Source organism: Leptodactylus fuscus, chromosome 1 (assembly GCF_031893055.1).
Source record: "Leptodactylus fuscus isolate aLepFus1 chromosome 1, aLepFus1.hap2, whole genome shotgun sequence".
Taxonomy (NCBI): Eukaryota; Metazoa; Chordata; class Amphibia; order Anura; family Leptodactylidae; genus Leptodactylus; species Leptodactylus fuscus.
In genome coordinates, this window is record NC_134265.1 from 89533913 (window position 1) to 90110628 (window position 576716).

General features: G+C 40.9%; 3 protein-coding genes and 1 non-coding gene across 4 annotated transcripts; 2 read left to right on the forward strand and 2 right to left on the reverse strand.

The window, feature by feature from the left end:
- Positions 1–4616: 4616 nt before the first annotated feature.
- LOC142203224 (chemerin-like receptor 1) lies at positions 4617–43882 on the forward strand. Its single transcript, XM_075273776.1, has 3 exons — positions 4617–4737; positions 40387–40451; positions 42750–43882. The coding sequence occupies exons 2-3, from the start codon at positions 40431–40433 to the stop codon at positions 43791–43793; spliced, it is 1065 nt and encodes a 354-aa protein (XP_075129877.1). The 5' UTR covers positions 4617–4737; positions 40387–40430; the 3' UTR covers positions 43794–43882.
- A 155370-nt stretch (positions 43883–199252) lies between these two features.
- Positions 199253–462674, reverse strand: WSCD2 (WSC domain containing 2). Its single transcript, XM_075273551.1, has 9 exons — positions 462224–462674; positions 351058–352014; positions 301996–302110; positions 295679–295863; positions 262100–262221; positions 246777–246951; positions 242508–242672; positions 237678–237878; positions 199253–200751 (listed from the first exon to the last, which is right to left on the reverse strand). The coding sequence occupies exons 2-9, from the start codon at positions 351437–351439 to the stop codon at positions 200399–200401; spliced, it is 1698 nt and encodes a 565-aa protein (XP_075129652.1). The 5' UTR covers positions 351440–352014; positions 462224–462674; the 3' UTR covers positions 199253–200398.
- Positions 462675–473093: 10419 nt separating this feature from the next.
- On the reverse strand, positions 473094–473772 carry LOC142202573 (small ribosomal subunit protein eS8-like). The gene has a single exon (XM_075272762.1). The coding sequence runs from the start codon at positions 473749–473751 to the stop codon at positions 473134–473136; it is 618 nt and encodes a 205-aa protein (XP_075128863.1). The 5' UTR covers positions 473752–473772; the 3' UTR covers positions 473094–473133.
- A 36147-nt stretch (positions 473773–509919) lies between these two features.
- Positions 509920–510001, forward strand: TRNAS-CGA (transfer RNA serine (anticodon CGA)). Its single transcript has one exon. It is a non-coding gene; the product is annotated as a tRNA-Ser (tRNA).
- Positions 510002–576716: the final 66715 nt, after the last annotated feature.

Consider the following 576716-nt stretch of genomic DNA (forward strand, 5'->3'; position numbering starts at 1 on the left):
GCGTAGCGGCAAAAAAAATAAAAACCGCCAAAAAGCGGTTTTTTCAACACTTTGCCTCCTATAAAAAATTGAATAAAAAGTGATCAAACCATCAGATCTTTCCCCAAATGGTATCAATAGAAACGTCATCTTGTCCCGCATAAAAAGACACCACAACCAGCTCCATACATGGAAATATGAAAAAGTTACAGGTGTTAGAACATGATGACACAAAATTTTTTTTCTATTTTGCAAAGTTTATCATTTTTTTAAAAGTATCAAAACATTTCAAATACTATATAAATTTGGTATCACCGCGTTCGTACTGACACATAGAACACAGGTAACATGTCATTTGTACCAAACAGTGAACGCTGTAAAAATTAAACCCATAAGAAAATGGCGCAAATGCATTTTTTCTCCAATTGCACCTCATTCTGAATTTTTTTCCAGCTTCCCAGTACATTGCACAGCATATTGAATGATGCCATTACAAAGTACAATTTGTCCCGCAAACAATAAGCCATCATGTGACTCTGTGAACTGAAAAATGAAAAAGTTATGGCTCTTGAAATGTGAGGAGGGAAAAACGAAAATGCAAAACCAAAAAATGGCCGGGTCCTTAAGGGGTTAAAGAGCCTTCCTTAGCTGCCAATTGGATCAGTATAGGAGAAGTGTGAAGACTACAGAAGTTTCAAAGTATGGCACGGTAACCTGAAAGCAACAGCAGCTAAACTGAGAATCCTGACAGTGAACGTACCTTTCCATACCTGCTGCCAGAGCGTCTTTGTTTGTCTGTGTTTATCACACATAGGGTCTCTTGATTGGAGAAGGTAGTGGGTGCCACTAGCCCGGAAAAAGCATTTAAGTAATTTATAAGCAATTTTGATGGTGATAGATTCCTTGACACACTACTGCATATGATTTGTGCTAGCATGGCAATCACTGTGTGGATACATGGCCTAATGAACAATATTGGAGCGCTATAAACCATATCTTCTCTAAGAGGTTCTATGTTGTTTGATAAACCTTTGCATAATTTAATATCTTCCATTTCATATACCAATAATTGTATTGGTATTATGGTTAAAACATATATATGTTAATATCAGCACATTCAACCAAACTTAGAGTAAAAACATAGCTAAAAAGGGAAGGCAAACTGTGATTAATGTGTTGATATAGCTTTCCAGTACATCTTATACAATATTAACTGGCACAATTGTGAAGTACAATTTGTCAAATCAAATCATGGCTGTGGCAGGAAGAGATTAATATGACATATTATGCATATGACCATATCATAACTCCATACAACTGCAAAGCTGTATAGAGCTGGAATACAGAATTCTCAGAAACACATGGGGCTTTGTTGTACCTCTAAATGCCTCTGAGTTCAAACACAGGTACATAGATGTTTATTTGTGCACCTGATGTCTTATAAAGGGCACATTTTTATCCATCCACTGCAAAGCAATGGGTGGAACCAATTCAACATCCCCAATATGCCCTGATATCTATGGTAAAGAAATAGAATATCAACATACAATAGCGTAAGAGTAACATTACAGCAGATTAGCATGTCTCAGAAGATAAGCTCTATCACAGGCATCTAAAGGATACCAGTGACAAATCTATTTGACTATGTGAGCATCCTGACAGTACACATACACATCCCATAATCTGCCCTTATCATGACCAGTGAGGTATATATATAGTGTTTATTCCCTACAGAATGACAGTATGCAATGCTAGATTTGGGAAGGTAACACAATATTTTCTATAACTATTTCCCAACAGTATCACATATTAATTTCAGGCGTTTTTTAAACATTTTTTTTTTGCAGATCAATACCGGAAAATACTTTTGCTAGCTTACCTTGAACTTTGCTTGGTGTTCCATTCCGGATATCTTTGTTCCATAATCTCCATGTTAATTGTGTGATTGGTTTGCTTATCTTACATGAACCACACTGCCTCTATAATATGTTTTACACCAGGCCAATGACACATGTTGATTGAGGGCATCTCATTGCAATGCTTAATAACTGGAATGTAATTGGAAGATAAAGTTCCAATGCATAATTTATCTTCAATTCTGCAGAAACAGTGCCGGGATGATCTGCCGTGAAACGTCTAAATCAGTGGAAGTAATCAAACGATAGGAAGATTTATGTTCACCGCTTTTAGAGAAGTAATTATCATTCTACATGGAGACACAATACTCAGTCACTATGCAGGATGTGGAACTGATGGGATTCTTATCAATGCTTAGAGACGCGGTTGTCTGGATAATAAAATACACACAAAGAATATTGTCTAATGCATGGAGTTCCCATCATGTTATCGAAAAGTTTTGTTCACCAGTTCATACAATAGTTAGCAATTTGTAGATTGCGCCCATTAAAGGGGTATTCCCATCTCAGCCTGTCATGCAAAAATAGAAAGTATTTTGGAAGATACCATTAGCAACCAATGACATCTCTGCTCTTGTAAGATGAGAGCTGGACTCTGTATGGTTGGGCAATGACATTTCTTCTTTTTTTATTGAATTTTTGAAATTTTACAGACAGAAAATATAATATAATACAATATAATTGTCTTGTTAGAATAGAAATTAAGCGCAAAATAATTGCAAAATAAGCCATAATGGAAATAAAGGCATATAAATTAACGAGACAAATAAGCATGTAAATAGGAGAATAAGTAATGCAAGAAACACTGATATCTGAAACCAGAGTCATCAAACAAGCAGTGGTGTATCTGGTGGAGAATACATTCTAAGCAAAGGATTGTCAGGGAAAGATAGAAGAAGTTACGAGCTAGGAGAGAAGACCAGCTTGTCACCAGAGTTCACAAGTTTTTTGAGATTTTCTACAAAGTTCCTTCAATCTAAACAGCTGGTATAACTTGTCTTACCACTGCTGGATAGTGAGTCACTCTATCTCTGGTCAACTCTAAGGGATGAGTAATTTTGTTTCCTGGACAAATTAGGTGGTTAAACAAAACTTAAGTGGGATCTTAGAGTAGTTTATTTTCAAGTTTATTTTCTACGGCAAACTGCCTTGAGTTCACCTTCAGTTGAATTCTGGAAGAGACCCAAATGGCCCAAATGTGCAAAAGTGAGCCTTCAGATATTCCACATCTTCATCAGCAGTCAGATTGAGATAGCCGGCATCACATTTCTTTTGGTGTCTAAAATACCACAGTATTTGCTGTCTTTATAACAGACTTGTAGCTTCGGAGGTGATTCTTAGCTGTACACACAAGAACATTTTTTTTCTGGTATTGTGGTTGAATTTTTTTTTTTTTTATTAAATGGCGTTCTTAATAATAGACTGGTGCAAAGTGCCTCTGAATTAATAAAATGCTCGGCCTCTTAATAAATCAGGCACCCTCACATGCATCAGAATGGAAATCTAGGCTAGAAATGTAGAAGTATAGAATTCCTATGTTACTGATGCCAGTTTTCTTAATTTTCTTAATATATTTGTTGAGTTAAGGAGTTCCAGTCCTGGTCTGGCCTGCTCTCCACCATGCTCCTCTCACAACACTAGCAGATAAGGCACAGAATGAGGGCTATGGAGCAACTTTGGAACAAGATGTGCCACATTAACACCATCTATGTCAGATAACTTGGTTAATAACGTTCCACCTTTTTGTAATTTTGTATCCTTTTTTGGTTAAGAAGATCAAAGAGACACACTGGACACACTATGCTAATGGATCTTACTAGCCTAAGCCCCATGCTCATGATTGTATTTGTTTTCCATATGCTTGCTGCACTTATAAATCTCTAATTGGGGCTAGTATTCAACCTCTTTCATTTCTATGGCCACATACAATGACCATAGCTTTTATAGATCAGTGCCCATTCTGTAGAAACCATCAGGACCAGGTTCTATTTTTGTCCATATCTGGGACACACACTATGTTATTTCTATGTGAATGAGGGGAGAATTGCTTGGGAGCATGCCTCATCTTGGCCATGCTTAGGTCTTAGCTCTAGATTTCTTTGATATATGCCCTATATTAATTTTCATATGATTGAAATTACAATTTACATGAAAATGGGGCTTCTATATTGAATAAGGCTGAGTTCACATCTGTTCAGTCTTTGCTTAAATACTCTGTCACAGTGATTGCTGAAAATTACTGAATTAAAAAGTGCAGCAATTTCTATCTTTTCATCCAGTGTTTTATATATAAAAGAACAGACAACTGATGGTTCCTATTATAGCAAATGGAATCCGTCATCCACCATTGATGTCCGCTGATTTAGCGGTACATGTGACATTTGTTTTGATCTTCCAATGGATAAGAACAATGGACACTATGGCTCAGATGTGAACACAGTGAAACAGGGCCATTTTTGGAAACTCTAGAGTCATTACAACTTTACAAGTTACTTAGAACTTTACAAGATACCGTGATTTGGTTTACAACAAATTTACTGCTGACAAACTTTCTTTAAGAACTCATGTATTAATATACTGTATATACTGTAGGCTCCAGAAATCCTCCAGTGACATTTGTCACTGAATTTAGTGAATGTAAAAAAGGAAATGAAAGTTGCAGACTAAACTTTTAAATTTGACATTTTTTAAAGGAAACTGCTGTCATTGATAAAACGTCCAACATTACTTAAGTCTATTATACAAGAAGGGACTGTGAGATCGTGCAATGGAATTTTGGCTGTACTGATTCTGGAACTAAGAGTTTCAAGACACCTGAAGAAAGTGCAAATTAAAAAAAAAGGTAAATCTATTATACAATATATTTTATGCTGTTTATTTCATCCGATTTCTCAGTTTTTCACTCTGAAATTCGGATTCTGTTACTTTAATATATCAGATGGCTCAAGAGCCTTATCTCTGCAATGTTCCATGTCGGGATAGGTTGTTGGTATTCGGTATACACACTATAAATCTGTGGAAATACAATTATAGGTTGTTGCCTATGATTTATTGTAATAAGCTTTGTGTTCTTATTATTGTGCTACTTTGAATTTGTATTTTGTTTGCTTTATATCTTCTTGGTACTGGTCATATAAATAATGTAGTGTATACTTTTAACCTTAAGTCATAGCAAATTAGGCTCTATATTATTAGTTTCTCCATAATCCCTTTTGTAGAAGAAATAAGCCAATGTTACAGTATTGTAGGAATTGCTTAAACCACCAATTCATTTTAACTCCATGGCATAAACTTGTTAAATCTTGCTTCTTGCCAGGGGTATTTACAGTACATGGATGAGCAACATTTCAGGTTAACTGTAAATGTGTCTATATATATATATATATATATATATATATATATATATATATATATAATGAAAAATATACCTTTGTATTGTGTTAGCCACTGGATATGAAATATAAAAAATTATTCAGTAGTTGATACCTTTTTTTATGGCTATTCCTGTTCGCCTCTTTTTGCATAAATTTTTTATCCTTCAGAAATTGTGTATAAACCAGCCTGATGAAGGGGCCTTAGCAGCCTTGAAAGCTTGCAATCTGTCATCATACCATTAAAAAAAGGTATCAACTGCTGAAGACTCTCAATTTCTATATATCTAAGTTTTCAAACAAACCTATACTGCAATTCAAGGGATGTGATGGTATATTGCTACAAATGATTATAACGATATAGATTTTTTTTTTTCTTACTGGTTTAGTTTTTTGTCTCTTCCTGGCATTTTTTTTTTAAATACTTTTTTCATCACACAAACTAATAAACTTGGGGCCACACGGTGGCTCAGTGGTTAGCACTGCAGCCTTGCAGCACTGGAATCCTCGGTTCAAATCCCCCAAAGGGCAAAAAAACCATCTGCAAGGAGTTTGTATGTTCTCCCCATGTTTGCATGGATTTCCATCCCATACTCCAAAAACATACTGATAGGAAAAAAAAAAGTACATTGTGAGCCCTATATGGGGCTCACAATCTACATAAAAAAAAACTAGTAAACTTTAGTAGTCTGCTTTTTTATTTTATCCTATTGTTTTGAGAACTGCAGCAATATACTGTATGCTTTTCAGTATTGTAAAGGGAAACTTCTCAGAAGTACTGATAAAAAGACACATTTTTTTACATTTCTGCCCCATGGTTACTCTACAGTATAACAATACTAGATACTTATTTTCAGCTATATACTAAATGGCCTTACATTGGTGGAAATGAACTATTCTCTTTATGGCAGAAAACTGGCATGGAGTAGTTGTGGAACATCTTTGGCTCACAGCCTCATTTGTGTCAAAAAATTTTCCATGTCGATCTTGTTGTGCCTACTCACCAATTTTTTATTAAGTGGGTACAACTGGATGAAGATCAAGGTGGGCCAGTACATGGACACAAGGGCCCAATAAATTTGGTGTGAAATATTACCTTAAATCTATGCTAGTTCATGACTTGCATTGATTTCAGTCCGGGTGTATAGAAGCGAGCCTGAATTATTAAGAGACTGGTGCCTTTAAATTCAGGCACATCTCACGCTACAACTTCGCTGATGATGTCCCAATGTTTTCAACCTTTAGAAAGGTAGAAACTGTGCTAAAAATTTTGATGGATTCACGACGAACGGACAGCAGGTACAAGTTTGAACGAGGCATAAGTTGGTATGAGACATAGTTTTTTTTTTATTCATTTTTATAAAGACTTCAGGGGACTTCCATGTAGGTGTTCTCAGCTTATAACATACATATATCATTTCGTAGGTGTGATACTTGACACATTTACCAGCCTAGACCAACTTTAAGAACTCATAAGTGCAAGATTAAACACCCACCTCTCACCTTAGGTATATTCACGCATGATACATTGTGACAGAACTCCATGGCGAAACCACAGCAAAACAACATGCAAACACAGTCTGTATCAAGGGACTTTTTCTACTACCAGTATGTCCTTACCAAAGTACAAATTTATTATAGACTCCAATTTCTCATGTAACAAGTTCAATACAATATCACAAAACAACATCAAAACTATTGACAGGCTGCATATCCAAACCAAAAAAGAGTACTTTGATCTCAGCTCATGCTTGATGTTGGAGAAAGCGCTCCACTATGTGTATGTGCTATTTATAATACTGGTTTGTCTTCCATGGTAAAGGATTGTTTGAGTTCCCTCAGCCCACCAGGGCTTAGGTATGACTGCTCCCTCTGCACCCATCACTACCCCTGACATTTTTATTGCTTTGCTCTTACTCTTTTGGTGAGTTAGTAAACCTATTATATAATATGAATTAATTGTTATTATTTGTTGCTATAGTAGCCATTTTTACTGTTATTTGTGGTCTTTTGTATTTTGGAATATGGCCATAAGGAAGCCATTTCTTCTTTAGTCATCATTCAATTGTTTATATGTATAACTGTTTATATGTATAACCTATTCTTTTTATAAATGGATATTTTTATGGCTTTTATCACGCTGATGATTTAAGCAATTTAGACAATTATTTTTAATTAAATCAAAGCAGTACCACCAGCTGCTACCATGAGAACAGCATGTGTCTTGACAGCACTTATGTAGAGAAAAAGTAAAAAAAAAAAGTACCGTGAACATAGTGCACAGACTGTCCAAAGCAACCTTAGAAATAATTTACTATTGTAGGTAATCTGTCTGTTCATCCATTGCAACTTTTCAGCTGAACTGTAGACATTGCAGTGAATAAATTGATTATTTACAATGAATGCTGCCTCCATCTTCCTCCATCTTTCCTTTTTCACTATGAATTTGGATATCGGATCTGGTCCTCTAAACAAATCCATCTTGTTACTTGTTGTCATCCCGGTTTTGGCCCTGGGGATCTGTAATATACTCTGTTACCTGTCTGGACCCTGGGCTTTCTCCATTATATTCCTGTGGCTATGTGCCTCCTGCTACCTGTGTTTGTCCTGTTCCCTGTCTGATTTTAGTCCTTGTTTGCTTTATGCATTTTATTCTGTTCCTGTGGTGCTCAGTACCACTGTTCTGTCTGCCTGGTCATTTGCTACCATGCTGGGACCACCGCAGGAGGTAGTGATCTGTCAGACTCTCTGCAGCAGAGACTAGATCCTGTATGTAGGTTAAAGGACGAAGACCGGGGAATCTGCTGGGATAACACCCTTAGAGGTGGCCTTAAACCAAACCAGTTTGGTAGCATAGCATGCTCACAATCTGCTGCCTATGACATAAAATTTGTAATAAAGTATTTTACAACATTTATTAATGACACATATAATGCCAGAAATGCAAATGTTCACATGTTTTGTTCCGCTTTAAAGCATACTATAGGTGCTCCTTCAGGTGAATCTTAAGAAAATGCTGTGTACATGTGTAAAACTGTACTTCTTATTGTTAAATGACATTTTGTATTTATCAGCAGTTTTAGCCACTGCATGCTACATATTGAATTGTCAGTTTTTGTTATGATGCAGATTTGCCGTACACAGTCGAATCTATCTGTAATTTCGGCCTTACAAAGAAGTCATAGAATTTATGCGTGTTTTTACGTGGATCCCTTCTCCTCCTACCTTTCCTCTCACCATAGACTAGTAAATAACTTATTCAGATAACAAACTTCATCAAGCACATCCAAGCACACGGACGCAAACTTCCAAGCACACGGACGTGATCAGTCCGGAAAATATTGCTGTCATATGAACTGGGATTCCAGGACAGAATATGGTCATGTGCATGAATCCATTATTACTCACCTTTATTAGTCAGGGTAGAGAAGAACTGCAAACATCAACTCCCAATCTATTGAGACTGGCCTATTCATACTTTATATATTGCTCACATTGCGATTCATTTAATGGTTGGCATGCAATACTAAGTGCTTTAATAGAAAACATGTAGAGCTAGTTGAAGCTTCCACTGGTGATAATAGCTGATTTCTGAAGATGAAACCACAGCGATCAGCAACATAAAAAGGGGTAGTTATGATGAGAAAATTCCATTATGAAATAATTTTCTCATTGGATATACCATTTTTCGGAAGATAAGACACATCTGACTCTAAAACGCACCCCTAGTTTAGGCAAGAAAAATTAGGAAATAAATATATTATATTAAATAAATATATCATATTAAATCAAACTATCCTGGTGGTCAAATGGAGCACAAGGGTCAATTTCCCTATCTGGTATGTTTAGAAAGATAAAGGGGGCTATGAGCTAACAGTACAATGCCCTATTAGTGGCCTCCACATGGTATAATGTCCTGCCAGGTCTCCATGCAGTATAAATACATTAGTGGCACTCACCATCTGACTGCCTTCCTTTTAGCTCTAATACATTACAATAGCGGCAGGGGGTTCAATAATTGTCCCTGCTGACTGCAGAGGAGCGTAGCCACATTACTCCTGTGTAGGCTCCTGCTGCTGCTATAATAATGTATTAGGCTAAAGGGAAGGTGGGCAAGAGATGAGTGTTCATACTGGCCACTTTCGTTAGGAAGGCTATTAGGAATCCAGAAAGATGGTGGCTGTAGTCCATATTCAGACCACAGTCTGCCATCTGCACCATGCAGAGGGCAGCTTCCTTTTGTCTTCCTTGGACTAATCTGCATTGACAAAGTGCTTTGCCCAATCATTAAGGAAGTGGTCAGTGGGATCTGGTACTGCAGGACCACCCTGACTTCGGACTACAAGACACAGGAACTTTTTTTTTCAGGTTTTTCCTTGCTAAAACGGCATCTTACTGTCTGAAAAATTCAGTAGTTCTACAACCAATATCACGTCCATATGAACACATAATGAAAACTCAGCTCATAATGTACAAGTAATATTCATACTTCATATAGCAATGTTAAATCTACAATAAACTTGAACAGATCCTCTTCTACCTCATCCCCATTACATACAGACTTGCCTTTGCTTTAATTTGGTTATATGATTTTCTCATGAAACTGAGTCAATACAATATCACTATATTCTAGTAAAGCCCTTGGCAGTCAACCACTCAGTGGTCACACATAGACACGCAAAGGATAGATATCTTATGAAAGAGTAGCATGAAATCATGTTTTTATGGGGGGGTAAAGGTAATCTCATGCCACACATCTTAGAATATGATAAGGAAATGCTAAGGAAAGATACATCTAAGATGACGTTGACATGGGTGATATGTGGAGCCTATGAATGATTGTCAGTGGTCTCAGCATGACAAGGAATGATCTGGGCTCCAGAACTAAATAACTAAATTCTGACTTTGATTGAACCTGCACATGCAGGGGCGGCTTGTTTGGCATGTTTGTTGGATATTGCTTTTAATATTGAGACTGAGACACAAATACATTAGCTATGGATGAAAGCCTTTTGCTGAAACTTGGAAGCACAACAGAAACCTCATGTATTTGCTTTGTTTTCCTTGTTCAAAAGCTTTTTGTCATATCAAGTGAAACATGTAAAGAAGCCGGCACAAGTATATGCATTCAGATAATAGAAGTTTATGTGAGGTAAGAGATGGTTTTAGGACAGAGAAACCAAAACTTACAAAATATTTACAGTCAAGATTACATGGAATAAATTGGGAGCCATGAGCATTTACAAGAAGAATAAGCTCCAATATTGCCTGATACATTTAATTATATATTATAGTATAAAAAAGATGGCCATACATGGCTGACTCTGTAAGCCACACAAATTTTATTTTTAGACTTTTTGTTTACAATTTTCTACATATGCAGTGTTAAAGAAGAGATTTTGGCGAATGACCGGTGGATGCGAAGAAAGCTGCGCTACTCTCTTGGGATAAACAACACACGCACTTTATTCTGCTTTTCATAAAAACACGACGCTACGCACAGCGTTTCGGGGATTCCCCTTTTTCAAGTGTAACAGAAACACAATGTATCCAAACAGGGAGCAGGAGTCAAGGGCAGAAGCTTCCTTGCAGGAATCAAGTGTGAAGCACAGCGTGGAGTGGCTCACAGTGTGGCTGTGCTTCACACTTGATTCCTGCAAGGAAGCTTCTGCCCTTGACTCCTGCTCCCTGTTTGGATACATTGTGTTTCTGTTACACTTGAAAAAGGGGAATCCCCGAAACGCTGTGCGTAGCGTCGTGTTTTTATGAAAAGCAGAATAAAGTGCGTGTGTTGTTTATCCCAAGAGAGTAGCGCAGCTTTCTTCGCATCCACCGGTCATTCGTCTGAATCTTTTGTCCCCCAAGGGGTCTCTGGATGAAACTGCTGCTGCTGTAAATCTCCCTTGTACCTGTATACACGTTCAATTTGTGTGTATTTCCTGTGGTTGCTCGGTATTACTTTTTTCAAAGAAGAGATTTTATCACCCTGACCAACTCCAACTCTTTGCATCCATTAATATGTGCAACTTCAATGGAGCATACATGGCATTTCTTTTTGTGGCCCTCAGAATTCCTGACCAATTGGGCTTTTAGGCAGGGTTCACACTACTGTTGGTGTCTGCTCAAAAGGTGTCTGTTTAAAAAAAAAAAAGAAAAAAAAAAAAGACACCTATCATGGCTATCAGTTAATGTCCATGATATGCCCATTGCCCACAGACTCAATGTTAAAAAGAAAACAAAAAAACGGATACTTGCTGTCCATTTTTTCGAATGGACAGAAAAGTCCTGCATGTAGGATTTTTTGTCCGCTTCAAAAACGGACATGGTTGTAAACGGACACTAAAGGACACAAGGTGTTCTCCTCAATAATAAACTAGACTGGGCTGATCACCTGGAGGCGCTGCACAGAAAGGGCCACAGCAGACTCTACCTGCTCAGGAGGCTGAGGGACTTCGGAGTCCAGGGGCTACTTCTTAGTCGTACACACTAGGGGAAAAGGGATTAGGGATACACAGCCTCCCGACAGTAATTTTGATGGAACTACCTGCGTTAATAAAAACTCAATTGAATGAAATCTTATCAAAATTGTGTTCCTTACTGTGATATATCAGATCTCTGTCCCGTCTGGGAATGTCCCGATGCCTGCAGACCTATCGCACGGACTCTCCGCTCCTCCGGTTAGAAGCCTTCATATACAATATTCGTGATAAAAGATTGAAGGTCCAGCGAGTCTTGAAAAATCATCTTTCACTTTATTAAATGGCACGTAGCCATATTAAAAAGGCATTCCACAGACATAGATGGTATAGAACAAAAAACTAAAAACCAGTCCTAAGTCTGACTGACGCATTTCGAAAGCATGGCTTTCTTAGTCATAGCTACTTCTTAGGGCCTTTTTCAACTCTGTGGTTGCTTCAGCCATCTTTTTTGGTGTGGCCTGCTGGGGGAGCAGTATATCAACCAGGGACAGAAATAGACTTGACAGGCTGATCAGAAGAGCCAGCTCTATCCTAGGGAGCCCCCTGGACCCAGTACAGGTGGTGGGTGACAGAAGGATACTGTCAGTGATGAGCTCCATGAGGGAGAATAAGTCCTTTTGGACCTTGATGGTACTTGGCAGCACTGTAAGTGACCGTCTGCTTCACCCCAAGTGTGAGAAGGAGCAGGGGTGAACCTGCCCCTTTCGCTGCCCAAAGCAAATGACAGAAAGCCGCCCCCCTTGGGAGGAGGGGGCGGAGCGGAGGGGGCGTGATGAAGTGGAGGGGCGGGGTGCTGCGAAGGGGGAGGGGCTCAGCAGTGTTCGCAGGCAGAAAGCAGGCACAAAGAGGACCTGCTCTCTGCCTGAGCGTGAGGGGAGGCCGCTGGAGCAGTGTGGGGCTCACAATCTACATTAAAAAAAAAACAAACAACCAAACCACTAATACTTCAAACTGCTAAGACTCAGTCTAAGGCCCTACCTTAGCGGAACGCAGCTAAAAACTGCTGCAGAAAAAATGTATTTTTTACCGTGTTTTTGTAGTTTTCTTCTCTTATTATATCTATAAGGAAAATGGGAGCATAACTGCAGGTACAATTGACATACTGCATTTTTCAAATGTTTGGATGGGATTTTCCAGAATGTCATTTACTTTTTTGTACTGTAAATTGCATTTTTTTCTGCTGCATTTCCATAATGTGGAGCCTCAGTTTATCAATATTTTAACTTAAAATAGAAAAAATTCCATGCAATTTTTATTTACATAATTGTGCTTACTATGTTAAGATGGCCTGCTTGTGCAATGTAGTGCAAGTTTGAAATATCCAGAGTTTCTTAGGTTCTCCTTTTTTTATGCTACGTCAAAAAGTATGACATCTTTTCACAGAATTTATATTTCTGCCAAGTGTTGACATTTAGAGAAATCACTAAAGAAAGATCATCTAAGTATTTCTATTAATACACCATTCTGAAGAGTATTTTGCTCTTAAAATATGGGTAAAAGCAATACATAAAGAGGTTTTACCAAAGCATATCTCCACAAGATAGGGGATACGTTTCTGATCACTGGGAATTCAACCACTACAGCATTTTTTGCTGCATTCTGCTAAGGTGGGGCCTTATCCTTAAAGTCTTACCAATTTGAAGCATTGGCGGTTGTAATATAGAAAATTGTGTACTGTCAACTGTATTATTGATGTATAGTAACCTCTAGAATAAAGTTAAATTACTATAATAACTGGGCAACTTTCTAATATTCTTTGTACTTCTGCTCTTCGCCATCTTCAACATTTCTTCTCTCAGTCAGTGAATTTAAGACTCTCTTGTGGGCACCATATGGCTAAATACCAGTTGAGGGTATGTTCAGCCGACTCAGTATCATTCTGTAAATCACTATAACAAGCTGTACCTGCAACATGATTCAGAAAAGGCTTCAACCTCTAGTTGTTGTGAAATATGACCAAATTCACTGATCCCAAGCTAAGCTTTGGCAAACTGGGAGGAATTGCCAAATACTGTATATAAGTAAGTTCCAGAAATTTAGCCTTTTTATTATAAAATAAGGGGGCGTTTACACTAGTGTCTTGTGTCCGCTCAGGGGTTTCCGTCCTAATCCCCGACTTTGTGTTCGTGCAAACCTTCCCCCCAAAAAATGGTTTCCCTATGGAGAGACTGCGTATGGACACCGGCGGTTTGCTTTAAAACTGACCACCGGCAAGCTGTCCCCTATCCAATTTCGCCTGGAATTAGGACGGAAACTTCTGGAGGACAACAGACGCTGGTGTCCCCTACATAGTGCACAATGAATGAATTAAATTAATGTATTCTGTAAATTACTTAAGGCTAGCCAATATCAGGTGCACAAGGCCAAAAAAGCTAAAAGTCATAAATCAGGTTAAAAGGACTTCTTTTCTGTGGCCTAGGCAACATCTGATGTGAGAGAGATATTAAATTTGATGATCCATTAGAAGTAACAATATCAGCAGGTTTGTGTTGCTATATAGCTGATGTATAATGTTCCTGCCTAATGATGCTTTATAAGTGGTTCTAGCAATGCAACGCTGATTTCATAGCCCAGGCTCAAAAATGATTTTTTTCACAGACCAAAGACAATACGAACCCCTCCACCCACCCTCTCATCTCTGCCTATAAGATTGAAAAAACTCTGCCAACATACTTTCTATGAGAGTGGTTATCATGGAAACCATTTTCTTGGAATTCGGTAATTCTAAATAGGTTACATTGCATAATTCTTAGCTAGATAAAATAAAGCTATATTCTTTTATATATTATTACAGCTATTAATATTTGTTTCAAGTATTTTGTGGAATCAACCATTTATGCTTATCAATACAGTGAATACATTGACACCTGGGTTTTACCATTTGTGTATTTGTCCCTGTACACACTAAGAATGTCCGATCAGCACTTACAGTAATACTGCGGAGGGACACGCCCCTTTGATTGGGAAGTGTTAAGTATTAAGAGCACAGGGCGCCAGTGGCGAAGTTGCCAATCCTGGTGTTCTGTGGAAAATGTCAAGCGTCCTGCACAGTGTTGGGCTGTGAGCACAACCCCCATCTGTGGATGTTGGGCCCTCATACCATCCTCATGGAGTTGGTTTCTAACCGTTTATGCAGACACATGCACATATGTGACCTTCCAGAGGTCATTTTGCAGGACTCTGGCAGTGCTCCTCCTGTTCCTCCTTGCACAAAGGCGGAGGTAGCGGTCCTGCTGTTGGGTTGTTGCCCTCCTACGGCCCTTTCCACATCTCCTGGTGTACTGACCTGTCTCCTGGTAGCACCTCCAGCCTCTGGACACTACACTGACAGACACAGAAAACCTTCTTGCCGCCACAGCTCGCATTAATGTGCCATCCTGGATGAGCTGCACTACCTGAGCCACCTGAGGGTTATAGAGTCCATCTCATGCAACCACGAGTGTGAAAGCAGAACCAACATCAGCCAGAAAGACTTGGTACTGAGATGTTGTCTGTGGTCCCACCTGCAGAACCACTCCTTTATTGAGCGTGTCTCGATAATTGCCAATAATTTCCATCTGTTGTCTATTCCATTTGCACAACAGCATGTGAAATTGATTGTCAATCAGTGTTGCTTGGCATTACATTGTGTTGCTTAAGCGTTCCCTTTATTTTTTTGAGCAGTGTATGTAGACAATATGCATGTATATAATGTATGTGTGTAATACTTGCATGTACAGTATATGTATAGAGGCATAATGCCTGTATTTATACTATATATGTATTTAAATGTACATTTGTGTAATATATACATACAATGATATGTGCTGAATGAACACAAAATATCTTCTAATAGATCAGAACAATGGAAAACGCTGAGACATCATGTCAGTAGTATGACATGCCATAGCTGAGATATTGATAGTCTAACACACAAAGATCAGGGATCCTGGATTGCCAATGGATAGGGTAGGTGGGCGATGTTTTTTTAAAAATATTATTTAACATTAATTGGGACTTTTATTGAGATTTCTTTTAAAATAGTTACTCCTTTAACCTGTTACTTAAATGGAACCTGGGCCCGATTTTGGGCTAGTAAACCAGCAGGATGTTCTTATGCTGCTGGAATTTCGGCCAACCAACAGGGTGACCCTCGTCCCATCCAGGGCTAAGTTGGGTGGTTTATTATTTATTAAGTTTTTATCTGCTGCAGATGGGTTCTGGATTCTGGAAAGATCTCCTTTCTGTTCAGGCTGATGTATATATGCTACCCTGTGTTCAATTGGCTCAATAGAATTTTTGAGGCTCAGATAAAGGCTGAGGCATCCACAGCTAAATATGGAACAGATGAGGTGATATTTTATGCGGTTCCACAATCAGATGTTGATGCTTTTTATTGGCTACAATTTTTCTTTTACTGTGAATAGTGAATTTGATGTGTTTAACATTGTATTATTATAGGGCATCTACAACATTCTGACAATGTATAGACATCAAATACTTGATGTCTCATCCGAAGTAAAGTAATTTTTGTTGGTTTTTAGACACTACAAATGGGTAAAAAATTATGTTGACATTGTGGACAGTTACTGGGAGTATTCCTAGAAAATGAGACTCAATGCTTACTCCATTTTGGTTTTAACACTTAGGACTAGGGTTGAGCGATCGTGTTCGGAAAAGATCGGATTCCAATCAGCGATCAAGAAAATTTCACGATCGCGATCGGAATTCCTAACACAATCTTTTTAGGTGGGATCGAGATCAGTGATTATTTCCCACAATGCTTTGCTATTGGCCAAGCATTGTGGGAAAAGATAACAATGTTAGCCTTCACACTGGGTATACGCTATGCTCATTCTGAGCGGAGTGTATACTCAGTGTGAAGGCTCCGCTATGGTTCCATAGGAATGAATGGAAGAAGCCAGCACACAGCCTTAACCACCTGTACATCGGCTGCATCCATTCATTCTAATGGGTGACTAGCTATCATCTCTAGTAGCTACTTACCTACAGAGATGGCTGGTCCGGTGCCCAGTGTTCTCGTTCTTCTTCGCCTCGCTGCCCCCACCTCCCAGGTTAGTGTTGAAGAGCTAGGAAGAAGGCGGGGCTTGTGGCTTAGGAGAGTGTGGGCGGGTACTGGGAGGGGAAACGTCACGTCTCTCCGCCCTGTTCCCGCCCACACTCTCCTAACCTGGGAGGCGGGGGCAGCGAGGTAAAGAAGAACGAGAACACCGGGCACCAGACCAGCCATCTCTGCAGGTAAGTGGACACCAGGGGGGGACTAAGTAGCCAGAGGATTAAAAAAAAAATCCTCTGGCTACTTAGTGATTAAAGAAAATCACTACACACTGGATTCTAACAATTACAGCGTTCAACTGTTAGATTCCATGCTGTATAGTGAATAGGATTGTTTATAAAATCCGATCTCCGATTAGTAAAAAAAATCCCATTGAATTGCATTGGGATTAGAATTGGGATCGAGATCGGGTTCGAATGAAAAATTATCGGAAATCGGATTTCAAAATCGATCCTGAAAAGACAAGATCGGCTCAACCCTACTTAGGACTTGTTAAAGGTATGAAAAGAAAGTCAACAGTTCTCACATAGCGTATAGTCTGCCAAAGATCAAGCTATGAATATCAACACCGCGAGTCTGTGTGTAATACAGGGCATCTGTCTGCTATGAGAGGTCAAGCAAAACATTGAAGCACAGATGCAGGTTATTTTCCCCATATATCACAATTACTGCTAGTCCATCAGTGTCTTTGGATTATTTATCTAAATAATACTCCCCTATCTGAACCACAAGCAAATGCATTTATTTTTTCTTATTGGAATTGATGAGTACTATAATGACAAATGACCACTATGACTCCATGTGAATTAGTAACTTGTCTTTCATCTTTTTGTATGAAGGCTATGTCTGGAATTTATATCTGTCTAGTAGAATCTAGCATCTTCTGGGATCAACTTAATGACAATGACGCTCAGTTTCTAAGGGATCACATCTGCATGATGAAATAACTTTTCTGAATCCATATAACTCTACATAAAGGGTCTATGCATAAAAATATGCGCTGCACTCATCGGTCATTTGTTTGCTGTAGCTTATCATTGATCACAAGAGTCAAGACCTCCTCACTGTGAATAGCGGTTAAAAGTTTAATGGCTGGAAAGATGAAACGTCATTACTAGAGATGAGCGAACAGTGTTCTATCGAACTCATGTTCGATCGGATATTAGGCTGTTCGGCATGTTCGAATCGAATCGAACACCGCGTGGTAAAGTGCGCCATTACTCGATTCCCCTCCCACCTTCCCTGGCGCCTTTTTTGCTCCAATAACAGCGCAGGGTAGGTGGGACAGGAACTACGACACCGGTGACGTTGAAAAAAGTAGGCAAAACCCATTGGCTGCCGAAAACATGTGACCTCTAATTTAAAAGAACAGCGCCGCCCAGCTTCGCGTCATTCTGAGCTTGCAATTCACCGAGGACGGAGGTTTCCGTCCAGTTAGCTAGGGGTTAGATTCTGGGTAGGCAGGGACAGGCTAGGATAGGAAGGAGAAGACAACCAACAGCTCTTATAAGAGCTAAATTCCAGGGAGAAGCTTGTCAGTGTAACGTGGCACTGACGGGCTCAATCGCCGCAACCCAGCTTTCCCAGGATCCTGAATGGAATACACTGTCAGTGTATTCCCGTATACCCGATATATACCCCCGATACCCGTTCCAACGGTGTGCCCCCCCACCTTCACCCCAGAAATACCCTGCAAGTCCCCTAGCAATAGGATTGGGGCTATATACACCCACAATTTTTGCTACTGCCATATAGTGCCATTGTCTCACTGGGAATTCAAAGAATATATTGGGCTTACATATAACTTCAATTCCAGGGAGAAGCTTGTCAGTGTAACGTGGCACTGACGGGCTCAATCGCCGCAACCCAGCTTTCCCAGGATCCTGAATGGAACACACTGACAGTGTATTCCCGTATACCCCATATATACACCCCAAATCCCCGTTCCAACGGTGTGCCCCCCCACCTTCACCTCAGAAATACCCTGCAAGTCCCCTAGCAATAGAATTGGGGCTATATACACCCACAATTTTTGCTACTGGTATATAGTGCCATTGTCTGACTGGGAATTCAAAGAATATATTGGGGTGACGTGCACCCACAATTTTTGCTACTGCTATACAGTGCCATTGTCTCACTGGGAATTCAAAGAATATATGGGGGTTATGTGCACCCACAATTTTTAATACTGGTATACAGTGCCATTGTCTGACTGGGAATTCAAAGAATATATGGGGGTTACGTGCACCCACAATTTTTAATACTGCTATACAGTTCCATTGTCTGACTGGGAATTCAAAGAATATATGGGGGTTATGTGCACCCACAATTTTTAATACTGGTATACAGTGCCATTGTCTGACTGGGAATTCAAAGAATATATTGGGGTTATGTGCACCCACAATTTTTACTACTGGTATACAGTGCCATTGTCTGACTGGGAATTCAAAGAATATATGGGGGTTATGTGCACCCACAATTTTTAATACTGGTATATAGTGCCATTGTCTGACTGGGAATTCAAAGAATATATGGGGGTTACGTGCACCCACAATTTTTGCTACTGCTATACAGTTCCATTGTCTCACTGGGAATTCAAAGAATATATGGAGGTTATGTGCACCCACAATTTTTAATACTGGTATACAGTGCCATTGTCTGACTGGGAATTCAAAGAATATATGGGGGTTATGTGCACCCACAATTTTTACTACTGGTATACAGTGCCATTGTCTCACTGGGAATTCAAAGAATATATGGGGGTTATGTGCACCCACAATTTTTGATACTGGTATACAGTGCCATTGTCTGACTGGGAATTCAAAGAATATATGGGGGTTATGTGCACCCACAATTTTTAATACTGGTATACAGTGCCATTGTCTGACTGGGAATTCAAAGAATATATTGGGGTTATGTGCACCCACAATTTTTACTACTGGTATACAGTGCCATTGTCTGACTGGGAATTCAAAGAATATATGGGGGTGACGTGCACCCACAATTTTTGCTACTGCTATACAGTTCCATTGTCTCACTGGGAATTCAAAGAATATATGGGGGTTATGTGCACCCACAATTTTTAATACTGGTATACAGTGCCATTGTCTGACTGGGAATTCAAAGAATATATGGGGGTTATGTGCACCCACAATTTTTAATACTGGTATACAGTGCCATTGTCTGACTGGGAATTCAAAGAATATATTGGGGTTATGTGCACCCACAATTTTTACTACTGGTATACAGTGCCATTGTCTGACTGGGAATTCAAAGAATATATGGGGGTTATGTGCACCCACAATTTTTAATACTGGTATATAGTGCCATTGTCTGACTGGGAATTCAAAGAATATATGGGGGTTACGTGCACCCACAATTTTTGCTACTGCTATACAGTTCCATTGTCTCACTGGGAATTCAAAGAATATATGGGGGTTATGTGCACCCACAATTTTTAATACTGGTATACAGTGCCATTGTCTGACTGGGAATTCAAAGAATATATTGGGGTTATGTGCACCCACAATTTTTACTACTGGTATACAGTGCCATTGTCTGACTGGGAATTCAAAGAATATATGGGGGTTATGTGCACCCACAATTTTTAATACTGGTATATAGTGCCATTGTCTGACTGGGAATTCAAAGAATATATGGGGGTTACGTGCACCCACAATTTTTGCTACTGCTATACAGTTCCATTGTCTCACTGGGAATTCAAAGAATATATGGGGGTTATGTGCACCCACAATTTTTAATACTGGTATATAGTGCCATTGTCTGACTGGGAATTCAAAGAATATATGGGGGTTACGTGCACCCACAATTTTTGCTACTGCTATACAGTTCCATTGTCTCACTGGGAATTCAAAGAATATATGGGGGTTATGTGCACCCACAATTTTTAATACTGGTATACAGTGCCATTGTCTGACTGGGAATTCAAAGAATATATGGGGGTTATGTGCACCCACAATTTTTACTACTGGTATACAGTGCCATTGTCTGACTGGGAATTCAAAGAATATATTGGGGTGACGTGCACCCACAATTTTTGCTACTGCTATACAGTGCCATTGTCTCACTGGGAATTCAAAGAATATATGGGGGTTATGTGCACCCACAATTTTTAATACTGCTATACAGTTCCATTGTCTCACTGGGAATTCAAAGAATATATGGGGGTTATGTGCACCCACAATTTTTAATACTGGTATACAGTGCCATTGTCTGACTGGGAATTCAAAGAATATATGGGGGTTATGTGCACCCACAATTTTGGGCTGTAGAGCACAGAGGGATCGGAGAGGACAGAGCTGGTGTCGGCCAGGTATTCCCACAACATGCGCCTATACTTGTCCCTCCTGGTGACACTAGGCCCCTGAGTGGCAGTAATTTGTCCAGGGGGGCCATTAACGTGTTCCAGACCTAGGAATAAGTCTTCCAACAGGGTAGAGTTTTGCATGCCTTTGCTTCTACCCACTGTTTTTGCTGCTTAGCTTCCCTCCACATCTACTCTGCTTTCACCCCTAAACATCACCCCAGTTTATGCCTTTGCTTCTACCCAGGTTTTTTGTTGATTTAGCTTCCCTCTACATCTACACTGCTTTAGCCCCTAGACATCACCCCTGTCCATGTGGGGTCGGTGGCCTCGTCATCCACCAACTCCTCTTCCAATTGCGCACTGCCCCCTTACTGCAAACCGCACATGACCACAGCTTGCCTTGATGGCAACTGTGTCTCATGATCCCCACTTAGGTCCAGACAAGTCGGTGGCGGGTCCAAAACCCCAAAATTGGAAGGAAATGGCAGATGCTGCAGTATTTCTAACACCTGTTCCTGGTGCTCGGGCCTGGTCTGTGTTGTACCCTGCACCCTGCTTAACGCATCTGCCATATCCGAAGTTGTGCTGAGCGCATGCTAATGTTTCGTGTCCAGTGCAATGGATGGGATGGGATTTCACATAAGTCTGCCACCCATGGCCACTCATGGTTGAGCAACTGAGGGAGTTGACTTTGACGAACCCGAGGGTTTTGGAGTTGGAACTACATCAAAGGTCTGTGCTGCTCACACACTCTGCTCAACACATGATATGTTTAGTGCCAGCAGTGTGGAGACGTCGCACAACAGCCGTTGTTCCAGCAGGTACAGGCGTTGTAGGAGTGCATAGAGGCTAGCAGCGGCAACTATACACTTTAAAAACTATCCGCACAAGCGCCACACTTTCACCAGTAGCTCAGGAACATTGGGGTACCTTTTTCAAAAGATTAGCAGCAATGAGTTAAAAACGTGGCCCAGGCATGGAATATGTTGCAGGCTGCCAAGCTACAGAGCCAATCCCAGGTTACGGCCATTATCACACATGACAACATGCCTGGGCCCAGGTGCAGTGGCAAAAACCACATTGCCGTCTCATCGAGGATGGCATGACTCACTTTGTAGGCAGTGTGCTGTCTGGCCCCCAAGCTGATGAGCTTCAGCACGGCCCGCTGACGTCTCCCCACACCAGTGTTGCAGCGTTTCCAGCTCGTAGCTGGGGTCAATTTAACAGCGGAGGAGGGTGGTGTTTCAGCCCTCCTCCCAGGAATGTTGTGTGGGGAGACAAGTCAGGCCACCACATTTTGCGACCCGGTCCACGCCTCAACTACATTCAACCACTGTGCCCAAATTGAAAGGTAGCGTCCCTGTCCGCATGCACTTGTCCATTCGTAACTGGTCACATGGAACTTTAGGGCTAAGCGCTGAATTTAGGGACCGCCTCATGTTTGGGGGAAAGTGCTGGTGTGGACGGCACAGTGCGGTGGCGCAGTAGACACTCTGCCCAAAAAGGGCAGAGTGTCCCCCAGCCGGGATTCCAACATCTCCTGGGCCAGATTTCTTGAGATGAGGCCGTTGAAGCCTTGGGCATGTGGGTGGGTTGCGCTGTACTTTAGCATGAAATGAAAGGCTTGGGAGATGGGGAGTTGCTGGGAAGAGGCGCATGATGGCGCGGGCAAAAGGAGAAATGGCAGGAAAAGGTGAGGATAAGGGTGAACTCCCCAAAGTGTCAGAGGCAGATGTGGAGGTGTCCTGGCTCCTGGTCTGGACTGCAGCGCCAGCCCTGTCAACAGTGGAAGAGGCAGTGGCCGCCAGGCCAAACGACGATTATCCTGCGCTTGCTCTCACCCACTGAGCCCAGGGCTTGCCTTCCAAATGATGGCACCCGCAAGAGGTGGTGAGATTCCTCTCCGCAGATCTCCAAACCATCTTGGACTTGCAAATTGCACTAAATTTGTCATGTAACTGACATGTATATGATGAGTCTATCCATTGTCTGTTCATTTTGGTGAAAGTCAGCCTGTCAGCTGACAGACAGCTGTGCTTGTCAGTGATGATGTCACCGGCTGCTTGTACCCCCAGTTTTTGCTGCTTAGCTTGCCTCCACATCCACACTGCTTTTGCCCCTACACATCACCCCTATCCATGCCTGTGCCTCTAGCCATAAGTCTGCCACCCATGGAAACTCATGGTGCAGAAAGTGAGGGAGCTGACTCTGAGGAACCCTTGGGTTTTGTAGCTGGTACTCCATCAAAGGTCTCTGCTGCTCACACACCCTGCTGAACATACGGTATCTAGGGTTAGAGCGTGTGGTGACCTCGCACAACAGTAGGTGCTTCAGGCAGATGTAGGCCTTGCTGGAGTGTATTGCGGCTAGCTCCAGGTACTGTAGACTTGGGAAAGTGGGTGTCCAAGTGCCGCACTTTCACCCTTAGCTCAGCTAATTTGGGGTATGTTTTTAAAAATCATTGCACCACTACATTGAACATGTGGGCCAGGCATGGAACGTGTTGGAGGCTGGCAAGCTCCAGAGCCCTCCAACAAGCTAAAAAACCTGGCCCCAGGGGCAGCGGGGATAAACAAATTGCCATCTCATCCAGGATGGCATCCCTGACCTCAGAGGCAGTGTGCTGTCCGTCTCCCAAGCTGATGAGCTTCAGCCCAGCCTGCTGACGTCTCCCCACACCAGTGTTGCAGCGTTTTCAGCTCGTAGCTGGGGTAAATCTAACAGCGGAGGAGGAGGAGGGTGGTGTTTCAGCCCTCCTCCCAGGAATGTTTTGTGGGGAAACAAGTCAGGAAAATTCTTGAAACGGGAGAGTTTTGCATCTTTGCCCTTGCTGCCTATGGACATCCCTTTGCCTCTAGCCACCATTTTCCCTGCTTTGCTTGCCTCCACATCCACACTGCTTTTGCCCCTAGACATCACCCCAGTCCATGCCTTAGCTTGTACCCCCAGTTTTTCCTGCTTAGCTTGCCTCCACATCCACACTGCTTTTGCCCCTAGACATCACCCCAGTCCATGCCTTAGCTTGTACCCCCAGTTTTTCCTGCTTAGCTTGCCTCCACATCCACACTGCTTTTGCCCCTAGACATCACCCCAGTCCATGCCTTAGCTTGTACCCCCAGTTTTTCCTGCTTAGCTTGCCTCCACATCCACACTGCTTTTGCCCCTAGACATCACCCCAGTCCATGCCTTAGCTTGTATCCCCAGTTTTTCCTGCTTAGCTTGCCTCCACATCCACACTGCTTTTGCCCCTAGACATCACCCCAGTCCATGCCTTAGCTTGTACCCCCAGTTTTTCCTGCTTAGCTTGCCTCCACATCCACACTGCTTTTGCCCCTAGACATCATCCCTATCCATGCCTCTTCCCCTAGCCATAACTCTGCCACCCCTGGAAACTCATGGTGCAGAAACTTTGGTTGCTGACTTTGAGGAACCCTTGGGTTTTGTAGATGGAACTCCATCAAAGGTCTGTGCAGCTCACACACCCTGCTCAAGATATGGTATTGTAGGGTTTCAGCGTGTGTGAATGACGGACAACAGCCTGTGTTTGGACAGATGTAGGCCTTGCTAGAGTGTTTTTAGGCTAGCAGCGACTCCTGTGCACTTGCAAAAGTGGGCGCACAAGCGCCGCATTTTCAACAGTAGCTTCGGTACATTTGGGTATGTTTTTAAAAAACTTTGCACCACTAGGTTAGACGTGGGCCAAACATGGAACGTGTTGGAGGCTGGCAAGCTCCAGAGCCGCTACCAGGTTCCAGCCATTATCACAGGCGTAAAAATGCCAGGCCCCAGGTGTAGCAGGGAAAAAAAAATGCCATCTCAGCCAGGATGGCATCCCTGACCTCGGAGGCACTGTGCTGTCTGTCCCCCAAGCTGATGAGCTTCAGCACCGCCTGCTGACGTCTCCCCACACCAGTGTTTTAGCGTTTGCCGCTAGTAGCTGTGGTGGAGGTTGCAGCGTCGTAGGGTTTCAGTCTACTCCTGCCATGAATTTTGGCCTGGGAGAGGAGATAGGCCACCCCAGTTTGCACCCGGGGAACAGACTCCACCACATTCACCCTGCCTGTCATTAAAGATAAGCACTGCAGCATCCCTGACCACAGGCGCTTGTCCAAGTGTCAGTGGTCAAGTGGACCTTGCAGCAAAGCGCGGAACTAAGGGCCCACCTGATGTTGAGTGACACGTGCTGGTGCAAGGCGGGGACGCCACACCGGGAGAAGTTGAGACGGCTAGGGACGGCATAGTGAGGTGCCACAGTTGCCATCAGGTCCGGGAAGGCGGGAGTTTCAACAAGCCGGAACGCCAACCTCTCCTGGGCCAGCAGTTTAGCGATGTTGGCGTTCTAGGCTTGCGTGGGTGGGTGGTTAGCGGTGTATTTCTGCCGGCGCTCCAATGTCTGAGAGATGGTGGGTTGTTGTAAAGAAGCGCCTGATGGTGCCTTTGATGGTGCAGGAGAAGGAGATAAGACAGAAACAGGGGAGGATGAGGGAGAAGTCAACAAAGTGGCGGAGGCAGATGAAGTGATGTCCTGGCTCGTCCTCTGGAGTGCATCGCCAGCACTGTGAGCAGAGGCAGTGGCATGAACGGCGGGCGACGTTTGTCCTGCCGTTGCTGCCTGCCACTGATTCCATTGCTTGGATTCCAAATGACGGTGCATTGAAGTGGTGGACAGGTTGCTCTTCTCAGGGCCCCTACTCGATTTCGAGAGGCAAATTGTGTAGACGACACTATATCTGTCCTCGGCGCATTCCTTGAAAAAACTCTACACCTTCAAGAAACGTGCCCTCGATGGGGGAGTTTTTCTGGGCTGGGTACAAAAGGGAACATCTTCGGACATTCCGGGTCTGGCCTGGCTTCGGCAAAGCAGCTGACCTCTGCCTCTGGACATGTCTCTGCCTCTAGCTACCCTTTTTGGTGCTGCACCTGCCTCAACATCCACACTACTTTCCCAGCTTGACATCTGCCTTGTCCAGGTGGGGTCGGTGTCCTCGTCGTCCACCACCTCCTCTTCCAACTCCTGTCTCGCCTCCTCCTCCTGCACAATGCGCATGTCAACTGGCTGCCCTGACAGCAACTGCGTCTCATCGTCGTCGATGAGGGTGGGTTGCTGGTCATCCGCCACCAAATCGACCGGAGATGGAATGGAGGAGACTCTAGTGTTTGAGCATCTGGACACAGATACTCGTCTGTTAGGTCCGTGGAATCGCGAAATGGAGGGGCAGGTTGCGGTACAGTCAAAGGAAGGGAGAACAGCTCTGGGGAGCAGGGACAGTTGGGGTTATTGTTCTGAGAAGATTGGGAATTTTGGGTGGAAGGAGGACAAGACTGTTGGGTAAGAGGAGGTAGAGGCTGACTGGCTGGTGGACAATGTGCTTTAAGCGTTATCCGACAGCCATTGCAAGACCTGTTCCTGGTTCTCGGGCCTACTAATCTTTGTACCATTCAGCCTAGTTAATGTGGAACTTTTGTGCAAAGCGCAGAACTTAGGGCCCGCCTGATGTTAAGGGACACACGCTGGTACAAGGCTCAACTCACCCTAAGTGCCAAAAACACTGCTGGTGCAAGGCTCTACTCATGCCAAGGGCCTCAATCTCTGCTGGTAGCTCAGCTTAAGGTCATGTAACTTTGTTTGGAAGGGCTCATGTTAAGGGCTAGAAAAGTGAATTTTGGAAGGTCTTACCACATCACACACACACACACACACACACACACACACACACACACACACACACTCAAAATGACAGTTAAGGGTGAGGGCTTTTGGAATTCCCATTGCCTATTCCATTTGTGGTTGTCATGGGGAACGTGATTTAAAGGGGTGGTTGTTACTGTTTGTTGAGCTTAAATTGGGGTTTGTGTCCATCCATTTGGGGAGTAAAGAAGGTTTCCAGGTATTTTCCCACTTTGATAGAGGTTTTTTTGAATGTGGAAAGTGTGTAGTTGTTAGGCAGTGATGTTGGGGTAATAGAGGGTCTTTGGTGTGTTAGATGCCCCCAGGCATGCTTCCCCTGCTGTCCCAGTGTCATTCCAGAGGTGTTGGCATCATTTCCTGGGGTGTCATAGTGGACTTGGTGACCCTCCAGACACGGATTTTGGTTTCCCCCTTAACGAGTATCTGTTCCCCATAGACTATAATGGGGTTCGAAACCCGTTCGAACACACGAACATTGAGCGGCTGTTCGAATCGAATTTCGAACCTCGAACATTTTAGTGTTCGCTCATCTCTAGTCATTACTGCAGCGGAGTATTTGAGAGCACAGTACAACACGTTTTCAATCAATACTTCTTTTTCATAACTGTGTTTTTTTATGAGAGTCATAACAGAGAATAAACTGTAGCACATTCAGGATAGGAGTCACCGAAAATTAGGTAAATGCGTTGCGTGTCCAAATTTGGTATGGAGGAGTGAGAATGTTACTTGAATTCACTAAATCTGTAAATCAAAAGAGCTGGCTATAGTGCCGCAGCTTCCGAATATTTTAGGTAAATTCAGATTTATTTTAACCAGTATTTACCTAGTTTAACATTTTCTGCAACAAGTGGAAAGAAATGCAGTGTTTAATGGTGGTTATAAACTGGCTGGGATTCTAGTGCATCCTATCCACACATTGCGGAAAAAGACACACAGTGGGTACGCTGTGATTTCCAAAAAAGTTGCAGTTTTGGAATCTACAACATGTCAATTACACCTATGAAAACACCGTTGGCTTCCCTATAGGTATAATGAAAGCAGAAAGTCCACAGAGGAATCCTCTTCAGACTATCTGTGAAAAGCACTGTTGGAATAACCGTGATGCATTGCCACCACAGTTTTTCCCACAGCACTTTTTACTGCGGCCCACTACATGGGGGCTTAGACTAGGCCACATGTACTACTTTTACTTGCTACAGCACTTTTTATTCACATGACAATAAAATACGGCCATGTGATGACCATTTTTTAAAATTCATGAGAGAGAATGAGTATATTCACATGTCTGTTTTTTGGCAGTCAGAAAAATGGCTGATGCGACATGCATTGCAGTAAATTATTATACTCGGGAGTCTCTTCATTCCCCAGAGTATAATAGTTTATGGCCCAGGGAGGTGAAGAAAAAAAATTATATATTTATACTCATGAACATTTATATTCATGAATACATTTATAGTCATGACGGTGACCCCAGGAAAATAACATCACCAAGGAGAGTGAGAGAGAGTACTAAAAAGAGAGGAAGGGCGAGTATAATTCTTTTTAAATATTTTTACTCCCCTAGTGTAAAAACATATGATACCCATTGTCTAATATATATGAAGAGCTCAACGGAAAAATGGCCTAAGTCCAAAAATCAATATTGTGAGAAAAACGAAATTTAAAGTTTTAGCCTAAAGCAAACGGGCATTATTGTGGAATATATCTATCCAATGTAATCAGCTAATGAACACCGTTAATCCTAATCATAAATTGTATTATTTATTAAAAAAATTGCAGCTTCATGTATAAATATATATATATATTATTTATTTAATATTATTAATTAATTACTACTATTATTTATTATATAATAATAATAATAATAATAATAATAATAATAATAATTGCATAACAGAAATAAAGGCACATCTTAAATATGGCTTACACATCGAAGGCGCTACAGCACACGTATCTTTATGGTTGCCGCAGCAGTCGGCTTAAGTGCAATCTTATGCTAATATCGTCAAATATACCGTAAAAATTATTAAACGATGAAGAATAATAATTACCTGCCTCCCTTTTCGGCGCTAAATATGTGCAAAAGTCGATTTAGAACCTTTTAAACAATAAGACAAAGTTTTTATACTAATATAAACAACAGACCGGAAGTCACGATTTCAATGAAAAAATGACCAACGAGAGTGAAGTAAGTAAGTTTGTATTGGACTTAGGCCATTATTCCATTGAATGTAAATTCTTCTGCATTGAAATATATGGACTTAGGTCATTAATCCTAGGTACCTTGTAAACCCAATGCATAGAACGAGGTACAAAGAAGCTTTCTAGGTAATAATTTGAAATATGACAAAATGTGGACTTAGGCCATTTTTCCGTTGAGCTCTTCATATATATGTATTGTATACCTTTTAACTATTACTATACCTATTATACTCTGAACTAGAGATGAGCGAGTAGTATTCGATCGAGTAGGTATTCGATCGAATACTACGGTATTCGAAATACTCGTACTCGATCGAGTATCACTCGCTATTCAAATGGAAAAAATTGATACAGAACCAGCGTTGATTGGCTGAATACTATACAGTCGTCCAATCAATGCTGGTTCTTCTCCTACCTTTAGAAGTTTTCTCCGCGCTGCGTCCCCACGGCGTCTTCCAGCTCTGAATTCACTCTGCTAGGCATCGGACCTGGGCAGAGCCAATTGCGCATGCCTGCGCTTCAAGAAAATGGCCGCTTTGACTGTAAGCGGCCATTTTCTTGTAGTGCGGGCATGTGCAGTCGTCTCTGCCCAGGCAGAGAAGACTTCTCGGAGAGTGCAGCCCGACCCTCACTCGTGGACTTGGTAAGTTCAGTTTGATCGAATGTTGCCTACCCCTGAAACGAGCATTTTTCCCCCATAGAGTATAATAGGATTCGATATTCGATTCGAGTAGTCGAATATTGAGGGGCTACTCGAAACGAATATCGAATATCGAGTATTTAACTACTCGCTCATCTCTACTCTGAACTTATTCGACCTGAAATAAATTTGAGTCCTGAGCCACCTGAACCCGAAATAAAACAAATCTTGAGAGGTTCACTATCTTTACTTTATATATGTGAGTTACAGTTGCCCTGGTAAGCCATAAGCCCTAATGATGCATACAGTACATATTCTTGATTATTAAATATTGATTATTATGAAATATTACCCAAAATCTGGAGTTACACACAATGTGATCACAGCAGTGTAGATCACTACGGAATAACCTGCTCCTTTCTACGGACTAGGGATTTTTTTTTTTTTTTTTTTGCAGGAGAACATGTTTGCACTGTATGGTTTTGGCCTTAAAGGATTTCTATGGGACTTGGCCAAAAATTAAAAGCTAAAAAAAAAAAAAAAAAAATCATGGTACCTGCTCTGACACCTTACCAGCTTCTTTTCTGTCTAGGGGTATTATTGTGAGAAAAATCACAGTCACTCCGTTCTCTATGTAAGACACATCCTGGGTCCATGTTTTCTGCTGCATATCAGCCTTACAGGATTTCTAGACTTTTAGATTATTTAGAATTTTTGCTAAGACGTCATTTTTCTTTTATTTATGCCCCTGCAATAGTCAGTGATATTATTATCTAGAAAAGGTCTTTTACAAAGTGGTTACTTCATTAAATGTCCAGCTAAATGACTTACATGTCATGTAATAAGGAGGTCATGCTGATGGATAGGACAGTCTAAACTAAAGATGAATTTTTACCTTAATACACTCATACCGACTGTTCTGACCAAGATCAGGTACATTTCTAAACTATAAAATGATCATTTAAGAATCACACTTGATGTGAAGGTCAGAAGACGAGAGAATGGGTAATATGTCTTTATCACACCACATTAATAGAAATCTTGTTATTCCTACCTTGAGATAAATAGTGTGCCCGTTTCCTGCCTATCGGTGCTCTCATCTATCACTATCTGCTCTTTTTTTTTTTTCAAGGACACCATTTTCACAATCTGTGTTATTCTAGGAATCATAAAATGTGAACAGCATTTCTCAATAGAGAAAAATATGAGACGTGAAGCAAAATGACAAGCAGAAGGCCAAAATATAATACATGTACTATGAGCAGTTCTCAAAGGTTATGCTCTGACTACTTGAGCATCTTAATTAACTTAGGTCTGTGGGTTTTTCTAGAATGTCACTCGCTTCAGGCAAAATATTTAACCTGCAAAAATCCAATGTATTTTTATCTTGAGCGGACTAAGTTATATCGGGGGCTTAAACTTTACAACAAAATGTGTACGTAGAACCAAATATATACTATATATGACAGGAGGGTATAAAGTGAATGGAGAGTCTGTATATATTTTAGAGCAAGTTGCAGATTTTCAGTCTTGTAACATGCCCTCTATGATTCATATATCTTATCAGTTTTTGTTAGATAATCCGTTGGCAACATATAAATGCATCATATAAGAATTTGCTGTGAATCCAAGTGACACTGTATCTAAACATTGTTGTCCAAACACATCCCGTGTTTCCTCTTGGCACTTGAACTGATACCATTAGACCAAAAAATGTTCAGTTCTGTAAACTCAAATAATCAGATTTTATAATCATCACTTTAATTTTATTGTGTAAATTTTAATTATGTTAAATCGCTTATAAAAGTCATTTTACAAATGGTTTAATTTTTGTCATTTTTCTTGTGTGAACACTGCAAATACCAGATAATTTTTATCATTTCTAACATTTTGTGTTAAAGAGGATCCTTAGGCACATGCAGTTTTATATACCGCTAAAAAGCCAATGACAATGCACTGAATTGAGCTCACAGTTGGCTCTCCCGTTATGTGCCCCGGATCTGGAGATATTGGTGCTGTTATAATGACACCAATCTCGTCCCATTGTCAGCAGGGTGATCCTGACAGTCTAACTGGGCTGTGAGAATGCCCCACTGACAGTACTTGTCCATAGCCCTGTGCTGTCAGAGGGAGCGTTCCTTACCACCCAGTAATGATGCTAAGCTGTGAACAACGCTTCCCCAGTACTAGTCTATGGATGAGTACAGTCAGGGGCGGCATTACTCATCGCCCAGTTACACTGTCAGGAACGCCCTTCTGATAGTGGGCAGAGATAGTTGCCGTTATAACACCACCGATATCTCCAGCCCCGGGGCACAAAACAGGAAAGCTGGCAGTGTGCTGAATTCAGCGCACTGTCGGCTTTCTAGCAGAATATAAAATCACATGTGCCCGAGGACATGAAAGGTCCTCTTTAATAACTTTTTAGTGCTATATTCTTTTAACACATACACGTGTGCCCTTTCTTACCTTTGTTCTTTACTGTAATAGTCGAAATTATAGACGGACAAAGCTCATGAGATTACTCTTGATACATATTGACCTTCGGCCATGGAGTTAATTTATTTTTCAGTTTTTGTAAGTTTTTTTAACACATTAAAATTACACATAAAATTGTAATATCATAAACATAATACAAAGTACAAATTAACAAGGATAACAAGGTTATCAAGATAAAAAATGAATACTTCACCCTAGGGGGATCGAGAAACACAAAGACATTCTCCCTAATAGCAGGACACCTTACTACACCTGTGTAGGAATCAGGTACAGTGGAGTGCCAACACTCCAAATTGTGCATACTCATACTACAATGTAAAGATTGGGATAGCCATCTTAATAGGAAAAGTAATAAATGCTACACCTAGTGGCAATCAAATTGGTTGAGTTAGATAATCAAACTTGATTTATATATTAAAATTACAAAATGGCAGCCATGTTATTAAAGGGAACGTATTGCCCACAATGTAGCGCACAACAGACCTTTAAAAGAGGCTAACTCCAATTCTTGGAAAATAAAGGTAGGAACACTTCTTACCAATTCGTTGTAATTTCCAGTCATGCATAACCATGAATAAATCATATGTTATGCAGGTCGATAGTTTTTTGTATTATCCCGAGTAATTGAAATAATAATTACTAACAGGCAAATCTTGAGATTTAGGTAGATTATTAAGAGAACATTATACCCATACAGCACCTCCCTCCAATGTTTACCAATTTTTGTACACCACTATGTGAGATGGTACAAATCGGCTCCAGGACCACTTAGGATACTATTTCAATTCTCTTATCTTTATAGTTTTTAAAAACCTAGTTGAAATAAAACCTGTAGACTGTCATGAATTGGATAACTCTATGGTATCTTTATGATAACTCTATAGAACCTAGTGATAAACCCATCTAGATTTGACATGACCCCATGTTATAATATAGGTGTTAGCTCAACTAACAATTTACATTTGGTTCTTAGTTGACCCCAAGCCGATTTTAATTGAAGAAAACAAAAGGTACCTGCCAAGCCATAGTCTGCTGACAAGCTAGAAAAGGTACAGGACATGAGAGACTTAAGTAGCCCCCTTGGTCACGCAATAATTGCTGACAAATTCTTGTAACTTCTACAAATGTAGACAATACCATAAAAGACAAAGATCGAAAAAAGGAAACAGAAATTCTCAGAAATTTCTGAATATGAATTCAAGCTTTATAAATAGGTGTAAAGGGAGACATTTATCTACTGAACTACCGAATATCCCAGATTCCAAAATCTAACAGATTAATGAATATTTTAATAAAACTAACACATTTCTGTTTAAGGGTACTGTCAGCTTCTGCCAACTCCCTCATATATATTAGTTTTTCTGAAGGATAATAAAAATTAAGATTTGGGATTGCAAGTTCACCTAGTTCAACTTCAGCTGCCAAAAACAACTCTGTAGTGTATTTATGGAAATATTCTATACATTTTAGGTAATAATATAATTGTAATAACAGCTAGACTATCCTTCATGGATAGTGGGTGCTTATTCTGCATAGATATTTTATCTCACAAAACCATTATCAAGAATACACTAGAGATGAGCACATGTTCGATCGGATATCAGGCTGTTCGATGTGTTCGATTCTAATCGAACATCACGTGGCAAACTCCCAAAAAATTCAATTCCCCTCCCACCTTCCCTGGCGCTTTTTTTGCACCAATAACAGCGCAGGGGAGGTGGGACAGGAACTACGACACCGGAGGCATCGAAAAAAATCGGAAAAAGTAATTGGCTGCCGAAATCAGGTGACCTCCATTTTAGACGAATAGTGGATTTCAAATCCGGGTCATATGAGAATGTGAACTTTGTGACTTAGAGAAAGGGATAGCTGTACAGGCAGGGATAGCTAGGGATAACCTTTATTTAGGTAGGAATGTTATTAAAAATAACTTTTTGGGGCTCTATCGGGTGTGTAATTGTGATTTTTGTGACATAAACTTTTTCCCATAGGAATGCGTTGGCCAGCGCTGATTGGCCAGAGTACAGAATTTGACCAATCAGCACTGGCTCTGCTGGAGGAGGCGGAGTCTAAGATCGCTCCACACCAGTCTCCATTCAGGTCTGACCTTAGACTCCGCCTCCTCCGGCAGAGCCAGCGCTGATTGGCCGAAGGCTGGCCAAGGAAGAGCCATCTGATGTAGCAGAGCCGAGTGTGCATAAGGGTTCTAGTGCACCCTCGGCTCTGCTACATCTGATGTAGCAGAGCCGAGTGTGCACACTCGGCTCTGCTATATCAGATGGGCTGACTGGCACATCAGATGTAGCAGAGCCGAGTGTGCACACTCGGCTCTGCTACATCAGATGTGCACACTCGGCTCTGCTATATCAGATGGGCTGACCGGCACATCAGATGTAGCAGAGCCGAGTGTGCACACTCGGCTCTGCTACATCTGATGTAGCAGAGCCGAGTGTGGATATAGGAATCCATAGGAATGCATTGGCCAGCACTGATTGGCCAGAGTACAGAATTCGACCAATCAGCGCTGGCTGTGCTGGAGGAGGCGGAGTCTAAGATCGCTCCACACCAGTCTCCATTCAGGTCTGACCTTAGACTCCACCTCCTCCGGCAGAGCCAGCGCTGATTGGCCGAAGGCTGGCCAATGCATTCCTATGGGAATGCAGAGACTTAGCAGTGCTGAGCCAGTTCTGCTCAACTACACCGTGTGCCGGTCAGCCCATCTGATATAGCAGAGCCGAGTGTGCACACTCGGCTCTGCTACATCAGATGTAGCAGAGCCGAGGGTGCACTAGAACCCTTATGCACACTCGGCTCTGCTACATCAGATGGCTCGGCCAATCAGCGCTGGCTCTGCCGGAGGAGGCGGAGTCTAAGGTCAGACCTGAATGGAGACTGGTGTGGAGCGATCTTAGACTCCGCCTCCTCCAGCAGAGCCAGCACTGATTGGTCGAATTCCGTACTCTGGCCAATCAGTGCTGGCCAATGCATTCCTATGGATTCCTATATCCACACTCGGCTCTGCTACATCAGATGTAGCAGAGCCGAGTGTGTACACTCGGCTCTGCTACATCTGATGTGCCGGTCAGCCCATCTGATATAGCAGAGCCGAGTGTGCACATCTGATGTAGCAGAGCCGAGTGTGCACACTCGGCTCTGCTACATCTGATGTGCCAGTCAGCCCATCTGATATAGCAGAGCCGAGTGTACCCCTACTAATATGCATATGATAGTGTTTAAAACAATCTGAAGATTCCAAGATTGTAATCTTGTTATTACATGAATATGGTTTGTTCCTCAAGATCATCAATAATGAATGATCTAGTTCAATTGATTCTCAAGTCAGAAACATCTACATATTGATTGATAAATTGAAATGAAATAGATGCCTGGGAAATACTAAGAATATCATCTGCGTAGTATAACATCTTCTCCCCCAAATTTAAAGCTCTCCAACTCTTTTGCACTCTATTGTTTCATTACATGAAGTTCTAAAATTATGGCAAATAAGATAGTAGAGAGAAAGCACCACTACCTCTAGCTAATGAAGATGGAAAGGATTTACACCAAGCCTGTAGCCACACGTCCATTGTTATCTGTAATAGTGTTAACAGTGTTTGATTGGGTTCAGCTAGATTTGCTAGAAACTTGTCTGATTTTCCTTAATAGGAATAATATATAATACGCTTTCATTTTTTGTTTATTCATTATTTTTAATTGTGCAATTCCCCAAAGATATCATTAGTTTAATTAAATTCTTTAGCATCCACATCTAGTTTTAGGCTGATTCCTTTTTTATGATTAAATATCATTTTCAATATGTATCTCTGATATAATATTTAAGGACTTGGATTTTGAATTCTAATCAAGCCGTACTTTAGGCTTTCAGTCACACCACAAGCCTCATAAGATACTTTTCTTATAAAATTAGCCACATTTCCAAGACTGTATCTGTCCTAGATAGGGACTCATGACTCTTAGAGGAGCACAAATACACTTGTTTGGAAGATTTTCTTTCTTTAGTTAATTTCTAAAATGAGTTCATTGTAATTATAATAAAATCTTCTATCCACCCATCTAGAATAAATGAATCATTCCATTTAAAGGGATTCAATCATTTGAATCCCATTTTTTCTCTCTAACACGTAGGAATAGCCTTAAGAAAGGCTATGATTCTGTTATGATTCTGTTTAGTTTCGTATGGTATTTTTTTCTTGAAATATATTTTATTCCACTTTGTGGAGTGTCTGATTTTTTTGATTACTTTTTGTTTAATTTTTTGTGGAGGTGAAAAAATGTGATTCAGCTGTTTTTTAAAAAAATTATTTTACTACTACATAACTCACTATATGAAATATTTGTATAGCTAGGAGGAGGAGACACCTAATATGTTTATTTTTGTTTATTTATACATGCATTCTAGTGAAAGGAGGTGACATGAACATTAACCCTTAAGTGCTATCTGTTATAAACTGGTCTTTGCAGTCTCAGCCTGTTAGGTTCAGGTGTGGAGTGTCTGAATGGCATTCGGCGCATGAATCAATTGATGCACTGCAGGGGAATGTTCACATTAGGCACGCTTTTTCTGCGGTAGCACTCAAGCATGGATCACGTGAAGAGTTGCTTTGTGGGTCTGTGCCTTAGTGTGCCTTTGCCTCTGAAGAGGTTAAGTCCTCTGCAATGCTAAGAGCTTACAGGCTGTGGGCGGTTCTCAGTCCTGCTCTTTCCTATTTAATCCGCTATGCATGCTGTCAGATGCCGGTCTTAAACTTCAGTTTCCTGTGTTACAGAAATGGTCTGTCTGCCTGAAACTGCTATTTCATCTCTGTCTGAGTCCTGGCCCATTCAGCTTTCTTTGCTACCTATTGATACTATCCAGATATTTGCTAAGTATTGAGCTCACTTATCAAAGCATAGTTGTTCCGGGTGCAGTGAACCCTAGTCTTTATTCCTGTTTGGACTTTTTGTAGGGTTTTTGGTGTGTGATACTAGTTCTGTTTTTCCTATGCCTTTTCATAGTGTCAGTATTTCTGTGTTTCATAATTATTTTCTCCTCTATACTTGGTGTTTCCTCATATTCACTGTTAGTCCAGTCGGACACCTGTGGGGGGCTTTTCTGTATCTTTTCTCTTCTTTCTAAAAGTGAAACATTCAGAGTTTTCTGTTTCACTCATAGATGAGTTATTTCTCCGGCTGTGTTCGTGCCCACTCAGGTCAGTTAGTCGGGCCCACGGCTACTTCTAGTGTGCAAGGCAGGGATTAGGAGTATCACACACTGGATATTCCAAATGGTTCTTTACTCTTGATTGTGTTTTTTCTTTTGTGTTTTCTCTTGTACTTGACTGAGAGATTATGAGACAGGGATCAGTCTATGGTCAGAGATCCCCAGACCATGACACTATCATGGTGTCTATCATACACCACTCTCATACACATATCATTATGATAGACACCATGATAGTATTTAAGGGTTAAAACTAAAATAAATAGATTGCTTGTACAGAGACTGCAATACTGCTGTAAAAAAAAAAAAAAAAATCTGTACATCTAGTGAGGTCTGCTACAAGCAATCCTCTGTATATTACCATGACAGGCCTGAGAGCCTTCAGAATGCTCCCAGCTGTCATAGTAACAGAACAAAATCCCTGTATGAGACAAACAATGAGCGGTCAGGAATGGCGACAATGGGAAAGACGCAAGAATAATTGGAGGCCACAGAGACTCCTAATGCCCAATGGAGCATTACCACTGAATTTCTGCTATGCAAACAGCACAGAGCTTGCCGCTATACCACAGGCTCTGCTTTTGAGCAGGCACCATATTTAAAAACTGGACCTCCACCATACTATGAATTCTGCAAATGTGTTAAAACTTATATTTAATCTCTCTTATATTCCAAAATAGGACCTTTATTTACAGCTCACAAGTGGCCATGTTTTCCCCATCTCCATCAATGACCCAAACAGTTCTCCTGAATAAGGAGAATTCAAAGTTCCCCTTACCGAAAAAATGCATTTGACCCCCAATTCACTTCAATGCTATCTCTACATAGTAATATGGATATATGCAAACTATATATGTGAAGAGATGTCCTAAAAACTTATCACCTGAACTTATTTTCTAATCAGTGTTATGTCAACCTAAACTACATATCTGTAAACTTATTTTTCCAAAATTACCAAATGTTTTATAACTTAACCTAAACAAAAAAAAAAATAGGTTTATGGGCTAGACAGAGATACTTACAAAATGATCACTATGGGCCTTACTTTAGTCCACCAATAAGTTGAAACCAGACATATCTTAATTTGAAACATTTAGCATTTAAGTGCCCATTGGTGAACAAAATGATACGTGGTCCCCTGGTATTACACCTTAAGTTTAGCTGGATATAAGAACCTATATAATGTCCAAATTATTAAGTCTTATTTCACAACTGCAAATGATGGTTTTGGGTTTTCTTTGAGTTTCCACTGAAAAAACTGCAAACAACATAATAGCATTACAGAAAAGTTGTTCTTTCTTCTCTCCAGCTGCTTTTAAAGCTGCTTCCCTATCTCTGTAGGACAAAGGTCTACATAATATTGGTCTTGGATTACTACATTGCAGTTTAGGTCTCAGAGGGATCCCAGGAGCTCGCTCTACATCAAACAATTTGGAAAATATTTCTTGTGTAAATGTCTCCATAATCCATTTTGAAATAAAGGCTGTACAGTCTGGTCTCTCAGATCCTTCAGGGAATCCCTCAATTCTAAGGTTATTGCGTCGGCCTCTGTCTTGTAGATCAGCGATTTTCATTTTTAGCTCCTTAATGGTTTTGGAATGCTCTTTTATTTTTTCTTCTGTGGGCAGCTATCTTCCATTTTATTAATCCTGCACTCTGCCTCGTCAAGTCTGCCTCTGACTTTATTAAAGTCTGCCTTCAATAAACTTAGATCCATCTTCAAGCTCCTATTTGGGTTGATAAATCTTAAATCGATCCTTTTGTTCTTTTAACCACTTAAAGAATTTGATTTAACATGTAGATTAATGGACCAATGCCACCGGTACTTTAATTTGCAGAAATGTATCTGGGCATGTACTGACCTGTTAAGGATCCTCAACGAAACTCGATTCATTGAACTCTTCACCTTTGCCATTAATACTTGATTCCAAGGAATCCTCCATTTAGATTGAAGGTGCGGATTTCTAAAGAGAGAATGTATTACCAGATTTCATTCTAGGAGACTCAACATAATTATTCATTTTGTATACTTGCAGGGTTACCCCACAACACCCAGGTTTGGATTTTGTAATTAAGTCTGATTGCTTAAGAAAACTTTGAATAAACTCTCAGTGGTGACAATATCGACAACCCTACAAATCTCTCACTTTTTTTTTTTTAAAGAGCAATTCTAGCTCTAGTTAATCTAGTTTTCTGTCAAGTAAGGCAGGGTTCACACTACTGTATGAAGGTGTCCATTTAAGAAAAAAAAAGTCCATTAGAAGTCCGTTGCCCATAGACGTCGATGTTAAAAAAATAACGGACACTTGCTGTTCATTTTTATCTAATGGACAGAAAAGACCTGCATGTAAGATTTTTTTGTCCACTGGAAAAGAAACGACTTGGGTGTAAATGGACACAAACGGACACGAGATAAAATCCCATTGAAATGAATGGACATTTTAATGGATTTCTGACGGTTCAGCTAGTGTCCATTACAAGATTTTAATCGTGTAATGGACAATAGCTATGGACACTGCTGATGGTCACCAACGGTAATGTGAACGCCCCCTTATCCTCTAGCCTGAACGGACAATTAATAAGAAATCTTAATCCAGTAGTGCTTGCTGGATTGGGTGTTCTTTGGGTGTTTAGTGTTTTGGTTTTTAGTGCTGTTTTTGCCAATTATAATTCATATATTAAGTTAGCTTTATGGTAAATGTTACACACTTTCCAATGTAAAAGAGCATAAAGAGAGAAATAGTTGACTCTTTTAGCTTATATTATGACCCTTTCACAACTAGTGGTGTCCTACACAACATGTAACATCTAAATGGTATGGATCTCAATTACTTATATATCAAACATAAGACCATTGCCCTAAAGACTCCATATCAGATGAAACTCCTTATGAAAAATCATCACATTCAATGTGCCATTTGCAAGTGCTATACATTTCTATTTATGTCAGTTTTGTTAATATTGCTAAGAATTTCATTACTTTCATGAAATACATTTTATATTGCAGAGTATACAGGTGGCCTCCATCCATCCATCCATCCATCTTCTAATATGGATTGCTGCAATGAATCAGTGAGTACATTATCTTTTTCTTTGTCTTTTTCGGTGCTGCCCATAGCAAACCAAGCAGATTCTGCTTCTAATTTGCCAAAATAATTGTTAAAAATAAAAGAAGGGATTTGAACTGTTTCTAGTAAACTTCTTTATTAAAGCATTTTTTTTGTGGGTTTAGCCTATCATTTGCAACATTTTTACAAGGAACACTGAATTAGATGAACTATGCGCAAGACAAAAGGGAGTGACTTTCTAAATACTGGTATGAAGTGCTAGTAACTCTCTTTGAAGTGGATGTGCTAAATTCCTACATAGGGGATAGAGGTGTTGATGAGTTAGGGGGCGTTCACACTACCGTCGGTGTCCGACATGTAGTGTCCGCTCCTAGTGTCCGCTCAAAATCTGTCACGGACACTAGGAGCGGACACTAGCTGTGTCCGTGACACCTGTCATTCACTTGAATGGGCATCGGGTGCGTTCTTTTGCACTCCGTGCCCGTCCTTCCCTGTCCGCAAGTGAAGATGTCCGACTTCTCAAGCGGACAGAAAAACCCTGCATACATATTTGTTTTCAAAATATGTATATTTAGGTTTTGTTTGTAAAAATAAGTTACTGAAATCAAAATTTTTTAATAACAAATATGCTACATTCACATCAGGATTGCCCTATCTGTTCTTTTGTCCTGTCACAGGAGCAGAAGAATAGACAGCAATGGTTCCCAGAAATGATGGACAGCAACATTGTTGTAGATTTTGTTGCAGTTTTTTGAGCCAAAGCCAGGTGTGGATTGAGCAGAAGGCAGAAGTATAAGAACTTCCTATATATTTCTCATTCCGTTTGTAGCCGTTTGTTTTCCTGGCTTTGGTTCAAAAAACTGCAACAAAATCTGCAACAAAATAAAGCTGTGTTTTCACAACGTGGGGCCACAGCCTAACTCAGTAAAAAATCTCAGGCAAAGATTGAATTTCTGCAGGGTTTAACCCATTTATGCTGGAGGTTGAGATTTCTGAGTTGTGTTCTATGAGGTTGCCGTTCCAATAATGGAACTCTAGGCATAAATGGGTTAAATACCCTACCTAGACTTGTGACTTGTAGACTTGTAATGCAGATCTCTGACTGGGTCTGTGTGGAAAAGCTGCTTTTCTTATATGTTGCTGCAGTTTTTTGAGGCAAACCCAAGAGTGGCTACAAAACAAATGGGAACTCTAAAATAAGACACTTAGGCTGGGGGCCCAACAGGTCCGAAACGCCACTATTTACAGTAACTGCAAAGTGGACTCACTGCAATTTCTAAAACTGCTGCAATTTTGGTAATCGCAGCATGTCAATTATATCTATGGAAATGCCGGCGGCTTTCTCTTAGATATAATGGTAACCGAAAGTCCGCAGAGGAAAACTCTGTGAACTTTCTGTTCAAAGCTCTGCGGGAAGAACCACAATGCGTTCATGCCGCAGTTTTTCCTGACACGCTTTAGCATGGCGTTTCCGGCCCATGTGGCCTTAGCCTAATACTTCTACATATTAAAAAAAAAAAAAATGTATGCCACTTATACTTCTTCCTTCTGCTCAATCCACTCCTGGCTTTGGCTCAGAAAGCCACAGCAAGATCTGCAACAAAAAAGCAGCTTTCCCGCAACTTGGGGCCTTAGCCTTAAAGTTCTAAGAGACATAGCCAGATATATTTGTCTGGTAGTCATAGAACCCTTAAGGTGGTGACTGAAAACAGGAGCTAGTATACTGAGAATCCAAACAAGCAGTTCCATACAATTTTATGTTGCAGTTAGTGGTGAAGCCTCTTATAGGTAAAACATAGCTCTTCATAGACTGAAATTTTGAGCTAACCTTTAACTTAGTGTGAATTTGATTAAGGACTCCAATTTCTCATGACACCCCGTCAATGCAATATCATGACATACTAATAAAATCCTTGAAAGGTTGCAAATAGAGATGAGCGAACACTGTTCAGCCGATCCGAACAGCACGCTCCCATAGAAATGAATGGAAGCACCTGGCACGCAGACTTTGCCGGCGGCCTGCCGCTTAACCCCCCGTGTGCCGGCCGCTTCCATTCATTTCTATGGGAGCGTGCTGTGAGCGTGCTGTTCGGAACAGCTGTTCGGAACAGTGTTCGCTCATTTCTACTTGCAAACCAAAGCACATCCACTGGGTGGCTGAACCCCGACACATAGAGGACATCTCACGTGCTACAAAAAATATTGTCTTGAAAAGTTCACATCTTGTAGACTATAATGATGCACACTTCGTGTTTGCACGCACGTATAATATTGATGATTGTATCTTATTTTCTCTTTTCAGACAATGTATGCCAGTTATAACAATAATCATTACGAGGACGATTACTATCCTGAAATATATTCTTCTGACAGTGAGGATGAAACAAGAGGAGCTTCGCTACCAATTCTGCCTGTTGTACTATATACAATTGTCTGTATATTAGGAATAATTGGGAATGGCCTGGTGATGGGAATTATTGCATTCAAGATGAAGAAATCCGTCAACACCGTCTGGCTGTTTAATCTGGCCTTGGCAGATTTCATGTTCTCGTTTTTCTTGCCTCTAACTATTGTCTATACAGCCATGAATCATTCCTGGATTTTCGGAAAAGCCATGTGTAAGCTGAATTCATTTATTCTGTTCTTGAACATGTTCACCAGCATCCTCATATTAACCACCATTAGTCTGGATCGTTGCATAACTGTTATCTTTCCTGTTTGGTCTCAGAATCATCGTTCCACCAAGCTTGCCAGTCTTCTGGCTGTGGTAGTGTGGATCTTTGGATTTTTACTTAGCTCTCCTTCTTTCATTTTCCGAGACACTGAATCTATTGGAGAACATATAATATGTTATAATAACTATGCAATGTTTGGTGAGAGTAACAAGTCAAAATTCCATATGTTGATGACCATGCTGCGATTCGTATTTGGATATCTAATTCCTGTCATACTTATTATCGTCAGTTATTCTATAATTGTCATCAAGATTAAGAAAAACCATATGACAAAATCAGGAAAGCCATTTAAGATCATATTTACCATCATTGTGGCTTTCTTCATTTGCTGGTCACCATATCATGTTCTGCACATTCTGGAGATATACCATCATATTTTACCACGGTCCTTGTTTGAGAAAGGCATACCGATTGCCACTGCTCTCGCTAGCGCCAACAGCTGTATAAATCCCATACTGTATGTTATTATGGGCCAAGACTTTAAGAAGTTTAAAATGAAGATACTATCAAGAATTGATAATGCATTAAGTGAGGATACTTTACACACAAGACACAGTTTTAAAAGTTTCACACGTCATTCTTCCATGACTGAAAAAGAATCGATGATATAGTATATTAGGTATCTACCAGGGACCACTGTATATATGTCCATGAGGTCTGAACATGAACTGCCATACATACAGCTAATATGTTAAATAGGTTGAAATATTTGTATCAAAGGATTTCAGTGTGTTGGCTGATCTTTCACAAGTAAAAGTTTGCAAATTAGAATATTATTACATTTTCAAATCAAATTTTTCTATTTTCTGAGATGTAACATAGACCAAATCATTCTAATCTTGCCTTCTATTTTTTGTAAAAATTTGTACATTTATACTGTATATATATTGCATATGCAATTCATTTGGATTTCCTAGGTGTATTTTTACACAGAACTTATGTGCTAAACTCTAAACTTCATTTTCAATAAAAGTTTAATACAAAGCAATTAACAATTTCAGTTAACGGAGCTGTCTCATTAAGACAAGCACTGTCCATATATACTTTTATAAGGAGTTCAAGAACTGCCAGACTGAGGATAATTGGGTACATGAGAAAAGATAATTGTGGGGTCTTACTCTCCAACCTCTAGGAAATAGCCCATAGTACACTTCTAATCTGAGGTTCTTCAGCTTGGCCATTAGAGTCTTAGAGTGTGGGCTTACTAAAGCATCTTCCGATACACTGGAGGACCAGTTTAACACGTATGGGCTTGCTAGAGAATCTTCCGATACCCTGGAGGACCAGTTTAACACGTGTGGGCTTACTACAGAATCTTCCGATACCCTGGAGGACCAGTTTAACACGTGTGGGCTTACTACAGAATCTTCCGATACCCTGGAGGACCAGTTTAAAACTGATTTCTGCTATTTCATTTCTACTCTATTATAATACTGTAATAATGATATCCATTTTTTGTATCACCCAAACATTCACACAAATTCATCAAATTTAAAGTAGTCACATATTCCGATTACTGCCTTTGGCTACCCAATGACGTCATTTTATGAATGGATCATGAAATTGAGTAGTATGGTAGTCCATTAAAGGGGATGTTCAGCCTGACTTTGTAATGAATCAATAGCCTATAGAGATGGATATACTTTTTGTAACCGCTCTCCAGACAGAAGACAAAAATAAAGGGCTTCACAGTAAAATCAGAATATCCTAAAGTGTTTATCACAATGGCTTTTCTTTTATTTATTTGACACACTAGTTGAATATCCATTCAGAGTTACTATTGCAGTATGATATAATGTATATGAGTATATAATGAAAGGACAGAAAAATATTGTAATTACATCAGTAAAATAAATGTGAGGAAGAATTGATAACCTACTAGTAACAAACTACATCGTATGCATCCACGGCTGTGTATTATACAATGGAATAAATATTGGCAATCTAGAATCTGGATATTAGGTCATTACATGAAAAGAGTTCCTTCTCTCTCTGTACAGTCACACAACACTAAGTGAAATAGCAGTAGCATTGTTCCCATCAGTCCGGCAACCAGTAGGCCACCAGTATGCCTAAGAGAACAAATCCACATGCCATGAAACATACCAGTACTTAGTAGGTGATATTTGAGACAATTATCTGTCAATAAGTGAGGGATAAACCTCATGAGATTCTTCTTGCAAATATTTACGAGGTTTTCCCACAAGCTTTGGTTCAGACTGAACTTGTTCGGCCCGATCTAGAAGTGCTATTATCTCTTAAGAGCTGAAAGTGTAATAAGGGGAGGTGTACAAAAATAATAAACAACCCATACTCACCTTTCTTCACTACTCTGAGGCTCCACTGCATCATCTGATCTTCTTTCCAGAAATCTTAAGCCTCTTCCAGCATCCAGGTAATATAATTTAGTTGTGGATAACTTGAAGTGGTTTAGAACTGGTGGAAACTGAAGTGCACATAGAACCCATTTCATATGACATTAAGATTTTAGCACAGATCGATGGTCATTTTTGCAAAAAAAGATGGCGTCGCTGAATACTAGCGTGTTTTACAGTAGAAAGAAAGGTTTGGCTGTATTTATGTTATAACAGTTGCAGAGCTGTACTCTGCAGTTTTAACTAGTACTAGTGCCGATTGGTTTAGCTATATTGGCGTAGGTCGCCTGCAAAGTACGCGCACACTGTAGTGCACAGTGGCTCTAAATGCAGTACAAATTACCATAGCAACAATGCTTACTTATTGTAAAAATCGATAAGATATCTCTGTTGATACGAAGAACAATATAATTGTTTTTAAATTTCATTTATTTAAATAAACTACAAAAATAAATAAATAAATAAATAAGCTACAAACATGCCCTGCAATCTTGTAGAAATGACTGCTAGAGACAAGTTCAGTCCTAGGTGTAGAAACCAGGGATGTGATAAAAGAACCACAGTGCAATGCATAACTTGTGATGTGTCCTTGTGCTTGACATCTACACGAAATTGTTTTGCGAAATTTCATGAGAAGTAGTGTGTTTAAACTGATGATGATAATAATAATAATAACCACAGTGTATGATTTAATCCTTGTATTCAAGTAATTATGCTGTACATGCAAAAATTTTATCCAAGTAGGACCCACTATGCACTATGGTGCAAAGTCAAGGTCAGGTCATGTGAACAATTTTTTTTATTTTATTTCAAGACTGTAGATAATGTTACTTGGCCTTGTTCTATTATATTGTGACATTGAACATAAAATAACTCTATTATAAGACTTCTGGGTTTGAGGCGGGTAGTTGGACCTTAGCAGTCACATGAGGTGCATTGCTGTCATGAAACTTTGACGCAATTGTTCATGGATGGCTGATCTCATAAATCTCAGGTTTGAACTCTTGAAATACTCATAATGAACCAAGTTTGTTATGAGCTGAGTAGTTCATTCCTTCTGTCAAGATAGATGAGAGTTAGAGGGCTATGAAATGCATATAATGCTGCATGCAATAATTTATGGACATATTAGAATGGTCACTAAGAATTTCTCCTTGACATGATGCCACCAGCCATCTAACATTAGTGGGGTGATGTCTAGTACTTTAAGCCATCACTTTCTATGGACAAATAGTTGCTTTGATTCAACTATGATATAATTATCTTTAAGAATTGAGTAAAGGTAGAAATTGATTTCCTTTACGGGACAAGGCTTTTCTATACCAGTGTATCCTGCTATTATAGAGAATTTTTGCATTTTTTTTTTTTTTAATCCAAAAAGGTATTTAAAAAAATGAGTAAAAGTGCTTTCAATTCTACTTTTCCTCTTTAATCTTCACTGTTGCTGTTTGTCTAGACAACAGCATGAATAAAAAACTACACCAGTCTGCAATTAGCAATACAAGTATTATTATCTATAGCGATCATACTATGGTTATGTTCACATGGTGGAAAATAAACAGCAATTCCTCTTCATTTTCTGCCTCTGGCATTTTCGCATGTAGTCTAGCTGCGACGGGAGGCTGATGCAGTGCCAAATCCTAATCAGGAGGGAGTCTCAAGCCGCTAACTCCATGGCTGAATCAGCCGTGGAATCTGTGGTAAGATCAAGCAAGACGCTTTTTTTCCCCATGTACTGCTGCGATTTCTGCCTCTCATTGAAAACAATGGGAGGCGAATTTTGGTAGGAATCTGCTCTAAATTCGGGGGGAGGTGGGGCAAAATCTTCCCCATTTCTGCGACAAATTTCTCTGTGTGAACATACCCTATCTTGGAATTTTATTGATTTATGTATTGATTTATACTTATATTGAACAAGAATTTCCTTGAGATTTAAAGAAACCGTACAAAATCAACAAGAAAAAACAAAGCCAAAAAAACCCCCCAAAAACCCCCCATCCCCTCCATATTACCATAATATCATCATGTATGCCGCTTGGTGACAATTTTCTGGTAACATTTTTTTTTGGTACTGCACTGTGAGAAAATATTATAATAAAGTAAAATAAATGAAAACTAAAGTATAAAAATAAAAATGTAACAACTGATTGAATTAGTACAAAAAATAGAAAAAATTCAATTGCCACTCACCATATGTCAAGAGGTCTTCGGGGTGTGCGATCCACGCTTCGGGACTATCGAAGCAGTTAAGTAAATTGAAGAAAAAAGGTGCGAATCCACAGCCCGGCTTCTTAAAAATTAGCTTTTAATCCATAAATATTAAAAAGATTTTTCACATAGTGCAAAAAGACAGGAAAAACATAAACAGTGCAAAAAAAAGATTTAAACGACGCAACCAACGCGTTTCGGGACCTTTAGATCCCTTAGTCCTGGCATGGTCTAAGAAAAATGCCTCTAAGAATACTCAGCCAACATTCCACTATATACCTACAAAAAGCACCTGTTGCTCATAAGCTCATTACGTCAATGTTGCAATTCTTATTGACAATAAAGTTTTTTGAAGAATACAGAAAAAAAACCCGCATATGTCTGTGTTCTCTAAAACATATTACCTTAACATATTTATGTTACCGACATGACCTTTTAAATACAATCAAATTTATAATGGCAAAAAGCTCGACACATGAACATACCTTTAGGTTGTGTGGTTTGTTCTAAGTCCTCCTAACCTGAGGATAAATTTAAAAGGGGGAGGAGGGCGGTTACGTGTTTTCTTCCATGTGCATTCTGGACCTCTTGACATATGGTGAGTGGCAATTGGATTTTTTCTATTTTTTGTACTAACTTAAGGACTGTTTTATCCATTGCACACCGCAATTAAATTTATACGAAAATATATTTAAATATTGATATGGAGAGTGATAGAAAGAGAAAAATCGCATTGTTGTTCGGCGAAAGAGAAAATACCGACACGGAGGGTTTTAAGAATAATAAGGAATTAATCCGGAAAAAGGAAAAATTATTAATACAGGAGATGAAAACTTTTTGGGATCAAGTAACCTTAAGCCAATATATAGATAAAGGAATGATCCCTAGAGGACTACGGATTTATAAAAATCCCACTTTTCAAACAGATGAAAAATTCATGGAAGATTGGAATAGAGTGTTGAGCGATTGCTCCACCAAACTAATACAGCTAATTGTTAAATATGAATGTGAAAAAATCCAGAAAATACAAAAAGATGCTGCCGATGTACAGAAAGAGCTTGATAAAACTACGCTTCCTGAATCACTCAAAAAATGGGATGACAATATTCAAATAAAACTCGAAAAATTAGAGGAAAATATTATGCAAATTAAAAAACGTAAGTTCGATCGGGATACAGAGGACTATGCGACTGGCTGTGTCTACAAAAGACGCACGAATACCTTTTCACCATTCCCAAGATCAATTTTGAAAAAGAATTATAGAGGTAAAGGGGGTGTGCGATTTTCAAATAAACGCAATGTATCATTCACATCTAATGACTCTGAACCAATTTCGTCAGTTTTTTCAACGGACAGATCAAGTTATTCCTCAGATACCTCAGACTACAGCAGGAATACTAGAAGAACTAGAAAATTTACTCTGGGTAATGATGAGCAATCAAAAAACGGAGAAGGGGAGCGGGAAGAGGAACTGGAGACAAGACGAAAAAGACCCCGATATCCCACCCACTCCAGACAGTTCTGAATGACCATAATCCACCTTTGGAGACAACGAAACAAGAATGTATTAAAGACATTAGTGTTGAAAATTTATCATCTAAAGAATTAACCAAAGCGGAACTTAATCTCCTAAGCAAGGGTTTGAACTTTGCACCAAATAAACACTTTGATCTGTTCAATACACTGCTAGACGTAAATCGTTTTGTGAGATCAATAACTGTAAGGAAGCATTTTTTTGATGGGGAAAAAGAAACTGATGCGATCCCCATTGTTCCTAGGGAGAGTACAGTGCAAAGTAGAAAAGCATTGCCTCTAGAACATACATTTAGGGAACATATGGTTACACAAACCCTTATTGATTTGGAATATGGACAGCAGGAGCAGTGTAGGACTTTAGACACAATAAAGGTAAATAGATCTAATAAGGATTTTTATCCCTTACAGAGTAGAGAAGATAACTTTCTAGCTTTCCAACAAAAAATAGAAGAAGAATTAAAGAGTTTGGATGAGGAGGTTAGGAGAGCGCCTATGAACCACAACCTTTCCCCAGAAGAAAATCGCGCCCTCAAAAATTTAAAGTGTCGAACTGACATAGTTATTAAAAGAGCGGACAAAGGGGGAAAGGTTGTGGTTCTTGATCGTTCAGAATATGAAAATAGTTGCCTTAACATTAGAGATGAGCGAACACTAAAATGTTCGAGGTTCGAAATTCGATTCGAACAGCCGCTCACTGTTCGAGTGTTCGAATGGGTTTCGAACCCCATTATAGTCTATGGGGAACATAAACTCGTTAAGGGGGAAACCCAAATTCGTGTCTGGAGGGTCACCAAGTCCACTATGACACCCCAGGAAATGATACCAACACCCTGGAATGACACTGGGACAGCAGGGGAAGCATGTCTGGGGGCATAAAAGTCACTTTATTTCATGGAAATCCCTGTCAGTTTGCGATTTTCGCAAGCTAACTTTTCCCCATAGAAATGCATTGGCCAGTGCTGATTGGCCAGAGTACGGAACTCGACCAATCAGCGCTGGCTCTGCTGGAGGAGGCGGAGTCTAAGATAGCTCCACACCAGTCTCCATTCAGGTCCGACCTTAGACTCCGCCTCCTCCGGCAGAGCCAGCGCTGATTGGCCGAAGGCTGGCCAATGCATTCCTATGCGAATGCAGACTTAGCAGTGCTGAGTCAGTTTTGCTCAACTACACATCTGATGCACACTCGGCACTGCTACATCAGATGTAGCAATCTGATGTAGCAGAGCCGAGGGTGCACTAGAACCCCTGTGCAAACTCAGTTCACGCTAATAGAATGCATTGGCCAGCGCTGATTGGCCAATGCATTCTATTAGCCCGATGAAGTAGAGCTGAATGTGTGTGCTAAGCACACACATTCAGCACTGCTTCATCAAGCCAATACAATGCATTAGCCAGTGCTGATTGGCCAGAGTACGGAATTCGGCCAATCAGCGCTGGCCAATGCATTCTATTAGCCCGATGAAGTAGAGCTGAATGTGTGTGCTAAGCACACACATTCAGCACTGCTTCATCAAGCCAATACAATGCATTAGCCAGTGCTGATTGGCCAGAGTACGGAATTCAGCCAATCAGCGCTGGCTCTGCTGGAGGAGGCGGAGTCTAAGGTCAGACCTGAATGGAGACTGGTGTGGAGCGATCTTAGACTCCGCCTCCTCCAGCAGAGCCAGCGCTGATTGGCCGAATTCCGTACTCTGGCCAATCAGCACTGGCTAATGCATTGTATTGGCGTGATGAAGCAGTGCTGAATGTGTGTGCTTAGCACACACATTCAGCTCTACTTCATCGGGCTAATAGAATGCATTGGCCAGCGCTGATTGGCCGAATTCCGTACTCTGGCCAATCAGTGCTGGCCAATGCATTCTATTAGCTTGATGAAGCAGAGTGTGCACAAGGGTTCAAGCGCACCCTCGGCTCTGATGTAGCAGAGCCGAGGCTGCACAAGGGTTCAAGCGCACCCTCGGCTCTGATGTAGGAGAGCCGAGGGTGCACTTGAACCCTTGTGCAGCCTCGGCTCTGCTACATCAGAGCCGAGGGTGCGCTTGAACCCTTGTGCACACTCTGCTTCATCAAGCTAATAGAATGCATTGGCCAGCGCTGATTGGCCAATGTATTCTATTAGCCTGATGAAGTAGAGCTGAATGTGTGTGCTAAGCACACACATTCAGCTCTACTTCATCGGGCTAATAGAATGCATTGGCCAGCGCTGATTGGCCGAATTCCGTACTCTGGCCAATCAGTGCTGGCCAATGCATTCTATTAGCTTGATGAAGCAGAGTGTGCACAAGGGTTCAAGCGCACCCTCGGCTCTGATGTAGCAGAGCCGAGGCTGCACAAGGGTTCAAGCGCACCCTCGGCTCTGATGTAGGAGAGCCGAGGGTGCACTTGAACCCTTGTGCAGCCTCGGCTCTGCTACATCAGAGCCGAGGGTGCGCTTGAACCCTTGTGCACACTCTGCTTCATCAAGCTAATAGAATGCATTGGCCAGCGCTGATTGGCCAATGTATTCTATTAGCCTGATGAAGTATAGCTGAATGTGTGTGCTAAGCACACACATTCAGCTCTACTTCATCGGGCTAATAGAATGCATTGGCCAGCGCTGATTGGCCAGAGTATGGAACTCGACCAATCAGCGCTGGCTCTGCTGGAGGAGGCGGAGTCTAAGATCGCTCCACACCAGTCTCCATTCAGGTCCGACCTTAGACTCCGCCTCCTCCAGCAGAGCCAGCGCTGATTGGCCGAATTCCGTACTCTGGCCAATCAGCACTGGCTAATGCATTGTATTGGCGTGATGAAGCAGTGCTGAATGTGTGTGCTTAGCACACACATTCAGCTCTACTTCATCGGGCTAATAGAATGCATTGGCCAATCAGCGCTGGCCAATGCATTCTATTAGCGTGAACTGAGTTTGCACAGGGGTTCTAGTGCACCCTCGGCTCTGCTACATCAGATTGCTACATCTGATGTAGCAGTGCCGAGTGTGCATCAGATGTGTAGTTGAGCAAAACTGACTCAGCACTGCTAAGTCTCTGCATTCGCATAGGAATGCATTGGCCAGCCTTCGGCCAATCAGCGCTGGCTCTGCCGGAGGAGGCGGAGTCTAAGGTCGGACCTGAATGGAGACTGGTGTGGAGCGATCTTAGACTCCGCCTCCTCCAGCAGAGCCAACGCTGATTGGTCGAGTTCCGTACTCTGGCCAATCAGCGCTGGCCAATGCATTCTATTAGCCCGATGAAGTAGAGCTGAATGTGTGTGCTTAGCACACACATTCAGCTCTACTTCATCAGGCTAATAGAATACATTGGCCAATCAGCGCTGGCCAATGCATTCTATTAGCTTGATGAAGCAGAGTGTGCACAAGGGTTCAAGCGCACCCTCGGCTCTGATGTAGCAGAGCTGAGGGTGCACAAGGGTTCAAGTGCACCCTCGGCTCTCCTACATCAGAGCCGAGGGTGCGCTTGAACCCTTGTGCAGCCTCGGCTCTGCTACATCAGAGCCGAGGGTGCGCTTGAACCCTTGTGCACACTCTGCTTCATCAAGCTAATAGAATGCATTGGCCAGCACTGATTGGCCAGAGTACGGAATTCGGCCAATCAGCGCTGGCCAATGCATCCCTATGGGAAAAAGTTTATCTCACAAAAATCACAATTACACACCCGATAGAGCCCCAAAAAGTTATTTTTAATAACATTCCCCCCTAAATAAAGGTTATCCCTAGCTATCCCTGCCTGTACAGCTATCCCTGTCTCATAGTCACAAAGTTCACATTCTCATATGACCCGGATTTGAAATCCACTATTCGTCTAAAATGGAGGTCACCTGATTTCGGCAGCCAATGACTTTTTCCAATTTTTTTCAATGCCCCCAGTGTCGTAGTTCCTGTCCCACCTCCCCTGCGCTGTTATTGGTGCAAAAAAGGCGCCAGGGAAGGTGGGAGGGGAATCGAATTTTGGCGCACTTTACCACGTGGTGTTCGATTCGATTCGAACATGGCGAACACCCTGATATCCGATCGAACATGTGTTCGATAGAACACTGTTCGCTCATCTCTACTTAACATCCTTAATGACGAAAACACTTACAAGAAACTAACTTTCAACCCTACAAAAAAATATACAGAAATGTTAAAAGACCTCCTTGAAGAAGGTATAGCCATAGGGGTATTTAAGGAAATGGATTTGGCATATTTATTAAATTTAACCCCGACGGTACCAACCTTTTATGGGTTACCTAAGCTTCATAAAGCTGATCGTCCCATTTTATTAAGACCGATTATATCAGGAAATAATTCAATACTAGAAAAACCTGGAAGATGGTTGGATTCAATCTTGCAACCTTTGGTACATAGAACAAATGGATATATCAGAGACAGTAAAGAGATTTTGAGGTGTTTTGACAAGTTTGAATGGAATGATAATATGTCCTGGTTGTCATGCGACGTTTGCCCTGGACGCGTTGGCGTTCAATTTATACAAGTATAGTCACTATACTGGTGAGATATGTGAATATATTTTGGATATGACTAAGTTTCTTCTAACACATAATTATTTTATTTTTCTGAATGTTTATTATCTACAAATTTGTGGGGCTCCGATGGGAGCCCCATTTTCCCCGTCTCTGGCTAACTTGTTTTTAGCAAGTTGGGAAGAGAGATACATTTTTTGTGATCTTAATCCTTTTTACACACATCTGTTCTGGTATGGGCGCTACATCGACGACATACTGATAGTGTGGTTCGGAGATGTAGCGCCCATACCAGAATTCATTAGTTATTTAAACCGGAATGAGTTTGGATTGAAATTTACACATGAGAAAGATCAATTTACCATCAATTTTTTGGACCTTAATTTAAGAGGGTCAATTGAGGAAGGGAAAGTTTTCACTAATCTCTATCGTAAACCGTCTGCGGGGAATGCTATCCTCAAAGCGGGAAGCTGCCATCCAGTATCCACCATAAAGGGCATCCCTGTGGGGGAACTTACGCGTGTAAAAAGAGCATGTAATCGGAACATTGACTACAAAAAGAACAGCTTGGACATTATAAATAGATTAAAAGATCGACAGTACCCAAGATGGACTTTAAATAGAGCAATTAGGAAGCTAGAAAAGAAATCCAGAGAGACTTTATTGGAGGAAAACAAAGGGGAGAGGAAGGTGAATGATAATACCCTTACATTCTCCACTCCGTACAGTTTGGAGTTTAATAGAATAAGACAGATCATAAAAAGAAATATACCGATTCTAGAAACAAACAGTACAGTGAAAGAAATTGTAGGGCAAGGAATTAGATATATACCTAAACGAGGAATGACACTAGGGAATCAATTGTCACCTAGCTTTCTAAAACCTGTGGTCACTTCAAGTGAAATGGTAACTTCAAACAAGGGATTTGAAAAATGCGGGAACCCCAGATGTAAAGTATGCAGATATACTTGCAATATCAAAGAAATTATACCTTCGAGGAAAGAGGAAAGTTATGAGATAAATGGTCAAATTGATTGTAACTCCACAGAAGTTATATACTGCATAAGATGTCTGGAATGCCAAATCGATTATATAGGGTGTACATCTAGGCCCCTCAGAACCAGAATTCTTGAGCATATAGCAGATAGTTCCAAGTTTGGTAAAAATTATATGTCGGGAGCTTCGAAACATTTTAACATGAAGCATTCGGGTTCAGTTAAAGATCTGAGATTTTGGGGCATTGACAAAATAATAGAATCAGAAAGGGGAGGCAATACTAAAAAGAAATTATACATTAAGGAAGCCTCTTGGATTATGAAGTTTGACTACAGACAACCGAGAGGTATGAATATTCGTACGGATTTGTCATACATTTATTAAAGCATAATGTGGAGTTGGAATGTGTGATGTGGGGAAAGTGCTGCTGCTAGGACACATCTTAGGAGGGAGAATATAGGGAGCAGACTGAATATCTTAAATTTAAATTTAAAATCTAAGCTCTAAAACTTACATTTCTTGGAAAGATAAAACTAAATCGGATCAATAGGTGGATTGGTTAGTTACCTGTAGTTTTGGATCCGTTTCCTATGAGATGTTAGGATGACGAGTTGCTCTGCTTCGATCTTGAATATACCGATACAGAATATACTGACTTTATCCTCATTGGATAGTCTATATCACGTGGGGATAAGGCAATAAAACATAGCAAGATATAGGCTTCCGTACGCTTCCATGGAAACATGTTTGGCTGTTACGTACGGGTTGACGTTTACACGTGACCAGAATGCACATGGAAGAAAACACGTAACCGCCCTCCTCCCCCTTTTAAATTTATCCTCAGGTTAGGAGGACTTAGAACAAACCACACAATCTAAAGGTATGTTCATGTGTCGAGCTTTTTGCCATTATAAATTTGATTGTATTTAAAAGGTCATGTCGGTAACATAAATATGTTAAGGTAATATGTTTTAGAGAACACAGACATATGCGGTTTTTTTGTATTCTTCAAAAAACTTTATTGTCAATAAGAATTGCAACATTGACGTAATGAGCTTATGAGCAACAGGTGCTTTTTGTAGGTATATAGTGGAATGTTGGCTGAGTATTCTTAGAGGCATTTTTCTTAGACCATGCCAGGACTAAGGGATCTAAAGGTCCCGAAACGCGTTGGTTGCGTCGTTTAAATCTTTTTTTTGCACTGTTTATGTTTTTCCTGTCTTTTTGCACTATGTGAAAAATCTTTTTAATATTTATGGATTAAAAGCTAATTTTTAAGAAGCTGGGCTGTGGATTCGCACCTTTTTTCTTCAATTTGATTGAATTAGTAGTTTGCAGACTTCTGATGATGGTAATGCACAAATATACAGTGCAAAGAAAAAGCTTACTTGTTCCTCTATTAACTGACATTTTTATATTCACTGCTCCATCTAAACTGCTGGAAATGAAAGCGTTAAAAAAATACCATACTCTGCAGAGAGATATAGCTCATTAAAGGGATCCTATCACTCAGACATGATTTTTTCTAAGTACTATGTCGGAATAGCCTTAAGAAAGGCTATTTGTCTCCTACCTTTCATCGACTTCTCCACGCTGCCGTTCGCCTACAATCCCGGTTCTTGTCGGTATGCTAATGAGCTCTCTCGCAGCATTAGGGGCGCACCCCAGCGCTCAGATAGCTTTGGGAGCGTCCCCAATGCTGCAAGAGAGCTCTCTACAGCGCCGCCTCCTCTTCTTCAGCATCGTCATCTTCCTCCTATTCTTCCTGTGGTGGGTTGTACCTTCTAAGGCCTTGGGCGGAGCAGTCTGCACATGCCCACATTCCACGAGAAAATGACCGCTTGCACAGTATTAGTAGTTGTTTTAACTCTGGCCTTTCCAGAACACCCAGCTTAGAAGGTATACTGCTTATGCTGAATAGTTCTAAAATTGGTATGGGATAATGCACATGGCCATTATGAGGCTCCATACAATCACTGACTTTATTCTGAGACATGTCATACATCAGATACATTATCACATACAGTAGGTATGCTCATGTAAAAGAATTGCTTCCAAGTGAGCTTAAAGAGGATCTTTCACCATCTCCAGTACTTTGCATTGTTTAATAGGCATTGCTCCACTAATTTCAGCATAGTTGCACTTTCTACTTTATCTCCCTTTGTTCTTGAGCAATGTTTGCTGTTAATTTTGGTGGCTCATATACTATTTAGGCTCTCTACCGTCAGGAGGGAAGTGTCAGGCAGGAGCAGACAAGGGATGTGATTCTGAGCTCTGACACTGGCTGCTTCTGATTGGAGCTCTGAATCACATGCCCCGCCTACTGCTGACTGACACCACCCACCTGACAGTACACATCAGGCACTAAAACTAACTGCACTGATTGCTCAGGAATTCTGGGGGATAGTGAAAAAAATCCAACTGCATTGGAATCAGTGGGCACACTGACAGCGACACCTATAGATGCTAAGATCTAAGCTGGAAGGCGTGAAAAGCAGCACAGTAGTTCAGTGTTTAGCACTGTTACTTTGGAGTCCTGGTTTTGAATCCAGCCAAGGAAGACATCTGCAAGGGGAACGTTCTCCCCGTGTTTGTGTTGTTTGTCTTTGGGAATTTAGATTGTGAGCCCTGTATGGGACAGTGTTAACAATATCTGTGCTGTGGAATATGATCTATATAAGTGAGCAAATAAGTAAAATAAAATAAAACCTCATAGTAAAGCAACACACACAAAAAACCATAGTATTAGCTCCGCATGCTGCCATACAGCCTCTTGCTCTACCATGTGTATAAGATATTAAGAGCTTCCATTATAGAAGACTTCTATATCTGAAGGTATGCTTTATTAGTAGACACCGGCAGCAAAGTGTTATTCCTGCCCAGCTTCTGAAGTGTCGATGACCTTCGCTGATCTGCCCACACTAATTTATTCCTGTGTAAATTATGATTATCTTCGCTTCTAGATAAGTATATGCAAAACACATGAGAATTTCCATTGAAAAATACATTTCATATGAAGCTAAATCTATTAGTTGTCTGTTTGTGATTTATAGTATTCTAGACATAAAGCAAATGAAATAAACTTGTTGTATATTATAATTTATAGAATCACGTGTCCCTCTCCCAGTAAATATTGTGAAATAAACCATATTAACATGACAATTACTGTATAATACTATGTATTTAATGATGCAACGTGTTGACGTAGATATCAGATTTGGAGAGATTGTTCATTCCTACAATATAAAAGTAATAAATATTCAGCACCTTACTCTATGTTTCATAATCTTTTTAATATGGTTGTTATTAAAATTCCTTTATTATGTACATGATGTATATTATTAGAAATAAGGTGCACTTAGAATATATTCAGAATATATTTCTCTACATTATTTATTATATGTGTTTTTCATAGTGATTTTTTTTGGCTGCGGCTTGCTACGTGGGGCCTTAACCTTACAAACCTTTTACAGTCCTATGAAAAAGTTTGGGCACCCCTATTAATCTTAATCATTTTTAGTTCTAAATATTTTGGTGTTTGCAACAGCCATTTCAGTTTGATATATCTAATAACTGATAGACACAGTAATATTTCAGGAGTGAAATGAGGTTTATTGTACTAACAGAAAATGTGCAATATGCATTAAACCAAAATTTGACCGGTGCAAAAGTATGGGCACCCTTATCATTTTATTGATTTGAATACTCCTAACTACTTTTTACTGACTTACTGAAGCACAAAATTGTTTTTGTAACCTCAGTGAGCTTTGAACTTCATAGCCAGATCTATCCAATCATGAGAAAAGGTATTTAAGGTGGCCAATTGCAAGTTGTTCTCCTATTTGAATCTCCTCTGAAGAGTGGCATCATGGGCTACTTAAAACAACTCTCAAATGATCTGAAAACAAAGATTGTTCAACATAGTTGTTCAGGGGAAGGATACAAAAAGTTGTCTCAGAGATTTAACCTGTCAGTTTCCACTGTGAGGAACATAGTAAGGAAATGGAAGACCACAGGGACAGTTCTTGTTAAGCCCAGAAGTGGCAGGCCAAGAAAAATATCAGAAAGGCAGAGAAGAAGAATGGTGAGAACAGTCAAGGACAATCCACAGACCACCTCCAAAGAGCTGCAGCATCATCTTGCTGCAGATGGTGTCACTGTGCATTGGTCAACTATACAGCGCACTTTGCACAAATAGAAGCTGTATGGGAGAGTGATGAGAAAGAAGCCGTTTCTGCACGTACGCCACAAATAGAGTTGCCTGAGGTATGAAAAAGCACATTTGGACAAGGCAGCTTCATTTTGGAAACAAAAATTGAGTTGTTTGGTTATAAAAAAAGGCGTTATGCATGGCGTCCAAAAAGAAACAGCATTCCAATAAAAACACATGCTACCCACTGTAAAATTTGGTGGAGGTTCCATCATGCTTTGGGGCTGTGTGGCCAATGCCGGCATCAGGAATCTTGTTAAAGTTGAGGGTCGCATGGATTCCACACAGTATCAGCAGATTCTTGAGAATAATGTTCAAGAATCAGTGACGAAGTTGAAGTTACGCCGGGGATGGATATTTCAGCAAGACAATGATCCAAAACACCGCTCCAAATCCTCAGGCATTCATGCAGAGGAACAATTACAATGTTCTGGAATGGCCATCCCAGTCCCCAGACCTGAATATCATTGAACATCTGTGGAATGATTTGAAGCGGGCTGTCCATGCTCGGCGACCATCTAACTTAACTGAACTTGAATTGTTTGTCCAAAATACCTTTATCCAGGATCCAGGAACTGATTAAAAGCTACAGGAAGCGACTAGAGGCTGTTATCTTTGCAAAAGGAGGATGTACTAAATATTAATGTCACTTTTCTGTTGAGGTGCCCATACTTTTGCACCGGTCAAATTTTGGTTTAATACATATTGCGCATTTTCTGTTAGTACAATAAACCTCATTTCAATCCTGAAATATTACTGTGTCCATCAGTTATTAGATATATCAAACTGAAATGGCTGTTGCAAATACCAAAATATTTAGAACTAAAAATGATTAAGATTAATAGGGGTGCCCAAACTTTTTCATAGGACTGTATCTACATCTAATGGCTCTAGATCAAGGGGGGCTCAAACTTTTTCAGCGTGTGAGCTACTTTATTAGCTGACCAAGGCAAAAGATCTACTAGGGCGGGCAGGGGTGGGCCTGTGGGTGGGACCGGGGGGGCTTGTGGGCGGGACGGGCATGTCTGTGGACGGGTCCGGGCATGTGGGCGGGGCCAGGCGGATTGTCACAGCAGGTGATAGCGGCGTTCTGTAGCTGCCCAGGGATCACCGCTGTCTGCTTTTTCACAGCACAGGCTGAGAGTTATCTCTGGACACTGGCAGGCTGGGGCTGCGGCAGTACCGCCTGCCAGTGTCCGGAGATGACTCTCAGCCTGCACTGTGAACAAGCAGACACCGGGGATCCCTGCATCCCGCGATCGACCCATACGTCCTTTGCGATCTACCAGTAGATCGCGATCGAGATCGACGTATTGGGCACCCCTGCTCTAGATGAATTACACATAAAAGAATCACCAAGTTATGATATGCCATTTACTGTGTGATATAACTTTTCAGAAGCCACTGGCAAGGTGCAATGCAAGCTGTGTAATGACAAGCCTGGGAGTGTGAGTGGAGTTGTTTGTTGGACTGCGGTAACTTTGTGTATGTTGGGATCCTATCGGCCAGGAATTGGTGATGGCACCATGTACTGTATCTGTAGTGCTTGGACTGTGCTGGATCATGAGTTATACTCAATCTACAGTCTCAGTGTACAGTGAGTGCGTAATTTTGTGAGTGAAGTTACCTAACCCTAGTACTAGAACAGTATGTAGCTGAGGTGGAGCCTTCCTGACCCTAAATATGGTAATCAGATCCTAAAGAGAATCATTCTAAAGCCGGGTTCACACAGAGGTTTTTTGGACCGAATTTTGATGCGGAGGCCGCCTCAGAATCTGGTAAAAAAAAACGGCTAGCCGCAACTGGATGCCGCTGCAGTGCATACAGTGCACCGACATCCAGTTGCAGCATTCCGCTCCAGATTAGAAATGAATGGGCCTAGTCGGGAGGGAGGTGCCGCGCCATGGACTCTGTGGAGGATTCTGCCATGGAATCCGCCTCAAGAAAGGGCATGTGACTTCTTTTTTCCGCGATTGGGAACAAACCGCTGGCAGGAAAAAGAATCCATAGAATTCAATGGGAGGTGTTTTTTTAAGCCAGATTTTGACGTGGATTCTACATCAAAATCCTTACCAAAAAACCCTGTGTGAGCCCGGCTTTATTCCACCACTTGCTATTTTTGTTTTTTCTTTAGTATTTCAGTAATATGTATTTCAGTCTGGATTTCTTTTAAGGATGTCAGCCTAGCAGATGTTCTATGTGTTATGTATTACTATCTGACTACATCATTATGGTGTATATAAGTATTTCATAAATAGATGACAATATTGTCTTGAACATTGCATAAAATAAGCCCTTCTTATGACAGTAAAGTGACTCTGGCAGATCAGAGAACACCTTTAGGCAATCATTTGACAAAGAGTCTTGAATCCCTTGAGTTGACAGAAATGTCCAAAGCAGTGAATGTTGATATACTCAAACATTTGCATAAAACAAATAGATTTAGGATATGTAAACCAGACTGTTATAATCTTGCTCTTCACTTTCCAGCATTAATCAAATTGTCAGTGCCATAGTTTACAGCCTTGGGCAATGCTTGGACAAACTCAATAAGCAGATGGAAATTCTCAGGAGAATGTGTTAGCAATATTACTTGTTGCAGATTATAGGGAGTTGATGTTAAATGTTAGCATAAAATAATTAGAAGCCGCCCATAGCAAACAATCAAATTCCAGTTTTCATTTTTTCAAAGAATTTTTGTAAGGAAAAAAAAAAGGAACAATAGTGGTTACTATGAGCAGCAGTCTATTCACATTTCTCTTTTCAATGGTTTTAAAAAATCTCCTAAGTGTTTAATAAAATAATGTTGTTATTCACTAACAGCAAGAACAAAGCAAGAAAGGGTTAAATAAAATTAAAATACTAATGCTTTAGCTTTATTTGTCAAAGGCTATACAGCAACCGCCAGCATTTCCATAGGTATAATTGGCATTCTGTGATTTAGAAAAACACAAGCCTGTTTGAAATTTTCAGAATTTTCCGCTTTGGGTATTTTTCTGCAATGTGTGGATGGGGATAGCCAGAATACCATCCACTTTGCAGGTATTGTAAAACACTTAATTGGGTTTGTGGTGTGAGGTCTAAATTTAATTTGTAGAGTGGGATTTGAATTTAATGGGGGGTCTGAATTTATTTTGGGGCCTGGTCTGAGTTCTGGAATAAGATAAAATAATATAATCCTTTAATAGTCCCACAGTGGGGAAATTTCAGCATGTTACAGCAACATAGTAATACAGATACAGGATAATACACAGTAATATATTACAGAAGTAGACACACATATGTTGAGAAGAGAAGATATACTAGGAGTCCATAGAAGCTAAGGAGCAGAAGAAGAAGAAGGAAGACTTCATAATCATAATCATTAGTTTTCTGTACGGAGTGATCTTCGCTTGGTCTGATGTAAATTATACATCCTGGTTGTGTTTGGAAGTAAGGACTTGTGATAGCGCTCCTTCTCACACTTGGGGTGAAGCAGACGGTCACTTACAGTGCTGCCAAGTGCCATCAAGGTCCCATACATGGGGTGGGATTTGTTCTCCTGCATGGAGGTCACCACTGACAGTATCCTTTTGTCACCCACCACCTGTACTGGGTCCAGGGGGCTCCCTAGGACAGGACTGGCCCTTCTGATCAGCCTGTCAAGTCTATTTCTGTCTCTGGTTGATATACTGCTCCCCCAGCAGGCCACGCCGAAAAAGGTGGCTGAAGCAACCACAGAGTTGAAAAAGGCCCTAAGAAGTGGCCCCTGGACTCCGAAGCCCCTCAGCCTCCTGAGCAGGTAGAGTCTGCTGTGGCCCTTTCTGTGCAGCGCCTCCAGGTGATCAGCCCAGTCTAGTTTATTATTGAGGAGCACACCCAGATACTTATAGGTCCTGACTATTTCAATGCATGTCTCTTGGATCTCCACCGGGGTCGGAGCACTTCTCCGTTTACTAAAGTCCATAACCATCTCCTTGGTCTTCCCAGCATTAATCCTGAGGTGGTTCTGCTGGCACCATTCAACAAAATCCCGGTTTAAGTCTCTGTATTCCCTATTGTCACCATCAGTGATAAGGCCTACTATAGCAGATTCATCGGAGTACTTCTGTAAGTAACAGCTGGATGAGTTGTGCTTAAAGTCAGCAGTGTACAGTGTGAAGAGAAATGGGGCAAGAACTGTACCTTGTGATGCCCCCGTACTACAGATCACAGTGTCAGACACACAGTCCCGGGCTCTCACATACTGAGGGCGGTTTGTCAGGTAGTCTAGGATCCAGTTGGACAGGTGATGGTCCACACCACCAAGGTTCAGCTTCTCCCTCAGTAGCCCTGGCTGAATGGTGTTGAACGCACTGGAGAAATCAAAGAACATTATTCTCACAGTGTTCCCAGGTTTCTCCAGGTGGGAGAGAGCTCTGTGAAGAAGGTGGATGATGGCGACATCTACCCCCAATGCTCGTCCGATAGGCAAACTGGAGTGTTTGGGTCTGGTTTTTCTGGTCTGGTTTGGATCTGGTTTTTCTGGAGTTTCTAGGGGTTTGGGTCTGGTCTGATATCTGAATTTGTTTTATGTCTTGATTAGAATCTCATTTATTTTGAAGCCTGGTGTCTGGAACATGCACTATTTTTGAGGCTGGTCTGCGATTAGAAATAGTTTTGGGGTCCATGGACTGTATTTCACATGACCATGGACTAATTTGTATCCACTGGAAGTGGATGTGAAAGAAGCCGATGGCTGGGGGTAGGAATCTGCGCTCTCTGGTCTACAGGAATCTGTGCTCTCTGCTCCTTTTCTAGCTACACGAGCTCTTCTTCTTGCACCTGAAGAATATCTCATGTAGCTCGAAACGCGTCATACAGTACTTTCTATCAATAAAAGTTAGACCATACATCCATCCAGTTGGCATTCCATTGTGTGGACCAGAGAGCACAGATTCCTACCCCCAGCTGTCGGCTTTTTTTCACATTGTCATTGCCTTGTCTTCCAAGACCAGTCCATGGATTCTGCTGCCACCATCACCTTTGATGCCCTCTATTGGTGTTGTGACCTACTCACAACACCTGAAGGTGAAGGACCAACTGGTCCATTATCATCTACTTTCATCTCCATACATTTTCTAATTATCAACAGAACTACACTATAGCACGCTCGGTGTTCTCTCCCATTTTTGTCTCACTAGAAGTAGATGACAGCAAATAGAGATCTATAAAACCGTGAGGAAAGGATACCAACAGAATATTGCAAAATTGTATAATTTTTCTTTATACAAACAATAACATTTCTCTCTCATTATTGGTTTGAAAATGATAGAAACCCCTTTGAGCTTAGAGACAAATGTTGTTTTCACACTACTGCAAAATGAGTAAATGTTACCATCTATACTCAGGTGAACAAAAAAATCTTATATTTTTATTTATAGTGTGATGGATACCCTTCTTCCTTACTTTCCACTTGCGCCCCACGTGTATGTCCGAGTCTTATAGGATAATACGAAACAAGCTTTATAAATGTTATATATTTATTAACCCCAATGGGTTGGTATTAGCCACTAACATGTAAAGATATCAGTGGGTGGCAAGCAAACACAATTAAAAAGCATAATACAATACATAGTATAAAAAAGGGAATAAAAGATAGAAAACAAACAATACCAACAAGAGTCTGTAGTTGGTTCTCTGGGGCCTCGCTTTCAGGCCTCTGGGCACATGCTTTAGTTAGTAAAGAGCTTCAACCTGGCATGGCATCCAGAAGTAGAGCTCCCTTGTTTCCTCATGTGAGACAATATAACTCTCCCCATTCTCTTTCTAGACGTTTGCCATTAGGGATAGAAGTCTAGCCATCCTTCCTTGAAACCAAATAAGGAAGAACAGTCATACTTCCTCGTCAGATGATCATAGAGTCAGGCCAGTGGTATGGTGGGGTTCATGGTGAGGTCCTCATTGTGTGTGATATCCCAATCCCCTTTGGACAATGAGTTTGGTGTCTGGATCTTTTCCCTGCTCTCAACACTAGCGAGTTTGGACTTAGAGCATTCCGTCCCATCTGGCACTCCCATGGAATTTAACAGTGCAACTGTGGCCTGTCCTCCCAGACAAATATTATCAGAAAACCATATTTCCTTTGAAGATGGCCTTGAAGACATCAAGTCTGAATCATGTGTATTCAGAGGCATTTCAGAATACAACTCCAGGATGCCCCTCTGTTGGGTTAATGAGGTTAGCACATTTATGCTAATGGTTCTGGGAAGGAAACTACAAAAGGCCATGTTTACAGATCTGACAAACCACCTTCCTGCATTTAAACAGGTTTTGTTAACCGACACCAACACCACCCTGTATATGAGAACTGTGGCCCGGTAATAACTCGCAAAAGTCAAATACATAAGTCTAAAATACATAGCTGGGAGTCCCTTAACCTCATATATGGGATTTCCAGATATTTTGCAGAGTACTGAAGGGCTAAAGCCTACATTACGTAATTAATTGGTCTCCTGAAATCTTCCTGTGGAGAGGGAGGTTGTGGGGGTAAGTGACGTTTATTTAACCTTAGATCATCCTTGATAGTATGTACAGCAAAATAGTAACAATTATAATAAGTAAGGTCTCAGGCAAACAAGCCATGACTGTAGAATATACATGGTCATAAATCATGTCCTGGATACATTCATACATATTACTGTCTCCTGAATTATTTTGCTTACACAGGCTTTACTCAACACTTAGTACATGTGTGTAAATAGCCTATGTAGTTTAATGTGGTAGAAGGTTGTGGATGTCCTAGATATTTCAGGATTTCTCTCCAAATTGTCAATATCTTGGTGGAAAATGAGTACAAACAAAAGTTTTTTTTCTCTAAACTGGTTATCTTAAAATATTTTGACCTAAGTCAAAAGGTAAATCAGGACACATCTTTGCAATGAGTGGATCATTTACAGTATGTATAACAGGAAGGGTTCATCTTGCTTTATTTTATTCTGTTATGTTGAAAGAAGATGAAAAACATTTAACAATAGTAAGCTTTCCTGGTGCTTTGTGTCTGCAGTAAAGTAGGGCTGATCATATCTGCTCACTTGTTCTGCATGTAATAATGTACAAGCAGAGCTAAGCTTCCCATCAAATACCAGAACACAATGAGCTTATTTTTCGCTACTGTTAATTTATTTTCCGCCAGTTCAGAAGTCTTCAAATGTTTTTCTTTTATTTTTACTAAAATGTCAGATACTTTTCACTAGAAATGTCACATATGTTTGTGTATTCAAGCTCACATGATAAGTAAATGTTCACAGACGTGGTCTTCAAAAATGTCATGTATGTTCTGCAAATACTATAGTTCTATATACTATAGTTATTGATCAATAAATAAATATTATATTTAGGTATAGCTGGAAAGATTCTTCAGGTTCCCCAATTACTGTTTGTTCGCTATTTCTTCACATTGTCTTAGTAGAATTCAGATTACTTGTGATTGATTACTCAAGTCCTAATTATTGGATTTAAGGTGTAAAGAGACATTGATCACATATTCTATTTGTATAGGTATTGAGCTTCTTGTCTTATTTATTTATGCTCTTGGATATTGATTATTCAATTTTCTATGGGAATCATTGCAAGACGGTTCATTTTTTATCTAGACAAAATACCTATAGGGCTTCTTTTTACTGGTATCAGGAAAATATCAATAATATAAATTATTTAGTCATGTTTTCTTAACAATGCTATTTATTAGGTTTAGTAGATTCACAAATACACAAGAGCCTGAAAAGCTATGCTTAAAAAACAAAGAGATTTGTCAATATTTTATAGTCCAACTTGGCGAAATTTCTTAAAGGGGTTTTACCATCTCCCTGTTTCAGCAGTTTGCCTGTCTCTTCTTCTCACTTCCTGTATCCCCCTTCCTCCATCTTGCTGAAATAGAAAATATGAAGGATCACAGTACTTATGAAAAACAGATAATATGCACATGCTTGTAGAGACCTGACTCGGTGTAATCTGTGTGTTTACATAGAAAGATAACAGACTCAGCTTTAACAGCAAACTGCAATTAGCTGAACTGATTCTCCTGCCAGTAGAGTAGTGAGTGATGTCACTTGTCCTATCACACAGGCCGTGTGTAATGTCTCTGCCTGTTCGGGTCACTGCACCACCCTCTGCTTGCATGCTGCGGTGCAGGAGGCGTGTGCAGTTTGGTTCCTTGCTTACAGTTTTTGGTTGCACTGTGTGAACACAGCTCTAGTTCTGTAATTGAATTTCCACCACACCCGTCTTCTGCCCTTGTTTGCCTCTGTTCATGAAGTGGTTAATTCTAGTCTTGCCGTGTGATTGACAGCCTGTCCACCTATCAACTCCAGAGCGGGTTATTCCTCCCTATTTATTCTTGGCTCACATTCACATTGGTGCTTGCTATTGCCTCGTGCTTGCTGAGGTTTCTCTTGCTGTTTAGTTACTAGTATTCTTAATCCTGACCTTGGCTTTCCCTTTTGACTATTCTTTTGGATTTCGATTTGGCACTGCATTGCTCGACTGTTACTGGACCCTCGGCTAGCTGACCTCCCTTTGTTGTTGTTTGTCTTGTCTGCGTTTTGTGTTTTCACATATATAGGAAGGACCCATCACCCAGTTGATACCTATTACGTAGGATAGGACCAGGCAAGTGGAAGGGACAGTGAGGGTCTTCATCTTAGGGCTCACTGTCTCTTCTGCCCCTTTCCCAGGGTTTACAGCAGCTACTGGGGAATTGCTATCCTAGTAATTTTCCTAACATCGTGGTTGTGGAAACACTGTGTAAACAATAGGAGGAATAAGTTCACATAACTGGCAAACAAAGCAGCATTTCTAAAGTAATATATTTAGGAAAAGTCTTCAATTTACATAAGCTACCAGTATAGATTGGATCCTTGAGATGGGGCAACCCCTTTAATCTTAATTTTTTGGTGAAATTTCCTAATGTTAATGAGTGTACATGGCTGGATTGCAAGGAGAAAGCTCTCCAAAAAATAACTCTGTATGGAATGTCACAGTCTACTGTTCTGTTAAATAAAGGAAATTTTTCGTGTATGAACTAAAACCTATTCTTAGGACAGGCCATAAATATCTGATAGGTGGGGCTGATAGCACTTGGATCAACTGTTCAGAGGTGTGTCTTGCCTTTGCACTACATTGTACACAGAACTGGAATCAAGAGGTTCTATGTCCTGTATCAAGTCTGGACACTAGAGATGAGCGAACACTAAAATGTTCGAGGTTCGAAATTCCCCATTATAGTCTATGGGGAACAGATACTCGTTAAGGGGGAAACCCAAATCCGTGTCTGGAGGGTCACCAAGTCCACTATGACACCCCAGGAAATGATGCCAACACCTCTGGAATGACACTGGGACAGCAGGGGAAGCATGTCTGGGGGCATCTAACACACCAAAGACCCTCTATTACCCCAACATCACAGCCTAACAACTACACACTTTACACACTCAATACCACATCTCTGACAGTAGGAAAACACCTTGAAACATGTGTATTTGGCACTTGCAGTGAGGAGAGCTTGTCACCAGCAGTGAATTTGGCCCTTGTAGTAAGTTGAGGTTGGCACCAACATTTGTTTTGAAAATCAGGGTGGATTGAGCCTCTAACCAGCAGAGTTTGGGCAAATTCATGGTGGAGGGAGCCTCTAAACACCCCAGTTTGGGCAAATTCATGGTGGAGGGAGCCTCTAAAAACCCCAGTTTGGACCAATTCATGGTGGAGGGAGCCTCTAACCAGCCCAGTGTGGGCAAATTCATGGTGGAGGGAGCCTCTAAAAAACCCAGTTTGGACCAATTCATGGTGGAGGGAGCCTCTAACCAGCCCAGTTTGGGCAAATTCATGGTGGAGGGAGCCTCTAAAAAACCCAGTTTGGACCAATTCATGGTGGAGGGAGCCTCTAACCAGCCCAGTTTGGGCAAATTCATGGTGGAGGGAGCCTCTAAAAAACCCAGTTTGGACCAATTCATGGTGGAGGGAGCCTCTAACCAGCCCAGTTTGGGCAAATTCATGGTGGAGGGAGCCTCTAAAAACCCCAGTTTGGACCAATTCATGGTGGAGGGAGCCTCTAACCAGCCCAGTTTGGGCAAATTCATGGTGGAGGGAGCCTCTAAACAGCCCAGTTTGGGCAAATTCATGGTGGAGGGAGCCTCTAACCAGCCCAGTTTGGACCAATTAATGGTGGAGGGAGCCTCTAACCAGCCCAGTTTGGACCAATTAATGGTGGAGGGAGCCTCTAACCAGCCCCGTTTGGACCAATTAATGGTAGAGGGAGCCTCTAACCAGCCCAGTTTGGACCAATTAATGGTGGAGGGAGCCTCTAACCACCCCAGTTTGGACCAATTCATGGTGGAGGGAGCCTCTAAACAGCCAAGTTTGGACCAATTCATGGTGGAGGGAGCCTCTAAAAACCCCAGTTTGGACCAATTCATGGTGGAGGGAGCCTCTAACCAGCCCAGTTTGGGCAAATTCATGGTGGAGGGAGCCTCTAAACAGCCCAGTTTGGGCAAATTCATGGTGGAGGGAGCCTCTAACCAGCCCAGTTTGGACCAATTAATGGTGGAGGGAGCCGCTAAACAGCCCAGTTTGGGCAAATTCATGGTGGAGGGAGCCTCTAAACAGCCCAGTTTGGACCAATTCATGGTGGAGGGAGCCTCTAAAAAACCCAGTTTGGACCAATTCATGGTGGAGGGAGCCTCTAAACAGCCCAGTTTGGGCAAATTCATGGTGGAGGGAGCCTCTAACCAGCCCAGTTTGGACCAATTAATGGTGGAGGGAGCCTCTAAACAGCCAAGTTTTGGGAAATTCATGGTGGAGGGAGTCTCTAACCAGCCCAGTTTGGACCAATTCATGGTGGAGGGAGCCTCTAAACAGCCCAGTTTGGGCAAATTCATGGTGGAGGGAGCCTCTAAAAAACCCAGTTTGGACCAATTCATGGTGGAGGGAGCCTCTAACCAGCCCAGTTTGGACCAATTAATGGTGGAGGGAGCCTCTAAACAGCCAAGTTTGGACCAATTCATGGTGGAGGGAGCCTCTAAAAACCCCAGTTTGGACCAATTCATGGTGGAGGGAGCCTCTAACCAGCCCAGTTTGGGCAAATTCATGGTGGAGGGAGCCTCTAAACAGCCCAGTTTGGGCAAATTCATGGTGGAGGGAGCCTCTAACCAGCCCAGTTTGGGCAAATTCATGGTGGAGGGAGCCTCTAAACAGCCCAGTTTGGGCAAATTCATGGTGGAGGGAGCCTCTAACCAGCCCAGTTTGGACCAATTAATGGTGGAGGGAGCCGCTAAACAGCCCAGTTTGGGCAAATTCATGGTGGAGGGAGCCTCTAAACAGCCCAGTTTGGGCAAATTCATGGTGGAGGGAGCCTCTCAACAGCCCAGTTTGGGCAAATTCATGGTGGAGGGAGCCTCTAAAAACCCCAGTTTGGACCAATTCATGGTGGAGGGAGCCTCTAAAAACCCCAGTTTGGACCAATTCATGGTGGAGGGAGCCTCTAAAAAACCCAGTTTGGACCAATTCATGGTGGAGGGAGCCTCTAAACAGCCCAGTTTGGGCAAATTCATGGTGGAGGGAGCCTCTAAAAACCCCAGTTTGGACCAATTCATGGTGGAGGGAGATTCTAAAAAACCCCAGTTTGGACCAATTCATGGTGGAGGGAGCCTCTAAAAACCCCAGTTTGGACCAATTCATGGTGGAGGGAGCCTCTAAAAAACCCAGTTTGGACCAATTCATGGTGGAGGGAGCCTCTAACCAGCCCAGTTTGGACCAATTCATGGTGGAGGGAGCCTCTAAAAACCCCAGTTTGGACCAATTCATGGTGGAGGGAGCCTCTAAAAAACCCTGTTTGGACCAATTCATGGTGGAGGGAGCCTCTAACCAGCCCAGTTTGGACCAATTCATGGTGGAGGGAGCCTCTAACCAGCCCAGTTTGGACCAATTCATGGTGGAGGGAGCCTCTAAACAGCCCAGTTTGGACCAATTCATGATGGAGGGAGCCTCTAAAAACCCCAATTTGGACCAATTCATGGTGGAGGGAGCCTCTAACCAGCCCAGTTTGGACCAATTCATGGTGGAGGGAGCCTCTAACCAGCCCAGTTTGGGCAAATTCATGGTGGAGGGAGCCTCTAAAAACCCCAATTTGGACCAATTCATGGTGGAGGGAGCCTCTAAACAGCCCAGTTTTGGCAAATTCATGGTGGAGGGAGCCTCTAAAAACCCCAGTTTGGACCAATTCATGGTGGAGGGAGCCTCTAACCAGCCCAGTTTGGACCAATTAATGGTGGAGGGAGCCTCTAAACAGCCAAGTTTTGGGAAATTCATGGTGGAGGGAGTCTCTAACCAGCCCAGTTTGGACCAATTCATGGTGGAGGGAGCCTCTAAACAGCCCAGTTTGGGCAAATTCATGGTGGAGGGAGCCTCTAAAAAACCCAGTTTGGACCAATTCATGGTGGAGGGAGCCTCTAACCAGCCCAGTTTGGACCAATTAATGGTGGAGGGAGCCTCTAAACAGCCAAGTTTGGACCAATTCATGGTGGAGGGAGCCTCTAAAAACCCCAGTTTGGACCAATTCATGGTGGAGGGAGCCTCTAACCAGCCCAGTTTGGGCAAATTCATGGTGGAGGGAGCCTCTAAACAGCCCAGTTTGGGCAAATTCATGGTGGAGGGAGCCTCTAACCAGCCCAGTTTGGGCAAATTCATGGTGGAGGGAGCCTCTAAACAGCCCAGTTTGGGCAAATTCATGGTGGAGGGAGCCTCTAACCAGCCCAGTTTGGACCAATTAATGGTGGAGGGAGCCGCTAAACAGCCCAGTTTGGGCAAATTCATGGTGGAGGGAGCCTCTAAACAGCCCAGTTTGGGCAAATTCATGGTGGAGGGAGCCTCTCAACAGCCCAGTTTGGGCAAATTCATGGTGGAGGGAGCCTCTAAAAACCCCAGTTTGGACCAATTCATGGTGGAGGGAGCCTCTAAAAACCCCAGTTTGGACCAATTCATGGTGGAGGGAGCCTCTAAAAAACCCAGTTTGGACCAATTCATGGTGGAGGGAGCCTCTAAACAGCCCAGTTTGGGCAAATTCATGGTGGAGGGAGCCTCTAAAAACCCCAGTTTGGACCAATTCATGGTGGAGGGAGATTCTAAAAAACCCCAGTTTGGACCAATTCATGGTGGAGGGAGCCTCTAAAAACCCCAGTTTGGACCAATTCATGGTGGAGGGAGCCTCTAAAAAACCCAGTTTGGACCAATTCATGGTGGAGGGAGCCTCTAACCAGCCCAGTTTGGACCAATTCATGGTGGAGGGAGCCTCTAAAAACCCCAGTTTGGACCAATTCATGGTGGAGGGAGCCTCTAAAAAACCCTGTTTGGACCAATTCATGGTGGAGGGAGCCTCTAACCAGCCCAGTTTGGACCAATTCATGGTGGAGGGAGCCTCTAACCAGCCCAGTTTGGACCAATTCATGGTGGAGGGAGCCTCTAAACAGCCCAGTTTGGACCAATTCATGATGGAGGGAGCCTCTAAAAACCCCAATTTGGACCAATTCATGGTGGAGGGAGCCTCTAACCAGCCCAGTTTGGACCAATTCATGGTGGAGGGAGCCTCTAACCAGCCCAGTTTGGGCAAATTCATGGTGGAGGGAGCCTCTAAAAACCCCAATTTGGACCAATTCATGGTGGAGGGAGCCTCTAAACAGCCCAGTTTTGGCAAATTCATGGTGGAGGGAGCCTCTAAAAACCCCAGTTTGGACCAATTCATGGTGGAGGGAGCCTCTAACCAGCAGAGTTGGTGGAAATCAGGGTGGAGGGAGCCTCTAACCAGCAGAGTTGGGGGAAATTATGTTGGAGGGAGCCTAGAATTAGCAGAATTGTGCAACGCTTATGGTGGATGAGTATGAGGATGCGGAGGAATTGGAGAGATTGAGTACAGACATGGAGTTTCATGTTGGGGTGCTTTACACAGGTGGGCACAAAAATGAAGGCTCTATCCAGTGGTGGTTCATTTTTATCAAAGTGAGCCGGTCGGCACTCTCAGCTGACAGACGGGTGCGCTTGTCAGTGATGATGCCACCGGCTGCACTGAACACCCTCTCAGATAGGACGCTGGCGGCAGGACAGGACAGCACCTCCAAGGCATATAGGGCAAGTTCAAGCCACAGGTCCAACTTCGACACCCAATACGTGTAGGGCGCAGAGGGGTCGGAGAGGACAGGGCTGTGGTCGGAAAGGTATTCCCGCAACATGCGCCTATACTTCTCACGCCTGGTGACACTAGGACCCTCCGTGGCGGCACTTTGGCGAGGGGGTGCCATCAAGGTGTCCCAGACCTTAGACAGTGTGCCCCTCGTTTGTGTGGACCGGTGAGAACTTGGTTGCCTACTGGAGGAACTGCCCTCCCTGCCGCCAACGTCACATGCTGGAAACATCTCCATCATATTCTGCACCAATTGCCTGTGGCAAGCATTGATGCGATTGGCCCTCCCCTCTACCGGAATAAAAGACGAGATGTTGTTTTTATACCGGGGGTCAAGGATAGCAAAGATCCAGTACTGGTTGTCCTCCATGATTTTGACAATACGCTTGTCGGTTGTAAAGCACCCCAACATGAACTCAGCCATGTCTGCCACAGTGTTAGTTGGCATGACTCCTCTGGCCCCACCGGAAAGTTCAATCTCCATTTCCTCCTCATCCTCCATGTCTACCCATTCGCGCTGCAACAATGGGACGATTCGAAGTTGCCCGGAAGCCTCCTGTATCACCATCACATCATCGGACAACTCTTCTTCCTCCTCCTCCTCCTCCTCCTCCTCCATTAAACGCAGTGAAGCGGACAGATGTGTGGACCTACTCTCCAGCTGTGACGGATCGGATGCTATCCCTAACTCCTCTGTGTGATCTGAGTTATCCCTGATGTCAATCAGGGATTCTCTCAGAACACACAAGAGCGGGATTGTAAGGCTCACCATCGCATCCTCAGAGCTCACCCTCCTTGTGGACTCCTCAAAGACCCGTAGGATGTCACAAAGGTCTCTCATCCATGGCCACTCATGGATGTGAAACTGAGGCAGCTGACTTTGTGGCACCCTAGGGTTTTGTAGCTGGTATTCCATCAAAGGTCTCTGCTGCTCAACCACTCTATTCAACATCTGAAACGTTGAGTTCCAGCGTGTGGGGACGTCGCACAAAAGCCGGTGTTGTGGCACATGCAGGCGTTGCTGGAGAGATTTTAAGCTAGCAGCGGCTACTGTCGACTTGCGAAAGTGGGCGCACATGCGCCGCACTTTCACCAGTAGCTCTGGAACATTGGGGTAGCTCTTTAGGAAACATTGCACCACTAGGTTGATGACGTGGGCCAGGCATGGAACATGTTGGAGTCCGGCAAGCTCCAGAGCTGCTACCAGGTTCCGGCCGTTATCACAAACGACCATGCCTGGGCCCAGGTGCAGCGGCTCAAACCATATTGCCGTCTCATCGATCAGCTTCAGCACAGCCTGCTGACGTCTACCAACGCCAGTGCTGCAACGTTTCCAACTCGTAGCTGGGGTCAATCTAACAGCGGAGGAGGAGGCGGTGGCGGAGGAGGAGGCGGTGGCGGAGGAGGAGGCGGTAGAGGAGGAGGAGGAGGGGGGTGTTCTTCTCGTGTCCCTGCCAGGAATGTTAGGCGGGGAGACGAGGTACACCGGGCCAGTTTGGGAAGCAGTCCCAGCCTCAACTACATTCACCCAGTGTGCCGTCAGTGAAATGTAGCGTCCCTGTCCGCATGCACTTGTCCACGCGTCGGTGGTCAAGTGGACCTTTGTGCAAAGCGCGGAACTAAGGGCCCGCCTGATGTTGAGTGACACGTGCTGGTGCAAGGCGGGGACGGCACACCGGGAGAAGTAGTGACGGCTAGGGACGGCATAGCGAGGTGCCGCAGTTGCCATCAGGTCCAGGAAGGCGGGAGTTTCAACAAGCCGGAACGCCAACATCTCCTGGGCCAGCAGTTTAGCGATGTTGGCGTTCAAGGCTTGCGCGTGTGGGTGGTTAGCAGTGTATTTCTGCCGCCGCTCCAATGTCTGAGAGATGGTGGGTTGTTGTAAAGAAACGCCTGATGGTGCCTTTGATGGTGCAGGAGAAGGAGATAAGACAGGACCAGGGGAGGATGAGGTAGAAGTCAACAAAGTGGCGGAGGCAGATGAAGTGGTGTCCTGGCTCGTCCTCTGGAGTGCATCGCCAGCACAGTCAGCAGTGGCAGTGGCAGAGGCAGAGGCAGTGGCAGAGGCAGTGGCAGTGGCGTGAACGGCAGGCGGCCTTTGTCCTGCCTTTGCTGCCTGCCACTGATTCCAGTGCTTGGATTCCAAATGACGGCGCATTGAAGTGGTGGACAGGTTGCTCTTCTCAGAGCCCCTAATCAATTTCGAGAGGCAAATTGTGCAGACAACACTATATCTGTCCTCGGCGCATTCCTTGAAAAAACTCCACACCTTCGAGAAACGTGCCCTCGAGGTGGGAGTTTTTCGGGGCTGGGTACGAACTGGAACATCTTGGGAGATTCCGGGTGTGGCCTGGCTTCGCCTAAGCTGCTGACCTCTGCCTCTGCCTCTAGCTACCCTTTTTGGTGCTGCACCTGCCTCAACATCCACACTACTTTCCCCGCTTGACATCCCCCCTGTCCAGGTCGGGTCAGTGTCCTCATCATCCACCACTTCCTCTTCCAACTCCTGTCTCATCTCCTCCTCCCGCACAATGCGCCGGTCAACTGGATGCCCTGACGGCAACTGCGTCACATCATCGTCGATGAGGGTGGGTTGCTGGTCATCCACCACCAAATCGAACGGAGATGGAGGAGACTCTAGTGTTTGAGCATCTGGACACAGATGCTCCTCTGTTAGGTTCGTGGAATCGTGACGTGGAGAGGCAGGTTGAGGGACAATGAAAGGAGCGGAGAACAGCTCTGGGGAGCAGGGACAGTTTGGGTTATTGTTCTGTAAAGCTTCGGAATTTTGGGAGGAAGGAAGACAAGACTGTTGGGTAATAGGAGGAGAGGAGGCAGAGTCTGACTGGCTGCTGGACAATGTGCTGTAAGCGTTCTCTGACAGCCATTGCAAGACCTGTTCCTGGTTCTCAGGCCTACTAAGGTTTGTACCCTGCAGTTTAGTTAATGTGGCAAGCAACCCTGGCACTGTGGAGTGGCGCAATGCTTGCTGCCCCACAGGAGTAGGCACGGGACGCCCTGTGGCTTCACTGCTACCTTGCTCCCCAGAACCATTCCCCCGACCTCGCCCACGGCCTCGTCCACGTCCCTTTCCGGGAGCCTTGCGCATTTTGAATTCCTAGTTAGAAATTGGCACTGTATACCAGTAGTAAAAATTGTGGGTGCACGTAACCCCAATATATTCTTTGAATTACCAGTCAGAAACTGGCACTATATGGCAGTAGCAAGAAATGAGGGTATTTGTATTCCCAATATATTCTTTGAATTCCCAGTCAGACACTGGCACTATATGGCAGTAGCAAGAAATGAGGGTATTTGTATTCCCAATATATTCTTTGAATTCCCAGTCAGACAATGGCACTGTATACCAGTAGTAAAAATTGTGGGTGCACGTAACCCCAATATATTCTTTGAATTACCAGTCAGAAACTGGCACTATATGGCAGTAGCAAGAAATGAGGGTATTTGTATTCCCAATATATTCTTTGAATTCCCAGTCAGACAATGGCACTGTATACCAGTAGTAAAAATTGTGGGTGCACGTAACCCCAATATATTCTTTGAATTACCAGTCAGAAACTGGCACTATATGGCAGTAGCAAGAAATGAGGGTATTTGTATTCCCAATATATTCTTTGAATTCCCACTCAGACAATGGCACTGTATACCAGTAGTAAAAATTGTGGGTGCACGTAACCCCAATATATTCTTTGAATTCCCAGTCAGAAACTGGCACTATATGGCAGTAGCAAGAAATGAGGGTATTTGTATTCCCAATATATTCTTTGAATTCCCAGTCAGACAATGGCACTGTATACCAGTAGTAAAAATTGTGGGTGCACGTAACCACAATATATTCTTTGAATTACCAGTCAGAAACTGGCACTATATGGCAGTAGCAAGAAATGAGGGTATTTATAACCCCAATATATTCTTTGAATTCCCAGTCAGACAATGGCACTGTATACCAGTAGTAAAAATTGTGGGTGCACGTAACCCCAATATATTCTTTGAATTCCCAGTCAGACACTGGCACTATATGGCAGTAGCAAGAAATGAGGGTATTTGTATTCCCAATATATTCTTTGAATTCCCAGTCAGACAATGGCACTGTATACCAGTAGTAAAAATTGTGGGTGCACGTAACCCCAATATATTCTTTGAATTACCAGTCAGAAACTGGCACTATATGGCAGTAGCAAGAAATGAGGGTATTTGTATTCCCAATATATTCTTTGAATTCCCAGTCAGACAATGGCACTGTATACCAGTAGTAAAAATTGTGGGTGCACGTAACCACAATATATTCTTTGAATTACCAGTCAGAAACTGGCACTATATGGCAGTAGCAAGAAATGAGGGTATTTGTATTCCCAATATATTCTTTGAATTCCCAGTCAGACAATGGCACTGTATACCAGTAGTAAAAATTGTGGGTGCACGTAACCCCAATATATTCTTTGAATTCCCAGTCAGAAACTGGCACTATATGGCAGTAGCAAGAAATGAGGGTATTTGTATTCCCAATATATTCTTTGAATTCCCAGTCAGACAATGGCACTGTATACCAGTAGTAAAAATTGTGGGTGCACGTAACCCCAATATATTCTTTGAATTCCCAGTCAGACACTGGCACTATATGGCAGTAGCAAGAAATGAGGGTATTTGTATTCCCAATATATTCTTTGAATTCCCAGTCAGACAATGGCACTGTATACCAGTAGTAAAAATTGTGGGTGCACGTAACCACAATATATTCTTTGAATTACCAGTCAGAAACTGGCACTATATGGCAGTAGCAAGAAATGAGGGTATTTATAACCCCAATATATTCCTTGAATTCCCAGTCAGACAATGGCACTGTATACCAGTAGTAAAAATTGTGGGTGCACGTAACCCCAATATATTCTTTGAATTCCCAGTCAGACACTGGCACTATATGGCAGTAGCAAGAAATGAGGGTATTTGTATTCCCAATATATTCTTTGAATTCCCAGTCAGACAATGGCACTGTATACCAGTAGTAAAAATTGTGGGTGCACGTAACCCCAATATATTCTTTGAATTACCAGTCAGAAACTGGCACTATATGGCAGTAGCAAGAAATGAGGGTATTTGTATTCCCAATATATTCTTTGAATTCCCAGTCAGACAATGGCACTGTATACCAGTAGTAAAAATTGTGGGTGCACGTAACCACAATATATTCTTTGAATTACCAGTCAGAAACTGGCACTATATGGCAGTAGCAAGAAATGAGGGTATTTATAACCCCAATATATTCTTTGAATTCCCAGTCAGACAATGGCACTGTATACCAGTAGTAAAAATTGTGGGTGCACGTAACCCCAATATATTCTTTGAATTCCCAGTCAGACACTGGCACTATATGGCAGTAGCAAGAAATGAGGGTATTTGTATTCCCAATATATTCTTTGAATTCCCAGTCAGACAATGGCACTGTATACCAGTAGTAAAAATTGTGGGTGCACGTAACCCCAATATATTCTTTGAATTACCAGTCAGAAACTGGCACTATATGGCAGTAGCAAGAAATGAGGGTATTTGTATTCCCAATATATTCTTTGAATTCCCAGTCAGACAATGGCACTGTATACCAGTAGTAAAAATTGTGGGTGCACGTAACCCCAATATATTCTTTGAATTCCCAGTCAGACACTGGCACTATATGGCAGTAGCAAGAAATGAGGGTATTTGTATTCCCAATATATTCTTTGAATTCCCAGTCAGACAATGGCACTGTATACCAGTAGTAAAAATTGTGGGTGCACGTAACCCCAATATATTCTTTGAATTACCAGTCAGACACTGGCACTATATGGCAGTAGCAAGAAATGAGGGTATTTATAACCCCAATATATTCTTTGAATTCCCAGTCAGACAATGGCACTGTATACCAGTAGTAAAAATTGTGGGTGCACATAACCCCCATATATTCTTTGAATTACCAGTCAGAAACTGGCACTATATGGCAGTAGCAAGAAATGAGGGTATTTGTATTCCCAATATATTCTTTGAATTCCCAGTCAGACAATGGCACTGTATACCAGTAGTAAAAATTGTGGGTGCACGTAACCCCAATATATTCTTTGAATTCCCAGTCAGACACTGGCACTATATGGCAGTAGCAAGAAATGAGGGTATTTGTATTCCCAATATATTCTTTGAATTCCCAGTCAGACAATGGCACTGTATACCAGTAGTAAAAATTGTGGGTGCACGTAACCCCAATATATTCTTTGAATTCCCAGTCAGACACTGGCACTATATGGCAGTAGCAAGAAATGAGGGTATTTGTATTCCCAATATATTCTTTGAATTCCCAGTCAGACAATGGCACTGTATACCAGTAGTAAAAATTGTGGGTGCACGTAACCCCAATATATTCTTTGAATTCCCAGTCAGACACTGGCACTATATGGCAGTAGCAAGAAATGAGGGTATTTGTATTCCCAATATATTCTTTGAATTCCCAGTCAGACAATGGCACTGTATACCAGTAGTAAAAATTGTGGGTGCACGTAACCCCAATATATTCTTTGAATTCCCAGTCAGACACTGGCACTATATGGCAGTAGCAAGAAATGAGGGTATTTATAACCCCAATATATTCTTTGAATTCCCAGTCAGACAATGGCACTGTATACCAGTAGTAAAAATTGTGGGTGCACGTAACCCCAATATATTCTTTGAATTCCCAGTCAGACACTGGCACTATATGGCAGTAGCAAGAAATGAGGGTATTTGTATTCCCAATATATTCTTTGAATTACCAGTCAGAAACTGGCACTATATGGCAGTAGCAAGAAATGAGGGTATTTGTATTCCCAATATATTCTTTGAATTCCCAGTCAGACAATGGCACTGTATACCAGTAGTAAAAATTGTGGGTGCACGTAACCACAATATATTCTTTGAATTACCAGTCAGACACTGGCACTATATGGCAGTAGCAAGAAATGAGGGTATTTGTATTCCCAATATATTCTTTGAATTCCCAGTCAGACAATGGCACTGTATACCAGTAGTAAAAATTGTGGGTGTATATAGCCCCAATTCTATTGCTAGGGGACTTGCAGGGTATTTCTGGGGTGAAGGTGGGGGGGCACACCGTTGGAACGGGTATCGGGGTATATATCGGGTATACGGGAATACACTGACAGTGTATTCCATTCAGGATCCTGGGAAAGCTGGGTTGCGGCGATTGAGCCCGTCAGTGCCACGTTACACTGACAAGCTTCTCCCTGGAATTTAGCTCTTACAAGAGCTGTTGGTTGTCTTCTCCTTCCTATCCTAGCCTGTCCCTGCCTACCCAGAATCTAAGCCCTAGCTAGCTGGACGGAAACCTCCATCCTCGGTGAATTGCAAGCTCAGAATGACGCGAACCTGGGCGGCGCTGTTCTTTTAAATTAGAGGTCACATGTTTTCGGCAGCCAATGGGTTTTGCCTACTTTTTTCAACGTCACCGGTGTTGTAGTTCCTGTCCCACCTACCCTGCGCTGTTATTGGAGCAAAAAAGGCGCCAGGGAAGGTGGGAGGGGAATCGAGTAATGGCGCACTTTACCACGCGGTGTTCGATTCGATTCGAACATGCCGAACAGCCTAATATCCGATCGAACATGAGTTCGATAGAACACTGTTCGCTCATCTCTACTGGACACCATTACTGTGGCTCTACTCCCATCGACCAATCAGATATTTATGGACTTTCCTGAAGACTGGCAGAAGAATAACAAAAGACCACTCTTTTACCCTCCTTCCATATAAAGGGGCCTATGTGTCTGGTTACTTTATGCTCCAGGAAAGTCCATAGCACATAAATTAAAGGTAGTCTGTCATCCAAAATGTCTCCCAAACCAATCTAAGTGCCATGTAGGAGCCGATAATAGGGGCAGAAAGATAATGTGGCCATCATCTTTTTATGGTGTGAGAAGGTGACCGGTGAGATTCTGGAAGGTCACTATATCTCCTCCAGATTCCTCGCTTATTTGTGGTAAATGAGGTTACACTTCAATTAAAACCTCTTCTTGTCGTACTAGGGAGAAGCCTTCAAGCACAGGTGAGACCTGGGCCTCATTAAAGGCCTATAAAAGGTTGGAGAGTTCTCACTTCTGAGCAGTTCCTGGAGGAGTGAGGAGGAGGGAGGTTCTGTCACAACCTATGAAAACTTATGAGAGTCCAGTCTGAATTGTTGCCTTTACTGTGCACTATGTTGACTGTGTAGCTGAAGCAAGTCACACAAATAGTTAGGACACTATCTGGTAGGTTGGAAGCTCAGATGAGTAGGAGTTTTTGTTGTTTTTGCCTGACTCTTAAGGCTTGCTTATTTTCTACCAGTTTTTTTATGCGTTGACACCGTGTTTTTTCCTGTAGTGCTTTCTTTCTGCAGGTCGTCCCATGGGGCCTTACCCAAAAGAACAAAAATGTCGCAAATTTTCTTGTGCAAAGAAGACCAAGTTTAAAATAGTGTAAAACATTTATAACAATTTACTTTGTGCGCCATAAATTCCCTCCATGTGCCACATATTTGTTTTCTCAATAAGTGAAAGATGATTTGTGTCTGCTTATGGTGTGACAAAAATTGTAGGATGTTTGATGCATGTACCAAATTTTTGGTTCTTTACAGCCTGCAAGTTAAGATTTTTGTCCACAGATTTTGTCTACATGTTTTGCGCCAAATATTTGTCTCATGATGAGTCAAAAATTAGAAGCTTTTAGAAACACTCCATATTTATGAAGGTCTGTATGAGAGATTCATAAATATGTCTGAAACTACAAATAGGATCAAAGTTCAACGATCGACAGTATTGATAAATGTGCCCCAATGTGAAAAGGACTTAATGGAATTCCTGCCCTCATTCTATCTCACACTCTCCAAATCTGCAAATGCTTACGGAAAGCTTACCTCTTGAAAGACAGATATAACCTATCTTAAAGCGTTCCCAAATGGTATTGCAACACTAATTTCACCTGATATATCATGTGCTGCTAATTCCTTCTCCTGAGATCTTGTATCAAATCCCTGTTTTTTTTATACATTGTTAGAATATATAGGCAGGCTTCTACCTAGAGATGGATGAACCTCACAAGATTTGTTTCAATGAATATTCATGAGGTTTGGGCCTCTGGTGTGTTTAGAGGTGAATTTGCTCAGCACGAAAATAAAGTGCTGTTATTCTCTGGGATCTCCACAGATGTTAGAATGTAATAAGTGGAGGTCCAAGGGAGGTGAGTAAAGATAACAGTTATACTCACATCGCCTCATCTCTCCTGGAGGTCCCCTGACATCCTTTTCATGCCTCTTTCAGACTCTGGATGACATCACGCACCCTGGGTCAAAGTATTATGATGTTGACATGCCTCACATGACTACTGAGGCCCCATTACATGCCTCAGCAGTGACCCCGGGGCGTATGTTGTTAGTCAGAGGCAGGAAAAGGCCTGAAGAAGATGCCAAAGGACCACCAGACACTCAGGAGAGGTGAACGAAGGTTAGTATAAGTATATGATATGTTGTCGAGCCCGGCAATTTAGGAAAATACAGGTCAAATCCATTTTGACCTGAATCGGTTCTCTTGATCCTGCTCCTACCTAATCCAATTAGCATGCACTGTTTTACTTCTTGTACCACACAGTCTTTTTTAGTTGTCATCTGCTTATTATGCTATGTAAATCCCTTGTGAAGTTTTTGGCACTATGTAACTAGACAATAATGATGGAATAATGATGTCATATAGTAGGGACAGAGCTGATTGACTTACTGCAGGCAGTGCGATATCTGTTATAGTACGATGGTGTGGAATTATCACTTACAATAGTATATTAAGATTGGCAATGGTAAAATAAACCACACATTTCAGGTCGCCATTGTAGTCCAGCTGGCTTGCTGTTCACTGTGCACTGCAGTCATTTAACAAAAGCTGTATTGATTCGCACAGAACGGAGAATCTTTATCCTAGAAAAAAAAGAAGATATTTCTCTGCCTGGCTTAACCTGTTCATCGATATGTAACACAGATGAAGCAGAATACAGCTGTTAGAAAACTAAATTTCTGTCCATCAATTACATCAAATTGTGATTTTATACATGATGATATAGTTCCTAAAATACATAGAGACTTTATGTATAATAATTAGGGACAAATCTGCCCAAACCACATACCATAGATAGAGCCACATGAAATATGTAAGTATCTCTTTTTATTATGCTTTTCATATGTAGCACAATAAAGTTGCCATTGTTTCTGATATTTACATATGTGCCCGCAGATCTCCAGCTTGGTTAAGAATTGTCTTGAAATCAATTCCCAACAAAAGTCTTGAAAAGCTGCAATTCATACCTTAACAAGGTGGCCACACATTGAGACACACAGGACTGTTAGCATATCACTTTGTTATAAATTGTCTTAAAACCATGTTGTGTTATAAAAGTAACTTGTAAAGGGACATGTCCAGCTATGGAATAGCTGTATAAGGGAGCTTCATAACTAATGATGTAAATGTGCCTCATTGTCCATATGGGGAAGTAGGGCAGTGTGTGAGCCTCATTAGCACCACTTCTCATAAGACTCTCCTACTTTGCATCTACAGAAATTGGTTCTACACTACAGTAGGAGAAGGGTTTTTATTAGAGATGAGCGAACACTAAAATGTTCGAGGTTCGAAATTCGATTCGAACAGCCGCTCAATGTTCGTGTGTTCGAACGGGTTTCGAACCCCATTATAGTCTATGGGGAACAGATACTCGTTAAGGGGGAAACCCAAATCCGTGTCTGGAGGGTCACCAAGTCCACTATGACACCCCAGGAAATGATGCCAACACCTCTGGAATGACACTGGGACAGCAGGGGAAGCATGTCTGGGGGCATCTAACACACCAAAGACCCTCTATTACCCCAACATCACAGCCTAACAACTACACACTTTACACACTCAATACCACCTCTCTGACAGTAGGAAAACACCTTGAAACATGTGTATTTGGCACTTGCAGTGAGGAGAGCTTGTCACCAGCAGTGAATTTGGCCCTTGTAGTAAGTTGAGGTTGGCACCAACATTTGTTTTGAAAATCAGGGTGGATTGAGCCTCTAACCAACAGAGTTTGGGCAAATTCATGGTGGAGGGAGCCTCTAAAAACCCCAGTTTGGACCAATTCATGGTGGAGGGAGCCTCTAAAAACCCCAGTTTGGACCAATTCATGGTGGAGGGAGCCTCTAAAAACCCCAGTTTGGACCAATTCATGATGGAGGGAGCCTCTAAACAGCCCAGTTTGGACCAATTCATGGTGGAGAGAGCCTCTAAAAACCCCAGTTTGGACCAATTCATGGTGGAGGGAGCCTCTAAACAGGCCAGTTTGGGCAAATTCATGGTGGAGGGAGCCTCTAAAAACCCCAGTTTGGACCAATTCATGGTGGAGGGAGCCTCTAAACAGCCCAGTTTGGACCAATTCATGGTGGAGGGAGCCTCTAAACAGGCCAGTTTGGGCAAATTCATGGTGGAGGGAGCCTCTAAAAACCCCAGTTTGGACCAATTCATGGTGGAGGGAGCCTCTAAACAGCCCAGTTTGGACCAATTCATGGTGGAGGGAGCCTTTAAAAACCCCAGTTTGGACCAATTCATGGTGGAGGGAGCCTCTAAACAGGCCAGTTTGGGCAAATTCATGGTGGAGGGAGCCTCTAAAAACCCCAGTTTGGACCAATTCATGGTGGAGGGAGCCTCTAAAAACCCCAGTTTGGACCAATTCATGGTGGAGGGAGCCTCTAAAAACCCCAGTTTGGACCAATTCATGATGGAGGGAGCCTCTAAACAGCCCAGTTTGGACCAATTCATGGTGGAGAGAGCCTCTAAAAACCCCAGTTTGGACCAATTCATGGTGGAGGGAGCCTCTAAACAGCCCAGTTTGGACCAATTCATGGTGGAGGGAGCCTCTAAAAACCCCAGTTTGGACCAATTCATGGTGGAGGGAGCCTCTAAAAACCCCAGTTTGGACCAATTCATGATGGAGGGAGCCTCTAAACAGGCCAGTTTGGGCAAATTCATGGTGGAGGGAGCCTCTAAAAACCCCAGTTTGGACCAATTCATGGTGGAGGGAGCCTCTAAACAGCCCAGTTTGGACCAATTCATGGTGGAGGGAGCCTCTAAAAACCCCAGTTTGGACCAATTCATGGTGGAGGGAGCCTCTAAACAGCCCAGTTTGGACCAATTCATGGTGGAGAGAGCCTCTAAAAACCCCAGTTTGGACCAATTCATGGTGGAGGGAGCCTCTAAACAGGCCAGTTTGGGCAAATTCATGGTGGAGGGAGCCTCTAAAAACCCCAGTTTGGACCAATTCATGGTGGAGGGAGCCTCTAAAAACCCCAGTTTGGACCAATTCATGATGGAGGGAGCCTCTAAACAGCCCAGTTTGGGCAAATTCATGGTGGAGGGAGCCTCTAAAAACCCCAGTTTGGACCAATTCATGGTGGAGGGAGCCTCTAAAAATCCCAGTTTGGACCAATTCATGGTGGAGGGAGCCTCTAAAAACCCCAGTTTGGACCAATTCATGATGGAGGGAGCCTCTAAACAGCCCAGTTTGGACCAATTCATGGTGGAGAGAGCCTCTAAAAACCCCAGTTTGGACCAATTCATGGTGGAGGGAGCCTCTAAACAGGCCAGTTTGGGCAAATTCATGGTGGAGGGAGCCTCTAAACAGGCCAGTTTGGGCAAATTCATGGTGGAGGGAGCCTCTAAACAGGCCAGTTTGGGCAAATTCATGGTGGAGGCAGCCTCTAACCAGCCCAGTTTGGACCAATTCATGGTGGAGAGAGCCTCTAAAAACCCCAGTTTGGACCAATTCATGGTGGAGGGAGCCTCTAAACAGGCCAGTTTGGGCAAATTCATGGTGGAGGGAGCCTCTAAAAACCCCAGTTTGGACCAATTCATGGTGGAGGGAGCCTCTAAACAGCCCAGTTTGGACCAATTCATGGTGGAGGGAGCCTCTAAAAACCCCAGTTTGGACCAATTCATGGTGGAGGGAGCCTCTAAACAGCCCAGTTTGGACCAATTCATGGTGGAGAGAGCCTCTAAAAACCCCAGTTTGGACCAATTCATGGTGGGGGGAGCCTCTAAACAGGCCAGTTTGGGCAAATTCATGGTGGAGGGAGCCTCTAAAAACCCCAGTTTGGACCAATTCATGGTGGAGGGAGCCTCTAAACAGCCCAGTTTGGACCAATTCATGGTGGAGGGAGCCGCTAAACAGCCCAGTTTGGACCAATTCATGGTGGAGGGAGCCTCTAACCAGCAGAGTTGGTGGAAATCAGGGTGGAGGGAGCCTCTAACCAGCAGAGTTGTGGGAAAGCAGGGTGGAGGGAGCCTCTAACCAGCAGAGTTGGGGGAAATCAGGGTGGAGGGAGCCTAGTATTAGCAGAATTGTGCAACGCTTATGGTGGATGAGTATGAGGATGCGGAGGAATTGGAGAGGTTGAGTACAGACATGGAGTTTCATGTTGGGGTGCTTTACACAGGTGGGCCCAAAAATAAAGGCTCTATCCAGTGGTGGTTCATTTTTATCAAAGTGAGCCGGTCGGCACTCTCAGCTGACAGACGGGTGCGCTTGTCAGTGATGATGCCATCGGCTGCACTGAACACCCTCTCAGATAGGACGCTGGCGGCAGGACAGGACAGCACCTCCAAGGCATATAGGGCAAGTTCAAGCCACAGGTCCAACTTCGACACCCAATACGTGTAGGGCGCAGAGGGGTCGGACCATGGAACATGTTGGAGTCCGGCAAGCTCCAGAGCTGCTACCAGGTTCCGGCCGTTATCACAAACGACCATGCCTGGGCCCAGGTGCAGCGGCTCAAACCATATTGCCGTCTCATCGAGGAGGGCATCCCTCACCTCGGAGGCAGTGTGCTGTCTGTCCCCCAAGCTGATCAGCTTCAGCACAGCCTGCTGACGTCTACCAACGCCAGTGCTGCAACGTTTCCAACTCGTAGCTGGGGTCAATCTAACAGCGGAGGAGGAGGCGGTGGCGGAGGAGGAGGCGGTGGCGGAGGAGGAGGCGGTAGAGGAGGAGGAGGAGGGGGGTGTTCTTCTCGTGTCCCTGCCAGGAATGTTAGGCGGGGAGACGAGGTACACCGGGCCAGTTTGGGAAGCAGTCCCAGCCTCAACTACATTCACCCAGTGTGCCGTCAGTGAAATGTAGCGTCCCTGTCCGCATGCACTTGTCCACACGTCGGTGGTCAAGTGGACCTTTGTGCAAAGCGCGGAACTAAGGGCCCGCCTGATGTTGAGTGACACGTGCTGGTGCAAGGCGGGGACGGCACACCGGGAGAAGTAGTGACGGCTAGGGACGGCATAGCGAGGTGCCGCAGTTGCCATCAGGTCCAGGAAGGCGGGAGTTTCAACAAGCCGGAACGCCAACATCTCCTGGGCCAGCAGTTTAGCGATGTTGGCGTTCAAGGCTTGCGCGTGTGGGTGGTTAGCAGTGTATTTCTGCCGCCGCTCCAATGTCTGAGAGATGGTGGGTTGTTGTAAAGAAGCGCCTGATGGTGCCTTTGATGGTGCAGGAGAAGGAGATAAGACAGGAACAGGGGAGGATGAGGGAGAAGTCAACAAAGTGGCGGAGGCAGATGAAGTGGTGTCCTGGCTCGTCCTCTGGAGTGCATCGCCAGCACAGTCAGCAGTGGCAGTGACAGAAGCAGAGGCAGTGGCAGAGGCAGTGGCAGTGGCGTGAACGGCAGGCGGCCTTTGTCCTGCCGTTGCTGCCTGCCACTGATTCCAGTGCTTGGATTCCAAATGACGGCGCATTGAAGTGGTGGACAGGTTGCTCTTCTCAGAGCCCCTAATCAATTTCGAGAGGCAAATTGTGCAGACAACACTATATCTGTCCTCGGCGCATTCCTTGAAAAAACTCCACACCTTCGAGAAACGTGCCCTCGAGGTGGGAGTTTTTCGGGGCTGGGTACGAACTGGAACATCTTGGGAGATTCTGGGTGTGGCCTGGCTTCGCCTAAGCTGCTGACCTCTGCCTCTGCCTCTAGCTACCCTTTTTGGTGCTGCACTTGCCTCAACATCCACACTACTTTCCCCGCTTGACATCCCCCCTGTCCAGGTCGGGTCAGTGTCCTCATCATCCACCACTTCCTCTTCCAACTCCTGTCTCATCTCCTCCTCCCGCACAATGCGCCGGTCAACTGGATGCCCTGACGGCAACTGCGTCACATCATCGTCGATGAGGGTGGGTTGCTGGTCATCCACCACCAAATCGAACGGAGATGGAGGAGACTCTAGTGTTTGAGCATCTGGACACAGATGCTCCTCTGTTAGGTTCGTGGAATCGTGACGTGGAGAGGCAGGTTGAGGGACAATGAAAGGAGCGGAGAACAGCTCTGGGGAGCAGGGACATTTGGGGTTATTGTTCTGTGAAGCTTGGGAATTTTGGGAGGAAGGAGGACAAGACTGTTGGGTAATAGGAGGAGAGGAGGCAGAGTCTGACTGGCTGCTGGACAATGTGCTGTAAGCGTTCTCTGACAGCCATTGCAAGACCTGTTCCTGGTTCTCGGGCCTACTAAGGTTTGTACCCTGCAGTTTAGTTAATGTGGCAAGCAACCCTGGCACTGTGGAGTGGCGCAATGCTTGCTGCCCCACAGGAGTAGGCACGGGACGCCCTGTGGCTTCACTGCTACCTTGCTCCCCAGAACCATTCCCCCGACCTCGCCCACGGCCTCGTCCACGTCCCTTTCCGGGAGCCTTGCGCATTTTGAATTCCCAGTTAGAAATTGGCACTATATACCAGTAGTAAAAATTGTGGGTGCACGTAACCCCAATATATTCTTTGAATTCCCAGTCAGAAACTGGCACTGTATACCAGTAGTAAAAATTGTGGGTGCACGTAACCCCAATATATTCTTTGAATTCCCAATCAGACAATGGCACTATATACCAGTAGCAAGAAATGAGGGTATTTATAACCCCAATATATTCTTTGAATTCCCAGTCAGACAATGGCACTGTATACCAGTAGTAAAAATTGTGGGTGCACGTAACCCCAATATATTCTTTGAATTCCCAGTCAGACAATGGCACTGTATACCAGTAGTAAAAATTGTGGGTGCACGTAACCCCAATATATTCTTTGAATTACCAGTCAGAAACTGGCACTATATGGCAGTAGCAAGAAATGAGGGTATTTGTAACCCCAATATATTCTTTGAATTCCCAGTCAGAAACTGGCACTGTATACCAATAGTAAAAATTGTGGGTGCACGTAACCCCAATATATTCTTTGAATTCCCAGTCAGACAATGGCACTGTATACCAGTAGTAAAAATTGTGGGTGCACGTAACCCCAATATATTCTTTGAATTCCCAGTCAGACAATGGCACTATATATCAGTAGTAAAAATTGTGGGTGCACGTAACCCCAATATATTCTTTGAATTCCCAGTCAGAAACTGGCACTGTATACCAGTAGTAAAAATTGTGGGTGCACGTAACCCCAATATATTCTTTGAATTCCCAGTCAGACAATGGCACTATATACCAGTAGCAAGAAATGAGGGTATTTATAACCCCAATATATTCTTTGAATTCCCAGTCAGACAATGGCACTGTATACCAGTAGTAAAAATTGTGGGTGCACGTAACCCCAATATATTCTTTGAATTCCCAGTCAGACAATGGCACTGTATACCAGTAGTAAAAATTGTGGGTGCACGTAACCCCAATATATTCTTTGAATTCCCAGTCAGACAATGGCACTATATATCAGTAGTAAAAATTGTGGGTGCACGTAACCCCAATATATTCTTTGAATTCCCAGTCAGACAATGGCACTGTATACCAGTAGTAAAAATTGTGGGTGCACGTAACCCCAATATATTCTTTGAATTACCAGTCAGAAACTGGCACTATATGGCAGTAGCAAGAAATGAGGGTATTTGTAACCCCAATATATTCTTTGAATTCCCAGTCAGAAACTGGCACTGTATACCAGTAGTAAAAATTGTGGGTGCACGTAACCCCAATATATTCTTTGAATTCCCAGTCAGACAATGGCACTATATACCAGTAGCAAGAAATGAGGGTATTTATAACCCCAATATATTCTTTGAATTCCCAGTCAGACAATGGCACTGTATACCAGTAGTAAAAATTGTGGGTGCACGTAACCCCAATATATTCTTTGAATTCCCAGTCAGACAATGGCACTATATATCAGTAGTAAAAATTGTGGGTGCACGTAACCCCAATATATTCTTTGAATTCCCAGTCAGACAATGGCACTGTATACCAGTAGTAAAAATTGTGGGTGCACGTAACCCCAATATATTCTTTGAATTCCCAGTCAGACAATGGCACTATATACCAGTAGCAAGAAATGAGGGTATTTATAACCCCAATATATTCTTTGAATTCCCAGTCAGACAATGGCACTGTATACCAGTAGTAAAAATTGTGGGTGCACGTAACCCCAATATATTCTTTGAATTACCAGTCAGAAACTGGCACTATATGGCAGTAGCAAGAAATGAGGGTATTTGTAACCCCAATATATTCTTTGAATTCCCAGTCAGAAACTGGCACTGTATACCAGTAGTAAAAATTGTAGGTGCACGTAACCCCAATATATTCTTTGAATTCCCAGTCAGACAATGGCACTATATACCAGTAGCAAGAAATGAGGGTATTTATAACCCCAATATATTCTTTGAATTCCCAGTCAGACAATGGCACTGTATACCAGTAGTAAAAATTGTGGGTGCACGTAACCCCAATATATTCTTTGAATTCCCAGTCAGAAACTGGCACTATATGGCAGTAGCAAGAAATGAGGGTATTTATAACCCCAATATATTCTTTGAATTCCCAATCAGACAATGGCACTGTATACCAGTAGTAAAAATTGTGGGTGCACGTAACCCCAATATATTCTTTGAATTCCCAGTCAGACAATGGCACTATATACCAGTAGCAAGAAATGAGGGTATTTATAACCCCAATATATTCTTTGAATTCCCAGTCAGACAATGGCACTGTATACCAGTAGTAAAAATTGTGGGTGCACGTAACCCCAATATATTCTTTGAATTACCAGTCAGAAACTGGCACTATATGGCAGTAGCAAGAAATGAGGGTATTTGTAACCCCAATATATTCTTTGAATTCCCAGTCAGAAACTGGCACTGTATACCAGTAGTAAAAATTGTGGGTGCACGTAACCCCAATATATTCTTTGAATTCCCAGTTAGACAATGGCACTATATACCAGTAGCAAGAAATGAGGGTATTTATAACCCCAATATATTCTTTGAATTCCCAGTCAGACAATGGCACTGTATACCAGTAGTAAAAATTGTGGGTGCACGTAACCCCAATATATTCTTTGAATTCCCAGTCAGAAACTGGCACTATATGGCAGTAGCAAGAAATGAGGGTATTTATAACCCCAATATATTCTTTGAATTCCCAGTCAGACAATGGCACTGTATACCAGTAGTAAAAATTGTGGGTGCACGTAACCCCAATATATTCTTTGAATTACCAGTCAGAAACTGGCACTATATGGCAGTAGCAAGAAATGAGGGTATTTGTAACCCCAATATATTCTTTCAATTCCCAGTCAGAAACTGGCACTGTATACCAGTAGTAAAAATTGTGGGTGCACGTAACCCCAATATATTCTTTGAATTCCCAGTTAGACAATGGCACTATATACCAGTAGCAAGAAATGAGGGTATTTATAACCCCAATATATTCTTTGAATTCCCAGTCAGACAATGGCACTGTATACCAGTAGTAAAAATTGTGGGTGCACGTAACCCCAATATATTCTTTGAATTCCCAGTCAGACAATGGCACTATATATCAGTAGTAAAAATTGTGGGTGCACGTAACCCCAATATATTCTTTGAATTCCCAGTCAGACAATGGCACTGTATACCAGTAGTAAAAATTGTGGGTGCACGTAACCCCAATATATTCTTTGAATTCCCAGTCAGAAACTGGCACTATATGGCAGTAGCAAGAAATGAGGGTATTTATAACCCCAATATATTCTTTGAATTCCCAGTCAGACAATGGCACTGTATACCAGTAGTAAAAATTGTGGGTGCACGTAACCCCAATATATTCTTTGAATTCCCAGTCAGACAATGGCACTATATACCAGTAGCAAGAAATGAGGGTATTTATACCCCCAATATATTCTTTGAATTCCCAGTCAGACAATGGCACTGTATACCAGTAGTAAAAATTGTGGGTGCACGTAACCCCAATATATTCTTTGAATTACCAGTCAGAAACTGGCACTATATGGCAGTAGCAAGAAATGAGGGTATTTGTAACCCCAATATATTCTTTGAATTCCCAGTCAGAAACTGGCACTGTATACCAGTAGTAAAAATTGTGGGTGCACGTAACCCCAATATATTCTTTGAATTCCCAGTCAGACAATGGCACTATATACCAGTAGCAAGAAATGAGGGTATTTATAACCCCAATATATTCTTTGAATTCCCAGTCAGACAATGGCACTGTATACCAGTAGTAAAAATTGTGGGTGCACGTAACCCCAATATATTCTTTGAATTCCCAGTCAGACAATGGCACTATATATCAGTAGTAAAAATTGTGGGTGCACGTAACCCCAATATATTCTTTGAATTCCCAGTCAGACAATGGCACTGTATACCAGTAGTAAAAATTGTGGGTGCACGTAACCCCAATATATTCTTTGAATTCCCAGTCAGAAACTGGCACTATATGGCAGTAGCAAGAAATGAGGGTATTTATAACCCCAATATATTCTTTGAATTCCCAGTCAGACAATGGCACTGTATACCAGTAGTAAAAATTGTGGGTGCACGTAACCCCAATATATTCTTTGAATTCCCAGTTAGACAATGGCACTATATACCAGTAGCAAGAAATGAGGGTATTTATAACCCCAATATATTCTTTGAATTCCCAGTCAGACAATGGCACTGTATACCAGTAGTAAAAATTGTGGGTGCACGTAACCCCAATATATTCTTTGAATTCCCAGTCAGAAACTGGCACTATATGGCAGTAGCAAGAAATGAGGGTATTTGTAACCCCAATATATTCTTTGAATTCCCAGTCAGAAACTGGCACTGTATACCAGTAGTAAAAATTGTGGGTGCACGTAACCCCAATATATTCTTTGAATTCCCAGTCAGACAATGGCACTATATACCAGTAGCAAGAAATGAGGGTATTTATAACCCCAATATATTCTTTGAATTCCCAGTCAGACAATGGCACTGTATACCAGTAGTAAAAATTGTGGGTGCACGTAACCCCAATATATTCTTTGAATTCCCAGTCAGACAATGGCACTATATATCAGTAGTAAAAATTGTGGGTGCACGTAACCCCAATATATTCTTTGAATTCCCAGTCAGACAATGGCACTGTATACCAGTAGTAAAAATTGTGGGTGCACGTAACCCCAATATATTCTTTGAATTCCCAGTCAGAAACTGGCACTATATGGCAGTAGCAAGAAATGAGGGTATTTATAACCCCAATATATTCTTTGAATTCCCAGTCAGACAATGGCACTGTATACCAGTAGTAAAAATTGTGGGTGCACGTAACCCCAATATATTCTTTGAATTCCCAGTCAGACAATGGCACTATATACCAGTAGCAAGAAATGAGGGTATTTATAACCCCAATATATTCTTTGAATTCCCAGTCAGACAATGGCACTGTATACCAGTAGTAAAAATTGTGGGTGCACGTAACCCCAATATATTCTTTGAATTACCAGTCAGAAACTGGCACTATATGGCAGTAGCAAGAAATGAGGGTATTTGTAACCCCAATATATTCTTTGAATTCCCAGTCAGAAACTGGCACTGTATACCAGTAGTAAAAATTGTGGGTGCACGTAACCCCAATATATTCTTTGAATTCCCAGTCAGAAACTGGCACTATATGGCAGTAGCAAGAAATGAGGGTATTTATAACCCCAATATATTCTTTGAATTCCCAATCAGACAATGGCACTGTATACCAGTAGTAAAAATTGTGGGTGCACGTAACCCCAATATATTCTTTGAATTCCCAGTCAGACAATGGCACTATATACCAGTAGCAAGAAATGAGGGTATTTATAACCCCAATATATTCTTTGAATTCCCAGTCAGACAATGGCACTGTATACCAGTAGTAAAAATTGTGGGTGCACGTAACCCCAATATATTCTTTGAATTACCAGTCAGAAACTGGCACTATATGGCAGTAGCAAGAAATGAGGGTATTTGTAACCCCAATATATTCTTTGAATTCCCAGTCAGAAACTGACACTGTATACCAGTAGTAAAAATTGTGGGTGCACGTAACCCCAATATATTCTTTGAATTCCCAGTTAGACAATGGCACTATATACCAGTAGCAAGAAATGAGGGTATTTATAACCCCAATATATTCTTTGAATTCCCAGTCAGACAATGGCACTGTATACCAGTAGTAAAAATTGTGGGTGCACGTAACCCCAATATATTCTTTGAATTCCCAGTCAGAAACTGGCACTATATGGCAGTAGCAAGAAATGAGGGTATTTATAACCCCAATATATTCTTTGAATTCCCAGTCAGACAATGGCACTGTATACCAGTAGTAAAAATTGTGGGTGCACGTAACCCCAATATATTCTTTGAATTACCAGTCAGAAACTGGCACTATATGGCAGTAGCAAGAAATGAGGGTATTTGTAACCCCAATATATTCTTTCAATTCCCAGTCAGAAACTGGCACTGTATACCAGTAGTAAAAATTGTGGGTGCACGTAACCCCAATATATTCTTTGAATTCCCAGTTAGACAATGGCACTATATACCAGTAGCAAGAAATGAGGGTATTTATAACCCCAATATATTCTTTGAATTCCCAGTCAGACAATGGCACTGTATACCAGTAGTAAAAATTGTGGGTGCACGTAACCCCAATATATTCTTTGAATTCCCAGTCAGACAATGGCACTATATATCAGTAGTAAAAATTGTGGGTGCACGTAACCCCAATATATTCTTTGAATTCCCAGTCAGACAATGGCACTGTATACCAGTAGTAAAAATTGTGGGTGCACGTAACCCCAATATATTCTTTGAATTCCCAGTCAGAAACTGGCACTATATGGCAGTAGCAAGAAATGAGGGTATTTATAACCCCAATATATTCTTTGAATTCCCAGTCAGACAATGGCACTGTATACCAGTAGTAAAAATTGTGGGTGCACGTAACCCCAATATATTCTTTGAATTCCCAGTCAGACAATGGCACTATATACCAGTAGCAAGAAATGAGGGTATTTATAACCCCAATATATTCTTTGAATTCCCAGTCAGACAATGGCACTGTATACCAGTAGTAAAAATTGTGGGTGCACGTAACCCCAATATATTCTTTGAATTACCAGTCAGAAACTGGCACTATATGGCAGTAGCAAGAAATGAGGGTATTTGTAACCCCAATATATTCTTTGAATTCCCAGTCAGAAACTGGCACTGTATACCAGTAGTAAAAATTGTGGGTGCACGTAACCCCAATATATTCTTTGAATTCCCAGTCAGACAATGGCACTATATACCAGTAGCAAGAAATGAGGGTATTTATAACCCCAATATATTCTTTGAATTCCCAGTCAGACAATGGCACTGTATACCAGTAGTAAAAATTGTGGGTGCACGTAACCCCAATATATTCTTTGAATTCCCAGTCAGACAATGGCACTATATATCAGTAGTAAAAATTGTGGGTGCACGTAACCCCAATATATTCTTTGAATTCCCAGTCAGACAATGGCACTGTATACCAGTAGTAAAAATTGTGGGTGCACGTAACCCCAATATATTCTTTGAATTCCCAGTCAGAAACTGGCACTATATGGCAGTAGCAAGAAATGAGGGTATTTATAACCCCAATATATTCTTTGAATTCCCAGTCAGACAATGGCACTGTATACCAGTAGTAAAAATTGTGGGTGCACGTAACCCCAATATATTCTTTGAATTCCCAGTCAGACAATGGCACTATATACCAGTAGCAAGAAATGAGGGTATTTATAACCCCAATATATTCTTTGAATTCCCAGTCAGACAATGGCACTGTATACCAGTAGTAAAAATTGTGGGTGCACGTAACCCCAATATATTCTTTGAATTACCAGTCAGAAACTGGCACTATATGGCAGTAGCAAGAAATGAGGGTATTTGTAACCCCAATATATTCTTTGAATTCCCAGTCAGAAACTGGCACTGTATACCAGTAGTAAAAATTGTGGGTGCACGTAACCCCAATATATTCTTTGAATTCCCAGTCAGACAATGGCACTATATACCAGTAGCAAGAAATGAGGGTATTTATAACCCCAATATATTCTTTGAATTCCCAGTCAGACAATGGCACTGTATACCAGTAGTAAAAATTGTGGGTGCACGTAACCCCAATATATTCTTTGAATTCCCAGTCAGAAACTGACACTATATGGCAGTAGCAAGAAATGAGGGTATTTATAACCCCAATATATTCTTTGAATTCCCAGTCAGACAATGGCACTGTATACCAGTAGTAAAAATTGTGGGTGCACGTAACCCCAATATATTCTTTGAATTACCAGTCAGAAACTGGCACTATATGGCAGTAGCAAGAAATGAGGGTATTTGTAACCCCAATATATTCTTTCAATTCCCAGTCAGAAACTGGCACTGTATACCAGTAGTAAAAATTGTGGGTGCACGTAACCCCAATATATTCTTTGAATTCCCAGTTAGACAATGGCACTATATACCAGTAGCAAGAAATGAGGGTATTTATAACCCCAATATATTCTTTGAATTCCCAGTCAGACAATGGCACTGTATACCAGTAGTAAAAATTGTGGGTGCACGTAACCCCAATATATTCTTTGAATTCCCAGTCAGACAATGGCACTATATATCAGTAGTAAAAATTGTGGGTGCACGTAACCCCAATATATTCTTTGAATTCCCAGTCAGACAATGGCACTGTATACCAGTAGTAAAAATTGTGGGTGCACGTAACCCCAATATATTCTTTGAATTCCCAGTCAGAAACTGGCACTATATGGCAGTAGCAAGAAATGAGGGTATTTATAACCCCAATATATTCTTTGAATTCCCAGTCAGACAATGGCACTGTATACCAGTAGTAAAAATTGTGGGTGCACGTAACCCCAATATATTCTTTGAATTCCCAGTCAGACAATGGCACTATATACCAGTAGCAAGAAATGAGGGTATTTATAACCCCAATATATTCTTTGAATTCCCAGTCAGACAATGGCACTGTATACCAGTAGTAAAAATTGTGGGTGCACGTAACCCCAATATATTCTTTGAATTACCAGTCAGAAACTGGCACTATATGGCAGTAGCAAGAAATGAGGGTATTTGTAACCCCAATATATTCTTTGAATTCCCAGTCAGAAACTGGCACTGTATACCAGTAGTAAAAATTGTGGGTGCACGTAACCCCAATATATTCTTTGAATTCCCAGTCAGACAATGGAACTATATACCAGTAGCAAGAAATGAGGGTATTTATAACCCCAATATATTCTTTGAATTCCCAGTCAGACAATGGCACTGTATACCAGTAGTAAAAATTGTGGGTGCACGTAACCCCAATATATTCTTTGAATTCCCAGTCAGACAATGGCACTATATATCAGTAGTAAAAATTGTGGGTGCACGTAACCCCAATATATTCTTTGAATTCCCAGTCAGACAATGGCACTGTATACCAGTAGTAAAAATTGTGGGTGCACGTAACCCCAATATATTCTTTGAATTCCCAGTCAGAAACTGGCACTATATGGCAGTAGCAAGAAATGAGGGTATTTATAACCCCAATATATTCTTTGAATTCCCAGTCAGACAATGGCACTGTATACCAGTAGTAAAAATTGTGGGTGCACGTAACCCCAATATATTCTTTGAATTCCCAGTCAGACAATGGCACTATATACCAGTAGCAAGAAATGAGGGTATTTATAACCCCAATATATTCTTTGAATTCCCAGTCAGACAATGGCACTGTATACCAGTAGTAAAAATTGTGGGTGCACGTAACCCCAATATATTCTTTGAATTCCCAGTCAGAAACTGGCACTATATGGCAGTAGCAAGAAATGAGGGTATTTATAACCCCAATATATTCTTTGAATTCCCAGTCAGACAATGGCACTGTATACCAGTAGTAAAAATTGTGGGTGCACGTAACCCCAATATATTCTTTGAATTCCCAGTCAGACACTGGCACTATATGGCAGTAGCAAGAAATGAGGGTATTTGTATTCCCAATATATTCTTTGAATTCCCAGTCAGACAATGGCACTGTATACCAGTAGTAAAAATTGTGGGTGCACGTAACCCCAATATATTCTTTGAATTACCAGTCAGAAACTGGCACTATATGGCAGTAGCAAGAAATGAGGGTATTTGTAACCCCAATATATTCTTTGAATTCCCAGTCAGAAACTGGCACTGTATACCAGTAGTAAAAATTGTGGGTGCACGTAACCCCAATATATTCTTTGAATTCCCAGTCAGACAATGGCACTATATACCAGTAGCAAGAAATGAGGGTATTTATAACCCCAATATATTCTTTGAATTCCCAGTCAGACAATGGCACTGTATACCAGTAGTAAAAATTGTGGGTGCACGTAACCCCAATATATTCTTTGAATTCCCAGTCAGACAATGGCACTGTATACCAGTAGTAAAAATTGTGGGTGCACGTAACCCCAATATATTCTTTGAATTCCCAGTCAGACAATGGCACTGTATACCAGTAGCAAGAAATGAGGGTATTTATAACCCCAATATATTCTTTGAATTCCCAGTCAGACAATGGCACTGTATACCAGTAGTAAAAATTGTGGGTGCACGTAACCCCAATATATTCTTTGAATTCCCAGTCAGACAATGGCACTATATACCAGTAGCAAGAAATGAGGGTATTTATAACCCCAATATATTCTTTGAATTCCCAGTCAGACAATGGCACTGTATACCAGTAGTAAAAATTGTGGGTGCACGTAACCCCAATATATTCTTTGAATTACCAGTCAGAAACTGGCACTATATGGCAGTAGCAAGAAATGAGGGTATTTGTAACCCCAATATATTCTTTGAATTCCCAGTCAGAAACTGGCACTGTATACCAGTAGTAAAAATTGTGGGTGCACGTAACCCCAATATATTCTTTGAATTCCCAGTCAGACAATGGAACTATATACCAGTAGCAAGAAATGAGGGTATTTATAACCCCAATATATTCTTTGAATTCCCAGTCAGACAATGGCACTGTATACCAGTAGTAAAAATTGTGGGTGCACGTAACCCCAATATATTCTTTGAATTCCCAGTCAGACAATGGCACTATATATCAGTAGTAAAAATTGTGGGTGCACGTAACCCCAATATATTCTTTGAATTCCCAGTCAGACAATGGCACTGTATACCAGTAGTAAAAATTGTGGGTGCACGTAACCCCAATATATTCTTTGAATTCCCAGTCAGAAACTGGCACTATATGGCAGTAGCAAGAAATGAGGGTATTTATAACCCCAATATATTCTTTGAATTCCCAGTCAGACAATGGCACTGTATACCAGTAGTAAAAATTGTGGGTGCACGTAACCCCAATATATTCTTTGAATTCCCAGTCAGACAATGGCACTATATACCAGTAGCAAGAAATGAGGGTATTTATAACCCCAATATATTCTTTGAATTCCCAGTCAGACAATGGCACTGTATACCAGTAGTAAAAATTGTGGGTGCACGTAACCCCAATATATTCTTTGAATTCCCAGTCAGAAACTGGCACTATATGGCAGTAGCAAGAAATGAGGGTATTTATAACCCCAATATATTCTTTGAATTCCCAGTCAGACAATGGCACTGTATACCAGTAGTAAAAATTGTGGGTGCACGTAACCCCAATATATTCTTTGAATTCCCAGTCAGACACTGGCACTATATGGCAGTAGCAAGAAATGAGGGTATTTGTATTCCCAATATATTCTTTGAATTCCCAGTCAGACAATGGCACTGTATACCAGTAGTAAAAATTGTGGGTGCACGTAACCCCAATATATTCTTTGAATTACCAGTCAGAAACTGGCACTATATGGCAGTAGCAAGAAATGAGGGTATTTGTAACCCCAATATATTCTTTGAATTCCCAGTCAGAAACTGGCACTGTATACCAGTAGTAAAAATTGTGGGTGCACGTAACCCCAATATATTCTTTGAATTCCCAGTCAGACAATGGCACTATATACCAGTATTAAAAATTGTGGGTGCACATAACCCCCATATATTCTTTGAATTCCCAGTGAGACAATGGAACTGTATAGCAGTATTAAAAATTGTGGGTGCACGTAACCCCCATATATTCTTTGAATTCCCAGTCAGACAATGGCACTGTATACCAGTATTAAAAATTGTGGGTGCACGTAACCCCCATATATTCTTTGAATTCCCAGTCAGACAATGGCACTGTATACCAGTATTAAAAATTGTGGGTGCACATAACCCCAATATATTCTTTGAATTCCCAGTCAGACAATGGCACTGTATACCAGTAGTAAAAATTGTGGGTGCACGTAACCCCAATATATTCTTTGAATTCCCAGTCAGACAATGGCACTATATACCAGTAGCAAAAATTGTGGGTGTATATAGCCCCAATTCTATTGCTAGGGGACTTGCAGGGTATTTCTGAGGTGAAGGTGGGGGGGCACACCGTTGGAACGGTGATTTGGGGTGTATATATGGGGTATACGGGAATACACTGTCAGTGTGTTCCATTCAGGATCCTGGGAAAGCTGGGTTGCGGCGATTGAGCCCGTCAGTGCCACGTTACACTGACAAGCTTCTCCCTGGAATTGAAGTTATATGTAAGCCCAATATATTCTTTGAATTCCCAGTGAGACAATGGCACTATATGGCAGTAGCAAAAATAGTGGGTGTATATAGCCCCAATTCTATTGCTAGGGGATTTGCAGGGTATTTCTGGGGTGAAGGTGAGGGGGCACACCGTTGGAACGGGTATCGGGGGTATATATCGGGTATACGGGAATACACTGACAGTGTATTCCATTCAGGATCCTGGGAAAGCTGGGTTGCGGCGATTGAGCCTGTCAGTGCCACGTTACACTGACAAGCTTCTCCCTGGAATTTAGCTCTTACAAGAGCTGTTGGTTGTCTTCTCCTTCCTATCCTAGCCTGTCCCTGCCTACCCAGAATCTAAGCCCTAGCTAGCTGGACGGAAACCTCCGTCCTCGGTGAATTGCAAGCTCAGAATGACGCGAAGCTGGGCGGCGCTGTTCTTTTAAATTAGAGGTCACATGTTTTCGGCAGCCAATGGGTTTTGCCTACTTTTTTCAACGTCACCGGTGTCGTAGTTCCTGTCCCACCTACCCTGCGCTGTTATTGGAGCAAAAAAGGCGCCAGGGAAGGTGGGAGGGGAATCGAGTAATGGCGCACTTTACCACGCGGTGTTCGATTCGATTCGAACATGCCGAACAGCCTAACATCTGATCGAACATGAGTTCGATAGAACACTGTTCGCTCATCTCTAGTTTTTATCCATATAGTTGCATTGCATTAGCATGTGGCACTTGATACCTGAAATTGTACACTATGTTTATTGACATTTCATACCCACACAATGTTTCATGAGATTACAATAAAATTAGAAGTAAGAAACAAACCCAAAAACAGTGTGCTGCTCCTCTTCTGTTTTCTGGATATCAATACATATTAAGAAATTGGTTGGTCACTCAATTAAACGACATCATTTGGAGTGTGCTGTCTAGGTCCTTTTGCTTTGGATCCCAAAGATCATATACTGATCACCATACCCTGTTCATTAGTCATTAGTATGAAAAATACATTTATGGTCGGGAAACCCCTTTAAAGGAATAAATTCATCTTAGAGATGGCATGCTTTCCAATAGTAATTCACCAATATGGAACAAGTGATTTTAGTATGAAGTAGAATAGTCACAGACGTCTTACACTTGCCTTTATAAGATAATCCTTTAATAGTCCCACAATGGGGAAATTTCAGTGATACAGTTTCATAGATGGTACAGTAGTATATAACAAGAGAGAAAAACACATACAAGCTCATGGCAGATAGAGAAATCCTAGGAATCATAGCAACTAAAAAGAAAGAAACACAGACACACTGCTTTTGGGCTTTTCAGTATGTTTTCAGAGTAGAATTAAAGGCGTACTCCCATGAACAAGACTATACAGTATATAAATTCATAGACAATGAAAAGTTAAACATTTTTGCAAATATAATAAATGAAAGATTTTACGGAATTTTAAAGATGTTCTCTAATAATTTTAGTGGTGACACCTGCTGTCTTGAGCAGTTGTCAACAGATACGACCATGAATGTGAAAACTTTCTATGGTCTGGTACTTATAAGATACCCGTCCATGATTTCCTTATTGTGGACAGTTTATCAAGAAGAGACACAACATGCACAAGAAAGTAACTCAGCTACAATAAGGAAATCATGGCTGTTTAAAGCCATAGAAAGTTCCTCCATTCATGGCCATATCCATTAAGATGGTTGAAGGAAATCTTTAAAATTCTGCAAAATTTTTAATAACTTGTATTTGCAAATTGTTTAACTTTTTATAATATTCCAATTTAACCCCTTCCCGACATGCGCCGTAATAGTACGGTGCGTGTCGGGTCTGTAACTATGGCGACCGCCCGGGAGCCGGGCGGCCGTCATAGCCGCCGCGTGTCTACTGCTTTAAGCAGTAGACAACCGGCTCTAATGCCTCCGATTGGTCCCCGGACCGATCGGAGGCATTAACCCCTCCGGCACTGCTGTCAAAGGCGCCGGAGACGCCATCTTCCCGGCGGCGCATGGGCGCCGCCATTTTGGCAGGGATCGCCGGCTCCTGGAGCATGCTCCAGGGCCGACCCCCCCGTTGCCATGACAGCCGGGAGCCTTGTTAAGGGCTCCCAGCCAGTCTGCAAATTCTCTCTTTTGCAGGCTGGTGTATACAGCCTGCAAAAGAGATGATGATTTTTTGCAATGCATTGCAATGCATTAGCATTGTAATGCATTGCATTAGTGATCAGACCCCCTGGGGTTCAACACCCCTAGGGGGTCTAATAAATGCAAAAAAAAAAATAAAAAAAAAGTAAAAAAAAATATAAAAAAATATAAAAAGTATTAAAAGTTCAAATCACCCCCCTTTCCCTAGAACACATATAAAAGTAGTTAAAAACTGTGAAACATATACATGTTAGGTATCCCCACGTCCGAAATCGCCCGCTCTACAAATCTATAAAAATATTTTTCCTGTTTCGGTAAACGCCGTAGCAAGAAAAATAGTCAAAAGTGCCAAACCGCCGTTTTTTCACTGTTTTAATTCTGATAAAAATTTGAATAAAAAGTGATCAAAGCAATAACATTTCCCGAAAATGGTAGAACTAAAAAGTACACCCGGCCCCGCAAAAAAAGACGCCCTATGAATATGGCGACTTTTAGAAAAAAAATTTTTTAACACCGTTTTGGAATTTTTTTTAGGGGTCAAAATGTAAATAAAACCATATAAATTTGGTATCCCTGGAACCGTACCGAAACACAGAATACAGGGGACATGTCATTTTGGCTGCACAGTGAACGCCGTAAAACCAAAGCCCGTAAGAAAGTCGCAGAAATGCATTTTTTCTTCAAATCCACCCCATTCTGAATTTTTTTCCTGCTTCCCAGTACATTATATAGAATAATTAATGGTGGCATCATGAAGAAAAAATTGTCCCGCAAAAATTAAGACCTCATATGACTCTGGGAGCGGAGAAATAAAAAAGTTATGGGGTTTAGAAGGAGGGGAGTCAAAAACGAAAAACGAAAATCAAAAAATGCCATCGGCGGGAAGGGGTTAAACATGGTTATGTTTGTGGTAATACCCCTTTAAGGTTTTACTTTTTTGACTACCATAAAAATGTGATCATGCAACAGAATTGTGCGCTACCAAGGTTTTGTGTAATCATTTTCCAGCAAATGGAAGTGGATATAGCAAATTTCAATAACTATTTCAACACAGACCAAGCTGTTGTGTGTTTTGAGACAGGGAAGTATATTTTGCTGTGTTTGCAGTTTGAGAAAATGTGACTTTTTAAATGACTATGAAATATAAAGGTTAATTTTCAACTAGAGATGTCTATTATTGTCTATTCATCAGGAAAATGTTTCAGTTTCACATGTTTTTGCACATGCAGTATTTACATAAGATATGGAAAGTTCTGCACATCTTATGCATCTTATTGTTTTGCACTCTAAGTGTAAATCATTTATCCTTTTATAATAGCTTTCAAGCATAATGTATGCAAAATTATATTATCAATGTGAATTTTATTATACAGAACGACTTGCCACTTGAGAAGTAAAACTTCCACAAGTTTTTCCAATAATAGGTTCCTTAAGTGTTGCAGATTATTGACCAGGCATTACAAATAGTACCCATACTTTAAAGTAAGTGTTCCTTCAAATTGCCAAATCAGTATTGATGTAAGTCAAGTCTTCATCAATAACCTTTCAAGTAAAAATGTAGTATTGATTAGTTCTTGGGGAGATGACAAAAACATATTTACTGTACTTCATAATCTTCTAGCTGTATTCAGTTTCTTAAATATAAGTTGGTTATTGAAATGATTTTGAAGAACTTACACAGCATTTGCAGAGTTGTGTGAAATCTGCACTCTATAGTATATAGCATACAATTAAAGTAATTAGAGATGAGCGAACACTAAAATGTCTGAGGTTCGAAATCCAATTTGAACAGCTGCACACTGTTCGACTGTTCGAACGGATTTCGAACCCCATTATAGTCTATGGGGGGAAATGCTCGTTTCAGGGGTAGGCAACATTCAATAAAATTATACTTACCAAGTCCACAAGTGACGGTCGGGCTGGATTCTCCTTGAAGTCTTCTCCCGATGCAGCGTCCCCGCATCTTCTTCTGGCTGGAATTCACTCTGCCTAGGCATCGGGGCCTAGGCAGAGCCGACTGCACATGCGCAGTCGGCTCTGCCCAGCCCGACGCCTGAGCAGAGCCGACTGCGCATGCGAGGGCATTCCCGCGCATGCGCAGTCGGCTCTGCCTAGGCCGGATGCCTAGGTAGAGTGAATTCCAGCCGGAAGACGCCGTGGGGACGCTGCACGGAGAAGACTTCTAAAGGTAAGAGAAGAACCAGCGTTGATTGGCAGAATGTATAGCATTCTGCCAATCAACGCTGGTTCTGCATCGAACCTTAAACTTCGAACAGCTAGTAGTGTTCGATTGAGTACAAGTATTTCGAATACCGTAGTATTCGATCGAACACCTACTCGATCGAACATTACTCGCTCATCTCTAAAAGTAATTGATTGATGGATTTGCTACCATATGTTGAACTTGATTTGAAATTGGAAAAAAAAGCTGCATAGGGGAATATGTGCTGTTTATTTTGTATATAACTGATTCATTAAAATTGCATTAAATTGCAGTAAAATACAGAAGAACATGGAGGTACTTCCATTAATAACATAATAATCACAAGTTCCATAGGATGGTATGTCCAGAGGTATCATCTCCTAGAAGCATAGCTTAAAGGGGAAAGTACAAATTTATTCTTACCACTTGGCAGGACGTATTCTAAGATGAGTAGCAGGAGATGACCAGATTTTAAAAAACACACAATTTCACAAGATACCTACCCCATATGTATATGGCTACACAGTGGTTGTAACGTGAATTACAATCTGTTAATGCTTGTGCTAGGATATCATGATAGTGTATTGAATGTGTTTAGTAAGAAATTGGAGTCATTAACCAAATTGAAGGAAAGGTAAAGGTGGAAACATCTTGATCTCTACTCATAAGGGCGGGTTCACACCTTTGCTCAGTCTCCACTTTCGGGTTTCCATCTTCTGTCGAGAGAAACTGGACAGAAGACAGAAACCCAGTGGTCAGTTTTCTAATCCATTCACTTGAAATCCATTTACTATCTTATATCACTACCTTGCTGTGCACCTCCATATTGAGAGTTATCTGCGTGAACTGTATACCTGATGTTGGCTGTTTGGAAGGTTTTTTCAATAAGTCTTGCATTACTTTCACCATCCTTCTTGCCTCCATGTGTGTGTTATCTTTGGTACATCCCAGGGCCAGGCCACACTGCTACACCCATCATTCACCAAAGGGAGCACCCTGGGGTGTGTTCCCCCACCACTGTGCTGTACCTGAGGGAGAGAGCCTAGAGACACCTGTTCCATGACTACCACTCCCAGAATCCACCACATAGGCATGTTCTCTCCCTTGCAATCCTCCTTGAGCCCCACATCAGCATCTGTGAGTGACACATCCTTAAACACTGCATCCCTCACAAAGCTCAGACTTATGCTAATTCTCTATGGGTGATGCGGCCCCTGTATGTAATGTAATGTGAGTGTGGGTGGACAATTAGTCTGGGGCTGACCTACTGCCTCTGGTCCTAAAGTCCTTGTTTAGGCTGAGGCCCCATAATGCAGAAACACTATTTTTTTGCTACAAATTTTGTTGTGGATTTTTGAGCCAAAGCCATGGACACTGCGCTCTCCTGGTTCTCCTCTTATCTCTCAGACCGCACTTTCAGTGTATCATTCGCGGGCTCTGTTTCCTCCCCTCTTTCCCTTGCTGTTGGGGTTCCTCAGGGCTCGGTCCTCGGCCCCCTGCTTTTTTCTCTCTACACAGCCCCCATTGGACAAACCATTGCCAGATTTGGCTTCAGGTACCATCTTTATGCTGATGACACCCAATTATACACATCTTCCCGTGACATCACCCCTGCACTCATACAGAACACCAGTGACTGTCTCTCTGCTGTCTCTAATATCATGTCCTGGCTCTATCTGAAACTAAATCTCTCTAAGACTGAACTACTACTGTTTCTACCATCTAACAGATCTGTCCCTGATATATCCATTGCAGTCTCAGGCCTTACTATAACTCCTAGGCAGCATGCCCGCTGCCTCGGGGTCATATTTGACGCAGACCTTTCCTTCACCCCTCATATTGAATCACTCGCACGTTCATGTCACCTCCACCTCAAAAACATCTCCAGAATACGCCCTTTCCTTACCAGAGATACCTAAAGACACTTATCGTCTCTCTGATTCATTCTCGCCTTGACTACTGTAACTCCTTACTAATCGGTCTTCCCCTCACTAAACTCTCCCCTCTACAATCTATTCTGAATGCAGCGGCCAGGCTCATCTATCAGGCTAGACGCTACAGCGATGCCTCTGGTCTGTGCCAGTCACTACACTGGCTGCCTATTCATTATAGAATAAAATATAAAGTTATCACCCTCATCCACAAGGCTCTCCATAATGCCGCACCTCCCTACATTTCTTCCCCCATCTCTGTCTACCGCCCAACCCGTGTTCTCCGCTCACTCAATGATCTAACACTTACATCCTCTATTATCAGAACCTCCCACGCTCGTATACAAGACTTCTCCCGAGCTGCACCACTTCTCTGGAATGCTCTACCCTGGACAATCAGATTAACTCCCAACTTCTACAGTTTCAAACGCAAACTAAAGACACATCTTTTCAGACAAGCCTATCACAATTCCTAATGCTAACCCTTCCGTTCTTGATGCCTTTTCAGCCTAACATAGTTGTCCAAGCTCTATTCACATGTTAAAGGAAACGACTAGTGACGGCTCACAAAGTTTTGTTTGTGTAATGACTGTAACCTCTATTACAAAATTGTCTGAACACTGTATAAGCAATGCCGCCCCTGCTACCTCTTGTGTCACCCTCTCTACCTCATAGATTGTAAGCTCTTTTGAGCAGGGCCCTCAGTCCCATTGTGTGAAATGACGTTCTTTGTTATGTATGTCTGTATCTGAACCCTATAAATTGTACAGTGCTGCGGAATATGTTGGCGCTATATAAATAAAATGTATTGTATTATTGTATAGGTAGAAGTATAAGAATTTCTTAGATATTTCCCATTACTTTTGTAGCCATTCTTTGCTTTCGCTAAAAAAAACCCAATCAAAATCTGCAACAAAAAAGCTGTGTTTCCATAACACAGTCTTGCCTTGCAGTAACCTAAAGACAAATTAAAGAAATAGTAAAACATCTTAAAGGCACATTATCACTTATATTGTGTGGTACTTATTAAATAAGAATAAGAGCAATGCCAATAAGAGCAATGCATGATACTTGTACGGTACATGCTAGTCTCTGGGAATTGGACATATGACTTATGATTATTTTCAATATCAATATTATCGATATTCTGTTTATTAGATATTGCCTGTATTTCACCAGTATCCAGAGCTATGTGAGTTGTTTTTACACCAGTGTATTGAATGCCTTCCACAGGTAGCTGCCTATTGTGTGCACAGAAGAATGACCAGTGCTTGCTCAGGGGAGGAAGAAGTTAAAATAGTACGAGCTGATTATTTTATAGATAGATAGATTTCATTTCTACATCCAAGTGTGTTTACTTGCAGTAAATCCTATATCCGTGATTTCAGTTCTCTATTGAAAAAGTTCTGTTTTCAATTTCAGATGCATTCTCTATATTTGCTATAAAACCTGCTTAGTGATCTGATAGCCTGTAATACCTTTCCTTCTCGTTGGTAATGTGGTATACAAAGTAAAATCTCTATAGCTTTTTACTTTTACTGGCTAATACAAAATCTTTAAATTGTAAACTTTAGAGGTTGCCTCATATACTATACTATACCCCTAACAATATATTAGGGAGACATTGGACGTGGTGGAAAAGGTGTCATACAGTGGCGTAACTAGGAATGGCGAGGCCCCGTGGCGAACTTTTGACATGGGCACCCCCCCCACACCGACTGACACCGATGCCGAAGACCTCGACTGACCCCCTCTTACGCATTTCTGCAAGTTCTATTATGCCCCATAGTGGCCCCTTAACACAGTATTATCCCCCATAGTGGCCCTGCGCACAGTATTATCCCCCATAGTGGCCCCTGCACACAGTATTATCCACAATAGTGGCCCCTCCACACAGTATTATTCTCCATAGTGTCGCCTGCACACAGTATTATCCCCCATAGTGGCCCCTGCACACAGTATTATGCCCCATAGTGTCCCCTGCACACAGTATTATGTCCCACTTTGGACACCCATAAACAATTATTATACTCTGGGGTCTTTTCAGACCCCACAGTATAATAATCGGAGACCCGGGGGAATAAAAACATAAAAAACTACTATTACTTACCTGTCCCCCGGCTCTTACGCGGTCTTCTCTGCTGCCTTCTCCGCTGCCGTCCTTGTTCAATGACGTCGGACGTCACATGACCCGGGATGTAGGCCGGGTTCATGTGACATCAGAGACGTCAGAAAGGACATCAGGAAGGAGGCCTGGCAGGATCGTGGAGAGGTAAGTGACATGTTTTTTATGTTTCTTACCTCTCCCGGTCCGCCAATCATTATACTCGGGGGTCCGAAAAGACCCCTGAGTATAATGATAGCAGCGGTAGCGGCTGTCACCGGGCCCCTAATGTCCCGGGCTCTGTGGCAGCTGTCTCTGCTGCTATGGCGGTAGTAACGCCACTGGTGTCATATAATATCCCAGGGTTACTAGCTGGGCTTTTTCATACAGATAATAGACCTCAAGGGGAGTTCTAATTCTACAATATATTTCAGGGTACATTATTTCTTCAGCACATACCCTAGCTACTATTAACCCTGTAACAGCTAACTTTGGTTTTGGCTCATGTATATATATATAATGGAGAAAAAGGAAAAAGGCGAGGAGCATCATCACAAGAACAAGTACAATAGACTAACATTGAGGACGACTGCTACAATAAGATAGAGGACCCTCCACGAAAGGGCATCTTGCATTCTACTGAAATTATCTTTTGACTGACTTATAGATTTAAAGCTCAATGAAGCAATATCAGGGTCCATTCTCATGAACTTTTCGTGGTGCCTTTCCATGAACTGTTTAAGGTGGTCTGACAATTTATGGCACAAACTAGATGAAACTTTGTAGTGAATTGTATTTTTAGCCATGTATTTAATGCAATGGAAGTGTAATCACCTTATAAAACCATTGATATAAATTGTTTTCCTAAAATATTTCTAGAACGTAATGATTCAGTAAAAAAAGCATGCATTTAAATGGAAATTTTACTTTTTCAAACATCTAGTACTATGTTCACATATGCATTATATTGTCTGTAGAGATGAGTGAATCTAGCTGCCAAAGTGAAATTTAATCTAAATTTCAGAAAACATTCGATTTGCATCAAATCAGATTTCCTCACTCTTCATGGTAAGAGATGGCATTTATTGCATTCTATAGTACTGAATCAGTGATCAGTGCATCGCTGGTTCAGGTCCCCTATTGGAACATCACTATAAACCACTGCAAGGCACAGTTTTCTGCAACCTTATACATCTTCTCTGCAGCCAGGAAATAGCTGTTTTTTTTAACGCAATTTTCCGCAAGTTAATTCAAATCTAGTCAAATCATATCGGAAAATTCGGCAAAGCTGCTGAATTGAGTTTTTGGAAAATCCACTCATCTCTAATTGTCTGTTTTTCTGTTCCATCTTAGGAACAGAAGGATTGAATAGATGGATCTGTCGATGGACAGACACTGACAGATTCCTTTGACTATAATGTGGTCCATAGGCTATATGGTATGGTCTCTGTCATTTTGGCGGGTTACCTGTATGCAGGTCACTTTAGTTTACAGGGTCTCTGCGTCTCTCACAGATGTTACCATAGTCTAACAGATGCAAACATCTTATATACTTTTATGAACTGTTTGTAACCCAGTTTCTCAGTGTGCTGATAATCTTTCTTATCTCAAACATGAATTTAGCAGAGAATTCCTAGTGAGTGAGCAGTTTAGGAGGGAGCAGGAGGGTGCGATAGAGCCTGAGAAATGGACAAAGAGTCGTTTTTCTTCTTTAAGAATACTATTGATTTATGCGCAGTTTATTGAAATGACAGCGAGCAATTAAAATCATGTAGAACGTATCTCGTATATTGTATCATTTATTAAAGCATTTCTTTATTTTGTCAATCTCTCAAAACAGATTAAGGATATGGAGGCGCATTCAGGCTTTGTCAATGCAGTTGAGGTGTAATTCTAATAAGTCACCTATTTAACTCAATCATCTTACTCAACCTTCTATAATATGGCCTAAGCAGAGTAAATTATAGTTTTAATGGAACACTAAAGCCAAAATTAAAAGCTGAAGAAATATATATAGAAATATAGCAGTCCTCACTAGTGACAATCTGAGGAATGTTCTTCATGATCACTACACAAACAATCTTATAGAAATCCTGCAGAAATCCTACAGTCATCTTCTACTGGGCTGCTCTGTCTTGGGCACAGACTGTCAAAGGTGTGGGGCTTAGCCAAGGGAATGGGTTTAGTGAGTCCTTTGTCCTACTGCAAACAGGGCACAGCAGGATCCATTAACAGAGTTAGTTAAGGAATAATGGTTAGGCAAGCTCAAAAATCAGGAACAAGTGAAAATATCTGTGCACATGAATGTTTGTGCAGAATAGAGGCATTATACATACAAGATATGAACCAATGTCCATGAGAAGAGTGGTCGCCACTGTCAAACTCTAGTATATGTTATATGACTAGTGAAGTAGGAATAACAAAATGCTGAACTGAAATTAGTAGATAACATCTCTGAAGTTTCCAGGAAATCACACTTTTCTCAGAATTCAGTATTGCTTTTCTGCTAATAACATTTCATACAAATGCCACAGTATAGTGTAAGTGCTAAAAAAGTACCTAAGTACAAAAATACATATTTCTGGAAAAAGTTTAATAATTTAAAAATAAATGTCTCTATCTTGATTTCTAGAGATGACTTAATCAAAGCTGGTGAAGTGTAATTCGATCTGAATTTCAGGAAATATTCGATTTGCATCGAATCTGGATGCTTCGTGGTGACAAATCAAATTTTTTTTCTAAAATGGCTGCTGCATATGTTAGGACACAGGGCAGGGAACAATGGAACATGGGATCACCCACAATGCCAAGCATGCAGCCAATCAGCAGCCAGCCAGCTCTGTCATGTCTCAGACCTTTAACCCCTTCATGACAGCCCATGGCATTGGGAGCAGGTGTTAGCTGTAACTGACAGCTAACACCCTGCTCCAAAACCCCCAGTCAGAGCACAGCTCTGATTGTGGGATTTAACTCCTTGGATGTCACGGTCAAACATGACTGCGGCCAGTGAACCCGGGCTTCTAGTAGCCTCCAGTACATGGTTGATCCTGCCCAGATCAATACACATTTTTTACAATGTGATTTGCCGCAAATTAATTTGGATTAAATCGTATTGGAAAATTTGGTGAAGCTGCCAAATTAAATTTTTGAAAAATTCACTCATCTCTGTTGACTTCATATTTTACCTTGGTTTTATAAATTACCTATTTACATACTAATAGTTCCATCTGTAAGTATACAATCCATAAGGAGCTTGCTGCCTTTACTCTGGTCCAGCAGGGGTCACCGCATCATGATATGCACATACAACCACTTACTAATACATTACGTCACTTGCACTTTGCTGTTGTTGTGTAGAGGCTTAGTAGCTTAGCTGAGTGGCTGGTACCTATTCTGCTGGTAGAAACAGATATATAGATGTGGGATTCTCATTCAGCACCTATTGTCATCAAGTATAAATCACCATTTGGGAATTCTCTGTCAGAACCAATTCAGGTGTTATCATAAATTATATATGTTTAGCAAATTGTTAAATGCAGTACAACAGTATATGGGGATAACTGATCTAAGTGCCATACAGTTTACTGCCCAAAGAACAGAGCTAAACAGTAAATTAGAGCTGTACAGTGACAAGCAAAATTTCAATATATTATATACAGTACATAGCTCTGTATCCACAAACAAAATAAGTAACAAAATATATATACGTTTGGAATCACTATGATTATGCTGACTCAAGGAATATAAGAAACATGCCATTTTTACAGCACAGTAAACACCATAAAAGAGAAAATAGTTTCCAAAATGTATTTATAGCTTCCCAGTGCATTACATGAAATATTAAATGGTACCATTATTAATTATAATTTGCCCCGCACAAAAGAAGCCCTAATACAGCTATGTGAATGGAAAAGTAACACAATTATGGCTTTTGGAAGGCAGGGAGTAAAAAACAAAAATCAAATATTGCAAACTGGTCGGAATGGGTTAAATGAGATTTAGGGATGCAATGGGAAACTGTGTTCACATACAATGATTTCTAGAAGTATTTCTGAGCCCTTACAGTGAATAGCATTACCAATTCTTGCCTGTTTTTAAAGCACTGCCATCTGAGTGCTCATTGTCTTTGCCCCTTGTGCACATGGATTTCTCCTGATTTTCTGAATCTTTTGATGATATATACTGTAGATTGTGGGATATTCAAAGTCCTTTCAATTATGTTGAGGAACATTATTCTGAAATCATTCCACCATTTTTTTAAGTAGTTTATCACAGATTGGTTGACCTCCATCTTTGCTTCTGGGAGACTCTGCCTCTCTAATATGTTCTTTTTAGACACAGTCATTAGACACAAATTGACCCTCTGGCTGTTTTTTATTATTGCTGATTACTTTTCTTTACATTGTACACACCCTCACAACCTTTTTGTAATAGGGGTTGTACTTCACACTGCCAACACCTGACTAGTTTTTAAATGGGGGCTTAATTAAAGTGTCATTTTACCACTCTTGTAAATATGAGCCCAGATTTATTATTGTGGACTAGACCAGATGTGTATGTGGTATATATTTTGCCCATCTGGTTAGCTCTTGGCCCATCTAATTTGTACTAAAAATGTTTGACTTGTGAAATATGTGGATGTGGTTCTCAGAATAGGGGTTGTGGTTTAAATGTGCCAAGTTGTAACATAAATGCTCTGCCATTGTGTTGTAAAAATCTGGCTCAAAGTAGGCCAACTAAATGGTAGTATAAAGGTAAACTAGACAGTATAAAGATACATCTAGATAACATCTAGAATCAATCACTGGGATACATCTTGCACATTTTCACACTGCCTGTGTAAGTTTACACTGTGTACCCATTAGTAAATCTGGGCCATTGCACAGCATTTCTTAAGACATGTGTTTCTTAAGCCAGTCTTTTTTTTTTTTTTTTAAACTGTTTATTTAGAGGGTTTTATCGATAAAGTGAGACAACAAGAACGATAAACCTGTATTGCACCAAAAAGTATACAAATAAAATAGCAATACAATACAACCAAGAATACAATATCAAGTAATAAGAGTCATATAGAAAACAATCCAAATAAAGAAGACAGATGATAAAAAGGAGGGACAAGACTAGATAGGAAGACACAAGGACAGAGAAGACAGGGGAAAAACATCAACAGGGAAAGGGAAAGTCCAGATGTTATTAGGTCAAAGAGGCTGGGTGGCCCAAAACGCATCCCACAGGTTCCAAATAGTATGAAACTCCTCCTCCTTATTATTAAGCACAGTTGTCCAGTGACACTCCAGGTCACTCCAATGACCTCCTGTTCCTGATCCTAGCATGCAACTCTTCAAGTTGGGAGGGGGGGGGGGGGGCAGCTGCCACCAGTGTTTAGCAATCATGCTGCTAGCAGAGGTGAGGAGCAGTAGGAAGAGGCTTAGGGCACACTTGTGTAATGGCATGGGGCGAAGATAAAGGAGATACTAGGAGACAGTGGCAGACCAACCCCCAGTACTCATTCCAAGAGGTCCTGAACCTGGCTCCAATGAGGCTGGAGAGAAGTACAGGACCAAACAAGATGGAAAATATGCACAGGCTGGGCACCACAGTGCCAGCAACAATCCAGGACAGACCTGTCAAAAGAATGGAGAAGAGCCGGCGTATGGTACCAGTGCATCAGCATCTTTAAAAAAACCTCTCCTCGTGAACCACACAGCTGAATCGCCAGGTGACATAAGAGTAGTATTATTTTTCTCCTACATCATTCACACTTTTGGCATATTTTTAAAAGCTGGATAACCCTTTAAGTGCAGTTGTCAATTTCAAACCAATTGCATATTTAACCACTAGATTTACAAGTTTGGTACGAATTTCTAGTCTTATCTAGATCTGGCATACAATAATCTTCCACAGTGCACTGAAGTTAATGATAGTAAACGCTGAAAGCTATAACATACCACTTAATGGAACAATTTTATAGCTGAATATAGGAAAATAGTTCCATTGCACAATACTATGAATATCATGAACCAACTACTGGACCTTCTCCAGAATCAGTGTATCTTACTGCTCAGCAAAATGAAAGAAGAAATAAAGAAATTACAGTGTACAAATATTGAAAGAGTTAATAAAGCTTAGATAGGTCTCATATGCTTCCTCCTGCAAAAACACAGATGCCTGTTTGATGGTGCAGAAAATTGCAGTTGGTGTAATAATATATGCCTAAGAGGACTTCCAGAAACAACACTTATCTCTACAATACAGGATAGCATTTAAGTGATAGACTTTGTGACATGTTGCAACTTATTACTAAATTATCCATTTCTTCAGAGGTACCATGTATTCAAGCCTCTACTCAAATCTTTAAGGAGAATAAAATCTCTTATATTGGTTTATACCATGGTTTTTTCAATCAGCTTTATATTTATATCAGATGCAGCAGAGTTAACCCGAACTTCTGCAATTTGTGAAACAGCTGCAACATAAGATCTCATCACAGAAGACAACAAAAAACTAATGAAAAGTCATAAAAATAAGTTATCATGCAGCAGCAGAAATTTGGGTTAACTCTACTACAGTTATTGTGGATATATGGGTTGTTGGCATCGATGTTCCACCTATATTCAACAAATTACTGCCGTCAATGGTTTGCCTGCTCCAGCGTTTCGGCAGATGTTAAGTGTCCGTGATTGTTCTGGGATCTCAGTAGCTCGCTGGGATGTCATATAATGAGCATGTTGTTGGCGTTGATGATCCACCTGCTCTGGTGATTTGGCAGCTGTCAAACCGACCTGCCGCTGAACTCATTCCTCGCGCGGTAAACGTGATTTTTCTGGCATCTCAGCAGCTCACTGGCATGCCATATAATGAGCATGTTGTTGGCATTGATGATCCACCTGCTCTGGTGATTTGGCAGCTGTCAAGCTGGCCTGACGCTGAAGTCATTCCTCGGGCTATGGCTGTGATTGTTCCAGCACCTTAGCAGCTCGCTGGGACGCCATATAATGAGCGTGTTGTTGGCGTTGATAATCGGCCTGCTCGACCATTTCAGCAGTTGTCAAGCTGGGTGCGGCTGAACTTATTCCTCGCGCTATGCCCATGATTGTTCCAGCATCTCAGCAGCTCACTGGGACGCCATGTAATGAGTGTGTTGTTGGTGCAGATGATCCCCATCAGCTCCACTTGAAGAGAACGCTGTTGACTTCTGTCTACGTTCGTAGCTGTCGTTTTAGAATTTTACAACAAATTAGATTTTCTTTTTCCTGGCATGTTTAATAGTAGCAAACTGCCAATTTAGATTGAAAGTGTTTTCCCATCCAGTGTGTCAACATGTTGCCTGGAGCTGATCAGATAATATACAAATGCATGTACAGAATCCCTGAGGGTTAGCATGTGTCTACATAGAGAGATAACAGACCTGGCTGAGATAAGGCTGCTGCAAGAGCAGTATAATATAGTATGTGAATATAAATTCATAACAGTAGTGAAACCATGTCATTTACCGGGATAAAAGTAGCCTATGTTTTTATCGAGGTTACAATCTATGTGCCAAATTTCATTCAAATCCGTTCAGTTGTTTTTGCGTGATTGACTCACAAACATCCAAACACACAAACATCCAAACACACAAACTTTCACATTTATAATATTAGTAGGATATATCACACAAAACAAACAAAACTATAAAGATCACTGCATCATCTTGAAAGAAAAAAGCAGACAGGAATCCTGTAGGTTTAAAATAACCCCAAACATGTTCTTGGGGTTTTGATTCCTGACCTTTTTGCTTTGACTTTAACAGTCATATTGGTTGCTGCTCTGGGGCCTGTAGAAGTCTAAGACCTTGTTCATATCTGCATTGGTAATCCGTTTAGGGGAGTCCACATGGGGACCCTCCCCCACTGACCAGTATCAGAATTTTTTACAAAGTATTAGCTAGCGTAAGAAGACCCAAGAGACTATTAAAGAGGGCCTGTCCCTAAGTAGAAAATGCTAAATAACATACATCATTTGATTCTCGCTATTCTTCTAGGCAATCCGTATTTTTTCTTTTTAAAATACATTCACCCATTCAAATGATTAGCCCCTGTAACATTATATGTAAACTAGATTCTTCATGTGGGTGGAAACCTTTTATTTTCTCATTGAAAAACACAAGGTTACCACCCACTTGGAGAATCAGAGAACGTATGGGTGGATTTTAAAAAGAAAAACACAAAATGGATCAGGTAAACAGCGAGAATCAAATGATGTATTTTAATTAGCATTTTCTACATGGTGACAGATTCTGTTTAATTGATTGGAATCTAAATTTCCACACTCCAGCAACAGCGGCTTCTCTACCCAACAGCCATTGCTCCGGTTAGTGTATCATTACTGGGGGCCATTGCAAGTAGTGTGCACATTTTTCATATAGTCACCTCTTTAAGGTTATCTACTGTATGTCTACCAGCTAAACACAGGCTTGGGCTAGAGATGAGTGAACCATTTCATTACGAGTCAGGTTCAACCCAAATATTGCGAATTGTTGGGTTTTAAATGGACTCCTCCACATGTATCTTGCAGTGAAAATGCAGAAGCCATTTTTTGTGCGTTTTCAGTAAAAAGAACAAACTGCTGTTCTAACTGCAAAATTTGGATTTGAGCTGTGGTAATCTGAGAAAAAAATATCTGTAATCTAAGTGATTTTTGTTGTTGTTCACCCAATATACAGTGTCACTGCCGGCATTAATCTTCAAAAACTCTGTGATTTAAGGTTTTTTTTTTCTGTCTCTGCTCACCCAATATACAGTGTGATGGAGTCTACTAATCTAAAAATAACATTTGCTTCTTAAGCATTTTTTTTGTTGCAGCCTGCACTAATCTGAAAAGAACTGTTATTTAAGGGGGTATTTTTTGCTAAGTCAATAAACAGCATGAAGTAAGTTTCTAGTCTGAAAAAAATCTCCATTTCTTAAGGTTTTTTTTTTTTTTTTTTGGTTACCAAATATACATAGAAAGAGCAGCCATTTTAAAATTACAGTAGCGGACAAAAAAACCCCCCCACCACCATTTCACAAAATGTAATGATTGTAGTGAAAATTATTTCTTGTCTTTCTCCATTTCTAGCCTCTTCTCTCCTGGATGATGAGCATTTGGCAATTTTATACATGTCACGTGACACTTTTCAGTCGATTTCGTAGTAGGAGGTATACATATCATCTGCAGGGACTCAATTTATATGCATCACATACATTTGACAAAATCCACTGTTGGTGCATTTTTTTTGGCCACTACTGTACAGTTATCCTCCTGAAGGGGCGAGCATGCAATGCTGCAACAAAATTGTTTTTTTTTATATTCACTGACCAACTGAATTTTTTAAATTTTTTTTTATAAAGTTGATTTCAATTTTAATTAAAGGTGAACGAGAAGAGAACAGCATACTTCCATCAGGCCCGAGGAGTCAGACAGGAGTCCAATGCTCTTCAAAACATGCATCAATGAACTGACTGCAGCCCTAGACACAGCACCAACACCAGGCATCACCCTGAACAACAGTAAGGTGAAGTTCCTGGTGTACGCCAATGACCTCCTACTACTGTCCCTCACAGAGAGGGGCCTCCAAGACAGCCTGGCAGTACTGGAAAAATTCATCACAACATGGGCACTACCCATCAACCACAAGAAGACCAAATAAAGGCCCCATCCCACACTTTACACTAAACAGCTCCACACTGGAGAAGACCAACAGCTACACCTACCTGGGGCTGGAGATCAACCAATTAGGAAGCTTCAAAGCAGCAATGGAGACCCTGAAAGGAAAAGCCTAGAGAACCTTCTATGCCATCAGAAGACAACTGTACCACCTCAAACCACTGGTGAGGGTCTGGCTGAAGATACAGTGTTGGCCAAAAGTATTGGCACCCCTGCAATTCTGTCAGATAATACTCATTTTCTTCCAGAAAATGATTGCAATCACAAATTCTTTGGTATTATTATCTTCATTTAATTTGTCTTCAATGGAAAACCACAAAAAGAATTGTCAAAAAGCAAATTGGATATAATTCCACACCAAACATAAAAAAGGGGGTGGACAAAAGTATTGGCACTGTTTGAAAAATCATGTGATGCTTCTTTAATTTGTGTAACTAACAGCACCTGTTACTTACCTGAGGCACCTAACAGGTGCTGGCAATAACTAAATCACACTTGCAGCCAGTTGAAATGGATTAAAGTTGACTCAACCTTTGTCCTTGTGTGTACCACATTGAGCATGGAGAAAAGAAAGAAGAAAGAACTTTCTGAGGACTTGAAAAGCAAAATTGTGAGGAAGCATGAGCAATCTCAAGGCTACAAGTCCATCTCCAAAGACCTGAATGTTCCTGTGTCTACCGTGCCCAGTGTCATCAAGAAGTTTCAAGCCCATGGCACTGTGGCCTACCTCCCTAGATGTGGACAGAAAAGAAAAATTGACGAGAGATTTCAACGCAAGATTGTGCGGATGCGGAACCTCGACTAACATCCAAACAAGTTCAAGCTGCCCTGCAGTCCGAGGGTACAACAGTACCTCCAAACTAACCATCCTCCCACCCATTCACCCACACAATCCATGCCCGCTCCACCCCCTCCCTCAACCCTAACCACTCCCTTTGCTTTGGCAATGCCAATAATGCTTTTTTGATTTGAAATCCTGCAGGTGACTTCCTTCATTCATAGTGGTCAGTGGTCATGGTCATGAACTGGCAAAAATCTGAAATTTTTTAATTTTACTCATCTCTAATAGAGATGAGTGAACAGTAAAATGTTCGAGGTTCAATATTTGTTTCGAGTAGCCCCTCAATATTCGACTACTTGAATCGAATATCGAACCCTATTATAGTTTATGGGGGGAAAATGCTCGTTTCAGGGGTAGGCAACGTTCGATCAAGTTATACTTACCAAGTCCACGAGTGAGGGTTGGGCTGTAGTGCGCATGCCCGCACTACAAGCGGACATGCGCAGTCGGCTCTGCCCAGGCCCGATACCTGGTAGAGTGAATGAAGAGCCGGAAGACGCCGCAGGGAAGCTACACGGAGAAGACTTCTAAAGGTAGGAGAAGAACCAGCGTTGATTGGCCAACTGTATGCCAACTGTATAGCATTCGGCCAATCAATGTTGGTTCTGCATCAAACTTTTACATTCGAATAACGAGTGATACTCGATCGAGTACAAGTATTTCGAATACCGTAGTATTCGATCGAATACCTACTCGATCAAGTACTACTCGCTCATCTCTAATCTCTAACGTTAGGTTCACACCTGCACCCACTTAAAAAGCGGTTACTTGTGGACCCCATGGACTATAATGATGTCAGCTGGGTTTCTGCCCAAAAAAGGTGGAGAGAAAAGTCCTGTTTACAAACCCGAACGCAGAACAGGTGCAGGTGTGAAACTAGCCTAAGTATTACAAAAAGTATTGTCAAAATTGGGACTAGTGTTACCATATTCTTTAAAACTTTCAATAGTACCTTTACAAATAAGTATTGCATTTCTGGGTAACAGAGATATTTTTTCAACTCACTGGATAAGTTGGGTTTTTTTCATTTACATAAACATAACAACTTCTTTCCTATAGTCAGAAAGTCTGTAGTCTGAAGATAAAGTTTTATCTGATTCCTTCTTCTCACTATGATTGATATATAATGAAGAGCGGCTTCCTAGCTATTCTTTAAGTTATAATCAGTGAAAGGAGAATACATGGAAATGCAATACACACAATGTAATTCTTATTTCTAATAGAGAGAAACTCTTAGAAGTAGGACATCTTCAAAATGGGCTTTTATTTATTTTCCTTAAGTAAACTGTCTGGGACAAATACAGATAAGGAGAATAGCAGCTGTAAGCGGGAAGGGGATAAGATAACCTGTAAAGTGGTAAATTCCAAAAGGGACAAATTAAAGTTGTAATTATAGGATTTATTTTTTTCAAAGTCATTTCACTTGGTTCATCGAAACAAGAAAAGGTTTATTGTTTATCTAAATGAAGTCATGTGTTACAAATGGATTACTGTTGTTATTTACAGTCATTTATAAATTTCAAGGAAATTTAGGCATAGCGGCAGGCAACCCGTGTAATGTAAAGCTTCTGGACCCCAAAGCAAGTCTGTTCACTCCATCTACTGTATGTTATTTATAATACTGGTTTCTCTTAATATGTTAGAGGAGCTCTTTGTCTCCCTTAGGGTCAGCGCACACAGAGTTTTTTGGCGCTGATTTTGACGCCGAATCCGTCTCCAAATCATCCTCCAAAAAAATCTGTATATGTTATACTGTGATGAATTGAAGGCCAAAGGGGCTCCAACATGCTACTAGATATTTGCGAGATGAGCGAGTAGTACTCGATCGAGTAGGTGTTCGATCGAATACTACGGTATTCAAAATACTTGTACTCGATCAAGTACTACTAGCTGTTTGAAGTTAAGATTCGATGCAGAACCAGCGTTGATTGGCAGAATGCTATACATTGCCAATCAACGCTGGTTCTTCTCTTACCTTTAGAAGTCTTCTCCCTGCGCAGCGCTCCCGCGTCCTCTTCCACTTCTGCATTTACTCTGCCAGGCATCGGGCCTGGGCAGAGCCGACTGCGCATGTCCGCTTGTAATGTGGGCATTCGCAGTCAACTCTGCCCAGGCCCGATGCCTAGCAGAGTGAATTCAAGGCCGGAAGAGGACGCGGGGACGCTGCGCAGGGAGAAGAATCCAGCCCGACCCCTCACTCATGGACTCGGTAAGTAGAATTTGATCGAATGTTGCCTACCCCTGAAACGAGCATTCCCCCCCCCCCCCCCATAGACTATAATGAGGTTCGAAACCCGTTCGAACAGTTGAACAGTGAGCGGCTGTTCGAATCGGATTTCGAACCCCAAACATTTTAGTGTTCGCTCATCTCTAGTCTCTAATACAATCGCCATTTTGTGTACTGTATATTGTAATTGTACTATTTACTCCAATATGCATGTAGTTAAAGATTGTGGAATAGATTCTCTAATCCATATTATGCCTTTTAGGCTCATCATTGAAACAAAACCCACCTTATCCAAAACAGTGTAAACTTGCCTTATGCTGTATTGAGCTCTTCAAAGATTGAAAATCTTCAGTAGTTGATAGCTTTTTAGTGGCTAACAAAAATTGATGACAGATTACAAGCTTTCGAGACTACTAGGTCTCTTCATCAGGCTGGTATAACACAATTTCTGAAGGCATGCATATTTATACATTACGGTACAAAGATATATTTTAACTCTTTAAAGGTAATGTTAAATGTTTAATAAATAGTTCTACCCATAGAAAATCGTACATGCTTTTCAAAAATATCCTATATTTTTCTAATTTAACAAATCTACAGTTTTTGCAAGATTCATGGACCAAGGGAGATTTCTTTCCAAACACGTGAAGCTCAAAGTGAGAAAGATCTGTCTTTTATCAAAGAGGCCTCAAGATGGCACTGGGGACTCCCTTCACACTGTGCGGAAAACAGCTAGCCCAAGCACAGCACAAAGAAGAAAGAATCATTTATTTTTCTTCATACACCTACAAATCACAATCTAAACTTTGCAATGTTTTTATAAGTGATCTTACAAATACATTACCTTAGTTGATACCATATAAAAGAAAAAAAACAGATTTGATGTATAATATAAAAAGCGAGTAATAGCTTTCACACAGTTCCAATATGGGTGCATTTCACTGTACATATTATAACTTCTTTTCCCAAAACTTCTAGAGCTTTATATTGCGAAGCTTAACATAAAGCTCCTGAGCCCCAGTGCAAAATTTGTTACAGGTCCCTCAACTATCTTGTGCTATTTATAATACTAGATTGTATATGGCAGTATGGCCCGATAAGGCAAAAGGCCCAGGCATAAAAGCTACCTCTGTACCCCCTATACCAACCATTCTTCTACAGAAATAATCTTAGATTGCTGTCAAAGTAAGTAAACGGGACTATACTGCACCAGTGGTTGGGAGTGTCACCGCTGTACAGAGAATAATTGTGAGGTGTTAACAGATATAAATCAGAGGCAAAAGACTTCATTGTCAGGGTCATCAAGGGCCCTAGGTGTCAAACCCTCACTGATACAGTGATAAATCCCAGCAGTATGGCATTTTTTAATTGAAAATGGTTGGTTTAGCTATACTAACAATGTACTCCCACAACAAAAGCATGGGTGCTTTATGTTGTCCCCGATCTAAACATGTCATTGGTTCTACATGACATAGAAGAGTAAACAATATTTCATCAGAAAATCATTGGGGACCGCCAACTCTACCGTGTATGGACCCCAACAAAAATGCTTATGGATGTGGTGGAGGACAACAGATAGAAGAGTTGCGCTCCTTCTGCTCAATAATGAGCTGCAAAATCACCCAAGAAACTCCTCCAAATCTTGGGGAAATTTACAAAACCCAATCCGGGTGATGCACTTTATTTGTGTGAGATGCCTTTAGGTTGGGGCTGCATCCAACTGGGGTCACCGGTCGTGTAGCCACTGACCGTAAAGGAATGGATGGAATTTAGAGCCTACAGCTCCTGTGCCCAGGAATGATGCGCTCCTGTTATAGAACTTGATCAACATGCCTTGAAGTATGGTTTAACAGGCTTTTATTATATAAAGATAATGCATTTCGGGTTATGATTACACACAAGCAACAACCACCCCTTCATCAGATCTATAAAAATAACAATAAAAAACAGATGCAATCATACCCCGAAACGCATTATCTTTATATGATATTTACAAGGCGTGTTGATCGAGTTCTATAAGAGGAGTGGGCACAGGAGCTGTAGGCTCCAAACTTTAAAAAAAAAATGCTTATCTTTTTACATCTTAGATGCTTGTTTAGCTTTTAACATCTAATTCATTTGTATATAATTCTGATGCTGGTGCTCAAGTATGAAATGTTGCAAGGATAACTATCTCAGAAAATATAGGGACTGTTTATGTACAGTAACATTATTTCATTTGTTTGTACATACTTTTAGTCTGTCTAGTTTAAAAGAAGGTGCGGTTAAGGCTAAGTTCACATCTGCTTTGGAGTCTCCATAGATTTTGCCACCAGTTCTATACTGAGTCTCAGCGGACCCAATCATAGTCTATGGGGTCCACGGGTGTCCTCAGGTAACCATATTTTAAGCAGACAGGCTCTCTTAGGTTCTTTTAGGTTCCCATGCCGACTTGAACCACAGGGAGCCAAATGTTAGTGTGAACCTAGTGTAAGAATTCACTATGTACTTACATATGTATGAACATGCTGTAGGTATGGCAGGATGTACAGGCAAAATAAAACATGAGAGCTCTGGACTTTGCTGTGATCCAGGAATACAGTACTGTATGTTGCAGATTTAGAAGCAGTTGAAAGTCTTGTTGCAGTGACACTTTTTATGTCTGACTCCATTTAGATGCAAAAAAACTGACATATTTGCATGAGCCCAATGATTTCCTGTCTACAATGAACAAAAGCCCACAGTACAGGTTTATGGCAGATACACTTTGGCAGAAATCCCCTTTTAGAATTGGCAAAAACATGTCTGCATCACCCAGGTGCTTTATTAATACAGGGCTCATTCTGATATCTTGAGGACGATTTCTTATGAAAGGTATGTAGTATGTCAGCCTTAATGAACAGTTAGTTATGCATAGTGAAGTATATCAAAAGTATTGAGTGGTATACACTCTTAATAATAATTTTTGCTTCATCTAATGTGGTTTGAAATTGAAATCTGCACCTGCCAAGGGCTAGCATAGCTTTCAAGCATTAAGACAATATTCGCACCAGTAAATTTGTTGGGGTGCGAAGCCCTGCTTCCTTCCTGCCCTCTTTTGTATAAAATTGGCAAGTAGAGCACAAAGATGGAAAAGTTCCAATTTTATAGTACTAAGACAAAAAGTCTACTTTTTGCATGTAGCCTAGTGTGAATCAGTCCCCGTATTTAAGTATATTTACACCAGACAGCTGATATAAATACATTGCTAAATATTCTCAGACACAATTGAACCCAATGGAATCTGTGAAAACCTTTCATTTGTTACCCCCTAGTGGCAGCTGCTGGAAAATTAAGTGAATTTCTGCCAGGAAACAGGAGTTTACCACTGGGGTCCCACTGGCCGTATAGCAACTGCATGATCTGCATGCATGGAAGATATGCCACTGAACATTGATAACATTCTACAAAATCATGTTGTTTTTAGAAATATGGCTTAAAGAGGACTTTCACAACCTCCAACAGATCCAGCTCTTTACATTAATTAATAGACGCAGCTCCTCTGATTCTGATAGATTTGGAATTTTTCCTCTAGTCCCCACTTTTCCCGAGCAATCAATGCTGTTAGTTTTGGTGCCTGATATGCTATTTAGGCTCTGTGTTGTCAGGTGGATGGTGTCAGGCAGGAGCAGGCAATGGATGAGATTCTGACCTCTGATGCTGGCTGCCTCTGATTGGAGCTCTGAATCACATATCTTGCCTGACACCGCCATTTTGACATTATAGAGCTTAAACAATACTACAGGCACCGATGTAACTGTGCTTGGTGGTTGGGAATGGTGGGAGCTAGAGAATGAATCACAACTGCACTGGAATAAGTCGAGCAGCTCTTATTAATATATGCCAAAAACTTAAATTGGTGGAGGTGCTGAAAGGTCCTCTTTAACTTAGGATACATGTCTAGGCATGTTTAGCCAAGAGAACACATAAGGAAGTATACACCTGTGATACACCTGTAAGTCCAACCTTTTGAGATCCTGTGATATAGTAACAAAAAAACTCAACACACTGTAGTAGTAATAATAATAATAATAATAATAATAATAATAATAACAATAATAATAAATATATAATATATATTGTGGGGAATTGCTCAGGTAGATGCTTGCAGCAGTGCAGGATACAGGGACATAGACACTGGGTTGCACACAAGTTCAGGCTTTATTCACTTGTAGTGCATTAATTGCCTTTGCAAAGGTACAAAATAACAAAACAAAAGCCTTCTCAGCTGAGAACTCACTTAAACATAAGGAACGTTTCCCTGACTATACAGGAGCCTGGCTACCAGACTCCCACCTTGGCAACAACAACGGGTGGCACAGTACCTGCTCTGTAGATTTGGTCTGGACAGGTCAGCTCTGTCAGTGTGGTGCCACACACCTAGTCCTCACACAGACTATTATCAGACCTTGATTAGTCAGCTGACCTCCCTGGTGTGGGTCTTTACCAAACACCCTTTAGGTGCCTGGCTGGGATATACCTGTTTTCCCAGACCACACCCTTCACTCTCTCACAATATATGTATATATATATATATATATATATATATATATATATATATATATATATCCATCCTTCTGGATGCTGCAGTTAGAGATGAGTGAGTAGTATTCGATTGAATACCTCGCCGCCATAGGAATATTCGATGCGTTTAACCCCTTGGTGTTCGTCCACTTACATGCATTCCTATGGAGACGAGGTATTCAATTGAATACTACTCGCTCATCTCTAGCTGCAGTCAATGTTTATCTTGCTAGATTGCTAGAAGGGTTGTGGTCCTGTGATCTAGGGATAGGTGTGGGTTCCAAAGGTAGGGTCCACATCTAACAAACAATTTGGCCTATCCATCATATCCAAAATACCCCTTTAAGTTCTATTATCTAATAGTTGGTGACTCATTACGTTTGTGAAATAACTTGATCTATGGGTCTTCTAAAGTTGGTAGCATTGCTGCACTTCTGGAGCCTTGATATTGATTCTGACCTGGAATGATTTCCTCCATATGATAATATTTTCTCCTGAGATCCAGACTGTACAAGTAGTCTCGCTCCCAATATAGCCTTGCAGTTTGTCTATTTAGGTGGCAGTAATTCTGCATAAGTAGCAGGTGTGCATCACTTACACGATGTCAATAGCATCACGGTATATCATTACACTATAAATTGGACACTTTACCAAGCTATTCTTTACATTCTGAAAATATAGATGTTCTTATTTTACCGATGTGATAGACAGTAGAGGCCATATAAGTACTCTGGGACTGCATGGTATGACGGGGTTAATATCCATGCTTTAATCAGGTTTATCCAGGGTGCAGATGTTCTGAGCTCAGTCCTGGCAAATTTATTATTTGAACGTGCATTCAGATCTGACAGTTTTTGTCAGGTATTAAAGGCAACAGGATTTAATTTGCAGTTTTGCTTCATGAATCATAAGTAGGAATAATAGATGAGCTGCTTCATACCATATTTTATGCAGTGACCTGTCACACTACCTGATGAGTCCATGGAAGTCCCTGCTCTGCCTGGTAATACTGCTCTAGTCAGGAAACACTCAATGCAGACGCCTTTTGACAAGACACCTGCGTTTAGTTTGGAATGAATTTATTAGCTTTATCATCATGACGATAAATGTATAAATTAGTCATGAAAGGACAGTTGGAAAAGAAAGCCACTGCTGGCTATTTCCATGTCTACATTTAGCACATAGTAAGTGCGCCATTCATTCTTAATGCACAGCACATGGACAATGACTGTGGATTTGACTTGTAAAATTATATTCATAAACTGCTTTTGCAGAAATTACGCTGTTACCGCAACGGCCAAGGCAAGGTCATAACAACAAATGCTATTTGTCCTGTTTCTGTATTAAGCACAAAAAATAACCAATAAGTGCAGGCTATGGGTTTTCTGGGAGAAAAGTAAAGCCAAATCCTTACATTTTGTCCTTCTTATCCTTATTGTGTTTCCACACTTCCCCTGGATCTTCATAGTATAGGTGTAGAGAAGATAGACTTTGTCACAAATCACCTTTCAGGATCGCAATCTACGAATCTTCACCACGTGTGTAAAACTTACACATGGAAACCATTTCAATAATCTGCCTAAGGATGAATATGAAATACTGTTATACAATTGTCTTACAGTTGGATCTCTTTTTTGGAATTCATTGTACAAGTTTAAGGATTTGATGTATAGCTCTGTCCACCCTTAGGCTAATGCCCCACGGGACAATATGCAGCGCTTTAATGCATTGCGGTTCTTCCCGCAGCACTTTGAACAGAAAGTTCACAGAGGTCTCCTCCACAGACTTTCTGTTACCATTATATTAACGGGAAAGCCACCGGTGTTTCCGTGCATATAATTGACATGCTGCAATTTCCAAAACCGCACCAGTTTTAGAAATCGCAGTGTGTCCGCACTGCGGTTTTAAACGCACAGTGGGCATGGGATATGCATAAATCCCATCCACTTTTCAGATACTGTAAAATGCCATGATTTTTCCCGTGGCGTTTCCGCTGCGGGCAAATCGCGGTGTTTCCGGCATGTGAGACCCCAGCCTTAACCCTTGTCCAGTTTCATTAAGGACTTTAAAGTGGCTCTATCACTGGGAAAAGTCATTTTTATCTAAACACATGCTTGCATAGTCTTTAGAAATGCTACTTCCCACCTACCTTTAGTATGTAAATTGCCTCACTGGTCTCTGAATAAGTCCGTTTTTATTAATATGCTAATGACGCTAGGTTCACATCTGCATTCGGGTCTCCGTTCTATGGTTTCCGTCTTCTGCATGCCAGAAGATGGAAACCATAGACCGGGTCCGGCCGTGAGCGGCGGTGAGCGTTTTAGGCTCTCCGCCGCGAAAACGGTTTTTTAAATCCGGACACAGAGTACTGCGGTTTCGCGGCGGAGAGCCTAAAACGCTCACTGCCGCTCACGGCCAGACAGCTTTCTCACCCATTCAAATGAATGGGTGAGAAAGCCTCCTGCGGGTTTCCGTCTCCTGCCTCTGTTTTAGGCAGGAAACTGAAACCTGAAGTACGGAGTGCCGGCGCAGATGTGAACGAGCCCTGAGCTTCCAGCCAGCTCAGGAAGTTCCCAGCAGCCTCCTCTCTCCTATTATCTTCTATGTGTGTGAGGCAAACAGTAAGCTGAGTCATCAGCAGCAGCAGCAGTCTCCCATAGGAAACAACAGGAGAGGAGTGCATGATGTATCGTGCAACAGTCTAATTAGCATATGAATTAAAACGGACTTATTCAGAAACCACTGAGGCAATCTACATACTAAAGGTAAGTGTGAAATAGACTTTCTAAAGCCTATGCAAGGATGTGATTAGTTAAAAATGACTTTTCCCCGTGATAGAGCCCCTTTAATTCCTTTTGAAGCAAGTTCAACACAATATCATGGCATACTAATAAAGGCATTAGAAGGCTGCATTTCACCTTCTCCTCCCAATGCGTGGCCATATACATTATGTATAGAATAGTTAGCAGATACTTTTGACAGGGGCCTACACAGATATTATAGGACCCTATTGCAATATTTTTTTTTTTTTTTTTTTTTAAATGTAGATTGTGAGCCCCACATAGAGCTCACAATGTACATTTTTTCCTATCAGTATGTCTTTTTTTGGAATATGGGATGGAAATCCATGCAAACACGGGGAGAACATACAAACTCCTTGCAGATGGTTTTTTTTTGCCCATGGCGGGATTTGAACACCAGGACTCCAGCGCTGCAAGGCTGCAGTGCTAACCACTGAGCCACCGTGTGGCCCCGCAATATTTTTGTAAAGTCAAGGAAGCCTTTCAATAATACATTTTTCCAAAAGAAAAAAAAAAAATCACACTTTGTATCAGTAAGGGGTTTTATTAATACAGTACTCATTCTGACATAATGGGAACGATTTATTATGACAGGTATATAGTATGCCAGTCTTAACAAGCAGCCATGATAGACTAAAGTGTGCTAAAAGGTGTATACCTCTTAAAAATTCTGTCACATCTCAGGTTGTCTGTACACCAGAAATCCATATCTGTGCCTGTCAGGGGATAGCATATGGATAGCCATTATTTGCACCAGTGAATTTGTTAGTGTGCAAAGCCTTGCCCCCTCCTTGTCCTTTTTATTTATTTATTTATTTATTTATTTTAGAAAAGAGCAGCAGAAAGATGGAAAAGTTTAAATTTTTTCACAGTATGCTATTTTTTACATATAAGAATACGTCCCCATATGTTCAGTGTATTTATACCAGACAGCTGATATCAATATATTGATAAATATCCTCTCTACAACTCACTTAGTCTGAGAGTAGGGTTGAGCCGATCTTGACTTTTCAGGATCGATTTTAAAATTCGATTTCCGATCATTTTTCATTCGAACCCGATCTCGATCCCAATTCCGATCCCAATGCAAGTCAATGGGATTTTTTTACTAATCAGAGATCAGATTTTAAAAACAATCCTATTCACTATACAGCATGGAATCTAACAATTGAATGCTTTAATTGTTAGAATCCACGGTGTGTAGTGTTTTTTTTTTAATCCTCTGGCTACTTAGCCCCCCCTGGTGTCCACTTACCTGCAGAGATGGCTGGTCCAGTGCCCGGTGTTCTCGTTCTTCTTTGCCTCACTGCCCCCCGCCTCCCAGGTTAGTGTTAAAGAGCTAGGAAGAAGGCGGGGTCTGACATGACGTTTCCCCTCCTAGTACCCACCCACACTCTCCTAAGCCACAAGCCCCACCTTGTTCCTAGCTCTTTAACACTAACCTGGAAGGCGGGGGCAGCGAGGTGAAGAAGAATGAGAACACCGGGCACCGGACCAGTCATCTCTGCAGGCAAGTAGCTACTAGAGATGTTAGCTAGTCTCCTATTAGAATGAATGGACGCAGCCGGCGCACAGGGGGTTAAGGCTGTGTGCCGGCTGCTTCCATTCAATCTTATGGAACCGTGGCGGAGCTTTCACACTGAGTATACACTCCGCTCATTCTGAACGTACTCTCATTCAGAATGAGCGGCGTTAAAACAGATCCCATTGATTTCTATGGTTGCCGGCATACATGCGCTCCCCATTGAAATCAATGGGATGCTTTTTATCCAATTGCTTTCCGCACGTATCACATGGAAAGCAATAGGTTAAAAAGCCTCCCATTGATTAACATTGTTAGCTTTTCCCACAATGCTTGGCCAGTAGCAAAGCATTGTGGGAAATAATCACCAATCTCTATCCCACCTAAAAAGATTGTGTTCAGAATTACGATCTCGATCGTGAAATTTTCTCAATCGCCAATGGGAATCCGATCTTTTCCAAACACGATCGCTCAACCCTATCTGACAGTAATAAAAACTTTTACCTGCTGCCATCAATAAGGGGAGCACAGTGCATAGGAATTAATGCAGGTACAATGAACCCAGTAGAAGCTGTAACAATCTTACATTTATTACCTCCTAGTAGCTGCAGGAAAATGGAGACCCTTAGGGTAAGTTCACACAGGGATTTTTGGTCAGGATTTTGAGGCCGTATTCGCCTCAAAATCCTGACCAAAAAGACGGGTCTCATTGAAATCAATGGGAGCTGGAAAAAGAAGTGAGAGGCTCATTCTTTCAGGTGGATTCATTTGGGCCTAATCCGGAGCGGAGTGTGTGACTGGATGCTGGTGCCTCAGGTTCCAGTCCAAAAAACCCCATATAAACTTACCCTTACTGCTGAAAAACAGGACTAGTTTAGTGCTGGACAAACCTCCCCCCACTGGTCCCATAGCAGCTACATGGAAGATATGCCTCTGAATTTTGATAAGATTTCATAAAATTATGTTTTTTTTAAGAAAGATTGCGTAACTTGGGATATGCATGTCTTCATAGGTGAATGAATCAGCCCGAATAAGAAAGGACAGCTAAGAAAGAAAGCCACTGCTGTCTATTTCTATGTCTACATTTAGCACATAGTAAGTGCTGCATTAATTCTTAATGTATATCGCATGAGCAATGACTGTGGATTGACTTGTAAAATTATATTCATAAACTGTTCTTTAAAGATGACACTGTTACATCAATGGTCAAGTCAAGGTCATAATAACTAGGAATACAACTGCAAATTTTAACAAATGCTACTTAGAATTTTAGATTATTTATTCTATAATGAGGATAAAAAGTACGGAAACCCAAATCCCTACAAATATGTCCTTTCTTACCTTTTCTTTTGTTTGGACATGTCCAGACACAAGTTTCAAAATATGACCAGATTTTTTAAATAAACCAGTTTTGTGATATTGGGTCAATAGATGTCTATCTTAATATTTCAATGTGTGGACGCTCAGAGTTTGTGTTCAGAATTGCTTCTAAGTAGAGATGAGCGAGTACTGTCAGCCGATCCGAACAGCACGCTCGTATAGAAATGAATGGACGTAGCCGGCACGCGGGGGGTTAAGCGGCCGGCCGACGTCAAAGCGGAAGTACCAGGTGCATCCATTCATTTCTATGGAGCGTGCTGTTCGGATTGGCTGATCCGAACAGTACTCGCTCATCTCTACTTCTAGGATAAAGCTGGACACATGTAAGGGAATTGCTATAGGAGCAATTCCCCAGTAGCTGCTGGTGAACCCTGGGGGAAGGGGCACAACAAGACAGTGAGCCCTAAGCTGAACCCACCGCTACCCCTTCCTGCTTGTCTCACTGCCCTAGGCAGCAGAGGACAACTGGTTGACAAGCCTTTTGTAGATATATGTGATGACACAGAACGCAGACAAGAAAAACAACACTGAGGAGGAATCAGCAAGCCGAGGATCAAAGCCAGAGAGACAAAGCAGTGCAAAATCCTAATCTAAAGAGTAGTCACAAGGGAACCCAAGGGTCAGAGATCAGTAATACAATAGTAGCAGAAAGAGCAGCTTAGCAGGGACAAAGTCACAGGACAGAGTCACAATTGCCACCAACCTGTGTAGGCTGAATACCTGTATATAGGAAGTCCAGCCCCAGACGTGACAGGTAGACAGGCTGTCAATCACACAGTCAAGGCTAGAATTAACTATTTGATGAACAGAGGGAAACAAGGTGCAGGAGATGGGTGTGGTGGAAATTCAATTACAGAGAAGAGGTAATAGAGCATTGTTCACATCTTCTTAGCTTTCCACATTCCATCATTGCCCTTTTCCGGCCTCCTGGGTAACTTCACACACCTCAGGGTCACTGCAGAGGCTTATAATTGGGTTTGTATAAAAGCATCATGATATTGATGCAATCCATATGACTGCTACAGTCTGTGAACCTGGTGTTTGTGACATTATCCGGGAGGCTAGGAGATGAACCAGAGGGCGTAATGGGTGTCAGAGACCCCAGAGTATAATAATTTCACTTCCACTTCCTATCTAGATTATTCAACCCTAAATGAATCTTCAGAACAAATCATCCAAACCCAATATGAAATGCATCCTGAGATGTTTGCCTATTTCTGTATTTGAGTAATACACAGCATCTCAGTACAACAATTTTACAAACAGTGATGTCACTGATGGGATAATTAATACTGAGGATTCACAGTACACAAATAATGAATGTAACAATGTCACATCACAGTGATAAATAAAGTGAGGTCACAATGCAGAAATAATAAACAGTGCTATCACTGAACGGGGATCATAGACATGATGATTTCACTAAACATTCATAGTAACTGCAGATGAATAAATGTTACATTGACGGCATAGTGTAGAGATGATGGCATTACATGCAACCTCTACATCCTCTACATGATTGAGACCGGAGAGATTACAAGTAGGTTAGGAAGATTCAACATTCTACCAAAGAAAATGATCAGCCATTGAATCCTAACAATATTTGCAGACAACAGATTCACATCACAAAAAATCATTTCAGCAAAAAGTCTCTATGAAGTTAACACCAAATGACAAATCCTTTTCAGTATGTAAACAGTATAAACAGAATATGTGAAATGAAATATTATATTTTATAAAAGAATTATTGTTTAAACAGGTCAGCTTTACTCCAGGAAGATGATGGAAATAGTTGCCATATTGATCTGAAATGACATGATGCCAAGTCATTGTTTGTAAATTGATCTTAATATGTCTGCTTCTCAAGACATGCTATTTTGCTATGGGCTTCTTCCGCTTGCTGTCACTTGTAAAATAGATCTGTGCTACCAAGCCCAGATAACTTACCACCTAAACTTGGATCGAAGAATAAATATATCCTCTTACTAAATCCTTTTGCTGCAAAAGTGTCTTTTAAGGTGACATTTCCATTGCTACTTTCAGCAAAGTTGAAAAATGGATTTACACTGGAAATCAAAAAAGTGATAACTGTGATACTTATATGAGAGTGAAAGAAAAATGGACACATCACTCAAACCCCATTTTTAGCAAACACAATTTCAGATTGTGGATATTAAATCATAACAAGACCAAGAACTTCTATTAGATTTTCCTTCCAATTTCCATTTTCAAGTCATTTAACACTGGTAATAATAGTGTATGCAGAACATGTTAGATAAAATAAAATACAAAACTGTTGTATTCTCGTATTTAGGCAACTTGAAATAGACTAAGCAGCCATAAGGGTAACATAGTTATAACACTGGCAGTCTGTGATTGATGGCATCTTGTAGGCTTTGGTGGTCATGGTCACTGGTATACTCACTGTACCCGCTACCCTATGTCTTGTGTCTGTTGCTTCTCACTGACGTCCAGTTCCCCTGCTGTGTGCAGCCATAGAGCTTGCACTCTCTCCCTCGCTGACTCTTAAAACATCAGCATGCACATCTGCTATACTTTCAGGTACTTTACCCATTCCTTGGGTATGTAAGACATCTTCCTCCACAGAAAGGTGCCTGAGAAATGTATGCTCCTAAATTCCTAATTCCGGTAAACATATTCTTGCTACTGTGTTTTGTTGGTCGCTGATGTTTGACATCAAAATGTTGGCACTTTATATGACTTTTGTTTTGTACCTCTGCACCGCATGCTTGGACTGAGCTTGTCTGACTACTCTACTGATCTGCATGTTTCACTATTAGCTACTTGACTATGTTTACACCTCACCTGGCACCTGTATCTGTGCTGCCTGTCAATGCTTCAGTTTTATATCCCTACATCTCTCCTATCATCTCTATATTGATCGGGTTCCTAGCCAGCCAGGTTATCCAAAGAATTATCCTCTAGAGACACCTAAGTCCTTGGACCGGTCAGGTACTACGAATATTGTTCTTTCTGAGCTATAGACTCTGAAAATGATAGATTGAAAACTATCAACCAACAGACAGCTGGAACGGCTATTGGGCTTGTTGACCATCAAAAATATCTTGTTTTAACCATTTCCTTCCCAACTTATAAGGTACATTGACATCAAATCTAATCAAAGTAATGGGAAGAGGTTTACCATAGGCAAAATGGTGTTATCTGGTTAATTCATTTTCTGCATATTGCAGGAATGAGATCATTACAGTATTATTGTCTGTTCCCCATTCCATCCCAGTTTTTGTAGGAAATTTAATAATAAAGGCTGTGCCAACCACTAAGCTGACCTTTGTACCCCTGCATATGATGATGTCATATTTGCGCTCCCCAATACAATATAATGACTCTTTCTATTTTAGTGCACCCACATATAATAAATTCCCCCATAGTGCCTCCACACAGTACAGTGCCCACTCCTGGAGGTATAGGTGGTCTGCAAGAAACTACCTCCTTCTTCCTTCATAATGACACTGATATGATCCCTTTTATACTGAAGTATTACAGTGATGGCAGCACATATTGGCAAAAAATTGTCCTTACTGCCTACACAGTAGTTTAGCCAAGCTCAAGCTACTTGTATGTAGACAGCAGGGACAAGTGCAATTCCTGATCTAAAAGGGTCAGGGGATCAATCTTTCTCCAAGCCACTGTCAGTGTCATTATAAAGCAGCAAGGAGGACGGGGTTAGGACAGATGATCCGGACAGCCACAGTCTGGGCTCTGATCATGATCTGCAAGTAGAGAATTCCTGGTATAAATTAATTTCTTAGCAAATTTTAAAAACCTTCAGAACAAAACCAAAATTTTCATTACAGTATTTCTCGGAATTTATAACCTTCAGTATTTTATCATAATAAATAGGACTATGCTCCATGCCTCCACCTTTATATGAGTTTATTGCTCTTACTACTTTCCAAAGAGACCTTGCACTGCTGGTTATGGTTGGCTGATGATTCCTCTCCAAATGTTTCTTCACTGGTTAGAAAGAAACCGTCACATAAAAGGGAGGAAATCCATTACATTATCAGTAATGAGAAACGGCATTCCTCTAAAGTTCGGATACTTTCTCCATAGCCTGATCCTTTTTTTTTACCTCTATTAAATGACAGTACTCTTTCAGTGACTCTCATTCTCCATAAGATGCATCAGCAACTATTTGACAGACAGAAATGATTTTCAGCATTTATCAGTAGAGATGAGCGAACAGTGTTCTATCGAACTCATGTTCGATCGGATATTAGGCTGTTCGGCATGTTCGAATCGAATCGAACACCGCGTGGTAAAGTGCGCCATTACTCGATTCCCCTCCCACCTTCCCTGGCGCCTTTTTTGCTCCAATAACAGCGCAGGGTAGGTGGGACAGGAACTACGACACCGGTGACGTTGAAAAAAGTAGGCAAAACCCATTGGCTGCCGAAAACATGTGACCTCTAATTTAAAAGAACAGCGCCGCCCAGCTTCGCGTCATTCTGAGCTTGCAATTCACCGAGGACGGAGGTTTCCGTCCAGTTAGCTAGGGCTTAGATTCTGGGTAGGCAGGGACAGGCTAGGATAGGAAGGAGAAGACAACCAACAGCTCTTATAAGAGCTAAATTCCAGGGAGAAGCTTGTCAGTGTAACGTGGCACTGACGGGCTCAATCGCCGCAACCCAGCTTTCCCAGGATCCTGAATGGAATACACTGTCAGTGTATTCCCGTATACCCGATATATACCCCCGATACCCGTTCCAACGGTGTGCCCCCCCACCTTCACCCCAGAAATACCCTGCAAGTCCCCTAGCAATAGAATTGGGGCTATATACACCCACTATTTTTGCTACTGCCATATGGTGCCATTGTCTCACTGGGAATTCAAAGAATATATTGGGCTTACATATAACTTCAATTCCAGGGAGAAGCTTGTCAGTGTAACGTGGCACTGACGGGCTCAATCGCCGCAACCCAGCTTTCCCAGGATCCTGAATGGAACACACTGACAGTGTATTCCCGTATACCCCATATATACACCCCAAATCCCCGTTCCAACGGTGTGCCCCCCCACCTTCACCTCAGAAATACCCTGCAAGTCCCCTAGCAATAGAATTGGGGCTATATACACCCACAATTTTTGCTACTGGTATATAGTGCCATTGTCTGACTGGGAATTCAAAGAATATATTGGGGTGACGTGCACCCACAATTTTTGCTACTGCTATACAGTGCCATTGTCTGACTGGGAATTCAAAGAATATATTGGGGTTATGTGCACCCACAATTTTTACTACTGGTATACAGTGCCATTGTCTGACTGGGAATTCAAAGAATATATGGGGGTTATGTGCACCCACAATTTTTAATACTGGTATACAGTGCCATTGTCTGACTGGGAATTCAAAGAATATATTGGGGTTATGTGCACCCACAATTTTTACTACTGGTATACAGTGCCATTGTCTGACTGGGAATTCAAAGAATATATTGGGGTTATGTGCACCCACAATTTTTACTACTGGTATACAGTGCCATTGTCTGACTGGGAATTCAAAGAATATATGGGGGTTACGTGCACCCACAATTTTTAATACTGGTATACAGTGCCATTGTCTGACTGGGAATTCAAAGAATATATGGGGGTTATGTGCACCCACCATTTTTACTACTGGTATATAGTGCCATTGTCTGACTGGGAATTCAAAGAATATATGGGGGTTATGTGCACCCACAATTTTTAATACTGGTATACAGTGCCATTGTCTGACTGGGAATTCAAAGAATATATTGGGGTTATGTGCACCCACAATTTTTACTACTGGTATACAGTGCCATTGTCTGACTGGGAATTCAAAGAATATATGGGGGTTATGTGCACCCACAATTTTTACTACTGGTATACAGTGCCATTGTCTGACTGGGAATTCAAAGAATATATTGGGGTTATGTGCACCCACAATTTTTACTACTGGTATACAGTGCCATTGTCTGACTGGGAATTCAAAGAATATATGGGGGTTATGTGCACCCACAATTTTTAATACTGGTATACAGTGCCATTGTCTGACTGGGAATTCAAAGAATATATGGGGGTTATGTGCACCCACAATTTTTAATACTGGTATACAGTGCCATTGTCTGACTGGGAATTCAAAGAATATATGGGGGTTATGTGCACCCACAATTTTTACTACTGGTATACAGTGCCATTGTCTGACTGGGAATTCAAAGAATATATGGGGGTTATGTGCACCCACAATTTTTACTACTGGTATACAGTGCCATTGTCTGACTGGGAATTCAAAGAATATATGGGGGTTATGTGCACCCACAATTTTTACTACTGGTATACAGTGCCATTGTCTGACTGGGAATTCAAAGAATATATGGGGGTTATGTGCACCCACAATTTTTACTACTGGTATACAGTGCCATTGTCTGACTGGGAATTCAAAGAATATATGGGGGTTATGTGCACCCACAATTTTTACTACTGGTATACAGTGCCATTGTCTGACTGGGAATTCAAAGAATATATTGGGGTTACGTGCACCCACAATTTTTAATACTGGTATACAGTGCCATTGTCTCACTGGGAATTCAAAGAATATATTGGGGTTATGTGCACCCACAATTTTTACTACTGGTATACAGTGCCATTGTCTGACTGGGAATTCAAAGAATATATGGGGGTTACGTGCACCCACAATTTTTGCTACTGCTATACAGTTCCATTGTCTCACTGGGAATTCAAAGAATATATGGGGGTTATGTGCACCCACAATTTTTACTACTGGTATATAGTGCCATTGTCTGACTGGGAATTCAAAGAATATATGGGGGTTATGTGCACCCACAATTTTTAATACTGGTATACAGTGCCATTGTCTGACTGGGAATTCAAAGAATATATTGGGGTTATGTGCACCCACAATTTTTACTACTGGTATACAGTGCCATTGTCTGACTGGGAATTCAAAGAATATATGGGGGTTACGTGCACCCACAATTTTTACTACTGGTATACAGTGCCATTGTCTGACTGGGAATTCAAAGAATATATTGGGGTTACGTGCACCCACAATTTTTAATACTGGTATACAGTGCCATTGTCTGACTGGGAATTCAAAGAATATATGGGGGTTATGTGCACCCACAATTTTTACTACTGGTATACAGTGCCATTGTCTGACTGGGAATTCAAAGAATATATGGGGGTTACGTGCACCCACAATTTTTGCTACTGCTATACAGTTCCATTGTCTCACTGGGAATTCAAAGAATATATGGGGGTTATGTGCACCCACAATTTTTACTACTGGTATATAGTGCCATTGTCTGACTGGGAATTCAAAGAATATATGGGGGTTATGTGCACCCACAATTTTTAATACTGGTATACAGTGCCATTGTCTGACTGGGAATTCAAAGAATATATTGGGGTTATGTGCACCCACAATTTTTACTACTGGTATACAGTGCCATTGTCTGACTGGGAATTCAAAGAATATATGGGGGTTATGTGCACCCACAATTTTTACTACTGGTATACAGTGCCATTGTCTGACTGGGAATTCAAAGAATATATTGGGGTTACGTGCACCCACAATTTTTACTACTGGTATACAGTGCCATTGTCTGACTGGGAATTCAAAGAATATATTGGGGTTACGTGCACCCACAATTTTTAATACTGGTATACAGTGCCATTGTCTGACTGGGAATTCAAAGAATATATGGGGGTTATGTGCACCCACAATTTTTACTACTGGTATACAGTGCCATTGTCTCACTGGGAATTCAAAGAATATATTGGGGTTACGTGCACCCACAATTTTTAATACTGGTATACAGTGCCATTGTCTGACTGGGAATTCAAAGAATATATTGGGGTTATGTGCACCCACAATTTTTACTACTGGTATACAGTGCCATTGTCTGACTGGGAATTCAAAGAATATATGGGGGTTATGTGCACCCACAATTTTTACTACTGGTATACAGTGCCATTGTCTGACTGGGAATTCAAAGAATATATTGGGGTTACGTGCACCTACAATTTTTACTACTGGTATACAGTGCCATTGTCTGACTGGGAATTCAAAGAATATATGGGGGTTATGTGCACCCACAATTTTTACTACTGGTATACAGTGCCATTGTCTGACTGGGAATTCAAAGAATATATTGGGGTTACGTGCACCCACAATTTTTACTACTGGTATACAGTGCCATTGTCTGACTGGGAATTCAAAGAATATATGGGGGTTATGTGCACCCACAATTTTTACTACTGGTATACAGTGCCATTGTCTGACTGGGAATTCAAAGAATATATGGGGGTTACGTGCACCCACAATTTTTGCTACTGCTATACAGTGCCATTGTCTCACTGGGAATTCAAAGAATATATGGGGGTTATGTGCACCCACAATTTTTACTACTGGTATACAGTGCCATTGTCTGACTGGGAATTCAAAGAATATATGGGGGTTATGTGCACCCACAATTTTTAATACTGGTATACAGTGCCATTGTCTCACTGGGAATTCCACAAATAATTTGGGGATTCATTCACCCTACATCTCAGGCTCTTGCCATATTCACCCAGGTTGTCAGTGCTGCACCAGCTCGTTCCCAGACAGCTCGGCCCGAAAAACACGTTACCTATATAGAGGATTTGGAAAATGAAGACAACATGTTCTAAATCTAATGTCTGCACCTTCTCCAGAATTAAAATAAAGGCAGCGTTTAACTTTCAAATAGCACTGCACAAAGGAAGAGCTTATCAGCTTGTCTCATGACATGCTACTGAAAAGTTTCATTTGTGTATCTTAATGTAAATATAGTTGTATAAGCTTTTTGGGTTTTAGGCACTGCCAAGTTATTTATTACCACCCGCTCCCTTATAATGATGATGACGCCAAAGTCACTGTGGGTGTTCAGAGCTCACAGCTTTGGGTGACATTTGTCTTGCTCTCTGTCGGTACCAGCTGTCTTTTTGGATACCGTAAAGTTATGTTGACTTTATTAACAGCTATAGAAGCTTTAGCCAGGTTGTGACGGTGTGTAACCCTAACAACACTAAGTGGGATACACATTAATAGTCAGTCTATGTACGCTAAACGTATCACTGAAGTAATTTTTTTTCCCTCTCCCCTAATATAAGAAAGGAACAGACATTAGACCTAGACCGGGGTTCGAGGCTTGAAAAAATCCAGTATTATTTGTTCTTCATGATGTGAAATATGTGTTGAAAAGCAACCCAAGATGAAGTCAGCCATGTGTGCCAGTGTGTTACTTGGCATGCCTTTGCTGGCCCCAACTGTAAGGGTCACTCTCCATTTCCTCCATTTTCCACTCCCCTTCACACCATTTGTGGTGAAGCAATGGGATGCATTGAAGTGCACCCTCTAGCCTCGTGTGGGATAGGGACATCAGATGCCACTCCAACCCCCTCGTCTTCCTCCGCCAGCCAACGGTGCGAAGATGAGAGGAGTGTGCTCTGAATGTTTTCTGCCTAGCAGAGGCTAGTTCTCACTTACGAAAATGGCCCCACTTTGACCTGTATATCAGGCACAATGGTGTAGGTTTCAAAGAAACATGGCACCAACAAGTTGGAAAACGTGGGCCATGCGTGGACCGTGTTTGAGTCTGGCAAGCTCCAGATCTGCTACCAGGTTCCAGCCATTATCACAGGCGCAAAAATGCCAGGCCCCAGGTGTAGCAGGGAAAAAAAAATGCCATCTCAGCCAGGATGGCATCCCTGACCTCGGAGGCACTGTGCTGTCTGTCCCCCAAGCTGATCAGTTTCAGCACGGCCTGCTGACATCTCCCCATGCCAGTGTTACAGTGTTTTCCGCTAGTAGCTGGGGTGGAGGTTGCAGCTTCGTAGGGTTTCAGTCTACTCCTGCCATGAATTTTGGCCTGGGAGAGGAGATAGGCCACCCCAGTTTGCACCCGGGGAACAGACTTCACCACATTCACCCTGCCTGTCATTAAAGATAAGCACTGCAGCATCCCTGACCACAGGCGCTTGTCCATGTGTCGGTGGTCAAGTGGACCTTGCAGCAAAGCGCAGAGCTCTGGGCCCGACTGATGTTATGGGACACATGCAGGCGCAAGGCAGAGACAGCACACCAAGAGAAGTAGTAACGGCTAGGCCCAGCATAGGGAGGTGCCCCAGCTGCCATCTGCTGACGGAAGGCCTGGGTCTCCAGAAGCATAAACAAACACCAACATCTCCAGGGCCAGCAGTTTATCGATGAGGCTGTTACAGGCTTGGGCATGGGGGTGGGTTGTATTGTACTTCTGCCTGCAATGAAAAGCTTGGGAAATGTGGAGTGGCTGGGAAGAGGCGCATGATGGTGCAGGCCAAAAGGGTGCATGAGGGTGAACTCCCCAATGTGTCAGAGATAGGTGTGTAGGTGTCCTTGCATCATATACTTGCACCATATTTGGCTTTGGAAGTTAATTTTGTGCCAAAAAGTGGTTAAGACAGCGATCCCTCAGCTACTCCCGTTACACTGTCTATTGAAGTTACCATCTGTGGAAGTGGACCACCATTTCTAAGATCCCAAAGGAAGCAGGCAAGAGATGTGCAGTTCAGAAAAAAAGATGAGAAAATAAGTTTAGGCTGTAGAGCACAGAGGGATCGGAGAGGACAGAGCTGGTGTCGGCCAGGTATTCCCACAACATGCGCCTATACTTGTCCCTCCTGGTGACACTAGGCCCCTGAGTGGCAGTAATTTGTCCAGGGGGGCCATTAACATGTTCCAGACCTAGGAATAAGTCTTCCAACAGGGTAGAGTTTTGCATGCCTTTGCTTCTACCCACTGTTTTTGCTGCTTAGCTTCCCTCCACATCTACTCTGCTTTCACCCCTAAACATCACCCCAGTTTATGCCTTTGCTTCTACCCAGGTTTTTTGTTGATTTAGCTTCCCTCTACATCTACACTGCTTTAGCCCCTAGACATCACCCCTGTCCATGTGGGGTCGGTGGCCTCGTCATCCACCAACTCCTCTTCCAATTGCGCACTGCCCCCTTACTGCAAACCGCACATGACCACAGCTTGCCTTGATGGCAACTGTGTCTCATGATCCCCACTTAGGTCCAGACAAGTCGGTGGCGGGTCCAAAACCCCAAAATTGGAAGGAAATGGCAGATGCTGCAGTATTTCTAACACCTGTTCCTGGTGCTCGGGCCTGGTCTGTGTTGTACCCTGCACCCTGCTTAACGCATCTGCCATATCCGAAGTTGTGCTGAGCGCATGCTAATGTTTCGTGTCCAGTGCAATGGATGGGATGGGATTTCACATAAGTCTGCCACCCATGGCCACTCATGGTTGAGCAACTGAGGGAGTTGACTTTGACGAACCCGAGGGTTTTGGAGTTGGAACTACATCAAAGGTCTGTGCTGCTCACACACTCTGCTCAACACATGATATGTTTAGTGCCAGCAGTGTGGAGACGTCGCACAACAGCCGTTGTTCCAGCAGGTACAGGCGTTGTAGGAGTGCATAGAGGCTAGCAGCGGCAACTATACACTTTAAAAACTATCCGCACAAGCGCCACACTTTCACCAGTAGCTCAGGAACATTGGGGTACCTTTTTCAAAAGATTAGCAGCAATGAGTTAAAAACGTGGCCCAGGCATGGAATATGTTGCAGGCTGCCAAGCTACAGAGCCAATCCCAGGTTACGGCCATTATCACACATGACAACATGCCTGGGCCCAGGTGCAGTGGCAAAAACCACATTGCCGTCTCATCGAGGATGGCATGACTCACTTTGTAGGCAGTGTGCTGTCTGGCCCCCAAGCTGATGAGCTTCAGCACGGCCCGCTGACGTCTCCCCACACCAGTGTTGCAGCGTTTCCAGCTCGTAGCTGGGGTCAATTTAACAGCGGAGGAGGGTGGTGTTTCAGCCCTCCTCCCAGGAATGTTGTGTGGGGAGACAAGTCAGGCCACCACATTTTGCGACCCGGTCCACGCCTCAACTACATTCAACCACTGTGCCCAAATTGAAAGGTAGCGTCCCTGTCCGCATGCACTTGTCCATTCGTAACTGGTCACATGGAACTTTAGGGCTAAGCGCTGAATTTAGGGACCGCCTCATGTTTGGGGGAAAGTGCTGGTGTGGACGGCACAGTGCGGTGGCGCAGTAGACACTCTGCCCAAAAAGGGCAGAGTGTCCCCCAGCCGGGATTCCAACATCTCCTGGGCCAGATTTCTTGAGATGAGGCCGTTGAAGCCTTGGGCATGTGGGTGGGTTGCGCTGTACTTTAGCATGAAATGAAAGGCTTGGGAGATGGGGAGTTGCTGGGAAGAGGCGCATGATGGCGCGGGCAAAAGGAGAAATGGCAGGAAAAGGTGAGGATAAGGGTGAACTCCCCAAAGTGTCAGAGGCAGATGTGGAGGTGTCCTGACTGCTGGTCTAGACTGCAGCGCCAGCCCTGTCAACAGTGGAAGAGGCAGTGGCCGCCAGGCCAAACGACGATTATCCTGCGCTTGCTCTCACCCACTGAGCCCAGGGCTTGCCTTCCAAATGATGGCACCCGCAAGAGGTGGTGAGATTCCTCTCCTCAGATCTCCAAACCATCTTGGACTTGCAAATTGCACTAAATTTGTCATGTAACTGACATGTATATGATGAGTCTATCCATTGTCTGTTCATTTTGGTGAAAGTCAGCCTGTCAGCTGACAGACAGCTGTGCTTGTCAGTGATGATGTCACCGGCTGCTTGTACCCCCAGTTTTTGCTGCTTAGCTTGCCTCCACATCCACACTGCTTTTGCCCCTACACATCACCCCTATCCATGCCTGTGCCTCTAGCCATAAGTCTGCCACCCATGGAAACTCATGGTGCAGAAAGTGAGGGAGCTGACTCTGAGGAACCCTTGGGTTTTGTAGCTGGTACTCCATCAAAGGTCTCTGCTGCTCACACACCCTGCTGAACATACGGTATCTAGGGTTAGAGCGTGTGGTGACCTCGCACAACAGTAGGTGCTTCAGGCAGATGTAGGCCTTGCTGGAGTGTATTGCGGCTAGCTCCAGGTACTGTAGACTTGGGAAAGTGGGTGTCCAAGTGCTGCACTTTCACCCTTAGCTCAGCTAATTTGGGGTATGTTTTTAAAAATCATTGCACCACTACATTGAACATGTGGGCCAGGCATGGAACGTGTTGGAGGCTGGCAAGCTCCAGAGCCCTCCAACAAGCTAAAAAACCTGGCCCCAGGGGCAGCGGGGATAAACAAATTGCCATCTCATCCAGGATGGCATCCCTGACCTCAGAGGCAGTGTGCTGTCCGTCTCCCAAGCTGATGAGCTTCAGCCCAGCCTGCTGACGTCTCCCCACACCAGTGTTGCAGCGTTTTCAGCTCGTAGCTGGGGTCAATCTAACAGCGGAGGAGGAGGAGGGTGGTGTTTCAGCCCTCCTCCCAGGAATGTTTTGTGGGGAAACAAGTCAGGAAAATTCTTGAAACGGGAGAGTTTTGCATCTTTGCCCTTGCTGCCTATGGACATCCCTTTGTCTCTAGCCACCATTTTCCCTGCTTTGCTTGCCTCCACATCCACACTGCTTTTGCCCCTAGACATCACCCCAGTCCATGCCTTAGCTTGTACCCCCAGTTTTTCCTGCTTAGCTTGCCTCCACATCCACACTGCTTTTGCCCCTAGACATCACCCCAGTCCATGACTTAGCTTGTACCCCCAGTTTTTCCTGCTTAGCTTGCCTCCACATCCACACTGCTTTTGCCCCTAGACATCACCCCAGTCCATGCCTTAGCTTGTACCCCCAGTTTTTCCTGCTTAGCTTGCCTCCACATCCACACTGCTTTTGCCCCTAGACATCATCCCTATCCATGCCTCTTCCCCTAGCCATAACTCTGCCACCCCTGGAAACTCATGGTGCAGAAACTTTGGTTGCTGACTTTGAGGAACCCTTGGGTTTTGTAGATGGAACTCCATCAAAGGTCTGTGCAGCTCACACACCCTGCTCAAGATATGGTATTGTAGGGTTTCAGCGTGTGTGAATGACGGACAACAGCTTGTGTTTGACCAGATGTAGGCCTTGCTAGAGTGTTTTTAGGCTAGCAGCGACTCCTGTGCACTTGCAAAAGTGGGCGCACAAGCGCCGCATTTTCAACAGTAGCTTCGGTACATTTGGGTATGTTTTTAAAAAACTTTGCACCACTAGGTTAGACGTGGGCCAAACATGGAACGTGTTGGAGGCTGGCAAGCTCCAGAGCCGCTACCAGGTTCCAGCCATTATCACAGGCGTAAAAATGCCAGGCCCCAGGTGTAGCAGGGAAAAAAAAATGCCATCTCAGCCAGGATGGCATCCCTGACCTCGGAGGCACTGTGCTGTCTGTCCCCCAAGCTGATGAGCTTCAGCACCGCCTGCTGACGTCTCCCCACACCAGTGTTTTAGCGTTTGCCGCTAGTAGCTGTGGTGGAGGTTGCAGCGTCGTAGGGTTTCAGTCTACTCCTGCCATGAATTTTGGCCTGGGAGAGGAGATAGGCCACCCCAGTTTGCACCCGGGGAACAGACTCCACCACATTCACCCTGCCTGTCATTAAAGATAAGCACTGCAGCATCCCTGACCACAGGCGCTTGTCCAAGTGTCGGTGGTCAAGTGGACCTTGCAGCAAAGCGCGGAACTAAGGGCCCACCTGATGTTGAGTGACACGTGCTGGTGCAAGGCGGGGACGCCACACCGGGAGAAGTTGAGACGGCTAGGGACGGCATAGTGAGGTGCCACAGTTGCCATCAGGTCCGGGAAGGCGGGAGTTTCAACAAGCCGGAACGCCAACCTCTCCTGGGCCAGCAGTTTAGCGATGTTGGCGTTCTAGGCTTGCGTGGGTGGGTGGTTAGCGGTGTATTTCTGCCGGCGCTCCAATGTCTGAGAGATGGTGGGTTGTTGTAAAGAAGCGCCTGATGGTGCCTTTGATGGTGCAGGAGAAGGAGATAAGACAGAAACAGTGGAGGATGAGGGAGAAGTCAACAAAGTGGCGGAGGCAGATGAAGTGATGTCCTGGCTCGTCCTCTGGAGTGCATCGCCAGCACTGTGAGCAGAGGCAGTGGCATGAACGGCGGGCGACGTTTGTCCTGCCGTTGCTGCCTGCCACTGATTCCATTGCTTGGATTCCAAATGACGGTGCATTGAAGTGGTGGACAGGTTGCTCTTCTCAGGGCCCCTACTCGATTTCAAGAGGCAAATTGTGTAGACAACACTATATCTGTCCTCGGCGCATTCCTTGAAAAAACTCTACACCTTCAAGAAACGTGCCCTCGATGGGGGAGTTTTTCTGGGCTGGGTACAAAAGGGAACATCTTCGGACATTCCGGGTCTGGCCTGGCTTCGGCAAAGCAGCTGACCTCTGCCTCTGGACATGTCTCTGCCTCTAGCTACCCTTTTTGGTGCTGCACCTGCCTCAACATCCACACTACTTTCCCAGCTTGACATCTGCCTTGTCCAGGTGGGGTCGGTGTCCTCGTCGTCCACCACCTCCTCTTCCAACTCCTGTCTCGCCTCCTCCTCCTGCACAATGCGCATGTCAACTGGCTGCCCTGACAGCAACTGCGTCTCATCGTCGTCGATGAGGGTGGGTTGCTGGTCATCCGCCACCAAATCGACTGGAGATGGAATGGAGGAGACTCTAGTGTTTGAGCATCTGGACACAGATACTCGTCTGTTAGGTCCGTGGAATCGCGAAATGGAGGGGCAGGTTGCGGTACAGTCAAAGGAAGGGAGAACAGCTCTGGGGAGCAGGGACAGTTGGGGTTATTGTTCTGGGAAGATTGGGAATTTTGGGTGGAAGGAGGACAAGACTGTTGGGTAAGAGGAGGTAGAGGCTGACTGGCTGGTGGACAATGTGCTTTAAGCGTTATCCGACAGCCATTGCAAGACCTGTTCCTGGTTCTCGGGCCTACTAATCTTTGTACCATTCAGCCTAGTTAATGTGGAACTTTTGTGCAAAGCGCAGAACTTAGGGCCCGCCTGATGTTAAGGGACACACGCTGGTACAAGGCTCAACTCACCCTAAGTGCCAAAAACACTGCTGGTGCAAGGCTCTACTCATGCCAAGGGCCTCAATCTCTGCTGGTAGCTCAGCTTAAGGTCATGTAACTTTGTTTGGAAGGGCTCATGTTAAGGGCTAGAAAAGTGAATTTTGGAAGGTCTTACCACATCACACACACACACACACACACACACACACTCAAAATGACAGTTAAGGGTGAGGGCTTTTGGAATTCCCATTGCCTATTCCATTTGTGGTTGTCATGGGGAACGTGATTTAAAGGGGTGGTTGTTACTGTTTGTTGAGCTTAAATTGGGGTTTGTGTCCATCCATTTGGGGAGTAAAGAAGGTTTCCAGGTATTTTCCCACTTTGATAGAGGTTTTTTTGAATGTGGAAAGTGTGTAGTTGTTAGGCAGTGATGTTGGGGTAATAGAGGGTCTTTTGTGTGTTAGATGCCCCCAGACATGCTTCCCCTGCTGTCCCAGTGTCATTCCAGAGGTGTTGGCATCATTTCCTGGGGTGTCATAGTGGACTTGGTGACCCTCCAGACACGGATTTGGGTTTCCCCCTTAACGAGTATCTGTTCCCCATAGACTATAATGGGGTTCGAAACCCATTCGAACACACGAACATTGAGCGGCTGTTCGAATCGAATTTCGAACCTCGAACATTTTAGTGTTCGCTCATCTCTATTTATCAGCATTCTTCCTATTGAATTTACTATTGACCATATTGCTGACAGTCGCCTCTCTCGTGTTGCTTCCCTTACACTTTATTTGTTCACTGGCGATTCAAATCTGTATTGAGAAATGTTTTAATCTGTCCCATGAACTAACAGATATTAGTTTTATGGAATACCAAGCGAATCATTCATCATTCTGGGGAAACATTTCTTACAAAGTAAGGGCTTATGCACACTACATAGCTGATGCACAGACTCTATACAGAAGCATATAGAGCTCCCAAGGGTCTGTACTACAGAGCAGGAGGCATTCTGTCTGCTGCCATATGTCATCTCCGTGAGCATTGCTTGTATTCGCACAGAGTAAACACGCAAGTATTTTGGTAAAATACATGTGTAAAAAATACAAGTGTAAAAATAAGACTCCCATTGACTTCAATTACATTTTTTTACACGTGTAAAAAAACCACATCAAAATACACATCAAAATACAAGTGTAAAATGTCATTGAAGTCAATGGGAGTCTTATTTTTACACGTGTATTTTTTACACGAGTATTTTGCCAAAATACACACATGTTTATTCCGTGTGAACGGGCCCTAAGGGTTAAGTAAGTATAAAACAGCATGCAATGACATCACTGAATGGTTATGGATAACTGTAGTTGAGAAAGAAAACCAAAAGGTAAAAGGAGATACGGTATGGTCCCCTAGCAGGGTACAGGTGACATATCATGAATCCACACATGACATGGCAGTGCAAATGGATATTTATGGTGAGGATACATGTAAGCAGATCCACCTCTAAAGCCGTTCCTGGCAAATCATACATGCTGCCACCCCCCACCCAAGAGCATCCTCTTCTATGCTTCCATTATTGGCGCTCCAGGCAGACTTATATACTGTCAATCTTACAAACATCCATACTGGTTGATTCTAAACATAGTCTGACATAATGATTCTTAGTTAGAGCTTAAAAAGGTTATCAAGGGAAAAATAACCTGTTATTAACTCTTTAGTATACATCCAATTTTTCATGTGTCACTCTATTTGATAATAACTTTGATTTTTTTTTTTTTTTTTTACTTATCTAAGTGATGCTGAGTGTTTTTTCATGAATACGTTGGGGGGAATTTATTAGAATGTGTTATTGTAATGTGCTATTCTTAATATCAAGAACCCAGGTAGGGAGATCCAACTGAAATATTAAGAGTCCCAAATGAAGAGCACCGTATTGATGTTTTGGACCTCTTTTTTATTGGAATATTTTTCCTCTCACCATTTCAGATTTGCCAAAGTTCAGATGCGAAAACAAAAGCAACACCCCACCCAAGGACTATAATTTGGAAATTTCATCCCTAATAGAATTTATTATTTTGACCCACAGGTGTTTCATACAGTTTAATAGACTCGAGTTTGAAAAAACAAAAACATTTCATATTTTTTTCAATAATATGCAGTTTTAGCTCAACATTTCTCATTTTCACAAGAGGTAAAAATTGCCCTACAATTTGTTACATAATTTCTCCTACGGTCATACCCCATATATGAGGGATTAGAAGGAGAAGATGGCAATCTTGTCACCTTTTCACTTTGACATCACAAATGTATATTAAATTAATGCATATATTTTGTCAAATTTTTTATGATGGGCACACAGTGCTTACCATTTTCTTTATTACTCAAACTATAGCTGTGTCTGCATGTAAATGATTCCTAATTTCATTAAGGTCCCAATTTGTCTTGAAACCAATTCAGCATAATATCACAGCATGCTAACAAAAACCTTAAAAGCTGCAATTCACACCTCTACCACTGGGTGGCCACACATAGACACGATGGGGATAGTTGTGAGAACTTCAAAAACCATATTGCTCTTAGAAAAGATGCTTATCTTATTATACATGTATCTAGACATGTCCAGTCAATAGATCATATAAGGATGGACATCTGTATTAGCCAAGAACTAACAATATATACATAGTTTATCATTAACTTTTACGTTACCTACATCTTCTATCAAATATATTCATTTATTTTATGTGTAAGATTGCCAAGTGATCTATAATCTGAGGTTTTTAGTTTTATTCTTTCTGACTCATAAGTCTTATGATCTGGACTTCTTTCTATCATCTTTGAACCCTTTACTTTTGGTATTGGACTAGTGCCTAATTTTGGGTATTGTTTGTGCAAAAGCTATACCCCTGTGAGGAGTGCTTTAAAGGGATTTTACCATTAAACTACCTTTTTTTCTAATGAACACGTCGGAATAGCCTTAAGAAAGGCTATTCGTCTCCTACCTTTAGACGTGGTCTCCGCCGTGCCGTTCCGTAGAAATACCGATTTTAATCGGTATGCAAATGAGCTCTCCGCAGCAATGAGGGCGGGCCCCAGCGCTGAAAGGCCGATGAGTGCATCCCCATTGCTGCCCGAGAGCTCTTTCCTGCGGCACCTCCTTGTTCTGCAGCAACTCCGCCTCTTCTGGCTGCTCTTGCTCTTGTAGTTCTATAGCGGAGCATAGAGCGGCCACCCCAAAATGGCCTCCGTCCAGCTCCTGTATTGAACTGCAAGAGCGGCTACCCCAAAATGGCCACCGGCTGGCTCCTGTATTATGCTATGCCAGGGCCTCAGGGAGGGCAGCATTTTTGCTTACTTAAGCCAGTCCAGGACAAGCTGTCCTGGACTGGCTTAGCACCGAGCGGTGGTTTGGGGAGGCCACTGGAGCAGCGCTGCTCCAGCAGCCTCCCCTCACACTCAGGCAGAGAGCAGGTCCTCTCCGTGCCTGCTCTCTGCCTGCGAACGGCGCTAAGCCCCGCCCCCTTCGCTTCACCCCCTCCGCTTCACCACGCCCCCTCCGCTCCGCCACACCACCTTTCTGTAGTTCGCCTCGGGCGGCGAAAGGGGTAGGTTCACCCCTGGAAACAACTTTCCATAAATCAATAGTACTGTACAAGCAAAGACAAGAAACTTTATAAGTATTTCTTATTAGAAGTATAGCTCTTGTATATCTCTTGTACAGCTGTATAAGAGATACAGGAATAGAACCTTATCTTTTCTATGTGCTGTGTATGGGACACATTATAGAGACTAGTCTCCTCCTTCTCCTCCCCCTTTTCTCTCCATTGACTTCTACATGCTTTCAGTAAAGCTGATTTGATCAGTGAATTCAGAGTAAACAGTTTAGGGGGCGTTCACACTTACGACCTTGTCCGCCTGCCGGGTCTCCGTCCTATTCCTGGGGAACACTGGATAGAGGACGGCTTCCCTGAGGTAATTTTTAAAACCCATTCATTTGAATGGGTTTTTAAAGCAAACTGCTGGTATCCGTATAAAGCCTCTCTGCACAGAAACCATTTTTTTTTTGGCCAGACACAAAGTTGGACTCGCGGGACTTTGTGTCTATGAAAAAAAAAAACGGTTTCCCCTCGGAGAGGCCACAGGAGGACACCGACAGTTTGCTTTAAAAACCCATTCAAATGAATGTTTGTTTTTTTTTTGTTGTTGTTTTTAAACTGACCACAGGGAAGCCGTCCCCTATCCAGTGTTCCCAGAAAATAGGACGGAGACCCGGCAAGTGTGAACGCCCCTTTAGGGGAGTGGTAAGAAAGGAATATTTTCTTTAATAAAATATAATAGAGAATTTCTTATCTTTGCTTGTTCTATTATTTAGTTATGTAAAGTTCATTAAATCCAGAACTATACATTACGCCAAAAACAGGCAAAACAGCAAGAAAAAGACAAAAGTCAAATTGATATTTAGCATTTATACACAGAACAAGGCTTCAGAGGCAGTAGTCAAGTCACATTTACTTATATGTATTGTAAGAAATAGGAGGCTAAATAGGATTTCTGTAATTTTGTCCTTAACAGAAGGCAGAGTGACAATAGTATTAGCAGGTGTGAGTAGTGTCTTTGTATTAAATATTTCTCTTTCCAGTTCAGTAATTTATATGTCATGCAGTATAGATATGGCGCAGGAATAGCAGAGCTCTTTTCTTAATAATATAAAGCACATTTCTATGTCACTGTAAGATGACACATGTAGCTGACAGGATGTAGTCTATCCTTATGTTTTTTGATCCCATAGGTCAAATTGATATATAATCGCTCTCAAATTGTAAAATACATTGCATGTTGTGAGAATAATGTTCAATGACAGCATATAGAAAAGTGACACCTACATTAATCAAAAATAAAGAACAAAAATTCTGCTACAGTAACCTATTAGGTTTTACATTTTTTCTAAATAAAAACAATACATGTACTATATATACAGGGCTGAAGTTTTTTTTCAGTTTTGCTTATTTGCATTTCTGCAGTGTTTTTTTTCTCTTCAGCTTGATTCAGGAGAAATAAGTTATATGCCCAGAGTTGTCTTTTATTGTAATACACATTACACATTACAATTTCTTTTAATTTAATTTTTGAAAAATAAATGTTACAATAATCTGATAATTTTTGTGGTTTTTCAAAACGCGTAAGAAACTGCATAAAAAAAAAAAACATCAAGAACTGTATTGTGTTTTTTCTGCCTCCCATTGATTTCAATGGGTTTTTCAAGGAGGAATCTAAAGATAGGTCATATCACTTTTTTCCTGCCTCTAAATGAGAAAATAAATTAGAGGAAAACTGCTACTGACTCCCACTGAAATGAAAGGGAGGTGTTTTTTTGAGGTAGATTCAAAATCAGCCTGCAAAAACTCTGTGTGAACATAGCCTTATAGTTCTCCACTCTAAAAGCACAGATGCATGATCTGACCAATTTCGCTGGAGGATTACTTGACTTATTGACTGGACAATTGATAACTTGACAAAAAGTAGTCAATTAAGGGGTGTGTTCTATGATGACTGGAGAAAAAAGTATTAACAATCTATTAACTCTAATAACATATATAACATTAATTATCTCCATTATCTTCATATAACATGCAAATCAGACACTACTACATACCTCAATTTTGATGTTGTCCTGTTTGCCCTGGCAGAGGAGTCAAGATCTGGAACTATAATATTTTTTTAAAATAGTGTTGCTATTGCGTAAAAGTAGAAAAACATAAATCCAGATAGATAGATAGATAGATAGATAGATAGTAAATGGGTACCAATGCAATTGTACTGACCCTCTAAATAACTAACTCAATACTCACAGTAAACACCAAAAATGTAAAATCCAAATAAATAAATAAATAAATAAATAAATAACAGGCTTATTCATGTTTCCTTCCCAAAAAACTGATGAAAAGTGGTTCAAAAGTTGTATATAATCATAAATAGTACCAATAAAAACATTGACTCACCTTGCCAAAAAACAAATCTACACACAGCTAAGTTGATGGAAAAGTAATCAATTTTATTTGTGATATGGAAAGGAATTTCAGAGGATTTCCTGCTCTTTGCAATCGGAGTGAGCCAGAAGACGTCATGTAGGCAAGACATCCGGGGAGGCTAAATTGAATACTTTTACATAGTAATGAGTGAAGCTCAAAAGTTTTGATTTGTTTCAGATTCAATGAGATGTTGGGGTTCTGGGGGCAGTCATGGCCACTAGAGACCTATGATCTACAGGCTATAATGTACAGAAGTGTGTTAGACCCTGCTACAAACAGGACCTAATACACATTTGCATTACAGATGAACAAATTGGTTACTTTTTGTTGCAAAATTTTCAACTTTTAAATTCAAACACTTTCCTGTTTGAGTCATACAAACCTAATAAAAAGGAAGGTGCAATGTAAAAACCCTTGGAGAAAGGGATCACATAATTTCAGAGACCAGGAAGATTGAGCCATAATGCCTCAAGTAGGGACAGCTGATCATTAATTACAATAAATCAAAGGTCACTGATGACCCGTAGACAATAAAAAAGCCAAGTTGCTGAAGAATGTGTCCATTTTTTAGGAAAAGATAGGGTCTCAGACAGTCAGAAAGTGATATATAGAAAATAATAAACACATAATACATTGTGGGGGATTGGGTAATTAGTATATTTAGGACTGGAGAAGAAGGTTTAGGTTTGATGAAGTATGTGAAAGACAGAGATGGAAGATTGCGTGAAAGTGTCTGTCTCATCACAACTGTTAAGATAACAGATGCAGTTCAGAGTCAAAGTTAGAACCAGTACTAGATACAATGATTTAAATGGTTAACACGGCGCCATGTGTCCAACACCCCCAGGCCACTCTAACTTCAACACCACAGTGGTGTTTACCAGAGTCCCAGATGGTGGGGATGGACTTGGCTGTACTGCAGGGTGCAGCGGTATGGTGCGGGAAACGCCAAACATACGGCTCAACACAAATCATGGTAAACAAGACACTGAGACTCTTACCACCAGATGTTTTGGGTTGCGGTGCAGATTCAAGGATCCAGAAGGCTGAGGCAGGTGGTAAGCAAGCGGTAGCGAAGTACAAAACGGAGTTCAGGATGCAGAGGTCTAGAGGCTACAACAACTTTGTTAGAGCACCCAGCAGTGTATTGCAGATACAGACTGTCTGTGTAGTCAGTGTCATGTGAGTATACAAAGAGATACTCATTTAGTCACACTTACTGTTCATAACTAGAGATGAGCGAACACTATTGGAAACAGCCGTTTTGAATAGCACGCTCCCATAGAAATGAATGGACGTAGCTGGCACGCGGGGGTTAAGCGGCCGGCCGCCAGCAAAGTCTGCGTGCTGGTCGCTTCCACTCATTTCTATGGGAGTGTGCTATTCGAAACGGCTGTTTCGAATAGTATTTGCTCATCTCTAGATCTGATTAAAGTTCACCAAAAATCCAAACACTAGAGCAGCAGACTGAACTATTCTAAGATGTAACCTTTAATTATATCATCTAAAAAGCCAAAAATCAGAATCAATAAGTGACTAAAGTATTAAACAAAGGAAGATCCTTTAGTGAACAGCGATCCCAAGGTCATTCAAATAGTATATGATTCAATATTATATGTCATGTATCATAAATGTATACACAAACTAGAGATAGTGATGACAAATGTTATGTGCATTCAGCAGAGAACACTCTTACCGGCATATTAAAGTTGGGGAAAAGAAGTTGGGGGGAGGTTCCTCATGTGTTAGGAGGGAGAATGTGGCCATCAATTTAGGGGACTTTGGGTGGGAGAAGGTGAAGTAATGGGTAGAGGAAAAGAGGTTTTAGATTAAGTAGTGTTAGAAAGTGACAGGGAAAGTTCAGGTAGGATAGTATATCTTACCCAGATTCATCACTTAAGTGTGGTGAGTAAGGTCAACACATAGCTGTAGCAAAACCTCACCTGTGAGCTACAATAGCCTTTCACTAAACTACTTCTTATCCTACAGCAGTAAGGATAGGCACAGACCTATAAATCCTGTCAAAACCTAGGTCCTCAGAGTGGAAGAGCTGGGTTCTGTCCCTACAGCCTGACATCTGGTGAGAGACCTGTGTGAACCACCGCCTCTGTTTTGTTTTTACCATGTGGCTGAAACAAGCCACATGTATAGTTAGCGTACTTGTGTTTAATTAGCAGCTCAGACGAGCAGGTTTTGTGGCATTGTTCTTTGCCTGAAGTTAAGACCTGTTTATTTTCTGCCACTTTTGCCAAATAAACATACAGGGTAAAACTTGTTGATACCTTATTTTTTTGTGTCTGTCTCTACCGCTGAGCCTACTCTCCCACAATAGCCATAGTTTAATTGTTCATTTAAAACTCTGGGTGTCACTGTAGCTAAACTGAAAATTTATCCTCCTTCTATAACATTTTCCTATTCAAGTCCCCACCCTGTTGGTTAGAGTAGATTCAGTCAAAGCTCATAAATTTAATCCAGCTATGACCCCCTTTATAAAGTGTATTCACATGTTCAGCTACCTGGATGTTGTGGCCATGGGTAATATTCCCAAGATATTCCCCACATTCCTTCGAAGTAGGATACAGGTAAAAGATAAGTAGTAGTAGTCGGTGACATGTGCTTCAGCTCTATCAAACAATCAATCATAAATTCCCAGCATCCAATTCAGACCCAGTGTGTACTGTGTGCTACTATATTGCACTACTATGCAGCAACTGGATGAATCAATCACAATTACCAGAGTCAAATAAACTCAATCTGTACTGTATTTGTCCAAGAAGACCAAGAACAGACAATTTAGTGAACCCAAACACACTCCTTTTGTATGTGTCTGGCATAATTTGTCTATTTTTCCATGCAAACACATAAAAAGCCTCCACTGAAGTAATATACAATAACAATACTACCTTTTTTCCTAGAAGTCATTCTCATTAATTAAATATTGATCTGCTTTTATTATCGATAAAAAACCCTATGGGATAGCAAAGATATACACTAGCTACAATAACACCTGTACATTCAGAGCTTTTATGTGTTATAACTGAATTTTTGCAGCAAGGCTTGTTCATTCAAGAACTAAGAAAACCCATAATGAAGTCCTCTCTATGAAAAGAAAAAAATCTAAAAAATAAAATATTTCAAACGATCAAAATGGACCATTGTTTATCCCATATGGAATAAAAAGTGTTTAAAGAGTCAAACATATCAGAAACTGTCACCAATAAAAATCACAGCTTGCCTTGCAAAAAAGAGCCCTCACATACGGTAGCTCCATCAACAAAGAAATGAAAAAGCTCTAGGAGTCACATGGCGCCTCCCGGAAAATTCTCTATCACAAAAATACATTTTATTTTGTAAAAGTGAAAAACTTAACAACATAACAAAACATATAAATTGCAATAACTGGAATGGTACGCTGGAAAACGTTACCATGTCATTTCTAAAATAAAGGGAACGTGATAAAAAAGAAACACAAAAAATATATTTTTTTTCACAATTACTTTCTAAGAACAAGTATGCATTTGGAATTCCTAGACTTATATATCTAATGTACTTCACCGATATGCTGTGAATTAAGCAAAATAAGACGATGTTATATTACTGAAAATGTCTTTCTCTTAATTTCTGATGGGAAAATTACGCCATACCCGATAAACTAACACAACCCTGCAAATTTACTAATACTCTCTACAAGTTAGACAGTGCATACTTAGACTAGACAGTCCCAAACTGACCAAGATTTATTAAAGTGTCATGCTCTTTGATATTAGGCCGGGGTCCAAAGTGGCCTAAACGCTGCGGTTTGGTTGCTGTGGAAACACAGCAAAAAAAAAAAATGCTGCATTTTACAGTCCCTGTAAGGTGGATGAGATTCTAGCGAATCCCATCCACACCTTGCGATAAAATACACGGTGCAGGCAGGCAGGCTGCGATTTCCAAAATTGCAGCAGGTCAATTATACCTATAGAAATGCCTGCAGTTTCCCTATAGAGATAATGGAAGCAGAAAGTCCTCAGAGGAAACCTCTGTAGACTTTTTGTGAAAAATGCCACGGTTTTTCCCACAGTGCTTTTTTTGCTGCTGGATTCATACGTGGGGCCTTAGCCTTATATTGTCTAATTTAACTTGACACCTCCTACTAGTTGGCTTAGTTTAGCCGTTTTTCTTGAGACAGATTTGTATATCATATATTCCACCTACTCTGTTCTCCAAAAATAAGCCTTACCCATAAAATAATCCCTAGCTTGATTTTGTAGGATTTTTGGAGCAGGCTTGAAATATAAGTCTTACTGTAAAATAAACCTTAGTTACAGTTAGCGCCTCCAGATTTAGGCTATGTCATGTTATGTTACTGACATCATGGAGACAGAGAATACGCATACTGTAGCTCCCAACTGTTCTAGACAAGTGCCCCATTACCTCCCACCACGGTAGGGCAAAATCTGCTCACCTGCTCCCAAGTCCCACTCCAGTGTCCCACCTCCCGCCTCTTGAATCCGCCTTCCGAGATGCTGTGCCTCCCAACCTCTACTATGCCATGGGCATGGCTACCTACATGATCAAACATCAGGTACCATCCCTGCTCACTCCCACAGATACAGCCAGTCCACTATAGCACCTCTGCCTTAGGGAGGGTTCACACGATGTATTTTGGCTCGTAATCTCTCACGTCTACGCCGCGGGAGCTTTTGCGGGCCGTATACGCTCCCATTGATTTCAGTGGGAGCGTGGATCGTATACGCGGGGCTATTTTGCGGCCGTGATATTGCCCTAGGCCTTTTTTGGAGAAAAAAATAAACTAATATAAGACCCTTATAACAAACAACACTTAGCATAAAACATAACTTTTAATGTCAAATATGGTCAGCTAAAATCTTTCAACGGTATAGCTAGGGCTAAAATTAGAATACATAACTCAATAAGAAAAGTAGGGAACACTATAGAGATATAGCTTTTTTGCAATGTTCCTAGATACTGCAGGGTAGTTCAGCTTAGGGGAGTGATAATCACAACTTAACAGGTGATGGTTAGCACTAAATAGGTGCCTAGATGATGATAATCTCACTGATACTGTAGCTGATAACAATGTTGTATAGAGTAAATACCTTCTTCCCCCCTACTGTTTTGATGCTGTTCACATTGCCCTAAAGCGTCCACTCAATAGCAAAGTTAACCTGACACCTAAACATATAACTAGTGTCCCTGTCCATTTGATAAATATGCCATTCTATAGGGTTCACACTAGATATGCTGTAAATAATTAATCTCTCTATGCGTTTCGATTACATATTCTCATCAGGAGAGGATAAGGAAAAATAATAAAGAAGATGTTGCGGTAAAAACCGCATTTCCCGGTTCCCCGATGGTGGGAGCCAGTACTCAGTGTCAGACTGACACTGAGTACTGGCTCCCACCATCGGGGAACCGGGAAATGCGGTTTTTACCGCAACATCTTCTTTATTATTTTTCCTTATCCTCTCCTGATGAGAATATGTAATCGAAACGCGTAGAGAGATTAATTATTTACAGCATATCTAGTGTGAACCCTATAGAACGGCATATTTATCAAATGGACAGGGACACTAGTTATATGTTTAGGTGTCAGGTTAACTTTGCTATTGAGTGGACGCTTTAGGGCAATGTGAACAGCATCAAAACAGTAGGGGGGAAGAAGGTATTTACTCTATACAACATTGTTATCAGCTACAGTATCAGTGAGATTATCATCATCTAGGCACCTATTTAGTGCTAACCATCACCTGTTAAGTTGTGATTATCACTCCCCTAAGCTGAACTACCCTGCAGTATCTAGGAACATTGCAAAAAAGCTATATCTCTATAGTGTTCCCTACTTTTCTTATTGAGTTATGTATTCTAATTTTAGCCCTAGCTATACCGTTGAAAGATTTTAGCTGACCATATTTGACATTAAAAGTTATGTTTTATGCTAAGTGTTGTTTGTTATAAGAGAAAGTGTAGCAGTCAGTGCCCATTGAGATTGATAATATAAGACCCTGTCTTATTTTCGGAGAAACACAGTATAAATCTGGGAATCTGGCATTTTATTCCTTGGAATGGAGCATAATATTAGGCAGGCTAAGTAGTCTAAGGGCTAGTTTTGTGGAAATCTTGCTGCCTTTCTGTTTGTAAACTATGAGGAAACAGGGCAGAAGACACCGGCACTTGTAAGTATAGAAGAGTTCTCCAATAATGAAACAAAAAAAAGGATACACAAACTGCTCTGCAGAAGAAAGAAGGGCCTGGAGCCTTTGTAAATATGCTAGAACTTGAACTTTGCAAAGATAAGCCCGTCAAACACTTCTGTTTCATAGACCTCACTGCGCCAGCTTTGTTTGCTTCAAAAACAAATAACATCTGGTCGCACTGACGGCTTTGTAAGAAAGACAATAGCATTGCAGCTTCATTTTATTTCATACAGAGAGCAAACTGCATTGCATGGAAACATCAGAAAGAGAATTTAGCTATTCTTTACAGAATATCAGATCAGGCAGCTGAAATATGGGACTGTTTCCATACAAATAAGGGATCAGGTTTAAGACCAAGAAATACTGTAGTTTATATTATTAGACTATAATTTGTGCAAATACAGGTTATGGAATCTATTATGTAATGTAGATCTCTGCTCATAATAGCAGCCACATACAGAATTTGGTCTAGCTTTTAATTACAGGGTTCGGATATTCAAATCTGATTAATAACCATTATCTTACACCTTGCTATAGGTTATTCGTACTACACATTATGTAATCTATTATCTATTAGACTACAGATACAGGTTACAGATCTTTAAATTTGGCTAATAAACTTCATTTTACGATTACAAGTGCCCAGGAGCTTGGTCCTTTCACACACACTGCATGGGCTCTTATCACTGATCACTTCCCAACCTCATCCCTCTGCTCTAAGTGACCAATCAGTAGACAGCTAACACAGGGCTGCAAGCGTGAACACCCCCTTAGGGTAAAGTGGCGGGACTGACCAAATTGTGGCCAGAATCGTCAACCTTCATGATCACTCAGACTATGTGGTTAGGGTTAAGTGTATTAGACCACAACCTCACCACAAGGTGTTACAATCACACTTCAGTCACGACATAGACTAGAGGGTTAATCACACCACATACAAGCCATTGGGATTGTAAAAAATAAAATAAATGCTAAAAAAAAATAATACCAATAATAGTAATAATACACCATAAGCAAATGAAAATTACCCCAGAAGTATATCAACATTTGGCATACAAAGTGGGCATATATTTGATCCCCATGTATGTGGTATTTGCCCTCTACTCTATTAGTGGATAGTGGATCCTGATTGTAGCAGCTTGTGGTGGGGGTTGTGGTCTGATACACTTCATCCTTACTGCATAGTCTCGTTGATCATGGAGGTTGGTGGTTCTGGCCACAATGTGGTCAGTCCTATCACTTCACCCTAAGGCTGGTCTTACACAACCGTATTGAATATACGGTCTGCAAGTTGCAACATAGACTCCGCAAATGTCTGTGTCCTGCAGCACTCGCCCATGAGTCCATGGGTGAGTCCGTGCAGTGCTGCAATTCAAGGCCATTACGGACATGTCCTATAAATTGTGGACCATGGTTGTGGCCTGGCCACACCACGGATAAAATATCCAGTGGTGTAAGAGGCCACATTGAGTGTAACGTGTCCGCAATTGAAAACCCTCAATTGCGGACTTACATTATGGCCGTGTAAGACCATCCTAAGGGTGTGTTCACACTTGTGGCCCTGTGTCTTTCTGCCCTCTTCCCTGGCGAAACTGGACAGGGAACAGCTTCCCGGTGGTTAGTTTTAAAACCCATTCATTTGAATAGGATTTAAAAGCAAACTGCCAGTGTCCTCCTGCAGCCTCTCGGTGGGGAAACAGTTTTTTTTTTGGAAGGACACAAAGTCAGACATGTAGGACCTTGGGTCCGGCAAAAACGAAAACAGTTTCCCCGCGGATAGGCCACATACAGACACCGGTGGTTTGCAATTTAAAACCTATTCAAATGAGCGGGTTTTAAAACTGGCCACCGTAAGCCGTCCCCTTTCCAGTTTCTCCTGCGCTTAGGATGGAAACCTGGCAGACTGACACGGGGCGCACAGGGACACAAGTGTGAATGCCCCCTTAATTGTATTTTTTATTTGTATTTATTGTTATTTATTTTTATTATTTTGATTCATTATTTTCTCCATATTTATTTTATTTTTATTAATTCACTTTTTATTTACTTATTTGTCATTAAGATATACCTTTAGTGCTTAATATTCATATACCCCATTTATAAGTAGTATATTGCTATTTGTCCGCCTATTTGCTGGTTTTTCTTGTCTCAGATGTGTACAGCGCTTTTTGATGCAGTAAAAGAGTTTATATTTTTGTATGCACTCCGGTTTCGCGCATATCTGACATGTGCAATGGAGTTATAGGACATCTGCCAGTTTCTTTTTTTTTTTAATATGTAGATTGTGAGCCCCATATAGGAATCACAATGTATTTTTTTTTTTCCTATCAGTATGTCTTTGTAGAATGGGAGGAAATCCATGCAAACATGGGGAGAACATACAAACTCCTTGCAGATGATGTTCCTGAACCCAGGACTCCAGCGCTGCAAGGTTGCAGTGCTAACCACTGAGCCACCATGTTGCCCCCCAGACATCTGCCAGTTTCTAATATGGCAGCCATGAGCATATCCTGTTACTGTGCCTGCCAAGACATGTGCGGTTGGGATCCCTAGGTCTGCATTGTTAATTGAAGTTTGGAGCATGAGCACTAGCATCATACGCAAGCTGATATTGTTGCTACATGTGGTGTGACGCTATGGCACAATGATTATTCCTTTTTTCAAAATAAGTGGGTGTGTTCCACACATTTCATCCTTACACCTGCATTTATGTTCAACATTTGTGTATTGATTACACTGCTTACATTTATTGTTTAATATTTTATGCTCATATCTCACTATATATGTAATGATGGATTATATGCATTTGTATTGACTTGCACTTTATGCAGATATTACTTATGCACTAAGGCACTTTGTAATTTTGTAATTTTTGTGATATAAGAATTTAGATTGTTTAATTACACTGGGAATTGAATGGCGTTTATATATCTGCTATTATTACTGTTATGGCTTGTGAAAGGTTCTGGATGTTAACTGGAACATTGCTTTGAAATAAACCCACTGACATTTTTTTTGATATTTTGGAGTGCTGCCATTTTGTTCATCTACATATCAGTGGGAGCCCCCTCTTTTGGATTTGCACCCATAGTGCTTTGTTGTGCTGCCTTGAACTCTTTATTTTTCTAGTAATCTAATTGTGCAGAAGTTCTGTATAACATTAAAATACAGTATAGCAATTCTAGCACTCAGAATATTTATAGCTTTCATCATTATTACATTTTACATTATATCAATTATATTACATTTATTTATTAATTATTTTATTACTTTTATTATGGTGTTTTCCTTTATACATTCTCCTTGTATTTTCTAAGAATCTTAACTGGTTAAATTAATAACTGACTGTAATATTTCATGCACAGCATCACTGACAGCAAAGTACACATGCTTTGACAGTAAAGGGCTAGCATTTCTATTTTTGTTCCCTGATGGCCTTGACTGACCAGATGTGACCACTATGCACATGGTCAATTGACATATTGTCCATGTCAATTAAAAAAAAAACTAACTCCAGACTGTTTTTCTCTAAACTCTTATATCATGTTGTAAAATAGACTCAATAAAACGTGTTTTAAATATATGCTTCTTACTCTTATGCTCTCTTATACCATTACTCATAATATGAGACAATAATTGAGCAATATTATAAATAATGCTACAAGTAAAGAATGTTGATCCCTAGACATACATAGTGACCGCAAAGTATAAACCAATATTGAGGTAGCCAAACAGTATAAGAACTGATAGAGAAAGCTCAGGAGACTGAAGTTTGGCGATGTATAGTAACACAGCTAGGTTCTAGGAACAGTTGGGCACAAGTCTCGAGCAAGGAGCACAGACATGGAGCACAGGGGCACATAAAGGAACCAGAAAATGTCTGCCCAGGCAATACCACGGCCAGCACCCAGTAGCAGATCTTTGATGGAATCAGTATCAGTGACCAGGAGGAAGCCTTGGATTGAACCAGGAGACACCAAAAAGCAATGCCCAGAAGCAGCTTAGTATCACAACCAAGAAATACCAGAACTACTGGGAGCAGGTTAGACTGCATCAAAGAAAGATGGTCAACATAGTAGGATTGGAATGTACTCAAAAACATAGTCAAGGCTCATTACTAAGAGGACGATTTGGGGAATAGAAATAAGGAGTGCAAAGCTAACAATTGCTACTGGGCCCTGGAGCCTAAGGGGGTCCACAGGCCTCTGTACAGAATAAGAAGATACTAGTATTATAGACAGCACATGGTAAGAGGGGGTCCCATTACAAATTCTGTATTGGGCTCCAGGAAATGTTATGCCTCTGTGTGCAATTCAACAACCATATGCAGTAACCAAAATTCAAGAACGGAACGTAGGAATAGTTAGTAGTACCACAAATACCACAGGACTGGTATCAGGAACAGCAACATTAAACTATGCTATTCCTCAGGCAACAACTACTAGTACGAACAGGGTTTAAGTAGCAGAACTTATCAGAATCAACTAATGGGAGAACATGATGTTATAAAGTACGATACAATACCGTACAGAATCAGGAAAGGGTTAACCACATCATTTGCCGATGAAGTCTATGAATCATCTTTCCTAAACTACACATGCTTCATGGATGTATTGATATGAACTGTATTCACTGGCTTGACAGTTCTGGCTTGCAGTATTTGATTTCATTAGATACTACATTAGGTTCTACTACTACAATGCACAAGATGGATCATTGATAGAAATGAGCAAATCGATTTGTCACTAATACAAGTTTATTATCATTTTTAGATTACAGCTGATCTGAAACTTTTGGGATTTGTTCTTGATGAGCCCCTTAAAATAGAGGTTGACTATTTATCCTACTCTCATTGACTGAGAGGAAACTCTAAACCAACCCAAGACATCTATAAGATGCTATTGGCAGGTTTGTATTACTTGTAGCCCAGGTTATTCACTGTCATTGATTGCATGTAATGTGGAGCATTTCTAGCCAACCATTGTTAGCTTACAGCTGTCAGTGTGCTGGTTTACATCATGTAGGGCCTAGGTTACTCCATGGTTATAGGTTTGGAGTTTGGGACAGTTTTGGGTGGATACAGAGTCAGAAAAAAGCTACCATCTCTGACTCTGGCATTATGATAAAGTTATTCATTATTATATTGTACAATTATTGATATTGTGTAATTATTCATATGTAGAGCTTGCATACTTGCTTTCAACAATGACTTTTTCCTGAATTCGAGGAGCTTTGCAGCTTCTGTCTGATCATGGCTGTCAGCCATATGAAGTCATAGTCAGGCTGTAGAAAAACAGAGGAGTTAGAGTCCCTCTTAGTCCCAGCCCTGAGTTACTCACCATCATTTGGCTAATTTCAGAAGTGGAGTAATAATTACTAATAACAGTGGAGGATTCCAGGTTCTCCATCAAGACGGCCCAGGTAAGGTTACTCATAGTCATCTGATTGCTAAGAATGTCAGGAGATTTGAGCGAACCAATTCAGTCTAAATAAAAACTGGCCCGAATTTTCTAAAAGCTGCAGAGTCAACCTGAACCTGAAATGTTATTGTAACATCTTTGCCTGTTCGGGTCACTGCGCCACCCTCTGCTTGCATGCTGCGGTGCAGGAGGCGTCTGCAGTTTAATTCCTTGCTTAGAGTTTTTTGGTTGCACTGTGTGAACACGGCTCTAGTTCTGTAATTGAATTTCCGCCACACCCGTCTTCTGCTCTTGTTTGCCTCTGTTCATGAAGTGGTTAAGTTTAACCTTGCCCTGTGCTTGACAGCCTATCCACCTATCAACTCCAGGGCGGGTTCTTCCTCCCTATTCATTCTTGGCTAACATTCACATTGGGGCTTGCTATTGCCTTGTGCGTGCTGGCTTTTCTCTTGCTATTTAATCTTGTATTCTGATTCTCGACCTCTGGCTTTCCCTATTGACTGCTCTTTTGGATATCGATTCTGACACTGCATTTCTTGACTGTTACTGACCCATTGGCTTACTGACCTCCCTTTGTTATTGTTTGTCTTGTCCACGTTTTGTGTTTCACGTATATAGGAATGGTCCGTCTCCAAGTTGCCGCCTATTACATAGGATAGGACTAGGCAAGCAGGAAGGGACAGTGGGGGGTTTCAGACCAGGGCTCACTGTCTCTTGTGCCCCTTCTTCCAGGGTTCATCTATAGCACTGGAGAACTGCTGTCTTAGCAATTCCTAACAGTTATCCACAAAACATTATTATACTCTAGTTTTTCTCAGAGCCCAAAGTATAATAAATGGAGGCCAGGGGAGGTGAGTAAAATAATAAACAGTCATACTCCTGAGCCTTTGGTGAGCTCTCGTCATCTTCTAAAGGCCTCTGATTGGGCCTCAGTGGTCATGTGGGGCACACTGACATAATGATGCTTTTAATGTAATAATAGCAACTCAGAGTACAGTATTAGCACTCTTAACTTAAAATGTGTTTGTAATATGACTATTATCCATGGATACACTTGTGAAAGGGGATTCTGCATCCCAAAATGCATTGATTTTGGAGTTAAGATAAAGGACCATATTGTTGATCTACAGGTGAGTGTAGTTCATTTCTTCCTTTGCTGGTTTACTCCTGAAATGTACATGCAGTGTCCCAGAACAAGATGTTAATGTTCTGTTTAAAAAGTTATTTTGTCACCATATTGTCTCTTATATTGTCAGGTGGTAATTTCTGATGTCAGCCATTCTTTTTTGTGTGCTGTATATTGTATTATACTGCATTACTTAGCATACACCGAGGATTGTCTGCAGCAGTGTAGAGGTTAACTAGCTTTGCACCTTGTTTTAACTTTGCAAACCCACATGTTTTGCAAACCCACATGTTTTAGCATCTTGCAACTTCAGTCACGTTTTGCTCTCAGCCTATAGGAGCACAAGCTGTTTCTAGGGCGAGCTGAGACTTGTCCCCAGTCCAGCCCCTGTGTACTGCAGAATGGAGTCTAAGCCTGGCTTCCAGCCAGTCCACATGTCTGCCAGCATTGCTCCAGGCTGGTCAGAACCTCAAATGGACTACATCCACCTACCATTCCATCCCAACTACTGAATTCCTGCCAGTCCACACCTGGGAGATCATCCTAAAGTCTAAACCTGTTCTATTGGCCTAGTCAGAGGAATTACCTATTGGATAAAGAAGTCTTCTGCCTGGATCCACGCTTCTCATGGCTTCCCCAGCTGGAACTAACCTAAGCGGCTTCCACGTCGTTGATTCACGGCTTTAGCACCCTGTAATAGGGCATTGCTCTAGCAGCTTCTCTGTAAGTACTCTCTTGCACCACATTGCACTGTATAGTCAAGCTGTGTTGAATCTCCCAAGGTAGAGCTAAAACTGCACTGGACTGTATATAAATTAACTATTACCTACCCAGAATCTGTATACCTGTTATTGCAGTGGATATGGGACTGTGACTGAAGTACTGCAATTACATGTGATAAGTGCCAAAGCTATACTGCTATTTGCTACTAAAAAGACTGATATCTGTATTTTGCACGCACAAAAGATTTTTCAAGTAAAGTTCTTAAAAAAACATTGTTACTGGACTCTTTGTCACAGAAGTCATTCCAGCCTGCACAGTGTAGAAAAGTAACAGCTAAAGTGACAGGAAAGGTACATGTACGTGACAGGGGAACAGGGTTGTATACCACTCAGGCCTGTGACACAACCATGACTACTACCCCCCATCAGCCCTGGACTACCACCACCATCGTGCAGCCCCTTGCTCACTACATACACGTGGTGGTTCCCTTCCAAGGAAGTGGAAGGGAGGGGAGACAGGAGAACAGGTGAAACTCTGAGAAGGGACAACCCGTCATCAACACTTTTAGAAAAATCTCAGATTTACAGTATTTGTTTGAATAAAAATTTATTGACACAGGCAGAGGGATTGTAAAGAATAATTAAAGGCAATTTAGATCTCTGAAGAGAAATCTCAGATAGGCAAGGTCATTTTCAGATATACTATAATTACGTCCAAAAGATACATATAAGAATGTGACAGACTATTATACATCTCAGAAGGTGTTTTGGGGGAGATATGCAGTACAGTAATTTTCTCTACATTCCATTTGCACAAATATTCAGAATTCCTGCATCTTTGCAATGACAGGATTGAATTCTGAAACTTTTGTCACTGTACTGTAGAGTAGTATTCACATTTACTGACTCACTGCCTCATTATTCGGAAATCTTTTGTTCTTGAGGTTGTACATTTCAATCAGCTTTAGAGTAAAACTTCTTTTTTTTTAATCATTTAAGTCTTTATACTTGCCTGGTGCAATATTATGTCCATCATTTGATGTTCTGGTTTACATTTTTATTTTCTATTTATAAAATGACAGATATTCCATTGAGTATGATTCAATGTATGGATTCAGATTTAATGTAGTTGCCAATTTCTCCTGTTGTAAAGAAAAGAAATATCCTGATTCAATACATGTCAACAAGAATTTGTTAGGTATATGCACCTGATTAAAATACACAGCATTTTACTTATTGTAAATGTAAGCATATCAAGTGTGAGAATACATGTTCAATGTCTATGAGTTAACCTTGCTTTCAAGGTAATCTGTTAACCTATGAGCTGTAAGGCAATAGGGCCATAAACATGAATTGATAATCAATGTGAATCTATGACATGAAGTATCAGAACAGATTCATTTGGTTTTGAGCACAACATATATTGTATGACTTGTTTTTCAATTGCAAATTGTATTCAAATGTTCACATGTATATATAAATTTAGCATTTCTTTGCTTACCTACTGTCACTGTTATGTCCACCTTGCAAACAATTTTTCTTTGTTATTTCCTTAAGAAATATAAATACAAATGGGCTAACTTCTCAAGCAAAAAGTATTTCCACATGTGGCATTATACTATGTGCAGGGAGACTAAAGAGCATTATACTGTGAGGGCAATGAGGAGGATTATACCATGAGTGGGACACTGAGGAGCATTATACTGTGAGTGAGGGCATTAAGGAGCATTATACTGTGAGTGAGGGCATTAAGGAGCATTATACTGTGGGAGGGGCATTAATGAGCATTATACCATTATACTATGGGTGCGGCATTAAGAAGCATTAAAAAAGTATACTGTCTAAGGTCAGCTCACTCCACTCAATCTTGCACTAATCTTTCACCCAGGCTGCAAATTGAATGTAAATCGCATCCCAACAGAGTCCATGTACCTCAAATACATCCTGCCACCACAACTGACTCCCTGGCTAAGTGGAAGCCCCACAAACATATACAGTTAGACACAAACACACCTCAAAAAGGTAATGGGTTCAAAGAGCAACACAAAGTAACCTTATATGTAACGATTTAATACACAGCCTTAAAGTAAATGGGAAAAAAACAGAATAATACTTACAAGGCATGGTACAGGAGCTTGGAGGATCTTCATGTGGAGTTGGGCACACCCATCTTTCTTAGCTGGCTTCACAGATGTGACCACATTTCTCAGATCACATAGATTATTAAGCTTGTGCTTAGCCACCCTTCCCTGCCAGGGTGCCCCCCTCCTCTTACTCCCTGAGGTGGGGGATGAACAATTCCTCTTCATTCTGAAAAGCTGGAGCATGAATTGTTTTACAGAGCTGAAATCAATAAAAGGTCAGTCTCTTCCATGCTTGACTGTCCAGGAAGCTAGACAATTATAAAATCTGGCAACCCGGAAGAATCCTTGTATACACACAAACCACTGAGGTGGATTGAAAACACAATCTATCTATTTATCTATCAACCTATCCATATAGCTAATATGATTAGATGATAATATATAACCTCTGTCATCAAAATACTCACCTTTCCCTAAGCACCCTGCAGTCTACTGCTATTTTATGTTTGGTCTCATGACACCACCTCATTTTTGGATATCCTGTACCTCCTGTACCTAATTGGTCTGAGTGGTCACATGAGGTGCAGGACTCCCAGCAAGAAGGCACCAGCATGAGACTGAATGAAGACTGGTGGTAGATAATGGAATATCAGGGTGTTAGAGGCAGGCAGGAATACTTTTTTATTTTATTTTAGTTCTCCCCACCTGTCCCATGGGTTGTCAATTCATGCACAACCTCTTGAAAGGGTTTATGCATCTTTCTATTGATGGCCTGTCCTTAGGATAGTCCATCAATGTTACGTCAGTAGCCGGGGTCCCTGTAGAACAGCTTTTCCAGGACAGTGCGAATACAATTAATGTTAACTCCAGAAGCCACACTACTCACTTGTCATATAGAGCGTAGTGGTGGGTTTAGGTAGTTCAATGGTGCATATCATATGGTGGGTGAGCAGCATATCTCCTGACCTGTTATTACTAGTCATGAGCGAGTAGTATTTGATCGAATACCATTATAGTCTATGGGGAAAAAAACAGGAATATTGTTCCATGTTTGACACATTGGATCCTCCAAGTTCAGGAAGTAGCAGGACGGGGAGCATGAGAAGGTTTTTGAATTGAATTCAATGGAATTTTCCTGCGTGGTATTCAACCGATACGAGTATTCAATTGAATAGTAGTATTCAATCAAATACTATTCGCTCATCTCTAGTTATTACCTGTGAACTCAGTCCAGCTGATGTGCATGGATCCCAGCTGTGGGCCCCTAGAAATTATTCCACTGGTGGGCCTTAGACATCCCAATCCAACTCTGGTCAGCTCCTTCCACTACTCTAACCAGTTGGCCCAGAATTCCATGGAGTCAGTTATATGCTGGTATATAGGTGATCCTACATATGAATATATCTGATGGTGCAGCCAATGGGTATCAGTTGTCAATCATGGCTCCAGTTAACACTGTGAGCTGAAAAATTTGTGGTTCATTATGTTCCAGATACTGTACTGGCTTCTGATACTGCTGCTGCTTCTACTTCTAACATATGTAGCTGGCAGAGGAGGTGGAGCTATGGCTGAGTGGACTAGGAGCAGGCAGAACCCACTGATGTACGCATGCAGTGGTCTCTCTAAAAACTGCAGTAAACTGAGTATATAACCTATCCTGATAATATTCCAAGTTTTCTTCCCTTTGGGAGGCAGGGAAGAGTTCCCCCATATTGACTTTATAGCGAGGAACTAAGAGCACTGCCATCCAGTACTCATCCTTCTGCTTGATACTAATAATATACTTTATACTGCGTAAGCAGTGGACCATACAGCCTGCCGTGCTTCAATTACCAATTGATGGTAATTGAATTTCTTGCTATCACAGTACTAGTAATTTCAATCCTGCATTTGTATATAGGTAGATGAATGTTATATCAGCAGTCATTGATTCGTCGGAGAACAGTCAGCCATGATCCTCATGAAGGTCCCCATGACACATGTATTTGGTTTTCATTGCCACAGAACATAACTTAAAGTCTGAGTAATGGTTCCTGCCATGGTTGCTGTTCTTGGCCAGCATTGTTGTCATTATATTCTCTACTCCATTATCAAGTGCAATATGGAGGACCTGAGAATGAGCCATGGAAACACCTGCCAGGAACTTCCACCATCTGGTCTTCTATATCCTTATCTCAAAATAATACATTATCCCTGTACATTAAATGCACTGTAAATACTGTTCTGTAACCCATTACAGGCAACTTGGAATAAATAATGGATGCTAAGGCAAATATCACTATAAGATCTATAGAAACAAAAATATGTACTGTATAATTAACCTTTAATTGAAGTTATTGATCTTTAGTTATAGATGTATATTCACCCCATGTCTGTGATCATTATCTCTGGGTATTCCATTTCCTCCCTAATGCCAAAGATATATTGATCATGAGCTCTACTAGGGACAGTGAGTAATGACAACTTCTGTAACGTTATGTGGAATATGTCTGCACTATATAAACAAGGAAAATAAATAAATGCAAAATGGACCATTTAACATAGTTATATAGTATATCACAGCAGAATTATCCTTATTCCTAATGAACTCAGTTTGATGACAGGTTCTTCCAGGCTAAGGACCCTTGTATAATATAGGTCCATATAGTTGTTGTTGGACTGAAGGGTCTAGGGTCCACCAGAGAACTCAAGGCTCACCCAACATTTACCTTCAACCATGGCTCCTTCATTGAAATCTTGCATATGTGCTGACTATTCAGAATTACTGAGTATTATCCATATATAGTCATCCCCTACAGTACTGTGCATGCTCCATAGCTCCATTACCAGTTCATGCACAGTGCTATATAGGGAATGACACAGCCACAGTGGCCCCACATGGCATATAATGCTCCACAGCCACCCCACTCAATATAATATACTCCCCACAGTGCCCTCCTGTATATTGCTCTACCGCTGCTTTACACAGTATAATACTCTCCCTATAGTGCTCCTCAACTATAATTCTCCACAGTGGCCCCACACTATATAAAATGCTCCCCAGAATCCCCACACAGTATAATACTCCAAAGTATAATATTCTCCCCACAATTGTCCCACACACTATAATACCCCACAGTGGCCCCACATATTATAATATGCTCCCCAGAGGCCATCCCCCACCACAGTATAATGCTCCACAGTGGCCCCACACAGTATAATAAGCTCTCCAGTATCTTTACATAATATAATATGCTTCCCAAAGCCCCCATACAGTATAATACCCCACAGCCTAAAGCTCCATAGTGTCCTCACACAGTATAATAGGCTACTCACAGTGCATACGAATGTCTTATAGTATAATACACTCCCCACAGGGCCTCCTCAGTATAATTATCCACAGTAGCCCCACACAGTATAATTCTCCACAGTGGCTCCACACTATGTAATATGCTACCCAGAGGCCCTCCAAGTATAATGCTCCTCAGTGTCTCCAAAAAGCATAATATGCTCCCCCAGTGCCCCTCTAGTATAATGGTCCACAGTGGCCTCACACAACATAATGTGCTCCCCAGGGGGCCCCCAGTACAATGCCCCAAAGTGTCCAGCGTCCAGTCACAGAATAATATACTTCTCAGCAGCCCCACACAGTATAATATGCTCCCCACAGTGTCACCCCAGTATAATTCTCCACAGTGGCCCCAAACAGTATAAAATGCTCCCAAGAGCCTTGAGCTGTTCATGCAAACTCAGACCACTGGACGCCCAGGAGAGGTGAGTATAATTGTTTGTTATTTTTACACACCTCCAATGGACAGGCTTGGAAATTAACCCAGTGGAACATGAGAAAAGAATGACAAAAAAAATTAGACTACTAGTCCAAGAAATAAAACTGTTATTGGTGTTAAATGATGCTTGCTAAAACAACTAAAAGAAAGCGTCTGGTACTCATGGTGTGGATTATACAGGCATTTTATTCATAGATTTGCATGCAGAAAATCCACAGCATAATTCAGTAGAACTTAAGCCAATTAAGGTAGATTCTTTAATCTCATGTACTTGATGCAGAAATATTCAGCGTGGAAAATGGTGCGGATTTCTAGATTTCTAAATCTGTAATACGTCAATCTTTTGTGAAGCTTATCATTTAAAATTACATATATCTCAATGGGAAGGGGGGAGGGGGAATAGCAACAAAATCCGCAACAAATTCCCTTCTTGTGGATTCCAGTGTATGAAAAACGCAGCATACAGTTTTATGTGTGTATGTAGCCTTAAAGGAATTGTTGAGATAATCATTTTTTAGCTTTACTTTGAATGAAGATTGAAACAGAGCTTGGTGGACGTAACGGCAAGTAACTAGGGAGCTTTTCATTGTCTGTCGAGCACTGGAAATAACTAAGCAATCAGACAAATAGGAATTATAGAAAAATGGCCGAGCTGTCAGCCTGAGTGTTACAAAAGGCACTTACAGCTGCCAATGCTATTAATAGGGAAAATGCTTAATGGATAGAAGCCTGCAGGTATGTTTCTAACAAATGTTTAATATTTCACTCATGTAGGCACTATATACTCTTTCTCTCGATATTTGAGTCTATGATTTCCCCTCCTTTTCTTCCCTTTAATGTCTTTCCCCTTATAAATACTATATATTCATTTCCAGGATTAATAACGGAGTCAGGTTTGCTATCAATACCAAAACAGAGATAGAATATTCTTATGGGTTCCCAGAGACATTATTGCTTATTATGAAATGTCTATCGAGAGATTGCTTATTAAAATTGATTTGACAACCAAAATGTATATGCAGCAGTTATGCCTAATTTTTTTTTTTAACATTTCAGCATATTTGCAGCATTTTGCCAAGTAGTAACCTATGAAATAAAAAATTATAAAATGTCGCACAAACAGTGGGGTTACCACATCTCCCCCCCCCCCTTATAAATGTGTCAATCCTTACAATCTTCTCTGCTTGACAAATTCCTAGATGAAAAGTAATGTTGGACATATCTTCAATTTCCAAGACTTACCTCTCTCTGTAGTGTAACACCAGGAGTATATATTAGATATTGTATGAATTAGAGTCTGGTGGTTAGGGTATGAGGGCTGTAGTTGTAAGGTTGAGTGGGGCAACAAGGGGAGTAGGAAGGCTCTTTGGCCATTATCATGAGCCAGAGCATTATCCGCTAGCCCTTGTAACACCTGTTCCTGGGGCGCGGGCCTGGTCTTCGTTGTACCCTGCACCCTGCTTAACGCAGATATCAAGTCAGGAATTGTGATGAGTGCATGCTAATGTTTTTTTAGGTTTAAATTTGTGTTTCTGTCCATATTAATGTAGAGGAAAGAAGAATTCCAAGTATTTTTCCACTTTCCAAAGAGGTTCTATTGAGTTTGGAAAGTGTCTAGTTGATAGGCTGTGATAGTGGAGTAATACTGGGACTTGGACATGTTAGGTTCCCCCAGGCATGCTTCCCCTGCTGTCCCAGTTGCATTCCAGAGGTGATGGTATCATTTCTTGGGGTGTCATTGTGGACTTGGTGACTCTCCTTAGTCGAATTTGGGTTTCCTCTGAAACAAGCATTTTTTCCCCATAGACTATAATGGGATTCAATATTCGGTCGAATCGAATATCGAATAATCGAATATTGAGGGTCTACTCGAATCGAATATTTCACTACTCGCTCGCTTATTATATTTTATTTAAAAATGCATGTATATATTTGTGATATAGGTATTATTATGTAGTAATGGACCAGAGGGTAAGTTTAAGTTTTGTTTTCTTCTGTTAATATTATTATCTTTGCTATTTATTACTTTTGCTTATTTTTCTTTGTTTTAATAGGCTATATGGATTTTGATATTTGGGGGAGGGAGGGTTGTCATGGCATGATGGCATAATACAATGGTGTGAGAGGCTGTATCAGCTACTTCTATTTGTAGCAGAGTTAACCCAAACTTCTTCAAACTGTTGCAGAAGACAAATATCAACAAATACCAATGAAAAGTCATTGAAAATATTTTTTTTTTCCCCAGATGATTTCTGTCATAAGATATCAAGTAACAGTTTAACCAGTTGCTGAATTTCAGGTTAATTCTGCTACATCTTTTCGGTGTTTATACTATTGTATTATTGCATTGTTATGTTATAGTGTCTTCTTGAGGTGCCATGTTTTCCCCTAGAACCAATGTTTAGGGAAAGCTGTGGCTACTGTATTACATGCTGTGAATGTGTACATGGATGTATATGGATCTATGAAAAAGCAATGTGTACAATACCTTAAATTGTTCTAATGAGAACTGTTAGATAGATTAAAAACTTTGGTGTAAAACCAGGGGCATAACGATCGTAGTGGCAGGGAGTACGACCGCGACCAGGCCCGGCTAGGTATGGGGCCCACGGACAGCTGGAGATGTTGGGCCCTATACCACTATGAAAGCGGTCACGGAAAACCTTGTTCCCTGACCGCCATATATATTGTAAATGAAAGGAGGCCCCGGCATGTCGCCGAGCACCTTTTCAATAGATACTAGTCCAGGGGAGGTGACTTAAAATAATAAATAGAAATATTCACTTCTCCTGGGCTCAGCGCCCTCTCCAGTCCTCTTCCATCATGTGACTGAGTCCTGTGATTAGGCCCCAGGGGTCATATGGGCACAGCAGCGTAATGACGTTAGTGTGCCCTCACATGACTGCTGAGGACCAATCATAGGCCTCAGCAGGGACGTCGGGAAGATGGCTGAAGATGTTAAAGACAGTCGGAGCCAGGATGCCCAAGAGAGGTGTGGCAAGGTGAGTATTAACGTTTGTTATTTTCATTCACCATCCCTGGGCCTCTGATTATTATACTAATAATAGCCCCGGAGCGGAGGGGGCTGTTGGGAGCATATAATACTGGGGTGGGCCACTGCTGGATATAAAATACTGTGTTTGGGTGTTGGGGGGGCTGGAGGAACAACACTGCTGGTCATATAATACTGTGTAGGGGACACTGCTGGAAATATAATACTGTGGTGGGGACACTGCTGGGTATGTAATACTGTGGGAGGGGGCACCGCTGGTCGTATAATACTGTGGGGGGGGGGGGACACTGATGAGTATATAACACTATGGGAGGACACTGCTGGGCATATAATACTGTGGGGGGGGGGGGGGATACTGCTGGGTATTCAATATTATGTGTGTGGGTGGAGGAACAACATTGCTGGGAATAGAATACTGTGGGAGGGGGGACACTGCTGGACATATAATACTGTGGGGAGGACACAAATGGACATATAATACTGTGGGGGGGACACTGCTGGGTATGTAATACTGTGGGGGGGCACTGCTGGACATATAATACTGTGGAAGGGGCCACACAGTGGCTCAGTGGTTAGCACTGCAGCCTTGCAGCGCTGGAGTCCTGGTGTTCAAATCCCGCCAAGGGCATAAAACCATCTGCAAGGAGTTTGTATGTTCCCCCCGTGTTTGCATGGATTTCCATCCCATATTCCAAAGACATACTGATAGGGAAAAATGTACATTGTGAGCTCTATGTGGGGCTCACAATCTACATTTTAAAAAAAAAAATAAAAAAAAAAAAAAATAATATAATACTGTGGAAGGCACTGCTGGACATATAATACTGTGGGGGGACACAAATGGACGTATACTGTGGGGGGGGGGACACTGCTGGACATATAATACTGTGGGGGGGGGCACTGCTGGACATATAATACTGTGGAGGGACACTGTTGGACATATAATACTGTGGGGGGGGGCACTGCTGGACATATAATACTGTGGGGGACACTGCTGGACATATAATACTGTAGGGGGGACACTGCTGGGCAAATAATACTGCGTGAGGACACTGCTGGGAATATAATACTGTGGGGGGCACTGCTGGGCATGTAATACTGTGAGGGTGACAATGCTGGGAATATAATCCTGTATAGGAGGGCCACTGCTGGGCATATAATATTGTGTGGGTTGGGGTGCTGGGATGAGCCCAGACAAAAGTTTGCACCAGGGCCCACAAGACACATGTTACGCCACTGTATAAAACTATGGAAAAATGTCAATCAGTGGGGAGAGAATGTCATAGGAAAGCAATCATTGATTACTTTTAATGTCACAACAATATCACGGATGTGACAGTCCTGATTCTGGCACTTGACAGGTAATGAGACACTATTTAGTCAATTAGCAGTATCAACAAAACTGAAAATGAAGTTAATGCACAATGACAAAGATAATGGGCTTTAAATGAGTCAGATGTCAGATGTCAGCTCAATACATTATTCAAACATGTGCTGAAACTAAAATATATGAATAATTGACCTTATGCAGAGTTAAAAATGAAATGTTAGCCAACAGGTCCCATTGCACAAAGCCTCGGTGGTTTATGAGCCTGTAAGTGATGTAGATGTTGAGATGTACATTACGGTGGCAGCACTGTATATAGCAGATTACTATGGAAGATTCATGTTTTATGAATGTTCTTCATGTTTTAGAAAGCATGAACAGCAATCAGAAATGTTGTCCACGGTGCGAACCACTGAAGTGGAAAATGTAATTGACCTTAATTTGACGGTGTTCTCTTTCTGAGCACAATCAATTAACACTTGCACACATAAATTGCACTGCTAAAGTATCTGCCCGTAATACAGCTTTCAGCAGGTAGTAGAAATTACCAGTCTGTAAAATACATAATCAGAAGGGATCTCTTCTGTGCTGCAAATGTGACAGATGGATCCAGCATTTAAGCATATGGTCCATTCCCTTGAGAGCTATCAGGAAAGCTAAAGAATTCCACGTGCGCACTGTGGTGAACGTGCACATTATCCACCCTGGGTACAAAGCAGCCCATATTTACTAAGCAGTTTTCTACTTCATTGCATTGCAATGATGATCTATGATTAAAGGATTACAATGTAACACAAAGAAAGTTAATACAAATGGATGTAATTTGAGGATTAGTGATTTAATATCAGTAGGACAATTTGGTAGAAACTATTCTGCTGTTTCCAAAACTTTGGATTATTATTAAAAGTTTCTCTTAGGTTATATTCACATGATGTAGAATTGTGTAACGGAACTGAATGTACTGTAAATACATGAGATTGCTGTGATAATGATAAATAATTAGGAAAACCGAAGGCCTCCTGAAAAAGACACGCACAGTGAAAAACAACTAAGAGATGACCATTTTTACAACACATTAGAACATTGTAAGGGGGCGTTCACACTTGGGCCCATTTCTGCCAGCTGGGGAAACTGGATAGGAGACGGCTTGCCAGCGGTCAGTTTTAAAATCCATTCATATGAATTGGTTTTTAAAGCAAACCACCACTGTCCATATGCAACTTCTCTGTGGAGAAAACTTTTTTTTTTTTTTTTGCATAGACACAACGTCCCCTATCCCCTAGTCCCCTATAGGACGGAGACCCGGCAGATGGACATGGACACAAGTGTGAACGCCTCCTAATATAAAAGTAAAGCTTTTTCCAGAGCAACCAATCAAAATGCAGCTTTCATTTATCAAAAGCAGAATACAAATTGAAATCTTCTCTGTGATACTCTTGTGGCGTAAATGCCATGGTTGACTTTCTCAGTTTTGGAAATCGCAGCATGTCAATTATATCCACGGAAAGCCTGGCAGTTTCCCTATAGATATGGAATAAGAAAGTCCACAGATGAAACCCCTGCAGACTTTCTATGAAAAGCACTGCAGGAAAAACCGCAATACTGTTGCCACCATGTTTTTTCCCGCAGTGCTTTTTTGGTTTGATATGCTATGTGAGGGCCATAGCCTAAGACAGGTTTGCTTTTACACCATTTTCATAAATCTTTCCACTGCATTCAATGGAGTTAATCACAAGCCCATTTTTGAAGCGTGTGTTTTAACAGACTGTCAAAAAATCAGTCAATAGACTCAAGTCTATGAGGCATCTGTGAATATGGCTGCCCATTGATTCAAAATGGCTGTGTCATTGTTGGCGGTCATTTAATGGATGTAAAAAACATGATCTGAAGCCTATGGTGAATAACAAGCAGTTTGCAAACTGTGCATGACCTTACACTAAATACACTATACATGTACAAGACTGGTTAATTGTATAGCATGTGTGTGTGTGTGTTTAAGGCCAAGGCCCCAGGTTGCGGAAATGCAGATTTTTCTTTTGCAGATTTTTATCCGGTTTTTTGAGCCAAATTCAAAAATGGCTACAAAAGGAATGGAAAATATATAGGGAGCTTCTTATACTTCTCCTTTCTGCTCAATTCAATCCTGGCTTTGGCTCAAAAAACTGCAGCAAAATCTGTAACAAAAAAAGCTGTGTGTCCTGCAACGTGGGGCCTCAGCCTAAAAGAGGGAATTTTGATGGTGAGCAGCCCATATCTTTAAAAATTCAAGATTTCTTTAACTACTATGAAGGGATTTACAGCGGATAAAGATTCCAAATAATTGACAGCAAAGTTTGTTGCCATCAACAACTGTTCCTTTTTTTCTTTGCTCTACTTTTTCTAAACCTCCCTAAATGTGTTTTTAAGCAATAAACATATAATTTGACAAGCGGAGACACTGTCCTAATTTTCTTGCAGGCTTTTTCTCTCTGCAGCACAGTAGGTAGGAAGTTGAAAGACTCTGCTGTGGTTTATTTATAGGAATTCTTCCCACACCTTATGTAACCTACAGTTTTACTGAAGGTTAAATGTCTCAACAAAAGAATAATAAAAATCTGAGTGTTTGAAGTGGTTTAAAGTCTCTGGTATCTCTAATAACAAAGAGGTTAATCCAACCTGAGCCGGGGGACCTGCAGCACATTGCTCTATAGTGTATTGCAGATCCCTTATGGCCATGACGGTTTAATAAAAATGAATCAAGATTTTTTTTTAGCTGATATAGAATGGATAAAAAGCAGGAAATGGAACAGGTTGATTAACATCCCAATGACTTTTCAAGGGCCAATGTAAACAAAATCCACTTAGATGCTTTTTAAGAGAAATAGAACATTTTGACATTGACCATTTAGATATGAAAACATATTCATCTTAGTATAAAATATAAGGGTTGCTGGGCTTAAGTATCATAATATAGAAAATGGAACAAATAGACCTGATGTTCTCCGAACAAATTGCTATATCATGTCAAAATTATATAAATGAAAGGAATTGTCTCATAACCATGCTGTCCTATTAGAACCTCCAATGAGCTCATCCTTAGGAAGACTCAAGCTGTCCATGTACAGTGCTAAAGTACATGGATGGCCATTCAGATGGAATGACTGATGTGGAAATATAAAAAGCACGAAAACTTGATAATCTTCAGTAGTTGATACCTTTGACTGATGTGGAGTGATACATTTTCCAATCGGCATCCACTATAAGGAAGATCAGCTTTTTTCAGGGTTCCAAGGGGGGAATTCGTTAATCCCTGTATGCCAGTTTTCTGGCATAGAGGGATGAATTTGTGGCACATATTGGCACAAGGTCCTTTTTTTACCTCCAAATATGTGGTGCATGCTCCACATTGTGGGATTGTGAGTGGAGCTGGTCAGGCTGCGATACCTCAGATTTATTATAACTCCTGCTGGTGTAGATTTTCATTCTGGCCTTCATATACCTCTCTTTCCCAGCGCCAGTCAAGGCATTTATTAAGACTGGTATACAATATGCCAGTCTTAATAAATTTGCCTCACTGTATCCTGTTACATTTAATTTCAGATTTAATATATAAGGACAGTTGTTATAGTTTTAGGGTGAGCGGTGCCAATGTATCATGAGAGTACTTTCTATGCCACTCTTCTAACTTGACTAAAATTTATGAAAATGCTTCACACGCGTTCATAAATTTGTCACAGTTCTCTGTGCGGAGTTCTCTAAGGATTTTGAATTTGTACATTGTTATTGAGCGAAATCCTCCCTCCTATTGTTAGATATGTTAATTTATTTTCCGTATTGTAATGTCAAATACATGTATCCTCTGACTTGCAGAGTGCTGTGGAATATATTGCCACTTTATAAATAGAGTTGTTATTAATATTAGAATTATTGTTGTCATTATTATTAATAATGCAGCCAGGCTCATCTATCATTCTAGATGCTACAGCAATAATTCCGGTCTGTTTCAGTCACCACATCCACAAGGCTCTCCATAATTCTGCACCTCCCTACATTTCCTCCCTCATTTCTGTCTACTACCCAACCCGTGCTCTCCGTTCACTCAATGATCTAACACTTACATCCTCTATTATCAGAACTTCCCACGCTCCTATACAGGACTTTGCCCGAGCTGCACCACTTCTCTAGGATACTCTATCCCGGACAATCAGATTAACTCCCAATTTCTACAGTTGCAAGAACAAACTAAAGACACATCTTTTCAGACAGGCCTATCACAATTTCTAACGTAAACCCTTCTGTACTATAGTTAGAATTCCTTAAACAAACCTTCCTTTGTTCACGCCCCCACATTACCCCACATGATATGATGCTATTTGAGCTATTTGAGACTAACTTTATATGTCCATGCACCATCCACATGTTAAAGGACACGACTGGTGACAGCTCATACAGTTTTATGTTTGTGTAATGACAGTCACCTCTATCACAAAATTGTCTGACCATTGTATAAGCAATGCCGCCCCTGCTACCTCTTGTGTCACCCCCTCTACCTCATAGATTGTAAGCTCTTGCGAGCAGGGCCCTCAGTCCCATTGTGTGAAGTGACTATTTCTTTGTAATATATCTTTTTGTCTGAATATGTTGGTGCTATATAAATAAAATGTATTATTTTTATTATTATTGTTATTATTATGATGCATTTTAAGTCAAGTTAGAAGTTGAATGCGCTTGTGCAAACAGTTGCAAATAGTCAATGTATCTTAAACCTATGTGCCATGAAAACCTCATGCACATTGACAGACAATTTATTGAGAAACCTTTGGTGTAGAGAAATACATAAATGGTGTATGACTATGATAAATTTGATGCAAAACCACTGAAACACACCAAAATTTAGGTACAAATGGAATAACAATTTGGTCCCAATATGTTTAGTCCCAGTAGCAGTAGCCACCACTGTATTGTGAAAGTTAAAAATCTATTCATAACTAAATGTTGTTTATCTTTATCTTGATTCCTGCCTAAGACACATATACAAATAACACTTCATTGGTGAAGAGCTTACCATCCACATTGTGAGAAATCAGGTTACATTATGTCCATAGAAGTCTACAAAGGGGAATGGAGAAGGAGGAGAAGTGAGGTATTGGAGGGAGGAGGGGAAAACTAAAGAGATGCATAGAGCTTCTAGTGTTTTATCTCACTCTAATGCAGGATTTAATGCTACACTGTTCAGCATTGCTATATAATGTTCATAATACTGCTGCTGCATGTGTGCAGGTGTGGGCAAGAGAGAAAGGAGAAAAGAGAGCATGCTTTATATGTGTGCAGTGCATGGGACCTTGTAGCAACTAGTCTGCAACCACTCAGCTCAGGGAAAACTGCCAATTAGTTGAATATTAATAATATATTTCAAACAGAAGGCTGAGCCCAAATCCAGCCCTCCGCACCACTTCATCTTGCCCATGAGGTCTTTCATATTCGTTTTCATTATCTCCAGGGAAAGCTTGCAAAGTCTCTTGCTTTTCCACGAGGATAAAGTTTTTGGCAGTGGGGGTGGTGCCAGCACAGGAATGTGGAGCCATCTTGGTGCACAGAAGGACGCCGCTTGCATTATCTCCACATCAGTGTAAGGAGTTGAGAAATAGTCTCAAAATGTTCAAAAGGAACAAGAAAAATTAAACACTGATGCAGAGGTAAGGCAATAAAAGATGGGAAAGTGAGAACATGTTTATGCTTCAAGGAGAAAAATAGTATTAGTTTTGTATTATGAGTGTCAGTGATAAAGGAGTTCAATATAAGTCAACATTTTGACACAAAAATGTGTGATATGTGTTCCAGGCTATTTAAATGGGTTTTGTCCATTGTCAATTACCATCGTTCATTTGGGCGCACACCATGAGGCTACAGGAAGAACCCAGCGATGTTTGTGAGCGATGTCACTAGGTCCTTCTCAGCCATTATTGAGGCCACTGGTGGTCAGTTGTCACATGAAGCCCAGAACTTCCAGCGACGAAAACACAGAGACACATTGCACGTCTGGACAGACAGTAACAGTGGACACCAAAGTGCCGGAGACAGGTGAGTATGATTTTTTTTGTTATTAATTCCCTGCCCCCTCTGTGATTTGTCTGCTTCTTGAACAACCCTCTTAACAGTATGTTAAGGAGCAGTTACATTTATACAGTCTTACAATTACAAATGATCCTTTGAAGGCAACCTGATGGCACCCTTGGCAAAAATGAGCTTGACATCCCCGATATAGGTTCTTCTTAATAATTTCAGTTTTTTTCTTTTTTATAAAGAGAAGGTTGGGGACCACAGAATCATGCAGGTTTCAATTCAACTTTATTTTGACTTTCGAACAAGAAAATTGGAAAGAAAAAAATAACATTGTTTAGAAAAACACCAAAATAAATATCCAACAAGCATCTCCAGTGTTCTTTAAAAAGCAAAATACTTCATTCTGATCCCATAAACATTTTAGTGCTCCATTGTAAATACACAGTTGAAAGCTATAAAAATTATAACAATCAAAATGAAACATCTTTTTTGTTGCCCATTCCTACCTCATTTGATAACAATATTTATTAGACCTTAGAAAAATATACCATTTTCTTTTTTGTTTGTTTTTTTCTTCTTTTTTACTAATCGTATTTAATTCTCCTTTGCTGTACGTTGAATATATATTCTAGTTGCGTGTACTCTTTCCATCAAGCTTTTAAAGCCTACTAGAAATCACTATATAAAATAGGCTGTTCACAATTTATGGCTTTAGCTTCTATGTCTGGAGAATTTGCAGCTTTTTGTTGATTGCACTGGCTGTAGCCAAGGACTGATCAAATGGAAATGAATCAATATCATAATTCAAGCTCTGAAAAGTGAAGATTTTTTTTTATAACTTCTTACAGGACCATACTTTGGAAACCTGGGGTTTAAGGAGCGTTGCAAAGATTCAAAGAAATACTCCGAAAAGTCTAGATGTATTTAAGTACTGCTCTATTGCTCACTTCTGTGCTCACTTGGGCTTGTCTAATGCTGCACCCATAGAGTAACATCCCATATTTGTGTTGTATAGTTTTTGATATAGGAACATTATTGAGCACTGCAGTAATTTGATAACTCAGCTATGCAGAATTTTGCCATTATTAATGCAACATCACCAAACGCTAGTCTATATACAGGTAGAGAGCCGCATAACAGAACACAAGCTACATTTTAACGATAATAACACCATGTTATTTATTTATTTTATTAATTTTGCTTTTGCCTATTTGTGAGGTGTTGAAAATCAGTCACTAAACTAAAAAAAGTATCTTCAGAAGATTTTTTCACCCCAGAAACCTAGGAACATACTCACTTGGCTTTTTTAGAGGCAGAAAAATCCAACCCAGATTTAAAGGAAACCTCCATCAGAGAGCAGTTCATATACTATACTACAATATTTTTAACCATTATTTCACTGGACATTGAAAACAGATTCTAGTCTCCCTACTGAATAAGGATAAAGTCCATGCAGAATCCACATGGTGCAAATTTTCCATTAAAGTCAACTTGAGGCAGATTTCATGCGTTCTTCAAGGTGAAATAGGCAATAGCTCTGCAATGAAATCCATGTGAAGATCAACCATGTGAAATATGCCCTTAGTAACCAACTATTTAACCAATTTGCTCTTGCTCAGTGGAAATTAAATTTGGACCACTGCATAAGCCATGAGCATTAGGGTCAGTTCACACGTGAAAACCGCCTAGCTTATTTGTGCGAGGTAAAAAACCTCGAGGAGTTTTTTTGATGCTGTTTTTTGCATTCCACGCGGTTTTTGACGAGGTTTTTGACGCGGTTTTCGCTAGCGGTTTTCGCTAGGGTTTTTTTTTCCTATATGTGCTATAGAAACTGCAGGCGAAAACCGCGCGGTTTTTTGCAAAAAAACGCGCGGTTTTGTGTGCAAAAAACCACGCGTTTTTTTACCGCGCGGTTTTCGCCTCCCATTCACTTCTATGCAATTCTTCAGGCGTTTTCCGCCTGAAGAAAGGTCATGTCGCTTCTTCAGGCGGAAAACGCTAGGAGGAAAAAAAAAGCTAGTGGTCTACATAGACCACCATGTTAAAGGAGAGGTTTTTGAAGCGAATTCCGCTGTCAAAAACCTCCCCTTTGCCCACGTGTGAACTAGCCCTTACATAGGAAATAATTATCTTAAGACTTTTTTCCGGGACTTATATTATGACTTAGCATAGGTCAGAAATATGTAATTGGGTTGGGAGTCCAACACCTGGGACCCAGAGATGGGCAAACCTCTTAATATTCATTTAGTTTTGGTACCTGATTCATTTTGGATCAAGTAGAATGATTTAACACAATGTATTTTGTGGTGGCCATTTCAATTCTTCTGAGAATTTCCAACTGGAACAAACCAATTGCCAATCTCTTCTGGGACCCCCTCTTTTAGCTGGTTTAAGAGGTAGCAGTGGTCAAGTGAGTGCTGAGACCTCTTCACTGAATACCAAGCACAGCACCAGAAATGTCCTAGGGGATATGCACAGTACTGCAACTCAGTCCCATTCACTTTAATAGGACTAAGCTGCTGCTGTGCTATGAGGCAGATATAACTGACATCACTGGCACAGGGAAGAGGTAGCAGTGCTCATGAGCACCATAGCCTGTTCAAACATCTGATTGGCAGAGGTCCCATATGTCAAACCCCCACCAATTACATACTGATAACCTATTCTATAGGTAGGTCATCACTATATAAGCCCCATAAAAACCCTTTAATGAAGTATTTGTAGATGGGTTGTTAAGTTCTTTTAGTTGATGACCTATTGACAGGATAGATAAGCAATCAGTTGGGGTCTGACCTTTGCTGAGTAATTGTTTGAAGGGACTATGGCACCAATAGGTCATCAATAATAAAAAAAAAAACTTGACAACTTCCTTAATACAATTATCCCCATAAATGAAAGAGGTTGACCCTATCAGTGACTAAACTTTGTGCTAAAGTCACTGTATGAATATGTCACAAAATAATGCTACTTTCCAGTAGAGGATTTTAATAGTTCAAAATGTGCCGCCAAAATCATTTTTCAATGTCTGTCTCTTAAGAAACACACTTATATTATATTGTTTTGATACAATTCTTCAGTTAAAGCTTGGACAATAAAAAGAATTGCAGACTCTCTGTTGATATCACCAGCATGGTTGTCCAATTGTGTTAATGTGTAATTCAATTTAAATGGTGTCTAATAGTGTCATATCAATCTAATAAGTGAAAGTACTGCAGATAGCATGGTAAATACGGTAGAGTTTCCAAGGTTTGTTACACTACTGTTCAATGCTATTTTATAGTTGGCATACATTTACGCCAATATTGTGCTAAAAATGTAATAATCTCACTGTTTGACTCTTAGCCACATGACTTTTCCTTGACAGTTGTCAAGACAGGCACAAAATTGAGAGAATTTATTAAGATTGTCTTAATATTGTGTGTGCTGGCAGCAGACGAACCATGAAAATTAATGATGGCTCACCATGGGAGATCTCATGCGTCAGAAATTACATCAATGCCAGTCAGGGACTGAATAAAGTGGCACTTGGTGCACATGTGAGCCAAAAAGGTTCCACATTTGTGCCAGAAGACTGACATAATAACCTTCATAAATCCTGTCTAAAATGCACAAGAAATTTGGGGCATGCCATGTCCTCTGGTTTTAGGGGTGGATTATGATAGCATTCCAGCACATTAATTTTAGCAAATCTCTTCCAATTCCTTTATTGTATTTACTGTTATTTGTACACAATTCCTCATAGTGTTTGAATAGAATGATCATGAAATTAGGATTTTTTATTTCTATGGGAATTAGGATACATCAATATTGATTAAATAAGTATTATTGGTAGGTCATTTGCATATGACGTTTACTTTAGATAGGTAGTTTTACCTTGAAGAGTTTCCATGACAAGTGTTTATCGTCCAGAAGAAAAATGTATGATTGGTTGGAGTCTGACCGCACATATCATTTAAATATTGAAAGATGGTCATGCAAGAGATTTGCTTCACCATACATTGTCTATCAGACTGCGAATATAGCAGATTCCCTTATATCCTACAGCAGCACATTATGGGGTATTTCTGCCTCTGTGTGCTGGTAGGAATGGCAGAATTTTTAATTAGCATAATTAATTGCAGCACAATTAATTTTTTTTTTTTTTCAGTCCCGTGTGGTGAGACAGGTGGAGGGAGGCTCTTTTGTCCTCCCATTTTTTCCTAAATTTCGAGGGCTAACTACTTTTAGTAGTAGTTTTCTCCTTTCCAGCAGTTCATCTCTTTTCCTTGGGAGCTTTTTACTCCTGACTACCTGACTTCCTTGTTTCTCTTTGCTGAACTCTGTTTCAATGGCCATTCTGGGCTGGGTGTGCCTGCCCTTGTCGGATCACAGCCGCTGTGCTGCTTCTTGCCTTGCTAAGAGCTTATGCTTCGGAGCCAAGGGAAGTGATGTTGTCACTACAGGGCCCGGAACCTTTTTGCGGTCCTGTTTCCCTGTGAACCCTTTTTTCTGTTACACTTTTGTGGCCTACTTTTTGTACTGCTGGATTGCACTACCAGCAATCTACTATTAAAGACCCCATTGTCTTTAAAACAATTTGTACATATAGTTTTTTTTTTTGTAGATTGTGAGCCCCATATAGGGATCACAATGTACATTTTTTCCGCCATCAGTATATCTTTGTAGAATGGGAGGAAATCCATGCAAACATGGGGAGAACATACAAACTCCTTGCAGATGTTGTTCCTGGCGGGATTCGAACCCATGACTCCAGCACTGCAGTGTTAACCACTAAGCCACCGTGTTTCCTTGTGTATATAGGTTTTATGGGGATGTATAGTCTCTTCTCCCTACCTATTTAAACTTTCCTCCCAGAAACTATGGTTGTCTCTTATAGGGGAAGCCTCAGTACGTTTCCTTTCGGTTTGCTACTGTCTATTTGCTTCTTGTCAGTATGCTTGTCAACCCTGCTATTTATATACAGCCATTCCATCTGCAGGGTATTATCTCTGCATTTTTTTCTGATCTCCTGTTACTGTCAAACATACTGTTCTGACATTTTCTCATTTATAGATGTCCTCTTCTGCTTCTGGTGGCAGCAGTGACTCCAGGATGGAAAGGTCCTCCAAGCTGAAACATTTCGCTTATACAGAGTGCCCGACGGTATGACTACATTCGCCAATGCCATGGGACCCCATCTGAGGATCCGCCAGAATGTGACATGATTGTGGGTCAAGGAGCCTGAAGGAGATCTGGGACTCGATTTCTCAGATCTCTAAGAAGCCTCATAATGAGATATATTCTCAGTCAGTTCCATCAGAGGAGGAATTCCATGTGCTCAATGAGACACACTCATCTAGGAAAAAACTTTGGAAAATCCCAGGATGCCTCGTTTTCCCTTGGAAAGCATGCATAGGCTGCTGAAGTCCATCTGATCAACGGACCATGATGTTGAACGGGAGGAAGCCTCTATTTCCACCAATAGGGGGCTTGTGCCTTTCAAGTGGACGTGACACTGGATAAAGCTATGACAGGGGAGTGGAGACATACCAAAAAAAACATTCTATGTTATCCAGGAGGTATAGGACCCTATTTCTTATCACTGAGTCTCAGCAGGATCGTTGGGAGCCGCCTGTCTAAGATGGATATGGTGTTAGCTAAATTGTCCCACCATGTGGTGGAAAATGGCTCCAATCTCCAAGTCTCTATACATAGACACAAGGAGTGCACTCTTAGGAGGACTTATTCCTTGACCACTTCTTGGGCTTCTGTGGACTTCACCTCTAATGAATTAGCAAATAAGCTGTGTTCCGACCTGGCCCAACTGGAGAAGGACATTGACTCCAGAGTCTCCAGATGATCTATTATCCTTTATGGATGTGGTTTCCTAGGCGGAAGACTATCTAGCAGAAGCCTCCATAGTCAAGTCAAGATGGTCGCTCAATCTATGGCCCTCTCTTCAGCTGCTAGAATGCCATTATGGTTGAAGCCTTTGCAGAGCTTCTGCACCTTTACCTAGGTGGTGTCTCCAGTAACAGTCACACTCAAACATCAAGGTCTGTTCATAGTGCCATATTTGGATGACTGGCTAATAAAAGCCTTATTAGAAACCAGCCTGCTCCAGCACCTGCTGAGAACTGTGTCTTTTCTCTAGGCTAATAACTGGGAGAAGTCAGAGGTTATTCCTTCCACACGGAAGAAGTTTCTGATGTTCAGTCTGACTCTATATGCCTAAAAACTTCTTTACCTCCAACAAGGAGAGAAGAGATATTCAGAGCGCTTCAGTATTGTCTCAAGACACATCGGGTGTTCATCAGAACAACTATGAGAGTCCTAGGCCTCATGTCAGCCTCAGCCGATGCAATCCCTTGGACTTTATGGTATATGTGTCCCCTCCAGTTGGAAGTACCAGGGATCTGAAATCATGGCCTTCTGTGTCTTGACAAGAGGATCAGACTTTCTCCCAGAACCTGTCTTTCTCTCAACTGGTGGATAAACCTGAAAGTCGGATGTCCATAGTCCATCCTTTGTTGGACCCTGTTGACCAATGTATCCTTTTGTAGGATGAGAAGCCCTTCTGTACGAAAAGAACAAGCAGTTTGGATCAAGCTAGAAAGGATGACTTTATCCAGCTAGAGTGAACTCAGAGCAGTTTACCTGGCAATCCTTCATTCCTCTCTTCTTCTCAGAGGAAGAGCTGTCAAGATCTGGTTCGAAAATATGGTGACCGTAATAAACAGGGAGGCACCAGATCATTATCCATCCTCAAGGAGGCAAGTCTCATTTTCACCTGGGCAGAGGAAATTCTGTCCAATCTCTCCGAAGTTCATATCAAGGGCTCCTTGAACACAGTATCAGATCAGTTGTGTCAAGTTTTACCATATCAGGAGAATGGTCTCCCAATCAATGGTGTTCCACCAGATCACCCTGAAGTGGGGTCTTCCAGAAGTAGACCTTATGGCAACCAGACTCAATGCCAAGGTAGAGATGTTCTGCTCACTATATCAGATGAACTATGACTTGGGAGTGGATGCCCTGTCCATCCCTTGGAGGATCATGCTGGTGTACATCTTCCCTTCACTTTCCATGATAGCAAGTGTAATCATGAAAGTTAGACAGGACCAAGCCTATGTGATAGCCATTCTACCATTCTGGCAAAAAAGGACTTGGTTTTTCCAGCTCATGTTCATGAGTCAAGGGATCTAGTGGAAGCTTCCCCCCATCGCAGATCCTGGTGTCAGGATCTAAGGAAATTCATCCTGACAGCCTGAAGGTTGGTCAGTCCATATTTAAATCTAGAGGACTTTCAGAAATTGTTCTGAAGACCCTTTCCTGCACAAGACCATAATCCATCTATAAAAGCTATCCAAGGATAGGTAATGTCTTAAAGGAGTGTTGCTCCAGACAGAGAGGCTTCCAAACACTATTTATCAAGATAGATTAAAGAAGTTATGGCTACTTCTTTTTTGCTCGGGTTAACATAATTCCGAGTTCATCAGAGCACATTCCACTAGGGCTGTGTGTGGACTAAGAGTCCACCTTGCCTGATTTGTGCAGCCGCTTTTTGGTTATCCCAACTAACATTTGTTAAGCCCTATCGGTTAGATGTCCGTAGTTCAAAAGCTACTGCCTTTGGACACTCATACTGTCTTAAGCACTGTAGTGCGAGAAAAACCACCCTAGGGGATCTACTTGCTATTTCCCATATTGTGCTGCTGTGGGACATAAGGGAATCCTTGATTATGATGTTTATCTGTTTTCCCTTAGTCTTAGCAGCACAAGCTGCCCATCAGGTAATATTGTTTTCATTTTTCATTTCATTTTTATAAATGACACAAGGGGAGGAGGTTTCTTTTGCCCTTTTACAGGGTTGTTGTCCTGCAATTAATTATGCAAATTAAAAAATTCCACCTGTCCTACCAGCACACAGAGGAAAAAATACCTCACATTGTGCTGCTGTTAAGACTAAGGGAAAACAGATTAACATAATAATCAACGAGCATTGTACTTGGCTGCCAGTCTCTTAGGGCTCCCACCATTCTTGCATTAATTTCTAGTGGCATAATCATAGGGGCACATCAGTTGCACTTGCAACACTGCCTCTCTTTATAACACTGCTTTCCTTGCACTGCACTGGTGCATTGTGTAGTAGCATCTACGTCTTCTGTTCTCTTCCTGTTTATTAGAATCAGTGGTACCACTGATGAAGAGACAGGGTAGCTAGTAGGACAAGAGTAGAGATGCATGCTGCTGCACACATTAATGCCATGTAGGGAGAGACAGTATGTATACAATTAAATAGTGAGACCTGTATAGTATGTTGGGTGGGGGAGAGAGAGAACTATTAACTCTGGGGGACACTAATATCTATGTGAAGTTACTGTCATGGCACAATTAGCTATGGGTGTACTATTACCTGTGGAAACACTATTAGAGCATTATTACCTATGTCAGGGTGAGGAAATTATGGCACTATTATCAATGTGTGTGCTCCCTTAGGGAACTATTACCTACTTGAAAGGAACTATTATCTGTGATGGGGTATTATTAGGGCACTATTACTTTGCCGGGTACACTGTTACCTTGCCACAAGGGGGCATATTTAACTTTCAGGGGTTTAATGGAGGCTTCTGGTGGTTAGTGCTTCATCAGTGGGTCACTTGAAAGACTCTGTGATGCAGCTGAAAGTTAGGCTGGGGACTTTGGCTGCAAATCCTGTGGTGCAACTAAAGATCACTGTGTCACCCAAATGTATGTGAATGGAATTGCGTTGCAATTTCTAGTTAAAAAAAGATTGAGCATTACAAAATTTTTTGCTGCTAGAAGTTGAAGTCGCATCATCCCCTAGGCCACAATGTGACGCTATTCACTTTCATTAGTGTTTGTCTTTGAACAAAGTTGCTGCCCAAAATCATCATGTGCCCTTATCCTTACTGATAGGAATAGCGGCTATGTTGTAAATGGGGTTGGGGAGCCCAAGCCAAACTTTCACACTTGGGTCTATGAGCCTTTACTTTCACATCTGCTTATCCCCTGCTCTGTTTGACATTGTATAACCTGTTTAATTGAATAAAACTTTTTGTAGCAGATGAAGTGAATTTGAAGCTTTTACAGATATATCAATGTTTACATTGGTTCAGAATTCCAATCTACATTTACAATGTCACAACTCTCTTAACAGTCTGCTAATGGACATCTGACCTCCAATAAAGGACCGAGATATTAATAAGAACTTCAGTAGATGTCATTATTACCTTTGTAACAAAGTACTGTGTATGTTATGACAAGCAATGGAACTGTAAACACTTATTACTACATGCATTCGAAATATTACTGTATATTTGTAGGAACATATTATGAAAGAAAACCATATGAACAAACATGAGATCAATTTAACAGCAGCTGCCTCAAGATCCAAGCTTGTCTTTGCTTGTGGCTATAGAATACATAAGCAAACATGTGTGACTTCTCCACAAGAAGTTATATGTTATGCACAGTGATTCTGTTTACCTGGCCCTTTCTACAATTTACAGCATCAGCTCAATTTCAGGACCTGAGAGAGCTCCTCAGTGTCTGCAGCGCGCTAGATAGTGACCTCTATCTATTCTCATGCCATGAGCTCATTAGAATCTTATGCAGACAGGAATAGATTTATGAATCTATTTAAGGGTGCCTGTTCCTTAATACATTTTGTGAGAGTCTTCTACAACAATATAAGTGCCATTTAATAAATATCCTGAATAGTAAACTTCATCTGACTCAACAGCAGGCTATGGCCGTCTTGTTCGTACTCTGAAAATAAGCATTTAACAAGAATGAATAAAGTTATGAAGTTTTTTTTCACTTTTACAAATGCTGGAAACATATTTGTATCACTGATTGTAAAACAATAATTTGTTTTAATCAATTTAGTATATTATGATATTGTTCTACATTATTTTGTTTGCAAGTGGTTTCCAAAAAACTTCAGAACTCATACATTCTGCAAATGTATATAAAGGGTCTACTTAAAAGGGCTTGTCTGACTTGTTTCAAAACTTAAAAAGAAGCAAGAAATTCTATGACATGAATAAAAAAAAATCTGAAGATAGATCCGTGGAAATTACAATAATTGCTTCATGTGATCACTGCAGCCTCAGCGGGGATGTTTGCATGAACAACAATTGCTGGGACCAGTTGATCACATTCTGTTTATCATTGCTGAGGTCAAGGATGTGAGCACAAACATAATTAATCAAAAATAAGACCAACTTCTGGCACTGGAATTTCTAAAGTAGGTTATGTTATTTCTTTATGTTACATAATTTTCTGCCCCTGTTTATGTTTTGAATTAAGTAGAACAACACTTATAAGGTTCTTCACATCTGTATTATGGCCATTGTTTATAACTGTTATATATAATATACTAATTACATATATATATATATATATATATATATATATATATATATATACATACATACACACACACACACACACATATATATATATATATATATATATATATATATATATATATATATATATATATATCAATTTGATATATATGTATATATATATCAAATTATTAGTACCCCTCGATTGATTAAAAACCCACAATGGTCACAGAAATAATTTGAATCTGACGAAAGTAATAATAACCAAACTACATGTTGACAAGCCACAAAGCTTCTAGGAGAATGTCCTATGGACAGATGAAACAAAAATCTAACTTTTTGGCAAGGCACATCATCTCTATATTTATAGGCTCTATATTTATAGACGGAAAAATGAAGCATATCTTGAAAAAACCACTGTCCTTATTGTTATGTTCCGGGGCTGCATCTGGCACAGGGTGTCTTGAATCTGTGCAGGGTACAATGAAATTTCAATACTATCAAGGGATTCTAGAGTGAAATGTGCTACCCAATGTCAGAAAGCTCGGTCTCAGTCGCAGGTCATGGGTCTTGGAACAGGATAATGACCCAAAACACACAGCTAAAAACACCCATGAATGGCGAATAGGAAAACATTGGACTATTCTGAAGTGGCCTTTTATGAGCCCTGACCTAAATCCTATTGAACATCTTTGGAAGGAGCTGAAACATGCCGACTGGAAAAGGCACCCTTCAAACCCGAGACAACTGGAGCAGTTTGCTCATGAGCAGTGGGCCAAAATACCTGCTGAGAGGTGTAGAAGTCTCATTGACAGTTACAGAAATCGTTTGATTGCAGCGATTGCCTCAAAAGGTTGTGCAACAAAATATTAAGCTAAGGGAACAAAAATTTCTGTCCAGACCTGTTTCATGAGTTTTTTTTTTTTTTTTTTAAATTCTGTTGACGCGAAAAGCAATGTCTGACTTTCATTTGTTTATTGTCTTATAATTTTTACTTATTACTTTTGTCAGATTCAAGTTATTTCTGTGGCCATTGTGGGTTTTTCTTTCATTAAGGAGTGGTATACAGTCCACTAGAGATGAGCAAACAGTGAAATATTCGAGATTCGATATTCGTTTCAAGTAGAGCCTCAATATTCGACTACTCAATCGAATATCGAATTCCATTATAGTCTATGGGAAAAAATGCTCGTTTCAGGGGAAACCACTATTCGACTAAAGGAGAGTCACCAAGTCCACGAGTAGCAGGAGGAGAGTGTTTAGGAGCAGAGCTGTGCAGTTAAAGCGCACGGACCCCATTATAGTCTATTGGGTCTGTGCGCTTTAACTGCACAGCGTTTGCAGTTGTGCTGATGAAAAGTAAGCTCCCTCATAACAGCAAGCTTCCAGCTCTCCCGACTAGCAAAGACGAGCCTGCGGCAAATCAACACTGGTTCTGTACCAGGCTCGTCCTTGCTAGTCAGAAGAGAGCTGGCAGCTTGCTGTTACGAGGGAGCTTACTTTTTCTTATAGGAATGAATTGACCAGTGTTGATTGGCCAGTGTACAGCATTCGGCCAATCAACGCTGGTTCTGCCGGAGGCTCATCTGTGAGGAGGCGGAGTCTAAAATCGGACCACAATGGAGACTGCTGTGGTCCGATCTTAGACTCTGCCTCCTCACAGACGAGCCGCCGACAGAACCAGCGTTGATTAGCTGAATGCTGTACACTGGCCAATCAACGCTAGTCAATTCATTCCTATGAGAAAAAGTCAGCTCTCTTGTAACAGCAAGCTGCCTGCTCCTAGCAAGGATGAGCCTGCTGCAGAAAAAGTGTTGATTTGGTTCTGAATTGAATATTTACTGTGAATAGCAAGTAGTATTCGATCGAGTACAAATATTTCGAATACCGTAGTATTCGATCAAATACCTACTCAATCAAATACTACTAGCTCATCTCTATTGTCCACTAGTAGATAAACCCAAAAGAAAAAGGTGATAAAACTTTATCAGTATATACATCAGATTGTTTGATCTATATGTTGTACTCTGTGGGGGTTTGTTGAGGAACACAGGGAACTACATGTTTTCTGATTTGAGACACCAGGAGGACATCTGATTGTTAGTATTTCCTGCAAATAGGCCTTTTTGAAGGCTGGTGTCATTGCCTGGTGCCTCCTAGATACGCTCAAGTGTATCATTTAATGTGCTGGTGGTACATTGGCTTTTAATAATTACACAAGGTTATGTACCTGAAATAAAACTTCATGTCTCTATAGATTGTTCACTTTTCTCTTTTAGGATGAAATGAGGGATACCAAAAATTTTGTCCACGTGTGTGTGCGCATATATATATATTGTTATACCAGTGGATGTCCAACTATTGGCACCACCATTAATTAAGGGACATGGCTCTTACAGAACTGTGGCCTCTTTATTGTTTAAACTATCCTGTACACCAAAAACCTATACATGAAAAGTTGTCCACTGCTAATGTCCGCACAAGATTTTGCACGGACATTAGCAGCGGACACTAGCTGTCGGACACCGATGGTAGTGTGAACGCCCCGAATCTCTGTGCTCTGGGAAGGAAACAGATAAAAAAACATGAATAAATAAATAAGGAAGTCCAATAAAAACTTAGTTTTTGCAGAGTTTGGCATTTTTAACTCTTTCAATTCTGTAGCATACAAAACCTCTTTTACACTTAAATGTCATACTAAATTGTTAAATATGTAAAGCATTTCACATTGTGCTCAGTTTCAATATCTCTGGAGCCTTTTCAAAGTTTTAATGGGATTACCAACAATTCAGGAGCAGGTCTTTATAGTCAGAAAATTGTAACCAAAAAGAAAGTGGTAACTTTCCACGAGCCTATGTACAATAATTTTAATAAAATTCTTCTTCCATATGTCATAAAAATAAATCCCATCCATAACAGTGCAATCTTATTGTTCAACGTTTCATTTGAAGCAACTGTAAAAAAAAGGATTTGATCACAAGTTTGGCTTGTTACTGTAATGCCGAACTACATGTAAAAGCTCTGAAATAGAAGTGAAAGCTGGGATTTGTAGAAGTTCTCATTTCGAATGCTATAGCACAACTGGGTGTTTTTCTTCCCCACAGAGAAGTAAAACTTTCAGAAGTTAATTGGATCTGGAGGGAGGGCGCTGTGTATGTGGAAGCTTAGGCAAGCCTAGGGCAGAGGAGCTCACTAGGGAGCGCAGATATGTTTTCTTACCAGTCTGCTTTATACCCCTTTATCATTTAGAAAACGTATTGTTCATGTTATCGTCTCAATAGGCATTTCTGTCCAATAATTATTTAATAATTATAATTTTCTTAGGATTGAGCAAACACAAATTTGGGACACCACAACAAGCAAATAAACTCTGGCTCTGAAAATATCGTATACAGAAATAATAATAATATAAAAATAAATACAACTTGCTTTGTAGTAAAGTGCGGTACTAGGCAAGAATGGAACTAAAAAGCATTTTTCTTTGTGAAACTTTTACAGCTATAATTTTGTTGAAGACAAACTTTGGCAGGAGCAGATGTGCCCCACAGTCACCTTGAAATGCTGCATGTTAAAAAGAAGAGCTAAAAGGCACATACACTGAGTTTTACTCCAGGGCTGGACATAAAGTAATAGCAACCCTCACTGTGTCATACATCTGCACAAAGATGTAGAGAACTGAATGGGTGACTCAATGGTTACCCCTAGCATTGCTAAATAGGGATCTGGACATGTTTAGCAAAAATCATGGGAAACTAAAGTAACTAATTACATGTGTAAAATAAAAGTCACTTCTGAGATTTAAAAATCTATGAAATTTGGTTGAAAATTGCAAAATAATAAACACTGTATATAGATACAGTACTTTACTGATTTTACTCTCTTCCATACCACCAGATTTGTGAATCTCCAGTTTTGGTGTATAGTCCCAGTTGTTATGCACACCTATGACATTCTATGAAATAGAATACTATCATTGTGGTGTGGTTAGCTATTGCACTTATTAGACCTGCACTCACTGCAGATATCACACACAGGAGGGACATAGTAGACCAACACTAAAGCAATTGTTAAAATGCTAAACTTGTTATTTTGCAATTTTGATCTAAAGTTCACAGATTTATCTAATGTTGCAAAACAAGTTAAACTCTCTACTTCCTGGTAACTTAAAATAGGCAATATGCTGAAGATATATTTAGCTGACATCAGTCAATTATTGCCAGTGACATTACTTAGAAAACTATCAGCAGAAAATAGTGAATTTTAGAAAACAGGCAATGAAACCAGTGTAGTCATTTTTATTGCTCTATGCTTTCAGTCTAAGAATGTCAGAAATTTTTGCTATGTTCTACTTATTTATTCTATTTTGGTATTGAAAAATTGGCTTATCCATCTTAAGGAAAACCATTATCATTATGAGAACCTCTTAGTGTTCCTGTTTTAGCAAATCATTGTTTCTCATGTGATATAAAAGTCCTAGAAAATCTCATATTATACTGTATTATAGCATATTATAACGCTGTGTTGAGGCCACTGGGTGCAACCAACCCACTTGTTCCAACGCAATATGACACTTCCAGGTAACAGACAATTGTACCACTAAGGTTTCATGCGCACAAATGTTGTAAATAATGTGTGTGATATATTTTTCTTTCATTTTCCAGCCATTTGACCATTTGTAAAATGTTTGCACTCTACTTCTTATCATTTTTAAGTGACTGTTAAAAACAGATGAACTACATTGTTTTTTTTTTCCTTTTTACCTACTTATCTATTTTTGATCTGGAAGCAGATCTGTTTTCATAGATGTTAAAAATGGACCCATTGACTTGCATTGGGGCCCTGAGAGGTCAAATAGGACATGACGTTATTCATGGTCTATTTGAAAATGGACATGTGAATACATCCATATTCTTTGAATGTTCTGGAAATGGATGAGCAATGTCATTTAAAAAGGTTGTCAAAGGTGGGTAAGGGGATTGCTGAACCTCTAAATTCCCAACTTATTTCTACATTTCCCAAAGGGATACTGTGGAAATGAAACAATAAAGAGATCTAAGAAATTAAGTACCCAAAATGTTAATTCATGGTGAATACAAATGTCTACTAACATAAGGATATCAGGAGAGATGAGAGATTCTTAGGTGACATAGGTTTTTATAACTCCTTAGTCTATAAGCTCTATAATATCACAAGTATTAGCCTGCCTCATGTATATAGTCATGTTAACCTACATCATTTACATTAATTTAGATCTTTGGGGGACATTTCATCTCTGTTGCCATGTCTAGCTCTACAAAAACTTGTTAAGGATTTTGTTCAGGCTTGGGTACACATTGGTCATTCAGAAAGACCAAGTGTGGAATTTCACAACCCTTCCTCATGCATACTGTACGTAAAAATATGTTGTGCATGGGTTGTGATTCATAGGCACTAATAAATAATGACTTTTTTTTTAGCTTAACTGTGCAATCATTATTCTCTATGACAATGAAGTGCTCAAGCTGTTCCTAATAACAGCAGAAATTGCCAGATGACAGGAAAAAATCTTTGCTGACTGTATGGTATGTCTTGGAATTTCCAATTGTATTAATCAGCATGTACTTAAATTCATGCAGAAAATCTGCATTGAGATGAGAATAACTGGATATAGTCTGATCAGAAATGTCTAACCTTCTTGCCATATATTTGAAGCACTGTTTGTTGATCATATTTCATGCACATAAGAATATTTAACAGTTATTAGCAGCAGAAAGTCTTCAAGCCACCCACTGGGTGGAAGTAGCCATCAGCTGGGAACCATTGCCCCAGACAAATTTTCGACTGACCAGTGTCATCATCTTGGGTAGTAGTCTTCTGGAACACCACTGAGATTTCTTAGCTTCAGGGCTGCATCTACTGTTCTAATGTAATTGCTTATCATTTTTCTCATGTCTGCTGTGTAAGGATCATACTCCAATTTTCTAAGTCCAGAGCGCTTGAAGTTTCCATCCTTTTGGCCTTCTACACACAGGAGTCGGTCTGCTAAGACTGGGAGTCCCAGAAGGTTAATCATTCGCTTGAGCTGAAAGAATAAATCTTGCTTAAGGTCTTCAAAATGTACAACCAGCACATTTTGTCCATACTTCAGCCAGTCCAGTGTATGTGTAGCCCACCATGGTGCATAGTTACTTACAAATTCAGGCCACTCTAAAAAGAGAAAAAATATTAAAAATAGCTTACATGGAAATAGTTTAAGCAAATAGATATTAACTGTTTGGAAACCTAATGTGAAATAGTCTATGGTTTGAAACACTATGTTAAAAATGTATGCATCTTGTATATGTGTGTAAGTGCTGTGAAAAAGTTTTTGCCTCATCAAACATTAAAAAGGAACTTTGCAAACACATTACATAATTTATAAAATATTACTGCTACACATTTTTCAGCATCTAGTCAAAAATTTATCTCTGCCAGTTATGGAGAGTTCACACTACCGTTGTAAATGTCCTTTGCTGTCATCTGTCATAGGGTGACAGCAACGGACATTAAACTGTTGAAAAGAATGGTCACAGACTGATTCTGTGTCTGTTCCCATTGACAATAATGTAAACAACTAATTTTCTTTTTGACAGTTTAATATCCGTTGCTGTATTCCTATGATGGAAGACAGCAACGGCATTAACAACAGTATTGTGAACACCTCCTTAATGTTTTGGGCAGCAAACCGCCCAAAGTGTCCAAAAAACACCTACAAATGTCAAGCCTTACTTCAGTTTAAATTTGGTGAGGGACTCCATTTTTCATGATACTCATACATATCCACACTTAATTAATCTCCAGTTTGATTAAGAATCCAATTTCTCATTGAACAAATTCCACACAATACCACAAAATGCTATTCACACCCCAGAGGATGTTCATACACAGACACATATAGGATAATTAGTATATCACTGTGAGATAATGTATCACAAAATTTTGTATAGCTGAATGGACAAGTAACAAAGGAGACATCTGTATACCATTACAATATCACACTATATTGACAAAAGACTTATTTATATTATACCGTATATACTCGAGTATAAGCCGACCCGTATATAAGCCGAGGCCCCTAACTTTACCAGAAAAAACTGGGAAACTTATTGACTTGAGTAAAAGCCTAGGAGGAAGGGAGGGGGGGGGGGGATGCAGCGGCTACTGGAAAATTTCAAAAATTAAAATGGTCGGAGTTTTTGGGTGCAGTAGTTGCTGGGTGCTGGGGAAGGGGAGGGGGTGTTTTAGTTGTCTGTCTGTCCCTTCCCTGAGCTTGAGGACTGGGTTTTTTACCCCCACTTGGAATTCAGCCTGGCTGAATATAGGGCATCTGCAGTGCTCCTATTAACCCCTTCCCGACGGAATAGAAGCACTGCATATCCCCTATATTCAGTAGACCGGACACTTTCTGACACAGGGATACCTAATGTGTATGTGTTTCACAGTCATTTTCTACTCTTATATGTATTCAAGGGAAAGGAGGGATTTACAACTTTTATTTTTTTTTATTTTTTTTTAAAGCTTCTCCCCCCCCCCCCCCCCCCCCCCCCACTATTTTATGGGAGATTCTATACATTGATATTGCGGCTGGTGATAGACCCCCATCCCTCCTTAAAAAGAATAAAAATATATATTTTTGCTGACTCGAGTATAAGTCGAGGGGGACTTTTTCAGCACAAAAACTGTGCTGAAAAATTTGGCTTATATTCGAGTATATATGGTAATTGTTGGATAAACATACATACAGCTTGGCCAAAAGTATTGGCCAAACATTTTCTGGAAGAAAATGAGTATTATCTGACAGAATTGCAGGGGTGGCAATACTTTCGGCCAACACTGTAAATACAGAACGAGAGAACAAGAAGACACTTTGTAAAATAATGTAATGAAATAAATTTTAAGCCTTTCCCAACATTAATAAATATGTATGATACAGCGGAAACCGGGCGGAAATACCACCAGACATTTTCCCTTTGATGCATGGGTGCCGCCATTTGGCAAATTTGGTAATTCCTGAAGCAGAATTTTTTAGCTTGTACAAATTGCATTTATTCCGTGGTATGAACATACCCTAAAAAAAGAAATAGACAGAAGGGGGATGCTATGTAAAGTTGTCACTCTATGTACCAGTGAGGGTGAGAAGGGACAGAGAGCAGCAGACTTCTGATCAGAGCACACAGCACAGCTCTTTCATCACACCGACTTGGCAAGCTTAGAAAGAGAAATAAGCTTTTACAAAAAACAGCAGCGGGAAGAAAAAAGAGACAGAGTTTGCAGGTCACAAATAACACTTCTGGCTGCAATACATTCAATATATATCTATAGCTGCTCAAGATTGATTGCAATTCCGTTTTTATAATAGTTACCGTATTTTACGGACTATAAGGCCGGCGTGACAGCAGGGCTGCCGGACACTTCCCATTCATTTCTATGGGAGCCGGCATGCGAGCGCTCCCTATAGAAATGAATGGACTGCTTTTTTCCATTCATTTCTATGGGGAGCGCTCGCATGCCGGCTCCCATAGAAATGAATAGGAAGTGTCCGGCAGCCCTGCTGTAACGCCGGCGTGTACGGCTGTGATACACGCCGGTGTTCCGTAGTGTGAATGCACCCTTACGGTGCCTTTTATGTATGTATGGAAGCGGCACGCAGACTTTGCCGCCGCTTCCATCCATATATAAGGCGCACCGGACTATAAGCCGCACTTACGATTTCTGAGGAAATCGTAGGTTTTTATGTGCGCCTTATAGTCCGGAAAATACGGTATGTTTTAATTTGTTTTTCACATTGATTTTTTTTAATAAGTAGGGTATTGATCTTTGAAAAGCTGCTTTAATTTAGAAAGTTTGGTAGATTTTATGTCTATGTATTTTTTATGCACATATATGTTTAGGTTTTGGGTTCTTCCATATTTGGATGTGTATTAAGATATTACACTATATACCAATAAGTATTTGGACACCCATGCAAATGAAGATATCTGCGGTCGTGATATACATCACACCTTTCGCCATTAAATAGGAAACAGCATTGGCATTAATTGCATGCAAGATGCCATGAAGTGCAGAGTTGTCCAATTTTAAGAAAGGGGTAATTGTGGGGTACCACAGAAATGGTCGATACTTAAGGACATAGCAAACGAACTGAATTACCCAAAAACGACAGTGGCCTACTGTATGTGATTATGAAGTGGAAGGTGAACGGTGACTGTCAGAATGTTCCCCCGAGTCAGCAGACACCCAAAACTGGGAGATAGAGACCGACGGGTGCTGACCAGAGAAACCACACTCAACCGATGGCTCACATACACTAGCAGTTTCAACAGGCATCCGGGAGTATTGTGTCAATCAATACCATCCGTAAGGAAGCATGTTGTTTTTCTATTCTACCACAGGTGTCCAAATACTTATAGGTAAACAGTGTATTATGCAGGTTTGTTTTGTCTTGCTGTTTTCCAAGCCACCCTATGTGTCTTTCTTTTGTGTGTACTTATGCACTGGATTTGGCTTAAAGCAAATGTTTTCTATTGAACACCCATTTCTAAGCAGTATCAGCATTCAATGCTGATGAATTGTATAATATATCTTTAGAACAGTAAGTTATATAGAGAGCTCCAATCACTTTACATATAATAATAACATTCATACCATAAATCTGAATATATACATTCTGGCTGCCATCATTCCCTGCTAAGGGAGTTTAGGAATTGACTGTTGCATTAAATTCAATAATAAAATAGTATACAGTAAGCTCCACCTGGTGGCAGCCAGGGGAAATCAGAAATGTATCATTTAACTATGTGCAGGAGATTTGGAGCTGTTTGACAGTAACACGAAGCTCTGAGCTCTGTACAAATGTCAGAAGAAATTAATCCGCACAGCATGTTGGCTCCTAAAACTGACCTGCTGTTAAAAAGCATTTATTCCTTTAAGCTATAAAACCTTACAAATCTTAAAGTTTTGTCTAGGAGGTTTTTGGACTTAAAGTAACTTGGTCATGTTAGCCACTCTTACCTACCTTTTATTTAAAATTTGTTGTGAAAAGCTCCAATGTATAGTATAATTTTATTGTTATAAAAGTTTAAGCCTGATATTGAATTTATTAGAATTATTGCTTCTACCAGCAATACAGTGATGACATTATGTTTAGGGGAAAGCAATTTTTTCCCGTGGGTGACATAGGTGTTAAAAACAATGTTTTGTGATTACTTGCGTCGTTTTCAGATCGTGTTCCTTGTATCGTAGCTATTTTCATATTAGTATACACAGACTCCAGTTCTGTCTCCACATTATTTATATGTTATATTATGAAATAAAACTCTTCCTAGGGACTATGGGACAAGAATTTTTCTTGCTCATCATATGCATGATATATTAGATTATTTAAATTTTCTGGATATGTGTATACAAACTTAGATGTGGCTTGGTTCTACTTTGACATTTACTTCACATAAAACTAATTTATTACCTGTGTGTTTGGTGACGTAACACAAAGTCAGTTTGTTGTAATATAAACTATAGACAAGAATAGGTACTAGCTAAAAATTCTAGTTTGAACATTTTGATAGTCGATGTTATTAGCTAGAGTCAACAAACTATTTCCATAAGGAAAATAATTTGTTACCTAGGGAACTCAAAAGCGAGCTCTCTACACTCTATATGCCTATACGCTCTCTCTATATCAATATTGTTTTTGCATTATTGTTCCACACATTGTTGACGTAATATAACCAATATTTAAGTTACTCTAATAGTTTGCACATCCTCATGTCGGACGGTGATTGATAAAGTCATGGAGGGAAGATATATTATCACAGGGGTTTCTGTTATATGTGTTCCAGGAATACGTCTATAGTGGAAAGCTCACTTATGAAAAAGCCGAAAATGGCCTAGAATTGGATTGTGGATAGTTGGCTGGGTCTCCAATCCCAAGTCTATGCCTGTTTTAGGATTTGGTTGTTGGTTAATTACTTGCAGCATCTTGTGCAGACTCATTGTTTGAGTGGTTCAGTATTGAATGTGATCTGAGCTGTAAAGTATTATCTCTAAGTAAAAGACTGACGCTAGGTTCACACCTGCGTTCAGGGTCTCCGTTCTATGGTTTCCGTCTTCTGCATGCCAGAAGACGGAAACCATAGACCGGGTCCGGCCGTGAGCGGCGGTGAGCGTTTTATGCTCTCTGCCGTGAAACCGGATTTTTTAATCCGGACACAAAGTACTGCATGTCCGACTCTGTGTCCGGATTATAAAACCCGGTTTCGCGGCGGAGAGCGCAAAACGCTCACCGCCGCTCACGGCCGGACATCTTTCTCACCCATTCAAATGAATGGGTGAGAGAGACTCCTGCAGGTTTCCGTCTCCTGCCTCTGTTTTAGGCAGGAAACGGAAACCTCAAGTACGGAGTGCCGGCGCAGATGTGAACGCGCCCTAACTTGTCACTGCTGTGTGTCCAGCACATTGTTGTAAGGTACCTGGTATAGATCTCAGTTAGTGATCAGGTGAGCAGGTTTTGGGTTTTTTCATGTTGTAAAGAAGGCTATTTGTTTATTTGTGGACTTTAAGGGCAGAGTGTGCAGTTTGATAATCCCTGGAAAGTGGATGGGACTCTAGTGAATCGCTGGCGGTTTCTCAATAGGTATCATTAAAGCAGAAAGTCCTCAGAAAAAACCTCTGCAGACTTTCTTTGAAAAGTACTAGGTACTGTACAAACATTTTAGACAAAATATGCTGCAAATAGGAACAAGCAGTCCTGGAAATGATGAAATATCCCCCTTACCCTTCCCTCCAGAGCCCTGATCTCAACATCATCGAGTCTGTCTTGGATTACATGAAGTGATAGTTGAATTTAAGCAAACCTACATCCTAGATCTGTGGTTAGTTCTCCAATCTCATGCCGAGTTCCTTCAAAAACTGTCTACAGATGTACCTAGTAGATCTTCTTAGACATTCTAAAACTTTTGTGTGTGAATGTATGAACCTGGGGCTGGGAGTGCAGCACACAAAAGAGAGAGCTATTGATAATACAAGCATGATTTTCCCTGTCCACTTGTAATACACCTTTAAATATGTAACCTGTATTATAAAACTGCACTATTTCTAATGCAGCAACATTGAAGTACATTTATATAAAAATATTGATTTTTTTTTTTAAGTGAAATGAAGTGTGATTTATCACTGACCTAATTTAATTTTTTTTTTTTTGCTTTTCGTAATTAGGCTGTATAAATGCAATACCCCTCATGAAGTTGACGTACTTTCATTCACTTTCAGTACTTTCAAGCTGTATCATACATAAAAAATAGGCTGATATCGAAAATTCACAGAACTGTGAAACTCAATAGTAGAAGAAAAGGCTTTTGTATGTAAAAAGTTAGAGGGCATTAGCGGCAGACAATGTGAGTCAGCGTCTGTAATTTGTGAAATGCCTGATTAATGTTTCTGTTCTCTGCAGAGAATAAGTCAATTGGGAGATTTAGCCAAATGGAAGCTTGAAGCCTGCTCATTTATTAGGGCTATTAGGTGGGACTGGGTAAAGATGCTTCTCTCTGCTGGAAAATATTTAACCCTGAACACAAGAAGATGTCATGCCACAGGTTGGATCAATATTTATGGCCACTTTATTCATTTGCAAATTACATTATATATTGTGTACTGTAGCTGCACAAACCAACTGGTTTACTCCTCTAAAGGATGGCTAAGTCCAATAGAACGGCATGTCAAAATGGAAAATCCTACTCAACATGGACAAAAGTCCTATTAATTAGTGGGTTTGCCCATTTTACTCATATCTAATATAAAGTACATACAAGCAGATATTTAGTTATGAATTTTAGAATGGGTCAAAGACTTAGTGACTTTCAATATGGCACTATTAAAGTATGGCAACTTTCCAGCACTTGGAGAAATAACATCCACACCTAATTTCAGTACATTAAAAGTAATAGACCCTGAAGAAGGCTTTAAAAGGGTTTTCCCTGTCGTCCCTACCAGCAGCACAACTGGGGTATTTCCTGCCCCTGTGTGCTGGTAGGACAGACGGATTTTTAATTAGCCAGTATTAATTTCACATGGCTAGGATCCCTGTTATTTTCTGTCCTGTGTGGACCAGGACAGTTGGAGAGGACGATTGTGTCCTCCTATGGATCAGGTCTGAACAGTTACCTGGCCTGGTGTTTGTTTCCACAGCTTCCTTGCGACATGCTTCCAGCAAAGATTATTAAGATCGTTTTCTAAAAGGCTCCCAGCAGACCTACAGCCACTTACCTCGCTTTGGAGTCATGTCGGTCGTTTTCGGAGCTTCTGCCGGCTCTCCTCCCTCAGGAGCTGGCTGTGCTTGTTTTCAGGCGGAACCTCATTGAGCTTCCCTGTTTCCAGCCAGTCACATTTGCGGTAGCGCACTTCCGGTATGGCCCGCACTTCCTGCAAGGCCCTGCGACCGCAAAATGAAGTTCTCCCTGCTGCTGTCCGTCAGGGGGGACGGACACTTAGTTTGTTTCTGGGAAGCCCTGAAAGTTGGGCTCCTATAATAAGGGATCTGTGGAGTCCTAAAAACTGACAGACTCTTAGCCCCGCCCCTTCCTCCCCGGCACCTTAAAGGGGTGTTGGTTTGTCTCCTCCTTGCCTTCCAGAATCTCTGGCAGGTTGCCTAAGAATTTGCTGAAAGTTATCTGCAAGCTCTTTCTAAATAGTTTAAGGTAAGACTTGCTGGCCTTTCCAGCCTTCAAAGTTTTGTCTCCTTCACCCATCTTTTCTCTATAGGCCTAAATGTCTTTTTCCACTACACCACCGTGTGACCGTGGTAGGAGGAAGAGGCCTACCAAAAGAAGGCATCTGCTTTGTGTGGCTTGTGTCATCCCACTCCCTGATGGTAGGTGGTGGTTTCTGTCTTATTTTCTTTAGTAAAGAAAAAAATATATAAATTTCTTTTCCTGGTTACTCTATGTCCGTTTTTTGTTTTCCTTAAGGCTACGATTATTCTCATTGCCGGCAATGCAGAGGCCCTCCCCGGGAGGAAGCCTCCACCTCTGATGTAGTGACTTGGGTCAAGGAGTACATGGTGAGTAACCATATTTGCGACGCGGAACCTTGATTTCCGCTGAAACTGTTATTACATTCCCTCTACTTCAGGATGATTCCCTGAAGGACATCCGTAAGTCTTTATCTCAGCTGACAAAAAAACAAAGGCTGGATAGGACCTCTGAATCCCTGCCATCCCTAGAGAGGCTCCAGGTGGATGATGAGGGGGCCTCTTCAGATGACTCATTCTCTGATACCAGCAGGCCCATTTTTCATCGTGACAAGACCCATAAACTGCTGAGTTCCATCCAGTCGTGGGATCAGGATGCGGAAAGGAAAGCCTCCGCGTCCACCTCTGATAGGTGGAGGGCCTTTCAAGTGGATGCTTCCATGGTCAGCCTTATGGAGCGTGAGTGGAAACAGCCTGAGAAGGCCTATGTTACATCCAGGGCCTTTAAATCTGTTTACCCCATCAACCCATCACAGCTGGATCGGTGGGGCCCCCCACCTAAAGTGGACCTGGCTGTTTCCAAATTCTCCCGTAGAACTGTCGTTAACCTGGAGGATGGTTCAAATCTCCAAGATCTCCTGGACAAAAGAGTCGAGTCTACTCTTAAGAAGGCTTATTTTTCCGGGTCCGCCCAAGCATCAGTGGCCATAGCCTCTACCAAAGCAGATGACAGTCTGAAGGTGCATCTGGATCGCCTCAAACGCGATATTGATTCCGGGGTGAACAGGGATGATATCCATGAGAGATCTTTGCTTACCTTCGGATTTTCTCCGTGAGTCGTCGAGACAGCAGCTTAAATTGGCTTCAAAATCCATGGCCCTGACTACCACTGCCAGGAGGCCTCTCTGGCTCAAGCCCTGGCGGGCAGACGCCACCTCTAAGTTCGCCCTATGCTCCCTCCCCTTCCAACCGGGGAAGGTTTTCGGTTCCCCGGTCTCCTTCAGAAGTAGGCCGGGGAATCTATTCACCAGTTTTTCTCGGTCCAAAATCTACAGGAGGCTGGTGCATGATAATAGATTTCAATCTCCACATCAAACAGAAGCCCTTCAGGATAGAGTCCATAGACTTAGTCACAACATTCCTTCAGCAAGAAGAATTTATGGCTACTCTGGACCTGAAAGATGCCTATCTTCATATTCCCATCTACCCGCCGCACTGAAAGTATCTTCGAATCTCCATATTCATATCCGGTCTCAGGGAGCACTTACAATTCACTTCTCTCCCCCTCAGCATATCATCAGCCTCCTACGTCTTCATAAGGTCATCGTTCCAGTTGCCACCACGCTCAGACTGCAAGGCCTTTTTGTTGTTCCTTACCTCAATGACTGGCTTATAAAAGCTCAGTCTACTTCAATTCTCCATCACCACCTCCAGATAGCCATCTCCCTTCTGCAGAGGTTGGGCTGGCTCATCAATTGAGAGAAGTCAGCCATCTACCCAGAAAAGATTCCTGGGATTCATCATAGATTCGCAAAAGATGCAGATCTTCCTAATCAGCCCGAGGAGAGCGAGGATAGAAGCCACCTGATGTCATCCTCGGCCAAGGCAGTCCCTTGGGCTTTATGGCATTTGCGTACCCTTCAGATGGAAGCGTTGAGCGCCTGGAACAAGTCTCCACGGGGATTGCACAAAAAGATCTGCCTTTCTCCCATTACCCATCTTTCCCTCAGATGGTGAAGACACCTGAAAGATGGAAGGTCCTCGGTTCAACCTCGTTGGACCCTGTTGACAACAGATGCATCCCATACGGGATGGGGAGCCCATCTAGACGACAGGACTATCCAAGGTCGTTGGAGGAATCCAGAGGAAGGAACATCCAATCTGAAAGGGCTAAGAGCGGTTTACCTGGCGCTATGTCACTTCGCCCCCTTTCTCAAAGGGAAGGCAGTGAAGGTGCGGTCAGACAATATGACCACCGTTATATAACTCAACAAACAAGGCGGCACCAGATCTCCAGCCCTACTGAAAGAGGCAAACTTTATTTTTACATGGGCAGAAAAGAACCTGTCCCACTTATCCGCTGTTCACATCAAGGGCTCCCTGAACATAGTAGCAGATCAGTTGAGTCGGGGTATTACCGTATCAGGAGAATGGTCTCTCAATCAAGCTGTATTTCAACAGATCGTCCAGAGATGGGGTCTCCCAGAGGTCGATTTTATGACAAACCGACTCAACGCCAAAGTAAGGACCGTCTGCTCTCTGTACCAGGAAGACAATCCCTTGGCAGTGGATACCCTGTCCATCCCTTGGAGGTTCAGGCTGGTATACATTTTCCCTCCAATTCCCATCATACCGAGGGAAGCACGCTGGGCAAGAGAAGCCATAAAAGCTTCATTTACAGCCCTATGGTTACCGCCTCCTGCCCTTCTCAGGGCTCATTCAACCAGGGCTATGCCTACTTCCTGGGCGGAGAATAGGGCGCTATCTCTGGACCAGATTTGCGCAGCTGCTCCCTGGTCTTCGGAGACCACGTTCATAAGCCATTACCGTCTGAGCTTTCGCTCTAACGAATCTACTGCCTTTGGTGAGCTGTCTTAAGCTCGGTCTGCAGTTAACTCCTGCCCTGAAGGGATTACTTGGTATCTCCCCAGTTGTGCCGCTGGTAGGGACGACAGGGAACAAGAAGATTATCTTCATAATCACTTGTTTTGGGCAAATTATATGGATCACTTATACTTAGGAATAGTCATCAATATTAGATTAGCAGGTGCCCAACACTACTGTACACTACTGTACAGAGAACAGAGCTGGGAGCAGATAGCTGTGTTTTCTGTATTGTTGTCATACTGAGTTATTTCATTTCATTTACTACTATTGGAGCTTAGTAGTAGTGAATCAGCATGGCCACTACACATAAAACAGGACAATCTGTTTCTGGCCTCATTTTCTGTATAACAGCTGCCGAGAACATCTGATCGTCAGCGGTATCATACCCTCACTTATTTTCTATTGCTGACCTATCCTAAAATAATTTATGCTACAGATGTTCACAGGGTAATTCACTCTTAACAATGCATAAGGTAAAATTTGCATCAAATCCACAGGAATTACATCCAAAATCCACAAAATCCACAAATTTCACAGCTAAATATGCTGAATGCAGAATTTCTCTAATGGAATGTCATTATTATATACAGTATATGTTAGATGTGGACATACTGTAACCTAATGTATCTTGATGATGGACAGATCCTCTATCTCTTGTGCCACAGAAACAGAGTTTCAACAGAGGAGAAAAGTAGCACAATGCATTGGCAGACTGACCTTTGTCTTTTTCCATCAAATTCTGACCTGATACATTTGTCCCCATTAACTGTCTTATTAATGCTGCATAGAAACAGCTAAGAGCTGCAACTGTTCACCAACATGGAATCATCTATACAAGTTCATAGCCTAGAATCAGAAAGTTGTACAGCCAAAACCAGCAAGTGCTACAGCCTAGAACCAGCAAGTGCTACAGCCTAGAACCAGCAAGTGCTACAGCCAAGAACCAGCAAGTGGTACAGCCTAGAACCAGCAAGTGGTACAGCCTAGAACCAGAAAGTGCTGCAGCCAAGAGCCAGCAAGTGGTACAGCCTAGAATCAGCGAGTGCTACAGCCAAGAACCAGCAAGTGGTATAGCCTAGAACCAGAAAGTGCTGCAGCCAAGAACCAGCAAGTGCTGCAGCCAAGAACCAGCAAGTGCTACAGCCAACAACCAGCAAGTGGTACAGCCTAGAACCAGCAAGTGCTGCAGCCAAGAACCAGCAAGTGGTACAGCCTGGAACCAGCAAATGGTACAGCCTACAACCAACAAGAGGTAGAGCCTACAACCAGCAAGTAGTACCGTCAAGAACCAGTAAGTGATACTTGAATATTGCAATATTTCTAGGTTCCAAACTGCTTGTGAGTGCAATGTTAGCACAAAACATGTCTTTACGCATTAGGTTTCCTTGGCCAGGGAGCCATACATTAGCCCTGGGATCATATCATATACCATTCCAACATTACCTGGTACTGGTAAAAGAACACTTTAATGGGACTGTGAAGCAGCAGAAACACATTCCATGTAGTCATGTATCAGTTTTTGTCATCTTGAAATCTAAATTAATCTTAGTTTTTCAGATGCCAGGAGAATTTCTGCTCATTTTATCTATTGTGCAAAATAGAAAATTCAGCAGTGGAGGCTGAATAATACCTTGGGGAATATTTCATTGTTTGAGTTGAGTTTCTTAGTTCCACTGGACATAATATAATATTTTTTACAGTAAACTGTCAGTTTTACATTGTTCAGCAATAATTCATGGAAAGCCCTTTCATGTTTCAGAAACAACATACTGAACCCTTGTCACAGAGTGAGGTATTGTTTGTAGGGTGATATTGATTTTCTTGCTCCTACACCCCTCAGTTCTATGTACTGTATGGTTTACTACGTAAATAATATCAAAGGCATAACTATATGGTGCTGAGATATTACTCACAGGAGCTGTGCCTACATCCATATGGATGTCTTTCAGCTGCAATTTACAGGATCTGAGATATTTCCATAAAACCACTCAGATGCCACAGTGTACAGAGAGGAGCACCCCCTATCATCCCATTGGTGTCCCAGCGACCAAATGTAGGATGTTGATGGGTTGCCATATGTGTAAGCCTATTAGTCTGTGCCAGAGTAATGTAAAAAAAAAAAAAAAAAAAAAAAGGTAAAAGGAAAAAAAACAAATAATCCAAAGGAAAACTACAAAATGCTTTATTTTGTATTCTTTGTATCATATGAACACTGTAAAGACAATGTTGGAGTTGTGTTTATTGTTCTTTTATTACAAAAAAACTATGTACGTTAGTAAGTCCCATGTACTACAAATTGGTACCAATGAAAACTACAACTCCTTCTTCAAAAAAGAAGGCCCCATCAAGCTGTGTTTACAGTGAGAAACAAATGTTAGGCATAAAAATAATAATTTTTGTGCCTAATAATAATATTTTTTTTAAGTATTTTATTGTGCTAGAGTATAAACACATAAAAAATTCTACTAATAAAATGTAAAACTGGTACTACAAAAAAAACAAATAAAAATAGAAAATAAAATAGTGCTGTCCCCTGAATCAAAAAAGAGAACCTGCCACCAAGTACATGACATACCTGAGGTGAGTACCACTGCGCCCCTGACCAATTTTAGTTTTGTTTTTTTATTTAAATCCATCCAGCCTTTCAAAAGATATGACCCCTGGTAGGTAAATGTATTCTCTAGTGGGTGACAACCATTTTCTTTCTCATAGATTGTAAGCCCTTGCGGGCAGGGCCTTCTATTCTGCTGTGCCAGTCAGTCACTGTTAGTATTATATTTGCTTGTATATTTCGCGTACCATATGTAAACCCTCAAATGTAAAGGACCATGGAATTAATGGTACTAATAATAGTAATAAAAAACGTTAATACCCATTTGGTGAATACAAGCTAACATACATATTACCATGTAACCTACCATGCACCAGTAGATAAATGTAAAAAAAGCCATATACTACCTATATAATACCAGTACAATACTATACATGAAAATTATAATGCTAATGGCATTAGTGAGTTAAGCATATTAATTATTATGTCATTGAAAGGGTTAAAAATAGAAATATACATATTGTAAAAAATTTCACATTCAAGTGTCAGATAAAAGGGAAAGCAACCGCTCATTTGTATCCTATTTGGCAACATCGTTGAAAGGAGATGGTATTTCGTACAAATCTTTTTGGCTTTCAACCGCTATTAATCTCTGCCTGTTCTATTCTATGCAGGTATTCATCAATCAATATTGTGGGTGTCCTCATCTTTCCATAGTTCTCATATACATAATGCCTTTGCTTTCTTTAGCAGCTTGTTAAGGGAATCAATTTCTCTCAAGGGCACATATGGCGCCAGAGCTCCAGCACCATAAGCCATTCTCACATTGATACATTTCAGCAGTGACTTTATTTCTGTAGCACATGGTCTAAAATTCACTGGGTGATTTTCAATTGGACTATTATTTTTATTTAGGGTGTAATTGTATGTTTTATTATATTTACTATAAACTGTTTATATTTAATGTCATTTGCATGGTATTATGAAGCATTCTTCAAAGCAATTCAATTTAGCCCCAGATTCTGTTACTTGACAACCCACTATTGTCAAATAACACTACAATCATCATTATGCCTGTGCAATTCATTCAGTTCTCAATGTTATTCTGGATGGAATAGCATGGGAGTCTATTTATTGCAAAAAACATAAACAAAAGGAAGATATCCTTTTTCCTAGGAGCTGGGGATGGATATCTTCTTGGCATTTAATCTGATCTATATTTTGTATGGACCTCGTAAGTATTTGCAACAATTGGTTGTGTCCTCCCCTTTAACTCTTTTAATAAGACTAAATACTTTTACTTATAACTAGGGATAAGTGAAACAGTTGGTAACAATCTGTTTTTGGTTTTGTTATGAATTTTCCAAATATTTTGGGTTTTGTCAAACTGCAAATTTTTAGAGTTTGCCACCCAAGGACTATAACTCTGGGGTCTCTTAAGTCCAAGGTTAGTGTGTAAATATAACAAACAGTCTTATTCATCTCTCCTGGGCTCCAATCAGCGCCGCACCTCCTATGAGGCGACCTGAAGCGACCGCTTCAGGCGGTGCTATGCCAGGGCCCCAGGGAGGGTGGAATTTTTGCTGACCTAAGCCAGTCCAGGACAAGCTATCCTGAACTGGCTTAGCACCGAGCGGTGGTTTGGGGAGGCCAGCAGCCTTCCCTCACGCTCAGGCAGAGAGCAGGCCCTCTCCGTGCCTGCTCTCTGCTGGCGAATGGTGCTAAGCCCCGCCCCCTTCAATTCACCACGCGCCCTCCGCTCAGCCATGCCCACGCTCCGCCCCCTCCTCCCGGCGGGGGGGGCGGCTTTCTGTAGTTCGCCTCGGGCGGCGAAAGGGGCAGGTTCACCCCTGGCTCCAATGCTATATCTGGAGGAGGTCCATGGTCCATACTGAATTATGTCAGCGGACCCATGGGTCCCTGAGGCCTGTGATTGGACCTCAATGGTCACATAGTACAGTATGTGCCGACTTCTTGATATTGGTTCTCCCTATATATCCGCTTAGGCCTTTTATTGAGGCTGTGGACGTCATTCAGCCCATTTGTTATACTTACGCACCTCCCTTATGCTTACACTTATTACACCCTGAAGAGACCCCAGACTATAATAATATCAGTTTCAGTCCAGAGCATCTCGAATATTTGCAAGATGAATCTCATGATGTTTGACCAATAGTACTTGTAATTTAGGTTCATATTTTGTTTCCCTTCTTTGAACTCTGAGTCATGCTTGCAATAAACTACATTATAAGGGACTATAAGAACACTATTAATATTGTGTCTAAATCCACAACTCTTTTAAAACACAACATTGTCCTGCTGGCCTTCAAAGCAGCTTATAGACATTGTATGCTGTGATTTGATCTACGTATATTCCCAGACCCTTCTCCTTCACTTTATTTTACTCCATTAGAATCTATTGTACATACAGATAATGAATGCTAACTATTAGAGATGAGCGAGTAGTACTCAATCAAGTAGGTATTCGATCGAATACTACGGTATTCGAAATACTCGTACTCGATCGAGTACCATTTGCTGTTCGAATGTAAAAGTTCGATGCAGAACCAGCATTGATTGGCCGAATGCTATACAATCGGCCAATCAACGCTGGTTCTTCTCCTACCTTTAGAAGTCTTCTCTGTGCAGTTTCCCCGCGGCGTCTTCCGGCTCTTCATTCACTCTGCTAGTAGTGCGGGCATGCACAGTCGTCTCTGCCCAGGCCCGATGCTTGGCAGAGTGAATGAAGAGCCGGAAGACTCCACAGTGACGCTGCATGGAGAAGACTTCTCGGAGGATCCAGCCCGATCCTCACTCGTGGACTTGGTAAGTATAATTTGATCGAACGTTGCCTACCCCTGAAACGAGCATTTTCCCCCCATAGACTATAATAGGGTTCGAAATTCGATTCGAGTAGTCTAATATTGAGGGGCTACTCAAAACGAATATCGAACCTCGAACATTTTACTGTTCGCTCATCTCTACTAACTATGCAAGTATCCACAATGGTATACAGATGTTTAATATGACTTTTAACATCTTAAATAAACTGTTGCTTTTTACTTTAACTAAGCTTTTTTCCATTGCATTCAATGTCTTTCTTGTGAGTTATGGTGCAAGTTGTCAGACTAACGTTGAAGATAGCTGCATCTTTATACTATCAAAGAGGAAAATGTAATTAATAATTCTAAAATTGTAATTATATACAATTTTATACTGCACATTGTACATGTAGTATCATATGTGACATTTCAAAATGTGTTAAAAGTCATTCACTTATGTTTCCGTAGATCTTCTCCATTTTAGAATCATTCATTTATAAGGGTTCAATACTTTCCAATGACTTTAATGCAGTTATGAAAGGTTTCCCTTTTACTTTCCTGTTTAGTACATTCAATAGTTTTATAAACTCTAGCCATTTGCACGGCAGACATTGTAAAATATGTTCTCCAAGTGTTCCTTTACAACTTTCAATCAAGCATGCCTCTCTTCTTGACTACAGCATGGCATCTCTCAAAGCTAGCAGAATGAGTTACGTCTGTTGAAAGCAAAACAACTATTTCCCTGTGGCCGCCTTCTCAAAATTTTCCTCTGCTAAGGTTAGAGACTTTTCCTGTATGACAGATACTGTCCTTGGCACCACAAGCACACATTATACGAGTGATGTATGATGTAAGTCAAGAACAAAACCCTACAGTAATTGTATTAGTATTGGTTTTCAAAGATAAAGCCCATGTTTACTAAGGGTAAAGTCTGCCAAGAACATATTCGTCAAATTAATGTATCCTTTCATTAAACATGATTTAGGAAATGTATCTCAAATTATTGAACAGCTTGTCCTCAAAGTTAATACTCTAATATAGTGAAGAATATTTCTTTTTCATCTTATTTAATGGTTCAGAACTTCAAAACAATTTCTAGATATCTAAAACTAGCCATACAGATTATATTAATGTCAAGTTCCCAACTCTTCTTTGATAACAGAGGTTGTGGGGCATATGGAATGGGCTGCTGGATTTTACATGCCCAATATATATGTTCCCATGGGAACCACCTGGGAGCTACTTTCTCCCCTCTCCCCATTCAAAACACATGCATGATTGGCCAAGCTAAGTGTGCACATACAACATATAGGAAAACTAGAAACGGTCATCTGAAAGCTTACTAAAGAATATGGCCAAACTAATTCTAAAAGTTGCAAAAATTGTAAGTTGCTTAAAGAGGTTATGCCACAAACAATACCCTTTATCTATAGGATAGAGGATACATTTCTGATTGGTGGAGGTGCGACTACCCCCATTGGACAGCCACTGTAAAAAGCTGCCAAAACTCTGATGGACACAGATACACCCCTGTTCCCATTCATGTCAATGAAAACACCAGAGTACAGCACTTGGCTGGGGTTCAGACTACTGGCTGTATTCACAATGGGGGTAAAATATTCCAGTTCCCAAATCAGTGAGGGTCTTAGATGTCAGACCCCCACAGCAATTTATCCTCTATACATAGATAAATATTGCTCATGGAATAATCCCTTTAACTGCTATAGCATGGATAACATATGTTTATTTATGTGTAAGGATTTCAGACTCCCCGAACGGAAACCCGAACGCATATGTGAACCTAGTGTAAAACTAATGAACTTCTTTATGTCTATGTGTATGACCATATCAAAATACATATATGAATTAGCTTAAAGGCTTTAACGTACATTAAATGGGCAGTAAGAAAAAGAGAAAGCTGATCATATGCCCATTACTGTAGGATGTTTTGCTGGTATATGTTTTATGTTATGTGTTCATTTATCACAGGTCTATACTGGAATCTGTTCATCAATTGATAGCAGATCCGATACTATAAATCCACTGGGAACTTCTCTAGCTTTAATAATGAGGACATTGTAAAGCATTTAAAAAATATTTATACAAAAAAAAAAAAACTACTTGATAATACTGCTTTAACCCCTTTCTGGCATTTTTTCCCCCAAATGGACTACCAAACGCATTTGCAAGTGCTGTGCAGTAAAAGCACATGGACCCCATAGACTATAATGAAATGAATAAAGATCTCCGCACGAATCATGCAGACAGAAAAGTAGATTGTGAACTACTTTCCTCTCCTCATGTTCCCCGCAGAGATCTCACGGCAAGCACTCGGACCCTATTATAGTCTATGGGGCCCGTGTGCTTTTACTGCACACAGCTTGCGAATGCATTTGGTATTCCGTTTGGGGGAGTCCCCATGTGGACTCCCCCGAATGGAATACCAACACAGATGTGAACGAGGGGTTACTCAACATCTTGCCTGACAATGACATATGTACAAAATGAATGGCGACTGTGCAGTACAGTACTTTCTGTCGCTGCACTTTTTAATAGCAGAGAGCTTGTTGGTCACCGTCTGATCTCCATAAATCAGCAATGTCTTTTCTAAAAGACAGTATAATAATGGGATCTGAATTTTAAAATACTTGTGATGGGGATTTTAGATAAATGAACGGTTTTATATCACAGAAGTCCATAACTCAACAGCTTCACATAGCCGCTTTTGATATGTGGGTAATTTTGGAAATGTAATGGTACAGTGCTGTATGATGGATTAATTTAATATCAGACCACAGTGTCTGGGTTATGCCCTTGTACACTACAATAAAAGCAGTTCGCTGCTTGTCTAACAGGGTATGAGTTAATTATACCACTGGTTTCCAGCTAATTGTTCTCCACAATAAAAAGCATGCAATAAGATTGAGAATGGAACATAAATAATTAGCAGTGATCTGAGGAAGCTACGACATCTATACAACCCATTACGAGAGGAAGGAGCATTGGAATGTGAACTTCTTATACTTAAAGGACCAATGCCTAATTAATAGTCTAAATCCACTGAATTCTCTAAAGAACCATTAAACAAAGAATCTATTTAATTTAACAGATATTATACCATTCACCTAGTGTAATCATATCACATAAAGCTTTGCTTTGGAACCACTCCAGGCGAATCATAAAATTAATGCCATGGAACAAAATATAGATTTTCAGCAAAGATAACCAAGAAGCAAAATGCAGCAGACCCAAAGCTAAGTATTCACATATGTTATAAGGCATTACATAGAAAACTAACCAGCCCTTTAGTGCAAAAATAGCACAACACTAGGAGAAAAAGTTTTTTTTACAGATTTCCATTGGTATTCCAATACTACGTAACTTATTATCTGGGACCGGTTGGGATGAGTAGACACCACTGCACATAAAAATAAATCTGGAAGTAAAAGGTCTCCAAATACTGTAAAAGTAAATAACAAAGAAAAAAAATTGAAACTATTTGGATTCAAATGAACAGATAACTCTATAATTTATAGATTATTCAAGTGTACATTAATTTATTGAGTATGAAAATATCACACCTACCATAAATAGCAAACTGCAATGCTTACAGAAATGTGGCACAGACAGAAGGTTAAAGTATTGATCCTTCACCATTGAACCTGTTATATGGAAAATGCCATCCAATCTGCAGGCAGCATATTACAGAGAGCCGTATCAGGGCTTATTGTTGTGGGATAATGGTACTTCATAATGGTACCATCTAATATACCATACAATGTATTGGAAAGCCAGAAAATAAATTGGAATAGGGTGGAAATAATGAAAACTGCAGAAGTGCCATGTTCTAATGGGTTTCGTTTTGACAGCGTCACAAAAAACTTTCTTAATTGGCCTATTACGACACCCTTCATTTTCTATGTTTCTGTATATGGAGCTGTGTAATATGTCTTTTTGATTACTTTTTATTTTTTGATTACACTTTATTCAATTTTAATTGGGAGGCAAAATTATGAAAATAAAAATATTCAATTATTTATATTTTTTTATTTTTTTTACTACTACAGTGTTTGCCTCATGAGATTAATACTTTTATAGTTCAGACATTTTTTGGACTCAGGAATACCTAATTTAAGCATATTTGTTTATTTATTGTTATGTGTGTTTGATTTTTATATATATATATATATATATATATATATATATATATATTTATTTATTTTTTCCCTTTCTTTTTAACCCCTCTCCCTAGGCCCATGAACCTGTTATCAGATTGCTTGTCCAATAAAGTTAAATACTACTGTATTGCAGTCTTTGAGAAGTGAACTACATAACTATTGAGGTCTACCATAGGCAAGCATCAATAGTTATATACCTATGACAGACCTGCGAGCCTTCAGATGGGAGTCATGTCACCATGCGGAGCTATCCTGGAAAAGATAGTGGGGGCCTGCACTCTTAGGCATGAGAGGTGGAATTGAGGACCAGATTAAAGCCAAATTTCCATTAACAGAGAGAACTTTGATTCCTGGTGTTGATGTTGGGTCTGCATTGTGCAATATTTAAAGACCTGACATCCACCATACTACGTATTGCGGGCAATTTTGGGAAGGGGTTGAATTAAAAGTTTCGTCATAATGTTGCAGAGTTTCTCTTAGACTGCAATGCAGTATTGCAGTCTATGGGACTTGCAATTAAATGATTGCAGGTTCAAACCCTCTATGGGGCTAATAAAATAGTAAAAAGAAAAAGTTTAAAAAAAACCCCAAAACTAAAAAGTTCAAAATTGTCCCTTTCTCTAGAATACATATAAGGGTAAGTTCACACTGAGCTAGCTTATTTTGTAGAGTAAAATTACACTTGTAAATTTTGCTATCCCATTGACTTCAATTATATTTTTTGCACGTGTAAAAATACGCTTGTAAAAATATGCCTGTAAAATGTCATTGAAGTCAATGGGAGTCTTATTTTTACACGTGTATTTTGCAAAAATACATGCGCGTTTACTCAGTGTGAATGCACCCTAAAAGTAGAAAAGTACTGTGAAACACATACACATTAGGTATCTCTGTGTCCGAAAATGTCGGGTCCATAAATTTAACATAAAAAAATATTTTTCACATAGGTGAACGTGGTACTGACCTACTGTTTTTTTTTTTTTTTTACTGTTTCACCCCTGATTTGAATAAAAAGTGACTTAAGCAATAGACATTACCAAAATGATATAACTAAAAAGTACATCTGACCCCGCAAAAAAAGACGCCCTTTGTATCCCTGTACTGCTTCAGGGTCTCCTGTCAATGTGGCCCTGCACTTGTTGCAAAACTACAACTCCCATTATTAAATACTTGAGCATTTTTTGCTTCAAAATTTTTTGCCCCATTTTCCTCCTCTAAAACCTGGGTGTGTCTTATAGTCCAAAAAATACGGTATGTAGTCTTTGATCAACTGTTGAGGGAATTTTTGCTATGACTATAACTTGCTAATATTTTGCATTTTACAAAGTAATAAAGGCACTTCAACCAAAACACATCAATCAAAATTAAAGAACACCTATGACTGTGGCACAGAGAACTACAGCTTTACATTACTGCAAAATTTTCTGAAAGTTACAACAGTCATCAATTAGTAGGATGTGTACAAGCCTTTGCTTTGAATGATTTCAGCACATCAGTGACCATGGGACATCACTAGTCCACTCTTCTAGTCTTTTCCACAGTTTGGTGACTGAAGTGGGTTTATTGGCCATAACTTTGTTACCAAGGATTATCTATTGGGTTTAGAACATTGGACTGACCATTTCACTGTTTCAATGCTTCCAGTTTCAAGGAACTGCTTTGATGAAGATAGGGAAGCAACCATAGACCATTGTTGAAGAAAGTTCTGATAACATTTGCACAGTAAGAGTTGATTTTTCCCGTCACCCATTCTATTTGAGCAGCAAAAGCAGTACTCCTAGGGCAGAAAACCCACCAACCCCAATTCACCAATGGCTTAATTTGCATTAGACTTCAAAATTGTTTTTCGCCAAATCTACAAGAGTGACATATATAACAAAGGTATGAGGTTTATCACTGTAATGTGGTGGTAGCTCTTAAATATTCTTGCAGAAATGGTAGACTCTCTTTAAGGAGTTAAGAGTAATAACAAATATTGCTTGTGTTTTATTTAGTACTGTAAATTTAAATCAATGTTTTAAGAAAATAATTAAAATGACCTATAATTCCCCATAAATATTACACTGTAAAGAGCACATTACTAGCTTTAAGCTACATTCATATCTACATCAGAAATTCCATTAGAAGTCTCTGTTGCAGAGTTCGTCAAAATCCTTAACAAAAAACTGCTGCAGGCTGGGTTTTTTCATCCGGCAAAAAGATGGACAATGGGATTTGTCATGCTCCTTTGGTGTTGTTCCAATGATGGATTCGCCATCAGATTCCATTGCATTTTTCTGTTCCTGTGATAGAACTGAATAACTGTCCGAGAGATGCGTGGACCTAGCCTAAACAGTACTTAGTCAAAAATGGAAGGTGATGTGACCATCAGATATTACATAGCAAAACACGAGCACAGACAGCTGCTTATACTGTATTAAAACATTCTGAACTGTTTATTTTAAGGCTTTTTCAGATATATGTAAACTGCGCTTGCATAAATAATTATGGAGCTTATTTTATGTTACAGATGAGGTGAAACCAGCAGAGACTTGTTCTGTAGTACAAATACAGGTCTAAAATCAGTGAGTGAAAAACTCATTACGATGCAATGGGGAATAGCAGATAAGTGGAAATAAGCATATTCTTTACATGTACAATGATTTCTATGTCTTAGCTGTGATAATTACTACAAGTCTGCTGTGTATAGGCGGTGAAAGCAATGGTACAGCATTGCATTGTAAATTATATGTATAGAAGACTAGTACAGGGTGTTACTGTAAGAAAAAAAGCAGCAAATGTCCTTTGTTTCATATCGAAATAAGCAAACATTGGGTGAATGCGGGTCTATGGATCTGTTTACTGTACGTCTCTCTAGTGCATAGATCAGAGTTGCCATCAGCGTAAAGTGTGGCGTGATAGAACCTTGGGAATTTTTTTTTTTTTTGCTTCCGGACAGGGGCGACTTTTGCAAAGGAACCTTTGACTTCTATTAAAGCTTTTAGTAAGATATCCTTGAGAAAAAGATCAGGAAATCCTAGGCAGTACTCAAAGTAGAGCATTCACCAGGCCACATAAGGCAGCTAACATAAAGAACTATTCGCATGAATGTCAAATGGTCATTTTTGCAACATTCATTTTTGGGACACATTGATTAGAATGTGGTTATTTAAACAGGTTTGCTTTTTATATGCCCTACTTTTATCAATTTTCATATATCTCTCCATAGACAGTGAGGGTTTTTTGAAAACAGGTTCTAGGCGGACTGAAAATGGGCATGAAAACAGTGTAAAGGGTCTGACAAATACAAATTGCATCACTTTGTCTTATTTCTTTTAAGATGTCAATAACTGAAGTCTAGTTAAATAAAGCTGGTTCTATCTACTGACTACAGAACTTATTCTTATTAGTAGATCTCCTGATATTCTAATAGATATACAACATTTTCCCTTCCTCTTCTTCTTATTCATTTTCTGTACTGCAGTAATCATGAAAAAAGATTAATAGACCACACCTGAATGCCAATCGCAATGAAAGCAGTCTTTCTTCACAGCACAGTTTCATAGCTATTGACAGAGCGATAACTCTGTAATATTACGTTCTATATATCTCAGCCTTGTGGGGCCATAAAGTACATTTTCCAATTTTGCAGCAACATCACACTTGTGATGTTATGTTCAAGCTCATAGTGTCTTTTGTATAAAAGGATTTGGAAGAACCTTTCATGCATCTGCATTAATTCTCTGTCTCAAGAATCAGAGTCGGCTGTGAGAGAACTGGATGAATATGATGCATTTTTTTGTAATAAATCCACAAAGTGAGTAATAATTATACAGTAAATTGTTTCTTCTTGTTAGATAATTATGAAATATCCAAAACCTACATTATGTAGAAATAATATTGTCCTGAAAAGGCTTACAAGGATCTGGACTGAGGGTCTACACAATCTATTATCAACAGCAAAACACTGAAGTACGTGAAGAACTCCAAGGTTAAACAAACCTAATCAAGACATCGTGATCTTCAATATGACAGTAACTCCCCTCAATATATGCATGTCGGCACCACTAAATACTACACAAATAATGAAAAAGGGAGGATGTGGGCCGCAACGCTCTAAGCACACCATATTTAAAGATATTTCTTTATTGGTAGAAATATATTAATTGTTAAAACAACTATGCAAATCTATTGATCAAGAAAGTATACAAATAAATGAGCGTCAGACTCTTACGGCTAGTTCACATTACGTCGCGGCTGCCGCGACTGTATGCCGTGGCAATGCACAGCATCCCGTCGCGGCTTTCTGCTCCAGATTAGGCCCAAATGAATGGGCCTAGTCCTGATGGTGCTGTTGTGAGTAAGACGCCGTGGCTGAATCAGCTGCGGAATCCGCCTGAAGAAAGGGCAGCTCGCTTCTTTTTTCCAGTAGTGGAAACAAACCACCAGCGGAAAAAAAAAATGCTAGCTTTCTACATAGACCTCTATTGTGAGGGAGCGAATTTTGAGGAGGATTCTGCGCTAAAATATACCCCCTCTTGCCCCATGTGAACTCGCCCTTACAGAGGTGATAGTTCGGAAACAGATCACAATACAAATATGCAATGGGGTAGTATACATAAGTAGGTACATGTATAGAGAGTAATGAATAAATTAACTATTAATTGCTGTTATTATATCAATTATGTGCTGGGAACATATATACTGAGAAAATAAGAAATAGTAAATAGGATATTACAATTGCTCATATGAATATCCACCTTATATTAATCTATAGCCCATATACTGTATGTACTAGCATACGCTCCCTAGAGTCACAATGAGCCATATACATTAAAAGATTTCATAGTTGTGGCAATAGACATACCCATGAATAGAGCTGTGCACCTCTGGGCCAGGCTGACCCCACTCCCGACATGCATTTTGGCTGGACCTTCACCAGTAACAGTATCAATAAGAATGTACAGTACAGTATACAATGAGCACATGTAAATATTTAGCCAATGAATTTGAAGAGAACTTTATTTTCTGCCAACACATCTTTAATCCACTACAAAATGTGTAAAGGGCCATTCTCCAGTAGGATATGAATGTCATGTCTGCAGTATATGCCACAAATGTCTGATATACCGATGTGTGCTCCGGTAGCTGTCTTCTTGTCTGGACACGCTCAGAAATGTGCATTACAAGTTAATCTATTTTCCTAAACATGGCGCGGTTTCATGACACTTTACAACAATGCGATAGGCTCATTTCCTATTTCTCTCTATGTGGCGGAGGGTGAATTGCAGCCATTCAATGTTTTTGTAGAACGTTGTGATATTGTGCTGAATTGGCTTTAAGACAAATGAGAATCTTTAGCCAAGTTGGAGATCAGTTGAATGTGGATACATCTGTATGTCGGAACGGTATAACCTATGCTATAAATGTCTCAAATAGAAAATCCCCTTAAAAAAAAGGACTTATCCTGTAGTTATGGATCGGGATACAATATCCCACAATAAAAGTCTTTAGACTCAGGTACATCACCAACTAGTCATATACTTGCTGCCAAAGCCACATCTAATGATACAATATGTAAAAGACAACAGCTGTGCAATCGACTTCAATATCTGACACCTCTTAAATGGAGTTCATTTCACAACGTTAAGTTACAAATAGCAAATTAGCGGCGCCCACCATCTGTACTGTATGTATAGCCAGTGTAGACCATGCAGTGCAAGCTGTGCGGAGATGGAATATAAAGCAAGCAAACACCTTAGAAGCTAAGCTAGGCTAGGAAAAAGCTACAATTTATATGTATAGATTATAACATGGACAAAGGGAACAATTACCTCTGGATCAGGATTTCGTACGTGTTCCCATCAGCATGGATTTATATTTGTGTACATAAAGGGTCTATATCTCGGATGTAATCTCACTGCAGCACAAAGCAGATCCTTAAATATTAAATGTTGTGGAAATTATAATTACTGTCTTAGCTACACAAGTCGATGCTTTGCGTATTAACCTTGTGTTATAGCAGCTGGGCTCAGCTGCTACATGGAGAAGTACATGAAAACTTTCAGTGCAGTAATGGTTTTGTTATAATAACATGATAGAATTATACAATCATGTTCCAAAACAAATATGGTGTTACTGTCGTCATGTGCCAGCAACAGTAGTCATCCTGCAGTTCGGAATATGGGTGTTTTTCATGAAGCATCAGAAGGCTTGACATTAGCAATAATTCATGTCTCGGTAAGCAAGACAAGAGATTAAATGACCGTTTAAAAAATATAATATCTGTGGTTGTAAAAACAAGATGATCTGTTTAGAATTTTTGATTAATATTGGGCCACATAAATTATATCATATAAATGAGTCTAGATTATGTGCTGGGGTGAATGACAAATGAAGAAAGTGTTGGAATGGCAGGTGTAAAACACAATGGAGTTTACAATTAATTTTCGCTGCAAAATGACTACAATTTTCCAGTTAATATCATTTCTAATTCTGAGTTATATTAAAATTGCATCAAAATAGACTAATTTAACATAGCTGCTATTCATTTTCTCTGAGCTATGATAATAACAATAAATCAGGATTCCTTTGTCAGCTGAGATAAAAAAAAAAGGATGACAGACTAGAATTGTATGAAAAGTAAAATTCAGCAAATTGAGCAAAACCATATGCCTCCAAAGAGCTCCTAGAGGGCTACTGATGCTATTCCCACACTGAGCTACAGCGACAGGGCTCTCCACACAATGTTAATCAGCTACATTCACAGATGATGCTTCTTATTTATTACAAGTCCCTTTCTGTTGAAAAATAGACAGGTTCATATCTTCCAATAACGCGCATGAAATTGGTTTGAAAAGAGGCAAAAATGTCCATTGGGTTTAATCAGGAATATTGTTCACCACTCAATGCTGTATAGCTTTGATCTACTGTATGTTAATGGGGAGTTTAGTGAAATGTGAATTATCACCGTTTATGATATCTAATGTCACTGATGATTCTGTACACTTTTGGAAATCTAATGTTTCAGGGAGAAGTTTCTGCTATATCAGAAGTTCCCTGTGCTTGTTCAATTAGCAGCTGAGGAGGCATATAAACCCATTTGTTCCTGAATCAGATGCCGGCTAATTTAGTACACTAGTGAAGCTCTAGTCTAAACCTTGATCGTGTGTTTATGTGTTTGATTGCTTTATTCAGACTCTTGGCTTGTTTCTGGTTATTAATTTGTCTCTAGAGATGAGCGAACAGTGTTCTATCGAACTCATGTTCGATCGGATATTAGGCTGTTCGGCATGTTCGAATCGAATCGAACACCGCGTGGTAAAGTGCGCCATTACTCGATTCCCCTCCCACCTTCCCTGGCGCCTTTTTTGCTCCAATAACAGCGCAGGGTAGGTGGGACAGGAACTACGACACCGGTGACGTTGAAAAAAGTAGACAAAACCCACTGGCTGCCGAAAACATGTGACCTCTAATTTAAAAGAACAGCGCCGCCCAGCTTCGCGTCATTCTGAGCTTGCAATTCACCGGGGACGGAGGTTTCCGTCCATTTAGCTAGGGCTTAGATTCTGGGTAGGCAGGGACAGGCTAGGATAGGAAGGAGAAGACAACCACAACAGCTCTTGTAAGAGCTAAATTCCAGGGAGAAGCTTGTCAGTGTAACGTGGCACTGACGGGCTCAATCGCCACAACCCAGCTTTCCCAGCATCCTGAATGGAATACACTGACAGTGTATTCCCGTATACCCCATATATACACCCCAAATCCCCGTTCCAACGGTGTGCCCCCCCCCTTCACCCCAGAAATACCCTGCAAGTCCCCTAGCAATAGAATTGGGGCTATATACACCCACTATTTTTGCTACTGCCATATAGTGCCATTGTCTGACTGGGAATTCAAAGAATATATTGGGGTTACATATAACTTCAATTCCAGGGAGAAGCTTGTCAGTGTAACGTGGCACTGACGGGCTCAATCGCCGCAACCCAGCTTTCCCAGGATCCTGAATGGAATACACTGACAGTGTATTCCCGTATACCCCATATATACACCCCAAATCCCCGTTCCAACGGTGTGCCCCCCCACCTTCACCCCAGAAATACCCTGCAAGTCCCCTAGCAATAGAATTGGGGCGATATACACCCACTATTTTTGCTACTGCCATATAGTGCCATTGTCTGACTGGGAATTCAAAGAATGTAATGGGTTTACAAATACCCTCATTTCTTGCTACTGCCATATAGTGCCATTGTCTGACTGGGAATTCCAAGAATATATTGGGTTTACAAATACCCTCATTTCTTGCTACTGCCATATAGTGCCATTGTCTGACTGGGAATTCCAAGAATATATTGGGGTTACAAATACCCTCATTTCTTGCTACTGCCATATAGTGCCAGTTTCTGACTGGGAATTCAAAGAATATATTGGGTTTACAAATACCCTCATTTCTTGCTACTGCCATATAGTGCCATTGTCTGACTGGGAATTCCAAGAATATATTGGGTTTACAAATACCCTCATTTCTTGCTACTGCCATATAGTGCCAGTTTCTGACTGGGAATTCAAAATGCGCAAGGCTCCCGGAAAGGGACGTGGACGAGGCCGTGGGCGAGGTCGGGGGAATGGTTCTGGGGAGCAAGGTAGCAGTGAAGCCACAGGGCGTCCCGTGCCTACTCCTGTGGGGCAGCAAGCATTGCGCCAATCCACAGTGCCAGGGTTGCTTGCCACATTAACTAAACTGCAGGGTACAAACCTTAGTAGGCCCGAGAACCAGTAACAGGTCTTGCAATGGCTGTCGGATAACGCTTACAGCACATTGTCCAGCAGCCAGTCAGACTCTGCCTCCTCTCCTCCTATTACCCAACAGTCTTGTCCTCCTTCCTCCCAAAATAAATACACCGCTAACCACCCACACGCGCAAGCCTTGAACGCCAACATCGCTAAACTGCTGGCCCAGGAGATGTTGGCGTTCCGGCTTGTTGAAACTCCCGCCTTCCTGGACCTGATGGCAACTGCGGCACCTCGCTATGCCGTCCCTAGCCGTCACTACTTCTCCCGGTGTGCCGTCCCCGCCTTGCACCAGCACGTGTCACTCAACATCAGGCGGGCCCTTAGTTCCGCGCTTTGCACAAAGGTCCACTTGACCACCGACGCGTGGACAAGTGCATGCGGACAGGGACGCTACATTTCACTGACGGCACACTGGGTGAATGTAGTTGAGGCTGGGACTGCTTCCCAAACTGGCCCGGTGTACCTCGTCTCCCCGCCTAACATTCCTGGCAGGGACACGAGAAGAACACCCCCCTCCTCCTCCTCCGCCACCGCCTCCTCCTCCGCCACCGCCTCCTCCTCCGCTGTTAGATTGACTCCAGCTACGAGTTGGAAACGTTGCAGCACTGGTGTTGGTAGACGTCAGCAGGCCGTGCTGAAGCTGATCAGCTTGGGGGACAGACAGCACACTGCCTCCGAGGTGAGGGATGCCCTCCTCGATGAGACGGCAATATGGTTTGAGCCGCTGCACCTGGGCCCAGGCATGGTCGTTTGTGATAACGGCCGGAACCTGGTAGCAGCTCTGGAGCTTGCCGGACTCCAACATGTTCCATGCCTGGCCCACGTCTTCAACCTAGTGGTGCAACGTTTCCTAAAGAGCTACCCCAATGTTCCAGAGCTACTGGTGAAAGTGCGGCGCATGTGCGCCCACTTTCGCAAGTCGACAGTAGCCGCTGCTAGCTTAAAATCTCTCCAGCAACGCCTGCATGTGCCACAACACCGGCTTTTGTGCGACGTCCCCACACGCTGGAACTCAACGTTTCAGATGTTGAATAGAGTGGTTGAGCAGCAAAGACCTTTGATGGAATACCAGCTACAAAACCCTAGGGTGCCACAAAGTCAGCTGCCTCAGTTTCTCATCCATGTGTGGCCATGGATGAGAGACCTTTGTGACATCCTATGGGTGTTTGAGGAGTCCACAAGGAGGGTGAGCTCTGAGGATGCGATGGTGAGCCTTACAATCCCGCTCTTGTGTGTTCTGAGAGAATCCCTGATTGACATCAGGGATAACTCAGATCACACAGAGGAGTCAGGGATAGCATCTGATCCGTCACAGCTGGAGAGTAGGTCCACACATCTGTCGCTTCATCGCGTTTAATGGAGGAGGAGGAGGAAGAAGAGTTGTCCGATGATGTGATGGTGATACAGGAGGCTTCCGGGCAACTTCGAATCGTCCCATTGTTGCAGCGCGGATGGGTAGACATGGACGATGAGGAGGAAATGGAGATTGAACTTTCCGGTGGGGCCAGAGGAGTTATGCCAACTAACACTGTGGCAGACATGGCTGAGTTCATGTTGGGGTGCTTTACAACCGACAAGCGTATTGTCAAAATCATGGAGGACAACCAGTACTGGATCTTTGCTATCCTTGACCCCCGGTATAAAAACAACATCTCCTCTTTTATTCCGGTAGAGGGGAGGGCCAATCGCATCAATGCTTGCCACAAGCAATTGGTGCAGAATATGATGGAGATGTTTCCAGCATGTGACGTTGGTGGCAGGGAGGGCAGTTCCTCCAGTAGGCGACCAAGTTCTCACCGGTCCACACAAACGAGGGGCACACTGTCTAAGGTCTGGGACACCTTGATGGCACCCCCTCGCCAAAGTGCCGCCACGGAGGGTCCTAGTGTCACCAGGCGTGAGAAGTATAGGCGCATGTTGCGGGAATACCTTTTCCGACCACAGCCCTGTCCTCTCCGACTCCTCTGCGCCCTACACGTATTGGGTGTCGAAGTTGGACCTGTGGCTTGAACTTGCCCTATATGCCTTGGAGGTGCTGTCCTGTCCTGCCACCAGCGTCCTATCTGAGAGGGTGTTCAGTGCAGCCGGTGGCATCATCACTGACAAGCGCACCCGTCTGTCAGCTGAGAGTGCCGACCGGCTCACTTTGATAAAAATGAACCACCACTGGATAGAGCCTTCATTTTTGTGCCCACCTGTGTAAAGCACCCCAACATGAAACTCCATGTCTGTGCTCAACCTCTCCAATTCCTCCGCATCCTCATACTCATCCACCATAAGCGTTGCACAATTCTGCTAATACTAGGGGCTCCCTCCACCCTGATTTCCCCCAACTCTGCTGGTTAGAGGCTCCCTCCACCCTGATTTCCCCCAACTCTGCTGGTTAGAGGCTCCCTCCACCCTGATTTCACCCAACTCTGCTGGTTAGAGGCTCCCTCTACCCTGCTTTCCCACAACTCTGCTGGTTAGAGGCTCCCTCCACCCTGATTTCCCACAACTCTGCTGGTTAGAGGCTCCCTCCACCATGAATTGGTCCAAACTGGGGTTTTTAGAGGCTCCCTCCACAATGATTTCCCCCAACTCTGCTGGTTAGAGGCTCCCTCCACCCTGATTTCCCCCAACTCTGCTGGTTAGAGGCTCCCTCCACCCTGATTTCCCCCAACTCTACTGGTTAGAGGCTCCCTCCACCCTGATTTCCCCCAACTCTGCTGGTTAGAGGCTCCCTCCACCCTGATTTCACCCAACTCTGCTGGTTAGAGGCTCCCTCCACCCTGCTTTCCCACAACTCTGCTGGTTAGAGGCTCCCTCCACCCTGATTTCCCACAACTCTGCTGGTTAGAGGCTCCCTCCACCATGAATTGGTCCAAACTGGGGTTTTTAGAGGCTCCCTCCACCCTGATTTCCCCCAACTCTGCTGGTTAGAGGCTCCCTCTACCCTGATTTCCCCCAACTCTGCTGGTTAGAGGCTCCCTCCACCCTGATTTCCCCCAACTCTGCTGGTTAGAGGCTCCCTCCACCCTGCTTTCCCACAACTCTGCTGGTTAGAGGCTCCCACCACCCTGATTTCCCACAACTCTGCTGGTTAGAGGCTCCCTCCACCATGAATTGGTCCAAACTGGGGTTTTTAGAGGCTCCCTCCACCATGAATTGGTCCAAACTGGGGTTTTTAGAGGCTCCCTCCACCATGAATTTGCCCAAACTGGGCTGTTTAGAGGCTCCCTCCACCATGAATTGGTCCAAACTGGGCTGTTTAGAGGCTCCCTCCACCATGAATTGGTCCAAACTGGGGTTTTTAGAGGCTCCCTCCACCATGAATTGGTCCAAACTGGGGTTTTTAGAGGCTCCCCCCACCATGAATTGGTCCAAACTGGGGTTTTTAGAGGCTCCCTCCACCATGAATTGGTCCAAACTGGGGTTTTTAGAGGCTCCCTCCACCATGAATTGGTCCAAACTGGGCTGTTTAGAGGCTCCCTCCACCATGAATTGGTCTAAACTGGGGTTTTTAGAGGCTCCCTCCACCATGAATTTGCCCAAACTGGGCTGTTTAGAGGCTTCCTCCACCATGAATTGGTCCAAACTGGGGTTTTTAGAGGCTCCCTCCACCATGAATTGGTCCAAACTGGGGTTTTTAGAGGCTCCCTCCACCATGAATTTGCCCAAACTGGGCTGTTTAGAGGCTCCCTCCACCATGAATTTGCCCAAACTGGGCTGTTTAGAGGCTTCCTCCACCATGAATTGGTCCAAACTGGGGTTTTTAGAGGCTCCCTCCACCATGAATTGGCCCAAACTGGGCTGTTTAGAGGCTCCCTCCACCATGAATTGGTCCAAACTGGGCTGTTTAGAGGCTCCCTCCACCATGAATTGGTCCAAACTGGGGTTTTTAGAGGCTCCCTCCACCATGAATTGGTCCAAACTGGGGTTTTTAGAGGCTCCCTCCACCATGAATTGGTCCAAACTGGGCTGTTTAGAGGCTCCCTCCACCATGAATTTGCCCAAACTGGGCTGTTTAGAGGCTTCCTCCACCATGAATTGGTCCAAACTGGGGTTTTTAGAGGCTCCCTCCACCATGAATTGGTCCAAACTGGGGTTTTTAGAGGCTCCCTCCACCATGAATTTGCCCAAACTGGGCTGTTTAGAGGCTCCCTCCACCATGAATTTGCCCAAACTGGGCTGTTTAGAGGCTTCCTCCACCATGAATTGGTCCAAACTGGGGTTTTTAGAGGCTCCCTCCACCATGAATTGGCCCAAACTGGGCTGTTTAGAGGCTCCCTCCACCATGAATTGGTCCAAACTGGGGTTTTTAGAGGCTCCCTCCACCATGAATTTGCCCAAACTGGGGTTTTTAGAGGCTCCCTCCACCATGAATTGGTCCAAACTGGGCTGTTTAGAGGCTCCCTCCACCATGAATTGGTCCAAACTGGGCTGTTTAGAGGCTCCCTCCACCATGAATTGGTCTAAACTGGGCTGTTTAGAGGCTCCCTCCACCATGAATTTGGCCTAACTGGGGTTTTTAGAGGCTCCCTCCACCATGAATTGGTCCAAACTGGGGTTTTTAGAGGCTCCCTCCACCATGAATTGGTCCAAACTGGGGTTTTTAGAGGCTCCCTCCACCATGAATTTGCCCAAACTCTGCTGGTTAGAGGCTCAATCCACCCTGATTTTCAAAACAAATGGTGCCAACCTCAACTTACTACAAGGGCCAAATTCACTGCTGGTGACAAGCTCTCCTCACTGCAAGTGCCAAATACACATGTTTCAAGGTGTTTTCCTACTGTCAGAGAGGTGGTATCGAGTGTGTAAAGTGTGTAGTTGTTAGGCTGTGATGTTGGGGTAATAGAGGGTCTTTGGTGTGTTAGATGCCCCCAGACATGCTTCCCCTGCTGTCCCAGTTGTATTCCAGAGGTGTTGGCATCATTTCCTGTGGTGTCATAGTGGACTTGGTGACCCTCCAGACACGGATTTGGGTTTCCCCCTTAACGAATTTATGTTCCCCATAGACTATAATGGGGTTTGAAACCCGTTCGAACACACGAACAGTGAGCGGCTGTTAGATTCGAATTTCGAACCTCGAACATTTTAGTGTTCGCTCATCTCTATTTGTCTCCTGATTCTGCCTCTGACATGACCTCTTGGAACGGACCATTTAACTGGACTTTTATTCTAATTTAGGATCTGCCCGTAAGTTAATTGTGGATTCTGGTATGTTTTTATGTAGATTGTGAGCCCCATATAGGGATCACAATGTACTTTTTTTCTCCTATCAGTATGTCTTTGTAGAATGGGAGGAAATACATGAAAACATGGGGAGAACATACAAACTCCTTGCAGATGTTGTTCCTGGCGGGATTTGAACCCAGGACTCTAGCTTTGCAAGGCTGCAGTGCTAACTACTGAGCTACTGAGCCACTGTGTTGCCCTGTGGATTCTGCTTTTGGTTTCAGATAGTGGAGCATTTATTTCCATATGGTTTCTGGTGGTGATAACTCATACAATAAATTCAGCAAAGTCAATCTAGCCTTGCAGCTGGTGCTGGTAAAACCATTTTTAGCACTGTATAAGATTTAAGCAGCTAGTCTTAGTGCTCTCTATTATCAGTCAGCTCCTGATAATTTCTGATATTTACTTCTGGAACGCTAACATAACACAACTTAATCTTGCAGTAATCTATCCACAGAATCTTGTTCTAGAGCTGGTCATGTTTTATCTAGATGTTTTCTAGAAATGCGTTGTCTAGCCGTAATATTGATTAATGCTGTCCACATTGTGATATAGACCATCTGTAATCACATTAATAAGGGCACATTTTGATTGAAAACCTTTTGTAATGCACAGCAGATGTGGACCCACTGTGACACCTAACTGGTTTAGACTTCGGTTTGAAAATGTTGTCTAAGTAGTTCCCTGTTAATCAGCATTTAACCCCTACACAATGATCTGGTCCTTTCTTTTTTTTTTTTTTTTTTTTTTTTTGTTATATACTTTATTTTGAGCAAGGTTTTACAATTTTCCATGAGAAAGTGTCAGTATCAAGGCAGAAATAATACAAAATTACAAAATTGTATAATAATGTAGTCGAGACATATGATAAACAAAGAACAAAATATGAGAGCCTAGTAAACGCAAAAAGGCAATAAGGTAATAGTGCAATAATGTAATATAACACATTGAAAGTATGAGAACAACAGCTCCTGTATTTCAGTAGTTGGTATTCCAAGTAATTGGATGGAAGGAAGAGGGGGGGGGGAGGTAAGCACATAAAAGGGAGAGTAGAAGTATGAAAGAAAACGGGAAGACGGAGATGGAAAAAGGTCAATCAGCCAGTATCAGTTGTCTTAGGTAGCGACGACTATCAACAAAGGAAAGCCATGGAGACCATAATTTGAGGTAACGATCATGGGTGCTGTTGGTCCAACTCACAATTTCCTCAAATTTAGAGAGTTGAAACACTTTCTCCAACCAGAGTTTGATCGAGGGTGGGCGTTGTTGTAACCAGAAGAGAGGAATAAGGATTTTTGCCGCTTCCAAGAGAATGGTTGGTAAGTCTTTTGAGGAAGGACAAAACTCATTCTGCGGTAGAGATAGAAGCACCAGTTCTGGAGTCAAAGGGGGGCAATGTCCAACGATAAGTGAGATATGTGATTCGACTTGTTCCCAGAACGGTCGTATCTTTTCACATGACCACCATACATGTAAATGAGAGCCAGGAAGCGTTTTACAGCGCCAACAAAGGTCTGAGTCAGTAAGATTGTGTCTGTGTAGCCATACAGGCGTTCTATGCCATCTCGCCAGGAGCTTGTAGTGCATTTCTTGGAATCTGATGCATGTAGAGAAGCCATGGGAATTGGAAAGGATGGAGGCAATTTCAGAATCGTCAAAAGAACGGTTCAATTCAGCCTCCCATGCTGCTAAATATGGTGGTTTCTCCATCACTTCATCATTTTGAAGAAATTTACGACAAATAGAAATGGAAATAGGTACAACTTCTGCTTTTTTAAGAGAACGTTCAAAAGGCGTAAATTTCCTGCAGGGGGAGTATAGCTTGAGAAGACAGAGGAGAGATGACCGTATTCTGGCGTGGTGCAGAAAGTTCAGAGGTGTGTCAGGTATTAAGGCTTGAAGGTCCGTGAGAGGGAGAGGTTTACCGTCCACAAACAAGTCAGAAACTCGAAGATTGTTGAATTTGTCCCAGATATCCAAATCAATACTTTCTTGCAACGGCAAACCAGGCAATGTAAAGGGAATGAGGGAGGCAGGAAGGAGTGGAGATACATGTGGAGACAGATGGTCGCGAACTTTCCTCCAAGTGGTAGTGATTCCGTCAAGAAGGAGGTCATGTTTAGGTGTAAATACAGATGATGGAGCGGAAGATGAAGGGAGCCAAACAGTCCGCAAAATATCTGGGCCAAAATGGATCTGGTCTTTTCTTAAGGGGACTACCAGGTTGGTATCTTTAGTAGTCCCAGCATAGATGACAGCAGACTCAGACAGAGCAGGAGCAAGGTCAAGGTACAGGCAAGGTCATATCTGGTATAGTATGTCACTAAATCATAACACAAACCCTAGGTGGCCACATAAACATACAGTATTGTGCCAACTGTCCTGAATTTTCCGCAACAGTCGCTAATTTTCAGGAATGGTCCTCCACAATTTTGCAGATATCTGTCAGAAAATGGGGGCAGCAAGGGGGCCACACGGTGGCTCAGTGGTTAGCACTGCAGCGCTGGAGTCCTAGTGTTCAAATCCCACCAAGGGCAAAAAACCATCTGCAAGGAGTTTGTATGTTCTCCCTGTGTTTGCATGGATTTTCATCCCATATTCCAAAAAAGACATACTGATAGGGAAAAAAAATGTACATTGTGGGGCTCACAATCTACATTTAAAAAAAAAAATAATAATAAAAAAAAAAAAAATGGGGGCAGCATATGTAGCTACTTCCACTAAGAGCAAAACCAAGTGGTTCAGTGTCTTAACCAGAGGTGTTTCCAGATGCAACTTAATCATTGTTATTTTACCAACTTCAAAGATGGCAGGTATGTTACAGAATATCACAAACTCATGTTGCGTTGAAAGCTGGTCATCTTTGTGGCACATCAACATAAAGGCAAGGTCAAAATGTGATTTCTATATTCCTATGAGAAAAACTTAAACTGCAACTTTAAATAGCTGTCTACACCCTCTTAGTAGAAAGAATAAACCATTACCTTTTCCCTTCCAGTGAGCTTGAGATGCAAATCCAATATGTCCACCATATTTTCTGTTGAATTCGGCCATTAATGCTTTGTATGGATTTCGAATTAGCAAAACAGCCGCATCAAAAGCTTCAATCTCCTTCCTTCCGCTTTCATGAGTCTTTATACAAACGGTGCGCCCATTTCTCCAGTGATCTCGCTCCCCCTTAAAGCCTGCATAATGTACACAAGAAAACAAAACTGTTGTTGAAAACTTTTGTCACAATACCTTTCCAAGGGCTTACTTGTTTTATAGCAGACAACGTCACTTATAATCACGATATAATTATATTGTAATGTATATTATACAATATCATGGCAAAACTATATAATGTTACTTATGCCAATACAATAGGCCTTAGTCATTTTATGGTATCAGCAATTTTGTAATGTTTTTTCTTAAGAACATGTTTTGTAAAGTAAGAGATTACAGAATAGTATCTCCTAGTACATAATGCAAAATTAAAATGATTGATGCTTTAGTCACTGTTTACACATGCATCACGGATTACATTTCTATTCATTTTTTAATCAGATTGTATAACATGCCCTTACAGAGTATATGAATGGCACTGTATCATATTTTACAATAAATCAATTTTTTTTTTTTTACTGTGTATAAGATTCAAAACTCCACATTACCATAGCATTTCACTCTTACTCCTTTATATATGTAGAATCCATTTCTACAGGCATTTACAGTTATTTATGAGTACTAGCTAAACTCTGTTTAGTAGAGCAAACATAAATTTCATGTGGATATGATACTGCCAAGAAAAAAAGTAAAGAAGGACACATTGAGGTGTGCAACCGCAGAAGAAATGTTGAATGTTAAAATTATTACTTAAGAGATATTTGGGGGAAATTTTATCCCATCTATTCCAGTTTTCTGATTGGGATAATTTGGCACATCTTTGGTGCAAGGTCCTTTCTTACACCAAAGATGCCACAAATCTCCTCTCTCTGTCTCGTCCGCCACGTTCTGCGAATGTGGATGACGTGTGATAGAAAGTCAGATAGTCCTTGGGTGGGGATACCTTGACCTGACATATAAATTATAACTCATGCCGGGCGTGAGTTATACACAAAATTTTCATCAGTTCATTATATGTGTAGATTTCTATTCTGGTGCTGATTATGATTATTAAGAGGTCAGTGCCTTTTGAGACATTAGGAGCTCCTTGAAACTGTTGGGCTATTTCTTAAGATTGGCATATGATATGCCATTTTTAATAAATCTACCGCAAAATTTGTGTCTGTTGGTCATCAGAATTTGTAAGCCAAAACTAGGACTGCATCCAATACAGGAATGAGGTATACATCTTTCCATTACTTTTTCTCTATATAGGTTCTACTTCTGGTTTTGGCTTAGAAGTAAGGTTAAAAAATACTGATCCAATAAATATTGACCATGGGAAGGTGGTCTTAAAGTTAAGGTCCCATGTCGCGCATAAGCTGCTTTTCTTGTTGCAGATTTTACCGCAGTTTTTTGAGTCAAAGTTCAGAGAGGATTTAGCAGGAAAAGCATAAGGGTTTCCTTTATATTTTCCATTTCTTTTCAAGCCACCCTGAACTTTGCCTAAAAAAATTCCCACAGTAAACTCCATTACAAAAATAGCAGTTTGTGGTTCCTTATCCTAAAAAGGTTTTCCCATAATCACAAGTTATCTCCTGCTTACATTATAATTATAATATCTGGCTGATTGCTGGGAGTCCTGTTTACCACTCATGAGACAATGAGTCCTCTGTTACCTGTTTGAATGGAGTGGCAGTAGTAACACAATAACAGGACCAACAGGTCCCCCTCCATTGTCGGAGGACATCCATCGTGTCCCAGACATATAATGGGAGGGCCAGGACAAAGGGACATATAAACCAATCAATGTACACACTGGCACCTTGAGTCAACCCATCAATGCCCAAGACGATGGGGCTGTCCTTGAAGGGTGAACACCCCTTATGCACCTTGAGTAAGCAGTAAAAGTCGGGATCCGGGAGCATGTAGGAAGCTTATACTCCCATTCTTTATGGGAGATGAGACCTCTCAATTTCACTTGGTCTAAAATCTCTAATTACTCTGTACCATAGAGAATATTGGAATCAGAGGAGAGGATTTCATAGTTGGTCCTGTTGGACAGCATATTCTCACAGATGGTAACATAGTGGTCCTGATCTAGTATGACCACATTCCCCCCCCCATCCGATGGTTTGATCAACACTGAACCGCCACTCTCAAGGGACTGTAAAGCCACTAATTGCTGAGAACGAAGATTATTTCTCTTATAGGACAAATTTTGAGATAACTTGTCCAATTTGTCCACAACCAGTTTTTCAAACATATCAATCCACTGAGTATCACACGGTGGTGGATTAATGCGGTTCCTTGGTCTGAGATCCTTCAGTTGTAATGATTCCGAATGGCCCTGCCCTTACAAATATAAACTTTCTAGGGTTCACCGTTTCACCCTGTGTGATTTGGATTTCAATGGTGCAGTCCCATTCAATTGATGGAGATGGCCAAATACAGAGCTACATTATCTTCTTTAATTCCTTGGACTTTGCATGGAGTGTCAACATACATGCACCATCTCAATGTTCAAACAGAAAACATGGGGCCCCTGTTCTCATAATTGGTAGAAGTACTGGCAGTGGGATCTGAGTGATCAGTCACTTACTATGTGGATAGGTGATAAATTGTGATTATGGAGCATCCCTTTTAACATACACTGTAGTTAAGTAAAAAAGATCTACAAACCATGGATTAGAATTTACTAAAATAAATTTCTGTGTTCATCCATAAGTGGAGCTGCATTGCACTTTGTAGATGTTCACATCTAATTTTAATTAAGTGCATTTCTATCTTTATTATCATGAAATGATTCTCTATCTTCGGAAAATGTTCTGTTCAGATGGTGTGTGACTATGTTTTAGCTTCATGTGCCTTATATTGTTCTTACCAAGAGAAGCAGACAATTGCATTTATTGCATTTGTTTTTCAAGCTCATTTTCTACATATCCATTTAAGCTAGAAATGAAATTGTCTGTGCTGACAGATTCCAATTCTATATCAATGACCCAAAGTCCTTACTGAGACAGACAGAGGAGAACTATGAGCAAATAAACAAACAATCTTTAAGCAAATGATTCTAGCCAGGGGAAACATAAGATGTAAGTAGCTGTATTACATCAATTATAGATGTGTAATTTGTTTTTCAGAGTTATGCCAGGCAGCACAGTAGCATGGTGGCTAATCTAATAGTTGCCTGGATACATTGTTGCTTAGTCAAATGAGCAAAAAACAGCCCAGAATACACAGAGAAAGCTGCTTGACATTTGTAAAGTACAAGGAAATATTTCTAATCATAATCTTATGGTGAAATAGGGAGAATAAGGAAAGGGCTATAAATGAATAGGTCTAATCAAGGCTGAAGATTCTTGGAAGATTACAGGTAAATATCTTTCAGTAGAACAAGTTCTGCGTATTCTTCTGATTGCGAGAAGGATCATATAAGTTCATCCGTGCATGACCCAGCCTGGCCTTTTCCAAGATGTGAAGTCGTTCTTCTGAGCATGGTTTATTGGAGTCAGCAACATAATAGTGCATGGCTGTTGGTCTTCAGATAATTTTTGTCAAAAGATAGCATTTATTACTAGTGGTGTTTTAGAGTACACAACAAATGACCGTGTGTATCATGTACATATATTAAATATCTGGGTTAAATTTCAATCCCTGAAAATGTTTTATAGTTCACCTATATAATTAAAGGGGCGTTCACACTTGCACCCCTGTGCGCTCTGTCATTCCACCAGGTTTCCGCCCTATGCCCCGGAGAAAATGCATAGGGACAATTTCCCGGCCATCAGTTTTAAAACCCATTCATTTGACTGGGTTTTAAATGAAACCGCTGGTGTCCATATGCAGCCACTCCGTAGGGAAAACTTTTTTTTGGCCGGACACAAAATCAGACATGCAGGACTTTGTGTCCGACCAAAAAAACTGTTTCCCCACGGAGAGGCTGCAGACAGACACCTCTATGTAAAAAGAGGTAAATTATATATAGTAAATACATTATATACAGTGTTTTCAAAAGTATTCATAACTCTTGAAAATTTTCACATTTTGTCACCTTACAACCACAAACTTATATATATATATATATATATATATATATATATATATATATATATATATATATATCACTTATATTTTAAGAAATAGACCAATGCAAAGTAGCAAATAATTGTGAAGTGGAAGGAAAATGATATATGATTTTCTTTCCACTTTCCAATTATCTGCTACATTGTATAGGTCTATCACTTAAAATCCCAGTAAAATATAAATAAGTTTGTAGTTGTAAGGTGGCAAAATGTGAAAAAGTTCAAGGGGTATGAATACTTTTGCAAGCCACTGTACAGAAAGTGTATTTGTGTAGTAATATGGAAAGATTAGAACTGTATGGTACCAAGTATCCTTAGTTTGTTTCCCAGCAAATTTGTTTTCCTACAATGCATATGAGAAAATGTACCTATTATGTCTCCTTTTATTATATTACAGTAATGTACCAATTGCATTTCTTTTTATTCATGTACAATAGTTGATTATTTTCTGTGCTCTAAAAATCTTCGGAATAAGGCCTGTGTGAACAGACTGCTGATGCCTTATTTATTGTCTGGGTGGCTTACAGTGCACAGATGCTGACCTTTCCTGAGCACTTTCACTTAACAACACAGCTGGAAAGGCGGGAAGTTCCCATCAGAATCTTACAATCTGTTTAGGTACTTAAACTTTATGCTTCAACCCACCTTTATTATACAATGATCCATCAAAGTAATAGCTTCCAGTGTAGAAGCCAGTAGCCAGTTCTATTAGATGTCGGGCCCAGGTGTTTCCTGCACCGGGAAAGCTTGCCAAGGCAATAAGCTGCTTAGTGCGATTTGGTAAAAATCTCCTATCCATACAGCGGTTATCTAAAAAATATGATTAAATGACAAAACATTCCAGCTGATAAGATCTTTTTAACAGACGTTATATTCATACCAACTCTAGCAGTTACATTATCAATTTTCATAGAAGATAAACTTGCCTTTCCAGATAAGATATGATGAGTAACATCGATATTCTGTTATACCAGTAAATACAGTACATAGAAGTGGATATAATCATCACAGAAATAGGTCAAGTGATATTTAATGTGATTTTTCACGTATTAAATGCATAATATGTAAATTCTGAATAAAGGAGGCAAACATAATGTATATGCCTCTAGCTGTGCTTGATCTTCAACTCCCAATTTGCCATTTCTAAAATAACTGGAGATTGCTTACCCTGGTATTATAATAACAGAATACCTACAGTATACCATTACTATTTCCAGGGCCGATTTTAGACAAAGTGAGGGCCTGGGGAAAATGAATAGTGGGGTTCAAAGGCTGATCCATGCAATTCAGAGGGTGGTATGCAGAGTGCTGCACCAATAAGCTCTAGTACTTCCAAGACCATAGCATTGGGGTTCTCCAAGACTACCAATTAATGGCCTATCTTTAGGACAGATCATTAATTGCAGATCCAACACCCAAGGCCCACATCTATTAGCTAATATAGCAGAGTATACAGAAATGGCTCTGTATACTATATACAGGTCAGCTCCCATTCATATGAAGTAACTAAGTGACACTCACCTTCCAGACCCCCGATGCTCCTGTTCTGCTGTTTCCCAGGTCCAATACTGCACTCTTTATACTGCCCTCCATGGTCATGTCCCTGCTATAACCATCACTAGAGTGGTCATATTAGCTTTGCCTGCTGCAGCTAGTGATTGGTTGCATTGGGTACATGACCATGTCAAAATGACATCATTGGAAGCTAGTGTAGTATGACTGGTGGTGGACCTGAAAAACAGGCATGGGAGCAGCAGGAATCAAAAAAGGTCAGTATGATGTAGCATCGTAAAATTTTTGCCAATCAATTTCTATGGGCTGAATAATCCCCTTGTCTTGATTTGTCAGAGGATCAGAACAATGGGCATATAAGTTTTATGGACTGATGGGTAAAAAGTATTTTTTGCTTAACATATCTGATACCAATATAACCCCTTTAACTTGAATCAATAACACCATGCAGCCTGATAATACACAACAAAAGCTATTGAATGTTGAATGGGCTGTGAATGTTTTATATTAAACATATTTTAACTAATTTTTTCATGATTTTTTTAAAACATTTTCCATGTCATTATTTTATTAGATATTAGTACTAATGTAAAAAAGTAAAAGTACTAAATGATAGTACTGCCATATTCGCTCAGGTCACTAAGCCTAGTAACAGACTACATCTGCAAGGGTTTTCTTTGCAGGAGTCACCTCATTTATATCAGAGACAGGACAATAATAGTAAATAGCACTTTCATAGATAAGACCACTAACCCATCTTTGCATCCAGTGCTGACAATAGATTATAAAAGATTATCTATTTCACTCCATGCCTCAATGAGTCAGTCCCAGTCTGTTGTTGCCTATGGCCATGAAATTGTGTAAAATATATCACTAAATGCTGTTAACAGAGCAGAGGAGATTCTCTGGCAATATGGCAGCCCCATATTCATGTACAGGATATAGAACAAAAAAATCTACCATCAGTAAATAAAAACACATTGGATAAAAGTGATATATTTCATGATCTGGTTTGCAAATATTGAAAAAAAGGTGATTCTTTGCCTTTAACTTTTTATTTGCCATTACAATGGGCTACACCTGTACATTTCAGGACAATGGGAGCCTATGATGACGGAAGCCACCATATGGCTTCATCCCTGCATTCCATCAGATATGTCCCTAGGAAAACTGCAGAGACATCATTGTTAATCCATGGACAGTATTATCACTGGAGCTTGCTCGGGCATCTAATACACCCTTTACCACCATTACATTAAGCTCCACATCTAAATGCCAAGCAAATCCTCACCTGTTCCAGCACCATTACATAAAATCTGCACTGTGGCAATGCTATAATCCTTAGCCCCTCAACTACAGAGATGCAGACGGCTGTACCACTTCTTAGGGCCTTCTTCAACTCTGTGGTTGCTTCAGCCATCTTTTTCGGTGTGGTCAGCTGGGGGAGCAGTATATCAACCAGGGACAGAAATAGACTTGACAGGCTGATCAGAAGGGCCAGCTCTGTCCTGGGGAGCCCCCTGGACCCAGTACAAGTCATGGGTGACAGAAGGACACTGTCAGTGGTGACCTTCATGCGGGAGAACAAATCCCACCCCATGTATGAGACCTTGATGGAACTTAGCAGCACTGTAAGTGACCGACTTCTTCACCCCAAGTGTGAGAAGGAGCGCTATCGCAGGTCCTTCCTTCCAACCGTGATCAGGCTGTATAATCTACATCAGACCAAGTGAAGATCACCCCGCACAGAGAACTAATGATTATGAAGTCTTCCTTCTTTCTTCTTCTGTTCCTTAGCTGCTATGGACTCCTAGTATATCTTCTCTTCTCAGCATATGTGTGCCTACGTCTGTAATATATTACTATGTATTATCCTGTATCTGTATTACTATGCTGCTGTAACATACTGAAATTTCCCCACTGTGGGACTATTAAAGGATTATCTTATCGTATTATATTGGAGAATAAAAGCACATTGTACTATAAAAGGGCATAACAGACCATTATATTGGTGAATAAAAAGATAGTCTACTGCATGGAGACATTATATTGGGAAATAAAGAAGCACTGTATTGTGTGGGGTCATAAAGGACTATTGTTTGGGGGCATTATATTTTATGGGGACATAAGGGGCCAATATAATGAGGAACTAGTGGGTACCCTATGGAGCTATAAGTTGTTCCGCAAAGGGTCCAACTGAGGATCTGTTATCCAGTAGCTCCCACAGACCTCGAACCAGCCCTGAATATAATGGCACCATACTCAGTGATATTTAGGGAGTGAGTAGTAAGCTGCAATTAATACTTAACAGGGGAAGTTTAAGTGAACCATGTACCTCAGGCTGTTCAGAAAGTATGTCCCCCATTCATGTCCACACAGTTTTATGTCGTTTAGCAACCAGAACAAAATATAATGTCCCGTAGAGGCCCTCCATACAGTATCATGTTCTGTAGTAGCCTCCATGCAGGCCCTATAGTGGACCCATACAATATAATAAATAAGATATGTATGCGACACGCAGTGTTGTCAAATCTTGGACTTTGAGGAAATTCCCCAAATCAGTCACATAAAACGAACTTCAGCACTCCCGTTCAGGGCTGCTTTAACCATAGAGCCAATGGTGCACTTGCAATGCTCTCGTTGTGTGTTGCAATCAAGTTTCATTCTAGCTAACCCACAGAGAGTACAAGAATGATGATTCGGTCTTTCAGCTTCATCACACCCTGTTTACATATGAGTACAGGGGGTGGGAACTGGGGCCTATGTATGGCAGACCCCGTAACCAGTTCATGAACAGAGTTTGATGAAGGCCCAAGGGTCTGAATCATCACTCTAGTACTGACTGTGTATTCATTTGAATAAAAGATTTTAGTGAATTACACAACAGAAGTGCTGAAGTTCTTATCCACACAGTATAATGCGCTATACTAGCCCCTAGCAGAATAATGTCCCATAATGGCCCCTAAACAGAATAATATCCCATGTGGCCCCTTAACACAGTATACTGTTCCATAGTGGCTCTCCCCACAGTATAATGTGCCATAGTGACCCTTCCACACAGTATAATGTCCCAAAGTGGCCCCTATGCCAGTAACATTTCAAAAATTCCACATAAATCAGTGAAAGTGATTTCAGGAATCTCTCAGGCCTCTGATTGGGCCTCTGCAATCAGGTGGATCATGTGACATAATGACGTCACTAGGGAGACCACAAGAAATAAAACAAAAAAAGAAAAACATATTTTTTTATACCAATGCACTACAATTTCTAAAATATATTCAAAACGTGTTAGGGAAATATGAGACAGTCAATGTGGATCTGAAGTACAAGACATAAACACAGCAGACACTATAATAGCCCATTATATTAAGAAAGATTTCTGGAACGCGTCTGCAGTCCTACCTTGTACTTGTGTTTGATATACTATGAAGTAATCTGGTGTGCCACAGCTCTCAAATTCCTCTCCAGTACATTTTTGAGCACACAGCTGCTCATCCTCCCGCTCGTGAAGTGTGAAATAAGTTGTGGGGAAAGCACAGTGACAGACTGTTCCTGCAAGTACTGCCAATGGATATTCCTGTGGGAAGTCAATGAGAACAGTAACTTAGTGTAATGGAAGAAGAACGGAGAATGTCATATATTTCCACTGATGTGACTCAATCTCTTCAAACATTTAATTACCCCGCAAGAAAATCTTCACATATAATACACATAAGGAATTATAGTGTACTTGTTGACAAAAAAATAACACACCAAGAAGATGGAATGAAACTTTCTATTGTAATGATGATATATGTAAGAGATTACAATATTACATCAAAAGGATACGTTTATTGGGGAAAAAGGTGCAACTGAAAGTAGACTTGGGTATCCTGTTTGGCCTCCTCTAGCCTGGATACAAGATAAGATGGACACAGTTCTGTATGTTATCCAGTGGCTCTACTGCCAAATACAGTACATACTCTACTGTCTCAACTGGTTCCATAAATGCTCAATCGGCAATAAATCTGTGCAGTGGTGTAACCCTTTCCTGGACCCCCACACAGTATAACACCCCATTTACACACACTACAAAGTCCAAACAGTATAATGTCCCATAGTGGCCTCTCCATACAGTATCATGTCCCATCATGGCCCCTGCACACAGAATATTATTCCACATAGTGGCCCCTGCCCATGCAGTATTATACCCAATATTGGCCCCTGTACATACAGTATTAGGACCCACAGTGGCACCTGCACACACTATTATGCCCATAGTGGCCCCTAAACACAGTATTATCCCCCATAGTGGCCCCTGCACACATTATTATGCCCCATAATGGACCCTTCACACAGTATTATACCCCATAATGGACCCTTCACACAGTATTATGCCACATAGTGGACCCTTCACACAGCATTATGCCCCATAGTGGACCACTCATGAACAATTATAATAATTGGGGAGCTAGGGGAATTGAGGGAGCCTAAAAAACACTGTTACTTACCTTTTCTGGGATCCAGAACAATCTCCATTGCTTTCGGCCCTCTTCAATGTTGGTACAGACTAGAGATGAGCGAGTACTGTTCGCATCAGCCGATCCGAACAGCACGCTCGCATAGAAATGAATGGACATAGCCGGCACGTGGGGAGTTAAGCGGCCGGCCGGCCGGCGTCAAAGCGGAAGTACCAGGTGCATCCATTCATTTCTATGGTGTGTGCTGTTCAGATCGGCTGATCCGAACAGTACTGGCTCATCTCTAGTATAGACGTCATGTGTGCCAGGGTGTCGTCACTACGCATAATGACTATGATGTCACCAATAGACGGAAACTGCCACAGCTCGAACGAGGTAAGTAATACTGTTTTTTATTTTCACTCACCTTCCCTGGCCCTTCTGAAAAGACCCCAGAGTATAATGATAGTAGTTAGAGATGAGCGAACAGTAAAATATTCGATGTTCATTATTCGTTCCGAATAGCATCTCAATATTAGACTATTTGAATGAATATTGAACCCCATTATAGTCTATGGGAGAAAATGCTTCGTTTCAGGGGATCCCACTATTCGACTCAGGAGGGTCACCAAGTCCACTATCACACCTCAGCAAATGATACCAATACCTCTAAAATGCAACTGGGACAGCAGGGGAAGCATGCCTGGGGGCATCTAATGCACCAAAGTCCCTCTATTACCCCACTATCACAGTCTAACAACTACACACTTTCCACATTCAAAAAAACCTCTATCAAAGTGGGAAAATACATGGAAACCTTCTTTACTCCCCAAATGGATGGACACAAACCCCAATTTAAGCTCAACAAACATTAAAAAGCACCCCTTTAAATCACGTTCCCCATGACAACCACAGATGGAATAGGCAATGCGAAATCCTTCAGTCCCCACCCTGAACTGTCATTGTGGATGTGTGTGTGTATGTGTGTGTGTGATGTGGTAAGACCTTCCAAAATTCACTTTTTAAGGCCCTTAACATGAGCCCTTCCAAATTAAGTTACAGGCCCTTAAGCTGAGCTACCAGCAGAAATTGAGGCCCTTCAGGTGACTTCAGCCTTCCACCTGCAGAGTTTTAGGCCCTTTATCTTAGTTCAGCCTTGCACCAGCATAGATTTGTTGGCCCTTTGGGTGAGTTGAGCCTTTAAAAAGCAGTGTTTTTGGCCCTTGGAGTGAGTAGAGCCTTTAAAATACAGTGTTTTTGGCCCTTGGAGTGAGTGGAGCCTTTAAACTACAGTGCTTTTGGCCTTTGGCATGAGTAGAGCCTTTAGAAAGCAGTGTTTTTGGCCCTTGGAGTGAGTAGAGCCTTGCACCAGCAGTGTTTTTGGCCCTTGGCATGAGTAGAGCCTTTAGAAAGCAGTGTTTTTGGCCCTTGGAGTGAGTATAGCCTTGCACCAGCAGTGTTTTTGGTAAGCAATATATATTAGGTATTATCTTGTCCATCACAACCCTTAGAATAAAAATGAACAGTGAACAGTAAAAAATAAAAAAACAAAAATAATTTTTCACCACATCAGCTCATGAAAAATGGAATAAAAAGTGACCAAATAGACATATGTAACCCAAAATGGTAATAATAAAAAGTACATTTCATCCTGCAAAAAAAATCCCTCAACTAGCTCCGTAGACAGAAAATTAGAAATATCACACCTCTAAGAAGATGGCGATATGGTGCATAACATATTGGGCACTGAACTGGTGTATCTTAGGAAATATTGCAAATCTAACTTTTCAGCTGAGCTTTCATTTCTTATAGCTAAATAAATTCAACACTCATGGTGTAAACATGCTCACTTTGCCCCTTTATAAATGTCTTGCGAGGAGTTTTCTAAATGGGGCCACTTCTTGAGGAACTCCACTTTACTGGGACTCTGCAAAAGTGACATGCATCCAAAACCACTACAAAAGCTAAACAATGCAGCGCTCCTTCCTTTTTAAACCCTGCAATGCGCCTAAACAGCATTTTACACCCACATATACAACTTTTTTGTACCACGGATAACTCACTTAAAATTTTTGGAGTGCATGTTTGCTGCATTGCTGTATTTGTTGAAAAATTTCAATTTTCACTTTGTGCATTATTTTCTGGGAAACAGTCTTGGACTCAAAACATCCTTGATAAATTATTTGAGGGGTGTGTTTTGTATACTTGGGACATATTTTGAGATAAATTTTGACCTCTAGGCCTCTGTAATTGCCCGACAATGTGGTGTAAATAACCAAATTAGGCCTCAAACGTGCATGATTCGTGTGGGCAGTGCGCGGAAAGAACACGGACCCCATTATAGTCTATGGGGTCCATGTGATTTTACAGCACAGCGCTTGAAATTGCGATTGTACTCCATGCGGACTCTAACCGGACGGAATACCTATGCTAATGTGAACCGACCGTAACTGTGTTTAAAACTTTAAAACGAGATTCTTACCAAAAAAGTAATATTCTTATAGTCACATAATCAGGATTAAAATGGACAAATTATGTTATTGGTTGACATAATAAAATGTTGCCATTTTGGCAAGCACAAGTGAATAAGTGAGTCATTTTTTGCCATCTAAAAAAGCAAACATTGGGTCACCCGAATTCTGAATAAACTGATAGCAAATGACTTGTCCTACTTCCCCAGTAGGTAAAGAAAATAGTGAAATATTCTGCAGACTAGAATCAATTATGCATGTGAAGACGAAAAAAAAATGACAAATACTTTGATTTTATGGAAACTTGCAAAATAGGTTGCAGTGCTTACCAGGTCAACGGCAGGATCAAACAGTTATCTAAATGCAAGTGTTCATATTAATGGAACAGTAACTCATTATATAACAAGCCTTTCTGCACATTACCCACTTATAAAAGCAAGCAAACTTCAATGAAATCATCCTCTTTGATGGTGAACTTTTAACTTTTATCATCTAGAGAGTGATTACCAGACAAAATCTCCTACAACCTTATCTCAATGCAAAAAATACTGAATTTTAAGGAAAAATCCTAAAGCTGACAGATCATTTAACACCATAAACTGAGACTCATAAGCAAACCTAATGAGAGGATACTAAGATCACAGATTTTATTTACAAGTCACTTTCTCTATAGAAACTGGGGATATGCCCAAGATGTCTGAAAGAATCTTTTTAAAATATAGAGGGCAGGGGCGTAATTACCAAAGTAGCAGCGGTAGCAGCTGCCACAGGGCCCGGGACATAAGGGTTACTCCAGCCGGTAACGGGCCCTATTTACTTACAGGGGTCGGGACCAGTAAGTGATGCCACGGGCCCCACAAACACTATTAATATACTTGGGGGTCTGTTCAGACCCCCAAGTATAATGATCAGAGGCCAAACAGTGTTACTTACCTCTCCGGGCAGGCTTTGGGCCTACTTCTGTGACATCAATTACATCACATGACCGGGGCCTGCTTCCCGGTCATGAGACATCCAGACATCACTGAAAATGGCCGACACCACCGAGGAGTGCAGCTGTGCCAGGAATAGGTAAGTGGCAGTGTTTTTTATGTTTATATCCCTCTGGGTCTCTAATTATTATACTCTGGGGTCTGAAAAGACCCCAGAGTATAATAACTGTTGATGGGTGTCCACAGTGGGGAATAATACTGGGTGAAGGGAACACTATGCGGCATACTACTGTGTGCACAGGCCAATATGGGGCATAATACTGTGTGCAGGGGCCACTTTGGGGGGTGAGTTGGGATCTTTGGCATTCGTCGGGTGGGGGACCCCATGTCAGAAGTTTGCCACAGGGCCCCGCCATTCCTAGTTACGCCACTGATAGTGGGATATCATTTCTATACTGTGCATCCTTTTCATGTAATAAAGTGTTAGTAATGTCTTATAGGTTTTTGGACTAGAAATCATCACCCTCTTTAAATTTAGGAGAGACAGACATAAAGAATAGCTAAGGGGGCGTTCACACTACCGTCGGTGCCCGACATGTAGTGTCCGCTCCTAGTGTCCGCTCAAAATCTGTCACGGACACTAAGAGCGGACACTAGCTGTGTCCGTGACACCTGTCATTTATTTCAATGGGCATCGGGTGCGTTCTTTTGCACTCCGTGCCCGTCCTTTCCTGTCCGCAAGTGAAGATGTCCGACTTCTCAAGCGGACAGAAAAACCCTGCATGCAGGGTTCCTCTGTCCGCTTGAGAAGTCGGACATCTTCACTTGCGGACAGGAAAGGACGGGCACGGAGTGCAAAAGAACGCACCCGATGCCCATTGAAATAAATGACAGGTGTCACGGACACAGCTAGTGTCCGCTCCTAGTGTCCGTGACAGATTTTGAGCGGACACTAGGAGCGGACACTACATGTCGGACACCGACGGTAGTGTGAACGCTCCCTTAGAAGGGAGGCGAAGTGGATTTTGGAGACTAATGCTCTAGGGTCTGTAGGCCTCAATAACAGTAATGATCTAAGTGATTTTTTGTGAAGATAATTTAGTGTAAACTATTACTGCTGTATTTGTGCATTTTATTTTGTTGGCGCTCACCATACTACCTGATCTCTGATATTCGACAGTGTAGCACTGAAGGGGTGGGGGGAGCGAACATTGCGGCGATGCTTCAGTATGGTGATCAAGCGACCTGTGCACAGTAAGATTAATGGAAAAAGATGACACTTTTGTGTACAACTTTGGACCAGAAGAAGCGTGGAAATGCGAAACATTCGTTGAACGTGAGTTGGTTTTTAGGCTTGCCGCTGTATTCTGTTAACCCGCTATGAGCTGGCAATGAATATTGCAGATTTGACCACATAACAATGAGTGTCTCTTCCTTTTTCTACTACTGACTGCTTGGCTAGTTGGACTTTCTTTAAAGTTGTTGAAGCAGAGCACCACATAGGAAAAAAATGTGCTGCTATATACCCTACACCCTGGGGTTTGGGGCATTATAAGTAGTGCTGACTGTTTCTCCAATTTTTCTATGTTTATTTGTCCTTTTCTTAAAATGTCTTTTGATATATATATATATATATATATATATATATATATATATATGTATATATGAATAATGTACAGTCATTCCTGTCAGTTCCTTCTCCAAGTGGAGCATATGGTATCTGTACTTAGGAAAATATCACAATGGCATGCCTGTTAAGACTCAGTACTGAAGAACAGCATTGTATCATGGATTTCCATAAACTAAGAGTTGTACAGAGCTACAATACATCTAACAGTAAACACCACCAAAGCTATATAAGGGTCCACTGCGCATCTTTTTTCTTGCCTCAACACCAAAAAAAACCCCATAATTTTTCAGTACACTGATATACAAGAGATGTTCTCACATATGTGCCTATGTGTGACTAGCTAGCACCTGCAATATGAGTAGTAGCTTGTATACGGGAGTAAGCATTATTGACTGGTGAATGCTGTAAAAAATCAAAAGCAAACTCAGTATGGGGGCGATCACACTTGTGTCTACCCTATGTCATTCCACTGGGTTTCCGCCCTCAGTCCCGGCAAAACTGAACAGGGGACGGCTACCTGGCGGTCAGTTTTAAAATGGTTTCCCTGCGGAGAGACTGTAGGTGGACACCGGTGGTTTTCTTTTAAAACCCATTCCCCATCCCCTGTTCAGTTTCTCCAGGGTTGAACACGGAAACCCAGTGTAATGACACAGGGTGAACATGGGCGCAAGTGTGAATGCCCCCATACCGAGTTTGTTTGTGATTTTATACAGCATTCATCAGTCAGTAAGTAATACTTACTGCCGTATACAAGCAATTACCAAGCTACCAAGGACGGAAATCTGGAGGAATGACACAGGGTGGACATGGGCGCATGTGTGAACACCCCTTATTGATGTTTTTTTTTGTTAATAAAACAAATTGTTTCTTTAAAAAATGTTTAGTAAGTTATCAATTAGCATATAACCTAAATGATACTAATGGAAACTACAGCTTAATCCGGATAAAAAAGCCCTACATAGCTCTGTTGATGGAAACCGAAAAAATATAGGCCACTAAAATAAATTATTTTTTATTTCTAGTTGATAAGTCATTTTATTATGTAAAACTAGTACAGTGTAAAGAGTATATAAATAGTTTATAGTATGTAATTAGTTTACAGTACATAAATATGGAATTACCATAACTATGTCCCATAGAATTAAAGGGGTTTTACAGGAAAAATACTTTTTTTTCTATGGAGGCTGGAGAAGGTGAAAAAGACTCGGAACCTGTGTGAGTTGAGCATTAGGATGGGTTCACACGGAGTAATGTGCCACGTGATGTGGCACGTATACGCCGTGTGAGATTTTGCGGGCCGTATACGCTCCCATTGATTTCAATGGGAGCCGGGATCGTATACACGGCGCTATTTTGCGGCCGTGATTTTGCGGCCGCAAAATCACAGCCGCAAAATAACGCGGCGTTTACTATCCACACTCCCATTGAAATCAATGGGAGCGTATACGGCCCGCAAAATCTCATACGGCGTACACGTGCCACATCACGCGGCACGTTTCTCCGTGTGAACCCACCCTTACTCTGTGAAATCAGGAACTCTGCTGTGTGCTTAACTGTGCCCTGAACTACAACTACTTTGGTAAAGTGCCTGGTGAGAAATTTGACCCGTTAGTTGTGCGGGTACTTCTTCACCCTAACTACTGCAGGTACCAGTGACTGAGCTGCCCTGTTCAGCCCTTGGCGAGACTGGCATAATGGACGATGATTCTGATGGACTTATATTGGATGTTGCATTATGGAGGTATTCACTCCTAAAGGTATTTCTTCTAGAAGATATTATTGTAAAGGTATCAGCTCATAGCGACCATGACATGTTGTAACTATGTCCAGATAATTAATGAAACTGCTAAACAATCTAGCAATCTTTATTAATACATTTTTAAGTAAATGAAGCTTTAACAATTAACACCTATGATAAAATTTTAACATTTTTATACAATTCCAGTAAAATACAGAAAGTAAATACGATGAAATGCATTAGAACACCGCGCAAGGTTTGATGGATAGCATGATGCCTTAGGATGTTATACTATTTGAAATCCATATGAGCAATGGACAATATACAGACTTTATTCACATGTTACCCTTGCTTCAGTTTGATGACAGTATCCTAAAGCTGCAAACAAATGTATTATTACAATCATGGCCACGGTGTGTATGGTAAGTGGCTATGCTAAATAATGTATGAATTTATAAACCAATCTAGCGATCTTTATCAAGAAATTTATAACTATCTTCTCTACAATTAACACATATAATAAAAATAATAACATTATAATGTAATTACAGCAAAGTACAGAAAGCAAATATGATAAAATATGTCAGACATTGAGGATTAAATGACCTGAAATATTTAACACTTAGACGATAAAGGAAACACAGAGCTGGATTTGATGCAGCGCATAAATGTCACATTTTACAGTGGTTGTAAAACTGCAGATTCCTTTTTTATCTTTTCAATTTAGAAAACTGCACCAAATTTCAGATAGATGTCTGTGATCATGATAAAACACTAAAATCTAAATAAAAGAAATAAAAGAAATCTATGCTATATGTGTATCTTCACGGACTTTTTATTATTCCATTCCTGTCCTGTGGTTCTAGAATCACCCATATCCAACATCAAAGTCATGAGGAAAAATAACTGCAGCCAATAAAGGGATTGTAGGAAATTTTAGAACAGGGGCTGCTTTTCAGCAGAAAGAGTACTCTTGTCCATGCGCTGGGTCTGGTAGGCTATAGTCACATCACTGTGGATACAAACATTCATCCATGGATCAATCGTTTTCATGGCTCTCTCATAGACTTGAAGGGAATTGTAAAATGGACAAAAATAGAAGATGACCTATTTTTTTTTTGACAGACTGTTCACATAAACAGACATATGAATAGGCCCATAGATTGTCATTGCATTAAAAAAAACTTTGTGTGAACAAGGCCTGACTATATGATAGTCACACAGAGTAATATACATGTTCCACTTCTATGTATGTATATGTATGTCTTTAGGTAACTGTGGATCAGTTGCCACAATAACTCATAACCGCTACTACGAGAGAGATGGTGAGTAAGCACTGCAGTTCCTGGCATTGTATAGCTAGGGTCACATAAATATAGGTAATATGCGGTGTCAACACTCAGACCTCTGCTGAGCTAAAATTCATGCCCTATGCTAAATTTTATGAAAGTGGTTATCGCCTTTCATATATGGAAATGGAAACAAACAGTCCTAAAAATTGCTGGGAGTATTGCTCTGGGACGCTAAGGGTCCATTCACACGGAGTAACGTGCCGCGTACCCTGCACGTATATGATGTGTGAGATTTTGAGCGCGGTAAAAGCTCCCATTGATTTCAATGGGAGCCTGGATCGTATACAGCGCGTTATTTTGTGGCCGTGATTTTGCGGCCGCAAAATAACGCGGCGTATATGAACCAGGCTCCCATTGAAATCAATGGGAGCTTTTACCGCGCTCAAAATCTCACATGCCGTATACGTGCCATGTCACACGGCACGTTACTCCATGTGAATGGACCCTAACATTGCTTAAAAATAAATAGTTTTATGGTATGGTCATGGTTGTAGTCAATGAGGATAAATGTATAAGGATAGTGTATGACCATTGTGTAAGTAAAATCTCATTAGATTTCTGATGTAGTTCTGTTTGTAATAACTGTGCATAAATTATTATGGATACCAGACAATTCAATAAGGAGTTTGTGGATAAACACCCAGCGGTGAAAGTGCTTTTCCTGTCCGTGCCTTAAACTTTGTAAAGTAATCAAAACTGAGAAGGATAGTAGAATATTACAGGGAGATCTAAGGAAGCTGGTGGTATGGGCGGAGACTTGGCAAATTAAGTTTAATGTAGACAAATGTAAGGTTATGAATTGAATTTAAAGAAATAAAATGTATGATTATGTTCTTACTAGTAAATTACTGGGTAAATCTGCCACTGAAAAAGACGGGGGTTTCTTTCGACAGTAGTTGGCATTAGGTCACCAGTGTCAGGCAGCTGCTGCCAAGGCAAATTCAATTATGGGATGCGTTAAAAGAGGTATACTGTAGATTCTCATGACAAGAACATGTTTATGCAATTTTGTGCTCCAGTATACAAGAAGGACATAACTGAACTAGTGAGAGTCTAAAGAAGGGTGACCAAAATAATTACGTTAATGGGTGGGTTAGAGTACAATGACAGATTAACAAATTTGGGGTTATTCAGTTTAGAAATGTAATAACAATATACCAATACATGAAGGGACAGCACAAGGAACTTTCCAATGATCTTTTTACTTCAAGGCCAAGACAAGACAATATCCTCTACATCTGGATAACAGAACATTTCACCAGCATCATAGACAGGGATTCTTTACAGTAAGGGTATGTTCACATGGCGGAATTTGCATTTCGCGAGTGAACACTTCCACGTGGCTAGTCGTGATGGGATGCTATTGCAGTGCACTGGCATCCAGTAGCGGCATTCCACTCTGGATTAGGCCTGAAGAATGGGCCTAATCGGGAGGGAGCCTCACACCGGGGACACCGTGGCTGAGTCAGGCACGGAATCCGCGGCAAGATAGGGAAGCTCACTTCTTTTTTCTGCTACTAGCTACATTTAAGTCAATAGGAGCTGTTTTTGGAGGCAGATTTTGGGGCGGACTCACCATTAACAGGTGTTTTATTTTACATATCTATACCTTTACCATTAATAGTTTGCACAGCTCTATGTGAACATACCCTAAACGTAGTGAAACTATGGAACTCACTGCCACAGTATGTGGTGGTGGTGGATTCATTGTGTAAGTTCGAGGAGGACCTGGATGCCATTCTTGAACAGAAAAATATTATGGCATATGGGTTTTAGATCTGTGTAAAGACAAGTTGATCCGGGGTTTTATATTGATTGCCGGATTTGGACTCAGGAAGGAATTTTTTTACCCTAACATGGGGCAATTGACATCAGACACATAGAGAATTTTTTTTTGCCTTCCCCTGGCTTAACACTGTAGAGTTATAGCTTGGACTTGATGGACATTTGTCTTCACCCAACCTCATTTACCATGAACATAGGCTTCAAAGATGTGTCATGTTTTTGCCAAGGCCTAGTCTTAAACAGGTTAGTATATCTGGGCCAATGTGTATGTTTGCTAAAAGCCACAATGTCAAAGCTTGTACACTTTCCAAAATCTTAATAAATGTGTTATGTGAGATTTACTGTCTACTGAAAAATGTTCTAAATAAAAGTAAGGGCCCCTTCACACTACTGATACGCTGCCTGATTCTGAACATTAAAACATGGTCAGAATCAGCGCGTATAAAGCAGTTCCCATTCATTTCAATGGGGAGCGTTCGTATGCCGTACTAACAGAAAATGTGCAATATGCATTAAACCAAAATTTGACCGGTGCAAAAGTATGGGCACCCTTATCATTTTATTGATTTGAATTCCCCTAACTACTTTTTACTGACTTACTGAAGCACAAAATTGGTTTTGTAACCTCAGTGAGCTTTGAACTTCATAGCCAGATGTATCCAATCATAAGAAAAGGTATTTAAGGTGGCCAATTGCAAGTTGATCTCCTATTTGAATCTCCTCTGAAGAGTGGCATCATGGGCTACTCAAAACAACTCTCAAATGATCTGAAAACAAAGATTGTTCAACATAGTTGTTCAGGGGAAGGATACAAAAAGTTGTCTCAGAGATTTAACCTGTCAGTTTCCACTGTGAGGAACATAGTAAGGAAATGGAAGACCACAGGGACAGTTCTTGTTAAGCCCAGAAGTGGCAGGCCAAGAAAAATATCAGAAAGGCAGAGAAGAAGAATGGTGAGAACAGTCAAGGACAATCCACAGACCACCTCCAAAGAGCTGCAGCATCATCTTGCTGCAGATGGTGTCACTGTGCATCGGTCAACTATACAGCGCACTTTGCACAAATAGAAGCTGTATGGGAGAGTGATGAGAAAGAAGCTGTTTCTGCACGTACGCCACAAATAGAGTTGCCTGAGGTATGAAAAAGCACATTTGGACAAGGCAGCTTCATTTTGGAAACAAAAATTGAGTTGTTTGGTTATAAAAAAAAGGCGTTATGCATGGCGTCCAAAAAGAAACAGCATTCCAAGAAAAACACATGCTACCCACTGTAAAATTTGGTGGAGGTTCCATCATGCTTTGGGGCTGCGTGGCCAATGCCGGCATCGGGAATCTTGTTAAAGTTGAGAGTCGCATGGATTCCACTCAGTATCAGCAGATTCTTGAGAATAATGTTCAAGAATCAGTGACGAAGTTGAAGTTACGCCGGGGATGGATATTTCAGCAAGACAATGATCCAAAACACCGCTCCAAATCCTCAGGCATTCATGCAGAGGAACAATTACAATGTTCTGGAATGGCCATCCCAGTCCCCAGACCTGAATATCATTGAACATCTGTGGGATGATTTGAAGCGGGCTGTCCATGCTCAGCGACCATCTAACTTAACTGAACTTGAATTGTTTGTCCAAAATACCTTTATCCAGGATCCAGGAACTGATTAAAAGCTACAGGAAGCGACTAGAGGCTGTTATCTTTGCAAAAGGAGGATCTACTAAATATTAATGTCACTTTTCTGTTGAGGTGCCCATACTTTTGCACCGGTCAAATTTTGGTTTAATGCATATTGCACATTTTCTGTTAGTACAATAAACCTCATTTCAATCCTGAAATATTACTGTGTCCATCAGTTATTAGATATATCAAACTGAAATGGCTGTTATAAACACCAAAATATTTAGAACTAAAAATGATTAAGATTAATAGGGGTGCCCAAACTTTTTCATAGGACTGTATATACTCCAAACTGGGGCCAATTAAAATTTAAAAACTTGTCCTGCAAAAAAGCCCTCATGAGGCTACAATGATGGAAAGATATTATAATTCATATTTCATAAAGTAAAATTAAAAAAATTTAAAAAAGTTAAAAATGCTTATAAAGACAAGGTGATTACAATAGCTACAATTCGCCATCAGCACTCCTTACACCTTGACAAGTACAATCAATTTCTCATTGCATTGCCAACATCGTGTGGATTTCTGCTTCAGTTTTTCGTCAGATCTTCAATGAGCAAACACTTGATTAATATAACTCAATTAAGAAACATTTTCAGACATCTGGCTTTCCTGTCAATACAACCATTTTCCCAGTCTAATAATATTTCCAGTTAACTTTTTGCACATGATTGAAATCATTCTGGTGGCGATAGTGGACATATGAATATTGCTGAAGAGCTTTATTGAGTTTCTATGCACTGTTTGAGTACACTGTTCCATCAAGTTTATCTGATGGGAAATCCATAATGATGCATCTCAATTACTATCCATACTCAGTATATCAACAGTCAATAAACTAGAATTGAACGGCTCTTTCATTGTAAATTAATGGGCTAGAGTGATAATATGACTGACCATCTATGATGATCACAGCACTCTATGTCTAAAGAGCAAACAGAAAAATGTAAATACATTCGAGATGAAAGAATAAAGTAGTTTGGATGTAAAGAAACAATCTCTTTAAAGGGAGTCTGTCACCAGGGTCAAACAAATTAAACCAGCAACACAGATAGGTCAGACTCATCTGAATGTAATGTCTCTGTTGCAGAGATATTCATTTATTTCAGAATATGCCAATGACAAGTCTGGAGCACTTAGGATGGCTTTGTTGCACCAAACTCTACGCCCCACAGGGCCAGGCAAAATTTCAGTATAGCAGGGAAAAATTTCAGGAAAGTGGGGCATATTAGAGCAGTATGGGGCACAGCAGTTTGGAGCAACAGAGGTGAAGGAATATTTTGAGGTAGGGTTCATTACATATTATAAAGATTCTAGTTTCATCTCATTCACTTCTTTGGTTTATGGAACAACACCATAGTTACATTGTAAGGCCTCTATTAAATAGATCACATGTGATGCAAACAGTGAAGAGGTCACATCAGTTGTACAAGCTCCACAACCTCTTCAAATAGTTGATCAGCTGAGGTCCTGAGTGTTACACCCCCCCCCCCCAATGATCTCTTATAGATGACTTATAAATAAATAATAAAATACCTTGGAGAATCCCTTAGAAGTAGCAGACAAAATCCATTTTTAGCTCTGTAATTATGACAGTGCCTAGTTTTAGGAATACAGTAGATCTAAATGAACAAGAACTGGTATAAATAAATATATATGAAGAGCTCAACGGAAAAATGGCCTAAGTTCACATTTTGTCATATTTCAAATTATTACCTAGAAAGCTTCTTTGTACCTCGTTCTATGCATTGGGTTTACAAGGTACCTAGGATTAATGACCTAAGTCCATATATTTCAATGGAATAATGGCCTAAGTCCAATACAAACTTACTTACTTCACTCTCGTTGGTCATTTTTTCATTGAAATCGTGACTTCCGGTCTGTTGTTTATATTAGTGTAAAAACTTTGTCTTATTGTTTAAAAGGCTCTAAATCGACTTTTGCACATATTTAGCGCCGAAAAGGGAGGCAGGTAATTATTATTCTTCATCGTTTAATAATAGTAGTAATTAATTAATAATATTAAATAAATAATATTTATACATGAAGCTGCAATTTTTTTTAATAAATAATACAATTTATGATTAGGATTAACGGTGTTCATTAGCTGATTACATTGGATAGATATATTCCACAATAATGCCCGTTTGCTTTAGGCTAAAACTTTAAATTTCGTTTTTCTCACAATATTGATTTTTGGACTTAGGCCATTTTTCCGTTGAGCTCTTCATATATATATATATATATATATATATATATATATATATATATATACTCTACTTTATTCCTTTTATTTGTAACATGTGATCAAACAGTGCCAACAAAGATTTAGAAGCAGAAAACTTATTTACTGCCTTTGCTTTAATATGAAAGATATACGGCATGTGATACTAGTTGTGCGCTACTTATTTACTAATATATATATATATATATATATATATATATATATATATGTTAAAATATGCAAAGAACTATATTTTGAAGAATAACTAGTTTACAAATTCACCATAAAACATGAAAGAATCACTCAAAGTCTACTGACTGTAAATTTGCTCTTATTGTCAAGTATATTTCACAGATTCGGGCAATAACATACACTATTGGATGGCTGCTAATATAAGTCCCTAATATTTACTTAAAATGGCCCGCAAACTGAAAGCAAATCTTACATAAATGTAAAATATAAGTTTAGAAAATACACTAACCTTTTCTGTGCAGAAATCAACACATTTGTCCACAGACATATTTAACATAACTTTGCTCACTGGGAGAGCTAGAGATATATTATCTGGTCGTCTGAAACATCCACGAAATATGGCACTGCCATCTGTTATCAACAAGACATAATAGACAAAAATGTTAAGAAGAATCAACTCTAATACAATGCTGTTTAACTGATTTAAGAGCTAAATATCACATTGAAAAGTTCTATCTTATATATAATGATGACCGTTAGAGAATCTGATCACAAGGTTTATTACATGACCAGGATTGAGTTCAATAACGATAATATATGGTGTTGTGAGCTTGATATTATCATATTATTTCAACTAAAATTTTTATTGCAACTAATTCTAACAAACTTTATTAAATATATGTGGCAGACAATAACATGTAAAGCAGGGTTGCAACATGGTGGCTCAGTGGTTAGCATTGCAACCTTGCAACGCTGGAGTCCTGGGTTTGAATCCCGCCAGGAACAACATCTGCAAAGAGTTTGTATGTTCTCCCTGTGTTTGTGTGGATTTCCTCCCATTCTACAAAGACATACTGATAGGAAAAAAAATGTACATTGTGATCCCTATATGGGGTTCACAATCTATACAAAAAATATATGTAAAAGCAGGGGCGTAACTAGCAAAGACTGGACCCTATAGCAAACTAATGACTTAATGCTACAGCATAGTGCGCCCTTTCCTGGCACTGTAATGTTCCAAAATGGCCTTTGCACAGTTTAATGTCCCATAACAGTCCATGCATAAAGTCTCATGTCCCACAGTGACCCCTCCACACAGTGTCATGTCCCATAGTGGCCCATGCACACAGAATTATGTTCCATTGTAGACTTCATACAGTATAATGCCTCACAATGGTTCCCTAGTGGTCCCATACAGTATTATGTCCCATAGTGTTCATTCCACACAGTATCATGTCCTATAGTGCCCCCTTCAACACAGTATTTTGTCCAATTGTTTCCCCAATGGTGTTTGTTGCAAATACTGCAAAAAAAAATTGGGTTCAGCAGAACCCAAAATTTCTGTAGTACATCACCCACATTTTCAGACCTCAGAGTATAATGATTGGAGGCCCAGGGGAGGTGACAAACATAAAAACCTGTGTTACTTACAGTGACTCCCTGCTGTTTTTGGTCCTCTTCAATGGCATCACAGATGTGGGCTACATCAGCGTCATTAATTTGTTACAATCCCGGCCTAATGCACATGATATCAGTAACATCACTACAGAGGAGGAAGATAGCATATAGTCTCGCCGGAGAGGTGAGTAACACTGGTTTTTATGCTTGCTCACTTCCCCTGGGCCTTCAATTATTATACTCCGGTTTCTGAAGAGACCCCAGGACAGAAAAATAACAGTATTTGTTGAAGGTCGTCAAACAAATACTCATGCCATGGGGCCGCGGCCTTTCTTACCAATCCTTCCTGCTCACAGCTGCCTCCGCTTCACCTTCTTTCCACCAGGAGGCCCCAGCAACGTGATAAGTGATGCACAGGTTCTCCGGGAGGGCAAAATGGGAATCGGAGGTGGCTGTGAGTAGGAATGGGGATTGGTAAGTAAATAGGGCCCGTTACCTACTGAGGTTACTCAAGCAGGTAACAGCCTATTTTTTTTTTTTTTTTTTAAAACCAGCAATGGCCAGCCAGGACCCCAAAGATCACAGGCCCTGAAGCGGCTGCTAGGGTGGTACTTATGTCACTGTGAAAAAGAGACCTTTCCATAGGAGTTGAGAAACTTACTCATATACTGCACATAAGTGGCCACTAGAGATGAGCGAACAGTGTTCTATCGAACTCATGTTCGATCGGATATTAGGCTGTTCGGCATGTTCGAATCGAATCGAACACCGCGTGGTAAAGTGCGCCATTACTCGATTCCCCTCCCACCTTCCCTGGCGCCTTTTTTGCTCCAATAACAGCGCAGGGTAGGTGGGACAGGAACTACGACACCGGTGACGTTGAAAAAAGTAGACAAAACCCATTGGCTGCCGAAAACATGTGACCTCTAATTTAAAAGAACAGCGACGCCCAGGTTCGCGTCATTCTGAGCTTGCAATTCACCGGGGACGGAGGTTTCCGTCCAGTTAGCTAGGGCTTAGATTCTGGGTAGGCAGGGACAGGCTAGATAGGAAGGAGAAGACAACCAACAGCTCTTATAAGAGCTAAATTCCAGGGAGAAGCTTGTCAGTGTAACGTGGCACTGACGGGCTCAATCGCCGCAACCCAGCTTTCCGCGGATCCTGAATGGAATACACTGACAGTGTATTCCCGTATACCCGATATATACCCCCGATACCCGTTCCAACGGTGTGCCCCCCCACCTTCACCCCAGAAATACCCTGCAAGTCCCCTAGCAATAGAATTGGGGCTATATACACCCACAATTTTTGCTACTGCCATATAGTGCCATTGTCTCACTGGGAATTCAAAGAATATATTGGGGTTACATATCACTTCAATTCCAGGGAGAAGCTTGTCAGTGTAACGTGGCACTGACGGGCTCAATCACCGCAACCCAGCTTTCCCAGGATCCTGAATGGAACACACTGACAGTGTATTCCCGTATACCCCATATATACACCCCAAATCCCCGTTCCAACGGTGTGCCCCCCCACCTTCACCTCAGAAATACCCTGCAAGTCCCCTAGCAATAGAATTGGGGCTATATACACCCACAATTTTTGCTACTGGTATATAGTGCCATTGTCTGACTGGGAATTCAAAGAATATATTGGGGTTACGTGCACCCACAATTTTTGCTACTGCTATATAGTGCCAGTTTCTGACTGGTAATTCAAAGAATATATGGGGGTTATGTGCACCCACAATTTTTGCTACTGGTATATAGTGCCATTGTCTCACTGGGAATTCAAAGAATATATTGGGGTTATGTGCACCCACAATTTTTGCTACTGCTATACAGTGCCATTGTCTCACTGGGAATTCAAAGAATATATGGGGGTTACGTGCACCCACAATTTTTGCTACTGCTATACAGTGCCATTGTCTCACTGGGAATTCAAAGAATATATGGGGGTTACGTGCACCCACAATTTTTGCTACTGGTATATAGTGCCAGTTTATGACTGGGAATTCAAAGAATATATTAGGCTGCATTCACATGGAGTAAACACTGGCGTTTTTTGTGTGTTTTTTGCACATAGCGCCGCGTTTACGCCGCGTAGCGTCGCGTTAACGCCGCGTATACGCCGCGTTAACGCCGCGCTATTTAGCGGTGGCGTTGCCCGGCATTAACGCGGCGTATACGCGGCGTTAACGCGACGCTACGCGGCGTAAACGCGGCGCTATGTGCAAAAAACACACAAAAAACGCCAGCGTTTACTCCATGTGAATGCAGCCTTAGGGTTACATATCACTTCAATTCCAGGGAGAAGCTTGTCAGTGTAACGTGGCACTGACGGGCTCAATCGCCGCAACCCAGCTTTCCCAGGATCCTGAATGGAACACACTGACAGTGTATTCCCGTATACCCCATATATACACCCCAAATCCCCGTTCCAACGGTGTGCCCCCCCACCTTCACCTCAGAAATACCCTGCAAGTCCCCTAGCAATAGAATTGGGGCTATATACACCCACAATTTTTGCTACTGCTATACAGTGCCATTGTCTCACTGGGAATTCAAAGAATATATTGGGGTTATGTGCACCCACAATTTTTGCTACTGCTATACAGTGCCATTGTCTCACTGGGAATTCAAAGAATATATGGGGGTTACGTGCACCCACAATTTTTGCTACTGCTATATAGTGCCAGTTTCTGACTGGTAATTCAAAGAATATATTGGGGTTACGTGCACCCACAATTTTTGCTACTGGTATATAGTGCCATTGTCTCACTGGGAATTCAAAGAATATATTGGGGTTACGTGCACCCACAATTTTTGCTACTGGTATATAGTGCCATTGTCTGACTGGGAATTCAAAGAATATATTGGGGTTACGTGCACCCACAATTTTTGCTACTGGTATATAGTGCCATTGTCTCACTGGGAATTCAAAGAATATATGGGGTTTACTTGCACCCACAATTTTTGCTACTGCTATACAGTGCCATTGTCTCACTGGGAATTCAAAGAATATATGGGGGTTACGTGCACCCACAATTTTTGCTACTGCTATACAGTGCCATTGTCTCACTGGGAATTCAAAGAATATACGGGGGTTACGTGCACCCACAATTTTTGCTACTGCTATACAGTGCCATTGTCTCACTGGGAATTCAAAGAATATATTGGGGTTACGTGCACCCACAATTTTTGCTACTGCTATACAGTGCCATTGTCTCACTGGGAATTCAAAGAATATATGGGGTTTACTTGCACCCACAATTTTTGCTACTGCTATACAGTGCCATTGTCTCACTGGGAATTCAAAGAATATATGGGGGTTACGTGCACCCACAATTTTTGCTACTGCTATACAGTGCCATTGTCTCACTGGGAATTCAAAGAATATACGGGGGTTACGTGCACCCACAATTTTTGCTACTGCTATACAGTGCCATTGTCTCACTGGGAATTCAAAGAATATATTGGGGTTACGTGCACCCACAATTTTTGCTACTGCTATACAGTGCCATTGTCTCACTGGGAATTCAAAGAATATATTGGGGTTATGTGCACCCACAATTTTTGCTACTGCTATATAGTGCCAGTTTCTGACTGGTAATTCAAAGAATATATTGGGGTTACGTGCACCCACAATTTTTGCTACTGGTATATAGTGCCATTGTCTGACTGGTAATTCAAAGAATATATTGGGGTTATGTGCACCCACAATTTTTACTACTGCTATATAGTGCCAGTTTCTGACTGGTAATTCAAAGAATATATTGGGGTTACGTGCACCCACAATTTTTGCTACTGGTATATAGTGCCATTGTCTGACTGGGAATTCAAAGAATATATGGGGGTTATGTGCACCCACAATTTTTGCTACTGGTATATAGTGCCATTGTCTCACTGGGAATTCCACAAATAATTTGGGGATTTATTCACCCTACATCTCAGGCTCTTGCCATATTCACCCAGGTTGTCAGTGCTGCATCAGCTCGTTCCCAGACAGCTCGGCCCGAAAAACACGTTACCTATATAGAGGATTTGGACAATGAAGACAACATGTTCTAAATCTAATGTCTGCACCTTCTCCAGAATTAAAATAAAGGCAGCGTTTAACTTTCAAATAGCACTGCACAAAGGAAGAGCTTATCAGCTTGTCTCATGACATGATACTGAAAAGTGTCATTTGTGTATCTTAATGTAAATATAGTTGTATAAGCTTTTTGGGTTTTAGGCACTGCCAAGTTATTTATTACCACCCGCTCCCTTATAATGATGATGACGCCAAAGTCACTGTGGGTGTTCAGAGCTCACAGCTTTGGTTGACATTTGTCTTGCTCTCTGTCGGTACCAGCTGTCTTTTTGGATACCGTAAAGTTATGTTGACTTTATTAACAGCTATAGAAGCTTTAGCCAGGTTGTGACGGTGTGTAACCCTAACAACACTAAGTGGGATACACATTAATAGTCAGTCTATGTACGCTAAATGTATCACTGAAGTAATTTTTTTTCCCTCTCCCCTAATATAAGAAAGGAACAGACATTAGACCTAGACCGGGGTTCGAGGCTTGTAAAAATCCAGTATTATTTGTTCTTCATGATGTGAAATATGTGTTGAAAAGCAACTGAAGATGAAGTCAGCCATGTGTGCCAGTGTGTTACTTGGCATGCCTTTGCTGGCCCCAACTGTAAGGGTCACTCTCCATTTCCTCCATTTTCCACTCCCCTTCACACCATTTGTGGTGAAGCAATGGGATGCACTGAAGTGCACCCTCTAGCCTCGTGTGGGACAGGGACATCAGATGCCACTCCAACCCCCTCGTCTTCCTCCACCAGCCAACGGTGCGAAGATGAGAGGAGTGTGCTCAGAATGTTTTCTGCCTAGCAGAGGCTAGTTCTCACTTACGAAAATGGCCCCACTTTGACCTGGTGTAGGTTTCAAAGAAACATGGCACCAACAAGTTGGAAAACGTGGGCCATGCGTGGACCGTGTTTGAGTCTGGCAAGCTCCAGATCTGCTACCAGGTTCCTGCCATTATCACAGGCGCAAAAATGCCAGGCCCCAGGTGTAGCAGGGAAAAAAAATGCCATCTCAGCCAGGATGGCATCCCTGACCTCGGAGGCACTGTGCTGTCTGTCCCCCAAGCTGATCAGTTTCAGCACGGCCTGCTGACATCTCCCCATGCCAGTGTTACAGTGTTTTCCGCTAGTAGCTGGGGTGGAGGTTGCAGCATCGTAGGGTTTCAGTCTACTCCTGCCATGAATTTTGGCCTGGGAGAGGAGATAGGCCACCCCAGTTTGCACCCGGGGAACAGACTCCACCACATTCACCCTGCCTGTCATTAAAGATAAGCACTGCAGCATCCCTGACCACAGGCGCTTGTCCATGTGTCGGTGGTCAAGTGGACCTTGCAGCAAAGCGCAGAGCTCTGGGCCCGACTGATGTTATGGGACACATGCAGGCGCAAGGCAGGGACAGCACACCAAGAGAAGTAGTAACGGCTAGGCCCAGCATAGGGAGGTGCCCCAGCTGCCATCTGCTGACGGAAGGCCTGGGTCTCCAGAAGCATAAACAAACACCAACATCTCCAGGGCCAGCAGTTTATCGATGAGGCTGTTAAAGGCTTGGGCATGGGGGTGGGTTGTGTTGTACTTCTGCCTGCAATGAAAAGCTTGGGAAATGTGGAGTGGCTGGGAAGAGGCGCATGATGGTGCAGGCCAAAAGGGCGCATGAGGGTGAACTCCCCAATGTGTCAGAGATAGGTGTGTAGGTGTCCTTGCATCATATACTTGCACCATATTTGGCTTTGGAAGTTAATTTTGTGCCAAAAAGTAGTTAAGACAGCGATCCCTCAGCTACTCCCGTTACACTGTCTAGTGAAATTACCATCTTTGGAAGTGGACCACCACTTGTAAGATCCCAAAGGAAGCAGGCAAGAGATGTGCAGTGCAGAAAAAAAGATGAGAAAATAAGTGTAGGCTGTAGAGCACAGAGGGATCGGAGAGGACAGAGCTGGTGTCGGCCAGGTATTCCCACAACATGCGCCTATACTTGTCCCTCCTGGTGACACTAGGCCCCTGAGTGGCAGTAATTTGTCCAGGGGGGCCATTAACGTGTTCCAGACCTAGGAATAAGTCTTCCAACAGGGTAGAGTTTTGCATGCCTTTGCTTCTACCCACTGTTTTTGCTGCTTAGCTTCCCTCCACATCTACACTGCTTTCACCCCTAAACATCACCCCAGTTTATGCCTTTGCTTCTACCCTGTTTTTTTTGTTGAATTAGCTTCCCTCCACATCTACACTGCTTTAGCCCCTAAACATCACCCCAGTTTATACCTTTGCTTCTACCCTGTTTTTTATTGTTGAATTAGCTTCCCTCCACATCTACACTGCTTTAGCCCCTAAACATCACCCCAGTTTATGCCTTTGCTTCTACCCAGGTTTTTTGTTGATTTAGCTTCCCTCTACATCTACACTGCTTTAGCCCCTAAACATCACCCCAGTTTATGCCTTTGCTTCTACCCTGTTTTTTTTTTGTTGAATTAGCTTCCCTCCACATCTACACTGCTTTAGCCCCTAAACATCACCCCAGTTTATGCCTTTGCTTCTACCCTGTTTTTTTTTGTTGAATTAGCTTCCCTCCACATCTACACTGCTTTAGCCCCTAAACATCACCTCAGTTTATGCCTTTGCTTCTACCCTGTTTTTTTTCGTTGAATTAGCTTCCCTCCACATCTACACTGCTTTAGCCCCTAAACATCACCCCAGTTTATGCCTTTGCTTCTACCCAGGTTTTTTGTTGATTTAGCTTCCCTCTACATCTACACTGCTTTAGCCCCTAGACATCACCCCTGTCCATGTGGGGTCGGTGGCCTCGTCATCCACCAACTCCTCTTCCAATTGCGCACTGGACCCTTACTGCAAACCGCACATGACCACAGCTTGCCCTGATGGCAACTATGTCTCATGATCCCCACTTAGGTCCAGACAAGTCGGTGGCGGGTCCAAAACCCCAAAATTGGAAGGAAATGGCGGATGCTGCAGTATTTCTAACACCTGTTCCTGGTGCTCGGGCCTGGTCTGTGTTGTACCCTGCACCCTGCTTAACGCAGCTGCCATATCCGAAGTTGTGCTGAGCGCATGCTAATGTTTCGTGTCCAGTGCAATGGATGGGATTTCACATAAGTCTGCCACCCATGGCCACTCATGGTTGAGCAACTGAGGGAGTTGACTTTGACGAACCCGAGGGTTTTGGAGTTGGAACTACATCAAAGGTCTGTGCTGCTCACACACTCTGCTCAACACATGATATGTTTAGTGCCAGCAGTGTGGAGACGTCGCACAACAGCCGTTGTTCCAGCAGGTACAGGCGTTGTAGGAGTGCATAGAGGCTAGCAGCGGCAACTATAGACTTTAAAAACTATCCGCACAAGCGCCACACTTTCACCAGTAGCTCAGGAACATTGGGGTACCTTTTTCAAAAGATTAGCAGCAATGAGTTAAAAATGTGGCCCAGGCATGGAATATGTTGCAGGCTGCCAAGCTACAGAGCCAATCCCAGGTTACGGCCATTATCACACATGACAACATGCCTGGGCCCAGGTGCAGTGGCAAAAACCACATTGCCGTCTCATCGAGGATGGCATGACTCACTTTGTAGGCAGTGTGCTGTCTGGCCCCCAAGCTGATGAGCTTCAGCACGGCCCGCTGACGTCTCCCCACACCAGTGTTGCAGCGTTTCCAACTCGTAGCTGGGGTCAATTTAACAGCGGAGGAGGGTGGTGTTTCAGCCCTCCTCCCAGGAATGTTGTGTGGGGAGACAAGTCAGGCCACCACATTTTGCGACCCGGTCCACGTCTCAACTACATTCAACCACTGTGCCAAAATTGAAAGGTAGCGTCCCTGTCCGCATGCACTTGTCCATTCGTAACTGGTCACATGGAACTTTAGGGCTAAGCGCTGAATTTAGGGACCGCCTCATGTATGGGGGAAAGTGCTGGTGTGGACGGCACAGTGCGGTGGCGCAGTAGACACTCTGCCCAAAAAGGGCAGAGTGTCCCCCAGCCGGGATTCCAACATCTCCTGAGCCAGATTTCTTGAGATGAGGCCGTTGAAGCCTTGGGCATGTGGGTGGGTTGCGCTGTACTTTAGCATGAAATGAAAGGCTTGGGAGATGGGGAGTTGCTGGGAAGAGGCGCATGATGGCGCGGGCAAAAGGAGAAATGGCAGGAAAAGGTGAGGATAAGGGTGAACTCCCCAAAGTGTCAGAGGCAGATGTGGAGGTGTCCTGGCTGCTGGTCTAGACTGCAGCGCCAGCCCTGTCAACAGTGGGAGAGGCAGTGGCCGCCAGGCCAAACGACGATTATCCTGCGCTTGCTCTCACCCACTGAGCCCAGGGCTTGCCTTCCAAATGATGGCACCCGCAAGAGGTGGTGAGATTCCTCTCCGCAGATCTCCAACCCATCTTGGACTTGCAAATTGCACTAAATTTGTCATGTAACTGACATGTATATGATGAGTCTATCCATTGTCTGTTCATTTTGGTGAAAGTCAGCCTGTCAGCTGACAGACAGCTGTGCTTGTCAGTGATGATGCCACCGGCTGCTTGTACCCCCAGTTTTTGCTGCTTAGCTTGCCTCCACATCCACACTGCTTTTGCCCCTACACATCACCCCTATCCATGCCTGTGCCTCTAGCCATAAGTCTGCCACCCATGGAAACTCATGGTGCAGAAAGTGAGGGAGCTGACTCTGAGGAACTCTTGGGTTTTGTAGCTGGTACTCCATCAAAGGTCTCTGCTGCTCACACACCCTGCTGAACATACGGTATCTAGGGTTAGAGCGTGTGGTGACCTCGCACAACAGTAGGTGCTTCAGGCAGATGTAGGCCTTGCTGGAGTGTATTGCGGCTAGCTCCAGGTACTGTAGACTTGGGAAAGTGGGTGTCCAAGTGCCGCACTTTCACCCTTAGCTCAGCTAATTTGGGGTATGTTTTTAAAAATCATTGCACCACTAAATTGAACACGTGGGCCAGGCATGGAACGTGTTGGAGGCTGGCAAGCTCCAGAGCCCTCCAACAAGACAAAAAAGCCTGGCCCCAGGGGCAGCGGGGATAAACAAATTGCCATCTCATCCAGGATGGCATCCCTGACCTCAGAGGCAGTGTGCTGTCCGTCTCCCAAGCTGATGAGCTTCAGCCCAGCTTGCTGACGTCTCCCCACACCAGTGTTGCAGCGTTTTCAGCTCGTAGCTGGGGTCAATCTAACAGCGGAGGAGGAGGAGGGTGGTGTTTCAGCCCTTCTCCCAGGAATGTTTTGTGGGGAGACAATTCAGGAAAATTCTTGAAACAGGGGAGAGTTTTGCATCTTTGCCCTTGCTGCCTATGGACATCCCTTTGCCTCTAGCCACCATTTTCCCTGCTTTGCTTGCCTCCACATCCACACTGCTTTTGCCTCTAGACATCACCCCAGTCCATGCCTTAGCTTGTACCCCCAGTTTTTCCTGCTTAGCTTGCCTCCACATCCACACTGCTTTTGCCCCTAGACATCACCCCAGTCCATGCCTTAGCTTGTACCCCCAGTTTTTCCTGCTTAGCTTGCCTCCACATCCACACTGCTTTTGCCCCTAGACATCACCCCAGTCCATGCCTTAGCTTGTACCCCCAGTTTTTCCTGCTTAGCTTGCCTCCACATCCACACTGCTTTTGCCCCTAGACATCATCCCTATCCATGCCTCTGCCCCTAGCCATAACTCTGCCACCCCTGGAAACTCATGGTGCAGAAACTTTGGGAGCTGACTTTGAGGAACCCTTGGGTTTTGTAGATGGAACTCCATCAAAGGTCTGTGCAGCTCACACACCCTGCTCAAGATATGGTATTGTAGGGTTTCAGCGTGTGTGAATGACGGACAACAGCCTGTGTTTGGACAGATGTAGGCCTTGCTAGAGTGTTTTTAGGCTAGCAGCGACTCCTGTGCACTTGCAAAAGTGGGCGCACAAGCGCCGCATTTTCAACAGTAGCTTCGGTACATTTGGGTATGTTTTCAAAAAACTTTGCACCACTAGGTTAGACGTGGGCCAAACATGGAACGTGTTGGAGGCTGGCAAGCTCCAGAGCCACTACCAGGTTCCAGCCATTATCACAGGCGTAAAAATGCCAGGCCCCAGGTGTAGCAGGGAAAAAAAAATGCCATCTCAGCCAGGATGGCATCCCTGACCTCGGAGGCACTGTGCTGTCTGTCCCCCAAGCTGATGAGCTTCAGCACCGCCTGCTGACGTCTCCCCACACCAGTGTTTTAGCGTTTGCCGCTAGTAGCTGTGGTGGAGGTTGCAGCGTCGTAGGGTTTCAGTCTACTCCTGCCATGAATTTTGGCCTGGGAGAGGAGATAGGGTACCTCAGTTTGCACCCCGGGACCAGACTCCACCACATTCACCCTGCCTGTCCTTAAAGATAAGCAGCATCCCTGACCACAGGCGCTTGTCCAAGTGTCGGTGGTCAAGTGGACCTTGCAGCAAAGCGCGGAACTAAGGGCCCACCTGATGTTGAGTGACACGTGCTGGTGCAAGGCGGGTACGCCACACCGGGAGAAGTTGAGACGGCTAGGGACGGCATAGTGAGGTGCCACAGTTGCCATCAGGTCCGGGAAGGCGGGAGTTTCAACAAGCCGGAACGCCAACCTCTCCTGGGCCAGCAGTTTAGCGATGTTGGCGTTCTAGGCTTGCGTGGGTGGGTGGTTAGCGGTGTATTTCTGCCGGCGCTCCAATATCTGAGAGATGGTGGGTTGTTGTAAAGAAGCGCCTGATGGTGCCTTTGATGGTGCAGGAGAAGGAGATAAGACAGAAACAGGGGAGGATGAGGGAGAAGTCAACAAAGTGGCGGAGGCAGATGAAGTGATGTCCTGGCTCGTCCTCTGGAGTGCATCGCCAGCACTGTGAGCAGAGGCAGTGGCATGAACGGCGGGCGACGTATGTCCTGCCGTTGCTGCCTGCCACTGATTCCATTGCTTGGATTCCAAATGACGGTGCATTGAAGTGGTGGACAGGTTGCTCTTCTCAGGGCCCCTACTCGATTTCGAGAGGCAAATTGTGTAGACGACACTATATCTGTCCTCGGCGCATTCCTTGAAAAAACTCTACACCTTCAAGAAACGTGCCCTCGATGGGGGAGTTTTTCTGGGCTGGGTACAAAAGGGAACATCTTCGGACATTCCGGGTCTGGCCTGGCTTCGGCAAAGCAGCTGACCTCTGCCTCTGGACATGTCTCTGCCTCTAGCTACCCTTTTTGGTGCTGCACCTGCCTCAACATCCACACTACTTTCCCAGCTTGACATCCGCCTTGTCCAGGTGGGGTCGGTGTCCTCGTCGTCCACCACCTCCTCTTCCAACTCCTGTCTCGCCTCCTCCTCCTGCACAATGTGCATGTCAACTGGCTGCCCTGACAGCAACTGCGTCTCATCGTCGTCGATGAGGGTGGGTTGCTGGTCATCCGCCACCAAATCGACTGGAGATGGAATGGAGGAGACTCTAGTGTTTGAGCATCTGGACACAGATACTCCTCTGTTAGGTCCGTGGAATCGCGAAATGGAGGGGCAGGTTGCGGTACAGTCAAAGGAAGGGAGAACAGCTCTGGGGAGCAGGGACAGTTGGGGTTATTGTTCTGGGAAGATTGGGAATTTTGAGTGGAAGGAGGACAAGACTGTTGGGTAAGAGGAGGTAGAGGCTGACTGGCTGGTGGACAATGTGCTTTAAGCGTTATCCGACAGCCATTGCAAGACCTGTTCCTGGTTCTCGGGCCTACTAATCTTTGTACCATTCAGCCTAGTTAATGTGGAACTTTTGTGCAAAGCGCAGAACTTAGGGCCCGCCTGATGTTAAGGGACACACGCTGGTACAAGGCTCAACTCACCCTAAGTGCCAAAAACACTGCTGGTGCAAGGCTCTACTCATGCCAAGGGCCTCAATCTCTGCTGGTAGCTCAGCTTAAGGTCCTGTAACTTTGTTTGGAAGGGCTCATGTTAAGGGCTAGAAAAGTGAATTTTGGAAGGTCTTACCACATCACACACACACACACACACTCAAAATGACAGTTAAGGGTGAGGGCTTTTGGAATTCCCATTGCCTATTCCATTTGTGGTTGTCATGGGGAACGTGATTTAAAGGGGTGGTTGTTACTGTTTGTTGAGCTTAAATTGGGGTTTGTGTCCATCCATTTGGGGAGTAAAGAAGGTTTCCAGGTATTTTCCCACTTTGATAGAGGTTTTTTTGAATGTGGAAAGTGTGTAGTTGTTAGGCAGTGATGTTGGGGTAATAGAGGGTCTTTGGTGTGTTAGATGCCCCCAGACATGCTTCCCCTGCTGTCCCAGTGTCATTCCAGAGGTGTTGGCATCATTTCCTGGGGTGTCATAGTGGACTTGGTGACCCTCCAGACACGGATTTGGGTTTCCCCCTTAACGAGTATCTGTTCCCCATAGACTATAATGGGGTTCGAAACCCGTTCGAACACACGAACATTGAGCGGCTGTTCGAATCGAATTTCGAACCTCGAACATTTTAGTGTTCGCTCATCTCTAGTGGCCACATCTTTGCAGAGAAATTGGATCTTTTGGGAGGCCTTCAAAATGATATGTATTACTTTCTAATGAAAATACAAATGCCAAATGTGTCCTTCATGTGGCCAGACGTGTTTAGATATGTAAATTATTAGTTAAGCATCTTTTCTAAAAATATCATCATTGGACATCAGTTAGTTGTGGAAACATCTGTATATATGTCTACAAGGCATGGTTGTATGAAAAGGAAAAAAATGCGAAAGAGAGAGTTAGTTTTCCATTCCACAAATAAGCTTTATGTTGTCACAATGGCCTTCAAATACCATTTTAATAGTTTCCTTATATTCTGGAACAATAGAGGTTTGTTACTCTGATCACCATTATGCTTACACAGATCACTTCTGACAACCTATCCCTACTACATTTTTCCTACTGTATTACTCAGAGAAATTACTAGCGCCTTCTCTCAAACCAGCCTATTCGGACTCCATTATTTACCATATTCTCTGTCCAACCCACCGCTGATCGGGACAATGCAGAACACCCATTTATGTCTTGACCATTTGCCTTGCCTACATCTCTGGTGACATAACCATCTGTTCAAATGGCTAGAAGTGATTGGACTGTGAGTGAACATAACATAAGCGGAAGTACTGAAATCATGTTTAAAGAGTATCACATGGCCTGGTGGAGTGCAGGTGCTCTAAGGAAAATGTTGACAACAAATGATTGGCAAAGTTGTTACATGATATATATATATATATATATATATATATATATATATATATATATATATATATGTCTTACATTGGCAGATTTTCATTTTTTTTCCAGAAAATTACTTTTACATGAGGTGAATCTCCACTAAGATGAAGACATCAACTTTTTGATCTTTTTTTTTTTAGCGTAGACTGGTAATAATGTTGTGTGCTGTCAGGTGAAAAATGGCCACATGATAGTACAATTGTACTGTCTTCTACTGTCAAGGGGGTATTCTTCACTGCTCAGCAGAGCCACAAATGAAAGGGGCCCTAGGTTTATTATAGGACGTTAGATAAAAACAAGACCTCTGTATGCGACTGCATATGCTTAGAGCCTCCTGATCCTATCTAACACTGTTCTTCAGCAGTTCTTCGTCAGTTCCATCAGTAGGTTACGGAACCCACTGATGGAACTGACTAATGTGTAAAGTAGAAACAAGGGCTGTGACATGTACACGTTCATGGCCACTTTAGCGAAACGCCAAAATGGATCATGTAACTGGGGGCAACTGTAATAAACTATAAGAAGTCTGGGAACAAAGACATTTCCAAAAATTAATGGAACGATGTTAATATTTTCATGTATAGAGTCTATTTGAAGTGGAAGTGTGTGGTGAGAAACCTCCTAAATTGTAGATATTTTACTAACTGTTGACTGAATCATCCAGCACACCATTGTGGTTTTATCTTTCACACAAGTTAAATGGAACTGACAGAAAATTTGCACACAGAAAACCACATTCTTTTACACCACATACAGAAATGTGACCACAAAAGTTGTTTGTCTTATTAAATGTGGAACTCAATTACATTGGCATACAGAAAACTGCCGGAAGCCATGCAGTCTGGATCCAGAGAAATCCAAATATGATCCTTATGAGGATCAAAGATCCTATACTCAACAAACTAGTACAGATAACTTTCTTTCAGAGAAGCTATCCTGAAGTGTTATCATACAATTCAATGAATGGAATTAATCTACACAATCCTTGAGTCTGGTAGCCTTTCCGCTGTGACAGTAAAATTGGACATTGTAGACACTTCATATCAGACAGATCTCTGTATTGGCCCTTTATACTTATACACAGTAATTAGATACCCCCAAGCTATATTTTCTCTATGCTATACTATGCTAGTTGACAGTTTTCTGAATGAATCATTGCTATAAGTTGTAGTTGCTGGTCTAGATAACAATGTCATATGCTAAAATGATAAATCACTGATCAACCTCTGCTTTGGTCTGTGGCTTGATGTGGAATTGAAAGACTTTCCAATGACTGCTTCTTAAAATGATTGAGAAAGTCCAACACAGCACATTAACTTTTTCTCAGATATTTTCCTTTGGTCATCTGTCATGCTCATTTATGTCATAAAAAGGCACTGATGGTCTGAAGAAAACAGTCTAAATCATCTTTTTTTTAACAGTTCCTTGACTTAGTGGCTCTGATAAGTAACCTTTCATTGTAATCCTTCTTATAACAATGCTAAGAAGAATACTGAGAAATGATCTCTACAGAGCAGGAAGTCAAAATTATTGTGTGGATCAATGGCCAGAGGAAACTGAGAGAATTCTGGAAGATTTTCAATGGGTAAAAAGTGAAAAGTTGGAAAAAAAACACTACCAAAATTTTGTTCTGCGTTATTACCTTTCATTGTACCCCTTCTGTTATAATAATGAGATACCTCCTGAGAAGTGATCTCTACAGAACAGGTTGTACCAGTCTGTTATGAGGCTCAGTGGTCACAGAGAAAAACAGCAAGATTCTGGATGATTGTAATATAGAACATGGAGAATGAAATAAAAATACCCAACAATAAAAAAACATTAAACGTTTAACATTAAAACCTGTTTTGAACAATAGCAAAAATTTCCTAATACTTTTTCTAATATAAAGGTTGGCAATTTAGAGGGAGTTCACACAGAGTAACGTGCCGCGTGACGTGGCACGTATACGGCATGTGAGACTTTGAGCGCCGTAAAAGCTCCCTTTGATTTCAATGGGAGCCTGGATTGTATACGCCGCCTTATTTTGCGGCAGTGATTTTGCGGCCGCAAAATAACGTGACGTATATGATCCTCTCTCCCATTGAAATCAATGGGAGCTTTTACGCCGCTCAAAGTCTCACATGCCATATACTGTACGTGTCACATCACGCGGCACGTTACTCCATGTGAACTCCCCCTTAATGTTTTTAGGCCTTTTGGGTGAGATTTATTATGTTCTTCGTGCCAGTTTTCTGGTGTACAAGTCCTGAAAAGGTCACATTTTTTGGGCAAATCAGCAGTTAGTGCAAAAAAACAGTGACTTTTTTAGTTCTGGACTGGGTTTTCCCACTTTGAAGAAAAGGAGGCATGGTAATGAATGTCAGAAATTTGGTGTAAATAATGTGGGAAATGTAGACCATCTATGAGATGGCCTACATTTCCCCCCAGCAAATGGCCCAGTAAAGGGTTCGCCTCATTTGTAACTTCATGTATATCTTATAACTTCATCATAATTGAGGTGCACCGTTCTCTCCGGGGTTATAAAGCCTGGCATTAATGCCAGGCTTTATAAATGTTCCCCATTGTATTTTAGTATGATTGATCCATTCTTTTTGCAGTATATAAACAATAGACCCTGGGAACAGTTTGTCTCCATCTTTTTTACTGAATACAATGCACATTCATCCTTTTTATTTTCTCTTTTTCATAGTTTGTATTCTTACCTATATACAAAAGGAACTATAGACCATGTAGGAACCAGAAGTAACAAAACTCAGTAGATTTCCAAATTATAGTTGTATAAAGTACCCCTATTTCACTAACAAGGTTCTGCAAAAATAAAATATACATATCCTGTTAAATATATTCTTTTCCTACAATTCTGTGCTAAAGTATGAAATAGTATATCATTATATGAGTTTCCTGAATTACACAGTATAATGATTGACAAGTTTATTATTCAAGTGCACTGATCCACTCCATTTATGCATACTAAAGTAGGGGATTGAACTGTAATCGCTATGCTATACGTAAAACTTATACAATATGCAATATATCCTAATTAGCCATGCATACTTTCTACCTATATGCAATGAATTAAACATCTGATCCAAGTCACACTGCGTTTAACCCGAAGCAAATACCTTAATAATCTCAAAATGGTAATTCCCTTAGGTTCTTTTTCCAAAAAGTATCTAAAAACTAATGAGTTTTGTATGTCTTAAAGCTTAAAAGCAGAGTCAACTGCATATCAAGAATATATAATGAAAAGCAAATTAAAATAGGATGTGCTAAGTCAGGTGCAATACATAAATAATAATTCTAGTTACTCATTATGGAAAAAATAAAGTTCGTTAGATCGTCACTGTCCAGAAAAGTTAAGTTCGTTAAGGAAATCCTATTCCAATCATAATGTGAAAATGTGTTGGCCCTTAAAGGGATATTCTGATCATTAAAAGTTATACTCAGTCTATTTAATAAGGAATACATTTCTGATCATTGGGGGTCTGTACCATGCAGATGGGATCCTATATGATAGACCAGTAGACTTAGCTTAATCCAATCATCTCTTTGGGATTTCTGAAAAGTACAACACCTAGATACACAGTCCAGTCATATTAATGGGACCACCTGTCAAAATCCAGAATAACCACCTTTCGCAGAGCGGACCGCTGCAAGACGTGCAGGAAGAGAGGAGATGTTGTGATGATGTTCACTAGGATGTTGAGCCATGCTAACTCCAGTGCACTAGGTTATGCGGTTGAGCATCCATGGCGCGAACAACCTGATCGAGGTGGTCCCACAGATTCTCCATTGGGTTCAAGTCTGGGGAATTTGATGGCCAAGAGAGTACGGTAAACTCATCCTAGTGCTCCTCGAACCACGCACGTACACTGCGAGCTTTATGACACGTCGCATTGTCCTGCTGGTAGATGCCATCATCCTGAGGAAAAACATTTTGCATGTAGGGGTGAACATGGTCCGCAAGGATAGATGCATACATGTGTTGATCCATCGTGCCTTCCACAATGATAAGTGCACACAGATGGCTGATGACACGTGCCTTCTGAGATTGGTTATTTAACGTTAACGTCAAAAGTAGGCGGTGGTTACATTAATGTGACTTTACTGTGTATCTTCAGAAGTTCCATAGAACTGAAATGAGTGGCAGTGTGCTTGCCAACCAGCTCTCCCATTCAAATAGAGTACATGGAACCCCCATTCTCATGAACATTGGAGTCCTAGTGATTGGACCCTGGACTGCAGTTTCTTACAATACAAATTCAACATGGTATGAAAACTTTTAATAGGCCGAAACTCACATCCAACCACTGGATGGACATACCGTAGAAACATATAGCATACAAATTTCTTGAAAGCATATGAAAACAATTTAGATGTATTTTGATGTTTTTTTTTTTGTTTCAGATACAACATTTTAAAGTTACATAGTGAAGCTGAAACATGGAAATGAAGAAGTTGGCAAAGCCAGCAGTAATTTTGAAGTCAAAGGCTGCAATTCACTCCTGTGGAGTTCAACAGTTTCAGCACCCACCCTATTCCCCTGATTTGGCTCCCTCGGACTACCATATATACCCACAGATGAAAAGACACCTTGGTGAAGTTGTATTCCTATCTTTGGTGGCAGGCTTTGCCAACTTCTCCATTTCCATATTTCAGCTTCACTACCTAACTTTAAAATGTTGTTCCTGAAACAAAAAAAAAAAAAAATCAAAATATACCCAGATTGCTCAGGAGACCTTTAAAATAACTAAATAACATTGCATTGCAAAACAAGACCGTGTGAAAAAGATTTCATGGGTGGGCTACAAACTTTTCAGGTGCCCATCGTATATATCATATTGAACACGTTTCACTTCTCCTACCCTACCACTGGCCATGTCTCTTAAACTGTCCTAGTCAGCTGCCACCGTTACTTGTTGGTCTCCTGTAGTAGAGTTTATATCCATGTAAGGAAGTTAAAAAGGGGCTATTAAGACAATTCTCTCAGAAGTAGCACCAAATCATTTAATTTCAGTGGCAGAGTAGGTCCATGTCTGCTTTGTAACACTAGTCAAGAGCAAAAGTAAGGAATGACACATCATAATTTTCTAGTAATATCAGCCAACAGCAAGACGTTCTAACAGCAGGATGTGCTAAGATATAAAAGGAAATGGAAAATAAACTCGTCATAGCTAAATTATTATAATGTCTATATTTGTGAAAATTACTGCAAGATAATTTAGGTTGACTACTGACCCAAATATGGTAAATTAAAGTTTATACAATAGTAAATGTCCAAACATGAACCAGAATTTGACATGTGTTGTTATCAACAAAGGGAAGGTGTTCCAGAATCTCTATAATTCTAATAAGACTAAATATTTGAATACTGGACCATTTGGAATTTTTGACATAAAGATTATTTTCAAGCATTTCCTTTTTTTTTGCAAATCTCTTTAGTAAAAGAAACATAAAAAATACACAAGTATTAAATATAACAATACAGAATTAGGAACATTTCACATAATATATTAGCATAGGCAATCATAAGCAAAAAATAGAAAAAAAGCGCAGGGCACTCACCAAACAACGGGCTCTTTAAAGGCAGAAGGCTTTTAAAGAACCCATTGTTTGGTAAGTGCCCTGCGCTTTTTTTCTATTTTTTGCTACTTTTTGTATGGACTTCTTATGCAGAGAGCACCATTTGGCAAGCTTGTTAGCTTTTATATTTGACAACGTGGTTACCCATACTTTATGCTCCACCTCATTGCATCTGTTTTTCTCAGGAACAAAGAACTTTGTGTGTTCGGTAGTGCCGCTTTTTTTTCTACTTTTCTACTATAGGCAATCATAAGCTCACTTGTACAAGGAGATATAATATAGAAATAAGCTGTTATCTCACAATGGTTCACTTTACAATGAAGGGCAGACTGAGCAGTATATGCTGATGGATCATTAGTGTACCCAGAATAACAGGGTAAATGGACCATGGGTCTTGCTTGCAGTCCTTCATATCTCATGTGTTAGAGGTAAGGGATGGGGGGTAGAAGGGCAGGAAGTAATAGGGTACTAGCGAGAGTTTCATTAACCACTTCTGGACCGCCCATAGAGTATTTACATCCGGACAGTGGTTGCCTTGTTCTGACAGGACGTGTTGGTACGTCCTGTCAGAACACAGCAACTGCACAAGATTGTGCAGCTGCTGATACTGGGAGCCAGATGTAACTTCAGCTGGTGCTCCCAGAGAGAGGACAGGGAAGGTTTATTCCCTTCCTTGCCTTCTTGATCGCTGTGTATACAGTGCTCATGATGGGCTGTATACACAGCTATGGGCGCAGCCAGGCTGCCCTCTGACCCAGCAGTCACATGAGCTGCCAGGCTCAGTGTCTTGCAAGAGTTGCTGGGTCCTACAGGACCCAGATCAGGTCTGTAAACTGTGTATACAGCGTGCAGGAGGCTGTATTCCTCCTGCAACTGGGGTTATCAGGGGAAATCAGCCTCCCTAACAAAGAAAAAAGTGGTTAGATGTCTCCAAAGGCCTCTTATGACCTTATGGGGACACCAACTGAAAAAAATATATAAAAAAGATTATAAAAAAAAGTATAAAAAATTATAAAATAATTTTAAAAATAAGTAAAATAACATGCCAATAAAATGCTGTTATTAAAGGTTAGAGCCCCACCCCCTACAACACCATACAAAATAAAAATTACCATAACATAGAGGAAAAACTATTTTATAAGGTTTTTCAGTAGCACTTTGTGTTATTAAATTAAAAAAAAAAAAAAGAAAAGAAAAGTGAAAAACAGATACAATTTCCCTACTATTTTGTTTATATTTTCCTGGACATAAAAAAAATTAAAACACATTCGAAAATAAAAACAACATAAAAATAAAGCCCTACGTGTCCCCGAAAAAAGACACAAAAATTAGTTGAATGAGACGTATGAGAAAAATGTTACAGCCCTCAAAACTGCACATACAAAATAAACCTAAAAGTTGTCTGGTCCTGGACCACAAATTGGCCCGGTACTGAAGTGTTTAAACTATATAGAGGGGAGAAGGGTGTATAATACTTAGAGAAAGGATTAAGAAGTCTCCATGTGTCCAGCACATCAGTGTTCTGAAGAGTCTTATGAAATTTAGGTAGCTCTCTCTCAGAGTGCACCGACATATTTGTAGAGGAATCTAATGTTGGATTCCAGGAAATATTCAAATCACCACCTTAAACTCTCAGCAAAATCCCAAAATTCAGACAGTGTTTGAGACAGCCAAGCAGTTTGCTTAGTATTTGGAGCATAACAGTTACCCATCAAAACCAACAGGTTCCCTACTTTACCTTTTACAAAGAGAAATCTTCCTTTTGGATCAGAACACACCACCAGATGTTCAAAGAAGACAGTTTTAGCTATGGAAATAGATACCCCTCTTGAGGCCTTCACATTACAGCTATGGAACCAATGTAGAGACTATTTTGTGGGGAGCCTAGTGACAGAATTGGCTTTAAAGTATGTTTCTTGTAAGAAACATTTTAAAGCAATTCTCAGCAATCCATTTTTGCAGGTATTTAAACCTCACGCATTCCATGACGTGACTTTAAGTATCACCATCACACATCAGTATGTACAACCTTACCAGAGGGGTTATAGGAACCTGCTGAGATTGAAGCTTTTGACACTACTCTCATAGACCAAACAAACCGGATACTAACAGAGCAGTATAATTTAGAATAAAACTAAAGTGGTTGAATATGTCAGCCTGTAAATGATTGAGATAACCAAGAGATGGGTAATCGTTATAGGGGGAAGATTGGGGATTGACAATGGTAATGGACCACAACATTTGTATGGATCAAACCTGATTGTCAGTCCTTTGCAGGTACTATATGAAATAGGAGAACCAAGGTATATCACAGACTGGAGCAGTAAGTGGGAATCCCATAAGTGACTTGGGACCAAAATGGTAGTAGTGTCCTGAGCAATATCAGGTAGTAGGTACCAAAACAGATGTAACACAACAGGAAAGTCATACTATGACACTACTCAAATCACCGCAGATGTAATGTCTGGTCAATTTCACCTTCCATACCTTCATCCAATGCAGAGAAATCAAGAAGCTGTTAAGTAACAGCCACCCAGGATGAGATATCAATGAGAGCAATGTCTAACATGTAAGTCCTCTGAAGTCTGTACGGTGCAAATTAGGCCGTCATACTGGAACAATAGGCTAAACGGAATAAGAAGCCTGTTCTTTGACTCTGTTATTCTTGCACTTAATAAAGGGCTAACTTACAGTCCAAAACGCGTTGTGCCATACTGTTTTCAATAACAGGTTCTTCAATTGAATTCCTTGGCCTGTATTTTGATCCTTATGACCAGTGAGCATGGATCTACTGCTACGGACCCTTGGTCCTTGTTGTTGTCCATCTGTGTAAAAGAGGAGAGCACAGACTACATCTCTAGGTGGCTCATCATTGTGGGGGGCTGGGGCAGGGCCCTGTGAATATGCTCGATTAAAATTGCAACCGGCTTGTCTTCTCCAAGTAATTTACAAAATAACAATTTAGCCACATCACTCTTTGCATCCTTTGTAATAATAAAACAGGTGGACAGGGGTTGTCCTGATGGGAAACCTCTTTAACGCTAAGCTCTTTTAGGTTGGGGCCCCACTCAGTGTAAATGCTACAATTTTGTTGTATATTACAGTTCCTGCATAGTGGATGGGATTCTGGCTAGTCGCACAGTACAGAAAAATATCCACAGCAAGTGAATTATACCTACTGAAATGCTTTTTCCATATAGGTATAATTGAAACAGAAAGTCTGCAGAGGAAAACCCTGCAGAACTTCTGTGAAAAGTGCTGTGAGAAAAATTGCAATGATTTTTCTCCACAGTTTTTCCCGTAGAACTTTCTGGCTGCATCTGAACCTTATGCTGGGGCCTCTTGGGACAGAAATGCTGCTATTTGCCCATGATTTGCAGCATTTTACAGTAGGGGCAACGTGGATGGGATTTTAACAAATCCCATGCCCACTTTGCGGTAAAAACTGTGGTGCGGACAAGCCACGATTTCCAAAACTGGTACAGTTTATGAAATCGCAGCATGTCAATTATACTTACAGAAACGCTTGCGGTTTCACCATGGGTATAATTGTACCAGGTAGTCCGCAGAGGAAACTGCAAACTTTCTGTCTAAAGTGCTGTGGGTTGAACCATAATGTGTTACTGCCCCAGTTTTTCCCACAGCGCTTTTTTGCTTCCGAACGTCCCGTGGGGCCTTAGCCTTAAAGAGGTTTTCCATTGGAACAACCTATGTCCACCTGTCTTATCCTACTAATATTATAAATGTGAAAGTTTGGATGTCTGGATGTTTGGATGAATGAAATTCTGAACATAGATAGATTGTAACCTCGATTAAAATATAGGCTACTTTTTATCCTGGTAAATGACACGGCTTCACAACTGTTATGAATTTTTGTTCACATACTCTATTACACTGCTATCTATACCTCTGAGAAAGCCAGGTCTGTTATTTCTATATGTAAACACACACTAACCCTCAGTGTACACACATTTGCATATTGTCTGATCTGCTCCAGGAACTGCTGAAAAACTGACATGGCCAAACACCTTTAATCCAAATTGGCAGTTTGCCAATTTTCAACATGCCTAGAAAAAGAAATTCTAATTTGTCGCAAACAACGAGAGTTATGAAGGTAGCCAGAAGTCACATAGTTCTCAATCGGAGCTGAGGGGGATCATCGACGCCAACAACACGCTCATTATATGGTGTCCCTGTGAGCTGCGATACCGGAACAATCACGGGTACAGCTCGAGGAAGGAGTTCAGCGGCAGGCCAGCTTAACAGCTCCCGAAACGCCGGAGCAGGCGGATCATCAATGCCAACAACACGCTCATTATATGATGTTCCAGCGAGCTGCTGAAATGCCGGAACAATCACAGGAACATTGCAAGAAACAAGTTCATCGGCAGACCAGCTTGAGAGCTGCCAAAATGCCAGAGCATCCGAATCATCAACACCAACAACACGCTCATTATATGGCGTCCCAGCGAGCTGCTGAGATACCGTAACAATCACAGGCACAGTGAGAGGAAGGAGTTCAGCAGCAGGCCAGCTTGACAGCTATCAAAACGCCGGAGCAGGTTGATCATCAACACCAACAGCATGCTCATTATGTGGTGTCCAAGCGAGCTGCTGAGATTCCGGAACAATCACAGGCACGGTATGAGGAACAAGGTCATCAGCAGGACAGCTTGAGAGCTGTTGAAATGCCGGGGCAGATAAACCATTGATGGCAGCAATTTGCTGAATATAGGCGGATCATCGATGCCAACAACCCGCAGATGAAGTCGCGGGCAGAGGCTAGTTACAACATATTCCTTCATGCAGGGAGTTCACCAGAACTACTAAGGATGCTAAGAGTGACTGCTCCGAAGGACTCAGTAGTACATATTCATCCATTCACTTGCAACGCCATCATGTAGTAACAATTTTCTCTTGTAGTTGCGGCTTTATCACAGTTACTTGCTTGGCAGAATTTTTTTTAGAGTCATGATAGTCTAGATGTCATAACCATCTTCATTGGTTAATATTGTTGATGTTGAAAAAAACTTTTATCCTTAACTTTTGTATTATTTCCACAATATACTTGCACTGTGTAAATAATAGTGATAAATAATCAGACACCACCATTTACTACCATATATACATGATAAAACAAGGAAGGTCTAATTTGCCCTATTCACTTCATGGACAAAGAAGCATTAAATCCTGCTGATTATAGATTATTAACTGTTGTAAATCTTATCTTCTGCTTTTCTCCTGATCTTAGCAGTTTCCAGATAAATTATAATACATCAAGAGAAAATTGCCTTTGTTCAAGATATTTCTTTGTGTCATATTATGCTGAGATGGTCCAAATGGGAAAGAATAATCTTTCAAACAGACAGTTGCTACTCTGCTGCACCCAGAAAAAAATCTCAAACTTGTGATGACAGCAAGTTTTGATGAACAATTGTTCCGTGAAGATGATTAGCCAGCATGTTATAGATCGGTTAATCTGTTGAGCAATTTTATCTGCACAAGTCAAGGTAGTTGAGTTATCAGCAGAAAGTGTTCATATCTAGCAAGTATAAAGCTGTAGTGAGATATGATGATATCTGGCTGAGCACTAGAAGTGGATATTACATTTTGCTCCAGATGTCCTCGTGTACTTGAATAAAACATCATCTACACAAAGACTCCTCATAAGTCATATAACTGACAGGGCTTGTAGAAGACTTACACCAATTTCACAGTAATCCCATGACCATGAAGATAACTCGAAATTGTGTTAATAAATGTCATTTCTCCGTAACTACATTTCACGCTGGAACAGAATACTGCATCACCTTTATTTCATCCTCTCCTTTAATGCTGACATGGGAGCGATGAATGCTGGATTCATTATGGGTGTGTTAGAATTCTGCTGCATTTGTAACTATATACAGTCAGAACAATTTGTTGTCAAAGCATTATCTATCTATCTATCTATCTATCTATCTATCTATCTATCTATCTATGTTTGCACACATGCGCATGCGCAAACACACTATATATTGGAATATTACCTATTAAACATTGAATTCAGGTATTTCATTCAGTCCCTTTGGCACATTTGTGAACTGAAGAGCTCGCTCAATTCAAGCATCATACCATTGCTCCAAGTCTGTTCATGAAATTTTTTCCCATCTACATATTTCAAGTAGAAGTTTTTTTGGAACCACAGAAACGCAGACATGAAGGGGGCCACACGGTGGCTCAGTGGTTAGCACTCCAGCCTTGCAGCGCTGGAGTCCTGGTGTTCAAATCCCGCCAAGGGCATAAAACCATCTGCAAGGAGTTTGTATGTTCTCCCCGTGTTTGCATGGATTTCCATCCCATATTCCAAAGACATACTGATAGGGAAAAATGTACATTGTGAGCTCTATATGGGGCTCACAATCTACATTTAAAAAAAAAAAAAAAAAAGAAACTCAGACATGAAGTCACAAAGCAAGGTCACCAAGTGCTAAAACGTATACTGTATAAATGTAGTCAATGCTCCACTGACTCAATAACAGCAGAGTTACATGGCATTCACAAATCTATGAACTGCAAGCTTTCTGAAAGAGCATCTGCATGCAAGCCTTATACCACCAAGCAGAATGGCAAGTGTTGGATAAAATGGCATAAGCACGCCGATACTAGACTCTAGAGAAGTGGAAATGAATCTGGCTTCTCTGTCTGCAGACGAGGGGAGTCTAGGTTTGGTGAATTCCTTGAGAATGTCACGCACTTGATATAAAACTGTAATGGATGGACAATTCTATGGTGTTATTTTTCAGTGGTTTGGTGTGGAAGAGTCAGACTGGCCCACACAGAGACCTGATCTCTAAAAACCATTGGGATGAACTACAACTCAGTCTTCTCCTCCAACAACAATGTCTGACCTCCCAAATGCTCTTCTGAATTAATGGGAAAAATTTCTCACAGAAACACTTCAAAATCTTGAAAACACCATTCCAAAATACTGGAAGAAGTTAAATGCAAAGGAAGAACCAACTTTATATTAAAGTTTTCCATGCAAAAGCATTGAATATGGTGCCGGTTATGCAAGTGCAACGGTACTTCAGTCACATTGAGGATGCAGGGGGGACTTTTGGACCCCAGCTATATGACACTTATCCCCTATACTGAACTCCTAACTGCATCTCAGTCAAGATGGCCAACAACATAATTGTGTAAGCATTAGTAAAAAAAAAAAAAGAAAAAAAAGACACATAAGAAATTCTACCATCTTCTTTTAATCACTAAAATCTAGAAAGATATTTTGATTTTAAGAATTTGTCTGAAACAGGGTCTCAATGTCAATTTAGCTGCCATTTCTTTAAGGTTACTGTGCAAATCTTTGGAGCTTCTGCAGTTTTCAGGCAGAGGATTGAGACCGATGTATTGACTACCGTAATTTAAGCAAAATTACAGTTAAATCCAAAACCCTCTGCCTTTCATCCCTAACATACTTCATCAGATCTCTGGAGCAAGGTGTTTCTCTGAGATTTTTTTGCGGGGATCTAATAATCTTGTATGTATTTCTAAGGGGGATGAGTGGAAGACAGCCTTTAATACCCCAGAGGGTCACTATGAATATTTGGCCATTCCATTTAGTTTAAGTAATGCTTCTGCTGTTTAAAATTTAGTTAATTATATTTTTAAAAATTTTATTGGAGCTTTTGTGATAGTGTCTCTTATCAATATACATGTGTTTTTCTCTGACTGGGCTTCTCATGTCAAACATTTAAGGCCAGTTCTCGGGGTACTCACAGAAAACCAATCCTACTAATATTACATATGTGAAAGCTTGTGTGTTTGGATGTTTGTTTCTTTGTATGTATGGATGTTTGTTCCTCAATCACGCAAAAACGGCTGAACGAATTTGACTGAAATTTGCCACATACCTAGATTGGAACCCCAATTAAAACATAAGCTACTTTTTAGCCCGGTAAATGACGTCAATTCACGACCGCTATGAATGAATTTATGTTCAGACTACACTAAAGGACACTTGATGATGTCATCACAGGTCCTTGAGCCGTTCTTGGATAACATCACACTATTGTATGGGCAAAGCTATATGGGATGCAGCCAGAGACTGTGGAAGCTCAAGAAAATGGCATCTACTGGAAGCTCAGGAGACTACAGAACATGCAGGCTGTGTGTGGGTAAGTGGAGTATATCGGCTGCAAAGTTTGGGTGAGTATAATGGGGGAATGTGTTGTTCATCATCTGATGGGGAGAGGGGAGACTGTGTCAAATTTCAGCAATATCCATTCAACCGTGTCTAACACAGAAGCTGCTCAGACACTCACATAACCACACTCCTGTTTTCCAAATTCCCGGATATAGCAGAGCTTAGGCAGCACTGTTGCACAGCTGAGTAGGCTCTCCATATGCAAAGATGTACATGCAGCTGGGTGTACTGTGCATATGCAGCGATGTAGCAGATCTGAGACGCGGGAGCAGGCAGATCAAACTGTGGCAAATTTCAGCAACATACGTTCAGCCCTTTCGAACACAGAAGCTGATCAGATACTGACATAAGAAGACCCTTGTAATCCAAATAGTCAGATAAAGCAGAGCTTAGGCATTACTGTAGCACAGATGAGTAGGCTCGCCAAATGCAGAGATGGATATACAGCTGGGTATGCTGCGCATATGCAGCAATGCAGCAGAGCTGGGACGTGGGAGCAGGTGGATCATCGACAACAGCAATTGGCTATGTATAAGCACATCATCGCCAACAACAACATGCAAATGTCTGGCTCGTACCACCTTTGAGGGATGAATAGTTTGGCTACCTGTATTAACCAGATAATAAGGTAGCAAATGGACTTTATCTCTCTCTTGATCACCACCCAGAAGGGACTAATTTTAGGACTTGTGACCCAGATGTGCGAGAGGGACCCTTTGGAGAGACTGCAACACCAACATCGATCAGAAGTAGGTGAGTCAATTTTGTGGAGAAAGACTGGGGTTCAACTCCTTCAATTTTTGATATCTGATATTATCAAAGCAGGTGTGAAAGGTCAAAAGGTCACCATTTTTGGTGCAAAATCAGTCATGTACCAATATTTGGGACTTTTATTCACCAAATTCTGGAATAAAGACTTTAATAATTTACTCCCTTTCAATTTCTAATGTTATACAGTCTGCCAGGGATCCATTCTCCCCCTCACTATACAAGCATGTGTAACCCTGGATGTGACCTTAAATGAAATCTCCACTTCTATACTCCATCATGCCCATGCTACAAAGAAGTGAAGTAACGCCCAACATGCACATATCCAAACCACCTGTCATTTATGGTAGATGAGACTCATATATACTGACACTTCTTCCTTATGTACGCCATAGAGAACCTCTAGAACACTATCATATAAATTAAACCTACACAGGCTTTTCTCTCTTCGGGGTTGTGGGAATGTTTAGAGTCAACACAATCTTATTAAATTTTAAGATTTAATATACTCAGTACAGTACTTATAGAAAAAGAAGTAATAAAAACACATAAATAACAGCAAACAATATACAAAATAAAAAAGAAATAAAATAAAGAACAGAACATTTAAAAGCTTTACTGAAGGGTTTGGCGGAAGAATTGGAAAGATCTACATGCTGGGCTAAATCTCCAAGTATGCGACTAATGGGGTGTTGTCCATCATCCCAACTCCCCTTCCCCCCAAAACCTTGCCCACTTTTTGTGCTTAGACAGGGGTTGGCTAATTACATGCTCCAAATCAAGATAGATATCACCTATATTGGGGATTTGCTATAACTCTGGGTGAGTACATGATATGATGATATGCCCACAAGTTATTTCAAATATTTTAACAAGCCTGAGCATACCAAACATGGTGATAACACTCATCATCTTTTCCACAGATATATAATTTGGTGTGGTAGATAACACTAAAGGTTCAGATGGTTGACGCCACTACCTGGTTGGGGTGACCCAGCCAAATTTTGGTACATGGATGGTTATATAAAATTTTTTCACCCTATGAAGTAATATTTGCTCTTAGTTTGATATAGATCTCCCAGGTATCTGGCACACAAAAGTAGTCATTGTGTCTCCCCTCCCCTCGCCAGAAATGCCCTGGGCTCTTTGCATGGACCTGTTAATTAGTTGACTGGACTTAGTTAACATCCTGCTTAATTGATTACCTGAATCCTAAGTTGGATTTATTGGATTTAACATATACATTAACATACACACCACCAGTAACAAAATTCTAAACTACCCACACTATGACTATACACATTTCATCACACAACCCTATTATGTTTTCATGTCTGTCCCACTAATTTACTTACTAATTTAGTTATTGTTCACTCTAATTTGATCCTTCAGAAAAATTATGTGACGTTGATAACAACTTTGTCCATAATGGGAGAATATAGATGTTGTCAGGTAGTCCCCTGCTTGTGACCTCCAGCATGGAGAACCTCTCCAAAGAGGGCCAGGATCACAGAGGAGACTACTATCACAAATAAATTCTCTCTGATGAAGGCCTCATGTATTGTATGCTTTTTTTAAACCTTTTTTTTACTTCCATGTTTGGATAACATACTTGTGAAATACATATGTTGTAATCTTACAACATCTTAACCAAGCCACCATGTTTGAAAAAAAATAAAAATATATACAAATGGCATATAATAGTGCACAGTGCAATAATGGTGCATGTTTTATATATCATATTTTTATATAATTGTCCCATTTGTCCACTGCAGCCACTTACTGCAAACAATCACGAATTTCATTCTTGTTTATTAAAAGGAAAATGTAACTTTTGTTATAGTCTCTAATAGTGTTAAGAATGATTAAAAGATATAATGTAATGCAGGAACCAGTGTATATATCTCCTATGGTTGATGTACAGGAATACAACTATTAATTCTGGATCACTTATAGGATCTTCGAACTCACATTTGCCTCTAACATAAAATTATAGAAAGTTGGAGTAAGTATAATAATAATGTAATTATTCAGTAGACTATAGAAGGCTTCAAACATCAATATTAAAATGCATATAGATCCCTCCCCCAACATGTTTCACTAACTAATGCCATCCTCTGCAGTTCAGGGGCATTGGCAATGCCGAGAGCGATCAGCAAGATTTAACTTGAAGCCAATTTTTTTTTTTTTATGTCCCAAACACATGGCAATTGGATCAGCCAATCAGAGTTAGAAGCCTCCTCTCTGAGGAAGATGAACATCTTCCATAAAGCTCTGCAACGTTTGCTAAGTAGGCAGTGGAATGGCCGTACCTCCCAGCAGTCACATTCCAAAAGCACCCAAATTCACCCAATCTTGAGGTATGTTCCATGTGTCAAAAACAGACTTATTCTGTACAATAAAAGGATAGAACTTGGTTTCTAAAGTATACATGTGGGAGTAGCATAGAACTTGTCTCCAGACTATTTTTTATTGATATGAGTCTCTAGAGTATAAGTACTCATAATTCCATAGTGCTGTTATATCCTGTTATATCTCTTATAGAGGGTAATACAGATGACTCTCCAGAATGATTACTTATACTTCACATATTATTCACAATATTAGCCAAGACTGATAGATTGTAAGCTCTTGTGAGCAGGGCCCTCAGTCCCATTGTGTGAAGTGATTATTTCTTTGTAATGTATCTTTTTGTCTGTACTTGAACCCTACAAAGGACAACATCTTCAAGGAGTTTGTATGTTCTCCCCATGTCTACATAGTTTCCTCCAGCTACTCCGGTTTCCTCCCACACTCCAAAAGACATAGGGAATATAGATTGTGAGCCATATATGGGACAGTGACTGACAATATCTGTAAAGTGCTGCGGAATATGATGATGTAATATAAGTAAGCAAAATAAAATAAATAATGGTCGCATTTTTTGGAAAAATTTGTTCTTTCAAGAAATTACATTTAGCTCATAAGTAACGACTGACTGTAATGCCTCTTTTAAATGCTGTTGGGTGGTAACTTTTCGAAGGATGGGTGCTGGTTCTAATCATGTGAACCATGCCAGAAATTATCCTGGAGACTTGCGGTTTTTTGCATAAAGAACCCCAGAGAAAGTCGGCTTTTACACATAGATAATTATTTAATTTATCTATCTCCAGTTTTGTTAACCAGTATAATTTCTCTTTAAATCAATTGAACACAATATCAGGACATGCTAAAAAAAATTCTTAAAAGTTTACAATTCACACATTCCACCTACCCTGAATAGGTTGGTGTCATATAGACACAAGACACAAATAGGCACACATCTGACATATTCAGCCAAGAGGAAAGGCAAACATCGGTATATATCTTTTAATATTTGCTTCAACTTTTTTAATGTTATTCAAATGCCAGTGATATGAGCCAGTATAGGAAAAAATATTTAATATACTTTTTATCTGTTCAACCAGCTGAGTGACATAAGCAGTTAAAGGTGCTCTCAGTGTTGTAGTCTTTGTGTAGAATGGTAGAAGAGCCTGCCTGTTTGTCTGACAACACAGTTCCACACTGCTTTATACACTGATGAGCAAAAGGGTAACAATGTTTTGAACTATTGACTTTCAGGCTCCATATCTTTCCATTCACTACATGATCAGTTCTGTAGATTCCTGTCATGTAACTGCTTTGTTCCTAAAAATCTATTATTTTTTATTTTGTAAATGTACCTTTGGCTTTTAACACTGCCTGAATCCTTCTGGGCATGCTCTTGACCTAAATCTGATCCCAGGTTTCTTCTACGCATTCCCAATGTTGGTGCATACTAATTCGTTATCTTGGATATGGATAGAACTTTTTCTTCAACTCTACCAACAAGTGTTTGATTGGGTTGAGGTCTTGGGATTGTGGGGGCCAGGACTGTGATCTCACTATTGCAAAGCATATGAGCCACCTCCACTGCTGTGCTTGTAACGCCAGAACTGATAGATCCTGAGATGAGCCAACGTGTTGACTCCAATACTTGCTTAGACGTCCATCTCTTGGCTTTTGAATAGATGGACAGATTTCATTTCGTATTCTTTAACTGTCATGAGAAGCACATGATACAGTTCGGCAATTTTCTTGGCTGAGAGACCATTAAGATAAGCTGGATGATGTGATTTCTCTTTTCATGGAAAATCTTCTTCATGGCTGATCCTTGATTTCAACCTGGGACCTTTTACTTTGGAAACAACCTAATAACACACTGAGCTATTAGAGAATGTGAGAATAGGTTGTAATGTGTAGTATACAAGAAGAAAAAGATTTTTCCACCACCAGGAGCAAAACAGTAACAATGCAGTTACATGATAAGAATCTGCATAGCTAATCATATGCTAAATAGTTTCAAGTCAAATTAATGTATGAGATAGCCAAGATGATGTCTATAAAATGATGGTAGTCTCATGTTGTAAGCTGTAGTGAATGGTATGATAAGGAGTCTGAAAGTCACAAATACAAAACATTGTTCCCCTTTTACTCATTAGTGTATGTTATAATCTTCTGATCATCATAAAACATGGTTCACCATTTCTTTTTACCCATCTATTTGTAAACTACAGCATACAAGCTAAGAAAGTAATGCAATGGAAAAGAGTACTCACACCTCCTTGCCGACTCCTGTGTGAGCTCCAGTCTGTAAATGGACAAGCGATTTACTCCACCACACATGTTGCTTTTTTCTCCCTTACATTCCATGTTACATTCCAACTCACTGACATTTAAAGCTTTAATTTTGTGACCACAGTAACATTCAGCGCCAAATTCAAGCCCAGCATACATATAACCCCTGAAATGAAACAATGTAAACAGGAATTAAAAATTAAATATAATACAACATAAAAAACTACGGAGAACATCATTACATTATATTATCACAAATACAAATATATTTCAGTTGTTTGGGGATTTATGATAAATATATCAGTTTCTAATAGTGAGGCAAAATTCAAGAGTTGTACCAAGATATGACGCTATCCCCTATCATCAGCACTCTTATATAGAATGAATGGAGTGGCAGTGCACATTTCCCGCTAAATCAGATTTTAGCAGGAGTATATAGTAGCATCACACTGTGAGTACAGGATGTATCTGGGGGACCCATCATTTAAGTAGGAAGTTTCAGTAGGACAACCCCTTTAAGCGGCACCTGAAGCCATGATCATTCCACTGGGCTGTTTTACTGTTCATTCATAGAGCAATGTTTTTGACAGATTCATAGATCATACAATATTCTGAAAACACATGACTGTATGGAGGAAGCTGTTTTTGCAAGTTTTTAGGAATAAGACAATTACACAGTATCTGCTACAGTGAACATCCATCATCGTAATACAGCCTGAAATATGGAAATGGAAATTCTCGCTGGTCATGTGTATGCTTCTATTTCAGTATACTTAATTCTCTGTTCTGGGTCAGATTTTTAGTCCCTGATGGTTATAGCCAATTCATTTATAGCTCATGTGTTAGTTATTATAGTATGGATTCACCTGCGGCAATTCCCCATAGAATAATTGAAAGACATGGTTTTGTGCTTACGCTGTATTTAAGTCAAGTAAGTCAACGTATCCTTGTAGCCAGGGACAAAGAAATTGTGCAATTCTCCCCTAGATTTTAAGAGGCACTTTTGACAGTGGCACATTATGATCTTGTATAGAATCATTTTCTTTAGAGTTTTTATATATTATTCGGGTATAACATAAAGTGCTGAGAATATATAAAATTATTTAGACTAAGGGAACGCAATTTCCAAGCTAACTAAAGCATAGAAAAGAGTAAAGTTTGGTTATAATAAAACTAAAGTACTTGATAATTATAGTGTAATGCATATTATATACTTTGCAAATGTCATTTTTTTCCAATATAATTTTTATGTCCAACATTAAAGACATTGGCATTTTAAATGTCACTATTTTAAGGTTTCTAGTCCAGACATAACTAGGCTTTTCTACACCTTCAATTACTTTGGTGTTCACTTTTGTCCTAGAGCTGAACTTATTAGTGCCCCATCAGATACCCAACACCAAGAAGACAACTGATAGGGAAACAATATCCCTGAACTTCAATAGTGCTCCACTGAGGCATGGCTGGCTCATACGGAAGGTCCATTGTCTCTGACCTTACAGTGAAGCTCCTTTCCCAAGAGCTCAGTAGGGTTGTGATTTATCAGCTATGTCAGAGAGTACGCCCTGTGTCTTCATCAAATAATTTAGCTTAGCTTAGACATATACTTTATAGAGATGAGCGAACACTAATATGTTCGGGGTACGAAATCTGATTTGAATAGCCGCACACTGTTCGACTGTTCGAATGGGTTTCGAACCCCAGTATAGTCTATGGGGGGAAATTCAGCTCGTTTCAGGGGTACGCAACATTCGATCAAATTCTACTTACCAAGTCCATGAGTGAGGGTCGGGCTGGATTCTTCTCCCTGTGCAGCGTCCCCGCGTCCTCTTCTGGCCTTGAATTCATTCTGCTAGGCATCGGGCCTGGGTAGAGCCGACTGCGCATGCCCGCACTTCAAGCGGACATGCGCAGTCGGCTCTGCCCAGGCCCGATGCCTGGCAGAGTGAATTCAGAGCCGGAAGAGGACGCGGGGACGCTGCGCACGGAGAAGACTTCTAAAGGTAAGAGAAGAACCAGCGTTGATTGGCAATGTATAGCATTCTGCCAATCAACGCTGGTTCTGCATCGAATCTTAACTTCAAACAGCTAGTAGTACTTGATCGAGTACAAGTATTTTGAATACTGTAGTATTTGATCGAATACCTACTTGATCGAGTACTATTCGCTCATCTCTAATACTTTACTATATATGCTTATAGTGCTGCATGATGATATTTGCTTCAATCACATGCTCACCAGAAGGGACGGCATAACATAGTTTTATATAGCGGTAGTTTTTCTCTTTCATTTCTCTTTGTGTTAGTTTTATGATTCATGTGGACCAACTTGGCCCATACTCTTATATTTTATGCTTTGCAGTCATAATCCCTCCTACACCATTTGCTTCTCTGTCTAACATATGTTCTCTTTTATGATTCAACGTAGGACTTAGGCATTTGTAATATTGGCATCGTCCTTTCACCTGTACTGTTTGAGGGATCTGCCAACTCAGGGCCTAAGAGGTTCCTGTTTTTCAGACTGCCGGCTCTGTTGCACATATTCTTGACAGTAGTGAACACCTTGGTATGAAATTTTCCTGAACACAGAGTAGCAAGACATAGCTTTCATGTCAAAAAAATAACAATGGGTTGAGCTATGAGTCTAACAATAGGCCTGTGAAAGGAGTTTTTACATTTTTTGAGAAATTTGGAACTGAAAATTGAACAATTGAAATCCTACTATCCTAAGATTGAAAATGGGTTCAAATATAGTAATCCTCATTCCTAACATTAGAAATTAGTAATATTGTCAATTATTTTATAGAACTTTGGTTTCAAAAGTATTAACTCTTCCTGTATGTACCAATGAACGTCCTAAATATTACAGATCACTGCACAGATTTATATTTCTCTCAGAACTTGTGAAATATTGAGTGACATTTTCCATTTCAAATTTTATTTTAGACATGGGAAAAGAACTAACAACAGCTATCATTCTTTATGTAAGAACATTAGTTTGTAAAAGCCAGCACGCTGTTCTATCATGTCAAAATCTATTTACAGATGTTGGACCAATCTCTTACATGCTCTATACTGGTTAGTACTGGCACATTAACTCTTTCATTTCTTACACTTGTAGTATAGTTTAAAACCCATAATGTCCTTAGATTTTCATGTTTAACGGTGGACAATGGTGGATACTACATGCATAGCGGACAAAATGGCAGTGATTCAGTGAGTATCCCATGTGGCTGCTTCCCTGGCTGCATCCTCTTCTGTACTGGCCTGCACTGTCTTCTGCGCTGGCACTGAAAGGGTTTAGCACATGTGCGGATAGAAGACATTTTGGTGCATATATCTGAACATGTATTAAAGGGGTATTCAGGCAAAACTTTTTCATGACCTATCATTAGGATTAGTCATCAATATCAGACTGGACTGTGTCTGACACCCATCAGTGCTACTGATCAGCTATTATACACTCACCGGCCACTTTATTAGGCACACCATGCTAGTAACGGGTTGGACCCCCTTTTGCCTTCAGAACTGCCTCAATTCTTCGTGGCATAGATACAACAAGGTGCTGGAAGCATTCCTCAGAGATTTTGATCCATATTGACATGATGGCATCACACAGTTGCCGCAGATTTGTCGGCTGCACATCCATGATGCGAATCTCCCGTTCCACCACATCCCAAAGATGCTCTATTGGATTGAGATCTGGTGACTGTGGAGGCCATTGGAGTACAGTGAACTCATTGTCATGTTCAAGAAACCAGTCTGAGATGATTCCAGCTTTATGACATGGCATTGCATTATCCTGCTGAAAGTAGCCATCAGATGTTGGGTACATTGTGGTCATAAAGGGATGGACATGGTCAGCAACAATACTCAGGTAGGCTTTGGCGTTGCAACGATTCTCAATTGGTACCAAGGGGCCCAAAGAGTGCCAAGAAAATATTCCCCACACCATGACACCACCACCACCAGCCTGAACCGTTGATACAAGGCAGGATGGATCCATGCTTTCATGTTGTTGACGCCAAATTCTGACCCTACCATCCGAATGTCTCAGCAGAAATCGAGACTCATCAGACCAGGCAACGTTTTTCCAGTCTTCAATTGTCCAATTTCGATGAGCTTGTGCAAATTGTAGCCTCAGTTTCCTGTTCTTAGCTGAAAGGAGTGGCACCCGGTGTGGTCTTCTGCTGCTGTAGCCCATCTGCCTCAAAGGTCGACGTACTGTGCGTTCAGAGATGCTCTTTTGGCTACCTTGGTTGTAACGGGTGGCTATTTGAGTCACTGTTGCCTTTCTATCAGCTCGAACCAGTCTGGCCATTCTCCTCTGACCTCTGGCATCAACAACGCATTTCCGCCCACAGAACTGCCGCTCACTGGATGTTTTTTCTTTTTCGGACCATTCTCTGTAAACCCTAGAGATGGTTGTGCGTGAAAATCCCAGTAGATCAGCAGTTTCTGAAATACTCAGACCAGCCCTTCTGGCACCAACAACCATGCCACGTTCAAAGGCACTCAAATCACCTTTCTTCCCCATACTGATGCTCGGTTTGAACTGCAGGAGATTGTCTTGACCATGTCTACATGCCTAAATGCACTGAGTTGCCGCCATGTGATTGGCTGATTAGAAATTAAGTGTTAACGAGCAGTTGGACAGGTGTACCTAATAAAGTGGCCGGTGAGTGTATGTAGCCTGATAACAGCTCTGTCCACTGTGTAGTGGAAATTTGCAATTATTGCAGATATTATTGCCCCTTTAAAGGGTGTCCAACCACCCTCAGGCATATTCAATGGCCAACACAGAGCAAATTACAGTGAAAAGCAACATAAATTTGTTATATATGTCATTTTTGTAGATTTGGAGAAAAACCACTTTGAAGTTCCAATGATGCAGTTGAAGCACTAGGAGTAGAATCTCTACCCTTGGAGTACTACTCTTGCTATTCAAGTGTAAGGAGTAGTGCAGGCATGAGATGGCAAAGATAGTGCTCTGGGGATCTGATGCCCCACCCACAGTGCACAAACTACCTCAGTTGTTTATGAATCTACAAAAGTGACATTCATGGTATAGATTTGTGTATCACTATATAGTGCTCTACAATATGGTGGTGAAAGTAGAATATGCTTGGTGGAGGTGATAGACTCCATTTAAATACTTTTACTGCTGGACAAAGAAGTTGCAAATGTGTACCTCCAACTATATTTCTCCTTATCTTAAACTTTATCTCTAGGATCAGCAGGTAAGCAAGAAGTGCAATCTGTTTTTCAGATAAAAATATATACAAAAACATCTCCTTATTCAACTAGACATTACAAGGTAAGGCACTCCTCCAAGTTTGATGAACCTGGGCGGAGGAGTTCCTTTTCCTCTCCCTACATTCTATCTGTCTGGTGTAGGACGCCTCTTTGGCTATTGCTCCTATTATCACTAGTTGAGCACATAGGTATTTTTTGTATGGAGAACATGGCTGGAAAAGGGTCGCATTAGTAAGCTATGCAACTGCAGAAATCTTGACTCTTATGGACCAGACGGCCACCTTCATTCACTGTTTACAAACACAAATCTATGAGCAGTATGGGGTAATGCTTTAAATATTAAAGAGGGTTGGGGTTCCTGTGATAGTCTCCACCAACCCCTTTGATACAAGAAGCATACGATATGACACAAGTACACATGAACAAATAAAATAGAGTATTCAGCAAATTCAATCAGGCACACAACAAATCTCTTGCAACACCAGCTCACAAGCACTATATATACAGTACTAGAGGGAATTAGGATAATTGGATTTCAACAATAGTTAAGGGTTCATTAAAACTATGACAGATCTAAAATCTTATGGGACTGAGAATAGCCAATTGCTATGTGTCCTATAACTACAAATTGCCCCAAGAAATTCCCCATGAGACTGAGACACAGCTGAACTATCCATATAAAAAGGACGAGTATTTTCCAGGGCCAGCTATATATTCATGTTCTCAGGGGGAAAAAAAACATGTCTATTAAACTGCCAAGTACTGCTGCCGATTGCCAGTATCCTGTCAGAAATGCACCTCTTATTTCTAGAAACATTTTTATTACTTCTTCTTTAACATTTTAAGATACTGTATACACCGTGTTCTGTACTATTTGATTAAGTCTTATGGAGGATTTTGCTTGGTATAAATGCTGAATAAATCTTACAGTTCAACACAAGGAATTAAATCATAAACTAAGGATCAGGTTTTGGCAGGAGAAAAGAATTTGTTGATGTGCACAAACTAATAAAGCTCTATTCATTCAGCAATCACCACCCTACCGTTCAGCACAGTTGTCCTGGCAACGAAACACTGTCATCTTTTTGTAGTCAAAAAAGGACACTCCACGGAGCGCTCTCTGTCGCGTGTCATCCATGTAGCATCCAATGTACTTTGCTGGAAAATAAAAACACAACATGTTAACGACGGTCTGCTAAAAAGACCCATGCAGCACATTATAAAAAAAAAAAAACTACTATTTAATATAACTCAAGTACTTGTATTGTCAGGGTTCTTATAGCTATGTAAGGAACAATTTATAGCCATATTTACCATAAATTGGTCATTCCTATGCAATGGCTTTGCCAGTGTAGTCACAGAGGGGTTACTTATCCCCAAGACCATGATTACTTGGACCTCCACAATAATGACTACAGGGTTCTTGAGTCACCTGAGTAAATGGAGCACTACTGTGAATATATACCAGTCTGTGGAACTGACAAAGACAGCTAAGTACAGTGTCAGTCTCATAGACAGTAAAAAAATGGTGGTCATGTAAGAGTACTATGGCTCCATTGAAGCCAGGGTGTCATGGATCTCTGGTCTCATGACCATTGGGGGTCCTAGTTGTTAAACTTCCTTATCTGACCCCTTCTTCTCTATCTTAACTTAATACACCATGCTACATACATTGGGGCATATGTACTTACATTTATGTACTGTATTTAGTCTTTGTTACCAAGCTGTTTTCCTCAACAGGAAGGATTGATAAAGGGTTTCTAAAATACTTGTTATAAACTATTTCCACTTCTCTGTCTCAAATGTTAAAAATGTTTGTATACCATGTATGACCTGTATAACATGCCCCCTTTCTATGAAACATCTTAAGGCTTGGATGGCAGCCATAGCATGCAACCTTAATAAATATAGGGTTCACATTTTTTATGGTACAATTATACTAGTTGCATCTTTTCAGATAGTTTGTTTCTTCAAAACATAACATAACACAAACCATCTATACATAGAACCGATAAAAAACAAGAGTGTAACATAAATATCAATGCTATTCCGTGTGCCAACTACAAGTAAACTGCCAAAAAATGAAACACAATATGACATATACACACTTAAACCAAAGCCTGATTTTCATATGATTTATGCATCATTAATGAGGAATATTATTTTAGTTTTATTTGATACAAGATTAGGATTTTTATGTGCATGTTTTACATCCACCTTTGTGGTCATTGGTCTTATCAAAGGTATGGTCGGCTTTTGTCCGATGCTGTAGTAAGAATGAGACTCTGTTCTGCCAAAGCTCAAGTCCCAGTTGGAGTACATAGACTTTTTATCAGGCTCAGATTTAATATTCACACCACACATTTCTTCCCATTAAACCCATCTGCCATAAGTATAGTACCTGTGGGCAACAGTTCTGTTCAATGTCTCCTGTGCCTACTAGAAACTAAAAATGGGCAGCTGCATATTGCCACCTTATGTCAAATCCGATTACAGAACTATAGAAAATATTAATAAGATGTAATTCTTCATATACAGAGAATATATTTACAAAGAATATGGCATTTAAGATGCGCAGTAAGTCACATGTTACAACAATCAGAGAAGTAAAAATCGTCTGTCGGTACTGTACAACAAACATCCTTTAAAAGTGGATGCCCTGAGCAAATATAACCTAGATCAAACAGTTTTCATCAATGTAATACATAAATTCATGAAGACAAATCTCAAAGACATGTACTGTATGACTCACCCCATTGTTTACAATGGAGAATAAACAACGGGTGTACCCATTAAACCCATACTTAATACTGAGAAAAACAATAAATCATAGAATTTTACTGCTCATAAGAGAAGTGGAAGAGACAATTTTTACATTTCAGGATATCAAGGGCAAAAAGTCTGTTCAGTTTCTGCATCACAGACCCTGCTAAAATATTCTGTAGTTCAAGTGCAAAAACAGAGCATCAGTTCTATAATTTCCAGGTAATTAAACCTAGCAAGGGACAAGGTGACATCATAGGCAGAAAGCCGTGCTGTGTCGGAAGTACTCGCAATCTGATATCATTGATCTGGAAGGTGAACAGATTGACATACAATGGCAGACCACACAAGCAGCTGGGTGGAAACCTAAAAGGATATGTGACTCCGTCGCTTTGTGTATGAAAAATTAGTTCACTAAAAAGTCATGCATACTAATACAAGCACTTTCTGAAATTTAGTAACTGGTAATATTATTTTTATCATTATCTAAACACATTAAGTTTGAAGCCTCACGTTGCAAAACGCTCCATTTTATAGTACAAGCACTGTGGATGGATTCTGGCTAATCCCATCCACACATTGTAAAAAAAAATCAACAGAGGAAAATGGCAGTGTCGATTATACCTGCGGAAACACTGGCGCTTTCCATCCAGGATCCAGGAACTGATTAAAAGCTACAGGAAGCGACTAGAGGCTGTTATCTTTGCAAAAGGAGGATCTACTAAATATTAATGTCACTTTTCTGTTGAGGTGCCCATACTTTTGCACCGGTCAAATTTTGGTTTAATGCATATTGCACATTTTCTGTTAGTACAATAAACCTCATTTCAATCCTGAAATATTACTGTGTCCATCAGTTATTAGATATATCAAACTGAAATGGCTGTTGCAAATACCAAAATATTTAGAACTAAAAATGATTAAGATTAATAGGGGTGCCCAAACTTTTTCATAGGACTGTACATCCTGCTAGGATTACCCTTACCCTTGTGAATAAACATAAGGACAGCATCATAGATGAATCATTTGCTGGAGTTCTTTATATGTAATTTTTCCATGGACTAATGGCTTATGAACAAAACAAAGACAAAAACTGCTTTGGTCCATTTTCAGATTAAACATGTCTGTTAAAATCCATGTGTGGTTTGTTTCCTTACAGATTTAATACCTTGAAAATGCATTGAAAAGTTACTTTTAGGCTAAGGCCTAAAGTAGAGTCAAATAGGAAAAAAAAAACTGCTGCAGGAAAAACCGTGGCGGCAACACATGACGGTTTTTCCCAAAGCGCTTTTCATAGAAAGTCCACAGAGGTTTACGGACTTTCTGTTTCAATTATACCTATTAGAAAACCTTCAACATTTCTGTATTTCTGTATTTCTGTATCTGACATACTGAAATTTCCAAAACCACAACCGCAAAGTGGTTCTGGGATTTGCTAGAATCCCATCCACTTTGCTGGGACTGTAAAACGCTATGTTTTTTTTCCATGGCCTTAAATAGTTGTCGTTTTAGTGATTGTGAAAATGGATTACCCATGAATACGAAGCACTGACATATGGCCTAAACTTGGAAATATAGAGATGTGAAATGATCTGTTTTCTCATCCACAAAACAGTGACAAAGTGGGAGTAAGGGCTAAGAATCAAGGTGATTTTACTAATATCTAGTCACTTTGCTGACACATTATACTGCTTATACAATATACTGTATGTTACAGACTTTTTAAGGCTAAGGCTTCCCCCTTGTTTTTTGTTGTTTTTTTTTTTTGCAGATTTTGCAGTGGTTTCTTGAGCAAAAGTCAGGAGTTGCTTGAAAAGGAAGATAAAATATAAAGGAAGCTCTTAGATGTTTCCCTTCTGTTATATTCACTCCTGAAATCTCCAACATTTAACCTTGCCTTGCCAACATGGGATCTTACCATACAAGTTAATGCATGTCAGCAGTAAATTGCCCTCTTTAACAAAGAGGACAGCCAAATACATTGATGGTGGGCACCTTCAACTGAAGGGTCATCCTTCTTTACATGTATAATAAAAGAAGAGTCCTTTAATCTGCCTTATATGCCTAATTGTGTTTCTTTAATCTAGACAGGAACTAAATGTTAACCTGTCTGTATAGACTCGAGAGAAGATGGATTTCTGACAAATTGTGCTAATATGGCATATTGTGCATTCAAGCTTTATCCTTGGTCTGCTTACTCACAGGCACAACTAGATTTCAGTGGGGACAGTGTATTGGCTTGTTACTAATTTTCTTTTTTTTCGGTAATGAAAAGAGAAAAAGACAATAATCTGTTTTTAAGGTTTTGAAATTACATATTTTTGAAAATGATAAAGTGCACAGGAAAGCATGCATAGAGATTACAGCTGTCTGGAATTCCACTTTTCAGACCAAAAATGTTCATTCATCTGTGTAATATTTTGGTGAAAGGCTGTTCTTTTGACATTTTCAGCACTGCAGTAGTCCACCCTCAAAATCTCTTTTCCCAACTTTGATTATAGTCTTTTTTCCATGTCTCAACTCATTTATCATCATATATACACAGAATATTTGTTCATTTCCAGTGGGATGAAAGAATGAAAAGAAAGGAAATTTGTATTAGCTTTGTCTACTCTACTTTCGATTACCAGTCCAAAAACTAATTTTATCCAGGCATTAAAAGGACTAATAATGGATATGCTATATAAGTTATCTTTCCTACTGGACAAGAAAATGTAGCTCATGTAGCGTTATAGCTTATGTAACATATCTACTGTTTTTGGAAAGCACTTGGGAGAAATGAGGTTTTGTAGCATGGTCTTGGCACTGACTTCACTGCAGGGAACCACCAGATTACTTCCACTAGGAGAAGTTCCAGTATTAGTGATAGCTGAGCCAGGCTGGTTGAGAGAACACTGAGGAAATAGTAAGGAGTATGGTCAAAACTTGATGAGTGAGATGACAGCTGGAAGAATTTGTGTGTATTCAATAATCCAGACAAAGGTCAGGACAGGCAGTGCAGGTATAAAGTCAGGAAACAGGTTGAGGTTGAGTATGGGTAGTTATAAGTTGCAGGAACATGAAAACCTTCACAGCGACTGGCAAGGTAGGAGCCAAAATCGCTTAAGCACCTTCCTGTGGGCGAAGGTGCTTTGTAGAACCAGAGACCACTGGGTAATGACCAGAGGCAAATAAGTCTATATATACACTGATGCTTTAATAGCCAGGAAAAGAGTATGAGAGCAAGAACTTGAAGTAGAAAAAGGATTTGAACAGCAGTGAGTAGAAGGCATAGAAGCACAAAGGTGGCCTTGACCAAGAGAAGCTGGATGCCAGTGCCATGAACTGCTAGAGTTATAGAGATTTAAAGGAGTATTACTCTTTCAACATTTCACGTCTGGGATTGCAAAAATCCCCATTCTCTGGCCAGAACCAGCCTGGAGTATGAAAACAGCTGAGAGGTTTGTCTTAGACTGCTTCCATAACTCTTATAGAAGTGAGTAGGACTTATGGTAACATCATGGAACAGTGAGCTATGCTGTATCCATAAATCCTATTTACTTTTATGGCAGTTACGGAAACAGCATAGAATTGCCTACTCAGCTGATTCCATTCTACTGGCCATCACATGCTGCACAGAACAGAACACTATTACAATTTTAGGAATGAAAGACTAAGATGGGAGTACACCTTTAACTTTAAGAAGCTTGAAGTTTTAACATATGGTTACAGGGAATAATATAACGCAAGTATATATGGCTAAGTTTTACAACGATTCCAGGACTTGATCTGGTACCTCTCTCTGCCCATTTATATGGGGAACTACACCTCTCAAGAACTTACAGTGCTTGTCTGGAGTGTTACCCTTCCCTGTCATTGTATTTTGCATATATACACACATTATGCCATCCCACCTAAGAATATTAAGTAGCCCATTTGGTAATCTACCAGGATTTTAGCTTTGCCCACCCATGGACTGTTCCACCCAGTAATTCCCAAGACATCTGCACTTACCATGAGAGGTCATAGGGAATGCCAAGCCAACCAATCTTCCATTAGTTACTGGCATCTATCTGCACACATCATACAGTTCATATGCCAGGTATCTTGCCAAATAAAACTGAAAAACATACTGGAACTATAATTAGAGAGTTTCTTTTTTATGGTTGCCCAAGAAGCTCCTCTGCATCTTGTGAGTTTTTTTCTTGGTAAACCTCAGATGCCTTCTCTTAAAGTCTCATCCATTCTTGGGTATCCCATCTGTACCAATTGGTCATACTGCATCCCAGCCTCCATCTGGGCCAGCAGAGGGGGAAATTAAAACAACAATCGACACTGCACCGCAATGTGCCTACTTTCAGTCAACCTTTCCTAGTCCACAATGATTTTTGAATCAGCTGCTGTCTTCCTTTCACCCAGCTGTCCTAGCTGCTGACTCCACTCACCCTCTGCTCCTTATATCTTGGGAGATTTCTGTCTGGTCTCAAAAGCTCACTCTTTCTATGATTCTGATTCAGTGTGAGGACAAAGCAAGTGGCAATATTCCAAGGTTTCACCAACCACCAGATTAGATTGTGCCATTGATATGCTGCCCTTTCACAAGGGGTGTCCTGGGATTATGAGGGACATCTAGTGTAGAAAGTCTTCCTAGTACATCTCATTTTCCATTAAGAAGTCATAACCTCATCCTGGGTCATAGTGTTTACTCTATCGTGGGACCAACCCAACTAATATCATGCCTAGTGATTTATCAGTCCCCTTTCCTGCTCACACTCCTCTGCCTGGCCATGGTATCTGGAAGTCATGTTTTTTTATAACTGGGAATAAGCAAGGAAGCTTCTAAGCCATTCTCCTTGGAGGGGTGTGGTATTTGATGACTTCTTGTGGATCCTGGAGTTATGCCAAGTTGTAATCAGGTACTTGCGGGTACCCAGTCAGTTGATATTGTCACATTGTATAAAGCCAATAGCAGAAGACCCTGTATACTCTGCAGCGGTCAATCTGCACTACTGCAGTGAATGGAGCTGAGCTACCACTGTACCACAAAGACCACTACACTGTATACAAACTCATATGCTTCTGCCTGTGATATTCATAACCTATCCTGTAGGTATCCTCTTTAACACTAGATTTTACTCATTTTGGAACTAGTAGATTGTATATATTTTTCACCAAATCTGTAGCATCATAAAAACATTATTGCGAGATTATATAATTTTACCACCGGCAGGTTTTAATCGAAGGAAAACATGACTTTAAAAAACTACAGGCTGTAGAATAGCCATTAAAAACCTATTTCATAGGAGATCTAGTATGATAGCGGTTAGAAACACTGGAGAAATGCCTATTACTTTCCCTCTGTCAGTGGCTGTTCTGTCAGTACTGTGGTTTGTGTGAAGAAGCTCATTGAACAATGATGGCAAGAGGTCAGGATGAAATAGCTCTGAAATCTGCCATTTATAGTAAAGTAAAAGTAAAAAGCCGAAAAATGTACTAGAAAGTATTTCCTATTCTTTGTAAAGAAAAACTTTTTTATTAAATACATTTTTATTACAGATGAGCGAACAGCGTTCAATCGAGTACATGTTCGATCGGATATCAGGCTGTTCGAGATGTTCGATTCCAGTCGAACACTAGGTGGCAAACTCGCTAAAAATTCGATTCCCCTCCCACCTTCCCTGGCACTTTTTTTCACCAATAACTGCGCAGGGGAGGTGGGACAGGAACTACGACAACGGAGGCATCGAAAAAAAAAAACGGAAAAAGTAATTGGCTGGCTAAATCAGGTGACCTCCAATTTATACGAACAGTGGATTTAATACCCGGTTCATTTGAGACTGTGAACTATGTGACTGTGAGACAGGGATAGATATACGGGCAGGGTTAGCTAGGGATTACTTTTATTTAGGTGGGAATGTTACTCACACAGCTCTTTGGGGCTCTATCTGGTCGGGATCCCAGTCAGCTTGCGATATGTGCGAGCTGACTTTTTCCCATAGGAATGCATTGACCAGCGTGGATTGGCCGAATGCCATACAGAGTACAGCATTCGGCCAATCAGCGCTGGTTCTGCCGGAGGCTCATCTGTGAGGAGGCGGAGTCTAAGATCGGACCAGAATGGAGACTGCTGTGGACCGATCTTAGACTCCGCCTCCTCAGGCAGAACTAAGGTTGATTGGCCGAATGCTGTACTCTGTATGGCATTCGGCCAATCAATGCTGGTCAATGCATTCCTATGCCGAGATGTAGCACTGCTGGCCGTGCGCTCAGCTCGACTACACCGGAGATGCAGCCAAGCTGAGCGCACGGTCAGCACAGAGTACAGCATTCGGCCAGTCAACGCTAGTTCTGTCGGAGGAGGCGGAGTATAAGATTGGTCCACAGCAGTCTCCATTCTGGTCCGATTTAGACTCCGCCTCCTCACAGATGAGCCTCCGGCAGAACCAGTGTTGATTGGCCGAATGCTGTACTATGTATGGCATTCAGCCAATCAACGCTGTTCAATGCATTCCTATGGGAAAAAGTGTCAGCTCCCGCACATCGCAAGCTGACAGGGATCCCGACGGAATACAGTGACTTGGGCATGTTATATGCCCTCAGAAATGCTTCCCCTGCTGTCCCAGTTGCATTCCAGGGTGTTGGCATCATTTCCTGGGGTGTCATAGTGGACTTGGTGACCCTCCTGAGTCGAATAGTGGTTTCCCCCTAATGCTAGGTTCACACTAGCATTCTCCTGTCCATTCTGTGGTTTCCGTTTTCTGCATGCCAGAAGACGGAAACCACAGACCGGGTCCGGCCGTGAGCGGCGGTGAGCGTTTTAGGCTCTCCGCCGCGAAACCGGATTTTTTTATCTGGACACAGAGTACTGCATGTCCGACTCTGTGTCCGGATTATAAAAACCAGTTTCGCGGCGGAGAGCCTAAAACGCTCACCGCCGCTCACGGCCGGACATCTCTCTCACCCATTCAAATGAATGGGTGAGAAAGTCTCCTGCAGGTTTCCGTATCCTGCCTCTGTTTTAGGCAGGAAACGGAAACCTCAAGTACGGAGTTCACAACGCTGATGTGAACGAGCCGCAAGCAAGTATTTATTCCCCATAGACTATAATGGGGTTCGATGTTCGATCGAACAGTCGAGTATTGAGCGGCTACTCGAATCGAACTTCGAACTTCGAACATTTCACTGTTCACTCATCTCTAATGTTTATCTTATAATGCCTAGGAGCCATTTCCTTTTCAATTTACTTATAATACAATGGACATTTCTTATGATGTTTATAAGGATGTTTTTTTCACATTTTGAGAGCTTAATATATTTCAGAATTATAGAGATTGTAGGTAGAATATTACAGTTGTAAAAATTTAAATGTATTGGTTTATCTGGAGTAAATGCAGACGTTCAAAAATAAAATTTATAGTGAGATTGAGAAATCATGGAATGTGTAATAACATAGCTTCTTGTTTGTTCTCTCCATTTAGCTCAGGGTCATTGTGGCTTTCAGCTAAATATGGTACCTGAGCAATATTAGGGCAAGGCCTCATGCACATTGCTGTATTATAGATGTGTGCTGTATACTGTAGATACCTAATATAGTTTCTGTTTTAGTAAATACTTATATTCTTCATAAAACAATAATTCTAGAACAACTTTTCATTTTACCACCCACTTGTCAAAGGGATTTGTCCTTACACATTCCAACACTGTCAGCTCTGACTAAACAATGAAGGCATTGACAGTGACATTCTACTTCGACAACTAGAATGATAAAACCAAGTGCAGAAATTTTGGGGAAGAACAGCACAATCTAGAGAAAAGATGAGGTATCAGGTCTACTTTCAGTGAGTAATGCCACCAAGAATCTGTATCTTCTGTCCATAGGATAAAGGATAGATATCTGAACAGTGGGGATCTGACCACTGAGACACCAACGATCCTAAAAATGTGGACATATCCTTGCTGGACTGGATGCATCCAAATTCCCATTCATCTCAATCAGAGCTCCCATTGAAGTTATCAGGGGCATGATGCATCCTGTCCATCAGGTGTACGCCTACATTCAACCTGTTCTCAGGAACAGTTGGGGGTAGAGAACGACCCCTTTAAATTACTGGTACCAATTGCCTAATTGTATAGGACTGGGTCAATTGCAGCCTGTATTAACACATTAGAGGTAATTTATTAAAATCTCTTGCATAGAAAAGCTGTAAATTTTGGTGCAAACCTCACACCAAAGAGGAATTAGTGTGGTCCAACAGACCATCTGGCATCTATGCCAGTTTATGGCTTGCATGTGCATGGGTAAATTTATGAAGAGGCCTGTGCCCATTTTTCACATTTTACTCCAGCAGTTTGGATTAATACTGGCAGTCTTAGTAAGTCCCCCATTGTCCCTGTAACCTCTGTAGTCAATGTTAATCTTAAAAACATATGACAAATATCAGTATAAAATATACATGTTCTTTATAGCATGAAATATAATTGAATCTTCAGAAATAACATTCATCTTCATTAATAGCAGTTCAATTAGAAAAAAATGCACCTTCTAAGAGTCAAGGAGTTGATGTGGCATTTATGTATGTTGGAATATCACAAGGATATAAATATAATTATGTCAGCATTTGTACGATTTAAAATGAGTCAGTAAATCTATGGTAAGGCAGGGAATGCTCGCTGAAGTTATTTATTATTCTTGACTGTGCTAGTCTCTTGAAAGTAATTTTTCTATCATACAAGCACAGGATGAGTACATTGGTATTCATAAGCCATAATACAGCTGAGGTCGCACACTGATAAAATCTCAGGAAGGCAAATGATATGCCTGAGACTGTATACATACAATTTTTCAGGTACATTTGACTATAGTCTGAGCCTTTTACTGTATTGAGACTTCATCTACTCTGCATTCATGTGTACCCTATTTTCAAATCTGATCGTATAGCTTAGCCATATGACAATAAGAATGCACCCTGACCCGTGAGGTAGTCTTGTAGGAGGCAGTGACCCATTTACTGATTATATTATATTAGCAAGTACAAGTGAGAAGAGCCATATGAGTACTGATAAACTGTGCCAAGTGTACGGCTGTGTAGTACCTGTGTATCTGACCATGAACTTTTATATTGCAAACTATCTCGTAAATTCTTACAGATATAGAAGAGGGTGTTCTATGATTATTAATAATGAGCATTCTGGAAAGAAAGAAGCCTATATATGGTTAAGGCACATGGACCTTGTTACGTGTCCATTCCTGGTCAGTTTCGTGATATACGGAAATGTATAGGAACAAGCCAGTTTGACATAATCTGAGAGGTAAAATCTGAATAATTTATGCCAGGGCCACTAGTAGGGTTAAGCCATCGGGATCGGAAATGTTCGGATTCCGATCGGTGATCGAGTAAATTTCACGATCGCGATCGGAATTCCGATCCCAATAGTATCAGATGAGCGAGTACTATTCGAATCTCCCGTTTCGAATAACACTCACCCATAGGAATGAATGGAAGCGGCCGGCTGACTTTGCCGGCGTCCGGCAGCTTAACCCCCTGCGTGCCGGCTGAATCCATTCATTCCTATGGATTTACCGCAGCCTGCCACTCTTCTGCTTAGTCCCTGTTTTACCATATATTCAGCTCTGCTACATCTCAGATGTACAGAGCTGAGTATATGGTAAAACATGGACGAAGCAGAAGAGTGGCAGGCTGCGGTAAATCACTCTGTGCTGCGCTGCCGTGTGGACGATGAGGCACTGGCCGTATAATAAGCCATGGCTGAAGTTCGTGAGTAGATAGATACTACTGTACATTGACTTGTCTATCTACTGTTCTGCTTTGTCCCTGCTTTACTGTATACTCAGCTCTGCTACATCTGAGATGTAGCAGAGCTGAGTATACAGTAAAGCAGGGCCAAAGCAGAAGAGTAGATAGACAAGCCAATGTACAGTTATGGATATGTAGCAGAGTCCAGTATATGGCACAGCAGGGAGGAAACAGAAGAGTAGATAGTATCTATCTACTCGCGCCCTTCGCTCAACTTACCTGCACAGAAGTGCTGCCACTGCCGCTCCCTGTTCTTCTCGCTCCTCTTCTCTCTCATTGACATGCCTTCAGAGCGCCCTGCATGCCCCCGCCTCCCTGGACTAGTGTTAGAGATGCTGGGAGAATTCGGAGCTTGTGGCTTAGGAGAGTGTGGGCGGGTACTGGGAGGGGAGCTCCACCTACTCCCATCATCTCTAACACTAGCCTAGGGAAGTAGGGGCGCGCACAGAGCTCTGAAGGCATGTCAATGAGAGAGGACCGGACCAAGAAGAATGGGGAGCAGCAGTGGATCTGTGCAGGTAAGTGGACACCAGGGGGGCTAAGTAGACAGGGTTTTTTTTTAAATCACTATACAGCGTGGAGTCCAAAAATTTTAAAATTTTTGGACTCCATGCTGTGTAGTGAATAGGATTGTTTTTAAAATCCGATCTTCGATTATAAAAAAATCCCATTGACTTGCATTAAGATCGGAATTGGGATCGGGATCGGGTTCGAATGGTAAATGATTGGAAATCAGATTTTAAAAACGATCCTGAAATTTCAAGATCGGCTCAGCCCTAGCCACTAGTGTATTTCAGCTTTCCAGTATATACAGTATATACCGTGTTTCCCCGAAAATAAGAAAGTGTCTTATATTAAATTGTAGTCCTAAATATATGACATGTCTTATTTTTGGGGTATGTCTAATGGAGCGGCTGACAACCAGCAGTAGCGCTGGCACTTCCTTAGCGGAGAGCGCTGGCTGTAGGTAGTGTAGGGGAGGAGGTATGCTACTTATTTTCCCCATCTTCATAGCAGCGCTGGTGCTTCCGTTCATTGCGGCAGTGGAAGTGGTCGGCAGAGCTTAGCAAGGATTCTGGTGGTCGCACAGGAGAGCCTCTCTTCACGGGCATTGCAGCCGGCTGAACACAGTGCTCTGTGTGCACAGGAAAGCTGGGTGATACCTCTGCTGTTGTATCCACTGTTCTGGTTGCTGTGGAATGAGCTGGGAGAGTGAACTCCCCGCAGCATATGCATAGCGGGCATCTCCCAGCTCATCCTACAGCAGCCAGAACAGTGTATACAACAGCAGAGGCAGCAGTCGGCATACCTGAGCACACAGAACATCACGCAGTGTTCAGCCAGCTGCAATGATTTTTGGGGATGTCTTATTTGCTGGGGGTGCCTTATATTATGCAATTCAACAAAAAAAAAACAAAAAAAAAAAACATGCCTTACTTACGAGGGGGTGACCTATTCCGGGGGAAAAACCATAGCAATTAACACATTAATGACAAATAGATGGTATTTCCAACTAAACAGGGTCAACAGTAATCTACAGCAACAACAAAGGATGCTAAATAGCAAGGACCATGGCAGCGTCCTTTTGTAAGATGTTTTGGATCCATTTTCACCCCTCTTAGACAAATAAAAGGTTTAGTCTTTACAGTGATATAAAAACTGTATTATACTGTATGTATGATACTGAATTATAAGGAGGATTGGGTGCAATGTTTACTGCTAATACTTGTCTAACCAGTTAGCTACTTAGTTTGTACAGTTACGGTACTTTAACACATGAGTGCTATTTGAGTGCCTTTAACTTTGTTCATTTATAAATCCAGAAATAATATTCTACAAATAATTCCTGTTTCTTGTGTATTTACTGTTGAATTCATTTTGTTAATACAAAGTAATTTTCAACAGGTTAAGATGTAAATAATAAAATTAAACTGAAAACTTTGGGGTTTGCCATCCACAAACTGCCACTACATTCTGGGGTCTCTTCAGACAAGCCCCAAGTGGAGCACACCAACGTTCTGACACTTGGGCGGTCCAGAGAGGCGAGTAATACTGTTGTGGTAACTCGGCATATTATTCTCTGGGGTTTACAGAGATAAGCTTTGCACAAAACTGCTCAAAATAAGACCCATTGGGTTTTGCCAGGGTGTTGGTCATCTTCAGAGGAAAAACTTTGATTTAAGAAATTTCGATCTGATGAAATAACAACAAAGTCAGTTTAGATAAAGCAGAAGGTAGTTTTAGAGAAATAGAAGAACATGACCTGAGCAGTCACATGCCTGGAATTCTCTATTATGTTCTCCAGGAAATAGCTGAGGCAGCGGCTTACAGTTTAATTATAATTTGGAAGTTATGTAAGAGATACTTGTGATGTATTTTAATGCATAACTAATCAATGTTACTTGGAATGATAGTGCATAATTACTTTAGATTATCTCCTAATGATCGCAGAATCTGCTTTGTTGGTAAAAATGTATTTTAATGCTTAATTTGTCCCTATAAAGGGTCAATGATACATATCTTGTATAGGATTGAAAAGTATTATAAAAACCTTTTCATGTTCTCAAACTTCTGCCTGACCAGGCATATTTAGTACTTCATTTTGTACTTGTAGTATATTCAGTTTGCCAAACCAGTAGCTTGTGTATTGAGGATGGTGGGCTTAAGACAGAATATTAGATTTGATATGTGTTTGTGAGGTTTTGTTTACACAGAACATCTTTTTTTAACTACTGCATTAGTTACTGTATGCTCAGTTGTAAGGGTTTAGGGTACGGTGGTTATTGGCTACAGAGTTTGTGGATATGGAAGCTACCGTATGTCTTTTTGTTTATGGATATGGATTTTGTGTATTTTCTTGTTTTGACTCCTGGCCTGAACTCCGTCTTCATTTGCTCCTTCTGGATTATCACACTAGATTGATTTTATACTTTCTACACACATCTCTGTGTATCCACACTCCAGTTCCTTAATCATTGCTGTGTCTTGTTGTAAACTGGCGAAAACTCTGGAAATACAATCTGGGGATCCAACCAGTTATGTACAATCCTTGTTAAAGAATGAGTTAACCCCCTAAATTCGCACCACATTAGTCATCCGTAGTCCAGTGAAAGCCTTTAAAGGCATGTTCATTTATTAATACTAATATTTTAATTTCAACTCCATGTATGTACATAGGACTTGGTGCCCTATATCTAAGGGATAAGGATAAAGATAGGATCAGTGTATCGGAGTATCCGGCTAAAATACATCATAAGTCATCAGTTGAAAAAGTGCTACTAGTCTGACTTTTCTGTCTAGCAATTTCAGTTAAAAAAAAACAACAAACAAAACCCGGATACCCAAATGACACCTGATTGACCTCATTCTTGTCTGTCATAGAATTGATATTTTTTCCATTCTAAAAAAGATAATTAAACATAATGTGAATGTAGCCTTAGGCCCCACTTTGTGGAAACAAAGCTTTTTTTGTTGCAGATTTTGTTGTGTTATTCTGTTAGGATCGGGTCTCGCAGGGTTCCATCACGGCGCACAGCGCCACCTGCGGGCCAATCCGAACCTCACCCTCGGCGTTGTGTAATAGGATGTCTGGAGTCTAAGTCCAGTTTTTGGCCCTCTGAGCATGCTCAGGCATTTTGGAGCCGCTCAGAGGCTAAGTGCCGTTCTCTCCCCACTGAGCATGCTCAGGCATTCTGGGTCCGCTCTGAGGCTAAGTCCCAGTTTGGCCTTACTGGGCATGTTCGGTGATGTTATGCCACCGCCCCTGTTGGGCGGGGATTAGCCTTTAAAAGGTGTGAGCAGACGCCCGCCCGGTGCTCACACTTTATCTAAAAAACACGTAAGACAGGAGGGTATGACAGGAGCTCCAGGCTGCTTCCAGTAGCTAGGCATGTTCCATCTAGTGCTGTTAGCAAGACCTATAAGTCCTGAATGTACTGACAGCTCCACACTACAGCTTGGTGCAGTGGACTCTGTACCAGCCGGTGGACTGGAAGCAGGCTTGGTCTCTTTAGCTAGGCTATCTGACACTGTCTGTGTGTGTTATAGCTCCAAGCTGTGCGGAGCCATTTGTGGTGCTGTTAGGGGTGACGTTAACCCCTGGCAGTCTTGTTGTAGCTGGTCCACCTGAAGCTGCACAGAACTATTTACCCAGTGCAGTGAACTGGTGTAAACTTGTTTGCAGCCTGTTTATCTCTGAAGCTGCAAAAAGCTATTTACCCAGTGAGGATAACTGGAGTAAATCTCCATTGTGTAACACGGTTGCCCAGTGCAGTCAACTGGTACAACCTTGCCGCAGCCCATTCACACTGCTGCAGCCCTGACTCATTCATCCAGTGAAGTGAACTGGTGCATTTACTTTACTCCCTGTTCAGACACACTGCCAGGTACTGGCACATGGCCGCCCATCTGGGTCTGTGGACCTCTCCGCAGTGCTCTGCGGCTTAGCGGTTCTGTTGCATTTATTATTATTTTTGTATTTGCACACAGAACCATAACATATTTTTAGCCAAAGCCAAGAATGGCTACAAAAGGAATGGGAAATATAAAGGAAGTTCTTATACTTCTACCTTTTGTTCAATCCAATCCTGGCTTTGGCTCAAAAAACCCCAGCAAAATCTGTAACAAAAATATGTTTCTGCAACATCGTCAGTAGAATTGTGAAAAGAAGACCAAAAACACATCCAGTGTTTGTGTGCCCAAAATTACTTAAGAACCTTCAGTGAGCTATTATTCTTTGATACTTAATATCAATGTAAACTTTTATAGAGTTTGCTGGGCAGATGCGGGTCAATTATCCCACCCATGCCCAGCATATGACAATGGACACTCTAGCACTGAGCAGTTGCAGGTTGGCCGACCCATGCCTGCGCAGTGCACACTGTCTAGGGCCCTCCTCCTTGCGGGAATGCTCCGCACTTGACATGCACATTTTAGATCACTTGCGCTTGTCCAACTGGTGATCTCAGACACTGAATACACAAGGTGTGCATATTGGTTTTATTATACGCAAGACCTGTCACATTCCTTAGATGCCAAAAGTTAGTGGCCAAAGTTCTGACTTTGGATGTACTGACTTTTATAAGGGTGCTGTTTCATTAATATGTCAATGCATGTGTTTATTGTAATGGTTGGTTCCTTTGAAGGGTATCTCCCTTATGGATGTGACCTTTACTAGAGTTGATATCTATAGAAAATCAGTGCTCTGAGACACTGAAGAGTAAACACTTCACACTTGAGACAGGAGTACAGGAAACTCGAAACGCGTTGTGTTTTCTACTTGTCTATATGGCATAATAAATGTTTATTTTGTTAAACCCTGGTCAAGCATGGTTCCTTCCATTTGGCACCTCTTCTACTGGATGTATTTTTGGATCTATTTTGACAAAAGAAAGTGTATTCTCACAAATAATTCTAATTGAAAACCTGGCTGTTACCTTAAAGGAATGCACTTTAGTATTCCCTGACTGCAAACGCAGACATTTTTAGCACCATTTACAACCATAACAAATAATAATAAAATTCATTTGTACAATAGTAAAGTAGGCTCTACATCCCAACCTCTTTAGAGACTTTAAGAGTCCATCATTCCCTGCAAATTAAAATGACACTTTAGTCAAAAAGAAAATTACAGAGGAGCCTTCTGTCTGAACACTCTCAAACAATTGTCTAGCCCTCGAGAGCAAACACCTCTTGTGGTCCAATTACATTTGTGTAAAAGGTTTGAGCAGGATCAACAGTGTGAATAAAACAATGGCTACTCCCATTTCAGTTCATTAAATGGATCAATTATACTCTGTATGAAACATTGCTGCCACATTTACAAGATTTATAATTCATTTGCTACGAAAGGTGACCAATCTCCTAAGGCCTTGTCACTATAACATCTTGCAGGACTACTGAGCTTCCCTCTAACACACCGGTCTACAAATTCTGTGCCCTTCCATTATTTATTGCAGATAAATATATTATATGCTGAAAATGTCATAGAAACTAAGCACAAAGCAACTGATTTCTATTTTATGAGCAGAAACTGAAAACCGAAGCAAGGATTACTGTATATTCACATACATAAATGTACAGCCTACTTCCTCCCACCAGCAGCCTTTAGACAATTCAAGTGCTGTATTGCTTCGGTTTCAAAAAAAGCCATGGGAGTTGAGACATGGATAGGAAAAGCAATGGAAGCATATGCAATAAATATAACAGCTAGTATTCATGCAGCAAAATAACACAGAAGCTGCAGGAGAATGTCAATTCACATAGCGCTTGCTGATCTGAAGAAATTCAACACCACTAAAGAGAGTGCTGTAAAAATGCCAATACAGTTAAAGGGATTGTCCAGGAGAAAAAAAAAACTATTTTGAAGGTTAGGAAATATGATTTAATAAAACCAACTAATACTGTCTAGTTATAAAAGCTATATTGTGTATCTGAGCTGGTCTCAGGGTTGTGGCATCTCCTCCTCTGTCTTGATCTCAGCACAGGAGAAAGCTGCACTCCCCGGTAATTGTAGGGGGATGGTTGTACAGCTCAGTTCAATAACTAAGCTACTATAATCCCCTTCTCTGAATCAGCCGAGTTTAAGAATTGGGGCTTGTTTAGCTAATGAACCGATCCATACATAGTCAATCCTCTATAAGGATATCACTGGTTATATCACTGGTACATGGAGGGGAAGGAAGATATTTCTTGTGTCAAAACAAATGCGGAAGTAGAAGTTCCGGAACCCCAGAACTAGAACTCACCTTTCTTAATTAAACATGTTAATTAATATGTATTATTAAATTATATTTCCTAGCCAACAATTTTTTTTCACCGGGCATGCCCTATAACAGTGATGGCGAATCTTTTAGAGCCCAAGTGCCCAAACTGCAACCCGAAACCCACTAAATTATCACAAAGTGCCAACATGGCAATTTAACCTTAATAGTGTGCAGATCTTCAATTGTGGACAGTTACAGACCCGCAAAATATGGTTATATTAATGATCTTTGCAGAGCTTTCAATTATACAAAACAACTATGTACTGAAAGGTAGAACTTTGCAATTGGAATTATTTTTAACAATTAATGTTCACTATTTACATTGCACAGGATCTATTTTATAGTAACCATGCAATGTTATTATGGACTGTAATAATATCACATGTCTGCTATAAAACATAAACTGTGTGATATAAATAGTGAAGGGGTTCCCACACAGTACAATCTGCTCCACAGAGGCCCCCACACAATACAACATGCTGCAAAATGGCCACCATACAGTATAATCTATTCCACAGATGGGTGCCCACAGAGAGGACTCTAAGCGCCACCTCTGGCATGCGTATCATAGGTTCGCCACCACGGCCCTATAATGAAAAATACTATAAAAATCAGCACATGGCGTGAAGTTTCTAAAGAGTATTAGAATAAGAAAATTGCAATGGAAACCTTAGGACAGGTAATAACATTGGTACATTTAATGAATGGGTTTTACGTTATATTATTGTATATATGGCTGAAACATCATGTTTAACATGTACCCTAGTCTATCAAAGTGAGATTGGTGAGGATCTGAACTCAGTAAGAAAAAAAAAATCACTTTAAAGGGGTAGAACTGCACTGCAACATGTATGGATATGATGAAGTGCCTGGGACTGAAAGGGTAAAGAGCATAACCATGCTCTGTAGCTGCTTATTGAACCATGAACAATCACATATTATTGATCTATCATAGAACATATGTTCCTTGAAAACCCCTTTAAATAACTGATGGAAAAATAGCACAAAAGAAATATGTAGCATACCTAGAAGACTCAATGCGTATAGAAAAAGTACATTTCTGTTGTGGCTTATACCTCACAAGATATCAGATGGGTATTTTATCAGAGGTTTAGGAATTTTTTGATTAACTATTACTTTCAAAAACAAAATATTCCTGCTCTTCAAAAAAATTGTCAAACTATCACTTCTCTTTAATGTTTAACATTTCTTCTTGCAGACATGACACTTTAGAATTTTTTATCAAACATCTTAGAGGCTGGCAGATGTCATGCTTAGGTAACAAATAATGGAGGCCAATAGTAGCTACGTTACTGTTACTATTATAAAGAAGTGTGCAAAAAATTATAATTATTTAATTAAAATAAAAATTCAACAGCCATATCACCATTATAAAGAAGTAGTTGCTGGCTGTAAGATGGGTTGCATCAACAAGAGGAGTATTCCTGTAAAAGGAAGCCACCTTGGTGATCAGCTCAGTGACATCAATGAGCTCCGGAAGCCAATGTAGATCAGACAAAAGCCACTGGGGAGTTAAAGCAGTTGCAGATGAAATGTAGTATCACTGTACGTGGCTGGACTAAGTCTGACAGAGATGAAGCAGTTTTCTCTTAGTTGCTAATAGACAGAAATACCAAGCAGGGTAATAGGGCTCTTCATTTCAAATTGTTGAGGAAATTTTATATACTTTTTTATGTAGAATTGCTTGAATCCAGATGTATTTGTCAATTTTGTGACTAAATTGCTGCATTTCAGATTCTGCTACAGTTTCATTTAATTGAAATATCAAAGTTCTTCCAAAAATAGAAGTGTTAATAGTATATTTTTCTCAATTAACAAAATCAAGTGAATGAACAAAATAGAAATTTTAACCAAATCAATATTTGGTGTGAACTCCCTTTGGAGAAGATGTCTTGAAAGTGATGACATGGTCACCACAGACTCCTGATCTCAACATCGTTGAGTCTATCTGGGATTACATGAAGCTACATCCACAGAAGATCTGTGGATAATTCTCCTAGATGTTTGAAACAACCTTCATTCCAAGTTGCTTCAAAACTGTGTGCAAGTGTATCCAGAAGAATTGATGCTGTTAATAGTTAAAGGGTGATCACACTAAAAAAAATCATTTTATTCAGATTTCTCTGTTGTTCATTCATTTAAAGGGTCATTAGTATTTTTGTTTTACACATTGTATTTTCTAAAATTCACTCAATAATAATAATTGTCTTTTCACAGTGACTTTCTGCATTCACCTTCATCAATAGGTCATGGATTACTGGGCAAACAGGTGTTCTCTCTCAGCTTCCTTAGACCTACCTTCCTTGTGACCTCAGATTCATCAGACCCATGTCCCCGTTTTTTGGTCCTAGCTCTAATGTGAAAATGCCCCCTCTGCCTCTCACATAATCTGGTTCCTATAGCCTCACCACCATCACCACAGGCTGCACCTGGTTCTCCACTCTCTCTCATTCAGGTGAATATGCCTCCATTACCTTACCCAGTGTTATCATCATCAGTTGGTGCAGCTTCCAGGACCTGTGGTTATATCATCCTCACAGTGTAGGTCCTGGGAAGGATATTTTAGTAATAGCTGCAGTTTTTTTAGAATAGTATACAGGTACTAGACCTTGGTACATGTAGTAGACAAGGGGGACAGCATCAGCAATAGCACATTTTGAATCCTCATCCATGCCTACCTTGCATAGATAAATTTATGTAGAGTCACCTTAAAATTGTTTATTAGCAAACATAAACTATTAGCACATTTGAAAACATTCATAGGCCAGGGCCCCACGTGGCTTAAATGCAGCAATTTGCCCACGGTGGACATGCCGCAGAAAAAATTGTGGCGTTTTACAGTCAGAGCAAAGTGGATGGGATTCTAGTGAATCCTATGCCCACTTTGCAGTGACTTTTAAATAGTATAACTTGCCAAACGATAAATGAAGCCAGCTACATCCAGAGTGTATATAGAAGATTCCACGGCAAACGTAGATAAAATATAACTTTTATTCCATATTTCCAATAAAAAGGTTACAGAGCAACCACGGTGTCAAGTCTATGAATAAAGCGACGCGTTTCGGGACACACGTCCCTTCTTCTCGACTTTTAAATAGTAAAGAACTCAAGTAGAACCCTCTATCTAGGCTGTGAAAAACATGCTTTATAGTAAGGGCAGGGAGTGAAGTGGTCGGTGTCATGTTATAGGGCTCAGTATGGGAGACACTTTCATGTTTAGAACGTGCAGAATAGCTGCAGGCTAAGTGTAATAACCTTAAAAATATTGAATCAAATGCTTGCAAAATATATTAAAACAAAATACATGCATTAATATTTCCATAGCAACCATGATCCTTGCTATCCTTATTATTTATCTGTGTTTTATGGCATTTTCTCTCCAAGGACAATGTGGCAGCTACAGATAATTCACACAAAACTCACTATTTTATGTGATCCTCAAAATTTGCAGATATACACTAAGGTGACATCATTTACAGCAGTGTTCCTCAACCTTTTCAAGTGATGTACCTTCTAATGAGAAAACATCGAAAACGATTACCCCCAAAAGCAGCAATGACTTATAAATGTTTACAAAATAAGGCAACATTCATGGCTAATGTGTTGTAACATCAGCTATTACAATACACAGCATGCTACAGTGCCCTACAGGAGCAGCCACCATGCTACATGCTGTGTAGTCTATGCTCATCTATGCTGCTATGCATGTATACTTCCTACTGCTGGTGGATCCACCTATAGGGAAGGCAGACCCTACCTCAGTCTTAAAATGTTATTGTGTACACTTGCAATCCTTTCCCGACCTATTCTTGCCTTCTTGTTGCAGAGAACTGAATCTTTGCTGCTGGCCCTGCAATCCACCTGCATTGGACTATGCTTGAACTCTGTCAGTCCTGAGCTTTGGCCTATACCTGTCTATAGTATTGCCTGGCCCTTTGATGCTCTGAGCCCCGGTTAGCCATCACCTACACTGGGATAGTCCAAGAGGTAACAACTTGGTAGCTTTCTCGCTGCAAAACAAGAATCCCTACATAGAGGTTAAAGGGTAAAAACCGGGGAAGTTAAACAGCCAGCTCTCTTGGGAGTGACCCAAAGCTAAATGGTTTAGATGGCACAGTGTATTACATTATATTGTCTTACATCTATCCAGTATCAAAACTACTCTGTAGACCTGGCCAGATTACACAGCAGGCATTACTAAGGACTGTATAGCGCTTGAGGCTCAATTCACAAACATCTTTTAAAGCATTTTTCCTAAGGCCAGATGTTAGTTTAAAGTCTATAACACAAGAATATAAAGCTTAGATACAGAATGTTTTGTTTATTGCTGCTATTGATAGATTTTTGTAGCTAGTTGCATTTTCTAAGCATGTTCTGTGTATGAGTTTTTTGAGTGCTTTCCTATAAGCTTTTCTATAGGACTTGAAAAGACTACAAAAATTTTCAAAATGTGACAAAAAGAAAAAACTCCATCAAAAGTGCTTTAAATTCATTGTGGTTGTACAAACATTTTAAAATACTGAAAAAGGGACATAAAGTAAAATAAAGATATAAAGTAATTAGAGATGAGCGAGTAGTGTTCGATCGAGTAGGTGTTCGATCGAATACTACGGTATTCGAAATACTCATACTTGATTGAACACTACTAGCTGTTCAAAGTTTAAGGTTCGGTGCAAAACCAGCATTGATTGGCAGAATGCTATACATTCTGCCAATCAACGCTGGTTCTTCTCTTACCTTTAGAAGTTTTCTCCGTGCAGCATCCTCGCGGCATCTTCCGGCTGGAATTCACTCTGCCTAGTCATCCGGCCTAGGCGGAGCCCACTGTGCATGCGCGGGCATGGGCCGGGCAGAGCCGACTGCGCGTGTCTGCACATGACCGCGCATGCGCAGTCGGCTCTGCCTAGGCCCCAATGCCTAGGCAGAGTGAATTCCAGCCGGAAGAAGACGCGGGGACGCTGCGCCGGGAGAAGACTTCAAGGAGAATCCAGCCCGACCGTCACTCGTGGACTTGGTAGGTATAATTTTATTGAATTTTGCGTACCCCTGAAACGAGCATTTCCCCCCATAGACTATAATGGGGTTCGAAATCCATTCAAACAGTCAAACAGTGTGCGGCTGTTTGAATCGGATTTTGAACATCGGACATTTTAGTGTTCGCTCATCTCTAAAAGTAATCCCTCAGTTAAAATACCTTTTCAATCTTCCTTGTACAATTCCTCTTATTCTGAGTCCCTTTATGATTTCTATAATATGGCTACCAGTTACCCAGAACACTGCGCGTTGGTAGTCTGAGACATTTCCCCATGTTCTCAGCTGGTCGATCCAAAAGCAGGTGAATGTCTCAAACTACTTTATGCACCCTATGCACACTTGTACACCACCCAGGTCTTGGATGGACCAGCTTTAAGCAGGGGGGAGTATTTCAGGCTGCAAAGTCTGAGAAGCCGTGCCTTTCTACAGAAATGAAGAGGAAACTAGGAATCAAAGAACCACATCATAAATATAATAATAAATGGGTGCACCAGCTATTTTAACTCTGCAATATACTGTATATTTATGTTATTTTTTTATTGTGATTAAGGTTTCAAGGTATATGATATGCATATTATCATATAATAGTTACGACCAGTCCACAGTTATCTATAGTATGTGTATACATATAGGGCACGTTATAAGAGTAAAGTCACCAACCACATCCTAGCTATCGATTTTTTTTATATTTTAGGAAATAAAAAGCAACTAATTGTTTGCTATGATACAGTGTGTACAGGCATATGCATTTCTGAACAATCCTTATAATGACAAATGTTCCAGAAGTTTGTCTCCGTGAACTTTCTCATTTACAGTCAGAGCATCCTGTTTTTTCCTTACATGACCTCGCTGTTAACTTTTCAGGTTTCCTTCACTTGTTATTTGAGCATCTTCATGTACTTTACTACACAGGAGATCCAGTAACGCCGGATGCTTTGTCCCTTGTCTATTCTATATCTATATATCTGTAACAGGAATAACACTGGATAATGCACACATAACACGACACACAAAAATAACAATATTTTACACATAATTTCATCAGATAACTACTTTCTTAACTACCTTACTTACGTGTTGATTTCCATACAGGTAAAATGTAGATTATATCCTCTCATGTGAATGTTTAAGATAAGGAATTTATTACGTGAACCTTATGGGGGGAACAATGAAATAAATCAAGAACAATGCTCCTTGATCCTCTCTGTGAAATAGACTGGCCATACACAGCAACAGCAATTTCCTTTCTGCTGTACCAGAACTGTTTTTGGGAATCCAGATCATAATTTCTATCAATTCAAGACATTGTGGCCCAAAATAGATTTGGCAAGATGTGCCACATTATGCTAAAGGCGCTTCATTTTTACTTTAGTGTCTAGTTATAACCACAACATGAATCTGGGCCACTGTGTGAATATCTAATGGACTTGAAAGGAATTATAAGGGCACATTTCTTATATAAAGTCAGTTCCTCACTTTTTCCATTATCTCTTTTTATTAGTGAATGACTACATTTCTGATAGGAAACAATCACTGGAAATTCACTTCTCCATTCACCCCGATCTAGCATGCCTATGCACATGACAACTGCTGAGTTTGCTGCTGCCAATGGAGAAGTGACAGGAGTGCAGAAACTACCAGAGTTATCTAGATATCAATAATACACTGAATTATAGGCTATATGTTTGCAATGTATGAAAGCAAAGTTCAGGCTTCACTGAGCAACAAGTACTCTGAATGATATAAATAATTCTCTTAAATTACTGTCAGAATCTAAAGTCTTACAATTTCTTCATGGAAAATTCAGACTTATAGTTCTTGCTTACATGAGGCCAACATATTCTACGGGACTCAGGGACAGATTATAGGGAAGGCAAAGAGGACACATCACCTGGAGCCTTCTCCACAAGGGGCAAAGTAGGAGCCTCCAAAGCCAGCTCAGTCTATCAGCTCATTCTTAGAAGACTTAACACTGTTCCCTGACGCTACATGTAGCCGACAAATAGCACATTGACCTATTGTTTACCCTGGTACGGGATGTAGACCTGGAGGCAAAACCCAGGACAGGTCCTATTTCTGTCTGCTCTCCAGCTTAGGCTCAGGTTTATGAAGGGAATGCATAGCTAATGGATATCACCCTTGTGCCATCTGTACATGAACATGTTCATGTGCGTGCAGCCTTATTGTAAAAGTCAGTCTGTAATGATGCTACCTCCTATGCATTAACCCTGCTGTTCTGTTCGCATTTGCTATACACTTGTACTGTTCCTGGGTCAATATGACCCGACCTATTAATTCTTGATTTTTAGCTACTCTAATTGTTTTATTTGAATACTTTTTTTATTGATATACTGTATGTGAACATGTTTTATCATAAACAAAAGAAAAATTTAAATTCGAACTTAATAATTTTTTTTTTTTTCATAAAAAGGTTACACAGGCTTTTTGCAATTATCTTTGATTGTTGACATTCTGCACACAAATAATCAAGAAGCTTTACATTACTATTACTAAAACATGAAATTTAACTTTTTTAAAACAAATTTTATAAATCAACAAATGAAAAATCATAAAAACTTCAACCATTTTAGAAAGAAAAAAGAAAAAAACTGAACATGTTCATGCGTTTTTACACTGAGCACAATAATAAGACCCATGTCCTTTACACAGATATTTTGAACATCCAGCACATGTCAGATTAGTCTTATTGTCACAGGAAGATGGACAGAAGCTCCATCTCTTCCTTTTTTTGCTAGTAGCTGTGCTGGTGGAGGCCATGGATGTGGAGTCTCTTTCTTGAGCATGCTGGACACTTTTTACAATGGCTGTTGCTCCCTCACTTCTGGGGGTCACTTTTCTGCTCTCAATACATGGCCTCACCAGGGATTTTCCCAATTCCTCAAAAAATAATCTTCTTTTATGCAGCTTATTCCGGTTCCAATCAGGGTCGATTTCTCTCCATAAGACAAATGCATTGTATGCAGAAACGTCCAGTATGTTATAAAATAAAATCATTGGCCACCGATTGGTTTTGCGTTTGCATGTATATGTTGATATTACTTGGTCTAAAGTATCAACTGCTCCCTTTGTGGCATTATAATCCAAAATAATGTCAGGCTTTCTGTCTTCTCTATCACTTACGGCATTGTCATGGTGCATTGTGCTCATGAGAATTACCTGTTTGGTTTTTTTCGGAACATAAGAAACAGCAGTTGTATTTCCAGAAAAATAAAAAGTAGAACTGTACACCTCTCTCTTGCTAAGGATACCTTGCGGTAGTTCAGGTTTGTTTTTTCTCATAGTACCCAGCAGGGTAAGTTGTTTTTTTCTCCAACATCTGGCCTAGTTGATAGGATGTAAAAAAGTTGTCACGTGACATTTTGTTCTTTTAGTCCATGAGTCAAATCTAGAACAACACGCATACCCTGATTTTTTCAGGTCTTTCATCAGGGGCTTTTCCTGTATACACTTGAACATTTAGAGCATATGAACTTTTGCTGTTGCAAAGTGTACAGATCTTGATGCCATATTTTGCTGGCTTACTTGGTATATATTGTCTGAATGGGCACCTACCTCGGAATGCCACCAGTTGCTCATTAACAGTTACATTTTCACCACTGTTATACAATTTTGGTAGAATCTCTACCCATTGATTCCAAACATTCCTAATAGGGGCTAGTTTATCTTTAGCTCTTCTTTCCATTCTATCTGTTTTAGAATCAAACCACAGTACTCTCGAAATGTCATGAAACCTTTCAAGACACATTGTAGCTCTAAATATGTGGTGACCGGTTTCGCAATTCCACAAACTTTTACCCTTTGAATGATAGACAACCAGTCTCCTCTCTCACAAACAGACTAGATAATTACTTGCTTACTGATAAGAACAGTGAAACCACCACCATTTAGGGATGAAGAACACATAAAAAAACATAACTTTTGCAGTCAGAAATAATCAGAGACCTGTAGGACAGTATAAAATGCTATCGGGTCATATTGACCCAAACAGTACAAATGTAACAATCAGCGTGTAGCAAAAAGTAAACAAAAAAAAAAGACAAAAACAAAAAAAAAAAATGTAGAGCTCCACAAATAAGGAAAAGTCAAGGAACCACTAGTTTCAAATCCTCATTAAAAAACATCTGCAGGGTCTCAAAAATCATTTTGGGTCATATTGACCCGAACAGAACAGCAGGGTTAAAGAACCTACTGTGCCACTATGGTCACATGATCATGATTAACCATGTGTCTCCCACAGCGGAAGTCTGCAGATTGGAATAGAAAGCAGAGGAGGAAAGATAGAATGCTACCAAGTCAACATGGATATCCATCTTAAGGAATTAGAAAACTCTTTATCAGAGGTTAATTGCTGTGGACACTTCACATATGTCCATACAGAAATGCTACATGCTTTACCAGTGATTGGCAGCTTATTCTCACTAACCATCTGCTAACAAATCTTTACATGTCAATTCAAATCAATCTAAGGGTGCATTCACACTGAGTAAACGCTAGCTTATTTTGTAGAGTAAAATTACACTTGTAAATTTTGCTATCTCATTGACTTCAATGATATTTTTTTACAAGTGTAAAAATACGCCTGTAAAAAATACGCCTGTAAAAAATACGCCTGTAAAAATACGCCTGTAAAATGTCATTGAAGTCAATGGGATAGCAAAATTTACAAGTGTAATTTTACTCTACAAAATAAGCTAGCGTTTACTCAGTGTGAATGCACCCTAATGGATTGAACCAGTTCAGCTTAAGAATCAGATGTGATCCTCCCATTGTGCTGAGTTTGATTAACCTTTTCTATCTAAGGAAACTCATTATATTGTCTTCAAAGCACATCACTTATGCTGCTGCTTTGCAAGTATTTGTAAGTATTATTGTTTCTGGTTTCCATTCTTTAGAGATTCTCATTATTCAAAAATATGTAAAATGTGGTTTTCTTATGTACAATAACTAATCTTGTGTCCAAGAATAATTTAATGTATGCGGTAGCTCCACCCTTTCGTAGTCTTTCTATGCATTTGGTTATGGTAAAGATATTAATCTGGCCTAGATCCTAAGTAATATCAATGTCAGTGTAACACCAGAACAAAATAGGAGTTACAGGATATACAGAAGCCATGGACAATGGTATATAAAAATATAAATGTATCTAGAAAGCTAAGCGTCTCATCTTTTTATGTCAAATATTTTAATATTCTATTCAGCCATTTATTCTCTTTTCAATTTCCTTGCAACTGTTTCCAGAAATGTATCTGGACATAATCCACAGTCTGTAGTGCTGTAAGGCTGAATATAGTGTACACACAAAATGCTGAACAATAGACATGATGACCTTTGTACATCAGTCAAGACTTCAAAATAAGAACAGAAAAGACAAAATATTTGGCATTGAAGAAGCATATAGAACTATCTGCAAAAGCCAGTCCTTTGCATTGGGATGGTAGAAGGGAGTTTGCAGGGGTGTAAATTCAGGGGGTGCAGAGTGTGCAGTCATACCGGGGCCCAGGAGCCTTAGAGGGTCCATATGCACTGGCATCAGTATTGAGATTGCATCTTCCATCTGGCCCATAACCAAGGAGACCCACAGATTACCCTAACCACACTAAGGGTGATAAAACTCCTTAGCACCCGTAACCATCACTATTAAGAATTCGCTGTAGGTATGAGGTAGGGGGCCCCGGACAAAAGATTGCTTCGGGGCCCACAAGACTAGTTATGCAACTGGGAATTTCTTAATAAGAAAATCTGTATCAAATGAATGTCAGTACCTTGTAGGGCGGCTTCTACACTTTCTAAAGATGCCTCTCATATTCTACATTGCAGTTCCATTTTCATGAAAGTCAGGGTTTTATTAGTATACAGATTAACTGTAATGGGTTTTAGGGGTCTTTCCTCTCATGCTGAGGCTTTGCTCTAAGAAAATAACCAGGCCAGATGACCAAAGGATCTCTATCAAGTGTGAACTGTGAGCTAGGTCAAGAAGATAAGTTGGAGATTTTTTTGTCAATTATCTCTTAATAAAGGAAAAAGTGGTATAGATATGGAGTATGTAGTTGACATTTCAGATTACAGATAGATTTATGAAAGTGACATCTAATAATGGTAACCATTACATGATGCCATCAAATATGTTCACAGAAAAACCTTCACAGAATCCAATAGAAGTTTTTCACAATACCGTAAAGACACAATGGACACATAAACAGTAACTCTGACATAGCTGTTCTCTAAGTGAACTGTTAAAACATATGATGTCATGGAAGGTACACAAAAGTCAGGGACTTAATACACCTATCTATATTGTGTGATATCTTGCTGCCTGCAAACATAAATGCAGTTCTCTAAATAGAACTAGAACATAAATGATATTTCTGTACAGGTTGGAAACACTCTAATACAAATCTACTGACAGACCTTCAGCACCTCGGGAAATTGACATTTAAAGAACACATTTCAGAGTTCTCCAAATTATATATCGTACTGCGGTTGCTGGAATGGATAGACAGGCATCGCATTGTAATGAGACGCTACAGTAATCGCTCCCAAACAGCGTCTTTAAAGTTTTAATTGTTCCCCAAATGTCTAAAAATTACAAAGAGGAAAATGTATAATCTCAGAAATAACATTCTCTTTGATTTCCCAGCATTAACTTCTGATACATTGCACTAAAATATGCAAAGTCCTTGAGGAGGAATCACCTTAATTCAGGCATCAAGGATGAGGCTTTCTTCATACACATTTATCTTAATAGAAGCAAACTTAAAGGGATTGTGTAGGAATTAAAACAGTCTGTGGAGAGTCCTGGGAAGGTATAATAAGACTCAAATGACCACTGAGTACTCTGCAGTCGCTAGTAAAGAATACTACTATCTAACAGAGAGTTTATCATTATGATACATGATGGTTTCACAAAGGGCTGGTCAAGTTTACCATTAGTGTTGAAAAGAGACTGGTTTGATACATACAAGTATTTCGAATACCATAGTATTCGATCAAATACATACTCGATCGAGTACTACTCGCTCATCTCTAATTAAAATCTATATTCTATGTTAATTCAAAATTTTCTGCTTTGCTATTTGAGGACATTGGACCTACTTGCATCTCTTTTATCCTTTAGGTGCTACTTTTAAGTTGGTTGCCCTCTATGCTATTTACTGTGTTTGGAAACAGTGAAGAGAGTATCATAAAAAGTAACATGGACTTGTAATAAATAATTTACCTGCATTAATTATTATTGTTATTATTAGCTCACTTTGTTAAGTCTTTTCTATAAACACAAGTACAACAGTGGCCTAAAATATTAATTTGCATTCAAGCAAAGTTTGGACAGACTCATCTGAGTAACAAATATTCTGTAAATATCTGATCGGTGGGGGTCTCCCATATGGATCAGCTGTTTAGAGGAACGTGCGGTCTCTGTACTATACAGTGCACAGATCCAGAAGCAGATGGCTCCTTGTCCTGTATAGTGGCTAGTCTCTGTTACTGTAGCTCAGCTCTTATTGATTTCAATGGGAGCTGAGCTGTAGTACTGGCATCTGATCACTATACAAGACACAGTGCCTTTTGGATTCATGCACTGTAAAATAAACACAGCAGGCGCAACTTCAAACAGCTGATCCATGCCCTATTGCTCAGATATTTATGGCCTATCCTAAGAGCAGACCATCAATAAGAAAATCACGAACAACCCCTTTAAGCTCCCAATGAAAACCTAACATCAAATTTCTGTGTGACTTCATTCTAAGAAGGTTGGACTTGATGGACTGATGTCTTTATTCAATCTCATCTACTATGTAACTATGTCCAGATGGATCAACCTTTTTAAATTTTAACAGCTACTAAAATAAAACCAAGTTATATGTATGATGGTCTTCAAATGAATTTTATGAACCCAAAACAAATGTATCATGGTTATAATAGTTGGTAAAGGGCTCCTGGGCTTTAACCCTCAGAGACCCACCCCTAGGGTATGTTCACACAGTCAGGTGAATTCTACCCCAAAATCAGCAGAAGATTCTGCCTCCCATGTATTCATTGTGTATTGAGTCCATGGCTGGGGACACCCAGCTGATTAGGCCCACTCAACAGGTAAAGCTGCAGCATATTGTATGATACTCTGCTAAGACCTTCTATAGCAGGGAGCTGGGGGTGGAAAATTAAGAGCAATCTAAGGCTTCATTCACATTTGTATCAGAGCATGTGTAAGATACTTTGTCACAGATTCCACTGAAAATTGGCAGAGAGGAAAGTCCTGCACAGAGGACTTTTCTCTCTGCCGGTTTTAGTATAAAACTGAAAGACACCCGGCAGACACAAGGTAGACCCATTACAATCTATGGATTCGGTGAGTAATTGCTGTTTTAGTGGTGGGCTCTCTGTCACACATGGTGGATATGAACAAGGGACAGCATAGTGTGAACCTAGAGTAAAGCAGATGTCCGCCTAAAAATCCTCTTAATTTTCCGAAGTATGAACGTATCCTTAGCTCAACTATGATGCCATTTTTTAAATGTAAGTCTCCATGTTATAGGATACCTCCAGTTATAAACATCTTTTCATAAATGAATAGTGCAGTTAAGCAATGATCACTTATTAAGCTATTCTCCTGCTCCCTATCTTCAATCTGACTGTTTTGTTTCCATTATAGCTATTGCCATATTTAATCTCACAGATACAACTCATTTTGGCTGCTCTAAGAGGTGCTTGACATCTAGCTTGCTCAATCCTCATGAGCTCCGCTTGAGGAGAAATCTGTGACTTCTGTCTACCTTCATAGCGGTCATGGTTTTAGAATTTTGCAATAAATTATATTTTCTTTTTCCCAAAATGTTTAAAATTGGCAAACTGCCAATTTGGATTAAATATGTTTATGAGAACAGATAAGATAATATGCAAATGCATGTACACAATAGACCCAAGAGTTAGCTGTGTGTTTACATAGAGAGATAAAGGCAGATCTGTTATCAGCAAAATGCAATTAGTGAGATAAGCTGCAGCAAGTGCAGTGTAATATAGTATGTGAACATAAATTCATAACAGTCATGAAGCCATGTCATTTACCGGGATAAAAAGTAGCCTATGTGTTAATTAAGGTTACAGACTATGTGCCAAATTTCATTCAAATCCGTTCAGCAGTTTTTTGCACGATTGAGTAACAAACATCCAAACACACAAACATCCAAACACACAAATAACGAACTTTCACATTTATAATATTAGTAGTAAAGTAGCTGCCTGAAAAGAGGAGAAGAAAACGTATTTCTTCAATAAGACATATTGCAAATTTTCTTATTTTAACCTTTACTATTCATTTATGGAAACTTGTTTATAACCGGAGGTAAGCCTTAAATTATCTTGACCTACTTTTCTTTATCAATTCCTTTTTGAAGCCATTGTGCCGTAAGCCTGCCCTAAGCAAGGCGGCAGTCTTACTATGAGTCACAAAAGATGGATAACCAAATATGTAAATTATGTCTAATAATAGTGTAACCTAGCTTAATAAGTCAATGACAGTTACTCTTGCTAGAACAATAAATATTTGCAGTGAAACATGTAGATACATTCATCTTTTACTTGGATTGTTGGCTTGGATTGGTTTTCTGTTCTTGTGTATGTTTGCCAGTGATCACACACATGTCTTCATTTTCACCCTAGGCATTCTTGTAGATGTCTAGGATTAAAGTATTCTGTTTGTACTATTTCTAGATATCATTGTTTTCTTACTCTATTGATTTTGTAAGCCCCTTGAATGAATTATGATATATGGTTTGATCCGTGCCCCTTCTCGCAGGGGATTGAATTATATAGACCTTCAGGTGCTGAGTCAATAAAGTTGCTGTGAAAATGCTTCAGCCAATTTCATAATCATGCAGTATTCATTGTATATGGGTTCACATTTGATATATGGCTCTTCTCATACAATAAATTATAATCTCAATATACTACTACGGTAAGGTTGAATAGAAATCTTACAGAAAATTAGACATGTTCATATTACTTACATCTTAATGTGTTCTTAGTTTGCCTGTACGGCCACTTTAGATAGTAAGTGACCATGATAACACAAAATAAACGTATTATTATACGTGTGCTTCTCTTCTTCATGGCTTTTACATTCTCAATCTGTATTACTATAATCTTTTCCGCATATAGTGTAGCAAAGCTATTTTGATGACATTTTAAAAAAAATGTCAAACTCAGTTCCTTAGCTGTTACAATTTTTTTCCATCTGGCAAGAGGATCAGCATTCATTCCAGCAAAAAATGATCCTTGCTTCCTTTTTTTTGTGGTGCAGATTACACAATACGTAACCACAGTTACGTGAATTAGAGCAATGCTTCCTAACCAGTAGCTCTCCAGCTACTGAAAAACTACAATTCCCATCAAGTTTGAAAAACATGGCAAGAAAAGCTTACAGTTTCCAAATATGCCTCTGTTATTCAGATTTGGGGCTCGATTTTTATGTGAATCATAATTTTATTCTAAGAAGAAAGTGATTTTGGGGGTGTGCCTTAGCTTGCCAAGGTGACTGTACTGCTTTCTTAGCAGACCTAGTTTACTGCCTATCTTTTGTTTTGTGTTCCTGCTTCTGTCTCTTTCAGTATAAGTGTTTGCATCTGCTTATCTCTTTCCAGTCTATACATGTGTTTCTGTATCTATTTAAAGAGGACCTTTCACTACCTGGGACACATGAGGTGTGATACACTGCTAGAAAGCCGACAGTGTGCTGAATTCAGCTCACTATCGGCTTTCACGTTCTGTGCCCCCTGTGAAGAGCTATTGGTGCTGGTACTGTAGCTCTTCACTGTCAGAAGGGCATTTCTGACAGTCAATCAGGAACTCCCTTCCTCACAGCAGCATCTATAGCGCTGTACTGTGAGAGCGGTTGTTACTTACTGCCCAGTGATGACGCTGAGTGGTAGCCGGAGCAATTTTCACCGTTTTGAGATGGATAAATCAAACCTAAATTGCAACATTAAAAAATTATCCAACCCCCCTCCCCATACCTGTACATTTTCTTAAAGTAGACACCTGCAGCATTGTCAGAATGCCACTTGGTACAGTATACAAACAGGCACCTTCATGCAATTTTGCTTTAAAGTGAATGTTTTATGAAAAAAATGCAAATAAATGTATATTAGTTGATAAAAGTGGAAACCAAACAATAAATTATATGCACAAAACCTCCTAAAAATAAGAGTTCAACATGTGCAGAGGTCATACATATCATTAAGGCCTTATGTTTATAACGAATTTACGGCTGACAGACTGACTTTAATTACAGGGAGTCTACCACCTCCCCCAAGCATCATCAACTGCTTGCACATTATTATAGACCACATTATATTGATAATTGCTATGTATGTCAGTTTTCAAAATTTTTAGAAAAACCTTTAACTGTGGGAATACTGCTCTTGTCTATCAGATCCCCACCATCTCTTTCCTGTTCAGTGAGTGTTAATCCTTCTACTATGACATCGCTCATCCTATACAAACCTTGCAAAAATACATTGGCAAGAAAGTGCCTTCCATCTACAGCTTTTCAGCAGTTTTAATACCCTACTTAGTTCCTTGTAATATTAAAATATAATTTTTAAGCCATGAATGGTTTACCCTTTCAGTGGTGCCCTAGTCACATACTTTGCCTACCCCTCATCCCTGCTCAGGAGGAAAACTTACATATTAAATGCTAAAGTTGAAATGAACCGAGCACTCTAGTGGTGAAATCCATAGTGCTGACCAGTGATTGACTATACTGCTCAAGTACTCTAGTGGTGAAATCCATAGTGCTGACCAGTGATTGACTATACTGCTCAAGTACTCTAGTGGTGAAATCCATAGTGCTGACCAGTGATTGACTATACTGCTCAAGTACTCTAGTGGTGAAATCCACAGTGCTGACCAGTGAGTGACCATACTGCCCAAGTACTCTAGTGGTGAAATCCATAGTGCTGACCAGTGATTGACCACACTGCTCAAGTACTCTAGTGGTGAAATCCATAGTGCTGACCAGTGAGTGACGATACTTCTCAAGTACTCTAGTAATGAAATCCATAGTGCTGACCAGTGAGTGACCATACTGCTCAAGTACTGTAGTGGTGAAATCCATAGTGCTGACCAGTGAGTGACCATACTGCTCAAGTACTGTAGTGGTGAAATCCATAGTGCTGACCAGTGAGTGACCATACTGCTCAAGTACTGTAGTGGTGAAATCCATAGTGCTGACCAGTGAGTGACCATACTGCTCAAGTACTCTAGTGATGAAATCCATAATGCTGACCAGTGAGTGACCATACTGCTCAAGTACTGTAGTGGTGAAATCCATAGTGCTGACCAGTGAGTGACCATACTGCCCAAGTACTCTAGTGGTGAAATCCATAGTGCTGACCAGTGAGTGACCATACTGCTCAAGTACTCTAGTGGTGAAATCCATAGTGCTGACCAGTGATGGACCATACTGCTCAAGTACTCTAGTGGTGAAATCCATAGTGCTGACCAGTGATTGAACATACTGCTCAAGTACTCTAGTAATGAAATCCATAGTGCTGACCAGTGAGTGACCATACTGCTCAAGTACTGTAGTGGTGAAATCCATAGTGCTGACCAGTGAGTGACCATACTGCTCAAGTACTCTAGTAATGAAATCCATAGTGCTGACCAGTGAGTGACCATACTGCTCAAGTACTGTAGTGGTGAAATCCATAGTGCTGACCAGTGAGTGACCATACTGCTCAAGTACTCTAGTGGTGAAATCCATAGTGCTGACCAGTGAGTGACCATACTGCTCAAGTACTCTAGTGGTGAAATCCATAATGCTGACCAGTGAGTGACCATACTGCTCAAGTACTCTAGTGGTGAAATCCATAGTGCTGACCAGTGAGTGACCATACTGCTCAAGTACTCTAGTGGTGAAATCCATAATGCTGACCAGTGAGTGACCATACTGCCCAAGTACTCTAGTTGTGAAATCCATAGTGCTGACCAGTGAGTGACCATACTGCTCAAGTACTCTAGTGGTGAAATCCACAGTGCTGACCAGTGAGTGACCATACTGCCCAAGTACTGATAGGAACAAGTAGTTCTTAGACTGCATTATAGTAGAATAAGCCTAAGGGGTTTTGCTCTAATACTGAGGCACAAGTTAAAATATTAATATTTAATTGATTATAAATCCAGGCAAACCATGTCTAACCGCTCACCTTATTTTACTACAACGTCTATCACATTTTTGCTCTCCAGTCACATGCGGAAATCCACTTATGCTTCTATTCCCCCAGGAATGAAAAACCTGGACATCTCCTAATCACACTGTAATTGCTGTCATTAGCTTCATTTTGTAGGTGATATTAGACATGCTAATTCACTCTAGTGCAAGAGGAGCCTTCCAAATACTTCAATCTCTCCAGGCAACTGGCATTATTAATGTGCTCAGCACATATTTAAGTCTTTCTGAATATGTGTAGCTTTGCAAAAACAATTTGCACATGAATCTTTCAAGTACATTAAGGGATTTTCCCTTTAGTGTAGTTGGCTAAACATCAGAAGTCCATAATGTCATATCAAGCCACTTTGAAGGTGAGAAGTCTGAATCAATCTACATTATGAAGAACCAGCCCCAAATAGGCAAGGAGGCTACAAAATGGAGAAGATAATAGATAGATGATAGTTAGATAGATAGATAGATAGATAGATAGATAGATAGATACATAGATAGAGTTACTGTATATACATACTATATCCTCTATATCCATATAATTTCAAAAAGCAAAATTGCCTTTCAATGTGTTAATGCATTATAAATATGATTTATTTTGATACCTTGAAAGTAGTATGAAATCAGTTTACAATACTTAAAGGGAACCCATCACATTGTCTTTTATATGGACAGTGTGGCACATAGCAGATTTATGTATAATGTAGTTTTGTGGGAAAAGATTTATTACAAGTTGTCATTTATGCATGTAAATACCTGCTATTTTTGTGTTTAGTAGTTAAGTAAGCAGTTCTAGTCTTTCTGTGTGTAACTGTGGATACAGAGATAGCTGTCACTTACTAAGTAGGACCGCCCACTGGACACCTAAGCACAAAATGGGCAGAGATTTAAGTAAGTAAATAAGTAAATTAGATATAAACCTAATCACAGTACCTTGTGTAGATTAATATACAGTGTCCAAATATTCCTCTGTTATTCAGCTTTACCCCCAGCTTGTTATTTCAGCTTGGAACCCCCAAACCTTTGCCATTTTAATGATAGGAGGGAAAAGTGCTTTGCCCAGGAATCTAGAGCTGAGACCAAAGCCCAGGCAAACTAAAGCATACCCCAAAAGCACTTTCTCCTCATTTGTATATGAATTAATCAACGATTTACACAGTGGCGTAAAACTAGGAATGGCGGGGTCCCGTGGTGAACTTTTGACATGGCTCCCCCCCCCCCCTCCCGACCGACACCGATGACCTCGACCGACCCCCTCCTCCGCATTCCTGTACACTCTATTATGTCCCTTAGTAGGCTATACTGAATCTTTTCCCACAAAACTATATATCAGTTAGCCTAGCTTCTCCTGCTTTTCAGATCAGATACCATGTTTAACCATGTTTTCCCAACATCAGCCTTACTATTATGGTGGGTGTTGGCTATTTAAATAAAGTGGCTGCTTAGGAGCTGAGTGGCCACCATAACCACCTGGTCTCTGCAGCAAAATACTGCCCTGATCGCACTAACCCCCCCTAATGCTTCATCAAACCTGACGGGTGGTAGTGATCCATTGGCATGACATCTGAGAGTCTATTGAAGGCTCCCTCATAGTACTTTATGGAATAAAACATTATGAGTTGGGCTGTAGGAGTGGTCTGGATGAATGGTGGAAGTGGTGGTAGCAGTGGCAACATCAATGTCAGTAAAGTATGGAACAGAACATGACAGACCAGGCCGCAGGAAATATGTGCCTAAGTAGTGGTGGTGCAGGCAGTAGCAATGGTAATATCAATGGCAGCACAGTATTGAGTAGAACATGACGGGCCAGACTGCAGGAGATGATGTCCAAATTTGTAGGATTAGCAGCATCAGCAGTACAGTAAATGCTGCTGGTCATGATTTTTCTTCTGCTACTTGTAGTGGTGGCTCTTGCAGAGACAGTGGAATGCTGACTGAGTGAACAGGATGTGGAGTGAACCGGGATCTCCGGGGCAGACACATTGGATACAGAGCATAATAATACTCTAGTATAAGTGGCATACTGTGGCAGAATATGTAAAAAAAAATAGTTTTGAGTAATTTCACTGAGTTTGTTACTTCTTTTACTCAGAGAAAGGACAGAAAGGGACCGTGGCACACTATAGCAGACTTTATGTAAAAAAAAAAAGTGCTGTGTGATTTCAAAGAGTAGAGACTTATTTTATACAGACAGAGCCTGTTTCGGACTGTCACATTAAAGATGGTTTTACACTATAAGATTTTTCATAATGAGCACTGATTGGCTACAAAACTTTTCTACTAGCAATCATTCTGCACCGGTCTGACTACACAAGGCGATGCGGAGGACAATGAGGAGGAATGTTTGCTAAAGTGATCATTCCCCTGGCTAAAGTGATCATTCCCCTGGCTACAGTGATCATATTTCTGCCTAACGTGATCATTCCTCTGGCTACAGTGATCATATTTCTGCCTAAAGTGATCATTCCTCTGGCTAAAGTGATCATACCTCTGGCTAAAGTGATCATTCCTCTGGCTAAAATGATCATTCCTCTGGCTAAAATGATCATTCCTCTGGCTAAAGTTATCATACCTCTGGCATATCCTTTCATTGATTGCCAGCAGCAGAGCCCTGACAAGGCAAGGTACTACCAACCAACAATGACTTTTTGTCCTGCTGAAAGCAACAGACCACCCGATGAATGAACAAACGCTTTTTCATAAGGAAATTGTCGGCTCCATTAGACAGGCTGATTATCGGAAACAAGTGCTTGCATGAACTTTCACTCCTGACAATTGTCTGATAAATTGCCCCGTCTAACAGGTCTTAATTCCTATGATATCTCCCTATATCTATCTAAATTCATTAAATCTATCTAATCTATCCTCTTCACCATACTCTCCAGTGTCTCCACTGACTCCTATCTGTATTTGCATTAGTTATAATACTATTTTTCTTTATTATTACACTGTTCGCTACTTCTATCTCTCTTTCTCTGTCTTTTTCTCCACAAAATGGTTCCTCTCTAGAAGAAAATGCCATTGACCTCTCTGCCCATAATATCTCATTATCTGATGTAAGAAAAGCCTGGGTCACAGATCATGTGATCCTCCAGCTCTCTATGGGGTTCACATTGCACCTTCCATTATTGGTTCCCTCCAAATGAATGACAAAAGTTTTGGTTTCATTACGAAAAGAAAGTTTAGTGAATTTCAATTCAAGTGATGTTGGTTGTAGTTTTAATTAACATATAACAATGTCAATTAAACAATGTCAATTAAAGGGGTTGCACCATTAAGGACACTTTCCATAGGATAGGAGGTAAGTGTCTAATAGCAGAAGAATGGGGGACTGAAATGCTCCTTTGTAAATGGACGGCCTAAGCACTTGTAAGACCGGCGCTCTCTTTACTGCTATATGGGCTCCAGGGAGTATAATCTCCAGAAGTACCCACGGCCCGTAAAAATGCAATATAGACTTTAGTGGGACTTTTAAGATAAGATAAGATATTCCTTTAATAGTCCCACAATGGGGAAATTTCAGTGATACAGTTTCATAGATGGTACAGTAGTATATAACAAGAGAGAAAAACACATACAAGCTCATGGCAGATAGAGAAATACTAGGAATCATAGCAACTAAAAAAGAAAGAAACACAGACACACTGCAGGATCATTTAGTTCTCTGTGCGGATTGATGTTAATAATAATACAGCCGACTGTGGTTGTAGGACACGAGGAGGGGTCACAGCATGTGGATATAACAAGCAGAAATTGTGCAGAGGTGGGGGGCATAGTCAGCTATTATGATACATGTGGTAGTTCTTGGTAGGTGGTGAGATCTCCTGCTCACAGCTGATAGTTTGGTATCTTGCATCAGCACTATTGTCCTTTTAACCACAAAAAATGCCCCAAATGTCCTTCATCACAAGCCCTCCTCCTCCTTCCTTCTTACCACAGTGTTCTACTGCCCCAAAGAAGTCAGAAACCATCCAGGTGTACATGGTGCTGCTTTCTTGCCAAGCTTCCATAACTCTTGGGGTAAGTGGGTGATGGTAGGTTCCCAGGGTGTAGCAGAGTCCCACGTGTCCACAGTAGAAGAAAGAAATACCAGTCAGCTGTAGCATCTTCACACATCAGTAATAGATGCCAAAATAATCATCTCCTTGAAGAAGAAGTCAACACTTCCATGTAGGTTTTCCTCCATGCCGCATGGTGTCCTGGGGGATGGTAGCAGGCACATGTGCAAACAGGAAACCAGCTGAACCAGGTCTTGTCATTGTCCATTCTTTGCAATAAAAACAAAAGGAACAAAATACTCCACAGGGTCTTCCATTCGATTTATAGTTGCTAATTCATAATGCTAGATTGCTTAGTTACAGGATTCTTGACGATACAGAGAAAAAGAGTGAGAAAGGAAAGATAAAATTTGCTCCCAGCTTGGAGCACTGCATCAAGGCAGCCAGCCACTCAGGGGGCGGCGCCTAAAAAGAAAAAAAAAAAAAAACGTAGGCATTGTTTTGCATTTTATACATCTACATTAATTTCCTAAAAACATAATACATATGAAAACCATCTGATTTTGTATCACACACTACTGAGGTTACTTTAGAAACAGATTTCCATCTTTAATGTAGAGAACACTTGTGTTTCATATGCCATGACCTATTCATGCCATTAAATATGCTAATTAATTTTAAAATTTATGGTAATTATTTTAAAATTTAAAGGGCTCAAGAAAAAAATGTCTCCATTAATCAACATGACTTAAAATGGTAAAATTATACAGTATCTTACGGCATAGTGTAAATACCAATTAAATATCATGTTTAATACCCTAGCCATGAAATGGTTAAAGACTTAATAGCAAACCCTATGATTTATGTGCGGAGATAAGTATGTCCTTTTTCCTGAAATCTGTTTTTGATTAAAATTATCCAGAAATTATAATTGTTGACGACATATCTCATATCCCCCTCCTTATTCTAGTTCTCTCTCATTTTCTACAAAAGCTTAATTAAGGATCTGAAGAGTAGCGGAATTACGGCAGAATCAAAGTACAGCTCAAGCGTTTAGTGTACAAAAACATGTGGAACAATCAGACTGTCGGCAGGGACCAGACCCTCATCTGTGCTCAGCCCCGTAGCCTCACATTTCAGAGCTTCCCAATCACTTATCTCTAAACCTGATTACAATTATGACTGTTCTACACCTTGGATGACACAGCAACCCTTATAATGGACATGTCCATTGACCTAGCGTCCATGAGAGCAGACATGTGCGTAAGAGTACATACACATTACACCAATAGTGAAAAATGAATGATAAAGAAAGCAGCAAACAATTCTTAGAGGTGATGACATGTAAAGTATACCAGTCTAAGACCTCATACACACAGTCATACTGTTTCATAATGCCTTTTACTTCCTTTGGATCTATTCTGTGTCTGGGTGTGACTGTGTGGTGCTACTATAAAGTCAAACAGCAAAAAGAGGGCATGGTTTTGGATCTGTAATTTGGATTTATAGGGATTTCTTGTGCCCACACATACAACTTTGCTGTATTCATCCGACCTAAAGATTACAGGCCAAAATGCAAAATACACAAGTGATATTTTTAATGGATTTTGTTCAACTCTTTTTTCAAAGATCAAAATGTAATGCAGATAGATACTCATCTTTCCAATGTTTCGTGTCACGTGGTGGCTTTTGTTTGTATGGTTCCAGCTGACATCAGCGCAAAACGTCTTGTATGTGTTAGGTGAGCATTGCAGTCAATCGCAGGCCTCAGCGGTGAGCTATTCACAAACAGCAAATCACTTCTGAGCCAGTCATTCACATGCCATTTGTAAACTGTTCACTGCTGAAGTCTGTGATTGTCTATAATAGTCACCTGACACAAACTGGACACCATCCGCTGATGTTTGCCAAGGCATGCACGCAAAAGCAAATGCTGGAAACAAAAGACCTAGTAGAGGTGAGCAATTATTTTTTTTTAGATGTCCTCATTTGCATCACATATGAATCTTTACAAGAAAATGCAAACAACCCATTTATCCCCCTCACATATTATCATGTACATTTATTTTGGGGAATCTGGTTAATTTGTATATTTGAGGGTGATCGCAGGGGCTCAGAAGCAGAGGAGCCTGGCTATACCTGACACATTTTAATCCCTCTGCAACAGCTGGGATAGTGATAACACCAATCCCAGCTGTTTAACCCTTAAGATGCTGCAATAAATTACTGGCAGTTGAAGTGGGGCATTAAATTGGGGGCAACTAGAAGGGGACATTAAACTAGGGCAGCTGGAAGGGGACATTAAACTGTAGGGGTAGCTGGACATTAAACTGGGGTCAACTAAATGCGGACAGGTCCCTTCCAGTTACTCCCACAGTTTAATGTTTGCCTCCAGCTGTCTCCAGTTTAATGTTCTCCTTAAAATCCCCCCAGTTTAAGTGCCCCCTTCATCTACTCCAAGTTTCATGTCCCCCCTCCATCTCTGCCCCAGTTTCATTTCCCCCTTCATCTAACCCCCAGTTTCATGTTCCCACTTCGTCTGCCCCAGTTTCATCTGCCCTGTTTCATGTCCCCCCATCTCTGCCCCCAGTTTCATGTTCCCCCTCTTCATCTGCCCCTAGTTTCATTGACCCTCTTCTTTATGTTCCCTCTTAATTTGCCCTCAAGGTTTAACATAAAAAAACAGTAATACTTACCTTTCCCTTGCTCCCCTGGAGCTCTGTCTGCAGTGTCAGTCACGGAGTTGTAGGCATGATGTGAATGATGTCATCACATCGCGTATACCCCTCCAGGAGCCGGAGTACAGCGGTGACGCAAAAAGCTGTATGCCAACAGCTCCTACTTCACTCACCTGTGTATTCAACTCATTTGCTTCCTCCGGATGCAGATTAGTTGAAGCCAGGACAAACCTCCCGCTGACCGGGACTGCGGGACAGGACACCGAATCCAGGATGTCCCACAGAATCCGGGATGGTTAGGAGGTATGTATTAAGACCTGACTACTGGAATACTAGTTGCATTTCTATAACAGGCACAATACACTGAAATACATATTGTTCTAGTGATTGACTCAATTGTGGTAAAATACTCCATGGAGCTTTAATAAAATGTACAAATAAAAAGTTATGAGGATAAGCAGCAACACTCTAAATGCTCCAATAGCACATTGACAAAAACTGAAATATCTAGCAACGGATACACCAATTCACAAGGAAAAAACACCATTTGAATCAGAAGACCCTAACCTATCTATCTCAAGGGCTTAACTGATTAACTGATTCAGCAAAAATGTCACCACACAGCTCCATTGATGCAAAAAATACAAATTTTAGGGACGGGGCATACTGAAGACTCAGGGGAATTAAAAATAGTTCAGCTAACCAAATAGCAGAGTCTTTATGATGCATGGATCTGTTTTGGGTGAGCGTCCACAGAATTGTCTGAAAAATTGAAATCCTGGGAAAACAAAGGGAGGGAAAAAACAAACAAGCCTACATTTTTGAAACGCAAATGTTAGGGAATAGCTAAATGACAATTCCCCAGAAGCTGCTGGAGAACCCTGGAGGAAGGAGCACAAGGGACAGTGAGCCCTAAGCTGAAGCCCCCCACTTTCCCTTCCTATATATGTGATACACAAAACGCAGGCAAGATGAACAACAACAAAGGGAAGTCAGCTAGCCAGGGTTCGGTAACAGTCGAGCAATGCAGTGCCAAATCGAAGTCCAAAAGAATAGTCAGTAGGGAAAGCCAGAGGTCAAGGATAAGAATACAAGTAAATTAACAGCAAGAGAAGCCAGCAAGCACGAGGCAATAACAGGCACCAGTGTGAATGTGAACCAAGACTAAATAGGGGAGGATGAACCCACCCTGGACCTGACAAGAAGGCAGGCTGTCAGTCACAGGGCAAGACCAAATTTAACTACTTCATGGACAGAGGCAGACAAGGGCAGAAGATGGGTGTGGTGCAAATTCAATTAAAGAACTAGAGCCGTGTTCACACAGAGCAACTAAAAACTCTAAGCAAATGATCAAACTGCACACACCTCCTGCGCCGCAGCATGCGAGCAGAGAGTAAGACAGGCAGAGATGTTACAGCTAACTGTGTCCTAACACTTTTTTTGCTCTCCCCATTTCCTCTGGATTTTAATATGGTAGATAATAAAATTTTGATTCATTTTATCTTATCTGGAGTGCTGGATTATTCCTTCCTGTTTATAAAAGTTCATGGTCTCTGAAACAATAGCTCAGCTTTGACCCTCATTTGCAACTCCTCCTCAGAAACGTCTTCACATCCCTACATTTTAACAGCATTTACATTTCCTTTTCTTCTCAATATGGACCCAGACCACCATAAAGACTTGTCCACAACATGTCTGTAGAAGCAAGCTTCCTATCATTCCCATCCTCTATCAAAGCCCCCCACATAGCAATCATGCCCCACTTTTGCACCACAGAAAGTAACAATTCTGCCGCATGCACATTTCGGGTGAAAAAAATGAAAACAATTTTAATTTGTGACTTCAACAGAAATACAGAAGTGAACTTCTGATTTGTGAACTTCTGTATTTTTTTTTTTCACCCAAAACGTGTGTGCGGCAGAATTATTACTTTCTGCTCTATGGGTTGGAGACCCCTTTCATGCCTGCACCACGACTCATCATATTTTTAGAATGTGTGGGCCTGTTGTCGGCATTATACACCACTTTTGTATCATAGCCTCCCCCACAGAATCTATGGTTGCCATGAAAGGGCTTATTTTCTGATTTCTGATAGTGGAACACTGTGTATCATAAATATTTCAATTCACCAGAAAGCAGGAGTCATACATTTTCAATGCAGAAACTACCAGCCATAACAAGAAATAAGAAACGAGATCAAAGAAGTTTAATCAATCCTAGTGTGTTGAGGTTGAACTATGGGCCCTCTTGGCTTGTGGGCTCGATTGCGGCCCCTATAGACCCACAGAATAAATTTAGAAATGTTAATGTTATCACGTGAAGAGCAGCACAATTTATAGCGCATCAATAAATAGCAGAATTGTTGTTTGTTTCCCATTGTTTTACAAAAAGTGTTACAAAAAGTATATTATTAGATTATTTGGCATTGTTGAAAAATGCAACATGGCTGCAAAAAAACAAGCCCACGTATGGTCAATTATGGTTAATTATCCTTAAGTATCAAATCATTAAACAATTCCAAGCAACTTTAAATAAGAGCTAAATTTCACAAAAATAAAGGTGTTAAAAAGTCTATAATCCTGATAAGGCTGTGATTTTTTTTTTGCTGTACATTGCCTCCTGCATGTTTTTACCTATTTTACTTGACTTATGCAGCTTATGAAGAAATTTTCTGATCTGCAAACTTTTTCTTTTAATTTAGCTTCATCCAATGGCATTGGATTTCTTTTCTAAATGTTTTACAGGTATGGAGATACAGTGAAAGGCAAAAACAAGAATACAGGTCTACCAATTTTTTTTAGCACATGAGGATAGATGACATAGTTAACCATAGCTCAGGGGATACCACCACTATAAAAGACAAGTCATCAAAGGAAGAGATCAAAGTAAGATGTTGTTTGAATTAAATAAATTGTGGTGACCTTGACAAGCGAGAAGTCAAGTATCAAAGTAAGGTATCAAGGGCAGCCATTAGTGCTCCAATAATACAGCTATGATGTCTATCATATCTGGTGCCATCCTGCAGCTGTGCAAGCGGCCTATTGTAGTTACTAGTATAGCCAGACCTCACAAAAACTGCAATTCTGTCATTTTCCTTTAAATGTGCGTAGCAACTTTCTCTAACGCTACTTGATTATGTCTCCAGTTTTGCTCGCTTGTCACTCTACAGTTGAAAAAAGTAGATTTTATATACTAATAAACAATAGAACAAATATACTTAATATTGCTGTGTTATTTCTTGTCAGAATCCAATGAAATGGTATATTTTTAAGTGACTACATTTTTTTGAAAGGCTACATGCCCACAACAATGTGGAAAATGATATGGATGGCTCATATTTGCCATCTCATCTGTGCTTTTCATGGATCCATACTTTTCAATGAATGAACCTAGAGCACAAAATGGACAGGAATAGGCTCACAGCTTCACCACCTCACACACAGACCTGTGTAAATACAGGTATGGGGCCACAGAAACCTAAAGCCTAAAGAATATAATTGTTATACCCTTCATGGAGTCATAAAATGCATCTGATACACAGGATGGAGGCATGTATGATATAGTCTTTTTGAGAGTCCATCTGGTGCTCCTGGGGAGCCCATTGCCTTCCAATCTCTCACCAACTTTAACAAGCAAACATCCTTACAAGTGGCCTGTGGGGGCAGTTTTACATGTACCAACTACACACTTGGCTGCAGCTAGTCTTTCCATATTCAAGGGGGCAGAAACATAGTGTGAGTGATGCATGATGACTACTCCGAGCATAGTGAGGGAGCCGTCTGCTCTTTCACAGTGAAGTCCCCCCTCCTATAGAACGCTATGAAGCTATTTTGTAATAAATCAATCACTACAATAGTGTTCTTGTATGTTTTTTTTTTTGCTTCTTAGTTTGACCTGTGTCATTAAACTATCAAATGCCTGTCACCTAAAGATCTTGTACAACACTTATCCTTCATACACAGGAAAGGGGATACATTTCTGACCGCTGTGGGTCCAACCAATTGGGAACGTCAGAAATTAGGAAAGCCAAGACCTGAAAAATCCCCTGTGTGTTCCATGTGAATACTGCAATGATACACATGGGTGGCCAGAGCTACATTCACTTCTATGGGGCTGCTGGGACAGTGATAAGTATTCTTGATAATATAGAGCTGCACTTCATATAATTTTTTTTGTTTTATTTACATTTTAGTAAATGTATGTGGCTTTATTATAGTATATTATATTATATTATACTGTTATGCTGTTTCATGTTATATTATATATTATATTATTTTATTCATATATGTATAAATATATATTTATTCATATATCATGTGTATTTAAAACAAGCACATATATAATGTAAAACTTGTAACTGGGTATAAACAATACTCTACCTGTGCTTGTAGTGTAGTTACTATACATCTGAATGTCATTCTGAGTTTCCCCAGCCATATATAGTTAAATAATAGACAGGAGACTTGGTTTCATACACATAGTATATATCTTCAGTGGTCATAGCCGCTTCTAATTTTGTGTTCATACTGTAGGCACAGCAACCACTATTTCCCTAAATACCAGAGTAATTCATTATTCAACTGTCATGGGAGCATTGTTCTGTAGCAATATGTTATACTGTATCTTTCCACCAGCCCACTTCATCACTGCCAACACACATCCAGCACTACAAGCAGGGAGATTGTTTTTGTAGAAATCAATCTCTGGTGTTTTTATAAGATGCTATTTTAAGCAATATAAAATATAGTGGATGAATATACTACATACATATCCTTTGACTTCAGCAACGGTTACCAGGGATATATCGGGCAATTTTCTGAGTATATTTCATAATATTTATGGAGGAAATCAGACATGTGTACATTTGTGACATGTGATCACTGATATATTAAGTACATTGTACCTATATGAGACCACTCAGTGGGGGAGGGTGAATTGCAGTCTTTCAAGGCTTTGGTTAGCATGTCATGATATTGTGTGGAATTGGTTTCAAGAAAAATTGGAATACTTAAAAGGAGTTGTATGGTATATATTCACTTCCCTGGTCCAGCAGAATGCTTTTGATGGACCTGGGACCCACATGTCATGTGATCTGAGGAAACTTTCAATTTCCAGTGTCGCTCTGCTAGAAAAAATGTTTATTTATGGATCACAATAACCAATCACAGCTCAAAATTCATTTCTTAATTTACTCTGGTAAGATGGAACCTGTGCTGTTATTGGTTGCTATAAGTAACATCTTTTTTTCTTTTAAGCTAAAGCCCTACGTTGCAGAAACACAGCATTTGTCCTGCTGCAGAAAAAAAAAAATTGTGAAACAGCAAAGTGAATGAAATTTTGGCTAATCCTACGCACATATTGCAGAGAAAAAAAAAAAAAGCTGCATTTTCAGAAAAACATACCCATATTAATTTTACCTGTAGAAATGCATGAAATTTCCTTATAGATTTATTTGAACAACAGACATTTCTCTTGATCCCTATACATAAGCGCATGCTTGATTTGACTGAGCGTGTATGTGTTCTGAATTGGAAGAGAGGGGAGTTAGAGAAACCGCAGTTAGAGACTTACTCCCCTAAAACAAAAGGACTGAATGTTGAAATTTAACAATGCCAATTTTCTTTCGCCTACCATTGTCATCGGAAGATTCCCATTCATGTAAGATATAAGTGTACCAGTCCTGACGAATTCTACTAGTCCAGATGAATTTGTTCTAAAGTACATGTAGGTATTTTGGGGTAGCATGAGAATACACCAAATGTTATAAAGAGATAAAAAGGCAAAGAACAGCTGTGACACAGATCTGAATCTTATCTTACCTCTTCCTTCTTCTTGTTCTCTCATAGTCCTCCCTTTAAGTGCTCTGTTCCATGTGCCTCCAAAGTCTCCTTGCTTAGTCCTCTCCAGAGACTCTTTGCCTGATGTTTTGAACCATGGTCCATATCTCCGAGGTGTGCTTGGTGACTCTGGGGCTTCCTTAAACACCCTACTCAACTGGGCTGTTCCAGGTTCCTGGAGCTCTGCACGCTCACTAACGCCATCAACCAAGGTCTTGTCGCTGTCTGACGCAATATGTTCACCTTCGAAACTTGCATGCAAAAATACAACGCTTCCAGCCGTTAAATATAAGATTATGAAAGTGAAAAAGCGTACAGGCTTCCGTCGAAAATACCTCTGGAATTTTGCAATTATCTTGGCCATATCTTGTACATTATCTGAGTTTATTTTAAAAGCCTTTTTACTAGTTTAAATAATCACAATATTCAGCTTCCATATCTGCCGCTTTCCATTTGCAACATTCTCTGTTATAGACACAAACAGAATATTTAAGCAGAAGTCGGCTTCTTAAGAAAATATATTGCAATTTTCAAATTATCTAGAGGAGAAAACATCTCTGTGCACAAAAAAGCAGCGCGCTGTAAAAATAAGAACAGATTTCTTTTCAAGTGACTGTGCTGTGTATTCCATTTCTGCTCCGTCTTCCTCCTAGCCAATAAAGGTTCCAAAGAGGGACCCTAGAGATGCCATTGATGGACAGATCATTTTAAGAAAATTGAGAGTATGAAGGTGGTTTGAAAGCCGATCAGCTGACGCAGCTCTCTCTCATTCTCTCTGCTTTCAGTTCCTGAGCACGGATTCTTGGAAGCATCGCTTTAATGGAAATGACACCACTTCTTTTTCTGTAAAGAAGAAAGGTCCCCAGATACAAAACACTCAGAGGAACCTTTTGTTAAGTAAACCGTCATTCACTTTGGTCCAAGATGAAAATGCTGCACCTACAAGTCAAATGGAAAACAACCTCATTAGACATTTGAGACATTTCAGCTTCAAACAGAGAAAAAGATTATATTTAACATACATCAGGATGAGAGCCAAATACAAAAATAGCTAAAAATGTAAATGATGGAAAACCTATTTATGATATAAGGTAAATCTCTTTTGTAATGCTATTCTTTAGTACAACAATTATATTTCAATGCTTGACAAGATTTCCTGCGTTTAACATTAGCTCCACTAGTTGTGTCCCTGTTATTGCCTTAATGTATTCCCCATGAATTGTGATATTTGCCTCTTTATTGAAGAGGATCTGTCAGTTTAGGACTATACTTCTTAGGCTAAGTTCACATGGCAGATTTCGGTCTGGAATTTGAGGCGGGATGCCGCCTCAGATTATGGAAGAAAAAACAGCTTTGCATACAGTGCACCGGCATCCAGTCGCAGAATTCCGCTCCGGATTAGGCCCAAATGGATGGGCCTAGTCCAGAGGGAGTGACGCACCGCGGGTGATAGGGCACGTCGCTTTGGAAAAACAAAATACCCAGCTCCCATTGAATTTAATGTGAGGCAGTATTTTAATCCGGAATTTGACATGGAATCCGCACCAAATTCCGGACTAAAATCCGCTTAGCCTAAGGTTGCTTTCACAGAGAAGCGTTTGGCCAGTGATTGTGCGCTAAAATTAGAAGTGAATACTACAAAGAGATCAGGTATGATAGAAACACTTGTTCCTGTTCTGTATTTTTAATCCAATCCTAGTCTTGGCTCATAATCACTTGTGAAAATCACTGACCAAACACTGACTGTGTGAAAGCAGTCTAATAGCCGAAAAGCATAAGATATGCTGTAGCAGTGCTCAGTGAATACACCAGCCTCATAGCTTGAGTCCCGCTGTATTCACACCTTCTTGGCCATCGGATCGATGATTGACAGGCTGTATGATCTAATATTCAGCAGCGTGTCAATCATCATTCTGAAGGTTTAGCTCTCCGTACATAGGTATAGAAAATCTTTATGAAGCATATAGCAATATATTTTATGTCCATGACTAAATTCCATATGCTGCTTTATTTACAACAGTATGTCCTGCAATGTCCAAATGGAATCTGTTAACACCGTTTTAAGGTGATACAAATACATTTAGTATACATGACTGGAAGATGATATAGTTCTGACTGGTTTGCAATATCATCCCATTAGGGACTAAAAGGTAAAACTTCATTTTAATAATGTCATTAAGAGAAATAGAGGCATTTAGTAGTGCTGGTTGATAATTGTATTTGGGCTTTCCCCTAGAGACCTAAGTGGCCGGTGACCCCCTTTTTTCCCCCTGTTGGAGTGGCGTTAGGCGAGTAACCTCAGGGGGTTGGAGGTGGTCTCAGCCACTATACCTTATTGGTCCAGGGGTTATGAGCCTATTGCCCAGTTTGTTCTCATACCACAGCTTATGTACATCTGGCTGAGGGAGATAGAGATATTTATAAGGACAGATGTACCCCATAATTCTCCCGGCGCCGAACTATCACTTTTAACTGGTTTAAAAACTTAAATCCAGTCGGTTTGGTGGGTTGTATTTGTGTTGTTTTTATAATTGTTGTTGATTCCATTTTTAATGACATTAAAAGTGAAGTTTTATCTTTTAGTCCCTAATGGGATGAACTAGTTTCCCTTCTGTGAATTTTGCTTGCATTAGGGACCACAATATCTTGATTTACTATCAATTTCCTGGTTTGCAATATGTCAGTATACTAGCTCCTATTTGCAATCGCCGCCTTAAGATTTCTCTGACTACCAGACAAACACCACTGGCTGGGTCTGCAATGTCTGTCAGAATTCTAAGGCACAGACCCAGTCAGAGATCTCTCTCATCAATCAGATAAGTATAGGTGGGATATGTAAGCCCTGTAGAAATTCAGTCTTTGAGATTGTGTGCTCAGAGAAGAACTTTTCATATGTCTGGCTCTGACTGCTGGCTATTTCTCCTAGTTTACCCTCTTTGGCTTTAGTTATTTTGCTTACTTATAAAGTGTCATGATATTCCGCAGCGCTTACAGACACTGTCAATCACTGTCCCATATAGGGCTCTCAATCTACATCAATATGTCTTTGGAGTGTGCGCAGAAACTGGAGTACCCAGAGGAAACCCACAAAAACACGGGGAGAACATACAAACTCCGTGCAGATGTTGTCTTTGGTCATCACTGCACATGTGAACCACAGAGTGGTTTCTAACAATGACTCTGCTCTGATACTCATTTTTTACTTCTATCTACTCTCCTGGCACGAACTTGGCTGGTTTGTTACTTCCTTTGTTCTCATTTTAGGTAACTTTTTTGTTCTTTATTTTTCTATTGCACTTGTCTAATATTCCTTGCTTTCATTACCTGACTCCAAATCCAATCTGTCTTACAGTGGGCTCTGCTGAAAACCTTGGAGTAACCTTACATTCCACCCTTTAAAATAATTTTGGAGCAAATGGTAGTAGTTATCTGGCCTAACCTGTTCATAGGTCATTTCAGGAAATTCTTCCACCTGGGAATTACAAACAGCAACTCCTTACACAATACTACAAAAATGGATCAACATAGCCAGGCTATATGCAGAAATATAACAGAAGTAAATAAGTTTACTTAATTTACCAGCCAGAAAACTAGTAAAGATTATCAAGAACAAACAATCCGTTTTTGCATATATTGGTTTTAGACACATTGCCAAACATATTATACAGCATTAGCATGTGTCGCTGAAAACTGTCACATATGTCATCCGTTTGCTGTCCATGTTCTTATGGATCCATTGACTTGCATACACATGTGTGGTCCAAAAATAAAAGACCTGTGTAACGTCTCTGCCTGTTTGGGTCACTGCTCCATCCTCTGCTCGCATGCTGCGGTGCAGGAAGCGTGAGGAGTTTAATTCCTTGCTTAGAGTTTTTGGTTGCACTGTGTGAACACGGCTCTAGTTCTGTAATTGAATTTCCACCACACCCACCTTCTGCCCTTGTTTGCCTCTGTTCATGAAGTGGTTAATTTTGGTCTTGCCCTGTGATTGACAGCCTATTCAACTATCAACTCCAGGGTGGGTTCTTTCTCCCTATTTATTCTTAGTTGCTTCACATTCACATTGGTGCTTGCTATTGACTTGTGCGTGCTGGCTTCTCTGTTGCTGTTTATTCTTGTATTCTGATTCTTCACTTCTGGCTTCCCTATAGACTACTCTTTTGGATATCGATTTTGACACTGCATTGCTCGACTGTTACTGACCCCTGGCTAGCTGACCTCCCATGTTGTTGTTTGTCTTGTCTGTGTTTTGTGTGTCAAGTATTTAGGAAGGGTTTCGTCATCCAGTTGTTGCCTATTACCTAGGATAGGACCATCAAGCAGGTAGGGACAGTGGGGGGTTTCAGACCAGGGCTCACTGTCTCTTGTGCCCCTTCCTCCAGGGTTCATCTACAGAACTGGGGAACTGCTGTCTGGGATTTCCCTAACAACCTGCTTCCATTTTTTCTACCACAATAAGTAAAACAACAGTGAATAAACATCTTGAAATCAAAGATTCTGTATACTGTCCATGGAAACATTGACAACACATGGACAACAATCATGCATTTATGAATATGCCCTTGTCCTGTCAAAAATATAAGCTTCCTTTATCAAATCTAGACTGGAAATTGATATTTAGTATTTGACTAGTTGCCATTAATATATATATATTTTATTTTTTTTGCATTATTTAAGACAATATTAATGTGAGCCCCATTGTGTCGGTAAAGTTTCTCATGAGGTTACTATCATATGTTTTGCTATTCATTCCAGCAGTAAAATTGTCTCCTTTTAAAAACCATTTTCATTTTTTTTTTTTAATTTAAGAGTCTAAAAAACAAAGACTCAAAATCTAGATAAATAAAAAGGAAAACTGTTTTATCTAAAACGCCTGAAAGCAAGGTTCTTAACTATAATGAAGGAGAAAGGGTGATAATTCAGTACTGTTTTATGAATATACATTGTATTTATCTATAATTGATTTTCACTGAGCCATTAACATTGATAATTGTGTGCTCAGCAGTAATTCCACAGATTCCCTTTGATTTTCAATTACATTTTATAGGACAGTCACACATCTTGGCTCATCTTTAATTAGTGACTTTTCTCATTGTAAACGCTTCTTTTTCCAGCAGAGAATTGGTTTGGACAAGCTAGAAGGTTGAATCAGGGCTGGCTAAGTAAAGCTTTGTTCACATTGAGTTTGAACACTATGTTTGATATTTATTTGAGTGAAAGCGCAAACATATCCAAGGGGCTCCATTTATCTGACAAAAAGAACATCCATATAATCTTTATTGGACAGGTATTCTCCTGTATGCGTTTTTGTTGTGAATAATAGGAGTGGCCAATGTATGGGTTTGTTTGTCCACCCTTTAAGGGGTTGTCTAGTTTCAGCAAATAAATGTTATGGTTTGTATGATAAAAAGTTCTATAATGTTCCAATATATTTTCTGTATTAATTCCTCATGGTTTTCTAGATCTCTGCTTGCTAGCATATATTCTGCTTATTTCCAGTGGATAAAAATCAGTCCACGGTCATGTGATATACAGTCCATGGTCATGTGATATACAGTCCATGGTCAGGTGATATACAGTCCATGGTCAGGTGATATACAGTTCATGGTCATGTGATATACAGTCCATGGTCAGGTGATATACAGTCCATGGTCAGGTGATATACAGTCCATGGTCATGTGATGGACACACAAGTACACAGCTCGTTATAGTCTCAGCACAGTAATCACACATCTGCCTGGTAACGAGTTGTGCACCTGTGTATTCAGTATATGTATGACTATGGATTGTATATCACATGACCATGGACTGATTTTTATATACTGGAGGTAAGCAGAATGAATGACAGCAAACCAAGATCTACAAAAAAAACCTGTATATACAGAATGTATTGTATTGAATTTGCTAAAACTGGACAACCCCTTTAATTGATCTCTACTTTGGTGAAGGAAATTATCTTGAAACAAAATGCTAACAAAAGCTAATAAGGATTGGTGATATACATGATGCTGTATAAGGCAGCAGTCTCCCAGTAGTGGTTTTTTCATCGGGTGCATGTTCAAGGTGGGACCAAAAACTTTCCCAACATTTTGTAATATCCAAGAAAGTAGAACAGTACACTGGAATTTGGTTTTGCTTCTTAATTCAGATTTTATTTTAATCTGGTCAAACAATACATGGGTATAAATTTTTAGTGCAAGTTATATACAACTTCAATTGTCTAATTCAGGTACCAGATATTAATGTAATGATTTAGGTGAATACCCTCCATCCGTCTTTATTTATAGATACAAGTGGGAAACCAAGTGCTGGAGAATGTGTAGAATGTGGATGACTTGCCATGAATGATGCTTATGATGTGAAGTTTTGTGGGTAGTGGTGGAGTCACCCCCATACCGATACAACTTCTCATCATAAGCACTACCACCACAACAATACCACATTTATTAAATTTTTGTTTTATTTTAAGAACTTTAAAAAATGAAAAACTTTGAAAAAAATTCCATTGCATTGTCATATTGTAACACCAGTAACTTTTTTTTTTTTTTATAGTTCTACGTACAGAATTGTGTAAGGTGTCTTGTTTTGCAAGACAAGATATCATTTTTATTGGTACCATTTTGGAGAATATGTGTTGTATTGATCACTTTTTATTAAATCTATTCTTTTACCAGGCAAAAGGCAAAAAAAAACCCTGAGATTCAGCCATTTTTATTTGCTTTCCTGTTACAACTTTCAGTGAATGGTATAAATATTGTTATGTTTTAATAGTGTGGCCAATTTCAGATATGGAGATTAGAGAGGAGCGAGTAGTACTCGATCGAGTGGGTATTCGATCGAATACTACGGTATTCGAAATACTCGTACTCGGTCGAGTACCACTCGCTATTCGAATGTAAAAGTTTGATGCAGAACCAGCATTGATTGGCCGAATGCTATACAGTCGGCCAATGAACGCTGGTTCTTCTCCTACCTTTAGAAGTCTTCTCCGTGCAGCTTCCCCACGGTGTCTTCTGGCTCTGAATTCACTCTGCCAGGTATCGGGCAAGGATAGAGCCGACTACACATGTCCACTTGTAGTGCAGGCATGCGCAGTCGGCTCTGCCCAGGCCCGATGCCTGGCAGAGTGAATTCAAAGCCAGAAGATGCCGCGGGGACGCTGCAAGGAGAAGACTTCTTGGAGGATCCAGCCTGTTCCTCACTAGTGGACTTGGTAAGTATAATTTGATCGAACGTTGCCTACCCCTGAAATGAGCATTTTCCCCCCATAGACTATAATAGGGTTCGATATTCGATTCGAGAAGTCGAATATTGAGGGGCTACTCGAAACGAATATCGAACCTTGAACATTTTACTGTTCGCTCATCTCTAATGGAGATACCTAATTTCTTTATGTTTATTTTTGATTATTTCTGTTTATATGTAATCTAGAAAAAGATAAGATAATCAAGATAAGATAATCCTTTAATAGCCCTGTATTATCTATACTGTTACAGCAACACGAATAATATAGTAATATAATTCAAGAAAGAACACATACAAGCTCACAACAGATAGAAAATATACTAGGAATTATAGCAACTAGGAAGAAAAAGAAAGACTGAGAATAATTTAGTTCTCTGTACGGAGTGATCTCCACTTAGCCTGATGTAGATTATACAGCCTGACCGCAGTTGGGAGGAAGGATCTCTGATAGTGCTACTTCTCACACTTGGGGTGAATCAGTCGGTCACTGACAGTACTGCCAAGCGCTATCACGGTCTCATACATGGGATGGGAGTTGTTTTCCAGCATGGAGCTCACCACAGACAATATCCTTCTGTCACCCACCACCTGGGGGGTGATTTGAATTTTTATACATTTTTTAGATTTGAAGAAAAATTCAGGTCTTTATGAACACAGCAAGAGAAATTATATATAATTTTTCCTTTAAATTTTTTCTTTACATTTTTTGGAACAATTAAATTTTTTAAGCATTTCTTTCACTTTACTGTAACCAAAATGACCATCTGAGTGATAAAATGTGGTTGAATGCCTGCTACTAGAGATGAGCGAACACTAAAATGTTCGAGGTTCGAAATTCGATTCGAACAGCCGCTCACTGTTCGAGTGTTCGAATGGGTTTCGAACCCCATTATAGTCTATGGGGAACATAAACTCGTTAAGGGGGAAACCCAAATTCGTGTCTGGAGGGTCACCAAGTCCACTATGACACCCCAGGAAATGATACCAACACCCTGGAATGACACTGGGACAGCAGGGGAAGCATGTCTGGGGGCATAAAAGTCACTTTATTTCATGGAAATCCCTGTCAGTTTGCGATTTTCGCAAGCTAACTTTTCCCCATAGAAATGCATTGGCCAGTGCTGATTGGCCAGAGTACGGAACTCGACCAATCAGCGCTGGCTCTGCTGGAGGAGGCGGAGTCTAAGATCGCTCCACACCAGTCTCCATTCAGGTCCGACCTTAGACTCCGCCTCCTCCGGCAGAGCCAGCGCTGATTGGCCGAAGGCTGGCCAATGCATTCCTATGCGAATGCAGACTTAGCAGTGCTGAGTCAGTTTTGCTCAACTACACATCTGATGCACACTCGGCACTGCTACATCAGATGTAGCAATCTGATGTAGCAGAGCCGAGGGTGCACTAGAACCCCTGTGCAAACTCAGTTCACGCTAATAGAATGCATTGGCCAGCGCTGATTGGCCAATGCATTCTATTAGCCCGATGAAGTAGAGCTGAATGTGTGTGCTAAGCACACACATTCAGCACTGCTTCATCAAGCCAATACAATGCATTAGCCAGTGCTGATTGGCCAGAGTACGGAATTCGGCCAATCAGCGCTGGCCAATGCATTCTATTAGCCCGATGAAGTAGAGCTGAATGTGTGTGCTAAGCACACACATTCAGCACTGCTTCATCAAGCCAATACAATGCATTAGCCAGTGCTGATTGGCCAGAGTACGGAATTCGGCCAATCAGCGCTGGCTCTGCTGGAGGAGGCGGAGTCTAAGATCGCTCCACACCAGTCTCCATTCAGGTCCGACCTTAGACTCCGCCTCCTCCGGCAGAGCCAGCGCTGATTGGCCGAAGGCTGGCCAATGCATTCCTATGCGAATGCAGACTTAGCAGTGCTGAGTCAGTTTTGCTCAACTACACATCTGATGCACACTCGGCACTGCTACATCAGATGTAGCAATCTGATGTAGCAGAGCCGAGGGTGCACTAGAACCCCTGTGCAAACTCAGTTCACGCTAATAGAATGCATTGGCCAGCGCTGATTGGCCAATGCATTCTATTAGCCCGATGAAGTAGAGCTGAATGTGTGTGCTAAGCACACACATTCAGCACTGCTTCATCAAGCCAATACAATGCATTAGCCAGTGCTGATTGGCCAGAGTACGGAACTCGGCCAATCAGCGCTGGCCAATGCATTCTATTAGCCCGATGAAGTAGAGCTGAATGTGTGTGCTAAGCACACACATTCAGCACTGCTTCATCAAGCCAATACAATGCATTAGCCAGTGCTGATTGGCCAGAGTACGGAACTCGACCAATCAGCGCTGGCTCTGCTGGAGGAGGCGGAGTCTAAGATAGCTCCACACCAGTCTCCATTCAGGTCCGACCTTAGACTCCGCCTCCTCCGGCAGAGCCAGCGCTGATTGGCCGAAGGCTGGCCAATGCATTCCTATGCGAATGCAGACTTAGCAGTGCTGAGTCAGTTTTGCTCAACTACACATCTGATGCACACTCGGCACTGCTACATCAGATGTAGCAATCTGATGTAGCAGAGCCGAGGGTGCACTAGAACCCCTGTGCAAACTCAGTTCACGCTAATAGAATGCATTGGCCAGCGCTGATTGGCCAATGCATTCTATTAGCCCGATGAAGTAGAGCTGAATGTGTGTGCTAAGCACACACATTCAGCACTGCTTCATCAAGCCAATACAATGCATTAGCCAGTGCTGATTGGCCAGAGTACGGAATTCGGCCAATCAGCGCTGGCCAATGCATTCTATTAGCCCGATGAAGTAGAGCTGAATGTGTGTGCTAAGCACACACATTCAGCACTGCTTCATCAAGCCAATACAATGCATTAGCCAGTGCTGATTGGCCAGAGTACGGAATTCGGCCAATCAGCGCTGGCTCTGCTGGAGGAGGCGGAGTCTAAGATCGCTCCACACCAGTCTCCATTCAGGTCCGACCTTAGACTCCGCCTCCTCCGGCAGAGCCAGCGCTGATTGGCCGAAGGCTGGCCAATGCATTCCTATGCGAATGCAGACTTAGCAGTGCTGAGTCAGTTTTGCTCAACTACACATCTGATGCACACTCGGCACTGCTACATCAGATGTAGCAATCTGATGTAGCAGAGCCGAGGGTGCACTAGAACCCCTGTGCAAACTCAGTTCACGCTAATAGAATGCATTGGCCAGCGCTGATTGGCCAATGCATTCTATTAGCCCGATGAAGTAGAGCTGAATGTGTGTGCTAAGCACACACATTCAGCACTGCTTCATCAAGCCAATACAATGCATTAGCCAGTGCTGATTGGCCAGAGTACGGAATTCGGCCAATCAGCGCTGGCCAATGCATTCTATTAGCCCGATGAAGTAGAGCTGAATGTGTGTGCTAAGCACACACATTCAGCACTGCTTCATCAAGCCAATACAATGCATTAGCCAGTGCTGATTGGCCAGAGTACGGAATTCGGCCAATCAGCGCTGGCTCTGCTGGAGGAGGCGGAGTCTAAGGTCGGACCTGAATGGAGACTGGTGTGGAGCGATCTTAGACTCCGCCTCCTCCAGCAGAGCCAGCGCTGATTGGCCGAATTCCGTACTCTGGCCAATCAGCACTGGCTAATGCATTGTATTGGCGTGATGAAGCAGTGCTGAATGTGTGTGCTTAGCACACACATGCAGCTCTACTTCATCGGGCTAATAGAATGCATTGGCCAGCGCTGATTGGCCGAATTCCGTACTCTGGCCAATCAGTGCTGGCCAATGCATTCTATTAGCTTGATGAAGCAGAGTGTGCACAAGGGTTCAAGCGCACCCTCGGCTCTGATGTAGCAGAGCCGAGGCTGCACAAGGGTTCAAGCGCACCCTCGGCTCTGATGTAGGAGAGCCGAGGGTGCACTTGAACCCTTGTGCAGCCTCGGCTCTGCTACATCAGAGCCGAGGGTGCGCTTGAACCCTTGTGCACACTCTGCTTCATCAAGCTAATAGAATGCATTGGCCAGCGCTGATTGGCCAATGTATTCTATTAGCCTGATGAAGTAGAGCTGAATGTGTGTGCTAAGCACACACATTCAGCTCTACTTCATCGGGCTAATAGAATGCATTGGCCAGCGCTGATTGGCCGAATTCCGTACTCTGGCCAATCAGTGCTGGCCAATGCATTCTATTAGCTTGATGAAGCAGAGTGTGCACAAGGGTTCAAGCGCACCCTCGGCTCTGATGTAGCAGAGCCGAGGCTGCACAAGGGTTCAAGCGCACCCTCGGCTCTGATGTAGGAGAGCCGAGGGTGCACTTGAACCCTTGTGCAGCCTCGGCTCTGCTACATCAGAGCCGAGGGTGCGCTTGAACCCTTGTGCACACTCTGCTTCATCAAGCTAATAGAATGCATTGGCCAGCGCTGATTGGCCAATGTATTCTATTAGCCTGATGAAGTAGAGCTGAATGTGTGTGCTAAGCACACACATTCAGCTCTACTTCATCGGGCTAATAGAATGCATTGGCCAGCGCTGATTGGCCAGAGTACGGAACTCGACCAATCAGCGCTGGCTCTGCTGGAGGAGGCGGAGTCTAAGATCGCTCCACACCAGTCTCCATTCAGGTCCGACCTTAGACTCCGCCTCCTCCAGCAGAGCCAGCGCTGATTGGCCGAATTCCGTACTCTGGCCAATCAGCACTGGCTAATGCATTGTATTGGCGTGATGAAGCAGTGCTGAATGTGTGTGCTTAGCACACACATTCAGCTCTACTTCATCGGGCTAATAGAATGCATTGGCCAATCAGCGCTGGCCAATGCATTCTATTAGCGTGAACTGAGTTTGCACAGGGGTTCTAGTGCACCCTCGGCTCTGCTACATCAGATTGCTACATCTGATGTAGCAGTGCCGAGTGTGCATCAGATGTGTAGTTGAGCAAAACTGACTCAGCACTGCTAAGTCTCTGCATTCGCATAGGAATGCATTGGCCAGCCTTCGGCCAATCAGCGCTGGCTCTGCCGGAGGAGGCGGAGTCTAAGGTCGGACCTGAATGGAGACTGGTGTGGAGCGATCTTAGACTCCGCCTCCTCCAGCAGAGCCAGCGCTGATTGGTCGAGTTCCGTACTCTGGCCAATCAGCGCTGGCCAATGCATTCTATTAGCCCGATGAAGTAGAGCTGAATGTGTGTGCTTAGCACACACATTCAGCTCTACTTCATCAGGCTAATAGAATACATTGGCCAATCAGCGCTGGCCAATGCATTCTATTAGCTTGATGAAGCAGAGTGTGCACAAGGGTTCAAGCGCACCCTCGGCTCTGATGTAGCAGAGCTGAGGGTGCACAAGGGTTCAAGTGCACCCTCGGCTCTCCTACATCAGAGCCGAGGGTGCGCTTGAACCCTTGTGCAGCCTCGGCTCTGCTACATCAGAGCCGAGGGTGCGCTTGAACCCTTGTGCACACTCTGCTTCATCAAGCTAATAGAATGCATTGGCCAGCACTGATTGGCCAGAGTACGGAATTCGGCCAATCAGCGCTGGCCAATGCATCCCTATGGGAAAAAGTTTATCTCACAAAAATCACAATTACACACCCGATAGAGCCCCAAAAAGTTATTTTTAATAACATTCCCCCCTAAATAAAGGTTATCCCTAGCTATCCCTGCCTGTACAGCTATCCCTGTCTCATAGTCACAAAGTTCACATTCTCATATGACCCGGATTTGAAATCCACTATTCGTCTAAAATGGAGGTCACCTGATTTCGGCAGCCAATGACTTTTTCCAATTTTTTTCAATGCCCCCAGTGTCGTAGTTCCTGTCCCACCTCCCCTGCGCTGTTATTGGTGCAAAAAAGGCGCCAGGGAAGGTGGGAGGGGAATCGAATTTTGGCGCACTTTACCACGTGGTGTTCGATTCGATTCGAACATGGCGAACACCCTGATATCCGATCGAACATGTGTTCGATAGAACACTGTTCGCTCATCTCTACCTGCTACGTATTACAGCTTTGCCACTATGCCACTGAATTGCTAATATGAACAGGGATGAAGGCTGCTTAATATCATGAGCCATCCCTTATCATCCCTGATCCCTGGTTTAAATGGTCATCACATGAGTATGGGTTGAGGAACGGTAAGAAAAGCATATGAATGCATTCTGAGACAATAAAGCTTTAAGAAAACTATAACCGCAATGAAAAGTGATCATCCTGAGAAGAGTGCACCAGAGAGCAGCATGTCACACCCCAGAATAGCTTATTTAATCCTAACTGTCAGAATGATCAACATCCAGCCATCTATTAAAAAGCACCGAGGCTTCTATCTCTGTACAGACGCTAAACACTTCTGCCAACAATTCCCATACAGTTTAACCTTCCCGGAATTTATAGATCTTCAAAATGAAAAAAATATTACCTGTTGATAAGGAGTCATTATATGCATCAATATAAAGTAATATCCCGTATGCATTATTTAGCTTGCATTCAGAAATAGGGCATCTAGAATGATACTCAATATGTAAATCATCTGTAGATAAGCGGATGAGCACATACACTGAAATTCTGTTAATCCGACAGGACAAAAGAAGGAAAAAAAATCTGATAAACTAGAACATGGTCTAAGCAGAGAATTGCATGTCAATCATGAATATTATAAGACTGAGCAGAGAAAAATATGTAGAAAACTGCTACGATAAAATGCACAAAATGAATTTAGCATGTCTTGTATTATTTTACTTCTAGCTATTTTCCTGAAAACTCGCTACTCTACCTTTCTGAAGGCATTTTACATACTAATCCATAATTGTGTTGTATATTACTTAATAATTCAGAATATTTTCAAATCTGGCAGCCGTCTGAACACAAGATATTAAGTAAATTGAGTGACTGAAAAAAAATGTATATTATTCCTACAGTCTTCTCCTATCTGTCACTTATTTTACTTATTTTAGGTTAGCAAGAAACAGAAGACTTATGGAAGGCAAAATTCAGACTGTAGAGTTGTATGAATAGTTACATAGGTCTGCACAAGACTGTTTGCAGTAACTTCATTTTAGATACACTGAGTGAATCAAAATGTCATTGGTATGTTGAATACAACCTTTCAGATGTTTCTTAAAAAGTTTACCTGTAATACATGGTATATGGTACATGTAATAAATTGGTACATTACAGAGGTGTTCCGATCTTTGAGTCCCTGGTGTGTTGCGTCACCAAGGAGACAGAGAGAGAAAGAGTGCTGAACGCCGTGAGGAGGCCCAAAAAGATGTAAGAGAAGATGAGTAGGATTTTTTTTATAATTTTTTACACTCCTACCTATTATATTCTTGCATCTGGAGAGACCCCAAGGTATAAATAAAGTCAGTTCCACATAACTTCAGTTGTGTTTGCTTTAGGGTGCATTCACACGGAGGAATATGGTGAGGAATTTGGTGTGGAATTTCAGCGCTGAAAAAAAAGCCTCCCATTGACTTCAATGGGTTCCTTTTTCTGCTAGCAGATGCTCGACAGATGCTGTGGGGGAAGGGGGAATGTATCAACCTATCTACTCCTCTTTTATGACAATAGATGAGGGTTAATGGAGTGCCAAAGATGCACCACATCTCTTGATCTGTGCCTCCCTTGCCATTTTTCGTGAAGTGTGGTGAAGGCCAGAGAGAGTGGGAAGGGTTTGGGGAAGGACGGGGGGGGGGGGGGGGGGGGGCGGTCGTCTCATCTAGACAAATTTATTATAACTCACACCAGAAAACTGTTGTGAGTTCCATAGAAAATCTGGTAAAGAGTGCATCAGAGGCCAGAGCCTTTTGCTAATTCTGGCAAGCCTTTTGTTAGTTAGGACTTTACTAAGGGCGGGATCACACTACCATTGGATATCAGTTAGTGTCTGTTTTTATACTATCCGTTTTTGGGGTTTTTTTTTGTTTCTGCTTTCTTAGCATGTATATAAAAAAAAACGGATAGTAATAACGAAGAGTATAATGGACATCTGGCTGTTGCTGTCCGTTACCCATAGACTTTAGTGCTAAAAAATAACCGACTCTTCCTGTCTGTCATGAAACAGTTTTTTATCATGGACACAAAAGTCCTGCATATTGGATTTTTTGTTCACGAAAAGTAACGGACATGTGACAAATTTGGTGTATAACGGACACTAACGGACACAAGATAAAATCCCCATTGAAATTAATGGAAGTTTTAACGGATTTGTGATGAATTGTTAGTGTTCGTTGGTAAAATCATGTAACAGACAACAGCAATGGATGCTACCTACGGTCACCAGTGGTAGTGTGAACAGCCCTTAAGATTGTCTTAGGAAACACCATTCTTAATCAATTTTCTCAGTATCTGTTTCATGAGATGAGCAGTTCTTGCAATGTGATATCACAAAGTGATAGGCTATGTATCCTATGTGTGGCCACCCTATAGCTGTACGGTGCAAGCTGTCAAGGGTTTTAATAGAATATTACAATATTGTATTAAATGCTTTAATGTGAAACTGAAGTCCTAGCTGTTTACTTCAGAGGAAGGCTTTTCTTAGAATTAGATGACTATTTACACTATGGGAATATTCCATGGCTTCCTTTGTCTCGCATTGCATATATTTTGTGTTACTGACATGTATTTTTCCAGCAGACAAAGAAGACATTACAATTACAAAGCAATTTATTGTAGACAATCCAATTAATCACAAGTGTTTTTTTTTTTACTTTTTCTCTAAAATGTGTTTTGTCTGCTTTGATTATCCCAAACTCTATTGATAACACTGATAAGGGGATCCAAGGTCACATCCCCCAATTCCTGTAATAACAACAGTTCTGTTTCATAACCTTTAACCCTATTAAACAATAAATCATTGTAAGAGATTTCATGTAGAAAGAAATGTTTTGGTCTCAGTCCGGAGCTCCTGACTGATGGAAAAAATAAATAACATTGTGAACTGACGCTAATAGGCTACGTTCACATGGACTAACGCGCCGCTCATTCTGACACGTAAACACGAGTCAGAGTGAGCACAGTAAAACAGAATCCCCTTGACTGCAATGGTTTCGCGTGTATCACATTGAAAGCAATAGGTAAAAAAGCCTCCCATTGAGTTCAATGAGTAGGGCGCGTAAGACCGAACCCATTGAAGTCAATGGGATTCTGTTTTACTGTGCTCTCTCTGACACATGTTTACTAGAGATGAGTGAGTACTATTTGAAACTCCCGTTTCAAATAGCATGGACCCATAAGAATGAATGGACACAGCTGGCACGCAGGGGGTTAAGCGGCCAGCCACCGGCAAAATCTGCATGTCGGCCACTTCCATTCATTCCTATGGGTGCGTGTTATTCAAAACGGCCATTTTGAATAGTACTCGCTCATTTCTAGTGTTTGTGTCAGAATGAGCGACGCGTTACTCCGTGTGAATGCTGCCTTATAAGGGAATGGAGTCCATCAGACACCATTGGTGTCCACCCAGCTTTGTATGTTATTCTATGTTACCAGGACAGAGTTTCACCTTCAGGAAGTAAAAATAGAGATTTCCATTCAATGACTATAAGGCAACATTCACAACTTTGGCATAGACACTGTTAGAGACTCTGTCGCAGTGTCCAATGAAAAATGGTGGCATTTTTTCCTCCACTGGTTTCAGTTTTATAATGATGGACTCCTTTATAGTCAATGTGGTTTGGCAGACTCCATGTGTTACTGCTATTTTAGTGGTTCATCTCTCCATTATCTGGGTGCTCCAATGGACCCGAACAATGGAGAGGTGACATAGTGTGAACCTAACATAACCAGAAACTGTGGAAATGTAAGGAGCTATAGGTACAATTTATTAAAAAATTCCATTTTTATTATAGAAGGAATACACTGTATTTGCTGAAACTGTACTGTGTTAACCCTGAGGGCTATTTTTACTTTGGTCATAATTTGTCTTGCTCTGAAGTACCTAAAATAATAAAAATATAACCAACTTAATAAAAAGTCTCCAACCACTTCGTGTCTACAGATACAGACCGGTGTGTCTCAAAACTGCAGACTACAAACAAACCATGTCAATCTTAATTTTAAGCCTGCAGTCTCTGTGTTTCTATGTTTTATTAACCTGCAGACCAAAGGAAAAGCATTAGACCACACAAGGGTTTGCTCAAAGTCAGGATAGCTAAAGGTTCTTGGACCGTCATTTCTGTCATGGCCACAGTCCCTGTCTGTAACTTTCAAATACATTATCTGATCTCTTAAAGGGGTTGTCCCATCTCAAGGATCCTATCTATACTGGTAGCCTTTCCCTAAATGTATTGCTTTAGAATTTCTGTTTTGTTCTCCTGCTATGTGACCTTATTCCTCCCATTGTTTACAGATACATTGCTATAATCACGGACCTATAGGACAAGTGACGTCACTTACTCACTGCTCTTGCCAACAGGACAATTGTTCAGCTAACTGCAGTTTGCTGATAAAGCCAAGTCTGTTATCTCTTTATGTAAACACACAGATAACACTGAGTCCATTCTGTGCAAGCATCTGCAAATTAACTGATCTGATTGTATGCCCCATTCATCAAGAGGGAGGGGGAGAGAAATACAGAAAGTGGGAAGCAGACACTGAAGGCAGACTGCTGAGACACTGAGATGGGACAACCCTTTAACTGAACCATTGATGCATCACTGAAAGTTGGGGCCTTGTTTAAGCCGCCACAAGTTCATTGAGCGACTGAAAGTTAATAGTGACCCTTTGTGGCTGCCAGTCCTCTTTAAAGTAACTGCATTCCTTGTTCCTCCAATGGAATAGTACTCCCCTTTGATAAATTCAATAGCTTTGATATTGCTTAATCCAAGGATCAAATCATATATAGAAAACAGGTAAAAAATGACTACTTTAATTCCATTTCAGATAGTTTCTCCTGCTCATAATCATCTCCTTATCATATTCTCCAATGAAGCCTGTCATTCCGTGCATAGTGTACATACAGTCCTGCAATATCATACTAATAAAGCTGGAGCTACAATATTTTCTTTGGACAATCCACAGGGATGGATCTGTTTTACTTTATAATCTGTGACAGAGTATGGCAGCAAGTTTTTAATTCCTACAGTGCCCCCACAGGAAGAAGTAAGTATTACATGATACCAACTAACATTAATAGGATGCTTGTGTGATCCATGGATATACTTGGTTCTCTAGAAAGAGAGGAAAGATTTGGCTATGCTAAACTCTGCGACTTGAAAAAAATGCCATATTGTTTTTTGTAAAAGCAATGACCTGAGTTTAGGAATGATAAAGTTATCTGTAGCGTTGCTATATAGTACGTCTATGGTGGTTTGACTTCATTTAATAAATATGCAATACCAACAGAAGGCAAAGAAATTTATGGCATGTTATACAGGGACTGTAATAGTTATGTATTGCAGATAAAAAGTAATGATAATTACAATAATAATAATAATGGAATATTATACAATGTATAACTGAAAGCATGGCTGGGATTATTAGTTCTCGCGTTGCTCAGCAGCTACAGGTTTCTCCGCTATCTACAGTATATAAAATGTGGCCATTCATCAAGGAGAGTTCTGTTTAGACACTTTCATGAGTCATGCTCATAGAATAGCATAGTCTGATCATTCATTTGATTAATAGGCCCTCTTGTGATATATAATTCTTCCCCAGCAAGTAACCGCCTTGCTATGTGAAGCCTCTTGCTTTTATTCTGCATGTCAAGATGAAGCTCTCCCAAAAGAAAAGCACTATGTTATAATATTACTTTGCTGGTGATAAGGAATAATAAAGACTCTTAAAGCTTGCAGGACAGAATTTCAAGCATCAAACTTTTTTTTCTTTGATGAACAAAGGCCCTGTGGATGCACGTTTCCATCCTGCATCAAACTGCTTTATTAGAAAATTGTGAAGGAACTGCCCAGGGGGGTTTGGCAGAGAAATGCATTAAGTCCGCTTTCATGTACTGTTTAGTCATTATGTTTCAGAATTTTAGGCAGGCTGCTGCTTACATGCAGGATTTATTAATATATTACATGAATAATTTTCTTCACACGCTAATAGCATTGTCAGAAATCTTAAGCACAGACTTAATCATAAGAGCGCTTCATATGGTAAATGTTAATTAACAGGAGGGTTTCGGCACTATTTATTCTTACTTTCAGCCCAAAATGAATTGATACTGCTTTGTACAGGAGATGTAATGGTTACATAAAGACAACTTGACATTTTTAGAAATACAGTGGAATTCATTAATAGTATTATTATTATATTATTATTAGAGATGAACGAGTAGTATTCGATCGAGTATGTATTCGATCAAATACTACGGTATTCAAAATACTCATACTCGATCGAGTACCACTCGCTATTCGAATGTAAAAGTTCGATGCAGAACCAGTATTGATTGGCCGAATGCTATAAAGTCGGCCAATCAACGCTGGTTCTTCTCCTACCTTTAGAAGTCCGTGCAGCTTCCCCGTGGCGTCTTCCGGCTGTTCATTCACTCTGCTAGGCATCGGGCCTGGGCAGAGCCGACTGCGCATGTCCGCTTGTAGTGCGGGCATGCGCAGTCGGCTCTGCTCAGGCCCGATGCCTGGCAGAGTGAATGACGAGCCGGAAGACGCCGCGGGGACACTGCAAGGAGAAGACTGCACGGAGGATCCAGCCCGACCCTCACTCGTGGACTTGGTAAGTATAATTTGATCGAACGTTGCCTACCCCTGAAACGAGCATTCCCCCCCCCCCATAGACTATAATAGGGTTCGATATTCGATTCGAGTAGTCGAATATTGAGGGGCTACTCAAAACGAATATCGAACCTCGAACATTTTACTGTTCGCTCATCTCTAATTATTATATTATATACAGTATATATTATATATTGGTACGGATTTATCCCTACCAATAAAAGTTCTAAGTTGTACTATGAGCGTATCGTGTCCTAGTTCCTCGAGAGATGGTGCATCCTGGCAATTTTGGGAATTACTTCCATAATATTCTCTCCATTACCACACAAATCCAGATTACTCTGGTAGACGCTAGCCAGTGGACGCTACCCTACTCCCATACTCGCACTTCTAAGCGTCTTCTTTATTAGAAGCCTGTGATCTAGTCTTGGATTGGATGATCACCCATGCCAGTTGCTCTCCTACTGATTACCGATTGGCTTTGTTCTATGGAGTGCCGTTGTCTTAGATTTTTTTGTCTATAGGATGCTATGAAAAATACATTTTAAAAAGTCATTAAAATAATCAGTTTTTCAATAAATTGGTAGTACAATTGACTGTAAGACACTTCTTTCACCAATTATGAGACTCTTTGCCCTTTCACACATCCTTCCTAAACTCACTTCAGGACCCACAGGATAGATCATCAGTTTGTGATCTGTTGGGATCCGAGAGTGTACCTTGCACAAATCAGTTGTTTCTAGCAGCCAATGCCAGTGGATAGGTGTTGTGTACAGTACAGCTTCTATTTATGTAGTTGGAACAAGACCGCAACCACCGCTATGCAGTGAATTGGGCTGTGCCCACCCATCCTCTTGCAACTTCCAGTACCTGGACGCTGCTAGAACAATTGATCTGTGTGGGGGCTGGGCATCAACACTCAGCAAATAAGATACTGTGACCTTTTCTGTAGCAAAAGGAAAATGAAAACTCGACTTGGGTCCATAAAACCCATTTAAATTCTTTTTCCAATATTAGAAAAACATGACTGCCTTCTTAGAGAAACATCATCACACTTGTTCAAGGGTTATGTCTTGCATTGTATCTGAAGTGCATTGAAGTGTATTAAGATAAGCTTTTATAGCACACACAAACAGTGAACAGGTGTGAGACTGGTTTAAGAAGAAAGCATCCATGTTTTTGTAATCTTGTATACCTTTATTCTATTGTAATAAATCATGGGAATTGATATCTTTACAATGGCTAAGGTGATGCCACTAAATATTTATGTATAATTTACACCATATGCTCCTGTAGTATTCCTTGCTTCTTCAAAGACAGCTGGTTTAAGATTAAAGGCCATTAAACTAATGGTGGTTATGCTTCTCATTTTTCGTCTTTTTTTCAGCTTTTATTGAAATAAATGGTACAGAGTTAATTTTTGCATTCATTACTGTCCTCATGGCAGTTCTGAAGAGCTACGCCAGAGAACAAGTGAAGTAGAATGATTTTCAGGAGCTTAGACCTTTGTTGTTGACATTAACAAGTGTTTTCATACATTTTCTTCAGGAAATATGCATGAAAAACAAAATTGCCGCGTGGATATGATATACTTGATGGTAAGTAGCGTTTTTAATCACACTGGAAAAGTCAATATATATATATATATATATATATATATATATATATATATATATATATAGTATTTGGCATGAGAATAAATACAAATTCTGCTAAACTACTTCCTTTTTTGTTCAACCATGAAATCATTACCATTAGAATAAGCATATTTTGGTATAACAGACTAGAGTATATACTGGATGCCTCTCGTAAAATAGTTTTTGAAACTTAGAGCAATATTCACATACAGATTAATAAATCTAAGGGTATGTTCACACGGTGGAAACCTTTTTAGCTGTGTGAACTCTCCACGAGGCTAGCTGTGACAGAATGACGATTATCTATCTCAGCCTGATTGTTTAAGACCCTATCTCTCTAATCTCTCCCCACAATATTGACACATTCTCCTTCTGCCTGGGCTGTTTACACTGCTTATAAATGATCAGTGACCTCTGACCTATAGTCCCTTATGATTGGCTTGCCCCTGTCATGAGAAGTACTTCTAAGTCTTTATAATGAAGCCCATCGGATCATGTCAATCTTCTCTGGTTTCTCCATGCTTCACATTGTAGCCACTTTATCTGATTCATCTGAACTGAACCACAAAATGTTTGGGTTTCAACAAATTTTTTTGAATCTTTGGGGGTGCACCTAGTTCATTGTGACCAGGCTACCCATCTCTACTTCTTTGCATCTAATAAAAGTATTTTCATATATAAGGCTCTCGTGAGGACCTATGTGTCTCTATAGATGCACATTATAAACAGATTATGTGTAATTAGATTCTCAATCCTGATTTAGTCATTTATATCTTCTTCTACTATTGGTAGGTTAGCAAGAGAAGAAGGCAGTGAAAACTTGGTAATATATAACTGTGGGAACAATCTATCCATATGGAGGGTTTGCAACCCACATAGATCTACATTGCAGCTTTATACCCAAAAAAATGACTTTTTTTTTTTTACTTTGCTTGCAAATGTGTTTTTCTTATTAAGTTATATGAAATTATGCAACAAACAATGGAGATTTACAATACTAATATTGTCCAATATTTATACCATGCAAACACAGATCAGGAAGTCTAAGGACTAGAGATGAGCGAGTAGTATTCGATCGAGTAGGTATTCGATCGAATACTACGGTATTTGAAATACTCGTACTCGATCGAGTACCACTCGCTATTCGAATGCAAAAGTTCGATGCAGAACCAGCATTGATTGGCCGAATGCTATACAGTCGGCCAATCAACGCTGGTTCTTCTCCTACCTTTAGAAGTCTTCTCCGTGCAGCTTCCCCGAGGCGTCTTACAGCTCTGAATTCACTGCTGATGCCTGGCAGAGTGAATGAAGAGCCGGAAGAGCCGGAAGACGCCGCGGGGACGCTGCACAGAGAAGACTTCTCGGAGGATTCAGCCCGACCCTCACTCGTGGACTTGGTAAGTGTAATTTGATCAAACGTTTCCTACCCCTGAAACAAGCATTTTCGACCCATAGACTATAATGGGGTTCGATATTTGATTCGAGTAGTCGAATATTGAGGGGCTACTCGAAACGAATATCAAATCTCAAACTCGTGTACTGTCCAATGGCGGGTTTGGGTCAAATCCTCCGGGGGGCTACTGCACACACTCCAGGGCCATTTTTGTAGTAGTTCTAAGATCCTCTTAGAACTACGTGAGCGTACTGTGAATGCGCAGTACGCTCGTAAACCTCTTCATTCCGGAAGAACAGAAGATCAAGGCATGGAAGAGCCAGGACATGAGGACGTCGCTGGAAGAAAGAAGAGGAAGGCGCGATAGCAAGATGACATCGGACAGTGCAGGACCGACCACCGTGCATGGTAAGTATAATTTGAATAATCGCTTTTAAGGTGTCATTTTAAAACGGGGGGGAGGGGGGAATAACAATGTGGGGCTCATACAGCATAATTTTGCTTATAGAGCCCCTTTAAGGCACATCCTTTCTCATTAAGGGACTTCTTTTGCCATTAAAACTCGTTACCTGGTCAAGTTTGGTACAAAAAGTGTCTAATACACATAACTGCACAATAATATCTAAAACATACAAATTGAGAAAGAATTCATAGCTTTTCAGGCTCAGTCATGTAGTACAGAGGTGTGCAATATAGGCGCTATAATCCCAATATGATTATCAGAATGGCCTCACTTAGCTATATCTCAAAGAGTTAAATGCGCGGAATTGTAATTCACGGTCAACAGCATCTCTTCTACATGAAGCCAATAGAGACTTTGGAAGCCAAAAGTATACAACACTACAAAGAGCCATGCAGTCTCTGAGGATGAAGGGTCAAAAAGGACCAAATCTCCCATTCTGTAATGAAAACAAACCAAAATCTTTTTCATATACAATTCTATGACTTCACTTTTTATTCACGTATGGACATTCAAAATGTTGGCTTAATTTTTGTTTCAGGCCCGTGAGCTAAAATTTTTTATCTCAAATTAATTTAATAATGAAGTTAAAATAAATAAAATTTGTTAGATTGAGAATGAAAACTAAAGCGTAGGTCTACAGGTATTTCAGTGCATTATAAATGAATAATGTGGGCAAAGTATCCTTCAAGTCATTAGATATTACCTATAGATTAGTCCAGATGGTGAGGCAAGAAAAGTATAATAAAAATGAAAGAATTTAATTTCATTTATGGATCCAACATGGTGGCTCAGTGGTTAGCCTTGCAGCGCTGGAGTCCTGGGTTCAAATCCTGCCAAGGGCAACATCTGCAAGGAGTTTGTATGTTCTCCCCGTGTTTGCGTGGGTTTCCTCCGGGTACTCCGGTTTCCTCCCACACACCAAAGACGTACTGATAGGGAATGTAGATTGTGAGCCCTATATGGGACAGTGACTGACAATATCTGTAAAGCGTTGCAGAATATGATGGCGCTATATAAGTAAGCATAATAAATAAATATTGTATATACCGTATTATTTAAACTTATTATGGTTGTTTTGGTACTTTTATGATCACTTACACAATTTGCATTACTCTTCAACAGGAAAACAGGTAACAGGACCAATGACCAATGGTCAATGACCCCAGTAAAAAATATTGTTCTATCTTTTTATATTTTTAATCTTTTTTATTTTTACTTAAAAACTTTCATTGCTTGTAATTTATGTGTATAGCTGTTCTCTCCATTCAGTATCCTTAGAAAATAATTTTGAAGAGTAGAAAGCTTTTGTTCAATGCATTTACATTTGATTGTACCCCTTCTGCTTTTACTTCTTATTTGAAAGGACTGCAATCTTTTTATATCTAAAGGTAGAAGAAAAGTTGCAATGGAAAAAAAATGCTTTGATTTGGTTATGGATAACAATGTTGGATAATGTACAACGGAAAGAGGTTGAATGTGAAGTATCAACACTTGAAGAATATGTAGAAAGCAGAGACATGGAAACAACAGAGAATGGGTCATTTCAGATGTTTTCACCAAGTGAAGAATAGAAGTCTTATTTGCAACCATGTAAAATGCTTGTTTTTTCCGGCTGTCAGTCATATGAGAGTGTATAAAATAGTTATTATACAAAGGTTCCTATGAGGAAAATACATTGTAAGAGGTTAATGGAATGGATTAAACACGCTGGGATACTATACAGTATACAAATATGAAGAGGAGTGATGTGATTAAACCCTTCACTCAGCGTAGGAACACTTCAAGTGCCATTGGTAGCAACCGTGACAGAACCTAGTCATGCATCATATTCTTTTTTAGGTTTTTTCTTTATCAAACTTTTTCATAATGGCAAAATATACAACTCTGAAGTGTACAATGTTTAATGAATGTACATTATTAAGCAACAAGTAGTGTTTATAGATGTGTCCTAAACTACTCATCTCAGCTCAACTATCCCCAAATAAGTAGCGTACATAATCACATTGAAAAAGCCTGGTTTAGGAATACTCCATTGGTAGTAGTTTATGCAATATGAGTCTATATGTGATATGAATGACTAAACACTGAAGACTTTACTAGCCAGCTGGGATAAAATGCACTTTCTGTCTTGAGAAACTGAAACCCTTAATGCAATTTGCAAAAAGGTAAGTATGGGCACCTCTGTATATACAGAAAATAAGGAAAGGCTGCCAACAAGGAACCAAACAACTTTTGGTTTCAATGGCCCATCAAGGATATTGTGGGGCTCAAATTCTAATTCATCATAAATCTGTCTGCTGTTCCTACTCCAGAAAGTAAAACTATACCGGTTAGGAACTGGCGCAGATTTCCATTTTAACTATGTGGCGGGCATGGCAGTTTTCTGGTGTCTATGGAATGATACAATTGTGCCAATGTAACAATATCCTAACAAAAGCCTTGAAAGGCTTTCCCATCACTCACAAATCTGCCAAACATAGACTGTAATGTAAGGGCCCCTTCACACAGCGTAAGCGCTCGGTTCATACCGGCCTCTTCACACAGCCGGCTTTACGCGCGCTCCCATTGAAGTGAATGGGAAGTGTTTAGAAGTGCTCCCGTGTACGGCTCAGAATCAGCCGAGCGTTTACGCCGTGTGAAGGGGCCCTAATAGTATATCCCTTTGTGTTAAATTATTAGCCCACATTACCCCACATGATATGGTGCCATTTCAGGCTAACTTTATATATCTAGGCACAATCTATATATTAAAGGACATGATTGGTGATAGCTCATACAGTTTTATGTTTGTGTAATGACAGTAACCTCTATTATAATATTGTCTGACCTCTGTATAAGCAATGCCGCCCCTGCTACCTCTTGTGTCACCACCTCTACCTCATAGATTGTAAGCTCTTGCGAGCAGGGCCCTCAGTCCCATTGTGTGAAGTGACTATTTCTTTTGTAATGTATCTTTTTTGTCTGTACTTGAACCCTCCAAATTGTACAGGGCTGTGGAATATGTTGGTGCTATATAAATGAAATGTATTATTATTATTATTATTATTATTACTATTATGAAATCATCTTGCTTATAGAAAAGATGAATAGCGGTTTTAGGCATAAATCTAGGCATGTCCAGTCAGTATGGGTGGACAAATCTGTATGTCCTGTACTGTATGTTGAATGATAACCAAGACAAGGATACAATTACAAAACCAAATTTCACTTTCTTATGTCCATAAAAGTTAGATAACAACCACTAAGGGAGCCATTTTGGCAACCATTAGTCAAAATGTAAGAAATACACCTAGGAAAGAAATAGCTAAGCATCAGTATTAACAACTGTGGCTAGAAGAGGACATTGGAAGGACTTTTATTCATATGTGATTTTATTTTGCTTTAGATAGAATTGCTCTGTAATGTTACCTAGGAGAATAACGCAATGTGACATTCAACATCATGAAATGGTTACCGATAGTTATAGTAGAAATCTTTCTTGTGGACCAAAAGTCTATTGAATCAAAGTTGCCAGACACAGAAAACAGACATTTCTAGGGCTATTTTTTCTTAAACTTGTTTAGTCCTGAAGGTTGAGAATTAAAGCTATCACGGAATGAGCTATATAGGATTTCAATGATCTCTTCTTAGGCAGAGATGGTAGTCTTTTTTATCTAGGGCTTGAAATCTTATTTTTACCTTTATTCATTTTGTCAGACAGACTAATAACTGTAATATTACACTCATAATCTTACCTACTGCTATTTCTAGCAGGTCATGACCCAACCATTAAATTGTGAAAGGACTACTTACCATGCATCAAATGAATGACAGTGAAATGGTGGTAGCAAACACTGAAGTTATAGGATGGGAAAATGAATATATGGCCCTAATCCTAGCAAACCATTGTCACACTGCCTTAGAAAAAGTCAAATGAGAAGTTATTGTTCCTTAGACAAACCCCGATATAATGATTATACATATGTAGCAAAGTTTAAAATGACTAGTAAGTTAAATGAACAACTGCTACCATCTTCAACATGTTTTATAAGTGGCTTTTGTTTTGAGTTATTACTTTGCAGCAAGTTATCAAATTCAAGATAAAGAAGGCTAAATCTGTTTATGCAATTTATATCTACTTCCCAGAAACTCTTCAATCATAACTCTACAGTTCACTGAAGAGTGAACACCAAAACATGACCCTATATAAATAAACTGTAGCCCTCCATGCAATGCAGTCACAGTCCAGGTTGTGTAGCTTTGTGCATGAACCCAAAACACTGTATGACATCTGGTTTTTAAAAATGAAATATATATTTGAAATAAAACCTGTTCTATTCAGATTTGTCCATACCTAACTGATCTCATGACAGGCTAACAAAAGACTTGAACGTCTGTCCTTCACTTCCCCACCTCCCCCGGGTAGTCCCACATATTGGCAAATAGGACAGTTTGCATATCACTGTGTGATAACTTGTCACTAAACCATTTGTAGTCAGAAAAGCTGCTTAATTGTAATACACATATATGAATATATCCTACCAACAGGACGAATAAGGGAGGACACATCTGTATATGAAATCATATAGCATGACTAGGTCCTTTAGTAAAGACATCTATAGGTGATTGTGAGCAGTATAAGAAGTAATGCAATATGTTCCCCCTTTTAATTAAACTTGAAGAGGGTAAAGTCAGATAAATAAGATAAGTCAACCCTTAACTTAGTATTTATTTGGTTAAAAGGGTTCTCTGGGATTATGACATTGATCAACTGTCCCAATGCAAGATTACTGGGGTCCAAACCAAGAACCACCAAAGATCAACTAAACGAAAGGCTGCACCATTAGGACAAGTGCTATGATCTCTTCACTGCCTACCAAGCACTGTATAATGTATAGTGGCTGTGCTTGATATATCAGCTCAACCCCATTTATTTAAATGGGACTCATCTGTGACATGGATATGGGACCATTGGATATTATGTAACTGGCCTGAGAAGAAGTGGAGCTTGCCCAAGCACCAAAAGCATTTAAAACCGCTTTGTGACGGGAGTCTTGGGTTTCAGACTGTATCGGTCTAATAATAATTTATAGTCATGCCATTTCCCTAATAAAACTTAAAAAGATCAGAAACTCAGATCACAGCTATAACATATATATAGCTATATATACTATATTTCTACAGCTATATATACTATATTTATACAGCTATATATACTGTATTTATTCTCGTTATTTACATGGAACTCAGCTATAAAGAATAGACAATTAACATACAGGTTCTGGGATTATTATAGTTTTGTGTTTTCTTCCCCAGTTGCTGTCTCAGAGGTTTCTTGAGACGAATCCAAATGAAATACCACAAGGCTATTAATTGCATATTTCTTAAGCGGTTATATTAATCCTGAGGGAGCATAGTCAAGAAAAACACATCTAAGTGGTTTGTAAACCAAGATGGCATGCTGATGAAGCTTCCTTAAGGGAAATAAGAAATACAATCTGCATGCTCTCACCTAGTTTTACTTCCTTTGTTTTTTTATTAAATTGTAATTCCCTTCTCTACATAGAGGTCATGGGTAACCGAAGTCACTATAGGTTGTCCTTTGAAAAGGTTAATAAATGTAAAGTGCAGTCAAAAGCTTATAGTTATGTGTACATTTGTACTGAACCAAAAACTTAAATGTATTTTACTTTCTTTTAAGGTAATATACATATCAAGTAACATGATAACAGTAATTCCATTAACACAATAGTTCATATATCAAAGACTTTGCATAGCTTTTTTTTTTTACTGAATAGGTTAAAAAGATCCTTCCGCAGTCCATGTTTTCCAACTATACAAGGGATCGTTCTTAGTAGGTACAATGTTCTTAAGCTGCTAAGAAAAACTAAAACTGAAATGAAAGGTCTTTCCTTCCTGTGTTTAGCCTAAAACAGAATTTTATATGTACGATGACCTTTTATGACAAAGCCCATTTGAATTGCTAAGTGGTAAGCAGTAGCTCCAACGTTGAAGGTCACCTTTCTGCGGATGAGTGGATGATCTCCTCCTGGTGGCTTGTGACTAGAATATCTGGATCCAACTGATTCTCGGAGGCAATGTCCAACTCCTCAACAAGCTGACCCTTAAACCTAACCCTAAAGTACAAAAGAAACTATACATAACCACACAATCTCCTGATGTGACCTAAATCTCACAGAAGTCCATATATCACATGTTCTTGTTGTTTTTCTCCCTGATGTTGTTTCACATAACTCCAGCTTTATCTTCCTCCGACCTAGTCCTCTCTGTCTTCTATTAACTGCTTCTCACTTATGGCATTTTGGTGATTAAAGAGGCTTCTGAACATTTATAGCTCAAAGGATACTAAAACACAAGGAACATTCTCTAAAAAGATATATTGAAAAGTTTAAGGTGTGCTTTCACTTTAGAATTATTTAGTGGTTTACCACCAGATATATTTGCTAAATCTCCTATCTGTCAAGAATCATAAAAATATCACCAGGTTTCTGCTACAGTAAATTTTCTGACAGCCACTGGGTACCTCCTTACCATGTTCCAAGAAAGGTTGGTTGTTCTGACTCCATCAGTTGTATTTTTGGTGCCGGGTTTATGGAATAGCTCACAAATCAACTTAGCAACTCTGTGGACAAAATTTATGATATATGGATCCCTTAGGAGTGTTTTCCAACCTAGCTTCAACTATATGCCAATAATGGACAACAATCGGTTGTCCAGACTATAATTTTATTTTTAATAAGTCCAGGGGAAAAGAAACATACTCACTTGTCCCCAGTGCTCCAGTGTCTCACGGCATGGTCTGGTCCTGCAGCTCTGTTATTTTATTCCAGGTGGAAGTCCTCACTGCACGTGGTCGCTGAAGCCAAACAGCAGCCTCAGTAGAAAGGACCCAGGACACCACAGCCAGAGAGGAATTCCACTGCCAGAAGACAACCCAGCAGGAGGACTAGACCGCACTGGGAAGACACTGGAACACTGGTGGACAAATATATTTTTTCAATTTTGTTCACCTCCCCTGGATTAGTTAAAAAATAATATTTTAGCCTGAACGACCTCTTTAAGTGCATATACAGTCTTCTATTTGGTCTTCTCTAGAACCCACCCCCTTTTCTTTTGTTATTTTTAACTTTATTTTCTTTGTTTTTCTTTCTTTTCTGATTTCAAAAGTCATTTTGTGCTACTATAGTACTCACTCTTGGTTACTATACCGTATGTGATGTTTTGTGACGTACTTTCCTCATCATTAGTTTTTTCAATAAAATTTTTTGCTTTATAATATATTTTGTTCTGAGATCCTGTATTGCATATCTGTGTTTTCGTTGATTGACGTTTTCTCTAGCAGGTATCCTATGCTTATCATTTTTATGTTAAAAAGTTTATACCTTTTTAACGGCTAACAAAAATGATGACAGATTGTAAGCTTTCGAGACTACTCAGGTCTCTTCATCAAGCATAGTATAACACAATTTCTGAAGGCATGCATATTTATACACAAAAGGACACAGGAATCAAGCAGTGGCATAACTACCACCAGAAGAGGCAGCTGCCAAAGGGCCCGGGACATTAGGGGCCCGGCGACAGCTGCTACCACAGCTTTTTTTTTTTCAATAGGCCATTAATAGGCTTCGGCTTACTTGCATGATGTCATATGAACGCAGACGCAGGGTCTGAAATTCCCCCTTAAAACCAAAATCTTCATGTCATTGATGATATTATGATTTTCATTGCAGAAAAGTTTTGGCACAGGGAGGTCCATTCTCTGCTCTGTAATCGTGTGACAGTGTGAGTTAATCCTCATCCTAAGTGTCTGTCCTGTCTCCCCTACATACAGGTCCCCAGGACACTTGGTATATATTATTAATAGAGATGAGCGAACAGTAAAATGCCCGAGGTTCGATATTCGTTTCGAGTAGCCCCTCAATATTCGACTATTCGAATCGAATATTGAACCCTATTATAGTCTATGGGGGGAAAATGCTCATTTCAGGGGTAGGCAACGTTCGATCAAATTATACTTACCAAGTCCACGAGGGTCGGGCTGCATCCTCCGTGCAGTCTTCTCCTTGCAGCGTCCCTGCGGTGTCTTCCGGCTCTTCTGGCTCTTCATTCACTCTGCCAGGCATCAGGCCTGGGCAGAGCCGACTTGCGCATGCCCACACTACAAGCGGACATGCACAGTCGGCTCTGCCCAGGCCCGATGCCTGGCAGAGTGAATGAAGAGCCGGAAGAGCTGGAAGACGCCGCAGGGAAGCTGCACGGAGAAGACTTGTAAAGGTAGGAGAAGAACCAGCATTGATTGGCAGACTGTATAGCATTCGGACAATCAATGCTGGTTCTGCATCAAACTTTTACATTCGAACAGCGAGTGGTACTCAATCGAGTACGAGTATTTTGAATACCGTAGTATTCGATCGAATACCTACTCGATCGAATACTACTCGCTCATCTCTAATTATTAAATACACCACATTGGGTGTGCTGCAGGTGAAGGTATCTGGGATCTTGTAGTGGCTAATACGGTACAAAGATACATTTTCATGTTGTAATATATATATATATATATATATATATATATATATTTATATATATATATTCTTTTTTTAATTGTCAACATACAAGTAATCAGAAGTGCTTACTGGCATCATCTCTACTCTCAGGTAACTGTCTCTTTACGACTGAAATCTAAAATTTGCCTAACCAAGTTCTCTTCTGGTGTTTTAAATGTGCTATACATAACAGCTATGATTCTAGCACTGAAACACTGAACTTCAGTTTCTTAAATTTACAATTCTCTTCTGTGTATTAAGTATATCTCATTATGATTTCTGTCAAGGCTTCGCTACCAAGTATTAATTCATTAGTTCAGCTATGTGAGAGGGTTAAACCACATAGACAATGAGTATTTCCTTGAACTTTCTTAGCTGCCCTTGCCCTATAAACAGTTTCCTGTAACTGTCATGTTAGATTGTATCATTGACCTTACAGTGGCCTACAAGAAACTACTTTTGTAATAAGAAGGCTCTTATACTATAAACTGTAGTAAAATGTCATGATATTATATTATATTGATAACTGTTGTCTATTTATTAGAATACATAGTTGAATAATTTCAGATGTACTATTTTTCCTTTTCAAAATCTTCTCCTCTTTAGCTGCTAAATATATGCATTAACTTGCCAAGTATGAAATACTATTTTCTTCTACTACGCCAGAAGTATCGGTATCCAAAATATTCAGAATGGTGCTACAATAGGTAACTATGGTGTAAAAATCATGTAATACTGATCAGGTATAGGGAACATGTATTTATTAAGTGATAGATCAGAGTAAAAATTAGAATTTTTAATGATCATTATTCTCTTTTTCTATGTACACTTATTACTGCAATTAATCCATATAGCGCCAGCTCATTGTGACTAACTGCATTAAACTAGGAATTCAAGATTTTCAAGGCAATGGTCACAGCATAATGACATAATCCATATAATTATACACCATATATTTTTTTTTTCAAATTCCATTAGTGAAACTAATTTCATAAATCAGGGACAACTTGACCCTCTATAGAATGGCAACAATAGTTTAGCTTAGGTCAGAAAAAACTGGATGCTGCTTATGTAATATACAATTTTACAGTGCATTTTATGAGAGCCATTGATCATTATAAATTATGTCGATTGTAGAGTCGTAACCCGTGCTACTGTAATCTATGCAATTGCAAACCCTGTCTATTGATATTTATATCGTGTGTGTAGAGAAACACATTTCAAAATAGTAAAATATATATACTGGCCACATGTTTCCCAAAAGAACACTCCGTCAACATACACAGGAAATTATACTCTATAGACATTATTACATACAGTACTATACAGTCCTATGAAAAAGTTTGGGCACCCCTATTAATCTTAATCATTTTTAGTTCTAAATATTTTGGTATTTGCAACAGCCATTTCAGTTTGATATATCTAATAACTGATGGACACAGTAATATTTCAGGATTGAAATGAGGTTTATTGTACTAACAGAAAATGCACAATATGCATTAAACCAAAATTTGACCGGTGCAAAAGTATGGGCACCTCAACAGAAAAGTGACATTAATATTTAGTACATCCTCCTTTTGCAAAGATAACAGCCTCTAGTCGCTTCCTGTAGCTTTTAATCAGTTCCTGGATCCTGGATAAAGGTATTTTGGACAAACAATTCAAGTTCAGTTAAGTTAGATGGTCGCCGAGCATGGACAGCCCGCTTCAAATCATCCCACAGATGTTCAATGATATTCAGGTCTGGGGACTGGGATGGCCATTCCAGAACATTGTAATTGTTCCTCTGCATGAATGCCTGAGGATTTGGAGCGGTGTTTTGGATCATTTTCTTGCTGAAATATCCATCCCCGGCGTAACTTCAACTTCGTCACTGATTCTTGAACATTATTCTCAAGAATCTGCTGATACTGAGTGGAATCCATGCGACCCTCAACTTTAACAAGATTCCCGATGCCGGCATTGGCCACACAGCCCCAAAGCATGATGGAACCTCCACCAAATTTTACAGTGGGTAGCATGTGTTTTTCTTGGAATGCTGTTTCTTTTTGGACGCCATGCATAACGCCTTTTTTATAACCAAACAACTCAATTTTTGTTTCCAAAATGAAGCTGCCTTGTCCAAATGTGCTTTTTCATACCTCAGGCAACTCTATTTGTGGCGTACGTGCAGAAACGGCTTCTTTCTCATCACTCTCCCATACAGCTTCTATTTGTGCAAAGTGCACTGTATAGTTGACTGATGCACAGTGACACCATCTGCAGCAAGATGATGCTGCAGCTCTTTGGAGGTGGTCTGTGGATTGTCCTTGACTGTTCTCACCATTCTTCTTCTCTGCCTTTCTGATATTTTTCTTGGCCTGCCACTTCTGGGCTTAACAAGAACTGTCCCTGTGGTCTTCCATTTCCTTACTATGTTCCTCACAGTGGAAACTGACAGGTTAAATCTCTGAGACAACTTTTTGTATCCTTCCCCTGAACAACTATGTTGAACAATCTTTGTTTTCAGATCATTTGAGAGTTGTTTTGAGTAGCCCATGATGCCACTCTTCAGAGGAGATTCAAATAGGAGATCAACTTGCAATTGGCCACCTTAAATACCTTTTCTTATGATTGGATACATCTGGCTATGAAGTTCAAAGCTCACTGAGGTTACAAAACCAATTTTGTGCTTCAGTAAGTCAGTAAAAAGTAGTTAGGGGAATTCAAATCAATAAAATGATAAGGGTGCCCATACTTTTGCACCGGTCAAATTTTGGTTTAATGCATATTGCACATTTTCTGTTAGTACAATAAACCTCATTTCAATCCTGAAATATTACTGTGTCCATCAGTTATTAGATATATCGAACTGAAATGGCTGTTGCAAACACCAAAATATTTAGAACAAAAAATGATTAAGATTAATAGGGGTGCCCAAGCTTTTTCATAGGACTGTATATCATCAAATTAGCTGTAGCCACTAACTAGATATAATGGAAACATAAAAGAATATTATAGGTTATACAATGTACATAAATTGTTCTAAATAGAGCATGCTTTCTTGTATAGTACTGAATACATCACAATCCCAGAAAAATAAAATGGATACCCTAAGTGTTCTAACATAATAGTATGATATTAATACAAAGATACATTGGGATATACAGTTAAGTTTTTCCTTAAAGGGGTTGTCCAGGATGTTTTATTTTATATTTAATTTAATGGGTTTTTCATGCTATATCTGAAGATTTCAAGGTCACTTGGTTGACATAGCATCCAACCATCAGGTTACTCCACCTCCTTCTTCCTCTTTCATTTTCATAGTTACCTATACTATGGGGGCGTCCCTCAGGCTAGCAGTCAATTTATATGTGACTCGGACACGTTAAGTACCAGTCACCCATGAAAAGATGGTATGGCCTTTGGCCTGAATATGAGCGTATAAGCCAAACAGTGGCTTTCTGTGGTATTTCTGTGTTCATATAGAGAATCGGTCACTGATTGTCATGCACTGGATGGGATGCATTGACTCCACCAGATTTACCATAATAAATAAATAAATAAATAAATATATATATATACTGTGTATATATATATATACACATTTGTTATGTAAACAATGCCTGATACCTATGTCAGCTACAAGCTGATGTGCATTTCAGTTATAGCTATGACCCAGCAGAAGAGGCACCAAGTCCAGTAGAGATCACACGGTTTGCAACATTATTGGAGAATTTTAGATTCTACGGTAGGTAGAATGACTGTTAATTTATTGCATATAGCTACCTCCATCATAAACCTTCATACAAGCATAAAATGCACTCTTCAATCATATATTCTCCAACAGAAAATTGCAGATACTGTGAATGTAATGTAATTTACAATAGAACATCATGCACATAGTAAGTCAACAAAAGTCCAGATGATAATACATAAGTGAATACAGGGCTGAATATACATAGGTCAAAAGGAGCAACTGCCCAGGGCTTTTTACTACTCAATTGGAGACCATACTACTTACCTAAGACATAGGAGTCTAAAGACTGTAGCTCTGAAAATATAGAACATTTACCAAGTAGCAGAAATAATATCTTGAAGCTTTACCTAACTAAATGACCTTGTTCTTTCTTATGCCCTATTGCTAGTAGATACCGTATTTTTCGGACTATAAGACGCACTGGACTATAAGACGCAGGTTTTAGAGGAGGAAAATAGGGGAAAAAAATTTTGAAGCAAAAAATGGTAAAATATTTAATATATGGGAGTTGTAGTTTTGCAACAGCTGCAAGGCCACATTGACAGGTGACCCTGCAGCTGTACGGGGATGCATAGAGTGTTTTTTTTGCGGGGCCAGCTGTACTTTTTAGTTATACCATTTTGGGGAATATCTATTGCTTAAATCACCTTGTATTGAAAAAAAAAAAAACGGTGGTTTATGATATATATATATATATATATATATATATATATATATTATTTATTTTTCCTAGGGACAGGAGGTGATTTAGAACTTTTATTTATATTTTTAAAGCTTTTTTTTTTTATTTTTTTTTTACTATTTTATTCCCCCCCGGGGGCTTGAGCCTGCGGTCACTTGATTGCAAGTCCCATAGACGGCAATACAACTGTATTGCCGTCTATGGGACATTCTGTCTATTAGTATTACGGCTGGTCATAGAGACCAGCCGCAATACTAATACAGCAGTGACAGGCCTGGGAGCCTCATTAGGCTCCCGGCTCTCACCCGAACAGGTCGGCTCCTGCGATATCGCCGCGCAGGAGCCGGACTGCAACTTCACAGGTACGGGGCCGGTGGGGACCGGCCCCGGGGGAGAAGGGGCCGCCAATACTGACCCGGCATCCGCTGTACTAGAGAGGCGGATGCCGGGGAGGGATAGACGCTGGCACAGGTGCCGGGCCTGAGACATCGCTGCGCTCCACTGTCCTGCATGAAGCCCCTGCCGATGCTGGCTTCATGCAGGGCAGAGGAGCGCAGCGATGTCTCAGGCCCCGGCGTCTATCCCTTGCCGGCATCTATTAGAGCGGGTGCCAGGCGCCACATTCGGACTATAAGACGCACCCTTCTTTTCCCCCCAAATTTGGGGGAAAAAAAGTGCGTCTTATAGTCTGAAAAATACGGTAATAAATCAATTGGTCAAGCATTCTTTTTGGTATACTTATCTCCTCTGTAAAGAGTGCTCAATATGTTCAGGTATAATGGATGAGATGTTATATAGAGGAAGCAGAAGGCAGACATGGAATGGAAAGGTATCAGATTAATATATTGAACATTATTCATTTTCAAACTGTGACACCTAAATAAGTGTTTAAAACCCTTCAAAGCACCTTAAAGGAATTGTGTCACTATTTTAGGTTCCAAGCAGCAAATATAGTTTGCCACAAGGTAGGCAATGTGTAGTATAGAGTATACGGGAGACAGGACCTAATATAGCAGTGGACACGTGAGCATCACTATATTCATTCCTCTTGTACTGAGAGTGGGGAAGATGGCAGTGACATAGAGGTCCATTCCAATGAATGTTGATTCTTGAGCAAAGTCATAAATAAGAGTGTAGGAGGTTTGGATTACTGAGGAAGTTCATCTTAGATCACTAGCATAGAAAGTATGGGTAGAACAGTACTAGATGTAGGGAGGTGCAGTGCGGTGGGAAGTTTTGGGGATAAGAGTAAGAGGTTTTATGGGGCAACACGGTGGCTCAGTGGTTAGCACTGCAACCTTGCAGCGCTGGAGTCCTGGGCTTGAATCTGGCCAGGAGCAACATCTGCAAGGAGTTTGTATGTTCTCCCCATGTTTGTGTGGATTTCCTCCCATTCTATAAAGACATACTGATAGGAGGAAAAAAAAAAAAAGTACATTGTGATCCCTATATGGGGCTCACAATCTACATTTAAAAAAAAAAGTGTAAGGTTTAAATTGTATTCTATGGGAGATGTCTAGGTAGTGCACAATTATATTTTTATCTATAGTTAATAACATGGATTTTTTAAAAAAATCTTGCCTCATATCAAATCTGGTTAAAGATCAAATACAATCTCATAACATGCTAATAGGAACCTAGAAAGACTATAATTGACACCTCCCCACTGGGTGGTCATGCATGTAATAGGAAAGTTAGTTACTTTGTGAGGGTAACTTGTCAGGAAACCATGTTGTGAAAAGCAGCATTATTTGTGATACATTTATCTGGACATGTTCAGCTATGAGGACAGACCAAGGAGGACACACTAGTATATTCTACATAAATAGTACGTCATTTTCTATCATATAGTTTCTTTAAGGTTAGACATGCCAACACTGTTTTATCAGAGACCAAATTTTCTCCCCCACTTATGACAGATTTTCTGATATAATTATGCAGAATTAAGCTGATGACCTTCCTAAGCCAAAGCCGATTTGAATTGCCAGTTCAATCTTCTTGCAAACCCATATTTGTCACAGATGGAGGAAACCAGTGACTTGGGTGCTGAAGCTGACTTCTCCACAGCACATACTATGCTGGCATATACTGTATCCACATACCAGCTTAGATGTCAGCGTGTACAAAATATTTACTTTAATGCAAGAGACCTCTGAACAGAGATTTTCTGTTCTTCATTCTCCTGCCAGCATTTAATGAAGGGCAAATATCTGAGACATGTGTGACTGCCAAGCATTTCTTGGACTTTCTACCTCTTCCATAAATCAGTCCAGCTATCATTACAGTCTTGCTTTACTACTCTCACTTTGTTCCTTAGAGCCTGACATTTTCACTGTTCTAAATATAAATATCTCCAGGCAGATTAAAGATTTAGAGTAGTTTTTCCTTGTTATTTCATGAATCCTGCAAGAAACATTCAGCACATATTCCTTGAAAGCTTGTTGCCACAGCTGGTGACACATAGCAACGATGTGTCCAGTTTAGAGAAGATAAAGATAGGATAATGTACAAGGTAAATTGCAAAATGCTAGAAAAATAGCATTCTAATTCTTTTTGCAGAATCATATTTTTTATATAAAATATATTTCTCGGGGTGCTAACAATTAAGAAAATGGCAGAGGTTCAATAGTTAAAGGGGTTGTATGTCTATGACAATTTCTGTTTGTATACCTCATTATGACCTGTGAATGCCATGGCGAGGGTCCCCCATTCAAGACCCTCTTCATGAACCAGAAGAATATTGCTTTCACCTTCAAATCATAATAATATAGATGTTCTTTTGAATAATGCTAAACTTCCCCAGCAAAAATGACAAGTGATAGTAGCAGGGTCAGGGATGGTGTTTTTTTAGAGAAGCCAGACTCTTTCATTTGTTTCAGAGACCCCCTTTAAGCGATGCTAGAACAGCATTTACGCTTGCATTGTGGCTTATGTTTTTATAGGATCCATGACTGATCAGTAATATGTTAGGATTCGCTATGGTCTGCCACTACTTACACTACTCCTTTTTTTCTTGATAGACTTATGCAGTATGCTACACTATTCTTATCATTAAAAAGTACAGAAAGTTGGAGGAAAAGAACTAATGTTACAGCCTTAAATACTTCACATAGATTCTACTAGCACCTCTTATTGAACACTGAATGCAAGGGATAAAACCAAATTGGTCAAGTCTGACATTCTCCATTTATGTTTATTAGCTTGTCTTCCATTGTTTCTGAGTTTAAGTATACCATATTGCATAGAGTTGTTCATTTTGCTCCACTATAATGATATACTTTATTTTAGTATTCATATACTGATCATTTTACTTTGATGTTATACGATATCATATTCTGTTGATGATATACAGTCCTATGAAAAAGTTTGGGCACCCCTATTAATCTTAATCATTTTTAGTTCTAAATATTTTGGTATTTGCAACAGCCATTTCAGTTTGATATATCTAATAACTGATGGACACAGTAATATTTCAGGATTGAAATGAGGTTTATTGTACTAACAGAAAATGCGCAATATGCATTAAACCAAAATTTGACTGGTGCAAAAGTATGGGCACCTCAACAGAAAAGTGACATTAATATTTAGTAGATCCTCCTTTTGCAAAGATAACAGCCTCTAGTCGCTTCCTGTAGCTTTTAATCAGTTCCTGGATCCTGGATAAAGGTATTTTGGACAAACAATTCAAGTTCAGTTAAGTTAGATGGTCGCCGAGCATGGACAGCCCGCTTCAAATCATCCCACAGATGTTCAATGATATTCAGGTCTGGGGACTGGGATGGCCATTCCAGAACATTGTAATTGTTCCTCTGCATGAATGCCTGAGGATTTGGAGCGGTGTTTTGGATCATTGTCTTGCTGAAATATCCATCCCCGGCGTAACTTCAACTTCGTCACTGATTCTTGAACATTATTCTCAAGAATCTGCTGATACTGAGTGGAATCCATGCGACCCTCAACTTTAACAAGATTCCCGATGCCGGCATTGGCCACACAGCCCCAAAGCATGATGGAACCTCCACCAAATTTTACAGTGGGTAGCATGTGTTTTTCTTGGAATGCTGTTTCTTTTTGGACGTCATGCATAATGCCTTTTTTATAACCAAACAACTCAATTTTTGTTTCCAAAATGAAGCTGCCTTGTCCAAATGTGCTTTTTCATACCTCAGGCAACTCTATTTGTGGCGTACGTGCAGAAACGGCTTCTTTCTCATCACTCTCCCATACAGCTTCTATTTGTGCAAAGTGCGCTGTATAGTTGACCGATGCACAGTGACACCATCTGCAGCAAGATGATGCTGCAGCTCTTTGGAGGTGGTCTGTGGATTGTCCTTGACTGTTCTCACCATTCTTCTTCTCTGCCTTTCTGATATTTTTCTTGGCCTGCCACTTCTGGGCTTAACAAGAACTGTCCCTGTGGTCTTCCATTTCCTTACTATGTTCCTCACAGTGGAAACTGACAGGTTAAATCTCTGAGACAACATTTTGTATCCTTCCCCTGAACAACTATGTTGAACAATCTTTGTTTTCAGATCATTTGAGAGCGGGCTGTCCATGTTCGGCGACCATCAAACTTAACTGAACTTGAATTGTTTTGTAGAAAGAAATGGTCCAAAATCCCTTCATCCAGGATCCAGGAACTGATTAAAAGCTACAGGAAGCGACTAGAGGCTGTTATCTTTGCAAAAGGAGGATGTACTAAATATTAATGTCACTTTTCTGTTGAGGTGCCCATATTTTTGCACCGGTCAAATTTTGGTTTAATGCATATTGCGCATTTTCTGTTAGTACAATAAACCTCATTTCAATCCTGAAATATTACTGCGTCCATCAGTTATTAGATATATCAAACTGAAATTGCTGTTGCAAACACCAAAATATTTAGAACTAAAAATGATTAAGATTAATAGGGGTGCCCAAACTTTTTCATAGGACTGTATTTGCAATGTGGGCTCTTGTCCCTACTATGGTTCAAAATTCTGTTGGTGCTGTGGTGGACTAAGGTATCTTGTCTAATATATGGTAAATGTGTCCTGACATGCTTAAGTGCATGATCCTCTAATGTTCAGCATCTTGAAGTTAAACTTCATTTTATGATATCTATGACTTAATCCACCAAAGAAATTCCCCACATTCTAATGCAAGCAAAACAGTCACTCATTGCCATTTGAGGACTGTGTATTCATCATCGCTGGTGGAATGGTTAGAGAAATATTCCATACACAACAAGTGGAGAAGTTCCTCATCCAAACTCCAAGGCTATCAAGTAGAGTTTAAAAAAACAAACAAACCACAAGATCTTACTCCTTACATCCTTCACAAAATCCTTCTTTTAACTTCCGTCGCCTTTCACACCTCCACCAACTTCCCCATCATGTACTTTTCCCTGAAGGGCTTCTCCCTATCGGCAAGCTGCCCATGTATATCATTAACGTAATGCTGAATCTAATACCTGTTTGCATTTTCCATAAAACACTGATTGTTCAGTTGTCTGTGTAGCAAAAATTTTCTTGGACTGAGGTTCCTTAAACTGGTTCTGTGTATTGCATCTTACCTTTTGGAGACTTCTTTTTGCCACTGTTTCTCCTTATATTATATTTTTTGCATTTTCAATGCCTTAGGAATGTAAAATTAATTTCTTATTTATTCTAGAAATTGAAAAATGTTGGCTTAAAATTCATCTTCTAAATTTATAGAAAACCAGATTCATATTTTTCCCCACTACAGGTTTATTCTTGATACAGGGAAACATTCCCTTTAACATATCTCTGTCAAGGGCAAAATTAAACTACTGAACTTACTTGTTTGTGCTTTTTCCTTTATAAATGTGACATACTTTGTAAAGAAGTGACTTGAATTACTATCATTCTGCCATCTGGAGATCATTCTTCTTTACTATGAATTTAATGTATGTTAGGTCCATTACAGAGTATTTGCATATATCCTTCATTAATATGCTTTCTCGTAGCCTCAAATAGATCATTTGTTTCCCTTATTGCTCCCAGCTAGCAAATGTTTGCAAAGAAAATTTCAGAGCAGCTTAGCTGAACGGCACTTTTCAACTCCTAATAAAGCATTAGAACAGAATGTCCAGACTTCATGTTGAATGAATTGATATCTTTTAGCTCCATCAGATGTGCTATTTGCAGTTGTAAACATATCAATGGGACCTTTCAACTTTGTCTCCTGCTGCTAAACAGTCTCCAACATATAACACAATCTAACAATGAGAAACTGTGATGAATCAGACTTAAGCATTAGCTCTTAAAGCAATTAAGTACATTTCCCAGCTGGAAATGTATTATGTGAGTTCTTGATTTGCAAATCTGCTCTATCAGCTGTCAAAAAGTAACACATACACTGGCTGCAGCATGAGAGAAGCTATAGCAACATTCTCTAATGTGAATACACCCCGACAAAGAATTACGCATTGTGGAATTGGAGTCATTCACTAGACATTTCTAAGAAATCCTAAGAAATCTATGTCTGACATCATAAGCTATACATGTTTAATGTTACTTGTTGCTTATTAATATTTATAATGTTATTTTTTATTAAATGCTTAAAATATAACACTAACCCATGTAGGGTCATCAACCGAATTTACAACACACCATAACTACCAGGTGAACCATGGCTTTCTGCCGCCTGAAGCGGACATCAGAAAGCCGCCCCCCTCCCCCGGAGGAGGGGGCGGAGCGGATGGGGTGGAGCCGAGTGGAGGGGGTGGGGCCGAGCGGAGGGACGGGCCCGAACAGAGCGATCGTCTTTAGCAGGCAGAGAGCAGGCAGGGAGAGGACCTGCTCTCTGCCTGAGCGTGAGGGGTGGCCGCTGGAGCAGCGCTGCTCCAGCGGCCTCCCCAATCCACCGCTCAGTGACGGTGACCCTAAGCCAGTCCAGGACAGCTTGTCCTGGACTGGCTTAGGTCAGCAAAAATGCCGCCCTCCCTGGGGCCCTGGCATAGCGCCGCCTGAAGCGGTTGCTTCAGGTCGCCTCATGGGAGGTGCAGCACTGATAACTAATGATGGTATGGGAATGTTAAGAAAGATTTAAATCCATGTCTTACTATTGGTCTATGCTGCTACAGCCTGGACCAATGATGAGACAGGGGATGTGTCTAAGACTACCTCAGACCAATACTCTAACTAAACTGTTCAAAAGGTAACAATCACCTGTAGGTACTGACTTGTACATTCTACATATCATTTTAATATTATAACCTTGCTCTTTAAGAGTATTACATAGTTTTTAATACTAAAAAATACTGATATTAAATAACACATAAAATATAATTTGGATTTCCTGATATAAAAGGGTTGCTCTAAGTATTAAATGGATTCTATCATTCGTAAAATACATTTTTAGCTAAACATTATTTATTTATTATGCTTACTTATATAGCGCCATCATATTCCACAGCGCTTTTACAGATATTGTCAGTCACTGTCCCATATAGGACTCACAATCTACATTCCCTATCAGTATGTCTTTGGTGTGTGGGAGGAAACCCATGCAAACATGGGGAGAACATACAAACTCCTTGTAGATGTTGCCCTTGGCAGGATTTGAACCTAGGACTCCAGCGCTGCAAGGCTGAAGTGCTAACCACTGAGCCACCGTGCTGCCCTAAATAGCCTTTATAAAGGCAATTCAAGTACTGCCTCTACTACTGCATCTGACCCCATAGTTTCTTTTAAAAATGAAAAGGTTGTATATGTAAATCAGCCCCACAGAGCACCATGGGCATTCCCCAGGGCCTCTGAGCACCCCCCAAGTCATATCTCTGAAAATGCCCCTCCACTGTTTCTGCTCCATAGGCCCTCCTACTCCAGAATGGAGCAGTACTGTGCATGCCCAAGATTTCAACAGCTGGAGCGAGAATGGAGAAGACAGGGCAATACAGGATGTCTGGAGGATGAGGGCATATAGAGCACAAGCAATGGAGGGTCGTTTTCAGTGGTATGACACAGGAGGGTTCTGGGAGGCCCTGGGGAATGCCCAGGGGGCTCTGTGGGGCTTATTTACATATACAACTTTTTAGTTTTTAAAAGAAACTGTGGGATCAGTTGCAGTAGTAGTGGCAGTACCTGAATTGCCTTTTTAAAGACTATTCTAGTATATTTGTAGCTAAAGCTGCATTTTACGATTGAAAGAATTCCTTTAAACAGTTTTTAAACTGGAAAATTAATTCACAAGAAGTTCAACAGGAGAAGCAAGTGCAGTCCAGTAGTGCCTGGGAACCAACCTCAAAGATAACTTGAACGCAAATCACAATCCAGGACTGGTTAAAATTGAAGTCTTTAATATCCAATCTAGAAAATCTAATCTAACACACAGAATATAAGTCCATGTTCTTACTTCTTAATCATGGGACATTGCTGGTTGATACATTTCAGACCATAAGGACATACCTATGTATTAGCCTCACACAAGATTCCTAATGTAGGATATTGCGTAGGACTTAAACCATATAGGAGGGAGATTTCCATGGAAAAAGCCCAGGTTGTCTCCTTATAACCTGTATAATTGATAATTTGAATAAACACATCCAGGCCTTTCTTTAACTCTTTTAGTGAATCCAAGCATCTAAAACATGTCAATAATTCAATTAACCCTACATATACTGACCACACCAAATGTATGCAAAATACTATGCAAAATTAATCAAAGAAGATACCTTACAATCTATGAAAAATATAATATTTAATCATCAATAAAACAAATGAAAACACATATGACAAAATTATCAATACCTAGCAGTTGAAAAACATAGGATAGATGAGAAAAACACTACTTGGGGCTTATTTGGAGGACAATTAACACGTTAATTCCCAAATAACGGATATAATTCTTGCAGATATCATCAAAGGAATGGTTATCAATTTACTACAAAAAAAATCAATGCGCTAGTACAATATATTCCAGTTATATAAATGATCATTCACACATGAGAAAGTTCCATCTCAAAGGACAGAAGATTGTAAAATAACATGGAATAGCATATCAGTTCCCAATGATACGTAGATGGAAGGAAAGCATTGAATATTATATCAGTGTACAATCATGCATTGATGATGTAAATGAATAACATATTGGTTTCTATTCCCTTTCAAAAATCAATATCCCAAAAATGTAATTTTTAAGCAAAAACCCATTCCCAAAAACCAGTGCCATAATCCAGCCTCAATACATATATCAATATTTAATACCTCTTGCCATTTTGTAGCTATTGTCCCCAAAATACCAACCACTGTGTTGAGAGACCTCCTTAAAGGGATTCTTTCATTAAAATCACATTTTATGTTGATCACACGTAGGAATAACTTTAATAAAAGCTATTCTTCTCCTACCTTTAGATGTCTTCACCGTGCCGCCGTTCGGTAGATATCCCGGTTTTCGTCAGTATGCAAATAAGTTCTCTCGCAGCACTGGGGGCGTCTCCAATGCTGCAAGAGAAATCTCCAGTGCCGCCTCCATTTTCTTCAGGAATGGCCTCTCTGCATGTCCTCTTCTGGAGTTGGGTTCAAACTTCTAGGCCTTGGGCAGAGTTGACTGCGCATATCTACAGGCCACAAGAAAATGACTTCTTACTTACTGAGAGAACTCATTTGCATACTGACGAAAACTGGGATTTCTACCTAATAGCGGCATGGAGAAGACATCTAAAGGTAGGAGAAGAATAGCCTTTCTTAAGGCTATTCCTACGTGAGATCAACAAAAAATTTGATTTTAATGGTAGAATCCCTTTAAGCTTCTAACATGGCCAGTTCCATTTGTAACATTACAGATTATTTTGTGTAATCATCTCTAGTAGGCTCAAGCAACAATTGGGAAAGGTAATAACCATCTTTAGTTATTGATAACCTGCACATGTAAAAACTGCTCAAATACATTTAAGGGATTGTTTGCTTGCTGTTTGTTAAAATCTCTAATCCTAACCTTCATTGTATCATGTATATATCCAACATACCCATACTTGCAGATACCATAATGTACAATGTGAACAGGGTAAAAGTTTATAAAGTGTTTCATTTTATATTGTATTTTATTATTTTCGTAGTTAATATTATAGTTTGGCAAAATTCCAACAAATGAATCTTTGTTTGCCACACATCTATAACCTTCTACGGATATCTAACTTCCTGACATTGGCTTTGATTCCACAAGAACGGAAGACAAAATGTAGGTGATTTTCTAGTTGAAAAATACATTTTTCATTAAGCATTTCTCTGAGAGCATCAACCTATTGTAACATCAGTAAAGATTTAGTAATAATGCTTTTAACTCTACTATAAGTAGCTAAAAATTCCACCTTGTTTTGTTGGTTTGTCTTTTATGTTTAATGATTTTCATATGTTAGTTACTGACCTCATTGCTGAGTTCACATCACCGGTATTTTAATAGATGTTGAAGAGTTGAATTTTAACAGCGCTTTCAAGTTGTGCACAAGAAGATGTAGATGTGCATATACAGTTATTATAGTCCAATGCAATTCATCTTTGTAATAATCAAAAACAGTGTGTGGTACAGCATCCATATCATGTCTAGCATACTCTGGAGCTAACCTTAGCCTATGGTAATGCGATGTGTAGATGGCTAGTAACATGGCTTCCTGAAACTTGTTCCAAAATGTTGCTCACACTAGCGCCCCTTCTGACAGGTTTCCGTTCTCAACCCTGGAGAAACTGGATAAGGGACAGCGTCCTGGCAGTCAGTTTTAAAACCCATTCATTTGAATGGGTTTTAAAAGCAAACCACCGGTGTCCTCCTGAAGACTCTAATGAATCGGTTTTAAAACTGAACGCTGGGAAGCCGTCCCCTGTGCAGTTTTGCCGGGCTTAGGATGGAAACCGGAAATGAAACAGGGCGCACAGGGGCACAAGTGTGAACACCCCTAAGCCATCGCATACTACAATTATAACGGCTCATCTCCATCAAACTGTCTGGGGTTTATCAGTTTATATTCACTGCAGGATTCAGGAGAAAATGCACAAGTTTGGCATATAAGTCATTCAAAGACTTCTGCTTTGCATGTTATTGTAGTTATTTCAAAAGATTTCAATTTTATGTTCCTCATTTGAATATGAGATCAAGCCCTGCTTTGAATACTAATCATTCATTTGCAAATGTTATGTATTACTTATCTGACAGTATTCTAAATGTCCAATGTATATTATAGTAGAGACTAGAGATGAGCGAACACTAAAATGTTCGAGGTTCGAAATTCGATTCGAACAGCCGCTCACTGTTCGAGTGTTCGAATGGGTTTCGAACCCCATTATAGTCTATGGGGAACATATACTCGTTAATGGGGAAACCCAAATCCGTGTCTGGAGGGTCACCAAGTCCACTATGACACCCCAGGAAATGATACCAACACCCTGGAATGACACTGGGACAGCAGGGGAAGCATGTCTGGGGGCATAAAAGTCACTTTATTTCATGGAAATCCCTGTCAGCTTGCGATTTTCGCAAGCTAACTTTTCCCCATAGAAATGCATTGGCCAGTGCTGATTGGCCAGAGTACGGAACTCGACCAATCAGCGCTGGCTCTGCTGGAGGAGGCGGAGTCTAAGATCGCTCCACACCAGTCTCCATTCAGGTCCGACCTTAGACTCCGCCTCCTCCGGCAGAGCCAGCGCTGATTGGCCGAAGGCTGGCCAATGCATTCCTATGCGAATGCAGAGACTTAGCAGTGCTGAGCCAGTTCTGCTCAACTACACATCTGATGCACACTCGGCACTGCTACATCAGATGTAGCAATCTGATGTAGCAGAGCCAAGGGTGCACTAGAACCCCTGTGCAAACTCAGTTCACGCTAATAGAATGCATTGGCCAGCGCTGATTGGCCAATGCATTCTATTAGCCCGATGAAGTAGAGCTGAATGTGTGTGCTTAGCACACACATTCAGCTCTACTTCATCGGGCTAATAGAATGCATTGGCCAGCGCTGATTGGCCAGAGTACGGAACTCGACCAATCAGCGCTGGCTCTGCTGGAGGAGGCGGAGTCTAAGATCGCTCCACACCAGTCTCCATTCTGCTACATCAGAGCCGAGAGTGCGCTTGAACCCTTGTGCACACTCTGCTTCATCAAGCTAATAGAATGCATTGGCCAGCGCTGATTGAAGCAGAGCTGAATCTGTGTGCTTAGCTCAACTACTCCACCGGTGTAGTTGAGCTAAACACACACATTCAGCACTGCTTCATCACACCAATAGAATGCATTGGCCAGCACTGATTGGCCAGAGTACGGAATTCGGCCAATCAGCGCTGGCTCTGCTGGAGGAGGCGGAGTCTAAGGTCGGACCAGAATGGAGCTATCTTAGACTCCGCCTCCTCCAGCAGAGCCAGCGCTGATTGGCCAAAGTAGGAATTCGGCCAATCAGCGCTGGCCAATGCATCCCTATGGGAAAAAGTTTATCTCACAAAAATCACAATTACACACCCGATAGAGCCCCAAAAAGTTATTTTTAATAACATTCCCCCCTAAATAAAGGTTATCCCTAGCTATCCCTGCCTGTACAGCTATCCCTGTCTCATAGTCACAAAGTTCACATTCTCATATGACCCGGATTTGAAATCCACTATTCGTCTAAAATGGAGGTCACCTGATTTCGGCAGCCAATGACTTTTTCCAATTTTTTTCAATGCCCCCGGTGTCGTAGTTCCTGTCCCACCTCCCCTGCGCTGTTATTGGTGCAAAAAAAGCGCCACGGAAGGTGGGAGGGGAATCGAATTTTGGCGCACTTTACCACGCGGTGTTCGATTCGATTCGAACATGGCGAACACCCTGATATCCGATCGAACATGTGTTCGATAGAACACTGTTCGCTCATCTCTAGTAGAGACTTAAGAACCTGATACTCATTGTACAGTAAAACAAAGTAATGCAGCATATGCAGCAAACATAGAATTAAACAAAAAATACAGGGCGTGTATAGACATCACTTCATTCTGGAAAATAAAATTATAGACACAGTTTTCCCATCAAAATCCCAGCAACTTGTTGTTTTATTGGTATTCTCCATTTGGTAATATTTTCCACACTCAGTCAAAGAGGTATTTGAAGGAAATTTAAGAATATAGTAAAATATATGTTACGTGTATTACTAAATGTTATTTAGCTCCCTATTATCATCTTACAATTTCTAATGAGATCTTTGCCATCTGGTTTTCCTTCAGAAAACAATAATATCATTAAAAAATGGTGCCCTTAAAATCTCACTTTTATTATCAAATTCACCTAAAAGAAGGCAACAAGTAGGGTGAAAATGTAACCTCTGAAATGCTACAGAAAAGCACATATATATGTAGTTATATACAATGAAAAAGATCCTACCAAACTAGAGGTCATACACAACCCAAACCTCCAGCATATCTGACAAAAAGAAACATGGTGTCAAGATTCAGGGACACCACGGCCTTCCTGCTATGCAGCGCATGCCCCGGAGGCATGTCAGAGACTCCTCTGGCTGTATTTAGTACGTTAAGGGGTTAAGTTGTCTCCTTGGTGTCGGTTTGACTGGCAGACTGGCTAGTCATTCCTATCTGTGAAGGTTGGGGTTGTATTTCTGTTCCTAATTAGTTCCCCTCCCCCATATTTATGTGCCTGCTATAATATTCAGAATTGTTTGCTACTTCCAGGTTCTATATATTTTATCTGTACACTTGCTACAGCCCTTAAGCTTTGTTTTTCCCTTACCCTTCCTGTTCCCTGCCTGTTTAGTTTCCTTGTCTGTATTCTATTGCTCCCCAATATCTACCCCTGGTCTAGCCTGACTACGCTTTACAGCTATTGTTCTCTGTTATCTACCACTACTAGCATACTTGGTTTGTTTCTTTTATTACATCTCAGCCCATTATTAGAGTAACTATAGGGAATCTATTTTAGATTCCATTGAGGGGCGTCCTTGTAAGGATGTCACTCTGAGGTTAGGCAGGTTCATTCAGGGAACCTGTTAGGGAAAGTTTCCCAATCTGTTTCTTTGCACGTTCCTGGATTTGCACCCAGCCATAAGCAATCTATGTCAGAGTTTGCAGGGACGTCGGGGGCTCTCCTTGGTCACGGATTTCCAGGATCTCCAAGTCAGTGCCTAACACATGGATAAACAAAACCAGTGGGTCTTATCACTCAAGTACATCCAGGTCCTGCATAATCCAACCATAGAAGGGAAAAAAAAACGTCAAAAACAAGTTTCACCTCACTGATCTAATGTATGAGGTTCATGGAAACAACATAAGGGGGCATTCACACTACTACTATAGTGAAGCTTTTTTTGAACGTAAAACACGTTCAGAATAAGCGGCGTATAAAGCAGCTCCATTCATTTCTATGGGAGCCGGCATACGAGCGCTCCTCATAGAAATGAATGGGCTGCTTCTTTCACTGCGAGCAGTCCCATTGAAGTGAATGGGATGTGCCGGCGTGTACGGCTCGGCATGAGCAGAGCTTGCCGTATACGCCGGCACTTCCCATTCACTTCAATAGGACTGCTCGCAGTGAAAGAAGCAGCCCATTCATTTCTATGGGGAGCGCTCGCATGCCAGCTCCCATAGAAATGAATGGGAAGTGTTCGGCAGCCCTGCTGTAACGCCGGCGTGTACGACTGTGATACACGCTGGCGTTACGTAGTGTGAATGCACCCTAAGCCTCTAAAAACACAGTAAGAAGGGATCTTGTACTCACCCTATATTTCCCTCAACAATTTCCCTGGAACCACAGTCCTACTCTGTTACCCTGACCTGGTCGGCTCCTGCAAAATTGTAGACATTGTGTGGGAGACCTAGGGTGAGTTTAAGGTCCCTCTAAATGTGTTTTTAAGGGCCTATACATTGTTGTTTTCATCCACCCTGTACTTTGGACCAGTGGAACCCAGTACTTTTTGGTGTGTTTTTTCCCCATCTGTGGTTGTATTCCATTCCAAATATTTGACCCACAGAACCTGGTTACAACTGCCAGACCTATTTAACCATGTTGTTTTTGTATTTGGTAAAGTAGGCTGGAGGTTTTCATTGTGTATGACCCCTAGTTTTATCAGATTCTTTGGATGGTATACAGCCACATCTGTGTACATTTCTTTTAGTGTGTTTTAGGGGTACACTTGCACCATACTTTTGTCTTTTGTTTTTGGTGCATTTGATTAATAAATGTTACATTTTTATGTGCCATTTTGATTGGTAATGCTTTATCCCATGGGTATTTGGCATGGGCATTGTCACTAGCGACTGCTGCCTTTGTATGTCTTGTACTGCAGAAAATAATAACATCACATCCAATCCAGACACCATTCTTTATCTCTCCATAGTGGACAACATATGGATGATCACATGATTGCCATTGCTTACCAGGCATCCTACCATGACAATGTATATCAAATGCCAGAGCAGATGAATTCTATGCTGATCACAATGCATTTGACATGCCCATAATCTTTCCACTATATTGTGTGGGTGGGAACCACGTTCCGGTAGCTGGTGGGGATTCTCAGTAGTGATGCGCTTATGATCACCACATAGTCATTTGATCATTATATAATCATTTTATGTTGTAAAAACAATACAAATGAGTTATATGAGATAAAACAGTAGACTGGACATGACAAAGAAAATCAATAATAGATAGAGACTTCATAGCTGTATTATTTCTGAAGACTCACTAGTACACAGCATACCGCCAGACTTTTAGCATTACCAGAGCGCATCTCTGATCTGTAAACAGTATCATTAACATACTGTATATTGCATTTAATCCTAGTGCTTACTGCCTAGCACACTTTCTTGTAACCATGGTGATATAGCTACAGTAAATGAGTCCAGAACATTCCTATCTAACAACAAAATTCTGCCGCAACATCATACATATTATTTTTCCAATAATGTCTCTGGCAAAGTGAGACATTGCCAGGAAGACTACGCAGTCCCAACATCTCCATTAGAAAAGCTACCCGACAACAAACATGAAAGGTCAATATTTAATTAACAAAACAACTGTTCAGGACAATAATGGTGATTAGAAATAGGGAAGATTGGAATTTCCAAGATTAGTTTTGCCTAGAACCGTACAAATCTAACAATATATTTATTTGTAAATGGGATTTCTGCTGTGTTGTTGTAAATGATGCAAATGCTGCATTTCGTTTTTTGCTTTTTTCAGTTTAGCTAGAATTAGCGGCCATAACTACAGTACACAGGCCATAGGATTGAAACTATATTATTGGTTACATTCTGCATACACTAAAGTCTTCCAATCCCAGCTGTATATAGGGCTGTTCCTGAAGTGCCTTAGAATAGAGCAGGCTCAGATACCAGGTGGTGTGCTTGGCCATTTGTGCATCCTAAATCAAAGGTGCGTTACTTAAAGGAGTGTAATACTGACCTCTGTGCTAGTTATATTACTTCCCTGTTTTAGTGTGTGTGTGCTGTTGAATGTATGATTAAGCTTGACCTGATCTTTTGGGACCAAGCTTTCCCTTACTGCTTTTTACATTCTTCACAGTATTGTATTCTGATCCCTCTTGACCTCCGATACACAATCTCTGGCTTGTTCGGCCATGTTTACATCTGTTCCATGGTACCATGTCCTGGTCTTGCCTTTCTTTCATTACCTTACTCCTGGTTCATCACTATTGTCTGAGACACAGCACAGCATGCTTGGTTCTGTTGATTTACCTCTGACCTAAGTGATTACATTCCAATTTCCGTGTTCATGGTATTGTTCTCAACAATACATGTAAGTAACTATACCTTCAACCATTCCTGATAAATCCATATCCAGGAAATCAAACACCAGATTCCTTGGTCATAGAAAGTACTACAACTCATGCAGTAGTCATAGGTAAGGGGGTTCTTATAGTTAAATTCCATTGTCCAGTTAATACTTTTACCCAGAACAAAATCATTAAAATATTCTGTAAATGTGTCATCAGTGATAATCAGACTGCTGGAATCCATTACATGAGACCACCACGAAATGATCGCCGAACATGCGCAGTTGGCTGTTCCGTTGGCTATTTTGTGTCAGTCTCCTGTAAAATGAGGAGGAGAATGGCCGACAGAGCAAAAGAAAGGTGGCTCTGAAATGGATGACAATGTTGTGCTTAGAGTACTCCCTGTGCTTTCTGAGCACAATGAAGAATAAGGAAAATTCAAAAACGACGGCGCACACTGTCAAGATAAAGAAAGGAGACGAATAGCCGTTATAAAGGCTATTCCTACGTACTTTTAGTTTAAAACTTAATTTTTAATGATAGAATCCCTATAATGATTGGATGTTATTAAAAATAGAGATGGAAAAACTTCTCAAGATTCATTTTGTGTGCAGGTTCGGTGACTCAGGCCTCTAATTCATTTCAGGTCGAACAAGTTTGGTACAAACCACACCTTAAATTGACTTAGGGCCCCTATGAACCTATCTATCTATCTATCTATCTATCTATCTATCTAATGCAGTTTGCACACAACTGTGTCCTAATTGGCTGCCGTCAATATACAACACGGGCAGCGCATGAGGGACACATGAATGTCACCTATGCGCTGCCCGTGCTTGGCCATGCTTCAACAGCCACTTTATTCAATGGATAGGAGAGATGCAAAATTGGACAGAAATAGGACCTGTTACATATTTTGCCACCTGTACTGTCGGCCCGCACACGTGACCATGTGAAAAACCTGGATAGCACACTGACCATTCATACGGCCATGGGCAAGGGAGCGAAAGCAAAGATAAGTGAAGTTATGTCACTGTGAAATTAAAATGATTAAACTCTGGGGTCTCTTCAGATCCCAGCATCCCACCTACTAGGTGGAGGTCGGGGGGAGTGTAAAAAATAAAAAAAACATTCATAGTCACATTCTGTTACCGCTTTTGGTCCTCCTCTCAGCACTCTCCTGGTGACACCCATAGTTCTTCTGTGACGTCATCGGCCCAGGCTCAGTGCTGCCTGTGATGTAAAGCTTGTGATGGGCCTCAGGGTCATGATATTGTGACGCTCAACATGTCCAGGTCACTGCTGAAGCCAGTCACAGGCCTCAGTGCCAATTTTGCTCAGAGACAATTTTGCTATTGTTTTTTAACATTCTAACTTTGCGGTGTTCCCTGTGCAGTATAAATAACATATTACCTTTATTATTCAGATCAGTACAATTCTGAAATATATTTTCTGTTTCCGTGGAAAAAAGATTTTTTTTCCTTAAATAATTCTAAATAGTTTACATTTAAAAAAAAAAACATTTTTATTTAGTTCCAGTATAGGACTTTAACCACAGGGGGTCCGACAGCTAGTTTAATGAAGGGCAACACTTTTTTTTGCAGTGCATTATACTATTCAAGGAGATATATATGAATCTGTCTAAAAGAAAAACAATCTGAGCAACCAATCATAGCTTTTTTTTTTTTTTTTGGGGGGGGGAGTTGGCAACAAAGAATATTTTCTTTTAGACATTATAATAAACCTGCCCATTGAGTCTAATAGTTTACATTCAAATGGCGACATGATGGGTGACGGCTCCAATGTTTCCAGAGTATAAGGGTCCATTCACACAGAGTTTTTTGGTGAGGATTTTGGCGCTAAATCCGTGTCAGAATCCACATGGAAAAAAAGCCTCCCCATAGAGTTCTATGAACTCTGCTAGCTTTTTTTTCCTGCTAGTGGATTTTTTCTGCTAGCGGAAAAAAAGCTTCCTACAGACGAATTCTGCCTGCAAAAACCAACGCAGTCAATGAGATGTGGAAAATCCACATGGAATTGGTATAAACCACATGGAAAAAACACTAGCGGTTTTTTCAAGGTCCATACGCTGTGATGGAGGAAAAAACAATTTCCTAATTCATGAAGCAAATTTTTTCCTCGACAAAAAACTCTGTGTGAATGGACCCTAAAGGTATGAGCAGTTCACCATTAGCAGGCAAGTTTGTGTTGTTTTTGGGTTTTTATATTAGTAAATCTCTGCTTATACAGTACATTAAAAGTTGCAATTATATCATATAGCCCCTAGAATGTAAAAGTAACAAAATACTCAAACCTTCTGTATCATGACTTTACAATGACCCCGAGGGGTCAAAAGCGAGCTAAATTAGTAATTTGATAAAATGGTAGAGCCACCTGTTACTTCTAAGATGAAAGGCAAGTAACCTGAAACAGGTTTTGTAAGACAGACCTTGTAATGAATGAATCGCATCCTAACTGTATAACTGTGAAAGCAAGTATGTCATCTAACTCACAATAAAGGAATCGAAGGTGAAGTAGGTTATAAGATATAATAAAATAAAGATAACCTTTTAGGACTAAGGTTTGTACTTGCTATTTCATTATATCCACTTGGATTTCATGAAATTTCAATTTGCAAACACATATATGAAACTGTATCAAAGCAACCACAACCTGGTTATAATAATCAACAATGATATAGTCTGAAATAGACCTAAAGTCTGCAATAATGAAACCTTTATGAACCTTACAATGTAGAGTAGCGGTTCTCAACCTGTGGGTCGCGACCCCGGCGGGGGTCGAACGACCAAAACACAGGGGTCGCCTAAAGCATACCTCCCAACTGTCCCGGTCGGTGGGAGGTATGTCCCGGTTTCAACTGATCGGCGCCCGGAGGACGCCGATGAGTTGAACACACAGGCGATTAAAGCAGAAGCTGTCACAGCCAGCTCCTGCTTTAACGCTGGACCACGGCTTCTGTATGTGTAGCCGTGATGTGATGACGTTAAATCGCGCCTACAACTATATGAGTGAGCGAGAGAGCGGCGGGGGAGCATTGGAAGCTCTGGGCAGAGATGGGGGAACATGAAACTGGGTAACAGATGGGGACATGAAACTGTGGGCAGATGAAGGGGGGGGTATGGCATGACACTAGAGGCAGAGATGGGGGGACATGAAACTGGGGAAGAGATGGGGGACATGAAACAGGGGGCAGAGATGGGGGGACATGAAACTGGGGGCAGAGATGGAGGGGGACATGAAACTGGGGGCAGATGAAGGGGTTATATGAAACTAGAGGAGAGATGGCTGCATATTTTGTCCCTCTTTCTAATCTTCAAAAGTTGGGAGGTATGCCTATAACCATCAGAAAATACATATTTCTGATGGCTTTAGCCACTGAGAAGCCGCGCTACTGTCTGCAGCAGCGCTGCAGCAGCGCTATTCAGCTGGAACGCACGCCGTTATGGACGCGTGTTCCAAACTGAATGGGGTCACTGCAACATGAGGAACTGTATTGCAGGGTCACGGCATTAGAAAGGTTGAGAACCACTGATGTAGAGTCACATTAAGGTTGGGTTCACACCAGCACTCGTACTCCTTCTGGGATTCTGTCCTCGAATCCGCTTGAAAAATGTGCAGAGAAAAGCCCTGCAGAGTGGAAGCCCAAGCACTAGTGTGAACCTAGGGTAACTGTTTTGTGGACTGAATTAGGAGCAGAACTTTCAAGCTGAGGCCACAAGTTAGGAAAAGCTGTTTTTTTGTTGTTTCTTTTTTTGCCAAAGCCAGGATTGAATATAGTGGAAAGGAAAAGTGTATATATGTTTACTTTATATTTCCCATTCCTTATGAAGCCATCATTGACCATGACTAAAAAAATGCAGCAAATCCTTAAACGATGTGGTTAGTCCTAGGGTTTTTCTGGATTAAAAGTATGGATGACCTGTCCGAAGAATACGCCATAAGCTGGGGGTCCAACATGCAGTGCCCCCCCCCCCCCTTATCAGTAATTGATACATGAAGAATGGAGCGGGAAGCAGACAGTTTTGTTCTCTGTGATCAGACCAGTTTATTGGAGATCAGCTCTTATTCTAGCAGAGCTAAGCTGCAGTGATTTGGTTCATACACTATACAGAGGTTGGAGCTGTCTGCTTCCTGCCACATTCTCTGTGTATCAGCTTCTGAGAACAGCTGATTTATAGGATGCTGGGTGTCAGACCTCCACTGTTCTGATATTCATTACTTATTCTCTAATTAGGTTATCTGCATTTAGCCTACAATATCCCTTAAATACAATGTTATCATTGAAATTATTTCTTCTCCAAGCATTATTAGCAGAACATACAGCAATAATACCCTACTTTATAAGTGACTTAAAGCTGTTGGCATACAATCTATACAATATATACAGTCAGCCCATGAACAAAACAATACATAGATTGCCATAAAAGGGGCTACATTTTGTTGAAATGGCCGTACTGAAAACCAATAGGAATTGGATAGAGATGAGCGAACAGTGAAATATTCGAGATTCGATATTTGTTTCGCATAGTCCCTCAATATTCGACCATTCGAACAAATATCGAACCCCATTATAGTCTGTGGGGAAAAATGCTTCCTTTCAGGGGAAGCCACAGGAAATGATGCCAACACCCTGGAATGCAACTGGGACAGCAGGGGAAGCATGCCTGGGGGCATCTAACATGCCCAAGTGCCTGTATTACGCCACTATCTTGTTGGGATCCCTGTCAGCTTGCGATATGCGGGAGCTGACTTTTTCCCATAGGAATGCATTGACCAGCGTTGATTGGCCGAATGCCATACAGAGTACAGCATACAGCCAATCAACGCTGGTTCTGCTGGAAGAGGCGGAGTCTAAGATTGGTCTACAGCAGTCTCCATTGTGGTCTGATCTTAGATGTAGCAGTGTTGAAAGAGCTGCCCGAGATGTAGCAGAGCTAAGTGTGCGCTGAGCTCTGCTACACCCGAAATGTAGCAGAGTACCAGATCTGAGTGTGTGCTGAGCTCTGCTACACCAGAGATGTAGCAGAGCTGAGTACCGGACGAGGAGGAGTCTAAGATCGATCCACAGTCTGATCTCTGATGTAGCAGTGTTGAGCGCACAGCTTTGCTACACCTGAGATGTAGCAGAACTAGCCGTGCGCTGAGCTCTGTTACACCCAAGATGTAGCAGAGCTGAGTGTGCGCTGAGCTCTGCTACACCCGAGATGTAGCAGAGCTGAGTTTGCGCTGAGATCTGCTACACCCGAGATGTAGCAGAGCTGAGTGTGCGCTGATTTCTGCTACACTAGAGATGTAGCAGATCTGAGTGTGCGCTGAGCTCTGCTACACCAGTCACATAGTTTACAGTCTCATATAACCCAAATCTGAAATCGACCATTTGTATAAAGTGGAGGTCACCTGATTTAGCCAGCCAATTACTTTTTCCGATTTTTTTTCCGATGCCTCCGTTGTCGTAGTTCCCTTCCCACCTCCCCTGCAAAGTTATTGGTGCAAAAAAAGTGCCAGGGAAGGTGGGAGGGGATACAAATTTTTAGTGCGTTTGCCTCATGGTATTTGATTGTAATCGAATACCTTGAACGTTCGCTCATCTCTAGAATTGGATCCATCTCCTGTTATAAGAATAAATGCCTTATATTTCTTGTAATAACATTAGATAATTTAATTTCCTATGAAATAATCTATTAATATTGGAAATTATATTTTGTATAATCTCAACACTTTCTTATGGCGAGTTGACACAATGACTGAACTGCACTAGTTAAAAATTGCTTATATTAGCTAAGAATTCAAAAGGGATCTGCAATGTCCATTTCAATATAGATAGGAGATATGTCCCCGTAATTAGAAATCAACATATTGGTGAAACAAAAAAGATTTGCTATTTGCAACTATTCCAGTTTATACAGCACTGTATAGTCTGTCTATCTATACATTACCATACATCTATCAAAAAGTTACATTGGTGCATTTCTCCTTTAATTATATTTGTTCTCTCCTCTATGCATTACATATTTCATTTCTCCTTGTTACAGGAACAGACTGTTTGACTTCAGTACCTGAACTGCTAATAAATCATATTGGAATCTTATCTACAAATTACTCTGCCCTTATTAAGTAGCACAATTGAGAAGCTTTCAATCACCATTTGTCATGTGGTTAATGCAAAGTAAATGGAACTGGATGTGGTTTATCTTAGACAGAACACCATTATCCATGCTAAGAATTTTCATTTACAGCCTTTATTCCAGAAGTCCGTAGAAGTTACTGCTAAACATATTTGAGGAGAATAAATGACTATGTCGGCATAGTAAATCACATTGTGAAGCATACTTTATTTTTAGTTGGCAAAAAAGTAATTTAAGGAAGTAACCTTTATAAGAAAGTGGTTAGAAGTTCTTACCCCCAAGAGTGCAGAATGAAGCTCACCAAGAGCAAAGACATAATTGGTTCAAAATACCCAAAACTACCTATTGTTATCCATCCTGCGATAGATTGGTCACGGGTATCTGATAGGGGGCACTGGTATAAAGCCTTGATTAAGTGCTGTTCATCTATTTACAATATTAATTCATTTTCTGAAAATGTAACTTTAGAGCATTATTCTTTGAAGGCCAGGGCCCCACGTAGCGTAAATGCGTAAAACACAGCATTTTACATTAACTGCAAAGTGGATGGGATTCTGGCTAATCCCATACATACATTACTGAAAATAATCCGTAGTGAAAATGCTGCTCCCGTATGCAGTTTCCGTATGGGTATGATGGAGGCAGAAACTCAACAGCGGAAAATTCTGTGGACTTTCTGTGAAGACCACAAAGAATTTCTGCCTTGTTTTTTCCACTACATGGGGCCTTATCCTAAAACTAATCATTTGATCAGAAGCAAAAACTTTCAACCTAAAAAAATGTTTTAAAAAAATTAGTTAAATACATAACTAATAGCCATGCAGCAAGTTTGTACAATGTAAATTCAGAAAGAATGAATGGCTCAATGTATGTTTAGGGCTTGAGCTTTTTCATGGTCCTGTAAAATACTTTAGCTCCCGGGGTAGAGATAGCAGTAGCACTTAGGACCTGGTTCATGAGGGGGTCCAAAGGCATCACTGCAGTAAGGGGGTATTCACACTAACATTAGAAACTCGTTATGATAGAGTCTGTTAAAAAAAATAATAAAAAAAAAAGGACACATCATAATGGTCATTAATGAACATTAAACTGATGTTAATGTGTTACTGTCCTTTTTGTTGTTGTTGTTATTCTGGTTCAGAATAAAATGACGGAAATAACAGATGTATAACTAACGTCATATGCCCATGAGCCATAGGCATTAACGCAAAAAAAAATAACGGACAGTCCATTCTTAGACCATTATCTTGAGCAGAGCCAAAAGTCCTGCACCCCACGTTATTATTTCCGCCAAAATAACAAACTTGTGAGAGACTTTGTGAAGACGGACCCTAACCAAAAAGAGATCAAATCCCATTGAAATAAAAGAATCTGTTAGAGTCCATGGTTAACATTAACTGATGGGTGCTAAAAACAGAATTCCAAAGCATTGAAAGTAAATAAACCAAGATTATTATAAGTGATAATAGAATATTTGTTTCTGCTCAGTACTGCTGTATGCCACTTCTGAATGAGAGAGTTAGGGAGCAGGATCTTCTCTGTGTGTAGTGTACAGGAGATATCAAAACTACCATTCTTGACATACTAATTCAGAGGCAACTAAGAAATAACCTATATTCATACAACTGTGAAAAATTGCCAAGGGATGACGTATTAATTTTAATGTCTTTGAATGGGGGCTATTGACAATGACCAATGTCGAATGTCATGGAACTTCGAAATATAGGTCATGCTCTATTTCTGTCCATTTTCACTGGTCCTTTCATACACTGAGGGATCCGTGAAAATGGTCCCCCTTGAGTCAAAACAGTCATGAAAAAAATGGACATTTCTCAGAGCTGTATTGCACCGTGGTTGTGTGAATGTTGATCTAAAGATGGAGTGAGGGCACTGTTACAACTTGGCTGAAGAAAATGTGACAATGTGTTTCTTAGGCCTACAACCTCCAATAACACTATCACCACACCACCATCTGTACAGTCTCCCTCTCTCACCTTCTGTCTCTACCCTTCTCCCTCATAGACTGTAAGCCCTCGCGGGCAGGGCCCTCTACCCCACTGTGCCAGTCGGTCATTGTTAGCATTGTATTTGTTTGTATATTTTGTGTACTGTATGTAAACCCTCAAATGTAATGCACCATGGAATTAATGGTGCTATATAAATAATAATAATAATAATAATAATAATAATAATAATAATAATAATAATTAATAGAGATGAGCGAGTACTGTTTGGATCAGCCGATCCGAACAGCACGCACGCATTGAAATGAATGGACGTAGCCGGCACGTGGGGGGTTAAGCGGCCGGCCGGCGTCAAAGCGGAAGTACCAGGTGCATCCATTCATTTCAATGCGTGCGTGCTGTTCGGATCGGCTGATCCGAACAGTACTCGCTCATCTCTAATAATTAACATTATGTTCTCCTGACCTATTAAATTAAAAATAAATGAAAACTATATAAAACCTATATTAAAGCAAACTGTATACAACAACAGTCAGCAACTTAAAAAATAACTAGAATTATAAAGACAAACCCAATGCAAAATCTGGTGATAGTATATATCCAAGCAGAAGTTAAAAGGAACAGGTGCATTTCGAAGTGGTACCATGCCCGCTACAAACTATGCAACCACATGAGTATGCCAAGAATTAGCTGAGTCATTATGTGCATCTGCTCATGCATAATACATTATGATATATTTGACCCACATCAGAAAATGTTCATCTAATTTGCCTGCAAACAAAATGTACATTCTAGAGATAAAGACTAAGGTTATAAAGACTTAGGTTATAAAGACGTAGCCTAGGACTGAAGTCTTAAAACGTTCTTTAAATATTTTAAATTTAGAAAATGAGTCTGTGTTGCAGAATTTAGCATCTATACTTAGTGTCAGTTTCCCTGTTCAAGCTCCTCATCAAGAGCCTGAAATTTCACAAAAGGTATCGCATGTTCTTCTTGGCTTTAGTGTAACCGTAGAGCTTGAGTGCAATTTGTTCTACTGATCATTACAATGACAGCAGTACAAAGACTGTGTCTTGTATTTTAAGGAAGAAATCTAAGAAAGTACAATACAAGCAACAGAAAATCACTAGAGAAGTGTCTGGAAATAGGCTAAGTAAGGACACCTATACAGTACAATACTGTATACGTTATCACTACAGGGATATTCTGTAATATAACAGATTTTTTATTTCTTATTTGTAGTATAAGAGACAGATAATAACACGAGACTGCAGCTTTTATAGCCTTTACAATATGTCCCCAGATACAAGAAAACAACTCTCCGTTCAGATGTGGTTTATGACCTTCTCTTTACGTTGTGAGCATATACGGACACAGCTACTTTATTTTTGTTTGTTTTTTTACTTATACTATGACAATTTTACTTGCATTTGTGTTATTATTTTACTTTTTTATTCAGGGTTCAACTGGCCCACCAGAATACCAGAGGATCATGCAATGGGCCAAGGCTCTGGTGTACTCCCATGCCAAAAAGCTCCAGGAGAAGACAACCCCATTATTTAACGTGAGCTAAATCATAAAAAAAAACATTTCTTGAGAAAGTTCTGTGTGTGAAATTATCACAAAAAAAAGCTTACGGTGCAGCCTGTAACTGGAAAGTTAGTACCCTGCATTGCACACTCTGTATATCTTGTGTAGAAGGGGAGTGGGCCCTTAGCATCAACTTGCCTGGAATTAAAGAGAATCTTTCATGTCCTCGGGCACATGCCGTTTTATATGAATTTAGCGCACTGATGGCTTTCTTGTTATGTGCCCAGGTGCTGGAGATATCGGTGCAGTTACTGATACCTCTTTACTGTCAGAAGGGTGTTCCTGAATGTCTAGCTGTACTGTGAGGAACGCTCCTCGTGACACTACTCTCCATAGCCCTCTACTGTCAGATGGGGGTTCCTTACCGCTCAGCAATGACGCTAAGATATGAGGAATGCCCATTCCCCCCGACTGTACTCGTCCATAGACTAGGAAGGAAGGAAGTAACGCCTGTGCCCGAGGACATGAAAGGTCCTCTATAGTGAACCCAAGACTGATATTGATTACTTTGCACAGAACAACTCTAGCAAAGTTAAACTTGATACTTTGACACATCATTGCACTAATCTTTAAATGACATCTAATATGGTGGCACAGTGCATAATAATTATTATTATTATTATTATTATTATTATTATTATTATTAGAGATGAGCGAACACTAAAATGTTCGGGGTTCGAAATCTGATTCGAACAGCCGCATACTGTTTGACTGTTCAAACGGGTTTCGAACCCCATTATAGTCTATGGGGGGAAATGCTCGTTTCAGGGGTACGCAACATTCGATCAAATTCTACTTACCAAGTCCATGAGTGAGGGTCGGGCTGGATAATTCTCCCTGCGCAGCGTCCCCGCGTCCTCTTCCGGCCTTGAAGTCACTCTGTTAGGCATCGGGCCTGGGCAGAGCCGACTGCACTACAAGCGGACATGCGCAGTCGGCTCTGTCCAGGCCCGATGCCTGGCAGAGTGAATTCAGAGCCGGAAGAGGACGCAGGACGCTGCGCAGGGAGAAGACTTCTAAAGGTAAAAGAAGAACCAGCGTTGATTGGCAATGTATAGCATTCTGCCAATCAACGCTGGTTCTGCATCGAATCTTAACTTCGAACAGCTAGTAGTACTCGATCAAGTTCGAGTATTTCGAATACCATAGTATTCGATCGAATACCTACTCGATCGAGTACTACTCGCTCATCTCTAATTATTATTATTATTATTATTATTATTATTATTATTATTATTATTATTAATTGGCTGGCTAATTCAGGTGACCTCCAATTTATACGAACAGTGGATTTAATATCCGGTTCATATGAGACTGTGAACTATGTGACTGTGAGACAGGGACAGATGTACAGGCAGGGTTAGCTAGGGATTACCTTTATTTAAGTGGGAATGTCACTCACCCAGCTCTTTGGGGCTCTATCTGATCGGGATCCCTGTCAGCTTGCGATATGCGCAAGCTGACTTTTTCCCATAGGATTGCATTGACCAGCGTTGATTGGCCGAATGCCATAGAGAGTACAGCATTCGGCCAATAAACACTGGTTCTGCTGGAGGCTCGTCTGTGAGGAGGCAGAGTCTAAGATTGGACCAGAATGGAGACTGCTGTGGACCGATCTTAGACTCCACCTCCTCCGGCAGAACCAGCGTCGATTGGCTGAATGCTGTACTCTCTATGGCATTCGGCCAATCAAAGCTGGTCAATGCATTCCCATGCCAAGATGTAGCAGTGCTGAGTATGTAGCAGGGTTCAGCGCATCTCTGATGCAGCAGAACTGAGTGTGCAGCAGGGTTCACATTTCCGGTGTAGCAGTGCTGGCCGTACAGTCAGCTCAGCTGCATCTCCGGTGTAGCCGGGCTGAGCGCACGGTCAGCACTGCTACATCTCGGCATAAGAATGCATTGACCAGCGTTGATTAGCCAAATGCTGTACTCTGTATGGCATTCGGCCAATCAACACTGGTCAATGCATTCCTATGGGAAAAAGTCAGCTCCCGCATATCGCAAGCTGACAGGGATCCTGACACAATACAGTGACTTGGGCATGTTAGATACCCCCAGACATGCTTCCCCTGCTGTCCCAGTTGCATTGCAGGGTGTTGGCATAATTCCCTGGGGTGTCATAGTGGACTTGGTGACCCTCCTGAGTCGAATAGTGGTTTCCCCCTAAACGAGTATTTATTCCCCATAGACTATAATGGGTTCGATGTTCGATCAAACAGTCGAGTATTGAGCGGCTACTCGAATTGAACTTCGAACATTTCACTGTTCGCTCATCTCTAATAATAATGATAATAATAATAAAATACATTTATAGACTCAATGAAAGTGAAAACATTCCAAGGGATGATTGCACTGTATGAGCACTGTAGCAGCTCTGTCCAACGGATGTGTGTGTGTTTCAGTAAAATTTCTATTAGTAATAACTTATTTTGGTTGAATAATCTTGTAAACATAAGTGTATCTACCAGGATAGATGGCATAAGGGCTGCTATAGGGAGCAGCATCTGAGAAGATCCAACTGCATAGTTAGAAGGTCTTCTGAACTGAAAGACCAAGGAGAGGTCGAAAAGACCCAGAAGAAAATATACTTTTGTGAGATTTATAAACTGCATTATGTCCATAAGCAGCGCCTGAACACGCTTCATATCTAGAATTATCTTTTCACTTGGCTCTGCTGTCAGTATACAGTGTAACTCTGTATAAGGCATAATTTCCTGATTTTACAGAGAAACTATACTGTGTGGGTAAGAGATGGCAGGGTAATAATCAAGCAGATAGAGAGTTTCGGTTTTTTGACACGCAACCAACCTATTATTCAGTATCTGATAGCTTAAACACAACATTAAATACTATTCCTATTCCTGCTCATTTCCATACTATTGCACATTTATACAAAGTATTCTGCATTGATTGTTTTGAGCAGACAATGACATTCATTATTAACATATATAGTATTAATATATGGGATTTGTAGAACATACTCTATAATAAAACATATACATAAACAAATGTTGAAGTAATCTAGGAGATTTTAAGTTGGATGCGCTCTTATAGTCCAAGTTCAACCAGAGCTACAGTCTATGAAATAGTTGCTGCTTTTCAGTTAGCTCACAGTCTATAACCCATTGGAATATATATATATATATATATATATATATATATATATATATATATATATATATATATACAGTCCTATGAAAAAGTTTGGGCACCCCTATTAATCTTAATCATTTTTAGTTCTAAATATTTTGGTGTTTGCAACAGCCATTTCAGTTTGATATATCTAATAACTGATGGACACAGTAATATTTCAGGATTGAAATGAGGTTTATTGTACTAACAGAAAATGTGCAATATGCATTAAACCAAAATTTGACCGGTGCAAAAGTATGGGCACCTCAACAGAAAAGTGACATTAATATTTAGTACATCCTCCTTTTGCAAAGATAACAGCCTCTAGTTGCTTCCTGTAGCTTTTAATCAGTTCCTGGATCCTGGATGAAGGTATTTTGGACCATTTCTTTCTACAAAACAATTCAAGTTCAGTTAAGTTTGATGGTCGCCGAACATGGACAGCCCGATCTCAAATGATCTGAAAACAAAGATTGTTCAACATAGTTGTTCAGGGGAAGGATACAAAACGTTGTCTCAGAGATTTAACCTGTCAGTTTCCACTGTGAGGAACATAGTAAGGAAATGGAAGACCACAGGGACAGTTCTTGTTAAGCCCAGAAGTGGCAGGCCAAGAAAAATATCAGAAAGGCAAAGAAGAAGAATGGTGAGAACAGTCAAGGACAATCCACAGACCACCTCCAAAGAGCTTCAGCATCATCTTGCTGCAGATGGTGTCACTGTGCATCGGTCAACAATACAGCGCACTTTGCACAAGGAGAAGCTGTATGGGAGAGTGATGAGAAAGAAGCCGTTTCTGCACGTACGCCACAAATAGAGTTGCCTGAGGTATGCAAAAGCACATTTGGAGAAGCCAACTTCATTTTGGAAACAAAGATTGAGTTGTTTGGTTATAAAAAAAAGGCGTTATGCATGGCGTCCAAAAAGAAACAGCATTCCAAGAAAAACACTTGCTACCCACTGTAAAATTTGGTGGAGGTTCCATCATGCTTTGGGGCTGTGTAGCCAATGCCGGCACCGGGAATCTTGTTAAAGTTGAGGGTCGCATGGATTCCACTCAGTATCAGCAGATTCTTGAGAATAATGTTCAAGAATCAGTGACGAAGTTGAAGTTACGCCGGGGATGGATATTTCAGCAAGACAATGATCCAAAACACTGCTCCAAATCAACTCAGGCATTCATGCAGAGGAACAATTACAATGTTCTGGAATGGCCATCCCAGTCCCCAGACCTGAATATCATTGAACATCTGTGGGATGATTTGAAGCGGGCTGTCCATGCTCGGCGACCATCTAACTTAACTGAACTTGAATTGTTTGTCCAAAATACCTTTATCCAGGATCCAGGAACTGATTAAAAGCTACAGGAAGCGACTAGAGGCTGTTATCTTTGCAAAAGGAGGATCTACTAAATATTAATGTCACTTTTCTGTTGAGGTGCCCATACTTTTGCACCGGTCAAATTTTGGTTTAATGCATATTGCACATTTTCTGTTAGTACAATAAACCTCATTTCAATCCTGAAATATTACTGTGTCCATCAGTTATTAGATATATCAAACTGAAATGGCTGTTGCAAATACCAAAATATTTAGAACTAAAAATTATTAAGATTAATAGGGGTGCCCAAACTTTTTCATAGGACTGTATATGTATATATATATATATATATATATATATATATATATATATATATTTATATTTATTTATATATATCTTTTGTGACAGAGGCTCCTACAGAGGGAGTATGTACTCATAGGTGGAACCAATGGGTTCTACTGACTTGTAATAAGGTCCTTTGAAACAAATATGTCAGAGTGTTGGGGGTTCAACAAATGTTCATATAATATGTATGACCACCATTTGGCACCGATGTTTCATTTAGCTCTAGACTGTTATCATTCTGTATTATTGATGCATTATGATGTTCTAAATCTTTCAGTAAAGCTAACATAGTTACCTGAATCCTACGTAAAGAAATAAATAACGTAATGTTATAGCATGATAAGTTGAGTCACAGTAAAGCAAATGGTTAACATCGGAAAGTTCAGCTTTGCTACCTAGAATTCACTCAACAAAAATGTTATATATTTTTTCAACAATAACTTGTTCAGCTGCTAGATCATAAGCAAGCACAATGAGGTTCACATTCATGTCTGAATAGCTCCCTGAAATCTCTTGCTGTGTTGCCATTGAGATTTATTGATTAGTAAACTGCACTGGGATATAATCTTAGCAGTTTCCAAAGGTATTTAGTATATAAAAAAAGCCATTTTATATTTAATGCAGGACGTTGACACCATCAATGCCACGAAATGTAAAATACAGATCCATAAAGACAGACTTCACAAGCCAAGTCCTTGTTTTTCTAAATCTTCAGCTACTTGAGGAATCGCATTGCTAGACCGTTCTGTTTGCATTTACACCATCCATCTTATTCATCTATTCAACAAACAATTCATGCATGAAATGCCTTCAATCTCATTATGTCAATGGACAGAGAAATGAGCTCCAAAACAAATGTCAATAGGTTCTTTGAAGAGCATTACGCACAGTCAAGGAAACCCAAAATGCCATGACTGTTAGCTATGGATGTGCTAACTACGGTAACCAGGTTTTGCTAAGGGGGCAACCTCTTGACCTGATACAATTCACCAGAAGGTGCAGAACATCCCTTGGAAACAGTGTATAATTGAATTGTTTGAGATTCAGGATTCATGCCTGCCCTACTACCTAGTGAAGGTCAAACGCTCATTCTATTTTTCATAGAAACTGATTGGGATAATTGCTTCATAAAATACCACAACAAAGAGACGTAGTATATTTTAATCTCTTTCCAGTGTTGAAGATTTAAAATTAGTATTTCATTTCAAGGTCCCATAGCCTTTCTGCCGTCTGCATAAATTAAAAGGAAATCATTAAACAGTGAATAAATCTTTGAGCAGAAGCCAACTTGAACAATGCATTTTGACAGTAGGGAAGATGATGGTACTCTTGAATATATAGGGTTCAATAAATGGCTCTAATAATAGTGAGTTTCTGTCTAAACATAATTTTATTGTTATATGGATGTGCCATCCTTACCAACATTTATTGGAATCATGAGGCCAGTTCTAGACATTAATAAATCATAAATGTTGGGAAAGGGAGGGTTTGACATTTAGAAGTTGAGAAAGAATGCAAGCTGAAAACATAAGGTAATAGCCATGTATAGATCTAGATGAACTCAGAGTATTCTTGTCTTTAATAAAGTCTATAAAATATGAGTCGTCTAACAAATTGTGGCTCGGTTAGAGTATAATTTAACACTTAGGACAAAGTATTAGCGTCACTCTTTCAATGTAGTGTTCTGTGATAAGATATCACCCTGCAACAAATTTGCAGTTGTCACATCTGTATATACCGGTAAAGTCATCAACGTAATATAATAATACTACTGCCCAATGATAAACATTCCTGCCTTCATAAGGAAAGGAACATTCACAATTTATACTTAGAGACATCAGAAATCCTATGTCTCTCCAGTGTCCTATTGTCTGACTTTCTTAGCACATTTAACCAAATATGTTTGAATATTGATTATTTTTTAAATAACCTTTTTAGTGCTTGCTTCACACATCAGTATGCCATCCGTCCATTTGAATTCAGTTTGAGACTAAAAACGGACTGATGCACATTCTGATTGTATACTAACACCTTTTTATGCTGATAGCAAACACTGTCCAATTGCTAGATGAAAAAAAGATGATTAAAAGTAGCAATTGTAAACAGAGTAGAGATAAGGACATATAATAAATGTCCTTATCTCATATAATAAATGTCCTTATCTCTTCTCTGTTTACAATTTTCTAATGGACAGAGTTTGCTATCAGCATAAAAAGGTGTCAGTATTAGGGTTGAGCGATCGTGTTCGGAAAAGATCGGATTCCGATCGGCAATCGAGAAAATTTCACGATCGCGATCGGAATTCCGAACACGATCTTTTTAGGTGGGATCGAGATTGGTACTATTTCCCACAATGCTTTGCTTAGCCTTCACACTGAGTATACGCTCCGCTCATTCTGAGCAGAGTGTATACTCAGTGTGAAGGCTCCGCTGCGGTTCCATAGGAATGAATGGAAGCAGCTGGCACACAGCCTTAATCCCCTGCGCGCCGGTTGCCTCCATTCATTCTAATGGGAGACTAAACTAACATCTTTAATAGCTACTTACCTCCAGAGATGGCTGGTCTGCAGTGCCTGGTGTTCTTCTTTGTCTCGCTGCCGCTCCACGCTGCTCTTCTCGCCTTGCTACCGCCACCTCCCAGGTTAGTGTTTAAAGAGCTAGGAAGGTGGGGCTTGTGGCTTAGGAGAGTGTGGGCGGGTACAGGGCGGGGAGATGTGACGTCTCCCCTCTCAGTACCCGCCCACACTCTCCTAACCCACCCACACTCTCCTAACCTGGGAGGCAGGGGGCAGCGAGGCGAGAAGAGCAGCGTGGAGCGGCAGCGAGGTGAAGAAGGGCACCGGAGCAGCCATCTCTGCAGGTAAGTGGACGCCAGGGGGGACTAAGTAGCCAGAGGATTAAAAAAAAAACCCTCTGGCTACTTAGTGATTCACTACACAGCATGGATTCTAACAATTAAAGTGTTCAATTGTTAGATTCCATGCTGTATAGTGAATAGGATTACTTTTAAAATCCAATCTCCGATTAATAAAAAAATCCCATTGATTTGCATTGGGATCGGAATTGGGATCGAGATCGGGTTCGAATGAAAAATGATCGGAAATCGGATTTTAAAATCGATCCCAAAAAGCCAAGATCGGCTCAACCCTAGTCAGTATACAATCAGTATGTGCATGAGTCCGTTTTTAGTCTCAAACTGAATTCAAATGGACGGATGGCATACTGATGTGTGAACCAAGCCTTAGGCCCCATGTAACAGGCCGAAGCAAAAAACACTGCGGGAATAACATTGTAATTTTTCCTGCAGCGATTATCACAAAAGTCCACAGAGGTTTCATGCTTCCATTATACCTATAGGGAATCCACCAATGTTTCCATACGTATAATTGACATGCAACTGTTTTGCATATGGAAGTATTACCACTGCATGTATTTTTCCACTGTGCCTCTTTTTCCGCAATGTGTGGATGGGATTTACTAAAATTCCATCCACTTTGCAGTGACTGTGTTTATGCCACATGGTACCCCAGGCTAAAGGTACCATAAAATGGTGAGCCACAGTTACTGTAACCACTTGCAATCGATCCCTACCTGCTGGTACTTACAGCAAAAGACAAGTATGGGTGGAGTTAAGCAATTAGTAGTAATCTTCATGTGACCACCGCGGCTCATGCATGCCCATAACAGGCAGTCTAGACAGTATCATACCACAGTTAAAAAGCTAGTATTCATTTAATAGCAAGTTATTGTTCTTAAAGCGGTTGAATGGACTGAGCTGCAACATAACTGTGATCAATGGGCATGATGTCACTACCTAATCGCTCATATAGATAGATTAGGTAAATTGGTGCCTCCATTGATGAGAAAGCGCCTATTTGTCAATATGCAAAAGATCTCTTTGGAAACATGGAGGCATGACTGTCGCTCCAAGGAGGTTAGCAGCAATGCCCTGAACAAGCTCATTTGTATATTGACGAAACACATCTTGGCAATGGAGAAATTGATTCAGAACACGGTTTGAATCAGGTGACCTATATATCTGAAGGTTTGGGTAGATATGATGGTTCTGGTGAAAGACTTCCTTTAAGCTGGAATCCATGCAGGACTATGGCAGGTCAAAATGTTAAGATAGTTAAAAAAAATGGATAAACCAAATAGGCTTTTCAGAGTATGTATCAATTCATTAAGATGGCTAATACAAGTATCAGATTCGCTAGAAATTATTTCATTCAAAGATCTCTCTGTCTGGGGGCCACACGGTGGCTCAGTGGTTAGCACTGCAGCCTTGCAGCGCTGGAGTCCTGGTGTTCAAATCCTGCCAAGGGCAAAAAACCATCTGCAAGGAGTTTGTATGTTCTCCCTGTGTTTGCATGGATTTCCATCCCATATTCCAAAAAAGACATACTGATAGGAAAAAATGTACATTGTGAGCTCTATGTGGGGCTCACAATCTACATTTAGAAAAAAAAAAAAAAAAGATCTCTCTGTCTGAAAGAAGAGGGGAAAAAAAAGAACTTAACAAATATAATAATATGTGAAAAGCCTTGATACACAACATACCAAAAGGAAAAATACAAAAGTCTGCAATGTGAGAATTTAAGTAATGCCAAATACCAGTATCAACTGCAACAGTAAGGGTGAATTCACACTGAGTAAACGCTAGCTTATTCTGAACGTAAAACACGTTCAGAATAAGCGGCGTCTAAAGCAGCTCCATTCATTTCTATGGGAGCGGGGATACGAGCGCTCCCCATAGAAATGAATGGGCTGCTTCTTTCACTCCGTGCAGTCCCATTGAAGTGAATGGGGAGTGCCGGCGTATACGGCAAGCTCTGCTCATGCCGGAGCGTACACGCCGGCACTCCCCATTCACTTCAATGGGACTGCACGGAGTGAAAGAAGCAGCCCATTCATTTCTATGGGGAGCGCTCGTATCCCCGCTCCCATAGAAATGAATGGAGCTGCTTTAGACGCCGCTTATTCTGAACGTGTTTTACGTTCACAATAAGCTAGCGTTTACTCAGTGTGAATGCACCCTTAAAGGATAAAAATCTTGCTTATAGATATAAATCTTTCTTCTGGTCTTACAAGGCAACATTGCGACAAAAAAGTCCTATTTGAAACTGACAAAAAGAATTGAAAGGTTACAATGGCCAAAGGATACCGTATGATAGATGACTGAAAAAAGCATGTTGAGGATGATTGAAAAAGGACGGTTGGCTCTGGAAATGTTTGGGCCAAAGAGGACATTATTTGTGACTTAGAACACAAACATAGAATAAATGAAAAGATGTTGTGTTACAAAAGAAATGTAATAGTACGAGAATTCTTAAAATTTTGCTGTATGAGCCCCACATATGCGTGAATGCGTAAAAAGGCTATTCAGGCACCACTAATCTTATTTTAAACCCCGTCCCGTTTTAAAATAAAACTCTTTTTAAAATAAAAATTGCGCCGAAGACTGCGCAGTAACGCTCTGGAGGGAAGCACTACTATGCAGGCGCGGGATTTGAAGCCATCACGTCGGAATAAGAGAACGCTGAAGGTGTGGAAGAGACAGGACCGGAGGGTGTAGCTGCAAGAAGAAAGAAGAGGTAGACGTGCCAGAAGATGACGTCAGATCATGCACGACCGCCCAGCGTGCACGTTCAGGTATGATTTACATATATGTTTTTATAGTTTTATTTTAAAATGGGACAGTGGTTTAAAATAAGATTAGCGGTGCCTGAATAGCCTTTTTAAAGGCTATTCACGCATATGTGGGGCTCATACAGCAAAATTTTGCTGATAGAGCCCCTTTAAGAAAAAGGTCTGAAGATCATTTCTAGGGTCCTTTACACACCACATTTATGATTATTGAATTAACAGAATAGATTTGGGTGAAAAGAAAATTTTCCAAACATGTATACAAATAAATATGAATACTCATATCGTATTGAACACTTATTTGTTTGTTTCTATAGGTCATGAATATGTGAAAAAAGTCCGGGAAATATGTTGGATTGGATCTATTTTCTTGTAAATAGAAATGGAAGTTGCTACAGTACAATATTCAATCTAAAACTTACTAACATCTGCCTGTTTGGGTCTCTGCACCATCCTCAGCTTGCATGCTGCGGCACAGGAGGCTTGTTCAGTTTGAGTCGTTGCTTAGAGTTTTTGTTGCTCTTTGTAAACACTGCTCTATTGTCTATCCTCTGTATTTGAATTTCCACCTCACCTATCTTCTACACCTTGTTTTCCTCAGTTCTTCAAATAGTTAATCTTAGCCTTGCCTGTGTGATTGACAGCCTGTCTACCAGTCAAGTCTGGGGTGGGTCCTGGGCTTCCTATATACAGATCATCAGCCAACAAAGGTTGGCTGGCTATTGTGACTCTGTCCTGTGACTTTGTCCCTGCTGTGCTCCTCTTTCTGCTCCTATTGTATTACTGACCTCTGACGTTTGGCTTCTCGTGTGACTTCTCTTTTGGATTACGATTTTGTACTGCTTTGTCTCTCTGGTTTTTACACTGGGCTTGCTAACTTTGCTTCTGTGATGTTTTGTCCTGTCTTGTTCTGTGAACAGAGAAGGGATTGTAGCCAAGTTGCTCCTGTCATTAGGACAGTCTGATAAGTAGGCAGGGACAGGGGCTGGGTCATGTTTAGGACTCACTGTCTCTGCTTTCCCTTCTTCCTGGTTTCAGCAGCTGCACTAAGAAATTACACAACTAGCAATTCCCTTACATTTACACATTATAACACACATTCATTACAATGATTTTCTCTGCTCTGTGCATTCACTTTTAGAAAAAAATATCCATACTGAAAACTTGTTGAAGAGAAATAAACTATGCAAACACTATCTGGCCAAGAAACAGACAGTCTGAGTATCATGGAATTATCAAGGACAATGAACAAATCTCAACCATACTAAGTTCCTAAGGATCAGAGAAAAAATATTGCATTGGAAAAGTGAGGTCGAGTGTTTCAAATTTCCTTTAAATATCTTATGCTAAAATTGCCAAACCTGAGGATTCTTTGTCGCATTATAATGTGATGAATATAACAGTAAGTAGTATAATATTTCTATAGTCTTATATCTCAGACTACATCACTTGTATGCAGTCAGATCACTATAGGCAATGGTGTGGGGAGAATCCATTCATACAGTACTTTGCATTTATACTTTTTTTAGAAGTCTCAGAAGGACTTTTTATTTATTTATGGTTTTTAACATACCAATTTTTATCATTCATATCAGTCTTTTTTTCCCGTGGGATGCACAATCTAAATTTCCTATCTGTTTATAGGAATCCAATATCAGTACAGGTTGTTTTTGCAATGTAGGAGGAAACAGAACTTACAAGGAGAACATATAAACTCCAGGCAAATTTCACCCCTAGTTAAACAGAGCCCTGAACTGCAAGTACTAACCACTGATCCATTATTCATTAAAAAAATAATAATAATAATAATAATAATTAAGTAAAAAATGCACATGTGACCAGACAATAGATTCTCAGCATAGAAAGTGTCTGTTTATGTTGTTATGCTGTATATAGACTATTTGTGAAGACCCAAAGCATTTTAGAATAACATTTCAAGGTTGTGCAACAGGCTGCCATATATTAATTACTTTATAATGGGATTCCGAAACTCCTAAGTGTTGTTATCTTGTAGCACGCCCCAAGGACATTGCTGGAAATTGATTTTTTTTTTAGCCTATTAAAACTAGCCAGTGTTTTTACTTTTCTAAGAATAATGCATTTGTTTTTGGAAAATAATAATTTGTATAAAAATTGCTATATACTGTTTTGTGCAGTGCTAAGGATTTCTAAGCATGCCAAATCAATTAGCATTGGAAATCAGGAACAAGCTCAGTAACATAAATTAGCGAGCGAGGAACTAGGCCCGTCAAGATCCCTTGATGTTGCTCTTGATAAGAGCGTATTAAATGTTAATTATAGAAAAAAGTTTTGCGCTACGGCTCTAGTGTTTTTTGTCCTTTATAAAGCAACAACCAACAGTCTTTAATGGTATTTCAAAGAGCTGTACTGATAAATAATTTACTTTTAATCATGTAAGAAAAATGGCCTATATTATTTCATAGGAAATTGTGGAAGACATCAGAAATACTGCTGCGGTTATTGTTCATTATACAAGTTATTAATAGCCAGTATGTGGGGAGCAGACATGGGATGGCATAGGTTGTAGAAGTAGCCAAACACAAGAGCCTGAGCCAATCCAAAAAGTCTTTGTGCCCCATATGAGACAAAAGTGCCAGATTTATTACACTTCCAGATGTGAAACTGTGCAATGTTACATCACAGTGGCTGATATTGGGTAATACATCTCTTGCATCTTTACACTGTCATGTCTAAGTTCATGCTACCTATTCATTGCTGTACTTTGAGCCAGAATCTTACACCACATTGTTGGCACAATTGCATACTGTCACATCTTACACCAGACCCCCTTTTCAGATAAGCTACGCCCACTTGTCTAGATAGTTAGAAAAATGATCAAAAACAAAAATGTGCTGGAAATTCCCACCACTGTGTGTTTGCAGGGGGCCTTGTTGCAGTTTTAACATAGGGACTCAAGAGCTTCAAGTTATTTCTCTAGAAAACATAATATAAAGTAATTGGAAACATGTAATAAAATAAACACTTTAAGACTTAGCACACACAGGATGGCTATAGTCATTGCCACAGCAAAAAACAGCCAAAATTTGAATTCCTTTGGCACATTTTCACAATTATTTTCCCTCTTTACAATGCATAGTGTGAGTTCCTGACAAATTAGCAAAAACAACATGTAAAACATTAATTTTTTACAGTATATATATGGAATTTGTATTGAAATCCATGACAGACTTTTTTGGCTTCATTTAGATGTCCCCTCTATTGGGAATCACAAGATCTTTTATTCAGATTTTTGTTAATGTAGAATATACAAACCATGCTGAGTAATGTATCGTGTAAGGCATTGAGTAGTATTATCATTAGAAAATTAATCGCAAACTAGTCCCACTTCATATGATTGCAATTCTAATATGGTTGAACATCCTCCAAATCTACTACAAAAATCTAATACAAAAAAGTAATGGATTGGATCTCTAAGAAAAAGAAAAGTGGAATGATAGGGGTTATGTACAAAAACTGGAGCAATAAAAATGGAACTACCGGTAACATTTTTTAACAAGTTTTAAAAAATAGTTTTAATTGTAAGGTTTACCATTAACTGATCCCATTTTCTAGGGGTATAACTAGGAATGGTGGGGCCCCGTGGCAAACTTTTGACATGTGCCCCTCTGACTGACGCTGAAGACCCCAACCAACAGATCTCCCAACATTCTTCACGCAGTATTATGCCCCATTGTGACCCCTACGCGCACAGTATAATACCTCATAGTGGCCCCTGCACACAGTATTATTCACCTAGTGGCCCCTGCATGGTTTTACGCCCCATAGTGGCCCCAGCACATAGTATTATGCCCCACTGTGGACACTCATGAACAATTATTATACTCTGGGGTCTTTACAGGGTATAATAGTAGTTATATTTAGTTATATTAATAATAATTGGAGACCCAGAGGGGATGCAAACATAAAAAAAAAACTGTTACTTACCTATCCCTGGCTCCACTGCACTCCCCACTGATGTCGGCCATCTTCAGTGATGTATGAAACGTCACATGACCCGGGGCCTGCATCTCAACCCATAAGGGCGCAGGCCCCGGTCATGTGACGTTAGGAACGTCACACAAGTAGGCCCAAAGCCTGCTCGGAGCCAGAAGATGTATGTAGATAGAGCCCTTTATCCGTAACGGCCTATTAAAAAAAATAAAAACGCAGCGGTAGCAGCTTTTGCTGGGCCCCATAATGTCCAGGGCCCTGTGGCAGCCGCTGCCACTGCTACCCTGGTAGTTACGACCCTGCCATTTTCATAGCACAGGTTTTATATATCTCTACCCTAATTTGCAGATGGAAAAACATTAAATTTTATTTTGGTTGGATTAGGAGCATATACAGTCCTATGAAAAAGTTTGGGCACCCCTATTAATCTTAATCATTTTTAGTTCTAAATATTTTGGTGTTTGCAACAGCCATTTCAGTTTGATATATCTAATAACTGATGGGCACAGTAATATTTCAGGATTGAAATGAGGTTTATTGTACTAACAGAAAATGCGCAATATGCATTAAACCAAAATTTGACCGGTGCAAAAGTATGGGCACCCTTATCATTTTATTGATTTGAATACTCCTAACTACTTTTTACTGACTTACTGAAGCACAAAATTGGTTTTGTAACCTCAGTGAGCTTTGAACTTCATAGCCAGGTGTATCCAATCATGAGAAAAGGTATTTAAGGTGGCCAATTGCAAGTTGTTCTACTATTTGAATCTCCTCTGAAGAGTGGCATCATGGGCTACTCAAAACAACTCTCAAATGATCTGAAAACAAAGATTGTTCAACATAGTTGTTCAGCGGAAGGATACAAAAAGTTGTCTCAGAGATTTAACCTGTCAGTTTCCACTGTGAGGAACATAGTAAGGAAATGGAAGACCACAGGGACAGTTCTTGTTAAGCCCAGAAGTGGCAGGCCAAGAAAAATATCAGAAAGGCAGAGAAGAATGGTGAGAACAGTCAAGGACAATCCACAGACCACCTCCAAAGAGCTGCAGCATCATCTTGCTGCAGATGGTGTCACTGTGCATCGGTCAACAATACAGCACACTTTGCACAAATAGAAGCTGTATGGGAGAGTGATGAGAAAGAAGCCGTTTCTGCACGTACGCCACAAATAGAGTTGCCTGAGGTATGAAAAAGCACATTTGGACAAGGCAGCTTCATTTTGGAAACAAAAATTGAGTTGTTTGGTTATAAAAAAAGGCGTTATGCATGGCGTCCAAAAAGAAACAGCATTCCAAGAAAAACACATGCTACCCACTGTAAAATTTGGTGGAGGTTCCATCATGCTTTGGGGCTGTGTGGCCAATGCCGGCATCGGGAATCTTGTTAAAGTTGAGGGTCGCATGGATTCCACTCAGTATCAGCAGATTCTTGAGAATAATGTTCAAGAATCAGTGACGAAGTTGAAGTTACGCCGGGGATGGATATTTCAGCAAGACAATGATCCAAAACACCGCTCCAAATCCTCAGGCATTCATGCAGAGGAACAATTACAATGTTCTGGAATGGCCATCCCAGTCCCCAGACCTGAATATCATTGAACATCTGTGGGATGATTTGAAGCGGGCTGTCCATGCTCGGCGACCATCTAACTTAACTGAACTTGAATTGTTTGTCCAAAATACCTTTATCCAGGATCCAGGAACTGATTAAAAGCTACAGGAAGCGACTAGAGGCTGTTATCTTTGCAAAAGGAGGATGTACTAAATATTAATGTCACTTTTCTGTTGAGGTGCCCATACTTTTGCACCGGTCAAATTTTGGTTTAATGCATATTGCGCATTTTCTGTTAGTACAATAAACCTCATTTCAATCCTGAAATATTACTGTGTCCATCAGTTATTAGATATATCAAACTGAAATGGCTGTTGCAAATACCAAAATATTTAGAACTAAAAATGATTAAGATTAATAGGGGTGCCCAAACTTTTTCATAGGACTGTATTACCACTGATGCATGAAATAGAAGACACTGCAAGTTGCTACTTGCTACATTCTTTTGAGAGTTGAATATCCGAGCAAAATCATTTAGAAGTATCTTCCTAATTTCTACTGTTTTCCACTCAAAATCTAGTATTTGCCTTATATCAGTAAATCAGAAGTTAAAGCAGTAACTAAAATCACGTAAGCTTTTTTATCGAGAGACATTTTTTGCTTTGGTGTTCTATTTTAAAGAAGTGCAAAAGGAAGTGCAGTGATATTGATTTTCTTTTTACTTAACTTCTTAGCTATTAATGTCACTGACACCGTTCCGTTACTGAATGTGGATGTGGTCAGAATGACAGATGATCATTGTATTCTGAAATGTAATTTCAAACATGACAGTGAATATTACTGTACTACCTGATATCGCTGGCAAAATGGCTGCCGCAACAAAATTAATGAGTGGCAAATGCTTCACATTTACACAATTATGAGGCAATTTTAAGCAGGTGTATTTCCTGTTTATATAAACTTTATAGCTATATTACATAAAGACTGTCATTAAAGAGAGTATTCCACCACCAAAATTGCTTCTAAACCACTAACATGCTCTGTATGGCTTGCTAGTGACATAGTGATCATATATTTCTTTTGTCAAGTTGCTATATTGCTGCTGAGAAATTCAACTTTTGATTCATATGCAAAGGACCTGTGCATTCCGGGGTGGGTCACACCTGCTAGAGCAGCCATTTTCTTTTGTAGTTTCCACCCGTGTAGCAATTACCAGCAACCAGAATAGAAGATGGTGCTCTAGCAGGTATGGCCCTACCCAGTGTGGACCAAACTGCTTATTTGCATATGGCATAAATGTTGAATTTATCAGTGGCAATATTCCATTTTGACACATGAAATGTATGTGCACTATATCACTAAATGACCCTACACCAGTATATAATTGATTTACAAGCAATTTTGGTGCTTGTAGACTCTTTTTAATATTGAAATTAGAGATAGGAAGATTAGTTTGTACCATGCTCAATTTCGATCCGATTATTCCAAATTGTTCAGTTTTTATATAACCAAACAAATGGAGACTTGTCTCAAACAAACTAAAATGCTCACCGCATTATACTTTGGGACCTCTTTAGATTCATACTCAACTTACATTGCCTCTTTTGGGCCTCCTCGGAGCATCTGGCACTCTCATGGTGACGTCTGCAACTATTCTGTGATGTCACTGGCTCGGGCATAGCATTGAGGCTTGTGATTGGGCCATTATGGTGACCTGGAAACACCAAGCATCATGACATCATGATGCTTGGTGTGCTTATGTAACCATTGGTGGCCCAATCACAGTCCTCAGCAGTGACTCCCAGATCAATGACATTATACAAGAGATCTGGATGTCACCAGGAGGGCACTGGACACCACAAGGAAACCCAAAGACATAACAGAAGAGGAGTATGAAGTTTTTTTTTTTTATTTATTACATCTCCTTTGAGCTTCCACCTATAATACTCTGGGGTCGGAAAAGACCCCAGACTATCATAATATCACTTTTCACTTTGGCATAACTTTGGCTTTGTTTGCCGTAAAGAGCTAGAAATTGGCTAGATAGGTTCCTAGGAGCTCTAAGATTAGTTTACACTAGGTTTTAATTTATATTTCCAATTTAAGATGTGGTTTGTATGGAACTATTCGACTAGAAAGAAGCAAATCAACAAATCAAGCACCCGACCTGCCGAACCTGAACACAAAACAAATCTTGATAGGTTTGACTATGTCTAATTGCAATCTAAAGCTTTTATGTACTATTATACATTATAGATCACAGCTTCTACTTGATTTATTCTTTTCATTTTATTCACTTTATATTGACACCAAAATAAAGTGTAATGATGGAATTGCTCAGTGATTTACCGAATATTATTCCCTTTGTTTCAATTATACACTGCTGCAAAGATTTCTGTTATAAGAGCAGCATGGACCTTGGTCTTGACATTGAAAGTGAATCTGCCCAAATGGCTTCCACTGTAAATGTATATTAAACTGCAATGTCCTCCATTATCTGCACTATCCATCTGCTCTAAATCTCATAAAACAGTGTCATATAATCCCACAGAAGTAGACTTGAGTCCAGCTAGGAATATCCACTTGTGACATGAGTATGCATTACAAATTGAATCAAAACTGCAAGATGAAGAATTCCCCCGGGGAGCTTGTGTTTTAGAAGATGCGGAGGAAATCCAAGAGCCTATTTCACACATTTCTAGCTGATTCCTCCACATTTAGGTTTTAAAAATAGAATTGTGAATCTGTAAACTGAACTTCTTAAGAAGATGATGTGTCGAGTACATAATTTAAGTGACATTTTGAAAGATGTCCAGTTGTGGTCCTTGAACAATAGTGACTGACCAAGGTTGAATATCTGCATTTAAAAGTAGCATATAACATACGATCTGTCAGTCAGTGGGATGTAGGTTTCATTGGTAGGCACAGACCATTTTTAATAGTTGTAGAGAATACAAATAGCATGTTATATATGGAGAAAGTGACGTGATTTTAAAACTTTCATGTATTAATTTTTAGGTAGTAGTTTATATTCCTTTAGGACAGAAGGTAATAAAAAGTCTGTCTATCTATCTATCTATCTATCTATCTATCTATCTATCTATTTCTCATCTATCTATCTGTCCATCCGTCCATCTATCTATCTCCTATCTATCTATCTATCTATCTATCTGTCTGTCTGTCTGTCTGTCTGTCTGTCTGTCTGTCCATCTATCTATCTATCTATCTATCTATCTATCTATCTATCTATCTATCTATCTGTCCGTCTATCTATCTATCTATCTATCTATCTATCTGTCCGTCTATCTATATATCTATCTATCTCTATGGATCAATCTATCTATTTATGTCTGTCTAGACATTTGTCCCTATGTGTGCAGAATCCAGCACTGACATTAGCGCCTTCACTGTCCAACACCACCAAGTATATGGATATTAACCCTTTTCACCAGTATACTGAACATTAACATTAACACTGCTCTAGACCTTATGGGTTACTGAAACTAAGTGATATTGACATTAACGCCTCCACTACCCTAGAATGCAAAATATACCAAGATTAACCCTTGCTCTGACCTAACACACCAGTAATAGTGATTGTCTTTAGCGTTAGTTTGTCATAAGTCTTTAGCTACACAAATGGTTGAATACTCTACAACCCTAAATAACATTACTGCCACCACACCAACATCTGAACAATTTCTACTCTCACCTATTGTCTCTGTCCCCCTTCCCTCATAGATTGAAAGCCTTTTCATGCAGGGATCTTTATCCCACTATTCCAGTTGGTCACTGCTATTGTACTTGTTTGGTGTATTTTGTGCTTTGTATGTAAAACTCTCAAATGTACAGCACCATGAAACTTACAGTGCTCTAAAAATAAATAAATAATAATAATAATAATAATAATAATAATAATAATAATAATTTATAATACCTAATAATTAACAAAAATCATCCTAAAGTAAGAAAATATGAAGATATAAAAAATAAGCAGATAGCTAATGCAAATAAAGCAACCTATAATTAAAAGTCAAAAAGCCAAACATAGCCGCTGGAAGCTATAAATTTTTGTCTTTGTAACCTACAGGAGGTAATAGCAGTAGTAATAAAGTCTGCTATTTATAGTTCAATCTGACAAGTAGTATAAAATGTATAGTACTTAAAGGAGTATTCCCACCTCTGGCATCATATTGAAGTATGTAATAAAAGGTAACTGAACTGTTTTACCCAATACATTACTCTATATATCTTGCTCCATTTGCCAGATATAGCTAATATGCCTCCTCAGTGTTTACAGTTTGTTGCCTTAGTTATAAACCATTCCTCTGGTCAGACTTAGTCTCTGTTTTCGGCCATCTATATTCTCTTCTCTCCCTTTCTCTGCAAATTGCTTTCAGTTGCTGAGTCCTGATAAGTGCTAGGAAAGTCTCTTGAGCAATGCTTCTCTTGTCACTGTATGCAAATTCAGAGATTTCTGTGCAATTAATAACAACCACAGAGAAAACTGCTGGACTGAGCTAAAAACAGGAAGTGGAGGAAGAGGAGACAGGAGGGCAGCTGAAATCCTGAGAAGGGTAAAATCCATTAAATGCTCTTTAGCCAACACTAGACAGCCAGCGAATGCATGGACTTGAATTGGCAGTGTCTGTGGCATTGTATGGTTAATGTTAGAGATGGGCAAACCTTTCAAGATTCCTTTTGTGTTAGTTAAGTAGAAGTTACAATATTGCAGGAAAGACTGTTAACAGTTGTGTCCTTCCTTACCTTTCCTCTTGGCTGGATATATCCAGTAATGTGTGACAAGAGATATGCATTTGAAGGTAATATTGTTTTTTGTAATATTACATTACAAAGTGTTATCCTATGTGTTGCTACTCAATGATAATGTTCTGAATTGTAGATTTTCAACAGTTTGCTAGCATGCCATGTTATTGTATTCAGTTCTTTTCACTAAAATTGAAGTTCTTAATGTGAAAATTTGGTAATTTTTTTTCTTTCATTGTGTGCCTATTCCATCAAAATATATACTACAGACAGTACTACTTTAATTTAGCTATTTTTTCACATATGGAAATTCATTAGAGATGAGTGAGTAGTGAAATATTCGAGATTTAATATTCGTTTCGAGTAGAGCCTCAATATTCGACTACTCGATCAAATATCAAATCCCATTATAGTCTATGGGAAAAAAATGCATGTTTCAGGGGAAACCACTATTCGATTGAAGGAGAGTCACCAAGCTCACGAGTAGCAAGAGGAGAGTGTTTAGGAGGCGCGCTGTGCAGTTAAACCGCACGGACCCCATTATAGCCTATGGGGTCCGTGCGCTTTAACTGCACAGCGCTTGCAGTTGTGCTGATATTCCATTCAGGGGGTCCCCCTGCAGACTCCTTCTGGATGGGAGGCAAGCGCTAATGTGAACCGGGCCTTACTCGTCCTGCAGAACTATCATTGATTTGCCGAATGCTATACACTGTATAGCATTCGGTAAATCAACACTGGTTCTGCAGCAGACTCATCCTTGCTAGTTGGGAGAGCTGGCAGCTTGCGTTTATGCGGGAGCTGACTTTTTCTCATAGGAATGCATTGACCAGCGTTGATTGGCCAGTGTACAGCATTCGGCCAATGAATGCTGGTTCTGTCGGAGGCTCATCTGTGAGGAGGCAGAGTCTAAGATCGGACCACAGGAGTCTCCATTGTGGTCCGATCTTAACTCCGCCTCCTCACAGACGAGCCTGCTGCAGAACCAGCGTTCATTGGCTGAATGCTGTACACTGTATAGCATTCGGCAAATCAACGCAAGTTCTGAATGAAATCTTTACTGCAAATAGCATTAGTATTCGAACGAGTACAGGTATTTTGCATCATCTCTAAAATTCATGAGATCCTTTTTTTCAACTGAATCACATGATCTCATTCTAATTTGCTAATAAGTACATGCCTGTCTGTACTGCAAAAGTCACATCTGAAATTACATGGACTGTTCCACATTAGCTCTCCACAGTACAAACTCTGATTCAAACTACTGCTGATAATTGGAAAAGCTCCTGTCATGCAGTTACAATAAAAAAAGATCACAGTTCAGCCTCTGTAACTATACACTTATGCACTTTTATTGAAAGAAGATTAATTACACTGTCCTCCAGCAGCCAGAGAAGGTACTATCTCTAGATGCAATGTACTTAGACATGATGGGAATCTGATCACAAGTAGACTAAAATGCAAACTACAGAGATGTAGCGCAATATACAGAAAAAAGTGCAATGTGAAAGACAGGTGAGGGGTGCAGAAATGAAAAAAGTATTTGTACTTGACAGTATCTTTAAGTTAAAGAGGTTGATCAGGATAAAAAAAAAAATTACATCAGCCAGGTTAAAAAAATTAAAAAAAATAAAAATAAAAAAAAAACATACTCACCCATCTCTGGTGCTCTAGTGTCTCCCAGCGCAGTTCAGTCCTACTGCTCTGCTGTCTTGTTTAGCCGCTGTTGAACTTTGCTATTTCTTGATTTTATAACACTGCTATGTTGTAGATAAGAGTCTACTAGTGCAAAAAAATAAGCAATAAATATATTAATAAGCTGGCAGGAGAATCCCTTTCTACCCCTCCATGTACGAGGCTGGATATGGAGACGGACATCATGGAAACAAGCAGTGAAACGGTGAAGGAAACAGATTAGTAAGATATATTACAAATATATATATATATATATATATATATATATATATATATATATAAATACACTATCAATTTAAGAAAAGTTATTTATAGCTGTTGGTATGCTTTAAGCTATGTGACAAATGAATGTGACGTCACATGGACTATGAAACAAAAGCACCACTGCTTCTTCAAACAGCTGTCAGACCTCAACAGATTGTCAGTGCCAGAAATCCTCTTTATGCTAAGGCCTCACTTTGCAGAAATGCAGCGGAAAAAAACGCTGTGTGTTACAATACTAGCAAAGTGAACGAAACGTCAAGTATTCTTATCCACATGTTGCAGGAAAAAAGAGTTGCGAAAAAACTCCTTTTTCAAAAATACATGCGTTTTTGAAAAACGTAACATGTTTAATTATAGCTGCAGAATCGCAAACATTTTCCATAAAGATTTAAAAGTAAAAGGAAAATGCAAAGAAAAATGTAGCAAAAACTCAACAGTGTTTAAAAAAAGGCAAAAAAAAAAAAGTAAGCAGATGTCCCCAAAGGTCTATTATAATGGGGACACAATGTTAAAAAAATAAAATATTTTAAAAATAAGTAAAATAATACATCAATAGCTCACCCTTATTACAGGTTCTAGCCCCACCCCGACAACACCATTCGGTATGTCACCGAAAAAAGATACAGAAATGAGTTGAATAACCCAAGTGATAAAAATGTTATAGCCCTCAAAATGGAACATACAAAAGACTTGAAAATGTGTTTGGTCCTGAACCACTAATTGACCCAGTACTGAAGTGGTTCAAGGGTTTTTCTCATGAACACAACCATATTCAACTTTTTAGACAATTAAAAGTTAAACAATTTAGCAAATATAAATTATTAAACAGTCTTTTCTCTTGATTAGTTTCCCAATGGAAATGGAATTGGCTACTGGCCAATCATTGTGGGAAAAGCTATAGTATCAGATGAGCGAGTACTATTCGAAACTCCCATTTCAAATAGCACGCACCCATAGGAATATATGGAAGCATGCCAGCTGCGTCCATTCATTCCTATGGATTTACCGCAGCCTGCCACTCTTCTGCTTCGTCCCTGTTTTACCGTATACTCAGCAATGCTACATCTGAGGAATTGACAATTCCTCCCTGCTGTGCCATATACTCGGCTCTGCTACATCTACTAGGAGAGTGTGGGCAGGTACTGGGAGGGGAGACGTGAGTGATGCACTCACGTCTCCCCGCCCACACTCTCCTAAGCCACAAAAAGCCTCGCCTACTCCCATCATCTCTAACACTAGCCTAGGGAGTAGAGATGAGCGAGTACTGTTCGGATCAGTCGATCCGAACAGCACGCTTGCATAGAAATGAACGCGGGGGGTTAAGTGGCCGGCTGCCGTCAAAGCGGAAGTACCAGGTGCAACCATTCATTTCTATGGAGCGTGCTGTTCAGATCGGCTGATCCGAACAGTACTCGCTTATCTCTACTAGGGAGGTGAGGGTGTGCACAGCGCTCTGAAGGCATGTCAATGAGAGAGGACCGGACCGAGAAGAATGGGTAGCGGCAGCAACAGCGGATCTGTGCAGGTAAGTGAACACCAAAGGGGCTAAGTAGCCGGGGGATTTTTTTTAAATCACTACACAGCATGGAGTCCATGTAGTGAATAGGATCATTTTTAAAATCCGATCTTCGATTATTAAAAAAAATCCCATTGACTTGCATTGGGATCAGAATTGGGATTGGCATGGGGTTCGAATGGAAAACTATCGGAAATCGGATTTAAAAACGATCCTGAAATTTCAAGATCAGCTCAACCCCATCTTTAAGGCTAAGGCCTCACATAGTGAACAGAAATGTATCAAGCGCTTTTTAAATCACAGTATTTCTTCTGTGAATTTTTCTCTGCAATGTGTGGATGGGTACTGTACTGGGTACTGTAAAATGTGGCATGTTTGGCTGCGGCCAAAAGGAAGCATATTTGCAAGGTGGGGCCCGACCTAAAATATTATTTATGTTTGCAAAAAAATTTATCTTGTAATTTTCTAAAAAATGAGATATGGTTATGTTCATGGGAAAACCCCTTTAAAGCTAAGACCCCACATAGTGAAATCAAGATAAAACACTGTGGGAAAAATTCAGAAAAAAATAAATTGATTTCTTTCTGCAGAATTTTTCTTTGACTTTTTGCTGTGCTTGTCTCTGCATTTTTCTTCTTCTATGAAGCATATAGGGAAATTGCTTGTGATCCCACAGTTATGATGAGCATGTTGTATTATGGAAATTTTTTGAAAATGAAGCTGTTCCGCAACCTTTATACTGCAATGACAATAAACAAAATCTCATTCACTTTGCCGATACTGTACAACACATCGTTTTCTTTCTGCAGCAAACAAAAACATTGCGTTTTCCTAGAAATTTCAAAAACAAATCTGTGGCTTGGATTTTTTTACTAGAAGGATCTTAACACTTTGGGGCTTGTTAGAGTTTGCATCACAGTTGGTGTTCTAATCAATATGTCTGCCGCAGAGAAAAAGGAAGGACTCTGTTCTACCATTGATGGGGTCTGTAATAAAGGAGCAGGTAAATGTTCTCTGACCCTTCATATTATTTCTAAAATGATCTTTGCAGCGTTCTGTACAGAGTCTTCTAGGTCTCTGTAATAAACATTCAGGACGCATAAACTTTTATAGGAAAACACCAATGTATGTCTGCCAAGTATATGAAAATTAAAGTGACATATTTTTCCTCTCGGTATACACAAATGTCGGTGTGATGTATGTACATATATACAGGCAGTTGCAGAAAGCTAAGCATATAAATAATTCAATTAGAGATGCATAGTTTAATTTGCAGAACAGATACAAAGACTGATGTGACAAATAAGGAACAGCTGCCTGTAGAAAGATACCACTGTGACAAAAATATATGGAGACACTGATTTGGAGATGTAGAAGGCTGTTGTGATTAAGACTGTAAATCAAGTATAGGAAAGTAGATGTGCTAAGGGCACTTACTTCCCTGGCATACCAAACTGGCTCATTTGCATGCCATGAGAGGCAAAGAAAGATCACTCTGTCTCAAGGTAGCAGAACTGGGAAAATATATCATTCCACATGCTAAAGCATGGATGGCAAGTTAAGGTGGGTTAGCGGCACAATTACAATTCAATTAACTTGTAATGAATGAATCCCCAGTTGTAAACTGGTTAGAAGTTTGAGTTATGTACAAATTGAAACTATTTCCTCTCTTCTCTGAATGTAAGAAGAATATTTAGGAAGGGGCTCCGGGTAATGAGGCAAGCAGTGAAGGCTGCCTAAGGCACAAACTTGTGCAGAAGATTATTGATGGGAATTAGAAAACGCTAATTTTGTAAAGACAAAATTAGAAGGTTTTGTGATTTTCTTTGTCTGTATTTTAATTAGTCTGCTTTCACCTTCAGCACTTGTATCTCAAGGTATACGATTCACATGCACATAGCAAGAACAAAAAGTGAGAACAAAATTACATTTTTTGCCTTAAGTTAAATATAACCTTGTATTTAGGACATGACATGCTCCCTACCAAGGCTTACCCTGAGCTGTTCCAAGGCTATGGTTCTCAAGAGCCTCAGGCGCAAGATGGGATTTGTTAGAATATATATATATATATATATATATATATATATATATATATATATATATAAAACAATCCGGTCTGTCAGCAAATTGTATTGGATGGAAAATGTCCTTTTATTGGAAAAAGCAGTACACCACGTATCAGTCCACACTGGGACCTTTCTCAAGTGCAAATAAACACATCTACTCCAGTGTAATTTATATAAGAACCCACCAATCCCCGCCCTTGTAACAGAGGGCCAATCATTAGTTACTTATAATCACCAAATTCTATATACAACATACATTTTCATTAAAATCACATGAAACAGGGTATAAATATGAACATACATAACATACACAATATTGTGCATCAAACCATGGTTATAACAACACATATGATCTAGCAAAGGATGTAACATGTCCTGCTCATCTACTACGTGTTGCTCCAGCATATAAGAAAACTTCAATGTGTCTGCAGGAATCACCTGGACTGGTGCACAGCTAACTAATGCCCCACCAATGTCTATACCATAGATCCATACCACAATGGAAAAAACCTCCACTATCTGACACATCTGTCATATTAGAACCACATGAAGAAATGGGGAATAGATCATACAAGCTCTCACAAAAAAAAATTACTTTTTTAATTTTAAATTTGTATTCCTTTAAGAATCTCCTTTGGTATATATAATAGAAATAAGGGGACAGAGAGGGCAGAACTGGGAGCAAATGGGTAGATGAATAACTATATTCATAGAGATCAAAAAGTCACCCCCCCCAAAAAAAAAAAGGGCCTGTCTGAACACAGACCTATCTGCACACAATCTAAACCATCCCCTTAATAGAATTTTATGAACAATCACATTAATATATAGGCAAATATATTCTAATAATAATAATTACCGAAATTTATATTTTAATACAAAAATCAACATCCAAATTGCGTCCATTCTCCATGTGGTACTAACGGTACAACAAGGATCTATTTTCCTTCTTCTGTTCATTTGTGGGCATTGTGGCACCATGATGCTGAGCAGGATAAATACATCCACCCAACTTGATACACCCAACTAAAAAGACAAAAGTTAAAAATTTATATCAAAATCTACTCAAGAAACAATTTATTAAATTTAAAGGGGAATACTTATTATAGGCAACACTCTAGAAATGGGCTTGTACCTTAAAGACAACATTTAAGCCCATAGGCTGCAAGGTATTTAACGCATAAATCCATTTTAGCTCTCTACGTTTCAGTTCACGTTGACGATCCCCTCCTCTGCGTCTCTGTGGGATATGATCTATCACCCTGAAACATAACTCATCCACTGTATGGCGTTTCTCAGAAAAATGTCTGGATACAGGAAGTTCTAACCTCTTTTTACAGATCGTACTCTTATGGAGATTGATCCTAGTCCTAATCTCAAGTGTGGTTTCTCCAATATAAATCAAATTACATGGACATCGGATCATATAGATCACATATTCGGATGAACAGGTATAATGTTCTTTGATGGTAAACGTTTGTCCCGTCTGTGGATGTACAAAACTATCACCCCGCATCATGTTGGTGCAATTAGAGCAATTCAAACATGGAAAGTTTCCCCGGGTCAAAGGGCCTAACAGTAGTTGTCTGATTTGTTTCCTTGGCCCAATGTCAGCCTTCACTAAGATATCTTTTAAATTGCGATCCCTTTTATGAGACATCAGTGGAGGATGAGCTAAATCCGGTATTTCAGGACAGCCTTGTCGAATCACTGTCCAGTGTTTGGAAAGAATTTTACTGACAGTGCCACTGAGATGTGAAAAAGTAGACACAAAAGGGATCCTAGGTCCCTTTCTCCGTATTTTCGGTTCAAAGAGATTAACTCTCTCGACCTCCTGTAGCCGTTTTTTGTGTCTATCCAATATATGTTTGGGGTACCCCCTGTCACGGAATTTGGAACACATATATATATATATATAATTTATTTTACTTGCTTGTATATCACCAACAAATTGGTGGTATACCACCAAAAAACCACAGCGCTTTACAGATGTTTGCAACTCTGGCCCACACTGAGAACATACAAACTCAATGCAGATTATTTTACAAAAATTTTTTCCACCCTAGGAATTGCATAGTTAATACACATGACACTATATTGGTGATCCCAAGCTTCACATTCCATGGACCTTAGAATGAAGAAGTGGTCATCCATGCTCCCTTCTGCTTCACTCAAAGTCTATGGACTGATGAAGATTGTAGACTACAGTGTATGAAGGTCTCTGGAACAGTGGAGCTGAGTAATTCTGTTCTTAGTGGGGGTCTAGGGGTTGGACTCCCAATATTATACATTTTTACTTATGCTGTAATTAGATGATAAAGGTTTATAAAAGGATAAGCCTTTATAAGGAGCCTGTCACCATGAAAATTTACAGAATATTACAGAAACATTGCAGGACTGTTGCAAAATATCACAGCGGCAGTGCTCGTGTGGCAGGGGAGATTAAATGGTTGATTATTGGTTACTTTTTATTTTATATAATTACCTGTTTTGTATACATTTCTGAAAATCCAGAAACTAAAACCTTGTTAATAATTTAGGACGCAAAGTAGCCGTATCAAGTAATACTCGGAATGACAAAGCTGTGGGTGTACAATGCTGAAGCACGCCGGGGCTGGGTTCTCTTTTATGACTTTTCCATGCCATATTGCCACTTATATATGGCACTAGATTGGAGGTGGCATATGTAATAAGATATGACACAGCAATCCTGATTTACTGTTCAGATTTGTAATTTGCTGTAGGAAAATTGATTTTACTTCTACTACATTCACACTTCACAAACAACCCTATTTTGCCACAGATCTTGAATCAGTAAATTTTTCTCTGATTTCTAAGTGTTCTTCACATTTGGATACCGTAAATTTAAACTTAAAGAGAAATTACAGATATTGTATCACAGCATCAAATCTACATTGCGACTGGACTTTCTGGGCTTAGGCAACGACTGCACATTATTGGAAGCTGCGCAAGGCGAGGCATCAACACAAGGGATAATTTATGAAGCTGCAATGCTGAAATCAATACAAGTGATGACTTATGATCCGCAGCAAATTCAAACAGCAAATAAAGCCAGGATTTGACATAGAAATAACGAATGTTGCTTGCATTCCTTTCTTGCATTATGTATGAAAAAAATAGAATGATTGCAATAAAAGCAAGTTATTCATTGAAATGATTTGTCAGACTCTTATATACTAGATCATTCAGTATTTATGACCTGTGGCTCAAATGTCCAGAAACATGATCGACTGGGTTATCATCAACATTTGTAACCCCAATGGCTCCTTTCCTACCAACTCACTTCCAACTCGCTCCAGCATTATAGAAAATCCCATAAAACAGTTCACTTTCTAGAATTGTGTATGTATGGTATAACAATCTTCTGCTCTTTAGTTGCTTCAAGTGACATATCCAGCAGTGTTGCCCAAATGTATAGTGTGAAAATTTACTCAAATCCATACAGACAAGTACAAGTAGTGCCAGTATATGGCAGCATGACCAGTTATGCCTAGCATAACTAGGAATGGCGGGGCTCCAAGGAGAACATTTGACATGGGCTTCCCTTGACTGACCCTCAAACAAAGGAAAAAAAAAATTCTGCAGTGGTAGTGGCCGCTGCCGGGCCCCCCAATGTCCCAAACCCTGTGGCAGCCGTTACCGCTGCCACCCCGGTAGTTATGCACCTGAGTACCATGTAAGAACATCAGGTAGAGGGGACTGTACCTAAACTTTCTAGACTTTCTCCCTAATTTAGAAATGTTCTGTGGTTAGACCACAGCAGGCCAGTAATCAGAATTGTAACCTAAACCTCTGACTTCTTTAGTGGGACCTCCACCTACCATGTGCAATTACTAATACTGGGGTCTTCCAATGTGCCCAAGGGTCCATTGGATGTAACTGCTAGTTATAGGTATACTCCAGACCAGTGGCATAACTAAAGTCTTGTGGGCCCGGATGCAATCCTTTGTCCGAGCCCCCTACCTCATCCCTATGGCAAATTCTTGATAGTGATGGTTACGGGAGATATGACTTTTAATCCACCTTAGTGTGGTTAGGGTAATCTGCAGGTCTCCTTGGCTTCTGGGCAGGATGGAAGCTGCAATCTTAAAACTGATGCCAGTGCTTATGGGCCCCCTCAAGTTACGCACCTACTCCTGATGATATTAACTATAGGCACATACTTTTCTTTTAGCATCCCTTTTCTCTGAAGAACGTCTGAGGAGATACCAGCTGGTATATGTTGTAATTTGTGCAGTATTAACATGGAGTGGCAAAAAGTAGGTATTGAAAACCGCTTGGTTTTGATGGTGTATGACATATGGCACCACCTGTAAATTGCAGACATTACTGTAGGTGGTGTGAACATGTGTCTATACAACTGAGACACCTGCAGGTACTATTTCATTCAGGTAATGGGATATGTAGATTTAATACTGTCCATAGTATTGAGCCCAAATTTGTTAATTATGTACAATGCGTAACAATATGAAATACTGCTTGATCGATACACTTTTTCTCAGTATTGAGCAAACATATTACTAAATCCACTTAAAAGTCCTCCTTTCATTATCTCGGGTAGAATATGGATTTTTCTCCTGTAATAGATATTCTTTCTGTAATGGTCATTTTTTCTCTTCCTTTTATGTTCGACATTTTGTCATTTGCAGTGTAGTAATGTCTGAATGATGCATCAGCTTTGTGGTATTGTACTTCATTGATGAACATCTTTTCTGTACTATCTGATGTGCGGAGCACATGAAAAATCTAAATCTTTAGTTTTACTGCAGACAGTCCCATCAATCTTCCTCCATAACTGTTACTCTGTGGGTTGTTTCTCAAATATATATTTTTTTACCATGTGATGTTGTTATCAATCCTAAAAATTTGCCCATGATTCATAATTGAAAAAGTTGGCATGGGTATTATACTTTTCACGATGGATCAAAATACAGTATGTCATCTTGCCAAATATAATATGGCTATACGCTATACTTCCCATGGGACAGATATCACATAATAACTTTATGTAAGTACACATTATGGAGTACTTAACTGTTTATATGGTACTTTCATTTTTAGCTTTGACTTCAATATATAGGAAGACGGACAGAAAGGAGAGATCATAGTGGTAAGATTGCAATATTGTTATAGGCATTGAAACAATAGCACCGGATGGGTGGGGGTAGGTGAGGAGGAATTGCATTGAAAATGCGCTATTTCCACTAAAATTGCGTACTTACAGACAAGTTGGCCAGGGCTACATCTGTAATTCACTTCTACTACCCACTATAAGTTTTAAAGATGCGCACAGCTATACATTGAAGGAGTTGTCCAGATCTTTAAAAAATGACATCCAAGTAGCGAATGGGATAAAATAACTCAATAACTACTATATAACCCCTGGTAAATCTCCCACAGTTCCAGTGATCCTGCCGGCCATTGTTAAAGGGAATGAGCAGGTTTAGAATTAAAAATGGTTGATAAATGGTAATTTTGGTTCCATAGAATTAGGGGGGCAGGTGACTTTTCTGGGATAAGAAACGCACAATGTTTTTAAATGCATTTATGAACATGAAGAGGGTCCTTTCACCCACTAGTATCAGTATAAGGGTACGTTCACACCTGCATTCTTTAATTCATTCTTCTGTTCTGTTATATGAACCAGACAACGGATTAACAATAAATACAGATCTGTTCTATGATGGACAATAACAGATCCCGAGAAAGCCCATTGACTATAGTAGGGTCTGTTGGGTATCTATTGTTTTCTCCCTGGCAGCGCTGGATAAAAAGTAGAGCTTGCAGAACGCTTTTACCTTTGATTTTAGATGGATTCTGTGCAATAAGCACTGAATGAAAATACGCTAATACATTGCTAATACATTTGCAACTACTCTGAATTCTAATAGCTGTGAATGACTAGAAGTGCAAAACCATTCTATGACACTTCACATGTGAGTTACATTGATCTACTCTAACTTGATACAAAACCAAAATCAAGCAAAAGTTTAAGATACAACCAGCAAACTGTTATGTGATAAGTAAAGATAATGGTTTCAGCTTCAGGCTAAAGCCCCATCCCCACATTGTAAAAAATACCTGCAGTGGAAATGCTGTGGTTTAAAAAAAATTGTTGCATTTTTTGGAAACTGCAGCATGTCAGTTATACGTAGGGAAACACTGCAGGTTTCTGAATAGGTGTAATTGAAGTAGAAAGTCTGCAGATGAAAACTTTGTGGACCGTCTGTAAAAAGCACAGTGGGAAGAACTGCGTTGTGTGTGCATACCTTGCTTGTCAATGCTTTTTAGTTGCGGCCCACTACATGGGGCATTAACCTAAAGGGGTTTTATAGCCAAAAATAAGTTTTTCATACTGACAACCTATCTGCAGAGTAGGTCATTATTATGTGACCTGTGGGGTCTGACACTTGACCTCACATAGATTGGAAGCAATGGCAGTGGACTGGGACCACATGCAGGTTGCTCCTATTCAGTTAATAGGAGCAGTGCATGATCCATGTCCACTTCATAGTAGTAGTTCTGAAGAATTGCAGTACTACTCTTATTACTTGAGTAGGACTAGTCTGCATGAGCTCGCAATTACAGCAGTTTTTGGTGCCTGGAGGCTTCTGGAACAGCTGGTCTGTGCAGGGCATGGGTGCCTGTGACTAGGTCATCAGTTCAAAAACTCCATTTGGGACTGGAAAAATCCTTTAATGAAAAGGAATGAAAAAGTTATTTAACTTTTCATTATGTATTATTATACGGTTTGCTTCCGGTGTATCACCAATCATCACAGTCAATAGTATTTATTTAGAGTGACTCATAATGCCCCAGGTATCTTAAAGTCTGTTCTGCAATAGCTTAATTAAATACCACAAGACATCCAATATTTCTGCAATATCAAGCAAGACATTATATATTATTATTTTGTCATGTACAGCATAATTGAAGGCTATACAGCTCCAACAGTAAGAAATCTTCCAGCTACAGCACTTTGAACACTGCACAGTGTGATGCGCTATTCCATGCAGTAAAAAAAATGTAAACCTAGAGTTTACAGGCCCATTTATTATATTGTATGTGCTGAGAGCTTTGCCAGAGCATACAGTAAATGGACACTGCAGACAACCTCAAAGATACTAAGGGCCCGTGAGGCAGAATTTCACCGCAGATTTCTCTCTAATTTCTGACCCTCAGCTTTCCTGACTTTCACTTTATGATTAGTCCCAAATGAATGGGGTTGATCAGCTGAGTATCTCACAAATCAACTTGCAATTTGTGGAGTATGATGCTTATTTGTTTTCAAAATCAGCATAAAATTTCTTCATGTGAACAAACCCTAAGTGTGATATTTCAAAAGTAGTCTTTTGCACTTTCATTCATTTATTTAAAAAATTGAGTGGGATTCTCTTGCCAGGATAGTTAACTGATTTATTGCTTCATTCTGTGCACTAGCAGCCTCTTATCTACAAACATAGCAGAGTTAAAATTGTATATAGTACTAGAATTTAAGAGTTTAGTAATTATATAGGGTGTCTTTTCTATTCCCCTCTCCTCTCCATAGATTAATATGTAGAAGGTAACTCTAAGAAGGCGCCTGAAAAGTGGAGAAGTAACTTTATTTCTTTAATAAGATAAATTACAAAGTTCACTAATACTATTGATTTCTGCAAAGTTCTTTATAACTGGAGATATGCCTAAATCTCTTTTTTGACGAACACCCATTGACTAATATGTAAAAAAAGACAGATTATGGTATTCTCTGTGTAACTGTTTTTTTTTGTTTTTTTTTTGTTTTTTTTTTCCACAATGATACAGACTCCAGAAATTAACATAACATGAGACTGGTTATTAGCTACTGCCATATACTGCCCATATTTAAAGAAATCCTTTAGATATGAAATTCCAGAGCCTGATATAGGGTCATACATGAATGAGCAATGCCATTGCAGTACTTGGACTTTATTCATAATGAATAAATTCATAATGTTATTGTGGTATCAAAGATACATTTAGTTCTTCCTCTACCATACTCACTTTAATCTTTAATCATAGATCATTTCATTGTGTTCCTATAACACATTCCAAAGGTACATTGAATTTTATTTCTCTTTTTGGGACTTTTTACGGTATGAAGATCCAAGGATTTTATTGTATTAACTGCAGCTGCTCATAAGGTTGTTTATTCTTATTGTGGTATTTTATCTGCACTTTATTTTATACATACATTTGTTATTAGACTAGATTCATAGCCGACCTCTAATTTAGAGTTTGTGCAGGAACCTAACTAGCTTGTTCACTTCTTAGGTGGCACACCTTCCCATATTGGTTTTCTAGGATTCTTCAAAAACCCTTTCCTTATTTATGAATGTTATGCATTTTGCATCTCCAATAAATATTTTAGGTGAAAAGCTAAGCTTTCTGCGTGCCCAAGCAGAGGTATGAGAGCCATACAGAAGTGACCAAATATCAATCACAGAGTAGTGATAGTGTAATTTCTAATATCACACATCACACAATATAACATATCAGTAAAGTGAAAATAAATAGTGCCAGTCTTTTCCATTAAATTTACAAATTTTCTCTCCACAAAATGTATGTGTTGCTAAAATACCAAATATCTTATTCATTACAACCGTACAACTCTTTCTGTTGGTACCAGTAATGTCTCCTCACCCCATTGTCTCACCCATTTATTTAATGATTCCATTGTGATACTAATAAGTTATCGAATAGCATAATCACAGTATAAAAAGAGCCATTATATAATAGTCAGATATTGTGTTTTATGTGGCTACACAGCCCATTCACACTAAGGGAAGATGGACTATGTGTTCATAACCAATATTAATAGAGATGAGCGAACAGTAAAATGTTCGATATTCGATATTCGTTTCGAATAGCCCCTCAATATTCGACTATTCGAACGAATATCGAACCCCATTATAGTCTATGGGGAAAAAATGCTTGTTTCAGGGGATCCCACTCTTTGACTCAGGAGAGTCACCAAATCCACTATGACACCCCAAGAAATGATGCCAAGCAGGAGAAGCATGTCTGGGGGCATCTAACATGTCCAAGTCACTGTATTACGTCGGGATCCCTGTCAGTTTACGATATGCGGGAGCTGACTTTTTCCCATAGGAATGCATTGACCAGCATTGATTGGCCGAATGCCATACAGAGTACAGCATTCAGCCAATCAACGCTGGTTCTGCCAGAGGCTCGTCAGTGAGGAGGCAAAGTCTAAGATCGGACCAGAATGGAGACTGCTGTGGACTGATCTTAGACTCCACCTCCTCCGGCATAACCAGCGTTGATTGGCCAAATGCTGTACTCTGTATGGCATTCAGCCAATCAACGCCGGTCAATGCATTCCTATGCCGAGATGTAGCAGAGCTGGCCGTGCGCTCAGCTCAACTACACCGGAGATGCAGCCGAGCTCAGCGCACGGCCAGCACTGCTACACCGGAGATCGGACCACAATGGAAACTGCTGTGGACCGATCTTAGGCTCCGCCTCCTCCGGCAGAACCAGTGTTGATTGGCCGAATTCTGTACTCTGTATGGCATTTGGCCAATCAACGCTGGTCAGTGCATATCGCAAGCTGACAGGGATCCCGACCAGATAGAGCCCCAAAGAGCTGTGTGAGTGACATTCCCACCTAAATAAAGGTAATCCCTAGCTAACTCTGCCAGTACATCTATCCCTGTCTCACAGTCACATAGTTCACAGTCTCAAATTAACCGAATGTTTAATCCACCATTCGTATAAATTGGAGGTCACCTGATTTAGCCAGCCAATTACTTTTTCCGATTTTTTTCCGATGCCTCCGTTGTCATAGTTCCTGTCAAACCTCCCTTGCCCAGTTATTGGGGGAAAAAAACACGCCAGGGAAGGTGAGAAGGGATACAAATTTTTAGTGCGTTTTCCTTGTGGTATTCAATTGAAATTGAATACCTCAAACGGCCTGATAGTTGATCGAATATCTATTCGATCAAACAGTGTTCGCTCATCTCTAAATATTAACTTTTTCAGCAATTTGTGCCACATCATGTCTTCTGTGGGTTTGGACTGTTTTTCCCCCAGGCATCAGTGTACCTTGGTCATTCACAATCTGGCCATCCCTTCACTGGTTGTACTCCCTTGGTCCACTTTTGGTAGAGTAGATGCTATCCCAAGCGCATTGGGAACATTTCATAAAACCTATTTTGGAGAAGCTCCGACATAGTATCACAACTTGACCTATGTGAAAATATCTCTTATCCTTACACTTCACCATTTTACCTATTTCCAGCACATCAGATTAAAGAACCGACTGTTCACTTGCTGCCTTCTCTATCCCTCTCCTTGCCAATGCCATTGTAACAAGATAATCAATGTTATTCACTTGAATGATAATGCTGTAGGTATATGTGATGCAGATGTAAAGCAGTATATATTCTCCCTCTTTCCAATCTATGTGAAAAATATGACTGTTGACAAATGACACCATAAAATATGAAGACTTGGAATATAACAATGCAATTCTTTTTTCTGAGGGTATATTATGGAAAAATACAAACTTCTGTTCATCCTCTAGACAAGCCGCCCACTTCCCAGCCTCTACTATTACCTTCCATCAAATAAAAGGAAACCAAGCAGTAGCTTCGAGTACATTTCTGTCACTTGGGGTCCCTTAAGAGTAGCCCCATGATGAAGTACATTCATTAACAGAACTGTCAATCAAGGAAGTGGCTGATATGTGCCATGTTCAGTGACATTTTACCCATATGCCGTATAGTATTCACTATGCAAGAAAAGAAAAATAGCGCAAAACTCTTCTTCATATCATTCCTCAAGGCTGTTTATGTCTTATCGGTAACTCTTACCATCTCTGCTTTTCATTCTGTTCTTTTACACATCACACGTGTCATAAAGGCCAGTAACATTTTCCTGCATACACAAGTAATGTCTCTAGAATATAATGTTTTTTATGTTTTTTTTTTTTTTAAGTTATATGTATCTTATCAGTTATCATGTATAGAATTTTACACAACTGATCCTCTTATCCAGGGAAATGTCTCCAATGCCAGGTGGGAAAAGTTTGGTGCACTTTCCTTGAAATCCATGAATCTTTGACATCTGTGTGTTAGCACAGATGAACACAAACTGCATAAAGTTCATTCTTCTCTGTATCTACTTCAGATTCCATAGTATATGTTGTTCAATATAAACCCATGAGGCCCAGAAACAAGTAAATTCACCAGCACAATTTCAACCTTGCCTGTGGCAAAGATTTCATAAAAATTTCCATGGAGATGTACGAAGCATAAACTGAGAAGTAGGTCTGTTGACTGCGCTAGGGACAGACTCTATAGATCTACTATAAGGGAAGAGCCATACTCCCATGTAGCAATGAGCAGTATAATTTGGAAAATACAAAGTTATGGAGGTTTTGCACCAATTGGGGTAACTCATTGACGCAACTGTTTTCTTATCCTTGGCACATGTCCCCTTCCTGCATCAAAGATGCGCCACATCCCTTGTTCTGCATCCTGCTTGTCAGTTTCTCCAAAAGTGGGTGAAGCAGGGCAGAGAGGGAGCCAGGTCGGGGAGACGCAGCCCAAAATATGTACCGGAAGATGACGTGAGTTTTATAGTAAATCTATGCTAGTGCCAGACTGGCCATGACCTCTATACTGGCATGCAGCAGTTCATCTAACTTATTAAGAAACTGAGTCTCTTAATAATTTAGGTTAGCCTTGCACCTGTCAGGGACTTTATTAAAATTAGCATAGGAGATTTTAGGAAAAAAAAATATTATATTCTGAATGCAGTTTTCTAAACCAAATCTGAGAATGAATTCAGGAGGAATTGTAAACATAAAGGAAAGACTTATACTTCTTCCTGACTTACCAACCTTTGAGTTTTGCCCATAAAATTTCTTAAAAAATTGCAATGATGTTTTTTTCAAAAAAGTGCTGTGTGGGAAACTATGAATTAAGATGTAACACTTTTCCTCATATATCACTCACGGTCATCGGCTTAAGTAGTACATTTCATCCAAGGCACACATTGCAACCTCAAATTATTTATTTATCATGGGCTTATCATATTTATTGTATATAAAATATCAACCACACCCAAATTCTGATACACTGCCAATCCGTAATTTAGCACTCATGTTATATAGAATACCACAGGTTTCTTATAGAAAGTTTGTAAGAAAAACTTTCTGGTCTTTCTGTGGTTAGGAGTTGCCTTTAATACTTTTCAAAAATGTCTTCTGGTTTAGTTTGTTATTTTTCCATAATCCATAATTTTTTTTGGATCATATTCTTTTTTTAAGAGGGCCTTTCACCACACCATTCTATCACAGCTGGAATTTTTCCTCTATCTCCCACCATTCCCAAGAAATCAATGCAGCTAGTTTTGGTGCCTGGTATGCTAATTAATTTCTCAACTGTCTCGGGGAGGAAGTAGTAGGCAAGAAGGTGTGACTTTGAGTTCTATCTGCCTCTGATTGAACAGGGTCAGTCTCATAATCCAGTCCCTGCCTGACACCACTCAGTAGACTGTCTAATTATCAAACCAGACATCAAAATTAACTGAACTGATTGCTCAGGAATGGTGGAAGCTACGAAAAAAAATCAGCTGTGCCAGAATCAGTGGTTCCTATTTAAGGATGTAAAGCACTAAAGTTGATGGAGATGGTGAAAGGTCCTCTTTAAATAAAATGTCACATAACATTTAGGATCATAACATGTGCCCTGTGTACTGTGGCTAGGAGGTGGCAGACCAGTTATGACCTATTAGGGAGCCTATCCATCAGTGTCACCACTAGTGACTGGCAGTAGGAGAAGAGCAAGAAATGACAATTTATTTTTTTAATACAAGATACCCATCAACCACCTGAGATCCCCTGTGTTGTACTTGTAACTGTATTATGGGATATTCCCAATGAGAAATTTGAAACACAGGTTAACTACAGCTGTATAACAAAAGGAGGACATTTATCCAAAATATGTAACTTTGTGGTCTGACGATCTAAATACAATTTGTTATTGGTCTGGGGCAAAAAAAAATTTCTTATATCTTTAGGGAGGGAATTTTATCTTGTCACAAGAACTGTCAGTGCTCTGCTTATAATTCAATTTGTGTTGTTTTTTTCATGTTTGCATGTTAATGAAGAGCAAGTCTACACCTAGATACCAAGTACTGATAGAAAGTCTAGGTGCCCATTCACTATTCACTACAATAGCTGAGAATTCTCACATATCTCAAAGTTTTAGAAAATCAAACAACTTCTGTGGAAGAATATCTCCATGAAGTGCAATGGGTTACATCCCCTCTATAAAACACCAGAGGCACAAAGAGGTACAATAGTGGCTAACAGCAAGGTATTATGGATATGTACGGCATGGACCTAGAATATGGCAGGGTGCATGATAACTTAACTGAAGCTAGTCAAAATGGTCAAAATGGTCTTCTAATATGTAATAAATAATATACATGAAAAGGTGACACAGCAAGTGAAACTCCTTTGGTACTACTTAGACCTGGTTCACCTCTGCGTTCTGGATTACTTTCTTGGAGTCCGTTTGGGGAAACCTATATGCATTAAAAAGTGGTTACCTGGGAAAACACATGGACCTCATAGACTATAATGGGGTTTTGTGTTTTCTGCGCAGTGTCCACACGAATCATGCAGAGAGAACAGTGACTTTTATCTCTGCATGTTTTGTGCGGAAACTGAATGGAAACCACACGGACTCCATTATAGTCTACGGGGTCTGTGTGTTTTCCCAGGTAACCGCTTTTTAATGCATATAGGTTTCCATTGGGGGGGTCCCCAAGCGGAGTTCAAGAAAGTAATCCCGAACCCAGGCCTTAGACATTTCTACAGCATGAAATTAGTAATGGTCTGAGACTGCAACTTTACCAGTGTGAAACTTTAGTGTATATTGGACATACAGTATCAGAAGATCATTTGGCACAACCTCTCCAGTACATGTTGTCTGGCTTTACATATTAATTGGTGTTGAGTAATTATTTATTCCATGTAACGATCCTCCCTAACTTACCCTGTACTAGACAGCCTGTATTAGATTGGTTCTACCATTACCAGTATATAAAAAAAATATCAACTCATTACAGGGATATTTGATTATCTCACTATTGTATTCGAAAGCTTCAAATTTACATACTTTTATTTTTATATTAAAACTTTTATCCCTTGGTAAACACAAGGAGGAATCTTGAAATATGAAGACATCTCGTGTTCAGAAGGAAAGGCACATTCTGGTTCTACAAAATCAATTGCATTCTTTTATCTGCAGAATGACAGCGATATTCATGCTGGGTTTATATCTATCTTCAAACCTAAAATACTGATTATATTCTTATGTTGTTGAGCGCTATTCTATAACTTCCTTCACAAACGGAATATTATTGAACTTTAAGATTGGTCTCAGAAAACGTACAAGACCATATGCTGTCTGCTGTCTACCAGCTGTATTTTTACTTGCAGAATATATTCTCTGCGTGGACAGCTTAAATTATCTGTATGTATTCTGCCTTTCTATTTCCACTGTGCAGATTTTCATTTATTTCTTGAATTGATTTTTTTTTCCTCAATATGTGATATATCTGTTCCTGCTACAAATTGTCTGCAGAAAGATGTTTCCCAGAGATACATTTCCTCATTGTTGCTGATGTAGAACACGAATATTTATATTATAATGGCTTTAAGAAAATGAGATATTGGTAATGATATAGTAGCCTGTGATTCACTGTTTAATGTATGTTCGCCTTGATAGCTAATGCAACATTTGTTTAAGTTATGAAGTTGCATAGGGACACTTCATCCTGAATGCATATCCCTACTCTAATGTGCTTTCATAAATAAGGATCTAAAAATCCTTAAAGGAACATTCTGAGTCACACTTATATACTGAATCATTTGTGATGAGCTTATTCACGATGCGGGGAATTTCTACTTTTTTATTTCTACTTTTTCAGTCCTTATGTAATGCATCCTACATTTTCTATTTAGCAAATACAAAGCGGTATGAAATGGTGTAAAGCAATGATATGAACTAATGATATTCTCGCCACAACAGTCATCTATCTAGACAAGCTTCATGTAGAATCATGATGAGAGGAGCATCACAAGTATTGGTTAGAGAGGATATTGGCCTTATATTATCACTATTATTCCAAATGAAAATAGGGGTCAGCTCAGTGGTTAGCACTGCAGCCTTGCAGCACTGGAGTCCTGGGTTCAAATTCCACCAGGAACTATATCTGCTAGGAGCTTGTATGTTTTCCCCGTGTTTGCGTGGATTTCCTCCCATTCTACAAAGACATACTGATAGCAGAAAAAAAAAGTACATTGTGATCCCTATATGGGGCTCACAATCTACATTAAAAAAAATAAAATGTATATACGTGCACAGTGGGAGGTAAAGGTTGTCCAAGAGAGTGATGAAAGGGCTGGGTCATTGTTAGAGGATCTTTGCAAAATATTCCCAATTTTAGGTTATCAGAAACTTCTATGTGAGAAATAGGAGTTATAAAGAAAGCTCATGTTGCCCACCCATTCACCCAGAGAGATGCCTGTCTAAAGCTAGGGCTAGATAGCTATTTCAGTTGCGACTCTTTTAGAAGGATCAAATATTATAGGGTCGACTATTCTACCATCAGTTTTAGTACTTTAGTACAGTCATGTGGACCTGAGGTCTAATTGATGCCCACACAAATGCATTGATAACTCTCATAGGCAGAATATCCATCTAGGTAGTATATACAGTGGGTATGGAAATTATTCAGACCCCTTTAAATTTTTCACTCTTTCATTGCAGCAATTTGCTAAAAGCAAAAAAGTTCATTTTATTTCTCATTAATGTACAGTCAGCACATCCATCTTGACAGAAAAAAATCAGAAATGTAGATATTTTTGCAAATTTATTAAAAAAGAAAAACTGAAATATCACATGGTCATAAGTATTCACACCCTTTGCTGTGATACTCATATGTAACTCACATGCTGTCCATTTCCTACTGATCCTCCTTGAGGTGGTTCTACTCCTTCATTGGAGTTCAGCTGTGTTTAATTAAACTGATTGGACTTGATTAGGAAAGGTGCACACCATATACAGTAAGGGTTGGTTCACACTAGCGCTTGTATTCCGTCCACAAGGAGTCCGCATGGAGAACCCCCCCCCCCCCCCTGGACGGAATGCCAACGCTAATGCAAGCGCTGTGCAGTTAAGCACACGGAGCCCATAGACTATAATGGGCTCCGTGTGCTTGCCGCGCACTGCCCGCACAATTCATTTGTGCGGGCAATGCGCGGCAAGCACATGGAGCCCATTATAGTGTATGGGCTCCATGTGCTTTGCAAGCACATCGCTTGCAATTGCGATCGCATTCCGTCTGGGGGGGCTTCATACGGACTCCTTGCGGACGGAATACAAGCGCTAGTGTGAACCAACCCTTAGCCCTCACAGCTCACAGTACTTGTCAGAGCAAATGAGTATCATGAAGTCAAAGGAACTGCCCAAGGAGCTCAGAGACAGAATTGTGGCAAGGTACAGATCTGGCCAAGAGGCCAAGAGGCAGAAAAGATTGTTTGAGAGGTAAGTAAAACAATCAACATACCATAAGGTACAAAAATGCAAAAAAATATTTTATTAATGAGACAATTACAAAAGTGACATAAAATCAGTAATCTCAAGGAGAAATACAACTGTATAAAAAATTACCAGGGTCAAGAAGAAGAACAAAGGCGGACCTATCTGTGTCACCCCGCAAGGTAAGTGTTGGCATTGCTGTTGCTATATAGTAATTATACACCTAACACAAGTCCAAGTGATAAGCTTGTTGTATAATGACAAATATCACCAGGGGCACAAAGTCATAATGAACATCAAATACTCTTATACAGTTCATGACTGTAAACTACAATCATGGGCTAAAGGGTAGATAAGTGTAACAAAGCATACCCATAATAAAGCATATCTCAGAGGACCAGGTGAAAGAGCTGCACTGTGGCTGAACTCCAGAGATGCAGTAGGGAGATGGGAGAAAGTTCCACAAAGTCAACTATCACTGCAGCCGCTACCATTCGGGGTTTTATGGCAGAGTGGCCCGAAAAAAGCCTCTCCTCAGTGCAAGATATATAAAAGCCCACGGTATGAGAAATAAGATTCTCTGGTCTGATGAGATGAAGATTGAACTTTTTGGTGTTAATTGTAAGTGGTATGTGTGAAGAAAACCAGGAAATACTCATCACCTGTCCAATGCAATCCCAACAGTGAAACATGGTGGTGGCAGCATCATGCTATGGGGGTTATTTTCAGCTGCAGGGACAGGAGGACTGGTTGCAAATGAAGGAAAGATGAATGTGCCAAGTACAGAGATATCCTGGAAGAAATCCTCTTCCAGAGTGCTCTGGACCTCAGACTGGACTAAAGGTTTACCTTGCAACAAGACAATGACCCTTGAAGTCTTGAGTTAGACTAAACCTTTGAATTCATTGAACAGTAAGGGGATGGTTATGAGTGGGTTGGTAATATATGATAATAGATCATCTGCATACAAATACAAATTGATATGTACAGGGCCAATTCAGGTACTTGTTATGCGGGTTTTGCTACCATGAATCACTGCCAAGTTCTCCACATTTAAAACCTAGAGGATGGAAGAACATTAGTGGCCCTGTCGTTTGAATCCATCATAAGGCTGTTCACTCACAGGCTATCATAAAATTCCTAATTTTCCTTAACAACAAAAACCCAAGGCCTATCTATTTGAGGGTAGCCCAAAGCAATGCCTAGTTGACTACACTCAAAGCCTTTTTGGATTCTACAAATAGGAGACATGTAGATGCTTCATTTTTCTAAGCATTTACCATAAGGAGTGTCTTGTTGGAGTTGTTTCTAGCCTCACACCTTCTGACAATCCCAACTTGGTCTTTATTCACAAGGGATGGTTATGAGAGTAAGGGGTGAGCCACAATGATCGTGGCAAATAATTTTATATATGATTTTATAAAGTCTGTGATAAAGCATAGAAATGCATACTAAATCTTCAAGTCCGACTCCTCTTATCTATTGTATCAACTGAAAATAAAGCTACAGTACGAAAATGTAGTAGCTCCTATTCACTATTTAATTTTAGGGGGAAAAAAAGCTCAATACAAGGTGTTATTTGAACACACAACTAAAAAAAATTGACAGATCTCATCGAACTATCCACCATTTTAGGTGTAACTGCTGTATAACTTTTTGCCTTTTTTACTATTTTTAGGGGGGTTTAGTAAACATTTTTTTAATATAATTTATAGAAACAGAAAACGGGCTCTAAAGGTGAATGCTTTTAAAAGTGACCAACTGTTAGGGCCTCACTGATCAACAGGACAGAAAACTTAGTCTCCCATTCCCCCTAGCTCAAGACTATGGTAAGAGTCTTACTAATTCATTCAGCAGCTTTCTAGTAGATAGATGAGAAATGAATGAGGATGAGAATTATTTCTTTAAGAATTGGATGACTTTATAATTTAAGTATCTTCTAATTTATAACTTTGATCATGTACCATTAGTTCTAGAAATGTATATAATATATAATGATATCCATCTACTCATGATAACAACTGATATATGGCCTTAGAACAACCCTTGTAACTCGTTACATCATCTCCTGGGCATGATTTAAGGAATAAATCCAGCCAATAGATTCTATGAGCCTAGTTATTAATATACATTATTGTTTTTATTTTTTCTAAACTGGAGAATATTTTAAATGTTTCCTGGAAACCGACAGGTGTACAAAGATGGAAATAAACTCACCTTCTAAAGGTCCCTGCATTCTAACTTTATGGGTCCAACCCTAAGAGCTGGTGACTGTTGGGTTGGCAGTCATGACATCACAGCCATCATTTATGTGACTTCTCAGCCAATCAGGGGTCTCAGAGGTTATGTATGCACAAGGACAGTGACAAGCACATGCAAAAGTTGTATAATGTTAGACTTAAGAGTCAAAATATGTACCAAAGTTACCATCCAGCCTCAACAACTGCGAAAAATATGGTGAAATTTTAGACTGCATTGTCTATGTTTGCATTGTCTAAATCTTATTTTTTAAACTATATGGTACAAAATGCAAATGCCATACAAAATGTAAAAATATTGAACTCAGCTGTGACATATTTTACTTATATGAGAAGGTCTAAAATAAGGGAAGGAGAGAAGAAAGAAATCTGCAGAGTTATAAACAACAGTTGAAGACTTTGCAGAAGTAACAACCATTTCTTAAAGCATTTCTCCATGTTGGTATCAAAATGTGTCTCACAATCTAAAACTAACACTTTCTTTGGATTTTACAGTATCAATATTACAGCAGTCTACCATGCCACAACTACCAATGAAAACAAATATTATATTGCACCTTGGTTAAGAGTGGTGCAATGAAGTGTTAGTTGTGATTCTGTGTATTTCTAACAAACCATCTAAGGCTTCTCAATCACAGTGTCAGGCATACTCAACAATTCTAAGAGTGCAAACACCATTGGTCAGCACAATCCATTATTAATATCCAGTAACACCTTTCCAGACATCCATCCAGGATCCAGTGTGCGGCTTTCACAGTCAGGTCAGGCTGAAACTAGGCAGATATCTAGTAATAGCTGCTGCCTTGTGTAGGCTCCTCTGTTGTATTACCATGGGATGAACTAATGATGAATGGAAATGAATGAAGACAAAAGCTCTGTCAATGTGACAGCTGTCAGTTATGACACTATTTTAATGATCTGGGATTGATCTGTGACAGTTCTGTTCTTATTCATTCAGCTCATTATTTAATGAAAATAATAAAATTAAAATATCTGCTAACCCTTCATGGGAAAAAGCTTTAGACTTTGGTGGTAAAAGGCAAAATGCTTATATATATATATATATATATATATATATATATATATATATATATATATATATATTATATTTAGGTAGATGTTTCGAACCAAACCATAGTGATGGAAATAAAAATATATACACTGACGGAAAATTAGACAGATTGATCAATTGATAGATATGTGATAGATAGAAAGATGGATAGATAGATAGATAGATAGATAGATAGATAGATAGATAGAGTAGGTAGATAGATAGATAGATAGATAGATAGATAGATAGATAGATAGATAGATAGATATAGAGAGAGAGAGAGAGAGAGAGAGAGAGATAGATAGATAGATAGATAGATAGATAGATAGATAGATAGATAGATAGATAGATAGATATTTTAGGTTGACAGATATGGTAGAGATATGTAGACAGAGAGAGAGATATTGCAGGTAGACAGATATGGGGTAGATAGATAGATAGATAGATAGATAGATAGATAGACATGGTAGAGAGGTAGAGGCAGGTAGACAGATGCTCTCAGTAGAAGTATATTACATGGATCATGTCATTTGCCAGAAGATAATGACCAGACCTGCCACCATAGACTTACCTCCATACATAATGAGGGAGGCAAACTCTGCAAATGACAGGCATTATTGATGAGCATGCACCACTAGCTTAATCCTGTCATATTATGGTATATCACGCGTAATCCTTGTCATATTATGCCAATAATCCACTTAGTGTCTGACCGCCGCTGCAGTTAAAATTTGTGGAATTTGGCAATACCACCCTTTCAGTGCCACTTTTACAGCATTACTTAACTCTTGCATGATATCTGAATTAAGAAAAAATGTCTTGGACCTGGGTAAAAAATAGTTTATGACTCACATAAACGTTGCTTCATTGCTACAAACTAAGAAAACGTGAGCCCTTTAAGAATAGTTTCTAGACATGAAGCATGGTGCAAGTAATTCATTGTAAGAGAGAGAATCTCATACCTGTAAGCAACACAGTATCAGCTTTATGGTACACAGTTACTATGTCTAGACCAATATTAAATGCTAAATTAGAATTTATTTCTGAATTTTAGTTGTGTATTAATGAGGATATGTTTGCTAACACTCTATACAGGGTTGTGAATACTTTCACACTAATGCAGACTAATAGTGAACCCTTTCTAGCTGTGTATTAATGAGGCTGTGGTTGCCTATGTACAGTGTTGAGAATACATTCACACTAATGCAAACTAATGGGGAACCCTTTTTATTCTAGGAATTAAATATTTATGAAATATTGAAAACTACTGCACGGTACGCTATGCTATATACTATTCTTAGGAATAGCTGCCTAGTTTCTCAGATCATCCATACGGTATGTGCTCAGTAAATCAGACTACTGTCCCATAAATGCAGAAGGTTTGTGAAATGTTCAGGCTGCAGGAATACATAAAACTAGCCTTGCTTAAACTCCATTTTCTGCAAGGATCAGCTAGAAGCAGAGAGCAGAGATTTATGAAAAGCAGTGGTGCATTAAGCAGCAATCTGCACATTGATGTGTGCTGGAGTGTACAAGACAAACTCTTGGTTGTAAGGATTTAGCTGGTCGCAGTACTTGCCCTGCTCACCTGTCGTTCAGCCATCTGCCTCACTCTGTGACACTGCTGTAGTTGCCATGAAGCTAACTAGCATGAAACTTGTCTACCTAAATCTACAATCTTTAAACCAGTTCCTATTTCATTCACTCCTGTGACACATGTCAAGCTGCTATATTGAAATTCATCAGATTTTAGCTGTATTTCTGCAATGACCTTTCCAGCATGGGTAATGCATTACCTCTAAGTAGCTGTCATACAAGCAATGTATAATGTGTAAATCACAAACCTGAAGAGGCTTTAATGTGAGGACACAAGAGAGTGTCCATTCTGCTCCCTTCCAATCCACAAAGCTGTATTGCTGAGATTGAAGGTACATCCAAGCATTTCACTATAGACTTAGAGTTGTCACCAGTAAGCTACAAATCACACCTGGGGACTCATTTCTCCCATGTTATCCAGAGGAGCACATATTACCAACTCAGATGGGTTGTAAAGTTTGCCCAGACAGAGTGCTTGCCTTGTATACTTTTGCTAAGTCTCTCCATTTGGGCATGTTGTCTAAGTGATTTGTACTGTATGTTAATGAATGATTAAGCAGAGTTAATTAGCAGAGCATGCATAGTAACATTATATTGCCCCCTTACCTGCCCAGGCTAGCAGCTTCTAGCTCCTTTCTCCAGAGACATCCCGACCTTTAGCCCGACAATTGCTGCATGATATTGGAGGTGAATGTCATAGGCTGCCCACAGCCTGGCTTCTTCATGTCTTGTTCTGGAATATACAGCAGCTTCAGCAGTTTGTGCTTCAGAGTAAGTCTAAGCTGACAGAGACTGTGAAAGCAGCAAGTCTGCAGAAAGCTCTCCTAGATATCCCCAGGTTTGGCTTCCAGAGAATAGCTGTCCATTCTTGCAGTGCTGAAGAGGGGATCCCACCTGAACAGACCACCCCCAGGAAGCAGTGGGAGAGGTTAGAGGTCTCTCCCAGGCTCAGGATATAGTAGCCAGTGATGTGTTCTAGCAGTACTGTAAGGCTCTGTGATCTCCCTTAGTTAACATCTCTATCCAGATCTCTCCTTGCTGCAGCTCCACTCAGCTGCACTATATTCAAAGGCCCACAGCACTGCCTACTGCTTAACTCATTAACTGCCATGTGTGCTTCTGCTCCTGTCTCTGCATATACTGTACACTGGTGCTCCAATATTAACTGTTTAAATGCCAGATTCAGCTAGTTTGCAGACAGGCTATTGCACAATGCACACTATTGTGAATCCCATAGAAAAAGAACAATCATGAAAATGTGATTTGATGTAAAATAGAATGTGTAGCCTCTTACACCCTCAGTTCTGTGCTACATTTACAGTAAATGATTTTTTGCTTTTTCATTTTAGTCTGTCTGCAGCTTTGGATGTGTCTGAACAAATCTAAAGATATTTTGGCAAAAATGCAGCATTGACAGATCCATTAAGTTGTTGGCAGATCCTGGTTCTGTGACAGCCTCCAATGACTTCCAATGCTGCTGTGCTCCAAGTCCTATTACTATTGAATACTGCACCTCTCTAGCTTATTGGAGACGCAAACACACAAAAAAATGGATCAAATTCTCATCTACCACAACAAAACCATTTGTTATATTCACAGGGGATTTTGTGTAATGTGCTATATAAGGTTTAGCATACCTTTATATTGTTATTGTGACTAGCTCTAGTATATTACTGAAAATACCTAATTTAGGCTAAGGAAACACGTTGCAGAAAAGCTGCATTTTTTATGCAGATTTTGCTGTGATCTATTGAATCAAAACCAAGAGTGGTTTCAAAGGGAATAGGAAATATAAAGAAAGCTCTTATACTTCTCTCTTCAGCTAAATCCACCCACAGAAAAATCTGCAACAAAAAAATGCAGCTTTATCGCAATATAAGTTTGGAATGTTCCATTATTCAGACATGAAAGAAAGATAGGTCCTATCATCACAATACTTTCTCAAACATTAAGTTGCCTATCAATAAGACCAATATAAAATGTGCTTTTCATGTCATTTTTGCATATGTTAAAAAGACATTTGGTACAAGAAACCTTATGTTGCTATCGTGTTTATTTGCAGAAAATATTGTTGTTGGTAAAACAAAACATATGTAACTTGTCAATCATAGAAATTGCTTGAAAGTATAGTAAAATTTGAAAAAAACAAAGATCTATTGCATCATTCTGTGTAATAGTGGATTCACATCTAATTGTTAAATATTGGTCATTTATATTTATTCATGCCAAGGACGGTGACAGAAAAACCTCAGAAATTGGTCACATTAATTTCAGTTATAAAACAAAATATGATCAATTGGCCATAATGTATTGTGGTCCTGATGCTTCTTGTATGTCGTAGCTGAGAGAATAATGTACCATAATACATTCACTTTATAGGATTGATTCTACATCTCTAGTTGCAAATGTCCAGAAAGTTGAGATCTATTATATATCATGTAGGGTCATCACATCAGACGGCCATGTTACCTGTTTCTGGGCCTTTCTACTATGTAATGGTCACTGGTAAACTGATACAAGGGGAAGCCCTAAACTGATTTTAATGTTCACAGCAATAATAGAAAAAATAAGTGCTGAGTACTTGGCACTTTACAGAGTGACAAAAGTAGCCCCTGAGATATAACACAGCCCAAAAACCATCTACAGTGAACTCTCTCTATAAAGAAAGTTGTTTATCCTCTGTGAGAAGCCCATCCGTCTAAAAGTGCAAATATGGAGGTTATCTAAATGAAGTTTCACCATAAATAAATTGGTTTGTGCATGTATGAAAGTAAAGGGGCCAAATATATAAGTAAATCATTGAACAGTTTTGGTAGGACTAACCAATTACGTTATAGTTAGTCATAAGACCTCTCAACTCCCCCACAACAGATGGCAATGTTGCATAGTCAGACAGCCCGTATAGGACAGGTAACTGCCTCTGAGATCGGGGACAGAGGGGTCTCCAGGAGATTGGGACGAGGACAGAATCCCTGGGTCCATTATCAAGAGTCCGCCAGAGTTGGTAAGTGATTCTGCACTTCACGGACAACCATTTTAAGAAGAATATGATACCAAATGGCCTGAAATTCAAATCGGTTCCCATTCCCAATGACTCTATCTTTACCCAGGAATGGGAGAAACATCTATACCAATGTGACCCAAGGCCTTGTTAACAGGTTATCTCATACATAACAAACACTATCCACAGATTTACAATGTCAGATCACCTTAGTTATTGCTGATTTAGAGCAAAAGACTTTCCATCTAGAAATTGCCAAATTGGAACAGAATTGGATAAATATTGGAACAGAACAGAGCATCAGAAAACAAGACATAAGAGCCTCGGGCTGCACAATCGGTCATGTGCATGATGCCTTAGGCTAGTTTGCTATATATGACTGGCCGTATCCTTTATATTTTTTCATTGACAGTTTGTTTGTGCACCTTTAGGGTTGTCATTAGCTTGTGGGAGACTCAAAGAGTAATTCTATTCCAATACATACTGTAGGTGCCAAAGTAATACTATTTGGAACAGTGTAATTCATGACAACTGTTTTATGGGTAAAGTCTGTGGGTTGCAGAAACACAGAACAGGCCATTTTATTATTTTATTTCACCACAATGACTCTACATTGTGTCCATGCCAAGATCTATAAATGTGCCCCTGTGTCTGATCCACCAGCTCTAAAATCTTATACTTGCCTGCAATATTACCTCTAAAAGTTAGTTGCAGTTCTCAATGTATGTTACTCTTGAGTACAGTTATCTAAAAAACCCAACATGAAACCAATTTGTGTTTATTGTAAAATCTGGAATGGGAATTTAACACCAGCATTTTATTTTTGTCCTTACAAAAAGAACAGATTGTTTCGACAAATATCCATGAGGAATGTAATCTAGAGAAGATACACAGGAACAATGGTCTGAATCAGTGTGTACAACATAAATCAGCCCACGAGCTGTGTGAACGCCGTTGCTGTTTCAGGAAAACATTGGCTGAGAAATCTTTGATTATATCATTCAGAAGCTTTTGATTTAGCTCCGTTTTGGGACTTGCAACTTGTAAGTGGTTACCTGACCATATTTAGAGCGTACTTAACCTTTTAGATAACTTTGGAGGATAAGCTGTTGTGTGTGTGTACATGAGATGAAAACCTATTTCTAGTCATTATATGACTCGTCCTCTGCATTTTTATCAGGTTTCCCGTAGGCTTCTCTTCCATAAACTCTGTCTCTATTCCTCAGTGGTCCCTGGGCTGGTAGGTGGAAACTAGTTCCTATGATGTATACCATAAACAGCACATGGAGAAACTAAGATTCTGCTTTTAAGTGAGTTACTTACTGAGAAGTAACAGCACCTTATAAGAGATTACAGAGAAGTATTGAACATTGAAGACATGAATTTAAAACTTGGACAGAGATAGGTGGAGAACCTTCTGTCTTCTTGTGGGACTGCTACATCCCACTCAGCTCCACTTCCATCCTACTCATATACTTCTATGGGCATATACTATTTGATTACTCTGTAATCTTGGGAGACCAAGGTGGAGTGTGGATCTGTTAGAATCAATGGGGATTTAATTTAGAAACGATTTAAGATTTTAATTTGGTTCTCCATTGATCTTATTGAATATCATCAAAAGAGAAAGATGTAATGGAACAGTACAAGGAGCTGACATTGCAAGTATACAACAGTACAGGGACCAATGAAAAGAAACTTATATCACTTTTTACTGTCTACTAGATGGGCCACAACAAAATAGATTGTAATCCTATATAGGAATAGGAATGCAATTATTGCAATTTTTATTTTTATTGCAAATTATTGCAATTTTTAATTAAAATTTTTACTTACGCTCAGGATGGACTTTACTTCATTGGACAAACCTCCTTGCATTGCATGCTCAGTCCTCTTCCGTGCTAAGCAGAGCAGCGCATAGTATTGTACCATCAGGCCTATCTTCTGCTGCCCATCACCAGCTGCTGTAAAAATTTTACTCTTATGGAGGTGTTTTTCAGAGAAACCATTTTTTATTGTCACCCCTTGGTGTCTGCCTGCATGTACCTTAGCATAGGTCCCACCTCAAAAGGGACATCATTGCTTTTCTCCAGGTTGGATATCTCTGCCTCTCTATGTCTGCTATTCTCTATATTAGGTAACGCAGCCTTTTCTCTTGGACTGGTCAGACTTCTTTCACCAGATTTTAGGGCCTCTCATTTCATCCAGGAGGGTGCCTTGGCATTTACTGTCCTTTCTTGTGATTTCTGAACCACCTGACTCTCAACAAAAGGCAAGCTATGCAATTGCAACATTTTCTTGCCACTCTTCCTAATCCTGTCTCTTCAATCAGCTTTGTCAGTCTGTAGGGTTGTCCACCGTGCATTTTCCACCATATATGGTCTTCTCAGTAGAGGCCTCTGCATCACTTTTGCTGCAGAACAGAGAGACAACGTCTACGTCTCTCACATATAGATGATTGATTACTAGCAGAATATTGTGGTATGGGGGCACTCGTGAACGAGTGCCCCCATACCCTGGTCTATAGTCTCTCACCATGCTAAATCAGTATCCCTACACTATGCTGAGGATGGCCCAATAGGCCGAAACAGCGCTGTCCATAGTTGGGAATCTGTTCCTTTTGGGACAGAAATACTGATTTAGCAATTAAATCCACATTATGATTAAAAGACTTTATAACTGAGTCGTTCATGATGTTTAAGGATGCTGCCCTCTATAGGGTGGTGTACAGAGTGCACTCTGTTCTCCTAATTCCATCCAGGAGACTAGATTTGCATATTTTAGCAGAATATTGGACTGTGCCCTCCAGATTGCAGTCACTAATTCTATCTATCTTGTTGGTGTTGTGGCTTGCTTTTTGGTATTGCCTCATGCTGTTGATCTATTTGTCCACAGTGTGGCACGTTTGTTCCAAATTCACTAACTTTCTACTACCTATATTTGCCATGCTGTATGTGCTGCAGCTCTACTATACCCTCCTTTCTACTTACTTGCACTCTGTGGTGCATCTAGGGCACATACCCTAGCCCACGAGATATACTCTGCTCTGCCCTCTGTTTTATTGTGCAGCATTCAGGAGATTTGTAGTATGGAGGAGCTAACAAGCTTGCTCAGAATAACACAAGAAAAATGTGATAGATTCTGGTTGTTTTGGTTGGCAGAATACAGAGCCCTATTCTTCTTCTACAGTATGTCTGTAATGCTGGTGACTACTCTGTTGGCATCTCTCCTCCCGGTGTATATCCTTTTCTTCTTGTGTGATGTGTCCATTGACATGTTTGGTGTGAATAGAAAGTTTCTCTCCAATAATGGAGACATAATTTCATTTTCTCTGCATCTGAGCTTATTCAAGGCCCCTAACCTTTGTATGTTGTTCACTCTGTTTAGTTTATGTCATTAATCCGCATATTTCTGTATAGCTTCCACCTCTCTACTTCTCTTCTCATACTACTGCCTGGCTGGTAGCAAGACTTGTGTGAAGTGCTTTATTTCTGCAATGTACCTCTTTGGTTTGTTGTATTGTTAAACAGAAAAATGTTATATAAAAGGATTTTAACCAAAAAGATATATCAGAGAGCTTGTAATGTCCATCTTACTTATTAAAGATGCTTTCTGTCTGGCAATGGGAGTCATCAGAAGAAATACAAAGGTCATTAGTACTTTAGTATTATGGCCGGTCAATAGTTATTACCAATGAGTGGGCCAGTCAGTAGTAAGTGTCTGACCATTATTGGTGCTAGTATTGTAAAACAATATGAAGTTAAATATTAGTGAATATTATTAAATTTCATGATCGTGATCGGAATTCCGATCCCGATCTTTTCCGGCGGTATTGAGGTCGGAGGTTATTTCCCACAATGCTTTCCATTGTGGGAAAAGCTATAGTATCAGATGACCGAGTATAATTCAAAACTCCCATTTCGAATAGCACGCACCCATATGAATGAATGGAAGCGTCTATTCATTCCTATGGATTTACCGCAGCCTGCCACTCTTCTGCTTCGTCCCTGTTTTACCATATACTCAACTCTGCTACATCTGAGATGTAGCAGAGCTATATACTCAACTATGCTACATCTGAGATGTAGCAGAGCTGTATACTCAACTATGCTACATCTGAGATGTAGCAGAGCTGAGAATACAGTAGAGCAGGGACGAAGCAGAAGAGTAGATAGTATCTATCTAAGGGGGCATTCACACGGAGTAATGCCGGGTGTGCATCACAGCCATACACGCCGGCGTTACGGCAGACTGCCGAACACTTCCCATTCACTTCAATGGGAGCGCTTGTAAACGCCACTGTTACGAGCGCTCCCATTGAAGTGAATGGGAAGTGTTCGGCAGTCTGCCGTAATGCCGTCATGTAAGGCTGTGATACACGCCCGGCGTTACTCCGTGTGAATGCCCCCTAATCGCAAACTTTGCTCAACTTACCTCCACAGAAGTGCTGCCGCTCCCCATTCTTCTCACTCCTCTTCTGTTAGAGATGTTGGGAGAAGGCGGGGCTTGATGCACTCACATCTCCCCGCCCACACTATCCTAAGACACAACAAGCACCGCCTACTCCAATCATCTCTAACACTAGCCTAGGGAGGTGGGGTTGCACATGGCGCTCTGAAGGCATGTCAAAGAGAGAAGAGGAGCGAGAACAGGGAGCCGCGGTGGATCTGTGCAGGTAAGTGGACACTAGGGGGGCTAAGTAGCCGGGGGATTTTTTTTTTTAATCACTACACAGCGTGGAGTCCAGAAATTTAAACAATTTTTGGACTCCATGCTATGTAGTGAATAGAATTGTTTTTAAAATCCGATCTTCGATTATTTAAAAAAAAATCCCATTGACTTGCATTGGGATCGGAATTGGGATTGGGATCGGGTTCAAATGGAAAATGATCGGAAATCGGATTTTAAAAACGATCCTGAAATTTCAAGATCGGCTCAACCCTATATATGTTATATATATCCCCTGGATTCAACTCATCTGCGTTCCCCATTCCCAGAGCTATAGGTGCGATGTGATGACGTCACTCACATTGCGCCTAAAGCTCCCTGAGCAGTCAAGTAGAACACACAGAGCAATCAGAGGTGAGTATCAGTGTTTTATTATGTTAAACTTTTGGGTGACATTAGACTTGGGAGAGATAAAGGGAGACATTAAACTGTGGCATATGAAGGGGACATTAAACTGATGTCAGCTGTAGGGGAGCAATTAAACTGGGGATAGATAAAGGGGACAATTAAACAGGGAGCAGATGAAGGGGCATTAAATTAGTGACAGATGAAGGGGAACATTCAGTTGGTAGCAGATGGAGGGGGACATTAAGCTGGTGACAGATAAAGGGGGTATTAAACTGAGGATAGATGCAAGGGTGATATTAAACTTGGGAGACAGATGGAGGATGACATTACACTGGAGGCAACTGGAGGAGGAACTTAAACTGTGGGTGTAGCTGGAGAGGAACATGTCTCCCTCTAGCTACCCCCCGTTTAATGTCCCCCTCCATCTGCCCCAGGTTAATGTCCCCCTCTATTTGCACCCAGTTTAAACTAGGGCTTGAGGAGAGGGACTTCATAATGTGGGTCAATTGGAAGGGAACAATATAATGTGGGGTCATAGAATGTTAAGGTGACTGTAGGAGCATTATACTGTGTGGGGGTACAAAGAAAAATGGGTGACAATGGGCGTAGTCAACAGTAGGTGGAGCTAAATTAGCCATGGTGCACATACCGCACCACACATTTTGTCCCTCTTTCTGTCCTTTGACTGCTGAAGCCAGTGAGATAGATAGATAGATAGATAGATAGATAGATAGATAGATAGATAGATGCTGAATTTAGGAAAGTTTTATTGTGCATCACTGATACAGGGAGCAATTCAGTCGGGAGCTTTCCAAAGTGAAAAGCAGTTTGTAGACAACTTTCAAGCACCAAAATGAGTACTGATATAAAGTATAACGTCAGTCACGTGGCAGAGGTAATGCCTGTTTCAAACCCATAAGGTTGGCCTTGCATACGCTTATTTTCTGCACAGAGGGGGTTGGACGTGGATGGATAGGCTGATCCAGTTTTCAGTAAGGTGAAGACACTGCAGCCATTGAGGTCCTACCCTCCTTCTTATCTCCAGCTTGTCTTTTATCTGTATATAATGCTGTCTGCCATCTGCTGGTAAAAGATCAATATCTCTCTTGTAATGTTAACCTTTTGGCAGCAGATGGCAGTGAGCATTATATACAGACTGTGGATGTTCAGGAGCCATATCTGAAGAGCAAAGAAGATAAACCAGGATGATTGAGGGCATGAGGGGTACGTTTTAACCCCATCATCTGCCTTGCTACTCTTTGAATGCAATTTTATGTCTAGTGTGTTGCTATTTAACTATTGTCTATAGTGTCTATATTACCAATAACATCAATAATAATTTGCTTTCCATGATATAAATCGAACCTGTAGTTGACTTCTGCTGCACTACCTGAGAGAAGAGTTTAATAGAAGAGAAGCTATGCTGCAATATACATATAGGATAATATGATTTGTACAGGATTTATGAGTAAAAAATAAATCACATTTTGACAGGACTCCTAGGAGAGACAGTGAGAGTCCTTATTACCTAACCCACACAGAATGACCAACAGCGTCCTATGTACACACACTGATACAGGGGCCACCATACCTTTGGTGCAGCGATGTACCTGCACAGGGGCCCCGTTAATCAGAGGGCCCCATCACCTTAACAGCAGATACATCAGCACTTGAATTCCGGGCAAGCAGTGCTTTTCTCTCCGCATTTTTCACCCTTTTCAACTCCATTGTAGTCTATGAGTTTTGCATCTCTCCATTGGTAACCGCATTTTTAGCTGATTAAGGTTCCGTTCAGTGGGTCCCCGAACACAGGTGGGAACTTAGCCTAACAGGGACAAAAATAATATCCATGCAAATATAGAAATGTGCTGATTGCAGCCATATTTTGAGGAATAGCAAAAAATTATTCACTTTCATTTTATGCTGAATACAGATAATAAAAAAAATGTTTTACATACATTGTGCAGGTTGTTGCTGTCACTAAATATGTGGACAGTATATTATTTTGTATAAGCCACGAAGGAGAATTTTAGATTTTTTTAAACTATACTGAGCTGTATAATTGTGTACTAGGTGCTTGGCTTATATTAACATGTATACCCTACTTAGTTTTGTAATGATCATGATCGTAGGGAATGTGACTGCCCAGAGGGTTACGGGCCCGAAGCCAGTTGGAAATGGCTGGGGCCCGTACCACAGAGGTCAGGAAAAACCCTATACCCCGACCACTATACATATTGTTAATGGAAGGGGGCCTGACTGGGCCCCTTTCCATTAAATGGTAGCCCAGGGGAAGTGTATAAAAAAAAACAAAAAAAACTTATACTCATCTGCACTAGGCTGCACATCTGCTCCAAGGCTCTTCTTGTGGTAGATGCTAAATCCTAGTGGGCTAAAGGACTGTTGATGACATCATCAAAGGTCCTTTGGCCCACTAGGATATGATCAAACTCTTGTGTGGATGGAGCTATTTGGATTGTACAGGACAGAGCACAAGCTACAAGGAACAAGACTTATGCAAGATAGAAGAGAACATGTTTGAGCAAGGGGTGGAATGGGGGTACAAGCTGTGTGACCAAGAGGAGGGAGTGAGGGTGCAGGCTGTGTGTGAGCAAGATGGGGTAATGGTAGTGCAGGCTGTGTGTGGATAAGAGTGGAGAATGGGGGAGCAGGCTCTGTGTGGGCAAGAAGGGTATATGGGGGTGTAGGCTGTGTGTGAGCAAAAGGGGAGATGGGGGTTCTGGCTCTGGTGGGGGGTGGGCACTGTTAGCACATAATACTGTGTGGAGCCACTGATGAGCATGTTATACTGTGTGGGGGCCATTGTGAGCATATAATACTGTGTTGGGCCACTGTGAGCATATAATACTGTGTGTGGGCCACTGGTGAGCACATAATAGTGTGTGGGGCCACTGATGAGCATGTTATACTGTGTGGGGGCCATTGTGAGCATATAATACTGTGTGGGGCCACTTTGGAGCACGTAATACTGTTTGGGGGCTGCTATGGAGCACGTAATACTGTTTGAGGGTCACTGTGGAGAACGTAATACTGTTTGGGGGCCACTAAAGAGCATGTAATACTGTTTTGAAGCCCGTAACTATGGAGCCCGTAATACTGTGTGGGGTCCACATACACAAAAATGGATGCGCAGATTTATGATGAAAGGATATTCTAGGAAGATTATTGCTGTGAGAATCATATTGGGAGATTTAGCAAGCAAAATGCAGCAAATTCTGTCTGTGCACCACATTTATGAAGTGTTTTTAGACACTTTTCCGACTTGCATGAAAGTATGGTATTGACCTATTAGGGAATGAATGCATCCTCTTGGGAAATTGGGCATAACTTAAAGAGGACCTTTCATCAGATCGGGCACAGGCAGTTCTATATACTGCTGGAAAGCTGTTTATTTGGAGCGAAGAATTGGGGGAGAAGTTTATTTGCCTTTCTTGGCCTTGATCTTCCTCAGGTAGAACTCCAGCTCCTTGCCTTCGAGGACATATCCGTCAGCTCTGCCGCACTGGCCGGGTCTGGAGGCTATACAGGCAAGCAGCTTTCCCTGTTGGAACTGCTCCTCCAGCAGAGGACTGATTTTTGCCATCTTCTTGCGCTCTTCGTATTTTTTCTTGGATCTTTTCTTGTTAAGAATTTCTTCTTCTTCAGGAGTCAATTTAGCTCCCTTCTTGCATCCAAGTGGTGTGATGTAGTGAGCTTCATACCACTGTCTGTAGGGGGTGCTGTCGATCAGGACAATGCAATTCTTCACCAGGGTCTTGGTTCTAACCAGCTCATTGTTTGAAGTGTTGTAGACGACATCGATGATCCTGGTCTTGCGGGTGCAGCACTCAGAGCCCCAGGAGAAGTTGCCGGAGTCCAACCTCAGAGCGCGGTATTTCTTGTTTCCACCGCGGACTCTCACAATGTGGATACGACGTGGGCCGATCTTTGTGTTGGCAGCTGGACGGCCCAGTTCATACTTCCTCTTCTTGTGGTACGGCTTCCTTTTGCCTCCGGTCTTGCGGCGCTTGTGCCAGTTGTCCCTTGAGATACCCATTCTCAGGCGCTGGCAGGAAAGAGGAAAGCTGACAGCTTTCCCGATCTGTGCCCCAGTTAAAGCGTTATCGGTCCTGGTACCATAGCACTTTACAGTCAGAAGGGCGTTTCTGACAGTTAGCCAGGGACGCCCTTCTGCCCAGCAGCGCCTATCGCGCTGTAGAGTGTGAGCGGGGAGGAACGCCCCCCTCCCTCTCCTGAGAATACTCGTCTATGGACGAGCTGTGTGAACATAGGGAAGGGGCGTTTCTCCTCGCTCACACCGTGCAGCGCGATAGGCGCTGCTGGGCAGAAGGGCGTCCCTGGCTAACTGTCAGAAACGCCCTTCTGACTGTAAAGTGCTATGGTACCGGGACCATATCGTATGTATACCCTCAAATGTACAGCACTATGGAATTAATGATGCTATATAAATAAACAATAATAGCAGCATTAAGCCCCATAGTGGCCCTTGCACACAGTATTATGAACCATTGTGGACCACTCATGTACAATTATTATACTCTGAGGTCTTTTCATACCCCAGAGTATAATAATTGGAGACCCAGGAGAGGATACAAACATTAAAAAAAACACTGTTACTTTCTTCTCCTGGGCTCCGGCGCACTCCTCACTGATGTCGGCCATTTTCAATGAAGGAAGAGACGTCAAATGAGCCGGGCTTGCGTTGCGATGCATAAGAATGTCCACTTGACATCTGTCATTTCACCAAGTAGGCCTGAAGCCTGATGGAGTCCAGGAGAGGTAAGTAACAGCATTTTTTATGTTCCTTTACCTCTCCTAGCCCTCCAATTATTACACTCGGGGGGTCTGAAAAGACCCCCGAGTATAATAATAGTGTTTGTGGGTTCGCGCCTCACAGCCTTATTTACCTGTCCCGGTTTCTGCTCACAGCCGCCTCCGCAGAAGGGGAAGCAATGGCAGCCGTGAGCAGGGGCCAGGTTCGGTAAGTAAATAAGGGCTGGTTACCTTCTAGTGTTACTCCAACAGGTAACGGCTTATTTAAAAACAAACATCCGCAGCAGTAGCAGCTGCCGCCAGCCCTACTAAGGTCCCGGGTCCTGCAGCAGTTGCTACCACTACTAACCCGGTAGTTATGCCCCTATGCTAGATTCTGGGCTTCATGTATATTTTAGGTGACAGGGTTGTTAAACTATTAGACAAAGTCCCAGTGTCCCAAAGGATTTATGTTTTGAGTGGCAGATTTACTACTATTTTAAGTAGGAATAAGAATGGCAAATATAAAAAAAGCCTTATTCTAAATCCTCTCTGACTTGGACTCAAAAAAACTAAATCCGCAACCTATGCTCTCAACCTAATAAGGCAGAACAAACAAAAAAATTAACTGCCAACCTCAGTGAGATAATAACAATCCCATACACCTTGAGGCTAAAGACCAATCTAGCAAATTGCTGAATTTAAAAAAAAAAAAAAAAAAAAAAAAATTGAATAAAAGCATAGCTTTTGCTCAAAAAACTGCAGCAAAATCTGCAACAAAAAAAGCTGCGTTTCCGCAATGTGGGGCCTTAATCCCCTTTTACACCTGCGCTTCTTGTCCAGTTTGTGCATTCCGCCGGGTTTCCGTCTTCTGCGGCAAAACTGGACAGGGGACGGAAACCTGGCAATGAGTTTTAAAACCCATTCACTTGAATGATCACAGGTGTACTTCTTCTGCCTGTCCATGGGGAAACCGATTTTTTTAGCCAGACATAAAGTTGAACATGCATGACTCTGTATACGGCTAAAAAAAAATGGTTTCCTTGCGGACAGGCAGAAAACGCATACCGGTGCTCACCTCTGCAAACTCATTCAAGTGAATTGGTTTTAAAACTGATTTCCAGGTTTCCGCCCCCTGTCCAGTTTTGTCGGGGCAGAAGACGGAAACCCGGTGGAATGCACAAACTGGACAACAAGTGCAAGTGTGAACGAACCCTTAGCCTTATAGTCATTTTTTTTTAAAGATAGAAAACTACTATGCAATTACTACTATATGTATGAAGACATCCTCATAGATACAAACAGATAACATTAATATTATCAATCTTAGATTGATAAAGGATTTGATTTATAATATTTTTTTCTCATGTTTGAATTGTAACCTTAGAAATGTAGAACATTAGCATTATGAGTATTGCATATAACCAAAGTCAACCATTTCTTTTCAACACAGTCTGGAGAATAATCTCTCCACTGACTTATCTTTCAGCAACTGCTGCTAACTCCTGATGGATGACTGTAACGCTCGCCTATGCAAGTGCTGTTTTTCTCATGCCAAGAGCAGGCATCCGAGCGACGTTCAGCAACTTTTAAATAGTTGCCACGCATCCGCTCTTAATAAATGCTTACCATACAGTAGCATGAGGATTAATACTAATAGAAACTTTTACTACATATAGCTTTTAAGACATAGGCAGACATTTTTTTTCTCACCACTTGTTTTAGAATTAGGTTTTCTTACTAAATATTTTATTTTCTATTTTCACAATTTACGATTTTATGCATATTTTCATGCCATGTCTGAGCCTATGAAGTGAATCCAATTGCTTAATGCAGTTGCCATGACTCGTAGTGAACTTTGCTACTTTCCGTTCTCAAATGTCTTGTATGGATTTTAATGGACTGTGATGTTGTATTCTATGGGTCCTTTTACATGTGCCATTTGAAGCCAAAACTACATGCATACTAGGTTTTTAGTATTTAAGTCCCGCTCTGGGCCCACTCTTATCCCATATGTGAATGTCCACATTTGGATGTGGCTTGAATAAACCCAACCACTTTTTATCATTTTTCCTCACCTTGACTACAAAAACTGTATCAAATAGATGCAAAATGCCACACGCAAAAGCATCCTAGATTCTGTAAGGGTAAGTTCACACTTGATTTTTGGTAGCGGATTTTGATGCGGAATCTGCCTCAAAATGCACTGCCAAAACCGGCTCCCATTGAAGTCAGTAGCGGAACCTACAGTACCTAGTAGCAGGAAAAAAAGTGACATGACCATTCTTGCCACGGATTTTGTGGCTCAATCCGCCATGACATCCGTGGCGCGACACTCCTTTCCTGACTAAGCCCCGCGACTAGAGATTAGCGAACAGTAAAATGTTCGAGGTTCGATATTCGTTTCGAGTAATCCCTCAATATTCGACTACTCGAATCGAATATCGAACCCTATTATAGTCTATGGGGGGGAAATGCTCGTTTCAGGGGTAGGCAACGTTCGATCAAATTATACTTACCAAGTCCACGAGTGAGGGTCGGGCTGGATCCTCCGAGCAGTCTTCTCCTTGCAACGTGCCCCTGGCATCTTCCAGCTCTTCATTCACTCTGCCAGGCATCGCACTACAGGCGGACATGCGCAGTCGGCTCTGCCCAGGCCCGATGCCTGGCAGAGTGAATGAAGAGCTAGAAGACGCCGCGGGGAAGCTGCACGGAGAAGACTTCAAAAGGTAGGAGAAGAACCAGCGTTGATTGGCCGACTGTATAGCATTCGGCCAATCAATGCTGGTTCTGCATCAAACTTTTACATTCGAACAGCGAGTGGTACTCGATCGAGTACGAGTATTTCGAATACCGTAGTATTTGATCGAATACCTACTCGATCGAGTACTACTCGCTCATCTCTACCCACAACACTCCTCTCCTGACTAGGCCCATTCATTTGGGCCTAATCCAGAGTGGAATGCAGCAACTAGCCGTTTTTGGACTGGATTCTGAGGTAGCCTCCGCGTCAAAATCTGGTCCAAAAATCCCTGTTTGAACTTGCCCTAAGGCTGAGCACATTTGGGCTCTGTGTAGAATATCGGTTTAATTTTATTAACTCTGTACTATGGAAAAGAAGCAAATTGAACAGTTTCATAAGACACAAAATGCTATCTATTTCCCATACAGGATGCTATATAACACAAATGGAAAAAAAAAAAAAAAAGTACAAATATAGAGATACAACAACATTAAAGTATCATAAGTGTCATTAGAATAGCATCCCATAATGAGTAAGGTATGAGGTCATAGAATTATACGGTAGTTTGGTGTAGGGTCGGAGAAGCAGCCACATCTAACCGAAGGTCTCCAGATATTTTCCGATAATAAAATATATCTTTACCAGTTGCTGCGATTCGTTTAAATAACATAATTAAGTGAAAACGTTCTTTCAAAGCTGCAAAGGAAAGAGTAGAAGATTTCCATTTGACCGCTATATGGATTCTAGTAGTCATGGTTACAAATTGTATGAGACGGTGAGTCCTATTATTGATACCTTGATTTTTGTTTCCCAGCAACATTACTGATGGAGACAAGTGAATCGTTCGGTGGAGAAGGAAAGAGAGGAGAAATGTAATCTTACCCCAGAGAGAGGCAACCATCGGCCATGCTCACCAGTTGTGCTCCATATGCCTACAGGAACGTTGCAGCTTTTTAATTTTTGGTTACATCGATGGGGGATATAACTAATGAAGAAGAGTGGGAGCATAATAGACACACTGAAGAAGCTTGATCAATGTTTCTATAAGAGAGGCTTGGTTGATACCAAGCCACAATTAAAGAATATAATATATAGATACAAGTAAGAATACTGGAGATGTTGAAAATGTACACTATCCCTACTGTACTAGGTGTGATCTGGAACCCTCCATCCACCATAGAAGTAAATTTATCACTGTCACAAAGGCAATGTACACAACAGAATGTATTATTTCCCATTATGGGAATTATAATGTGTCAAAACACAAGGTGCAAATCCAAAGTAATGCAAATTTAATTAATTGATGATAAAAGGCGCATTATCATTTATTTATTTCACTCCAGAATAATTGTAAAATTACAGTGGAAAATAGAAGCTGTCAATGCTGGTGTCACAGAATAATAACTTTCTATTATTGGATCACGTGTTTAGAACAGATTTTGTCTGTCAGTTCTTAGTTTTCACTCCTCTTGGTACAAGAAATTCTCCTGCTGGGCTCGCAAACAGCTGTCAGTTTTTCCATCATGGATACGTTGAATAAAGACTGTGGGTCCTGCCAGGAGGATTGTGAACAAAGAGAGAGGATATAAGGACCCAGCTAGAAGCAGCATTGTTACACAGGTGAATAACACTGGCCTCCTGCAGCATGTTAACTTTGTATGTTTGGCATTTGATTCCGTGTGGCCTATAATAAACTGCTTGGAATCAGTTACTGTATCATTCTGTACAAATATCCTTAGCAGATAAGACAAAACTTTCTGTACTGGTATCAGTAATATGCTCAGCATTCCAGCCAGCTATCGTATGTGAAAAAAACAAACCTTTCTCTTGTCTGTAGGTTGACGTACACTCCATCAACATTGAAATTGCAACACCAAGATGGAAAGTTTTGGAACTGTGGAAATCACAATATACAACACACAACAATACACATGTTAATGATATGCAATTGATAAAAAAAAGAAACAAATTATTCTAAACATTTCGATCTATTCAGTATTAAGTATGAGTGCTACAGACAGAAATATATAATTAGATGCTACCAATGAGGTTAATAATGGTTATCTGAGGAATGTTTGCCATGCTGAGTGTACATGGGCACACAAATCATCTGCTGGCAGTTCTCTTTGCAATTTCCAACCAATGGCGTCCTAGATGTACTCACTGGGAGACAAGTGAAGACTTGCTGCAGGCCATCGTAGGACACTTAGGGCTAGTTCAGACGGGAAGCCGCATCACAATAAGGCCAAAATACGCATGCTATGACTGTCACAGTTTCCGACAGTCGCGGGTTCCCGCTCCGGAGTAGGCCCAAATGAATGCTTTGCTGCCACGAGGTGGACACTGGCGCTGAATCAGCCACGGAATCCACCTGAAGAAAGTGCAGCTAGCGGTCTACATAGACCTCCATTGTGAGGGGGCGGATTCTGACGTAGATTCAGTGCCAAAATCTGCCCCCTCTTGCCCCGTGTGAATGAGCCCTTAGGCCACGCAGGCAGCTCATACAACTATGAGCAACATATGGCTTAGAATTCACATGTTTAAAAAAACGGGGCCTCCTGGAACACTTTGAAGAAATAACCATACCACTCCTTCCACAACCAATTTAATGTAACACTGACCTGTTAGTGTACTGGAAAAGAAAACTAGAGGGATCTGGCTACTGTACATTATGCCTCCCTGCACCATAATCCTGGCCAGGCTCGGACTGGCCCACCGGTGTACCGGGGAATCCCCCGGTGGGCCCCCGAGCCCTGACTTAAAGTTTTGATTTTTACCAATGCAGATGCATTGGTCGGGGCCCGATCGGGATGGCCAGGGGCCCAACCGGGCACCTGGCCAATGCATCTGCCTCCACACACAGGGGCCCCCATTAGCTGATGCTGAAGAAGTACACATCGGAGGACAACGTGTCTTTCTTCAGCATCAGCTCTCCCTTCACTTACCTGCAGCTGCTGTCCTGTGAGATCTCCCCTGCTGCACGCACGCACGCACTTCCTCCCCCTCCCCCCTCCTCCTCACACTGAGTCCTCTTACATCGCAGCGTGTGGGGAGGACAGGGAGCCGACTGCTGAGTTTACTGCTGCTGGAATAGGTGAGTAAACTCTTTGTAAAATCTGTATGTTTAATATGTATATATGTACATTTGTGTAAAGTATGTGTCTTGTATACTGTGTGAGTACTGTATGTTTGTATACAGGTATGTGTGAGTATATACTGTATGCTATAATAATGTGTATGTATATATGTATGTATATATAGTATTCATACAAGTATATATATGACTTATATGGTATATGAATGTATATAAATGTATATGTGCTATAGTATTGTATGTGTATATTGTATATTGTATTGTATATGTGTGAGTATATATGGTATATGTATAAGGCCTGGTTCACATCTGCGTTCGGTGATCTGTTTGGGGAGTCTGCATGGGAACCCCCTCCCCCTTCCCCCCGAACGGATTACCAAACAAATTAGCAAGCGGTGTGCAGTGAAAGTACGCGGACCGCATAGACTATAATGGGGTCCGTGTGCTTTCCACGTGGTGTCCGCACAAGTCATGTGGACAGGAAAGTAGATTGTGAAGTACTTTTCTGTCCGCATGTTGTATGCAGACACCGCACGGAAAGCACATGGACCCCATTATAGTCTATGTGTGCTTTCACTGCATACCACTTGCTAATGCGTTCGGTAGTCTGTTTGGGAGGGTCCCCATGTGGGCTCCCTGAATGGATTACTGAACGCAGATGTGAACCAGGCCTGAGTGTGTAGGTATATAGTGAGTGCAATCCCATCCACACATTGCAGAAAAACACACACGGCAGACACACTGCAATTTCCAAAACTGTTGCGGTTTTGGAAATTGCAGCATGTCACTTATATCTACAGAAACACCTGCAGTTTCACTATAGGTATAAGGCTAAGTTCACACGGGGTTTTTTGGTCCGGAACCTGAGGCAGAGGCCGCCTCAGGTTCCAGACCAAAAATCGGGTAGCCGCGACTGGATGCACCGGCATCCAGTCACGCACTCTGCTCCAGATTAGGCCCAATAAATGGGCCTAGATGGGTGGAGGGAGTGTCTTCAGGCTGAATCGCGAGGCGAAACGACCTGAAGAATGAGCACCACGCTTCTTTTTCTGGGAGCTGGAACAAACCGGCTCCCGGAAAAAAAAGAACTGACTGGCTCCCATTGATTTCAATGGGAGCCATCTTTTTGGTCAGGATTTTGAGGCAGATACGGCCTCAAAATCCTGACCAAAAATCCCTGCGTGAACTTACCCTAAAGGAAACAAAGTCCTCAGAGGAAACCTCTGCGGAGTTTCTGCAATAAGCGCTGCAGGAAAAACTGATGTGTTGCCGCCGGGGTTTTTCCCGCAGCGCTTTTTGCTTTGTCTTGCTACATGGGGCTTTAGGCTGACGCTAGGTTCACACTAGCGTTCGGCAGTCCGTTCTCAGCTTTCCGTCTTCTGCATGTAGAAGACAGAAAGCTGTCAGACCGGGTGCGGCGGTGTGCGTTTTATGCTCTCCGCCGCAAAACCGTTTAACCACTAAGGACAGATGAGTATTCTTTTTTTATTTATTTGTTTTTTTTATTTTACATCTCCCTCCCACCACATGAGTTGCTCCAATTCCTGGACAACCACTTTAAAGGATGTATCCATCTTTCTAATATTGATGGTCTGTCCTTAGGATAGGCCATCAATATTACATCTGCGATGATACAACAGCCAGGACCTCTGCAGATCAGCTTTTCCAGGACACTTCAGCTACGGGTAATGGTAACATTTCTAGGAGCCATGCTGTTCACTTGCCATACAGGCTGTAGCAGTAGGTATATGTAGTGCGCATGGTATAGTGCGTGAGTAGCATGGCTCCCAACATGTTATTACCTTTAACCGCCCTGTCTCGGTACAGCTGATCTGCAGGGTCCTGGCGGTGGGCCCCTAGAAACAATTCCACTGGTGGGCCCTAGACATCCCAGTCCGACCCTGATCCTGGCAGTAGGGCTGGTGTGACATTTTGTGAAGACTTCTTCATAGTTATATAGTTACATAGTAGATGAGGTTGGATGAAGACATCAGTCCATCAAGTCCAACCTATAACCCTACAGTGTTGATCGAGAGGAAGGCAAAAATCCCCATGAGAATTATGCCAATTGCCTCATTTCAGGGGGAAAAATACCTTCCTGACTCCAATCTGGCAGTCAGTATAAAAACTCTGGATCTAGAATCTATGGTGCTGGCCTATCATGGCACTGTGGTGTTGTCTGTAGCTGGATGTCTAGCTGATAACCCAGTGTAATGCAAATGCCTTCTCAAGGCTTGTGTCCACATCATTTGGATAGGAATGCGACATCCAATTTCACTATTTGCCGCTCTTCCAATCTTAATGTTTTTTAACATTTAAAATGCTCTAAAAATTAGCCTGTTTTGGTGAATATGATTGCCCATGTTTTTTAATACACACACATGGTTTTATTGGAAAAAGGAAAGGTTTTATATAGCAATAAGCCCATTTTGGGGACTAGTAAGTACAACAAGTTTGTTATTTAGAAGAAAAATTTGTGACAAAGTGCCTGGTTAAACAGTGATAAAGAAGTGTCTTTCCATAAAAATAGTCACCAAAATCTAACTCTTTATGGGAGCAGAGTACTGCAACAACATCGTATTCGTATTGGAAGAAGCAATAGCGTGACAGCGACAAGTGGCAAATACAGAGTTTGAAGGAAAATTTGTGTCAGACTCAGTGGGACTGGATCGCCTGCCATTTGAAAAGGAAAAAAATGGCTTTTTAAAACAAGATGGCAAAAGTTATCCATGTGTACAAGTAGATGCCAAATCAACATAGAATTGGAGGTGGAAAAGTGACAATTACAGAACTTTAAAATTTTTTTTGACACACTGTCAGTGTCTGGCCAGCCAGCTGAAAAAGCCAAAATACCTTTCTTGACGACAATAGCACTTCGAAGCAAGAAGAGAACCTGTACTTATCCCTTTATGCCACAGCAACAATGGTGGAGTGACAATTTACAGAATTTCAAGAAAAATATGCTGTACAGTTTCTGGTCTGCCAACTAAAAAAACTGGAATATCTTGTGAGAACAACACTTAGCAGTCAGAAGAGAACCTTGAGTGTCCTGCCCCATATCCCTTTATGGGAGCAAATGCCACAGCAACATAATATTATTATTATTATTATTATTATTATTATTATTATTATTATTATTGTTTATTTACATAGTAAGCAATACTGACAATCTTACTATTAGGGTGAGTTCACACTGAGTATACGCCAGCTTATTCTGAACATAAAACACGTTCAGAATCAGCGGTGTATAAAGCAGTTCCATTCATTTCTATGGGAGCCGGCATACGTGCGCTCCCCATAGAAATGAATGGGCTGCTTTTTTCACTACGAGCGCTCCCATTGAAGTGAATGGGATGTGCTCGCGTGTACGGCTAGCTCTGCTCATGCCAAGCCGTACACGCAAGCACTTCCCATTCACTTCAATGGGAGTGCTCGTAGTTGTGTGTGAGTACGTATGTGCTCTGTTCATCCGTGTGTGTAGTGTGCATCCATCTGGGTGTCTTTGCGTGCGTGTGTGGTATTTGTGGGGTGGTGTTTGTGTTGTGTGTTGTGGCATTTGTGTGGCGTTGTGCTTGTGGGTTGGTATATGTGTGCTGTCTGTGTAATGTTTATATGGTGTTTGTGAAATGTTTGTGTGTTGTGTGTGATGGTGCGGCCCCTTGTGTGTGATGGTGCCGCGCCGTCACTATAATCTGTCCCTGTCAGTCACAACTGTTGTTTTCCCCTCAGTGCTTTCACTTTCACTTTTCCCCATTATATGTATAGGGCCTAAATTTAGGGGCCCCAATCCCATGACGGGGGGAAGCTAGCAAAAAGTAACATGCGCAGTATTATGCTCCTGTGGGTAGAGAGGGGGCGTGCCAAACTTCACCCAAATCCGGCGAAAACTGTGGATTTGTATAGAGCAGACTACTATAGAATTTGAGTTTTATATGTATAGATATACATTACTAGATCAAGAACCAGAGGTTACTTAAGGTAATCTTACAAAAGGATTAAATCAGCAAACTCCCTCCCCCCCTCTCTCTCTCTCTCTCTATATATATATATATATATATGTACATAGTCAAGTTTACTTTATAAAAAGTGTGTATCCAAAAGTGTAAAAATAGCGGAACCCACATTTACCTACCCTAGGAACAGTGGCGTAACTAGGAATGGTGGGACCTTGTGGTGAACTTTTGACATGCTCCCCCTCCCCTGTCCAACACCGAAGACCTTGTCCGACCCCCCCCCCCCCACATTCCTGCGCAATCTATTATGCCCCATAGTGACCCCTGCATACAGTATTATGCCCCATAGTGGCCCCAGTAAACAGTATTATGTCCCATAGTGGCCTCTGCACACAGTATTATGCCCCATAGGGGCCCCTGCACACAGTATTATGCCCCATTGTGGACCCTGCACACAGTATTATGCCCCATAATGAACACCCATGAACAATAATTATACTCTTTGGTCTTTTCAGACCCCAGAGTATAATAATCGGAGACCGAGGGGGAATACAAACATAAAAAACACTGTCACTTACCTATCTCCAGCTCAGTGGTGTCAGCCATCTCAATGACGTCCGAACGTCACATGACCCGGGACGCAGGTCCTGGTAATGTGGCATCAGGGACGTCACACAACTTGGCCTGATGCCTGTATGGAGTGCAGGAAGGTAAGTAACTGTCTGTTTATGTTCCCTTAATTCTCCCGGGCCTCTGATCATTATACTCGGGGGTCTAAAAAGACCCCCGAGTATTAATAATAGTGTTTGTGGGGCCCGTGGCATCACTTACTGATCCCGGCCCCTGCCAGGATCGTTAAGTAAATAGGGCCTGTTACCAGCTGGAGTAACTCCAGCCAGTAACGGCCTATTAAGTAAAAAGAAAAAACACAACGGTAGCGGCTTTTGCGGGATCCCTAATGTCCCGGGCCCTGTGGCAGCTGTTACCCCTGATACCCCGGTAGTTACACCACTGCCTGGGAAGGCTTTTTGATGTTGGGGCTTAACATTGGATAATTATTATTATTGCTGCTGTCACTAATATAATCGATTCCTCCATTACCCTGACCTGGTTCCCAGGTCTTATCTGCAATATAATCAACATATTCAATACTTTCATCATCTTCTCAACTTTTTTCTGAATCATCAAGGCAATGGGATTCTTTATATCCTCACAATTCTCACATACAGATTTTCCATTAGTGTTCACTAACAGTATTAGACATCTGCCACTACTACCTTCACCACCAACAATCATGTCTTCCACCTCTGCCTGTCTTACATCTAAAAAAACACTACCTGTTCTCATCCAACTTTTCAAGAAGAGTAAGTAGTGGAATACTTAGCCTAAGAGAAATATATCTTTCAGCAAATGCCACATGACTACTAGGCAAACTCTATTTGAATAAATATTCAAACTCTATTTGAATAAATATATGAAAGAAATTAGATTTAGCACTAAAAGCTAAATCACCTGGCCAATGAATATTAGACTAGGAGACACTGTATAAGTCATCCTGGATTTCTGCAGTGATAATGGCAGTTTTTCTGTATTGTTTAACAAAAAACATTATTGCAAAAATATGTAACAATTATACATATTGTAACAATATGAGATTTTGCACAGAAAGAACTGACTTTGTCAGTCAAAACAACGTAAGAAGCTCTTTGGGTAGTCCTAGGTCTCAGTGCAGCAACACTAATATTCGATCTAACACTGATTGGATGAGAGGGTGTCAGGTAATGTCAGAAGGCCTTCTAGGTCACAGAGACTATACGATTCTTCTTTACTCTTCTACCTTTTTTTACACGCGGTGGTGGCAATTTTAGTTCATCCAAGACTAATTGCAAATGTTTTGTTCAATAGGTTTGTTAATCTCTATTAGTGACATCTGCTACTTTCTCGATTTGAATATCTTTTCAGCTTGTCCATCTTGGTGTTGCCATTTCAGTGTTGAGGAGTCTATTATAGTAGTTATTTGTGATGTAATTATGATACTGATCTACTGTAAGTTTGATGGTAGCGACAAATGATAATAACTTTTGTGCATTCTTCCAAGCAGTTGATATAAAGGATATTGCTTACAATGACAATCCACACAATAGGAGATACTTCCAAAACTGAGATGGTACTCAGCAATATACTGTAAATAGATTCTATCAGGTTCTCCAGATTGTACTTGGCAATTTATTTTAACTATTTTCTTTTTTTTTTTTTTTTTGCACAAAACTAACCATACAATAAATATTTTTGGTGGAAGTGTACGTGATGATGGTCAGCATTGCCACAGGGTAGTTTCCTTTCCCACTCATTGCCCATTCATTACAATTTTAACTTTTTGTCAACATAGCTATATGAGATCTTATTATTTGTGGGACAGGTGGTACTTTCATTTGGCACCATTTTGGGGTACATATAATGTTTTGATCATCTTTTATTAATGTTTTTGGGCATCTATGTGAAAAATAACCCACATTTCTATTATAATGTTTTGCTATTTGTTTTGATGGGGTTCACTCTGCATTGTAAATGACATGGCAACTTTGTCCGACAGGTCATTACAATTACAGCGATACCATATTTATACTGGTTTTACCAGGTTTTACCGCTTTTACAAATAAAACATCACTTATGAAAATTAACAATTCTCCTGGGATCAACTTATTCTGATGCCTACAAATTTAGTTTTTGACTGTCTTCTTGATGAAGATATGTAAGAGCTCTTTATTTTCGGGAAAGTTGTACTTTTTATGGGTACCAATTAGAGTTGAGCAAAGTTTTTGAAAATTCAATTTGGCCGATTCTCCGGATTTCCTAAAAAGATTCCATTCTCTCTGAATTGATTTGAGGCAAATTACATTAAAAAAAAAACCCAGCTATTTCCTAGCTGCAGAGAGCCTGTATAGTACTGTAAAACACTGTGCCTTTCAGTAACACACATGGAGAGTCTGCTGTGGTAGTTAAAAAATACAGTCAGTGAATTATGACACTCACATAACAGGCTTCACTCTTAAAACCACTGCACACCTCACTTATTTGGCACAGTGGCATACTGTGGAGGTTGCAGCAGCCTTATGACACCATACAGTAATCAGTGGCAGTGTGTGGAGGTTGCAGCAGTGTGATTTGTTTCCCCACTATTAAAATCCTCTAAAATAAGAGTAAGAATGACTGGTAACTGCGGAGATTGGTGGCTAAGAATTCTTGATTTTTGCCACAACTGTATTGAGAAATGGACTGTAATTGTATACTCTTGCACACAATGGCTAATGAGCCCCTAATTTCTTTCCCCACTATTAAATGCCTTTACAAAGACGTGAGAGCAGATGAGTGCAGGTATGCGTGGATGATAATTCACAGTTTTTTGCTGTAATGCGCTGTAAAAGGTTTGTTGTGTTCCACCTTGAGCACACAGGTATGAGTAATGAGCAACAGTATACTCTGAAAACAATGGCTAATGAGCCCATAATTTATTTCCCCACTATTGAACGCCTTTAAAAAGGCATGATGAGCTGAGTACAGGTAATAGTCGATGATAATTGAGGATACTTAGTGGATGAGGCTTGTTGTGTTCCACCTTGAACATACAGGTATGAGTAATGAGCAGGAGCATAGCGGCAGTGAGCATAACAATGTGTATTAAATTTCTTTCTGTTAACAATGCTGCAGCCACCCCAAATTCCTCATTCAGTTCCTCCTTATACTTTCTGTTCACTAGCAATCCTCTTTCCCTGACCTTCCATCTGTTTTCTAAGGGCCCCTTCACACGGCGTATACGCTCACTGCTTTGGAGCGTGTAAACGTTCCGTAGCAGCGGCGTCTAAAGCACTTCCCATTGATTTCTATGGGAGCCGGCAGACGCGCGCTCCCCATAGAAATGAATGGAAAAAGCAACCTATTCATTTCTATGGCGAGCGCGCGTATGCCGGCTCCCATAGAAATCAATGCGATCTGCTTTTAGACGCCGCTGCTACGGAACGTTTACACGCTCCAAAGCAGTGAGCGTATACGCCGTGTGAAGGGGCCCTAACACTGTCTCTAGCTCCTGCTGATGTCTGTCCCTGCAGTAAGGGCGATGTGAAATGACTAGAGATGAGCGAACAGTAAAATATTCGATATTTGTTATTCATTTTGAATAGCCGCTAAATATTTGACTATTCAAACAAATATTAAACCCCATTATAGTCTATGGGGAAAAATGCTTCGTTTCAGGGGGACCCACAATTCGACTCAGGAGGGTCACCAAGTTCACTATGACACCTCAGGAAATGATGCCAACATCTCTGCAATGCAACTAGGACAGCAGGGATAGCATGCCTGGGGGCATCTAACAAGTCCAAGTCACAGTTTTACCCTACCATCACAGCCTATCATCTACACACATTTTACACTCAAAAAAACCTATATCAAAGTGGGAAAATACCTGGAAACCTTCTTTCTTCCCCAATTGGATAGACAGAAACCCAAATTTAAGCTAAAGAAACATTAACAAGCACCCCTTTTAAATCACATTGCCCATGACAACCACAGATGGAATAGGCAATGGGAAATCCAACAGTACTCACCCTGAACCGTCATTGTGGATGTGTGTGTGTGTGTGTGTGCGTGTGATGTGGTAAGAATCTCCAAAATTCACTTTTTTGGCCCTTAACGTGAGCCCTTCCAAATTAAGTTAGAGGCCCTTAAGCTGAGCTACCAGCAGAGATTGAGGCCCTTTAGGTAACTTCAGCCTCTTACCAGCAGAGTTTTAGGCCCTTTAACTTAGCTCAGCCTTGCACCAGCAGAGGTTTTTTGCCCTGTGGGTGAGTTGAGCCTTGCACCAGCAGAGTGTTAGTCTCTTTAAAAGTGTTAGCCCCTAAAACGGTGGTTCCAGAACCATCACTCTCATTGTGTGGGATTGATGCAGTGGATTGGAGTGAGGACCCAGACATTGACCTTGATTTTGTTTGGGAAATTGATAACATTTTGGCATCAAGTCCTGGGGGTAACTTTTATTTAGAGGACCACAAAGGTAGAGAATTGGCTGCAACCACTACTACCGGTAATGGTCCTTTAATATCGAACTTTACATTACCTCTATAGGGTTCTGATCAGGTGTTAATAGTCCAAACAACATGCTCCAGTACTTCACATGTAGATCAGAAACCACTTTCCCTTCCGACTCCAGATTTAACCAAGCTTCACCATCATCATCCTGCTGAGATGGAGCCACTAAAGGAAACCTTGCCTTCAAAGGCATGTTTTTGATCTGTGACTGAGCCAAATCTAAACACAAAGTCCTTTGGAACTGAACAAAATTCACCAGCAGTGTTTTTGGCCCTTAGGGTGAGTTGAGCCTTGCACCAGCACGTGTTCCGTAACATCAGGCAGGCCCTAAGTTCTGGGCTTTGCACAAAGTTCCATTTGACCACCGACGTGTGGACAAGTGCATGCGGCCAAGGACGCTATATCTCAATCACGGCATACTGGCTGAATGTAGTTGAGGCTGGCACCAGGTCGCAAACTGTGGCGGCCTGCCTTATCTCCCTATCCAATACTCCTGACAGGAGTGTTGAAACACCACCCTCCTCCTCCTCCGCCGTTAAATCGACCCCTGGTATAAGTAGAAAATCTCATCCTTTTTTCTAGTACAGGAGAGGAAAAAATCGTACAAATGATATGTAAATATGGAGGCAGGCTAAGTAGGAAAAAAGGTGGCTATAGGCAGAGGCATGGACAGGGATGATGAATAGCAGGGAAAGCAGTATAGATGTGGAGGCAAGCTAAGCAGGAAAAAAGGTGGCTACAGGCAGAGCCATGGACAGGTGTGATGTCTAGGGGCGAAAGCAGTGTAGGTGTGGATGCAAGTGCAGCAGCAAAAAAGGTGGCTAGAAGCAGAGCCGTGTCCAGAGGCAGCAAGGCCAAAGTTTTTCTGTGTACTAGCCACTTGCAAAACTCGCCCATGTTGGCAGACTTATGCGAGATCTCTCTGTGTCTTTAAAGAGTCCATCAAGAGGTTCAGCTGTGACGACGCACTCATGATTGTCACAATCCCGCTCCTGTGTGTGATGCGAGAATCCCTCATTGCCATCATGGACAACGCATTGTATGCTGAGGAGTCGGGCATAGGAGCAGAAACTACCAGCAGGATAGTCAGTGCACACTCCTGTCCACTTCACAGCGTATATTGATGGGGGAAGAGGAGGATGACGAAGTGGCAGATGATCTTATTGTCACACAGGAGGCTAGTGGCACCCCCTTGCCAAACTACCACCACTGAGGTGCCTAGTGTCACCAGTTACATGTCAAATTTAGTGCGATTTGCACACTTTGCGAGTCTAAACTGAGTAGGGGGGATCTGAAAAGAGCAACCTTACCACCTTTTGCGTGCGCTGGAATTTGGAAGGCAAGCCCTGGGCTCAGTGGGAGAGAGCAAACTCAGGACAATCGTTGCCCGGCGTTGCAGACACTGCCTTTTCCACTGTTTATAGTGCTGGTGCTACAGTCCAGACCACCAGCCTGGACACCTACACATCTGTCTCTGACACATTGGGGAGTTCACTCTCATCCGCTCTTTTTGCCTGCACCATCATGCGCCTCTTCCCAGCCACTCCCCATCTCCCAGGTGTTTCATTGCAGGCAGAAGTACAGCGCAAGCCACCCACATGCCGAAGCCTTCAACGGCCTCATCTAAAAACTGCTGGCCCTGGAGATGTTGGCGTTTACTATGCTTCTGGATACTCAGGCCTTCCGTCACCAGATGGCAGATGGGGCACTTCCCTATGCTGGGCCTAGCCATAACTACTTCTCTTGGTGTGCTGTCCTCGCCTTGCGCCTGCACGTGTCCCGTAACATCAGTCGGGCCCAGAGTTCCGCGCTTTGCTGCAAGGTCCACTTGACCACCGACACATCGACAAGCGCCTGCGGTCAGGGATGCTGCTTATCTTTAATGACAGGCTGGGTGAATGTAGTGGAGTCTGGCTGCTGATTAGCTGCACGATTGGCATTACGGCTGATTCCACATTCCCAGAGTTCCCTGCCCCTTGTCGTAACATGTGCAGTGGCCATTTTATTAAAAAATGTGATTCAATCAAAATGTGAAGAAATCTGGATTCTGGGTGATTCAAAGATTTCCTGAAATTCGGATCAAATTCCACTTCGGCAGAATCGATTCACGTACCCCTAGTATGTATGTATGACTTTGTGAACACTTTTAATTGCTATTTTTTGGGGAAAGTGGCGTGAACAAAATCTGTTATATTGTGCATTGTAGTACAGTCCTATGAAAAAGTTTGGGCACCCCTATTAATCTTAATCATTTTTAGTTCTAAAAATTTTGGTGTTTGCAACAGCCATTTCAGTTTGATATATCTAATAACTGATGGACACAGTAATATTTCAGGATTGAAATGAGGTTTATTGTACTAACAGAAAATGTGCAATATGCATTAAACCAAAATTTGACCAGTGCAAAAGTATGGGCACCCTTATCATTTTATTGATTTGAATACTCCTAACTACTTTTTACTGACTTACTGAAGCACAAAATTGGTTTTGTAAGCTCACTGAGCTTTGAACTTCATAACCAGGTGTATCCAATCATGAGAAAAGATATTTAAGGTGGCCAATTGAAAGTTGTTCTCCTATTTGAATCTCCTCTGAAGAGTGGCATCATGGGCTACTCAAAACAACTCTCAAATGATCTGAAAACAAAGATTGTTCAACATAGTTGTTCAGGGGAAGGATACAAAAAGTTGTCTCAGAGATTTAATCTGTCAGTTTCCACTGTGAGGAACATAGTAAGGAAATGGAAGACCACAGGGACAGTTCTTGTTAAGCCCAGAAGTGGCAGGCCAAGAAAAATATCAGAAAGGCAGGGAAGAAGAATGGTGAGAACAGTCAAGGACAATCCACAGACCACCTCCAAAGAGCTGCAGCATCATCTTGCTGCAGATGGTGTCACTGTGCATCAGTCAACAATAGAGCGCACTTTGCACAATCAGAAGCTGTATTAGAGAGTGATGAGATAGAAGCTGTTTCTGCAAGCACGCCACTAACAGAGTCACCTGAGGTATGCAAATGCACATTTTGACAAGCCAGCTTCATTTTGGAAGAAGGTCCTGTGGACTGATGAAACAAAGATTGAGTCTTTTGGTCATACAAAAAGGCGTTATGCATGGCATCCAAAAAAAAAACAGCATTACACGAAAAACACTTGCTACCCACTGTAAAATTTGGTGGAGGTTCCATCATGCTTTGGGGCTGTGTGACCAATGCCGGCACCAGGAATCTTGTTAAAGTTGAGGGTCGCATGGATTCCACTCAGTATCAGCAGATTCTTGAGAATAATGTTCAAGAATCAGTGACGAAGTTGAAGTTACGCCGGGGATGGATATTTCAGCAAGACAATGATCCAAAACACCGCTCCAAATCCTCAGGCATTCATGCAGAGAAACAATTACAATGTTCTGGAATGGCCATCCCAGTCCCCAGACCTGAATATCATTGAACATCTGTGGGATGATTTGAAGCAGGTTGTCCATGCTCGGCGAACATCGAACTTAACTGAACTTGAATTGTTTTGTAAAGAGGAATGGTCCAAAATCCCTTCATCCAGGATCCAGGAACTGATTAAGAGCTACAGGAAGTGACTAGAGGCAAAAGGAGGATCTACTAAATATTAATGTCACTTTTCTGTTGAGGTGCCCATACTTTTGCACCAGTCAAATTTTGGTTTGATGCATATTGCACATTTTCTGTTAGTACAATAAACCTCATTTCAATCCTGAAATATTACTGTGTCCATCAGTTATTAGATATATCAAACTGAAATGGCTGTTGCAAACACCAAAATATTTAGAACTAAAAATGATTAAGATTAATAGGGGTGCCCAAACTTTTTCATAGGACTGTATATATATATATATATATATATATATATATATATATATATATTGGCATTTATTAACCCCCTGTAATGTATACAGACAGGCAACCTGCCTTCAAAAGAAATGACGATTTTTTGCAAAGCAATTGCAAAGGTCTGAGCACTAATGCAATGCATTGCATTAGTGACCAGACCTTTGCAATTGCATTGCATTGCAAAAAAATCATCATTTCTTTTGCAGGCTGCATAGAGCAACCTGCAAAAGAAAAGCACTGCAGACAGGCTGGGGAGCCTTTACAAGGCTCCCGGCTGTCATGCCAATGTGACGTCGGCCCTGGAGCATGCTCCAGGTGCCATCAATCACCGGCGCCAGAAGGGTTATTGCCCACGGTCGGTGTTGGCACCGACCGGAGGCATTAGCGCTGGATGTCTGCTGACACCAGCAGACACCAGGTGGCTATGGCGGCCGCCCGACTCCCGGTTGGCCGGCATAGTTAAACACCAACTGGAGGCATTAGCGCTGGATGTCTGCTGACACCAGCAGACACCAGGTGGCTATGGCGGCCGCCCGACTCCCGGGTGGCCGGCATAGTTAAACACCGACTGGAGGCATTAGCGCTGGATGTCTGCTGACACCAGCAGACACCAGGCGGCTATGGCGGCCGGCCAACTCCCGGGTGGCCGGCATAGTTAAACTCCCGGCAGGCGATTAAAGCAGGAGCTCAGCTCAGCTCCTGCTTTAATGCTGCGCCCGGCTTTGGCGTGTGTAGGCGCGATGTGATGACGTCACATCGCACTTACACCTGTCAGTGGAGTGAGAGGAGCGTCAGAGAGAGGAGCGGCGAGGGAACGATGGAAGGAAGGGTGAGTGTAAATAAGTGTTTGTTTTGTGTAACATAACATAATGAAGAGGGCCCATGAAACTGGGGGGCAAATGAAGGGGAGGGGGGGAACGGCATGACACTGTGGAAGATGAAGGGGGTGGGGAGAGAATGGCATGACACTGGGGCAGATGAAGGGGGGATAATGACATTACACTGGGGCAGATGAGGGGGGGAGAATGGCATTACACTGGGGCAGATGAAGGGGGGAGAATGGCATTACACTGGGGCAGATGAGGGGAGGAGAATGGCATGACACTGGAGCAGATGAAGGGGGGGAGAATGGCATGACACTGGGGCAGATGAAGGGGGGATAATGACATTACACTGGGGCAGATGAGGGGGGGAGAATGGCATTACACTGGGGCAGATGAAGGGGGGAGAATGGCATTACACTGGGGCAGATGAGGGGAGGAGAATGGCATGACACTGGAGCAGATGAAGGGGGGGAGAATGGCATGACACTGGGGCAGATGAAGTGGGAGAATGGCATGACACTAGGGCAGATGAAGGGGGTGGGGAGAGAATGGCATGGACACTGGGGCAGATGAAGGGGGGAATGGCATGACACTGGGGCAGATGAAGGGGGAATGACATGACACTGGGGCAGATGAAGGGGGGAATGACATGACACTGGGGCAGATGAGGGGGGAACGGCATGACACTGGGGCAGAGATGGGGGGACATGAAACTGTGGGCAGTTGAAAGGGGGAGAACAGCATGAAACTGGGGACAGAGATGGAGAGGGGGACATGAAACTGGGGGCAGAGGAAGGGTGTATATGAAACTGGGGGAGAGATGGAGGGGAGGCATATAATTTACAGGTGACTGTAGGAGGATTATACTGTGTGGGAGCACATGAAAATGAATGAGAATGGGTGGAGTCAACAGAAAAGTGGGCGGAGCTAAATTTGTTGTGGCACGCAGAGCGCACCGCACATTTTCTCCCTCTGTCTACTCTTCAAAAGTTGGGAGGTAATACATAATTGGTATGTCACAAAATAAAGTACAGGTAGTCCTCGACTTACGACGTTGATCCGTTCTTAAGCGGCGTCGTAAACCGAATTTCGACGTAAGTCGGACCATACGTTCATACAGTACTGTACCATAATAACAGTACTGTACCATAATAACAGTACTGTACTGTAAACACTTAGCCTATCCAAACACCTATTCTAATACAGTACCCTACATAATTATCAATAAACACAGGTACAGTAAAATATTGTGCAGTACAGTACGTTTAATAATGAAATACTGTAAGTGCTGTAACAGTAATAAACAGTGTACTGTAATAAACAAAGATAACAAAGATAACAATTCCAAAGAGAGAACAGGTTTATTGGGAGGAGGCTGCAGAAGGTGCTGGAGATACTGGGGCTGGTGAGTCAAGAGGGGCAGCTGAGGTAGAGGGTACAGGATCTGTTGCAGGATCTGCTGCAGGCCTCTCTACATTCTTGAAGTACTGCTGCAGGTTAGTTTAGAAGGAGATCATCTTCTTCTCCTCCAAGATCTCCTTGTAACACCTAAGGCAATCCATGACTCCTCTGGCAACCCTAGTGTACCTCTCCGTATTGGGATCCTCAGCCTCAAACCTTGTCAACCCTTCCTCTATCAGGGCAAAACCTCCTGCCAAGCCCTGCCTTGTAAATCTCTTGGGTTCTGGGGTAGGTATGTCTTCCTCTTCCTCTATCATCTGCTTCTCCAGTTGAATAAGGTCCTCAGCAGATAACTCCTCTCCATGAGATGCCAGTAGCTCTGTGACATCCTCCTCCTCCACCTCCAGATTCATTGTCTTACTCATATCAACAACGTTCTTTATGACACTAGTCACTGACTCTTGACCTCTGTGACATCATTCACAAACTGGGGACACAGTTTTTTCCACACACCATTCATACTGGTCTGCTTAACCTCATCCCAGGAAGCAGCAATGTTATTCACAGCATCAAGGATGTTGTATGTTTTCCAAAAGTCCTTTAGAGTCAAGTCCTTATTCTTTTCAGTTGCTTCTAAAGCATTACCAATGACCCTTCGGAGGTAGTAGGCCTTGAATGTAGCAATGACTCCTTGGTCCATAGGCTGTATTAGGGCAGTGGTATTAGGTGGAAGATAAACCACCTTGACATTAGGGTTAAAGTCATCCAGATGCGCAGGGTGTCCAGGGGCATTGTCCAGAATTAGCAACACCTTAAAGGGGATATCCTTGGAGGTACAATACCGCTCCACGCCTGGTACAAAATAGTTGGTGAACCAGTCATCAAACACTGCAAGTGTCACCCATGCCTTCCTATTAGACTTCCAGATGACTGGTAGTTGACCCTTTGAAATGCCCTTGAGTGCCCTTGGATTCTCAGCCTGATACACCAGCATGGGCTTCAGTTTGTAGTCGCCAGCAGCATTGCCCCCAAGAAGCAAGGTCAGTCTCTCCTTGCCGACTTTATGGCCTGGTGCTGACTTCTCCTCCTTGGCAATATACGTACGGTTAGGCAAACGTTTCCAAAACAAGCCTGTCTCATCCACATTGAACACTTGTTGAGAACAGTAACCACCCTCCTCAATTATCTCAGCCAATGCTTTAGGAAACTCAGTTGCTGCTTTCTCATCACCACTAGCAGCTTCACCTTGCACTTTAATGTTATGGAAATTGGCACGATCCTTAAACCGCATAAACCAACCCCTACTCGCCACAAATTCTTCACTTTCACTTCCTTCCCCCTTTTCTCTTTTCAACGCCTCAAACAGTCGCCTAGCCTTCTCCTGAATAACCATAAGGCTCACAGGGATACGGCGTTGATTTTGGTCTTCCAACCAAAGCACGAATAATCTTTCCATCTCAATGATAAGCCCACTACGCTGCTTTGTTATCACTGTAGCTTTCATAGGAGCAGATCCTTTCACATGTTCAAGGATACGAAACTTATCCTTGATGATTGTAGCAACAGTGGAACGACTAATTCCTAATGACCTGCCAATTTCTGTTGGTGTTTCCCCCTTATCAGATCTCCTGATGATATCCACTTTCACCTCCATGGTGATGGCCTTCCTTTTCTTTGATCCAGTGGTATCAGATGATTCTGGCTTATGCTTAGGAGCCATAATGAAGGTTGTTATGGCGTGCAGGAGACTCGTTTTCCTTGTGTAACCGGGTACAGTGCAGTCACTTAGGGTGTATGGGGCCCCAAAATTCCTGGTGGCGGCCCTGTATGTGAGTGTATGTAAGGTGCAACGCAAAAGACATCTAGACCAATGTCTGCAATACCAGTTTTGAATTCCCTTTTATATCTTTTTAATGGTCTGAGTAATATTCCTGCATGCAGTTCTTTAAGTGCTTAGCTTAGTGTTCATTAAATATTCAATTGCCCCTTATGGTAGGTGACTGGCATGTCAGGTGACTGTCTTACCACACACCTATACTATAATAAATCCTGTGGATGAAGTGCATGCCTTGAATTTTCCATTTAGACCTTTTCTAAAATCCCTCGTGTATAAGGCATCTCTGTTTCTCAGTATATAAATAGCCTGTGTGTTCGAATCTCCCTTTCCCAACTCTATTTTCGTTTCGCCATGTCTGACAGGAGATCAGATGTTCCCTTATTACGGCTTACGACGAGCGGTGCAGGTCATTTTCAGTTCTTGATGAAATGTTAAGCCTTTCCACTGAGATGTAAGATGGTCACTGTGGCAGTGCTCACAGCTGGATCAACCAATGCAAAGTTCAGAATAATAGCTGTATAGTATAATATTTCTGTATATGCCGCAGTTTTAGGATGTGCAGATTCTCATTTACATCCAATCCATTGATATTTGAGGCACAAGGTGTATATGTAATATCTAGTATTCAACACTCGCTAAATTGGCTGAAGTTATGTGACCCGGCTCAGCACCAACTGCTCCCTGACAGGTAAGTGCAGTCCCTACTGTATGAAGGGGCCTCCATAGTGAATATCCATTAATACTTTTCTCAACAGTGTATACTAACTAAACTGCAAATGTATAAAATTATGTATACCTGATGTTGATGCTTGGCCGGTTTGTAGCTCAGTTCCATTAGGACTGAATTGTGTATGTGGAGAGTGAATTTAACACAATTGTATATACAGTATATGGATACAGATATTGGCACTCACTTATTAATCATTTAATTCAGATATTTTAAGTCCTATAGCCACAGGTGTCCAATCCAGCACCTAGCCATGTAGTCTGCCTGTACAGACAATGAATTCCAGCATGCTACTGTAATGGGATGTCACCGTGGAACAAGCCACTTCCAAAAATGTCTTGATTCTCTGATATTCCATAGAAAGCTGCACTATGTCCTATGTACTGAGTGCTGAGACTCATCTCTCTATCTTATAACAATGAATTTCTGTTTGTCTTTCTGTTCTTTATGCATGACCAAATGACTGGACCGATCTTCACCAAATTTGGCACACAGATACTTCAGGTGTCCAGGAAGGTTTAAGATGAGAACCCAACTCACTGTTCCAGAGATACAGCTTTCCCAAAACCCTGACCCCCATTAGCCAACACAAACCTGGAAGTCTTTCACTCATATTCCAACTGCAATACCCATGGTAACTCCACATGTACAATCCAACACTGATATCCAAACTGAGATACACGCATCAGAGGATTAGATACATAGGTCAGCACACAGTATCACATGTCAGAGGATTAGATACACATGTCTGCACACATTTCCACAAGCCAAAGGATTAGATACACACATATGCACACATTTCCACACGCCAGAGGAGATACACATGTCTGCACAAAGTACCATACGCCAAAAGATTAGATACGTGCGTCTGCACACAATACTACATGCCAAAGGATTAGATACCTATGTCTGCACAAAGTTCCACATGCCAGAGGATTAGATATACGCGTCTGCACAAAGAATTACATGCCAGAGGATTAGATACACAAGTCACCACACAATATGACATGCCAGAGGATTAGATATGCGCCACTGCACACCACACCACATGCTGAAGGATTAGATATGCACATCTGCTCAAAGTTGCACACACCGCAGGATTAGATATGTGCCACTGGACACAATACCACACGTTGGAGGATTGGATACACGCCAATGCACACAGTTACACACGCAGAGGATTAGATACGCACATCTATACACAATTCCACATGCCAGAGAATTAGGTACTTGAGTCTGCACACAGTTCCACATGCCAGAGGATTAGATACACACCTCAACACATAGTAATACATGCCAGAGGATTAGATACGTGCATCTATACACAGTTATACACAACGCAGGATTAAATATGCACGTCTTTATACAATATCACAGGCTGTAGGATTAGATATGCACGTCTGCACACAGTTCCACATGCTGCAAGATTAGATACGTGCACCTGCTCACAGTTCCACATTCCGGAGGGTTAGATATACGCGTCTACACACAATATCACACAATGGAGAATTAGATACACGCCACTGCACACAATACCACACGGCGGAGAATTAGATAAGCACACCTACACACAATACCACACAGGGAGGGTTACATACACGCGTCTGCACACCGTACCACATGCCAGATGATTAGATATGCATGTCAGCGCACAGTACCACATGTGGGAGGATTACATACGTGCATCTGTACACAGTCCCACACTCTGGAGGATTAGATACACAAGTCAGGACACCATACTATATGCTGGAAGATTAGATACATGCATCTGCACACAGTTCCACGCGCCAGAGGATTAGATACGCACGTCTGCACAAAGTATCACACGTTAGAGGATTAGATACACAAGTCAGCAGACAGTACCACAAGCCAGAATATTAGATACACACATCTTCACACAGTACCACACGTCGGCCGGAGGATTAGATATGTACGTCTGCACACAGTCCCACATGCTGGAAGATTAGATACGCATGACTTCACACAATACCACATGCCAGAGGATTAGATATGCACCACTTCACACAATACCACATGCAGGAGGATTAGATACGCACATCTGCACACAGTTCCACACGCCACAGAATTAGATACATGCATCTACACACAATTCCACATGCCGGAGGATTAGATACGCGAGTCTGCACACAGTTCCACACACCAGAGGATTTGATAAGCACCTCAACACATAGTACCACATGCCAGAAAATTAGATATGCACATCTTCACACAGTTTTATATGCTGGAGGATTAGATACGTTCGTCTATACACAGTTATGCATGCCACAGGATTAGATATGCACGTCTTTACACAATACCACATGCTGCAGGATTAGATACGCAAGTCTGCACACAGTTGTACATGCTGGAGGATTAGATACACAAGTCAACACACAGTATCAGACGCCAGGGGATTAGATATGCGCATCTGCACACAGTACCACACGATGGAGGATTAGATACACAAGTCAGCACACAGTACCACACGCCAGATGATAAAATACGCATATCTGCACACAGTACCACATGCCGGAGGATTAGTTATGCGCATATGCACAAAGTACCAAGCGCCAGAGAATTAGATACACGTTTCTTCACACAATTCCACACGCCAGAGGATTAGATATGCACCACTGCACACAATACCACATGCCGGAGGATTAGATACATGGCTCTGCTCAGAGTACCACATATTAGAGTTTTACCCCTGGTTTCCATAGCAACCCAGCCATTTTTCTTCACTGCTTTATGTCAGCTTTAAAGGAGCAGGGCGCTGTGAATGACACTGTTACACAAGGTCACATACACACTGCTTTTCTCCAGGTCTCCATAACAACTGATCGCAGGTTTTTCACTGATATCCAAAATGAGATGCTTATGGACACTCACACAAATGATATACAAAATACACCAGTGCAAAACTGGACAATTCGTATGGGGTCACTACACAAACAAAAAATGAAATATACCTGTGCGAAGTTGGGTCCTCCTGCTAGTAGTACATAAAAGTCACCAATGCTGAATGGGTCAGATTTATGGAAACTATTTAAGTCCCCTTGCACATAACGGTATGAATGGTCAGTCATCTTTCCAAGTTTTTCCTGAATGAACTAATAAAAAGTGTTAGAATTCTGCTCTTTCGGTAGTCTGTTTGGGGGGTTCCCTGAATGGATTACTGAACATAGATGTGAACCAACCCTTCAACTGTCTAGTCTCAGTTTGCACTGTAGCAATATTCTTTTATCAGCCCCATTGCTTCTATACTTGTATTTAGGAAAAGTTTACAGATTATATATTTGGTAACCCTTCATTACTTCTTAATCTTTTACTGCTGTAACCCTTTGTCCTCCAAGTCTTATTGAGGTAATATAAAAATTGGAAAGGAAGGACAACAGAAGTGGAAAGCTAATGAGTTTGTTTTGGCAGGACTCTGTTTGATTTACATTTTGCAATGTTTGATGGCTGGCTAGTGAATGGAACGGTAATAATCAGAAATGGAGAAACTTGATCTTCCTTTCCACGGACACTAATTAATTAAGAATTGGGGAACGGAGCAGTCAAGGGCATCCAATCAGTTTTCAAAGCCTTTGTGAATGGATAAAAAAAAACCTGTGTATTGATTTATATCACTTCTTATTTGTATCTAATGAACAGCGCTATAGTCAGTGGATTCACAGGCTGTATATCTCTTGTTATATGATAGGTGTAATCCTCAAAATGCATTATTGGTTTGCCTTTATTTATTTTTTAATATTGTTATGTGGGTATTTTTGTCACGCTCTATTGTACTGTTATGTGGGCACTGGTATGTTGTCTATGGATAATTCTTCTATGTTGTTACTGTATGGCTACATTACTTGAGCACTGTATAGCCCAGTTGCTTGCACTTTTATATGGCGCTGTTAGACAATATCACTTGTACACTGTACTACAGTCTTATGCAGGCACCACATTGTTGCATTGGCATTGTTTAGCAGAATATAGTGCAGATTGGAACAAATTATTCTGAAATGCATGGTATTATATACTGTATGGCACAATTATTTGCACGCTATGTCATCTGTATATATTCACTTTATAACATTATTATTTTGGTGCAGTTTTGCACAATTATTTACACATTGTATGATACTATTATATAGGCACTCACAATAGCTGTTACAGTTAGGATTAGAGATGAGCGAGTAGTATTCAATCGAGTAGGTATTCGATCGAATACTACGGTATTTGAAATACTCATACCACTCGCTATTCGAATGGAAAAGTTCGATGCAGAACCAGCATTGATTGGCAGAATGCTATACAATCGGCCAATCAACACTGGTTTGAGTATTTCAAATACCGTAGTATTCGATCGAATACCTACTCGATCGAATACTACTCGCTCATCTCTAATCCTAACTGTAACTGTATTCGAGTAGTCGAATATTGAGGGGCTACTCGAAACGAATATCGAACCTCGAACATTTTACTGTTCGCTCATCTCTAGTTAGGATGATTTATCACATAGAATTTTAAGGAAAAATTACATGTTTTGGCAACATTTTAAAGTAATATCTTTTGCTGCAGTGATTTTAACTCAATTAAAATTTTACATTTGTATTATCTTTAAATAGACAGCATAAAACTTAGCAGCCATCTTTGCATAAAAATTGTTCCTAAACATCGGACTACGAACCGACAGCACACAGACTGTAACTTTTATGTCCACTGACTCCTGAATGTGGGATATTTCAATTGAAAAAAATCTGTGAATTTACACTTATAAATATGGTTTGCAAGAAAATGAAAACCTAAAGGTATGTTCACACGGCAGAACCCAAATTGCGCATGTGAACTTTGCAGTGCACTGGCATCCTGTCACGGCATTCTGCTCCTGATTAGGCCCAAAAGAATGGGCTTAATCGAGAGGGAGTCTCGCACCGCAGACGCCTTAGCTGTCTCAGCTGTGGGTTTTGAGGAAGAAAGAGCATCTTGCTTCTTTTTTCCACTTGAAGTCAATGGGAACCTTTTTTTGCAGGTGGATTTTGAGATGGATTCCACATCATAATCCGCGTGCAGAAAACTCTGTGTGAACTAGTTAAGATGATTCACCCATTAATCTCTCCAGGACCGAACCATTTTTCATTTCCATTTTTTACTCCCTTGCTTTCAAAAGTCATGATTATTTCTTTTTATCTCTTTCTCTTCCACTATGATTCCAAAGAAGAGAACATTGGCTTCTGACACAGTAAAGAGGACGGCAGGAGATTCAGGGTGCATTCACACAGAGGAATATGGTGAGGAATTTGGTGTGGAATTTTCTCGCTGAAGAAAAAGCCTCCCATTGATTTCAATGGGTTCTGCTAGCTTTTTTTTTCCACTAGCGGAATTGTCCTTCTTTTCCATCATTCTTACCACATATGATATACCTGTTTTCAGCTTACACACTGAGGAGCAACTGCAACTGTTCAAAGCTATGGATCTACTACATCAGGACTCACTGATCCAGCTATTTGTACTGTTATAATTGAATCACACAGAAGTGTATACACAAATTCCTATATCCATAGGTGAGTTTCTAAGGACCCACTGGATAACCATTCCCTGTTGGATTACTAACATGAACCATGTACGGATTGCTAATACATGAATATAGTTACTGTCTAACATAATATGTGCCTTTCTATGTATACGCCTATGCCCTTTTCTTACTATATCTGTTGAACATGCCTACAACTAACTGCTGGGTTGAGTTTTATGTAGGAAATTATATATGACAGAGCTTTATATCTAAAAATGCCCCTTATTAGGCACATCACTACTTACTATTTTCAACATGTTATGTGCAGTGATCCTCTTATGTGCATTGAGAGACTTTCTTTTGAACCAAGAACTGGCTATACATACCATAGAAACAACATAATATTTTACCTATGTGCACTTATAATACATTTCTTTGATACTAAAATGTATCCTGTGTTATTTAGTGACTCTACCAAATTTTAGGTTAATGTCATGGACACGTGCATTTGACATAATATTAAATCTAGAGAATTATCGTGCATGTTAATGTGGTTATGAACATGTTAAGCATCTCCGTTCATTTGTGCTGCTGTCAAGCAATGAAGAACATCGTCCTACTCTGCAACATGTTCACTGCAATATCTGAATGTGTCCTTATTGCTTACTAACCAGTGCACCACAGTCTCAGACACAAGTCAGCAGATTTTCTAATGAGAAACCGAGTCTAGCTTTAATAAGATTTTAATTAGTTGTTGTCTTCTTCCCAATCCAGAACCCAGTATGTAATCTGACTTATCATGTATATTCAATGTACCAACTACACTGGGAATTACTATATTAAACCTAAATGTTATACTTTTATTATTCATATTGAATTGTTAATGCATTTAATGTAACATTTTCATTTCTTCTTCTTTTCCTTTTTGGTTAACTATTGCATAAATGACCTTCCTGCTTCATCGGCCCTCGAAGTATGCACTGCTGGAGAAATTGATCACCCTTGTTTCATTATAGTCTCTGGTGGTTATCTGTCTGACTTTTTCCCTTGTTCAGTTTCATAGTCATGCTCCAAAGCTCTTCAGTCTCACATTTTACTGTTGCCTAGCACAGCAGGAGTGTGCAAGAAACCAGCAAAATGATGGTCACCCCTTACCTTCTGTCCCAGTGGAAAGCATTAGCAGTGGAACACTTAGCCAAGTGTCTAATAATAACAGTTATATGTCTTATCTCATACAGTGAGGATAATACAGGCAGCACTGCATGGAATATAATAACTGTTTCTTCAAATCTTATTTTGAAAACCTACAATCTTTATTTCTTGTCTCCTGCTGGACCAGGTAACAAAGTTCTACACAAATATCTTGTCATGCTTATTGCTCTCAATGATTAACTCTGGCAGCACTCATTCATTTATATAGCGACATACAAGATAGACAGAGACAGGAACATGTTCTTAGAGATGGAAGACAAAATAACAGAGTTTTAAATGGCCATATAACTAAAACGTGAATACAAGAAGGGGGATAAGATGTTACGGGGGAACAAAAGAAAAAAGAAATAAAAATTTGATCCCCCACCTGTCCCTTACTTGATACCTAACCCACCCCACCCCAGGTTCACATTAGCATTTGGATTCCGTCCAGGGGAGTCCATATGAGGACCCCCCGAATGGAATACCAACGCAACTGCAAGCACTTTGCAGTTAAAGCACATGGACTCCACAGACTATAATGGGGTCCGTGTGCTTGGCGCGCCAGGCCAACACTAATCATTCGTACGGGTAGTGTGCGAAAAGCACACGGACCCCATTATAGTCTATGGGGTCTGTGTACTTTTACAGCACAGCCTTTGCAATTGCGATTGTATTCCGTTCGGGGTGTCTCCATGCGGACTCTTACTGGACAGAATACATATGCTAATGTGAACCGACCCTTAGCTAGATATGTTTTATTCCCAGATTTCCAGAATGCCCCGTGACAATAAATTACAGTGCCCACTATAAGTGGTAAACTGCAGGGTTTAATGTATCACGGGTCACATATGAATGCACCACTGCATAGAAATGGCATTTTGTGGCCCACCTTCATTTTATACATTTTTGTACTTTTTTTTGGCTCCGTTCCCATGGAGTAACGTGCCGCGTATTCAGACACATATACAAGTGTCAGATTGTGAGCTCTCAAAACAGATCCCATTCACTTCAACGTGTGCTGACTTACGAGTGCTACACATTGAAATCAATGGGAGGCTTTTTAACCCATTGATTTCAATGTGTAGCGCGCGTGAGCCAACAGACATTGAAGTGAATGGGATCTGTTTTGAGCACTCACACTCTGACATGTGTATACGTGTCTGAATGCGCAGCGCATTACTCCATGGGAACGGAGCCTTTCTCTCCAGTCACAGAACATTTTTAAGAAGTGGCTGGGGCTTGGGTTGTGTGTAGAGTGGCAGGGTTTTCATTGTCCAACACATCAGACTAATAATAGTATACTGTAGAGCTGCTTCTACACTTTCCAAAGATATCTTTCTTATTTTGCATTGCAGCTCCATTTTTAAAAAATTTGCATATTATGCTTATGAAAAGGGCTTTAGGAGTGAGTCTTCTGCTGCTGGGGCTTCACTCTCTGCTCTCGATAACCACCAATAACTACACACAAAATAGGACAAAGTAGGAGATGTCAATCAAGCAATGGGGGAGGGAGCTGGTTAGCAGTTAGGGTGCATTCACATGGAGTAACGTGCTGAGTCATGTGGCACGTAGACGGCGTGTGAGACTTTGCGCGCCGTAAAATCTCCCATTGATTTCAATGGGAGCCTGGATTGTAAACGCCACGTTATTTTGTGGCTGATTTTGCGGCAAACTTTTGACAAGGGCCCCCCCCCCTACTCCCAAGAGGGGTACGTGGGCATGCAGGCCGTATGTGAATAAGAGAGTGACATGGGGTGCAGGGTGTTTATGAACAGGAGGGGGAATGGGGTGCAAGCAATAGGAGGGAATTGGGGTGCAATCTGTGGGCAAGCAAGAGAAGGAATGGGAGTGCAGAATGTGTGTGAGCAAGAGAAGAATGGGGGTGAAGGCTGTGAGCGAGCAAGAGGGTGATGTGGATGGGGGATCCCCCCATTCCACCACACTCTTGCTCACCCACAGCCTGCACTACCCATACCCCCTTATTTCTCACACACAGCCTACACCCCATTCCCTCCTCTTGCTTACATAGTCTGCACCCCCATTCCCTGCTCTTTCTCTCACTGCACCCTCCATTCTCTCCTCTTGCTCACAGTCTGTATCCCGATTCCCCCACTTGCTCAGAGGCAGGCTGCACACCCATGTACCCCTCTTGCTCACAGTTTGCACCCCCATTCCTCCTCTTGCTCACAGGCAGCCTGCAATTCCCCCTATTGTACACAGAACTGTACAATCCGGAATAGTTCTGCCCACACAAGACTTTGACTATATCTTAGTAGGCTAAAGGACCTTTGATGACATCACAACACTCATAAAAGTCTTGTAGCCTACTAGGATAGACACAGCACAAGGTATCAAGGCATGGGGTCAACGGACAGGAGATAGAAGTTTCTCCTGTCCGCTGTCATTATGCAAGTGTCGGGAGGCAGGGGCCTGGACAGCAAATTGGGTACAGTAGTGAAGCCAGCAATTGCTGGCTTCATTACTGTTAAAAGCTGGAGTGTGAAGGAGGCAACTCTTCTGCAAAACGCTGGGTACTGCCGCATCCATCCTCAGGCAGCACCCGGTGCTGCAGTAAATAGGGCCCGTTGCCTGCTGGAGTTACTCCAGCAGGTAACGGCTTATTAAAAAAAAAAAAATCTGTAGCGATAGCGGCTACTGCCGGGCCCCCTATTGTCCCGGGTCCTGTAGCAGCTGTTACGACTGCTGCCCCGGTAGTTACGCCCCTGTACCACAATATACTACAATATAATATACTATTATATTTGCACCAATAAAAGTTATCAATATCATGTGTAATTGCTTATGTAATTAATAATTTCTACTATATCTGTTTCTATTTCTCTTATTTAGAGAAGGGCAGAGGGTAACATATCTCTTAGCATTTTAATTCATTGCAAAAATGTAAGAAGCAGAGGCCATAACATGTTATTAGAAGAATACATCTGTTAAGCATACGAGCAGATGGATCAGTACTTAACTGACATTTAATTAACATTTATATGGATGGTCAGGATTATGAGGAATGGTTTTAGTTTTATTTCCTTTTTTTAAAATACAAGCAGGAATTTTTAGTGATTTAAGGGATTAGGTCAATTTGGAGCATGTGGCTACTAAATTTAGCAACATATTTCAAGGAATATTTACCAAGCTGTTGTTACATGCTGAATTTTTGGAGCACAACAACCCCAGTTTTGCTGCAGAACTCTTACAGGAATTGCTACAGGTCTCCCATAGTTTTCAATGTTTGCATTGGATACTCACCTATAAAACACTCATGAATAAGGATTAAATATCCGAAACGCGTCAGCTATACTTCCTCTGTACCTAGGAGTATGTGCCACACGAATTTCATTGTGTATTTTTAATGGAAATTTTCAAATAAATTTTGTGGATTTTAAAGAAGCTGCAGCCTGCTGGATTTCACTATAAAACACTCAGGCAGGTTTTTTACTGTCGGTCACGGCCATAGTTAGGGGGGGGGGCAAACCAGACCCAGGGATCAGGTCTTCTAGCACTCTGGATCCCTAGGCAGTGCCAATTTCAATTGTACCCACATTTCCCCCACAATAGTGATCTATGTCAAAACAGGGAGCCAAAGGCCACAGTCACTCATGGGATTGGAGAAAACTGAGTAAACATTTTATTATTTTCTGAAGGGAAAACAGGGCATTTGTACTTGGGGGACACTATTTGGCACTAAGGGGCATTATTCAGATCTATGGTACCACTATATGAATCTGGGGGATACTATTTTGTACTAAGGAGGATTATTTGGATCTATGGGGGCCGTATATAGATCTAGGTGACACTATTTGTATTTGTGGGCATTATTTTGGTCTATGAGAGCAGTATATCGATCTAGGGAGATATCATTTGGATTTGGCTGCACTATGGGGGCATTATTTGCAAGTTTAAGCACATTATTTGAATCTATGGGAGCATTATTTGGATTTGGGGGCACTATCCGATACTAAGGAGGCATGATTTGCATCTTTGGGGCACTATTTGGATTTATGGAGGCACTATATGGATTTTGGGGGGAACTTTTTGGTAGTAAGGAGGCAATATTTGTATTTGTTAGGTTTAGGAGGCACAATTTGGAATTATTTTGATCTATAAGCACACTATTTTAATCTGGGGGCATTATTTGGATCTATGGTGGAATTACTTGGATTTGAGAGCGCTATTCGACACTAAGGGGGCATTATTTACATTTATGGGGGCATTGTTGGATCTATGCACTCACTATATAGACTAAGGGGTCATTATTTGGACCTTTGGTGGCAACATATGGATTTATGGGGCAATATATGAAATTGTAGGGACTTATTTGGTACTAAGATGGCATTACTTGGGTCTATAAGGACACTATCTGAATCTAAGGGCATTATTTTAATTTTGTGGGAGCTATATCGATCTGTGTAGGCAATATATGTTCCCTGTCGTCCTCAACAGCGGCACAATGTGGGGTATTTCTGCCCCTGTGTGCTGGTAGGACAGGCGGATATTTAATTAGCCAATCAAATGCGTGGCAGGCCCTATAAGAGGGCACAAGAACCTCCCCTCTGCGTGTTTTTTTTCTGTCCTGTGTGGACAGAGGACAGGTGGGAGGACTTGTGTCCTCTTTGAGAAGCTCAGCAGGATCACTCACCTCCTGAGCGGTTGTTTTCTTCTTGTCACCTTCTGTGCCCTGCGGGGAGAAGGTGCTTGTTAGCCATGTGTGGCTACCCCCCTCTATCCCCCCTGCCCCCCCTCTCCTCCGCTTCCCCTGCTCCTTGTGACTTACCTGACATTTTGGTGAGAGTCCAGGGACTCCGCATGCCGCCTCTGGTGGCCGCGCGGACTGCCGGCCGCTGTAAGCGCGCACTTCCGGTTTCGCCGGAAGTATCATAGCGCCATGGCAACGGCCTGGCGCTGGCGGCCGCTCACTCAGGGAAGATTCAGGCCTTATTAAAGGCCGGAAAAGACGGGGAGATGTGGGGGTAAGTGCCCGTGTTAAGGGCCTCTTGGTGGGGGGGAATGTATATCTTTGCAGACCCCTGATTACAGGGTTAGTTGTCTGGGCAGGTTGCCTCACCTGCTTTGATTGTGGCTCCGCCCACTTCCAGCCGGCCAGAATTAAGAGGCTGGCTGGCCTGGTGTCAGAGACCTTCCTGCAGTATCTGCTGAAGGCGTGCGATTGTGGTGTTCATTGATCTTGAACTCTTTTCCAGTTTGCAAACTTTATTGGGAACCGGCTGTGATGGCCGAGTGGTTAAGGTTTTGGACTCGAAATCCAATGGGGTATCCCCGCACAGGTTCAGATCCTGTTCACAGCGCCAGCCCGGCTAGCTCAGTCGGTAGAGCATGAGACTCTTAATCTCAAGGTCGTGGGTTCGAGTCGCACGTTGGGCGCCAAGTCACCTCTCTGTCCGGTCTACAGGACCTGGTAAGATTTACCCTTTTTTTAAAAGCTGGTATGATGTCATGGTGACAGTGTTGCATGGTCTATTATCTCTCTCTGTAGGATATGTCATCCTCTACTACCCCTCCTGGGGATGGTAGGAGGAAAACCTCTTCCAAGAGGAAACATCTTTCCTGCTTCGATTGCGACACACCGTTCCCTGATGGTAGGTAGCGGCTTGAAAGGTCGTGCCCTGCGGGGTACTACTGGTCCTATAACTTGCCTATTTTCAGGCTATGAGTGGGCCCGTTGTCGCGGGTGCAGAGGTCCTCCACCTGTGGAGCCCTCTCCCAGAGATATGATGGCATGGGTCAAGGAGATGGTGAGTTTGGGCATCGCTTGGGTAAATAGTTTTTCCCTTGCTTGTACTCTCCTTTTTGTTTTGCAGGATGATTCCCTCAAAGGGATCCATTGCACCTTGTCTCAGCTCACCAGGAGACCATGCTCTGAGCTCCGTTCCTCGTCTCTCCCCCCCCCCCTTGTAACACCTGCGGGTGGCAGAGGATGATTCCTCCGAGGACGACTCAGTTATTCCAGCAGAACTGCGTTCCATTATGAACAAACGGGCAGGCTGCTGAAGTCCATCCGGTCTACAGTGGGCCGAGATGTTGACGGGGAAGCCTCCACGTCTGCCTCTGGGGGACATATTGCCTTCCATGCGGACGCCACGCTGACCGACCTTATGGCGCAGCAGTGGAAACAGCCAGAGAAAGGACATTCGCTTTCCAGGATCTTCAAGAGTTTGTTTCCTATTAACACTACCCAGTGGGATTCCTGGGGGCCTCCCCCGAAGGTGGATTTGGCCGTAGCAAAGCTGTCCCGCAGAACCCTGGTGCCCTTGGAAGATGGTTCAAATCTTCAGGACCCTCTGGATCGTAGGGCGGACTCCGTTCTGAAGAAGGTCTACTCAGCTTCCTCCGCGCAAGCCTCTGTGGCCATAGCCTCCTCTATGGTTGGTGACTTTTTGCGCAACCGCTTAGCCGTCTTGGAGCGGGATATAGACTTGGGCGTAGACAGAGATGAGATTCTGGCCTCTATGAAAAGAGTTCATAGGGCTGCAGATTATTTGGCGGAATCCTCCTGCCATCAATTAAAAATCTCCGCCAAATCTATGGCGTTGTCTACTGCGGCCCATAGACCCCTTTGGCTAAAGCCTTGGCGGGCAGATTTTGCGTCTAAAGCAGCACTCTGTGCTCTCCCCTTTGAGCCGGGAAGGGTGTCTGGCCAAAGCTTAGACGCCATTATGGAGGGATTAGCTGAAGGTAGGGGAAGGTCCCTACCTCAAGCATCCAGGGGCAGACGTGCTCCCTCTAGAGGCAGAGGTTCTTCCTCTAATTATAGACGCCCTTCCCAACAACGGCGTTTTAGATATCGCCCTAGGGGAGCTGGTCGTGGCGCTTCCAAGGAGGACACCAAGAGGAAGCCTGAGTTTTGACGTGGGGCAGCTCCCTGTGGCCCCCCTTCCTGGGAGGACGTCTTTCCTCCTTTTCCAGAGCATGGTTCACCCATATCCAAGACCCATGGGTGTTGAAGATCATACAACACGGGTATCACATCGACTTTCATCTTCCACCTCCAGATCGGTTCGTTTCCACCCAAACTCTTCCACCTTCTCAGCAGGCCAGTCTAGAAGCCTTGGTTGCCGAATATGTTACCAAGGGCGCCCTGGAGAAGGTACCAGCCTCAGACCTCGGTCTGGGAGTCTACTCCCCCGTCTTTCTGGTCCCCAAGTTCACCGGGGGCTGGAGGATGATAATAGATCTGAGGTACCTCAATCGGTTTATCAGGAAGAGGTCATTTCGAATGGAAACCGTGGATTCCGTGGCTGTGTTTCTTCAGCCAGGAGAGGTGATGGTTACCCTCGATTTGAAGGACGCCTATCTACATGTCCCCATTGCTCATTTCCACAGGAAGTTCCTCAGGATTGCCGTCGCTATGGCCGGCCACAGGGAGCACTATCAATTCACAGCTCTGCCATTCGGCATCACATCCGCCCCACTGGTATTCACCAAGGTGATTTCTCCGGTCGCCGCGGCCCTCAGACTTCAGGGTCTTTTCATCGTCCCTTATCTAGACGACTGGCTACTGAAAGCTCAGTCTCCTGCTGCCCTCCTCCAGCAGCTCAACCTTGCCATCAACTTCCTACAGGAGTTAGGATTATCAATTGGGAGAAGTCCGAAATCGTTCCATCCACCTGAAGAAAATTCCTCGGATTTATAGTGGATTCAGAAGCGATGCAGATCTTCCTCTCCAGTCCAAGGAAGGAAAGAATCCAAGCCAGTGCACGATTCCTATTGCGCACTCGGCAGGTAACCATCCGGACCGCCATGAGAGTCCTGGGCCTGATGTCATCCTCGGCCAGGGCGGTGCCTTGGACTTTATGGCATTTGTGTCCCCTGCAGATGGAAGTGTTGAGAACCTGGAACAGGTCTCCACGGGGATTGCACAAGAAGATCTGCCTTTCTCCCGCTACCCGTCTTTCCCTCAGATGGTGGATACACCTGAGAGACGGAAGGTCCACGGTCCCGACAGTGTGGACCCTGTTGACAACAGATGCATCCCAGTGGGGATGGGGAGCCCATTGTCAAGACAAAACTGTACAAGGACGATGGAGATGTCCGGAGCTGGGGTCATCCAATCTCAAGGAACTCAGAGCAGTGTACCTGGCCCTAGTACACTTTGCCCCAGAATTGAAAGGCAAGTCTGTCAAAAACCGGTCAGACAATATGACGGTGGTAGTCTATATAAACAAACAAGGGGGCACCAGGTCACCAACCTTGCTGAGAGAGACGAATCTCATATTTGCCTAGGCGGAGAAGAATCTGGTCCAGTTATCCGCTGTTCACATAAAGGGCTCCCTGAACATAGTAGCGGATCAGCTGAGTCAGGGTATTACCGTATCAGGAGAATGGTCTCTCAATCCAGACGTATTTCAACAGATCGTCCAGAGATGGGGTCTCCCGGAGGTCGATCTTATGGCTACCCGACTCAACGCCAAGGTGGGGACCTTCTGCTCTCTGTACCAGGAGGACAATCCCTTGGCGGTGGATGCCCTGTCCATCCCATGGAGGTTCAGGCTGTTTTACATATTCCCTCCAATTCCAATCATACCGAAGGTATTGATAAAAATAAGACAGGACCAAGCCTCGGGAATAGCCATAATCCCGTTCTGGCCAAAAAGGGCTTGGTTTGCTCAGCTCATACAAATGAGTCAGGGCATATATTGGAGGCTTCCCCCACTCCCAGACCTGGTAACCCAAGGAGAGCTGAGATGCCAGGATCTGAGGAGACTCAACCTGACAGCCTGGAGGTTGACCAGTCCCTATTGAGAAATAGAGGACTGTCACAAGCCGTCTTGAAGACCCTATCCAGCGCCAGAGCAGATTCGACTAACAGGAACTACCGTCGAATAGGTAACATCTTTAATGCCTGGTGTCTGCAGCATCAAGTGGACTCCACCGATCCCCCTACGGAGGCGATCCTGGACTTCCTTCAAGACGGACTAGACAGAGGTCTTGCTGCGGCCACACTCAAGGTACACGTAGCGGCCCTGTCTGCCTATCTGGGGAGGCGTTTGTCTCAGGATCCTTTAGTGAGCACCTTTATTAAAGGGGCAACTAGGCTGAGACCGGTGGTAAACACCCCTGTCCACCAATGGGACCTTATTCCGGTCCTGAACGCCCTATGTGGCCAGCCATTTGAACCTCTGGAAGAGGTCTCCCTCAAGTCGCTAACCGGCAAAATGGCGCTGCTATTGGCAGCCACACCTGCCAAACGCGTTAGTGAACTACAAGCTTTGTCCGCTGAGGAGCCATATACCACCTTTTTCTCTGACCATGTACAGCTTAGGTTCCTCCCTGGGTTTCGTCCCAAGGTGCCATCTGCTGTAAACAGGAACCAACTGATTTCCCTTCCAGTATTTTTTCCGTTCCCTTCTTCTGCTGAAGAAGAAAGATGGCACAAGCTGGATGTGGTTAGATGCCTGCAGATCTACTTGCAGCGCACTCGCCCCTTTAGGTGGACTGAAAACCTGTTGGTCAGCTACACGGGGAAAAACAAGGGCGCCAAAGCCGCCAAAGCTACAATATCCCGGTGGGTTACCGAGACTATTAGAGTCGCCTATACCACCCAAGGGCTGTCGGCTCCATCTTTGCTTCATGCCCATTCAACCAGGGCAGTGTCCACTTCACGGGCAGAAAGAAGTGCTTTGTCTGTGGACCAAATATATGCAGCTGCCTCTTGGGCATCTGAATCCACCTTCATTCGGCATTACCGCCTGAAGGACCAAGTGGCAGATTCCACTGCCTTTGCCCAGACCAGTTTAAGTTCGGTCATGGGTTTGTCCCACCCATCTTGGGGACCTGCTTGCTATATCCCCACATTGTGCCGCTGTTGAGGACGACAGGGAACGAGTGATTATGAAGATAATCTTGTTTCCCTTAGTCCTAACAGCGGCACAAGATTTCCCACCCTGGGAATCATATCTTATGTATAAAACTGTATATAAATGTAATGGAGGTACTTTTGTATTTACACGCAGAGGGGAGGTTCTTGTGCCCTCTTATAGGGCCTGCCACGCATTTGATTGGCTAATTAAATATCCGCCTGTCCTACCAGCACACAGGGGCAGAAATACCCCACATTGTGCCGCTGTTAGGACTAAGGGAAACAAGATTATCTTCATAATCACTCGAATTTGCGGGACACTATTTGGCACCAAGGGGCATTATTTGGATCATGGGAGTACTATTTGAATCTGGGAGGGACTATTTGGCGATAGGGCACTATTTGGTTATAAAGAGAACTGTTTGGCAATTGGGGGGACTGTTTAGCTATAGGGGAGAACTGTTTAGCTATTAAGAGAACATTATTTTCCCATAAGCATACAGGAAGGTGGTCATTTTTGTATAGAGGCATAAAGTAAATAATTGTCGTTTTGTGACAGTGCTTTGATCCACTGTTTAGGACTGCTGCCAGGCCCAATAATATACAGTGTACAGTGTCAGAAGCAGTTGGCTCTGTACATTGTATATTGGCCTTGCAGAATTACTACAGCTCTCTTCCCACTGAAGTGAATGAAAGCTAAATTGTAATAGTGCGGCCACTATACAATGTACACCCACCTTCTTCTGCCACCTATATTCTTCCGACACTGTACTTTGTACAGTATAGTACCGGGCTTGTCAGCAGTCCTGAACCAAGTTTTAATAAACTCTTTTGGAACCCAACACAAAAAAATATCCTCTTTAAAGGGGTTTCCATTGCTCCCACTAAAATTAATGGAGTGGTTGACAAGATTCCCAAACACCACTCCATTCAGAAAGTGGGATGAAAGTATAGCAGTGAAGCCAAAATATTTGACATAAATGTCTGAGGCCAATGATTATTAGTATACAAAGGATTTTCCATATTTAGGTCCAAACCACCCACCCCTCCCTTCTGCAGAAAGTTGCCTATGACCAACACCCCAATTCATCAAATCCTGTCTGCAGAAAGATCTCTGTATCTAGTGCAGTAGAGATCTCTCCAGCATGGGGACTTCATCAACATTATTTGTGTATAAGGTCGCTAGTTGGGGTCAGTAAGGGGGAGGATTTTACCATGAAACTGATCCAATTGTGTATGCCTCCATCTTTATTAGTGCCATAAATAGTAGGGCACAACTCATACTCAAAGCAGTGCTCTTCACATTACTTTTCACAGAAAGCCCACAGAGGTTTCCTCTGTGGACGTTCTTCCATGTTTTTTCCGTAGGTATAAGTGACATGCTGTGATTTCCAAAACTGCAATGGCATTTCCGCTGCGCATATTTTTCTGAAATGTATGGATAGGATTCACTAGAATCCTATTCACTTTGCAGTGACTGTAAAGCACCACATTTTTTGCCACCGCGTTTACACCACATGGGCCCTGCCCTTAAGAACAAATAAAGTAGAGCCATAATATTGTCATATAGACTAGATATTTTTTGTCATTTTTGCAAATACTTTTATTTAATAGATGACCCAAATCTGTGGAACAATTGATACATACAATGTCAGTTTAGAGTATTTCTATTACTCATATTTTGGATCTAATTTGTTTACAAGACATACACAAATAAACTTGCTGATTTTAATTCTGAGATAGTATTTTTCTCTTTGAGAACATTTACATATTTGGATTGGTTCTATCTTATCCTCTTGCACAAGAGAGACTGAACCGTCTGCTACGTCCCCGGGAGGAACATAAAGTGCTGTATTTCACATTTGCAATGAAGGTTCCCCCTCTGGGTTGCACCTTGTGTGTCCTAATTTCCCTAATTAATTCAACTGATAAACCTGAAATAGTGGTGTAAGACCTCAGGGAAATACTATTTCATGTGATACAGACAGCCAGAGCCACAGACAAACATTACATTCTCTTACACCTGCAATTCACGACCTGCTCTCATTTGCTATTCCTTGATATGGCTTCGTGCACATGGCATAATTGCAGTGCCCGTTATTTTATGGTGTCATCAAGTATACTTTTCTGCTCATGAAGGCTTTCATTGCCGACTATCATTGCAACTTCAGTCTCTGAATTTCCCCATATATTAGGCATTTTGGAAACATAGCACAGCTAACTCTCTTCCCCTATCCTTCTGTGCAGTTTTCTTATTTCCCCCTGCCTCTTCCTTTGTTCTTTGCAGTGGTGAGCTGTCAGATATCATTGTTGTTTTCCTAGATTCTGAAGATGTTCCAATTTGCAGCTATAATGCCTGTGCCAATGTGTCTGAAAAATAACTTTAAAATTGATAATGTCATGAGCACAGTGTCCAGAATGCAGATGAGTTCACAGACAGTGAGCTTGGGATTTAGCTTCTGTGAAGATCTTTGTGACCAAGAACACTTGTCCCTGGAGATTTACGGCAGGTCAGTGTGGGCGAGTCTACTGATATTTTTGTTATATTCCTAGAGATCTCTAAGAACGTACTACTAAAAGTAGTGAACTGTAGATGGAAATAAGAATACAGAGCTCATATAGAGAGGAAAGTCGCTTTACTTTGAAATTGGCGTCATGACAATTTTGTTTTTGTTTCTCATTACTAGAGATGAGCGAACAGTAAAATATTCGATATTCGTTTCGAATAGCCGCTCAATATTCAGCTATTCGAACGATTATCGAACCCCTTTATAGTCTATGGGGAAAAATGCTCGTTTTAGGGGATCCCACCATTCGTCTCAGGAGAGTCACCAAGTTCGCTATGACACCCCAGAAAATGATGCCAACACCCTGGAATGCAACTGGGACAGCAGGGGAAGCATGTCTGGGGGCATCTAACATGCCCAAATCACTGTATTATGTCGGGATCCCTGTCATCTTGCAATATGTGCGAGCTGACTTTTTCCCATAGGAATGCATTGACCGGCGTTGATTGGCCGAATGCCATACAGAGAACAGCATTCGACCAATCAACGCTGGTTCTGCCGGAGAAGGCAGAGTCTTACATCGGACTAGAATGGAGACTGCTGTGGACCGATCTTAGACGCCGCCTCCACCGGCAGAACCAGCGTTGATTGGAGCTTAGCTACTCCAAAGATGCTACATCGGAGATGAAGCACTGCTGGCCGCGCACTCAGCTGGACTACTCCGCAGATGCTACATCAGAGATGAAGCAGTGCTGGCCACACGCTCAGCTTGACTACTCCGAAGATGCTACATCAGAAATGAAACAGTGTTGGCCGCGCGCTCAGCTCAGCTACTCCGAAGATGCTACATCGGAGATGAAGCAGCGCTGGCTGAGCGCTCAGCTCGGTACTCCAAAGGTGCTACATCCGAAGATGTAGATGAGCTGAGCACACGGCCAGCACTGCTACATCTCCACAGTCCTGAGTGTGCATTGAACCCTGCTGCACACTCAGCTCTGCTGCATCTGATGTAGCAGTGCTGAGTGTGCGTTGAACCCTGCTGCACACTCAGCTCTGCTGCATCTGATGTAGTAGTGCTGAGTGTGCATTGAACCCTGCTGCACACTCAGCTCTGCTGCATCTGATGTAGCAGTGCTGAGTGTGCGTTGAAACATGCTGCACACTCAGCTCTGCTGCATCTCTGTGTGTGTGCTGAGCTTGGCTGCTTCTCCGTGTAGAAGAGCTGTATCAGCACTGCTACATTTGAGATCGGACCACAATGGAAACTGCTGTGGATGGATCTTAGACTCCGCCTCCTCTGGCAGAACCAGGGTTGATTGGCCGAATGCTGTATTCTGTATGGCATTCGGCCAATCAACGCTGGTCAATGCATTCCTATGGGAAAAAGTCAGCTCGCGCATATCGCAAGCTGACAGGGATCCCGACCAGATAGAGCCGCAAAGATCTGGGGGAGTAACAATCCCACCTAAATAAAGGTAATCCTAGCTAACCCTGCCTGTAGATCTATCCCTGTCTCACAGTCACATAGTTCACAGTCTCAAATTAATCGAATGTTAAATACACCATTCATCTAAAGTGGAGGTCACCTGATTTTGGCCGCCAATTCCTTTTTCCAATTTTTTTTCTATGCCTCCATTGTCGTAGTTATTGGTGCAAAAAAAGCGCCAGGGAAGGTGGGAGGGGATACGAATTTTTACCGCATTTGCCTTGTGGTATTTGATTGGAATCGAATTGGAATCGAATACCTCGAACGGCCTGATATTCGATCGAATATGTATCTATTCGATTGAACAGTGTTCGCTCATCTCTACTCATTATCACATTAAAAGTCATTACACCTCATACCAGGCTCTTAGTTCTCATTTTCTGCATTTTTTCCAATGGCCTTTTTAAATGTATTTATTTCTTCTATTGCAGTGGAAAGAATATAGTGGATAATGTTTCTTTTTAACCAACTTTTCAAAAAACATCTTTACTGCAGTTTTAGTACATTTCAGTAATTTTAAAAAAAATCTATCTACAATATCTGCTTATTTCATATTTAATGAAATATCTATTGAATTCAATGAGCCTTAAGGATGTGATCACACAAGATGAACAAATTTTCTGAATTTCCATCAGGTTAATTTTCTTGAAAGCCACCTCAGCCACATCTACAAGAGTTGCCACAGATGTTCACTACTTCAAATGTTTGCATTGCAGATATTGAAAGTTGCTGATGAAACCTACAGCAATAATTGACATGGTGCTGGTTGAACATCAGCAAAGCAGCTGTTAGGGAATTGCCTGTTGAGCAATTTCCCCGAGGCTACTGCTGAAACCTGGGAGGAAAAAATTACTGAAACGGTGAGTTCTAAAATTGACCCAGTCCCTGTTCCTACCTTGTTTTGCCTCAACTGCCCTAGACAGTAGAGAACAACTGGGTGACAGTCCCTTCTCTAGATAAGTGTTACACAGGACAAAACAAAACAACACAGAAGAGGAGTCAACAAGCCGAGGTCAAATCAGAGAGACAAAACAGTACCAAATGGCAATGTAAAAGAGTAGGCAAAAGCCAAAGAGCAGAGGTGAGTAAATACAATACAAGAGCAAGCATAGCAAGGTCAGAGACACAATAGCCAGCAACACTGTATGGGCTGATGAACTGTTTATAGGAAGTCCAGAACCCAGGCTTGATTGGCAGATAAGCTATCAATAACAAGCACACAAAAGTAACGATAACAGTGTCATCACAGAATGACAGAGTCCGGGAGCAGGTAATCATGAGTGGACAGAGGATGGTGCAGGAGTACAAACATGAGAGGATGTAACAGCAAGTCACTTTATGTTCTGTATAAGAGTTTCTTCTCTACAAATGTTATGAGGTGATGTAGTAGTAATACTGTATATGTTCTTGATAGTGCAGGAATTGCTGGCCTTCTCCTGACACGGATGGTGTCCCATCTTCTTCCGCTGCAAATGTGATGCTGGGCCTGTCAGAACCTATATTTTCTCTACATCCGCTCCAACTCACCACTGGCTATTCAGTCCCTGATGGTAGTTAGCTCTTGTCTGCTGTGTCCTTGTGTCTCCTGTATTGATATCCTGGTTTCGCTCCTGAGTCTGCTTTTCGCCTACTAACTCTGTGCTCTGCTCTCTCCTGTTATCAACCTTGGCTTGCCTTCAGACTCCTGCTCCTTGAACACGATTTGGTACCGCTGTTACTGACCTGGCTTGGTTCACCTCTCCCCTGGATTACCCCTCTGTACTACGCTGACCTCACATTGACGACTTGGATGGGACGAATACACTATTGGTGTACTGCTGCCATGTTCTGGCCACCTCCATATGCTGACTTCTGCTTCTTCAGACCTTCATCTTATGTCTGGAAGCCTTCTGGTAACTGATTTCTTGGTCTGCTGAGACTAGTGGTACACTGTGCGTCCAGCACTCTGTAACCACCCTGCCTGACAGCCGACAGTGGCTTTTAAGTCCATCCCCACCATCAGGGGCTCTGGTGAACATCTCTGGAGGGTCAGGTGTGGTGCGGCTCAAAATGCACAGGACGCTCAGCCTAGCTTTGTACCATTTTATCAGTGTGTCTGGTTGTGGTACTCACTATTTTTCTCAGTGCTGCATCTATTTCATAACAGAATAGCCAGCAAAAAGTACTTCATTTGGTGGAGATTTGAGATCTATTATGGGACCTATGCATGCTCTAGTGGATCAGATGCAGAATTTGACTTAGGTAGTCCAATATCTGTCAGTGAAGGTACAGGATCAAGACAAATCCTGATAACCAGATAATCTACTCAGGGGTCTGCTTCCATGGAACCCAAGATAAATTTGACAGATTTTCAGGAGACCAGAAAACATTTACAAATTTTTGGGAGGCCTGCAAACTATATTTTCAGCTTATGCTGTATGCTTCTGATAACCAGCAACAACAGGTAGCCAAGGTGATTTCTCTATTACAAGGAGACTCTCAGGTCTGGGCCTTTTCTTTGGATCCTCAAGCATCAGAGTTAACCTCTGTAGATAACTTTTTAAAGGCCTTGGGTTTATTATGGAGGTACCAGACCAGAAAGCACTAGCTGAAGCCAAACTCTCTTCCATTTGGCAAGGAACCTGGCCAGCTGAGGACTATTGCACAGAATCTAGAAGGTGGCCAGTCCAGTCTCAGTAGAAACGATCTTCTCTCTGTTTTCAATTCTGAAAGGGACTGTCTGATTCAATTAAAGTCATCTTGGTTAATTTCCCATCACCATCTACTCTGGAAGAAAGCATGAATCTTGCAATCAAATTGGATAGTTGTCTATGTGAGCATAAAAGAGAGTGAGTCTCCATGGAACCTTTCATCTCTGATCTTCAACCACTGGAGTCCTGCCCTTAGCCTGTGCAACTCGGAGCTGCTATGACTATAGAAGATCACAATAAATACAGAAAGCAAAAAGGGTTGTGCTTCTTCTGTGGCAAGGCAGGTCATATGCTGAAAAGGTGTCCTAAAACACCTAGATCAGATGAACCTCGATGCCCAGGTGTCCCTCAGAAAGACCGACTTAGGGAACAGATACTCCCGTCTATGTCTTTTCATAAGTTTGTGTTATCTATTGAAATTTCTGACTCTGGTATGGTTATTCAGGGTAGTTCCTTTGTTGACTATGGTTCCATGGCTAATTTTATTTATTTAACAGTGGCTCAGTCTTTGTGTGTATCCCTGATTCCACTGGGAAAGCCTGTCCTAGTCACTGCCATTGATTGCACTCCTCTAGCTCAAACCTCAGTTAAATTTATTACTCCCTCCTTGAATCTTAAGGTAGGAACCCTTCATTCTGCAACACTCCCCTTCTTTGTTCTAGAGATTTTGCCCTCTGAGATAGTCTTGGGGTTACCTTGGTTGAAATCACATAACCCTGTGTTAGACTGGAGACTGGAGATTGTGGTTAAATGGGGTTCCGAGTGCATGAACTCTTGTATGGCTCTCACTAGCTCTACTGTTGCTTCACCTTTGCCAGGTTATGTCTTAGACTATGGGGATGTATTTTCTGAATCTGGAGCTTGTTACCTCCTCATAGACCATACGACTGTGCTATTGAGTTAGTTCCTAACTCTAAACTTCCTAAAGGACATTTATTTAATTTGTCTGAGCCTGAGAGAAAGGCTATGAGACAGTATGTGAGAGATACTCTTTGCAACGGACAAGGGCAGGGTTCTTTTTTGTTAAAAAAAAAAAAAAAAGGATTGTGCTTTAAGGTCCTGTACTGCCTATCATAGTTTAAACAGAATTATGGTAAAGAACGAATATCCACTGCCTCTCATCCCTGATTTATTGAACCAGATTTCTGGGGCTAAGTTCTTTTCTAAATTGGATTTGAGAGGGGCCTATAATGTTATCCATATTCATGAGGGGGATGAGTGGAAGAGGCCCTTTAACACACCAGAAGGGCATTATGAGTACTTGGTAAAGCTCTTCGGGTTGAGTAACGTACCTGCAGTGTTTGGCCGGGTTCACACGATGTATTATGGCACGTAATGTGGTACGTAGATGGCGCGGGAGTTTTTGCGGGCCGTATCCGCTCCCATTGTTTTCAATGGGAGCCGGTACCGTATACGCGGCGCTATTTAGCGGCCGTGATTTTGTGGTGGCCGCAAAATAGCGTCGCGTATACGGTACCGGCTCCCATTGAAAACAATGGGAGCATATACGGCCCGCAAAAGCTCCCACTGTGTCTACGTACCACATTACGAGCCAAAATACTCCGTACTTTCAGTGCTTTGCGATCAACATTTTCCGGAATTTTGCAGGCCATTTTGTCACTGTCTATATGGATGATATTTTGAATTTTTTTTCTCGTGACTGGGAGACTCGTAAAATATGTTAGGTCTGTTTTGGAAATCTGTTTCCCAATAGCTCTGCTCCTCGGTATTTTACTATTAACCTGTCAACTGGACAACTAATTAAACTCAAGCAGTCACATGATTGATGCAGGTTTAAACCTATTCAGTTTTCCTATGGATGCATTTCACATGACTAAGAACTGACACTATATATACAATATATATATATATATATATATATATATATATATATGTATATATGTTACTTATGTTAAATGCATATATATGTGTATGTTATCCTGCTCTCTAAACCAATAAAGCCATGAAAATTGGAATACCTTTTTATTGGAATGACAGCACAATTGCATGAATGCTGCTCCATTCTAATAGGAGTACATGGTACCCCTGTTCACATTATCATTGGGTTTCTAGTGATGAGACTCCCACCTACAAAACTTATCCTATATTCTGTGGATAGGAGATATGTTGCTTTTGTGGGCAAACCCCTTTAAGGTAATATATGAGCACTAAAAGTAAGACGTATTGCAAACTAACTCAAGTTCTGTCTAATCATACTACAATGAATCATAGATATTGAGATGACTTACATTATTGCACATGAAATGTACTAGTCATCTGGTATACATGTAACGAAATATTTCTCTATGTGATGTAATAGGTTATGCAAACTAGTTATACTAATGAATGAAATGTATGTACCAAAAATCAACTAATAGCCCATAACTGAATTTAGAAACCCTAAAATGGTAATAGATCATGGTACCAATTTTCTAGAGAGGTATCTAAGTATCTTTATTAGAATGTAGTAATAAGGTTTACTGGCATATGGACAATGTCAAAACTTTCAATATTTTCATCCAGTTTAAACATCTGCTCGGATACCATTAAGTTCTTTAACATTAAATATGATAAATGTCAAAAAATGGTTTTGTTCAGCTCCTGCCTGCAAATAATGAAATATTAAAAGATAAAAAGATTTCAATAAAATAATCTGTGTCTGATAAGCATAGAAACCGCACATGATGAATATGTGTATATGCTTAGGATAACTGTGTGTGTCAATCACGTTACAAAAAATAAATTTTCAGACGTGCAAATCACAATACTGTAGTAAGTTAACCCTAAATGATAATGCAACATTTTGTTGTTGTGTGTAGTTACTGTAGGTCAAGTGCTTTTTAACTTTGTATATTGTATTGGCACCTTATGTATAATTTAGCTTTTTATGCCCATTCATATTGTCATTGGTCTATAAATATGAGTGTTTAATTTGTTCCACTTATTTAATAGAAAGTTTATTATTATTATTATTATTATTATTATTATTATTATTTTACTTGCTAAATCTTTGTTTAACTTGAGTTATTTAAAAATTTTAAGCAACTTTCACTTTTGATTGTCAGGGATGTGAAGGAGGACCAGGGTCCTCATGTTTCCAGGAATTCACTGTAATTGCTAAGCTGTTGCCTTCCCTCAGTGATCTCTGTCATTGCTTTGCAGAAGATCCACTGCATACAAGCAATTGCAGGCAACATGCAGGCAATGATCGGGAACAAATGTTGCTAGGACTGTCTGTTTCTGATAATTGTTGATTCATGTACAAGGACCCTTGGACTCACCATTCATCACAAATGAAGATACAGTATCTCTATCAAATCAGAAGATCAGCAAGCACTAAATGACAGCAAGCAAAGATATTGGAAAGCAACTAAAGGTAGTTTATAAAACATCATAACTTGCCTTCATACAATGAATAAGGTTGTTTTGATGAAACCAGAATATTATTGTAATATAAGGAAAGATGTGGCTATTTATGGAAAAATGGAGAGTTGGAGTAAAATGGCATTAATAAAGAACATTCATGGCTTTTTTATATTGCGTCTTTCATTTTATTCTGTAATTTAAAATATCTTACCGATTATGACATTCTATAACAATCGCCCATGATTACTTTCCTAATCACCTTCCCCATGGCACCAGACTCAGCACAGATTGATCGCTAGCAGGTTGACAGTCATTGTTAAGTTTTACTTGGAAAACATATTAAGATCTGCTTAGTACAAATGCTTGCCACCTGTTTCCAGCAGGTTCCTCTAAATGCTGCCAGACAGCTTTATGTCCCATGGTAAAGCAAGGTGAAGCCGGGCAGACAGAAATTAAAGAAACACTCCCACAAAAATATTTCATTATTTATTGTGGTATCCACTTTATTCTGGTCCTCAGCCCTGTCATGTGACCAGCAATAAGCCTCTATATTTATAGTGGGCCGAGTTTCTAATGCTAGTCTTAATAAAGGCCTTGATTGGCTTTATCAATTATTATTATTTTATCATTCATCTTTATCATTTATCACTATCAATAGACTCTTTTTACTAAAAAAAAAAAAAAAGGCATGCAGTTTTTAATTGAAGTTATGAGTAACACATTTCTAATACATTACATACAGTATATACAGTATACCAGAGGTTTTCAACTTAATGGCCATTAGTATACATGAGAATTATAATGAGAATGAGAATTCCTGCAATTATAAACTGCATGCTGTTCTTCAGTGTAAAAGCACTATGTACACACAGCCTAAAAATCTGCTCCTTTTGACATTGTTTGGCTATTGGAGCAGAGACTTTGGCATTTGGTTTTTACATGTTATTAAGGTTGGGTATTTATAATATGGTGCTCAGTACTCAGTACATCAGTAATCTGCATGGATGACCAAATGACTAGACATAGGTAATCCCTCACATAGCTTGTCAAGTGACATATATGTAACCCCCTCACAGGAGTTACTAATGGTTATTTGGCCATATAAGTGCCTTACATGTTATGATGGATTGTATGTGTTGCCATGTTTATTCTGTATTCATTTGTGTAATGTTTTCAAGCTATTGTTCTCTGGTTTCACTTGTCCTAGTGAGCTGTGGTCTCCATAGCAACACACACTATAGTGGGTGGATCTGTAGCTGGAACAGGAAATAGTCATAGCAGAGAGAGGAAGTAGTATTCTGTAAGAGCCAGGGAAGGAGAAGCAAGGAGAAGGGTGGCAGTGGCCATCTTGTGTTTCAGACACTGTGCTGTGAGGATTGCCACAGTAGTAGTAGGACAGAGAAGCTGTGTGACAGCGCCCTGCATCACTATCAGTAAAAGGACAGGATTACATCAGGCTAAGCAGAGCTATAACCCTGGCAGCCTGCACCTGCCTCTACAAGGTAAATGAGCCCCTGCAGTAGACCAGAAGCTGGATCTGCAGCCATCTTAGATTCTCTGCTAATACATGGGAAGGTGTCAGCCAGCTACAAGCCACTGTGCCACAGCTCACTGCTACAGGACAAGTGACCAGCAGATGCCTGTTACAATAAAGCAGTGAGCACTTCTACTGATCCTGGCCTGGACATTGCCTTCCTTGCAGCTAAGCCCTGGGCAAATGCTCTTTGTTGGAGTAGAGCACTGGCACCCACATCACCATCTCAGCCCAGGGACCAGCGGGTGTCTCAATACTCCAACTGGCGTCACAACTAACTGACTCTGCCTATTACCCTGTGCACCTCTCCTGGGAGTTCTGGTGCCTATAAGGTCACCGTGACAGTCCAGCCTCCTGCACGGTTCTCCCGGGGTGGTCGCATATATATGGAGACCAACAGGGTCAAGGAGGGGTAGCCACAAGGAGTCAGAGGAATATAAAGATAAGCAACATGCCAGGGGAGAAAAAAGGCAGTACAATCAAGTGATTAAAGATGAAACATAACAAACTAAAATAACATACCCATTAGTAATGAAGATGGAAGAGAACCTTGCTGGACAGTGCCCACACCTGTCCCCGACGCGCGTTTCAGCCTATTGTGCCTTCTTCTGGGGGATGGTGTAAATAAATGCCAAATTTCAAGTCAGCTAAAGGACCTTTGAATACATCATCACAGGTCCTTTAAATCGAGTTAAAGGACCTTTAATACAGTTTAGGTAAAAAAAAAAAAAAAAAAGTCCTGTGGCTGCCGCCCCCTCCAGACGTGCCGCCTGAGGCCGCCGCCTCACCTCGCCTCATTAGAGGTACAGCCCTGCCTTGGTGACATCATAACACTAAGCGTGCTCCATGTGATCACTGAAGCTCAATCACAGGCCTCAGCGGTGAACCCAGGCTCATGATGTCAGGAGGCCCAAGTGAGATGAGGGAAAGTGAGTTATTTTTTTTTACTCCTCTCCTGGGCCTTCACTGATCATACCCTGGGATCTAAAAAGACTAGAGTATAATAATTTCACTTCTAGTTTCTGGATGACAAACCTAAAACCTTTTGTGTTGCGATGACAGATAGGATCACACCTCTACAGATAGGATCACACCTCTATATATAACACCTATAGTGATCCATCACTGCATACACTATTACCAATATTTATTTAGCTTACTTATATAGTGACATCATATTCCACAGATATTATCAACACTATCTCAAATACGGTTCACAATCCAAATTCCCTATGAGTATGTTTTTGGAATGTGGAAGGAAACACAAAAACTGGGACGAAATACAAACACCTTGCAGATTTTGTTGTGCAAATCATTTTAGTGGGAGCTGAAGTACAGAACTCCAGTATCTCTGACGCTCCCTTTGAAGTGAATCAGAGTACCACCCACATTCAGCCTGACTGTGGCCAGGTTAAATATGGAGAGTGAGAAGGGTCCTTTTTACTTTACTTCAGGGGACAACCCCTTTAAAGTCTTATTCGAATGAATGGGAGCTGATCTGCAATACCTGATCTGGCCTCTACTCAGAGAACACAGCTGTCTGCTTCCTGCTCCATTCTCTGTAGTTCAGCTGCTAAGAACAGCTGACCAATGGGGTGACAGGTGTCAGACCCCACATAACTGAAAGTAGTGATCTATATTTAGGATAGGTGATAAATATTTTTAGCCCGGAAAACCCTTTTAACTAAAATTGTATTGTTTAACTACTTATTGTTTTTTTTTTTTTTTTTATATTTAAGCCTTCTGTATAGTTGATTCACATTTTAGATATACCATACATCAAATATTAAAACCCTCACACATGACAACTAGGGTTGAGCTGATCTTGACTTTTCAGGATCGATTTTAAAGTCCGATTTCCAATCATTTTTCATTCGAACCTGATCTCGCTCCCAATTCCAATCCCAATGCAAGTCAATGGGATTTTTTTTATTAATCGGAGATCGGATTTTAAAAGCAATCCTATTCACTATACAGCATGGAATCTAGAAATTGAACGCTTTAATTGTTAGAATCCAGGCTGTGTAGTGAATCACTAAGTAGCCAGAGGATTTTTTTTTAATCCTCTGGCTACTTAGTCCCCCCTGGTGTCCACTTACCTGCAGAGATGGCGGCTCCGGTGTTCTTCTTCACCTCGCTGCCTCCCCATGCTGCTCTTCTTGCCTCACTGCCCCCTGCCTTCCAGATTAGGAGAGTGTGGTCGGGTTAGGAGAGCCACAAGCCCCGCCTTCCTAGCTCTTTAAACACTAACCAGCGAGGCGAGAAGAGTAGCGTGGAGCGTCAGCAAGGCGAAGAAGAAGGAGAACACCGGGCACCGGAGCAGCCATCTCTGGAGGTAAGTAGCTACTAGAGATGTCAGTCTCCCATTAGAATAAATGGAGGCAGCCGGCGCGCAGGGGGTTAAGGCTGTGTGTCGGCTGCTTCCATTCATTCCTATGGAACCGCAGCGGAGCCTTCACACTGAGTATACACTCCACTCAGAATGAGCGGAGCGTATACTCAGTGTGAAGGCTAAGCAAAGCATTGTGGGAAATAGTACTGATCTCGATTCCACCTAAAGAGATTATGTTCGGAATTCCGATCATGATCGTGAAATTTTCTCGATCGCCAATCGGAATCCGATCTTTTCCAAACACGATCGCTCAACCCTAATGACAACGCTTAGATACCACCCAGAGTGAAACTTGTACTGCCGTTAAGAATACTAGACTGATGGCTAAATATAATCATAGTATATTGACAATGTATTATATGATGCAGGGTATTTTTCAGGATCTGGGTAAAATTATAGATATATTTCAAATATCTGAATATGGTCTTATAGGTCTGAATTTACAAACCTGTACTATACTTGCTAGTGACCTAGTGACCTGTACAGGGCTTATACAGAACTGTAGATAAATGTTTGCCTTTTAAATGGAGCTAAAGCTTTGTGTGCCTGCTCGGCTCTAATGAAACATCCTTTGAATAATCATAAGTATATCGTGTTATGGTATTGTACTCATTATAACTTGGAGTGAGGGCATGAAAAAGCATGTGGATTAAAGCTGGAAAGCAAGAGGATTAAGGGATTAAAGGGGAAGTAGAGACACAGCAGATACTGTCTGTTCATACTTCATTCTTATTGCATCTATTTATTTTGGTACTCGTAGATTTCTATCAGATCTTTAAAAAATTCATGAGGTTTCTGTTTCGTGGTCTATTTGTTCAGGAGAATCACCTCATAAAATATTGCAGCTCATCTTTGCAGCAAATCCTTAGAGATTCAGCCTCGTTCACCCACAGCCATAAATTACAGAAATGTCAACATGTCGCACAAACTGCAGCCGTCTTTGCCCCTCTCTAGGCAATGATTTTCTATGCGGCTGGTAACAGCGTTGTGTTTCTGCTTTGCTTGATACACAAACTTGCCTGCACCCTGTCAGTAATGATGTGGCCAATAAAATGCAGCGCTATAATGTGTTTAGCCTCAGTGATATCATTCCTAATGACTGGTATTCTGGTACACAAATTGCTTTAGGCCATTGATTTTGTATAAAGAAACAAAAATAGGAAAAAATAATATCTTTTACACTTAGGGACATACAAAGGAATGTCTCATGTGATTATAGATCAATAAGTAAAAAAATAACGGAAACTGTGAAAGAACCCCTAGGTAATGTCATCTGTACACAGGATTTTTTTCTCAAATAAAAGCTCAACAATCCGTGAGAGAACAGAAAGGAATAGAAGTGGATCTAAACTAAACACACATATACACATATAATAATACACACACACACATACACATATAATAATAATAATACATTCACACATATAATAATACACACACAATAATAAAACATTCACACGTGTATAGCATATCATTAGACTTATTATCATCAAACCATATTACAACACTCCTATGGGTCCTAGTATGAAGACTGATAATGACTAGAGATGAGCGAGTAGTACTCGATCGAGTAGGTGTTCGATCGAATACTACGGTATTCGAAATACTCGTACTCGATCGAATACTACTAGCTGTTCGAAGTTAAGATTCGATGCAGAACCAGCGTTGATTGGCAGAATGCTATACATTGCCAATCAACGCTGGTTCTTCTCCTACCTTTAGAAGTCTTCTCCCTGCGCAGCGTCCCACGTCCTCTTCCGGCTCTGAATTCACTCTGCCAGGCATCGGGCCTGGGCAGAGCCGACTGCGCATGTCCGCTTGTAGTGCGGGCATGCGCAGTCGGCTCTGCCCAGGCCCGATGCCTAGCAGAGTGAATTCAAGGCCGGAAGAAGAGGACGTGGGACGCTGCGCAGGGAGAAGAATCCAGCCCGACCCTCACTCATGGACTTGGTAAGTAGAATTTGATCAAATGTTGCCTACCCCTGAAACGAGCATTTCCCCCCATAGACTATAATGGGGTTCGAAACCCATTTGAACAGTCGAACAGTGTGCGGCTGTTTGAATCCGATTTCGAACCCCGAATATTTTAGTGTTCGCTCATCGCTAATAATGACCTATGCATTATAGCAAACACACACTTCAGAATATGGGTATTTCAGTGCAAAGCCAAATCTTGACTCTCCCCACAACTGGGCATGGGCTTGGCACTGAAACAATTCAGTGTTAGCTATCTCTGCTGGCTGGACTAGATATTCACGGAAATAATGGACTAGTTGAGGCTAAGGGCACAAAATATTACTGAGGAAATATTTTCAATGTGTTTTGCTCCACTTACGCCCTTGTTGTACAGATTTGGTTTTGTGACTAAATATACACAGCATGCTCATATAGTACAGCAGATCTTATAAATTTGAAGAGGACACTTCATGTCCTTGTAGATCGACAGTATTATATACATCCGCTTTGCCTGTATGTGCCCGAGATATCGGTGCTGGGGATATCAATACTGTTTGTTTTGTTTTGAAAGGTTATTCATCTCCTACCTTTAGATGTCTTCTCCGCCCTGCCGTTCGGTTAAAATCCTGTTTTCCGCCATTATGCAAATGAGTTCTCTCACAGCACTGGGGGCTGGCCAATTCGTTTAGAACTGGAATTGGCACAAAATTTCCAAAAGTTTCAGGTTTCCCCAAACATGAAACATTTGAGGTTCCTCACCCACAAACCACTATTAGGCTGTATTCACACTGAGTAACGCTGGCGTTTTTTGTGCTTATTTTTGCACATAGCGCCGCGTTAACGCCACGCTATTTTGCGGTGGCGTTGCCTGGCGTTAACGCGACGCTATGTGCAAAAATAAGCACAAAAAACGCCAGCGTTACCCAGTGTGAATATAGCCTTATATAGTAAAATAAGTAGAAGCGTAGGGAAGGTGAAGAATAATAATAAACACTTATATTTACCTTGCCTCACCTATCTTGGATGTCTGGTCATCTCTCAGTGGCCTCTTCAGGCCTCAGAGGTGACCCTGGACCAGGTGACCTACAGTTGTGTCACTGACGCAACCCACATGACCTTGGGGTGCGTAACATCTTTGGGAGGCCTAAAGAGGGCGTCAGATTATCACCGGATAATACAAGGATGCCTTTGAGAGATATGACAAATGAGTATATGTGGTTATTAGTTATCCTAACCTCTCCAGAGCCTCCACTTGTTTTATTCTGTGGTCTGAGAAGCCCCCAGAGTATAATAATAGTCCTTTTGGTTGTGTCAACCAAATAAGAACTGGAGGGCTGAACATCAAGAATTTTTGTCGCAATGAATCTCGTGACATTCAATCATCTCTAATTAAAAGCCATATTAGTGCCCATATAATTCTACTCTGCCTTATTAGAGTCCAACACAACCAGTTTCTATTTTAACTCCTTCTAGCCCACAGTACGTACTGTACAGTAGATGTGTTGTAACTTGTTCCCTGTGCAGGTAGTCTAGTAATTTTTTGGCTAGGTTTGACCATATCAACTCCAATGTTAAATAAATGCATGTGACCTGCAAAATTTAATATTGAGGTAGACTAAATCATCAAGGCCCAAACCCCCCATCTTGAATTTAAATACCCCATCGGTACCTATACATCATAGTGGCAGCCACATCAGCATAACCCATGCTACCTTACTGTTCATGTAATAGCATCATTTCCAGTATACGTATATTTTTCAATGCTTTTTCGGTATAATAGTAGTGCTGCTATTTATAGTGTCACTATAATAATGACAGCTATAGAATAACATAAATCAAAGATGTCTAAAGGGCTGCTTGTATTTCTTTTGTCAGTCATGTAAGAGACTGGATGGATGGAAGGGACAGCGCTTAGATGACCGCCTTCTTGCACCTTGTCCGAAGACGTACTTGCAGTATGATCAATGCCTGCAATATTTGTGTATAATAAAAATAACCAAGTGAAGGGAAATCCTCTGAGTGCTTAAAATAGAAAGCCCTTGCTGTGTTAATAAGAAGTGAAACACAAGGTAATAAGTTACATATAATAACAATACAAAGTATTACAAATATAAAACCTCACTTTGCCAACAAAAGTTTGTGAATGACACCATATTATATTGCTATTTCTATAAAGGGCAGACTCAGACAACAAGCTGGTTTTGCTAATGTGTAGAAACAACTTGTGGGTCCTTTCTATCAGTAAAGCTGCAATTTACTTCTACTGATATGTGAAATAATGACTGCTATTACCTTATCTCTTATTGAGAAGATAACCTTTATTGCACCTACAGCGAGGGGTGGGCTCCTCGGTCATCTAGGGTAGTGAAGGGATTATTGGTGATGTATGGACTGGTGTAGGACTGGAAAAGTGTTGCTCGTAAAACATTTCTAGTAGGGCAGTTACAGATTGAGTTCTGCCATCCCTTTCTTATTCTGCATTGCAACTCCATGTTTATGAAATTCAGAATTTTATTCTTATACAGATTATCTAAAAAAGGGCTTAAGGTACCTTGCTTTATGCTCAAGATAATTGCTCCTAACTGCTGTCCAGATCTGCCCCATTGCTTGAGTTAGTACTCCCACTTTGCCACACTTTGTCTTCAGTTAGGGCTGATTATCTAGATATCAAATAGCAGGATGCATCAATACAAAACACTTCCTAATATAAATCCTGTTTACCTTCAGCCCTGTTTGGGAGCCTTCACACGGAGTTTACGCTCCGCTCATTCTGAACGTAAACTCGTTCACAGTGAGCGGCATAAAAAACAGATCCCATTGACTTCAATGGGTGCCGGCATATGCACGTATCACATTGAAAGCAATAGGTAAAAAAGCCTCCCATTGATTTCAATGGGGAGCGCATATATGCCAGCACCCATTGAAGTCAACGGGACCTGTTTTGAGCAGAGCATAAACTCTGTGTGAAGGCTCCCTTTATCTGACTTATTTTCAGGTCATTGACCTCAGAGTGATGTTTTGTTTGCATACTCACTGCCCCTCTCTGTGACCAATTCAACCCAGCAAACGAAACATCACAGCAGCACATGACTTTGGATGTTGGAATGATTTATTACCTGTGTTTTCTTTGTAGTGAAGAGTGGAGAAGACGTACTTGCAGGGTACACAAAGAGTGAGAGCAGACTGAATCATGGGAAAGAGTAGCTTGTCCACAGATTTATTGCATGTAAATACAAGGATCAGCAAGTAAAATTAAGCCAAGCAAAGGCTGCACAAGGATACAGGAAGTATTTAGCACTGCTGTTTATGTATTTCCAAATATTGGAATCTACCTAACGCCTTTAATTTAGTTTCAATTAGATTCGTTTAGTGTAGATTCAATTGAGACAGACAAAAATTTGGTGCATGGGCAATGAACACAAATGCATGGTATGACACAATTTCTGAAGGCGTGCATATTTATTGACAAAAAGGGCAAATAAATCAAGTGACAAGTGATGGAAAGCAGTACACACAAATAAATAAGTTAAAAAAAACTAATTATCAGTTCAAAGGATAGATCTCTGATTTTTTATGGTCCCTTTGATTACTGATGATATGCCTAGTTGTTGTAAAATGACATAAAACCAAGGGACAGATTTAACCCCCTTTGGAATGTGTCAAAGGTGGTCTTGAGTTTAGATTCCCATACTCTTCTGTCTCTCTTCAATTTGAAATTCCTGCTTAACACCAAAATCTTCATGTCATTGATGTTATTATGATTTTGATAACAGAAGTGTTTTGGCACAGGGAGGTCCTTTCTCTGCTCTGTAATCAAGTGGCAGTGTGAGTTCATCCGCATTCTGAGTGTCTGTCCTGTCTCTCCTACATAAAGGCTGCCCGTGGGGCATTTGGTAAATATTATTAAATACACCACATTAGGTGTGCTGCAGGTGAAGGTACCTGGGATCTTGTAGTCCTGATTAGAGTTGGGGATTTTTATCTTGTCGGTGATCAGTACATGGGCAGGTTTTGAATTTTTTCTATCTGCATGGAAACGTTCCTGTTGTGGTTGGAGGTGACAGTGAGCTCCAAATGATCATATTCCTGAGATTAGGTGGCTGTCTGTAGCACAGGAGAGGGAGGTCTGGAAATATCGATTATAGACGGTCATATTTTAGCAATAGAGGATGTAGTTTGGGTGTAATTCCTCTCAGCATCTCCAGATGTGGGTTGTATGTGATGACCGGGGCACCTGATTGTTTTCCTGTTTGGTATTGTATTTTAACAAATCCGATCTTGGTATTCTGGTGGCTCGGGCTATTTGGTTTTCCACTGTTCTTGGATGATAACCCTGTCTCAAGAATGTATTTTTGAGGTCACCCAGGTGTTTGTCCATATCTATAGGGTCTGAGCATAAGCGATGGTATCTGGTAGCCTGGCTGTAGACAATGGAGTTCTTTATGTGTTTGGGATAAAAACTATCCCATCTTAGGTAGGTTGGGCAGTCAATTGGCTTCTGATACAGTGATGTCTCAACTTTGTTGCTCTGTAACTTGATGAATGTGTCCAGGAACTTTATGTCCATAAAGGAGTAGTTGAGCATCAAGTTGATGTGGGATGGAACTGGCTGAAATGTTCATGGAAGGTTGATTTCTGTATATAATAAATTAACACTGTGTAGCGATTTATATTAAATAAACAAGTGAAAAAAATGTATTTCTTTATTTTCGTATTTTTTTTAATTTGACAGTTTTCAGCTGAAATCCTAATCACCTCATGAGATATTGCTGTAATGAACAAACTTGGCATAACTGTAATGACATAATCTGTGTCAGGAGAAATGACATTGAAATTTTCGGATTTTCTCCAGCACATTTTGTCATAAAGCCTCAATCAGGATCTTTTATATGAATAATTAATGTGTAAGAATAATTCTGCACAATTCCTACATACAGTGTATCTTATAAAGCTTAGATTTACCCTTTAACAACAATGCAACAGGAAGCAGCAAAAGCCAGTGTTTAATATTTTAACAGGGATTATGTTATATGAATATTACATTAGATCATATAAGGCATGAAACACAGTGTTATATGATGAGCTGGGATTAAAACGATGTTCATTGTGCATAATATATCATGGAGTAATGCATATGTATTCACATAAAAGTCGCCATAAAAGTAAAGGAATTGCTGTTGTATGAATACTGTAATGCGGTTTGTACTCTGAGACACTCACAGCCACAAAGGTAGGTCAAGGAAATGCAGCAAAGGTTAAGTGGTTCCTCAGGTCACAAACCAACAGAATTTATCATAATCAAGATAACGCTTGGTAGTAATTCGTGGTTAAATCAATGAGTATTCTGACATTTACAAGTAAATCTGTTTAGGTAAGATATTTTGTCTGTAAACATTTACTTAGATACAGAAAGTGTATTTTTTTTTTTACATTATGATTAGAGATGAGCGAACAGTGAAATATTCGAGATACGATATTTGTTTCAATTAGAGCCTCAATATTCGACTACTCGATCGAATATCGAATCCCATTATAGTCTATGGGGAAAAATGCTCGTTTCAGGGGAAAACACTATTCGACTAAAGGAGAGTCACCAAGTCCACAAATAGCAGGAGATGAGTGTTTAGGTGGATCGCTGTGCAGTTAAAGTGCATGGACCCCATTATAGTCTATGGGGTCCGTGCGCTTTAACTGCACAGTGCTTGCAGTTGCGCTGATAAAAAGTCAGCTCCCTCATAACAGCAAGCTGCCAGCTCTCCTGACTAGCAAGGATGAGCCTGCTGCAGAACCAGCATAGGATTGAATTGACCAGCGTTGATTGGCCAGTGTACAGCATTCGGCCAATCAACGCTGGTCCTGCCGGAGGCTCGTCTGTGAGGAGGCGGAGTCTAAAATCGGACCACAATGGAGACTGCTATAGTCCGATCTTAGACTCGGCCTCCTCACAGACGAGCCTCCGGCAGGACCAGCATTGATTGTCCAAATGCTATACACTGGCCAATCAACGCTGGTCAATTCAATCCTATGAGAAAAAGTAAGCTCGCGCGTAACAGCAAGCTGCCAGCTCTCCTGACTAGCAAGGACGAGCCTGCTGCAGAACCAGTATTGATTTGCCGAATCCTATACACTGTATAGCATTCGGCCAATCAACACTGGCTCTGAATCGAATATTTACTGCGAATAGCACCAGTAGTATTCGATCGAGTACAAATATTTTGAATACCGTAGTATTCGATCGAATACCTACTCGATCGAATACTGCTCGCTCATCTCTAATTATGATCTAAAATACTAAATTTATTAAGGAAGTTTGTATAATTTGAGGTGCAGAATACGGTTTTACAAAATGTAACACAATATAAATAATACAATTCTCTATGTTATACAAACTATGTACTGAATGTGTGTCTAGTGTCTTTGAGTTACGTACAGTATTTTAATATCTTATTTAGATGCTACTTTCTAGGTGTTGCTATTTAGATGTTGTTATCTAGGTCTCCAGTAGCACCGCATTACAAGGCGCCCTGTTACAGCCATTAATCTCGCCTATTTTATTAATGTAAGAAATAGCAGCTTTAATATCAAAAACTGTGATATGCAAGGAGGTCTGTTACATATGGTTACATATGACCTTGCCTTTACAGTCCTCATTGAGATTATCAGCTTGCTTTCCATGGCTTTGTAATGGGATATAGTCTCTTATGGCATATGTACATTATAGATTGGGGCTGCGCCCCCTCAATCCCCTCTACTTGTCATAGACAAATCTTCTATTTTAAAACAACCTAAAACAACCATATATTATGTGAGATCATATAATACAGCACTACATGTGGTATATTTCTACTGCACTAAGGTCTCCTGCACATGACTGTATTTTGTTCTGGAAACACAGTCTGTATGAGGACCATATTTCGCAGACTGACCACGGCCGTGTACATGGAATTCACTGCATCATAGTGAAATATGAAGCAACGACCTAATGAATTGCCGGATCTCTACTGTACCATACTAACATAAAGCTGCCATAAATTAGGCCTGCGGAGGAATTCATCATATGGTTTCCATTAAAAACATGATGTAATTTGTACATTATCTGATTCGTAAGTACTTTTATCCATATTCATCAACCTCTACATTATTTTGTGACAGATTATGTCTAGTAATAGTTTCAACTTCTCATAAAAAGATGGATTAAAAAATTTCTCTTTCGCCAATTTCAAATCACTTTCGTAGTTGCAAAATCATCCCAACACTTACAAAGTGTAATATAGAGAAATTGTGCATAAAAAAGTTGCAACTCCGCAGGATTTGCACCAAATGATAAATGAGATGAGCAGTGATGAGAGGTTTTCTAATCCCTTCTCACCTCTGGAGTGATGCATACTGAGACTGAATGGGTAAAATATGAAAGTTTACAAAATGTCGCTCTTTTTTTAAAATGTGCTAAATATGTCAAGGATTTGAGACAATGTGATGAATTTTATGAAGTGGAAAGTTATGTGAATATCCCCCATTACTTTCAGTGGCACTATTTAGTAAGTACAAAAATCCACTGTTCAATATCATTCACTCTAGGTCCATGCTGCATATGTAATCGGAGGCAAATGCAATGGGTAAGGATCTGAAGGATTTTGATAAGGGACCAATTGTGATGGCCAGAACACCAGGTCAGAGCATTTACAAAACAATTCTTTTGGGTTGTTACTAGTGTGTTCTGGTTAGTACCTACCAATATTGGTCCAAAGAAGTAAAACCAATGAACTGGCAACAAGGTCAAGGGGTGCCTAAGGCTTTCGTTGATGGGGAGTAAAGACTACTCTTATTGGAGCAATCCCTCAAAATTGCAGAAAAGTTACAAGGTTATTTCAACTGACATAACCACATTCGAAGTCCCATTCCCATTATTAGGGGAACTCAGAACACACAGTGCTTACAACTTTTGCCATACGGATCTGTATAACCCATGTTGGATCCAATGGAAGTGGGTGGTCTTCTGATAAACTATCTTTATTCTTTTTAATGTAGATTGTGAGCCCCATATAGAGATCACAATGTACATTTTTTTTTCCTAATAATATGTCTTTGTAGAATGGGAGGAAATCCACGCAAACACGGGGAGAACATACAAACTCCTTCCAGATGTTGTTCCTGGTGGGATTCAAACCCAGGAATGCAGTGCTGCAAGGCTGCAATGCTAACCACTGGGCCACTGTGGTGCCCCTTATGTTTTTTCTTTAAGGGGCCTATGTACATAATTTGGGGAACAGTTTCTGGCACATAATGCACCAAAGATGCTCCTAATTCATTAAGAGGTATTTGCCGCTTAATAAATTAGTTGTATCTGAATTTGGGGCAGGGGAGTTGAAATGGGTGTCCCAGTGTATTAACATATAGAGAAGCCTAAATTAACAATAACAAACAATACATATTCACTAGAGATGAGCGAGTCCTGAAATATTCGATATTTGCTTTGAGTAGCTCCTCAATATTTGACTATTCGACCGAATATCGAATCCCATTATAGTCTATGGGGAAAAAACGCTCGTTTCAGGGGAAACCACTCTGCAACTCAGGAGGGTCACCATGTCCACAATGACACCCCAGAAAATGATGCCAACACCTCTGGAATGTAACTGGGACAGCAGGGGAAGCATGCCTGGGGGCATCTAACATGCCCAAGTCCCAGGATTACCCTACTATCACAGCCTATCAACTAGACACTCCAAACTCAATAGAACCTCTATGAAAGTTGAAAAATACTTGGAAACCTTCTTTCCTCCACAATAGTATGGACAGAAACACAAATTTAAAGCTAAAGAAACTTTAGAATGCACCCCTTTAAATCACGTTGCCCATGACAACCACAGATGGCATAGGTAATGGGAAATCCAACAGCCCCCACCCTTAATTGTCATTGTGTGTGTGTGTGTGATGTGGTCAGACCTTCCAAAATTAACTTTTCTGGCCTTTTACGTAAGCCCTTCCAAATTAAGTTAGAGTCCCTTAAGCTGAGCTACCAGCAGAGATTGAGGCCCTAGAGGTGACTTGAGCCTTTTACCAGCAGAATTTTAGGCCCTTTAAATTAGTTCAGCCTTGCAGCAGAGTGTTAGCCCCTTTAAAATTGTTAGCCTCTAAAACGTTGGTTCCAAAACCATCACTCTCATTGAGTTGGATTGATGCAGTGGATTGGAGTAGGGATACAGACATTGACCTTGATTTTGATTGTGAAATTGATAACATTTTGGCTTCATGTCCTGGAGGTAACTTTTATTTAGAGGACCGCAAAGGTAGAGAATTGGCTGCAACTACTACTACCAGTAATGGTCCTCTAATATGGGACTCTACATTACCTCTACAGGGTTCTGATCAGGTGTTAATAGTCCAAACAACATGCTCCAGTACTTTAGATGTAGATCAGAAACCACTTTCCCTTCCAACAGCAGATTTAACCAAGCTTCACCATCATCATCCTGCTGAGATGGAGCCACTAAAGGAAACCTTGCCTTCCAAGGCATGTTTTGAAGCTGCCACTGAGCCAAATCTAAACTCAGAGTCCTTTGGAACTGAACAAAATTCAAAGTGTCAAAAGACTTTAGAGACTGTTGAAAGTAATGGGATCCAGAATGAGGAGTTCATCACAAGGCTGACAGACCCAACTCCAAATGCTGCAGCCCAAGCAACCAGCAGTTAGACTAAGATGATCTCTTCTTCAAGTAAGACACAAGATTCTTTGGAACCAGAACAGGAAAACCCAGTGATTGTCCTAGGCACTGCTGCAATGGCATCTTTCAGAACAGTTCATTCAGAGATTGAATTGGAGAAAAATAAGGACATTTACTGTGATCGAGTCTTCATGAACATTAGTGGGCATGGACAACCTAACGTACAAGATCCTCATGCTGAGCTGGCCTCATTACTGAACAAGATTAACCAGGATAATCAGGGATGGAAACAGCCATCACATCTTACTGAAAGGAATCACCCTCGGTTTGGAAAGAAGCCATCTAAACTTCGTACCTTTAATTGAGTTGAGCATTGCACCAGCAGAATGTTAGGCCCTTTGGGTGAGTTGAGCCTTTAACCAGCATAGTCTTTGGCCCTTTAGGTGGATTGAGCCTTTAACCAGCATAGTTTTTGGCCCTTTGGGTGGATTGAGCCTCTAACCAGTATAGTTTTTGGCCCTTTGGATGAGTTGAGCCTTGCACTAGCAGTGTTTTACTTTTTTGCCCTTGGGGTGAGTAGAGTCTTGCACCAGCAGTGTTTTACTTTTTGGCCCTTGGGGTGAGTAGAACCTTGCACCAGTGGTGTTTATTTTTTTGGCCCTTGGAGTGAGTAGAGCCTTGCACCAGTAGTGTTTAATTTTTTGGCCCTTGGGGTGAGTAGAGCCTTGCACCAGTAGTGTATTACTTTTTGGCCCTTGGGGTGAGTAGAGCCTTGCACCAGCAGTGTTTTATTTTTTGGTCCTTGGGGTGAGTTGAAACGTGCACCAGCATTGTTTTACTTGTTGGCTCTTGGGGAGGGTTGAGCCTTGCACCAGCAGTGTTTTACTTTTTGGCCCTTGGGGTGAGTAGAGCCTTGCACCAGCAGTGTTTTATTTATTGGCCCTTGGGGTGAGTTGAGCCTTGCACCAGCAGTGTTTTACTTTTTGGCCCTTGGGCTGAGTAAAGCCTTGCACCAGCAGTGTTTTATTCTTTGGCCTTTGGGGTGAGTAGAGCCTTGAACCAGCAGTGTTTTATTTTATGGCCTTGGGGTGAGTAGAGCCTTGCACCAGCAGTGTTTTACTTTTTGGCCCTTGGGGTGAGTAGAACCTTGCACCAGCAGTGTTCTACTTTTTGGTCCTTGGGGTGAGTAGAGCCTTGAACCAGCAGTGTTTTATTTTTTGGCCCTTGGGGTGAATAGAGCCTTGCACCAGCAGTGTTTTACTTTTTGGCCCTTGGGGTGAGTAGAGCCTTGCACCAGTAGTGTTTTATTTTTTGGCCCTTGGGGTGAATAGAGCCTTGTGCCAGCAGTGTTTTACTTTTTAGCCCTTGGGGTGAGTAGAACCTTGCACCAGCAGTGTTTTTGGCCCTTTGGGTGAGTTTATCCTTTAACCAGCAGTGTTTTAGGCCCTTTGGGTGAATTGAGCCTTTAACCAACAGAGTTTTAGTTTTTGGCCCTTGAGGTGAGCCCTAAAAAATTAGTTTTCAGGTCCTTGGGGTAAGCCCTAAAACATTAATTTTCAGGTCCTTGGGGTGAGCCCTAAAAAATTATTTTTCAGGCCCTTTGGGGTGAGCCCTAAAACATTAATGTTTTTTTTTTTTTTTTAAACTATTTGTTAATGGTGAAGGTGGTGGTGTTGGAGGAGGAGGAGAAGGAGGAGGAGGAACTTGTGTGTTGGCACAGACACATGGAACTGTGTCTCGTCAGTACTGTGGGCGACTCATGCTGATTGCGGGTCCACAATATCTGCTATCAACCCTAGCATAGGTTCCTTGTGCTCGGGCCTCGTCAGTGGGGTACCATGCACCCTGCTTGATGTTGTGGCACTGCTGGCTGCCCCTCTCCAGTAGATAATTGCATCCGCAGTCAAGCTACTGCAGCCTGGATCCCCTGCTGGATTTACTCGTCCACATCCCCATCCCCTTGTGCTAATGACGAGGGGCACTGCTGGCAGACCCTCTCCAGTAGCTGGACTGTGGACTGGATCCACAGCTGGATTTCCACATCCACATCCCCGTCCCCTTGTGCTAATGACGAGGGGCACTGCTGGCAGCCCCTCTCCATTAGCTGGACTGTGGATTGGATCCCCAGCTGGATTTCCACGTTCAGGTCCCTGTCCCTTGATGCTACCCTGATGCATCTTTGGCAGGTTCAGTGTATGTACACTGTTCCTGCAGTGTAGCTCTGAAAAGAGCTGTTGAATTTTTCCTGCTAGCAGTGGCTAAACTGTATCTCACCCTCAATACAATGTCTTTCCCCATCTCACCAAAATGCATCTGACACGAATATGGCTGACACTATTCTTATAAATCTGAGGTCACCTGATTTAGCCAGCCAATGACTTTTTCCTTTTTTTTATGCCTACGGATTTCTGTAGCCGACTTCCCTGCACAGTTATTGGTGCAAAAAAAAGCATCAGGGAAGTTGGGAGGGGATACGAATTTTTACTGCATTTACCACGTGGTATTTGATTGGAATCGAATTTGTTGAATACCCTAATATTCAATCGAATACCTACTCGATCGAACGGTATTCGCTCATCTCTAATATTCACCTGTCTGTTTGGCTGGGGACCCAACAGAGAATCTAAATTTGGGTTTCTAATGTTCCCGACCATTGGTCTATGCAGGAGAGGTTTAGTCAATCTGTGTTCAGTAAATGATTGGCTGAAGCACTCACGAAGAGACAAACAAAGACCTGATCTGAGACTCTCCATTGAAGCCCTGGCTGAACGAACAGGTGAGTATATACTGTTTGTTAATTTAGGCCTCACTATGTGTTAAAAAATGTGCTGGAACACCTCTTTAAGACTGGACAATGTTCCCCAATGTGTGTACATGAGGAATGTGCGGGAGAGGAGGGAGTTGGAAAACAACCTGCTAAGTGGAGAAAAAACATTTTCCCAGAAAGAATATCTGCTATTGGTATTGATTTTTAAGGCTCTACTGCTAATGGCTTGGCGCCAGATACCACATATCTTGATGCTCAGAGCTGTTTCAGAGGCAAAAGACGGACCTACTAAATTTTTGCTAGGTGGTCCCAATGTTATGGCTGATCGTGTACAGGTTACTTTTAGCATTTATCATTAGGATATTGCATTTTTATGTGGATATACATTTGAAACTTTAATTAAAAATAGTAGTCAATGAGATGGAATAACTAGTCCTGTACTAAGAAATAGCACGATTGTTGTGAATATCAATTACCATCATTTATTTCTTCTTCTTCTTCTGCGCTTATCTTTAATCATCAGAAGTAAATGACCACCGAGTAACAAGTGCACAAGGTGCGGTAATTGCTTCTAGATGATATACCAGATTAACGCTAATCGAGAAATAAGGTTCTGGGCTGCAGGCAGGTATGAAAAGAACTCCTCATTATTTTAATGCTACAGATAGACGAAAGAGCCATGCTGTGCACAGTAATTGAAATAAAGGATGAAACAATATTGTTCTCCTCCATCATTCTCTGCTATTATATTTATTTCACAAAATAACATCTGGTTGAATAACCATTTTATGCCTTTTTGGTAAGTGTTATCAAGACCACATTTATTTGTAACAATTTACTATATGCTTTTTTAATAGATGAGCTAAATTACTTTTCTCCAGGTGGTATACACCTTATTTACTTTGTCCATGAAAGCAGCAGCTAAACATGGATACGCTGACTATGTGCTTAGAACCAACTTTCTAAGGGTATAGTCACAAGCTGCAGATTCGTTGCAGAAATTGTATGCCACAGTCTTGTTCACATGTGGCTGGTGGAAATCAATAGGGGAGATTTATCAGTATTTTTCTGATAGATGAGTGATAATGTGAAGCAAAGCTCCTTCTTGTACCAAAGATGTACAACATTAACCATTTTGTTTCTCGCTTACTGTTCTCTATAAATGTGGGTGGAGCGGGACAGAGAGTGGATGGGCGGGGGCAGGGAAGCCTCGGCCTGAGATATTTATTATAACTCACACCAGAAAATTGACGTGAATTATACAGGAAGTTTAGACCCCCATTCTGTTGCATGGGTGTGCCCCTAAATTGATTTCTTTAATAATGCAGGTGTGCCCAACAATGGTCTGGGCCATTATCAAGAAGGTAGTAAGAAATACTTAATAAATTTCTCCACTGTGTTTGCTGTAACAACAAACCAACATACACTTTACCAAATACTACGGTTAAAGTGCAGACAAAAAGAGACATTACAGAGTAATATATCACTTTACACAATAGGGGCCCTGCTTGCAGGAGCTTACCATCTGTGAGGTAGAGGGGGGTGGCACAAAAGGTAGCAGGGGAGGGATAGGAGGTAGCATTCCTTATACAGTGGATCAGCCATTTTTATGATACAAGTTACTTTAATTGTACAAATAAATAAGACTGTATGAGCTGTGCCCAGTCGATGTCCTTTTATGAGCTGATCCAAAGTGCTTGGGCATACAAGGTTATAGTGCGATAAGGTATCAAGTACAGTGGGGTAATGGTGGGAGGGGTGTAAAACAGGAGGGTTAGTTTTAGGCAGCCTAAATGCCGAGGATTTTTGATTAGGAACTGTGATAGGCCTGTCTGAAGGGATGTGTCTTAATGAAGCACTTGAAGCTGTAGAATATGTGAGTTACGCAACCTTGGAGAAATCTTGGATTGACTATTTTGTGGTCTGCCAAGTGTCCGTCAGGTGTCCATACAGGACTTTTCTTTACACCAGTTTTTGTTGGTTTCTATGGCACAGTCTCCAACTGAATACTTTTCCAATGATGACTCCGACACAGATGTGATATTAGACTTAGATTGTACAAAATATTAAATCATATAACAATTCAATAGTGGGGTATTGCATAAAATAAAATGCACCAGCATTGAATTGCATAATATAATCTATTATTTTGATGTATTTAAGTCACCTATTAAACATATTTTGTGTGATAAATTATACTCCTCTAAGTGTAAGCTGCTTATGACTGATTTTAGTCACATGATTTTAGCTAAAAATAAAGGACATCGCCATATGATGCTCACCACTGCAGTCCCTAACCCCTCGCTTACACATTCTATGGTCGAGCAAGCAGCATGGCTCATTTAAATGTTATTAAAACGGGAAACATGCTGTCCCAGAACAGCTGATCTGCGAGGGTCACAGCTGTCGGATACACACTCATATAATCTTGATAACTTTGGCCCATTATTCTCAGCAGCTCACATATGGTCCAGATGAAAGTCATTATTCATCTTCCTCTAGTCGATCATACTCTGGTCATCAGGGCCGGCTCCAGGTTTTTATGGGACCTTGGGCGACAGAGCCTCAGTGGGCCCCCTTGTGGAGCAAATGATGTGGCGACAGTAAAACAACAGGTACCACAGAGATCCAAATATTTTATTTAGAAAAAAAAATATGTAAACTTAGAAAAACACTAGTGCAAAATATAGAAAGTGCAAGATATCAGGGAAAATTTTTAAAAATTTGCTTCTCTGTAAGTTGTAAACTTCTAAACAATTTTAAACATTTTATGCTAAGTTTTGCTGGATCTTTAACAGTAGTTACTTTTCTAAGGCAAAGCCTCTGCTGAGACACTATTAAAGGGTCTCAGCAGAGGCTCTTGCTCTCCCCAGCCTGTACTGAGACCCCTAATAAAAACAGCTGAAAATTCCACACACCCCTTCCCCCCTGCCTCTCTCCCGCTCCCCCTCTCTCCCTCTCTTCCCCTTTCTCCCCTTCTTCCCCTCTCTCCCCCTCTTTCCCTCTCCCCTCTTAAGAATACTCACCAGCGGGGAGCCCGGTCCTGTCCTTCTTGCTTGTAGGAGTCGGGACACTGTGCGCCGCTGCAGCCAGATGAAGGGAGTGACGTCACGCAGGAGCGCAGCGTCACCTACTCAGCTGGCCGGCGAAGATGCTCCGGAGCGATGAGTGAGTCCGCGGGGGGTGGGGGGCAGGTGCTGATGGCAGTCAGGCATCAGCATACCTCCCATCTTTTGAAGAACTGAAAGAGGGTCAAATTTAGCTGCAAATTTAGCTCCACCCACTTTTATGTTGACTCTGCCCATTCTCATTCAGTTTTCATGTGCCCCCACACAGTATAATCCTCCTACAGTCACCTGTAAATTATATGGCCCCCCACCATCTCTCCCCCAGTTTCATGTCCCCATCTCTGTCCCCAGTTTCATGTCCCCCATCTCTGCCCCCAGCATCATGTCCCCCATCTCTTCCCCCAGAATCATGTCCCCCATCTCTGCCCCCAGATTCATGTTCCCCCATCTCTGCCCACAGTTTCATGTCCCCCATCTCTGCCCCCAGATTCATGTCCCCCATCTCTGACCCCAGATTCATGTCCCCACATCTCTGCCCCCAGATTCATGTCTCCCCATCTCTGCCCCCAGATTTATGACCCCAATCTCTGCCCCCAGTTTCATGTCCCCCATCTCTGCCCCAAGATTCATGTCCCAAATCTCTGCCGCCAGTTTCATACCGTTCTCCCCCCCTACTTCTGCCCCCAGTTTCATAGGCCCCCTTCATTATGTTCCCCTCAATGTTTAACACATAAAAACACATATACTCACCTTCCAACGCTCCCCCAACGCTCTCTCCGCAGTGTCACTAACAGAGTTGTAGCCGCGATGTGACATAATCACATCGCACTTACACAGCCACTAGTCGGAGCGCCGCGGTAAAGCAAGGAGCTGAGCTGTGAAGGCATCTTGCTTTAGTCGCGTATGTATTCAACTCAGATCTGTGTCTGGAGGACGCAGATCTGAGTTGAAATCGGGACATACCTCCCGCCGACCGGGACCGCGGGACAGAACACCTTGGAAATCGGGACGGTTGGGAGGTATGCATCAGCACAGAATGCTGCACCTGCGTTCTGTACTGGGGCAGGCAAGTGCTGGGGAGGGCAAGTGCCGAGGGGCCCCCCAGAGGCTCTGTGGGCCGTGTGCTGACGCCGACCCTGCTGGTCATGAATAGGCCTGCTACACACGCTATATTCAAGGGCGTATGGCAGAACTGAAGGAAAGTTTTAGTGGGCCATCCTTTTTAAAAAAAATAAATTAATTAAAGGATAAAAATAAAAACAAATCTAAAAAAAGATATTTGTTTATATTTATGCATGGTAAGTTAAAAAACATGCTGCAATACTCAAGTTCACAACCCATGATAATGTTCCTTATTTTTTTCGAGTCCCTAAGATAAACTGTAACTGGAAAAAATAAACTAAACTTTACAAAAAAATATATATATATGTACACCACGAATAGCATTAATGTGCCACGGAACTGCTCCAGAAGGGCAAATGAAGTAATCTGCATAGATCCCTTTCAGACAGTCCTGCTGCAATACATCCATGCATGGTGTGGTCCAGTCAGATGTCAGGCATAGGCTTGATATGGTCCTGCTCACAGCCAAGCATAGTGTCATATCATAAGTCCTCACAAAGTTGTGTAGAATGACATTGGCTTGTACAGCTAGGGTCACATTATGAGGAGGGAATTGAAGAGGGCTTGGAAAGACATCCCACTTGCTGCTTAGAATCCCAAAGGCACATTCAATGAACTGCCTCGCTCTAGTAAGGCAGTAGTTATGGACATGCTTTCAGTCTTCTAAACCATGCTGAGGGAATGGGCTCGACAAATGGGGAAAAAGCAAAAAGACCAAATGAACCAGGCAGTTTTCTAGGTTCAAGAAGGGCAAGCTGAAGGTTCTGAAGCCATTCACCCTTTCTGCAAGCACAGAAGATAGTTGGTGCCAACTGAGGCCAAGAACACCACTAAGAAAATTTGCTTACGATCAAAATATAGGCAACCTGAATAAAGTGGCTTCTTTATACAAATGTATTTCCCAGTGCACCCACACAGTTGGGAAACCGTGCCAAGTTGTTGATGCCATCAGCAATTCGAACAGTCTTCTGCCTTTGGCTCAGGCATAACCACTGCTTTCAGACACTGCTAAATCACTTCAGTATTGTGGCTGATAATATGTGAACTGGTTGATCACCCTAGCTGGAACTCAAAGTTTAGCGAGGCAAACGAATTCCCAGTAGCCAGGAATCTATGATTGGAAAACCGAACACAAATAAACATTAGCAAGATGAAAAGGGGTAAAACAAGGGTGTTAAAAGAATCAACAGGATGGCAATGGACAAAAGAGGACAGTATTGAACTAACCTAAGGGAGACGATATGCTATTCCCCTGGAGAGATGCACCATTTCATGTTGGTGTCCTGGAAAGTGAGACCAGGATGGTGGTTGAGGGGGGAAAATGCAACACCTACTGGAAAATTTCAAAAATTAAAATCGTCGGTGTTTTTGGGTGCAGTAGTTGCTGGGTACTGGGGAAGGGGAGGGGGTGTTTTGGTTGTCTGTCTGCCCATTCCCTGAGCTTGAGGACTGAGTTTTTTTTCCCCCACTTGGAATTCAGTCTGGCTGAATATAGGGTATCTGCAGTACTCCTATTAACCCATGCAGATACCCTATATTCAGTAGACCGGGCACTGTCAGACACAGGGATACCTAATGTGTATGTGTTTCACAGTCATTTTCTACTTTTATATGTATTCTAGGGAAAGGAGTGATTTAGAACTTTTATTTACTTTATGTTTTTATTATATTTTTTTAAAGTTTTTTTTCACTATTTTATGAGAGGTTCTATACATTACTATTGCATCTGGTCATAGACCCCCCCCCTTCCAAAATATATATATATATATATATATATATATATATATATATATATATATTTTTTTTTTTTTTGCTTGACTTGAGAATAAGCCGAGGGAGGCTTTTTCAGCACAAAAACCGTGCTAAAAATTCATCTTATTCTCAAGTATATACGGTACATTCAGATGGTGACCTAGTGTGGTTTTGAATACTTGACTCCATAGCTTCTAGGCAATAGTACTAAACATTGCACCATCATTTAGAAGCTATGACAGTATCTTTCTGAAAATGGTTCTATTTTCTCTTTCACATAAAATATCTATTTAATTAAAGGAAAAATGTTTCTAGTACTTTTATTTCAATAACGTCATAATAGTTGGTTGCAATCATTAGACAGGCCAACGACCAAAAAACTTTTCCTTGAATAATAGGCTATTTCCATTTATTTTTGTGCACTGAAACTGAAAATGAAAATGACCTCCAAATTTGTCTATCACGTCTCAGATTTAGACAAAATGCCCGCCCACTTTTCATTATTGGAAGCGCGTTTAAGCCAATCAGAGCTAAACTCTATTGTACGTATCATTATCTTCCAATGTAATTACACATCTAATTAATTTACCAATCATCGTAAGTCGATTGGTTAAATGCTATTTTATCCTGGCTATATAAGGCCACGCATTACTGCATAAGGTCTGTTCCTACTTTATATTATATTTTCATTCAGTATTTTTTTAAAATGGCATCCCATGCCGTTCGTGGTTGTGTTACATCTCCAAATTCCTTTTCCTATATATGTGGTGAATTTACTGTTAAATAAAACAGTGTCTGAGTTTAAGAGAGTGTATTTTGCCTACTTTGGCATTAGACTTAGAGATCAAGACGAGACTTGGGCACCTCACAAAGTGCACTATATTTGTGTTGATTGATTTGAGAAGATGGTCAAAGGAAAGAAGGAAGCTTTCAAATTTGGCATCCCAATGATTTGGAGGGAATAGAGAGATCACCTTAATGATTGCTATTTCTGCTGCACTGACATTAGTGATTACAATTCCAAGAACAAAAAGAATATTTTGTACCCAAACCTTCCAACTGCCATTCGTCCAGTGACCTCACAGCGAAGAAATTCCTGTGCCTTAACCCTCTGTATTGTTAGAGATGCCTTTGGATACAGATTTTCCCGAAAGTGATGGACAGAAAGGTGAAACGGATCCAGAGTTTGAATGTGGTTCGAGCGTTCAGCCCCCATTGTTCTCCCAAGATGAGTTGAATGACCTAGAACTACTGGGTTCACGTTTACAAGAAAAAAATCTGTTGGTCGAAGGAACGTCAGTGTATTTTTATAGAAAGAGAGAACTCAAATTTAATCCTTATTTTGAACAGGAAGAAAACCTGGTGTTTTGTCAGGATGTCATTGGATTGATGACTGCTTTTGGTATACAGTAGGAAGCAGATGCATGAAGGCTCTTCATTGATTCCTCCAAAAGAAGCTTGAAAGCTGTTCTTCTCAATAATGGCAGCCAATATGCTTCTGTTCCTGTTGCTCATTCTGTGTGCCTTAAAGAAAGTTATGAAAATCTTCAACTTATCCTAAAAAAACAAAAAACTTGCAAATCTTCAGTAGTTGATACCTTTTTTAATGGCTAACTCATAATGATGACAGAATATAACTTTCGAAGCTCTAGGCTTCTTCTTTAGATATATCTAAAAACACTTTCTAAAGGCTGCTTATTTATGTACAACTAGACACATATCCTAGACAAGATAAAGTATCCAGAACATGAATGGGTGCTCTGTGGAGATTTGAAGGTACTGTGAATGCTACTAGGTCAGCAGTCAGGATTTACTAAATTCCCATGTTTTTTGTGTGAGTGGGACAGTAGAGCTCGTGACCTTCATTGGCTAAAAAAAGAATGGCCTGTTTGTCAATCCCTTACTCCTGGAGAGAAAAATGTTCTGCGGAGGCACTTGGTTGATCCGAAATAAAATTTGCTCCCTCCTCTTCACATCAAATTAGGCATTATGAAACAATTGGTGAAAGCCTTACCTAAGACTGGACCATGTTTCACATATTTGAGTGAAAAATTTCCTCACCTCTCAGAAGCGAAACTTAAAGAAGGTGTTTTCGTTGGGCCTGATATCCAAAATCTGATGTTTGATGTTAACTTTGAAGTGACAATGGCAGAAGATGAAAAGGAGGCATGGAAAGCATTCAAAGATGTGGTAACCAAGTTTCTTGGAAATCACAAAGATCCAGACTATGAAAAAATCATTCAAAATATGCAGCAAAAGCTTCAAAATCTAGGATGTCTGATAAGCCTCAAACTTCACTTTTTGAATTTGCATGCAAGATTTTTCCCTGAACATCTTGGAGCAGTTAGCGAAGAACAAGGCGAACGCTTCCATCAGGATATCAAGGTGATTGAGAAAAGATATCAGGGTCGTTGGAACGTTGCAATGATGGGAGACTACTGCTGGTTGCTACTTCGAGACCAACCAGAAAAATCGTACAAGAGGAAAAGCAACGTACGCAGTTTTACTGGCAAAAGAATTTGAAAATACAAACAGATGTAAAGTAATACCAACTAATAGAAAGTAAATAAACAATGCTCATTATAAATGTATGTTAAATTTTCAATTTTTCTCTTATAAATTTCATTTGTTGCGCGTGATATCTGAAATAACCGTTGAGGCTAATTAGAAAAAAAAGTGGTGAGTGATACAGAAAAACTAATTGCAGATTTGTGATCAGCACAAAAAGTGTTTTTTTGTCGGCCAGTGTTATAATTGCATATTTAGAACAGTTAAAAGTGAAATATATGTCCATCATGTGTTTGAAGCGAAGGGGTGGGGGAAATACATTTCCATACATAAAGTATTGATGTTATTTTGTTGTAAAAGACAACTAATCCTATTTGAAGCCATCCACTGTTTTTAATGTTAGCAGCTCCCGAGGTCAAATATCTCCCAGATTCATAGTTTACAAGATTAATAATCCTTGTTCTCTTTGGTGGTTAAACCTTTTTCTCTAGTTGGAGGGGATGTTCCTTGTCTTTTGATGGGATTTTACAAGGAACAGATTTTTACTATATGTTTTGTATGGGCCATTTATATATGTTAATAATTTATACACAGTATGTTAGACTTCTTCTCTAAGGACTAAATACACTTAAGTGTTTCTAATCCTTACTCAGGACTATAAATCCCCTGTGCCTCATATGAGTGTACTTGTTTCTCATTGTACTTTTTAGATAGTGTCTTTACCTCTGGAGCCCTAAAGTAAACTGCATATTCCTAATGGCTCTGCACCAATGTTTTGGTAATATGACGTCCCTGTTCTGTGATTTCGCTTTCTAATACAGCAACAGCTGATTGTTATGGCATGCTTTTAGTTAGTCAATGATTGTATAGAAAAGAACACCAAGACCCTTCTCAAAAAGAGACTCCGACAGATTACTCCCCTAGGACACTGTATGGATAAAAGTATTGTTGCAGTTTTTGTTTGTGCTACCCTCCAATTGGGTACATTAGACCATTTTACTTCTTTATTACATATTTTATTGAGTCATTTGTTATTTTCATAGGTCACAGCTGGCCCTTTAGATTTACATATTTCATTACATTATTGCACTTTTAACAGTAGGTATAAGCCATGTGTATTTTAGTTTCAGGGGTTTACTTCTATAAATACCTTTTCTTGTAGATTAAAAATCTTTTCCTTTTCATGATAGTATCATTATTTGATAATAATCTCATCCTCTCCTTAAGTATATTTCTAATTGATTCTATTTCCAAACTGTGTTTGCCATGCACTGTACATTACATCAAAGTTTATCTTTTTCTAAACTATTTATTGATAACCTTGAACTGGTCAATTATCCTAGTTTCTTTCTACCCCTGTTTAGTCCACACCAGCTGCCTTTCACACATACACACATCAGCCTAATTCCATTCATTAGGGCTCTGTGCATACAAAATGCCAGTTAACAAGGAAAACCATTTAGAATAAAAGCTAAACAAACTGGTTTCACTGCAGATAATTTCTTAAAACTCTGCCCATCATGTATATTCCCAAAGATAATTTAACATTCTCATTGATGACCCAATAAAAGGACCGTTCAAGAAATTAGAATTCCACAGAAGCCAACATCTGCAATTAGAATAGATTACAAGGAATTCCCAGTGGCAAAGATACCATTGGTGCATCCTGTGCAACTGAACAGGGACCCATCACATTAACAGCAGCTTTCTACTGTTTATTAGATTGAGGGTAAATGCCTAAGCTAATGAACTTCACGGCTAACAATTGCTGGTGGATTGTTGGAAAGACATAAGGGAGGATCTGCATGCAGAGAAATTTGAAAACAAGAGGCCCATAACTTTTTTTTGCACAAGGGGCCCTCAGCTGTCAGTTTTTTTCTGATAACTTGCTGTTCAAAGAAAGCTCTTAAGGCACATTTACATGACCAAGTTCCAGCCATGATACTTGGTCCATGTGTTAGCTGAATATACCATTCTGCACCTTGAACCAGGAGATGGATTCCTAAAAGTATAGTTATGCATACTACTAGAGGTCCCTGTCTACCAACAACATACTGTCTCATACTGTAATTGGTACAGGACAGTATGTTGCTGGGAGGCAGGGAATCCTAGCAGCACAGATACCCATACAGCTAGAAGTTGTACTCCTGCAATAAGGTGCAGGCCAGTAAATCCGGTCAACACACTGACCAAGTAAGGATGGGCCAACCAATCCTTTGGTTTGGTTCAGTCTTAAGACCCCAGAGTATAATTAATGCAGTCCCAAGGAAGGTGTTTTTTAATGAAACAGATGATTTTCATATTGGACAAACTAAAATGGCCACTGCAACATGATCTGCAGTAAATTATTATACTTTGGGGTCTCTTCAGACTCTAGAGTATAATAGATGTAGACTAAAAGGGGTATTCCTATAACTCTTGTTCTGCAGTCTGAAGGCTCTGTACTCTCTTAACTTCCTGGATTTCTCACACATTTGTGGGCGGGGTTTCACCGGCTCTATCTGCTATGATCCACAGTATGATACTGATGTGGAAACTGATGTAGCAGAGCTGGATTTGAGTCAGCTTGTATTACATACAGAGGTAACGGACTCCTTATCTCAGCCCTTATCAGCCAAATTCAATTAAGCTGGCTGATAAGTGGAAAAGCTGAAGATAGACAGCACAGTAATCCTGGAGCTCTCACCTCCCCCTCCCCTATATGAGGAGCTCTGTTGCTTGTCAGCCCCTCCCTCCCCCTCTGACAGCAGGCAGTTACTCACTTGACAAATGATCAGATAATCCCAAGGGCCAGTGTCAACAATGAAGTGAATAAATTAAGATAGCGGCCAAACAAAGCAGTTTTGATAAACCAATGAATTTAAGAAAAGTCTTATATCCACATAAACTAGTAGTATAGATAAGATCCTTGTTATGGGACAACCCCTTTAAGGGAAGTGCAAAAAACTAAAACATTTATCCACACCTTCTCTCACCTCTTTCAGATATTTTAAATTTTTTTGAGTTGTGTGTTTTCCTTCTCCAGATGCATGTTATCACAGAAGAGCACCAAAGCTAGCATCTGGCACTCTTTTGTGATGCCATGCACCCGGGGTCACCGCTGAGGTTTTATCGCAGACCATAGTGTTGACTTCCAGAGCATCTAGAAGAGGAAGACTTAGATCACTGTACACCATGAGGAGGCAAAAAAGAGGTGAGGGAAGATGAGTATAAATGTTTTTAATTTTTACACCTCCTTTGGTCTTACACCTATTATCTGAAGAGATTCCAGAGTATAGTAATTTACTCTAAATCATGCCATGGTGGCCATTTTAGTGCAATCGAGACAATTCCCAAGTTGATGTATTCTAAGTTGCACTTTTACACCTGGATTCCAACCCTTTACAAACTCTACTTCTGTGGTCCACTAGACATACCCCCTAGGAAGCCATTTCAAGTTCACCAGTTTTGCTCTAGACTAGAGCAAAGTCCAACCCTTCATTACAAAGACAGGGAGACCGATTAAATGATCCTAAGGTAGTTCTAGATCCCCCTGACCTTTGCCAGCTACGTGTCACCTAATACATATTATATGATATCTCTCTAAATATACAGTACAGACCAAAGGTTTGGACACACCTTCTCATTCAAAGAGTTTTCTGTATTTTCATGACTATGAAAATTGTAGATTCACACTGAAGGCAGCAACACTATGAATTATCACATGTGGAATTATATACTTAACACAAAAGTGTGAAACAACGGAAAATATGTCTTATATTCTAGGTTCTTCAAAGTAGCCACCTTTTGCTTTGATTACTGCTTTGCACACTCTTGGCATTCTGTTGATGAGCTTCAAGAGGTAGTCACCTGAAATGGTCTTTGAACAGTCTTGAAGGTGTTCCAAGAGATGCTTAGCACTTCTTGGCCCTTTTGCCTTCACTCTGCTCATGCTCACCCCAAACCATCTCGATTGGGCTCAGGTCTGGTGACTGTGGAGGCCAGGTCATCTGGTGTAGCACCCCATCACTCTCCTTCTTGGTCATATAGCCCTTACACAGCTTGGAGGTGTGTTTGGTGTCATTGTCCTGTTGAAAAATAAATGATGGTCCAACTAAACGCAAACTGGATGGAATAGCATGCTGCTGCAAGATGCTTTGGTAGCTATGCTGGTTCCGTATGCCTTCAATTTTGAATAAATCCCCAACAGTGTCACCAGCAAAGCACCCCCACACCATCACACCTCCTCCTCCATGCTTCACAGTGGGAACCAGGCATGTAGACTCCATCCGTTCACCTTTTCTGCATCGCACAAAGACATGGTGGTTGGAACCAAAGATCTCAAATTGGGACACATCAGACCAAAGCACATATTTCCACTGGTCTAATGTCCATTCCTTGTGTTGTTTAGCCCAAACAAGTCTCTTCTACTTGTTGCCTGTCCTTAGCAGTGGTTTTCTAGAAGCTATTTTACCATGACGGGCTGCTGCACAAAGTCTCCTCTTAACAGTTGTTGTAGAGATGTGTCTGCTGCTAGAACTCTGTGTGGCATTGACCTGGTATCTAATCTGAGCTGCAGTTAACCTGCGATTTCCGAGGCTGGTGACTCAGATGAACTTATCCTCCGCAGCAGAAGTGACTCTTGGTCTTCCTTTCCTGGGGCTGTCCTCATGTGAGCCAGTTTCTTTGTAGCACTTGATGGTTTTTGCAACTGCACATGGGGACACTTTCAAAGTTTTCCCAATTTTTCAGACTGACTGACCTTCATTTCTTAAAGTAATGATGGTCACTCGTTTTTCTTTACTTAGCTGCTTTTTTCTTGCCATAATACAAATTCTAACAGTCTATTCAGTAGGACTATCAGCTGTGTATCCACCTGACTTCTGCACACCACAACTGATGGTCCCAACCTCATTTATAAGGCAAGAAATCCCAATTATTAAACCTGACAGGGAACACCTGTGAAGTGAAAACCATTTCTGGTGACTACCTCTTGAAGCTCATCAAGAGAATGCCAAGAGTGTGCAAAGCAGTAATCAAAACAAAAGGTGGCTACTTTGAAGAACCTAGAATATAAGACATATTTTCAGTTGTTTCACACTAATTCCACATGTGTTAATTCATAGTTTTGATGCCTTCTGAAATTTCCCCACTGAGGGACTATTAAAGGATTATCTTATCTTATCTTCAGTGTGAATCTACAATTTTCATAGTCATGAAAATACAGAAAAATTTTTGAATGAGAAGGTGTGTCCAAACTTTTTGTCTGTACTGTATATTGTACATATTTTTGCCCTTACAGTCTTTTATGGTTATATTTCAAACCCTTAAGTTTTTTAGTATAACAAACTATGAGCTACAGTACAATTCAAGTGTAAAAAACTGTTAAAATTCTACTGATTTCTTAGACACCTTTATTTGTACAGTCATGGCCATAAGTGTTGGCATTGCTGAAATTTTTCCAGAGAATGAAGTATTTTTCGCAGAAAATTATTACATATTATTACAATAATTATAATTGTTATACACATTTATTTCCTTTGTGTGTATTGGACAACACAAAAAAAAAAACTGAGAAAAAAAAGCCAATAATTTCACATAACACTCCAAAAATGGGCCTGACAAAATTACTGGCACCCTCAACTTAATATTTGGTTGCACACCCTTTGGAAAAGAAATAGCTAAAATCAGTTGGTTTGTATAACCATCAACAAGCTCCTCTCAACTGGAATTTTGGACTACTCTTCTTTTCCAAACTGCTCCAGGTCTTTCATATTTGAAGGGTTCCTTCTCTCAACAGAAATTTTAAGATCTCTCCACAAATGGTAAATGGGATTTAGATCTGAACTCATTGCTTGCCACTTCGAACTCTCCAGCGCTTTGTTTCCATCTATTTCTGGGTACTTTTTGAAGCATGTTTGGGGTCATTATTCTGCTGGAAGACTCATGACCTAAGACACAAACCCATCTTTCTGTGCTTAATAACACATTGAGACACCAAATCATTTGGTAATCTTTAGATTTTATGATGCCTTGTACACAGTCAAGGCACCCAATGCCATAGGCAACAAAACAACCCCAAAACATCTTTTAACCCCTTAGCGACCCTTGACGTAACTGTACGTCATGGGTTGCATGGGGATGTATGGAGCGAGCTCACACGCTGAGCTCGCTCCATACACGGCAGATGCCAGCTGTATCATACAGCCAGGACCTGCCAATAACAGCAGCGGTCGGTGCCCGAGCCGATCGCTGCTGTTAACCCTTTACACACTGCGGTCAAACGTGACCGCAGTGTGTAAATGGCGCCGGCGGCACGGGCGCCGCCATGTTTCGCCGATCACCGCCCTCCTGAACGTCACATGAGGGCGGTGATCGGTTGCTATGACAATCGGAAGCCTATTGAAGGCTTCCAGGCTTGTCTCTGCCCGAGATCTATTAGACGATGCCAGAGGCATCGTCTAATAGAAGTGCTGGGATTTTGCTATTCACTGCAATACTGTAGTATTGCAGTGAATAGTATGGGCGATCAGACCCCCTAGGTTTCAAGGTACCTAAGGGGTCTGATCATAAATGTAACAGAAGAAAAAAAAAAGTTTTTAAAAGTATTAAAAAAATAAAAAAAATATAAAAGTTCAAATCACCCCCCTTTCCCTAGATTAGCTATAAAAGTAATTAAAGAACATTAAACATAAACATATTAGGTATCCCCGCGCTCCAAAATGCCCGAACTATTAGAATATTAAAACATTTATCCCGTACTGTGAACAGCGTAGCGGCAAAAAAAATAAAAACAGCCAAAAAGCGTTTTTTTCAACACTTTGCCTCCTATAAAAAATTGAATAAAAAGTGATCAAACCATCAGATCTTTCCCCAAATGGTATCAATAGAAACGTCATCTTGTCCCGCATAAAAAGAAACCACAACCAGCTCCATACATGGAAATATGAAAAAGTTACAGGTGTTAGAACATGATGACACAATTTTTTTTTTCTATTTTGCAAAGTTTATCATTTTTTTAAAAGTATCAAAACATTTCAAATACTATATAAATTTGGTATCACCGCGTTCGTACTGACACGTAGAACACAGGTAACATGTCATTTGTACCAAACAGTGAATGCTGAAAAAATTAAACCCATAAGAAAATGGCGCAAATGCATTTTTTCTCCAATTGCACCTCATTCTGAATTTTTTTCCAGCTTCCCAGTACATTGCACAGCATATTGAATGGTGCCATTACAAAGTACAATTTGTCCTGCAAACAATAAGCCATCATGTGACTCTGTGAACTGAAAAATGAAAAAGTTATGGCTCTTGAAATGTGAGGAGGGAAAAACGAAAATGCGAAACCAAAAAATGGCCTGGTCCTTAAGGGGTTAACCCATCTTTTAACATATTTGACTGTTGGTACTGTGTTCATTCCATTTATGGTAAACAGTAGAATGATGTGCTTTATCAAAAAGCTCTATCTTGGTCTCTTGATCAAGTTTTAGGTGTGATTTTTATATTGCCCATACCTATTACTAGCCACAGCTAAGTGTGAATGAGCATCACAACACAGGTATTTACCCACAATTTTGAAAAGGTGCCAACAATTTTATCAGACAATTTTTTGGAGTTTTGTGTGAAATAAACATGTATATAACAAAACATGTGTAATAGCAAAAATTTTATGGGAAAAATACATCAGGGGTGCCAACACTTACTGCCATGACTGTAATATAAAATAGGTAAAAGAGGAACTTCACACTTGTATGATGCTGAACCAATCATCATGTGCTTTTATTGGTAGAGTACAAGTTAACGTTTTCGGTCCACTGACCTTCCTCAGACTCTGTTGTTTCTAGTCAGTCGGAGTTAAGCAGTGGGAAATAAACCCCTGGATAGGGGCAGTCAGTCCAATCATTTGCCAAAAAGATTAAATGCCACACAAGGGAATTGCCACAGGCTTTCCCTTTGCCTGTGGCAATTCCCTTGTGTGGCATTTAATCTTTTAGTCAATGCTGGCCTGGACTGGCTTACAATGGAGATTGGTCTGACTGCCCCTATCCAGGGGTTTATTTCCCATTGCTTAACTCCGACTGACTAGAAACAACAGAGTCTGAGGAAGGTCAGTGGACCGAAACCGTTAACTTGTACTCTACCAATAAAAACACATGGTGATTGGTTCAGCATCATACAAGTGTGAAGTTCATCTTTTACCTATCTAAGAACGGGTTTGGACCCTAACCAACCCTAGAACTAACCAACGGGATGCCTAACTTCGCCTACTGGGACTTCGTCTGTATCCCTACACTAAAATGTAATATAAAATAGAGCAGCTAGATGTGTTCCCTTATGTCTCTCTTTTGCTGTCATGTTGTATGACCGAGTTGCAAAGTAAGAGGTTTCAGCTCCATCTCCTATCTCTCACTTTCCCTTAATAACATAAAGTTTATTAGTCATAAGTTTCATGCATTGAAATTTACTATTGTTTCATACAAGTAATATTTTTTTGTGGATGTCAGATAACCAAGAAAGGTTACTGCACTAGTTCCATAAGAAAGAAAAAGTCATTTCAATTTATTGTAATTATTCCATCATTATTTTTCTACTTAGCAAGTACTGTACACAGCCATATAACTAGGACTGGTTTAGGCAAATCTCTGCTTAATTCACTACAGTCTCATGGTGTCTATTTTATTGCACGGTCATTAAAACAAATTGCATCTTCTTAGCCTTAAGACAATGTCAATATATTGATGCCAGTTTTATTAATCTGTCTAAAGCCATTGAATGGCTAAATCTCAAACTAATAGCTCGATTTGCAATTAAGACCCATAGTGTGTGCTTGTCTAATTCCTTGGGTCTTGTCTCCATGTAGACAGAAGGTTGAATAGTTTAGTTTAATTCATGCTTTGTAAAGCAACTCTTATCTATGTGTTATTAGAAATGTATTAGTTTCACAGCTGTATGTAGAGAATCATATTACATTGTTTCATAAAATATAGGACAAGAGAGGATTTTTTTTCCCATTTAGTAAGGATATGTACAGATGTACTACAATTATTTATACCTGATTTCATTGGGTAAAAGGAATGTATTGTTGATTCTTTAAATATATTTATTAAAATTACTTTTTCTTGTATGTTGTATTCTGATTATAGTTTTTTATTCTATTTTCTGTAAATGATTATGGGGCTGCCATCTTGTGTGAACTTCTCCATTGCTCTGTTAAGAGTATTTAGTGATGTGCTTCCCAGCACTCTCATGGACTCTATCTAATCCCTTCTATCTGTTTAACTCAAAGACTTAGTAATATCAAAATGACAGCAACATATATGTCTATAGGTAAGGGCGGGTTCACACCAGCGTCCGATCTCCATTTTGAGGTTTCCTTCTTCTGCCGACAGGAGATGGAAACCTGGCATTCAGTGTCTGCTGGTGAGCACCCATGAGCGTCTTCTGCTCTCCGTGGTGAAACAGTTTTTTTCGGTTAAAGAAAAACGGTTTTGCCGCGAAGAGCAGAAGACTCTCACAAGCCGACACTTTTCAAACCCATTCAAATGAACGGGTTTGAAAACTGCCTGCCGGTTTCCGTCTCCTGTCCAGTTTCTCGCACAGGAAACGGAAACCTGCAAAACGGAGATCAGGCGCTGGTATGAAGCCGCCCTAAGCGGATGATGTCCAGTGGTAACAAACAGCCTTTAATAACACATTGAACAGTTAGATTCCCACACGCACACACACACTTTTTATTGCTACAAATACTAATTTGCAGAGGTACTGGTACAGTGTATATAACATCGCCTGGGATTTTGTTTTGGAGTTTGTCAATTAAAAAAAAAGGCAAATTTTACTGTAGCACTTTAATCCAAGGAAACTCAATTGCAGAGGTACTGCAGTACTAGAAATAAAAAAAATACCAGAAATGAGCAAAAAGACTGCCATACAAATTGACTAAATTGTTTGTCTTGATCTTGGACACAGTACAGATTGAATGTGAATGTTTTTACTCTGAATGAAATGTGATTAAAATTGGGCTGCTTGTCTATCAGTGTGATAATGCCAATTTGAGCTTAATGTGTCCCCCTCTCTCTTTTCCACTACTTTTTAAAATTATAGCAAAGTACGGGAGTGATCAAGGCAGGCTGGATTGGGGCTGCTTCATAACATCAGATTTGCTATATCTCACAGCTCAGTTGTTTAACACACTGCACTACCCCACATTATCTCTGTATCTTTATTTCTTAACTTCCACAGTATGAATGTCTGATATACTCCTAGTGGGGACAAAAGTATTTAGTCAGCCACCAATTGTGCAAGTTCTCCCACTTAAAAAGATGAGTTTGGCCTGTAATTGACATTATAGGTAGACCTCAACTATGAGAGACAAAATGAGAAAACCAATCCAGAAAATCATTGTAAAGAAATTGCTAGAACAGCAATTCCCTAGTAGCTGCTGGTGAACCACTGTCCCTTACTGCTTGCTGGACCTAGTGAATGACCTACTGTATCTGTCTAATCTCTCCCCATAAAATGGACACCATCTCTTGCTGCTTGGGCTTATTGTAATACTTATGAGGCTATGGTGAATCATCATTAAACTCAGATCTATAGTCCTTCATGATTGTCTGTCCTTGTTATGAGAGCTACTTATAAAACAGTATGGGGAAATCTGCCTGATCATTCTGCCATGTTTTTTCCATGCATTCCAGCTGCAGCTGCCATTTTAGCTGGTTTATATGAACTGCACTGCAAAAAGTTTTTGCAATATACAGGTCAGACCTGGTTCATTACAAATTGGTTCAATCACCTCTTCAGATTCCCAGGGAATTAAGGAGGGGGGGATGAATTAGTAGATTTTTAACAAATATATATATTTTTTTTTTATGTCCATGAATGAAAAACTGTTTTAGCTGCAGATTTTGCAACAAATCTGCATGTCTTGAAAACAGCATCTACAGACATTTTAATGTGAATAGCAGCAAATTTAGCAATCGTTTCTGTTAGTTTCCGTTATGCTGTCTGCTCAGTTGGGTGCTCTCCTCTGCAGACTTTCTACTTCCATTATACCTAAAGTGTTTCCATAGGCATAAATTATAGCCTACGATTTCCAAAACCGCAACTGTTTTAGAAGTCGCAGCACTTCCACTACACTTATTTTTGTGTAATTGTGTGGATGGGATTCGATAGAAATCCCATCCACTTTGCAGTGACTGTAAAACGCTGCAGTTTTTATACGATGTACGGCCTGGCCTAAAAGCGTTTTTTTTTTTCAGCAGCAAAACTGCACTTTGACACAATAAAGGTATATTCGCTATGCCACTAGCTGCCAATATAACTTCATATAACGGCTCCAGAAGAGATTATAGTGGTGGTAAATTCCTTTTAATATTGCTGTCATATATGCAGGTAAATCACACTTATCCTAGTTCTGTAGAAAATCAGAATGAGGTGGTATCTAAATGGTTCATGTATTATGTAGACTGGGTCCAGATAACTGCACAGAGTTTTCATTAGTCTGATATAATACTAATGTAACTGTCTACAATATTAAACACACATACAATATAATATATTAGTGTTTGCGTCTCATGATATCATTACTCGTGTTCTGAAACATATTGTCTTACATGCCCTTATGACATGTAGCTGAGCCATAGCCCTTGTATCTGAAATTAAGCCATGCTTCTTGTTTCAGCATATTACAGCTTGTTATAGCATTTCTTTGAAAAAAGGTAAAAATACTTACAGAAAATCATCGTCTTTAATTATGGTGATAAAAGCTGTGAACTTGCTTTACTTAGCAATGCAAACATCAACAGAATGTTCAGCAAGGAAACTCAATTGCTTCATCAGAGATGATGCTTTAGTCTCTTGCTCCCTGCTCCATCAACAGATGTTTTAGAGTTATTGCACTTTCAATGTGAAATGCAAATCTGCTCGGAGCAGGCCTTTTTGTCTAGTAGAAATGTTTCTGCTTGGCACCTCTCTTCCTGCAATGCAGTGCTGTACTGTGAGAGCTTTATACGACTCTGTATGGTATATGGTGTACATGGCCGGCTGAAACACAGTAAATAGGATTATATATATAAATAGGGAAAATGCTTATGTTTCTTATATCCCTGTGCATTCTTACTTCTATTGTTCTCCATGCTCTACTGTAGCAGAGCAATGGTTAAAGGGAGATGGTTATGTTAAAGGGGCTCTATCATTGGGAAAAGGCTTTCTTAACTAAAAATATACTTGCGTAGCCTTCAGAAAGGCTATTCTACATGTACTTTCGTATGCTAATCTCCCCAGTAGTTTTTGAATGAGACCATTTGTATTTATATGCTAATTAGCCTCCAGCGTTCACCCAGAAGTCTCACCAAGCACTCTCTGCTATGTGTACACAGGGGGAGGCTGCTGATGATGACTCATCAGCCTCGCTGCTCTCACACACAGCACACAGTGCTCACTGAGACTTCCGTTGCTCACTGGAAGGTTAATTAGCATGTGGATAAAAACTGGCTCATTCAAAAACTACTGAGCCCTTTAGTAGGAATAGAAGCATGTTTTTGTGGCCACAAACTGATAAATCATTTATACTTCTATGATTATGCAAATCAGTTTGCAAGTGAATTGGGGATGTAGCCTATATGGCAAGTTTGCCTACAGACAGCGGCTAACAATGTAATTCACCATTCTAGAGGAGAGTCACAGCATTGCAGCTAACTGACTATAGTCAAATCTGACAAATCAGTTGCAGTCCCCAGTGCTCTTGCAGGATGATTTGCATATTCATAAAAATATTATCTCTGTGTTGCTTCATCTGTTTGTGATCACAAAGGCATGTTTTTGCTCTTATTAAAGGATAGCATTATTACTGGTATGGAAGGCATTTGGGACCTGACAAACTCCCTTTAAGTCTTCATTCTATTGAGCTCTGCTGCTCCTCAGCTGAAGAAAGCACAAGTAACCTGTGCAGTCTGTGCAGCATTATTGTTAAAAATGTTAGACTGCAGCAGGGTTCTGAGATGTACACTCAAACGGGTCAAAGAGGAGCAAATGAATCCCCTGGCATGCCCCTGATCAAAGTGACTAGTAGGTCTCTAGCCTCCTAACCCCTGTCAGAGTGGAGCATGGCACATTACAGAAATGGTCCAAGCTAAGAACTACATAGCAGCTAATACTGAAAAAAATAGGAATTTGTGAATGGGAGACAGGTAGCATTTGGTCGCTCCAGCCCAACACTGCACTTAGGCAGGTGCTGGCTAAACCCTCTCCATTCTCCCCTCTCATCAATAAGACATATGTTTATGTCCTTTTTCCAGAAGAGATTAAGGGAGGGGGTTACACAATCTTTACACAAAGGCACTCATTTCTCTCAATATCCACCCCTGACTCACTTGTCCTAAGCGTGCAGGGTGCAGTTAAACCACAAGAGAAAAAATGCATATGGTTATGCCATGCTTTTCAATATGGTTGAACCATTTAAAGACATGTAAAATAAATGTATAGATGGTCCTTTTCTGATATGCTTTTACTGTCCTTCCGTCCATTCCCTTGGATGTATGTTTGGCTTTTGTTGTATCTCTCTGACTTTGCTCCTCTCTCTAAATCTATTGTTATTTTGATGACTACTATTTACTTCTTCTGGATAGCCCCTGACTATGTTTTACTTATACAATGTGCTACCTCTGCCAATTCCAGACTACTCAGGGGACTGTGACCTGGTCATTGCCTGCAAAAAGGTCCAGAATCCTACGTAGGGTGTTGAAGAGTGAAGACCAATTATAAAAATATATATGTAAATGAAGTATTTGGAACCTTTGAGAACTGGAGGGATGGAATTCAAAATTCTAAAACTTTCATAGACTAATAAGAGGTCATGAATATAGCACTAACATGGCTACCATAGCAACCAGCCACATAACAAGTGAACATTTACAATATATGAAAGCATAATTTTCTGTAACACTAGCGTGTATATATGGCTTCTACTTCATTGCCTTCATTAGAGAATGTGCTTAATATTTTACATCTGGTTATGTTACAAGTAGGTCTCTGAAGTCAGGACTGAAACGGAAGAATATTTTAAGAAGAATATGGAAAAACTTAAAGAGGACGCATTATAATTTAAAAATAATCAGTATTAAAACTATAACAAAACTACTAAATCTAAGTATTTTTTTAAATGATAAAAAAAAATGGCACTGTATACAAATGGCTCAACTCAATGCAGAGTATCTCATGGTTAAGAATCTGTATGCTGTTGTGGACTATAGGAAGGTATCAGGAGCATAAGGTGGAGTTGTAACTTGTAGAAAGTTATGTACTATATGTAAATATATTAAGTATATTGTGTATTGCCCACTTAAATAGTCTGATCCACTGTGAGTGGTGAGAAACTGAACTAGTGGTAGCTTCCATTCAGCAAGTTCTGGACTGTGGGAGGAAACCTAGAGTTTTGCCAGCTCCCATGGAGGAAGCTTGTGAGTGAGTAGAACTGGATGGAAAACAATTGCAACAGCTTTACATCCATAAGATAGTGTAAATTAAAGGGTCCTATAATTTAAACAAAATTTTTTCTGCTTATCACATAGGAATAGCCTTAAGAGAGGCTATTTGTCTCCTACCTTTAGATATCTTCTCCGCACCGCCACTCCGTAGAAATCCCGGTTTTCACTGGTATGGAAATGAGTTCTCTCACAGCACTGGGGGAGGGCCCCTGTGCTCAAACAGCACTGGGGGTGTCCCCAATGCTGCAAGAGAACTCTCCAGCGCCGCCTCCATCTTCTTCAGGAATGGGTCTTCTTTGCGCCTTCTTCTGGGGGTTGGCTTCAAACGTCTAGGCCTCGGACCTTGGGTAAAGCCGACTGTGCATGATCGGCGGCCACAAGAAAATAGCCGTCCCCAGTGCTGTGAGAGAACTCATTTGCATACTGGCGAAAACCGGGATTTCTACGGAATGGCAGCTCGGAGAAGACATCTAAAGGTAGGAGACGAATATGCTTTCTTAAGGCTATTCCTACATGATAAGCAGAAAAAATTCAGTTTAAATGATAGGATCCCTTTATGCTGCTTTTGGCCTAAAGAGAAGTCAGAAACACCCTTCTGATGGTGAAGAGCTACGGTACCGGCATGGATAGCTCTTCACTGGGGGCACAGTAAGGGAAAGCTGTCGGTGTATTAAATCGCATGTGCCCCAAATGTTGAAAGCAATCTATTGCTGGTTTCCCCATTATGATTTTCTTTAGATCCATGACCTATGATGAAAGGAACACCATTCCTACTGTAAAGCACGGAAGTGGATCACTGAAGTGGGGATGTGTGAGCTTCAAAGGCTCAGGAAACTTGGTCAAAGTAGAAGGAAAGATGAATGCAGCACGTTATCAGCAAATACTGGAGGCAAATTTGTACTTATCAGCCAGGAAGCTGCGCATGGGACGTACTTGGACATTCCAACATGGCAACAATTCAAAACACAAGACCAAGTCCACGTGTCATTGGTTACAGCAGAAGAAAGTGAAGGTTTTGGAGTGGCCATCTCAGTCTCCTGACCTCAATATAATAGATCCAATCTGGGGAGATCTCAAGAGTGCAGAACATGCAAGACAGCCCAGGAATTTACAGAACCTGGAGATTTTAGCAAGAAGAATGGGCAGCTTTACCATCTGAGAAAATAAGGAGCCTCATCCACAACTACCAAAAAAAAATTCAAGCTGTCATTGATGTTAGCGGGGATAATACACGATATTAAGAACTGGGGTATGTGAACTTTTGAACAAGGTCATTTGGATGTTTTTGGTTGTTATTATGATTTAAAAAGAGAAAACACAGAAGTTTGACAATAAATGGCGTCAACCAACCACTGACCATGAGTGGAGAAAAAGTTTTTGTGTTATCATTCATATTCTCTGAAAAAAAAGCCAAAAAACCCCAAAAATTGGCTGAGGTATGTAAACTTTTTTGCACAACTGTGTATATATATATATATAATATATATATAGTAAGCCGATGGCTGGTCAGGTCATGGAGGGGGTGTAGATCTCACCCAGACTACTAAGGTAGGTGAGATGAGAGAACTCCAGTAGGAATGTTTGTTCTCAGCAGACAATTTTCGTCTGCTGAGCATTTTGATTAATGCTCAGTATTGGGCTGGATTTTTAGGAATGGCAGGTAGGTTGGTAGTGGGACCTGTCATTCCACCCCCCTCCAGTCCACACTTTGGGGATGTTCCGGCAGCGACTCAGCTGCAGAGAGTCTCCTCGTCAATGAGGCCTAAGAAGTTGCTACAACAGCAACACTTGGGCAGAGCTTGGCTGGAGAGTACATGAGGAGGGTGACACCTTTCCACTACAGGTCCTACCTGGAGAGGAGGATTAAAGGATTATTTTATCTTATCTAAATACAGTATATCAATATGTATTCATTGTACATCACTAAAACATGGAGTGATTCCTAATAATCAATGGGGGTTCCCTATAAATTTTTGTAAAATGGCTATATATGGGTAGAGAAGATTAGGGTTTTATCCATATGATTCATGATCACTTTTAGATAATATAATTTTGGCTTAAGGCTCAAAATCCTGCCTAGGGCTGCAACATATGGAATATCTGTTCTTGGCTACTGAATAGTATTCACAAGTCTTTCTTTAATTAACCTTTATGCCCTGCCATATGGGACTGGACCATTGTCCATCAGTTCTTCTCTAATGGATCTTCTTGTGCTGATTACATCACAGTTAGTTCCTGCTATATACAGAAATGTATACTGCAACCTTTTACACCATTTAATGTCATATCTAATAATAACACAATGCATGCGATTGCAGATGTTAGGAGGACACAGGCATCCAAAAGGACTAGTTTCATTTCATATAACACCTGCCAGTTACAATCTGCTGTTATATTGTAAAGAAATGAATTTAAGTAGTCATTTAGAAAATGGTACCAAAATACAGTATATGCTGTGAGCCAAATTTAGTCTGCGTCTTAGACACTTGTGTCTAAAACAAGCGTATCTCTTTTTTCCAGTAATTTAAAGCTTAAATGCATGCATTTCTAAGTCAGGGATACATTTATCTATTACACAACTGTGTGGGGCCCCCGATATCACAGGGACCCCACAGCAGTGGGTTTTTACCCCTGCTTTCATCCTGGCTCTCCTCTACTTTGGCTCCATGGGCCTCCCCAGAACAATGTCCAGACTATACACCTTAAAGTTGTTCAGTGTTTAGACATAGTATACAGTGGCAGACTGGAGCTAAAGAGGGGGGCCAGGACAGGAACAGGAATAAGTGAGTAGATATTGGTTACCTGTTGGAAAAATTCAGTAGGTATCATTGTGTAGGGGCCAAAAAAAAGACAATATTCAGTGTTTGGGCCAATAAAGGAGATAGGATACTGTATGGTGGCCAAAAGAGACATAATGTGTGTGTGTGTGTGTGTGTGTGTGTGAATAATGGGCGCAAAACACTGTTTGAGAGTTAAAATAGGGGTCTGAATACTGTGTGGGGGCATATAAAGGAGAAAATATACTATGTGGGGACAGGTAAAGTGGACATTATACTGTGTGGGAGCCAGAAAAGTGCTTGTTATACTATGTGGCCTAAGAACATCGATTAGGGGGAGTCGCTAAACATAATTTTCCCAAGTTTGTTACTGGTCCCAGTATGGATAACTGTAGCAGTATTTACTGCCCTTAGTAATCATAGAAAAGGAAAACCTGCCAGATTACAAGTCTGTCTAGAAGGAAGAGTGAAAGAGGGGAGCTCCTCAAAGCAAAAAGACATCTGGTGTATAGAGTGACCGTTTTCTTTTACAATACAGCTGGATTATCAAGAGCCTTCTCCTGACAGAAGTGCCTCATATATCTGACTCTCTCATTCTCCATCTCCCCATATCCTTTCCGTAGACTTCATTGTATACTGTAAAGTAAAGTATGTTTGTTACACCTGGGCCATTGATATATATATATATATATATATATATATATATATATATATATATATATTTATATATATATATATATATATATATATATATATATATATATATTTATAAACAAAGCTAACAGTCACCTAAATAGTTACTTTAATAGTTTATTTTTTTGTCAATGAACACAAGTACATGAATAAATAAATAAATAAATCTAAATTAAATTGATATTTGGTGTGATCATACTTTGGAGAAAGAGTACTGGAGGTGATGATATGGCCCCCAGAGCCCTGATCTCAACATCAACAAATCTTCTGGGATTATATGAAGAAACAGAATGATTTGAGCAAACTGACATCCACAGAAGAACTGTGGTTAATTCTCTAAGAAGTTTCTTTAAAAAAATGTATATAAGTGTACCAAGAAGAATTATTGCTGCTTGAAGGTAAAGGGCAGCCTCACCAAATATTGATTTTATTTCATTTTCTTTATTCATTCCCTTCTTTCTGTTAATTGACAAAAATAAACTCTTTTATGACTACAAGTATTCTTACTTTGTATAAATTTTCTACATCAATATACATTAAAAGAGTCTGGTTTGTCTATGATCCAAACAAACCCCAGTGACACATGTGACCGTGAATGTGACCCTAAAAGGGGACTCCACAGTTACTTGAATGCTCACCTATCGTACTAGTATGCAATGGATTGAAGACCGCCCAGCATACATACTGCTGCCACCACCTACCACTTAGGGTAGACAAGACACTGAAATACCAAGACTCATACCTGCACTCTAATTTAACACACACCATAAAAGTATAGAGCTGAGGGTATGTTCACACAGTGGAAAATAAATAATTTTCCACACAGTATTTGGCCACAGGATTTTCTTGTATGATTAAGCTTAGATGAATGGGCCTAATCATAGGGACTTCCGAGACATGGAATCCTTGGCGAGATTGAACAGAACAATGATGTTTTTCCGCATCCTGTTGCCATTACATTGTTTACCAGGTTGTCCTGGGCTTGAAAAACATTGCTACTTCAATAGCGCGTCTACAGGTGTGTTTTGTACTTCAGCTCAATGTCATTGAAGTAAATGGGTCAGGGCTGCAATTCCATATGTTACCTAGAGACATATGTTCCATTGTTTTTTGAAAGAAAGCAATCACTTTTTGTCTAATTTTGGGCAACAAGTTTAATGAAAGTGGGAAAGGGGTATCAATAATCCAGAGAAGAGAATATCTGTCTCTACAGAGGTCCAGCCCAGAGGGCATGTTCACTTGGTGACCAAGGCAAAGTTTGTAGACTACCTCTCTGCCCCAGTGGTGGTCCCCATAGATTAGCATAGTGTTGGATGTTATTTGCCCAGTGGCATGCACACTTACCTCTGCTGATACTATGTATTCATGTATAGTTGTGACATACAGTATTATTAGCTCTGTTCATACAGCATTTTCAGCTGATCAAACACAGTGTCCAATTGGATGTAATAGAAAGGACGGCCTTTAGACTAATATGGTAGCCATGTGACACTTGTTTTTCCTATGGTGGTTTTTCTGGTAGCGTCTTCACAGATCACTGGTGACTTGGTGACTTCGATCAGCTTATTTTCTGGGCACACTTCTAAATATATTAAGCAGTAATATGAAATGAAGGGTTGCTGTCATCACAAAAAGTAATATTGTATATATCTAGGATACTTTGTGATCTTGGGACTCCGACTACAGGGACTACCAACTGTTGTGCTACAGTTTCCTGCCCAGCAGATAACAAGGACTGTCGCTGTGCAAGCAAAAATCAACTTTGACGCCCCTTCAATTGCAGAATCACCTGGGGGCCTGCCAACATACACTATCATTTTCGGTAATGGAAAATACCATAACAACATTGCACAAAATATATTAGATCATCCTGCCAAACATCATGTGCTGAACTATGGACAGTGAATAGAAATGAGAATTGAAGTCAAATAAAGTACACAAAATATAAATCCATGACGGCTTTTCATCTCTGGGATTTAGTTAGTAGTCAAGCCAAGTAACTGATTATCTTATACCACCGTGCTGGAAGAACACGGAGACATTGACAGGATGTTGTCTTTTATCCTACCTAAAACTTCTGACAAAAGATTGCTTTTGTTAACTTGGTGGCATTTAAGCTCAGAAATCTGTCCAGATGATGAAGGTAAAAAAATGACAATTTTATTGACTACAAAGCAGCAGGAACAATAAATATAGAGAAAAAAGACATTATTGAATATGAGGAAGACATTGAAGCATGCTTTGAGAATAGAACTTACACATGCGGCACATATTTTACCATTTGCCTTATCTTTTGTTTGCCTGCCTATAAAACGTACATAGTTACACAAAAGCAGAGGCTCTAGGTCAATATTAATACCTTTTATCAACACCATGCAGCTTAGCTGCAAACTCATATTGTGTACCTTATAAAAACAACAGAAAGCGATGTCATTATATAGAAGCCAACTATAAGATCAGAAGAAAAGAAGAAAACTTGATGTCTAAAGAACGTACTTTACATGCAATGGTAAGACAATTTACTACTAACACCTATTACACATAACCTTAATTTTACATTTATCAACTTTGTTGACGTCGCCCTTTGGTGTATATTGATCAGTTCTCACAAACCTTCACTTTAGCTACTGAGTAGAGATTTTTCTATTTATTTACCATTCAGTGTATATAAAAGGCTATTTCATTTCCACTGTGGTGATATTTCAAGGGAATTGACCACTCGTATTGTGTCCCCTTACAGATTACCCACTTAGCATGATATCAAGTACATGTATGTAAGGATAAGGACTTTAGCATCTCAATGTAGAAATACATAATAGTGTTCGCATATACTAAGAAGCCGAGTTCATGTGATCTCTGTGAGAGCCAGATTATAGCTGACAGCTTCTAGGATCCCATCTATAATGCCTTACTGTTTAATCCCCAATAGTATCAACGGTATCAAAGATGTTTGTCAGTGTAATTGACAGCTCCACTAACCGCAACATGGGATACTGTCATACCTCGCAACTTTTAAAGGACAGAAACAAGAAAAAAAATGTGTGCATTCTATGTGTGTCGTGACAAATTTAGATCCACCCACTTCTAAATTGACTCACACCCTGCACCCCACAACTCCCCCCCCACAGTACACCATACACTCCACATCTCTACCCCCCACAGTACACCTTACACCCAACATTATTCCCCCCTATAGTACACCCATGCACCCCAGATCTCTCCCCCCATACAGTACACCCTGCAACCGATACCTCTCTCCCCACATCTCTCCCCCCCACAGTACACCAGGCACCTTACATTTCTCTATCTTCCTCCACTGCATGGGGTACAACTTTTCTTCAAGTGGAAGGACCTTCTTACAAGCATAACACGCCTACACAGTCATGTGACTAGAGAATACCAAGCTGTAAGCCAAATCCAGGACAGTTGGAAGCTATGTACTAAGGTAATAATGAGATACCATTGGCTGGATCCCATCATAGTAGTTTCATTTACCAATAGTATGCTTGCAACTGTTCTGCAATAAAACACTATACTACATATATCTTTGAATGTATTATATTAGAGATCAAGTCCACTATTGATAGTACACTATGGGATATCTTGAAAAAAAAATGAAATGTAAAAAAATAAATAAATGTTTAAAAAAATATATAACAAAGAAAATCCATTAAACAACTCTGTTGATGGAAAAAGTTATACTTCCTAGAATATGTTGGCACAAAAGCCAATGATTTTACATAAAAAATAATAATAAAAGCAGCAAACAGAAGCGTTTTTGCGCAAAAATATTAAAACAGAAATAAATCTATAATACCCGGGTCACTACAATTGTATAGACTCACAGAATAAGTTTAAAATGTTATTTTTACTTTACAATGAGTGACCAACAATTGATAATACAAAAGTCAATGAGGAAATTGCTGTTTCTGTTTTTCTTATTTGCAAGAAGTAGATACAAGTCAATATAAGACTTTCCGTACATTACATGTTTTAAGTTCAGCAGATTGTATCCACAGAGCAAGAAGTTTTCAGACTATGAGGAGAATCAACTCTTCCCCTCTCATATCACTGTGTGAAAACATAACAAAAGCACCATCTCCACTGACTGTGAAGATGGCTTGCTTTTGGATGGTATCTATGAACAGACATTCCCTAGCAACAGGGAGCTGCAAATTAGCTAGAAGGTAAACACGTAGTGGAAGGAACATGTCTGGATTTGAACTAGAGTTTTGTGGTTTTCCTGGTTGAGTCTTTACCTCAGGACTATTTGCCTGTTTGTGTTTGGGCTCTGTCTTTCTGTTGCATGTGCTTCTTGATTGTCTGCTGGAGTTTGGAGGTCCCAGGTGTGTTCATTTGCATTATCCATTCATTGGCAATTTCACAGCAGCAATCCTGCTGCAAATACTCAGCATGTGTCTGGGCTAAGACGGGAATGAAACTTTGAATTTGAATTTTGGGAAAGGGTTGAACCTACAATTCTTCCCAACACAGTGATATAGGATTGAGCTATGTAGGCAAAGCAAAATAAATTACAGAGGACCTTTCACCACTTGGGGCACATGCAGTTTTATATACTGCTAGAAAGCTGAGAGTGCACTGAATTCTGCGCATTGTCGGCTTTCCCGATCTGTGCCCCCGGTGAAGAGCTATCTGTGCCGGTACTGTAGCTCTTCACTGTTAGAAGGGCATTTCTGACAGTCAGTCAGGACAGTAACGCCTCCCTCCCCTCCTATTAGTACTCGTCCACAGACGAGTAATGTTCCTCATCATCGCTGGGCGGTAAGCCATACCCCCTCTCACAGTACAGCTCTATAGATGCTACTGTGAGGAAGGGTGTTCCTGACTGACTGTGCCCTTCTGACAGTGAAGAGCTACAGTATCGGTACCGATAGCTCTTCACCAGGGGCACAGAACAGGAAAGCCGATAGTGCGCTGAATTCAGTGCAAAGTCGGCTTTCTAGCCCACGTGCTCCAGGAGGTGAAAGGTCCTCTTTAAGTAAAACATGAAAATGTAGAGAAGGCTCTTGTAAGTGGTTAAATAAGTCTGTAGATGAACTCTTCATAATTGTCTAGAGCTAAGAACAAGAAGGGACGCGACTCACCCAATACATATTTCACATATTAGGAATACAATATAAAGTGGGCAATGAAATCTTTACATGGGAATTGTTTATTATTTATCTATTAATTTTGCATCCTTGCCAACATATTCTGCAGTACTTTACAGATATTAATATAACTCACTGTCCCAAGTAGGACACACATCCTAAATTCCCTATCAGTATATTTATGGACTGTGGGAAACTGGAGTATCCAGAGGAAATGCATGCAAACATAGGGAAAATATACAAACTTCATGCAGATGTCATCCTTAGATGGATTCAAGCACTGCACTTGATGACTTGATATACAATTAAATCTTTACAGTTCTGTTCTTTCCATATCTGGCAAAAGCAAAATAAAACAGGCCCCTCATTAACTCTAGTATATCGATAATGGTATTTCACATGCATGAGTGCCTCCAAAAGTAAAGGCATTACTGCCATATATGCCAAAATACTTTAAAATAAGAACATATGTAAACTACCAATGTAGACCATGCATGTGCAATATATGACTTCTATCACAAACGCAAATGTGAACCAGAGGCTCTGATGTCACCAATGAACACAAATATGGACCATTAAGACTCAACTACAATAAAGCCGGACATGAACATCTAAGAGTCAAAATATAGGTATTTGTAATATATGAGATAGCCAGAGGGGACAGATATCTACCTACACTATGTTTTAAGCCAGTTTAGGGGGTGATTCATACAGAACTTGTTGGAAACAAATCATGGACCCGGTCTGCCGAACTTGAACATAAAACAAATCTTGAGAGGTTTGTCTATTTCTACAAGAGATCATGTGAGAAGTACTGACTGCTGCAAGGAACCACAATAATGAAGTCGGTTTCACAGTGAGTGCAAAAAAATTCTCATACACATACATAAATGTGCATATGCAATAGCAGACCTATCACTGTGCAACAGCACATGGGCAGGAGGCCCCATTGTCTTAACAGCATATTTCTAGTCTCCATTATGGGTAAATTCTTAGAGAGACATACAGGAGTTCTCTTTGCTAAGCTATTAAAAAACTAGGGGCCCTCAGCTGTCCACCACTGAACCAAACATATTACATAGTAACAACATCAGCTGTGTCCTTCCCCTGCTTACCTATGTGACCATTGAAAACACTAAGGGAAGAACAGCCAAATAGTGTGCACCCACACCACCTTACATGGGGGCAGCTCAAATTGTCTTCACTTGTACAGCCACTCTCTTGCAAAATCACAAAGAATCACTAGAATGTGACATATTAAGCTTTATTTCTCATTAATATGTTGTTGAGTCTCAATGATCCATGTAATAACCTCTTATGATCTTGCAAATGTGCTATTATATGTCAGAATCAGCATATTGCTCATGTGTGGTCTACATTGCATATTCTACATTGGTAATTTCTTCATGTTCTTATTTGAAGGATTTTATTTGCATGCACCAATAACACCATTATGTTTAGACGCACCCGTGCATGAGCAAAAGTATTATTGGAACACTAGTGCTAATATGAGGCCTTGATTTATGATGCTGTTTCCAGGTGCATAAAGACCATTATTATGGTATTCTAGGCTACTTGATATTTATATATTGCTTCACCCTTGGTATGATCCCTGGATGAAATAGTGAACTAGTGTGCAAAACACGTGTCAGAGAATGGCGTCCCTTATGGTCTTTACAAGCTGTGTCCAGTAATTGTTCCTTTATCCAGACTCTGTCAGATTAGTTGGCTGCAATATATTCACAGCTATGTTTTGACTATATATTTTGTGGTGTTTTGCATTCCACACAGCCCAGTGGACATCTTACACACGCGGACAAAATTGTTGGTACCCCTCGTTCAATGAAAGAAAAATCCACAATGGTCACAGAAATAACTTGAATCTGACAATCTAAATGTTGACAAGCCACAAAACTTCTGGGAGAATTTCCTATGGACAGATCAGACAAAAATCGAACTTTTTGGCAAAGCACATCAGCTCTATGTTCACAGACGGAAAAATGAAGCATATCTTGAAAAGAACATTGTCCCTACTCTGAAGCATGGAGGAGGCTCTGTTATGTTCTGGGCGTGCTTTGCTGTATCTGGCACAGGGTGTCTTGAATCTGTGCAGGGTACAATGAAATCTCAAGACTATCAAGGGATTGTAGAGAGAAATGTGCTGACCAGTATCAGAAAGCTTGGTCTCAGTCGCAGGTCATGGGTCTTGCAACAGGATAATGACCCAAAACACACAGCTAAAAACACCCAAGAATGGCTAAGATGAAAACAGTGGCCTTTTATGAGCCCTGAATTAAATCCTATTGAGCATTTTTGGAAGGAGCTGAAACATGCTGTCTGGA

Coding starts and splice junctions, on each gene's coding strand:
- WSCD2 (XM_075273551.1), bottom strand. CDS start 351,439: ATGGCCAAGATAATTGCAAAATTCCAGAGGTATTTTCGACGGAAGCCT. Junction 295,864..301,995: donor CAGGACAACTGTGCTGAACG/GTAGGGTGGTGA, acceptor GTTTCATTTCAG/GGGTTATATGTATGCTGGGC. Junction 262,222..295,678: donor ACAGGAGTCGGCAAGGAGGT/GTGAGTACTCTT, acceptor TGTTGATAACAG/ATGGCAGTGCCATATTTCGT.
- LOC142202573 (XM_075272762.1), bottom strand. CDS start 473,751: ATGGGTATCTCAAGGGACAACTGGCACAAGCGCCGCAAGACCGGAGGC.
- LOC142203224 (XM_075273776.1), top strand. CDS start 40,431: ATGGATTGCTGCAATGAATCA. Junction 40,452..42,749: donor TGGATTGCTGCAATGAATCA/GTGAGTACATTA, acceptor TTCTCTTTTCAG/ACAATGTATGCCAGTTATAA.